The 576,716-nt window shown below is 34.0% G+C and overlaps 3 protein-coding genes across 7 annotated transcripts; 1 reads left to right on the top strand and 2 right to left on the bottom strand.

Moving 5' to 3' along the window:
* The first annotated feature begins 159,316 nt into the window (after positions 1-159,316).
* Positions 159,317-362,832, top strand: LOC129985332 (chordin-like). 5 transcript variants are annotated; one of them, XM_056095317.1, is made up of 24 exons: positions 159,317-159,668; positions 194,182-194,285; positions 250,264-250,390; positions 274,974-275,045; positions 308,235-308,352; positions 312,635-312,734; positions 314,154-314,295; positions 337,510-337,647; positions 337,755-337,775; positions 342,129-342,232; positions 343,259-343,403; positions 344,694-344,800; positions 344,878-345,000; positions 345,639-345,788; positions 346,016-346,106; positions 347,912-348,117; positions 348,237-348,368; positions 349,378-349,581; positions 351,531-351,770; positions 352,385-352,493; positions 352,581-352,685; positions 353,421-353,518; positions 358,196-358,295; positions 358,743-362,832. In XM_056095317.1, exons 1-24 carry the CDS (start codon positions 159,533-159,535, stop codon positions 358,856-358,858), a joined length of 2,988 nt encoding a protein of 995 aa, XP_055951292.1. In that variant the 5' UTR covers positions 159,317-159,532; the 3' UTR covers positions 358,859-362,832. The 5 variants fall into 5 exon arrangements, with proteins under 5 accessions (XP_055951292.1, XP_055951294.1, XP_055951291.1 ...); XM_056095316.1 differs by having other exon boundaries at positions 159,318-159,668; positions 337,752-337,775; XM_056095320.1 differs by lacking the exon at positions 159,317-159,668 and adding an exon at positions 182,133-182,151 and having other exon boundaries at positions 337,752-337,775.
* Positions 362,833-368,055: 5,223 nt separating this feature from the next.
* Positions 368,056-531,254, bottom strand: LOC129983722 (uncharacterized). The gene is made up of 5 exons (XM_056093319.1): positions 529,049-531,254; positions 378,056-378,242; positions 374,063-374,372; positions 371,721-371,923; positions 368,056-370,902 (listed from the first exon to the last, which is right to left on the bottom strand). The coding sequence occupies exons 1-5, from the start codon at positions 529,865-529,867 to the stop codon at positions 368,345-368,347; spliced, it is 4,077 nt and encodes a 1,358-aa protein (XP_055949294.1). The 5' UTR covers positions 529,868-531,254; the 3' UTR covers positions 368,056-368,344.
* A 2,351-nt stretch (positions 531,255-533,605) lies between these two features.
* Positions 533,606-543,342, bottom strand: LOC129985102 (uncharacterized). The gene is made up of 5 exons (XM_056095013.1): positions 542,927-543,342; positions 538,216-539,345; positions 537,751-538,131; positions 535,649-537,618; positions 533,606-533,785 (listed from the first exon to the last, which is right to left on the bottom strand). The coding sequence occupies exons 1-5, from the start codon at positions 543,340-543,342 to the stop codon at positions 533,606-533,608; spliced, it is 4,077 nt and encodes a 1,358-aa protein (XP_055950988.1).
* Between the last annotated feature and the right edge of the window lie 33,374 nt (positions 543,343-576,716).

Raw genomic sequence — 576,716 nt, 5'->3', positions numbered from 1 at the left:
AATATGTCATTTAATCTACTTTTTTCTCATCTACATTTTCGAGATAAATCGAAAAAGTTCTGTGTCATCGGCATTGTCTATGGGTAAAACCCGTAACAGAGTTCTTTAACCCCAGCCAAAAGATCGATTTCAGAAATTTTGATTTCATTTGAAAACTCGGAACAATTATATAAGTCATCAATGATCGCCTGCTCATTAATGCTCTTCGTTTTGGATAGAAATAATAATAATAATAATAAAAAAACATTTGCTTTACTTTATATTCTCTGTCACAGTAGTACTCAATTTTCAAACATTCCGATCCCTTTTTAGAAACCGAATTTATAGAGAACCACTTCCTCTTCGAAGTAAAGATTTTTTTAGACGAATAGCACAAGTTCTTTTTTTTGCTGTTACAAAAAAAAAAAAAAAAAAAAAAAACATTTGTTATTAAAGGTAACAAATGCTTATTAGTGAATGTTATTAATTGAGTATTTAAAATAGATCATTTTGAGGAAATTCGTCTCTATACCGACAAGTATTTATAATATTTGAATCAACAACAACAACAACAAAAAAAAAACAAAAAAAAACGCTTATCCAATTATTGTTAAAATAAAAATAAAAACGTTTATCCAATTATTGTTAAAATAAAAATAGCGCCAAAATATAAAACTACATTAGTTTGTGTAATTGATAGCAAGTGCACAGATTCTCTAGTTAAAAAGGCAGAAAAGTAATAAGTAAGAGATACGATGGATTTTCATCTAAAATTTTCCAAGTCATGGATTAAGCTTTAAAATTGAAGAAAAAAAAACCAATTACGCAAACAATTAGAAAATTAAATAGTAGTTACCCGATAATTCAGTTTCTTTTTTATTTTGATGCCTTCAATGAATTCAAAAAAAGATACCAAGAAGACTTTTATTATAAATGAGATTTTAACTATCTATGGTTGTTTCACGTCCTATTCAATTTGGATTCTTTGGGTTGGTTGGTTATTTCGGTTTTTTTCTGGCGCAAAAGCCATGTTTGGCCATGCTGCGCCAAGCAAATGGTAAGAAAAAAGGCCGACAATAAAACCACACACATTAAAAAATATAAAAGCGAAAGGGATCAGCATGAAAATGCAGAAAACTAATGTGAAATTATGTTAATAATTTAAATAAAATACGGATGTGATAAAAGTGTTACAATGAAGCAAAGTAAAAGATGAAACGTGAACAAAAGTCAAAATTACTAAATACAAGAATAAAAGCCAATGGTTTTTAGAAACCTTAAAATATTTGGGTGGTATGTTTCACCCACCAGGTCCTGTAATTTAAGAGAAGACGAGTAGAAAAAATTACGACGATGAATATTAAAATCAGGGCATTCGATTAAGATATGTTTAATACTAAAAGCAATATGACAAGTGGAGCAAATTGGCACCCTTTCACTGAAGATGAGATGACGGTGAGTATAGCGAGTATGTCCTATACGAAGGCGAGTCAATTTCACATCAACTTCCCATATAGGTAGAACAGACCAAAACCCGATTGCGGTTTTATTGAATGTAGTTTGTTCTGGATCTGCAGATCCCATGATTTTTGCCAAGTTGTAAAGAGTTGATATGAACAAATAACTTTTTAACGTCACAGTATGGGAGGGTCAGAGACAGAGATGTCGATGCAGATTTAGCTGCAACATCAGCTTTTTCATTGACCGAAATACCCACGTGACTCAGAACCCAGCAGAGAAGAATATTAAAGCCCCTGTTTTGTAGTAACCGCAGGTTAAACAAAATTTCAAAAACGACTGGATGCATATGGTTGTGGAAATGAGCAAGTGTTTCCAAAGCACTCATACTGTCAGTATATAAGATAAGACTACGCTGAGTAGAAAGTGAAATTTCCTGTAGTGCGTAAAAAATTGCCACCAACTCAGCAGTAAAAACAGAACAAACGTTGTTTAGACGGTAGCTGAGTGTATCAGATGGCGTTATAATGGCACAACCAATATGTCCATCTGATTTTGAGCCATCCGTAAACACTGGCGTAGAAGAAGAATACTGACAGCCGTGGTGAGGAAAAATCTGTTGAAAAATAACAGAACTAGTTGAAAATTTATCAAACCCCAAGAAAAGGTTCAGAAAAGAAAAATTTGGAATATCCCATGGAGGAAAAGAATAAAAATCAAGGAATTTAATGGCAATGTTATTAAGGTCCGAGTCATGCAGGGAATTTTTTACTCTCCGACAAAAAGGAAGAATATGATGAGGTCGGGCATCATAAATTCTTTGAAGGTTTTCAGGAAAATCCATACAGTGAATGGGATGGTTTGGAACAGATTGTGCACGAAAATAAAACAAAGTAGATACTTTTTGACGCCGCAAACAAAGTGGCAACTGGTAACAAATTACATATAAACTCTCAACTGGAGAGGTGCGGAAAGCACCAGAGCAGATCCTGAGAGCAGAGTGATGGACAGTATCAAGATGTCTCAAAACAGAAGGGCGGGCAGACCCATAAACCATACAGCCATAATCCACTCGTGAAAGAATGACCGCTTGGTATATACGGAGTAGGGAGGTTCGATCGGCTCCCCAGGATGTTTTGTAGAGAACTTTTAAGATATTCAATTTTTTCTCGCATCTCTTCCTCAAGTTTAATATATGTGGAAGGAAAGTGAGTTTACGATCGAACGTCACTCCCAAAAATCTTACTTCAGTCACAACTGGAATTGGTGTATCACGTATCTTTACAACAGGATCTAAATGCATATTTCTCTTCTTCTCTTCATAAGTGAACATATCGACTCTTTTCAGGAGAGATGGTGTGACCATTTTTATTGCACCACTTCATTAACTGCATTTTGTAATTGTTGTTCGATTAAATTCATGTTACTACCTTGGCAGGAAATTTGCAGATCATCAACATAGAGCCTGGCTTGTACAAATGAGGTCAAACAATTTAAAATTTGACTGAGATGCACAATAAAAAGCGTGACGCTGAGGACACTTCCTTGTGGGACACCCTCAGCTTGTATACAATGATTTGAATAAAAACTACCAATACGAACTTGAAATATACGATGAGATAAAAAGTTCTGTAAAAATATGGGCATGTTTCCTCTAAAACCAAGTTTAAAAAGTGTAGGAAGTATGCCATAGCGCCACGCACGGTCATATGCTTTCTCAATATCAAAGAATATGGAGACAAGGTGGTTTCTCCTGACAAATGCGTTCCGAATTTGGGTTTCCAATAAAACGAGATTATCAAAAGTTGATCTGCCTCTGCTGAAACCACTTTGAAACTGGGGTATGCATCCTTGTTTCTCCAATTCGAAGATTAGACGAGAATTGGTCATGCGTTCAAAGACAACTGGTAAGGGCAATAGGTCTATAATTCAGAGGGTTTGGTGGATCTTTCCCAGGTTTTAGAATTGGAATTACAGTAGCTTCGCTCCATTGTTTAGAGTATTTATGTTCAGTCCAAATTCTGTTAAAAAGTAGCAACAGATTAGATAAGGAAGTTACATTTAAATGGCGAAGCATGCTATAAGTTATTCCATCTGGCCCCGGGCTTGTGTCGCCGGTTTAAGACAGAGCTGTTTTCAATTCAAACAGCCTGAATTCGGAGTTGCATGTTGAAGTATTTCGGTCATTAAAATGCAAAATCAACCGTTCCGCAGTATTCTTAATTTCCAGAAATTCAGAACTATAGGAATCAATTGCGGAAACTTGTGCGAAAGCATGATCGAGAATATTATCTACGTCTAATGGGGAGGAATGCACTAAGTTTCTTGTTTTTAAAACAGGAATGGAAGTTTCACTATAAATACCATTTGCAGCTTTTATCTTTTTCCACAAAAGTTTAGTGGAAGTTGAGGATGTGATCGAAGACACAAACTTGATTCAAGATTCCCTCTGACTGCGTCGAGCTAAGGCTTTGGCTTTCTTAAAAGCAACAAGATTTTCTATCGTAGGGTACCTTCTAACAATAATAAGGTCTTTATAATAAGGTCGTGATAAGGTCTTTGGAATGGTGGCATTTGCGGCACTTATTATGCTGTCAACGACTTGTTGCACTGCTTCTGTGATATCGTAAGTATTGACCATAATCTCGGTGATTTCTGCCAAATGTGTGAAAGCATCCGTCTGCCCGCTGGAATAGAAAACGCGGAGGACAAGGAGTCTCACCGCCGCTATCAGCATGTGAGACCATAATAGGAAAGTGATCACTATTGTAAAGATCTTTGCTTACTGCAAAAGTCAGCAATGGCATGAGGCCAAATCAACACTATGGAAGCTGCGTGTGGATTCATGAAAGTAAGTCTTCTCGTCATTATTAAGGAGACAGAGACAGTTATTAGAAATAAATTGCTCGATCTGTCGCCCACGAGAATTAGTATTTTCTGAACCCCTCCAAACACTATGCCCGTTCAGATCTCCTAGTATAATAAGTGGTTTAGGAAGCTGGTCCATTAAATTATCAAGATGTTGTTGACTAATGACATCATGAGGCGGTAAATATATACTACAGACTGTGACTAATGTTCGTGTGTGAACTTGCACTGCCACAGCCTGTAGAGGTGTATGTAAAGTAAGAGGTGTGCTTGGATATAGATTTGAAGTGAAGATACAGTATAACCAGAACTACGAGATACTGTGTCTGTATCTTTCCTGGAACAATTATAACCGTGCAATTTTATTGGAATATTGAGTGTTAAGAAGGTTTATTGAACACCTAAGCAAATTGGATGAAATTTGTTTAAGATTGTCTTGATGTCTGGATGTTTGGAACGTATGCCACGATAATTCCATGAAAAGAAGGTACCTATTACGAGCGAGGTTTGGAAAAGGAGAGAGAATGGCCATTTATTGGAGTTGCCTGATCTTCACATTTTCATCCTCCGACGGATGGAGCTTAAAATCGGGAATGGTTGGCTTTCCCCAAAAATTAACGTTAAGTCCTAATGGGCTATTCCATCTTTCGCCAACCCCACAGCAACTGAATTCCGTGAAGTAGACTTTCGCAGTTTCGAGGAAAGGTCTTTAAGTGAAAGACCACGTTTTGCGAGTTTTAATGTCAGAGAGGACTGAGGGGGGGGGGGGTTCTGAATTTTTTTAGATGTTGACAGGTCAGGTTTAGGAGATTTTGGAAGGCTTTTTACAGAATTCTCAGAATCAGATTCAGAAGTTTTTGCAGGAGGTTTTGTTTTTGAAGTCTGTTTCATACAGTTCTCACAGGAACAATTTATGCAAAACGACTTTTGGACAATGGAAGCATAACTTACACCAGGAGTAGGGTTTGAGTTTGGACCCTACGCCTGGCTTCGGGATATGATAAATTTTCTTTTATTTTTATCGATGTCACTTGTTTCTCCAAGTTCCAGTGTGGGCAAGATCGAGCTTATGAAGGATGATCGCCACCGCAGTTCACGCCCTTTTCTTGTGCTCTACACTGCTGGCTATCATGCCCTTTTTCAGCACAACGGGCACAAGTGAGTGTCCCGCGGCAATTAACTTTGGAATGGCCATATCGCTGGCACTGGTGGCATCTCAATGGATTCGGAATGTATTGTCGAACTTGGTAACTTTATATAGCCAGCATATATAAATTCAGGTATTTTAGGACTGTGAAATGTAAGTATGTAGGGCTTAGTTGGGAGAATTTGACCTTCTCGCTGAATTGTAATTTGGCGAACTTGCGTCACTCCTGGAGGTTTCAATTCATGAGATATTTCTTCTATGGAGACATTAAATAATTCTCCACAGGTAATAACACCCTTGGAGAAATTTAGAGATGTATGTGGATTTACAGAAACAGGAATATTTGCAAGAGCTTTGAGTTTGATAATTTGTTGTGCTTGTTTTGTGGTGTTGATTTCCACTAGCAGGTCACCAGATCGCATTTTCCGAATAAATGTGACATCACCAACTGTAGCTGATACTGCTTTTTGCACGAGGAATGGTGAAACTGAAGAAAATGTCTCTTGTTTATCTGATAGGCGCTTGATTACAAAAAACTTATCAAAATAATGAATATTAGTTTGTGGATGGTAAACTTTATGCCCACTGAAGGGACCACGTTTGGAGGAGTCCATGCGATATTAAATTTGATTCAGGTGCGACGGCACCATCCATCACGGAGCCCAACAATTGAAGGCAATTACCGGCTCTTGTAGTTTCCAGCCTCGGCATACACCTTAGTGCTAGCCGGAACCTATACGCTGGGAGTCACCCCCGGGAACAGTGACTATCCTTAACGCCAAGCCCAAGGAGTAACCCCTTCTCTTGATCCCAAGCAGACTAGCCTCTAAGGTGACTAGCTACCAGCCGATTGATGCAAAGGGGATCACAGTGCACCACCCGTCTTTCTAGTGGGTTGCCACGCATGGCCAACACGTGGGGTTTTAGCTGTCCATGAAAAGCAAGAAGCAAACAGATCGGCGACAGCTTCTCATGGAGAGCTGCCTCGCTTGCCGTCGAGGGAAGGAAAGACACAGCAGAAAGCAGAAGGCGTAGAGGAGAGCGAACTGAAAGGGAGTAAAGATCCCTGGGAACCTCGGGATTGGGACACCCGTACTCACCTATAGTAGGTGAGCCTCTGAGGGGTTGGATTCTATGGGAAAACTTCAGATTGTGATTGCTGCATGTTGAAGGTGATGTTTTATTTAAGGCAGACAAATATGAAAAAAACAGTTATAGAACTGTGGGGAACAGCTAGAACAGCTAAAGACAGTGATCAAGAACCTTGTACAAAATTTATCGCTTCGAATTACCCTATTGAGATTTTGAGCCGCCTGACACATTTCTAAATAAATCGCATATTTATCTTATATATATATTATTTCTTATTATTATTATTAATACTGTTTATAATTATATTTTATTTACATTACTATCTTATTCTTTACTTTTATTGCATAATCCATTTTATATTTATTTATATGCTTCTTTTTATTTATCTTATACTTTTTTATTAGTATTTTATATCTAATATTATGCTATTTTATATTTTACATTATTATTTCCATCTCTTACTCTTTAAATTTTACTATTCATTTTTAAATTTTGTGCTGGCCTTTATATTTTTAAAATTTTATTATAATTGTAGATTTCATGCTTTCTAAATTCTGAATGACTGTATGTAAATTTTATTGTATATTTTATTGACACTGCCAGAAGTTATAAGAGACGGCGAATTTGAAATCTGTCTGATTCATTTCATATCCGCGATCTTTCGGCCGAATATTTCTAAATCACTCGCACATCCAATACGGACTGGTTAAGTTTCTTTACTTTGGATAACAGATATTGATACGAATGAAAATGAACCACTTCAAGCTCAGGCGAAAGTAAACTGAACTGAACAAAAAGGAGTTTCTGATGAAGTGAATGGGGTTTGAGCTAACAAGAATATCTTATTTGCACATTGCCATTTTTTTTCCATCGTGCTCCACCACGTAGCCTGATAACTTTATGACCACATCATGGATATATATATATATATATATATATACACATGCATTCAAGGTATTATCGTGAACCACCAAAAATTGATTCACGACTCATCAGAGCGGAACACTCAGGGGTACACTGCACCCAGAGTTTGTGAATTTGGATCCATTTCGAAAATTTTAATTTCTCATGGAAGCTTATGATTTCTAGATATGTCACTAATGGTTGTTTACTCTCTTCCTCTTCATTTCGAGAAATATTGTAAATAAAGTTTGCATAGAGCTTGCAATCTTTTCATCGCTAACTTTTCAATTTTGTTGTTTTAAAGTATATCTAACCAATCAGAATGTCCTAACATCACTATGCAGGTTAGTGTAAAATTTTAATTTGTAAGTATTGCAAATTGACTCAGATTTTCCACCGATTCAGGCATTTTAACAGCTTAGACTTGCGAACTATTGAAAAATGGTTATTAACAAATTCCGTAAAATTTTGTGTTCTCGTAAGCATTCTGCATAATTAAGACCCCGCTCGTTCCATTCGTCAACTTGCAAAAATCATGTTGTGATTCTTTAGGGATTCTTATGTAATCGCAGCTCACTTCGCAGGCACATTATATAATTGTGCATTTCTAGTAATAAAAAAATTATAAATGCATTCATCATTAAATTATTTTCAATTGTATGAATTGCAAGCATTAACTTTTTTATCAATTACTAAAACCGAATCGTCAATTTCTAAAATAAAATTTTCCCTAGCAGGTGCACATATATATAAATATTAGGAAAAAAATGTCAATCTAAAATGTTTAAAAATCGGAATCATTAATCCGAAATCAGTCATATAAAACTTCCTCAATGGATGCGATGAGGTTTGCCTTGCGACCCATTTTGCCAATTTTCGTAGCCAAAGAGGTTTACCTCGCCCCTCTGATGATTAGCAAATCCTTCAGTATTTCAGGATAATTCGACAGATTTTCCAGAAAAAAAATCTTTTTTTCCCCTTATCGTGGCAACTTTTCTTGACTCTTTCTCAGCAATGCAAAACGAGCACAGTGCCGCAATTAGGTTCAGAAAATTCACTCCGCACACAGATACTATTTCATTCATTCCGATGGATTCTTATGAATGAAGTGTCACATTCACGTTTTCAACAATTTTGATTTACAATCGAACTGGCTCGAATTAAATCCATTTTTCATATTATCCAAGAAATAACGTTATCTCAGATTTTCAGTAGAGTTAACCCTCTTTCTAGGGCCGTGGGAAGTATGCTTCCCACCAAATTTATCAATCTTTGTACGAATTTATGTAGTTTGGCATAAGTTCTGACAAATTTTTTGAGAAAGACAGAAACTTAGATGCTTTAGTTCTTTATCTTGCACAAAATGATGTGTCTTGATTTGATACTTAATTATTAATTAACAAAATCAATCAATTAATCAAATTAAATTTATCTAATAAGCTAAATGAATCCCTTTTCTTATCCTAATTTCAAACCTAAAAATATTTTAACATAATATGACTAGAAAAAAATGACCCTTTAAAGGAACATGCAAGCTGAAGATTACTAAATTTGGCATGATTTTGCATCCACACACACACACACACACACACACACACACACACACACACACACATATATATATATATATAATATTTTATGATTGTTTTAGCATTTTGCTAAATAAGTGATATACAAAATTTTTTCCAGCAGATTCGCTTCAAATAAGCTTAAAAAGAACTTTTGACCCTATTTGAAAAGTAATTAGTTACAAATTAATCAATAAAGGTATTTTGATCGTTCTTGTTTTAAATTAAAGAAAAATGTTAAAAAAGTTTGAAAAATAAAATTTAATTAAATTGTCTGATGTGAAAATTTTAGTTTCGATTTTTATGCTTTTTGGGGAAAGTGACTAATGTTTAAAAAATTCTCAAAATTCAGTAAATTACATCAAAGGGGACAAGGTTTTTCTGGAATGACAAATGCTGATTTCATTCAAAGGTATATAGTTTTTTTTTTTTCCTATAACCGAATTTTTCGAAGAAATTCTGCTGACAAATATGAGCGAAAAATCATCCAAAGCAGCGCAATAACTTTTTCTATCTAAAATTTTAAAGTTTGTGGCTTCGAGGTGAATTCAATCTCTAGTTATGACCAGTCATTGCTAAATTTCATGGCTCTAATTGCGATAGATTTGTCCGGTCCAGACCTCTCCTTTTTATAAGTATAGATATTTAGCAGACGATATTTTTCTTAAACAGATTTCGATGAACGGCGTTTTCATTACTAAGGTGAATCAAATACATTAATTGAAAAAAAAAAAAAAAAACTAATATTCCTGGCTTAACGATGAACATTTAATATGTCCGTTTTCTCCAGCGATGGCAATTTGTCGGGCAGGAAACCGGAAAGTGACCTTAATTGGACGCGATTTAAGAGCTAGAATCTGTTTGTGACAATTTCTGATATGCGCTGCAAAAGAAAACACGGGTCCTGACAAAAGGCCCTTTCTATACACTGGCACTCAGTCGTTTATTACACATGAATTTGTTTATATGCAGTCGATACTTAATATCACCTAGAAAATAAGGTTTATAAAATCGGAAGTTTAATGAGAATACCGGAAAATATTTTTGGGAAAATCTATTTGAATTATACGTCCGATCTTTCAAAGGAAGAAATCCGTACGTGATACATGTCAAATGCGATTTGACAATTTTATTTTAAATCTCAGTGGCGGTTGGTTAGTTACTGAAGAAATGCATTCAATAATAAATAATAAAATTTATGATTAAAATGATTAACACTTATACAGATCTTTTGATAAAGTAAGCAAATATTTAAATATTCAATAGCTTCCGGTCTTTTAGTATTTTTGAGATTCCAATACAATCCCACTACAGAAAAAATAAATGCCATATCTTTTGCAAGTATTTCGAATGAATGGATCGAAGTAGATCCTTCGCTCAAAAGTTTTCAGATGGGTTGGGGAACATTTCATAGTTCATGTGATAAATTCTTGAAAATTATTCCAAAATTTATCTGAAAGGGAAGCGAATCCATCAATTTTACGAAAGGACTTAAAAGAGAAAAAATAATGGTTTAGTCACTTCTGTCGTTTCCTGCATAGCTGTAAAATACTCCTTCCGCTTTTACGCGGACTTATGCATAAAATATCTGAATGGTCCCTCGGCCAGGCCTAGGACAGAAGAGGTTGTCTTTTTGTAACATCCATCTTTTTATAACTAGTTGTTTATTTGTAGGAGAGAAGATAAAGGAAGTTCTTGCAGTTCTCTGCAAAAGCAAGAATTGCAATGGCAAGTTCTTTCCTTTCTTTCTCACACACATTCTGGAGAGTCTAAACTGTCTTAAGTATAAAAAGATCCCCTTGCCATTGAGCACGTTGGCAAACTGGTCAGTAATGAGGATTGGGGTAATTCGATGATGCCTTCGGATTGTAACATTTATGATATATATATAGATAGATCTTCCTATCATAGCGCCAGGTATGGCTCTTGCGTCAATAAACCACACACACACACACACGCACACACACACACACATGAATAAATAACTTTTTAAGACTTTATTTCCCTTGCGCTCTTAATTGCTATTCAGTGTTTCCAATAAAAAAGGAATAAAAACTTTTTTATATTTAAAAAATAAGAAAGAATTTATTTCAATAGTTATTAAAAATTATAAAAAAATTTTATTATCGAATATTATTCCATTTTTTTAAAAAAATTTATGTAGTCATTATATACTATTTATTAAAATCGTTAAATGAAATGAATGAATCACTTTTTGCCTATTTTAATTTAAAGTTCATCATTTTCTTTTGCTGTATTTTTATTTGAAGATTTCCCTAATTTGAACTCATGGATAAATCGAGTTTTTGTGGCAGTTTCGAACTAGCCAAATTCAGACCTGCTCATCATTTTGCACTGGTTTTTTGCGTTGCTTGCTAGCAGATACATTATTTGTTTTAATACATCCGCAAATCGATAGAAATATAAACCGCCATTGGATTCTCATGATAAAATAAAAAGAGAAGGAAAGGGTTTCCAAACATTGGAATGAGAGTGTTTTTTTTTTTCATTCGAATGCCGCAAATGAATGAAGGAAAATTCCAGCTCAGTTGTATTTCGAAACAATTTTTTTTTAATATTAAGATTATTAGTTTTTGCCCTTAATGAACAATTTTGTTAATATGAAATATTACAGTTTTATTCTTTTCTGTAGGGTCATTAAAATAATAATATAAATTTTAATTTAAAACAGTAAAATGTTTATTTCTGAAAATCGATTTACATTATGTATTTCTCTTTTTAATGCACTTTGTAATAGAATTCTCAATTTGTGTTATTAATGGAAGGTCTTTCTTTGTAATGGAATTTCTCTCTTTTTGCAGGAGTAAACTTTTGAAATTATACACACGTTTGTATTCTCTATGACTATACAGAATTTTAGTTTTTATCAAAATTTACTTTTGAATTTATATATCAATTCATTTAAATTTTAATTCCATACCACCTGATAGAAAATTTTAGAGAAAAAAAATAATCATCTTAAGATCCAGTAACATATGTAACACCAATTAGTGACTAACAAATTATGTATCTTTGTTCACTAACAAACGCTCTTTTTAAAAATTCGATTTATTTTATATTCTGGAAGTAAGTTGGCTTTGAACCAGATAGTATCGAAAATTATTTTCATCTGGGTCTTCTTAATCTGGCTCTGGTTATACTAGCTGGACTAGTACAAAGAGCTATTTGCCATTTGGACCAACAGTCATTTTCTTCTCTATTCATTGTCTGAATTCAATGTAGTAAAAACGAAAAGATCTTCCGACTTGCTGTTGACTGAATTGCTATGCATGATTTACTGTGGTCCCCGAATGTGGGTGACTAACAGGATTCGAACGAACCTTTCTTTAATCCCTTTTGGAGATGAAGGAGCTGTCTTTAGTTCGGTTTTAACACGTGGGACCGTTTTAAGCACCTGTGTACTCAGTGCAGGAACACGTGCACTGAGTACAAAGCAGACGATAGTTTCATCGATGGCTACTTTTATGATCTGTTAGCTGGAAGGAATTTCTGTCTCTATGTTTGTTCCTTTCGTAGAATTCTTGCTCCCACCTGCATCGGAAAGGGCCTTGGAACGACATATTTCACACCTCTTAGAATCCTGGGTGCCTCCGTGTGTCAACAAATAATTGGTGGCGTTCTTTGAGGATAAAGAAAGAAAAATGAATTACTGTAAAGCCGAACGGTGGCGAAATTTCACAGGTTATCCGAGAATTTATCTGCCCAATAAAAGCGGTGGAATTTGTTTATATTTATAAACAAATACTGAAGTGTTTTCAGTTTGAAAAGATGTACTGAAAACCTTGGGAAGAAGGCGAGGATCGAATTTATTTTCGGTAACAATTCATGTTAACATTACGGAATAACCTCTAGTGGCGGGAGAAAGAGTAGTTAGAGAGTACAGAAGTCGTAGACACCAGTCTTGTCTTGGAAGATCGATAAGAAATATTTTTGCAGCAATTTTAAATCTCTAAAACTGAAGAATCCCAAATATAATGCAGTTTTATGAAACACATTATTTTAAATCCCACATACATATGTTTGATATCATTTTTGTCCGAATTTATCCAGCACTAATTTATGTGTTGTAATATATATATATATATATATATATATATATATATATATATATATATATATATATATATATATATATATATATATATATATATATATATATATATATATATATATATATATATATATATATATATATATATATATATATATATATATATATATATATATATATATATATTGTATTTAAAAATTATAAGCCAATTTTGTAAATATTTTCAGTTTTTTTTTTCCTTGCATAATAGATAACAAAAATGTAAAAATAAATAAAATAATTAAGAATATTTTAGTAATAAATGGAAAATTAAATTGATATTATGAACTTTAAAATAATGTAAAAATAACTTGCATAATACTGAGTGAATCTATTGCCAGGAAACCTCAAAATTATAAAATTGAAAACATCATTGTGTTCCGTGAACAATATTGAAATAAATACTGTTTGAATTTCAATATTCAATAGAGTTTTAAAATCATAAACATAAAATCATGACGTAGAAAATATCATAATTATATATATATATATATATATATATATATATATATATATATATATATATATATATATATATATATATATTAACATTATGCAGTTTGAGGAGTTGAAGCAGTTGTAATCTGACAAAGTGGTGAACTTTTCATGTGTTCACGATTCAATGATAAAAGAATAATACTTGTTCACGTAATGCTTTCTTTAACTGTGACATGGTGATAGCTGGGACAAAGTTCCTTTTTCTTGTGGATTCTCCACTGAATAAAAGCAAAGCATACTGGGAAATTCAACATGATTTAAAGACAGGTCTAGACTATTAAGAGAACATCTACTTTGTAACTGAATTTCTTTATTTAATTACTAATAATTAATGAGTCGTTTTCTTATAAATGTCAGAATTTAATATCGGGCCAAAATCTTTCCGGATGTCATAGGATAAGGGTTCACGAACAGGTGATATTTACTACTAAATAAGGCCAAACCGCGTTCTTATGTTGGTAATAAAGTTTCGGCTGCGAAGCCGAATGACGCGGAACATTCGCCATTTCTGTTGGCGTAGAGTGTGATGAAACCGATGGTCATTATCATCACGCCGTCCGGACTGAAACGGCGTCGCTTCGAAACCGTCATGCGCCGATTGACGCAACCGCACTGAACCTAGAAATAGGCGCTTTATTCATATCTGAGCGGGAAGGGCATCGAAAAATGCCTTTCGGGCCGTCAGACAAAACTCTGTTTCTGGGAAAAAAAGACCTCTTCTTCACTTGCATCTCGCCTTCATTCTCTTTCGTATTTCAAAAATATTCTTCATTCAAACGTTTCGCAGAGCTTCCAAGAATCCGAAATGGATTTTCTTTCGACCGGCTGTTTACCATCTCGATCCGTGTCCTGTAACCGGAAGTAGGACACACCAGTGACATGTCTCCTGACGCCTGTCCGATGGAAACACTCGGTGCAAATAAGAGGTCGAATCTAATGAGACCGTAAAGCACTCGATAACCATCGAGCGATGAGAGTTCCCTGCATCAGGACGGAGCCAGGCATACATAAATAACCAAAATGGTGCCTCATACTTGTGCATTTTGCCAAATTTACGATTCATTTGAGGCCTGAAGCGTGAGAATTATTCCTTTCACTCGATTAGTTTAACCCCTTTTTGAGGTAGAAAAATTCCTTTTATTCCACGAGCTCCTTTTATTTTTCCTTTTATTCAACATTCCTTTATTCAGCATTTTCAGCATTTTTATTCAGCATTCCTTTTATTTTTGTAAGTCTTTCTTGGAAATCAAAAGTTAAATAATTGCAAAGTACGAGCTGTTGATTTTTTCACTGGAAATATGGGCTCCAGCTGTGGAAAAACATGCAACGATACTTATCAAAGTCTAATAATCGCAAATTGCTTTAAGTTTTAGTTGCACATGTAGAACATCATACAGGAAGAACATGATGTCCGTGCGTCATTTAAAATGTATGCAACTCTGCAAATAAAGGAATATGATAATGATAAAAACGGGGTTTAATCTTACTTGGAAAAAAGATCTCATACTTCCTCTTTTACACCGTCTTCTTTATCCAAATTACCTAGCAGCATGTTCTAACATTAATTACAGCACGTTTACAGCATTTTAATGCTGCCTGATTGAATTGAGACGAGCCTGGGGATGCAGAGAAAACGTTTCTTCGTTCGGTTACTGAAATAAAGGTTTTACAGTAGATGGATTGATGCAAGAATAAAGGAGATAAGACGAATCGTGAATTTCTCTCCAGGCTATTAGATGATCTTTGCGTCTTCAGACTTCTATTCGTCCTTAAAATTCAGAATGTTCGGTATTGGAGATTGAGAATTTAAAACTCATGTATACTACATTAAAAAATGCATCAATGGCTTTAAGTTGCTCTCAGAGTTACATGAGTTTCGTCTTTTGAGATTTGCTTAACTCCTTGACTTACGGATTTACTTAATTTTTTTAATTAGATAGAACATCATATTTAGGGTATTATTTTTGCACTTCCTACCATAATAAAAAGATAATTTGATATTTTGAATGGTTTCTAAGTGATTTTTGGATTTTAAATTACTTCCTACTTTCTCTTAATTGCAGATTCAAAATTAAAAATTTAGCAATATGATGCGTGAGTTATACTCATCATTGCATGCGAAGAGGTTAAAAACAAAAAAATATATTTTTGGAATTATGACCGAAAGATTGTCTTTCAATCTTTGTTTATAGGGGGATGCGATTAAAAGGCATCGATAAGCAGATCATGTGCATAGGGATTGCAATATCGGACCAAAATTTCAATACCGGTATTCGGTATTTTTTAAATCTTAATACCGGGATACCGGTTTTAATACCGGTATTAGAAATTTTAGAAAAAGAAAGAAAACACAGGTGTTTTCTTTGTTTTATTTGCCAGTTTCGTTAGAGAGTGTAAATATCACAAAAAATAATTTGTAACTTATAAATTATAACATTATATAATCACAAAAAAGTGAAGGAACGTCTTATTTATTTAAATCACAAAAAAGGGTAAATATCACTTTCAGTCTGTGGTACTATTACAAATTTTTGAAATGTGATCTTAAAAAACATAATTCATCAATTGTACTGTCATTAAGCATGAAAAGTAATTTTGTGTAAAAATGACCAGCTGTCGAAAACGCTCTTTCGGCATCTACGCTACTTGGTGGTACTGTTTGCAATGCGCGATATACTTTTTCCAAGTATTTACCTCTAAATCCCTCATCTTCAAATAAATTGATTTCTCGTCAGATGGTTTTGGATATAGCTGATTTCTGTATTGTATTTTGGTTTGTTGAAATTTTTTTATTTATCGCTCATTCTAATTTTTGTTCAAGAGACAATTCCTTTTCACTATCGACAGTAGTGACATCATAATCTTCGATAATTGAACCGAATTCTTCTGAACATGGATAGGTTTGTGGATAAAAAGTTTTAAGAAAATTTACTATAAACTTAATGAAATTTGAATTGGTTATTTTCTTTTCTTCTTTTTCATTTTCATTTTTAAAATCATTATAATTATGTAAATACCATAAGACATTTTCTATTTCGGTATGCCTTTCTTCTGTGCGAGTTTTCAATGTAATATATAATTCTTCAGATAGTGATGTGTGCTGTTCTTTCAGTGACTGCAACATGAAATTTATTGTTGCATTAGTTGCATAAATTAGAATCTCTCCGACATAATGCCTCAACAGTCAGTTTTATTGGAAGTAGAGCTGATATAGTTCTGGATATTAAGTCGAATTCACTACCTGAAAAATTAATTTTGAGGTTTAAGTCGATTATTGTTTTTTGGATTGGATTTCTCAGTTTCAAAAATCGTACCATCATTGGAAGTAAACTGTTCCAACGTGTTTTAGAATGTAATATTAACATATATTCTGTTTTATTTTCAGTTAGTATATATTTTAGTAACGTATCCTTTTTTATTGGGGAACGTTTAAATATCTTAACAATTTTTCAAACTTTATAAATTATAGAAAGCAATTCTTGATAGGTTAATATTTCATCCGTATTAGCAATATCTTCTTCAACAATTACATTGTCATTATCTTCATTGTCAATATCACTCTCACTCTTAGTCTCTTCAAATTTGGAATCCGAAGTTTCTATATCCACAGTATTTGGATTCTTCTGTTCTTTATTTTTTTGGTATAATACATCTATTAGTCCTAATTGAATTCCATGTGCATAGCACAACTGCTGATTTGCACCAATCAACTTTCCAACTTTTTTCATAATTGTTTCTCCATCAGTCGTTATGGATACAATATTTTCTTTCAGAGATAATCCATGTTTCGCTAATTTAGATTTAAGCAATTAATTAGCTAATTAATTTCGCCCGTTAGGGAGACATAAAAACAAAAACATATACTATTTTGCTATGTTCGCGATTCCTGAACATAGTAGAGACAATTAAAATTTTTTTTAGTAAATACCGAAAAACCGGTATTTAAACTTGTGAATACCGGTATTACAAAATTGTACAAATGGCTCAAAATACCGGTATTCGGTATCCCGGTATACCGGTATTGCAATCTCTACATGTGCATAATGTAAATTGTCCGCATAAAAAAAAATGTATAAACTAGATCAAATTTTATACCAAATTCGTTAACGAAATAGGTGCTTTTTATAAATATATCCTCGATCTCTCTCAACATAAATTTAACATGATTATATTTAAAAATCAGTTTTTAAAAAATCATCTAATCATAGAAAAAGAGACATAAAAATCACTGTTTTCTAAAGAAATCAATGTCTGGCGATAATGTTAGAAAATGTCAAAGCTATAACATTAAAACCACTATCAAATCGACACTAGGCGTGGTAATTTTGGATATTTTTAGAATTTTAATAGGAAGGCTGGCAAAATATCTGTAATTTGAATGATGCGAAAATCATTAAGCTCCGTTAAATCTAGAGTTTCTAAATTCGCCATTTATTTTTGAGTACTAAATATTCATACTTCATAATTTACATACTACATAATATGCATAATTTAATACATCATAATTTTAATTTTAAAACTATATTTAGATCCCTCCAAAATTTAAAAAAAAAAAAAAACAGTTTTACATTTATACCAATTTTCCTACGAAGGCCTACTTTTCTATAATTTTAATAAATTTTTGAAAATAAATTTCAAGCACAATTTCTGATGAAGCTTTTTATTGTTATAATAAAATAAGACCAGATTATTATCATCACATCCTTCCCCTGTGTTCTTTTGATGAAAAAGATTGATTTCTTCGGAAATTAACTTCAAAACAGAATTTTCACTTTTGCTCTTATCATCATGACATTCACTCTCTAAACTGGATCATATAAATATTGTTCCGTTTGGAATGCGAAAGCTGGCGCAGTCAAGCCAGACGAAGGCGATGAAAATAAATCATGCTCAAGGCAGTTTCGTGCTTTCAGACTTGAGATTCGAAATTTCCTATTTATTTATTGATGCCGATAATGTTCGGCAGCATTGTGCTCATGTGAAATACTTTTCGACTGCAAGTGGTCATCGGCATTCTGACGAAGAAATATTCGAGGGGAGAAAATTTCCTACCTACTTCTGCTGCCATGCATTAAGATGAGTACTATTTTAGTAGAATGTGAAAACATTCTTCCCAGATGGTCATCCGTTCAGATGCTGATTTCTCTGCTGGCAAAGAAAGTGGTTTCGGATGCAGCGGCAATAACAGAAACTGCACATCAAAGAAGGATTGTCGAAGAATTCCCCATTCCTTAAGTCAAGAAAATGGGCCGTAAAAATGATCGGTTCCATTCGGATTGAAACATTTCGTATCTGAAGATATAATAACTTTTCTGTTGATCACCCTCATGCCGAAACATTCGCTGCGATCGGATTTATTTAGTCTGATGCCTAAACCAGAGGATTCCCTTTTTTCGACGCTCCTTTCGTTGAATCCCAGTGCTCCCCCCAAATGCGTCCTGTGTAAAACTTCAAGAAGAGGTTGTCCATATTTATTTAGTAAGGCCGGAATAATAACCATCCGGGCAGTTGCACTAGTTATTAGGTCCTCTTTTTTATTATTTTGAAGCCTTAGAATAAGGGGAAAAATAACAAGAATATTACCTAGAGTTTCTTGATACTTGCTATTTTGATAAATTTGTTGCATATTTTGAAGCGAGATTTTCGTATAACATGTGATCCTTTCAAATTGCAGGCCCCTCAGGGGCTCACGTACTATAAGTGAGTCCGGGTGTCCCAATCCCGAGGTACCCAGGGATCTTTACTCCCTTTATGTTTACTCTCCACTACGCCTTCTGCTGTCTCCTTTTTCCCCCTTTCCCTCGAGGGTTGGCGAGGGAGCGCTCCATGAAAAGCTGTCGCCACTCTGTTTGTTTCCTGCTTCTCATGAACAGAAAATACCCCCACGTATTGGCCATCAGAAAGGTGGTGCACTGTGATCCCCGGTGTATCAATCGGCTGGTAGCTAGCCACCTGAGTGGTCAGTTTGCTAGGGATCAAGCGAAGGGGTCACTTCTTGGACTTGGCTTTAAGGGTGGTCACTGTCCCCGAGGGGTGACTCCCAGCGTATAGATTCCGGCTAGCACTAAGGTGTATACCGAGGCTGGAAACTACCAGAGCCGGTAATTGCCTTCCCTTGTTGGGCTCCGTGGTGAGCTGTGCCGTCGGGCCTGGATTTTATTTAATATTGTATGGACTGCTCCAAAAAATTTCCCTTCAGTGCATTACCAATCTTCATCAATTTGACTCATTTTTTATTATAAAGCGTATATCTGAAAAAAATGAAACTTTTAATTCTGTCTCCCCATTTCTGGTACAGAAAGCTATCTCAGCAACTGTCGGTGAAGTGTCCTCTATCAGAAAGATGCGTTCAAGTGATTTGCTGGTGGAAGTCTGCACGAAAAAGCAAGCCCAGCAAATCATTAAAATGAAAGCTTTGGCAACGTTCCCTGTAACAGTCACTCCTCACATTTCATTGAATTATACTAACGGTCTGATTACATGCGGAGAAATGTTCAATGTTCCTATCGAGGAAAAAACCCACGAACTCAAAACCCAAGATGTAACGTATGTACGCCAAATCAACATTCTGTGAGATGAGCAAATTTTACCAACGAAACATTATATTTTAACTTTCCATGCTACAAAATTACCTGAATGCATATATGCGGGGTATATAAGATTGCTAGTTCGACAATACATACCTAATCCTTTAAGATGCTTTCAGTGTCAGCGTTTTGTACATTCCTAAATTAACTGTCGTGGAACACTCACTTGCGCACGCTGTGCTGAGAAAGGCCACGACAGCCAGCAATGCAAGGTGCAAGAAGAGTGCGTAAATTGCTGTGGTTCTCATGCCTCATATTCTAAATCATGTGAACGCTGGAAGCTAGGAAAAACAAATGACAGGTCTTAAATTTAAAGAGGACATATCTTATCCTGAAGCCAGAAGGAAAATTTTGGCATCAACACCGAAAGAACAACTTTACGCAGTTCCGTAGCTCTAGGATTTGAGAACAAAGATGTAGCTCATAAAGACTTGACGTCCATTTTTGGTGGCGCACCGAAAAATTCTGAAATCATCTCACTCCACCCATCTGAGGAGGATGAATTTGAAATGAGTTGCGATGCTGCTCAACTTCCAAACATTGTTCCCAGAAATTCTCTTGCTAAAAGGCTTCCTTAATGGGTACTTTCCTCTCTTGGAATTGTTGCGGCATTAGGTTCAAACTTTCTGACATCAAGTCCATTTTAAACAATTTTCATCCCATTTGCTTAAGTGTTCAAGAAACTTTCTTGACATCCAACATCCCTATCAAAATTCGAGGCTATAACTGTATTCGGAAAGATTCAGACACAGGATCTCAAACTTCTGGTGGTGTCTATATCTTTACTTCAAATTTATATCCGAGCACATCTCTCAAATTAGATACTTCTCTGCAGGCTGTGGCTGTGCAAGTTCACATACGAACATTGGTCACAGTCTTCTCAATTTACTTACTGCTTCATGATGTTATTGGTCAACATGATCTTGACGACCTAGTGAACCAGCTTCCTTCGTCTTTCGTTTCATTTGGTGACTTCAGCGGACATAGGAAGTTGTGGGGTTCTGATTGTACAAACTCTCGTGGGCGGCAGATCGTAGCTTTCATAGTTTTGATCTAGCCATATGTTCTCCTGAACTTCTGCCGTTGATAAACTTTCAAGTTTGTGATGAATTATATAATAGTGACCACTTTACAATTATTGCTCCCCATATTGACAGAGGAGATTCTGTTCTTCGCACTCCATATTTCCTATTCAATCGGGCAGATTGGAATACATTCTCACAATTGGCAGTTATCACTGAGGACATGGTTAGTGGCGTAGACGTTTCTGAAGCTTTACAACATGTCACCGATGTCATAATGAACGCCGTTAATAGGAGTATCCCAAAAAGTTCACCACGTCTAAGACGATTTCGTAAACCGTGGTGGAATGACGCATGTCGCGACAGTTATAAAAAAACAGAAAAAGTGATGGAACATTTTCAGGAGGCACCCAACGACAGAAAACCTTCTTGCCTTTAAATGTGCCAAAGCCTATGCTCGACGCATTCGTAGCCGTAGTCAGAGGGAATCTTGGAAGTCCTTTGTTTTCTCTATCACACCCTGTATTTCCAGTAAGAATTTGAGGGAAAAAGTCAATGCCGCAAAGGGGATTTATCGGGAATCGTAATTTCCTGTATTAAAAATTGGAAATGTAACGTATTCTGCCCCATTAGACATTGCTAATATTCTCGGCAAAGCTTTCGAACAAGTTTCCGCAATTGAATCTTACAACCACGATTTTCTAGTAATTAAGAAACGTTTTGCCTTTGCGTTTCCATGACAGGAATATTTTTCCATATAACTGTGAATTTCAGATGTTTGAGCTAGAAACGGCCTTGTCTCAAGTCCATGATACCAGTCCAGGGCTAGATAGAATCACATATAACATGCTTCGCCATTTGAATACCATTTCCCTTTCCAATCTGTTGATATTATTTAACAGAATATGGACTGAGCAGAAGTACCCTTCACAATGGCACAAAGCTATTGTGATTCCAATCCTAAAACCTAGCAAAAAACTCGAAAACCCTCTGCACTACAGGCCAATTGCTTTAAACAGTTGAGTGTGCAAAACTCTAGAACGCATGGTGAATACCCGCCTCATCTATGAATTAGAGAAACAAAGAATCCTTTCCTTGTTGCAAAGCGGTTTCCGTCGAGGTCGTCCTACCTTTGATAACCTCATTCTTTTGAAAACCCAAATACGCAACGCATTTGTAAGGAGAAATCACCTAGTCTCTATTTTCTTTGATATCGAAAAGGCATACGACCATGCATGGCGCTGTGAGATACTTTCTACTCTTTATAAATATGGTTTTAGAGGACATTTACCTATATTTTTATCCTATCGTACGTTTCGAATTCGTGTTGCGAATTTCTATTTTTATCCAAGCTGAGGGTGTTCTTCAGGGAAGTGTTCTTAGTGTCACGCTTTTTATAGTTCATCTAAGCCAAATTTTGAATCATTTGTCACAATCTGTTCATGGAAGCCTGTATGTTGACAACCTGCAGATATCATGTCGAGGTAGCAATATGAGTCTCATTGAGCGACAGCTACAAAATGCTGTTAATAAACTGGTAGCTTGGTGCAACAATAACGGACACACAGTTTCTCCGGGTAGATGCGTACACTTTTGCCGGAAGAGAAGTATGCATGTAGATCCTGTTATCCACATACAGAATATACCTATTCCAGTTGTGGATGGAATACGGTTTTTGGGAGTGATTTTCGATCGTAGACTCATTTTCCTTCCGCATGTTCTTCAACTGCGAAAGAAGTGCGAGAAGACCTTAAATATTTTGAAGGTACACTCCAGAACATCTTGGGGTGCCGATCGATCCCAACACGCGAGACTGATGTAAAATTAACTCGTCTCCGTATAGGTCATACGCGTTATAGACACCGACATCTCATTTTTGGTGAGGCGGCGCCAAAGTGCCCAGCATGACATAAGGATTTTACTGTAAATCACATTTTAATTGAATGCCCAGCTTTTAATCAAAATTGTGTTCATTTTTTTTTAAAACATCGTCATTAACCTTGCAGGACTTGGTGGGCGAGAGATACCACCCGAATATTTTTAAGTTTTTAAAATCTATTAACTTTTATATTTGCATTTGATATTGTGAACAATGGTTTTATCTTTATGGTCATTAGTTTCATATAGTTCATCTAACATTCATTCAAACAAGTCTATCTTATAATATTGCATTATTATACTGCACATGTTTTTATTTCTATCCGCTTTCATATTTTAACTAATGTATCAAAACAACCATATATTAATATGTTTTACTTCTACTTTTATTCTTTACCATTCTCTTGGAGCAGCATGGCCAAATATGGCCCTTGCGCCACTGGACATCATAAACAAACAATCAAACATTTCAAATTGCAGGTTCGATTCCCTGACCGTTTTTAAGAGAGAAATGATCTTTTCATTCAGAAAAAAATGACATTGAATGTGTCATTGAGTCCAAACCAATATGATTTATTCATTTAGTCTTGCTTTTGTAAAGATTTTTTTTTTATTTTAGTTAGTGTTGGCACTGTGGAAGTTAAAATTTCTAGGGCTTGGAAGGTACCTATTAGTGATAGTATTTTTGATTTTTTCTGGTCCTTAAGCCACTGAAGACCTCCCAATGGTTTGACGGATCGCTAAAGATTTGGACATAAAGAATGAAATTATTGGGATGAATTCGTCACCAGAAGGATTGTCACAGTAAAATGTTTATTTGTAATAATTAGGAATTTTAATATCATCTGTTACTAAAGCAAAATTCCAATAATTACAAAAATTAGATAACCTCAAACAAATAGATATCACAAAATACGATGCAATAAGAGATCTGGGAATGCTAACACGCACATAAATAAATTTATATTTCAAAATATTTTAAATTTGCTTATTTATTTTTAAATGGTATTCTAATCAGTAAACTAAAAACCAGGAAAAAAAGACATATGATATAATATTAGAATTTTAAAATTACAAAAACATGCAACAAAACAGGAGTGGAAGCTTAAACGCTTGCAGCAACATTAAAAGACAACTTCTTAAAACAATTTCAAAACAACTGCATAACATATACAACCCAAACACAACTACAAAAAGCTGTGGAATAAAAGTAAAAGGGAAAAGAAAACAATTAAACTTCAACAATAGTAAAAGTGCTAAATGTAAACTTAACATCTCAACGAAACATTTTGAAATCCAAAGGAAAGGCATTCTCCAAAGAAAAAAAAGCCATCACCGTGAAATTGCAAGTGAATTAAAAATGGTAGTTAAATTATGAAATCCTGTGAGGAGATCGTGACTTCGCAAGGCACCGCTTTATATCTTCTGCAGATGTTAAAAATGCCTAATCGACATTTTGATGAAACGTTTCAAACTTTCTAAATTCAGAAAAACACATTTTTGGAAATATTTCTGTTTGCAACGCAAAAAAGGAACTAGACAGATGACATTTCGCCTCAACCAATTTGCAGGTTTCTGTCCAATTTCGGAAGAAGTCCATCTGTGGGACATTCGTGTGGTTATTTCTAAAGCCCAAGCAGCTTGCTTAAAAAATAAGGCATAAAGATGTATCAGTAGAACTGTGGACTTCGGATTCAATGCCTCAAAAGGTCATCGATCCATCCATTTTTAGAATATTTCTCTGTCAGTTCGCGCGAATGTCATTAGGATCATTTGAGAAACCGGAATGAATGAAATTTCTCTTTATTTAACACCATATCCTTCAACGGAAACCTGAACTATAACATAGTTCATTTTCTTCGCTGTACAAGAAAATGATGTAAAAAAAAAAAAAAACTACCGTATTTGCAACGATTACTTTAAAATGGGTCGCGGCGTTCATATTCAGTGAAATTATTGTGATTTTTTTTTTTTTTTTTGCATGCACTTGTCCTTTTGCCCATTGAAAAAAGAATCGAATTTCTAGTTTAATGCATATAGCTTGATAATTTCTTCAGCCTAATTCATCTAGCTTGATGACAAAAACCGTCACTCTCTGTGCGTAATGATTTTTGCATCATACATTTCACAAAAAAGAAAGCCAACCTAAAATGTTGACGCCAGAACCATTCATTTATTTCGTCGGTCTGCGTTTTTTATGGTGCCGTTCTATCGTCCTTCCTCAACCAAGTTTATCTATACTTATATAAAGCTCAATGTGTGTGTGTGTTGGTGCTCTACAGGCCAGACCGTTTGACCTACAGCTACCAAATTTGGTACATGTATACCTTAGAGGTCGGGAATGTGCACCTGGGGTTCCTTTTTTGAATTTTTAATTAGAATTTTAATTATTAATTAAAAACTAACTTTCCTGCCAAAAAAATCTTCATTTTCCCCACCGCCAAATGAGTAAGGCTTCAGTTTTTTTCCCACTCTACTGAGGCCTGGGTTAACATTTTTCGGCCGATTATTTCAAAAGATTCTGTTTATTTTCTTAATGTTTGATGCATTTAAAATTAAACATTGTTAATGAATCGATCTTTCGAATTCATTCTGAAGTACTTTTGAATTAAAATAAAAGGAATAAAAATAAAAATAAAGGAAATTAAAAATTTCTAATCGGCATAGCGTTACCCCAACTGGCGTAGAAAAATTCACGCGTTTGAGTTACAGTAACTGGCGTTGAAAATTCACGCATGCGCATTGTGTTCTGATTGTTGACAACCATTATAAACGGATGCGACTTGATTTAAATTATTTTTAGGTTAGTTGTATGCTTTTGTAACTAAAATGTATTTATGTTAGTTATATATTTTTTTGTATATGCTTATAGTACATCGTTTTTTAAGTAGTTTTTTTTTAAACCAGTTTCCAACCGATTATTTTAAACGATTCATTTTATTTTCTTAGGGTTTGATGCATTTAAAATTAAACGTTGTTAATGAATCGATCTGCTCATGGTGAATCTGAGAAAATTTTGTTGACAAATTCTTGACATATTACATAAATTAAGAAAGATATTCTTTAGTGCCCATAAAGTTTAAACACTCAATGACTCTGTTTTCAGCAATCATATTATAAAAAATGCTTTGTTTCAGTGCAAAATATTATTATATTAATTGCACTTTAATTATTTCCACTTTAATTTAAAGTATAAATTCTACGGCAGCTAACAGAAAATTAGAGAGATACATATTACGTTATGACTGAAGGCCTTTGTAATATTATGAGAGAATAATATGACTATCAAAATTTGAAGTTTTAAAATATTTTGATGAAGAATCTATTAAAGTAGGAATTATATAAAATATTTAATTATTAAAATTTTAATGGGCATTAAGATTGGCGAACCGGCTGGTCGCCAAAGGCGGCTAATAAATTTATAAAATCGTATCAAAATAATAACTGAGAGATATTTCCGCCTAACCTGAAGTAAAAGCCTTAAAAATTAAATAATTTTGAAAAGAAAATTTGCTCATTTAGTGAATTAAAAATTAAACTGTGAAAATTGAATCTACAATGAAATGCGCAACTGAATATTTCAATAGCGAATGAGTGATAAGAATCAATAGCATCAGCCGCTGCACGGCAAATCGCGAAACATTTATTAAAGTTAAAGAAAGAATGAAATTGGTTTCACTGGAAGCGAAATGGATTTTTTTTTATGTAGAAAAATCAATGAAAATTCCATGCATCGAATTTCAGAGTGGTAGTAGTATGGTTTCTGTGCAAAAACATGAAAATATAAAAAAAATATTATACGTGAGAAAAATTTTAAAATTCCGATTCATTTGAAAATTTTTACTGAAATTTTTAAAACTCCCTTCTTACTGAGAACTTACCTATCTACTATTACTATTACTTTATTCACTTGTACTTCTCTACCTGCCTTTTATCTTCCGGACGCCACTACTTCAAACGATCACTTCATTCACAGAAAAGTTCCTCAGCCTAGGAGCCTATAAATTAAAAAATAAAAAAAAATGGAACAATTGACCGGGTATGTTAAAATTTATGTTATAAATTTTAGAAACGCAAATATCATTTTCTATTGGGTGCATTGTGGACATGGCTGCAATCAAAAGTTATTCATGTACATAAAAACGAGGGCGTCAAAAGAATAACTCCAAAATTATTTTTACTCAGAATACACGCAGACAATATTTTTTTTATCTCATTTGCTATTACAAACATTATATTACTAATTATCCCTCAAAGAGTTGCAATGAAACCAGAGAAAGGCAGCCGAAGTAGCGGTTTTCGGATCCCACGCCGATCAGAGTCTCCGAAACTTCCGCCGGGCAGAGACGTGTAAAAAACGGGACCGCAAGGACCAAAGTGGGAATTTAGAGTGGTCCTCTCTGCAAAGGATATTGGGAAGGCAATTTCGCGTTTTCTGGTTCAGCTCTTCGAATTTCACAAAAGAATTTTATCTCATGATATACTTAGCCAATGAGAAGATCTCACAATCTCTCGCAAGCATTCATACAACAGGGGCGTGTTATTTTTAGCTCCATATTGCAGCGAACAGAACAGAGTTTGCATTTTGGAATTCTTTCCCTTAGCCGATTGCGTCTAAAATTTTACTAACTAGAACATTCTATTAATCTATCTTCCGAATTATTGGCAGATCTAAAAATGCTCGATCTTTTTAAGCGGAAAATCTGATACAAATCGACAATTTCAGTGATGAAATCGTATTCATTCGTCTTTTCCATTTCGTGTTATCGTTTCCGAAGATTATCTGATAGTATTCCACGAATAGGTTTTACGAACTCAAAGTGGTTTGAGACGTCATTGGAATCCCAAAGTTGACTAAGGTTAAAGTACTTTTTCTTTTCATGCATCCACTATGAGAAAGCGACTTTCCAGCATACCCTCTAGCAGAGGTGCCTACGCATAAAACTGTGTACCTTCAGTAAGATATGAAAATTATGAGTGATCAGATTTTCATTTCCAGATTACCATACGCTGCAGTTTTACACTCTGTAGGGGGAAAACCGAATATGCTCTTTGGATTTTTTTTTCCGAAACGAAAATTCATCTCGGAATTGCAATTTCAATAGCATGTGCTGAATTTCATCTATTTAAGTCTTTGCGTTTCTCAGTTGTCGCGTTTTCAGGCAAAAGTGCAGACGGTCAACCATTCGACAGATATGGCTCGAAATTTGATCGTTTTAGATCATTTCACTTTTGATTAAATTTCACTCATCTAAATTGTTACGTTTTGGAAATTCCCGTGATTACAAGCACGTATCGCACAGACAGACGGATCGCTTATGGATGCTGCTGTATCTACTTATACCTGATATTTATCGATTTGTACCTTTGTGTTTTTCGTCTTTATTGTGTTCGCTTGTGCTGCCCAACTTCTTCTTAATGGATTTCATTTAAAGTTTGTATAAAGTGTACGTACACGTTTCGACTTTCTTCACTCGGTGATGTTCTCAAGCATCGAGGGAAGTCTGGGAGATTCCTAAAAATATTAAGTTCGACGATTACTATCCCTCCCCTTCATGTAATTGTATGCAAAAAGCAAGAGTTTTCGAATACTTATATGGAATAGCGCTATTTATTGAATGTGAAGAGAGAGAGATGCTAGAAGAGGACATCTTTATACGAAGCACTGCAGTGCAACGATAATTACATTTATTTATCTTAATTTTACATCTGGAATTCACTTTTAATTATAAGAAAGCAATAAACTACGCACAAAAATTGCATTGACTATTTTCGCTTTTGAATATAGTTTCAGTAACTAAAACAAAAAATAAAATGGAATAGAAGCATTTACTAAAATTAGAAACAAAATGACTGAAAAAAGATTGTTGTTACTGTAAAACTTAATTTTTTAAGAACGAAGTTAAATTGATGTTAGAAGGATTTTATGCAATAACGTTGTTCAAAGAAAAAAAAATTTAGTTGTTGTGGCAGTTTTAGCAATTTTAAGTATCTTTAGATTGTTTATTTCAATATTGATGTTACTTTTATCAAATTGATCTAGTTTATAAGATAAAGCATATTCTCAATATCTCAATGATATCTGGAATAATTAATGTGTATTGCTAATTTCAATTTTTATATTTTTATTTATCTATTTCTTTCATTTCTGTAATTTTATTTATGTCTTTTACATCACAATATTAATTGTCCGGATCATATATTGACGTACTTGCAATCACATATCAAGAAAAAGGCTCCACACAAAGTTTGCAAAGACAGCGTAGAACTCTAAGACAGCTAGTAAAGAACGAAAGGAAAGTTAGAAATTTGTCGGTGATGCTGAGGTTGCCTGTTAATCACGTGATGACTCTTATTTTTGTTTTGTAACTTTGAAGTTTTAAGTGCTTCAAAATAAATAATCATCCTGATTTGGAATCAACAAGATGACTCGTGCTTCATAATGAGGATATTCCACTACATTTTTTTTCATCGGACGAAAGTAGCAGGATTTCGTATTCAAGATTTGAGGTATGTGTAAGGTATTGTAAGTATGACAAAAGTTTTCTGAAGGAAATTTAAAGATTTGACGCGGGACCTTGGTAGGTAGAAGCAGGGTTTAGAATCTTTAGCATATAGTTTAAGGGAAAAAATTCTAAGAGCTGATGTTAAAATAAACAAAGAAAAAGAAAATTCTTCCATAATTACGTAAAAATATATGCCTTTTATATTGCAATGATATTCTTCAGCTTATTTGCCATATGGAAGTAAAATATTATTCAGAAGATTTTACTTCCATATGGCAAATAAGCTGAAGAATATCATTGCAATATAAAAGGTATCTATTTTTACTTAATTACTTTCATAGTCATTTCGGTTAGAAGTTTAAAATGTGTCTTATTATGTAACGGCAATGTCTTATTATGAAGTTCAACAAAACTTCAGTAAAAATAATTTGGCAGCAACTTATTTGCTCATTTGTCATACTACTGACTCCTTAAGAAGATCTGTGAATGAAGAAGATCGCAAAGATGAAAAGGAAGAAGCATTAGAGCGAAAAGATTTTTGATCCTCCGATGATGAGGAAGAGCCTTTCCATTCCTGCTTCAGAAGGAAGCTGAAAAAGAGCAAACGATTCCTCCTGGATAAAACGGTCATTTTTATCCCATTGAGAGGATGTTCTTCGAACGGATGCGCTTGTTCTGGAGGACATTTCTTTTGCATCGGGATAGGATCACGTGTCCAGGGAGCCCATAATTCCTTTCGTCATTCGTTTTCTTATCGTATGAGAATCACAGATGCCATCCGCGAAAACTTTTGTAGTGTGTTCTTCTGTTCTGGTATCAACTGATACACCCATTGGTTCGGATGAAAATATTTTCATGTCTATTTTTAAAAATATATAAATATAATACAATATTTTTTAAAGGCTAAAAGTAATTTAATACCATCCACAGCTATCATTAATTAAAATAAAAGCACCAAACAGTTTTTAAATCTAGTTCGGATAGCGCACAAACTATTTAGGAAACTCGCTCTCCGTTTGAAAAACACGACCATTCCCCTGAATGGAAACGGAAATTACTTCAGAAGTCTTGTTATCAGAGTTCTCTCCCGACAGGGGATACACGGAGCTGAATCGAGCAAGAGCCGGATATGGCTACTTTCTGCCACTAATCTCCGATTGGGTGGAAATTTTTTGGTGTAAGAATGAAAACCGATGATAAAAGATGTTAAACGGACATAAAAAAAAGGCCAATTGACTTTAAAAAGATAGATAAATTTAGATGATGTTCCTTACCAACCAAATATTTCAAGTTAGGGAAGGGTGAATAACAATAGTAATGACGATAAGAATTGAAACGAAGACTGTTAAGGGAACTAGAAATATTCGTACCTTCAAAAAAATGTCATTTTAGTCTAATAAAATAGATGGCATTTCACTGATTACAGAGAAACATATAATTTGTATAGGTCTGAAAAATTCAGAAGTTCATAGGAATATAGCGAATGAACAACAATAAATGTAATAAGAGCTCCCTAGGTGAGAAGTTTTTGTCTTTTTCTCGAAAAACATTTTCAGTGCACATGGAACATATTCTACTATTCAATACAATCATATGAAATTTCATAAGACAACAATATTTGCGAGTATTATGTATCTATTTAACATACAGGCCGGGATAGCCTGGTCGGTAGACCTTTGGATTCGCGTCCCTTAGGTTGCGAGTTCAAACCCCGCCGGCCGAAGATTCCCCGCGTGCTTGGTGGCTGACGCGCGTATAAATCTGTCGTGGTCACAAAGTCCTCCATGTCGAGAGTAATACCACTAGGGGTACTGGATCAGAGGTGATCGTTCTCTGATTCAGGTCTAAATTACGATCTATGGATGCGTGAATGAAATCCGCCCCGTAAAAAGGGTTGTGACGTGTGTATAGCTAAGTCGTTCTCTTGGCCCTAGAGGCGCTCCCCTTCAGGCTTAAATCGGCTGTCTTCGAACAGCGGGCTTGCCCATGGCAAGTGCCATAAGAAACAACAACAACATATTTTTAGCTTTCAATGCAATAGTTTTACACTTTAGGGACCAAATATTATGTATTCTTTAGATTTCCAAGTTACACGATATTAATTTTTTTTGTGAAATTTTTATTATTACCATGTTTAAATGAAAATAAGTCCACTGTCTTTATTAAACCTATGTTCCTATATTATACTAATTTTCAAGTGAGTTTACTCAGAATTATTTTTCCTGAGTATACCGATTTATGGTTATGAACTTGAAAATTATTACCATCACAACATGTATTCAATTGCCATTAAAAAACAAATACTTTAAGGAAGAAAAAACATTTATATAATTTCATAATTAAAATAAATCATTCGTTCTATATGTCCTAAATTTTCCATCAAATATAAAATTTTACTTGCGAAAAAGTCCTTCTTATTTACAACTGAAATTTAGGCAATTTTCATTATCGGGGACTTCCCAATGCTCTTACCTAAAATTATGTTTGACGCTAATTAAGACATATTGGTTCCTTCTTACTAGAAAGGAGGAATGTGTTTCGTATGGACACCAACCACTCGCACAGGGGGAACTAATTGCGTGAATGTAATTTATTGCGAATCTGCAGCTCCCGATTCAGCTGCAAAATTTGTCTGCTTGACCCAAAAGGCAAGGACAGTAAAAACTCTATTTTGCAGCAGCTTCAAGGTGAGCAAAGCCACAGGATTTTCCAAAGTACTCATACACTCACAAGTGATAAAATTACGCTGAGTACGAGATTTCTTGAACAATAATAAAATGCCTGTTAATCGCTTAACTGTTTTGCCCGAGTGCCATGCGTACATCGATTTATCGAATTTTGATAGTTGTAAGCAAAAAATAAACCATTCATAACGATTATAATTCAAAATTAAAATTACTTCAAATGCATAGATAAGTCAATTGTTCAATGGATTTCCATTTGAATCAAAATAAGAAAATATTCCCAAAGTAGACGGTGTCATCTTATTAGATAGTAAATAAAATAAAACAGTTAAGGGGTTAAATAATTTTTAATTAAGTTTGAAAATATTTTTAGCTAATTAAAATTCTTTAGAAAAATCTATGTGTCAGTAAATTGTTGACGTCACGTTATATGTCATAAATCGGTAGAGAGTACTACTGCTGATTAGGTAGCCAATGTTGGAAGTTAAAATCTTTTAACAGCAGATGCATAACTCTGGACGTAGATGTTTATGTCAGGACTTTGCATTTAGCCTTTGGATATGAAATTTAGTTTTAATTGATATAATAAAAGTAGATACAATAGTGAAAATGAGGTGTGATTACTGTTGCAGTCTACAAATTTTTCCTGTGCAGTACCTCCTTTCTGTCATGTCCTTTCTGTGTACAGCGAGTGTAAATGATTGTCCTGCGGCAGGTCATCTTAAAATGTCCAAATCATCGGCAATGAGAGCATCGCAGAGAGTTTGGAACGAAAGGTCCCACAACTAATTTTTATTCTTTTCTGCCTCTTCTGATTCTGATAAAATCGGGACTTGAAAAGTTAGAACAAGGTGTTTGGTGAGAAGGAGTACGCTGAAGGAAAATACGATGGAAATGCGTCATCCCCTCTTTCTAAGAGTTAAGTGGAGTGCCAGAACTTTTGGTAATGCCAGCTATGACACTTAAAGCATAATGTATTGCGTAATGTATTTATAATTATAATATATATAATTTTAATATATATGTATGAACATATGAGAAAATTTTTTATAAATATTTTAGTTTGTAGTTTCATTTTTTCTAAGTCTTATAATATTTACATTTTTGTAACTTATGGACTATCTTCATTCATTAATAAAGTTTTTTTTTCCTTCAATTCTGAGACTTTATCCCTTTATTCACATTTCCGCACATTCTAGTTCTTTGTTTATTTTGGCTGACTGGAATTTTATTATTTTAGTAGATTACTAAATATGTATCGAAATATTATGTGATAACTAAAATGAAATTTATAGTATAAAAGTTTTTGACCTTAGAAATCAGCTTGAATCATATTTCTTCATTCACGTATAAATTCCATTCTTCTTACTTTTTATCCTGTAAACTTGTATGCAAAAAAACTTCTTGGTAATTACATGATTTGTCAAATGATATATAGTTTTTTTTAAAATCACTTTTAACTCGAAGCTTTGGCGATCGCATTTTGATTTACCATTCTGATTAAATATTTTAGATAAATGGGGGTTGTTTATGATATGGAAACTAGCTTCATAATCAAAAGCAATGAAAGTTCACATTGATCTATAGCCTGAAATTACCTCTAGATGTGCACAGTATTGGTACTGTACATTATCTTCTCTTTTCATTCTTATGTGTAGAATGCCCAATGAATTCTTAACTCTTTCCTCTTAATTTCAGAACGCTGGTCGTTAGTATCATAAAAAGAAAGCTAAGATATAGTTGCTATGCCTTATGCTACGAGACCGCTTACAATATTATCGAGCGGAAAAATTTGAAGTTAGCGTCTTTAATTTTAAAAGAGTATAGGGCGCGGAAAGTAGTAATTGCAAATTTGTAGAGTAGTACCAATTTGTGCCTTCCTTAAGATGCCCTTCACATATTAAGTTGTGAACAGACTCCCCTAAAGTCCTCCATTGCTGAGGCGGAGGGGGGGGGGAGGTTTATGGGCGGAATGGGCGAAGTACATCGGAAGAGTATTCTCCCGGTAGAGTCACCCAAGGCGTGAAGGCCATTCCATTATGCTCAGCTAAAGTCAGACTTCAGCCTTTAGTGTCTCTGGGGCCTTGACCTCTTGAAGCTGCATTTTAAGCCCTTTTTTCATGATCCTGAGGCTGCTCTACATTGTTTGAAGGCGTTCGGGCTCATGCACCTGGTTTGATGCTACTGTTGACCAGGTGGGATAAGCCACAACAACAACACACAGTTATGAATAGAACACATAAAACATACAATTGTAGCGATTTTCAAAGTTGTGTCATCGCGACTCAATGGCATGTCCTTCAACACAATAAGTTTGAGAAAACCTGAAACGATTAAGTTGCCACCCTATCAATCAATACCTTCGTAGCCATGAAAGGTAAGGAATGCTGAAATAGAGTAAAAGTAGAGTAACTTGATAATCTAATCAGAATTCTTTGCAGATTTGATATGGATGGATAAAAATCTTTTTCGCTAATATTGTGTATTGCAGACGGCGTAATAATATGTAATATATTCCCATTACTGGGAGCTGGAAAATTTTAGTGTTCTGCTGAAGTTCGACTAATTGTTGTTACTAATAATACTGCTTGATTACGTTCAATGCGGAATTGTTTACAGCAGAGTGACCTTGCTCCGGCGGGTCACCTGCTGGACGGCAAAACGTGTAGGGGGATTGTACTCGCATGTATACAGTACCATAGCAAGCAGGATAATTATGCTGCAACCAGCCAGAAAAGTCTGAATGGCCAGACAGCATGGGTGGTATAGGATAAACGAAAATAATAATGTGCCACGATTTTGGAAATAATAACCAATCAGTTAGGGTTTTACGTGTTCTATTCTTCGCCAAAATATGTGAATATGTCTTTTCGCAAAAACAAAAAAAAAAAATCAACATTACTCTGCATTTTGTCAATGACTTTTTCTCCTATCTCACATAGTATTCGACAAAAAAAAAGTGCTAACTCAAGAATTATTTTGTTAAATGGCATTTTTCATCGAATGGCGTATAATTTCTTCACTATACTTACACACAATTTTTATGACTATAGCTGTTGCTACTCTGAAGTTAATAAGGTGGCCTATACTCAGAAATTTAGCGGATCTTTGTAAATAAATTAGATACTTTTTTCGTTCTTAATTCGTTTAGCATCGAGCATTAATCAAGGTTTCTTTTACTGCGATGGACTGATTTACTTTGTTCAAACAAAACAACAAAATTAAACAAAAAATGATTCAACAAAATTATGCTTCTCATCATAATTTCACGCGAAATTAATAGCACGGAAATGTTCACTGGTATCCAATACATAAGCATGAGATATCTATATTTCCATGCATGCATGACAATTTATTACTTCGTGTAAAGGAAGTCTTAGTTATCTATCATCTTCCTAATTTCGATTTAATTTAATCGACCCTCGAATATTTATCGAATCCTCTTCAGTCTCAAGTAATTTTGATCATGAATTCAGACGGAGCAATTTTAATTAATAAAATTCTTGAGCATAAAAGAGGTGGGGTGGGAGAAGAATACAACTCAAATTTTCCTTTTTTTTTTTTTTTTTTTTTGCTGGCGAATTTTTTTATTTGGCTGAATTTTCAAATAAACTTTACATTTTTCTTCCAGGTCTGCAATTTTGTGAGATTTGGCGTTTGTTTGTAAACACACGTTTTTGAAAGCTGAACGAAAAAAGAAAGAAAGGAAAAAAAAAATTACAAGTGACCGCTTATAATGAAATTCAAAATTAAACTCCTTCCAGAATTTTTCGCCAGCGACAAGAAATAAGCATTTTAACTATCAACAGAAATGTCGTGCCGACCACATCTGTATTTCTGTCACGAACCGATTCCAATTTTTTTTTTTATTTTCACGAGGAAGTACTCTTCGGAGATCTTCGGAGCTTTTCGGAATGCAAATGAGCCAATGGTGCCACCTCGTGATTTCTATATTTTTATTCTTCGAGGGAGACAAAAAAAAATTACAGTGTTATTAGAATTTTAGTTAAAAGCGTTGCCAAATTTTGAATTTATGTTATATCTAGACACGTTTCGGGTGAAAACCTTTATGGAATAAAAATAAAATGAAGATTTTGACATTTGCAGAACTATCACATTCGGTTTGATAGGCCTTAGCCACTGATTTTTCTTTTCACAATTTTCTTTTAAATTCTAACTGCTGTTTCTTGAGAATACAAAATGTTTCAATTTTTGATCATTAAATGTACCGACAAAAGTCATAACAATGGTGCCAGGACATTTATTTGTATATTTATTTTAGGAAATATGGGTAAGATATTATATTTGAATTTTAAATTAATAGCTGGTTTAAACTCACTTTCCCCCTGCTAATTGGTAGTAGCCCTTATTCGTGCGACGCCTTTAATGATTTTTAGATTGTCTGCATTTAATAGCAGAAAAATTGCTAGTGAAAACAATAATTATACAGTTAATTGCAATTTTTCTTTTAAATATTAATGTTTTTTGCTTGGTTGTTTAACATATAACATATTGTTGTTTTCAAGATTCCGTGATTAGCACTTTCCGACGATTATATTTTGCTAGGGAATGGTGCGCAGAAAGATGAGCAGTTATTGCGCCTTCTATTTCAGTGAAAACTCATTCACCCTATTTCTAAATGTAAACAGCTCCTTCATTCATCTTTCCTCTCACTCTTTTTTTTTCTTTGACGAAATAATTATTTCCTGACGCATGCGCAAAAACACGTATGGTTTTCTAATCCAAGAATGAACATTTTCTGTGTAAAATAAAAAGCCTGGATTTTAGGTAAGTGGTATCACATTTAAAAGTTCTGTAAAATTGTATCTCTCACAAGCATCAAAATGCCATAAAAAGCCTCTTATTACAATTCCGTTAGGACTAACTATTGAACTGGAACTTTTATGGAATGTATTTTTCGTTTTAAAGTCGATGCGAAAACGAAGACGGGTTACATTTACGTAAGAAACATTTCTAGAGGCTGCTGAAGAAGTGGCAACTAGTTTTTCATTGAGACTGGTTAACCCTCTGATTGCACAATTTTTTAAAATCTGTATTTAGATGCGACGTTTGAAATAAGTTCAAATATTTTTTAACCAAAAAGAACCGACACTGTATGCTGTACGACAATAATATTATATAATAAAAATCTGCAATCGTGAAAAGAAACACATTAAACTACGAAAAACGAGCGATGCAATAGAAAATGGACTGATTACCAATCGCGGAATACGCAGCTGGAGGGTTAATATATAGAGATTCTGCAGTGAAATGAAAACTGCTAGTAATAGTAAGTTCTAATTCTAATGAATAATATTTTCCAATTTAACTACATTAAGGATAATTAAATTAAATTAAATAAACAAACAATAGCGATAAATTTTATTAATTTTTAAAGACATTTCTCTCAAGTGTTGCTTGCTTATAAACCACGTTAATGAATCATTAGTATTTCAGATTCCGAATTAATTGTCTGTAAAAAAAAATCACAACGGATTTTCGCAGATGAATAGGAAAGATAGCATGTAGACGGTGCTTCGAAATTGCGGAATTTTTTAATTAGGATGAACTTTGGCATAATAGCTCGCAATTCAAATAAAAATTCCAGTCTGAATGTGAAAACCCTTCAAATGACTGGCTGTCAGCTTTTCTAAAGATTAAATGCAAATTTTCTTAAGACAGCTTTAGCAGAACTACGAGACTTTATAGATGCAGTATAGATCAATATTCTGATTAAGGGTTACGATATTTACAGCGTTAACAAGACTGTTTTCCCACAGTTTCAGAAGTCAAGATAATTGTTAGGAAAGGTCTAATCAGGATTGAACAGTAATGTAAGCAAGGAATGCACTTTGTTAAAAATGGCTCTTGCTGATAGGACTAACAGCAACTTAGTTCCACTTTTTTTTCTAGGAAAAATTTTAAATATTACTTCCTATCATTCATACTTGAAAAAAGTATACACTCAAAGAATAAATCTGAATAGATATTAGGGAAATATTTTTGAAGCTTCATGAGACTTTTGTAAAATTTACCAAAGCCATTGAAGGTCTGTTCTACTTTTTCTGGACAATATCTCGACTTCGTGTTACCAACATTGGATTTCGTCAAAAATCACGGAGAGATTTTTTTTGCCGAGTAACGTCCCCCCCTCTCCGCCATAAGTTGCAATCATAAGATAAATCTGTCTTTGGGCATTTGAAAAAAATCACTAGTGGTCATATTGAAGTCTATTGGTGAGGAATAGCCTTCAGAAGACTCTGACAGTGAAATACGCCCCAAAATGCCACAACGCTGCCGAAGATTATGACAGATTTCTTCTCAACTGAAATTTAGTTATTTTACTAGGACATTATTGGAGAGGAAGAACCCTTGCCATCAACCACGTCTAATCGTCCACCAATATTTTATCTTGAGAACGATATATTCTCTTGATGTTGCAGAAGATGCGAAAACAGAAGGGTCTCCTTTCATACCAGAAAGAAGCCCTTCTGCATGACAAGCAAATCTCGCATTAGAAATAGATCCCTCTAACGGGAGAGAGGAGTCAGAAGTAAACGATAGTAAACTGATCAATGACGGAAATCAATAGTGAGTTTTATTTTATCATATTCATTGGTAAAAAAATACGTTGAAACTGTAAAGAGAAAGCTACCAAGCTCTGAAAGAAAAGCAACATCAACCCAGACAAGCAGACAAAGGAGAAACGAGTTCTTAATAGAACAGCGTCTCATGTCCCTTATTTGTAAGCATTCTGGTTACTGAACGGTTTGAAGACAGTTTATTAAAGACCAAAATATTTACAAAAGATAAAACATAAATAAGTATTTACAGAATTTACAACCATATAAAACGAAAAAAATAATATGTAACCATTTACAATAATTTTCTACTTTAGGATGAAAAATTATCTGGAGTAATAATGCACTGAATGATTCTTTGAATTAAAAAAAATCAAGAGTTCAGTGCTTGTTATCATAATATGGTAGATGAAAATCCAGTTAAAAAACTAATATAAAATAATTTAGTCAATAGTTACAAAAACGAAAATCTCTATTTAAAATATATGTGGATGCATATGAATGTGAGGATTGATTATCGAGTCTATGACATTTGATGTTGGAGATCTCTGGTAATCCTATGGAATTTTTAGAATCCTATGCATTAGACTGGAGAAGGAGCTATTAGAGACTTTTCATCCATTCTTGTTCAAGGTTTGGCGATGGTTTCTTCATGTACCAAGAGATGGCGAGTATGCACTCCGAAGCATGACGAAGTGCCGTGCCAATCCTATCATAGCTGCATGAGAAGAAACGAATAATTTTTTAATTCATTTAATGGGACGAAGCCAACTGAGGGCTTTTTCTGCTTGTGTCACCTTTCATTCAAATCTTTGCCATTCTTCTAGCATGTTTTTCCCGAGGAAGTCTTTTATATGCGGTTTAAAAAATTTTTTCGGATATAAAATTGACCATTTCGAGTTTTGCTTTTGCCAGCTGGTCTGCTTTTTCATTGCTTATGTTGCCTACATGCGCTTTCACCCATGAGACTTTGGCTGTTGAATTTGAAAAGAGGATGCTAAATTTTTTTTCATTGTTTGATTTATACTCTTTGAATTAGAAGATACTTTCTGTATTATCGACAAGTACTTTAATAATAAGGGCTGTTGTTTGAAAATTCAGATGCATGTTTAATTAAACCGTGAAATAAGGTGAGTTCAGTTTGAAAAACGATATTTTTGTCTTTCAGTTTGGGAGACCAGTGGTAGGACCATGTGTCATTGATCAAAACATAGAACACAGCTCCAACTTCTCCACAATTTTCGAATCATCTGTGAAAATACTGATGATGTTCATTGGGGTCATATTTGATATTTCTTCTCTAAATGAGATTTGATTGGGACGGAGTTTTGCGAAAGATGAGTAGACCATCCGATTGCCTCCCTCTCCAGATCTTTCAGCTAGATCTTTGTTATGTTAGGGGCCAGAGGGATTCTCAGGCAATATATTGCAGTTAGTCTGCCTTTAAACTGTTACTACATGTGCAGAGAAAAATGTCAAGTATGGTTCGACCCACTGAATACATATAAGTGATGAGGGAAGTTACGACAGTAGCTAAAGGAACCAGGTAAACTAAATCTTTACAAATTTTGTTCACATATAAAGATATAGTTTTATTCCGTCAGGAATATAATTTTTCCTATCATGCCAGTGATTTTGTTCCGTCAGGAATATAGGTTTAAATAACGTCTGTGATTTCTAGATTTTTAGTGTGGTCTCTTCACATGTTTGTAATATATCCTTACAGCACAAATAAGTATAAACATGTATAAATGTATTGTAGTTTATACTTTGTTCCTCCAGGAATGTGTCATTTTATATGCTGCGTCAGCGATAATATCGCGTCAGTGGTTAAGAGGATTAAGTAAGGAGGAAATAAAGGAAATGTGATTATTGTACCTTTTAGCGAAATAATAAAGCATACTCTGTTAAAAACTTAGTTCTATCAAGAAATTAGCTGAACAACTGTTGACATTATCGATTCGTTTTGAAAGTGTGAATGTTTCATTTTCTGATAAATTCTATATTTTTATAAGAATAAGAATTGATGTTCTTTTGATGGTATATATATATATATATATATATATATATATATATATATATATATATATATATTGTAAACATTGCAACGGATTTAATCTTGGGGAATACAATAATAAGCTCTATGTGTTTTTGATTCACATGTTTTGATATTTATGTTCTTTTTTTCAGATATTCTGGATATTAAAGAATTTATTTTGATTGTTGTTTTAAACAAGTGATTTATTGAATTTTATGCTTGATAATTCTGTGTTCTTGCTGAAGAATAATTACCAGTAAAGATAAGAATGATCTTTATTAATGGAAGACTTATTACTTTTACATTTTCTTTTCTATTGATATACATAAGTATAAATGAAGTGTTATGTTAGACGTTATATTTTATTGTTGAGAAATAGAACTGTAAGAAAAACTATTGAAAGCTTATTTGTGTTTCGCGATAAAAAGTTTGTCCCAAATGCATAAAATTTTGTGTGTTTAATGTTTTAAGAAATGTTCTCAAATAAAACAAAAGCTGTTTGGAACATATGCTTGAATTTTTGGTTGTTAGAGTAATTTTCATGAATTTAAAAATTATCAAGATAATTTTGTTAGAAATCATTATTACTTTTGCCTTATTTTGTTTTGCATTTTTTCAGTATTGTAAAGAATGTCTCGGCAGTAACAGAATTCTTGTTGAGCGTTATTAAAACAAAAGGGATCTGTATAATTCAAAAGAAATAGGACAAATTTCTATTTTTGGGGTATCAATTAATATTTTATAATGGCATTTTTAGCAAAAGGTATCAAGTGTAATTTCATAACGTTGGCAACCTAAATGGGAGAGAAACCTAAATCTGATATGACGGTATATGGGCTAAAATCATTAATAACTGGCAGTCAGGGCTATGAAGAAGAATTCGTCGAAACTTTTCTAGAAACGATAATTTCTGCATGGAAAGAAGAAAAGCAAGAGAGTCAGTCGAAGTTACAGATGGAGATGGAAGCAAGAAAGCAAGAGATGGAATTTGAACTGCAAAAGAAGAAATTCGATGCTGGAATGGCTACATCTGACGCCAGTTCAGCTATTGGAGGAAAATTTCCTATCAATCCGCAGTTGGAAATTTCCAAATCTATGTCGAAATTCAATTCGACGGAAAAGAATGTGACATCGTCTTATACAGGGTGATCAAGAAATAACAGGATGTGTTCGGAGTCCTGTAACATGTTATGTACAAGACGAAATATAACAAAATTTGGTCACCATACACATTAAAGTATGCGGTTTTAATTTATCAATATATATATATATAGTACCAAAAACCGCCGATAGGGAAAGTCCTGGCGCTGCAAGCGCATAATGAGTGGAAAAGGAACACATAACTGCCAGTGGAAACAGTAAATAGCAACACACCATATACCAATGAAAAGCATTTATTATAGCAGCTTACAAATTTGGCTCAAGCTGACCACCAACGATGTTACAATAATTGCATGCTGTACACGAAATTTTCGACGGTGGCTGACAGCATATCGGCATTTATTCGTCTGACATGTAACATCTTTTAAAGTAGGAATGCCAGGAACATGTCCTTGATATACAACACCTTTCAAGTGAACCAGAACCACCACACAACCGAAAATTGCCAAGATTCAGATCAGTGTCATCAGTTAATGGATATTATCTTATACGGATAAAATTTAAAGTATCTTCTGCATTGTCGAGAATGGGGTATCTGTTTGTCGTGATATTGAACGTGCACTGCTGGTACCCTACTTATTATCGCTTGATCTATAACGGCAGTTGCAACTTCTTCAACTTGTTCTTTTTTTGATAACTTTACGTCCTAGGCCTGGTTGCACACCAAGAATTCCCGTTGTTTCTAATCTTTCAACCATTCTTCGTCAGTTAATTATGGTCATCGGTCCTCTACGTAACTGTTTTAACAGCCGGTATTCAAGAAGAGCAGCACTGGCATTTTCATTCCGCTGATAAAACAGCTTGACTAATAAGGCTCATTCACGTAATGAAGTCGCAATTGATGGGAGAATTCTTGTAGAATGACATAAATTCCCGCAACGCTTCCTTTTATCTTCTGTGTCATGTCTCAAAGTACCTGTATAAGCAAATTACATAATAAAGTTTTCGATCGCAGCGCCAAGATTTCCCCTATCGGAATTTTTTGGTACTATTTTTTTTTTTTTTTTGATAAATCGAAACCGCATACTTTAATGTGTGTGGTGACCAAAATTTGTCCTATACAGGGCTCCGAACACCTCCTGTTATTTCTTGATCACCCTATATATGTCTTTGTTTGAGAATCAAGTCAAGAGACTGAAAACTGATAGTGAAAACTGGGTGTCATGTTTAACATCTCTCATACCTGCAGAGATAGTGCAATTGATTGCAAGAATTCCAGAAGAATTTTTTAAATTTTGAACATGTGAAGAGAATTTTGATGAAGATATTTAAATTGAATGCTTTCTCCAGAAATTTGTTCAGCACCAAAGAAGTCCAGAGAAGAGTTGGAAAGATTTCGTTTATGAAGATACAAATTACTTTCAAGACTGGATAAGTGCTTTGAATGTTACGGATTTGGAGGGTTTGGTTATTACGGATCAAGTAAAGAAGATAGTTCCGTAAGAAGTTCGTCATCATTTTTTTTGACATTTGGGGGACACTAGTCAAACCCCAAGATTTAGCGAACAAACTAGACGAGTATGAATGTGTTTGAAAAACTTTTTGACCATTGAATCCAAGTCCCAAGACTCATCAACAAGTAAATGTTAGAAATAACGCCTTTAGCCGTGATAACAGGGACTGTAATGGTAACCCTAAGCAGACGAAGCAAGATAAGGGTTTGACACGGAATAAATACGAACCAAAAACCCGTCCAAAGCTTACCTGTTACTTCTGTGGAGCGGATGGTCATGTAAAGAAATTCTGTCCCAAACTTTCAAAGACGAACTCAGATAAAGATAGTAGAAGAAAAGCAAATGTCCACAGAACAGTAGTGGATCCAGAACTGGTCAATAAGGAAACGGCAGTAGTGGCTAAAGTGTTGTCTCACAGACGACCTTCACTCGATAAAGGTCTTTGTAGTCTAGACAAGATACGTATAAGTGTGAATGGAAAGCCTGAAACAGCTCTAATTGATTCTGGCACTGAAATAACTGTAGTCAGAAGAGATCTATTGACGGATTTTTCTATTGAAGATAAGGCTTGAATTTATATAAAAGGCATTTTTGTTCCAGCTGAGAAATATTCTCTTGTCAATGTTCCGATGGATATCATTGTTGGTAAAGACGGAAATATGATTCGCCAAGAATTGTGTGCAGTTGCTGCTACCTGGGGAATGGAGTTTTCTCATCTCCAGAAATAAGTTGCAAGGTGTTCAAGAAAATCCTTTCGTTGATAATTCCGAAGAGAACAAGGAACCTGAGGAGGTTAAAAATAGAGAAATCATTGATGAAGCAAGTGATGAGCAATCAGGTTTCGGGTGGCGAAGGAACGAAGGCATCATCTGTGGAAAATTCAGAAAAGGATTCTAAAGAATGATCACGGTCGGGCGAATTTCTTAAACCCAAACGGATTGTGCAGAGTTATGATGCGCTAGAAAATGTATAAATAAAAAAATACGGAGAATTTTATTTCCATAATAACATTTTATTTCACAAATAAAAAGTCTTAGGGGAGTTCGTTGCTCAGCTAGTTTTGCCTAAGAAGCGTAGACTTGAAGTTCTAAAGTTAGCTCACTGTTCAGTATTCGGGGGGCGCAAGAAAAACTATTGAAAGATTAAGGTATTTCCTTTTATTGGCATGGAACATCCAAAGATATCAGAGCTTTTTGTCAGCAGTGCAAAGAGTGAACAAGGCGAATAAATCAAAAGGGCAGAGTACCAATTAGTCCTGTGGCAAGACCAGAATTGCCATTCCAAGTTGTAAACATCGACATCATTGGACCTATAGATCCGGCGAGTGCGAAAGGTCACAGATATATATTATGTCTATTTGATCAGTACACGAGATGTACCGAGGCATTACCACTGACCAGTTTAACTGCCAAAGCTACATGTGAAGCACTGTTAACCATCTTCATGCGGACAGGTGTGCCTAATATAATAGCATCAGACAATGGGACTAATTTCAATGCTAGTTAGACTCAAGAGTTTGAAAAAAGAATGGTACCCAGTCCGAGAATTTCGACACCATTGCATCCAAAGTCGAATGGGATGGAAGAAATATTTAATCACACCTTAAAGCACATGCTACATCATGTCATTTTAGAAAATCACGTACATGGCATACAAAAATACCGTTTATTTTATAGGCCTATCAACCCCAACAGCACGACCACTTTAGCACCTTTTCAGTTATTGTACGGAAGAAAATCGGAAGGACCCTTATCTACTCTGAGAAACACTTGGGTTTCAAATCAAGAAGGCTTGTAGTTGGATACTACACCTGTAGCTCTTTACTTGGAAAAGCTTAAGAAGCAATTAGAAGATGCAGCCGAAAAAGCAAAATCAGTTTCAACAGTACAACAAGAAAGAATGGCTCGTTATTACAATTTGATATCTACGAAGAAAGTCTTTAATTCAAGAGACAAGGTAATTATTTTATTGCCTGATTCAAGAAACAAGCTTTTAGCCAGATGGCAAGGTCCATGTACGATCGAATCAAGGAAGAATGAACATTCATTTTTAGTTAAAATGCCTGATGATAGTCTGAGGCATGTGCATCAAAATAAAGAGAGAATTTATCGCTAGTTCCGGAAGTATGAACGTCATATTTGAAGGGGAGGAAGAATTTGGTGTCACCGAAAATATTCCATTGACTCCTTTTGTCAAGAAGTAAAATCCATAGCTCCGTCTGAATTATCAGCTACACAGCAAGGAGAATCGAAAACATTACTAAGCGAATTTGAATCCCTATTTAAAAGACCAGTGCAACTATTTGCAATCGGTGAGCATGTAATCAAACTTTTCCCCAATGTTACTAGACGGAAACCACATACCTACAGTGTTCCAATGTTCTATAAAACAGAGGTGGATAGACAGGTCAAAGAACTCTTGGACTTAGATTTGATTGAACCTTCAAATGCAGACATTACATATCCTATAGTATGTGTGGCAAAGAAGGACTCATCTGTTCGAATGTGTATTGACTATAGAGCCCTTAATGTTGTAACAAACGTTCCTAATTATCCCATGAAAGATACACAAGAATTAGTTTTCACTGCGGGGATAGCTCAGTTATCTTATCTCAGTGGTTATCTTGTCTAGATTTGCTAAAGAGATATTACCAAATTAAAACGCACGATGGTAACAAAATTTTTACAGCTTTTGCTACACATATCAGTGGAAGGTTATGTCTTTTGATTTATCAGGAGCATCAGGGACATTCCAAAAAATAATAAACAGTGTTCTTCGAAACCACTCTACTCATGCTCACGCTTACATTGACGATATAATAGTGTACTCCAAAATATGGAACGAACATTTAATTCATTTGAGAAATGTATTTTAGGAATTAGAAAGGGCGGGGTTTTCTATAAAATTTAAAAGAAGCAATTTCGCAGCCCGAGAACAACATTTTTTAGGTCATAAGATAGGAGGTGGTAAGAATGCCCCAAGCGAGGAAAAACTTTCGGCAATAAAACGGCTAGAAAAGCCAAAGACGAAAAAGGAAGTAAGATCTGTGTTAGGATTGTTGGGATTTTTACCTATCGTATATTCCCAATTATGCAGAAATTACAACCCCTTTAGCTAAACTAACCAAAGGAAAAAAATCAGGAGATGTAAATTAGAGAAAACGCGAAGAAGAATTTTTTTTTAGGTTGAAAAAAGCTTTATATGAAGCTACAGCCTTAAATGCCCCCTGATTTTGGTAAACCTTTCGAAATTCACTTAGACGCTCCTGATTATGCGGTTGGTTGTTGCCAAACGCAGAAAGATGGAAAGAGAAATTATAAACAATTGCATTTGTGATCTAAAAATTTAATAAAATTCAAACAAATTGGTTAATTATTGAAAAAGAAGCTTATGCCATCTTGTTTGGATTTAAAAAGAATTGATAACTGGTTGCATGGGATTATGGTTGAAATCGTAACTTATCATAATCCATTAAAATACTTATTTGAATAAACTCCAAAAAGTCCATAATTAATTAGGTGGGCATTGGCTTTGCAACGAGTCCTGGAATCTTAAACAAAGACACTGATGCTTTATCTCGTCTACAAACTAAACATTATTATTATTATTATTATTGTTAAAATTAGTTCTCAGCATTCATTGTGTTGATGTGTGTTTTGTTTATTTTTATATCAATTAATGTATGCTATGTTTCTATTTCGTTTGATTATTTTTCCTATATATATATTCAGACTTTCATTTTTATTCAATATATGTATGTTATGTTTCTATTTTGTTTATCAATTTTTTTCCATATATATATTCAGAATTTTCATTTTTATTTCAATATATGTATGCTATACTCTTATTTAGTTTAATAATTTTTCGTATATACATTCAGAATTTTGATTGTTATTCCAATTATGTATGTTATGTTCTTATTTCGTTTAGTTATTTTTCGTATATATATATATATACACTGCGTAAAAAAAGTAGAAGGACAGTGTCTTTTTGCCAATTAATATCTCGTATTTTCTCCTAACTACCAGATATTTATGCAGATTTAATTTAATGACCCTTGTTTTCATTTTAGGCAAAAATTAAACATCTACCACTAATATTATTAAGAAAATTAGAATATATAATTTTCGATGCGTAAAAAAAGTAGAAGGACACTTGCTAATATATTTAATTTAGTGAGCTGATCTTTATTTAAATAGTGATTTTGTACTTTGTTTATCCTTTTCTGTCAAAAAAATATAATTTGTTTAAAAGTCGCGTTGTTTCTCCGTTCTCAGAAATGCCTAAAGGAATACCTTTGAGCGATTTGCAAAAAGAGCAAATTTCCGCATATCAAAATGGTGGTAAAGGTGTCAGAGAGATTGCTCGATTGTTGCAGGTGAGCCCCAATACAGTTTCACACTTTACAGCCTGAGTAAAAACTTTAAGGCCAGTAAAAATTTTTGAGAAAATGGAAACATATAAACTGAGGAATTAAAATACCATTTGATTGATAATTATTGAGCTTAAATAAAAGTAAAAAAAGTAGAAAAATTAATTTGCAAATATTTTATTATTAGAAAATATTACAGAACACATAGATGAATATTTGAGCCTGAGTAAAAACTTTAAGGCCAACATAGAAAATAACATATAAGAAAAAAATTACAAATTCTTAGAAGGTTGTGTAGGAGCCATTTCTTCGAATTACTTCAAATATTCTTGTTTTCATGGACGAAACGAGTTTTTGACAAAGGGTGGGGTCGGTTTTATACCATTCATCTTCGATAGTAGATTTCAGCTCTGTTGTTGATGTAAAATGTCTCCCATTTGCATAAACTCTTCTTGCTAAGTGACCCAAAAGGTTCTCGATTGGGTTGCGGTCAGGTGATCTAGCTGGCCATTTCACAGTTTCAACATTGTTGACTTGGAACCAATTTTTTGTTCTGTTACTCGAATGGATCGATGCAATGTCTTGCTGATATTTCCAATTTTCTCCAGCAAGACATTCAGCATTTGGCAAAAGATGATTTGTTAGGACATTTTGGTATCCTTGTGAATTCATTCTACCTGAAACGAATGCAATTGAGCCCACACCATTGTAAGCAAAACAGCCCCAAGTCATGACGGACCCTCCAGATAATTGGCGCTTGGAGAATATTTCTTTTTCATTTCTTATATCATGCCAGTAGAAATTCCAGCCATCTGGTCCATCCAAATTCCATTTTTTTCGTCAGAAAAAATAATTTCTGTCCATTGGTTGTCCCAGGTCATGACTTTCTGGCGAAAGTTCAAACGCTCTATTTTGTGTCTCTGCAGTAACTGAGGCTTAGTCAATTTTGCTGTATAAGTGAACCTTCCAGACCTTCTAATTGTGTTATAAATCGTTTTTTGACAAACTTTTAAACCTGTCGTCGGAATCAGTTTCCTGGTTGAGTACTTTCTAGTAGATGCAAGTTGGCAAACTCTTCTTTCATCACGCGAGGACAAAGCTTTAGGTCTTTTCCCAGTATTCTTTTTACCATAATTGTCTTTCAATTTTAAAAAAAATGTTGACTACAGTCTTTGACCTTCCTATCTTTATCGCAATAGCACGACTACTCATTCCTGTTGAAGACAAAGCTTCGATCTGTCCTCTTTCACGATCAGTTAACTTCTTACCCTTCGCCATCTTCACGAAGATCACCAATACTTTGAAGAAACGTATGCCAAATATGAAAATTGCAGCGTTGTCACAAGCTAGTAATTGCAATGGTAATTACATGATTATAATATATTTATTTTTAAAAAATGACTGGTGGCCTTAAAGTTTTTACTCAGGCAGAAATACTAACTTTTTAAATAACCACATGTTTCTCATAATTATGTATTTACAAATTATGTTTATGGCATTTATTTCTTATCAATGAACTTTAATAATTAATATTATTTGAATCCCTTTTATTTTATTTTACATTTTCTCAAAAATTTTTACTGGCCTTAAAGTTTTTACTCAGGCTGTATCAGAAATCCTTATAAAAATGGAAATAAAAAGAAGACTGGTAGACCGAAGAAGTTAACACCACGTGATGAAAGTGCTCGTGTGTTGAAGAAGAATAAAGGAAGTGTTTCAAAGACAAGAAATCAAGAAGGACTTAATCATGTGACGAAAAACAAACAGTTTACAACTATATTAAAAGATCTAAAAAATTCATTTTCAAAAAACGGAAACATCATCCTAAGTGGAAACAAGCTCACATTGATAACCGTTTAGCGTCGGCTAAGGAGCACATGTCTCTGACTACAGAATGAACTTCTGTGGTATTTTCTGATGAAAAGAAATTTAACTTAGAGGGTCCGGACGGACATCAACACTACTGGCATTGTCTGGGGACTGAAGGCGAATACTATTCAACACGACAAATGGGAGGAGGGAGTTTAATGGTTTGGTTGGCTGTTGGATACGGAGGAAGGATAAGTCTGGTTTACATAAATGGTAGGCAAAAACATACACACTACATTCAAGTGCTGAATTCCGAGCTTCTTCCTCATGCCTCTGACATGGGGGGGTGAAGAGTGGAAGTTTCAGCAAGACGGAGCTTCCATTCACACCTCGACTGGAGTCAAAAATTGGTTCCTAACAAATAATGTGAATGTTTTACCATGGCCAGCCAAAAGTCCTGATCTTAATATAGTGGAAAACATCTGGCCAATGCTAGTTCATCGAGTTTATGCTGATGGAAGGCAATTTGATTCGCAAACTCAGCTTCGAGAAGCATTGAATGACTCGTGGGACAATTTTTGTCAAACTGAAATTCAAACTCTATACAATTCACTTTCAAACAGAATATTTGAAGTTATGAAGACCAATGGGAAGACCATTCCTTATTAAAGTCACTATTTTTTCATTCATTATAATGCTGTCCTTCTACTTTTTTTACAAAGTTTCAAAAAAGAGAAACTATTTTTGTTGCCATTAATATTTTATGTTTGAACATCATAATTCTGATGTTAAAATTGTATTTTTGAAATATTTTTTAAATGTTTCTAATAAAAAATGTTAGTAAAAATAAAATATTTTTCGGTTATTGTTACAAAATCAAGTGTCCTTCTACTTTTTTTACGCAGTGTATATATATATATATATATATATATATATATATATATATACATTATATATATATATATATATATATTATATATATATATATATATATATATATATATATATATATATATATATATATATATATATATATATATATATATATTCAGAACTTTTTCCGAAGGTGTCTGAGAAAAACTTATAGCATTTGAAGGCCTGATTTAGCTTAGGGGTGGCGTGTGAGGGTTCTGCGAACTGACTATATGATATGGAATTTTCAGAAATACTTAGTTCTATTTTATACAAAGGTGTGATGAATGGTGACATTCGTTTTCAGTTACTTTTGATCGAAATTAAATTTGAACTGAGAGATGAACTGTATTTGGCAATGCACGTTCTGTGGGTCTTTGCCAACGAATCCAAAAGCCTATCTTTAAGTAAAGAACTTGATCGCGTATGCGCAGGTATTTTTTAAAAAATACAACAAACTGCCGAAGGTATTTGAATTTTTTTTAATGAAGCTCTTTTAATAATCTTTCGCAATATGTATATTTTATCTGAAAATGAAACAAACCTCCCGCTCAAATACCGATCAGAGATATGGAAAAATAGTCTATATCAGTAATTTTGTCATTTGATATCTTAGAAAATTTTTCTGATAAAAATATAAAACTTTGAGTCTTTAAAGATAAGTTTAAGTTACTCATTGACGCTTTTTCGCTACGGGCATCGTGTCAAAATTTAATTTTCGTCACTCTTCAAAAGAACCGGAAGAGTCAAAAAATTTTCGTGCATTTGTGCACTTTTTCTAATAGAACTTTGCAAACGGAGGTCTGATTGCAATAATTAAGAAAAATGACACTTGCTCGACTTTTTGGAGCCTCTTGTATTTTTCTTGTTTGTATTCTATGGTAAACACCGTTCCTGGAGCACCATTCTTTTCAGGTTTCGTTTTTTTTAATGATATTTGTTTTTACCACCAGAATTCTGATGAAAAGTTTTATTTTTGTATTCAAATACATTTATTAAAGATTTAATTTTTTTTTTCATACTTTTTGCTTCTTTGCGAATTGATTCAATACTGGAATATAAAATCCTTGCTAGGAAGTATCCATTGTTTGATTTTTCTGAGCTGATCCCTTTAATTAAATTAATAGAGCCTTTTTTGGAGTGGTGTAGAAGCTTGAGATGGATGGACATATTATTCGTGTAAATGTTGTTCTCGTTACCTAACTGCGCTTTAAAATAATGAGGCGATCAGCTTATCAGTTCAATGCATTTAATACAAGTTATATCTTTTGTGCATAGTATTTATGTTTTCCTCGTTAAAGTAGTTTAAAATTTAAATTCGGATAGAAATACAACATGAACACGGAACATGAAATTAAATCACGTCACATAACATTACAATAGCATAAGAAACAATGCAGTCAGATATTAGATAATACTCCATGTCATCTGACATTTGACTACACATTGCCTTTCGCTGCGCAGTAACTTCCGAATGAAAAAAAAAAAAACTCACATTTCTTTCCAAAATTAAATTTATACTGCACTATATATATATATATATATATATATATATATATATATATATATATATATATGGGATGTATTCAGCAACAACGTAGCTGGATTCAAACATACTAATAAAAAATAAAATCGCTCTGAGGTGCCCATTCTTACTCTTAAAAGTATGCAGTGTATGTATTAGTATCTGTTCCGCCATTGTTTTGCCCTGTTTATTCTCTATGGGAATTTTCGACTTCCTCACCTAAAACCACAGTACTATTTCCTAAACTTTATTTTTTATATGAAAGCTCGTAGCCTGATGCACTCGGCAGTCCTGCTTGATACATCATTAGTTGTTGCCTGCATCATTTCGAGAGATATTACAAAATAAAGTTTTGACAGAGTCCTTAACCTCATCAACTGAAACATTCTTATTAACATTAATCCCCTTCGGTGGTCAAATGAATGATATTAATATAGTTCGAGAAAAGTAACTTATAAAAGCAAAAGGAAGAATTATTTAAAATTTTGACTGCATAACAATGATAAAGCATTCTCATTAACTAGCCGTACTTCAAAACGGCGAAAGTCGGTCCAGGGATAACTAAAATGAATGGGATGCCTCTTGGCCTGCACAAACCGTAGGTGGTGAAACCCTGGTGGCAGTAGAAACATAAAAAAAAAAAAAAAACATAGACTCAAACCTCTATTCCCCCAAGAATGCACTTGAATTTGGTTCGGCTTTAATAGTCTTCATTTGAATACACTTTAATATGAAGAAATCTGTAAATCCAGTTTTGAAATAACGCGACGACTGTTTTGAAACTGACTTAGTCATTTTGGATTATGATTAAATAAAGAAGACAACTCCATAGCTGGTTCCTTTATATCTGCCCTTCTACGCTGGAAGATGTTTTGACCCAGACATCTATCCGAGGTTGATGTACTCGGCAGTACTAAAATCGAAAACTTGCTACCAAGCCAATACAGTCGATAAATGGATTATTTTCAGAAATGTTTTTCTAATTGACGATTCATTAGTTTTTGATAAACTCTTTCCCACTGCATCAGAAATTTTGTCTGGCGTGCACGGTATTTTAACTAGCGTTGCAATCTCATTAAAATGCAGTTTAATGCTTAATCCTCGGAAATGCGCCCCAATAAATTTTTGATTCCTCCATCTTTTCTCATTTTTCTGCACTCTTGATGTCCAATCTCTTAGCTTACCTGTTCATCAATAAACTTGAAGTCGATCTCATCTGAAGTTCTTCAAGAGCACTCAGATAACTGATTTATAACGTTTGTTCTGCCAGAGCTCTTTTTGTCGGACAAGACCGAAACAGAATTAGCAGGTCGTTAATGCTAATTCGTGTACGATAACCTGATGCAGACCAGAACAGGCCCGGGACACAAATCATCGGCGCTATCGTGAGGGCTTATCTTTGGAACTCTCTCTCTCTGAGTGAGTTATTGGAAGTGCTCTCTATTTGTTTAGAGGCGAAAGGGTGGTAATAAATGGCTGGCTTCCTTCAGACGAAATGCGCATCTGGATCCATGCCACCGTCATCTCTCATTGGCTGCAAGCTCCAGGAACGGTTTGTTTTCAAAGCAGTTTGTTCGCACTAAAGCGAAGATTGCTATCGCGGTCGGCCGCTGTTTGGATACCCCGACTAATGAACTGGTAAAAAGAGACTTAGGATAATAATAGAGAGAAAACCTCTTTAGGGATGGGGAAGATAAATACATGAGCGTAATAAATTCAGTATACTTTCTACAGAATTTTGGTGCTTTTTTCATTGCAGCTTGCGAACAGGCTTCCACACCCTCAGGGTATGGACTAGAATTCTCTGTAAGATACGATTGTTATCGCTGTGAAAGATTTTGAGGGTCTTCTTTTGGAAATACCACAAGAATTTCCGGTAAAAGTAAATCGATAAATCATCATGATTGGATTGCTTGTTTTGTTGAGTAAAGAAGAATTTAACAAGTATCCTTGAGCATGATTAATTTATTAGATATGATCAGGTGAATATATTAAAATACCAAGGAAGAAAATTCTGTAAACACCAAATACTTTACGGCATTCTTTAAAAGATATGGAGCTGTGCACTTTATTAATAAATGTAAAATGTAAATGAAGAAGATTTATGCATAAGAATATTTATATATCAGAATTTGCCAGAAATGTGCTAACTGTTCGCTTCGGCATTCCAAAATTAGCGATTCTCGATGACTGCCCTTCACTGAGGAGTCATATACAGAAGATTGGCCTGTAGTTATGCCTTTATATTTCGCGAATAATTTGAGTCAAGTGTAAGCCTCCTCTCATCCCTTTTTCGACGAAATAAAGACCTCCTAGCGCATACGCAACAGCACGAAGTGCTTCCGAATGTGAGAATGACTGTCATTGTTCACAAAAAACAAGCGAGTCATTCAGTGCTTCGGTTGCTGTGCCGATCGTGATCTCAGAGAAGGTGAAGCCATTTCAGAAAGAATGACAGCATTACCTATAAATTCCTTATTTTACATTAGGTAACCAGAAGGAAAATGCATTTCGTACAATTTTAGACGAAATTTAAAATCCCTTAAGAGTGAAACTTTTTTCGTTAGCGGCAGAGAAAGGAATTATTGCGGAGTTTTTTATCAAGAAGATTTGCCTATACTAGCAGTGATTTCTCATTGCTCAGATTCCTCGAAGTCCTCTTCTCATCCACTTTTGATTTCCTCTTTTACAAAGCGTACCATGAGAAAATAAAATCATCAAAAACTTTATTTTAACTAGTGTCATTAGCTTTCAGACCACTCCGAGTTGGAATAAATCAGTTTTACAATTGCGTCCGTCTGCAAGAATCTAATACGATTATTCAAAATAGCAGTGAGTGAAATGGATTAGATTGTTGTCTTAATACTAAAACGCTAAACCTATATGAAATAGTGGATCAAAATCCTTGAGGGGCAGAATGTCAGTTCGTCTGTCTAGTATGTGAATATGATAACTCAAATAAGCAATAAGAAAACCTATGAAATAAGGTTTCTGTTTATACTATTTAATTACATAATTGTAATAAAGTTTAAACCATCCATTCGTAAGAAGTAATTTTCAAAAAATATTATTGGTTTCTTCCACTATATTACGATATTAAAAAAGAGAAGTTTTATATACACTCATGTCCATAAATTAAGGATAATTCCGAGTTCAGGAAAAAAAAAAGAGTCAGAAGCAAAACAAATGTGACTTATTTGTAAAGCCTGTTTATTAAACAAAAGGTAAAGAGCAAAAAAGATGCTATATGTTTGATATCATTAATAAAAATGGCGATTCTTTGCTCCCTAGAGCAAATTACAAAAAAAAAAAAAAAAAAAAAAACTATTTACAGAAACCAATATTACATGGTTGGTATGATGGTTAATACATAGTATGTCTCCCAGACTAGGCAGTACGTACAACGCCTAGGCATGCTGAGTATCAATTATCGATCTGATCATGGGGAATATTACACCACTCATCAAGCAATGCTCTTCGAAGTTCCAGTAGACATGTAGGAGGTGGTTGATGGGATGCAACTCATCGGCCAAGCATGTCAAACACATACTCTGTTGGATTCAAGTCCGGTGAGAATGCTGGCCAGTCCATACGGGTGATATCCTTCGATCGAAGGCATTCGTTTACGATGTTTGCATGGTGAGGACGGGCGTTGTCATCCGTGAACACGAATTCTGCGCTCATGGCGCCCCGAAACAAACGTACATGTTGTTCCAGAATGACGTCTCGATAGATTTGGCCTGCCATGGTTCCAATTTGAACATGCAGGTCAGGTCTTGGACACAGAATAATTCTTCCCCAAACGAGCAATCCTACACCACCGTAACGGTGTCGTTCAATGATGTTCTCTTGGTGGTAACGGGTACCTGGCGCTCTCCATATGAAAGTTCACAGAGAATCAGACTGCAAACTAAACCTAGACTCATCGGAAAACATCACACAAGCCCACTGTTGCGGTGTCCACAATGCATGCTCTCTACCCCAGGCTAACCGCAGGTGACAGTGAGTTGCAGTAAGTGGAACACATCTGACAGGCCTACGAGCATATAGACCAATCTGCCCAAAGCGTCTGTACACGGTCTGCCTTGAAACTGTCGTACCAGTGGCTGAAGAGAGCTGACGTGACAGGTCTGATGCTGTTCTTCGTCTGTTTCTTTTGGCAGTAACTACCAAATACCGGTCCTCATTCGGGGTCCTAACTCGGGGGCGACCTGTGCCGTAACGTCTACTCACATTACCATCATCTTGGAATCGTTGCCAAAGCCTGGAGATGACACTCTGGGCGATTCAAAGTCCCTCGTATACTTCTAGCTGGGTACGCCTACATTCCAGACGGCCGATAATTCAACCACTTAAAAAATCACCCAAATTGTGTTATAACTATACGGTAATTGCACTGATGCAATTTTGATGTACTATGGGTGTCATCTGGTGGCTTCCTGCAATTTGCATATGATTTTTGAAGATGTGTGTAGTCATTTTGAGGGTGATATATGTATTTTAGAGTCCAATTAGAGTCCAAGAGACATGAGTGTAGATGAAGATCTTAGTTAAAAAATGTGCGCTGCCACTGGTGCTTAAATTTTAAAAAATACTACATCTTTTTAACTTCTAGTATTCAGAGTATACAAAGTATTATAATCGTTAAATAATTATATCTCAGAATTTTGTTGAATTTCTATAGTTTAGATCTCTCCGAATTCAGAAAAAAACTATTTTTGTTATTATGACTATCTGTAAGCTGTCAATAAAATCTGTGATTCAAAAATGCAACAAGTTAAACGGATGAAATTTAATATGCGGTGATACTAAAATTAGAAATTTCTATCAAATTTTGGATCTATAAGAATCTGTCTATGTTCAATCATGTCTACGTAAACTCGTTAACTCACAAACAATCACAAACTTGATGAAATTAAGAAAGATTTATCATTAGAATTGTTGATCTACATTAATCCTTATCATTCGATAGATTTTTGCGCATGGTATAACGAACAAAGGATTATTGCCACATGAGAGCTGACTTATGGCCGTTAATAGTTAAATTTTGGGCTCAATGTTTTGGGTTGTATATTATTTTTCCTTCCTCCAATAATAAATGACGAAATTCACAACACTTTCCCGAATTTCCGAATATAATGATTAAAGAATGGGGCTCCAAATATGGACGAGTGACGATTGCAGTTTCATAAGGGTGGATAAAAGGCGAAGCATTTCCCTGGATAACAAAAGTCCGTAACCACAAGTTTTAAGTCATGCTAAAATCAGCGTTTTAAAGCGGATGATTTATCAACAACAACAGGTACCAAACAGAACCTGCTTTGTGTAAAAAGAAAACATAGGGGCATATCGAACAGGATCTGTCCACTTGCTGAGCCGTCGATGAGTGCCTGATGTCAACGAGCCGATTCGTGTGCTTTTTTTGCATCTCCCTTGCAGGCAACTGCGCTTATGCATCTCATCGTAACTTATTTTCCCACTCGCCACAGAGAGGTCGTTCCTATCCGGTATTTGTGTTTACGTCGAACTCTTTCTTGATAGCACCTTCTTTGTTTTGTTCTCATTTCATCTTCCGTTTAGCTTTTCCACGCTTGCGTAATTTTGGGGATGCGTGAAAGATAAATAGGCACGTCTTGCACGATGAATTTATCATCGAGACAAACATTTCCGCTGGACAGGCTGATTTTTGGCAGAGAAACGTGTTCTCAAAGGACGAAGCTCGTCACGTTTGGTCTTCGTTAAACACTAGAATTAAAATCTTCAACATCTGCTTCTCGGGTCTGAAAATTTGGAAAAATAAAATTTGTTTTTGCGTTTGCTGAGTGGGAAGGCCATTGTTAACCAACAGCACCAATGCACATTTCTATAATAGGGCTTTTGAAGGCCAAATGTACTCAAATGTCCAATTACATGTAAATCAGTATATTGATATGAGGCCTCTTGGTTCCTTTTGAAATGAAAATTAATCAATGGAAAACTCTAATTTTAGTTCTTGAATAATAAAATATCTCATAACCTACAGTAATAATAGATTCCTATAGTACAAACCTCATATTATTTATCTGTTTAATGCGACAAACAAGAAGTCATTTATTTGAGGAGGGTATTAAATTTACTCCTAAACACTGAGATCTTGGCAGAAATGAAATATTATGCTTGAAGTACAGTTCGCATTGTCCCCTTCGACCGCAATGACATGGGGATCGCTTTTCTTATGGTATTCTAAAATCTCTATCAGCCCCTTCCCTGTTTTATCATATAATTTCATAGCCTCCAATTATAACATGCATTCTCAGAACTCTCACTTTTGATTACATAGATTATTTTTACATATTTCCTATTAAATAATATTTTTCGAGTCCATCTGCAGCGATGCGAATGTCCAAAATACTTCAAGGATCTTCTTAAACTGAATTCCTGAATAATTTCACAATACTTTTTGGTCGACATTTCTTTCTTGCTTGGGCATACAAGTAATTGAAAAAATCACTTTGATTGCAAACTCTTCAATTTAATACGGGTTGTAGACACTTAAAATTGGTATTCCCTTGTTTTATCATTCATTAATATTAGATATAAATTCAAATCTAATATTAATTCATTATAATTTCATACAAAATATAATTGAAATCTTTCATTTTCATCTTTATTGTATATTTCTCAGTATATAAATTTTTTTTAAATAGAAAACAGATCGCGAAAACTTTTCATATAAATTTGGATGTGAACTGTAAAAGTATACTTCGAATATATCCACTTCGGTTAAAAATTCCTTCCATTTTTGTTTCACCCCTTCTCATACAAAGAAGCGTCTGACTCGCGCATCGAATTATTTATTTTAAATTTGCAATGAAGTACAAAATATTAAATAAATGAAAAAATTGCATCATTATCTTAGATGTCCTCATATTATTATAGGAATTGAAATAATATTCATTCCTATAATATTATTTTATTATTATCTCTGATAGGATGTATGATTTCATCATTCATAGGATCATCATTTCATTCATTCATAGTTCTGTTCCATTGGGTATCAAGAAGTGAACATGAAACGAACATAAGTAACGACCCCACATTATCATCCAATTATAAAATTTTGTAAATTTACTGTATCAAATAGTATTGATCATGGAAAAGAAATGATGATAGATTTTAATCATTTTTGTAGTAAATAATTAAGCACACTAAAGCATTAATGTATTTAAGTATTACTTAACATCTTAGTAATACATAAGATGTTAAGTATTACTAAGAGAAATAACCCTTTGCTCTTTAATTTTCTCACGAGTGTGTGAAAGCTTACGAACTGAAACACGAAAAATGTAAACCGCGGGATTCCAAACCCCAACGGATCGCATTCATTCGAATGATCGCATAAAGTTTAAAAACGAAACAAACTCTTTCATTCATACAATTTAACCTGTCTAAGCTACAGAAAATTGCAAAACTGACATAAGAAAGAAATGGCAATGCTCTCCATGAAAATCTATTACACACGACTACAGGACCTGAAATGACATGTAAATAATATAATACTGCATGCCCTATTTTGAAGACTGAAACAATCTTTTTCATCAGTTTCCGCTCGAATCCTTCCAAAGAAAACATTTTTCTCCTTTCAAAGTTCATTCGGATAATTGAAATTGAACTGTGCCAATGAAAACGAAAAATAATGAAAGGAATATGTGAAGATTATCATATGTACAATTCACAAAGACATGCACAGCATTGGAATATCAGCATAGAAAAGTGGCGCATGAATCCATTCGCAGTATAAGTCAGCATGAGTGCCATTCGCAATGTCAAAGATGACCTGAAGAAACATCGATGGAATATGACTTCTACGATTCCTTTCACATTCACAGCAGATTTCATATAAGTTTCGGAAAATTTATTTAATATATTTTAGAATCTTAGAGAAGACGATCGCCTCTGTGCACGAATCTTCACTTGAAGCGCTGAATGACTCGTCAATATTGTTTCGTACTAGCAACTGAGAAAAAATAATCTTTGTGAGTCTTTTACAGCTGTGCCCAAAACTCCATTCCTTCACATCAAGGCTGGACTATCAAATGTACAAAGGAGTTGCTTTAGAATCTGGCAATATTGGTGAAGGGGTGGAGAATCTTTGTGGTATTTTCAAGCAATTTAGTTTTGTTTTTTCATCCAAGCCATGCTCCAAAATGAGCGAAATGACAATCGAATATCGTTTAAATTTCAAATAATTATTTCTAGAGTTTTTTTCCCACCTTATATTCAAATGCTTTCCATTCGACTGACTAACTCACAAGTCAAAAGTTTCGAGAAATTGTGAATTAGAATACTCATATTAAAAGTTTTGTAATTCTTTTAACATTTTTTTAAATGTTTTATAGGCCAGTTATCGAAGCCAGCTCTTTTGAAAGTGATCCGTGATTGAATGTTCTGTTATGTTTGCCATAAAACGTTTTCTCAAAAACTTATGTAGAGATGAAATTTAAATGAATAAGAAACTGCATAGTTTTGGAATGGAAGGAGAGGAGCATCATTTGAGAATCCCTGCGAGTCTTAAAGATGTACTGCTTCATATAAAGCTCTGTTTTCTTTCCAAATCAAAACAAGGCGTTACTAGTCAGCGGTATTACTCCAGTTTAATTCAAATAATGATACAGTTTGATCATTAATTAATTATTTTGGGATGGACCTAATGATGCCATTTGAGCAGGCACTCATTCTTGCAGTTACCAATTCACAATAACGGCAGGGCATCTGGCTCACTGTTATTTGTGTGTGATCTTCCTTTCTCAGATCCATGCAGGAGAGCCGAAGGGAGGGAGGAAGAAATGTTGGCATTCCCAAAGTACATGTCGTCTTAGTTTAAACCACAGTTTAAAATGAAAGAAAATTTGAATTAATTTCTGCCTTTGTTTTGTGTGCATATGGTATGAAAGATTGGGTGTTTGAGAAAATGAAATGAGCACTGAAATCCCTTTTGCATGAGGTGAAACAGGTGTGTTGTAAGACTACTATAAGTTAGTGCATTGGGATAAAATAAATGCTATACAGTCTGTCAAAAAAGTATTGGAACACCACAAATTTTTATCATATTTCCCTTAAATATAAAAATAAAACCAAACAAAGAAGCAAATATTATTTAGATATATACAAATCATAATAATTCAAATAAAGCTCTCACATTAATGCAGTTATGGCTATAACTGAAAATAAATGAAATCAAATAAAAAAAAAGTGCACAAAAAAGTATTTGGACACTTCCCAGTAAATAAAGAGAAACAGTGCAAATTTAAAAGCTGATATCTTGATGGGTTTGTCTACTTTTTATGACATCTTGTAGTCTTTTGACACAGGTTGGACCAATTTTTTGCAAAATGATCCATCGATTTTGACCATCATTTCGACCAAATGTTTTTTTAACTCCTGCTTGTTAGAAATTTGATGTTCATATAGTTTTTGATGCAGATAATCCTACACATGTTCAATAGGGTTAAAGTCTGGACTTTGTGCAGGAGTCTTAATAACACTAGGACAGTGGTAGAGGACCCACTACTTGCAAATATCAGTGTTGGATTCTCTATGATTCGGATCATTATCTTGGTACAATTTAAAATGTCTTGAAACTCCCAGCTTGCGTGCACTTTGCTTTGAATTTCGCTTGAGAATGTAAAGATAGACATGTTTATTCATTGTACAATCAATAAAATGTAAGTTCCCGACACCAGTGTTTGCCATACAACCACAGACACATTTAATTGCCATCTCCAAACTTGACAGTAGGTTGAAAAGTTTTTACCTGTATTCTTGTATGTGATTTCCACCAAACATTTTGCTTTCCATCCTATACGAAAAGGTTATTTTTGCTTCCATGAACGAAAATTACATTTTCCAAAATTCTTTTGGTTGTTTTACAGATATTTTAGCAAATGTCAGCCTAGCTTGTCGATTTGCTTTGCTGCCGTAGGGTTTTCTTTGAGGTTCTTTGCCATATTTATGTTTATGTATGTCATTATTTTCAGATTTTCTGAGCTTAACTTTTTCATTGCAGAGTCAATTTTACTGCACTAGTTTTTGAAATGTAGTGAATTTGTTTCACGATCCACCTCTCTTCACGTTCATTAAATGCCCCTGAATGCCCTGATCTTTGCTTGTTTTCAACATTATTTCTTTTCTTGAACAATGTTAAAAACAGTAGACTTGCTTAATTTCAAGATATGTCCCATACAGCGAACTGATTTTCCATTTTTCCAATAATTTATTACAAGATTCGCACATCAATCGATATATCTTTGTTTCTCATCATTTTTCTATAACTAATCTTATTTATTCAAAATTTTATGTTTAAAATTATAATCTAAAAATGTGGTAGTAAATTCAGTTCTGTTGATGTGCTATATATTTGCTGAATTTCTCATTTCAAGTGTCCCAATACTTTTTTTGACTCCTACTTGCCTTTGAATTATCTTTGAAAAGCTAGATCAAATTATAATTCTGAAAAACCAATAAAATTTTCCTTACTATCTGTACACTAAAAGTTAAAATATTTCTCGATTCATTTTGTTTTTCATTTTATTGATGAATAGTTTTATGAATAGCTTTGTAGTTGTTCAAACCAAGTGTCACAATACTTTTTTGAATGACTCTATTTATAAAGATGTTTATACAACGCATGGTTCCCCTCATGTCTAAAAAATGTGTTACAAAACTTTTTTAGTAAATCAGAAAATCATATGCAAGAGTACAATAGAAATGGGAAGATTAGGGTTTATGCAAAAATCGACTTTTTGAAAAACCGGTTTTCGAATTCAGTATTTCCAAAAAACAGATTTCCGGTTTTCGAATTTTTGTCAAAAAAATAGAATAGGGAAAAATATTTTATTTAATTTATATAAAATAACAAAAAAAAAACGAAATCAATATCAAAGTCAAAATATAAAATAAATTAAGAATTACATATACTACATATTATTGACACAAAATTTCAAATTTCAAATAATAATCACAAAATTTCAAATAATATTTATATTATTTTCACTCATTTTAATATCTCTATAAGAAAATGGGATTTTAAAAAACATAAAATATCCACTGAACGATGACTAAGTCTTGTTCTTATTTTGGACACAATATTGCCTGAAATTGAAAATACTCGTTCATAAGCTACTAAGCTTGGTTTTATAGTTTTCATGGCATCAAATAACAAATCTAAGTTTTTTGTTCTTTTAGCTGAATAATTTCGGTTTTTGAATCTAAAGAAAGTACACTAGATTTCTTCGCTGAACTAGAAATGTTTTGTGGATATTGCAAATACAGCAAAAGAGTTGCTGATTCTACTTGTTTTCTCTCTTGAATTCGTTCTTCTAAAGCATATAATAATTTCAAACGTATTTCAATGTTTAAACATTTTAGTTCATTTAACAGAAATTTAAATATACCTTCACTTGTTAATAAATTGGCATCTCGTCGCCCTAAGCCTTCAGCTGCTAGACGAATCAGTTCCAACAGATAAAATTCGATTTTATTGTTATTATTATGTAGTATGTATATATGTTGCATTTACATGTCGATTGCTGGGTACAATGGATTATGTATAGTTAAATCTGACAGTAAATAAGCTAGGAAATGAGGTAATATATTTCAGATTTGAAGGAATTTCAGTAATTATCAACATTTTCTTATAGAAAATATGTTTTTTTTCCTAATTTACCAGGAGTTATTTTTTAAATTATTAATATGATTCCTATCTTATTTTAGACAAAGCGCTTAATATTTTGCAAAAAAAAAAAAAAAAAAATCTTATTTGAACAATTTTAAATGTAAAAAATACATTAGCTCATTTCAAGTATCAGCTTGGGGAATATATAAAAATACATACATATTGAAAGAACTAAACATTATTGATTTAAACTAACATTATTTGAATTTAAAGCACTTCCTATGTATTTTTTTCATTTTGTTAAATGAAGTTAAACCATAAGAGATATAAATATTAAATCCTCATAAAACTAAGAATTATACCTAACTTTATTAGATTAAATTTGTATTATGCACAAAAAAAAATATAATTTTTATAGATGTCTTCAGTGTTGGAAAAGTATAAACGTGTTCCTTTATAATAAATTTTCAAAGCAAATTTCTCACATTTTATTTATTACTTTCAACACTCGTCTGAAACGCGGTAATTCACATCAGCAATTTTTCCCACGTTTCGTTATCGGGGACATGGAGTATCCTTCTCCCTCTGACAGTGATTCATTACCATATGGCGTACATTGTAAAGTCGCCAAATCTTACATGAAAAGATAAAAGTTGTAATGCGATAACCATTTTTAAAGCTTGAGCGCAAAAGACACTTTTTAATGATTTAGCGCAAATTCGACTGAGCGCAAGTTCCACGTAACCGTTTTCATTCTACAAGCAGCAATTATGTCCAGGTTGCTTCATCAATAGAGAAAACTTGAATGAACGTCCATTTGTTTTGGTGTTTTCTGTTGACACCAATCAGACACAAAAAATAGTATTCTTTAATTTAGTACTTATTTCAAAAAAGAAAAAGAAAAACCAGAAAAGGAAACGAAAAACGTTGCCTAAAATGGATTGTTAAAATCTCTATAGACAAAAGGTTTGAAATGAAACTATTGTTTTTGATCATTTTGCCTTCTGCTGTTTTTTTTTTTTTTTGTATTATGTATTAAACACTGTATCTCAAAAAAGTTTAATGAGCTTTTTTTTTTTTTACCTACTATTGTCCTGAGGCATATCCTTCCACTTACAAAGTTTTATTGACTAGCAAGTGTATTAAAATTATTTGGATTCTGTAAAAATAAATAGTAAAAAATTTTAAAAACTCAATTCTTATACTTTCCACATCGTGTCAACATATCCAAATGTAAAATGTTTCTCCTCCGTCAGGGCGCAACATTTCAGCCTTCTATCTATAAAATTGACGCGTTTTAAATTGAGAGGGATGGGTTGAAAACGATGGTTTATACAAAAATCGACTTTTTGAAAAAACCGATTCTCAAATTCAGTATTTCCAAAAACCCGGTTTCATTCGTTTTTCGAATTTTTGTCAAAAAAATAGAATAGGGAAAAATATTTTATTTAAGTTATATAAAATAACAAAAAACGAAATCAATATCAAAGTCAAAGTCAAAATATAAAGTAAATTAAAAATGACATATACTACATACTATTGACACAAAATTTCAAATTTCAAATAATAATCAAAAAATTTCAAATAATATTTATATTATTTTCACTCATTTTAATATCTCCTAAGAAAATAGGATTTTAAAAAACATAAAATATCCACTGAAGCTAAGTCTTGTTCTTATTTTGGACACAATATTGCCTGAAATTGAAAATACTCGTTCATAAGCTACTAAGCTTGGTTTTATAGTTTTCATGGCATCAAATAACAAATCTAAGTTTTTTGTTCTTTTAGCTGAATAATTTCGGTTTTTGAATCTAAAGAAAGTACACTAGATTTCTTCGCTGAACTAGAAATGTTTTGTGGATATTGCAAATACAGCAAAAGAGTTGCTGATTCTACTTGTTTTCTCTCTTGAATTCGTTCTTCTAAAGCATATAATAATTTCAAACGTATTTCAATGTTTAAACATTTTAGTTCATTTAACAGAAATTTAAATATACCTTCACTTGTTAATAAATTGGCATCTCGTCGCCCTAAGCCTTCAGCTGCTAGACGAATCAGTTCCAACAGATAAAATTCGATTTTATTGTTATTATTATTATTTTGAAAAAGAGAAACATCCAGGCTTTCTGGAAAACGCGTTTTCTTAATTTAAAAACCGGTTTTAAAATGTGACAAATTTACTTTGAAAAACCGGGTTTGAAAAATTGTCAAACCCTAGTGAAAATATTTTTTTATTGGAGGTAGAGGGTTTTAATTATTAAATGTGATAATTTCGATGATTTTATTTAAATAACGAGATTTCGAAACATAATAGAACTGAAATTTTGATATTTGTTTTGAACAACAAGAATTAGTTTTAATAACCTATTTTTAAATTACATATTTTGGAACATATTAAGTTACAACACTTAAATATTTCCTCCTAAAAGGGTCTAGAAAAATAAAAAAGTAGTAACAAATAAGGATTTAAAAGTTTGGAAAAAGAAGAGCTATTAAAAATTTTTACTTGTATCATTCCTAACGATATCAAACTCTTCGAGTTGTCTTTGGTAGCGTTAGAACTTCACTAACAGAGTAGAATGGAAGAAAGAAATAGCATTTGATACGTTAAGGACCAAATAAAAAAAAATTCGATTTGAAACTTCATTTTTATCGATTAGATTCAGGAAAAAAGCCCTGCTAATCAGTTTTTTTGTGTGTGTGTGTGATTAGAAACGAAAGCATGTTACCTCATTGTCTCTGGGTTATTTGGGAACGTATTGGGGTTGATAATCATTGTAACTGAGATTGGTTAATTAATAGATTAATTTCGGAAAAAGTATAGTTTAATTCCTCTAGAGCATGATTAAGCATCCGCATAAATTATTAGGCCTATTTTCTGTTTCACGTGGCCACTAAAAATCGAAAAAAATATCTGTCTGCAAAATTCAATTCACTTACTCTAACTGTCCATAAATCGATGCGAATGAATCGAAAGCAGTTCCTCAGATTCATTCCATCATCTTCGAATCAATGTCGTAAAACAGCCAGTCTCAAGTAAATTTGTACCTACAAGAAATAACCAAACTCCGGGCGACATAGTTCAGCATTAAATAAGATCAACTTGAGTGACGAGACCGAGGTAGGATTGCCGGAATGGAAACGATTCATCCTCAGTTGGAAGATTATTATCCTCATTAGTTGAAGCATAACCCTCGGTATCCGGATTACTCCTGAACAGCGAATTCGGTACAAGAAATTTTACTGTTCAGGTCGCTTATTCTAATAAAGAGCATCGTTAAACTCAAACCAGAGTTTTAAAAGGCATTAAATTAGTTTAATCAGAATTCTAATAGGCTTTTCGAATGAAATTCAATTAATTTTAGTTCACTACACTCCTTATATTTATCAACATCCTGTATCCAATTTCCACACTCAACAAGTTGTGGGATTTCAAAATAAAATAAAGTTTATATTAATTTGTTAGTGGCGGGGTTGATAGAAATTGAACCCGAACAATTGACCGACTGACAGTCGCTTTCGAATCAACCTTATGAGAAGATGTTTTATTGTTTTGCATGATTTTTCAAACTGGTGAAATGTGTTCCCTACCAGTCTGTAAACCAGTGATTCACCTGCTTTGTTTCCCCCCAAACGTGGAAGAGTGGAATGATCATCAGAATGGAACAACTTTAGTTCCGTCCGTACCACTAGAGGATTCTCGAACATTCCTCAAGCAAAAGGTAAACTCTTTCTTAAAAACTGAATAATAATTGACTTCATACATTTTATATTCATAGGAAGCATTGGATTAATTATATATATATAAAAACCGCAGTAGTATCTGAGGAGTTCAGTTTTGATTTATGCGTCACTCAACGTCATTTAATAAGAACATTTTCCTATGACGTTACTTTTTCTCCTCCATACATGAAAAAAAAAGATTCACTTTTAATTTATGACAGCACCATCGTAATTAACCAATTACAAATCTTCCCTCTGACTCGGAGAGAGAATCGCAATGAAAACAACTCAAGGGCTGGCGAGATTTGAATTGTTTCTCGCCAAGGAATCATATTTTTCCTGTCCCATGCGTGACTGATGACCCAGTACTGTCTTCCCACAGATTCATCATCCTGTTCATCTCCGTCTGAACGATTTTCTTGTACCAGACGTGTTCGATTCACTTAAAATATCTCCTGTTCTGTTTCAAGTTATTCAGTCGACATCACTGAGGATTGAAGCATTTGTATGACAAGGAATGGAATAAACGTTTCAGCGTCGAATATGTTTTATAATTGGTCCATGAACTCAACTTACGTGACGTCTCAGTCACATGACAAACATAATAGCGCATGTTTCCTAATATAAGGGAGATTAGTCATCATAGTCCTATAGCTTTAGATTCTCCTCAGTTTTGAATTAAATGCGTTTTTTTATTTTGTTTTTTATTTATAAATAAATCGTTCGCGAATTAAAAAGATTTAATTTAATTTTTTTTTTCAAATTTGCGCTTTGGAAAAACTCTAGTCGTTGGTTTTCAACTTATGTCCTTTCAACTTATGCTTGCGACTGTTTTCTTATCAGATGATTCGTTCGCTACTAAATTTAACGGAAAGGAGTCATCCAATAGAAATAAAAAGTTCGGATCACAGCTTTGAGTTACGGCAGCTAACATATTAATTTTTACAAAGAAAATTATCACTTAGTATGCATTACCAATATCAGACTGCAGATTAAAAAAAAAATAACAGCAAAATTTATCAGTCCTGTTACTTTGTCACTTTCTGTTATTTTCCATGAACTTTTTTTATTGCTTCTTATTTATAATTTTGAAAAAGCATCTGTGCTTCATTTTTGAAATTACTGGATCGACTTCATCCTTTTTTTTCCCACTAAGAAAACGAGAGTTAATTTATTTAACAATCTCTTATCCACGCGTTCATTCTGCATAGAGAGGAAATCACGAGATAGAAGATCCGGATTGGAGGAAAGGTTGGTTAATTAAGAGCATTTCTTTTAAACTGCCGTCTGTGGAAAAGAAGTTACAATGTTGCTCGGGTCATTTCATTTCGATTGCCCATTACGTCGAGGAAACATTTTCTTCCTTTCTTTTTCATATGTTATCATTACTTTCTCTATTTCCATTCCAAAACACATTCCTGTGTCGCTTTTTGCTTTGTGTCTCGATCCTGATATTTTGTAAGATTTGTAATGGTTATCGAGAACATTCATAAGAAACTTCTTAATTTTAACTTTCGGGTAAAAATTGTATACAATTCCAAATGTAAATAAATAATAATACTAAAAGCAGAATTAGGTAAATATAAATTAAGGTACTTATTCCAATAAAAATTATTTATTAATATTCCAATTTATTTAAATTTTTCTAGCATTTTATTAACTTGCCAAATGTTGTGCAATACACGCCTTTAAATAAGAGTAACTTTTAATTTTCTAATAACTATTGAGTGTGAACTTTAACTTTTGAATATTTTTGTCCTTTCAGTTTTCTGAAACTTCTTTTAATATGGTACTGAAATATTGTACTTTACCACACAGAGTCAGGAATGATAATTAGGAGCATGGAATAATTAAGAACAGTGAGCCTTAGCACGTGTCTTTTTTAAGACTATCTGAAAGAATACGATAGAATCTTACTTTCTTTATTCAATGTTATTTATAACACTAGTTTGTTTTAGTTGCAACCCTGTTCGAAAACGAGAAACTAAAACTTTCCCAAGCCTCTTATTCATTTTCTACGTCTGTCATATGCCGGTTAAGTTGCTAAATTATATATTTCTTGCACATCATAATCGCAATTCAGTTTTCGAATTTTCTATCGAGAAGCAGATAGTAGTTCTCTATAACCTTCGACGGTTTGCATCGCGGTGTCGTTGACAGTAGACTTTTAATGTAATAACTGAACATGTGCGTTCACATATTTGGAATAATTAGTTATATGGCAGGAAGTATTAAGTCTTGGAACATAGTAGCATTTTGCCTCGACAATAATGTTTATCATTTTATGTCAAATTAACTACTGACAATCCACCAGATGATCTCTCTATATAATACTTTTCACATATGAAAGTGGGCCATTAATAAGGATTTCAGGCCGTTTAACGTCAGGTATGGAAGGAAATAAAGAAACTGATGACGCCGAAGAAGAAATTGCGATTCTGATGGCGAAATGGGAAGATAATTTGACTCTTTTCAACCAGAAAAGGGTATTTGGAGAAGGAGGAATCGTCTTTTCTCCCATTTTTAAAGACAGATATATTTGGATCGATTCCGTTGAAGATATTAGATTGATTATTCTTTATTCAGAACTCTACAAGATTGATGGATCTGATAATGGTCCCTAAATGCAACAAGAGCACTCATCTGATTAACCCAAACATTGTTTTAGACATAAATTGCAGCCTTCGATTTCGGATAATCAGTTAAAAGTTACACAAACAGATGCTATCGCTTTTTATCAGGTAACGCGAATGGCATGATTGAATGCTTTGCTTGAAATCGGAACTAAATGGGTCGACTAGTTATTACTTAAAAATATTTTTAAATCTCAGATAGGCGTCAAGACATAAAATTATTTCTGTTTTAATAAAAATTAATTTCCCTTCTTATAAATTGGAGCTAGAATGACTATAAATTATTTCAAATGGAAAGAATTGAATATATGTAACAGCTTATGTGCGATATTCCCTCAAATAAAAAAAAAATGTATTGTTCCCGAAAGAAGGGAAAATATTAGCGCTTTGGGGTAATCCGGAACGAGCAGTAAAATAAATTCTAAAGCAGTGTCTAGCAGATTCTCATCATTGAAGATTTATGTTCTTAAAAGTGATCAGAAGACAAAAAAATTGTTCCATAATTTTTGAGGTAAAGGGCAATTATGACTGTTTCTATTACAAAAGCTGGATGTTTAATGAATTAATTAAAAAAGCATTCATTAGTGAAAGCTGTGGAACAGGATTATGCACTTGTACAAATTATGAACTCGTTTTTATTCGTTAAATTGAAAAAAATCTGCTAAATTGGTTTTCAGTTATCCGAACTGCTAGACAAACATCTTACTCACTCATAGTTTTTGAATTTGGGTATACAGTTTTACATATAAATTTTATACATTTTGTAATGCAATTAATACCTTTCAGTCAATTGCCCAAAATTCTCTTTTCATATAATTTTGTAAGATAAAACATGTGATAAGGATTAATATTTAATGAATTAAAGCCTAAGGCAACTTTCCTCGACACCATGACTAAGGTTTAAAAGAGGAACTAACTCGTATTAAATTAAATTTCAAATAAACATCCCACTGGCAGAGATGAAATGAAAAAAAAAAATGATTTTTAAATGCAAATAGCTGAAGTACTTATTTTCCTTCATTTTGTAGAAGTGATCGAGATAAATATGTAATAAAGCTCGATTTGAAAAAATATTTGAGTTGTTTTCAAGCAGCACAAAAGCAAGAATATTGAAGCAGAGTGTTGATGTCTTTGAGTGAGTGTTGATAATACGGAAATCATAATGAAAAAAAAATCCGACGAAAGTAAAATTTTTAATTTTTGTCAAAGTATTTGTCTAAGCAATTAATAAAAGAGCTAAGTATAGAAAAACAGGGGTAGATGATATTTTAATAAACGGCCTGATCACGCTTAAATTTTTTTAACCTGGAGTTACTATGCATTTTATCCTGATTAAGTTATAAGTGTGTATTTTAATCTTTCTACTGAACAATTTTAAACAGTTCTTTTATGCTTGTTAATAAGAAGATAATTTACGTGCTTCTATATTTTATACGCACAAAAGTGTATTTATTAAAAGAAGATAATATAGAAAAATTATACATATTATACCTGTTCTTATACATATAACGACATAAGGACACAATTTCTCTTTCCTTTACTGTACTGAATATCCCCAGACCATTTACAAAACTATAAATCTGCATGATACAAAAAAGAGAGGAAAGAATAACCCAGAAAAAAGGACAACAAATCTTACGCTTTCAATTCGTTGTTTTAATTACGCAAGCCTGTTCTAAAAGCTCCAAAAATAAACAGACTCCGTGAATTGTTTCGAATCCATTTCGTCGGTACAAAAATAATAACATGCAGAAAAAGGCAGAGAGCGAAAGATGAAAGAAGCGTCAGATTTTCTTCCCATTCGGGTAGAGCATCTCAATTAAGAAGGTTTTTATCGTCAGTCCAACATCTCGTTCGCTATCTCTAAGTCAGCATCTCAGCAAGTTGAGATGAACTTCTCTTCTTTTTGGAGAGTTGAGTTGGAGTAACCCTTCTTTTCCTAGAAAGCGCGCCTCGGATTTATGGTGCAGACAATTAATGACAGTTGGGTTCGCTCCACGAACTTGTCTTCAATGAACTTTGAACGACAAGAATGTCGCTCGGCGCAGGAAAAGCTAGACAACGTCGTGACGCAATGGAGCTTCGCTGCTGTTACAAAGTCTAGGCGAGAAAACAATGCGAAGTACCGTATTGTCTTACATGGTATCTTTGATTTGTTATTTTCATTTTTAGGAAAGTCTAAACTAAGAACTATCTTTTAATTTTATTTGCATGTTGTGAAAAATCGACTGTACTCACCTTCATTGATTTTCTCATACACAGTTCCCGGGTACAAAATCCCTAATGGCGAGTGATCAAAAATAATCGCTGCACTTTTTATGCATTTGCTGTTGATTGTTATCAATGATTTTAAGATTTAATCAGATTCTTGAAAATCTCCCAAAATGATGATGACAAGAATCATGATAAATCCGAAACTTTACAGCTCGAATTTAAAGAATGTGTAAGGAATATTCAGACAAACAGATGCATTCACACGTGAAAACAAATACAATCCTAAAAATGGAACTTGGATCGATCCCTCAAGATTTCGAAGTAAAATATTTTCACTGTAAGTATACTTTCTCTATTGATACGGTAGTCTTATTATCGAAATATGGTTAAGACGATGAGGGAAAAGAGTGCTTTCCATACAACAGGGGAATAGAATTAGAGTAGGCCGGTTTAAAACAGCGTACAGGAAAATTTGTTAATCTAATGACACCATATATATATGCGGTGTATATTTCAGAATCATTTCACTTATTTATTTCATCGTTACCATGCCGAAATGCTATTTATAGATTGCGATATGTATTGTTTAAGATGAAGTATGAAAGAAATTTCACAAAATACTTTACAGGGCAAACCTTCGGATTTAGAGTTGCCAGATTCGGTACCTTAAAATGGTACCTTAAAATTCGGTACTTTAAAATGCAATACATAAATATTCATTTGCACTTCATTTGTTTCTGTGCATTAAAATTAATTTTAATAATTAAAAAAAAGGTTTTTATGTATATTTTGCAATACTATTTTTCTGTGCTTGAGTAACTACATTTATGATTGTCACAGATTGTGATAGTAGTATTAAAAATGTCTTTTGTCCACACTTTGTCATTGCTATATTATTTATAATAAGTCTTAAAAATAAAATAAAGTTAAATGAATCAGACCTAAAATATTATAATGCTACTATATTTCAAAGTTTTGAATTGCTTGCAAAAATTTTATTTCTTTTATGAGTGGAAAGAGAAAATCGTGCTTCTACTTAACTTCCCAAGTTTCATATTTGTTAGGATGGAATTTCCTATTCAATTTTTCACTCGTTTCCTCATCTGTCAGAGTTCTACAATTTTGTACAATTATTAGTCTCAGATTACAATAGAATATTTTATTAAATTTAGAGCTCTTAGTTATAAATTAATTCATCGATTCAAATTTTTTTTCATAAAATTGGCTTCGTTTGGTATTTAATGAGAAAAATGTTCATTTTTAAGCTCAATATTATATGTTTATGAAATCTGAATACGTCAGATAATACGAATAATATCAATGCAAAAAGATAAAATGAATTAGAAAATAGAAAAAGTTTTTATCAGCAAGCAATATAAATTATCAGCAAGCAATTAAAAAATAGACATAAAAACGGAAAATATTTGAATATTCATTGTCAAAAATAGGGCACAAATGTGGTGAAAATTTCGATTGACTTTGAGTATTTCTATTAGAATCTTACGTTTAGATGGTTTACGGAAATTCTGATGAAAAAAAATTAAGTTATAATGAGAAATGAAGGATCTTATAAAAAGGAGAACTAAAACAATTTATTCTCAAATCAGGAATAATTTTAAAACAAATAATAAAACTTAAAATTTTTGTTAAAAATTAAATTTATAGATTATGTAAAAATGACTTTCTTAACAGGCCAAAGAGTTGGACAAATTTAGCAGGCATGCACTGTTTAAGCAGTTGAACAACGTCAAGTATTGAATTTTAATGATGCTCAAGAATTGCACCTTCACATGGTGATTAACGGAAAGATTATGAAAAAAATTCACATGCATTAAAAGCATGCATGCAAAGAGTGGATAAAATTATAATAAACATGTACCAGTGCTTTAAAACTATCACTATAATTTTTGATTTGTAAAAGTTTCTATTTATAAAAAATTTTAATATTAGGGTCTAAAATGATCAGATGATTAGAATAAAATGTAAAATGACACTTTCTTCGAAAAAAGAAAACTTAAAAAAAAAAGAGATTACGCAACCAGTTCTGAAAGACTAAACTTTCCCCATATTTGATTTTTTAAATTGTTCTATTAGTTATTCGAAAGACGCATCAAATTATCATAAAGTTGGCAGGAAAAGTGTGCAAATAGGGAAACATAGAGGGGTGCATTAGACACCTTTACTCACCATATACATAATGCTAAAATTTAATTAACAAAAAAAAAAAATCTCGAAGAGCGAGATGAAGTCAACAGTAGTTAAGCCAAATGGATGATTGATATTATTGTGAATTTAATTAGCACTTTTTCTTTTAAAAAAGAATAATTTAAAAGTCAAAATAAATTAAAATTTCACACGCCGGGAGGAAGATTTCGATGATTTAATTCGAGATAGAAATTTTGATGCCTGTTTATTCCAATTTAATTTATAATCGATTAATTCAAACAATAAAATAACTCATAGTCAATTAATTTTAACTATTTAATGAAAATAAAAATAAATTCCTTGAATGGTAGACTGTATAATTTCTTTAAGAAAATTAATGAATAAAACATGTAAAAAAAAGCATACTTCCTACGGCCCTAGAAAGGGTTAAAAAAATTGAATTTAAGAATACATTTTTGAATAATTAAATGTTATTTTTAATGTCTAATTGATTGGATAAGATGCGAGTAGAGCTTCAGCAGCAACTTCTTCCTTGTCGCGAGTTCCGTGTCATTTCATAAAATTTTTTAAATCGATAAAATAAAACAGCTTGATGCAGTGACAACGCCAACAATGGGGGAATTGTTGCAGAAGGACTTGAATTCCCACAACTTTTTTTTCATCCTCAATATCGTGTCACAAAGTACCCGTATAAGCAAATGACATAATAAAGTTTTCGATCGCTGCTTCAGGATTTCCCCTATCGGCCTTTTTTGATACTAATTTTTTTTCTTGATAAATAGAAACCGCATACTTCAATGTGTATGATGGCCAAATTTTGTCGTATTTCATCCAGTACATAACACGCTACAAGGCTCCAAACTTCTCCTGTTATTTCTTGATCACCCTATATTTCAGCTTCATCTCGGAATTTTTAAGAAAATTAAAAATTTACTTTCCTTTTCTCACTTTTTTAATTATAATCTTTGTAAAATCACATTCAATAAAAAAATTAAAAAAAAAAAAACGTTTAAAAACATTTTTTGACATTTATTTATTGACAAAAAATTTTTTTTCCGTTTTTTTTTTAAATTTTATTTAAAGGTCTCAAATCTTTAGTGTTTAGGCATGAGTAGTTACGAAGTCATTTCTGGCTCCTGCTGTTTTCTTCCGACTCCACGTTCATAAAAATAGAATTCTTAGAAAATATTTTCTTTATGTCCATTTCATTCGGTTCACACCTGTTTTTTTTATTATTATTATTTTCCCTGTCTTCCCGCTTCTCGCTGCTTTTCCGGCAGGTTATTTTGTTTCATTGAGAGATGCCTCAACTGTAACCGGTTCATGAAAAAGTATCGTCTCTGGGGCTGCAGCAGGTGCTCGCTCGCGCTCGACGGCAACGAGTGTCGAAAGTAGATGAAACGAGAGATGAAAGAGACAAAATGGGATGTTTTAACGAGTAGACAGATGACATCTTACCTCTAGCCAGAATTTCTGCTATTCTGATGTTAAGAAGGAGTATTGAGACTCAATAGGATGATTTCAATTCTTGCTTGTGCTTTATTTTTTAATTCTGATTGAAAACTGACATAGAAATCGGGAATGACTTTATATCGAAATTATTTGCCATTATTCTTTTCTAAATTTTAATGATCTGTTTTGGTCAAACATAGCACGAAGTAAAACCATTTGATTTCCATCACATTAAACAAACAAAAAAAAAAAAACTAGTAAATGAACAGAAATTAAAAACAAGTGTTACATTATAAAAGTATCATTCGGCTTGACATTCTGCCTTGAACAATTCTTTTACATTTCTTTTAGCTGAAATAATGAACCATTTTAGGTGGTGGATATTGACCGCCTGTTACGAGTTGTCGGTACTACAGGAATATCAAAGTCAAATGCTTTCACGAACAAACAAGGTGTGCATGAGCCAGGGGAAAAAGAATTTTTATGAAAAGGTAGGTTCATTTTGGATCCGTGGTATGACCAGTGGAAATGGTCTTTTGGCCGGCCCTTTTCATTCGATTCTCCACTCGGACCGCGGGCTTGAATACCACGAGACGCACACGGGAGAAGCGCGTTTTTTCGTAGGATGGGAGAAAAACACGGTCATTTGGATGCTTTTTTTCCTGAAAGATAAAATTTGCCATGGCATTACAGTTTTAATCACAACATCCATATACCAGATTTCATCCAGCAAGCCAGAGTGAAGACAGATTCATTTCCTGTTTCAGTGGGGATCTACACGTTAGATGATAAACCTGTGCACCCAATTTTATCTGTCTAGCTCTTTATATTTTGTACTTAGGATATTCCGTAGCACTGAAACAGACAAACTTTCTCTAAAAGAACTTCGTTTAAAGTTTGATAAAAGTTGCCCTCCGTTCAGCTGAAATCATTTTCGAAGGGGGCCTTCTTTCGGGTTCGGGGAGGGATTCGTCAACATACTTGAATTCGGACACGATTCAAATCGCAGCGCTTTCTTCTTGTATAGAATAAAGTGAAAAGGAACAAGGGTGAAGTTTTCTTTTTAACACTTAATATATTTTAAAAGTTGGCCTCTTCCCAATTTCAAAAGAAGAGGGAAATCTTGTTTGTAGAGATGAGACCAGGATGAATTTCGATAACCCTGAATCGGATCGAGCACTCATTTTTCTTTCATAAACTTAAATAATGGCTCGCACCAAATTTAGAAATGATTTCACTTGCCGATTTTTTAAAACATGATTGGTAAAATGTATTAAAATTCGGACATCTCAACTTTACAAAGTAAAAGGAAGCAGAGTTCATTTTTCCTTCAAAGTGGAAGTACAATGGGTGACCACCCTTTGCATATAATAAGATATGAATTGGATATGTATTGAAAGAAAAATGTTCAACCAAGGAGATAAAATCTGTAAATTTTATTTCAAATTCAGCTCAAAGGCTTCAAAGCTTTCCAACATATTTTCGGTACGATGAAGTATTGTTTAAAATAGGGTTTTTTCACGTTTATAAAATCATTAAAGATTTATTTTTCAATGGTTTGTCCCAGCTTATATTTGATGGCATCCACTTGGTTATTTATTTTCTGAATGATCTGATCTTGCGCTTGTCATGTTTTCATTTTAAATGTTTTATTCTATCAACTATGAAGAAAAAATCTTGTTATCATATCAGATAAGTTTTCTCTCATGATTAGAAACGGTCTTATTTTACGTCCCAGAATTGCAGAAGAGCTTGGAAAATAAATCTTGGTACAAATGTGGCTCTTTCACTGAGAATATATATTTATGAAAATATTTTTTATCTTGTGGTCGATTCCATTCTAAAGAGTTTGAGAAGCACGCATGTGAAATAAAATCCAATATTTCTATCCATTTTTTACTTGTGTTCTTTAATACCAGTCATTTGCCAAAATTTCATTAACTAAGCAGAATGTTTTTTTAAAAAAATAATCATGGAATATAAATCATTACATTATTTTTTGGTATAATTTATATATAATATATGTAGAACGTATTTTAATTGTATATATTTTTTTGAAATATATACAATTAAAATAAACTATATATGCTCAGAATATTTTCTCACAGCTGCTTATTCCGCTTTTATTCTTCCTGTTCGGTCTTCCCGCCGACTACGAACAAAGAAATTTTGATAAAATTTGGATCATTTCCTTAAAATAACGAAGAATAAAAATCTTTAACGCTTGTTTTTTCAGACGAAGTATTACACATATATATATTTTTCGAATTGTGATTTTTAATGTTGTTTAAACTATTTAGTATTATAAAACAATTGAATATTAATGTTATAAAAAAATTCATCGCTGAACTTGTCACTGATGAAAGCTTCAAAATAGCTGTAAACATAATTTTTTGGAAGATTCCAACGCATTTTCCAACTTCATCCCCTTTGTACGTTATGATGCACAACTCAAAGTTAAAATGTTGAAATTTTCAATTAGTTTTCCCAAAACTCTTGCCATAATATCACGACAATTTTTAGGCTAGTGAAAGAGTTCCATTTAACTATTGCTGGTGAAATCAATTGAAATAGATACAGAATGTATTTTTTCATATTTTCATTAACAGAAATAAATCTTATCTTGTAATACATCGACATTCATTCCTCAAAACTGCTGAAATCAGCTCATTTAGCTACATTCAGACTCTATAGCAAAAGTTTCGGAACTCACATCACTGAGTCATTTTTTACTTTCTCGCTCACGAACTGTATAGAAAGTGTTGCCACTCGAGGTTTCCACATTTCAGATATCTGGCGGCGACTAAAGAACGCACTGAGACAGAAGGAGGAAATCGGTCTTTACACCCGATTTCTATTTAATTTTGGATAAAATATATTTAGAGAAAGTCCATCTGACCGGCTATTCGAATAGAGCATGATAACTAGAGGGGAAAAGTTCGGTACAGAAATTATATATCTATCAAATATTAAACCAAATCCAACAAAAGATTAACTGTCTGTTGTTTGCACTTTCGGAAGCATGCAAATGGGATTATTCAAAACTGTAACATTTTAAAATTTGGTTTGTCATCTTATTTTAGTTCTGCGTCAAATTTTGGTTTCAATCAGTAGGTGAAAACTCGTTTAAAAGATACAAATCACTGGAAGGAATCACATGATAGATTCAGTGAAAGAAAATTCAAGCCAGAGGTTAACATTTCGTATGCCAATGCCATCTCCCAAGATTCGTCATTTTTTGCTCTTTTATTAGAAAGTTTGGGGGACGCCCCTCTCACTCGTTTTCACTTCCAAATTGAATTCATTTCGTTTCTTATCAAGTCATCATATTTTGTGAATGACTTTGGTACACTAATGGATGAATCAAACAGGTTAGCATACTTTTTGCTTCACAGCAAACCTAATTTTTCTTAGAAATTCTTCTGTTTGACAACGATTTTTCGTTTAGTTTTACAGTCACTTATTTCAATAAAAGCTCACTGCATATGAAAGCCCGAAAAAGAATACATTGCTGACTTTCGGTTAGAATTGAATGTTTTGAAAGGATTGCCATTTTATTCCCTTCCCTTGCAATTCCAAAACAGCATTAATGGTGCGATTACCTTTTGTTAAAATATTCAGTGCCACTAGTACTATGAAAGGTGCATCAATATACAGAGACGATTAACAGTTCTTGGATAAATATGTAGTTTGTTAATAATAAAAACGGAAAATTAGTAATTAGAATAGGTAATGAATAATTAAAATGGATGCAAACAAATTGTTATTAAAATTTTATTACATCCTTCTATGTTTTCCAGGTCGCGGAGACATTCATTTTGGGCCACAACTTTGAAATGTTTTGTTTGAGAATCTGGTTGCATTCAGACAGTTCATTTTAATAAAAAATTCATCCAGCATTGATCCCATTCTGCTTATTAAGGAAAAGCTGACCTTTACTGGGGATCGTGCTTTCGCTCAATTTCCTTGAAATTTTCAAAAAAGCACCGTCCTTGAAATTTTCACCTATATCTTACAATAAGTAAGAATCTTCTTTGTGTCTCTTCATCTCCAATTTATGTTATGAATCAGAATACCCCATCAGTAGTAGGATAAGAGATTTTTTTCTTCTTTTATTCACACATTTATGGAAATGGAAGTCGTGACATTAAAGCTAAATAAAGAGTTCGAGACTGAATTTCTGTTACGATGGTTTGAAAAGATTGTTACTTGAGAAAAACGGTTTGTTTATTAAACTTTTTTGTTAAATGAAAACGAAAAAAGATAATAAAAATAAATTTTGAGTGCTTTCGTCTCATAAAATATAGTTAATTCCCTTAGGTATTTTTTAGAAAAAATTTCTTTAATGACAGACTAGGAAATGAATAAATACAACTCTAAAAATTAACTTTTAAAGATATGAATGCAAATTTTAGCATCTAGTTTGAATGAACAGGCATCAGTTTTGAACTTTTAATATTGTTTTAACCAATTCTGAAAATGTAAGATTTATTACATGAACATAAATATTATGGCGAAAGTTCTGGCCAATTTTTAGGTTTTTGTAAAATGTTTGCTTTTTTTAAACTTTTTATTGATGTTTTATTTAATTTCTTATTAGGAAAAAAAAGCTTTGAATAATTTTAAAAACAGCTATCGCAATGAAAACAGAAATTTCTGGCTTTGGAAGAATTTCAAAATCTAATGCAATGATGCTTAGGAAACTATTTAATGTAAATATTTTTCCTTAACCAAGAAAAGTATTAAGGAAGGCGTAAACAGAGGTGTAAATGCCAAAGGGCTGAACAAAAATTGTGTATCCATATACAAAGAAATGTTTGCTCATGATTACGAGTATCTAATGTAAAATATTAAGCATTCTGAAATTTTATGAATCAAATAATAATAATAATATGCAGAGCATTATTATTTCGAATTTGCATTGAAATGACTCATTCTAAGCAGATTTTTTGAAAATCTGGAATCGGGACTTTCCGCCAAGTGTTTACAGAAACTGATGGAATTCTGCTATTACGTAATCGACCTCGACATCTACCGAAAGAGCTCGACCTTGGTAGGATTAAATTCGCCAGACACGTTCGGTATCGGAAGAAGGCGCCACGCCCCTCCTGTTGAAATTAAGACGAAGGAAAATTTGCATGCGGGGATGCGACATTGGAGCGCCGCCAGTTGCTTCTAGACTCTATCTATAGCAGTGTCTGATAACCGTTCGATTTTGACACCTGGCCATCCGCCAGAGCGAACTCTCTCTTTCGCGGAAGACGCGTGGAAAAAGTTAGAAAATCGGAAGAAACAAATAGCAAGGTTCGTCTATTTGTTAGTAATTCACTTTCCTCCGACTATCCTCAATGACCCAGAAAGATGCAAACGTGAAGCGCGCTGGAGCTGCCTCAGACACCATGACTGCATCGTATCAGTTGCCGTAGAAACGGCTATCGTGCAATTGTGATTAAAGATGGTGCGATGGAAGTAGTTCTATAGTATACTAAGATGGGATGAATTTCTGACAAGAATTAGTCGAGAAACGAAAGATTTTATGACAACATGCGGATGTAAACTTTGTTTATTGGAACTCTACTAACTGCAAAATATAAGAGCAACGTGAGGATTTTTGTATAGTTTCTGTATATGAGATTATTACGTTACTGGGGCTCGTTAAACCCTTTGCGATTTAATAAATTTTTCTTCCTTCTCGATTAAAATGAAGATGAAAAAGCCCTATTTAATGAATAATTAACCCCGAATTAACGTTTTTTTATTAGTTTGGATTAGTAAAATATATGATTGTTTTGCAAATGACTACTGTTGCCATTTTATCCGTAACAAATAAATAATGAGTAAGTCCTTGCAGGTGAGTATATCAGGAGAGTTTCAAGTTCCTTTCTTATCGCTCCTCGAAGCAGAGAACTGAAGACGCCCGGTTTAGCAGAACATTTGATTTTTGAAACATTATAAAGCATGGCATTTTTTCGGAAACAAAGACATTTTCATTGAAAGAAGAGCTAGTCATTTTTCGCCAGTTTGGCAAGATGAATTGGACCACAAAGCGCTTCTCGAAATCTGCACTTCGACATTAGCTGCAATAGTTAAGCATGATTTGGAAATTGTGAAAACATACCTAATGAAAATGACGCAATATTTTCTTCTCCCAAAAAAGGGGAAACAAATTTCTAGTTCATCAGTCAAGAAATTTGTCAAACATTATTTAGTACATACTTTTAAATTTCAAATTAAAAAGTGCGTAAGTATTTGCTATTTTTCACCCGCTGAATAAAATGTGTATAATTTCTAGCTATGGGTATTTTTGGGTAGTTTTTAATTAAGGATATTCAATTTGGTGAATGCAGATATTTTCCTTTTTTGCCTGAATATTACGAATAATCCCCAATTTAGCGAATGAAATGTTCGGTCCCTGTGAATTCTTTAAATTGCGGTTGAACTGTATTTATAAAAAAGAAAACGATTGAATGATTTTTTTATCGTTATTATTGTATGCTTTTGTGTCATAATTTTGGATTGTTTTTTTCAAAAATGTATTTAAACTATAAAATTTTGACTAAGAAAAAACGAAGGATTTTCGTACTCTATCAACTAGAACTCTATTTAACTCTATTCTCAATTCTAATTCAACTTTTATAATCAGAGTATTATTAAATTGATCGATGCTAAATTTTCAACTTTCACCAAATACAGATAGATGCAATTTATTTCACCTCACAGCGCAAAAATAAATAAAATAAAATAGCTATGAAATTCGCTTAATTAATAAGAATTAATTAAACAAATTATTCTGCAGTTAACTGTTATAACTGTTAACGAATTAAGAAAATGTTTTATGTATACTTTTTCTGTAGCGTGTGGCATTTTCAATCAATGTCAATTCTTAAGTATTAGATACATAGTTTCTGCTTAAACTTCTTTCAAAATCATACAGTGCGCTGAGTTCGTACAAAAAAATACATTAATGTAGTTTTCTGAGCGGAGAGTGGGAGGGGGGGGGATGATGATAATGGAGAGAATGATAAACTAACAAAAGTTTAGCACATAACCGGGGCAGGGGACAGTTTTGGCAGTTTTATCAAGGGCGCAGAAATTCTCCGTTATACTCCTGCAGTTGTGTATAAAAACGGTAAAATTTTTATTATCCTTCCGTAATAAAGTTAATTATTCTAAATCCATTATCACCTGTCTTGTTTTATATATTTGATAATTTATGTTTTTCTTATACATTTAATAATTTATAAAATTCTCAGCATGAAGAGTAGGCATTGAATGTCTTCGTGTCTGCTCTTTTTGACGCATTTTCAAAAGATTTCTTTCAATTCTAGTATTTTCGCAGGATAGAAAGCGCTCACCTCAAACTCTCACTTTTTCGGTCATTTCAGGGAGTCCTTCCCGATAACCGATATTTCCGGGTGTCTGTCATTGGTTCAGGGGAGCACGAAGGGAAGTGAGCGGAGAAATCACTTTGCTGGAATAGAGCTCTCGTGATCAGTTAAAACACGTGTTCGTTTTGAGGATAGTTCCAGTTTGCTGTCTCTTCACATTCCAAAATGTTCTTAGTCTTACAGTAGTTTTAGTTGGCTTTCATGTTCACTCCACAGATACAACGGCCTCTTTGAATGGGTGCTTTCAATCTATATATTGCAGGTACATTGCATTATTAACAATGACATGTTGTTATCGTTTTTATATCATGTTTCATTTGTCAGCAATTTTTTACTAGCTGTCTCAATGTCCTGTGAATGGGATGTGGCGGTCGCCTGTGGCTAAGAGCCAACCATCCTGAATAAGAAGCAGCGACTTCGATGCAGCGCGAGACCTCTCCAAAGAGACCTTGCTCAAGTTGGAGGGAAAATGTGCAACCAGTGAGTCACAGCAAATCCTATTATTACTGCTTCATTCACTAGCAACAGGATGGCCCACTGTACACGCGTGGTTCAATTTCTAGGGATGTTCTAACTCTTTCACTTAAAAAAAAAAAAAAAAAAAAAAAAAAAAAAGAGCATCCAGTAATGGACTTCTAAACCTTTAGATACTGATATAACTTTCAAGTTGAAAAATGTTTTAAATGACATGAAGAATTGTATCTGATACTGTTTTATTCAATAAATTCAAGTGAAAAAATGAAGGGGGGGGGAAATTAAGAAACTTTTGTGCAGCACTCCCGACTTGGTTATATTTAGCAAAATATTTTCGATTCACCATCATTTCAAACAAACTTATCTAATCTCTCTCTATCCTGAAACTGAGAGAGTTTCTTAATCGACAATTTTTATTCTCTCCCCTCAATTTGGAAGGTAAAATTCTTATTTTACAAACAATCGAATAGTCTCTTAGAAAGCAGAAAATGAAAATGCTCTTTATCTTCCAATTAACTAATGATTGCTTATTTTTGCACCAAATTTTATTCAGGTTTTGATTAATCGCCTGGAATATTCCAAAGAAGGATGTCACTCTATTTTTACTGCGCCCGGCATTGCGCTGTACCTTATCTAAATCATTGTTGCAGTAACTAAATGCAGTTAACTGAAATGGTCAAGAATTATTAAGAAATCATATCTTGTAAAATTCCAATTATAAAAGAATATCAATCCTCTTTTGTAATTGGAATGTGTATGTGAAGAGATTAGGAATCACACCTTGTCTGCATTTATAAACTACAAATGCGTCGGAAATTTTAAAAAGGGGAACTATTTCAATAGTGCATGCGTATGAGTGCAAGTGTGCGCGTGCGTGTGTGCATGTGATAGAAGACACTTTTGGAATTTTTAAAACTTTGATTTATTTCACCAGGGGAGGCATAATTTACGAATAGACAATAAATGGTAAGAAATAAGTCAGTCTACATCGTGACACAAGAGTAGAAGAACCAAACGGAAAGCATAGTTAATAAAGAGGCGATGATAAAACTGACGTTCGTTTAAATCGCGATACATGTGCAAAAAGGACCAAAAATTTTTTTTTCAGTGATTTTACAATGAGATTTTGATAGGGATTTCTTTGCTACTTGTCGATTTAGGAAAGGGAATCTTAGGTATCTTTGAAAGAATGTTTAAAGCATTACGGGTTTTTATCCCTTTGCTCAAAGCGTGAGAAACTGCTGAATTCAGCAGTTTTACTGAGAGCCTGCAGAAGTAATTAAATAAATAAGTGGAAATTGGATCAAGGGATAAAAGAATATTTTAGAATAAAGTTAATATGGGTTAAATTAAGATAAAAATTAGGAAATTAATTAAGATTTAAATTATATTATGAAATATCATTATATATATATATATATATATATATATATATATATATATATATATATATATATATATATATATATATATATATATATATATATATATATATATATGTAATGATATTTTAATTCTAATTTAAATTTAATTAATTTCCAAGATTTTATCTTAATTTAGTCCATCGTAACTTCATTCTAAAATATTCTCTTATTTCGTGATCCAATTCCACTTTCGGTTTAATTAATAACTTTGTAAAAAATGATGTGTCATCAGTACTACGCCATCAAATGAAAGTGATACTTTCAGTGCCCTTCTGAAGGTCAACATATGTATTCCATCAGCACGTGGCCGGAAATCCCATGTTATATAAGACTAGTGATCATTTGTTTCGGTCCTTTTTCGCTCTTCTTTACTTCTACTTTTGTGCCGTACTGCGCCTTCTTGCAAATAAAATGCTTTCCCGATGGATTAAAATGAATTTTAAAAAGATAAAATGCATCTTCAATGTCTTCAAACCTGCACTCTGCTTCAACCAAAATAATGTTACATATTATTAGTCGACAAGGATAGTTTCCTGTGAAAAAGTTTTAAAAGAATGAAATCCCCGGAATGAGAGGCAATTTTATGTTACGTCTCCTTGATTCGCCGTTAATCTGGAGATGGTTCTGTGCTGGCTCGACCCTGTCGGATTACCTCTCGTGGCATAGCGTCTTCAGATCCGACCACGTCGCTGAAATTCTACGAATGATGGCTCCTTCCGCAATCTGTGACCTCATCCGACATTCCGGCCCAATACACTTGTGTTTTTGTGCTCCTTGTCATCATAGAGCAGTTCCAGTTAATCAATGCTCAAAATTTTCCCCTTGTGTTTGTGCTACTTAAGTTCCAACCTGTGCCATGATTCATCAAAAAGTTATTAGTGTTAAAAAAATAAAGTCCCATCAACTGACTGAAATTCAAAATTTATATTCTATACTTTTGATTTGATGTTAAATTGCATTTTTCTATTATAATATAATTACAAATAATCTTTTTATATTATTATTCAAAATATCATGAGTTTTAATTTAAAATATTGAGTTTTTAAATTGTTTCATATCTATTATTTAAAATTTATTCATAATATTATAATTTGTTGAATTTGAAATTTATGTACATGCTATTAATAACTAAGAAAAAATGATTTCCCCAATTTAATTAAATTTATCTAACTCGACGGTTTTTTAAAATTATGCATACAGACCTTGTAAACGAATGCCAAGATTCTTATATACTTAATCATTAATGGCACATGATAATTAGACAAAGGTAGGGGAAATTTTCGCACCCCTGAAAGTTATTAAGCTACCCTCTATTATTACTGTGTCCAAATACTTGTTTTTTTACAAAATACAAATATTCTTTTATATTACATATTTTTTTCTCCAAGTATTATAAGAGTATTTTGAGTCTAGCGTTTGTCACATTCATTCACAAGTGTTTTGTTTGAGATCTTTGTATTTTACAATTATTATTTTCATTTTCAAATAATTTATTTGAAATGCATGAATCTTGTATTTATTTACATTTCCAAAAGTTTTATATGAAACTATTCAGTTTTACAAGTATTATTTTCAATTCCAAGATTTTCATTAAATATTTTTGAATCTTATATTTATGGTTTCAGTTCCAAGTGTTTAATATGAAATATTTCAATTCTGCAAGTATTATTTTCATATCCAAGTTTTTAACCTGAAATTTTGAACCTTGTGTTTTTATTTACAGCTAAAATACTTTTCTTAAAATCATAAGTCATATTGTTATTTTATTTGGGTAAAATCAAAACAATATTGATATTATATTTAATTTCTAATTTAATAATCCTGTTGAGTCAGAGTTCCTAGCATTACAGAATTATATAGGTAAATTAAATATAATAGACTGTCTTCATTAAATTAAGTTCATCAATTGAGTTTTTACAGAAAAATGGTCAAAATAACTTTATGCTCTATATCATTTAAATTTTATTTTGTTATGAGTTATGATTATTAAGTTTATATAATATTTTCATCAATACAATTCTTGGTCTTTTAATGCTTCTGATATAAAATGATGAATGGGATTTCTGTGTTAATGTTGTGGTATATATATAATAAGTATATATGTATAAGTGAAGGTAAAGGAAATTGAGATGTCACTTTCAATATACTTTTAAATTAAACTTACTCAGCAATATACTTTTATTTTTTCTTACTTGAACACAACTTTAAGGTATGGCTGTGTGTCGAGGGCCCTGACGCACTTCCATGGATTGCGGTAGGGGGAAAATTGTAATGATATTTTTATTCTAATTTCAATATAATTAATTTCCAAGATTTTATTTTAACTTAGCCCATCGCAACTTTATTCTAAAATATTCTCTTATTTCGTGATCCAATTCCACTTTCAGTATAATTAATAACTTTGTAAAAAATAATGCGCAATCAGTACTACGTATCAAATGATAGTGATACTTTCAGTGCCCTTCTCAAGATCAGCATATGTATTCCATCGGCCGGAAATCCCATGTTATATAAGACTAGTGATCATTTGTTTCGGTCTTTTTTCGCTCTTCTTTATTTCTGCTTTAGTGCCGCACTGCGCCTTCTTGTAAATAAAATGCTTTCCCGATGGATTAAAATGAATTTTAAAAAGATAAAATGTATCTTCAATGTCTTGAAACCTGCACTCTGCTTCAACCAAAATAATGTTACATATTATTTAGCCGATAGGATTAAAAAAATATTATATATATATATATAGCCGCTTTTGCCATTCACCTGATTAACCAGGATTAATCATCGCTAAAATTTTCAATTAAATACTTTTTGGAACTCTTTTTTTTATAGCTTCTTCAATAAAATGTTTGACAACTTCAGATTTGGACAGTCATATAACATATTCTTATATCTTTCTATTCATTATAATATGTATATCTCTAATTTTCTGTCAGATCCCGTAAAATATGTGCTTTAAATTGAAGCGGAAGTGATTAGGTATCAATTAATGCAAACAATTTTGCTGAAACAAATACTTGTTTTTTAAAAATATGAATATCATTGAAATCTTATGTTTATTACAGAATGCTTTTTATAATTTATGCAATACCTAAAAGAATTATTTAATGGAAATTTTTCTGATGCATCTTAAAATTCAATTTTTAATTTTTCTTTTAAAAGAATTTAAATGACCTAAATAATAATATTTTATTTTGTTTCAGTCAATAAATGCATTTCTGAAAAATTATGATGTCTAAATTTTATATAGTCCTTTGATCCTATGAATCATGTGCAGTAGAATATTCTTGCCTCTCCAAATTTTATATTTAAAAAAAACCGTTTCAATCAAATCTGATCGAGTTATGAAGCTTTGAATATCACTATTTTAGAAAAATAAACATTTTAGACTTCTTGAGAGACTCGTGCGCCGATCTTCTTCGGCGTGCGGCGTGATTGGAATTGCTCGCTCTCATTAGATGGTGATGCCCAACTTTCCATTCGCCACTCAGTTTCGGTTACAATAGTGTTTTTATTAAAATGTCGGTGCATTCAAAAATATTTTTCTAAATAGATCTTATAGCACCGAGGATTTGTACAAAAAATAAATGAAAATCGGCATTCATCAGAACGTTTATTGACTCGAACTGCATAAAGTAATATTCTTTATTTCTTTTACGTACATGTTCAGTACTAACTGTTTGGAAATAAGGCTTTGGACCCGATCAGGGAGGACATATATACTAATACTGTTTGCCTTAAATACTATTGAAAAAATAATATAAATATTTTACCTTTTTCTTCCAATTATTTTTCTAGAAAATATCATTTTTCATACTTATTTCATTTCTTACAGATATGTGCTGAAAATTATACATTTTTAGGTTTAATTTGAGATTAAAGTTTATTTAATTTTAATTAACTTTCTTCAACATGACTTTGATAAAATTTAATTTTTCTCATTCAAGCATCAAATTAAATTTTATTTATATTTTTTATGAAACAAATTGTTGAAATAAAATTATTTTAAAATCGATTAAAAATCCAAATTTAGCTCATATTATCCCCATTTGGGGTTTTTTCATCAGGATCATTGACGCTTTCAAATATTTCCATAGAATGCATTTTTTTTTTAATTCACCTTATTATTCAATACGCATGAAAAACATGAATTCAATTGAGCCTGTTTGTTGCAAATTAAAAAGTGTAAAATAAAAGCGGAAGTGAAAATTCTACTATGGAATAAATGGTTGGCCAAATCCCACGATTGGATGTTTTGATACATTAGTTCAAATTCCCTCATGACCTTTACAAACATCATTACAGTTTGCATATGAAATTGAATTAAAAACATGCGAATAAATTTAAGAGGGAAAAATTGAACGGAAAACAAATTTATATCATTCTAAAGATAATTTTTAAAGATAATGTAAAGACCATCCTTGTAAAATAATTATTTTGAAAAGCATGAACGTCCATTTCCACAGGCAAGTCATAGCGATAAACCATCTGGTTACAGTTAAACCTGTTCTCCTACTAGATTAAAATTTCTGTTTGAATAATATATATATATATATATATATATATATATATATATATATATATATATATATATATATATATATATATATATATATATATATATATATATATATATATTACATCTGCTTTTCTTCCACTAGGTGAATTTTTTGCTGACAGGCGAATCTTCTGCAAAACATTTCTAATATTTTACAGCTTCCTTACATAGCTAAGAGAAACGCTGAAGTCATTGCAGCTGTAAAAACGTTTATTGAAGCAGTCTGAAATTCGCTCTATGGTTTGTTTACATATAACTGTTGTCATTCGGCAATAAATAATGAGAGCAATTTCCGTTACTATTTTCTTATGTATAGATATTTATAAAACTGGTATCATTGAAAGATAGTTTTTTGAATTTTAAAAATTAAGAAAAAATAATTTTGCACTCAAATATTTTTGGAAGATATCACCGAAAAATTCCAAAATGTCACTTCATTTTCAATTCAATAAAAGTGTAGTAAATTTCATACACACACACAAAGAAAATCGCTCCTAGGCGCACATTCCCTTCCTCCAAACATGCGCCGAGTGTGAGGTGAAACGATCTAGTTTGTGAAGTGCCAACGCACATTCATCGTTATTATAAGTAGAGATACATATGCGCTTTCACTGGCGTCTTCGAATCGGTTTAGCACAGTGACCATTTTGAGGTTTTGTTCATCACGCCTTCAATTTCGAAATAATACTGCAGAAATTTTATGGCTAAGAAAAATGCTATATTTTGCTATAAATATAATTTTTTGAAAAGACAACCACAGCTTCCTTTACCGCATTAGTGTTATGGAATTTTTTTAAATAATATTTATTGACTTTTTATTTATTTCTTGAGTTTATTAAGTTTAGTAAGTAAGTCATTTTATTAAGTTAAGACTCGTGTTAAATTATATCAAGAGTATATTTTTGCCGGGTCTGCTCTTAAAAGAATTTCAGATCTAATAAGAAAAACACTTAAATACAATTTTCTATATTAAACTCTAGAACTATAAATAGTTGGTTTTAGAATTGTATCTAAGGTTTATTCCCTAAAATTGTCCCTCCGTATTATCTCATAATGACAAACATTTCTAATAACTTATTCCTGCTGACATAAAAAAAAAATTAGTTTTAATAACAGTTCTTGCTATAAGCACATTATTTAAAAATATAACAAAGATAGATGCAGAGAAAACAGAAATATAAGAGTGTAAATGCCAAAAAAAAAAAAATGAAAAATGTAACAGAAAAGTGACGACATTGGAGGCTAGCCGAATTTAATGAAAACAATTGATTCTAAAATATAAGTTTTGAATGTAGGAAAAAAGCTCAAACTTTCACAAACTGCCGCTTATTAAATAAAACATGAATTTCTGAGAGAAACCTATTTATCTTAAGTTTTTTTTTAAATTCTATAGCATCGCCATGGAATAAATAATTATATTATGAACCGTACTTTCTATACGTCCAACAATACCTGAAGAATACAGATACATTACCTGAAATAAATAAATCTTGCCATTGACATTTTCTTAGAAAAGTAGATTCATACATTTTTTTCATGAAGGTCTCCTAATGCAAAGCAATCAACTTGCATTGCATCCACTTTCTATTCCAGAACCTTTCAGTGGTTTCTCCTTCTCTTGCTGCTAGACAGGCCTCTGTATCTCGCCTTCATTTTTTAAATCAATTCATTCCGTTTCATCCTAGTTTTTTTGTTACTTTTAAGACTTTCATTTTCTGTATCGACCTTGAAAAAGAAAATTGCCGTGTAAAAAGGAACGTACTTGAGCCTTAATACAATTTGTGATTTTCATGAAGGTGATTAAAAAAAAACCTTGTTATATGATTAGGATCTCAAATTAAAAATCAGATTAATATTAAATTACTTCACAATGACCGCAAATAATATTACGTCATGCAATAGAGAGTGGCATTTGCGCTCCATTCCTCCCCACAATAAGAGTCAACAATTTGCTGAAGGCTGGCGACGGTAAGTGGATGTACAAGGTGAAACCAAAGATTGCGGTGCTGTAATGAAATTCTTTTACATTTCTTCCTGCCATTTCTTCTTTTCACTCTTTCGGAATTCTTTCAGTTTGTTTGTGGTATCTAGTTTTAATCTAACCTTCAATTTTGTAATAATTCTTTTAAATAATTTTTTTTCACGTGACTTACCCTGAAAAGAATGCTTTAGCCCAACATCTCTGAGCGAAAGATGTCGCCTCAAAGATAGAGAATTCATGATGCATGGAGTTTGTCTGACATTTAAATACATGTGAAGAATCATCCCATCGTGCATAACCATACTGGTGATGCGACCGTATTCTAAAACTAAAAAACTATTCAAGAATATAATGTTTAATTGGGACAGCCGAAAAATACGGCTCAGGAAAGAGATGGGGGGGGGGATTCTGTTAGAAGACGTAAGGAAAAAAATTGTCCAGCACAATTTGCCAAATTTTGTGCAAAGGAGTGGCGAATTTCTAGTTAGGCAGCTGGATTGTATTGGAGGGATATGGGGGATTGAAAGATTGCATTAGCCCAGTTGATAAATTGTGGAATGCAATGAATTTTGAATGAATTATGAATTTATGAAACATTAGAATAATGCGAAAACTTATAATGTCAAGTATATTCAAGAATATAATGTCAATTATATATATCAAGTATAATTGTGCAGATTCCTAAGTATTTTATTTCGAACACTTTATATTTACGGCATTTATTGACACCGAGCGCAAGCATAAATAATATTGTGAGAAAACGTGTACGTGGCGCAATTGCGAGTTATGAGTGAATAAATAAATAATAATATATTCGTTTTCAGAAAATTATTAAAATAAAAAATAACCTAAAACAGGTAAGTCATTGACATACTGATTCGTTAAAAATTTGTTGAAATATAAAACTTAATTAACCATTTTATAAAACGAGGGACCTCTAATTGGGCATTGTCTAGACTTCAAAATGCCTAATCCTCCACTAACGAAAAGAAGGAGAAATTCTTCAAAACATCAATAAGAAGAGAATAATAACACACAGCTCATTACCACGCTTCAGAAACAGCCTCAATCCACCATTTGTTAGTTGTGTAGACAATGTATCTCGGAGAAAAAGAAAGTTGTTACAAACTGTTTAATACAAACAATTACTGCGTTCCTTTCACCACTCTTTTGTACTGTTTTCTATTTTTCAAAACTATTTTCTATTGCTCATTTATCTGATACATATTTGTGTACGTAAGCATCTACCAGATTTAGAAGGTTTAACCGATTATCAAAGGGTGATTTAAAATCCAAATTTGTTCGATGTTTATTTAAATTTCAAGGCATATTTCAACGGATATATAGTAAAATATATCGGGACACAGGAACTGTTTAAAGCCGAATGGAAATCTTAAATTTAAAATTGTAAGAAGCCCTTTTGAAAATATTAAATATCTCATTAACATATCATCACAAAATTTCACCCATACTTTAAAAACAGCAAATAAAGATGATTTTCTATTATTATTATCGTTACTTTAGTCTTAATATATATGAAATATAATGATGGTCTAAATTTTTAAGGAATACAACTTTTTAAAATGCGGCATAAGTATGGAAACATAGACTTGGACTTACGAAGGAATTTCGATTTTATTTACATTTACATTATTTCTCAAAATAAGACAAAACGTAACCTTAAAATCTGTCTCAATAACATTTTCTTATAAACAGCCATTGGAAGATAATTATCAAAAATAATAAACGAAATCATTTCTCATATTTGTGTGTATTTCTTGTTTTTAGAGGCAACTTTAAGGTCATAAGTTTTCATGGGATTGTGAAGCTTGCACTCGCATATGCGCTAACTCTTTAAAAAGTGTCTTTTGCTCTTGCATTGTAGGTTTACTGAGATTTAATTACCTTTGGCAGGAAAACTTGGCGTGCATGTAGAGGGGCTATAGAGAATGCACAGTTCTCGTATTGATAAGATAATGAGTGATGATTGAGAGGCTTTTTCTTCCAAATATTCACTTTTTTTCTCACGATAAAACTGATCGGTTCTCTCTAAGAATGCTGGGAACCTTTTTGAAAGTTTATTTTAGACCAGGTGTTTGATATTTTCTCTCTCCATTATTTGGATCTGATTTTAAATATGAATGACAGTACCAAGAGGAAAGCCATCAGATGTGTATAATGGATATCAATATCGGAAGTATCGCTGTAGCCCTGGTAACATGGCACTGGAAGTGTAGAAGGCTGCTGGAAGTAAAAGACAACTGTGAAATGCTCCATTCTTGTAAGCTGGATGAAGATAAGATGTGTATAATGGATATCAATATCGGAAGTATCGCTGTAGCCCTGGTAACATGGTGCTGGAAGTGTGGAAGGCTGCTGGAAGTAAAAGACAACTGTGAAAAGCTCCATTCTTGTAAGCCGGATGAAGATAAGATGTGTATAATGGATATCAATATCGGAAGTATCGCTGTAGCCCGGGTAACATGGTGCTGGAAGTGTAGAAGGCTGCTGGAAGTAAAAGACAACTGTGAAATGCTCCATTCTTCTACGCCGGATGAAGATAAGATGTGTATAATGGATATCAATATCGGAAGTATCGCTGTAGCCCTGGTAACATGGTGCTGGAAGTGTGGAAGGCTGCTGGAAGTAAAAGACAACTGTGAAATGCTCCATTCTTGTAAGCCGGATGAAGATTAGATGTGTATAAAGGATATCAATATCGGAAGTATCGCTGTAGCGCTGGTAACATGGTGCTGGAAGTGTCGAAGGCTGCTGGAAGTAAAAGACAACTGTGAAATGCTCCATTCTTGTAAGCCGGATGAAGATAAGATGTGTATAATGGATATCAATATCGGAAGTATCGCTGTAGCCCTGGTAACATGGTACTGGAAGTGTGGAAGGTTGCTGGAAGTAAAAGACAACTGTGAAATGCTCCATTCTTGTAAGCCGGATGAAGATAAGATGTGTATAATGGATATCAATATCGGAAGTATCGCTGTAGCCCTGGTAACATGGCGCTGGAAGTGTAGAAGGCTGCTGGAAGTAAAAGACAACTGTGAAATGCTCCTTTCTTGATGAAGCTCAAATCGATGTCAAGAAACATTTAGTAAAAATTAAAAGGAGAGTTCGAGATCATCAAACAATGTCTAATGATCATCCACATTTGATAATGAAAATAAAATAACTATTACATTTATAACCTTTCCTTTCCAACTACTTTATATGTTTATGTATTATACCATGCAAAACTATAATTTATACTAAATATACAAAAAAAATCATTTAATGACTACCCTGATTGTAATACAGTTAAAAAGAATTTGAAATAATCTTGGAAAAATTGGCACTAAAAACTATAGACATATCAAATTTTAGAATATCAAACTTCTGTAATAATTGTTGTCGATATAAAAGAATCAAAAAGTGTCAATCCCAATAGTTTTCAATACATCATTTGAGTAGGAGTAAAATTGTCTTAACATTGATTGAAATCAGGTTCGCAATGGAAAAGAAATGGAAGTAAAAAAAATGTGTATAAGTGGATTACTTCGATCATAAGATTCTACCAATTATCTGCAAGTTTTAAATTATTCAATGCTACATTTTTGGTTACTTAAAAAATACTGACGAAATATGATCCTATACAAAGTTAAAATACAAAGCTGAAAACTATATACAAAATTAAAATAACTATTAAAATCATATATAAAGTTAAAATACAAAGCTAAAAACTATAGACATATCAAACTTCTGTAATAATTGTTGTAGATATAAAAGAATCAAAACATTTTTGTTACTTAAAAAATACTGACGAAATAGGATCCTATACAAAGTTAAAAAAAATATATACTGACAGTCAGAGCTTCCATTATGTCGAAAGTTCATTTAATATTTAAATAAGTAGGATTAAGAGGCAATACACACTTTTTTTTTATTTCAAAGAACAATTCTTTATGTTATGAAGAATGATATATGATTCCTATTATATATGTATACATATATATTTGCAGCATATAAATAATAGATTTCAAGAATCATTCCGCCTTTTTTTATGAAAAAAAAAACTTTGTTTATTTCAACACACATTTATGTCAAATATTCTTTTAAAAATATTTCAAATCATGCGAATTCTATTCACATCATTAATACTGCTCTTGTACAGAGAAATGTCTTATGGAAAATGCATATTTTACAAAAATTATAAAGAAACGAGATGTCTGAAGAGGACGCTTTTGCATACGAAATTTGAAAATTATATTTTATATAGAACAGGTTATTTAATACATAGGTAATTGAATTTTTAGGCTATGATAAGACTTAAGTTTTGGCTTCGAATTCAGGTTACAGTGATGCAACTATATAAATTAACAACAAAAAAAATCTAATGTCATTGGTCAGTAAATTTTCTGCAAATTTTCTAGATAGAAACGAGAAATTTTGTACGTATAGATGAAAATAAGTGAAAAATTATTCTAATTAACACTTGAAATTATGATGGATATATGAAAATTTAATTTTTTCAATTTTCGTACAATTGCTTACTATGTTTAATGAAATTTTGTAATTGGAAGTATGTCTAGATGCAATATTTAAAAAAAACAAAAATTTGTTTTTAAGTGCAACCCCTTAATGCATTTTAGAAGAAAAAAAGTAACTTCAGAAACCATGCTTACATAACTGTGAAATTAGTTTTATCTTAAAGCCTAATATTTAAATATTTACTATTGTAATTTCAATTTTGATTATGATAAAGGTCCAATCTATATGAATCTATACTTTTGGCAAGAAATTCAGGGGTGAAAAAAAACCGAATAAAATATAAAGTTATATATTTTATTTCTAGATTTCTTTCGTGCATAGATTTAAGACAAATTGAAAGTTGGTAATAAATTATTCGCAACGCTTTTAAGAAAATAGGCATAAATTTGCTACTACATTACCTGAGAATAAAACTTTAGATCATGATACTGTATCTGAGAACTAAGCGTTTTTATGTAGTATGTATATATGTTGCATTTACATGTCGATTGCTGGGTACAATGGATTATGTATAGTTAAATCTGACAGTAAATAAGCTAGGAAATGAGGTAATATATTTCAGATTTGAAGGAATTTCAGTAATTATCAACATTTTCTTATAGAAAATATGTTTTTTTTCCTAATTTACCAGAAGTTATTTTTTAAATTATTAATATGATTCCTATCTTATTTTAGACAAAGCGCTTAATATTTTGCAAAAAAAAAAAAAAAAATCTTATTTGAACAATTTTAAATGTAAAAAATACATTAGCTCATTTCAAGTATCAGCTTGGGGAATATATAAAAATACATACATATTGAAAGAACTAAACATTATTGATTTAAACTAACATTATTTGAATTTAAAGCACTTCCTATGTATTTTTTTCATTTTGTTAAATGAAGTTAAACCATAAGAGATATAAATATTAAATCCTCATAAAACTAAGAATTATACCTAACTTTATTAGATTAAATTTGTATTATGCACAAAAAAAAATATAATTTTTATAGATGTCTTCAGTGTTGGAAAAGTATAAACGTGTTCCTTTATAATAAATTTTCAAAGCAAATTTCTCACATTTTATTTATTACTTTCAACACTCGTCTGAAACGCGGTAATTCACATCAGCAATTTTTCCCACGTTTCGTTATCGGGGACATGGAGTATCCTTCTCCCTCTGACAGTGATTCATTACCATATGGCGTACATTGTAAAGTCGCCAAATCTTACATGAAAAGATAAAAGTTGTAATGCGATAACCATTTTTAAAGCTTGAGCGCAAAAGACACTTTTTAATGATTTAGCGCAAATTCGACTGAGCGCAAGTTCCACGTAACCGTTTTCATTCTACAAGCAGCAATTATGTCCAGGTTGCTTCATCAATAGAGAAAACTTGAATGAACGTCCATTTGTTTTGGTGTTTTCTGTTGACACCAATCAGACACAAAAAATAGTATTCTTTAATTTAGTACTTATTTCAAAAAAGAAAAAGAAAAACCAGAAAAGGAAACGAAAAACGTTGCCTAAAGTGGATTGTTAAAATCTCTATAGACAAAAGGTTTGAAATGAAACTATTGTTTTTGATCATTTTGCCTTCTGCTGTTTTTTTTTTTTTTTTTTGTATTATGTATTAAACACTGTATCTCAAAAAAGTTTAATGAGGTTTTTTTTTTTTACCTACTATTGCCCTGAGGCATATCCTTCCACTTACAAAGTTTTATTGACTAGCAAGTGTATTAAAATTATTTGGATTCTGTAAAAATAAATAGTAAAAAATTTTAAAAACTCAATTCTTATACTTTCCACATCGTGTCAACATATCCAAATGTAAAACGTTTCTCCTCCGTCAGGGCGCAACATTTCAGCCTTCTATCTATAAAATTGACGCGTTTTAAATTGAGAGGGATGGGTTGAAAACGATGGTTTATACAAAAATCGACTTTTTGAAAAAACCGATTCTCAAATTCAGTATTTCCAAAAACCCGGTTTCATTCGTTTTTCGAATTTTTGTCAAAAAAATAGAATAGGGAAAAATATTTTATTTAAGTTATATAAAATAACAAAAAACGAAATCAATATCAAAGTCAAAGTCAAAATATAAAGTAAATTAAAAATGACATATACTACATACTATTGACACAAAATTTCAAATTTCAAATAATAATCAAAAAATTTCAAATAATATTTATATTATTTTCACTCATTTTAATATCTCCTAAGAAAATAGGATTTTAAAAAACATAAAATATCCACTGAAGCTAAGTCTTGTTCTTATTTTGGACACAATATTGCCTAAAATTGAAAATGCTCGTTCACTAGCTACTAAGCTTGGTTTTATAGTTTTCATGGCATCAAATAACAAATCTGAGTTTTTTGTTCTTTTATTCGTTGACTCAAATAATGAAAATTCATTTTAGAGTATCCTTAGATTTGTAAGTTTTTCTTCAGGGTCTTCAAAAAATTTATGAATGATTTTCCCATGGCTTCTTTTAAAAAAACATCACTTTTACCGTTTTAGTCCTAGTTCTTTGATTTACTCTTCGTCAAAATCGGTTTCCACATAAGAATTTGGAAATATTCTAGACAACGTCTTTTCAGATAGCTGAATAATTTCGGTTTTTGAAGTACACAAGATTTCTTCGCTGAACAAGAAATGTTTTGTGGATTTTGCAAATACAGCAAAAGAGTTGCTGATTCTACTTGTCTTCTTTCTTGAATTCGTTCTTCTAAAGCATGTAATAATTTCAAACTTATTTCAATGTTTAAATATTTTAGTTCATTTAACAGAAATTTAAATATACCTTTACTTGTTAATAAATTGGCATCTCGTCGCCCTAAGCCTTCAGCTGCTAGACGAATCGGTCCCAACAGATAAAATTTGAAATATTTGTTTGTTTGAAAAAGAGAAACATCCAAAGAGTTAAAAAAAAAAAAAAAACGGTTTTCGTAATTTAAAAACCGGTTTTCAAGTGTGACAAATTTACTTTAAAAAAACGGTTTTGAAAAACCGTCAAACCCTATTGAAAACACTTCATAAATGTAAATTTATTCAAAAAAAAACAAAAAAAACTGTGAATTGCAAATATTTGTTTAGTAGCGCATCTTCCGATTATCATGACTTCAAATAAACTTGCTAATAACGTGTAATGGTGTTCCTTAAATTGATTGACAGTTACAACTTCAATTTTATGAAAAAGAGAGAGAAATTTATGAAAATAAAAAAAATTATCACAAAGGAATGCTGAATGCCGAGCAAGAAAGCAAAATTCTTTGCTCGCATTTGTGTGCTTTCTGAAAAATGATATTTCAATAACAAGAAATATTTGAATATACTGTCATTTTATGTTATATGTAATCAGAAAGCTGTCCTAGTTATATAAGAATACAAATGTCGTTTTCTGGATTCCAAGCAACGTTCTAGGAAGTGTCTGTACATAACAGTTTCGCGATTACCTACTGCAGGATTCTTACAGAGATTCTTATTCCTGGTGAGAACGGAGTGGAAGAAACATTATGGAGGGGATGTAGAAAATGATACAGTAGAATCCCGATTATCCGCGCCTGCCACACAAAGTTTTTTTTTTTTTTTTTTTTTTTTTTTACTGATTTTTTTCAAAGAGGCGCAGTTTTACAGTTATGCTTTTGTAATTACATAATACATTACAGTATTAAAACAGTACATATGTATTAATTTTTCTGTGTATCCTTGACGCCTCTCGTAAATACAAAGCATTTTTCTGTTTTCATTAACAAAATGCATTTTAGGTTAGTTTTGAGTGATATACTAAAATATTAAGCGTTAGTTAAACATTTCCTGCTGTTTATTTTACGTTTTATTGTACATAAAACGATTTTTCAAAGTTGGAATGACTGTTTTCTTTTTTGCTATACCCGTTTTTAGCTTTTTTCGGATTATCCGCGATTTTTGTTATCCGCGGCGGCCGCGCCACCCAATTCGGCGGATAATCGGGAGTGTACTGTATTTTTCGTTACCCTCATACTAGTGTGCGAAGAGTCAGTTCAGAACTCAATATTATAAAAGCATATTTCAACGTAATAACTGGAAATTGTACAGCATTCTTGGAACAACAGTTTCATGGAAAATGGTACTTTTACAATTGATGCCCTAATTTAAGTAAAATTCTTCTTTCTTTAGAAATGTTATTTGTTCAGATGCTTGTTGCTTAATCGAAATAAACACTTTAATATTCAAAATGACTGCTTTCGGAGCCGCAAAGATTCATTCTTCTTACAATAATATCACTATTAGTAGTGATTTTCTATAAACATGTAGTGTTGTATTTTTAGAAATTCTTTGATTAGTTCCAAATAGTGTGGTGAATGATGATGGATATAAAGCTTTGGTTGGCAATATGTCTGAACTAAGGGATCAATTGTCTTTGACAGCACACTTTCTATGTAGTTTTGCCGACGAAATTAAAAAACATACTTTAAATCACTCGTAATAAGCTTGATCACATATGCACTAGTATTATTAAAAGAATGCAACTTTCCATAGGTGTCGATAGTATTTACTTTGAACACATTTTTAAGCACTTCAATTAATATATTATTTGATGATTTTTAGAATTTTATGAAAGTTAATAAATGTTCTATTATTTTCTGATCCTGGCCTTTTAATGATCTTTCATGATATGTATATTAAACGTGAAAATTCCAGTGAAAGTCTTGCTAAAACACTGATGAAACGAAACAAGAAATTGGGTAAATCAATAAAGTATACTTTCAATGTATATACGAAAACTTTACAAACAGAAGCTTTCTGTCTTTGTAGATGAATGAAAGAAAAAAAAAAAACATCTTAATCATTGTTAATTTTTTTTACTATGGAAGCTGTATAAAAATTTAATCTTTTTATTATTTTTCTCTACTTAAGTATTTTCATACGTTGCAGTACCTTATTTGAGGAAACTTTGCGATTTCAAGTATATGTCTAATTGCAATAATTAAAGAAATAAATTATTGTTCCATTTTTTAGAAAACCCTGTTTATAAATACCGCAATTTTTCCTAAAATCAGAGTCTGGTGCTGTGGTTGCAGGATGAAACAAGGTCAACAGGGTCAATAAGAAATAATGGTGCATTATTCGATACGAAAGCACGGATACACGGACAACAAAATACAGCGTAGGCATGAACAAGAATAGAACTTATGTAAACAGCAACACACAAGCAGCATATCGATAATAAGCAACAATAACAGACAGAACTCCACAAAAGAGAATCTTCACTCAATTAGTCATTCCTTCCGAGAGTCTGCTACTCTCCACTGACTACTAGCTTGAGATGAATTCGACTGCTGACTCACTATTGTCTCGGTGCTCGACTGAATAAAGACTCACAACACAGTGTCCTTCAGATTTGTCTCCCGGTTTTTTATAGTTTCTGTGAAAATGCAAAGATGGGTCTAAAAAGATCTGCATAACTCGCGTCCCAATGGGAGTATTCCCAAAATTCTTGTAGATTCTGGAAACTTCGATTTTTTTCACCAAGCTTATCAAATGCGTCGCTAAATGGTCACATAACTTATAGACAAGTTCATGAATCATTGACTCAGCGTCGCCTCGGTGATAGTTGAAAAGCGTTCTTGGGACGATTGATTCAACTCTTGATTTAGCTGCAGAGTTGGATGTGATGCAGGAGGGGTCCTTTAATTGTAGTTAGGTCGACGAATTATTCCTAACATGGGTTTGAGCAGTAATTTTTCTTCTTGTTAGGAAAGTTGCAACAGGACGTCAGCCTATTTATAGTAATTTTTATAGCTTTTGAAAGATAAGTGCGCCAAATTTAGTTTGAATTCTTTAATACAATTTGGATGTATCATGCTATATCAGGTCTTAAATCAAAGTTAAGATCTTTGTACTTTTTTTTGGCCTTAGACGTTTTGGATTTCTTTTCTCTTGGTCTTGCATTCAATCACAAATGTTACAATTATTTTTAATTGATTCTTTTGAGTTATTTAAATTGATAGAGAAAATAAAAATTATCAGTTCGTATTTTTAGCCTCACCGCGTGATCAGACCTGAAACATGCGTTTAAAAAATTACCGCTTCAAAAAATCCTATATTAGAATTCATTCTAAAATTTCTGTAATTGTGGTGAATGAAAACGTGTTTTGATTGAGACTTGTTTCATTTTCTTATAACCATTTGTAGCCGAGCTTCTTAAAAAAAAAAAAATTGATAATAATTGCTTTTAGTGAAAATGCTCTTGACCACGAGATGGCATTTAACAAGAAATAAAATAATCAAATGAACTGATAAAGATGAATTGAGTTGAACATAGACGTTGATTAATTTTAAAAAAATGGCTTGATATTTAAAAATCCTAACCGTTTTTCTAAGTAATATATTAATCGTCACACTGAACATGGCTGATACCCAAATTTCTTTGGATAGAGTAGTTTACGTCAGTGCGAAAAACTTTGTTTTGTACACGCCATTTTATTTGGATTCTTCTGCATTTTTAAAGAACATTTTCCTTTAAGCAATCATAGATACATTTTTTTTTTTGCTTTATTTTTAGATAAGATCGAGCCGTTTTTGCAATTATGATTGACAAACCTATCGGATCGGATGTTCAAACAAGCACATACAATTTCAATTTCTTTAAAATACAAATGATGTATAGTTTGTTTGATCGCATGGTTTGACTAAAAGAAGTGAAATATCTTTATGAGAGGTATTAATTACCTTTTCCAATCTGATATGGGTGGTTTCAATAACACATCTGATTTTGAAGGTCATTCCAAACGAAGTGTTATTGTTCCCGAGTAGCTTTTGTCTATACGATGGACATAAATTGTAAAGGAAAAAAAGTTTTTTTTTTGCCTCTTTCTGTTGGTCTATTATTCCTTGAATGAGTCATCCCTTAGTTGTGGTAAAGATGTTTGAAGGAAATTAGTTTATGAGAGAAGTGAAAGCAATTGCGGATAGAAAATATGTTAAAGGAAAAAAGTAAAGACACCATTTTTCTCTTTCTCAACTGGCATATTAAGAATCCCTTATTCAGGAGGATTTTTTTTTTTTTTGTAAAGAGAGGCACAAAAAAGAGTTTGTCAGTGTATAACTAAATTAAATTGAAGCTGATAAAAAGGAGCTTGAATTTTGATACCGAAAAAATGTTTTAGAGAGTTGATTGTCACTTGAATCTAAGCATACCTTCAAATATGCTATAGAAATAAATAAAGTCAATGCCTGATGACATCAAATGTACAATTATATTCTGGGATTTCACAGGAGGACAGAGAAAGACAGTGACTTAACGTATGCCTTACGATCACGTAAGGGCTCCATTTTTTTTGAAGCTGAATTGATTTATAGTACAAGAAAGTGTAACAATAAACTGAAAAAGTTTGTTTATTAAGGTGAAAAATATATTGTCAAAAACTATAAAGGTATTTTATGGACATTTATTCTATTAAATTTATAAATTGCGTAGGATGAATTAGGCTGGTATAGTATTCACCTTTTAAGAGTACGTACCCCTAAAAACATCTTTTTTTAATAGCAGTGGGAAATGATGCTAAAGAAAGACTAAAGTTGAATGTATCAAAGTTTTTAATAAAGGATTTTAATATTATTAGATTAATAAATTGGAGAATTGTAGCGAAACAAATGGAATAAGCTCATTCAGGAAAACAGGATTTTCTCTAGATTTTTGAGCAGTCAATGATGATGAGTATTCATTTAGCTAAATTCATTTAGTCTTATGCAAAATATTGAAAAATAGTGCAAAATAGAGTATAACAATCATTATCTTGCATTTAAGTTCTAAAAGTTATTAACAAGAGACAAAAAAAAAAATCGAAAGTAAGCTAAGATCTGAATTTAGTTTTGAACGTACAATACTTAATACTTCCTATCCAAGCTCAATTTAACGAATTGTCCTTCTCTTCTTTTCACATTTTTGCTTCCAAATATCAGCATGCAGGGTATTTTTTTTTTATTTTTATAAATGATATACACTAAATGAATGTAAAAAAATTGTCTTTTTTTCAGACAGAAAATGAAAGTAGTTACAAGAAATATTCTGAAATTGCTTCTCACAAAGATTTTTACAAATTTTTGAGCTACTTTTCATGTAGGCGTCTTTTTAATTTTCGGCTATTTTGTAGTTTAAATAATTCCAGACGTTTTTTGTTTTTTTCTCTATTTTTTCTTATGTCTTCTTAGGCACGAAATTAAATAAATGATCTATCGAAATAATGTCAAGAAGATAAAAAAAAATTGCTTTCATTTTGCAATAAAATGGAAGATTCATGAAATTTTCTCAGAGAATCATTCCTATTATGTTTAGAACGAGCAACATAGTTGAATTTTTTTTTCTTTTTACTACCCGTTTTTGGTGACAAGATAGTTTGCTCGGAATATGGATTCAATGAATTCATTTAAATGAAATCTCTTCATCCTATCGTGAGGTTTACGGTACCCTCAACAAAGCCTTTTTATGACAAGCAGTTATTTTAATAGCCTAACACTCGTTTTATTTACCACATTTATGAAATGGCGTTGAGTGTCGTAACATTAGAGTATCAATAAAAACTGAAACATATTTCAAATTGTCTTTGGTAATGCAAACTATTGATTTCTCATGCATTTCTATAATAAGCCTTTCTTCTTTAGCTTAGGGCAATGAAGAAAAATCAGACGAGTTTTATTACAACAATGAAATCTACTACTGAAATTTGGGCATAAAATCTTTGTTAATAGGTTGTTAAAATTCAGTGAAACATTGCATGGCAAATGGCATATTTAAAAGGACATTTTTTAAGTATTGTAATAATGCAAAATTAAATTTTGTGCAAGTATATTTTAGAAAAATGCCAAAAGTTCGCTCATTTTTTTTAATTCATTAAAATTAGAAAAAAAAAATTGTTCCTTTTCGTACATTTTTACCCTCCAAAATATATTTGTGCCAAATTTTATATCTCTAGATTTGTCTGTAGAACTCCTACATACACGGTCTTTTTTATAACGCCAACAACACATTCTTCTTTAATACAAGTAGAAATAATTTTTATCCAACATATATCACAATTTCATTTAAAAGAAAGTCGTTCAGAAATTTGTACTTTTTCAGCATTTTTATATCTTGATTAATACTATTAAACATCTGGATTCTTTTTTAAAAAAGAAAACATTATTCTTTCATAAGAAATCTTTTACTGACATCCCTCATTTTTTCAAATGATTCATTTGCCAGCTTAAAAGAGTGTTTCTGTCACATACATAATTTGCAACATTTCATTTTATTTGCAATTCACTAATATCTTGAAAAGATTGAAAAGTTACCCATGACAACAACTTTTGACTTTATTACAGATAAATATTTTGTATGAGTTTGTATGTGACGCTATTTAGCGAGAAACAGTCATAAATTAATTAAAAGCGTTATTAAAACACGAGAAAAAAATAAAAGGGAGAATTCTTAAAATAAAATTAGCGATTCGATAAATAACTCTCCCAATCTCTATTCGATAAACAAGAACGCCGTCACAAGCCTCATTACGGATTCAGATCCATGGTGGTCCGAAAGTTGTTTTTTAAAACTATGTCAAAAGTGTGCGGAACATCTTTTTCCATTCAGATGACACCAGACAGTTGGGTGCGAGAGCGGAGGTCATTCACCTCCAGCGTCAGTGAATGATTTGCTTAATTGAGAACCGCACTCTCTCCTGGCGACGCCGTATATGGGCCACAGAGCGAGTCCAGGTGGGCCGCCAGATCTGGGCCATGGCGGCCGCTCGCCTACAGGCAGCTTACAGGGTGGCCGATGGGAAAGAACCCGTTCTCCGCGAGATCAGCTGGAGAACTATCTGGGAAAATCGGAATGTGAAGCCGCCTGTGGGAAACAGAGGAAGAGGGGAGTTCATGAGCTTGTGATACGCGCCGCATTCATTTCATGGAGTATTTTGTAATAAGAGAATGCTTTCGAGGCATTGGCGTACAATAGGTACGAGACATGAGCGTATGAATTCGGCATTTTTACTGAATCTATCGTGTGATCCTTGGCGAGTTTTTTAGTGATTCATTCCTGGCATTAGTTTCCACACATGCACGACTGCAATTGCAGTCACAAACTAGATTTGATATAGCTGCATTTTTGAGTTCACATGTGCACGCCGACAGACGGTCTTTGGATTGGGCTCAAAATATCGTATAATTTAAATATGTGTGTCAAATCTTACACATCTAGCTCTCTCCGTTTTGAAATGATCGTGTTAACTTATATTCAAACATCCGGACAGACAAAATTCCTCGGAACGGACTATGCTAAACATTTTACAAAAATCTACAAATTTGATGTTAAGGCCACAAAATAAATTTCATCCATCTAGCTCAAAGCATTTTTGTGTTATTTTTATCGCAGACAGACAGACTGACATAATGTCAATAATGTGTTTTTTATTCTTAAGGAGGTCTAAAACATCGAGATGCGTCAAAATCTCAAAATCATTTTTTTTTTTTTTTGACGATTGCGATACTTTGTATGTACTTCATATAAGAGAAAGTAAAAAAGAAGTGCGAAGTGTGTCATAGCACAGGAATACACAACGTTCAGTTAGATGAGTATCATTAGAGCGAAAAAGATACATGAATGAGCTGCATTCTTGGAAAAAAAAAGCTCACTTTAACTCAAAGAGAGATAATACAGCTGTTATAAATAAGCTATTTTATAGAAGTAGAATAAATATCTTATTAAATAGTGAAAACTCCTAAATTCACTGAAGGAGGCTGAATTCAACGGATAAATGAGACTGAATACCATTTGATATTAATCATTTATTTAGGAATAAAAATTTATTCATTAACATACAAACGCATACTCCCATTTTATCTAAATAAATAAACGCCCCTTCTGTAAAATTTACAAATATTAACGAGAAAACTTTTTACCGCATTCTTTTGTTATTTAACAATTTTTAGTTGCTTATCGTTACATGGTTGAAAAAGATTCCGATTTCAGCAAGAGAGGTTGTAAAAGATGCACAGCGTCTGCGTTGCTCTCAATTGCTTTCAAATGAATTAGGTTTTTAATTTCATAAAATTCTTTTTTCAATAATTTTGTGATCGTGAACAGAGACGGGCGCATGTATATGTTAAACACTAGGGAATATACCAACTTTTGATGATGACTTCGGCAAACTCTAAAATTAATATATCTCCTTGTTATCAAAAGCAGATGAAAGTTATTAAATAATAAAACAAAATTTCCTTAAAAGTTATTAACAGACATTTAATAGATTTTTTTCCCCAAGTCAAATTAGATAGCAGAATAACCAAAATGGATATTTAAAGCAAGAAAATATTTTCAACACTCAACTATTCAAGTCTAATCTTGAATAGTTGAGTTTTGAAAAATTAGATACTGGTTTATGTTTACGGCCATACGATAAGTCGCCGATTTGGCTATTAGCAATGCGATGTCATCTGGAAATCGCCAAATAACCCATTATCATTTGAAAATTGCCAAGCAAACCCGGGAATACAACCACATTGGAGAAATCTTATGACTCATGGAGCTTAGCAATCTTCATATCAAAAATCCACACTGAAGTTAATGAAAAATATTTTTATCAAAAATGGCATTTTAGATAATTTTACAAGATTTCAATGGAGGTCAGTCGCAAGGGTTTGGTTGCCAATTGTACCGGCACAAAGCTTCTTTTGTTACGCGCGATAAGTGAACCAGATAAACAAGAGAAGAATACTCATGCTTTCTTTTTCATGATTTATAAAATAAAAATAAAATAGTGAAATGAAATGGACACTTTTTTTGCTAAATATAAAATACCGAATCATGAAGAATCAAAAAACAAAATACACACATTGTTAAAATGTGAGCATATGTTAACATTTAGTATTTTCCCATTTAGAGTAAAAGGAAATGACGAATCCATTTTATTTCCAAATCGGGTACAAATGATCCATTATAATAAGGATATTCGCCGAAGTTTTTAGAAGTGTCTTTTTGTCAGGCTCTTTCAACACTCCATATCACTTTACTTTCCTGCACTTTTGACGTCGGATTTCTTACCGGAAAACGCTCCAGGATTTCTTATCTGCTATTGAAAGGAGATACAGATTGCAGATGAAGTGTTTTCTCTGAAGAGTGTCTTATCATTGTGCTAAAGAGGACTCACATTTTCCGCTTGAAACCCTGAAATATACAGACACGAAGGAATAAGTGTTCATATAATAACAAACATAAATTTTCAAGTATTCTTGAAAATAAATAACCCAAAATAAAAAAGTCATATACTCATTGTTCCAATAATTTACGGCGATGTGAATAGCACGATTCCTGACGACATCTGAAGCATTCAAAGGTTTTTCATAAAAAATTGTATGAAAATGAAACATCTATTTGTAGACAGTCACACATAATCATCACAGGAAAAAAAAATGAAAAACTGTCACGAATGTAAAACACAATCAATTCTTTCATTTTTCTTTTTAGAAGTTGCTCTGAAAAGGCTAACGAGTGTCACAAATGCACCGACGAAGCATGTGTAAAAATACGAACTCATTTCTCATTGAAACGAAGGAAATCGCATCCATTCGTGCATGGGCCAAATAAAAAACAGGTGGGCACGTCTGTACATCAGTTAGGAACTCCTAAATAAACAGGATGTGATGCAAGGATCATTTATGAAGGCGTCATTAAAAGGAAAAAGTGATGTGACTTGCTTACGTGTGTATTCGCAAATTTTGAAGGCATAAATAGGAAGTATTTGAGAAATGCATAAACTTTCAACTCTTTCTTTCTTTCTTTTTATGCAAAAAGAAAGAAAGAACGCCAATGATCACTTATTGTTCGATTAAGAAAAGGGATAACAACAAAAACAATAAATCTTGAGTCAAGACCAAAAGCATAGTGCAATGAAGCACACTCTTAAATGGTGCCATTTTCTAACAAACATTGATATGAAATGGAAAATGAATTTGATATACCATGTAAAGCATCAACAACTTCGGAAGCTCATTCTATGATTATAAAAAAAATATATTGAAATAGTTTCAAATGAAAAAGACGAAGGATATTATTGCGTTCTCTCAGCTTCACTTGAAAAGAGATTACTTTTGAATTCCGGCAGAATGGCTGCACTGAAAAATAAGAACATTTTAAGTGCTGAGCCAGAAGTTAAATTTCTTCATAAAGCTGCATAAACAGAAAGAGCTATATTTTACTGATTCTAAATTTCATTTCTATTGTATGAATGTGTCCTATTTTTATTGTTAAGTCTGCATTACTTCATTTAGATTATTATTGCATCTTCTTGCGTCAAGGAATTTTTCGGCTTTCAATTCAAAATAGTACAAAAAAGTTATTTTACTAGATTAGTAATATTTATATATTTGTAAATTTAAATGAATGGAATGAAAGGCAGATGTCAAAATGGGCTTCTTTCGAAATTATAATTTATCGCCGTTGCGACCAGAGAATAATGATCCGGGAATCTCGATCTATATTTAATTTCAGTTAAGTTATTTCGATGCGGATCGTATTTTAAAGTCGTGTTATTTTCATTGTCTTGTTCATTCAATACATGGACCTGCCCAAAGGAGACTATGAATGGCGCTTTTTTATTCATCTTATAAACTGCATAGATTGAAGCGCATTCTTTAACAATGGAGACCTTTAGATCTATCTATACTTATAATAAATCTCAATGTGTTGGCGATCTACAGGCCAGGCCGTTCGACCTACAGCTACCAAATTTCGCATGCGTATACCTTGGAGGCCGAGAATGTGCACCTCGGAGAGATTTTTTTGAATTTTGAATTAGAATTTTAATTAATTAAAAATTAAGCAAAATGTTGGCTTTTTTTCCACTATAACTTCCGAAAATATTACAGCTCAAAATGGATCTTTACATCAAACTGAAGTTTAAAAAATAATCTTTTTAGTGACACTAATGTTTTACCAACAAATTAAATTCCTATTTTTAATGAATTTTTAAAAATAATTTAATATATTTTTTAACATTTTGTAAAATAAAAATAGAAATAAAATAAAAATAAAATTTTATCCGCACGAGAAAGTTTGCAATCAATAGGAAAAAATTAGCTTTTATCAACATATTGCCATCATATTGACAAAAGTTTAAATTTATGGTTTAATATGTACAAGATATCTACTCTAATCGGAGCAGTGCAGCTAATATGTAAACCTTTAGTAATAGACATACATCTGCTTACAAATTGTCAAAATGAAATAAATAATTATATTTTATATAAATTGAATCAATAAATGCTGATGAATCACGCCTTAAATTTTTACATATATCCTGTCAATCATATTTAACAAAATATTCTTAAGACGTTGATAATTTAAATAAAAAGACCCGCACTCCAATCAACTCAATGAATCACTAAAGCTAACTGATTTATGAATATTTCAACATCAATATTCTATAAAAACGGTTGATGATATATCACTTCATCGACTGTCTCAAAGAAGCCAATCATCTCCCAGAGTTTCTATTTTGCAGAATATGATTCCTGAGGGCCAAAGGACCGTTTAAAATTTAAACTTCATAATTTTTTTGAAATATATTTTTAAACCGATAATAAAGGATGTAAACAGCGTTTACATATTTTTAAAAATAAAAATAAAAACTGAATTTTTTATTGAATCTGTGAAATTTTTGTTGACTAATTCTCTGAGATATTATAAATTATGAACATTATTCTGTAGTGCACACAAGACTTGAATGCCGAACGACTCTGCTTTCAGTTCTCCCATTTTGTTTGCAGACACGCTAGGATTCACTAAAATACGTCTTTATATTAATTATAGTTTCCTTATTTCCGCTTTCATTTAAAATTGAATTTCACGGGCATTATAGAAAATGAGCGAGAACGGCTTAAGGCCTACATCATAGTATAAGTGAATAATATGGCTATCAAAATTTGAAGCTTGAAAATGCTTTGATGGAAAACCTATTATGAAAACAAATGACATAAAATATTAATTGAACATTTTAGAGAGCATTAATACTGGCGAACCGGCTGGTCACCAAAGGAGGAGAGTATTTATAATAAAGCTCAATGTGTGTGTGTGCGAGGGTGTTGGCGCTGTACAGGTAAAACCGTTTGACCTAGATCATCCAATTTGGCACATGTATACCTTGGAGATCGGGAATGCTCACCTTAGAGCGATTTTTAAAATTGTTTTAATTAGAATTTCAATTTATTACAAATTGAGCAAAATGTCGACGTTTTTCTGTTAAAACTTCTGTAAAAATTACAGCACAAAATGGATTCATACATCCTATTGAAGCTAAAAAAATAATCTTTTCATTGGTACTGCTATTTTGATATATAAAATCAAATTTTTATTTTTAATAAATTTAAAAAAATATTATTTAATCCTATTTTTTCACCAGTTTATGTCGCACAAAATAAAAATAAGATTTAATTTGCACTCACATGGGGAAAAATTAACTTTTATTATCGTGTTACCCTCACATTTACAAAAGCTCTGATTAGAAATAAGTTCATTATTACTACGAATGAAACCTAGAAAAGTGTGCTATTCAGCAGGTATGAAATGAAATAAATACGAAATGTGATATTTTCTAAAAAGTAAATGCAATACAAAATTTTCTATGATCATTTGCAATATCTATATTATTCATTCAATCAATCAGCTTTATTTAAGGTAAACATGGTTTACTACACTCATGTCCAAAATTAAGGTCACAAACATAAAATCTGAGAAAAGTGAAAAACTATTCAATGTGTTGATACGAAATTTGGAATTACACTACAATGGAAGAAAGAACATAGACACATGTTGTTGTTGTTGTTTATAATGTCACTAGCCATGGACAAGCTCGCTGACGAAGTCAGCGATTTTAAACCAAGGGTTGTTTTAGTAGCGCCAACTAGGGCCAAGAGTACGTCTTAGCATCACATTCGCTTGCACAACCCCTTTTTATAGGGGGGCACATTCACACACCTCACAGATAGAACAGATGAAGAACAACCATGCTCGAACCGGGACGCGAACGCAGGACGCCCAGGTCACGGGTAAGACGAGCTACCCCTATGCCAGGACGCCGGCACATAGACACATAACAACATGGAAAAGATTTTAATTGGGAATTAAGAAACAGGGTATATCAAAAAGTGTTACATTATGAATCAGAGATAAAGCCTTTATCTCGGGAAAAGCCTGTATAATATGGAGTGTGACCACTGTGCACTGCTATACAGGCTTCGCAATGAGTTTTCATACTGTTTATGAGGGTGTCAATAAATGCTTGGGGCAACAAAGCCCATTCTTCCAAAAGCGGGGCTTTTAACTCTTGGAGGGTATTAGGAGAGGGGTTACGCTGTGCAATGGCTCTTCCGAGACAATCCCAAACATGGTCAATAGGATTATGATCCGGAGACCTCGAGGGCCAGTCCATACGTCGAATATCCTCTTCCTCAGGAAAATCATCAACGATCTGGGTTCAGTGTGGACGCGCGTTATCATCCATAAATATGAAGTCTGGGCCAAAAGCACCCCGGAACAACCTCACATAGGCTTCAAGGATCTCATCTCTATAGAGATGTGCATTGACAGTACCCGCATCGAAGACGTGTAGTGGTGTACGACTGCCCAACATTATGCCACCCAAGATAAGGATTCCTCTGCCATCAAATCTGTAGATTTCTTTTACGTAGGAGGGATGATAGCGAGCTCCTAGCTCTTTCCAGATGAAGATTCGACAAGTGTCACTCTGTGTTGTAAATCTCGACTCATCACTGAAAAGAGCACACCCCCATTCTTGCTGTGTCCAAGACTGCTGTGTTAGGCACCACAAGTAATGGTCTTTCTGTTGGATGCAGTCAAAGGGGTGCACTCAACTGGTCGCCGGGCATAAAGGGCCCTCTCTGCTAGACGTCTGTATACTGTTTGTCTGGAAATTCTTATTCCAGACGCAGCAGCAAGGTCAAGAGCAAGTTGAAGAGCCGTTGTCAGCTTATATCGTCGTACGCTTAATGCCAAATAGCGATCCTGTGCAGGCATCTTTGTTCTGTGACGGCCTTGGCCGGCCTTCCTGGTTACAGTACCATTATTTGGAATTGATTCCACAACCTGGATACCACTTTCAATGCCACTTATAATCATCGAGCCACCTCCGCTTGAGACTGCCCAGCTTCAAGCCTGCCAACGGCTCTCCATCTCAAAGAATCCTCTAAACGATTATGAGAACTCATTCTCACTGGAAACATGTTAAATTTTTTGTTTTAGTTCAATATTCACAAAATTGCAGACAAAAGTCCCAGATGCCTAAACGGTCTAACTTCATTAGTTCCTCAAAAACTAATGCTAAACAACATTTTTTTTCCCACAAGAAAGGTTAACATCGTGTTGCCGGTCCTTCACAATGTATAAAATATAATTTGTTTAAATTTTACTGGTAGCCATTTAGAATTACTTTGAAAGAATTACTTTTTGTGACCTTAATTTTGGACACCAGTGTATATACAGGATATCCATTCAAATCCTGGTCCAATGGCTTATTTGTAAATCTTCAGTCCTTGACATACATACTGTTGAGTACTGTAAAATGATCTAAACGAAGTAAATAATTATATTTTACGTCACTTGAATCCATATCTGCTGTGATGAATGACGAATTTTAAACTTTTTTCTAGATTTTCTGGTTTATGATTCATGTTTAACAAAATATTCTTGAGACACTCATATTTTAAATAAAAACTTGAATATATTCCACCTCAAACAAGATATATCCACGAGCGCGTCTCTCTTGACTGATTGGCCTCATAGTATAAAAATGTCGATTGTTGTTATATTCAAGTTTCATAAATCGGACATCACAGAAATGTTCATTTTTTTTATTTAAAAGTAGCAATTTCCGGAATATTTCACAGATTGTGATTCTTTAGGACCGTATGAAAGTCATTTTTTGAAGGATATTTATAGATCGAAAGAACATAAAATACTATTATTGACGTCATTTAAACTAAAAATTGAATCTTTCTTTTTAATTCATTTTAAAAATAAAATTTTTGTTGAATACATTTTTGAGATATTACATAAATTATGAAAATGAGTCTGTACATAAGACTGTTTTCAGTACTCACATTTTTAAAAAAATGCTTAGTTTCAGGAATAAACGAGCTCCAGTTTCATCATTTGCACTTTAAAGTTGAAATGTTACTTTTGCTCACAGAAAATAAGAGATATACATAGAACAATGAACAGAACGGTTTCCATGATAGTATGAGTGAATATTAAAATGTGACGTTTTAATATATTTTGCTGCAGAGACAAGTGACATAAAAAATTGAATGGCAACTTTTAGACAGCATTCATACGGGCAAGGTGGCTAGTACTGAATGAAACAATTAAAACTGTTTGAATAAGAGAGAAATAGTGTCATCGAGTGTTGGAAATGAGGCAAAAATTTTCTTTTTCAATTGCCAAAATTTTGGAAAAATTTTCACGCCTGTTAACTTGGTTATCATTAAAAAAACATTTTCTTTTAATCTTGAAATGGTGTTAAATCAATTTTGTGCTGCAATATTTTTGTAAGTTATCGTAGAAAAACGTTGAAAATTCGCTTCATTTTTTAATGAATTATAATTCAAATTAAAATGTCAAAAAAACTCTCCGAAGTGCACATTTCCAACCTTCAAGGTCAATGTGTACCACATTTCATATCTATAGGAGCACATAAAGAGACTGGCATTCGTCTTTATTTTTATTAGAGACTATTCACCTTCGGAGAGCAGTTATTTCCCCTGGGTGGAGGGTCGCTAAAACTTTCAGTTCGGACAGCATGGCTTCAATGGACTCTTCAGCAAAATATTTATAAATTCAAATTTTGATTGGCATTTCACACTAGCCATCTTTGGTGAGCTCAAAATGGATGGTTATTAAAAATTTCAGCTAAATATTTCGGATAACATGGACTGAATGGGTTCTTTGCCAAAAATATTCTTAAATTTCATGCTTTCATTGACATATTGTTAATACTATTTCAGGATGTTTTGAATCATCTTGTTTATTGCTCTAATATTCTGTATATATCTTTCAAATTATTATTATCCAGTTATGTCGCAGGAACAAGCAATAGTATTACACATGGAAACACTTTCAAAATGATCATTATTGCTCGATTTTAGAGTTAAACTTTAAATACAAGTGCAGCAGTTCCCCCCCCCCCCAAAAAAAATGCAATGAACACCTAAAAATAAAATCGATCGGACATCGATCGATCATCAGCAATGGAAAGAAATGCCTGCATGAAATATTAGAAGCTATAACAAAAGCGATTTGAGTTTCACTTCAACAATGGGAAATGTTATTGTAAAATAAGCTTAAAATATTTTTAAATCAATTAAAAATAGAAAAAGGAATTATACAAGGAAAAAAAAACTGGTATCATTGAGATGATAATTTTAAATGTTAAAATGACGTAATGTTAAAATGGTACAAAAATTATTTTTGTGCTGAAATATTTTTAAGAGTAACGATGAAAAAATTATTTAATTAATTAACATCATTAAACATTTTAGTTAATTAACAATCTAATTAAAATTTGCTCCAGAGATAAATTTGTACCCTCCAAAAATACAAGGGGCCACAGAAACGCATTCCTCTTCATTATTAAATGAGGTGTATTTAAGAAAAAACTAAATTCTCATCATCAAAGGTTTGCTATCAAGAAATTTTGGGAATGAAAGATGTCTTCCCGTTCGGATGAACTCCATTTAGTCAACATACTGTGCAATTGCAGGCATAAGTGATTATCCAACAGAGAATGAACTAATATAAATTATCTGATATTTCGTAATATCTAGGCATTTTTTTTTTTTCTTGGGAAATGCAAAAATTTGTTTTGGAATAGTTGGGTGGGAGGAGTAAGTTTCCAGAATGTTGTATAATATATCATTCATTTTTGCCATTTTTTTTTCCTTTTTCTTACAGAGGCACTCTCATTCTAGAAATATTCTTCTTTTTCATATTTTTCTTATAAGAGTTGAGCTATCTTTCCTAAAGAAAGAAGATATATTTAAGTGATTGCACAATTTCTAAAAATATACTTTCTTTTGCTTATTTAAAAAGCCATAAAATTTTAACTTATCTTCACTCATTAATATTATGATTTATATTTAAAAAAATATGTCATGATTTTATCTGTTGCACTATCAATTCTCAGATCTCCAAAGTGTCAATGGTATCATTTTTCTGAGCTCCATGCCTTTGGCTACCAAACGCTGTTCAGATGAACGAAATTTATAATTTTCAGTTCAAATGTAACATCAATATAAGAAAAATCATTTACCGTGCATTTATTTGGTCAAAAAATCTATGGTTTGGTATTAATTTGGTCTTTTAATACTTTTTTTTAAAAAAAATAACCGACCAACAAATAAAAAAGAAGAAGAATAAAAAATAAAATGTTTTTAATGTTAATATGTTTTTTTAAATATTTATTTTGAATATTAGAGCAGGTATTTAATATCTGCAATCTATTTCGTTATCTTTTCAAAATATTTCTAACATTCTCTCCCCCCCCTTTTTTTTAAATAGGGAGAAAACATTATCTCTTGCTTTTCAAAAATTATTTATTCAGTGATATGAAAAGGTTAATTTTAATTCTTATCGATATAACCTGCACTCAAATAAAAATAGGGGAGATTGGCTAATAGTTTTTGGAAAAATGCGGATATTTTTAATGTATTTGTAATTCTTTTATTATAACTACTTAGTTATTTATTCATAATACGTATCAAAAAACACTCAATAGTTTCGTTGATTTTAGAACGAGAATTCTTTTTTCAAAATTTGTCGGCCATTACAACTTGTCTCCTATCAGGAGTACTTTGTAAGAATAAAAACAAGAATATTCAAAATTCTTTTACATTTTCTTAATTAAGATTTACAGGACATTTGATAACTATTAACACTTAGCTTGGGGATAATAATTGTTAATAAGTGATTTACAGTAAAATCTAGAAAAAAAAATGTAATCGATCAACATACATTGAAAAAAAAAATAATAACTGGTAGGCGCATCTAGTATCGTGGAGACCCCCCCCCCTAAACACGCCGAAGAACCGCAAAACGAATGGCATGGACCGTGACCTCCGAGAGATAAGGCCTGCTGGCTGTTGTAATGAGTCATCACGGCTCGTCGGACGCTCCGAGAAGGACGGAGATTAACATAACGCGTAACTTGCGATGGGTAGCGCTATGCTTCCTCGTCAATTCTCTAAATTATCAAATGATTACATAGATACTAATTAAAAAATATTACTTTGAATTTAAAAAACTGACATTTAAATAATTACAATCGCGGTTTGAGAATTTCCGATATTGAATATCACAATTTCTTAACAACTTTCGTTATTAAAAACACATTCACCGAATTATTAAATAGGTGCATAATAATTGCTTATTTATGAATTATTTATTATGTGTTTGTGTAAAATAGATGTTTACATTAAATTTTCTTTGAAATGGTAACTTTTTAGTTCTCAGGAATTTTATATTTTAAAAAAGGAAGCTAATTAATAGTAAAAGATTTACATGTAGAAAATAAAAATTGCTGTAAACAAAAAATTTGATTAGTAAAATAATGAGATTATTCATTATTTTTTATGCTTTTTAAATATTAGATTTAAAATTTTTTACTAGAAATGTTTGTTTAAAAAAATATAGCAAATCTATGAGCTGTACTTGTATAAAGAAATAACATATTTAAGTTAATAAATATGAATGGATTAAGAAATTATAAAATATGAACCAGATGAAGACAGATTTTAGTAAACATTTATTTATCTCAGCATAATAGCAAGAAAAAAAATAGATGTATAATAATTGCTTATTTATAATATATTTGTATATTATTCAGAACTCGTATATATACAAAATAGAAATACTATTAAAATGTGATTAAGAAACACTTATTTTTATATAATATATAAAAAATACAATTATTTAGAATACATATATACAAAATGAAAATATATTATATACATTTATTTATTTCAACATAATAGCAAGAAAAAAATACAATTATTCAGAACTCGTACATATACAAAATAGAAATACTACTAAAATGTGATTAATAAACAATAATTATTTTTAAGTACTATATAAAATACAACTATAAAAAATACATATAAAAAATATTTAAGTACTATAAAAAATACAAAACATAGATACACATTTTTAGAACACATATACAAAATAGAAATATCACTTCAAATATGATTTCTAACAAAATAAAAATGGCAATTAAAATTGTAATAGTCTTAAGCTGCACATGTTATAATCAGCTATTTCGATGAAAGCTTGTGTCGTGTGATGAAGGACAAGAAATGTTTCTTTGGAAAGTTTTCCGTTATTTGAATCAAGCTTTTCCCATGTGCTTACCCATTTAACAAGTAGTTTAGGAGGATTACTAAAGTTGCTTGCTGCTGATCGATTAATAGAATTATTATCTGTTACAATTTCCATTACTTTGAAACCTATTTCCTCAAGCCCCTTTATAATTTTCATAATTAAATTAAAAAGTTGTAAAGAATCAAATGTAGTAAAGTAGGTACAATATGAATAACACCTTTGTAAGAAGAAAAAAGATTTTGCAACATAAACATATGTGCATTGTTTGCTAATTTAGTGCTATTGTATGCTGTTCCTACTATGTTCCCTCCTTTGTAATCAAGAAATGGCTTAATGTGTATTTCATCAACCATCAGAATTACAGTATGATCATCATCTTTTAAGTTTTGAAATGCATGTTTGGCATAAGCAAGAAAATTGCTGTAGTCTTCTGTCTGTGGATAATTTTTTAAATTAGCACAAATTTTTCGAATAGTACTGGGATCTGGAAGATTCATGTAATGAGAGTTTCTGAGAAATTTGTAAACTTGGGGGGAAATGTAAAATAATAAAGTTGCAAATATGATAATATTTGGTGAATACCTGTAGCATTCAGGTTTACACTTCAGCAGATGCAATTGCTCAAGAAAAATTTCAAAGAAAAACTTACATTTGTTAGTAAATACATCTGAATTTTTTTATGATAGATTCAATAATATTAACTTTGACATTCAATGAACTTGATAGTCTATCACAAGGATCCTTTTCATAATATTCAATAATATCAAATATCTGATTTATGTTATTAATTTTAATTGGTAATGGGAATTGCTCGTGTTTCAAAATCCTTTCTCCCATAAATGATGCATTTAAAAATAGATCATTGTTAATACTTACAGCATATGTTATGGTAGGAATGCCATCATTGACAGATAGGTGGATGAATAACATCTTTTCATTCTTTTCAATAATAGTCCAAAAGGAAGAAAAGGTATGGTCTTTAACACATTTTTTTAATTCATTAAAATTAGTAAATGCAGTGTTGCTGTCATAGTTCTGTTTGTAATTTCAGCTTTCAATTATGGAACGTTCAATTTGGACTTGTTCTAATCGTTGCCTCTTTTTTTAAGGACTCTCTCGAATTGAGGATGTTGATGATGAAAAATATGTTGGGCAGCCAAGAAAAATACTTGGCACGGCATTTTCTTTCAGCCTGGGTGTCTTCAGAGGAGCAGATAATGTTTCCCCAGTACTTTCATTGTAGAAAGTAATTCTGTAAAGCTCTTCGCCATCTTTAAAATGTCTTTCACATACCTGAAAGAAAAAGAGAGAGAAAAAAAAACAGAAAAAATTCGCTATCATGTAGAATAACTTTTTATATTTATAAACCTACAAATCAAAACGAAAATTTTTTTAAGTTCTGAAAATGTTTTAAACTACTACTTAAAAATCCGTTATTTTCATGCTTTATTTTAAAAATAAATAAATCTGAGTGGCCCATATTTTGCATCAACAAAACAGTGAAGCTAGGATTGAACTAAAATTAACGCATCTTAAATAAATTTTAATTAATCAGAATGACATTAAATTTTTTTACAAAAATTAAGACTGTAACTAGCACAAATTATAATATTTTACACTTAAAAATAATGGAAACTATTTCAAAATATTAAAAAGTATTAATTGTCATTGCTAATTTTTGTTAACCTTAGAATTCTTTGTAATGGTAAAATTTTTTCTTGGAAATGCATGCAGCCATTTCTCTCTTAAAGCCTCATTAGTGCGATATCCAAAAACAGCGACTTTATTTTCTTCATCAAAATTTCCACGACAAGCTAGAACTGAGCATTTATATGGGATCTTTTTTTAAAAACGAAAGAAAAGGTAAAGTATATTTACTAAAAAATTAAATAATTTAATTAAAATAAAAGTTCAAATAAAGTAATATAAATTTCTTTGTGTATAGATATTCATAGTGATATTAATCTACATTGTAACTTTAAAAATAAAACTCACTGTCATGATTAAAAATACTTAACAGATAATGGATGCAACTTTATAAATTTTATGCAACTAAATAGTAAATAAAAGATAAGCTTGAGATTAATTGATGAAAAAATTTAATAAAGAGCTTATTTAAACAGAATTTGTATACCAAAATTATGAATGAGAATCGAATAAGTAAGAACCCTGACAGGACTATCATAGATAAACAAATGATAGTCTAAAAATCGATTCGATTTTTGACATAAAGAAATAGAGAATTGGTATAAATAGATTACAGCTATTTATTCTTATTTCATTAAGTTCATTCTTAATCAACGCTACATCATTGAGAGAACAAATAATATTGAAAAACTAAATCGTAATTATAATGTGTTGCTAAAACGGAAGTGATGAACAAATAGGCTTAACAGTAATAGATTCAATAACACTTTAACTTTATTGAGGATTATAAAAGAAATACACTTACCTTCAATAATTTGTATCCTAAACTTACTTTTGCATCTCATCCATTTCAATATAACACCATCTTGGATCAAGAAATAAATATAAAAATAGAAAAAAAATGAAGGTTTATAAACGCCAGCCATCGTTCCCTTCGCGCAGAAAACGTGCAGAGTGACGATTGTTAACCGGCTTCTCGATCGCCTAGAAGCAATGACTCATGCAGGAGCGAGTGATAGAGCCAGCAGGCCTTGTCTCTCGGAGGTCACGCATGGACTCGACTAACGTCTGAAAAAGCAATTTGCATCATGACCACAAATCCGGCTGAGTTCGAAGACCTCCACCGAACAGCACATTGTAAGGCATCACAGATACGTTTAATAATATGTCTGAGGATTTCGGTGACCAGTGGAAAGAGCGTTTCATTCGATAACAGTTCTCCACGTGGTGAGGTGGCATTACCCTGTTGGAAATGCTGCCGAAATCCGTCGGAATGCACAATGGACATGAGTGAGCGGACAGGATGCTTTGCTTCCGTCATTCTCATGTCTTGACTTATCAGGGTTTTCATATCACACTCACCCAAACGTTCTGCCCATCCCAGACGCTCTACCAGAATCGAGTTTTGCACATAGGAGTGTGAACTCTTGGAGTGCCTTTTTAAAATTTTCATTAGAAGTTTAATTAATTAAAAATTAATAAACATTTTGACGTCTTTTTGAGACTATCATGAAAAATTGCCTTTTCGAAAGTACCACTTTTCTCTACAATGCTTTGTCTATTGTAATTAATTTAGAAAATTATTTTTAAGTTTCTTTTATATATTTCAGTTTTGTAAAGACTTCATTGTTGCTACAAGTATTTCTTCCCTGTGTATATACACATACAAGACTCATTTGTCGCGTAGTTATGTGGTAAATGGATTTTTTCCAAAAAAAAAATCTTATTTAAATTGGCGGATTTGTCTGAAATTTCACACAAATTTCAGAAGTTTGCTAAATTTCCTCCATCTGATTCATGGCATTTCTGTGTTATGCTTAGAATGTAATGTGCGCATAATGACAAAATTCCAAAAACCGTTTTATCGGATTATCGTGATCCCGTGATCTAATATATTCCGTTTTATCGGAAACGTCGAGATCTAGTGATCTAATATTTTGGCAGTTACACTAGTTTCGCTGTCAACATTTAGTATACGAAAGAAGAAAAAAATAGCTCCAAACTTTTATCTAACTCATCGTTCTTTATAGAATCAATTGTAATTGTTTCTCACGCGCCACCTTTCAAATGTCGAGCTAATTGGTAGAATCGACGAACTTTACTGCAAACCCATTCCACTGCACGAATACAAGTTGCTCAGGTAAACCCGTTTGTGGGGAAACAATTTGTGTTTGGGTGATAAGCATTTTCGTTTGACTGGGAATCGTTTTGTTAGTAGCTGTGCTAAAAGTTAGCAGCAGTGCTAAAAGAATACACAAATCTGATATATAAAAATGAATATTTCTATGTTCGTATTTTACGCACTGTCGTACCTTTCATCCCATTTCGATAAAACATTGCAAAATTGTTGTTGATTGCACTTGCGAGAAAGTCATCACATTCGGAGTTTGTCTCTCACATTCAAAACAGAATTATCACCGTCGATGCCGAATAAGTTGGACATTAAAGTCCAGTGCAAGCGGCAATTTTTCTATTCATTCAACTAATCACCAGACGGTATCTTGTTTACGCAAGCGCACATAGTGTTGATTGCTTCGTCAAAAAATGTGCAGTTCCAGACACCAAACGCCACTTTATATTCTATTTACAAACATTTTTCTACCAATGCAATTCACTGATAAAATTATTGAAAACTTCAATCGACAACTTATCGGCAGATAAGGAAAATATTATTTTTTTTTAAACTTTTCATTATTTGTAAATGCAATTTGCGTTTTTCATATCTTTTGTTTTCTTTATTCTTACATGTAAACAACTCAATAAAAAGTATCATCAATGAATTATTATTCATACCGCATAATGATATCTCAGAATGCAACGAACCATATTTTGCAATGCCGTAACCTGTTCCATCAACACATGGTAGACATGTTCGGCAACATTGAATCCAAACGTTTGCTATTCATTCGCTTAAATAAAAAATCGTTGTGTTCAGAAGAATACATTCATTTACGCGATACAATTGCAAAAGATGGAAACGTTTCAGAAATTGGCAAAATGGTCATACTTCCAGCAACGTTCATTGGCAGCCCACGGCATATGCATGAATGTGTACAGGATGCCATGACATATGTGTGTTCATATGGCTGCCCCTACTTATTCATTATATTTACGTAAATTACATTTTTTTTCATTACATTTACGTTGCTTCATTATTCTCATGTGGAACATTAATTCTCCTCCCCCGATTCTGTAATGGAACAAGACTCGCTGTAAAGAAACTGATGACGAATGTCATCGAGCAACTATTCTTAACGGAAAGTCCAATGGAGAAGATGTGCTCATTCCACGCATTCCCATTATTACTACCAACATGTTTTTTTGATTTCATACGACTGCAGTTCCCCATTCGACTTACATTCCAGATTACCATCAACATGGCGCAAAGTCAATCACTTCAAGCGTGAAGAAAATCCATGTTTTTCACATGGCGAGTTGGATGTTCAAGAGTCGGATAGCCAAGAAATTTATCTGCCTTTGTTGAAGACGGAAAAACAAAAAATATTGTCTACCCTAAAGCACTTAAATAAGAAATTTTAAAAAATAGAATAAATATTATTCATACTTTTACTTTATATATCATTCAATTTTAATGAATGAAGTCATTGCCGATAAGAAAATAAATATCATTCCTAATTAAGCAAGATAACTATTTCAAATTCCAAACGACATTAACAAAATTAGTTCATCTGCGGCAGCAACGAGCCGGATACCAGCTAGTGATACAATATAAATCAGTGGCGTGTCGTTTGCTCTGAAGCAAACAGCATTAACATTTCTCACCAGAATGCAATTGAAATAGAATGTTAACAAAATATGTATTGCCTTTAAACAATTGAAGCTTGAATAAATGAAAATATTTTCAATTTTATTGAAATGTATATCTGTTCTAGAATTAAATGAAATTATGTAATTGTAGACAATTTTCTTAACTAATTATATTATGTGCATGCATAGGTAAAATTACAAATTGCTTATGAAAGTATCTTGTACAATTGTATACGTTATAAATCTAATAATTATACATCTAAATAAAAAATACCATACACTTAAGATGAGATAAAACCCATTCTTTGTAAGATATAAAATTACTTGCTATCTTTTTATTTCTTAAGGGTCAAGTGAAAATCTTAATTTTTTAAAAAAATTAGCCGAGATACAAAAGATTTGTCAACAGAAGGGAAAAAAAACTCTTTATAGGTTTGATGAAGTGAGGAAATAAGTCTGATTTAATTAAATAAATAATCATAATCATTGAATAATAGTCATAATTTCAATAAATGAAACCTATTGTTATGAATCGGATAAAGAATTCTTTTAAAAAATGCTACATTTGGAGGAAAATTACTAAATATGTCATTGAAATATGAATGTCTAAACTTTAATTGTGATATAGTTGATAACTATCTTTGGGCAAGATAATACTTTCAGGCAAGATAATATATCGCTAATCAGCGAAATTTTGCTTCATTTTTGATTGATTAAACTTGTACAAGTGTAGGAAAAATTGCATTAGGTGTGCATTTCCATCCAAAGTATATTTATCTCAAGTTTGGCAACATTATTTAGCTTGTAATACGGTAACGGAAGGACAGATAAAGACGATCTTCCGATTTTAGTATTTATTTAGATAGATTAGTCCATTTAACATTAAATACAGACTGCTCTTTCATTAAAAGACACCATAATAATATATTATAATAAATATTATTTTGGGAATAAGTGATATAAGGACTATAGTTGAAAGAGTGAGATAGGATGTTATTTTGATATTTGCCTTGAGGGCCATTTTTTGTAAGTATACCTCTGCACCTTTGACAGAATCAAATAAAATTATCTCACGCATTCTTTAGCATCTAGAACGATTAACTGCGTTATTAAAAAATGCTACGCCCATAAAGGTAGTGAAATGGAATAAAATGGTTTTATATTATCCTCCAGAATTTCGGAACATATCATTACCGTAGAATTATTTTTTCAGCATCTTAATCTTTTAACCAGCGGAAGTATTCCCCAAAACTTCCTTTCATATTCTCAATTAAAGCTTTGCATGATATTCGTGAACTATCAAACGAAATAAAGATATTTTCTTCGGAATCTAGTAACTGAATCTATTGTAGAGTCTCTGGCGATTCATTCCTGGAAGTATTCGAAAAAATGAATTTGTACATTTCTCTCGAATCAATTAAAATCCATTTTTGACATAGAACTATAGTTGAAGTCACAGGATAATTTTTGATATATTTAAATCATGTTTTTATAAAAGTAAAAATACAGACAGATAGACAATCAACCCTTTAATAGATTTGGTTGAAAATTTTATAAGATTCTACATTTTAAATATGAAACTTGTATATCAAATTTTAGCTATTTACGTTTTACATTTATCGAGGGTTCGGTTGTATTCGAACAGACGGATAGAGAGATTTCCCCGGAATGGATAGGGTGAAAAAAAATTCGATAAAAGTTTGAGTTGTGACATCCGTCTAGATGAAAGCGTTTTTGAGTTACCGCGGTCATGGGCAGAAATGTGTTTCTTTGGATTCAAGGATCTCGAGTTCGATTTGTTTGCGATATTTCTTATAGAAGAAAGTAAAAATTCGCTTTTCGGTCCACTGCTGTTTCTTTCATTTTAATCATTTTTTTAAAATTAATTTAAAATGTAAGAAATTTCAATTTTTGAAATGAATGTGGCCTTTTTTCCTTGATATATGAAGACTCTTTAATAACAGCCAATTTTCTTGATTGCTTTTATTGCCTGTCATTTTGCAAACGCAGTAACTTGTCTTTAAATACTTTCGCTTAAAATCAATGCAAGTTTTTTAATTAATTGATTATCAATCAAATTAGAATTGAGGGTTTGAAACATTTTAAGGGACTGAATAAAGAATTCAAAAACTGCATGGATATGTATTTTGATTTTCCTTGTATGTTTATATAGACAAACAAACAGAATCGTGTGGACAGTGTCAAAATGCAAGTAAAAAGTCAGTTTTGGAACGTAAAATTAGGTTTTATTTATATATTTTGGAAACTGTTTAGCTCGAATGCAAACGGCTGCAGAATATAAAAGTACTTACTGATCTGATTATAATTATTCAATCTTCCTTGCTCATAGTAAATGACTTGAATGAAAGATAAAATTCCCTACAAAACGAGAATAAATTAAATGCATTTATTGTTGCTTTCTGTCTTATTTCAGACAGGCAAAAAAAAAACTTGTTCTTAAGAAAGCATTAAAAGCTAGATGAAGACATTTCTTGGGTTCCTTTTTCGTCGAATCCTATTTCACATTAGAAAAACCAAGGTGCTGTGTGGGTCTTCGCATCGCATTTAAGAGAGGATTTCTTAGAACTTCATTGCATATCTTCTCAGCCATTCACTTGAACTAAATTTTTTTAAACGTTTTGACGTTTTTAAAAGGCGACACTCATCTATGGACCTCGTAAATCGCGCATGGGTAGGAAAAAAATGCGAGGTTTAAATGTAGAGAGTAAAAAATTTCAATTTAATTCATTATATTATTGGAAATACATTCATTAACAAAAATAAAATTCCAAAGAGAGAAACCCCATTAAAAGGTTTTCCGGGCATTTCCCGATGTTTCTTTCAAGTTATATTTCGAAGATTTTGTGACAAGTTGATAAAACACACGATGTTGCAGCTAGACATTCAAGAGCTTATTTGTTTGCTGCTGCAGCTGTATGCTGTTAAGCTCTCTTCTGCCACTACAACTCGATGCCTCCCTAGAGATGCCATTCCCAGCCATGTCAGCGAAACTAACTTATGGTAATGCCCCACTTGTGTGCAGAGATTCTAGTGGCTCTGAGGATCGAGACTAGGTACGACACCGCTTGGAAGGCATCGTTTCAGTTTCTAGAGAGAATTTAATATCAGTAGACCACAACAAACAAATAAGTTCAATATTAAGCTGACAAATATTGCCAAGCTGCAACATTGTATATTTTATCAACTTGATCAGGACATTTCGCTGAGAACAGCAGCAAGAAAAGGAACTATAGGAATTGGACAGGGGTTCGCCCGCTGTCCTCGTAAAAAAGATTGTTCTTCAAAGAGATTTAAAGATTGTTTCGATATGAAAAATAGTTCTCCTTGCAATGCTAAGTGTCACAGCAGTTTGCCATGTCAAAATAAGTTATTTGTAATAAATGTACTAATTAAACAATATTCAAGTAAATCATTTTTTCTTCAATGATAGGTTCTTTCCTTAAACACTGTATTAGTAAATATAGTTTAATACAATAATTTTGTATTAAATTATATTGTCTAACAAATGATTCAAAACACTAATAAAACAGGTTCTCCCTAGCGTTGTCAGTTAAAACGCGTTTTCCCTAGTGAATTCGGGTTCTCCCTAGCGCTGTCAGTTAAAACGGGTTTTCCCTAGTTAATTCGAGTTTTGACTGATTTCGGGTTTTCAGTGTAACACACACACACACACACACACACACGTTACGGCCAATGTCCGATCTTTTCTTGATTTCGGGCTTTGGCCGACCAATTCGCGAAGTGGCTTGAGTCGATCGGCCAAAGTAGGAAGAGAGGAATCAAGAGCAGATTATTTTACACACTGTTAAAAAGGAAGTATTTAAAAATGAGTGCTTCTGTGTACTGTTTTTTTTTAAGTACAATTATTTCAGAAACGGGTTCAAATATAAGTGACACCTCTGAGTTAAAAATAAGCTTGTAATATATAAAAATATGATCTCGTGTTTTTCTGTTCTCATATTAAAGCCATAATAGAAATTATTCAGTGAACGTATATGCTGTAACAACGTCATAGCGTGAAAATTAGATTTGCGCCCTTCAAAACGAACGAATTATATCTTGAGCAAATGCGTTGCGTATCGTGTATGAATACAAAGGCAAATTGAGTATTCAGTTTTCAATTACCTTTAAGGATGATCCTTAGTCTTTTTCTGCTCCATGGACCTAATGTTAAGGATCCCAGATCACATTGTCTCCCGAAATATCGCTTCAAAAAATATGAAATTTTTTGCAAAGGCAAATAGCAAATATAAGGGCTAATTAAAACAAAATATGAAGGATATATAGTTTTGTTATTAATATCATTTAAAGACATTTCTTTGTTGGCGCCATCTATCGAATTTCACCTATAACATGTCCTTATTTATATTTTATACATAAATGTCATTACAATTATTTACCACAAGTCACCTTTGGCGACCAGCCGTTTCGCCAGTATTAATGATCCCTAAAATTTTCAATTAATGTAACTTGTTCTCTTAGTAGCTTTTTCAGCATAATATTTTTGAGCTTCATATTTTGGTAGTTATATGATTCAGTCATACTTTTATGTAGGCCTTAAACAGTTCTGTTCATTATACTCAATTCTGTCAGTATCCATAAAATTTCTACTTTAAATTAAAGTGGAAATGTTAAACTGCAATCAGTATAAAAGCTTTTTATATTGAAGCTAGCCATGTCTTTTTTTAAATATGAAAATTGAAATCAGAGTCGTTCGGCAGTGAAATTATATGTGCACTGCAGAATACTTTATATAATATCTTAAAGAATTATTCAACAAAAATTTCTCTGATTCATCGTAAAATTAATTTTTTACTTTCAAAAGATTTAAATGATGCAAATAAAAATATTATATTTTATTTCAGTCAATAAATGAACTTATGAAAAAATGACGAATTTTAAATTTTACACAATCTTTTGGCTCTAAGGAATCCTATTCTGCGAAATACTCTTGACACTTCAACTTTTAAATAAATAAATAAACGTCCTATCTTCTGCGATGAATTTGACCGATTTATGAAGTTTTTATGCATCAGTTTTAGAACAATCAATATTTTCATAATCACAGGCCAATCACTGTCGAGAAACCCTGGCAGAAGAATCGCGTATCTTCATTGAGACAGTCGGTGAAGTAGTCTAAAATCGCCAGTTTTTATAGAAGAGTGATATTGAAATTTCATAAATCAGTCAGTTTTAGTGATTGATTTTGTTGGTTGGAGTTCAACAATTTTTATTTAAAATATTGGTGTCTCAAGAATATTTTGTTAAATATGATTCAAAGAGCAGAGAACCTATGTAAAAATTTAAAATTCCTGATTCATTGGAGCATTTATTGACTAAAGTTATATTAAATATAATTATTTAATTCCTTAGACCATTTTCGTAGCAAATGTATGCCCGAAATTAGCTGATGGTCGCTGATTAGAATGATTATAAGTATATTAAACTATTTTTGCTTTAAATTAAATTGTTTTATTGAATTAATAATATAGATGTTGTCAAAGCTCATTGAAAACTTTTCCTCCTTTTACTTTTCAGAAAATATCTTATTTCATTATTTTTTAATTTTAAACAGACACCTGCCGAAAATTGCAATTTTATTTATTAAATTTGCAATACTAGTTGATTTATTTTTTAATTTAAATTTGTATCAATGTGATGTCAACACGTTCATAAAAGCTTTTTTTTTAATTTGACGTTCTTATGCAGATTAAGTTTTATTTTTATTTTGAGCGAAATATATTATTGAAAAATATAGTTAAAATATTTTTTTTTAAAATTCGTTAAAAATCTAAGCATAATTTATAAATTAAAACATTGGTATCATTAAAAAGATAATTTTTTGAGCTTTAATTTGATGCAAAAATCGATTTTGTGCTGTAATATTTTCTGGTTATAGCGACAAAATGCGGAAATTACGCTTAATTTTTAATTATTTAAAATTCTACTTAAAAATTTTAAATCTAATTAAAAATTTTAATCGCTTCACGGTGCACATTCCCGACCTCCAAGGTATATATATGCCAAATTTGATAACTGAATGTCAAACGGTTTGGACTGTAGAGTGCCAACACACATACACGCACACGCACGCACGCACGCACACATTGAGCTTTATTTATAAGTATAGATTATCACATCGAGCTTTGGCCAAGGATTCCCGGTCACTTCGCGAAATGGCCAGCCAAGGTAGAATATACAATATTAATTGGAAGTATTTCGGACTTTGGCCAAACCTCTCGGCCAAAACGCGAATTGACCAGCCAATTCGCTAACTGGCCGTACTTCGGGCTTTGGCCGTAACATATATATAAGCTTTTGTAGTTTTCAAAAAAATTCCTCCCAGCAAACTGTAAGGCAAAGGCAGATAGATTCCTTGTCATCTAACTTATTGTTTCTGCACACCATGTGCAGAATTATACAGAAAGTTATTCTTCATACGATGATTATTGCAAAATGTATTTAAAAATTTGAATAGCAACCTATTTTACAATCTGATTAGTAAATTAGTTGATCACTACAATAATTGTTTTTTCGTTATAAGCATTTTTTCTGGATAGTAATTACTTCTTCACGACAACATTTAATGACATTTAAAGAAAAAAAAATCTACAGCCTAACGAACTAACGTCTGACAAATTTCAAGTGCATTTCTTAAAACTAAGAACATACCGTGATTAGTGAGTGTATGTGTGAGATTTTGCTATTTTGTATATTAGCATGAAAAAATACAATTGATAATTGAAAAAATAATTTGATTTATTTTAAAATGAAAAACGGCCATACAGGTGAATCAGGAACATTGCGGACATTCGTAGCAGCAAGCCGTAACATTTTAAATGCGATAAGTCGCCAAATGAATAAGTGAGTGGCACGAGTTATATATTAATTGTAACTCAGATAGTAATTATATTCATTAGTTGAATGAGTTCTGATAGCTTTGGCTAAAGTTTTTGTCCGCCTTGATGAGAAAGCTGGTTCAAAATTTTCCTGCTTTACCGGAGAACTCGCGCTGTTCGCTCACAAGATAAAATTACAATAAAATATATTCAAAAGAACTAAAACGCGCAGCTCCTGAAAAGTTCTTTGGTCATTTTTGCATAATGTTGGCATTAAATCTTTCGCCTCCTTCATTTTTAATTTAATTAGTTCTATTCTTGTTCTTAATCTTTGGTCCTGGAGCATTTAAACGATTTTAAAAGAGAACGAAGGTGAAGCTCTATTTTAACAGTTTTAAAAACAGCAACATGATTGTTGATGTTAAAAACAGTCAAAATGAGAGCCCCTTATTTCTAAGCAATTTTAGCTATAAAAAAAACTTTAAATACTAAAGTTATTCGTCTTAATGAGAATGCTCATTCACCTAACTCGTTTTATTTTTCTTTTTTCAATTTTAAGGAAGCTAGAGAGAAATGAGTTATCTATGATTTCAAGCTCATCCCATTAACAAAATAACATGACGCATATCTCTCTCTATATATATATACAGTGGTGGCCTAAATTGTGGACACTTTTGAAAATCGTAAAGTTTTCTAACTTTGTATGCTTATAAAAAATGTTACATTTCACAAAATGCAAACTCTTACAAATCATTTAAATACAAAAAGCAAAATTCAAATATTTTCAATACAAAAAAAAGAGTTATTCTTACTTTAATCTGAATAACAAACACAGTGATGAAGTAGATTGTAATTTCTATCTTCTGGGGACCATTAAAATGTTAATAACTGCCAGAAGAAGATGACATCATGTTTAAAGTTGGAACAGTTCAATATTGTGCCTTTTTCTATAGAAGGAAGACGGTATTTTAGGTAATTAAATCACAAGTAAGAAATTTTGTTAAGCTTTTTAATATTTAGTAGGAGTTGTTGTAAATATTTCTAATATTTAGTCATGAAGCAATGCTATCAAATAAAAGAATAGATTGGACACATAGAAAGAGAACTAAGATTATTGTGTTACATGAATGTGGTCTTTCCAATGCTGAAATTGCAAAACAGGTGGGTGGTTCAGTAACTACATATGGCGTCCGAATTTTTGTTTACGATACCAGTTACGACGAATTCAAAAAAAAAAGAAAAAAAAAAGCAGAAAATGGTTGAAAAAGGTACACCACATCTGTTCAAGAAAGAAGAATAAAATGACTATGTCTCCATGATCGAAGAATGTCATCAGCGGCCACCAGATGTGAATTGAATGATGCTGGCATTTATGTCAGTTCAAGAACAATCAGGAGAAGATTATTAGATGTTAGACTAAGAGGTGGAATTCAACGAAAAAATTTACAGCAGTGTATAAAAAGATAACAGTGGGCAAAAGAACACATTAATTGGCCAGATAATCAGTGATTACAAGTTATATGGAGTATTGAAACAAAGATATTGTTATTTTGTAGAGATGGTGAAAATAGGTAAGACGTAGAATCGGCGAAGAGCTACATCCTGACTGCATTCAGGCAACTATGAAGAACTCAGTTAGTGTAATGATTTGTTCATGCATGTTAGCAGACGGTATTGGTTTCTTTCATTTTATCGATGGGACATTAAATGCAAGAAAATACATTGACACTATTCTAGAGCCAAAACTTACACTTGCCATCAGTGATCTCTTTCCCAACAATGCCTCATTTATTTTTCAGCAGGATTCAGCCTTGCCATACAGCAAAAATATCGGAAGTGTGATTTAGTACAAAGAGCATTGAATTGTTATCATGGCCAGGAAACAGTCCTAAACTCAAAATTATTGAGAACTTATGTGACCGTTTGAAAACTCTTATATATATGAAGCGTTCATCAAATAAAAGAGGATTAATTGAGTCTATAATTGTTTCCTGGCATCAAGCAATAACGAAGGGAGAGCTTAAAGCATCAATGAAACATCAATATGAAGCTGTAATAAAAAATAAAGGCTACCTTACTAAGCACTGATAACTCACTGCAGTCATCAGCATCTAATGCATCTCGATAATTATTGCCTCTCAACTTTTTTTGAATTGCAAATATTTGAATTTTGTTCTTTGTATTGGAATCAGCATTAAATTCCCTTTAAAATGATACTTAAGTGTTTCCATTTTGTGAAACGTTACATTTTCTATAAGCATACAAAGTTAGAAAACATTAACATTTCCAAAAGTGTCTACAATTTTGGCCACCACCGTATATACCTCGAAATTTTGGCAAATCTGAATGATTCAGAAATAACTGAGTTCGAATATTTTGGAATTTTGCCTTTTTATCTATAAACACGATAACACTAAATGCTTTGAAACAGACGAATGAAATTTGACTTGTGATTGCAGCGGATTGTTATGAGCGAGGATAGAACCTGGGACCTTATGGTTTGCAGCCAAGACCACAAGACAAAAGTAATACTCATGCCTCGTAGCTGTTATCTGGCTTCTAAGCTTTTCACCACATGGTCTTGACACTAAATTCATGGATTTCTATAAAATTTAGAAAAAAATCTATTCTCGGGAAGGGTTTTTTTTATTTGTTGGAGTACAAGAAAATGCGATAATTACGAAATGAAAAGTGTTGCCTGTATGAAATTTGACTCAGAGTGTAAATTTGCATCAAATTTTGAACCGAATACGCCTGTCTTTGCAGTCGCGTGCATGCAAATATCACCACTCGAAAGCGCCAAGGACTTCGATAAATGAACTTTGGTATGGGATTTAGTTATTGAAATAGCGTGTCAAATCTTGGTTTGCATCAAAGTGTCGCCTTTTCACTGTGCTAAGAAACAATCGTACGAGGGATGCTTGCAGGATTCGATGAAAATCTACAAACTTTCCGCGAGGGGAACGTCATATGTTTTTCAGGGAGTTTCGAGAAGAACTGACTTAATGTGAGAATTTTATTTTTTGCCAATGAATTTTCTCCGATTCAGTTCAGAAAATGCATTGCCCTATTTCAAGTGTAGCTGATTAGACACACTGAAGAAAAAGTCCTCGAAGTGGCTCGAATTTTTACAAACTTTTACAAATCGAACATAAAAACCCAATGTTAAATTAAAATTAAAACCTACGATGAGAGATGATTCTGGTAGGCATGGATTTTTCAAACAGTTACAGTATTGTTTCCTCCTGATGGGATGAAAGATGAATGTAAAATAATGAACATTTTTGACTTCCTAACTTGTCTATTTTTAACTTTTTGAGCGTATAGTTTGCTTACGATGATTAATTATTTTTAAGCTTACTATTAATTACAAGTTTACTATAATCAATCAAGTAATTTATTGAAATTTTAATTTGCGTTATCTTTACTGACGAATAATTTTCACTCATGAAAAATGAAACAAAAATATTAAATTTTATTTTAACAATATAACTTCTTGACGATGTATACTTTCGTTGATTATATTAAACGGAAAACAACCAATGAGAATTCATTTCAATAAGTAGACGCACTCTTAAAATTAAATTTAGTAATATTTTGTAAGCAATAATGTTGTAGATTAGCATGATATCCGAAAACTGTGTCATGTAAAACCCTCTACAGGCATTAGAGTTATCGGATTTCGCAGATAATGAATACATGGTTAATAAGTGCTTTTGATGATAAATTTCTAAATAAATATTAATAAAAGAATGAGTCGAAATATTAAACTTTTTCCTCAATAACTTCTGAACATTCTAAAGCATTACTTTTACATCACTTTACTATTAAATAAACTAGCATTTTAACACTATCAGTTTTATTTTCGAGCAATATTTTCTCTGATTTAAAAAAAAGAAAATAAGATATTTTCAAAAACACTTTATAACAATGCTTTTCATTATTTTAGTAACTGATTCTGCGCATCCATTAATAACGATATTAAACATCATTCTGGCCAAGATTCAAAAATATATATAAAGATAAACGTATCAATTCTAAAAAGTTACTTATATTTAGAACTAAAAGTTCATATCTATTCAATTTTTTAAAAATAAATTGCTCATTATTTTTCTTTTTTCCCCGTTTTTTTATAAATTTATAATTTTTTTATATTTTGATACAATATTAAATTTGTTATTAGCTTAATGGGTATTTATTAAATACATCATTGGAAATTTTCTTACAGATATTCTTTTCAAAATATCAGAAAGAATAAGAAGGAATTATAATATATATCTTGAGATTGTTCACGGAAAATAATAATCTAATAATTTTGCAGCTCATTTCAGACTCACGTGGTAAGCTCACCTTTTCTTATTATTTAATTTTATCTCTTTTCTCCTTCCACTCTCGGTTTCTTTCCCTCATTTATAAAAGACGAAGAAAGCTGTAGCGTTATAAAGATAAATAATGCTACATTTTTTTTTTCCCGTCGGTGGTAAGTTGTCAGAAGAGGCATAATAAATGGTATTTTTTTCACTACCGAATGCCATTTGACTTTCACATGCGGCTCCCCCCCCCCAAGAATGGTGTCCGGGTATCAATATCCGTTTGCTTATCTGAAAAAAAGAAAGTTTATTGGTTTGAGTGTCCTATTTACACAGAGATTAGATGCTCGCTTGAGTTTTTAGTTGCATCTGTCGTACCGACTGATATCTTCCATTTCGATTATCATATCTTTGGGCACGTAGGGTTAGAGTGAGTTAAAAATAATTAACTTCGATAATTAATAAAATATGTGGCATCGTTATAAATAATTATTATAGTAATAATGGTATAAATAACATCATTATTTTAGAAGCAAAAGCACTCATCTAATCCGATGTAGAAGCTGCCGTTCTCCTCCCCCCATACAGTTAGTTCATCACAAGTGAGAAAGCAGCAGCAACAAAATCCGTTATCCTAAAGAAGTTTCTTCTTATGTGACAATTCAACATTCTAGCCAAACGCCCGTAGTGATCTGTCATTGAATGTTATGTATTTTAATACTTTATAACATGCCAACTCTGCAAAATTTCTTCAAAAAATAGGCTCCTTTCCCAGTTTTATTTTTTCAAACCAAGCAAACAATTTTTTCAAACACCTGAAATTAAGATATTCTCTGCAGCAAATAATTGTGGCACTCTAGATAAATCAGAGCACATAACTTTTCTCTTGAAAGCTGGTAAAAATAGGGTGCATCTATACTTTGTATAATATTACTGACGTTAATATTTCAAATGTTTTTAGTAAAAATTCAAAAAAAATGAAGAATACAAAAGCAAAACTTTTTCAAGTATAAAATTTTTGAAATGAATTATTATAATTAGTTATTTGAAAAATAGCGTCATTAAATCTTTGTATAAATTGAATTATGATTTCATCATTCCCGTTTTCCCTGCCTAACATATTTATTTTTCATGAAAAAAGTGACTTCATATAGCTTAAAGAAAGCATAAAATATGCTCAGCTTGTTAGTTAAATGTAAACAAAACCTCCATTCTCTAGGTTTGACAAATTTAAACATTCTCTTGAGCATAATAAAAACGCGGCAAATCTAATAGACTATGCAGAAAAACGAAATAAAGAAATAAAGTATGAATTTACAATGAGCAGAATTTTATTTATTTAAAAAAGAAAATTTCAAGTTTTACAGCAGAAATTTTTAATCTAATGTAAGGAATCTTAAAGCATTGTTTTTATTCATCAGATGAATGACTCTCGTCAAAATAGGAGAAGTTTTCCGGAATTGCAGCAACATTCGTTTTTTTTTTTTACTCAGTTATAAAGATGTGTTAATTATTAAAAGGTTGTCTTCTTCACTCACTTAAGACGCTTTGAATCAAACAACAAACATCTTTTACAAACAACAAAAAACGACCGAATTTAACATGAAGAAAATATCCGCATTTATTTTGCTCAGAGTGTGTACAGCTTAGATAGCTTTGGAAAATGGCTTCAAAGATTTCGTCATTTGAAAAATTCATAATTGAGATGGATATTTTATTTCGACTATTATTTTTGACTTTTACGCTCTTAATTTTTTTTTTTTTTTTTTTTTTTTTTTGCAAAAGGGGTTAAAAGTTTTCAACATTTATTGTTATTACATTGATATCATCATGGCGAACAGCTGGTTAAATTTACTTTCAATTAGATATTTTATGCCTAACTCATGTTCAAGCATTCACTCAAGAAGATATTTTTAAATAATAAAATGCGGCAAATATCATTTTTTTTATCGCCTTACGTAAGCTTTGGTCCTTGTGTACACGAGCGAGTCTAATGGAAACGATTAAAAATATAAATGCCTGGATAATCCGTATTTTTAGCGGTATTGTCATTTCACCTTTTTATTCCACGTATAAACTACATACAGAAACAGAATGCTCCTTCCTTAGCTTTCAACTACGAAAGAAAACCACTTTGTTGAAAAATAAATATTGTAGATACAATTAAAAAATGTTTTGAATCTTAAGTTGAATTGACTGGTAAAATTTATGTAAAAATATTTTTTTTAATGACCGACATTCGCAAAAATGTTTCATGACAATTAAATGCGTATGACTGAATAGACGATTTTTTAAATTTTAAAATGATTCAAAGATAAACGCAATTATATTTTCGGGAATTATTACTAGAAAACGCCAAAATATAACTTTATTTTTAATTCCTAAAAAATTCGAAAATCACTCCGATGTGAATATTTTCATCTCAAGCTTATAAAGTCTATCTGATAGAATGCCTGCTCTTACATACAAAGAGAAAGAAAAGCACAGACAGTTTTTTCTTAGTAGTAGAGATAGATATATAAAAATTTTATTATATATGGATGGATTGATATTATAATAGTACAAATAACTTTTCAAAAAAACTAAATAAATTTGCAACCAGATGCACAAATTCAATTTAATTCAACATTTGCGTTAAATTTATATCTAAACTACTCCCAAAATGATAGTATTATAACATTTTGTAAGTATAATTTGTACCTTTCCAGTTTCTAATTTCTGCCAAACAAAGAAAGTATTAATTACATCACTACAATTCTCTTAATTTTTAACTAATTAAAATTACAAAAATATGTGTCCGAGGTGCAAATTTTATAAATCGAAATCTAATCTATTTAATCCCTGAAAGATATATTTATGCTAAATTTGGTGATCAAGCAATCAGATCTACAGAGCCTTAGTGCACACACAGATTATCCTTTATTATTAGTAGAGATTATTCACTAACTTTAAACTATTATTATTGTTTTATTATAATAAGGTGATAGTGCCAATGATCAATGAGTATTGCGAATTTTTTTTTTCGATTGACAACGCTTTACATGAATCAATTTTTAAAAAATTGATTTCAATTACGAGTCATTTAAATTTCCCAATTTTTGATAAGTATAGTTTTATATCAATCTCTTTATTCTTGGTTTTAAAAAAAACACGCCGGAATTATAGCGTTAGAAAATAACCAGGATTTTCCACCTAAACTGAAATAGGCCCAACTGAAGATATTGTAATCCACAAAATTTTGAATAGGAAAAAGGAGAGAAAATTCAAAGGAAAGAAAGAAGAAAACCAAGGTGATGTGTATCAACACGCAAAATCATGCAAGCCCCCCCCCCCTCCCTAGGAGAAGCGCGTTATTTACTATAGGCCCGGACAAACAAGATTTTCAAAGGCGACGAAACCGATCGCGGAAGAAGTGCGTGTGAAAATAACTGGATAAAAATCATTAATAACCTTGCGAAAACAGGATCTTTTCCACTTTCGCAACACCAAGACCGATTTTTCAATGAATCAAAAAGAAAAGTAACACGTATTGGCGCCGACGTGCCTCACGGATTGGCGCCATTTTTCGGAGCGTGCCCCTTCGAAGAAATGTGTCGCGTGGCGGGAAAATTGAGCCTGAAATTCTCATCGAAATGTTATTTTCTTCGAGCGTGCGTTTCAGAGAAAAATAATTTGTTACAAATGAGGGAATTCCGTCATGCGTGTAGCGATAAGAATCGAGGAAAAAACAAGAAACCACACTGATTCACTAATTCCCAGAATTAATGACTGATTAATCTAAAGCAAAAATTGGGTGGAAGAATATATCAATAACATCAAAAAATTCATTCATTGGCGTTCAGATAGCTGTTAAATCATTGGATTCAATAATTCTCCCTATGTAGTGTGAATCTGAATTCATTCAAAAAAAAACTTCTTGGAATAACGAATGTAGAATAGCAAATACAAATTTTTTACTATAGTATTTGTAGTGGCCTAATTTTTCGCATTTCATTTCGGAGAACTTAAGATTTTTGAAGAGATGAAGGACGTTATTTGCGATCTTTGACGTGAATCTAGCATTTTTACATCTAATATTGTATCTTGCGAATATGTATTTTGGTCGCTTTTTGTCCGTTCAATTGCAACCGAAATTTGACATGGAACTGCAGCTGTAGTTATACGATTACATCCTTCATTTCAGTTATCTAAGTCATTGAGTTTATGACTTATTGCTTTTACATGCACGCAAAAGATATTGACTGACAAAGATCAATATGTCGACAGATTTAGTTTAAAATTTTATGAAAACTTACATTTTAGATGTAGATTTTCATAAGATGCTCTTTATGTTTCGAAGTTATCCAGTTGCCTTATATTTGAACAGCCAGACAGAGAGATTTCTTTTCAATTGATTTCTTTCAAAATTTTATAGAAATCTATAAATTATGTCTAAAGTTCATACTTGAAATTTTATTAGCCTATTTCAAAGTGTTTTTTAACTATGACGTACAGAAAGACAGAAGGATGAATAAATTAACGGATGCCAAAAATGTGCTCATCAAATTCAGGGAAGATCGCGAGTTCGAATTTTTCGACAATTGCAATACTTTCGCTATACTTCGTTTAGGAGAAAGAAGAAGAAAAATGTGACAGAACATTATGTTAAAAATCTAAAAAAAGGAACATTGCGGCTGTGGTGGGCCGTACGAATACTTAAATGGACTTTATCCTAGAAAAAAGAAGCATATCTAAAAGCAAAAAATACAGGGTGATCAGTTCTGAGAAACAAAAGAGGTGAGACCATGGGAATCATAAAACCTTATAGCAGCCCTGTCCCATTTCCAAACGTTTGTCAGTTATGGCGGATACAATAATTTTGCACCAATTCATGAAAAAATCCAAATTTAAAAACTTTTCAGCACATCTTCACGCAAAGTACATATTTTAAAAGAAATGTTCAAATCCTTTAAGATGACATAAGTTTCATGAAAATACATAGATTTAAAGCCGAGTAATAAGTGCCGAAACGTTGGCGAGATTAAAAATCGAATATCGTCAAATGTCTGAATTCCAAAAACAACTTACAAACTGCAATTTGTCAAATTAATTTTAAAACATGTCCATACCATTGGCTTTCGAATGAGCATACCATAAACTATATAAGTGTTTTATTTCAGGCGAAAGTAAGTCATTTGTTGGCAATGCATCTCAGAAATCAGTGTTCATTGAAAAAAAGACATTCGGGAAAAAAACGAGCAGTCACGAATAAATGGGAAGTATGCAAATCCGCTGTCATGAATGTTTTAGGATACGCAGAGGTGTCGTGACCCAGCTGTGCGCGCATCTCGGATAGAAAAAGCTTTGATTATCTCCTTAGCTTGTCAACCTTTTAGACGTTGGTTGCTGCTTTATTTCAACATTTCAGGACATCGCTTCGACGACGGATTTTTTTCCCCACATTATGCCCATTTCTACTTGCCTCTGAAAGGGCATGTCTCGTTTTACAAGCGAAGAGTACACAGATTTTCATTTTATGTACGTATTTCGCTGTGATAACTCTCAGGGATAAGAGGAAGAGTATCATCTGCATTAACCAAATCGTCGTCTCTAATCAAATCTAACTCTGCTGCATTGCTGTTCACCAGAAGCTAAGGGAGACGTTTACTCAGATGCTTGAAAAAAGTAAAAATCGCCATCCATCCCCGTTGAGGAGAGTGTACTTAGATGTGTACATTAGATGAGGATCCAAGTGTTAATCCCCGCACACTTGAAGTGAAGTTGGGTGCAGTGATGTAAAACTAGGTATAGTGAGAAAAATCCTGCTCGAAAACGAATATCACCCATACCATTTCACACAGGTGCAAGAATTACGCACAAGCTTCCAAAAGCGGGTAATATTTTGCTGTTGGCTGTTGTGAAGAGATGCCATAGAAAGGCATTTCCTCAGTCTGGATGGATGAGATGACGTTTATTCGAGATGGAATTTTCAATTTGTACAATTGGCATCATTACACATAATAAAATTCGTGCGTAACGTGAAACTTTTCGTTCCAGACACAATTCAGCTTAAATGTTTGGTTTAGAGTGGTCGGCGATTGTTTAGTTGGTCAACATGTTTTCCAGAATCATTTGACAAACAATGCATGTTTGGAATTTTCAGAACGTCATCTACCGGCATTGTTTGATGTTATCCCTGCAGCCAAACGTTGGAAAATCCTACTCCAAGAAAATGGATCCCTCGCACATTTTTCAACGGGAATTCAGGACTTCGTAAATGAGCCTTATCCACGATGGATTGGTCATAAGAGGGCAATTCTTTCAGTTGTCCAATTCTTTGTCTACCTAGATTGTCAGATCTGACTCCAATGGACTTATCTGTTTGGGGTTTTCTCAAGGAAGAAGTTTACCGCACAGAAGTTGCTAGTTTAGAAGACTTAAGAAGTCAGCTCTATGAGACCATTTTAAGACTTAAAGATAAACTATCATTACAAACAACTGTTGATTCCATTTGGAAAAGGGCTAGAGTATGTATTAAGCATGGAGGCAAGCAATTTCAGCAGCAGAAACTTTAAATTCATTGCATTGTTTTAAGTCTTTTTTGTATTTTTGCATATTTTTTTTAAAGTCTTTCTCTGTTTTTTTTAAAATTTATTCTCAATAAAGGTGTTATTTTTCCTATTTAATTTTAAGCCTTTTTTTCTTACTCCTAACTTAAACGGCAGAAAGAAGGTAAGCAGGAAAATAAAATCAAGAATAGTAATGGCCCCTCTTTTCTTTTTTGCTGAACGCCAGTTTCAAAGGAATTTTGTCAGCAAAGGAATTTTTCCTGAAATAAAACACTTATATGGTTTATGGTGGACTCATTCGAAAGCCGATGGTATGGACATGCTTTTTTGTAAATTTGACAAATTTTAGCTTGTGGGCATTTTTGGAATTCAGAATTAAATATTTTGGCAATATTTCGATTTTGAATCTCGACAACCTTATTACTCGGCTTTAAGTTCATATATTTTAATGAAACTGGTGTCATCTCAAAGAATTTCAAATGTTCTTTGAGAATATGTATTTACTATGTTTGAAAATGTGCCCGAAAGTTTTTTTTTAAGTTTGAATTTTTTCATGAATTTGATCGAAATCTTTGCTTTCGCCATTACTTGCAAACGGCTGGAGATGGGACAGGGTTGCTACAGTATTTTATGATAAGACAAGGCAAGGAGATAAGACAAGGCAAATAACTGGCCAACATTATCAAGATCAAAATTGAGGAATAAATTAGTTGTATTTGAGAAAAAAGTACGGTTGTTTTTCCTTTTATTCGCAATAATTAAATTCTTGGTGATTTTTTCTCCTCTTATGTTAATATTTCGATAATGCAAATATTCTCGAAAATTACAAAATTCAAATTACTAATTTAGTTCTCAATGTAAACTTTTATTCAGACAATCTAATCTTGAGCGGTTGAAGATATCTTTTGATTAAAAATGAAATTATGAAAATGTTTCGTAGCTGCCCCATTTATCTCAATTTTGTTCATTTAGAAGAGGATTGCAATTTTCACAATTAATGATGTTTTTTGTTTGTTTGTTTTTTTCACATCAAGTTTGAATATGCGGTCTTATGTTCATACCAGCTGTGAAAAAAAAATCAAAATTTTTATAGATAACGAAAAAATTCAGTGTTTTCCTTTCCCTTCTCAAACTTGCAAAACTGGGATCAGTGGCATTTCTTATAAAGTAATAATTTCGTAAGTATTCGACAATATGCATTATTCCATTCGACTTAAAATTCATTCGACTCGACAAGCCAAACACTGCACGATTATCTGTCATTTTTTAGACGCCCTTTTTTTTTTTTTTTATTTCGTAGCATTTTTATTTGGATATTATTATCTTTATCTTTTATATTTTTATAACTAAGAAGTAAATTTTTTAAAAATCTTTTTTCTATTTCATATCACGAGTACTTTCTCCGGAGAGAAAGTTGGAACTTGTAATTATACCCCATACCAAAAAAATATTATAGATTTGTACAATTTTTTCTTAGCAGCAGCATTCTTTTTTTTTTATTCGTCTTTCTATTTACAAATAACTAAAGACAAAAATACTGATCGAAATATTGTCATGAATTCAACGATAATTTCCAATCCGTCGATGCACGGAGTAGTGCCCGGCACAGTAATGGCCTTCAATCAAATTGTATCTCTGCCTTCGGAAATCTGTGGAAATCGCGGATCTCAAAGTCCTCTAAGGAAGCTGGTTAATATTGGCATTAGAAAGAATTAGTTGTTCATGAGGCTAATCCTTAACGAAGGGAACGTCAATCAGCTTTTCCCTCTCATTCGAAGGCAGAGTTTATATCTTTCGGTTGCAAGTACGAGGCATAAAACTCTTATCCCTGTGTAATTTGGGTTGGGTATGATTTTAAGACGTGCTTATGGCTTATGGCTGGTGGCTGGCTTTTGGTTTCGGTCAATCAAAAAACGGGTCAGATAATACAAGATTCTTTATGCTATATTCTGTTGTTGAAATAATTTTTCCTTATTTCGTGCTACTGGAGAATCATTAAAACGATAATCTACCATCAATAGCTCATTCACTTTCAAAATTGTTATTAACGACATTGAATTTCAAGCAAATAGCGAATGTTAGAAGCAATCATATACAGGGTGATCAAGGTATAATAGGAGGTGTTCGGAGCCCTGTAGCGTGTTATGTACTGGAAGAAATATAATAAAATTTTGCCACCATACACATTAAAGTATGCGGTTTCGATTTATCAAGAAAAATTAATTAGTGCCAAAAAACTCCGATAGAAAAATCCTATCGTTGCGATCAAAAACTTTATTATGTCATTTGCTTATACGGATGCTTTGTGACATGACATAGAAGTAAAAGGAAGGTTTTTCGGGAATTTATGTCATTCTGCAGGAATTCGCCCACCGGTTGCTTGTCACTACCTGAACGAGCCTTATCAGTCAAGCTGTTTTATCAGCCGAATGAAAATGCCAGTGCTGCTCTTCCTGAATACTGGTGGTTTAAACAGTTACGTAGAGGACCGATGACCACAACTAATTTACGAAGAATGGTTGAAAGAGTTGAAATAACGGGAATTCTTGGTGTGCAACCAGGCCGAGAACGTAAAGTTATCAAGCAGGAACAAGTTGAAGAAGTTGCAATTGCCGTTATGTATCAGGCGTTAGTTAATAAGTAGGGTATCAGCAGTGCACGTTCAATATCACGACAAACAGATACCTCATTCTCGACGATACAGAAGATATTGCGTAAGATCCTGAAATTTTATCCGTTTACTGATCCATTTACTGATGACATTGATCTGAATCTTGGCGGTTCTGGTTCACTTGAAAGGCGTTGTATATCAAGGACATTTTCCTGACATTCCTACTTTAAAAGATCAAATAACGTTATATGTCAGACGAATAAATGCTGATATGCTGCTAGCCACCGTCGAAAACTGCGTGTACTGCATGCAATAATTGGAACATCAAGTTGGTAGTCACTTTGGGCCAAATTTGTAAGTTGCTATAATAAACGCTTTTCATTAGTATTTAGTGTGTTGCTATTTACAGTATCCACTGGCAGTTATGTTTTCTTTTTTCACACATTATGCGCTTACAGTGCCAGGACTTCCCCTATCGGCGTTTTTTGGTACTTTTTTTTTTTTGATAAATCAAAACCGCATACTTTAATGTGTATGGTGACCAAATTTTGTTATATTTCGTCCAGTACATATTACGCAACAGAACTCCGTAAACCTCCTGTTATTTCTTGATCCCTCTGTGTATTTCTTTTCTTTCTTTTCTTTCTTTTTTTTTTTGTATTTATTTGGAACATAGTGTTTTTTTTCTCAGAACTTCGGATATAGATCAAGAAAATGAACGAAATTTGCTCTTGATATCGTCCAGAGTGGGCATAACTATCAAAATTTATCGATACCAATATACGACCTACTTGTAAAAAGTGTTTTATATATAAATACTGCATAAACGTAAATAGAATTTTTGCTTTCAATTTTTTTTTATTTTGTGTATAATAATTTGTTTTTTAGGTATTAAATAAATTCCAAGTGTGATATTTCTTCAGACTAAACAGTCGTCAAAAAAGGTGGTGTTACTGTAACCGCTAAATTTAGCCTGACAGATATCCTGAATAGTCTAAAAATGTCAGTATGTTTTTTTTTATCCATTTGCTGAATCAATTACCTTGATTGAAGCGAGGCTCAGTCAAAGAAATGAATCATTAAATAACATTCTAAGCTCAAAAAAAATATCGCAAGTGTTTAACTGTTATGTTTCGGAGACCCATCGCTAGCTTGAACTTTTCTTTAAATTAAGAAGATACTATTTATATAAATATTTTTTATATGTTCCTAAGTTTTTTCTCCTCTTCCAAAAGCTCGCTTAATATTTTAAATAACCTCAAATCTTGCGGGCTTCCATAGGCATACGTCATAAAACGCAAATAAGCCACAGCTGATTTTATTTTTATTTTATTATTTATTTATTTTATTATTTTTTTTTCTTTTTGTAAATGAAATATATTGCGAAATTTATAGTAAAATGTTTAAAATCATATTTTCCGATTGATAACTTCTGAGAATGGAAATATTAAAGATTTTATCATCTTGTATGCGTTGTGCAGACTTAAGGGCTGAAACTTCTTCTATATTCTTTAAATCAAGGATTCTCAAACTTTTAAGCATTGCCACCCACTTTATAGAAACCGAAATTATAGCGGCCTATTTCATCCTTCTCGGTTTATTGAATCTGAACGTGAGTCCAGCCAGCTCCGCAACAAGAACCGTTGCTTCCGACGACAATCCTGCACGAAAAATATCCGATCGTGAATAAAAAATGCATGTTCGGGATTTAAAAATAATTTTTTTTATATGTTCCCAAGTTTCTTCTCCTCTCCTCAGAAGCTGTAAATCTCCGTTAAATTGAAGCTTGCCTGCAAATAGACTTTTCAACGGTTCAGGTGATTTTAGAAGAAGAGGCAATTGTACTTTTCTACTCATTCAACACATACCTAGGGTTTGACGGTTTTTCAAACCCGGTTTTTTAAAAAAAACGGTTTTTTAAAGTAAATTTGCCACATTTGAAAATCAGTTTTTAAATTAAGAAAACCAGTTTTCCTGAACGCCTAGGTATTCCTGTTCTTCAAAAAAAAAAAAAAAAAAAAAAAAATATATTTTGAATTTTATCTGTTGGGACCGATTTGTCTAGCAGCTGAAGACTTAGGCGACGAGATACCGATTTATTAACAAGAAAAGAAATATCTGAATTTCTGTTAAATGAACTAAAAAATTTAAACACTGAAATAAGTTTGCAATTATTATATGCTTTAGAAGAAAGAATTCAAGAAAGAAAACAAGTAGAATTAGCAACTCTTTTACTGTATTTGCACATTTCTAGTTCAGCGAAGAAATCTAGTGTACTTTCTTTAACTTCAAAAACCGTAATGATTGAGTTATCTGAAAAGATACTGTCTAGAATATTTCCGAATTCTTATGTGGAAACTAGGGATTGCAATACCGGACCAAAAGTTCAATACCGGTATTCGGTATTTTTTAGATCTTAATACCGGGATACCGGTTTTAATACCGGTATTAGAAATTTTAGAAAAAAAAAAAAGAAACAAGGTGTTTCTTTGTTTTATTTGCCAATTTTATAGGAGAGTGTAAATATATAAAAAAAAAATGGAACTTATAAATTATAACAGTATATAAAGAATCACAAAAAAGTAAAGAAACAACTTATCTATTTAAATCACAAAAAATTGTAAATATCACTATTCAGTCTGTGGTACTATTACAAATTTTTGAAATGTGATCTTAAAAAACATAATGCATCCATTGTACAGTCTTTAAGCCTGAAAAGTAATTTTGTGCAAAAATTACTAGCTGTTGAAAACGCTCTTTCGGCATCTACTATAGTTAGTGGCACTGTTAGCAATGCGCGATATACTTTTTCCAAGTATTTACCTCTAAATCCCTCATCTTCAAATAAATTGATTTCTCGTCAGATGGTTTTGGATATAGTTGATTTCTTTATTGTATTTTGGTTCGTTGAAATTTTCTTATTTATCGCTAATTCTAATTTTTGTTCAAGAGACAATTCCTTTTCACTATCGACATTAGTGTCATCATAATCTTCGATAACTGAACCGAATTCTTTTGAATGTGGATAGGTTTGTGGGTAAAAAATTTTAAGAAAATTTACTATAAATTTAATCAGATTTGAATTGGTTATTTTCTTTTCTTCTTTTTCATTTTCATTTTTAAAATCATTATAATTATGTAAATAGCATAAGACATTTTCTATTTCGATATGCCTTTCTTCTGTGCGATTTTTGAATGTAATATATAATCTTCAGATAGTGATGTGTGCTGTTCGAGTGTGATGTGTGCTGTTAGGAGTAAACGGTTCCAACGTGTTTTAAAATCTAATATTAACGTATATTCTGTTTTATTTTCAGTTAGTATGTATTTTAGTAATATGTCATCTATTTTAGAAGAACGTTTAAATATCTTCACAATTTTTCGAACTTTATATATTATAGGAAGCAATTCTTGATGGGTTAATATTTCAGCCTCATTAGCAATATCTTCTTCAACAATTACATTGTCATTATCTTCATTGTCAATATCACTCTCACTCTTACTCTCTTCAAAGTTGGAATCCGAAGTTTCTATATCCACAGTATTTGGATTCTTCTGTTCTTTCTTTTTTTGGTATAATACATCTATTACTCTTAACTGAATTCCATGAGCATAGTACAATTGCTGATTTGCACCCATCAACTTTCCAAATTTTCATAACTGTTGTTCCATCAGTCATTATGGATAAAATTTCTTCTTTCAGGGATAATCCATGTTTCTCTAATTTAGATTTAAGCAATTCATTAAGCCATTCATTAGTTAATTAATTTGGCCCGTTAGGGAGACATAAATACAAAAACGTATACTATTTTGTTATGTTGGCGATCCCTGAACATATAGTGGAGACAATTTTAAAAATGTCTAGTAAATACCGAAAAACCGGTATTTAAACTTGTGAATACCGGTATTACAAAATTGTACAAATGGCTCAAAATACCGGTATTCGGTATCCCGGTATACCGGTATTGCAATCCCTAGTGGAAACCAATTCTCATGAAGAGCAAATCGAAGAAACTACTTATTAGAGTAATGCTTTTTTAAAAGAAGCAGTGGAAAAATCATTTCAAAAGTTTCTTGAAGACCCTGAAGAAAAACTTACAAATCCAAAGACATTGAAAGCTGAATTTTCATTATTTGAGTCAATGGATAAAAGAACAAAAAACTTGGATTTGTTATTTGATGCCATGAAAACTATAAAACCTAGCTTAGTAGCTAGTGAACGAGTATTTTCAATTTCAGGCAATATTGTGTTCAAAATAAGAACAAGATTTAGCCACCGTTCAGTGAATATTTTTGTTTTTTAAAATCCTATTTTGTTAGGAGAAATTAAAATTAGGGAAAATAATATAAATATTATTTAAATTTGTGTTTGAGTTTTCGTTATTTTATGTAAGTAATATGTATATGTAATTCTTAATTATATATATATATATATTGACTTTGATATTGATTTCGTTTTTTGTTATTTTATATAAATTAAATTAAATATTTTTACCTATTTTTTTTTTTTTTGACAAAAATTCGAAAATCTGCAAAACCGTTTTTTTGTAAATATTCAATTTGAAAACCGGTTTTTCAAAAAGTCGGTTTTTGTATAAACCCTACACATACCATTCTAGATCATTTTTTTTTTTTTCGCATCTTAAATTGAATCACATGTTTTTTCGCAATGCTTTAAGACTAATGGATACAACTATCATTAGGATTGTGAGCGCTGAGGGTAACATTTTTTTTCCAACTTCAATTCATATGTATTTTCGCCGACTCAGTTTTTCTTTCTGTATTCGCCTGAAGTCTGCGTTCTCGGCAACTTCTGCGATAAGCCTCCTCAGAGTCTGTACGATCCCTTCTGTTTCTAATGTTTTGGTTTGTATATCTTTTTGAAATCATACATTTAACAAGGGAAGAACATTTTTTCCCTAATTCTTGACATAAATACGGTGGAAATGCAGGAAGATATTTCAGAAATCGGTGTTGCTTTGACAGCAGTTAGTTTGATCTGACTGAAATATGTATTTAAATACTCTAATCTTGTAACGGGAACACCGAAAGACTGCAAGAAAAGCCTAATAAATCAAGATGTGGAACGTAATGTATCATTTCTTGCTATAATAGTTATTATGAAAAATTTTGTTTCTAAATTATTGAATTACCTCAAATAACACAGGTAGATAAATTCCGGCAGATGTCTGCAGAAGAAAGATGTTTCGGTGAACTTCCAGAAAAGTTTGAAAATTGGAAAAATGACACAAAAATCTGAAAAAGCAATTTTAAATTAAGCATGTTAAAAGGCAGATTTTCTGTACTATAAAAATCATAGGTCTCCGATGAGAATGTGTGCATAAAATAGATTTCAACATTTCTAGCAGCACTGATTGTCCTCAAATTTACTTTCAAGTGACGATAACAATGATGATTGTTTTATAAATGAAGATAACTCGAGAAATTACACTGATTTTATTTGTTCTTTTAACTGGATGTGCATCATACCGTACTATAAAATGCACGACAACAAAGAATTATTAAGTTTCTCATTCCTTTTAAATAGCGCTTTCATTTTCTTTATCTAAATACGATCAATCCTCACTTGACGAGCAAAACAAAATGTAAAAAACTGGCTTCCTTCACGAGCGATGTTTCGCAGAATTAGCAGCGAGGACATACCGTGGTATCAGATGTTGGATTGGCTTGTATCAATATATATTGAGAATTAGTTTGAAGAATACCATTATATCTATATAGAAGAAGTTTGGGACGGATAGCGTTGTCGAATGCGATTCTTAGAGGTTTGAACAAATGCCTGTGGTAATCAACGAGATTCTGTTCCTAACCAAGATCTTGGAGATAGAAGTGGATAGCAAGGACATCAATGATTTAGTGGAGTAAATAGCCAAAACTATCAAAGAACTTAAGGAAACTGCATTTTGTGGCACAACAAAAAGGTGTGGTGGAGATTTGATGAGGGGAGGAAGGAATAATAGATGCAATACTTTTCTTGTGAAATAAGGAAGATGCAAGCATGGGGGATGATTGCATCATATATTGACAATTGCATCATATATTTATTTTGCATTTTTGTCGAATTTGTATGTCTTTAGACAATTTTTTTATATACAAAATTATGCACTATAAATAATAAATTATCAATTTGTTTGAGTATTTTTTAGGAATGGAAACGCGTTGCCATTTCTTACATGGATTACTATGGAAAAAGTTATTTTGTTTAACGAATGTACGAATATCAGATCGATCGGAAGTTGTTGTTATTATTGCAAAATAAATAAGTCTGTATAAAAAAAATGCAATTTTTATGATATATAAAATATTAGGATAATATCAACACTTTTTTTTAAGTATAATTAGTCAAGTTCCAATCTGTGTCCTTTTATTCTTCACATTACGCTATTACAATATTTAGAAACTCTACTAATAATGAAGACCTGCCAAATTTGGCACATATTTTGTAGAGCAAAAAAAGGTACAGTTTCTATGAGCGATATTTAAAAAAAATTAGCCTCCTTCGATTTTGGCGGCTAATTTGTTCGCCAAGATTAATGGGATTTTATGCTGTTAATTATTAATATGGGATGCATTTCTTTTAAAAAAACCTTTTACCTTATAATTTGATATAACTAAAATACATGAATTTAATTAAAATAGTTTACTACTGATTACAAAGTGTATAATATTACGAAATAAAAGCGGAAGTCGAAATCCTACTACGGATTGAAGAAATGGCAAAAGTGTATGCTTGAATGTTTTGATGGAGAGTTTGAATTCCCTCATAGTATTTCAAAATATTGTTTCAGATAGTATATAAAACTGAAATAAAAGTATTATAATAGTTAAATGAAAAATTGTACGTAAATGAAATTTTTATCATTAAAAAAGTAATTTTTTTTAGTTAATATAAAAGCATTTTTATAAGATAATTGTTTTGGAAGATATGAGTATCAGTTTTCCGTAAGCAAGTCATAAGAATTATGGCTAAACTTAAAATTAATATACGGACACCAAAATTGAAAATTTTTGAATGATTCCTCGCCAGATATAATCGCAATAACTTTTTATTGAAACTTTATAAATCCTTTATTAACATTTCTGTTATACACTCAGAGTTGCAGAGTTTTAGAGAGTTTTGGGCGTGCTTGGTGAGAAATCTTGAATCTTACCACGATTACTTATCTGGCAACCGTAAGCCTATTTTTGCACTTGACTGAAATTTTCATGCGATCTATTTCTTGATTTCTTTTATATATTCTTTCCTCTGACTGACTGCCGTCTTTGGAGACATAGCGAATTATCTACAGAACACATGAATAATATTTTGCGGTTCCATTAAGCGAAGCGTTTGATTCAGTACAGCTGTAAAAATTTTGAATGAATGAAACAATCTGAAATTTGTACGATATTTTGTTTATATTTGATTGTTGCCATTCGACAATTCGTAATAAGCTCGATTTCTGTGCCGTCTAGGTTAGCGTTTTATGTGTATTGATTTTAATTAGAATTTTAGTTAACTCTAAATTAGACGAAATTTTTGAGTTTTTTTCGAAATTTAAGTTTTACAAAATATTACAATACAAATATGAGAATCGTTCGTCTTAAAATTCAAAAAATTATCTTTCCAATTTTACTACTTTTTTTGCTGTATAATTTTTTCAATTTTTAATTAATTCTTTTAAAAATATATTAAATGTATTTTGCAAGAATGTAGTTCATAGTGGTAATGAAACTCGAATTGTTTCTTCTTATATCCTGGGGTTTTTTACCTCTGTTGATGATCAAAGTATGGAAATTTTTCCGTGACCAGATTTCTCTATAAGACACATTTTTATTAAAAGATTTTCGATATTTTGTACTTGCAATTAAGGTTTCATCTCAGAATCAAAATTTTTTTAATTGTACCATTTTTAGTCATTGCTAATGATATAATTGCATGTATAAAGATACAGGGGTTTTTTTTCGAAAATACGTAAATTGATTAATAGAACAGCCATTCGAAGTTTAAGAATATTTTGCAGAAGAGCTGTGATTAACTAAATAACAAAAATAAATAAGTAAATAAAATGTAATGTAAAATGTAATTTTTAACAATCATTCGTCCCGGAGAACCAAATGATTGTCAAACGCAATTACTAATAAATGAATTAAATATGCATGAATTAATATGAATTATATGAATTAATATGCATTTTCACAAACTCACAGAAATAAAACCAATTTTAATGTTTTCTTTAATAAATTTGAAATATGTTGTTGCGAAATAAAAATAAAAAAAAAACCCTCCTTCATCATTTAAAAAATGTTTTTAAAAAAGTCTTTATAGTTAATTTTATTTTTGTACAATTTTTTTGCACCATTTTACAACAAAGATCAAGCCTAAAACATCATGCAGCACTCTCGAACGACAGGTTCGAAATAAAAATGAAATCTTCAGCTAGTATCTTCTTCTTTCAAATTTATCTGAATAATTTTACTTATCTTGCAGATTTGAAGTCAGGATTCAAATCAATAAAATCAAAAATGTCGTTAATTTCTTATTTAAGTGCTGCCGACAAGAAATTTTATTGCTTTGAAATGGAGACACTGGCCATTCGCCCCTGCGCGCTGAAAGGTTTGGGTGGGGGAAAATGAGAACCGGGAACAGCCAATGAAGGGGGGGGGGACGATAGAGGGGAGGGGGAGTAGGAAGTAATCAGAACCTGAGTGATGGTTGACACCTACGAGAGGGGTGCACGTGCTAGGGTTGCCGCAGTTCTGGAAAGGGAGAAGCCACTTATTCTTTTTAGAATCAAATCCTGAGTGGATAATCCAAACAAAAACCAATTTTCTTTCTTCCTTTTTTTTTTTTTTTTAGAAAAAGAAATAATGTATCATAATATGAAAAAAATTGTGTAGACAGGGAGGTTTTTTTAAAAAAAAATGTAATAATGAAATAGGTATCAAATGAAATTAATTCGGTATCAAATAAAAAGTTATATTTCTTAATATTTAATATTTCTGAAATCGATCTGCTTGGAATTCATGCATGTGTATAATTTTTGCAAAGTTATGTGTTCTAATCGCAGATCTGTTATGAGTGCTTTTAAAAATATATATTTAAAAAAAGTAAAATAAAAAATAAGAATAAGAATACAAAGTGCTTCCATTAGAGGGTTTTTTTTTTTTTCTTTTGTACTTTCTTTTGTGCAGGAAGTACACAGATTAAAAGCATTGTATCTGCCAAAAAATCTCCACTAAAATTATGTGTCAATCTGTAAAAAAAAACCCCTCGTAAGTGCAAAAAGCTTGACGGATGTCATTTGGTAGGTAGTTTTTGCATTCAAATTGCAGGTGTCTATCGAATTATATATAAAAAAAAAATGTGTTTACAGGAAATTTTTCTGTTCTCTTTGCACACTCAAGACACATAGAACTAGATAGATGAAATTAGATTTTGGTTTTGTTAGTTTTATAGATTTATGCCAGAGTTTGTACCAAATCTGTCCACAGGTTGATATTCTTCCAATATGAGTATTCGCGCTATTGTCATAGCGATAATTTATAGACGCAGCTATTCCAATAAATGGAATTTTGTTTGTTGTCTTTTTGTTGAATTTTAAATCTATATCAGTTTTTAGGCATTTTTTTTTTCTCTTTCATGAAGGCGCCGGTCAGAGCATTCGGCTGCGGTGATTACATATATCAGACACTTGACTGCCTTCCTTTATTATCAGTTCTTAAAAATATTAAATGTTTTTCCCTCTTCATTGAAGGAACAAGACCTTTAAAAAGATTCAAAAATAGGAACCTTTTCATTTTTTTAATTATATACTTTTTAAATATTAATTTTAAAATTTTGATGTTTATCCAATTACTATGCTCATTCATTGAAATAAACTAGAACGTTGTTTAAAATGTATATATTCCAGAAAAGTTTGATTTTCCCCTTACACAAATTGAAATTTAAAATTAAATCCATAATGAAATGATACGAATATTTTTATCAAAGATTTTTCAAAGTAAAGAAGAAAAGAATTTTTATAATGAGAGATGCACCACTAAGCGGCAGAATTTGAATCTCTTTTACAATCTTTGATCAATCGAACATCAATTCACCTTGCTTTCTTGTTTGTTTTTTAAATGGTAATAATAATAAACCGAGATAAGTAAAAAAAAAAAAAATTGTTTTTGATTTGTAAATGGAATTGTTTCTGAGAATTCATAAATGAAAACGCCTATTTTTCACAACGTTCGGATTTTTTTTTTTTTTTTTTTTTGAAAAAATAAGCCCATGCTAAAAACTGTGAAAATTATCGCATGCTTTTATATGCCACTGTCTTTTTTAAAATGTGGTTATAGGAACCAAAACAAAAAAATATCAGTTTTAATATATCGAGAATCTAAAATCTAAATCTATTCTTGAGATTTTAGATTTTTTTTGTAAAACTAATCAATGAATAATTCAAATTACAAACATAAATTTTGCTTCTATCAGATAATATGAATGATTCCTGTGTAATGGAGCTTATGGATATTGTTTTCTATTTATCTTCAGCAATTTACTTTAATTTATTTCTGTTTAAGGGACGATAGAATCTAGTAGGCACCTTTGCAAATCATTTACTTAGGATTACTAAAATATAAAACACTATAAACTTTAAACAATGAAACACTATAAAAACACTCTTTCAAACAAAATATAACATTTTCAAAAAAATTAAAAAAATGCATAATTTTTTAAAATTTAAAAATATTCCATGCAATGTCATTTTTAATTTTTTTCTATTATTATGCTATATGAATTTACTTAAAATAAGCCGGCGTCCTGGCATAGGGGTAGCGCGTCTTCCCCGTGATCTGGGCATCCCGGTTTGGGCATGGTTGTTATTCTGTTGTTCTATCTGTGAGATGTGTGAATGTGCCCTCCTGTAAAAAGGGGTTGTGCAAGCGAATGAGTGATGCGTGAGTGGCAAAGTCGTACTCTTGGCCCTAGTTGGCGCTGCTATAAAAAATAAGAGACGTCCCCCTCAGGCTTAAATCGCTGTCTTCGTAACAGTGGGCTTGTCAGTGGCAAGTGCCATAAGAAACAAACAAACAACAGCAAACTTAAAACAAAACTGGATATAATATTGTAATTCCAATTAAATATGAAAGTGTATAAAATATTTCTATACACTTGCACTAAATTTTCATAAGATTTTTTTTTTTCTGAACTAAAATTGATTTTTAGCTATCAAAAAAAAAAAAAAAACAACCCTGGAAACATAAAATGGATGCATAGTTTTTTAAATATTTAATTGAAAACTTCATTGTCATGTTTATTTACTTTTCTCAAGAATCAAGACACCTTGAGTATTTCAAAGATATTTAACTATAATCAGAATGTCGTTTAGAGAAAAATTAATAAATTTATTTATTTTTTAATTTAATTTTTTTAAATATAGTTTTTTTTATTAAAATATGTATTTAAATAAATTTTTTAAATACAATAACACTTTTTTGCTTAAAAATTTTCTCAATGTTAAATTAAAATCAATTATAATATCTAATTTTAAAAGAAGCATGGTGTGATGACGTTCATGGACTGCCTACGACGGTAGATTCAGCATGCACCAGGAACACAACCGTTGCTGGATTACCGAATCTGAGGTTCGCAATCTCCAAACAAGTTCTCGTCACAAGACCACCGCGATTCCTCACTCTCAAAATACGTGGGGCCCTCATCTCTTTCTTTTGAATTGCTCAGTCAAAGGCGATGGCATCATCAGGTGTTATTTAACGCAGTGCTGTGAAGTCACGACCTTCCGTATTAAGTTCCAGACGCAGTCTATATTATTACGAGTCCTTCAAGTAACAGATAAATTGATCCCACTGCAACTATAGAGAGAAGAGAACAAATATGGTTAACTAACGCAATTTCTGAGAAATGAATAACTGAAACTTTATGCAGTGGCAATGAGCGTGCAACGGATGACTAAATATTTAAGCTATTTTAGCCATTTTAAACAAATAAATAGCGATATCGGGAATTAAATTACCAATCAGAGATTTGTTAATAGTTGTGTCAATAGGATGTAAATATGAACTTAGGAAAATATTTTGATGCAAATTAGAACAGCAACGAATTGATTTGTTCCTTTTACTTTCGTTAGAAGTAAATAAATACAGATTATATATAGAGATTTGAATTGAAAGGAAAAAGTTTTTGTAAAGGCGTTATTTTTTTTATAAAGAAAATTAAAGGCCTTCTGATATTTTCTTATTTTTATATATATATAAAAAAGGAAACCATTACTTTACAAATGTGTCTAAATTCATAAAGATATAGTACATTTTTCATTATAAATTTATGTTTACAGTTGAATTAAACTGTTAAAAATAAATTAAATTATTCAAAGAAATGAAGCTGACGTGCTCTCGAGGGATAAACAAAGATTTCAGATAACCATCCGAGGTAATGTAAAAACTGAAAAATAATCGATAAATTATCGAAATGGTGGAATCATTGTCTCTGAATAAATAGATGAAGGGACGGGATTACTTGCATTACATTATGCTGAATTTTGATGCAGGCTCATGTAAAAAAGACTTGAGAATCAAGCACTTCCCCCGACTAAAAATGGGCACAATATTGCATACGAATCAGGCTACCACACACGAAGAAATACTTCATGACATTCTTGAAAGAAACAGCAAGCATAAAATGTATGGGATCGCACTTTCTTTGATTTGATTGTGAGTTATTTCTTTCCAATATGCCACGAGTCTGTCAATGAAGATCATGTGCAAGATGCTCGTAAAGCCAGTGAGGTATAAACGGAATGCTTTTATAGCTGATAACTGCGATCCACAGGGATCTCTGTCTTATTTGTTGAGCAGACACTTCACTGGCGGTCCATCCAGACAGCGGGGTTCCTATAAACCCTCCCTGAAATGTCGGTAACCAGCTAGAGGCACGGAAACTGAATGAGGGATCGGGGAAAGAATTGCCCCAGACAAAAGGGGGTGATGTTATTTGGAGGCTGCCAGTGATTCGTGTCAACTCAAGGTGAGGTTTGATATATTGGCCCCAATCTTTTTCATTACAAAAGAGGCAACAGGTGTTAGTTCCTTCTTTAGTTAACTCCCTCCCTAAAGAAAGGATTGATACTCACAGGAATCTGCTTTTCCCTTCTTTTCATACCCTGGGTGGAATGCTATACTTTCCCTTTTGTAATTCACAAGGCAAAATTCAAGGTTTCTCAATGAAAGAAATAGAATTGAAAGTAGAAGCACCATTTAAAACCTTTTCAAGATTTGGACTGTCTTGGAAAAAGTCTCTCCTTTTTGGTCCAGAGGAATTTTGTAATGTTCTCACTCCCGCCCATTTTGAGATGTTTATTACAAATTAAAATGCTCCTATTCGCATTTTTTTTCTCTTACATTAACTTCTTTTATTTAAATTAATAATTTCTCCATCATTTTTTTTTAGAATTCTTATCTGTTTCTTTGTTTGTTGACAAAATAAAGAAACGCTACCTGGTTTTGAGCATAAGAAGATGCATTCCTTCACTCATTAGCAAATTGGTGATCGTTTGCCGCGAATCTCTTTAGTCGGAAATTAAATGAATTCAACCTTTTATAATCATTTTCAGTAAACGAATAAATTTGTTTCTTCACGTGTAACGAATTCATGAAGTATTCGGATACGGTTCCATACACTTTTGGGGGATCCTTTGTTGTAACGTGGATTTTGAGAATTGCTTTTCAGACCTCTGAGAGCATATTGAGTTTCCAAGGATGCAAGAAGTTTATAAAAACTGCAACTCCTGTGCAATCTGGGCTGCAATATCAGATTAACATTATGTTAACATTCTTTTTGAAGTTGCATGCTGGTCAGATGATGAGAACAATACCATCGAGCCACTATCTTTTCCACGCTACATTGAAGAACTCTGACTGAAAAGAAAGAGTGAAAAAGAAATATTCAATAATGATCTTTTTGAATAAAGAGACAGGAAATTTCTTTTATGATTTTTCAGTAAAATTATATATAGTAGGCTCCCGATTATCCAAAAGACTATGGAGGGAAAAGAAAAAAAGTAAATCTAAAAGTTATTTGTTGCCGAAATTTGCTGTTTAAGTTTGTAGGACAAGGTAATAAAATTTTGTTTCCATTTTGGAAGAATCCATTTGTGCAGGTTGCCCTCTGCTTCATTACCTCCACTTGAAAATCAGTAAGATCACGCAATTTAAATAAAGATAGCAGAAAAAATTTCTCCAAAGTGATGAGGAAAATATTGATTTTTCCTTAAAAGGCAGCAATGCAATGTTAAATATCATACAAGATATATATTCTTGTAGAAAAATTGGTGAAGAAGTAGTGTTTAACTAAAGATAATAATTTAACTGGACATGGTGACGCCAGTATTACTCGTATAGTTTTAAATAATTGAAAATTTCCGCAAATTGCAAATTTCTTCCTTTTCCTTTCCTTTAATTTTTTTTTTTTTTGCTGTTGAATTTTTAATGATTTTGTAAGTCTCTATCTTACCACGAACAATTCTAATGTTAAAAATGTTCTTCGTGCGTGCACCTTAAGAAAATAGTAATGACTGACTATCCTTGAGACATTAAAAAAACCAAACTCAAAACAAATGTCTTTTTGAATTTTAAAAAGACAGCTGCTTTGATATTAAGTAACTCTTTTTCTCTAACTCCCATTCCCACGCATGTCAATCACGAAATCAATAAAACGTTGGCACCCTTTTCGCCAAAAGACGGGAGCGATACTGTCGCCAAGCAGCGTCCTTCCTCCCTCGCGAAACACTGGTAGCTCCCATTTATTGCATGACGTCATGCCTCTCCGGCACTCACACCAAACTTAGCAGTCGAAGGAGCTTACACACAACCAACTCTTCTCTCTTGTCTAGTTTCACCAGTGGAACACTTCGCGTGCGTGCGTAGTTTCGATTTTGCCATTCACGTGGTTTTGCGTAAAGACCCTTGTCGATTGTTAAAAAATATAATACTAATCCTTTCGCGGTGTTTCCGTGTGCACCTGCGTTGCTCTGTGTACGAGGATGGGCCCCGGTCGGGTGCTGCTGTCTGTAGTGGTCCTTTGGGCCCTAATCGTGTCTGGTGGGGCGGCGGTGCGGAAGAAAGTCCGGCCGCCCCTCGTTGAGGAAGAAACGAGGCGCAAGGTGACCAAGCAGACACGTAAGTTTTTTTCTTTCTTTCTGTTCTTTTGCTCATAATTGCTCGCGTAGTCGGACATTTGTGTGAATCGCTTCGATTGTCGGAGAAAGTTTCTGACCGAATATTCTGCTTTTTCGTTTTCTTTATTTCTGTGTGATCTGTATTTCACTGATTTATAAAAAGCAAGAAGAGCAATAATGAATATAAATCAAAATGCTCTCATAATACATTAACTGTTTTGCATAAATGGATTTTCAACCAAGGAATTGAAGGAGGACTTGGAAATTTCGTGGTCTTGCTGGAAAATTGCCCTAGTATATTAATTAAAACAAACTTGTTTTATTTGCCGCATGCATGTTATCGACAAATCAGAATGCAAGTGAATGGAGTACAACTGGTACCAAGTAAAAAGTTTGTTTTAAATAAAAGTCTGCTGGAATGATGGGTTTCCACTCAAAAATCAAAAGGAATACAGTTTCATTAGATGATTATTCTAAATTGTCACCAGTTAAATATAAAAGTTTTCTGTCATTCATTCTATGTATTTGGATGTTACTGAAATATGATATAATTTATGCTTTAATTTATCTAACATAATATTCTTTTGTTATATTTGTATTTCCCTATTTATAGTTCACTGATAATTTTGGAATAATTTTTTTTTGTCCTCTCTTTAATTTTAAAAAAATGTATGATTTCAGTAAAATCTCCTTTTATTTTTAATGTTCACTACTGCCTACACGTGTTGTTCAAATGCGTAATTATTTTGAATATTTCAGTTCATTTATTATGTGTCATAACGACGCTTTTGGCCTGGGTTCCAAATAGGATGTTTCTTTCTTTTCAAATTTTAATCTTGACTTCACTTCTTTGAGGGGCCAATAACTCTGTTGCCATTTCATTCTTTCGTCAGAAGACTGAGTAAAATGCACTTTTGTCTGCTCTGCGGTGACGTTACTGAGACAGCTGTCACTTCATTACTGAATCGTCCGAAGGAGAAACTATCTCAGGGCACTTGCCCTTCATTGCAGTCCATTTTCAGAGTAACCTTAGAATAGTTTGATTCCATTTAACACCAGAAGCAATGGCCGGGAAAGCTCGGCCACTCACTGCAGCATTTCTTTTCAGCTGGGTGCTGTTGCAAGATAAACACTGCCGGGTTACTGGAACTTGATTGACGCAGCTAATTATGCACAGTATTTTGAAGATTCTTCTAAATATCAGCTAAATTTTCAGTTGAACCGTAAAATGCATTGGAACATTCCATTAGAACACTTTGGGGGAATATTAGGGCACCTTTTTGAGGTCCAGAAGAAGAGATTGAAAGAGGATAAAAACTCATTTCTGTCAATGATTACATCCGACATCTTTTAATAGCAGAAAAAAGGTCTTTGAGAGTTTTTTCGCTAAAGCGTATGTTTTCCATTTATCATGAAATTATATTATTACCTAAATCTCACATGCTGACATTTGATGTGTACGTGTTCTAACTGTTGAGCTAAAGGAGATTCCATTCATTTTTCTCTTTATTATATCCTATTTTTTTGTCAGTTTAGATTTCCTAATGTCCATTTTTCTGCTCCATTTGTAATGCTTTTAGTTGGCTTATGTACATTTGGCCACATTCTCAATGGGTGATCTTACTGGTACAAAACTTAAGTATTGTTTATTTCAATTTTAGCTTAGTAGGCACTTTTTTAAAGATTCATTTTTACCATTTTTTCTGTTCTACTTATATGCATTTTAGGTAATATGGGTTCCAAAAAAATATGAATGAAATCAAAATGGAATGGATATAAAACGATGGCGAAACTCTTTCAAGACGGTTTTGAAACTACTTCATAGCACATTATTATGTATGTGTTCCATTACAGTAGGAAGCGCTAATGAAATGTTAGAAAATGAAATAATGCATTAAAAGTTAGAAAAATATTTCTATGAAACCTATCCATGGCTTCCTTCCATCCGCTTGATTTCACAGTCACATGTCCACGAATGACTCATGTTTGTTGTCTTTACGGTTAAATTTTGTCTATTCTTTTGCAAAATACGAAATGGATTCCGAAATTAAACGAGCGCGTCGCCATTGGTGTGTACCATCTGAGCATTAATTATTACATGTATTTATTAATGTTCCCTAAAATAATAATCATGTCGATTCAATATTCCTGAGTCGGTGTCATTGCTAATGTGAATAAGACGAGAGTTGATTCTGCTGCGATTTCCTCCGTTTTATTCGCCTTCGTTATTAACGACATCGACGATAACGCGCAAACAAAGAAGTGCATTTAATAGCATCGCAAGGCATATGTTTATATTTGAAATAATGCTCTGGTTGCTGAAACAATGAAAAATATTTTGAAAATTTTAAAGGGGTGTAAGAACAATTTTAGTGCGATATTGGCTCAAGTTTTTGAAGAAAAATATTACTATTTTAACACTGATTTTCAAATAAAAATGTCATTAAAATTTTGTAAATATTTTCGTAACAATCACTTACTATCCCAGAAGGAAACATTTTTAGTATCTCTAGGCCTAAAGGTGTGCCTCAAAGAGCGTTTTGAAAGTGTTTTGGATCGTGTGGGTCGCATGACAAGCAGTTTTCAATCTATAAACATTATGACGTGTGATAAAATAGATTTGATTAAATAGATGTGATTTTATAGTGCAATGGCAGTGTCTCTAGCAGCGCTCCAGGCGCGTTTATATAAAACTTTCGACAACTGACCAATCATAATTTCTAATGATATTTTAACTCAGCGGGGTTGGTCAGCCCCGACTTCTTCACATATTTTATGTTATTCCTAATCCTATGGACCGGGGACCAAGGCCGCGAATACCCAGATTTTTATTTTTACATAGGAGAGATGTGCGCGTCCGTCAAGAAAGCCGGTACTTGTATATTAGCTGCATGCCATTGGCGAAAAAGAACTCAGAAAGTTGTCTTTGCGATGGCGTTTTTTCCGAATCTAACGGGAGATGTTTGGCGATGTGAGTACCTAAGCAGCAGAAAATCAAACACAGTATTTCTGGACGCTTTTTATCCTACCAAGTGAGACCAAAATTTACCATATAACTGTAGTCACATGTCTATTTTCATTTATTTAAATCATTGCGTTCGTAGGCATGGTGAAGTGGACAAACTGCTTGAGGATTTCAATCCAAATGCGTCTGTACTACAGACACTAAACCTGGCTACCAAATTTGATCTCTACAGCTGTTTATACATTGTAGTTATCAGACACTTGGACCGATAAGTTTCTCTGAACGGATTTCGTTCAAAGAAATCTACACTTGCATCTAATGTAAGCTTTTCTAGTGATCGCTTTATTTCAAACAAAATTATTTTTCGGAAGTCTCGGGTTTGAATTTCTTCTGAGTCGGAATTTCTGCGCAAGAAAGTGAAAAGCAAATGTGAATGTAATGAGTTTGCAATAATTCTGAAACTCAAATTTGGTTGAAAATTTTAATAGTTTGTTGCATATGAAATTTTACTTTTGAATAAGATATTTTATTAGTTTGCTGCATATGAAATTAAGTTTCGAATAAAAAAAAAGAAAAAAGATTCTGCTCAGTCGAAAGGCGATGAAGTTGCTGGACGTTTTCAGATTTCCGGACATTCGAGCATGACGGATTTAAAAGAATGAGCCGATTTCGTTTTTTCATTCTTCATTCATTCAAACCGGAAATACTCTTTTTTCATTATCTGATATGGAGAGTTATCATTTTCAAGGTCGCAACATGTGGGCTAACTTTTCGCTTTGGTTTTCTCCGAATTTTCTTGCTGTTCGCTTGTAAAATTTCTACAATGGACACCTGTTTGATGTAAGTGACGAATTCTTTTAGCTATGTGCAGAAACAGAATACTGAAATGGCAAATCGCTTTGCAAATAGAACTAAACGTTTTTTAAATATGTATGTTTATTTACAAATCTTTTTTCTATTTTTTCAATTCATTCATTTTTGTTTAACAGTTTAGTGGCTTCATTTGGATGTTGCAGTAATATTGTAACCTTCATTCTGTTTAATATTTGAATCGGCCATTTTTATTACAAAGTTGTAAACATGGTTTATGGATTCAATTTTTTTAGAGAAAGCACAACGTGATTGCAGTTAGAGAAACGTGATTGCAGTTAGTTCCATTTAGATATCATCTATTAAACGTTTTAACAAAAGACTGTAGCCCTTTCGTATTTTAAAGAAAACAATAAAACATTTCACGCTTTGATGAAAACGCATTGGTCTAAACATTTTATTTAAATAATGCAAAGATGAGACAAGGTTTTTTTTTTATCGTTGTTGTTCAAAAATTGAACAAGTTAGGACCACCAATAGGTGCTTAAAGTAGACTGCGCAATGCGATTATTGTCTTGAATTGAAAGAACAGTTTTGGAAATGGATATAATAATTCTTCCTCGATGGGTCATTGGGATTACCAAGTAGGGAGCGATTGTACACCTGCAATCCACGTGCTGCTTAGTGCACCCAATTCCATGCATCACATGAGCTTGTATATACTTCTTAAACAAAGAATAGTTAGTTTCGTAAAAGGAAATGAACCTTGTCACTATCACTATCACGAATTGGCTGCGTTCGTTTGAAGTGCGAGAAAAACATGCCTTTGCTGCGGAGAGAAAGTGTCGTTTCTTTTGGTCGTGTAACGGAGAGCGCAAGGTGAAGGTCTCGGGAAATCTTATTTCATTCCCGTCGACTTCCTCGTCGGAGTTTTCGCAAGATTTTGAGAAACGAGAAGGTCGTCCTGAGAGTAGTTTCATACACATTCACATTTTATTTCATTTTTTTTATAAGGCGCGATATTTAATCTGGGAAAAAATAAACCGATAAAAGCCATTCTATTCTCTGCTTTCTTTGCTGAGACAATGCTCTTATCATTCCGCTCGATAAGGCTCTGTGGACTACAAAGGTGTGGGGCATCGCACTCGACAGTTTGGTTTGTTTTATTGTCATTGCAGACAGATTCAAACGGCACTGTTTCTTCGATTATATATTTTATGAATTCTAGCTATCTCGAGTCCGAAACGTGCACAGCTTCTTCTACATTCTATGCAGAATGATTCCTCTATCATTTGATAGAAAGAACGGAGACTTGAAAGCTTTCCAGGATTAAAAAAAAAAAATAGTGAAAATTCTGCTTTAGAATGAATGTTCAGTGAAATGATTTTTTTTTTTCAAAAATCATAATTGTTCATTGAAAAAAAAAAAAAAAACTGGTAGACTTTGTTGGAAGAATAGATGTTATTATTTAAAATTTAGTTTTTATTAACCTCTTTCTGTTTAGTTATCGATTGTCCATGTTGGTACGGTTGCTGCGAACTCGGGTCATCGAGGTTTCAATATAATTGTAATTGGATGTCAAATATGATAGCACTGGATCCTAAAATTTTTTCCTCCTATCTATAGATTTTTTTTTTTCAATGTACAATTTACGCATGACACGGCCGAAAAACATTACCATGCTACGTAATATATTTCGGCCGGTGAAAGTACATACTCTTTGTCTGAAGACATAAGGGGGAATCCCCCCCATCTGTAATGGTCTTCCCGAAACTTTCTTGCATACTCTCGATTAAAGATATTATCCCAGAAATACCTTGCATGATATTGGAAACGGAATATGGATCTTTGGCTTGAATTGAGCATTTTTACTGAATCTATCTTGGCGAGTTTTCTGGCGATACATTTCTGATATGCAGCTAATAGTACCCGAAAATCAGATGGGTGTTGTCAATGTGTTTTTGAAACCAACACAAATACACATTTATAGTCCAAAGTCCCGCACCCAATTTTTTTTTATTTAAGTCATTGCGTTTTTGAGAGATCGCGTTTTCATATTTCTGAAAATAGAGACCGACAGAGATGCATACAGACAGACTTTGTGGGATTTGTCCCAAATTTTATAGGTGTTTACTATAGGGATGTGAAATATGTGTACCAAATCTTTCCTATCTAGATTTCTTCATTTTATAGTTATCTTGTTCACTTTTATTCAAACAGCAGGGCAGACAGACATCCTCAGAAAGGATTTTACTCAAAATCCGATAGATTCCACATTCGACTCAAAGAACCGACATATTTCATATTTCTAGCTGAGTTCTCTGTATCACAGACGAATGGACAGAGAGACACAATGCCAAAAGTTCTCAGGGAGATTCCTCAAAATCTCGAGTTTTTTAGGATTCTTTCTCTGTACTTCATATACAAGAAAGGGACTTCGTATGCATAAATGAAAAGGTAGTTAAAGTCAGGAGTGAAAATTAATTTTCAACCTATTGCTTCTAAGCAATGAAGGTTTCCAAAAGTGCTAAACATGTTCTTAGGATGGTACAATAATTCTCCTATTATGAACTATCTCTATTTTTCTTCCAAATTCATGTTATACCTACAAGGAATCGTGAATGTCCTCCCGCGGTATGTATTCCGGGTCTGAGGTTACTCTCGTCGCATTACGAAGGGAATCGAGTTTGCGTTGGATTGAAATCTGCAGATTTGTTATAATCCAGATGATGAATTTCATCCAGCTCGTTTTGTACTCAAGTAGAGACCCTGAATTGGATTTTATAATGAATTGCATGCAGAGTGAGAGTTGGTACCAGAAGTTGAGAGAAGAAATAATAAATGATTTGAAAAAAATCAAATGCCGAAGTTTTTTTATATCAAACTTTAACGTAACATCGGCATTTGATGCTCTGTAATGTGATACATTGGAAAGTACATGTTAATTCTTTTGTTAGTTCAATGAGCTGGTAAAAAGGTGGCTAACGTTAAGAGTTTTTTTAGAGAGCCAACATTTTCATTTTTTGCTTTTTCAAACGTTTATGTCTTGCACTTATTTATTAATGATCGTCCTGACAGAACGTTTGACGATCAAATGATAATATAATTCAAATCAGGTTTACAAAGGGAGGACACGCGTTTGAAAATTCAGTTCGGGATGAGATTTTGTATAATGGTAGTATACATTTAGAATGGAAAAAAAAATTAGGAGAAATTTTAAAATCTAGAAAACATTTAGAACATTAAAGCGCAATGGCCAGTCAATTTCAAGAAAATGGTCCTCAAACTTACTGCATAGCTTACATACTAATGAGGTGTCGCTGTTGTCGAGGAGCGAGTAGTGTAGTGGCCAAGACACTGGCGTAGTAAACTGGAGAGTTGGGCTCTCATTTTTTTTTAAGTATATTTTTTATTTCAAATGAATTTAAAAATTTACAAGCAGTTTTAATGAATCTGTTTTTCATTTTTTCCCCGAAAACAAATATTTATTCTTCTAATTCTTGAAATGTAATTTGATTTTTAAAAGAAATATAATTATAAGTATGATTTTATATTATATTATTTTGTATTATAAGTATGCATTTTTTTAAAAATATTCAGAATTACTTAAATCAACATTTCAAAGATAATTTCAATTAATATGATAATAATTTTTATATGGGAAAATAAATGTATTTTCTCTTAATACCTGAAATTAAAAAAAAAAAAAGATATGAACGCGTTCTTCTTTTTAAAAAATATTGAAATAAGATTACAGACAGTTTTAATTAATATGTAACTCTTTTATCAATCAAAAACGAATGTTTTTAAAATAAATTTCCTCAAAAATAAATATTCATTCTCATAATACTTGAATTATAATTTTATTTTTAAGCAATAAAAATAATTACGTATATAACTTAAATGATGATAAATGTTAATTAAATAACTGACATCATACTAATATTTCATTTATTTTCTTATTACATACAAGAGACAGAATGGTAAGTATAAAAACATTTCAAACATATAGATATACTAGCCGCCTTTGGCGACCAGCCGGTTCGCCCATCTTAATGTTCGTTAAAATTTTAATAATTAAATATTTTATGCAATTCCTACTTTAATAACTTCTTCATCAAAATATTTTAAAACTTCAAATTTGGATATATAATTCACTCATAATATTATAAACGCCTTCAGTCACAACGTAATATGTATCTCTCTAATTTTCTGTTAGTTCCCGTAGAATTTATACTATATATTAAAGTGGAAAGGATTAATCTGCAATTAATATAATAATATTTTTTACTGAAACAAAGTATTTTTTTGTAATATGATTACTGAAAAGAGTCACTGAGCGTTTAAACTTTATGGGCACTAAAGAATATCTTTCCTAATTTATGTAATATTTCAAGAATTTGTCAACAAAATATTCTCAGATTCATCGTGACCAGAACGATTCATTAACAATGTTTAATTTTAAATCCATCAAACATTAAGAAAATAAAACGAATCGTTTAAAATAATCGGTTGAAAACAGGTGAAAAAAAACTACTTAAAAAACGATGTACTTAAAACTATAAGCGTATACAAAAAATATATAACTAACTTAAATACAATTTAATTACAAAAACATGCAACGAACCTAAAAATAATTTAAATCGAGTCCGCTTCCGTTGAAATGTAAACAATCATAATACAATGCGCATGCGTGAATTTTCAACGCCAGTTGCGGAACGCAAATGCGTGATTTTTTCTACGCCAGTTGGGGTAACGCTATGCAGATTAGAAATTTTTAATTTCCTTTATTCTGTTTTATTTTAATTCAAAAGTACTTAAGAATGAATCTGAAAGATCGATTCATTAACAATGTTTAATTTTAAATGCATCAAACATTAAGAAAATAAATAGAATCGTTTCAAATAATCAGCCGAAAAATCTTAAGCCTAGTCTCATGACTGTTGGGAAAAAAAAATTGATGCCGTACCCATTTGGCGATTTGAAGATTTTTTTGGCGGGAAAGTTAGTTTTTAATTAATAATTAAAATTCTAATTAAAAATTCAAAAAAAGGGCTATCCTATCTTTTAAGTTAGATCAAACTGCACACGGTGTGCAAATTTGATTAAAATCGGTTAAGTAGTTTAGGAGTCCATCGCGGACAAACAACGTGACACGTAATTTATATATATTAAGATTTCAATATTTTGCAAAATACATAAAAAATGATTATCCGTAGGAGAAACTTTCAAAGTATCGATAAAAAAACAAATTTCATTTACCTTCAAAAAATGTTCGTTTTTCTTCAGAAAATCAGGCAGCGCACAAAGCATATCGTATGTTATTAAAAATTTTGAGCCATCTGCCTATGCATTCCATAACTTAACACCTGCTTTCTACTTTTTCTTTTCGATCATTCACATTTCGAATGCTTGTGGATATAATTTTATTTATTTCAGCTGCTCTCTTTCATTCCCAGATATAAATACTGCTTCATTGAGTTATTATAAATAATCTATCTTTATTAAAATCCAAAAATGTAAAGGATTTTAAGATAAAAACAGTTATTTGTTAATATTTTTGTAGTTAAAATTATGTTTATAATTATTTTAACACTTAAAAATTAAATTATAGTTATAATTCAAACACAATATACATGAACGTAACTATTTTTCTTAAAAAAATAAGTTATAACTTTGGCATTAAGAGAAGATCCTATATAAAAATTATCATATTAATTGAAATTACTTTTAAAAAATGCATTCATGCTTATAATTATATTTCTTTTAGAAATTAAATTGTATTTCAAGAACTAGGAGAATAAATATTTGTCTTCGGGGAAAAAAAAATTGAAAAACAGATTCATTAAAACTGTTTGTAAATTGTTAAATTAATTTGAAATAAAAGAATATATTTAAAAAAAATGGCAACTCAGCATCGAACTCGGGGCTCCAGTTTACTACGCCAGTGTCTCGGCCACTGCACTACTCGCCCCTCGGCAACACGCCTTAACATTTTCGTGAGTGAACATTCTCAATGTATACTACTTTTGTACTAAATCTCATCCCGAACTGAATTTTCAACCTCGTGCCCTCCCGTTGTTGGATACGCGGATTTCAGAAATTTAATCTATACATAATATAAAATGAAGTCTCCTGGAAGCGCCTGTATGTTTGAAACAGAAAAACTCGAGAAATACTGAACTGATATTGGAGATATTTGTGCCATTTTGTGGGACCTTCATTGGGGAAGTTTCTAGTATATATATATATATATATATATATATATATATATATATATATATATATATATATATATATATATATATATAGAAAAGGAGTTTTATAATTGCAATTTTAATTATTTTCTTACTACGATTCGCACATGCGTAAAGCAGCAGTATCTATGCTTTGCACTTATCCGCGCATGTGCGAAAACCTCAAACTGCGCATGCGCAAATAGCAAGAGCTGTGATATGCATATGCGATGATACATTTCTTTTTTTACGTCTGATTTTAAACAGCGATTGAAAATTCATGTTGCCCTATAAAATGAACTGATATTGGAGATATTTGTACCTTTTTGTAGGCCATTGATTAGGGAAGTTTTTAAGTACATAAATTCATATCAAAATAAAAAAAAGGAGATTTATGATGGCAATTTTAATTATTTTCTTACTACGATTCGCGCATGCGTAAACAGCAGCATGTATGCTTTGCACTTATGAATTGTTTTTTCTATGAATATATCCTATTTTTACCTTTTTAACAGTCCAAATATTTCTGAATGTGTGCTATAAAAAATGGTTTTGTAGTTACTTTTGATGATTTTTAAATATATTTTTATGCTTGCTTCATGTTGCGTGATATGCCCATGTCATATCGGGTGGGGGATCGACTTAAGTTTAAAGCTCATTTTTCCTCTTGGATGTCATGCCATGGGCAACGCTGTGCAGGTGCTGCTAGTTTAAATGATGTGTAAGAGTACGAAATATCATATCCAAATTTTCTGCTTTTATTTTCGCTCATCATTGTATTTTTTTATGTCACTCTTGTTATCCTGTACTTGTTGTTTATATGCGTGATGATATATTTTTTTTAAAAATCTCTGAATTTTATCTACACAATGGTGATGCAGTTCACCCATTTCATTCTGGAATCTTGCAGCAGCAAAAAGCACTCAGCATAATGAACCAGATCACTTGCGTTCATTGTGATTATGTGAGAAGCATCGCTGATAGGAAACGAAATGGGGAAGTAATATTATGAAAAAGAAGATTTCAGGAAATAGAAATGCTAAAAGTCTTAAGATAAAATAGGGCTCCTATTCAAGTACCTGCGACTTGGATGTTCGACGCAGTTTGTTAAAATTTTACGCCCGCCCCTGTCTTCTCGTAATTTCAGGGTGCTATTCAACAGTTCTTTCCCCAATTTGTGCGCAAGGAAGTTTCAACTCTTTTGAAAATTTCTGTTAAGGATTTACCGAGAGTTAGGAATTGTCACTTAGCAATTTTTGCAGCTGATATCGTTTTTCTTATACAGCATAGGGACCCACAAACAGTCACTATACAATTGCAGCAATACATGACCCTTTTACAGTGCTGGCTCATCGACTGGAAAATAAAAGTCAATCTAAATAATTGCGCGTGCCTCCTATTTACAAAAAAAAGAAAGAAAAAAATTGCCAGATTTAAACCCAATCTAAATTTTCGACCCACCCGCCCCCTAGGTTAGTTTAATTTAGTTATATTAGCGTCCCATTTAAAGCAAAACTAGGGCTATTTTGGGACCAACCTCTTAATGTTCAACCGTGGTCAGATGACGAGGACGACACCTGAGCTGACGCCCCACACACCCAAATCTAATCCAAAATAAGTCCCCACAGTAAAAGACACTTGCAACGCCATTCCATTAAAATTCGCTATTCCTCCATAAATAATCATATATTATTTTTTAAATAATTATGTCATAAAAATATTAACTTAAATATTATACCAAATTTCATGACATGAAAGCTTTATGAGCTCGTCTAAACTCGTTTCAATTTATTTCCCTAAACTTACAAATTATAATGTACTATTCCAAATGATGATGTGGAGGTGCTCATGACCACTTTGTCACGACGCCGCCGTTGCCGGAACAGAAACGGATGTGAAATAAATAGAGCGTTCGAATGTGTGCATCAGATGCTAGTAAAACCTTGTTTGTCACATCAGATAGTTCTCGACTGCTTCAAAGGTTCATTTTTATTATTTTTAATGTTTCGTCGAGTTGTTTCTAAATATGAAATGTTCTTGGCATTATTTTTTGATTAGCGGAAAAGTACCATTTTTAGCTTTTGTATGAAATAAAACAGTACCGTCTTCATAATTAAAAAAAAAAATCTCTCAAATGGTTTCGAAATGATCAAGTACTTCCATTTCTTCTGTTAGTGAAATGTTTTGCACCGGTTGTTATCATTTCGACTTTGAGCTGTCACGGCCATTCTCCATACCAAACTGAATCAAAGTATTGTGGAAGAAATAAATACAATATTTAAGGTGATAAATACAACGCCATTCAGGCCTTTGGAAATTCCCGAGTGATAGTAGTTAGCTTAAATACTGGCGTTAAGGGCCCATGGACCTGGTTTGATGTTGCTGTCGACCAGGTGGGATAAGCCCCAACAACAACAGCTTAAGTGATTCATTGTAGTCGATTCTATACAATATTTATCGTAATATGCTATTAATTATTAATAGTGGTGTGTTATCAAAACATCTCCATATAATACTTAAATAAATAGGAAATTTTATGCCGTTTTGAGCTTGATTCCTAAAAGCGGATGTTACTTGCAAAATTTAAAAACTGGCATGAGTCGGGGGGGGGGGGGAATGAACTAATACTGCGTCCTATTTGGATAATGGTTGAGGATGTTTCGTCATTTTACCTCCAAAAAAGAAAAACAAAATAATAAAGAAAGAAAATCCTTTAAATTAAAAGAAACTTTTATCTGTTCCTCAAATGTGCCTAAAAGCGATACTTGATATTCTGGTAATTAGATTTCTTAGTATCCTGTTACTTGAACCCTTAAACCTTTTTTTTTCTTTTACTCGAATAGCCTTTTATTGTTAATAGCTTATTAATATGTTCTTCTATTCGAGAACGGCTATTTAATTTAAGGAACTTCGGGCCATTATTTTATTCATTTGTTCAAATAGTATGAATAATAAGGGAGTACTTTAAATGAGTAAGATTTTAAAGACCTTTCCTAAAATTTAGCTCGTACTCTAAAGAATTCTAAATGTTGCAAATGAGTGTCTAATCTAAAATTTAAGAGGTTAATGTGAATATTAGTTTCAGTTAGATCCATTAAACAGTCCTTTATTTCCTTCTTCGTAAAAATCCGTAAAAGTCCCTCTTCCTTCTTTTTCCCCACCCTTTTTTTTTCTTTCCCGAGCTCAACGCTCACTTACATTTTCAAGTTTCACAATGCAGTTTAGATTTTTCATTTAGAATATCTACAAAGATGCTTTACCTAACACTTTTAGCTAAAAACCGAAATGATCGAAAAACAAAATTTTTTGGAATGGTTTTTTTAATTATAAAAGCTATTTTAAGTAGGTAACGAATATGCAAAATGTAGAAAATACAAAGAGAATCGAATAATTTTGAATTTTCAACTTTCTAAACTCCGCCATTATTCCTTTTTCCTGATTTTGAAGTAAATCAAGTATGTTTTCCCTCAAATTCTCCAGTGACGTATTTGTGCAGCTCAATGAAAGCATAGCCTTTGCACCAATAATAATGAAGAATCAAACCTACGAGGACATAAATCGGCGTTTCATTTACCCTTATTGGAGCTTCATTCCGTTATATTTAATTCCCCTCTTCTCACAACTGTCTGCTCATTGTTCTTTTCGTTTTGTCCCATATTTCTGCTTGCCGTTAAGCTTCAATCATTTTCCGTCAGTAAAAATGAGGACCGCCCTGCATTCGCCCATGCATATTTAAATGTTGAATATTTTTCAATCCTAGGATTTCTGACATTTACGAAAAATTGCTTAATATCAATGTAAATGATACAACTTGTATAAATTTAAAATATTTTTCCTCTCAAAATTGGCACCTGTCCGGGCAAGGTATAAAAAAATTGGCATAAAATTTCTAATTATGTTAGAAATTTTTTTTATGCACCCTTCACCTTAGCAGAAAAAGAAACCTTCGTCCAAAAAGTTGTGTTTGGGAAGGAAGGATAAAATATTTCGTATTAAAAGTATTTTAAGTTTTTTTTAAAAAAAAATTTATTATTGCTTTCTTTTTGATGATGTTTAATATTTGTTCTTAGTTCGAAACGAGTTATTTTTTGGTTTGTAAAAACTTTTTAAGGTTCTTAGATAAGGTTTCGGAGTTGCCTAGGCAGTTCAGCGTAATTATCTCTGACCTGAGATTGACTATTTTGTGAACAGGTGTGGCATTCAATTAGAAATGCTCATGTTCTGTCACCCCATGTTTTCTTCTCTCTCTAGTGCTTATTTAGATTCCAGTTTTGTCCGGAAAGGCCCTTCCTTTTGTCCTTTTTCATGTCCTTTCTTTTAGGACTTGATGAATGGTTCCAATCTCTCTATGTGGAATATAGTTCAGACATCTGTTATATTTCATCAAGCTTCATGCATCAATATGTTTAAACTACTGAAACGTACAAACTGTCAAAATGTTGATTGAAGTAATGAATTAAAAAGAACTTAAATTTTAGTTCTGTATGAATTATTGAATTAACATCCTGTTGTCGAATGATGAGGATTATTACAGACCGATCTAGCAGTTCTTAGTGGAGGTCGAAGGTCGAAATTTGCTTACGAGACGTTTCACTGACGACAGCAAATATCAAATGTAAGAAACAGCCATAGACGGAGTTAATGGTGTCTTTGGGATTATTCAATTCCGAAAGTTTTCTGTCAGCCACTTTCAATCAGATTCATTTGTTATGAGTTTGGAGAGATGTCATCGGTTTCGAGCTATTCTTGGCTTTACATATATAACTTATAATAAAGCTGAATGTGTGTGTGTGTGTTGGCGCTCTACAGGCCAGACCGTTCGACCTACAGCTACCAAATTTGGCACATGCATACGAGGGAGGTCGGAAATGTGCACTTGGGGTCTCTTTTTAAAAATTTTTAGTTAGAATTTTAATTATTAATTAAAACTAACTTTCCCATCAAAAAATATTTTCATTTCTCCACCGCCAAATGAGTAAGGATTCAGTTTTTCCCCCCACGCTAACGAGGTTAGACTTAGCCGATTATTTCAAACGATTCTGTTTATTTTCTTAGTGTTTGATGCATTGAAAATTGAACATTGTTAATTAATGGATCTTTCAGTTCATTCTGAAGTACTTTTGAATTAAAATAAAGCAGAATAAAGAAATTAAAAACTTCTAATCTGCGTAGTGTTACCTCAACTGGCGTAGAAAATTCACGCCTTTGCGTTACAATAATTGGCGTTGAAAATTCATCATGCGCATTGTGTTCTAATTGTTGACAATTCTATTTTCAACGGATACGGACTTGGTTTTGAAGGCTTAACATGTTTTCGACCGATTATTTCAAACGATTCTGTTTATTTTCTTATTTTTTGATGCATTTAAAACTAAACATTGTAATTAATCGATCTGTTCATGATGAATCTGAGAAAACTTTGTTGAAAACTTCTTGAGATATTGCATAAATTAAGAACAATATTCTTTAGTTCCCATGAAGTTTAAATACTCAGCAACTCTTTTTTGAGTACTAATATAAAAAAATTCTTCGTTTCAGTAAAAAATGTTCTTAATTGCAGATTAATCATTTTTACTTTAATTTAAAGCATAAATTGTACGAGAGCTAACAGAAAATTAGAGAGATACATATTACATCATGGCTGAAGGCCTTTATAATATTATGAGTGAATTATATGACTATTAAAATTTGAAGCTTTAAAATATTTTAATGAAGAAGCTATTAAGTTACATAAGATATTTAATTATTAAAATTTTAACGAGCATTAAAATTGGCGAACCGGCTGGTCGCCAAATGAGGCTAGTATGTAAATAAAAACAATAATGCTTCAGTTCTTCCGAACTACTGTTGGCATAGTCTAATGAAATCTGATCCCCCTCCACAATTCGATCTGGCTCGATATTATATTCCTCATTCTGGTTAATAAGTTTCCCTTTGGAAATGTATGAAACCTTATATCTCAAAAATAAAATTAAAAAAAAAAAACTGCCGTAACATATGATATAGATAAGAAAAATTCTGTTTCGGATCCTTTCGTTAAGTTAAAATTATTTAGGATTTTTTTTAATGCTTTCTCTTAATCACTTGCGCTGTCAAAAGATTCACAGATACACTTGTCTAAATAATGCACTGCAACTCGCAGTGAGACCACACAAAGTATCCGATGCATGCCTTGTAGAAACTGGAAAAAGATTTATATCTTCGAAAAGAATTAATTTTTTACCTAAGACTGTGATCCTGTAAACTGTGCTCCGGCAAACAATCTCAGTTAAAGGGCCGCAAACACACACACACACACACACACACACACACATATATATATATATATATATATATATATATATTACTTTTATGATAATTGCCTGCCGACATGTTCACCATCTCATTAGCGATTTTGTGGCAAAAGCATTTCGATGTGTGCGGCACGTGTGTCCAGCGTAAGTGGTTAAATGTTTAAAGTCCCAAAGATATGGAAACTGCCACCCGATTTGATCAGAATTTATACAAAAGAACTATTTAAAAGAAATGTTAACAATGTTGACATAGTCCTGTAGAAACTAAGACGTAAAAATCGGGCCCGAGTTCCCCTTAATTGCTTCGTTGAATATAGATAATATGTGAAATATGGTGTATTAAAAGTAAAGTGCAGTGCTGTTTTATTGCTATTTGGATTTCCACATCATGCGTTATTTGTCAAGCAAAATTTTTAAAAACCGTGAATGGATCTAGAAACTCCACGCGCCTCCTGTAGCCAAGCCTGGAAGGGGACTAAAGGAAAATTGTTTACACATGTGCGCTAAATGCTGAAGCTAAATATGATTTTTATCCTGGTTCTTGATTTATTAGGATAGAGGTTGAAACCTCTTATGGAATGAATACAATAACTGTACTACTTGGATGTATTTCACCTTTTCTTACACGCACTGAGAACAAATTCAGGTGGAGTTGTGGGGGCTGCAGCCACCAATCAATATAAATGAAATTGAATTACCAATTCTTTCAACCTTATACGATTCCAAATTCCTAGACAGAACATATCGAAATTCAGAACAATAGCCCTTACGATGTAGGAGATTTACTAGTAAAATCTTTCTGTTGGAAATGACACGGGAGTAAAACGATTTTACGTTTCCCGCCATAATTTCAAAAACTGTCATCAGATGAATATTATTTTTGCTGTAGGTTAAAATCAAAATATTATCCTATCAGTGATCTCAATTTCATTTTCATACAATGTTTCTTCAATTTTTAATCAACATTTTAAAGCTACTTTGAACCGAATTTAAAACAGTTTCATATTTTTTTTTTGTCGAAATATTAAACCTATTTCACTGTTTCGTTATATTTGGTAATGTTGAAGTTTGCTTTTGCTAATGTTACCTTCTTCACAACATTTTCCTTTTTACTTTTATATTTAGAACAAAAGCAAATTTTTTATATGTGTATGTAATAATTCACCCTTAAATACTGTCTTTTAAAATTGTTGCAATTTTCGCTATTTTTTTTAGTTTGTTTACCACCGAATAAAATTTTATTTTACTTGATAAGTCTATTAGTCTTTTTATTACATTGTTGTTTGTTTTCTCGCACCGGCTTCAAATTCATACTTTTTGAAATGCTTCAACGGATTTACTCTTTTAATTTTGCATTTTCTAACCACAGGTTTTTTTTAACTCTTTTTAATTTTGTTATTTGTTGAATTCAGGCATTCCCCTTCCCTGTCCCCTTCTGATCATTATTACCACATCTTCAGACTCAAAATTCTAAGTATTACGGTTTCAATGCTTAATTAAAATTTGAAAATCTACGTTCTTGAAATAGAGCAGATAGGATTACAGATAGTAAAAATTTGCATCCATTTAAAAATATTTTCACAAAAATAAATAAATGAAAACAATTAAAATTATTTTCTAAATATATATTTATTTATGTGTGCGCTAATATTGCTCATTGCCCACGTTGCATTTTACTGCGTGAAAATTATTTACCTGCGCATTATATGAATCTATAATTGTTGGCTTTTGTAGCATCTGATATTAAAATATCTACATGCGTCTATGTCTACATCAAGTATTAAATCAAAGGATTTCTGATTTTAGGTCGCCCTCTCGAGATACTGATCATCTGCCAATTGGAATCGTGAGACGCTATGTTTTTATAACGGCCCATTATGTATGCACACATTTGGGACTAAAAATGTTCGAATTCTATAGTTTATTAATTAATTGTGATTGAGAGTTTTAAAAATTCGAGTTGAAAATTAAAAAATAATTTTTAAGTTGTAAAAGTATTTTTGCTTTTTTCCTTATCCACGAATCGAATACATTGTGCCAAGGGCTCAATGGCTCGTGTTAAATAAGGGAGAAATTTTACACACATTAAGGTCCGCGTGGAAATTTACACACACTTTTGCAGTTATTCTGATACAGGTGTTTCATTGCGACAAGCATTCATTTTAATGTAAGATACATATATTTTAATGTCTGACGTGCTGCAGAATTTTTCTGACTGCATGTCGATTGAAGTTGCAAGTTACTGTTGGAAGTCATTCGATTTTTTTAATTGCCAATGGGGCTGTTCTCAAGAGTTTCTCATGCGTTGTTCTTTGTCGCCACACTCTTTCTCCGCCTGCAGAGTACGAGCTGTATTGTCCTCAATCACTTGAGCATTAAGTGAATGGAAAAAGTTTCAGCATAATGACTTAGTCATATAATCATTATAGTTATATTGTAAATTCCGATTCATTTACTTCATTAGATGGAATAAATTCTTAACATTAGCTGGTTTTCTGAAATGTGATCTTTCCTATGTGCTTTCCTTCTTTTGTGTGTGAGTCAAATGTCCTCGTGATTTATTGCTTTACGTCCAAACATTCCTGTTACAGTGCCTTTGTTCCCACGCTACAAAAAGCGAGTGTTAAATCTAAATGATTTACTATCAAGCTCTCAGAATCCAATTTTTTATCTTTAGGAAAATCAGGAGGCCGTTTCCTTTACTGTTCTTCTTTTGATTCACCTAGTTCTTAAATGTTCTGCTGTTTATCTGCATTTACATGTTGTTTAAAAAATTGTCTTCAAATTCTTTTAGTTACTTGTAAAAAAAACTTTTTTTTTTCTACGCACTGCAATTCACTGCCATAAACGAATGTTTTTGTTTCACGACTGTCAGGTATCACAAAATGCTGCAATCACAATTTTCTTGCCCAGAAATTGCGATGTTTTATTAATTATATTATTACATCTGAAAACAGGTTACTGTTTAACTATTAAAAAAAATGATTTTATTTTTTATGAAAAATTTGGGGATTCTCTGCTGTTATTATATAGTACTTGAAATTGGACTGAGTGATTTATTTTATTTATAATAACCACCTTTCATCTTATGGTGTTTTCACACACATGGTTATTACAGTAGTGATAAAAAATATGTATTTTTTTAGAATGTGGCTTTATATATTTTTTTTAATAAGAAACGAGCATTCAAAATAGTTAACATTGATAAAAGAAAGAATGAAAACTACAATTTCTCTCTGTTCTTTCCTGCACCCTCCACGATGGGCTTCCCTCGAATGCTGGGCAGGTCAGCATCACGGAAATGCATACAACCTCATTATGAAATGACGTTGTCTGTTTCGTCGTCTACCTTACGCAGTTGTTAGAGATTTCTTTTCCTTATTTTTTTTTTAAATAAAAACTAAACCCCATCTTCTTCGGGTTCATGACGTCTCTGCTGTCGCGCTGGTGCGGTCCGAACGGACGTGACTCGTCCGCGTTCCCACAGAAGCCAGCGGCCGTCGTCGTTGGCGGGAAGTTTTTAAGATTCCGCGAGAGTGTCGGGCCATGTGTGTGGTCCGCCTGAGAAGCGGTCAACCTCCCGTGATTACGAGAGATATTGTTCTTGACCTTCTTTCCCCTTTGCTTGTCAACAGCAGCTCCATCATTGCTCCAACCCTTGCTTGTTTTTCTCTTTTACTGTTATTATTTTGTACTCGATTTCAAATTCAACTTTTTCTTCTTTCTTGGATCTTCAGAGCAAGCACTGCTTCGTTTACATAGTATTTTAACTCAGACCAACAACATTCTTTTTTCGAAATAATATATATATATGGCTATTTGTTGCATAAAACCTACTTTTAAGTTTTTAAGTCTGGCTTTAACATTCACTGGGAAATGACATTGGTTTTCATTCTATTACTTACTGAGCTGATATATCCAGTTTTACTTGGGATTAAAATCCTTTCAGATATAATATTTTTAACGTAAAAGCTACTTTTCTGTCAAATATTTTAATACATTCAAATTGCTCTCATAGTGTTAAACGTTTTTGTAGCAAAATTAGAATATCAATTGAATCAAACGATTTTTAAAAATCGCTGGTAGTTAATTTGTTTCATAAGCGATCGGTATTTATTACATTGCTACTGAAGTGTTGGAGGAATATAAAGTTTCCTTCATTTAAACTTTTTTTAAGCATTGCTAAATCACTGTTTTCAAACCAATGAGAGCATTGTCAAAAGATGAAGTAAAGTGAAGAGAAATAATAGTGTAGAGTAGCTGAGAGTGTAAGAATGGCAAAATGTTGGTTAATTTGTGATTAATTTTTGAACTTTGTTCTTCTTCTTTTGCCTTACGTAATAAGTATGAAGTAAAATTGTATGAACTCTGAAACGTTGTTTTGGAGGATATGTGGAACATACTTAACCACAATGATTCTTGCTTATATTAAGACGAGTTTTAAATATATGCGGCCTCTTATGGATTGCTTTCACTAGGGAAAAAAAAAACAAAAAAAAATGATTAAGAAAGCACTTGGATGCCGAGAACTGCAGCCTAATGTCATCGGAGGCTTTATCCGCAGCAAATGCTTTTCGTCAACTAAATGCAATTTTGCAATCGAGAAAAAGCATCGAATCGCCATTTTATTTTCATGGTTCAGTTTTCTCAAAACATTGTAGGAAATATCCTATTGTTGCACTTCTCCGAAATGAACTGTAATATTTTAATTAGTATGTTGCTCAACGATTTGAAATGGACTCGTTTTACACATCAGAGCAATTTTACAAGCTTGAGTTCGGTAAATAATATAAAAATGCACTTTCGAACCTGCGACGTTTCCATTTTTCAAGCAGCTGAATGTTAAAGAAAAATCATTGCGTTCATCGACGTGCAAGAAAAAAAAATATACATTTCTGGGTTTCAGATTTTGTATAATTTTTTATATGTTTCAAAATAATTTTAAATTATTCATGCTCGTGCATTAAAATTTGCTCGATATCAATGTTGTGTCTGTTATAGCGAGTTCGAATTTCACTGGTTCTTATTGCTCATATAAATATTCAAAATTCAATTTGACCGCGCTTTCCAAAATAGTGCACCAGTACATGATTTTGATCTCTAATCTTGAAATAAGTTTTAGTAGCATTTAAGTTCCTTTGATTAACTACTTTTAGGCATTTGAAAAGGAAGCAAACAAACAAACGACCACGTTTAAAGTAATGTTAACTAAGTTTAATACAACACATTATGATCTGTTTTCCTTTTCAATGTCTGGATACCTCTGGGATCTATCCTTGAAAGTATATCAGCTTCAACAGTTTAGCGCATAAAGCAAAACCACGATCGGTTTTGTCAGTTGTGACATGGTCACGTGAGCCACTGGAGAATCAAGCCAGTCAGGAGGCAGCCAAAACTGATGACAAGAACTTGGATAAAGTGAAATGCGCACTCCTCTTCTGTTTCAGTCTGTATTTCTGCAAGTGGTCAGAAATTCATTCCCTGCTGATGTTTTTAACTACTTTAGTGTCATATTTTGTTTTCTGGAATGGCCTCGTATTTATTTACATGAATAGTCACCTACAATCAGGGAATAGATTTTTATAGTCTCCAACAATCATCACTTTTTCATCTGACAAACTGGCAATACAGGAAGATATTATGGTAAGAAAATGAAACAACATCTAGAATCACTAGTCAGCCATGGGCCACTTTAAAGCAAACCAAGCCAAAGCAAAGACTAATCATTACTCTTGTACCTATATTTGATGCGTGCATACAGTGACCTATATCCTTATCGCTATATGACTCAGAAATTACATTAATGTCTGTGGTTGCAGATTTAAGAATTTTGCTTTTGCTTTACTTCTTTCTTTTGTAATCGAAATAAAGAAGGAACTTCAAAGAATCCAAAATGGAGTAAGTTTATTCAGTGGAACTTCTCCCACTGATGTTTGATCGGCTGTTTCCTGTGAGAGTGGGCGTTTGGCGAGTGTTACTGTCCGCCAAGGCTATTAATTGATTTATTTCATCAGACGTCCTAGACGCGTGCCAGGGTGACCGTGAGAGAGGATGTTGAACCTGCTCTGGATTATCGGTTGTCTATTTCATTTTTTGACGCCTCCTTCTAAATGAATGAGATACCAACTGATGGGACATAACAGAAGTTTATCACCAGGCGCTAGTCCCTTGAATTGATCGGTATGTTTGTTATATGATAGTCTCAAATCCTATTTAAGGGTATGTTGTTTTGTTATTCATGATTAGTTGAATAGGATGCACTAGAGTAATTGGTCTACGATAAGATTTAGGGTACGAAAAATTGCCTTAGTTTAAATATAATTCAAAAGTTCTACTGTTTCTGTTGCAGTAAGCTTAAGCAAATTCTCCATAAGTGCAGAATTCCAGAAATCCCAGTTTAACAAAATTCATTTCCGAATATTATTCTGAACTATAATGAATATTATTTAAAAAATATTTAATACCTAGCTTTTTAATTTCTGTAACGTGGATAATTTCTTTTAGCATACAAAGAAAAAAAATCGATTTGAATGTATGTTAGATTTTCAGACATTTTTAATCTTCTAGATTTTCAGAAAACTTGGATGTTTTTATTTATTCATATTGTTTTAGATCTAGTGATCAGATTTTCTGAACATTTAATCGAATTAATTTAAAGATTGATGTTGGACATCTGTAATAAGAACCAGGACATTCGTGTAGTTTAACCATCTATTGTGAAAAAAAAATCTTTTTGTGATTGGCATGCCATTATAAGAAACCGATGGTCACTGTGGTTCTCGAATAAACCACTTTGTCTGTACGATTTAAGAACGCGAACAATTTAACTTCTAGTGGTTTTAATGATATTGGATGCTGTCAGCGAATAAGCACGGACTGTTTCCATTGGTCCCTTCAATCCATTTCATTACATGAAAAACACATGTACTGACATCGACATGGAAACACCTATTCTGTTATGGGATGAATATTTCATGAATAATATGAATTTGAAGTCGATCACCCTTGAGAAGTCCCAATAAAATATTGAATCGATTATGTGCGAAATAGAACATTTTCAACTGCTACAATGTCTATGCATATTGAAGCGTTTCAGATATATAAATGCAAAGCTCTGAATTCAACACCATTTTTTTTATTTAACAGAACTGAGATATTTTTGTTTTCTCGTGTAGAAAAACCATTGTAATCGACAAGACGAACTCGAGATTTTGACGAATTTCCACCTTTCAGACCGCACTGATTGCGAAAAAAATATTTTTGGAAAATGCCCGTCTATCTTCGATAAAAATAACTCAAACATGCTTTGAGCCAGACGAATGAAATTTGCTATTGGATTTTTACACCAAATGTGTAGATTTCTGTCAAATATTAAGCAATACCTATTCAGATTGTAAAGCGAAGAGAGATGAGTGGATAAAATAACGTTACGCTTCTATTGTATTTGTTCCCTATTAAATTTCGAACCAAATTCAACTAGGGGTTGTCCTTCTGTACTTCCAGAAACATGTAAACGCAATAGCTGAAAAAGCACATCGAATTTGGCTACAAGTGCGGCTCTGCATCAAATTACGATTTTAAATAGGGAAAACACGTGTTCACCTTCCTTGAAATTTGGAGAGTTATTGTCACAATTCTCTCAAATAGAAAACATGATTTGAAACGTTTCAGAAATCCCAGCCTCAGATGAGTAACCGAACTATAACAATAATTTAATTTGCTACAAAACAGAAAATATCTTTAAATTATAAAATTATAACTGTAATGAAATGAGTGGCAGGCTATTTGTGGCCCAAAGTAATGAGCATTCTAAGGTTATATATGAATTGCTCATTTAGTTTCGCGACTCGTGATACTTTCAACTTAATGAACTTGTATTGATTTATTTTAGATTGATATTTTTCTTCATTTCGGTGAGTTCGTGGTGCATGTTTTATGCACTTACTATAATTCGTGTGTATTTGCACACTCTTATATTTAAGCAGGCACTTGAGTAATGATAATAACTAAGTGAAAGCAATGCAACACAAAGTGCATTACTTTCCAGAGAAAATACTAGAATTAGCATTTTCTTAATATTTTAAAATTCGCCTTGTTTACGAATTTATTTAACAACTAGCTTAGTAACGTTCCTCAATCGACCCCTCAATAAAGCGGCCCTAGACTTTTGCCTAGTTGGAAATCCGTCACTGAGTGGAATCTTCAAACACACGCGAAAACATCACTGAAGATTTTCCAAACTTTTTGAGTTGCGTTGCATTCATGATTGCTTCCTTGTGAATGAAATTTGCATTCGGAATGAATCAGCGAGGTCATAAAACGCACTGCTGCAAAATAATAGTAAATGGAAAATGGTGCGGATTAATGCCTGTGGAGATGGATTGCCCGAAAATATCGTCTGACGCTGTTCTATTCCGGTTGACTGACGGATCTTTCGTCGGCCGTGCTGAGGCACGCTTCCGGATCGTAAACAAATGCTTAATGACGCCTCAGCGCGAAAATGGTTCTAATTATTTTGTTTTGGAATGCTCCTCGGAATTTTATCGGATCTTCTGCACTGACGTCGGAGAGAGAATTTTGTGGACGGCACTCGATTTGGGAAAATGACGCCAGCCGAAGGAAGCGGTCCGAAATCGCCATAAACGAAAGACATCATTTAATTCCCCGTCACGCTATTGGTGCAGTTTTAAATCTAGCATGTATCCAGGGATGGAATTGGATGCTATTCATTGTTGCATATTTAGGCTCATGTGCGATGATTTCTTAAGGGGGGGATAATAATATTTGTGTAGTGAAATGTATTTTTCTCTTCATATTCCAAAATATTCCAAAATTTATATTTTCTCTGCGATTTTGAATTTGCTCTTAAATGTGTACAAATGAATACGAAAATAAGGAGAGGGTCAAGTTCCACCAGCATAATGAGATGAATCACCGGTCAATGTGATTGATCCCTTTTATCGGCAATTTTTATTCCCCTTGACCACATTGACCGCAATTTATATTCATATGTAAATTCCACTTCCATGCTTGGCACGCGCAGTAAGAATGGTTCGAAAAAAGCTTGTATGTAAAGAATTTTAGTAAAAGGTTGTGCAAATCTTTTTATAGAATTAGAACGAATTTTTCTGAAGTAGTAATATAAGATGAATGTTATATGACCTTCTCCTCATCCCACCCCGGCCTGTCAAGTATGTCGATGGAACGGAATAAAGTTTTTGAATGCTGGAATTATGGCATGCCTGAATGACATGAATGTGAAGATCCAGCTCTGACAGTTACGGATGTAGTGAGAAATTTTGGGTTTTTAAAATGGCTGCATTTTATTTTCATGAAAATGTGATCTTTGCTGCATAAAAACTTCAGATGAAATTAAAACTGTGTTTTTAATTAGGAAAACGACGACTTAAGCCAGAGATAAAAGGAAGGGAAAGCAAAGATAGAGATCGAAAGACAAAGAAGCAATAATAAAGCAAATGTGTAACAAATTTTCAACATGCCTGCTCTCGCATAGATTGATATTTTGTACACAGCAGACGTTGCTCAGCTTTACAATACGTCAAGAGGAATCTGTTGCGTAAAGATGGGTGATACTGTCTTTTGTATCACGTCTTAATTTTTGGTCTTGATTGGTAATCTCCACTACATCATTATTTTTCAATTGGACGATATTATATAAAACTGATGCACAGTATTAGGTCGCCGTTTTGCTTCGACGACATTATGAACAATGCTTGATATTTTTAATTATACATATATTTCTCTTGCCTAGTCTTAACAGTCTTTTATTCCAAGTGACAGTACACATACCATGGAAAAATCTCCGCCTTCTCTTACACTAACTGTATCAGCCAAGCTTTTCATATTTTCATCCCTGCCAAATCCGTCCTTCTTCCTTCTAAACAAAATCCCAATTTGAAATCCTATTCGTAGGGTCGTCAGTTATCAATTTCGGCCAGGTTTGAGTGATACATAAAGTATCAAGGTGATGCCTGTATCAGCATGGTACAAAGAATCGGATCATTACAATATCGCTTCATTTCATTCAGCCGTTGTGCCTCGGAGACACCATGGTATTTTTTTTTTAAAATACCTATATATATATCAATTCTTTCCATTACCTGGTATTTTCAACGTATTGATTTATCTTTCCTGGCAAAGTTTAGTTAGTGCATTAGAATTTTGACTCTTCCCGATGAATGAATAAATGTGTTTTCCTTTAAACCTACTTTTATTAGAAACTCAAGAGACAGAGTTGTTGTTAGTAAATTATTTGAAAGCAGCGAAAAATGAAGCATTGAACGTAAATAGAATTTTCAGAATATCGCGGTTCAAAATTAAAAAGAGAAAATATAAATATTTTCTGAATAAATGCGTGACTAAACACTTACAAATAAAATGAAACTCTTGTAATTAGTCTTTTTATAAAGTTCCTGACTTTACAATTAAGCTTTGAAATTGAAATAAGTGCAGAATTAAAATTAACAACAAATTTATAGATAACAAGCAATTTACGTTTAAATTGCTTCCTAACTCTCTTGATTTAAGCTAAGAGTCTAAAGCCATTAACATATGCCAGGTACATGAAATATAAAATTATAGTGTAAAAGTGTCAAGCACAATCGATTATCAGTATCTATCTACTCTTGATACTTCAAAATCGGATATCAACTCAACCCAAATTTCGGTGCAATTGCGGGAACCGATACCCACTGGTTTTTATGTTAGACATATAATATTTTTTGCACTATTTCGCGCATTTAGGTAAAACATGCTTTTCTATTTCGCCGCAATGCTTCGCAATAAAAAGCATGTTTAAGAAAAAAGGTAAAAAAAAGTAAATGTAGCAGACAAATCGCATGCATTTTTCTTCGTGTAGAGCAGTTAAGTTAGCCATGACAGTGTTCTATGTTAGTATTTTCTGGTTTCCAAAGGGAATTCATTGCTCTGATTTAGAATAAGTGTGAACTGTGTTAATTGCTTTGATTTAGAATAAAAGGCATAGTGTGAACTGTGATGCCATTGGAAATTCAGTTCCTATTCCGGTGAACGCCGCAGTTGTTTAGTTCACTTTTCTCTGCCCCTCGCACTGCTATTTTTCGGGATATTCCATTTTTTTTTTTTTTGTATTAAGAGAATAACGTTTCAGACGAAGGAAAAGTCGGTTTGCCATTTAAAAATTTTGAAATTTTGTCCCTAACTTTAATTATGACAGTTGGACTTATTTCTCCACGTCATTCTTAAGCATACACTATGTAATACCCACATTCGAAATTTTATTTCCTTCTTTCAAACGGTCTTCTTTCTAGGGTTCATACATCACCAGGGTTCTTTTCATAATCCATCTGTACCTGCACTGATAGTGTGATGAACTGCCTTTGCACTTTTTCCCATGCGAAGTGCAGTGAAAGTATTGTAATCGTCAAAAAAATCGAGTTCAAGATTTCGACGAGTCTTCACATTTTAGGCTTCCCTGAGTGCGAAAAACATATTTTTGATATAACATCTATCCGTCTGTCTGACTGACTGTTTGTGAAAAAGATAACTCAGAAACGTTTGTAGCTAGATGGGTGAAATTTGGTTAACGGTGTTTACAACACATTTTGAAGATTTCTATCAAATTTTGAGCAAAATCTATTTAGAGAAAGTCTGTCTATCCGTCTATTCGAGTCTAAGTTAACATTTCTTCAGCACTCAGAGAGCTTGGTGCATAAAATTCGAGAAATATATTTAACATTTATACTGTGTATATTGCGCCTAATCCAATAAGAGTTTTCAGAAACATGTAAAAGCGATATCACTAAAATGCAATGATTTAATTTGGTATGCAATTTTTGACAACTTTTGTAGTTTTGTACCAAATTTTGTTTTCAATCGGTTGGGAAAAAACGCATTTAAAGCGTAAATTTACCTTTATTAGAGAGTTTTGGGTAGACCATTCCCATTGGTTATTTTTAGCAATCTGACTGAAGAAAAGTGGACTGTTTTCTTTTATTCGCCGTTTTAGCCTTGCTAATATGTCTTGCCATTTTATGAGTAAAAGGAAATAATTCTGTAGTACTTACATCCAGTGTTTATTAAACACCCTTCTCTTAATGTCTTAACGGGCTAAGAATTTTACGAATTTTATCTAGAAAAAAAATCAGCAAATGATCATTCATTTACAGCCATATTGCAATTATAAAGTGTTGTGAATGGAAGTGTTGAACAAGACTTTTCGAAATAAAATGCCAAGTTCTACTAATAATGATTCTACTATTTTGATTTCTGAATGTTGCTCTGAGGGCTTGACATTGAATAGGTATTTAAGAATTGTGATTTGTGTTAGTTTTGCATATTCCCTTTATGTGAGAGTTTTCGTGGGAACCGTGCCCTTCCAGCAGCTGCATGAACAATATTTAGTATCCTGGACTGGAGTCAGAGCATTTCTGTTGCGTTCCACTTTTGTAGGGATTGCAGTGTTAATGGACGATCTGTTGTTGGAAGCAATGTGCGTCGCTCTCGTCCCTTGAGAAAAAGGAAGCGATGACAAGAAGGAGGTGCTTGTCACTTTGCTTCGACCTTCTGCGTCGCTCTTCGCCAAAAACGTCCTTGCGTCCTGTGTTTAGTCTCCCTTCGTGAATGGAGTTTGCGTAATGCGAGCGACTATTTTCCCAACGCATTACGTGAAGGTCGCAGACCTATCGTGAAAAATGCAAAATTTATAATTTTCACTTAGCCTGTGAAATCCTTGAGCCATATTACTTCAGTTTTAATATAACATTTTTCAGACTATTTGTAGGTAGAGAAACCAAATGGAGGTGACTTTGGCGGCACGACCAGCCTCCCCCCCCCTCCGTTTTAGATGGAAAAAAAAATGCATGCCGAAATATACTAGATAATTTCAATTTTTTCCCCTTTTAATTGTTGGTAATGAGTGCTTCGTTGACTTTTTTTCTTGTGTTTACCGTCTTGCTATTGCTGAATAATTTTCTAATGAAAATTGGATTACTTTTCAATTAATTGGCTTTTATTCAATTGAAAAGAGTTCTGATTTGATAAAGTAAGAGAATAAAAAGTGTGAGTTTTAAAGGTCATTTATAAAAGTAAAAGATTCACAGAATATCTAATCAGGTTCTAATTTTACCTGGATCAAATCAGTAAACTTTAAGCAGCTAATCTAAACTTAAGAATTATTTTACCTTTCCTTTGTAAATTCCTTTCATAAAATGTACCTTTCCTGCAGTTTTATCAGAAGCATCAAAACTGTGTAAATGCTGCGAGTTGCTCTGTAGTTGCTCTGAAGATGAGTTGCTCTGTATATGAAACCGTGTGACGTCACAGATGTTGAATTTAGATTAAAAATTATTACACCAGCGACAAACACATTTCAAAATACAGCATAAATGTCAGAACTGGATACGCATATGTGATCGACATTAATGCAGGTACGACTCGGGTATGAGCTAATAAAATCGATGGACGTGGTTTAAAACAACTGTCTTTACCCCTTATTAATTTCTCATGGGCAGTCACTTGCTTTTGCTGCAATTCCGTTATTTCCAGCGAGATTCCCAGAGCAGCGCTCCTACGGATCTCATTTCACCAAAGCATATTCATTTTTATGCAAGCTGACTCACATCTCGGGTGGGCCGTGTTAATGAGATAATGAATCGGAGGCTCGCTTATTGAAAGTGTCAAAATGAATCGATGGCCATTTGATGCATCGATGTCAAATAGATTGAGCCACAATGCATTCGCCGATTGATGCGCCGTCTCCAAGAAGAAAAAGTTTTTAATTATCGCGGACTCCAAAGATGGGCATCTTCTTCTTGACACTTCACCGCAGACTAATTAAAAAGCTCACTGGATGATGAAATTTTTACTTATTTGCTGGATACAATTTCGTCTGTTTCTTTTTTTTTCAGCAGCGTACTCAAGCGGTTTGGCGGCATACCGTTTTGTGGAGTCCTGATTATTTCGGAGCTATGTCCGTCTTACTTTTAACAAGGAAAAAAATTCCGCAAAAATGTTATTTCAATTCTTTCATTTGTACATTTTTAACCTTAAACTGAAATGTCTGTCTAAATAATCTTAAAGGCTGTCCTTTAAATTTATTTCGAGATTATAACCGATTTTTTCCGTTTAAATATATAATTAAATATGATTCTTTTATATCTGCTATTAAAAAGATGTTGCAGTGAGATTTCTTCCATGAAGACAGTTTCTAATCCTTCCATGATTGTCCCTTTTTTTGTGATATCACGTCCTTTTTGTCACTTGTTGATAGATAGGATTCTTGAATAGAATTGGCACTCTTCACTTGAAAACAGAAAAGTTTTATTCAATTACTTCTCACAAGTCATTTTTCAATCGTAACATGAAGATATCAATAGTAGTTCGCAGAATAAGAGATATTCTGACTAGTATAGCTATATAAATGTTACTTAGGTTAAAATGTTATTGTTAAATGATAATGCAAACAGTGACGGTAATTTGAAAATAACTTTTAAAATGTGTATTAATAATAAAAATAATAATACGTTATTACTTTAATATTAAAAATACGTTTCTAGTGTGCGCTAATTATCTATAATATGATATGCCCCTAAGACTATGAATTAGCCAAAATAAATAACAAATATATTACATGATACTCAACATTTTTGAGAAATGTCCCAATTCTAGAAGATATATGCATATTCATTAGCCATAATATTTAGAGCTGTTTTCTTATAACAGTGCGTTTTTCGACTGCTGGGCGTAGATGAACGGTCACAGTCAGCGACGCCTTTCCCACAACACCTACATTTTTGATAATGCAGTTTCCCCCTTTATTTGTAAAAGTGAAACAAGAGGGTCGCAATTTTATGCCTGAAATGAAATCCACGATATTCGTGCATCGGATTGTTGTAGCATTGCAAACTTTAAATATCTAGATTGTCCGAATTTTGCAGAATGCCATCATAAACAGAAGGCAGGGGTGCAAAATTGGGTAATTTTTTTTTTTCCTGAAAAAAGACACTGAAACAGATTCTTGAAGAATTTTATCTAAAGACAGCATGATGGGATTAATAATTATAATAAAGTAATATATATAATTAGTGATATAAGTAATAATAGTTCATTCGATTTTAGAAGTTGCATAAAAAGACAATATTATAAAAATAAATTTGTCAAATTTAAATTTAGTTTACCTAATATTTTTCTAAAAGGTCAAAATAAGAAAAGAAAAAAAGGTAAGAACCATCTTTCAAATCCACAACAAAGAATTATAAACGAAACTCAAAACTCGATTTATTTCAGATTGTTTAAATGAAATCGAAATGAAACGTGTTTCCTAGAAGGAAGTGATGCTTTCTTCTGAAGTTGGCATCGTGATCCAATCTCGCGGTCTCATCCCAGTAAATTCTGATCTATTATTGCAACGATTATCTTAATACGCTACCTCAATTGACGCAAAATACATGTGACACTATTCCTTTCCCGTTCCTCATTTAGGAAATGGATCCAAATGTGAAATTCTGAAAGCAACACAAATAACGGAAATAAAAAGGAAAATTGAAACGGAAGCAATGCCAGAAAAAAATCATTAGGATAGAAGAAGTTGTCAGTTTTTCCAGGGAATTGCGTTCGGAAAGTGGCAATAATAGGGTCATAATAGTGCCAGTGAACTGTGGAATTTGACTGACAAATTGACTGTCAATGAGACGCGTGAACCCATTATTATGGAATCGACATTTCGGGCTGTCTGGCACTTTGCCATCAGATGATTATAGGATTGCATCTGATATAAAATTTTATAAATAAAGTGATTACGCATGAATTGTTATGAACCTAATAAGCTATTTGAAAGAAATGGAAGCCATTGATTGTGAGACATCTGCCTTGTAACAATTTCCCGCAATTATATATTAGCAAGGCTGGATTTTCCTGAAATTCTCAGCTCCCGCAATATGCCATTGAAATTTTTGGTCCGTATTAAAACTGTGGCTATATTTTTTTCAATTGTAAGAAAGTTTTATGAATTAGTAAATGCTTGCAGTTACTTAACATTGAGCTAACTGGTCATGAAGGTTGATATGCCAAACTTCTAACAAATGTCCAACGAAATTCAGGTGGAGGCTGTCAAACCTTGTACTGCGGAGATCCCCTTTTCGAAAAGGATTCCGCTTGTTGTGTGAGGAAAATTTAGATGTTTTGGTTGACGAAGAAACTCAATAACGCTGCTTCGTAATCTCTAATGGGCAAAAAAGAACACATGCCTAAATTGCAGGCTACCAGATTGGTGAAGAATTGAAACGTATTCTTCTTCTTTCCTTGCTATCCCCCATCTTTCCTATTCTTTAAGTTTTATCTTTCCACCTGCCGAAGTTAATATTCGAAAAAATATTTCATCTTCTCTCAATGACTCTTCCTGAAAATTGCGTCTTGGTTTTAATCTCTCTTCAAACTATAATGATGCCACTTATTGTTTGCATTTTTTTCAGAAGCTGTCTTTTTTTTCTTCCATAGTTGAGATCATGAATTGTTGCTAAAGCAATTTTGGTTGCTGAACAATCCGCACTCCACATTTGTCGTTGCAATTGCTGTAAGGTATAACTTTGCTTAGGAAGTTGAACACGTTGGAGTTATTTTGGTTAATGGCAACATCCGTGATGTCATAAACTTTTCCATTTACTTCCCTAACATCTGTATTAATTCCGTAAAAAAACTAAATTCACAGAAGGCTCCAGCACGTCCATATAAATGTAGATGCAGTTTCTAAAATTTGTAACAGTTTTTTGAAGCTGTTGAAGGATTAGTAGATTAATGGTAATTGCTTCGTTAGTTTCTGGTAGATTATAAATTGTTCTTTTTTTAGCATTTTTCCTGATTTCTCACATTTGCAAAAATTTCTCTGTATCGGAATGTCCATACACTTGCATTCTGGGATGTTTGTAAGCTTAGAACTTATTTCATAAAGTAGCAAAATTCTTTTGGCAGGAGATAGATTAAACTAGCTTCAATACCTTTTCATGGTTTCCTCTTTTGTATGACTAGTAAAGGCCTGTTTTCCCATATTATTTAAACTTCTTACAAAGCGAGCAGTACGCAACAAACTAACTTTGCGTCGTTTCTCTAGCCAATTCGGCGAAGTCAGGACTCATATTTCAAATCCATATGAAATACAGATTTTTAGCAGCCCATTATTTAAAGCTGTTTTCTAATCTACTCTTATTAAGCTCACAATCTCTTAAATAACGAACAAACCGTTCAATAAATTCAAGTGTGAGTGACTCAACCTCACCGCGATGCTTCCGCAGGTTAAATGCTGCTCTTCCTGCCAGAGAAATTTACTTTCTCACACAGCTATAGCAGTCTCGCATATCTTCAATAGCTACAATCCGGGAGCCTCATCAAAACAGAGCAACTCTCTTTGGAATCGAAATTAGACTGATCTATGCAAAAGAAAAGTGGGGAAATGAGTAGAAAAAGAGAGTTTCCACGATTACACACTTGTTTCATTTTTTGTGCTGTGGGTACGATATTTTATTCCTGTAATGTTCACAGATCGGCAATTTTTTTAGATGGAATACAAAAGGAACTAAGAAGTTAATATTCTCTGTATTCCGGTTTTTACTGAAAATTTCGAATTTCCTTTGCATTTTAGAACGATTTTCAAATTCCTGTGTTTTTTCCTAGTTTTCCAGGTTCTCTCTGTGCCGTTGTAACCTCGAATATAATTAAAAATACAAAACACTAAAAACAAAAATAGAAAGATATTTTCTTCATGGATTCCAAATTCATGATCAGTCTGTTGCTACTACTTTGTGAATTATCAGCATTCCGAAACGATAAATGAAACCATCGTTTAATGAAACCGTATTTTGTTGTTTTCAGTCGACATCTACATTTATTAGAACTGAAAGAACGAACGAAAAGTAACGAGCAATGTTTCGAAGGATTATTATTCTTGTCAATTTTCATGATTTGCACCTAGTTATAAATCAAATAAAACGAAATAATTTTTTTTGATAATCAGGAATAAATCTAAATCACAATTGGTGTAACGGTAATATTTAGTACTATAACTTTTGAATCATTCTCCGTAGAGCCAGTTATTAAAAAAATGATTAGGAATTTTGCTGCAGGCAGATTTTTTTTTCTGCCCGAGAAGAGATTAACTTATTAGTAGAATTTTATGTTTCTTCTCGAAATCTGTTGAAGGCGCCTCCTTATTCATTGCAGATTGTCAGTTCGGCAACCACACCTATGAGCTGGAAGAGCGATGGAGACCGGACCTCGGACCTCCCTTTGGAATGCTCTATTGCATGAGGTGCGAATGCATACCGGTGAGTTGTCTTATTTTCTTTTACAGTGTGGGTGAAGGGACTTTTACTTTCTCATGCATGAAGTATGCAGAAAGTATTGTGATATCAGCAAAATCGGATTTTAGCGCATCTCCACGTTTAGACCTCCATAAGCTTGTCTGTTTGGACAAGGATAACTCAAAAACGCTTTGAACTATGTGGATGAAATTTAGTGTGTGATCCTCACACCAAATTTGTATTTTCTATCAAATTTTGAGCAAACTCCGTTTAGAAGAAGTCTATCTGTCTTAATGTTCGAATATAAGTAAACTAGATAACTACAAAGCGAAGAGAGCTAGATAGATAAAATACGGGACACAGATTTTTACATCCATAATATAGACACTGTTTTCGTCGAATTTTGTGTCGCATCCAATTTGGAGTTGACCGTCTGTCAGTCTGCACTTTCAGAAGCATGTAAACGTGATAATTCGAAAACGCAATGGCTTAAATATATCAAATTTGGCATGGGATGTTTTGAATGCAAGTGTCATTTTGCATCACATTTTTCTTTTTTTTTTATTTGGCTGGAAAAAAGTAGTCTCAAACACAGATCCCTTTTCTGGTTACTTTGCGTGCCATGGCATAATCGCCTAAAAACTCGCCATGGATCACGCTATCGAATCAGTAAAAATTCACGCCAAAGCTTAATATTTCGTAACTATAGTACGCCCATACAAGGCATTCTCTGGGATAACCGCTGTATTCGAGAATATGCAAGAAAGTTTTGAAGAGACTGCTCCCACTGTCCGTAATTATCAATTTTCGCGGGAATAAATTTTGTAAGCACTTTTATTGAACACATCTTTTCTGTATGAATGTTTTCACAAAAATTCGTTACAATTCTGAATTTTAGAATTTTCAAGCTCAATTTTGATAAAATTTTCTTAAAAGACAGCTTTTATTACTTAAATTCGGTGATTGCTTGTTTACGAAATTTTGATTCAAACTTAAAATATTGTTTAAATTTTTTTTCTTAAATGCACTTTTCTGTTGCTCTGAAAGGAAATTTGATTAATTTACAAAAGTTGAGCAATGGTTTATTTCTTTTAAAGAAGTTTGTGCAAAATGTGAACATATTCAAAGTGTGCAGTGCACGTATATTTTATGTAATACAATATTTAGTTGTACAATGAACGGCGCTTGATGCGACTCTGGTGAATAACTTAATATTACTCGTTTAGTGTGATCTTTGCATCGTTTCATGTCATCAATTTTGATGTAGATATCCATCCATCCTTTAATTTCAGCTCTTTTAACGATTGATATTGATGTCATTTCTTGCATGTAAAGAAACATCTGAAAATCATTTTCCCAAAGAGACGGGGCTCACATTTTTTTTTGTCTAATCTAGTGGTCAGGATTTATTTAAACCAACAGCTATACAGCCATGTTTGGTTCGACAGTCATAAACTATTATTGCCTGCCATTGGATTTCTAAAGCAACATAGATTAAGAAAGAACTAATTTGGGAGTTAAAGACGAAATTAAAATTCGTAATCGGTATGGAAAATTACTTAAAATTTATCAATGCAACACTCCGACGCAGTTGCGAATTTCGCAATCTATTTGTAAAATTCGTGAGCGTTTTACGAGCAAGAAAATTTGGCCATAAACGATAATGGTTCTGACATGAATGAATATGGTGAAGAAAGCCTCTAACGAAAGAATGGATACAAGCAGTGGATGCTTTTCGATTCACCCAGAATCATAATTCCACAAAATGTAAAAGGATGATACAAATGTGTGCTATTTATAAGTGAACCGCTAAGATACTACTGTCAATAAGCGAAAAAAAAGTATTAGTAGTATTTTTGAAATAAAGTATGACTGGAACTCTTGATATGATAAAAATATTGATGATTCTACTCCATTTGGTTATTGCTACCAATCGGTTAATGCTAGCAGAATGAAGTGATCATATTAAGAGGCATGTTTAAATAACATGCATACTTTGACAGCATATGTGACTGCAATATCATACGAATCAACTTCATGACAAACCACAATCAGTTGTTCGTGGGGTGCCGGCGAAGCAAAACAAAGCTTTTAGTGAAGAACGCGGTGTCCGGATAATTTTGGAAAGCTTTTTGTTTCCCTTCGCCTTGGATTTATTTTTAAATGCCTACTCCTAATGACCGTGTCTGATAGGGATCAGCCGGCCTTCCCGTAAACACACCTGGAAATAGGGATGGCGGCATTTCTCCATTACCTCCCGCATTTCGCTTACCTGATGGCGCGGGTGTTGCACTCCATCATTCGATTGATGGGGGAGATTGAACAGAGAGTGACGGACATCTCATCAACCACAGGCAAGAGGATTCGAATTAAAGAACGTCTGAGTTATATTATAAAGAAGTAGGGGATTTTTCAGTACCCATCTGTCATCTGAAATAGAGATCTACGGATAGCAAAACGGATGGGACGGCAATTGTTTAAAAGATTACCGATTTACTTCGGAGCATCTTTATTCAAGGTGATATTGCAATACTTGCCCAACTGGCGGATTGATAAAAGTTGCTATGAATTTCCCAGAGCCAATATTACTGTCTTAGACAGGTTAAAGAGAATCTAGACGTCACCTCACTCTTTCGATAACTGTGGAGGCCTTGCTTACGAAATTTATTAATCTATATTATGAAAAACCATTAAATACAACTTTGATTTATTCCGTCAATCAAAGCTGTTAACTGAACTAGCTGTTAGTGGTTTTAATTTTATTTTCTTGTATGCAAAGTATAGAGAAAGGATTGTAATCGTCAAAAAATTGGAACTCAAGGTTTTGACTCATCTTCATGTTTTAGATCTCTATGATTTTTGGCAGTATGTCTATGATAATTCAAATCTTAATTAAATAAATTTATCTTAATTAAAATAAAAATAACTTAAAAACATTTGATATAAATGGACGAAATTAGGTATAGGGTCCCTACACGAAATTTGTAGATTTTGAACAAAATCTGTTGGGAGGAAGTCTATCTCTCCATCTATTCGAATATAAGTTATCACAATAATTGCAAATCGAAGAGAGCTAGATGGATAAAATTCGGTGTACGGATTTAATATCTAGTGTAGACATCTGTCAAATCCATTGAAGAGTGGACCGTCTGTTTGTCCGTCCTTTCAGAAATGAGTCAATGAGGTAATTAAGACTCGCAATGATTAAAATATGTCAAATTTGTATGTGATTTTGTGACAGTAATTGTATTTCTGTGTCACAGTTTATGTTTCAGTCGGTTGGATAAAAAACGCATCTAAAATATAATTATTTGAGAATAGGCGACAAGGTTTTGGGTTCCCTCTGGGTGCTTTTTTTCATACGAAATGTGTGGAAAGAAAATATTCTTGCAAAAATTCGAGATTCCTGCAGCACTACTGCTGACCTTTTGCTTATGAGAGAAAAGAAATATGCGCGAATGAACTTGACAATTGTTAGGATCGTTGAAATTGGACCGATGATCCTAAGTGTAATTTGGAATGAATTCGGGACCTAATTTTTGTAAACTTATTCATGGCCAGTTAATGAATCCAAGGGAAATTATTTACACATTTTAAATGATTGCGTTTTACAAGAAGATTACTGTCATTCTCTAACCTTTTCTTGATGATAAAAAAAACATAGCAAAATGAAGCGGTACTTGTAGATTTTTAATATTTGTGATGGATGTATCTAAAAATTTATTAATGAAAACAGTAACTCCTTTTATAAAAAAAAGAACAACATTATTTGGTAATTAATCTTGTCAAAATGTAGCAGCAAACCTTTTGTTTAATCACAAAATGCACATTTGTCGATGTTGATAATTTAGAATTCAATCGTGCCGGTATTTACTTGCATGTTTAAACATCGGTATTGAGTCGTTTTTTAGTGCTAAAGTTTAGGGTGATTATTAAACACACGCACTAACAAGATAACTTGCGCTAGAAGATCTCATTGATCAAGAAAGTAGAAACTATTATCTTTAGGAAGTGAGAAAAGAATGAAAAGTAAGAAAGTATCGTAATCGCCAAAAAATTCGAAATCGAGATTTTTTCACGTGTCTCCACATTTCAAAGCTTTCTGAGCCCGAGAATTTTGTTAGTCTGCCGGCAAACACGAAACCTAAAATGTTTATTGAGTTATGCGAATGAAAATGGGCCGCTATGCCAAATGTATAGATTTCTGTAAAATTTGGAATGAAATTCATTCAGAAAAAGTCCCTCCGTCTTCTTATCCGAATATAAATATATGCGATAACTACCGGCTGGACCAAAAGTCCGGAAAATCTTAAAAATTCATAAAACTCGTAAAATCAAGCAAAATTAAAAACGATTTGCAGATTTAGCATCGATAAATCACGGGATTTTTTTTAAGTAAGGGGGAAAAAATTAATTTGAAAAACAGTCGATAGGTTGCGTCTCGTACATAAGTGAAAGAAAAGACACGCAAATATCAAAAATAACCTTCTCAAATCATTTATTATTGCAATATGTGTTCAACAAATTCACCACCACAAGTGATTGCAGGCGTGTCTAGCAACGGCAGAGTGCAGCATGTCCGGCTGTATAAATGACATCTCTCGGTGGATTGAATCTTTCAATTCCAACAATTTGGATGGACGGGATCGATACACCCGGGATTTTAAATTTCCCCATAGCCAAAAGTCTGCTGGTGTTATATCTGGTGATCGAGAAGGTCATGGAAATTTGCAACGTCTACTGATGATTCTCTCTTCCTCGAACGTCTGTATCAGGAATTCCTTGACTGGAATAGCGGTGTTTTCCATCTTGCATAAACGTAACAGCAGAAATCGCATCTTTTTCACGCATACATGGAACAACGCAGAACGAATACATTTCGCGCAGAAGCGTTAAATAACGCTGAACATTTACTGTCAACGTTTTCATCCATTTACCGGACACTGTGTTTCAAAAAAGAAGGCTCCTATGATGAAGGAACCTGTGAACTACCCACACCACACTGTGACTTTGGGGGAATGCAGTGGTTTCTCAGCGTACACTCGTAGATTTGACGTCGCCCAGATGCGACAATTATGTGTGTTAATGTCGCCATGGAGCGAAAAATGAGCTTCGTCTGTCCACATGTTAAAGACCCCGGAGGGATCTTGTTCAATTTTGGAGAGGATACTTCTCCCTCTACAGTATCCGACGCTAAAAGTTCATGGCAAGACTGTAATTTATATGGATACTGATTAAGAACGCCATGAAGAATGTTGAGTATCGAGGATGCTGGTAGTCCCGAGCGTCTGCCGCTGTTCTCGTGCACTGCTCGTTCCTTTCGAAAACTAACGTTTCCATTTCGGCTGCAACGCTCTATGAACGCGTCTGCATTAGACGTCCGGACCTTACCCGATCTTTCAGCGATCCCGTTTCCTCAAATCGTTGAACAAGATTTATGAGGCCTGCCACTGCTAAAGGTCCTTTCCCATTCTTCGTATTTTTCTGAAATCGGTATTTACGCAATGCAACAGTCGCTGATTCCTGGTACCGGGAAAACAGCTTCACCAAAAAAGTTTTATCTCTTTCACGTCACGTCCTTGTTGACTTACAAGACATTCAACGGATAAATGTTTCTGGATCAAGAGCGTAAGTATTTATAATCACCTGTCTCATTTATATATTTCCTACTAAGTCGTTCGTACCAGCGCCACCTGTCGACTGTTTTTTAAATTATTATTTTTATTATTATTATTTACCTAAAAAAGTCTCTTGACTTATCGATGCTAAATCTGCAAACCGTTTTTTATTTTGCTTAATTTTAGCGGTTTTATAAATTTTAAAAAATTTTACGTCCGTTATAAAACGTAAAGAAACATGTAAATAAATTTTAGCGCATGCTTAACTCCTGAAATGTGAAACAGTGCCAAGATTGGAACTAAATTTTTCAAGAGATTCACCGTCTATCCTCTGTACTTTCGCATCGATCATTCAAAAGCTCAATGATTCGAGCAATCGTGTGGTTACGTTTCTAGTTCTGTGTCAAATTTTAGTTTCAGTCGGTCGGAGAGAAAACTTCATTTATATTCATATTATTTTTTTCTTGTGAATTAACATCACCACTCCTGGGCTTTCTTGTAACTATTCTTAGACAGTGGCACATGAGTAGCGATTCTTTTTATTGTACTGCAAAGCATACAACTCTCAATGTGTTGGGTTCTGAAAATAAAAATATGTGCACACCCTTTCCTAAAAGCCATAAGTTTTATGCGCAGAGGGAGGGGGAAAAATACATTTGAAAATAGAACCAATTTCTTTTTCTTTATTTATATATAATATAATATAAATCTAACATGCTGGCATGATCACTATCCTTGGTAGAAGGAAATGGAAGGATATCAAGAAGGGTGGACCCGCCTCCAAAATGCTTTCCGATGTGTTGGCAATTACCGAATGCATTGTGGAGTTGAATATCTACATATTTATTACAGGCCCACTCAACTTTTGGGGTTTTCAGTCAATCAAATGTAATAAACATTTACATGTTTAGTCTATTCATATCCTAACAACTACAGGGTGCGTCAAAAAAATGTATACACACTTTGAACCGTCATAGAAAATGTATATTCGATTCTACAAGGATCAATTACTGGAAATGGAAGGCTTAAAGTCCAATTCGAAACATAAATGCCTTTCTGATGCAAATGTGATTACTGTTCAAAATGGCGGTCTTCAGCAGCAATATATTGCTGAGGACGAGTTACAACTGATTTCTGGAGGTGCCAGCGTGTCCAATAGGATTTCTGCGCTTGAATCTCATTTCAAAGTGTGTCTAGGTTACATGGTTTGCGTTTGTATACCTCATCTTTTACTGTGCCCCATAACAAGAAATCCAGCTGCGTAAGCTAAGTGACGACGATCCAGATCGAAGGTTAGAATTTTGTGAATGGGTTCAGGAAATGGTGAGAGGTGAACTGGGATTTATGGGCAGCATAATTTGGTAGGTGTACAAACGTAAACCACGTAACCTATACACACTTTGGAATGAGATTGAAGCGGTGTGCGCAGAAATCCTATTGGAGACGTTGGTACGATGTGGTGACTCGTAGTCAGTAATGTATTGATTCTGAATGCCGCCATTTTGAACAGTAATCACGTTTGCATTAGAAAGGCATTTGTGTTTCGAATTGGACTTTAAGCCTTCCATTTCCAACAATTGAACATTGTAGAACGGAATATAAATTTTCTATGACGGTTCAAAGTGTGTATACATTTTTTGACGCACCCTGTATTTTTCCCAATAAAATTAATGTTTGAATTTTGTCTTCAACAATTTTTTTTCACGTTAATTATTACTTTGTGATAAGAATAGTGCGTTTCTGCAGTTTATTTAATAAACTTATTCAGTGGTAGTCTAACCTTTTAGTATTTTTTATGACTATTTGATAAATATTTAGCTTGAGAAGAAGCATATATTACGCTAAAACTCGAAAGAATTTTGTCATATCTATATTTGCATTTCGATCTATCATTATTATTATTATTATTTTGCATTCTCTCGTATTGCCAACTATTCTTCAAATTCTTTTTGGAGAATGAATTTTCTATTCTTTAATGTTCCTTTCTTCTGTGATCCGCTTGTCGGGGCTTTTTATAACCCAAGAAAAGTCTATTCAGTCATTTTTTTTAGTACTTATAATTGCTCACTGAGAAGAAAACTGTTTATTAATTTCAAAAAAAAAAAAAGTACATTAGTTTTTCAGGCTTTTTCAACAGCAAATATAAAAAAAATTCAGAAAAGCGGATGCTTCTGTTTCACAGCAAGATGTGCTGAAACTTATAGAAAATGATATTTGACTTCAAAATATCTCTATTTCTTCGATCGAATATAGTATAGTATCTAAGTATTTACTTGTATTGATATTTTGAGAGGTTATAATGTAGTAATAAGATTCTGGACTTGGGTATCAAAAGGTCACGAATTCGATACTCGACCGATGATCCGTCGAATATATGGGTCAGTTGTGCTTCGCAAGTTAATCTTCCTCACGTCAGGATATGGAAAATTTGACAAAGGAATTTCTACATCTCTCCGCTTAGAATGACTTGGTCTATCCTAAAATAGCCCTCATGAAGCTTCAAAATGTGACGATAATCTGTCAAATCAAACTGAGTGGATATCCTCCAAGAGAACTTCATTTTGTAACAGTTTTATCTGCACTTTGGTTAAAGGTATTAATATGGCCAACAAAATTATTTAAAAATGGAGTACGGTTTTCGAATCCCCTCAGGGGCTCACCTACTATAGGTGAGTACGGGTGTCCCAATCCCGAGGTACCCAGGGATCTTTACTTCCCTTATGGTTTATTCTCCCCTATGCCTTCTGCTGTTTACTGTCGTTCTTCCTTCCCTCGACGGCAAGCGAGGGAGCTCTCCATGAGAAGCTGTCGCCGCTCTGTTTGCTTCTTGCTTCTCATGGACAGCCAAAACCCCACGTGTTGGCCGTGCGTGGCAACCCACTAGAAAGACGGGTGGTGCTCTGTGGTCCCCTGTGCATCAATCGGCTGGTAGGTAGTCACCTTAGTGGCTAGTCTGCTAGGGGTCAAGCGAAGGGGTTACTCCTTGGGCTTGGCGTTAAGGGTGGTCACTGTAACCGGGGGTAACTCCGAGCGTATAGGTACCGATTAGCACTAGGGTGGATGCCGAGGAGGAGGCTGGGAATGACCTGGGGATACCGAGGATGGAGGTTGGGAATGACCAGAGCCGGTAATTGCCTTCCCTTGTTGGGCTCCGTGGTGGGCGGTGCCGTCGTGCCCGAATCTCCTTCAATGTCGTATGGGCTCTTCCAAACGTGGTCCCTTCGGTGGGCGTCGTATCGTACCAAATACCTTAAATATTCCAAATCACGATTCTTTTTTTGTTGTCAAGCGTGTTTCCGAGAAAAATGAAAATTTTAATTCTGTGTCGCCATTTCTCGTACAGAGGGCACTCACAGCAACCGTAGGCGAAGTTTCTTCAATCCGAAAAATGCGTTCTGGCGACTTGCTGGTTGAAGTGAATTCAAAAAAGCAAGCCCAGCAAATATTAAAACTGAAAGCTTTAGCTACCATTCCCATTACAGTCAGTCCACACATGTCATTAAATTATTCGAAAGGCGTTATAACCTGCGGGGAATTGTTTAATGTTCCCCTTGAAGAAATATCTGCAGAACTAAAACATCAAAGTGTCACCAATGTACAACAGATCTCTATACGGCGGGATGGCCAAATCCTCCCGACTAAACATTATATACTCACTTTCCATAGTCCAAGTTTACCAGAATTTATTTATGCAGGCTACATTAAATTACCAGTAAGACATTATATTCCTAACCCGTTGAGATGTTTTCAGTGTCAGCGTTTCGGCCATTCTAAAGCCAACTGCCGCGGGACTCTCACTTGCGCCCGCTGTGCTGAGAAAGGGCACGATAGTCAGCAGTGTTCCGCACCTGAAAAGTGCGTAAACTGTGGTAGCAGTCACACTTCATTTTCTAGATCGTGCGAACGCTGGACACTTGAGAAAAAAATCATTACAGTGAAAATAAAAGAAGCCTTATCTTGGGGAAGCCAGAAGCCTTATCTTAGCCCTGAAGCCAGAAAGAAAATTTTATCTCAAACACCAACTCCCGGTCTGAGTTATGCCTACGCCGTACAGAAATCATTTTGCGTAAACTGTACGTGCCAGAACTGTCTCCAAAATCCTAGCCATTCTAAAACAAGTACAAAAACATCGGATTCCGATTCTGAATCAAACACCAACACCACTTTAGAAATTCGTAGACCTGAAAAGGCCTTAACAAAATCAAAATCAAAATCTCAAAATTCCCTGAAGTTGAAGCTTTCTAAACGTGACCTGTCAAAAACAAGTTTGCCTTCTAAGTTAAAATTGTCTAAAGGTCAGAAATCCGTCGCCTTGGGACTTGCGATGCAGGGCATAGTCCAAAAGGACTTGGCATCTATTTTTGGTGAAGCACCCAAAAGTCCTGAACTTATCGCGCTTCATCCGTCTGAAGAAGAGAATGAAGAAATGAGTTGCGATGTTTCGCAACACCCAAACACCGTCTCCAATACCTTTAAAACCAAAAGAACCTCTTAATGGGTACTTTCCTTTCATGGAACTGTCGCGGCCTTCGCTCCAAATTACCTGACATCAAGACAATTATTAACAAATTTCATCCTGTCTGCATTGGTGTTCAGGAAACCCTTTTGACATCAGACATTCCTGTCAAATTGCGCGGTTTCAACTGTGTGCGGAAAGACGTAGATAATGGTCATGGTTCTGGAGGTGTATGTATTTTTACCTCAAATCTTTATCCGAGCACACCTCTCACTCTGTATACTACTCTGCAGGCTGTGGCTGTGCAAGTTCATACACGAGCTTTGGTCACAGTCTGCTGTATTTATCTACCGCCCAATGATACCATTTCTCAACAGGATCTCGATAATTTAGTGGAGCAACTTCCTTCGCCTTTTATTTTACTTGGTGATTTCAACGGCCATAGTACGTTGTGAAGTGCAGATAGTACAAACTCTCGTGGGCGGCAGATTGAACAGTTTATTACTAATAACTGTCTCTGTCTGCTCAATAATGACGAGAAGACATACTTTCATGCGCCCACACGCAGGTTCCACAGTATTGATTTGGCCATATGTTCTCCTGAGCTCATGCCGTTGCTGACTTTCGCAGTAAGTGAGGATCTTTATAATAGTGACCACTTCCCTGTTATGGTCTCACATGCTGATAGCGACGGTATGACATCTTCTCCTCCGCATTTTCTATTCCAGCGGGCAGACTGGTATACTTTCAAACGTTTAGCACAAATTACAGAGAACATGATCAATACTTGCGACATCACTGAAGCAGTACAACATGTCGTGGAGAGCATAATAAATGCCGCAAATGCCACCATTCCAAAGAGTTCACCACGCCTGAGAAAATTTCGCAGACCGTGGTGGAATGAAGCTTGCCGCGATAGTTACAAGAATCAAAAGAGACTTTGGAACTTAGTCTCTTTAGGTTAGGAGGCACCCAAAGACGGAGAACTTAGTCGCTTTTAAAAGAGCCAAAGCCCTTGCACGTCGTATACGTCGTCGTAGTCAGAGTGAATCCTGGATTAATTTTGTCTCGTCCATTACATCTTCGACTCCAAGTAAAATGTTGTGGAATAAGGTCAAGGCTGCTAATGGGATTTATCGTGAATCTATCATTCCTATTTTAAATACAGGAAGTACATCATATTCATCCCCATTTGACATTGCCAATATTCTCGGCCAAGCATTTGCACAAGTTTCCGCAATTGATTCTCATAGTCCAGAATTTAAGGCAATTAAGAATCGCGCGGAACGGTTGCCATTGCGTTTTAATGCCCGATGAAACTTCCCATACAACTCTGAATTTAAGATGTCGGAATTGGAAACAGCCTTGTCTCGAGCCCATTATACAATTCCGGGACCTGATGGTATCACTTATAGCATGCTTCGCCAATTGAGTAAAACTTCCCTTTGCAACCTGTTAAGGTTATTTAACAGGATTTGGATTGAGCAGACGTACCCTGCACAATGGCGGGAAGCTATTGTGATCCCAATCTTAAAACCTGGCAAGGATCCAAGAAACCCTCTGAACTACAGACCAATAGCTCTGACAAACTGTCTATGCAAGACTTTTGAGCGGATGATTAATGCACGTCTCGTATACGAATTGGAGAAACAAGGATGCATCTCCCCGTTGCAGAGTCCCCTCAGGGGTTCACCTACTATAGGTGAGTACGGGTGTCCCAATCCCGAGGTTCCCAGGGACCTTTACTCCTTTTATATTTATTCTTTACTGCGCCTTCTGCTGTCCCCTTTTTTCTTCTTTCCCTCGAGGGTAGGCGAGGGAGCTCTCCATGAGAAGCTGTCGCCGCTCTGTTTGCTTCCTGCTTCTCGTGGACAGCAGATACCCCCACGTGTTTGCCGTGCGTGGCGACCCATTAGACGGGTGGTGCATTGTATCAATCCGGTCCCCGGTGTATCAATCGGCTGGTACCTAACCACCTGAGTGGTTAGTCTGCTAGGGATCAAGCGAAGGGGTCACTCCTTGGGCTTGGCGTTAAGGGTGGTCACTGTCCCCGGGGGTGACTCCCAGCGTATAGGTTCCGGCCAGCACTAAGGTAAGCGCCGAGGCTGGGAATATCTAGAGCCGGTGGCTGCCTTCCCTTGTTGGGCTCCATGGTGGGCGGTGCCGTCGGGCCCGAATCCCCATCAATGTCGTATGGGCAAAAAAAACAAAAACACCATATCGATTTCAGAAATTAATCATTTTCCATCTTTCTTTCTAATTCAAAGAGTATCTGATGCAAAAGAATCTTTCCATAATGTGTCCCCTTTTCTTGTCGAGAGAGCCATTTCTGGTAATGTAGGTGAAGTTAAATCTATAAAGAAGCTTCGATCTGGCGATTTGCTAGTTGAAGTTGGATCCTCCAAACAATCCAAACAAATTGCTATGCTGAAAAATCTGTCCACAATTCCTATTCAAGTTAGTCCCCACCCGACATTAAACTCCTCCAAGGGAGTTATATCCTGCGGAGAGCTATTAAATGTTTCTGTTGAAGATATAACCAAAGATTTAAAAAATCAGGGAGTGACCCATGTACGGCGTATTTCTATACGAAGGGATGGCCAGCTCCTAAAAACAAAACATTTAGTTTTGACATTTGATTCTCCTAAATTACCTGAGCACATAAAAGCCGGATATATGCGCCTATCTGTCCGAGAATATATTCCAAACCCATTGCGTTGTTTCAAGTGCCAACGCTTCGGGCATTCTAAAACTTCTTGCCGCGGGACTCTAACATGCGCCCGTTGTGCAGAATCTGGTCATGATAGTACTAACTGCACTGCCCAAGAGAAGTGTGTGAATTGCAAAGACCAGCACACTTCCTTTTCCCGAAACTGTCTTGCTTGGAAACAGGAGAAAGAAATAATTTCAACTAAAATCAAAAATAAAATTTCTTATCAGGAAGCTCGCAAACTCATAAAATCGAAAACGCCTTCAGCTGGGATAAATTACGCTTCTGCAGTCAAAAAAACTTTGGCTACCATATCCACTCAGTGGGATCTAAATGATCTATCTGATGGTAAGGTTTTAAAACCATTAGAATCTACTCAAAGAGCTCATATTCCAGTTAACTTACCAAATCCTTCACCTGTGTTTGTTACACCAATCAGTGACAATGCTTCAGCTTCGCCGGATTTAACTGGTTTTCAACTAGTGACACACACTAAAAAGTTTAAAAAGGCCTCACCTGTGGAAACAAAATCTTTAACCAATGCTGAAAAAATTTCAAAATTTTACTCTACCTCACCTCACCAAATTCCCACCACTGTTGCATCGCAAATTGCGCCAACTGTGAAACCCAAATTGTGTAATAAGCCAATTACGGCTGAAACAAAATTAGCTTCTTCTGATACGGCACTACAATCGATAGATAATCTTCCTTTAGTAGGAACAAATCTACAACAGTCTAGTCAATCTGATGCTGATGCGGAAATGAGCTCTTCCACTGCATCAGATGGGGATATGTTGGAATATCGTATGTCTGAAGACTTAGAAGACTCGCCAGAAACTATAAGTCCTCCTCCCTCGATTAAATATAAAAAAGAAAAGAAAAACCTTATTCCTACGAAATATAAGAACTCGTAATGAACTTGCATCTTACTTTTTTGTCTTTTCGATGCTGTTTTTTTTGCTTTTAACCTTTGAAGATTCACATGTTGAAATTCTATTATGTTTGCTTTTGTATATGTGTGTAATATATATGTGTGTGTATATATATATGTATACACATGTGTGTGTATATTGCATTTTATCTACATGTTTGCATCTCTAATGATATTTTAATTTTTTCCAACATTGTTTCTTAAGCATATTTTGTATAGTTTTTTAAATTTACTTTGACAGTTTTTCTATTAGAATCAGATATGGAAAAAGTTTTTCAATTTCGCTGTAATTTTAAAATGTTTTTAGAATTTTAACTTTTTATAGTACATTACCATATGTTTTTAACCACGATCCTGTTTATCCACCATAAGTTTGGCGCAGTATAGCCAAATTTGGCTCTTGCGCCAGTAAAACTCACTCAACCAACCAATAGCTCTGACAAACTGTCTATGCAAGACTTTTGAGCGGATGATTAATGCACGTCTCGTATACGAATTGGAGAAACAAGGATGCATCTCCCCGTTGCAGAGTCCCCTCAGGGGTTCACCTACTATAGGTGAGTACGGGTGTCCCAATCCCGAGGTTCCCAGGGATCTTTACTCCCTTTCAGTTCGCTCTCCTCTACGCCTTCTGCTTTCTGCTGTCTTTCCTTCCCTCGACGGCAAGCGAGGGAGCTCGTCATGAGAAGCTGTCGCCGCTCTGTTTGCTTCCTGCTTCTCATGGACAGCCAAAAACCCCACGTGTTGACCGTGTGTGGCGGCCCATTAGATGGGTGGTGCACTGTTGGTCCCCAGTGTATCAATTCGGTCGGTAGCTAACCACCAGAGTGGTCAGTCTGCTAGGGATCAAGCGAAGGGGTCACCTTCTGGGGCTCTGTGTTAAGGGTGGTAGACGTTCCTGGAAGTGGCCCTTAGCGTATAGGTTCCGATTAGCATCAAGGTAAGCGCAGAGGCTGGGGATGCCTAGAGCCGGTGGCTACCTTCCCTTGTTGGGCTCCGTGGTGGGCGGTGCCGTCGAAACCCGAATATGAATTGTACTTTGCATGGGTCTTTTCGAAACGTCTTTGTCCGGATATTCGATTACAGAAAATACTCCTTTTATCATCTTGCACACTGAAAAAACCTTCCATAAAGTCTCGCCTTTTCTTATTCAGAAACGTATTGCCTCAACCATTGGAGAAGTTAAAGATACTAAAAAACTTAAATCTGGAGATTTATTGATTGAAGCAGTCACAAAATCACAAATATCTGTTCTTAAAAATTTGAAGCATTTAGGAGAATTTCCTGTGGAAACATATGCTCATAAATCATTAAAATATTGCCGTGGTGTTATTTCCGAACTTGACCTCGAATCTGTTTCAGAGTCTGAACTTGTTAGTGAGCTAAAAAGCCAAAAAGTTTGTGAAGCCCGCCGAATAAAAATAAAACGTAATGGTCAACTAATTCCAACGAAGCACATAATCTTAACTTTTTGTACTTCTCTGCTTCCGAAAACTATTCTTGCTGGTTATGCACGATATAAGGTTCGCCCTTATATTCCTACTCCTTTACGATGTTTTAATTGTCAGAGGTTCGGCCATTCGAAAAACGCTTGTCGAGGTAAACAGACTTGTTCCCGCTGTGCATCCTTCGGACATTCGAGTACAGAATGCAATGCAGATCCCAAATGTGTTAATTGTGATAATCCCCACATCTCAGATTCCAAGGATTGCAATAAGTGGAGAATGGAAAAGAAAATTCAAGAATTCAAAGTAACTAAAAATTTATCATATTCTGAGGCAAGGAAACTTGTGTATCCCCAACCTTCTAATACATCAGCTTCATTACCCTACTCACGAGTAGTCAAAAATACTATTTCTGGTTGTACTCAGACAGATGAAAAATTAACTCCAGTTGTTTGTCCTCCACTTACAAAGTTACAACCTTTCACAACTAATAAATCACAGCCAGATACTAATCCATGTACTCCCGTTATTGCTCAAAACCTTCCTTCACGAACTTCAAAGAATCTTAAGAAAAAAGGAAAATCAAAATATGAAGTGAGAACTGAAAAAACGGAAAGTAAAATGTCTCCAGTTTGCAAAGAAACAAACCTTTCGAAACTTGCATTTAATCCAGCAGTTGGTGGAACTGATGTTCCTCAGCCAACTGGTGAAACTACTAATGTCCCATCCGGTGAAATACCACAGGACTTGAATAAATTTAAAACTGTTACATATAAGAAAAAATATAAAAAAGATCAAAATTCTGAAAATGTATCTAATTCTAAATTCTGGAAGACTTCACCTCGACAAGTCTCCCAATCTATGCCAGCCTCTAATTTTAGCTCTTCGCAGACCATAAATTCCAAATCAGTTGATAAAATGTATGAAACCAACTCCGTGTTTGAAACCATGTGCACAGATAAGCCCAATCAAAATACTGACACTGAAATAGAATTGGATAATGCTATTGAATACAACCCTCACGAAACAATCGATGAAACCCCACCTGCTCCGGAACATTCTACCGATTTCACTGCAGTTAATAAAACTGTTTTTAGACAAAGTCCCCAAAAATGTACGGTTCAATGGGTTGATCTTAAAAATTTTTATGAATCTTCAAATACACCTGTTCGTAACAAATACTTAAAGAAACATCGAATAAAGAGATTACAATGAATTCTTTAACTTCTTTTTGAAGTATATTGCATCTGTTTTAATGTTATGTGATTTGCATTTTCACGTTTTAAATTTCATTGATATTTTTAATGTTTTAACATTTTTGGAAAATTTTCCTTTCTGGGATATAATTTGCATTTTTAAGAATACTGATACTATTCTTTATTTGTCTTTCATTTTAGCACGAGAATTTGTGATTTTAAATTGTATATCTGAATTGTACTTGACATGTTTTTTGAATACCAAACGTCTAGCGCAGTATAGTGTTTTATCTACCATAAGCTTGGCGCAGCATAGCCAAACATGGCTCTTGCGCCAGAAAAATCCAATCAACCAACCCCGTTGCAGAGTGGTTTCCGTCGAGGTCGATCTACTTTTGATAACCTCGTTTTACTGGAAACTCAAATTCGCAACGCATTTGTAAGGAGGAACCACCTTGTCTCCATATTCTTCGATATTGAGAAAGCTTATGACCGTGTATGGCGGTATGGTATACTTTTAACACTTTTCAATCTTGGTTTTACAGGAAATTTGCCCATTTTTATAAAAAACTTTTTGTCATATCGCACTTTTAGAGTTCGAATGGGGAACTTTTATTCTAACAATTTTATTCAAGCTGAGGGTGTTCCTCAGGGAAGTGTCCTCAGTGTCACTCTTTTTATTGTTTATATAAGTCAAATTTTAAATCAATTACCATCATCTGTTCATGGAAGCCTCTACGTTGACGATCTCCAGATTTCATGCCAAGGAAGTAATATGCATTTAATTGAAAGACAGCTTCAAAATGCAGTCAACAAACTAGTAACATGGTGTGATGAAAATGGGCACACCATCTCTCCAGAGAAAAGTCGGTGCCTCCATTTTTGCAGAAAACGTAATTTTCACTCGGAACCTAATATTTATATTCGTAGCCATGCTATTCCAGTTGTTGATGAAATACGTTTTTTTGGGGGTCGTATTTGACCGCAAACTCACCTTCATTCCGCATGTTTTGTACTTGCGAAGGAAATGCGAGAGAACCTTGAACATCTTAAAAGTCCTCTCCAGAACTTCTTGGGGAGCAGATCGAGCCTTCCTAATCCGTATTTACGAGGCAGTCATTCTTTCCCGTATCGATTACGGATGCATGGTGTATGGATCCGCACGTCCTAGTGTTTTGCGCAGACTGGATACTATCCATCATTCTGCATTAAGAATCTGCTCTGGTGCCTTTCGAATATCCCCCATAGAAAGTTTATACAATATTTGTTATCAACTACCTCTCTATTTAAGGCGTAAAAAAATTGCCTCCTTGTATTACTTCCGAACGCAGTCTCTCTCGAAGCACCCTATATCAGAATTAACACTTCCAGCAAGTCTTAGAAGAATTTATGATGCTCGTTCCTCCTGCATTCCACCGTTCAGTGTGAGAATGAAAAAGCTTTTGCAGGACTCAGACTTTAATTTAACAATTATGTCTACAAATGTCTTTTGCTTTGCCCCATGGGATAATCCAGAATTTTCCTTTTTAAATCCATTTTCTGGATATGATAAATCCACAACAGCATCTGTGGTTTTTCAACAGATATTTCTCTATCATCGCTGTCAGTATTCATCTTTCCTACCAGTTTTTACAGATGGCTCGAAATCAGATGGACATGTCGGATTTGGCATTGTACTTCCATCTGGTACACTGAGCTATTGTTTACATACCTATTCTTCTGTTTTTACTGCGGAACTAATGGCAATTTCCTCTGCCCTTCAGGAAATTTCGATGTCTACTTATCGCAGCTTCATTATTTGTACTGACAGTATGAGTGCTTTAGAGACGCTCTCCCATCCCGACAATCAAATGCATCCTGTCGCCTTAGAAATTCTAAATACTTTAGTCCTTCTTCGAAATAAGACATTTAATATTTTATTTTGTTGGGTACCGAGTCACTCGGGCATTTCTGGGAATGAGGCAGCAGACTGTGCTGCAAAAGCTGCTTCTTCATTTCTTTCACAAAATATTCCTTACTGTGATGCGAAGAAGTTTTTTCTTTGTCATCTTTATTCCACTTGGCAGGCAAACTGGAATGAGCAAGTTGACAACAAATTGCATACCATTAAATCTTTCATTGGATTATGGCCTGTACTCCCTGTACGGGGGTTGGATGTTAAATTGACCCGCCTCCGTATAGGACATACACGTCTAACTCATAAACATCTCATTTGTGGAGACAGGAAACCCATGTGTCCTACATGCAGTATAGATTTTACTGTGAAACACATTATTATTGAATGTCCTGATTTTAAATCACATCGCGAGTTGTTTTTCCAGTCATCGTCTCTAACTATGCAGGACTTGGTGGGTGAAAAACACCACCCAAATATTTTTAACTTTTTAAAAGCTATTCGCTTTTTTACATTTATCTGATAAATCGTCATCTTAGATAAACTTTATCCTTTTTCAATTGCACTCTCTTTGTTTATTTTGCAACTTTTTATTGGCTTCTTATTTTCATGTATTTGGGCATTTTCTTATATTAATAGTTCCATTGAATTTGTGTTTAAATTTTTAAATTTTGTTGCTGAATAAGATTTTGTGCAATTTCATTCGCTGGAATTCTGAATATTACTTTTGTGCTAATTAGGTTTTAAAACTTTTATATCCATATTTTTATTGAATTGCTGAAGCTTTAAAAATAAATTACATTTCAATCTCAAGTTTTATATAATACCATATGCTTGGCGCAGTATGGCCAAATTTGGCTTTTGCGCCAAAAAACCCCAACTACCTACCTACGGTTTTCGAATACAAATTGATCATTCCGTTAAACTAAATCTATGTTTCAGATGTATTATTAAATTGAATACCTGCTGTCGAATTAGCTATCACAAATATTTTGCATGCGTTTATCTGAATCCGATACATTATTTGGACATGCTTTTTGTCCTTCTAAAATAGGTGAGAGCTGAATACCGGCTCATCGAAAGTTTCATTGCGTGTGGGAAGTGAACTTCACCCCGAGAAATGAAATTTCTCCTATTCTGTTACATTCTGCACCAGTTTCGAGGCGATGACTCCCATTTTCGCTGACAATTACGTAATAATAAAAAAATGCGCTCGTTCCTAATTTAAGGTCTTTGGTGCCAAGGTACGCTTGGCGTTCATCGAGGTCGACACGGTTCCGAAACGCCAGACGAGACTAGACCGAAATAGAGAAAACCCATTCTGTGAAAGTGGAATAACTTGGGTATGTTTCGGAACGAAGAGTATGTTTTATAGGTGGGTCAAAGAACTGAGACTGAGACGCGTAAAGGAAGAGCTCGTGAAACCCTTTTAAGATTTATGGGAATTGTAACAACACAAATATATATCAATTACGGGAGGGGGGGGGGTGTCTTGCAATGGCAAAGTTTAAAAATGAAATTTTCACTGTTGCTCATCTATTAAAATCAAATTAATCTGGTTTAGATATAATGCCATTAAGTTTAAAATCTGCAAGAAGGCTATTTTGTGATGAATCTTGGACCAACTATGGTAGATGCAATGTACATCAGGACAGCATAAATGGCAGAGTTTTCATGAACGTATCGTATTCGGGATCCACCGATCTCAAAGCCAACACATGCTACCTGTATTGGTGCAGCATAGTCGATTCTGGCTGTTTCATCATAAGAATCCAATACAACCCAAAGTCAATATCTTTCAACACGACTTCTTAGGACTTAAGAATTATTTCTAGCAAAATTTATTATATGTAAGAATTAATTTGGCACTGTTGGTCTAGCATATGTTACGACTATCGAATTCACCAGTCGATTCATTAATTTGTTGCCTATGCAATGGGAGCTTTATACCTTTTAAAAGATAAGTTGCTTAGCTCTCATTTTAACCATTATATTGTTGCTAGTAGATTTCCACCAAGACAATAACGGTTTATAATATATCATTAATAACCGTTAATAATATAAAATTATACCCGAGACAAGTTCTGTAAACTTTTCATAAATAGATGAAGATTTTATTATAGTCAAAAACAATTCAAATTGAAAGTAGATAAAGCAACGTGATACGTTATGTGTTAAAAAAAAAAAGAAGAAAAAAGTGAAAGAATTTTTCCTTACTATTAGCAGTTGGGCAGAAATTTTCATTCTTACAGTCGATTTTTACGATCTGTGATCATCCAAAAAGACATGTTTTTGGTTGGAAAGCCACGAACAAAAACAGATCGCGAGAAACGCAGTCACCGATTTGACGTGTCCTTCATTTGGAAACTAAAACTACAGACACTGTCTAATTTAGCACTATTGGAAAGGAATAATACCGAAGTCCAAATCAGTCGACTCCATTTGGGGAATCTTTTCTGTGATATCATTCGTAAGGCCAGATCGATGCCAGTAGGCCAATTACTCTGTTTAAGAGATGTTAGCCAATTACACTATTAACGAGTCTGTTAATTGAGTTATTACACTGTTAATTGAGTTAATATTGACTAGAGTATTAGGAAGATACTTTTGAAGTCGAGGCAGAAAAGAAGTTTCCGAATTTAAAATAGATTTCGAAAATTTTATGTCAGCCTAAGGAAGCCAAAAAATGTATTTAACTGCCTTTCTCTTAAGATCAGTGTATATCTGATCTGTTCTTTTTCCCAGGCGCGATTGTTTTAGTCTCCGAGAAAGGATCCTTGAATGTCTTTCTTGACGATTGAAGGTTGAAACGTTTCCATTTTAATATGGCGCTCATCATTCTGTCATTAGAAGTGAACCGTCGATTAGATGGCATGTCGAGTGGGAGATAAAAAGCTCCCACTCAAAACGCCATCGAAGATGCTAATGATCAGAAGAGTTCTTCAAATATCATTTTTGATTAACTTAAATTAAATTCTAGACAGCTCTCGAAAACACCTAGTGTGCAATTTCTAGTGTGTGTGCGGAGGAGCGCTCTTCCTATTTCGTTCTGTACCAAGACGCGTGTTTCGTAAATGTGTTTGCTGCGGGGATAAAAATGCTGCATGAAAACTGTCAATGACGGAAAAGAGAAATATAAGCTCTTTGTTTCCAATTGAGCGGACATAGCTCATGAGAAGGGGGATGATTGGTATTAGCTGTTATCAAAATCATGTTTCGTCGATACATAGAATGCCTCCCTTTCAATTTCCGTTCTTTCTGTCCGCTGTGTCTTTGCTTCTGAGACTCCTGCAGTAATGCTGACGAATTTTTGCAGATATTGCGCAATATGTGATTAGAAATTTTCTTTAGATTTTTGTGTTTAGAGAAAACTAAACTGAAAATAATCCCCAGTTCAATAAAGGCTGACAATGAGTAAATGAAATAGGTACGACAACATTTAAAGACTTTCTCTGCCTCCGAAAAATTGATTTTTCTATTTTGCTCTTAATGAAATGAGGGGCGTTTCACTGCTTACAGAAATGCAATATGATTTGTACAGGTTTGATAAATCGTAACTTTGTAAGTTGTTCTTTGATAATGAATAAAGCAAGAGTGGCAGAAAGATAGCGTTTTTTCTCGAAATGAGTTTTCTTTAAATTTCGGTACACATAGAACACTATTATTTTCCTTATAATCGCATGAAATTTCATGCAACATTTTTTACAAGTATTATGCATTTGTTAAAAATATATAATATATATTTCTGCGCAGTAATAAAAATCTTTAGAAGCTATTTATCATGCAAATTATTGATTATTTTTTAGATTTTCAAGCTGCACAACATTTATTAATTTTTTTTGAATTTTTTTATCAGTAATCTTAAATGAAAATAAGTTAACTATAAATATCACACCTATGCCTATATTATGTTAATTTTGGAGTGACTTTATTCCGAAATTAAATTTTCTGAGTGTACCGATTTAGGGTTATGAATTCAAAAACTATCGTATTACAACATATACTCGATTTGGCATTAAAAAAAGAAATACTTTAAGAAACAAATATTTTTCTTCTGTTTTATAATTAAAATAAATCTTTCGTTCTATATATCTAATTTTCCATCTGATATTAAATTTTACTTCTGAAAAAATCCCCTTAATTTACAAATAAAATTTCAGCACTTTTAACTGTCGAGAATATATAACTATTTACAAAATTTTGTAACTATATCTGCCAAAATAATAAATTCCTTTTTTAATACTTCCTTCTTGCTTCATTGCTATTCGTGCCAATTTGAAGCCGGATTCAAATTCCTGTGTATCATCGATATTTTGGATGCAGAGGGAAACAAAATAAACCAGCTTAAATTAATCGTCGGAGACGTATTGAAATGTCGAGGTAAAAACATTTTGCTTTTCTGACTCGTGTGATCGCTCATTAACTAACTCACTGAACTCATTCCGCTCGCTTTCATTTCTATCATTTTCCTTCGATGCATTTTGCTGTTCCGCTTTTTTAGATAGCTCACTGTGAATGTAGAAATTCTGACACAGACTGCTTTTAATTGGCGCGTTTTTTTGTAAATTTCGAACCAAAACGTTGCAAGTGTTAAATCGAAAGACCGAGTAAAAAGACGCAGAAATTCGTTTTTCTTTTAATATGCATACTTCTTCCTGAGAAATAATTTTGAAAGCAAAAAATTCTTTAAAAACCAAGCAATGGTATTATATTTTCTCCAAAATCTTCTGTTTTCTTTTTATCGTGTCTATCAAAAGTAATCTACGTAAAAGAAAAAAAAATGTTCTTCAAATGACAACATCGATAAACAATCTTCAAACAAAAACATACATTATTAAATACAGTGAAGGAGGGGGAGGAGGAGATGTTACTCTTCTTCTAGGCTGAATTCTACTTTATGCATATGAATATTAAGTCTTAGGATGGAGTCATTTTCAAAAGTTGAATACTAGACAATACAGGACAATTTTAAAAGAGTATATAAGAGCAGAAATGCTCTGATGGAATTTTAAACGAATCCGAAAAAGTAAAGAATATTTGAAAGCGTTTGATTAGTAACGCATTAAACACTTTTGAAATCCCTAGATAGATAAACGAAGGAAATTTTTTATGAATGAAAGCAATTTTCCACTTTTTATTTTCTTCAGTCGTGCACACACATAAAATACGTTAATTATGGATGACGTGGCACTGTAATTGAACTACATTAATTATAATATCAATTCACTGCTAAAAATGTGTTCCACAAACTTTCTCTTCTAAAAAAATTTTCTTGCCAACTGATTTGTTAAAGCGTGCCTTTTCTTTTTGGAGAATCATTTTTTTAAACATTTCCACGGGCCTTTTTTATTTTCTTCAGTTCACACATAAAATACGTTAATTATGGATGACGTGGCACTGTAATTGAACTACATTAATTATAATATCAATTCACTGCTAAAAATGTGTTCCACAAACTTTCTCTTCTAAAAAAATTTTCTTGCCAACTGATTTGTTAAAGCGTGCCTTTTCTTTTTGGAGAATCATTTTTTAAAACATTTCCACTGGCCTTTTTTATTTTCTTCAGTTCACACATAAAATACGTTAATTATGGATGACGTGGCACTGTAATTGAACTACATTAATTATAATATCAATTCACTGCTAAAAATGTGTTCCACAAACTTTCTCTTCTAAAAAAATTTTCTTGCCAACTGATTTGTTAAAGCGTGCCTTTTCTTTTTGGAGAATCATTTTTTTAAACATTTCCACTGGCCTTTTTTATTTTCTTCAGTTCACACATAAAATACGTTAATTATGGATGACGTGGCACTGTAATTGAACTACATTAATTATAATATCAATTCACTGCTAAAAATGTGTTCCACAAACTTTCTCTTCTAAAAAATTTTTCTTGCCAACTGATTTGTTAAAGCGTGCTTTTTCTTTTTGGAGAATCATTTTTTAAAACATTTTATTGCCTGGAAAAAGTTCAAAGTGAATGCGGTGCATAGTTTTTGAGATTAAAAACTAACAATAAAATTTTGCATACGAGATGTTATGTTCTAATTTCATGATAGAAATTGTAGTTATGCCGCCAATCGGAATGAAAAAAATTCCCAACTTACACTTTTAATTTTGATTTCTGTTTTTTAGTATCTGTTTTACTTTCTTCATTTGCAGCTCTTCAAAATTCAATATAAGACAGTTAATACCGAAGGAAAATTTGTTTATGTATTAAACCGTGATGAAAAGAAAGATGGATCGATAAATATTTTTCATTTATTGAAAAATATTTAAATTATTTATTCCTTTTTATTGATTTCGGCCCCTTTTTCATTTTATTGCATGTATTTTTATCCAATATTTTAGAGCTTGCAGATAGTTATGGGAATATTAAGATAAGATGGAAAAATTTCTTTGTCAAGAGTTTTCATCATTTGATATAGTGTTGACGGAAACTTGAAAAAAATTCTTCATCTCACTAGATTCATAAAGAGTTGCATTCCTTAAGGCATTAGTGTTCCGAAGAAGTAATTCTATTTTTGTCTTCACTTCTATTCTCCCTCCCTTTCCGATCGATCGCCGGTGGGAGGACCCCAATGTCTTTCATCTAGAAGACTCACTAAGGTCATTGACCTTTGGATCGTAAAGGATGGAGGATGTGCATAGATATATATGAGTGGAAGGGAGAAACTTACGTAGCAGTGGATGACAATTTTTGAGAGAAAAGTGTGTGCTCTCATTCTTTTACAGGTCTTGCAATAGGGAAAGGAATGAATCATGAAAAGCTAACTCTGAAACAGACTTTTAAGATCTGAAATCATTCTGTTCTAATCTAAATGAGAATAGATCTTTTTTAAAATCATTATTTAGTTTTGTTTCATGTGCCGCATGCATTAAAAGCACGATTTTTTGTTTGCTAAGTCGGTTACAAATTTATGTTTCTAGTATCGTTTTCGGCGTTGTTGCATCGTTTATAATTGAATTATAGCGATATTAATTATAACACATATTTGTACCTGAAATGGCACAATAACCCAAAGTGATGCTTTCAGAACAGAAAACCTCTAAGAACTGGGAGAATACCGTTGATTTCTGCGGATACATATAATGGAAAATGAAGTTCACGAATTTATTCGATTTTTGTTCTTCATATAGTTCGAAAATAATTTTTGTTATTCTAGATATAAATACCATTTTTATCCATATTTATGGATTTTCTGTACGAAATTTTATTATTGCATTATTATTTTATTGATTTAATCAAAGGAAACAAATTCTTTGAAAAAAAATTAACAAATACAGGAGGTATGTGATTAACAGGCTTTATTATCTGATATGTTATACACGCGCTTGCTTGTAAGGGAATAAATGCATGTTTTGTTTCATGTCAACTGTATGTTTAAATGGAAAGCAAGGTGAGGGGCGTTTCTCGCTCCTGCTATTTTCTCGAAAAAGGGCGCTTTGGAAATCTGCCAGTGTTGACTCTCGCAAAAGCGTCCTGACTTCCAGTGTGTTCGCTTTCCCCTTTGTAGGCCAGCCTTTTGCACAGAAAAATGTTTCCGTTTAGTTGCAACTTTCAGCCGTTAATTCTACTTTAGACATGAGATTATTTTTAATTTAGAAGCTGCGAAACTCCTATATACGAGGGTCAATCAATAAAACTAACTTTTTGACTCGGAAAGGGATTGAAATATTATATATTTGTATCTCAACTTCCACTCAAACTGCACCTTTTCACGCGATTACTTGCGTTATCTGTCGAGGCATGACGCAAGTTCTACAATGCCTTTTGCAAGGAAATTCCATCCAACATCCTTCAACGGAATAGCAATCTCAGAATTTGTTGCAGTTCGTCTTCCCTCTCCCTCAGCGCTGTCAATATCTAGACGTCCATTCTGAAATGCAATGCACTAATTCGCACTTCGTGCAACTGCTGATCAATTTCAGTGCAGTTGCATCTTTTCGCCCCTTCCCGAAGCATTATTTCCTAGTTGGACGTTTACAGTTGATTACCAGACAAACTAAAATGGCCGCATAAAAAATGGTACGTCACACGGTACTGTTGGGTTAAAAAATGCTCCACAAAGTTTCATCAAAATAGCTTTTCATTAAAATTATTTACGAAGGAGTGCAACTTTTCGACCGTTTTACATATTCCCGACTTTTTTGAGATTTATCCGGGTATTCCTTTTCTAAGAATGGTTATGCATACAATCTAATCTTTGGTGGAACAATAATTGAGCGCACAATTGCTCAATTATTGTAGAATACTATAGAATCTCCAGAATACCATTTCATAATAGGTTTGTAGAATCATTCGTCACGGTTGTTTAAGTGATTGCCCTACATTCTCACAAAAACCATTTTACGTCAAGATACCTAAGGGCGAGCTATTACTTTCATAAAAGCGAGAGAATGTTTTTTTAATACTGTCAATAACAATTAAAAAAATATTATCTAATTGTATACGGTTTCGCAAATTTAGGAATTGTTATTCGATTTTCCCTACAATTTAATGGCAGCGACATTGTTGGAAAAGAATCCTCTTCTGCGACGGAACGATAACAAATAAATGTTGGCCATATTCATGTCAGCTAATTTTCACAAATTATTTTTTGTATAATATCACAAGTGTTCATTTTAAAAGTTTTTCTTATCGTATAATATTTTTTCATTGTTATATGGTAGTTAGTATCCAAGTGATTTCACGGAGTATTTTTATTTTGAATCCTCAATTCTTGAAATTACTTTGTTTCCAACTGATGATCTTTTCTTTTATATTTTGAAACTCTCATGATCTTTTTCGATAACTGGAACTTTTTTCTGTCATCATTTTTGACATCAGCCAATGGTAGCTCTTAGATCATTTTGGAGACATGCACATCAAATTCGATAATTCAGTGCAAAATTGGCAAATATTAGCACAATTCATTTTTATATTACATTGTATCCTCTTAAAAATATGCGAATGTATGTAAAATCTTTAATCTCATATCTAAAAATAATTTTTCCTCGTGATTTTCCTTTACAAATAAAAGTGTGTTAATGGATTTGTTAGTGTCCTGACTGCAGAGCACTTCATCCGCCTCCAGAAAGATTAGGCAATCAGCTGATTCCGTTTCATGAAGATTACTATCAATTGAAGTAATGAAATCCAACATTTCAAATTCAGTAAGTTTTGATCGTAGAAGGGTAAAACTTTTTGTTAAAATTGTTGGTGTGTCAAAAATATTTTAATTTGATTAATAATTTTGATCTTCTAAATCTTTCAGCAGTAAATTTATAAACTGTAACAACAGAAATTAAAATTCTTTACAATCTTGTCAGATATTTTTTCCAATTAGAACAATATGCCCATGTCTGCGGTATGGAAATTTGACGTTGGACCACGATTACCTATGTCACCTTGTTTATTCCGTGTAGAGCTAATTTATTTATTTCCTCACTTTAAGAAACAGAAAAAGATCAAATAAATTTGAAGAAAATAAGGGATTATCTTTAACTACTGGAAATTTCGATAGTCAGCTTCTATCTCCTAGTATTTTATAAAATCATTCATCAGTAATCAATAATCATAACACAGTCTCAATTGCTGAAAATGCTGGGCATTTAAAGATAAAACAGAAATGTTTGTAAATTTTTCCTTATTGCAAAGATGTTTATGAACGAAAAAAACATAAATATTAGAAAATTATTTCAGAAGAACATTTTATCGAAATTATCATGTTTATCGTCAAATTATAAAATTCTTCGAAATGCTTCGCAAATCGCCACTGTCTTTTCTAGCAATTTTCAGTGCAAATTTTGAGTTTCGCAACTTGCTTAAGTTGGCTCTTGTGCGTGGTGTATTTTTATTTATTTATATATTGTTTGTTGTTATTGAGCTGACCGTCTGTTGAATCTTCAGAAATCTACCTAGTAGTTATCTAACTCTAAATCGTCATTTTTGGACAATACAGCTGGCAAAAAATTGCATTAAGAATTCTCATCTTCCTTCAAATAATTTTTTTCGCTCCTTTTGTCTATTAAATCTGCCTCAGCCAGGACATTTGTGAAAAGGACTCTTTTATTCTAGGCTTCGAAATGCTAAAAACATACTAATTCAAAAAATGCGACTGCTGAAGGCATTTCGAAATTCTCGGGAAGAAAAAGCAAAGGATGATAATGGTAGTCCCATTGGAGAATTGACTGCCATCTACCAACGTGTTCCGCGAATGCTGCTATTATAATTTGGAGCCCACTCAAAAAGATCTTTGTGGCGAGGCCGCTCTGTCTTGCGCAGAGTGACCTTGAAATGCGAGAAGGTATGAGCGAGGGTGTCAGACAGATGAACTGAATTCTGTCATTCGAATCACCTCGCTCTTAGTGTTCTTCAGTCCCGTGAAGGTCGCGATTGAGAACCCAGAACGATTTCGAGTCTCATTCACCCACTTCAAAGGTGTTCTGTAGCGCATTTTAGTAATAATAATAAATTTATTTCGGGTGAAGTAATATTTTTTTGCCTTATCCTTAAATTACTTTGCAGGGATTGGTATAGGGTTAGCAAATTATAAATATTTATTTAAAGAAGATGACATGCACATTTAGACGGGCTCTTATCCTCTTAACAATATCTCAGATCTGATTAACTGACAGAAGTTGCAGTAGGAAATTTCATGCATATTGTAAGAGTGTTTAAAAAAATATTTGTAGCATTTTAGATAAAATATATAGTAACGTAATTTTTGTTTTCTTGCAATAATCCTTCATCCTGGCCTTGTTTACCAGTGCGAGAGCTAGATGTTAAATTATCTAGACTCCGCGTTGGCCACACACGTCTTACTCATAAACATCTTTTATTCGGCGATCGAGCCCCATTCTGCACGAGATGCAAAACGCTTTTAACGGTTCTTCACCTTTTAGTTGAGTGTCCTCATTTTAATTATCATCGTTTAAGATTTTTTAATACTTCAACAGTGGACTTGCAAACGCTTGTGGGCGAATATCCCCACAAAAATCTTTTTAAATTTTTAAAAGAAATTGGTTTTTATCATATTTAACATTTTATTATGTTGCCTTTTTTATATCTTGTTCACTATGTTATGAGACATTGCCATGTAGTTTTATCTATCAGTTTCTACTTTTACATAATTTTACATAAAAACCCGGTCTTTATATTTTAACCGTATGTCTGGCGCAGTATGGCCAAGTTTGGCTTTTGCGCCACTAAACTACACAATCCAATCCAATCTTGCAATAATCCGTAATATAATAATATTATGTGAAAAGCGCTTAGCAATCCTTTCCATAGTTTAAAAGAGCTTTAAAGGGATCCCTAATATGAACGTCATTATGGGCTGCATATACTGTTTTTTTCCCCCTCGATTTCGAAATATTTTCACTTTTGACACAATTTTTATCATTTTCATTTCTCAGTTGCTATCATAAGCAGATAAGTTTTTCAAGGCTTAACATCACTGTCTGTCTCACAATCCGAAAATAACAAATTTAACTAATCAATACATCTAAGCTAATACATTGCATTAAGGAACGCATCTGTTTTTTTGGAACAATAAATAAATAAATAAAATGCTTTAAGGATTTCAGATGATAAAGCGAATATCATCGAAGAAGAATTTCGAAACCTTAAATTTTCTCAGCTCGTACAAAATGGAAGAGCCCTTGTATGGTCATGCGTCGGCTTTGCGATTAATAAACTAAGAGAATTACAGTAATTAAAAATTACAATTTATAAACAGAAAAATGATTGAAAACAAAACAACAATTTTAGAATTTCAGTCACAGTGATTGCTTTTAATACTGTTGACTTATTATTTTAGCTAAAATGAAACTATTTAAAGGATTATAAGCGCTCTAACTTGCTAAGGAACATAAGGAATTGTCGTATGTATGTCGTATGTCGTATGTCCTGATTTGAAACACATTCTATGTACGATCTTGCATCGAGAAATCTTTCTATTTTGAACCCAAACACATATTGATTGCCTGATGTCTTATGATTATTGCCGACGCATTTTAATATTTTTATAGACTGCCGTTCAGTGGGAATTCCTTTTGAAGACGCATCGTAATAATGTGTGTTGTGTAAGCATGCATCGAATACATTTAGATTTTATTTTAAATCCCTCTTTTATGAGAATCTATAAAAAGGTCACGAATCATTTGATGGCGATCTTTTGTCATTTTTTTAATGCAAAGGACGTCCTTGATTTGATGCAATTTGAAGGATTATCTTTTTGTAGATTGCTTGGAACATCAAAGTTTAAATTAATATTTTAGTAGACTGCCGTGTAATGGTCATTTCTATAATGTGACAAACATTACTAATTTTATTTATCGACAATGTATTAAATAATGATGCGCAGAAGCATTTTCAGAACTATATTTGTTGTAATTGAATATTATTACATTGTTTTCTACTTATCATTTTCTATTAATCTGAATGGATTATTTCTCGATGATCTCCGTAAGTATCGGCTGCAAAAGGAGAACCATATGCTACGGTAAAGGCAATAGTGTAGTGTACATATGTGCTGGTCTGGTAATTATGCGTCATCACCAAATAAATCACATTTACCGTAACGTATGCAGTATGTTTGTCCCAACTTATTTTTAAATACGGTGCCCTTTGATAAAATAAAAGTACTTATGCGGATAAATACGATGAGAATAAACGTATTAAGTTCTTTAGGCGAGAAAAACTCTCATGTAGCGCGATTTTCTTTTTGTAGCGCATAAAGCAATTTCGGCAGCTCCTGCATGCGATCTATATAGTCCTTTGAAGGCAAAATGTAGAGCACACCAGAATAAAATTCTCTGCTGAAGCAAAAACGCGGCTACGCCCTCGTAATGTTTTGCATAAAAATGGAATCGAGTGCTCCGACAGGGCGATCCGAAGGTCGTCGTAGGCTGGGTTTTACGAGGTCCTTTTCTTTTGCTCGCCCAGCATTCCTCTCGATGTCATTGTCGGTCGGACAACACCTCAGACACCCTTCGCTGGAACATAAAAAATAATGAATCACCTCCTCAACAAACTGATGTTGGCATTACCAGAATCGAGTGCCGTCTCATAAAAATCCACTGTGGCGTCGATTGAAATGAAATGTGTGCAAAATCGAGAAATGTGGAGGGCTTCTCTGGTCTGGTCGGACACCTCAAACCCAAGAACGCAGGTCTGAAGTTTGTTAAATATTCTGTCGCATTGATAAAAATAGGCGTGTGTCTTTTATTTTCTGCAGGTATTTTGATCGAACGCGATGTGTTGAGATAACATGACTTCGAGGAAATATTAAGTATCTTGATCCATTTATGTGATTCAACAATTTGTTGAAAGAGATTTTGAGCTGGGAATGAATGTAACAGTCAAATCTGGGAAGGATTACGAATAAATAGTATGTTCCTCCATTTTGAAAATATTTTTACATTATCTAGTTTTAATCTCACTTAATGGATATTAATGTTTATTTAAATACACTGTGAATTTTATGCTTATCATTATTCACTGAAAGAAGATGGCTAAGTGCTTGATTTCTGCTGCGTTCATAAGTATCCTACTTTAGGCGATTGAATTCTTGAAATTGTAGCAACTACTTTTTGCGTTTTGATCGTCAGTGATGTATCTGTGAAAAAGTTTGTATTATGATAGTTATTACAGAGCAAAGCCTTGACAGTGATAGTTGCCATTGAGAAAATGTTAATTCATCTGCCCATTTCAAGCGCGTTTCCATCAGATGTCAATGTCTGTTCATGCATGACTAGTGGGTTTTCATGTTGTTTCATTTTTGTAGGTAGAATCTGAGTAACCAGTTTTTTATAAATGTTTCTGTGTCGGTAATTTTTAGCTTAAAATCGCATTTTAAACCGCCTTGTATATTAGAAGGCAAGTTTTTTCTATTCACTTTTGAAATGATTAGCTTTCTTTTTATCTGCCTTGGGGATATTTGTAAGCATCTTTCATTCTATATCATTCGAGTTAATCTGTTCTATTCGAGTCTGTTGATGGATCCACACATAACCAACGAAATCATAATTATAGCAAATCAGTAGCGTTGAATTTTTAAAATTTTTTTCATCCTGCTGTATTTGTGTTGTATTATCATAACTATTTGTGAATACCGACTATGCCAAGACGGGAACCATATACAGATCTACCAAGAGGAAAATGATCTTCTCCCTCATAGTAGAGAATGTCACGGTTCTAAGAAATCTAAATGTTAAGAATTTTTTTCTCTAACCTTATTTGTTTATTTTTATCTCTTGTGGCCTAAGTTTAATATTTATTCTCCGATCTTATATTTATCAGATAGTCTTCTTTCTAATTCTTTTATATATAAGAAAATCAATCAGTAAACTGAAAATGAATGATAAACAAAAAAAAAAAAAAAAAGCTTGGATAGTTTTTAAGAAGTTTTACATTAAAGTTCTTACTCATTTTACTTTATTCCCTGCATGTTAGAATATCTCTTCGAAGTAAGAATTGTGAATGTTGTAATGGAAGTTGTACCATTCTACTTATGAGAAAAAATCTGCAGTGGAAGAAACTGTGGCGTAGAAGGGATCCAAATTTTAAAAAAAATTAGCAGAATTTTATTTTTATTATGGTACTGTAATACATTATTTACTCTAATGCATTATTGTCGACACACATACAGGTGCTATCTTTAATGGCTAATTCTTAACGAAAATTATTTAATCCATGCAAAAAAAAAAAAAAAAAAAATGCTAAATTAAAAAGATCAAATATTGCCAAGAATTTACCTTAGCTTCACCATACTGATATATGGAGTGACGTAAGTAGTAGGTGATTATGATGATATTATTTGAAAGAGGTTTCTTTTTCTTTTCTATCAATTCCACTTTTATGTTTCGGATTTTTTTTTTCCCACTTTTCGAATCATTTTTGTGTTCCGATCCAACCATTTTAATCTGATGTTTACAAAGGAATGGATTGTTCCTTTTGAATGATTTACCTACCATCAAAAAATCAATTATAGTTTCTTCAAAAAAAAAAAAATCAACGTCTTTTCATAATGCCTGTTGAATCATCTTTTCGCTAAAGCCAAAAAAAAAAAAAAAAAAAAAGTGGTGTTAATTTTCTTGTGCATTTGAAGAAATGGGAAGGCCGGAAATATTTGTGTTTGTCCGTTGAGATCTGATACATTCACGAATGTTAGGAAGTGTATTTTCCTATTTGTATTAATTGATTAATAAATACGCTTCTGTTATATTAAAATCATTTAAAGAATTTTCTTTCAATTCTGTTTTCTTATCATTAATATATAATGCCAAAATAGTTTTTAGGCAATTTTTCTGGAATTTTAGTTCCACACACCCCTCTAACTAACTTAACCAACATCTCTTTACAAGCATTGACATTATGCTCCTTGTAAAAACTTCACTCATATCCAAAATCTTTATTATCTATATTTATACTACTATTAAGGATGAATGGCAAGTGCGTGTGCTGGCGCTTTACAGGCCTGTCCGTTTGACCTACAGGTGCCAAATTTGTCACATGTACCTCGGTGGGCGGATACGCATGTGATACTAATTTGTAATTATTTAAAAAATAAGCTGGATATAGCTTTTTTTAAATTGAATTGTGAATAGCGCGATAACTTACAGAAATATTACTATAAAATTAATATTACATATTTTTAAAATATAAAACTATGTCTCTATAAAGATCCCAATTTAATTATCATTCAAATTTTTGTTCAATTGTAACAATTTTTTAAAATATTTTTTTTACCTCATCTCTAATAACAGATTACATTGTTACCCTGCATTTCAAACTGCTTTCATTGTATCTTTAAATATTTAATCACATGATTTTCTTCCATCCTTTAAAGCTATGGAAGAAGGAATCTGTTTGATATCTGCGTAATTTACGAGACAAATAAAAAAGTGAAGTTGAAATATCGCGAAATTTTGAAGGCAGAGGAACCGGATATTTACGTCTTTAATGATGTTCTCCATCAGAATGTTTCATGTGCACAATAAATAGAACTAAAATAAAATGATTGCAGTAACACAGTTTTAATATCAAACAGTTGGCCGAAATCGGGAGTATGAAATAATATCTAAACGATTTATCTGAAAACAAATATATTCAATATTCCTGGTGAACCAGCTGGTCGCCTGAGGCAACTAGCTACTAATAAAGATGAAATTATGTGAGTGTGTTTCAGCGTGCGTGTTGGCACTCTACAGGCTGACTCGGAGCTTCCAAACTTGGCACATATATACCTTGGAGAGAGGAAAAGTTCATCTCGGAGTGATTTTTAAAAAATAACACAAAAATAAACAAACTTCTCTTAATAACTTGCAAAATATTTGTGTTTGCAAAATTCATTTCTTTTAGCCATAAAGGAATTTTAGAGCATTTGGAAGTTTAAAAGAATTATCTCTTTAATTATACCAATATTAGAATTGCTCATATTTTCCTTGAATTTTGCATTTTTTTTTTTTTTTTTTTTTTACTTAATTTCCAACAATATATTACATTGTTGCTCGTTGTTGCTTCATTGTTTTATCAAATATTTAATCACATTCATTTCTTTTCCTATAGTTGAAAGCTAAGTAGGAAGGTTTCTATTTAATATCTGTATACTTTGCAAGACGAATTCTTTTAAAAAAATGTAAAATTATAATACCTGTGAAATTTGGAAAATAGATTTACTGCACTTTTAATAGAGCTACGATTTCATGGGACTAGTGTCCACTAGACAGGCTCACGTACATAATGAATAGAACGTCTATTAATGCAACATTTTCATTGTTTGGCAATTTAAGGAAATCATGAATATGAAATCGCACCTAAGCGATATGATTGAAATTCAATATAACCACTATTCTTCTCGAAACAGCTGATCGCCAACGGCGGCTGGTAAGGAATAAAATTAAATCTATGTTTTTCTTAATTATCAGATCGTTTTTATATTCTCGAATTACGAAACCTGCAAGGGCAAGTGCGCGGCAGTTAAAAAGATGCAAGTGTCCTTCCCTGTCTTTGTCGTCATGGAAATTCTGATGTGCGTCGGAGGGGTTTATGACCGTCCGCTAGAAGGACTCTTTTTCCAAGAAACGATTCCTAAAGGAAGGGAATTTTTGTTTCCTGTCATTAGGATGTTTTGTTTCCAAAAACAACTCCCGCCGTAATTGTCCTCCTCGTGCTCATTATCATTAAGGTGCCCCTTTTTTCCATTCTCTGGAAACAAACGACAGAAGCAATTTAACTTTTTTATACACATCCAAGCAACAAAGGTATGTTGCTCTTTCAAACGGAAAATTATTTTATAGGCAAACGCTAACAATTACTTCTCCATAAAGTTCAGATAAAAGTTAACCAAACCAATACAAAAATAAAAGTATGTTTTGTTATTAGAATGAGTGAAGGTGAGTTCGAAAATAAATTACAATTTCAGCTCTCCTTACGTTTCTGTCAACCACTTCTTGATTTGGTTTCAATTTGGTGAATGTGATTGCTGTTTTTTAGAAAGTTACAGGCAATGAACGAATACTGGAACTGTTTTTGGGAAGCAATCAGAAACATTAAAAAATATAATACTTTTTGCACTCCATTTTACATAGCTCGACATGAAGTACTCGGACAATTTTAAAACTTTTCAGATTTCAGTCAGCTTCACATATTATTCAAATTTTTATCCAGTTTTAAAAATTGAAGAATTTTGACAAAATTTTGATTTACTCTCAGAAATCAAATTTTAAATGATGATGGACAGTTTTAAATAAATTAAAATTCATTGTTGTTCAGGAAGTGTTGACCAAATTCTTCTCGTTTTTCATCATCCTGGACCACCTCAGGGATCATCTGATGGCACCCCTCGAAGGGGTTTAGGTCCGATATGTTGAAATAATGACATATCCACGCTCAGGAGTGATTTTGTTTTAAAAATGACTCTGATCTGAAACGCAGCGCGCGGAAATATTATTATACTCTCATTTTTTGTCCGAGCTGGTCTTAGACATTCGTTACTCTTCATTATATGTTTTTTTTAATTAATTTTCTATGTTACAGATTATCAGATTTTTCTATGTTGATATTTAATGTATGTGAAATTCAGTTTTTGCATATGTAAGTAATTGTTTAATGAAGTTTACTGTTGCATTATGTGTAGGCAATGTATGTGCATGTCATTTGAGTTAAAAATAATTAAAGTATGCTAAGAATTTATGTTAACATTGTCTCCTGCACTTATAACAATGAATTCACTACCCCTGCTATCACAGGTTTATGGTTACATTTCATTACGTATAGAAATATGAATATTAAAAAAGCTACGCGTTTTCAAAATAATTATGTGCATAGTAAAATTTAGAACCACAACAACAAAATCTGATGTTCCGAGCTTGTTTCCGATATTTAAAATAACTTATAGAAATATTTCAAAGTTATCCGTAAAACATTTTCTAAAATGTATCATAAATCCTTTGGCCTTTTAATTTTTTTGACTCGAATGATATGTATGCACATACATATACACATAAAGTAACAGTAAATGTCATGAAACGATTTATAGTAAATTTGTCACCTGCATTTGTCAATGGATTCAATTCACGTGTCATCACAGGTTTCTGGTTACTTTTCATGAAGTATAGAAATATGGATATTAAAAAGAATCTATCCATTTTAAAATGATTCTATGAATAATGATAAAAAAGAAAAAAATACAGAATGTTTTTGAATATTTAAAATACCATACATAAATAAACTCTGGATATCAGATTTTTGTTGTTCTTCTTCTTATCGTTGCGTCTATTTTTTCGCATTTAAATGATTATCTATGAAATCTAATTCATTATATAGTATACTTAAAAAAAAAAAAAGAGAGAGAGAGAGAGAGAGAGATTACGATTCTTTTAAAAATAGAATAAAATATTTGTTATAAAAAAAAATTTATAACAAAATTTCTCGGGGACTGTTACGTGGCTTTTTATTGATCCGTTACTGCTAATTGATTCCGAAGGCATCGATGGATTGGAGTGCGAGGATGGATTTTCAATCCGGAAGATGCGGTCGAGTGCAACGAACTCAACACGATCGGCGTGAGGATGCGACACACCACACCCGTCGTCTGCTGCTCATCTTCCCCTCTTTTCTTTTTAGGCGCACCTCTATCGCTCTCAGCGGCAAATTTATGGAATCCTTTTTTTAGGAGGGTCCCTCCTCCCCTTTCCCGCTAGTCGTCTTTTCACCCGTTTGCTGCGGCGCTTTCGCTTTTTCATTTCAGATTATTTTCATCCAACGATGAATATAATTTGAAAAAAAAAAACTTTCTTCGAACATATAAAATGTTTATATTTTGTATCTGTAGTTTTAGTACTGCCTTTATTTTGATCATTTTTAATTTAATTTTTGCTGCTTATTTTTCATGTAACACTTAGTTGTTTTAAATTAGTTAAACATACAATTTTATTGCCGTGCGAAGGTTGTTTTAAAAAGGATCTCGTAGTTTTGAACGGGTTCGGTTGACAATTGAATTGATATCCGCATTCAATTGTCTGAATCTGCATCTGAATCTGAATTGATATCCACACCACCTGTTTGCAACTCCCCTGTTGTTAAAGTTTCCACACTACATTATGTGAGGTTATCTGCCAAAGATGCATCTGTTTGTGTATAGCAGCAAATATTAGCAAGATGTTTTAGAAAAAATTAGAGGCGCGATGTAGATAGAGCATAGAATGCATAGTTTCAGTTATAGAATCCGGTTGCCCACCGATCTCTGGGGAAAGTGGCGAGTAAAATTATCGTTAAAAATTTCCACAAAGCAGCAGTGATGAACATGTTCAGTATCCAGATGTATCAACGCACTTCAATGTTCACATGTGGGCATTTTTTTGTAGCTCAACGGTTCAAGAAGAACGTGTAACCCCAATGGGACAATGGCAGATAGTTGTCTCTTCGGAGCAACTATTTGCCGTTGTCCCGATCACGTTGTTTCAACTGTTCACATTAAGATAATGGCAGGACAACATCAGAAAGACAATTATTGCACACAGTAGTTGGCCTCGTGTGAACGCACCTTCAAGCTGCTAAGAGCTTCTCCGAAATTTTATTGCTAATGGTGTAATCCGTGTTTTAATGTGTACTGGAGTTATATATTTAATGGATTCGGATATCGAATCTTTGACCCGCGATCCTAAAGTCGATATTCAAACATTGAGTTATTGTGCCGCTTCAACAACTACAAAACCACTTGAGAAGTTTTTTTTTCCTGTAAATATGAGTTAAATTTGAGGAATTGATAGAAATTTTGATTATAATGTTGTTTAACATTTATATAAATCTAAATCTCTCCAATTTCTAATTCTAAACATTTACATAAAAAAAACTAAGTTAAATAACCATAACTGCAATCCATAATAAAAAAACTTTGAATTACCAAAAAGAATGGTGACCATAAAATCACTAGACTTACCCCCCCCCCCCCCAACAGACGTTGTGTCAATCGGGATCAAAATGTCTCAGAAAGCAAGCTTAAACGTAATTGATCATTTAAAAAAAAAAACACATTTAAATACCTTTTGATTATTAGAACGCTGATTATTGCCGGAAATTGTCATGATAAAACGTGCTCGTAATACTTATCGGCATTTTTTATAATTTTTGGTCACCGCATGCCATTATTCATTGGCAAAAGGGGCATTTGATGTAATGCAATATAATTTCGTAAGGTTCTTAAAATGTTTTATTTCCGAGTACGTGCACAAACATTTCTATTATCGGGAATCGTCCGATCTATAAGATTTCAACGTCAATCCTCTTTTGTGTGAGAGGCCATTGGAAAACGAGAACACTTCCTGCCGCATCGTTTTGTTTTGTAGTTCAAGGTCGCTTTTCCTCCGAACAATAGTCCGTGTATTTTTTGACTCTATTGTTTTTCTCCGGAATTTCCTACTACTGCTACCCCTTTCCCTCTCTGCCAATTTGGCCTCGTGCCGCCTCGTTTCTGTTCGGGACCGAGTGATTCACGGATGTGGATTGCAAGCACCTCCCCTCCTCCCTCCATTTCCAGAACAGATTTTCTATTAACGGAGTCCCATCGCATCGAAGGCATCTGTCGTCTCGGGTCGGCAAGTGAGACGAACGAAGAGGTGACGGATGGTGTTTTTATTACCTGCCGAATGAACAAGATGGCACGTCGTTTAGTTTTTATTGGAAAAGATTTTTTTTTTTTCACATGTGTGTTGGTGCAGATTTTTTTTCCATACATACGAGGTAGCCATAAAGAAATGCTATGATCGCCTAGAAATTTAATTTCTAGGTGTCGATGGATTTAAGCATTTTATCTCTCGCAGAATCCGGAAGCGGAGGGCATTATTAGAGTCGCCTGAGCTTGTATGTGGACGCTGTACGGGAACATAAGTCTTTTGACGTGTAGCCTTAGCAAGAAAAATATGAATCTGCATCAAATTTTGGACCACATTCGTCAACTCAAGGAAATGCATTTCACTATATTTTTGATATGGGAAATAAAGTCCCTTATTTACGAAAATCACTGAATGAAAATGTTATAGGAATCTTTAGCAAGTTAAGCGCCAAGTCAGTCATCGGTGACTGATACTGAAGTTCAATTCGGGCATGTCAATACCAGTGACTGATAATGTACTTTCGTTTCGTTCCTCGTTATTCACTGGTATTTGAATTTGTACTTTTCATTCAGGCTATATCAATTACGCTTGACTGATGATATATTTTCGTTCAGGGTGTGTTAGTTATTGTTGACTGGAGATAATCAATTAAAAAATTGTATTCTCTTAATAAATTTTAATCTTGAAGATGATAAAACAATACACTTAAATGTATACAATTTTATCGCAACTTCCTGGTTGTCAGCATATCCAAAGAAATCGTATATCACGGGTTAAATGGAACGAACGCCAAAATAGGCTTGGCACTTAACATGTTAGTTATGTCATATTTCTACCAATGCGATGCCACTTCATCGAGGAATACAAATAAATTCCAAAGAAATGAAAACATGAAATGCATTTATTTATGCGCATCTGTCATAGCTATAATCAAAGTTTAAGTTTATAAACATATTGTGAAATCCAGAGAAAAAAAGTACTTGAAAAGAGGTTTCTATGTGCAAAGATATTGCCAGAAAACATTAAAAAAAATCAAAAGTGCAGCAATGACCTAGGTAACTTTGGGTTAGATTTTTAAAACTGTCAGCCGAAAACAATGTGGATTTTATTATTTTTGACCACAAACTGTGAGTATTTTTCTTTCCGTGAAGCATTTGCGACAATTGCATGAGCCAGCATTTCAATATTTTTAAAATATGATTTATAGATATGTATTCTTTTATGCTTATGTCATGTTATTTTTTTATAAATTAGAGTTCTCTATGCTATCCTGCATTTATACATTCTATACGAAGTCAATAAAGATTTTGAGATTGATGTTTTTTTGTTTTTTTCCAGTTGTTAGAATTGCGCTTTGTTCCTTTAAAAACCTTCCATTTGCTATCTTTAGATACATGCACGAAACGTAGTCTGCTAAATGAATGAAAATTATAACCTATTAACGAATGAACTTCTTAACATATTAGTGAATAAAAAATAATTATTTGGTACTAAAATATATTTACGATTAAATAAATATATTTTAGCTGATCCACAAAGCTATGAAAGTTAAGAACGTGTTCCATTTTAATTGTTCATAACAATGAATTTATGCATTCTTCTTCTTCTTATTGCTTCAAGCTTTTATGACATAAATTTCAAATAGGCGGTAAAAATATTTTGAAGGTACGTGGATTTGGAGCTCAGTTTAATTTTGTAGAACTTTTTGAAGGTGAGAAGTGAAAACGGCTTCAGTCATTTCAGTGGCAATCTAGTTCAAACGGCCCATTCCATTTCTCTTCCTTTAAACAGTCTTGGATGGACACCCTTTATCAAATTAGGTTCAGGTCAGTGCTTGAAGAAGCGATTTTTCTGAATTCTTGAAAGCGAACTGGTTTTACTTTTGAATTAATGTGACTGTCAAGTTCAGATGGAACAGAATGGTAACACGTTATTCATATTCCTTTAAATCTTCGTTATAGTGGATTTGAATTATTTAATCTACATCTAATTATTTTATGCCTTTCCACACTTTTGTGGCGCATTCTCATTCAATTCAATCAGTTAATAGCGTGGCATATAAAGCGAGTCCGACACGTGTAGCATAGATTCGCCTCACTCTGAAAGCTAAAATGAATAATTCTAGAAATGACAAGAATGCATCGAAAATAGATGATGTATTTTAACTAATATTAATATTAAAGATGTATGAGTGTGCGTTGGTGCTGTATAAGCCAGGCACTTACTTTATTTGCGACTCTTACTTACTATGTGCTGTCCATATCAATTGTCATTAACACAGCTTCCAAAAACAAAAAGGTTCAAAGATTTTTAAAAAAATGAAAGTTTTCATTTTTTTGCTTCTAATATCTGGTGAAGGAACGGGAGTAATGAATAGTAAAACGCTTCCCATAAATAAAATTTCACTTAAATAAAAATCCGGCTGCATTTATTGAAGCTATACAACACTTTGTAATTCTGCACACCGACTGGAAGACATAAGTCAACCCAAACCAATGTGCCTACCTCCTCTCTAAAAAAAGGGGAGAAAAAGCAAATACCTTATGTCAGCCCAGTCTAAATTTTTAGCCCTGGGTTAATGAATATAAATACCCAAGATGTGTCTTTGACTTAAAATTAACCTTTAACAGTTGCCTCATTAAAGCTATTTTAGCGACTTAGTTGTTCGTTGGTGTAAATTCAAGCTTATGTTTTATAATTCCTCTCATGATGTACGGTAACCAAATCTAGGGTTCCAATTTTATCAATAATATTAAGTATTGGCAAGTTTTTCAAAACAAAAATTGATGAAACTTGTTAATACTCCCAGTACATAAGAATGAAAATAATCCATAACGAGCACCAAATCGAACATGTTTCAGACTTTATCAAAAGACCGTCGGAAAAGTTTTTCGGAAAATTGCCTTAGATTCAAAACGAGTTGCTACAACGTGCAGCTTATGATCAAACAGTTCCAATTCTAGGAAAAGATCTAGAGCTTTTTTGGATAATATCTATTTTAATTTCTTATCTTTAGAAAGAGCAAGAATCAACCGCACCACTGCCAGTCTGGAGGATCGATCAAAGTTTTCTCTATTTTTTTAATTTTTTTTTTTGCTTTGAATCTAGATAGCTACTTGTGCTACGCGCTTGAAACTTTTGAAAATATATCTACACCATTTTCAAACAGTCAAAAATAATTGAAATCAGTCTTATAAGTCTTATAAGTGGCATAATTCCACTAAATCCATTTTTTGTAATAAATAGTTTAAATTTAATTACAACTGCACGAAACCTGACGTCAGAGCTTTATGCTTTCTCCCGTTTTTCAATTAAATTTTATCTCTTCCTCCAACGACAAATTAGATTATGACGTGGAGATGCCTGTGATCCCTTTGTCTCGCTTTGAAACTCCTTAACATCACGACGTTGCCGATTTCGTATATAAAATTCTTCTTGCATTATTAGCAAAGGCACATAACACTTGCCCATTTGAATATCATCGACTTCAATGACGGTTTTTATAAAAATAAATAAAGATACATAGTAAACGCTTTAGCGAATTAGGAGACAATAAATAAATAAAAAAATGACTTAGGAATACTTCTCTGTTACTTTTATCTTATTTTATTATCCACTTTGGAAATAGCATATTTAATTTAAAAATAATTTACACAGAAATTTATCTATCTTGAATTTTTTATGCTATATTGTTTGTCGAATACACAAATATGATAAACATTTTTTTATTCGCCAATTATGGGCTGCTTATGAAAAATCTCTGAAACAGCAATTCTTTTCCTTTAAACCCTTATACAGATTTCAACTTAGTTTTTATTTATTCTAGTGACTTGAGTGCAGTCCCATGTAGTAGCTAGTTAAGCTATTGACGAGGAAGTTGATTGAATCGTGCAGATTCGCTGTTTTATTTGAATGGAAAAAACCCCTCAGGGGCTCACCTACTATAGATGAGTACAGGTGTCCCAATCCCGAGGTACCCAGGGATCTTTACTCCCTTTAGGTTTACTCTCCTCTGCGCCTTCTGCTGTCGCCTTTTTTTTCTTTCCCTCGATGGCAAGCGAGGGAGCTCTCCATGAGAAGCTGTCGCCGCTCTGTTTGCTTCTTGCTTCTCATGGACAGCCGATGTCCCACGTGTTGGCCGTGCGGGGCGACCCATTAGAAAGATGGGTGGTGCACTGTGGTCCCCGGTGTATCAATCGGCTGGTACCTAGTCACCTGAGTGGCTAGTCTTCTAGGAATCAAGCAAAGGGGTTACTCCTTGGGCTTGGCGTTAAGGGTGGTCACTGTCCCCGGGGGTAACTCCGAGCGTATAGGTTCCGGCTAGCACCAAGGTAAGCGCCGAGGCTGGGAATGGCCAGAGCGGGTGGCTGCCTTCCCTTGTTGGGCTCCGTGGTGGGCGGTGCCGTCGGGCCCGAATCTTCTTTAATATCGTATGGCTCCTCCTAAAAAGGCTCCCTTCGGTGGGCAACAAAGAACAATGAAACTTTCTCAAAATCTTCCTGTATTTGACACTTATTTTGTAATAAAACGATTATCAGACAATAACGAATCTTTCAACTCAGTTTCGCCTTTCCTTGTTCAGATGGCTATCTCTACAACAGTTGGCGAGGTCTCCTCAATTCGGAAAATGCGTTCAGGGGATTTGCTGGTGCAGGTTAGTACTAAGAAGCAATCGCATCAAATTTTAAAGTTAAAAGCGCTGGCCACAATACCCGTTTCTGTCCAATCACATGTAGCATTGAATTATTCAAAGGGCGTGATCACTTGCGGCGTATTGTTTAATGTGCCGCTTGAGGAAATATTGAAGGAATTACAGGGTCAAGGAGCCATGTACGCCGCATAACTATTCGGCGGGATGGACAACTCCTTGATACTAAGCATCTTATACTAACGTTCCATTCTCCTAAACTACCAGAATATATCTATGCCGAGTATATGAAACTTCCAGTGAGACAATACATTCCAAATCCCTTGAGATGCTTCCAGTGTCAGCGTTTCGGCCACTCAAAGGCAAATTGCCGCGGGACTGTCACATGCGCCCGCTGCGCTGAGAAAGGCCATGACAGCCAGCAGTGTACCGCACAAGAAAAGTGTGTGAACTGCGATGGCGCACATCGCACGCATGCAAACGATGGACTCTAGAGAAGCAAATTATAACATATAAAATAAAAGAAAGCATATCTTATCCTGAAGCTAGGCGAAAGGTCTTAGCTGAAACACCAACACCAGGCTTAAGCTATGCATCTGCCGTCCAAAAAACATTCTGTGCGAATTGCTCATGCCCAAACTGTATCAAAAGTAAACCTCAAACCAATCCACCTGAGAAACCATCCGACTCTGACACTGAAAAATCAACAGTAAGTGCTCCTGAAACTTGCAAACCGGAAACAAATAAACATAAAGTCAAATCTAGCAAATCAATGAAACTAAAGCTTGCAAAACGCGGGCTTGAACAAAACGACCTGAAAAAAAAGTTAAAGAAATCGACGTCAAAAAATTCAGTAGCTTTGGGACTAGCTACACAAGGTAAAGTCCACAAGGACCTGACGTCCATCTTTGGTGGCAAGCTGAATAACCCAGATATAAAATTACATCCATCTGAGGATGAATCTGAGCTTGAAATGAGTTGCGAAGATCTGGCAACTCCAACAATTGTCTCTTCTCATTTATCCTCTAAACCAGTCTCTTAGTCTCTTAATGGGTACCTTCCTCTCTTGGAATTGTCGCGGCATTCGGTCTAAACTTCCCGACATCAAGTTCATTCTAAACAATTTTCATCCTGCTTGCATTGGTGTTCAAGAAATCTTTCTGACACCAAACATTCCCATCAAATTTCGCGGTTATAACTGTACTCGGAAAGATGCAGACACAGGATCTCACAGTTCTGGAGGTGTCTGTATCTTCACTTCAAATCTTTATGCGAGCTCACAACTAAATTTACATACCTCTCTGCAGGCTGTGGCTGTGCAAGTTCACGTACGAACATTAGTCACAGTCTGCTGCATTTACTTACCGCCCCATGATGTCATCCGTCAACAAGACCTTGATAACCTAGTGGACAAGCTTCCTTCGCCTTTTATTTTACTCGGCGACTTCAACGGACATAGTACCTTGTGGGTTCGGAGAGTACAAATTCTCGTGGGAGACAGATTGAGCAGTTTATTGCCAATAACTGTCTCTGTTTACTTAACAACGAAGAGAAAACATACTTTTACGAGCCCACACGAAGCTTCCATACTCTTGATTTGGCCATATGCTCTCCCGATTGGTTTGGTTTGGTTTGGTTTTATGGCGCAAGAGCCATCATTGGCCATACTGCGCCAAACATATGGTTTGATATCAGGCCATATTAAAATAGACTTATGAGAAGAATAAAAATGCTAAATAATGATAAAACTTTTTACACGTACTCTCAATGTAAAATTTTAGAATTACAATATGAATAATGATTTTGAAAAGGGAATTAGGTGTTGCATAGTAAAAAATAATTAATGTCAAAAAGTATTAAATGCAAATAAAAAACTGAACTGCCTTTAAAAAGTTAAAAATATTTGGGTGGTGTTTCTCACCCACCAAGTCAATCATATTGACAGAAGATGAATGGAAGAAGTTCTGGCGATGAGAATTAAATGATGGACATTCGACCAAAATATGCTTCAAATTAAAATCAGTGTTACATGCTGGACAAATAGGTGCTCTCTCACCGAAAAGGAGATGACGGTGTGTAAAGCGAGAATGCCCTATACGAAGGCGAGTCAACTTGACATCGACTTCTCGAATTGGAAGGACTGGCCAATAGCCAATTTTTGGTTTGATGGAGTTCAATTTGTTGTGGATCTGCAGATCCCATGCCTCCTGCCAAATGGAATAAATGTAGTTGACTACGGATTTTCTCGCATCGCAGTAAGGAAGTTCATGCGTCAAAAGAGTGCTTGCTTGCTTAGCAGCACAGTCTGCCATCTCATTCCCTGAGATGCCCACGTGACCCGGAACCCAACAAAACATGACATTGAAACCTCTATTGTGTAGGAGTCGCAAAGTCAATAAAATTCGAACAGCAACTGGATGAATCCCATTATGATAATGAGAGAGTGTTTTCAGGGCACTCATACTGTCAGTATATATTATGAATTTACGCTGCGTTGAGAGCGAGATTTTCTGAACAGCACAGAAAATCGCAATTAACTCAGCTGTAAATATGGAGCAAGTTTTGTGCAGACGATAGCTCAGAGTATCAGATGGTAAAACGATCCCACAACCAACATGTTCATCCATTTTTGAGCCATCTGTATAAATTGGCGAGAACGAAGAGTACAGACAGCGATGAAAATGGAAAAGTTGTTGGAAAATAAATGCATCAGTCGAAGATTTATCAAAGCCTGTAAAGGGATTCAGAAAGGAAAAGCATGGAAAATCCCAAGGCGAAAAACTAAAGAAATCAAAAGTTTCTATGGTAATATTTGATAACTCCGTGTCACGTAGGAGTAATTTGACTCTTTCATTGAATGGAACAATGTAAGAGGGACGGGCATCATGTAGTCTACGAAGACTAATTGGCAATGTTATACCAACAACGGGATGATTCGGTACAGATTGTGAACGGAAATAGTATAAAATAGTCAGTTTCTTCCTCCTTAAATGAAGAGGTAGCTGATGACAGATAATGTACAAGCTCTCTACTGGAGAAGTACGGAAAGCTCCGGAGCAGATTCTTAGAGCGGTATGGTGGATGGTGTCTAATTTCCGCAAAACCGTAGGGCGTGCAGAGCCATATACCATACAGCCGTAATCAATACGGGAGAGGATGACTGCTTGGTAAATACGGAGTAGGGAGGTTCGATAGGCACCCCAAGATGTTCTGGAGAGTACCTTCAATATATTTAAGGTTTTCTCACACCTCTTCCGTAAATATAAAATATGCGGAAGGAAAGTGAGCTTCCCATCGAGAATCACTCCCAAAAACCGTACTTCATTCACCACAGGGATTTGAATGTTCCGAATTTTAATATTCGGATCGAGATGAAGTTTTCTTTTTCTGCAAAAATGAACACATTGGCTCTTATCCGGAGAGAGAGTTTGTCCATTGTTATCACACCAGCCTATCAATTTATCCACGGCGGTTTGCAAATGTTTTTCTACTATATTGATATCACTACCTTGGCACGAGATCTGCAGATCGTCAACATATAGACTGGCATGTACAGATGAAGGTAAAATTGTTAAAATCTGACTAAGATGGATGATGAAAAGCGTGACACTGAGGACACTTCCTTGGGGAACTCCCTCAGCTTGAATAAAATGATTTGAATAAAAGTTGCCTAAACGAACGTGAAATGTTCGATGAGATAAAAAGTTCTTTAAAAATATGGGAAGATTTCCCCTAAAACCAAAGTTATAAAGTGCTGAAAGTATGCCAAAGCGCCAAGCACGGTCATAGGCTTTTTCTATATCGAAAAATATGGAGACAAGGTGGTTCCTCTTAACGAATGCGTTGCGGATCTGGGTTTCCAGTAAAATGAGGTTGTCAAAGGTAGAGCGACCTCTACGGAAACCACTTTGCAACGGGGGAATGCATCCTTGTTTCTCCAATTCGTATATGAGCCGAGCATTGACCATTCGCTCAAATGTTTTGCAAAGGCAACTCGTTAAAGCAATCGGTCTGTAGTTCAGAGGATTGGAAGATTCTTTTCCAGGTTTTAAGATAGGTATCACAATAGCGTCTCGCCATTGTGAAGGGTACTTCTGCTCATTCCAAATTCTGTTAAATAACAGCAACAGGTTGGAAAGGGAAGTAGCATTCAAATGCCGGATCATACTATAAGTAATCCCATCTGGTCCTGGACTGGTATCAAGGGGTTGAGATAATGCTGTTTCTAGTTCAAACATCCTAAACTCACAGTTATAAGAATAGGTATTTCTGTCATTAAAATGCAAGGGCAACCGTTCCGCGGGATTCTTAATTCTCAGAAAGTTAGGACCATAAGAATCTATTGCGGACACTTGTGCAAATGCTTGGCCAAGAATATTGGCTACTTCTAAAGGGGCAGAATGCATCATATTTCCAGTATTTAAAATAGGAAGTGATGATTCACTATAAATCCCACTAGCAGCTTTTACCTTTTTCCACAAGGTTTTACTAGAAGTATAGGATGTTATAGAAGAAACGAATGATATCCATGAATTCCTCTGACTTTGACGACGAATGCGTCGAGCTAGTGCTTTGGCTCTTTTAAAAGCAACAATATTTTCTGTTGTCGGGTACCTTCTGAACTTGTTCCACAATTTTTTCTGTTGTTTGAGACTGTCACGGCAGGCTTCATTCCACCACGGTCTTCGAAACTTTCGTCGACGTGGGGATGATTTTGGTATTGTGTTATTAGCGGCGTTCATTATGGTGTTAACGACATGTACTACTGCTTCCGAGATGTCTGATGTATTGACCATTGTCTCTGTGATATCTGCCAGTTGCGAAAAAGCAGTCCAGTCCGCCCGCTGGAACAGGAAACGAGGAGGACAAATAGTCACACCACCGCTATCAGCATGGGAGACGATTATAGGAAAGTGATCGCTATTATATAAATCGTTGCTAACGGCAAAGGTTAGCAACGGCAGAAGCTCAGGAGAACATATGGCCAAATCAAGACTGTGGAAGGTACGTGTGGGTTCGTGGAAGTACATCAATTCGTCGTTATTGAGCAGGCAGAGACAGTTGTTAGAAATAAACTCCTCAATCTGCCGCCCACGACAGTTTGTAGTACCCGAACCCCACAAAGTACTATGTCCGTTGAAGTCACCTTGCAATATAAAAGGCGAAGGAAGCTGGTCCACTAAGTTGTCCAGATCTTGCTGACAGATGGCATCATGTGGCGGTAAGTAAATACAACAGACTGTGACTAATTTCCGTACATGAACTTGTACAGCCACAGCCTGTAGGGAAGTTTGTAATTTGAGAGGCGAACTTGGATAGAGATTTGAAGTAAAGATACAGACACCCCCGGAATTGCGAGATCCTGTGTCTGCATCTTTTCGTATACAGTTGTAGCCACGTAATTTTATAGGAATGTTTTCTGCCAAGAAAGTTTCTTGAACACTTATGCAGACAGGATGAAATTTGTTTAAAAGTGTCTAGATGTCATTTAGTTTGGACCGAATGCCGCGACAATTCCAAGAAAGGAAGGTACCCATTAAGAAGTTTTTGTTGCTGGTAAAGAATTAGGGACAATGGGTGGAGGTTGCGAGGCATCGCAACTCATTTTAAATTCTTCATCCTCCCCCTCAGATGGATGAAGCGAGATTAATTCCGGACTCTTGGATGCTCCACCAAAAATGGACGTTAAGTCCTTATGGACGACACCTTGGTTTGCGAGTCCCAGTGCGACAGATGAACGCAAATTTGATTTTTTAAATTTTGTATTTAAATCCTTTGCAGACAGGCCACGTTTTGAAAGCTTTAGCTCCAGGGATTTGTTGGATTTGGATTTTATTTTGTGCGTTTCAATTTCATTAGTTTCAGGAATACTTATTGTAGAATTTTCTGATTCAGAATCTGAAATTTTAGGGTTCGGTTTAGTTTTTAGATTGCTTTTTGTACAGTTAGAGCATGAACAGTTTTCACAGAATGGTTTTTGTACAACAGCTGCATAACTTATACCAGGTTTAGGTGTTTGGGACAAAACCTTTCGCCTGGCTTCTGGATAGGATATGTTTTCTTTTACTTTAGTTGCTATTATCCGTTTTTCCAGCTGCCAACGCTCACAAGTTAGAGAGAATGATGAATGATTGCCATCGCAGTTTGCGCATTTTTCGGGTGCGCTACACTGCTGACTATCGTGGCCTTTCTCAGCACAGCGGGCGCAAGTGAGTGTCCCGCAGCAGTTGGCTTTCGAGTGACCAAAACGCTGGCAATGAAAACACCGTAATGGGTTTGGAATAAAATGTCTAACAGGTAATTTTATGTAGCTGGCATATATAAATTCTGGTATATTTCGGCTATGGAAAGTTAGTATGTAATGTTTGGTGGGAAGTATTTGTTCGTTCCGCCGGATTGAGATTTGTTGTACATTGGTGACACCTTGGGGTTTTAATTCTTTTGCTATTTCTTCAAGGGGAACATTAAACAATTCCCCACAAGTTATAACACCTTTAGAATAATTTAAAGATAAGTGCGGACTTACAGTAATTCGGATATCAGCCAAAGCTTTCAATTTCATTATTTGTTGGGCTTGCTTTTTAGAATTTACTTCAACAAGCAAGTCACCCGAACGCATTTTACGGATTGAAGTGACGTCCCCTATTGTTGCTGCAAACGCCTTCTGTACAAGAAAAGGAGATACAGAATTAAAAGTTTCATTTAACTCGGAAACACGCTTGATGACAAAGAAAGAATCATGATATGAATTATTTTTTACAAAAGATTGAACTGTGCGATGCCCACTGAAGGGAGATTTCTTGGAAGAGCCCATGCGATATTAAAGAAGTTTCGGGTCCGACGGCACCGCCCACCACGGAGCCCAACAAGGGATGGCAGCCACCGGCTCTAGACGTCTAGCCTCGGCACTTACCATAGTGCTAATCTGTTACCTATACGCTCGGAGTTACCCCCGGGGACAGTGACCACCCTTAACGCCAAGCCCAAGGAGTAACCCCTTCGCTTGATCCCTAGCAGACTAGCCACTCAGGTGACTAACTACCAGCCGATTGATGCACCGGGGACCACAGTGCACCACCCGTCTTTCAAATGGGTCGCCACGCACGGCCAACACGTGTGACATTGGCTGTCCATGAGAAGATAGAAGCAAACAGAGCGGCGACAGCTTCTCATGGAGAGCTCCCTTGCTTGCCGTCGAGGGAAAGAAAAAACAAAGCAGAAAGCAGAAGGCGAAGAGGAGTATAAACATAAAGGGAGTATAGATCCCTGGGTACCTCGGGATTGGGACACCCGTACTCACCTAAAGAAGGTGAGCCCCTGAGGGGTATGCTCTCCCGAACTTCTGCCGTTGCTAAACTTTACTGTTAGCAACGATCTATATAATAGCGATCATTTTCCTATTATTGTCTCCCATAGTGATAGCGGCGGTGCGACTTATTGTCCTCCGCGTTTTCTATTCCAGCGTGCAGACTGGAAAGCCTTTTCGCAACTAGCAGATATCACTCAATCTATGATCAACATCCCAGATATTTCTGAAGCTGTGCAAAATGTCCTTGATATTATAATCTGTGCCGCAACTTCCACTATTCCAAAGAGTCCATCACGTCTAAGGAAATTTCGAAGACCGTGGTGGAATGAAGCCTGTCGCGACAGTCACAAACATCAGAAAAAGTTATGGAACATCTTTCGTAGGTACCCTACTACAGAGAACCTCGTTGCTTTTTAAAAAGCCAAAGCACTAGCTCGCCGCATACGTCGTCGTAGTCAGAGGGAATCCTGGATTCAATTCATATCCTCTATAACATCCTCTACTTCCAGCAAAGTCCTATGGAGAAAAGTAAAGGCTGCTAATGGTATATATCATAACTCTTCCATTCCTGTTTTAAATAGAGGGAATGTGAAGTATTATGACCCATTAGACGTAGCCAACATTCTGGGCGAAACATTTGCACAAGTCTCCGCAATTGATTCTTATAGCCCTGCTTTTCTGGCAATTAAGAATCGCGCAGAACGGTTACATTTAAATTTTAGTGACCGAAATACCTCTCCATACAATTGCGAGTTTAGGATGATTGAGCTAGAAACAGCATTATCTCATGCCCATGATACCAGTCCCGGGCCTGACGGAATTACCTACAATATGCTCCGCCATTTAAATACAATTTCCCTTTCGAACCTATTGTTGTTATTTAACAGAATATGGATCGAACAGAAGTATCCTTCACAATGGCGGGATGCTATAGTGATCCCTATCTTAAAACCTGACAAGGAAGCTTCTAACCCTCTGAACTACCGACCGATTGCACTCACAAGTTGTCTTTGCAAGACTTCTGAGCGAATGGTCAATGCTCAACTCGTATATGAATTGGAGAAACAAGGATGCATCTCTCCGTTGCAGAGTGGTTTCCGTAGAGGCAGATCTACTTTCGATAACCTCACATTGCTAGAAACCCAGATACGCAACGCATTTTTCAGAAGGAACCACCTTGTCTCCATTTTCTTCGATATAGAAAAAGCATATGACCGTGCTTGGCGCTTTGGTATACCTTTCAACCATTTTTAACTTTGGCTTTAGAGGAAATCTGCCCATATTTTTACAGAACTTTTTATCATATCGGACCTTTAGAGTTCGTGTTGGGAACTTTTACTCAAATCATTTTATTCAAGCTGAGGGTGTTCCACAAGGAAGTGTCCTCAGTGTAACCCTTTTTATTATTCATCTTAGCCAGATTTTAACTTATTTGCCTTCATCTGTACATGCGAGTCTCTACGTTGATGATTTGCAGATTTCATATCAAGGAAGTAATATGAATCTTATCGAGCGGCAATTACAAAATGCCGTGAATAAATTGGTAACTTGGTGTAATAACAACGGTCACAGTATCTCGCCGGAGAAGAGCCGATGTGTGCACTTCTGCCGAAAGAGAAACATCCACTTAGATCCAATTATTAACATTGGAAATGTACCAATCCCTGTAGTGAATGAAATACGGTTTTTGGGAGTGATCTTCGATCGCAAGTTGACTTTCCTTCCGCATATTTTACATCTGCGGAAGAGGTGTGAAAAAAACATTAAATATATTGAAGGTGCTCTCCAAAACATCATGGGGTGCTGATTGAACCTCCTTACTCCGTATTTACCAAGCACTCATCCTTTCCCGAATTGATTATGGTTGCATGGTGTATGGCTCAGCACGTCCTACAGTGTTGCGGCGATTGGACACCATCCACCACACGGCTCTGAGGATATGTTCCGGAGCATTTCGCACTTCTCCAATCGAGAGCTTATACGTCATATGTCACCAATTACCTCTTCATTTAAGACGTACAAAATTATCAGTCTTGTTTTATTTCCGCACACAATCCGTGCCTCATCATCCCATTTATCACAACAAGCTTCCAGTTGGTCTACGTAGACTTTACGATGCCCGTCCTGCTTGCATTCTGCCATTCTCTGAGAGAGCCAAAATGATACTACACGACTCGGACTTTAACGATGTAACAGTCAAAGTTCATAACCCTTTTATCTTTCCACCTTGGGATATCCCACAATTTTCATTTCTGAATCCATTCGCTGATTTCAATAAGTCGTCAACAGCTCCGGTAGTGTTCCAACAGCTCTTTTTACTTCATCGTTGTCAGTATTCTTTGTTTGAGCCAATTTTCACGGATGGCTCGAAATCAGCTGGACATGTTGGTTGTGGTGTCATACTGCCATCTGATACACTGAGCTACCGACTTCATAATTGCTGCTCTGTTTTTACTGCTGAGTTGATGGCAATTTTCTCTGCTCTCCAGAGAATTCCGCCTGCTCCTCAGCGTAATTTCATTATTTATTCTGATAGCATGAGTGCTTTGGAATTGCTATCTAATTATGATAATCGGATACATCCTATCGCTACCCGCATTTTATTCACTTTGCGTTTACTGAAAAACAATGGTTTTAATATCATTTTTTGTTGGGTTCCGAGTCATGTAGGAATCTCGGGTAATGAAAAGGCCGACTCGGCTGCAAAATCTGCGACATCTGACTTAAGGACTGGAATACCGTATTGTGACATTAAGATGGCATTCTCCCGCCATATAATTTCCTCTTGGCAAGAAACCATATATACTGACAGTATGAGTGCTTTGGAAACCCTTGCTCATTTCCAAACCCACATGCATCCAATCGCTTTAGAAATTTTGTTTAACCTGCGGTTACTACAAAACAGGGGTTTTAATATAATTCTCTGCTGGGTTCCGGCTCACGTGGGTATTGCGGGCAATGAAAGGGCTGATATTGCAGCTAAATCTGCATCAACATTTCAGTCTCAGACCCTCCCATATTATGACGTCAAAAAGTCATTTGTTTATAAATTCTGTACAACTTGGCAAGATTCATGGGATCTACAGATCCAGAACAAACTACATTTAATAAAACCTACAATTGGTTTGTGGCCTGTTCTACCTATACGAGAGGTTGATGTTAAATTGACTCGCCTCCGTATAGGTCATACGCGTTTCACTCACCGTCATCTAATTTTTGGTGATAGAACGCCAATTTGCCCCACGTGTCATGTGAATTTTAGTGTAAAGCACATCTTTGTTGAATGTCCTTCTTTTAATCATCAGCGTCATTGCCTTTTTAAGTCAACTTCTCTTAACTTAAAAGACTTGATTGGTGAGAAACACCATTCAAATGTTTTTAAATTTTTAAAATCGATTGGATTTTTTATGAGTATTTAACATTTTTCAATTTTCTTGATAATCATTTTTGCGTATCATATGTGTCTTGTTTTTTTTAAAAACTGTATCGCTTTTAATTCAAATGGTTTCTAGAATTGAACTTTAATTCAACAAAAGTCTGGCGCAGTTTAGCCAAGAATGGCTCTTGTGCCAAAAAAACACAAAAACCAACCAACCAAACCAACCAACCTGGCAAGAAACATGGGATCTGCAGACGCATAATAAACTACACTCTATAAAACCTACAATTGGTTTTTGACCAGTTCTATCTATACGTGAGATGGATGTCAAACTGACTCGTCTCCGTATAGGGCATACACGATACACCCATAGGCATCTCATTTTTGGTGAGAGGGCACCAGTGTGTCCTACATGTTATGTTGATTTTAGCATCAAACATATTTTGATTGAATGTCCTGTTTTTAACTCTGAACGTGTTTACCACTTTTCAACATCTTCAACAACTTTAAAGGACTTGGTGGGAGAAAAATTCCACCGAAATATTTTTAACTTTTTACGAGCCATTCGTTTTTATACTTGCATTTAGAACCTTTTACCGTTTGTTAGTTTTGCATGGTCTCATTGCTTTTCATTAAGTTTTCATTATCATATATTAACACCCATGTTCATATTATACTGCAGAAATTTGATTTTTACAGTGCTATATTTTAACCAGTTTTATGTTGATATCATAGATTTTATATTTTATAATCTTCTCTGATTTTACCGTTTGCTTGGCGCAGTATAACCAAACATGGTTCTTGCGCCATTAAACCACAAACAAACAAACAATTGAATGGAAAAAAGGGAAATGAAACGTGCCTTTTTTTACTATCATTAGTCAATAATTATGCTTTTTTTTATTGCCATTCCTTTCAGCTACCTTTTTAATGGTAATATCCGCTTTTATCAATCAGTTCTTTGATTAAAAATACTTATTTCATTTCAATCTCGCGCATCTACCACTAGCGGTAGCTACATCTGTCTGTTGCTGCATAGAGCTTTGCATCATGCAAAACTGGGCGAGCACGTTCGTCGACAAACTGAGATGCAACATTTTTTTTATGTCGTTTACATACAGTTTTATTTGTGTTTGGCGCAGCATGGCCAAAAAATGGCTTTTGCGCCAAAAAACCATACTATACCATACCAAACCAAACCAAACCATACAGTTTTATGACCGTCACTCAAAACTCTTGCATTTAATTTACTAAGACCTTGTATATTGTACTCATTGCATTTGCTTTCTTCTGAAGATGTGTGTTTCATTCCAGGTTCAGCGGAAGCGCAGGATCCTATCCCGTGTTCGATGCAAGAACATCAAGAATGACTGTCCAAAACCATCCTGCGACGACCCTGTACTACTGCCTCAGAGATGTTGCAAGACGTGTCCCGGAGAAGGTGAGTAGCATTGGAATGTATACGGGAACATGCATATTGCATCCAGGTTCCGCTTTCATGGGCGACGGCCGATCCTGTGGAGAGGCAAAAAATTCATAGGTGCCCAATTTTGTGTGATTGCAATACGCTGTGAAGCCACACAAAATTCTCGATACTTTATAGAAATCGGAAAAAAAGTTACATCTCTTAAAGATTTAACATTCGACTTAAAGCTGTGCTGCTGTAAACTGTATTCCGGCAAACAGTCCCAGTCGACGGGTCGCGGACATCAGTTTTACTTCTGAGGCAATTGCTTACTGATGTGTGTAACATATCATGGGCGATTCTGTGACAAAAGCATCTCAATGCACATGGCACGTCTTTCCACCGCAAGTGCTTGATGAATATAATACTTTCTAAGAGAAACTTGTGAGATGACGGTGGTTAACCATAGAGTTATATTCGATTAGTCCATTTTTAACAGCAAATAATGACGTAAGTAAATTTGTAAAATAATATAAATATGAATGCAGTAGTCTGAATTTCCTTCAAAAAACTTAAATAGATGTTTTAAAACTCCCACTCCTTATTTTCAAATTCCTTTATCGCTTGTTCTGATCTGCCTGTCAATGAGTTCGATACTACTTCATATAAACTCCTTCGTATATCATTTTTGTCCACTGGTATCTCCAGTAGCGGTGCTGAAAGATGTGTAAAATTTATAAAACTGCAATTTTACTGACATCACATCAGTTCTATGAGGAGTTTACACCCACAGTGACCCTGGACTGAATGGAAAAAGAGGGGGATGGAGGGATGAACTGACTGAAACACAGGACTTATCATGACATCAAATGATTTTAGAACATTTCCATGATCACCTCGACAGATATATGCCAATCAACGGGGGCGAACGTTCGAGGCAGCTATTGATCAATTTAAAATAAAGAAATCCAAAGCTGTTCGTTCAAAACGAAACTTTTGTTTGTTTGTTTAAGATGTTAGAATGTCGAGAATATTTTACTAAAATAACTAACTAATTGGAGCAACTGATTGTATAATGTTTTTTTTTTTAATTTTCTCTTCATTGGCTTATCAATTTATTGTTCGTGAATACTTTTATATTTCAGCATGATTATATTTTACCGATTGATAATTCTACCTGCTGATTCCAGTTCAAAGTCTGTCTCTCGTTTTAAATAAAAAGAGGGAAAATTAAAGATAAGAAGAATTTTATCAGTTGCTAAATATTACTTTTCAAATTACTAGATGAATGACCTATTTTTATGCATGCATTTTATACATTAGGTATATTTGCAAATATAGGTTCATTTATTTATAATTTTTATTTCATTCTTCTAAAATGCAGTCGATTCTCCGTGTATGAAATCTGCATACTTCGAAAACCTCTATCAAACTTTTTTCAATCTTGGATTTCAATCGGAAAATTAGATACTGTTAGTGGTATAAAATTCCTACACATCAAAGAAAATTTTTTAAAAAAACACATTTCTGTTCTAAAGTTACCCGTAAATTTCATTCAACCTAAAAAAAAAATGTAAATTAAAGAAAAAGAAGAAAAAATACTCTTCTCTATAAAATAGTGAGAGTAGAGAGAGAGAGAGAGAGAGTTAAACTAATACTTTAATTAAGGAGTAAAACAGAATAAATCACAGATTGAAAACACGTTACAGACAAAAGGTTTGAAATTAGAAGTATTGTATGAACCATTTTTAAAAATCGTGATTCAGTAATTAAAATTCTTGACAGCGTTATCGTCCTTGAAATTGATAAAGCGACATTCGAGACCGATGAGTAAGTACTGAAATGAGTTAAAATCATGTAAGAATATACTTACAACTGAAATACTTGTTGCACTACACTATAGTAACGTGCTGTGCACATCGCTATGCACGCTTCTGTTAATTTATTTATGGCGCATGAGGTTAGGAATAAAAAGATTGTTTATGTCACAAATCGAAACCTTTTCAGTTTCGAAACTAGCTGTGATAGGCTCCATAATTTAAATATATCATAAAGCATCCGAGAAAATGCACTGGCTTATAAAAATGACAAAAAGTTAATAATTTGTTATTCCGTTCATCAAAATTTTTATATCTCAAGTTTCCTCCGTGAAATTTTCAATTTCGTATTAACAAATTTAAAGAATTTCCACTTTCGCTGTATTTGGCGAAGTCACCACTTTTAAAAGTTCCCTGACTTTTCAATGGGTCCCCGACTTTTCTGCTTTGGGGATGAAGAAGCAAAACTATTCACTCATTTCTTTCATTAGACAGCAGAAACGCCATTTTTGGAAAAGAGAATTATCGAGTCATTGTGCAGGGAGATTTTTCTGCAATACTGGAATCGAATTTAGCACCGATTCATCTGTTCTTGTCAAAATATTTTATAACGAATGAAGCATGCGTGTACTTAAATCAGATAACGCTGCTAAAGGCCTCTTAGTTATTATTTTTTGCAAAGATGATACTTCATGCGACAATCTCAATGCAGCTTCTCAATGTAATTCTGAGGTCGCTTTCTCATTCATTTCTTGTTGGAACTTGTCATTATTATCTTCATATTCTATTAGCATAAAGACATATCTTCAATTTTAATATATCGTAACTTGAGACGAAACAACATGGCCAATTTATTTTTTTTAATTGTTTTTTTTTCCTGCTAAAATTTTGAATCGAGCAAAATACGTCCCAGTGATTCCATAGCTATCTATTTAGCGATAGCCATTTTGCACATTTTAACCCTTGTATGGTGTTTACAAGATTTAATAGGCGCTTTTTTTTCAAGCTGTTAAACAAATGTTTTTGATAATCAAAGTAAACCCATTTATTCAAACATAAATAAAAATGACTCAATTCAATATATAACTCCATTTCAGAAACATTTTTAGATTTAAATTTTAAGGTTCACTTTGGTTTAATAATATAACTTGGCAAAATGGAACCAAAATTCTGAGTGAAAATGGAAAAGCATTTAAAATCCCCCCCAAAAGATTTCCCCTTTAAATTCCTTTATACTTTTTCGGGTCACAGGTTTTTCGTGTTTATTTTATTTGTATTTCAGGTGTCATGACATGTTGGGATTAGGTATGAAAGCCGAATATATAAGAATTGTGACGTTGCAATTTGCTGTCTCTGCTGTGGTTGATAAGGAAATGAACCCCAAAAAAACATTGGAGAGTTTTAATACCCCTCGAAATAATACTGTGAATAAAAGACCTTATTCTATGAAGTCAAGACGCCACATTTTATGAGCAGTGATGGAGAACTCGAGATCTCTGTTTTTTCAGAGGGGAAAATACCTCTTGATACTCTTCGTGAAAGATTTTTACTTTCTTGTATTCGTAGGGCAGAGAAAGATTTGCAACCGTTAAAAAAATTCAACTACAGGATTTCAACAAATCTGCATGTTTTAGATTGCAATGTTCTCCTCTCCGTGCAAGAAAAAAACACGTTTTTGGCATATTTCTGCTATCTGCGACAAAGATAACTCAAAATACCTTTGAGCTAGACGGATGAGATTTGGTATCACACCAAATTTGCTGATTTCTGTCAAATTTTGAGGAATTTCAAAATTCAAAAGAAATTCGACTGTTCGAATCTAAGTTGACAACTTCAAAACGAAGTGACTGACTGAGGTGGATCAAATTCTGTAGACATCCGCCGTACTTTTAGAAACATGTAAGCATGATAACTGAAAAGCGCAATAACTTGAATGCATGTGATTTTATGACTACATTTGTAGTCTTGTGTCAAATTTTGGTTTGAATCGGTTGGGAAAATTGCGCCTAAAACAGAAATTCGGATCTTTCACAGATATTATTAACGCATGCCAGTTAATAATGGTTAAAGATTCGTGAGAGATCACACATTAGATTCAGTCAAACGCTAAATTTACGCTTAAGGTGACGCCAATGCCATGCATGCCTTATCCGAGATCACAAATGTTTGCCGTTAAGAGGAACCACCTTGTCTCCATATTCTTCGATATTGAGAAGGCATACGACCGCACATGGCGCTACGGTATACTTTTAACACTTTATAATTTTGGTTTTAGGGGAAACCTACCCATATTTTTACAAAACTTTTTATCACATCGCCCTTTTAGAGTTCGTATAGGTAACTTTTATTCAAATCATTTTATTCAAGCTGAGGGAGTTCCGCAGGGGAGTGTCCTCAGTGTCACACTCTTCATTATTCATCTTAATCAAATTTTAACCCATTTACCTTCATCTGTGCATGCTAGTCTTTATGTTGACGATCTGCAGGTCTCGTGTCAAGGCAGCAATATGAATCTAATTGAAAGGCAGTTACAAGCCGCTGTAAACAAATTGGTCTCTTGGTGCAAGGAAAACGGGCATACGATCTCTCCGGAGAAGAGCCGGTGTGTCCATTTTTGCCGAAAACGAAATCTTCATCTTGATCCGTGTATTCATATTCAGAATATTCCAATTCCTGTGGTAAACGAAATATGAATTTTAGGAGTGATATTCGATCGGAAACTTACCATCCTACCGCATATCTTATATTTGCGGAAGAAGTGTGAAAAATCCTTAAATATTTTAAAGATTCTGGCAAAAACATCTTGGTGTGCCGATCGAACCTCCCTACTCCGTATCTACCAGGCAGTAATCCTTTCCCGTATTGATTACGGTTGCATGGTTTATGGCTCTACACGCCCTACAGTTTTGAGGCAACTGGATACTATCCACCACTCTGCTCTAAGAATCTGCTCCGGAGCTTTCCGTACATCACCAGTAGAGAGTCTATATGTTACTTGCCACGAACTGCCTCTTCACTTACGACGACAGAAGTTATCTATTTTATACTATTACCGTACAAGATCTGTCCCTAATCACCCTATTTGTCATATGAATCTTCCCGTAGGTCTTCGCAGACTATATGATGCCCGCCCCTCACATGTTCTTCCATTCAATGAGAGAGCAAAATTGCTCATGCGTGATTCGGACCTTTCAAATGTCACCATCACGACTGTTGATTCTTTTTGCTTTCCGCCTTGGGATGTCCCATACATTTCATTTCTGAATCCATTTGCAGGTTTTGATAAGTCCTCCACTACTTCTGTTGTTTATCAGCAGCTTTTTCTTTATCATTGCTGTCAGTATTCTTCTTTCACACCAATCTTTACAGATGGTTCCCGATCAGATGGGCATGTCGGTTGCGGCATCATAATTCCATCTGATACTCTGAGCTATCGCCTACACAACTGTTGCTCCGTTTTCATGGCTGAGTTGGTGGCAATTTTCTGTACTCTTCGCGAAATCTTGCCCCTTTCTGAGCGTAATTTTATAATTTATACTGACAGTCTGAGTGCTTTGGAGACACTCTCTCATTATCACTATCAGATGCACCCTATTTCTATTCAAATTTTGTGTACATTACGACTCCTAGAAAATAGGGGTTTCAAAATTCTCTTTTGTTGGGTCCCAGGGCATGCATGTATTACCGGTAATGAAAGGGCAGATTTTGCAGCTAAATCTGCAACACTATTTCTAACGCAATCTCTTCCATATTGTGATGCTAAGCGGTCCCTTGTACGACACATCTTTTCTAAATGGCAGATGGCATGGGATCTGCAGATCCACAATAAGTTGCATTTCATCAAGCCCACAGTTGGTTTATGGCCTACTCTACGACAACGTGAGAATGATGTCAAAATGACTCGCCTTCGTATAGGGCATACTCGATATACTCACCGCCATCTCCTTTTTGGTGAAAGGGCACCAATATGCTCCAAATGTCATATTGAGATAAGCATTCAACATGTTTTGATTGTCTGTCCTAATTTTGAAGTTCATCGTCGTTACTTCTTCCACTCGTCAAATCTTAACATGCAAGACCTGGTGGGTGAAACATACCATCCAAATATTTTTAAATTTTTAAAATCTATCGATTTTTTTACTTGTATCTGATATTTATTGCTATATCCCTCTGTATATTTCTGAGCTTTTAAAACTTTTCCTTTTTTTCTCTACTATAAAAAAAAATTAGTAATCATTGTTACATTTGAATTTCATGCATTCATTGCTACTTTAAAAAAAATGTCCGTTTTTTTACTAGAATCGACCGTCTTTTTTGAAATTTTAATCACTTATTATATGGGATGAAATTGAACCATACGCTTGGCGCAGTATGGCCAAGAATGGCTCTTGCGCCAATAAACCCAACAACAACACAAATGTTTGCCCGTGTAGGCTGAGCATCTTCATTGGAGAATATTCGCGATGGTTTTTGGGACACTCGTTTGGGGGCATCCCTTCCAATTACTTCAGTAACTGAAAATGGGAGTTGAGGGGAGGGGGGCTCGTAAATGGAAGAAAAATCGGAGGAATGACCATTACAATTTGGCGAAACATTTTTTTACATAACACATCTGACGCATTGAATGAAATGTTAAAGGATGGAGATGGGTGGTATGATTCAAACTGAGGCTTGGATTGTTTTTTGTGGTAAAATCATTGGGGAAAAAGAAGACGAAGCACATTGTTTGTGAATTCACTTAAATGTATGAAACGGATGGTTTCAAGTATCACGTCTTCATACGAATGACAGAAGCTGCGATGCACACTTCTCTTCACTAACGCTTAAGATTAAAGCTTTGAGAAATTTGCAACATATTGTGTACCCTCCTTATAATTAAATTGTGGAAAATCTTATCTATTCTGATGAAGTTGCGCTTTTTCTTTAGACTTTATGAATTGCGGAATTTAATTTATCTAATTTTTATGTTTTTGCGCATCTATTTTTACAATTCACTGTAAATTAATGTGTAAAATGTTTTCATTGTTAAAAAGAATTCTAATATTTTTAGGGATTACTCAGCATTTTAACTGTTTGCATAATTGTCCCTTTTTCCAAAGTAATTTTACTACTACTGTTTTTTTAAAGCTATGAATGCTTATTTAAACTGTTATGCTTCCATAGACTGTAAAATGAATAGTTGAGGTTAATGAATTCTGATAGTTTCGAAGCATTTTTATATGGTGCTTGTTTACAAAACTGGAGAAAGAAAAGGAAATATGGCAAAGTTTACAATATTGTATATGTTTTATATTATTTTATACTGCATGCCCACCTAACTCCCTTGCCATCCTCTTAGTTTCGACACGGCTGCTGCTATATGTATAAAAGTGGTATCTAGGTACAGTAAAGTAGACGTGCGTTACTGAATGAAACCGCGTATGGTGCCACCTGGTGGAAAACTGCGGATATTGTATTCCTATCTCGATAACAGAACGTGATAGGGGGGGGGAATGATGTACAAAGATGTAGAGCATCATCGATTTAGTGCGAAAAGATACTTTGTGGATATTAATGCGAAAAATAGGGTGGTTAAAACCTGCTGTTCTTTTTTTTTTTTTTTTTTTTTTTTTTGATATTCTGCACTGTGAAGTGACCAAACAATCTAAGAAAGAAAAAAAAAAAAAAAAAAAAAAAACTCCGCTAGTTATAACAATATACCTCTGTTTGAGATGTGCAAACTTCTGACTGCCAGCTGCAATGCACATTTGGATCCTGGTTTGCAATTCACATTGCTCACGTTGGTGCAAAGAGCTTGATTCGTTAATACAAGCATCCTTAATGCGTCGTTTAAGGTTCTGCAATGTTTATGGAGGGGTCGCATACACCTGCTGTTTCAAGTATCCCCACAGGACAAAGTCTAATGGTGTCAGATCAGGCAAACGTGGTGACCATTCTTCTAATCCGCCATACCCAATTATTTGGTTCCCGAATTCCTTGGTCAGGTACTGCTTCACTGGCGTGACTGTGATCAGGGGCGCCGTCATTTTGAAACGATGGATCCCTAAGAATAAACAACGGCAGGTTCTCCTCAAAATCGGGCATTACTATCTGTAGCAATTATAAATATCGTGCGCTGATCGGCTTGTTATCGTAAATTGCACACCAAACCTTAATAGCAAACCGCATTTCAGGTCGAACCTCGATAAAACATCTAGTGTTTACCAGCGCCCACTTATGAGTGCTTTGCCTACTGTACATGTCATTCCTTTTAAAGCATGCCTCGTCCGTCCACGTTATATCTGCCAAGAATGTTGACTGGACCTGTATCGGATTCATGACGAAGTTCCCGTCCAGTGCAATTGTTGAGGCGTTGGATGAGCAACTAATTCGCTTAGGAATTTCCAAACCTGACTTTTCCAAAGACCACAGTGTTCACTGATCTCTCTTGTGCTGCATTTCGGATTTAATACCTCATCCGGTTAAACTTGCCGTCCTGCTTTAGCTGGTCTGCCAGCTTGACTAGTCATGCAGCCTGTCTCCCTTAAAGATGTTTAACTGGGAAACAGTTAGAATGATTTGATGTGAAGGATGCGGGCCTGCAGGAAAATATTGCTGGCGTAATCTTGTTGCTGATCGCATCTTGCGTTCACATTCACCGCGCAGTAAAACCGTCTCACAATACTCAACTTTGGAAAATCTCTCCATGACCATGAGAATGAACATACTACAACCCTAAGAAGATATCTATTTTATAGCTCCTCAAGTGAACAGGTGCGACGTTTCTTACATATTTGCATACTGCAAAAATGTACAAGCTGCGTTAAGCTGATGCCGCACTATTTTATACGCTATTAATAAAGACAATCAGTGCAAGGATGCAGCCCCCGGGGTTTCAACCGCAGTCCTTTTGACTGGGAATCACAAGCGATGCGATATTGTGATTTGCTCAAAACATAATCATTTCTCTTTCCATTCAAATTTCGTGATGCATATTAGCTAAATTAATCGTACCTATTCTTCGCATTATTGTCCACAGGGTGTCTTTTTGTATACTAAATCGAATTCTTTGTAAATTCCTTTTCCCCCTATCTCGTTCTGTTCTCGAGATAGGAATGCTATCTCCGCAGTTTTCCACCAGATGTTGCCGAAGGCGTTTTATTTTCGTAGCTAATGGTTACTTTACTATAACTTGTCACTAGAGATTGCAATACCGGTATACCGGGATACCGAATACCGGTATTTTGAGCCATTTGTACAATTTTGTAATACCGGTATTCACAAGTTTAAATACCGTTTTTTCGGTATTTACTAAAAAAATTTTTAATTGTCTCTACTATGTTCAGGAATCGCGAACATAGCAAAATAGTATATGTTTTTGTTTTTATGTCTCCCTAACGGGCGAAATTAATTAGCTAATTAATTGCTTAAATCTAAATTAGCGAAACATGGATTATCTCTGAAAGAAAATATTGTATCCATAACGACTGATGGAGAAACAATTATGAAAAAAGTTGGAAAGTTGATTGGTGCAAATCAGCAGTTGTGCTATGCACATGGAATTCAATTAGGACTAATAGATGTATTATACCAAAAAAATAAAGAACAGAAGAATCCAAATACTGTGGATATAGAAACTTCGGATTCCAAATTTGAAGAGACTAAGAGTGAGAGTGATATTGACAATGAAGATAATGACAATGTAATTGTTGAAGAAGATATTGCTAATGGGGATGAAATATTAACCTATCAAGAATTGCTTTCTATAATTTATAAAATTTGAAAAATTGTTAAGATATTTAAACGTTCCCCAATAAAAAAGGATATGTTACTAAAATATATACTAACTGAAAATAAAACAGAATATATGTTAATATTACATTCTAAAACACGTTGGAACAGTTTACTTCCAATGATGGTACGATTTTTGAAACTGAGAAATCCAATCCAAAAAACAATAATCGACTTAAACCTCAAAATTAATTTTTCAGGTAGTGAATTCGACTTAATATCCAGAACTATATCAGCTCTACTTCCAATAAAACTGACTGTTGAGGCATTATGTCGGAGAGATTCTAATTTATGCAACTAATGCAACAATAAATTTCATGTTGCAGTCACTGAAAGAACAGCACACATCACTATCTGAAGAATTATATATTACATTGAAAACTCGCACAGAAGAAAGGCATACCGAAATAGAAAATGTCTTATGGTATTTACATAATTATAATGATTTTAAAAATGAAAATGAAAAAGAAGAAAAGAAAATAACCAATTCAAATTTGATTAAGTTTATAGTAAATTTTCTTAAAACTTTTTATCCACAAACCTATCCATGTTCAGAAGAATTCGGTTCAATTATCGAAGATTATGATGTCACTACTGTCGATAGTGAAACGGAATTGTCTCTTGAACAAAAATTAGAATGAACGATAAATAAAAAAATTTCAACAAACCAAAATACAATACAGAAATCAGCTATATCCAAAACCATCTGACGAGAAATCAATTTATTTGAAGATGAGGGATTTAGAGGTAAATACTTGGAAAAAGTATATCGCGCATTGCTAACAGTGCCACTAACTATAGTAGATGCCGAAAGAGCGTTTTCAACAGCTAGTAATTTTTGCACAAAATTACTTTTCAGGCTTAAAGACTGTACAATGGATGCATTATGTTTTTTAAGATCACATTTCAAAAATTTGTAATAGTACCACAGACTGAATAGTGATATTTACACTTTTTTGTGATTTAAATAAATAAGACGTTCCTTCACTTTTTTGTGATTATATAATGTTATAATTTATAAGTTACAAATTATTTTTTGTGATATTTACACTCTCTAACGAAACTGGCAAATAAAACAAAGAAAACACCTGTGTTTTCTTTCTTTTTCTAAAATTTCTAATACCGGTATTAAAAACCGGTATCCCGGTATTAAGTTTTAAAAAATACCGAATACCGGTATTGAAATTTTTGTCCGATATTGCAATCCCTACTTGTCACCATTTTTATGAATATAGCAGCAACCGTTCCGAAGTTAAGAGGATGGCAAGGGGCTTTAGTGGGCAAGGGACTTTTAACTATATTGCTTAATTCATGGAATATGAGATCTAAGAGACTTTTAAAAGCTATTTAATAATGCACACATGCCATTTATAATTTCCAACTTTTTTTATATGATTTATTTCGTATTTGTGGAGACTGAATTTTGTAATCGATTTCTTATTCATTTCCCTAATTAGAATTCATGAGAAAGAGAGAGTAAAATTTTATGCACATGTATGTGCGGATTGTCAATACACTGGCACTTCCATAACCTAATTAATAACGAATCATTTGCTAAATTAAATTTTGATCCTTTACCAGTGGCGCCACATGGTAATAAATTTGTGAAAAGTTTTATTTGAAAATTGAAAAATAGAAGAATAATCAAGATAAAAAAATTCTGCAGTTAATAATATTAATAAAACTTAAATTTAAATTGTTTACTTAAAATTGTAACAATTTAAATAAACTTATTATTTAAATTGTTAATTTAAAGTTTATTAATGAAACTTAATTTATTACTATTACCAGTAATTTACTACTGTTATAGATAGATTCATTACTATTTTGCGACGCCATTGCATTATTTATCTTTGATCGCAACTGTGACGTCACAGCCCTTACGACTAGAGAAATTGAAGAGATGTGATGAGGCGATCTGATTGGTCTGTCATTACGTCGTTGTATAATATCTGATGTAAAAGACGCTTCTGCGTATTTCTGTTTTGTGTGGTGTTGCTTGTGTTCTTGTTTGCCTCTGTGCTTTTTGTAAATAAAGTTATTTTAATTTGTAGGAAATGAGCATATCTATTTCCTATAGCACGGCATAAGATATTTGCAGACCCTTAGGTTACAGTTGTAACAATTACCATTATTGTATATTAGTCAGCTTTGTATTTGCATTGCTATTTAACTCCTCTCAATATCACTCCAAGCTTACTCAAGTGATTCTAGTCGCGGAGAAATCTAGAGGTACTCGATTTTGTAAAAATGCCAGTTCTCAGCAGCTGATCGAGGGGATTTAAAGGGTTGGAGTTTTGAAAAAATTTGATTAGAGCATAAAACCCTTTCTCAAAGTTCACATAACCACTTTGATTTTCAATTCTGTGCAATTTTACTCAGCATGAGGTTACCTGAATTATGTTGAATTCAAAATGCTATTAAATAACTACAAGAAAGTACAAACAAAATGATAAAATTATTTAAAAAGTAAAAAAAAAAAAAATCTTATTTCCTATTTTTATTAACCCCGCATCCTCTATTTTCGAGGGAAATCCTATATAGACATTGTACATTCTCTTTGGAGAAGTTCCTCGTCGCAACAATTGCACCAATTTCACCAGTTTTTATATCCTTTGATAGATAGCTCACTTTCAGGCAACATCAAGAAACAAATTGACTCCTATCTCAACAACTAGTGCGATTTGGTCAACTTTATGTAGCCGCATCTGTCTAGAAAACGCACTTAGCCGTTTAGAATGCTCTGTTTATAATAGAAGTATAATTTAAAATAAAATTTTCTTTTACTGTAGCAAGATGCAATTCAAAGTTGGTTGACATGAATAAATACTATTAAAATGAATCTATAGTGGAAATGAATAGATTCATAATGATATTTGAATTGAATTAATTAACTTGGTTTTAACGGAAATTACCAATGTCTTATAGTATTAGTATATCTGCTATTCCCTTTGTTTCAAGTAGAGAGCGTTTGATGGGATCTTAAATTGTCTGAATGATTCTTTTAAAAATTTGTCTTGGAATCGTCTGGATGTATTCATTAGTATTTGACTATCATTAGTATTAAATCATTTGCATACGGGTTTTTTTTTTTTTTTGCATCTAGCCTGGTTTCATAATGGTAAAACAAATTCCTTCCGTCAGTATGGGCTGATCCCAGTTAAAAATCGTTTATTTCATTTGTGACTTTCGAAAATCCTTTTGGCTTCCCATCTGGCATCTTTTAGTGCTTCTTCTTACAAAGCTGCGCTGCGTTATTTACGACTCGCGAATGTGGTGATGAGTTTCGCAATGCGACCAATGAGTTTGACGTCATGAAGCATTTTCAACATTCCTCCCTCAGTCGGGTTTCCTCATTAGGACCCGGCAGGGGATCATTAGCGGGCCCTCCACCCGATCGGTAGGCGTCCACCAACCCGACATCTGCAGATAACTTGGAAATGAAATCCACCTTTTTAGTTTCTGGACATTAAAACCAGCACACACATTTTAATTTGATAATTTATAATGATATTTAACCTCTTTTTTTTTTTTAACTTTCCGTTTTACAAAGTATAAATGGTATCGTAATTCTTTAAAAAATCCTTTAGATTACTTAATCTATATAGATATTTCACGCATATATATATATATATATATATATATATATATATATATATATCTTGGGCCTAATTTCAGGGGATTTCCGGGTCACGAGGAATCATTATTAGACTATGTCTGCATTTCCTTCACAGAAAAAATCCCTTTCTTTGAATCCCTGCCTGAGAGTGATCCTTGAAAAAGTCTTCAGGCCGGATTTTTTTTTTTTTTTTTGGTTTTATTCTTTTTTTTTTTTTTTTTTTTGATTTTCCTATTAACTTGATTTTAATACTTTTGTATCAATTCATTTGTGTTTTAGAAGTAGCTGCAGTTGCGCTCTCTAAATACTATAAAGTTCTTTTTTGGTTTTAGTTTGAATAGGTAATAAATTTTAGTTGCGATTTCGAAACTGTTTTGTTTCGTTTTCATTTTAGTTTCGTTTTCAAACTATTTCTTACTTTAGATTGGTTATATATATATATATATATATATATATATATATATATATATATATATATATATATATATTCGTTTTCAATTATCTGCATACAATCATTCAGAAGTACATTGAACTAAGATAGCATCCAAATTGCAGCGTTGTATCCAATTTTGAACTGAATCCGTTAATAGAAAAGATGGCTGTGTGAACTATACACCTTCATTTCTTTAATAACTTGTGAAGCTACATAAAAGAGTGCCTTTTTTACTTTATGAACTCGAAGTGAATTTCTTTTTGTTAACAACGCCATTTTCTTGACTATGCGAAAAGGTTTTTTTCTTTAAACACATCGGTATAATAATTGGAAAAGAGCATCTAACCAATAATGTAAATAAAATGAACCAACTGCATTATAATTACGCTCCTGAGTATTGAAAAGGAGGTTCGCGAATACCTACTGCACAAGGGCTTACCCGAAGTTTTTATGCTAGAATTAGAATTGTATTAAATAATTAATAATTATTTCAGCTCTCTATATTAGAAGCAGAAGTATGCTGCTGTTTACGAATTTGAAAGAGCCGGGATCATTTTATAGTTATGAAGTAAGCATGAATTGATTTTTGACCCTTGCGCTTAACACACATGCACAATATTTATAAATCTTATGCTGTGGCCCACCACGGGGTCTGTGGAATGTATTTCATTGCCGCAATCTATGATTTCAAATTTGAAATCCTTCAATCTCCACGCCTTGAAAAGTCGCTTGATCCACTGAATGGGCGGTTGGGTTTTCGGGAAAGCAATATACATCTCTTGACGCGCTCCCTTTTTGAGAGAGAGACGACGTTCCGTGCTTATCGAGGGAGCGCTCTTTGTTGCGGCTCGCATTCCGGGGCGATGTTGCGGTTCACCATCGGCACCTGAGCAGGTTCATTCGACTTTCTGCTTCCTAGAGAAAATTCTTTGTATTTTGAACTTTTGTTGAAACAGTCGAGTGCCTCTTGTTTGGCTCTCATCCGGCGGTGGGAAAGGTCCCGAGCTTATGTGGTTTCAATGCCTGCATCGTATCGAATATTTCCAAGCGATGTTTGTTATGGCATCGAAATCCATTGTCTCCTACTTTTCACTACTGAGAATGTTTGTAGAGGAACTACTGAAAGGTCTTTTAAAATATGCCTTTTTTCTAAGGTCTGAAAAATTAAAAAAAAAAAAAAAAAAAGCAAAATGAATAATTGAATCGAAATGTTGGAAAATTTTGAGAAAACTAGGTAATTTTTTCTTAGAATTCGAATGTCTAATCCGGAGTATCATAGCTTTATACGTTGTAATTCGCTGTATTATTCTATTTTCATAATTTATTCAATAAGTTTACTTTGCATGTTAGTAAAGTATATTTCAAATTTAATAACATTATTTGTGAAATTTACATTAAAAAATCATCAATTTTCAAAAATTGTTCTCAAAGTTTTTTCAAATTTAATAGAAATACTTACATTTTTGAACCCTTTCTAAGGCCATGGGAAGTATGTTTTCCATCAACTTCATGAATCTTTGTATGATGTTATATAGTTTGGTATATATTCTGACAAATTTTTCAATAAAACAAAAATTTAGGAGCTACAGTTCTTAATCTCACACAAAATGGCGTGACTTAATTATTAATTAGACAAATTAATTAATCAAATTAAATTGATCTAATAATTTAAATGAATCACTTTTCTTAAGGCACTCTCAATTCTAAAAATGTTTTAATTAATCACGACTAGAAAAAATAGCTGTTTAAAGGGTTCATTTGATATTTATGGATTTTAATTATTTTAGGGACGACCATGAAATCTATCTGCCTGTCCGTCTGTGTGTATATATATTTATATATATAAAAATCCATGTGTTTGTACGTTTGATTTTTATACAAATCCAGACTCTTTGACGTATCCGAACGAAATTTGATGCTGTTTCTTAGCACCTAAAAGGATTTATTGAGCTAATAAACAGCTTTTAAATAGGAGTTTTCAGCGGAATTAATGTCATTTATAAAAGGCAATTTCTCTAATTGCAATAACTTTTTTGAAATTAATGTGAGCATATTTTATAACTGCTTTTCCATTACGTTGAATTACTAATCCTGTTTACAGTTCAATTACATCTCTTATTCATACGTTGTTGAAGTTTTCTTCAGAGTTCTTATTTTTGCGTTTGCTATGCGGCTTTTTCCAATCGAATATTTTAGTATCTATTCATGAATATAAACTGTTGCAATTTCTTAATTTTAATGGATTAAATATTATTTTAATAAAAAATTTTAGTAATTTTAAAATTTTAATGCACCGAATTGGCATGCCATAAATTTCTTTTACTGTTTTTTTTTTTTACTTGCGCTTTACTGAATAGAATTCTATTTAGAAATGAAAAGAATTATTTTCAAAATATATGTTTGTTTATATGCACATTGGCATTCCTAACTCTTACATTCCATCATATCCTGTGAAAAATATTTATTTGCCGGTTATCTAAATTTTGTCATTGCTGGAATTTAGCTTTTGTCGTATCGGCATTAAAACATCTAATTATTTAATTTAAATGTTTTATTATGAGAATTTTCTTCTTTAAAGTTTTTCTTGGATTCATCTTGTTAATTTCATTTTATTTCCGAGTCTTTAACAATCTGTCGAGCCACTGACGATTTCTCAATTCTAGAAAGAAAAAAATATTGTTTATGTCCTTCAAGCCTTGAAAGATTTATCTTCTAAAAATCTGAGAGTTATTTAGAGAATGGCTGTTAAAAATAAACCTTTAATTGTAGCACATTCAAAAATTATTGGAATGAAAAAGCAAATTCTATTGCAAAATCAGTCATGCAGTCGAACTAGAACTTTGAAGATGTTATCGGGTAATATCGCTTTAAAATGTGTGCCATGCTTGCCAAAACGGGTACCAGTGCCCAGAAACTGTAAGGGACCTCATGTGTCCTTCTTGACTAAAACATGAAAGAGATTGGATGTAATAATAAGTTTTTACTCCGGGCCTAGTTTGAACCAGGTGGGAATCCCTATCGACACTCCTGTAGCCAAGACAGAGAAATTCATTGATATTCTCTTAAACTATTTGAAATATTCAAACAAGCATAATCTTGAGGACAAATGATGAGTTGTTATCTTAATTTTCCTCCAAAAAATAGTTTTTAATCAGCGTCATTGCAAAATTTTCTTCAATCATTGAAGATTTTTAACGTATATTACTTGATTTTTGGGCAGCCTTTTTTGTTAAAAATCCAAAGATGATACATTAAAAAAACTATTAAGTACCTGATTCAAAGAGTTGCCTTCTCCCGAATTCGTTAATTATTTCAGTTAAAATTTAATCGCTTAAACTCGCTATGAAACCTATAGACACTATTTTTCTCTCATGGCAAATGTTCTAGATGAGAGACTACCCGAAACGTTGAACTGAAAATGTTTTTTTTATCAGATTCTCTAAACTAGTAATTAATTAGGCTTGAAATTAAAATCTCTCAAAGTTTGAATGTGAAAATTTTATGGCTTAGAAGTGTATATGCTTCGCTTTATCTTACATACATATAGAGCGAATACACACAGACGGAGCTACAGATACAGCATTTATTGGTATTATAAAAACGTATACAATTAATTAAACAAAGCTTTTTAAAATGGCAACATTTTCATGATACAGTGTGTTAGGCTTGAAGAACAAATGGCAACATTTTCATGATACAGTGTATTAGGCTTGAAGAACAAATGGCCTCTTTTATTCCCACATGAAGCGAATAACTTAAAGGAATTTATATATTTGTTCGGTTGAGGAAAAAACTTTATAAGCAAATTTTACTGATGGTTATTTAGTAAATAAATATTCCGCCACAGATACTGTGTGAATTTATGCTATAATTTTATGAAAGTCAAGTAAAGGATCTCTGTGTTTGTGCTTTTTATGTACAAATAATCATTTATAGCATTTCAACGTTAACGTTTTTATGAATTGGAAATGTTTTCTTCTTGAATTGCTCTCAAACTTCCTCATTGTGACTTTACTTTCAACGTTCAAAAAGATAGTATACATGGTAAAATACATGAAAGTAAAACGGATTTACAAGTTTATTAAAAGTTTTTTTATTCAAATTTTATTTTGATTTTAAAATTTACGTATTCTTCTGTGCAGTTTTCATACGTGAATTCACAGAAATTCCCTGTAGTGCAAATCCATTCTTCCTCAATTTTTCTACTCCTATTTCCTATAAATTCAACCCCTCAGGGGCTCACCTACTATAGGTGAGTACGGGTGTCCCAATCCCGAGGTACCCAGGGATCTTTACTCCCTTTCAGTTCGCTCTCCTCTACGCCTTCTGCTTTCTGCTGTGTCTTTCCTTCCCTCGACGGCAAGCGAGGCAGCTCTCCATGAGAAGCTGTCGCCGCTCTGTTTGCTTCTAGCTTCTCATGGACAGCCAAAACCCCACGTGTTTGCCGTGCGTGGCGACCCATTTGAAAGACGGGTGGTGTACTGTGGTCCCCTGTGCATCAATCGGCTGGTTACTAACCACCTAAGTGGTTAGTTTGCTAGGGATCAAGCGAAGGGGTTACTCCTTGGGCTTGGCGTTAAGGGTGGTCACTGTCCCCGGGGGTAACTCCCAGCGTATAGGTTCCGGCTAGCACCAAGGTAAGTGCCGAGGCTGGAAATGGCCAGAGCCGGTGGCTGCCTTCCCTTGTTGGGCTCCGTGGTGGGCGGTGCCGTCGGGCCCGAATCACTCTCAATATCGCATGGCTCCTCCCAAGAAGGGTCCCTTTAGTGGGCGTCACAAAGTACCTATTTCTTTCAACAATAATGAACATTTTGATGCTTTTTTCGTAATAAATAGAATTTCTGAAAATAAAGAAACTTTTGAAACAGTCTCCCCTTTCCTTGTACAAAAGGCAATAAATGCTACAGTCGGCGAAGTTGCATCTATTCGAAAAATGAGATCTGGCGACTTGCTTGTGGAGGTTTCTTCTCGTAAGCAAGCACAACAGATACAAAAACTAAAATCCTTGGCAACAATAAGAGTTTCTGTAACCCCTCACCAATCACTTAATAGCTCTAAAGGCGTCATCACCTGCGGCGAAATACTAAATCTTCCCGTAGAGTTAATTGTCTCCGAAATGAAATCTCAAGGTGTTTCACATGTGCGTCGAATTTCCATACGACGTGATGGACAAGTACTTGAGACGAAACATCACGTATTAACTTTTAAAACTTCTAAATTACCGGAGTACGTCTATGCAGGCTATATAAAGTTACCGGTTAGGTCATATATCCCTAATCCACTAAGGTGTTTTCAGTGCCAACGCTTTGGCCACTCCAAAATGAATTGCCGCGGGTCTCTCACTTGTGCCCGCTGCGCACAAAAAGGGCATGATAGCCAACAGTGTACCGCAGAAGAAAAGTGTGTAAACTGTGGTGGCGATCATCCCTCATATTCTCGATCTTGTCCTCGCTGGGCACTGGAAAAGCGGGTTACGACAATAAAATTCAAAGAGGATTTATCTTATCCTGAAGCCAGACGCAGGGTTAAGGCACAGACCCCAATCCCTGGTGTCAGTTATGCTTCAGCAGTTAAGAAAATTTTCTGTCAGAATTGCTCTTGTGAAAACTGCTTAAAATATGCCAGGAAAACAACAGATAATGAAAAAACATCAGATTCCGATGCTGAACATACTCTGAAAACTAACACTGATACTCAAAAAACTGTTAGAAGAAAATCAAAATCACAGAACTCTCTGACATTAAACTTAGCAAAACGTGGCCTTACGCAAAAAGATTTGCGAAAGAAACTGAAAAATTCTGCATCGAAAAATTTCGTCGCATTGGGGTTAGCGACGCAAGGTGTTGTCCATAAGGACTTACAGTCCATCTTTGGTGACACGCTTAATAGCCCCGATATTAAACTGCATCCGTCTGAGGATGAATATGAACTTGGTATGAGTTGCGATGATCATGCAACTCCAACAGCTGCTTCTTCTCTCTCTCCTTCCAAATCACTCTCTTAATGGGTACCTTCCTTTCTTGGAATTGTCGCGGCATTCGGCCCAAACTTCATGACATCAAGTCTATTATTAACAGATTTCATCCTGTTTGTTTTGGTCTTCAAGAGACTTTCTTGAAGCCAAATATATCAATCAAATTACGCGGTTACAATTGTATTCGGAAAGATGCAGACAATGGAGCTCATAGTTCTGGAGGGGTCTGCATCTTCACTTCCAATTTATATCCGAGCACTCCTCTCACCCTACACACCTCTCTACAGGCTGTGGCTGTACAAGTTCATGTAAAAACTTTGGTCACAGTCTGCTGTATTTACTTACCGCCTCATGATGTCATTCGTCAACAAGATCTTGACCAGTTAGTGGACCAGCTTCCTTCGCCTTTTATCCTGCTTGGCGATTTCAACGGCCATAGTACGTTGTGGGGTTCAAATAGTACAAATTCTCGTGGGCAGCAAATAGAACAGTTCATTTCTAATAACTGTTTATGTTTGCTCAATAATGATGAAAAGACGTATTTTCATGAGCCCACACGTACCTTCCACAGTCTTGATTTGGCCATATGCTCTCCTGAACTTCTACCGTTGCTAACTTTTGCTGTTAGCAATTATTTATATAATAGCGATCACTATCCTATTATCGTCTCCCATGCTGATGGAGGCGGTGTGACTTATTGTCCTCCGCGTTTTCTATTCCAGCGTGCAGACTGGAAAGCCTTTTCGCAATTAGCAGATATCACTGAGTCTATGATCAACATCCCAGATATTTCTGAAGCTGTACAAAATGTCCTTGATATCATAATCTGTGCCGCAACTTCCACTATTCCAAAGAGTACATCACGTCTAAGGAAATTTCGAAGACCGTGGTGGAATGAAGCCTGTCGCGACAGTCACAAACGTCAGAAAAAGTTATGGAACTTCTTTCGTAGGTACCCTACTACAGAGAACCTCGTTGCTTTTAAAAAAAGCCAAAGCACTAGCTCGCCGCATACGTCGTCGTAGTCAGAGGGAATCCTGGATTCAATTCATATCCTCTATAACATCATCTACTTCCAGCAAAGTTCTATGGAAAAAGGTAAAGGCTGCTAATGGAATATATCATGAATCCTCCATTCCTGTTTTAAATAGAGGGAATGTGAAGTATTCTGCCCCATTAGATGTTGCCAACATTCTCGGTCAAACATTTGCACAGGTTTCCGCTATTGATTCATATAACCCTGACTTCCTTACAATTAAGAATCGTGCGGAACGGTTGCCTTTGCGCTTTAACGAACGAAATACCTTTCCATATAACTGCGAGTTTAGAATGTTTGAGTTAGAAACAGCATTATCTCATAACCATAATTCCTGTCCCGGGCCTGATGGGATTACATACAATATGCTCCGCCATTTGAATACCACTTCCCTTTCCAATCTGTTAATGCTTTTCAACAGAATATGGACTGAGCAGAAGTACCCTTCACAGTGGCGAGAAGCGATTGTGATCCCCATTCTAAAACCTGCCAAGGAACCTTCTAATCCTCTGAACTACCGACCAATTGGTTTAACAAGCTGTCTTTGCAAGACTTTTGAGAGAATGGTCAATGCTCGGCTCATATACGAATTGGAGAAACAAGGATGCATCTCTCCGTTGCAGAGTGGTTTCCGTCGAGGTCGGTCTACTTTTGACAACCTCGTATTACTGGAAACTGAAATTCGCAACGCATTTGTAAGGAGGAACCACCTTGTCTCCATATTTTTCGATATTGAGAAGGCGTATGACCGTACATGGCGCTACGGCATACTCACTACGCTTTTTAACTTTGGTTTTAGGGGAAACCTGCCCATATTCTTATTGAACTTTTTATCACATCGGACCTTCAAAGTTCGTGTTGGGAACTTTTATTCTAATAGTTTTATTCAGGCTGAGGGAGTTCCGCAGGGAAGTGTCCTCAGTGTCACCCTTTTTATTATTCATCTGAGCCAGATTTTAACTCATTTGCCTTCATCTGTACAAGCAAGTCTTTATGTGGATGATCTTCAGATCTCATGCCAAGGAAGCAGTATGAACCTTATTGAGAGACAATTACAGAATGCTGTGAATAAATTAGTAGCTTGGTGCAAAAACAACGGACACAATATCTCACCGGAGAAGAGCCGTTGTGTGCACTTCTGCCGAAAGAGAAACATTCACTTGGATCCAAATATTAACATTGGTAATATATCGTTTCCTGTCGTAAATGAAATACGGTTTTGGGGAATAATCTTCGATCGCAAGTTGACTTTCCTTCCGCACATCTTGCACCTGCGGAAAAAGTGTGAGAAATCCTTAAATGTTCTGAAGGTACTCTGCAGAACATCTTGGGGTGCTGATCGAACCTCCCTACTCCGCATTTATGAAGCAGTAATTCTATCCCGAATCGATTATGGCTGTATGGTGTATGGTTCTGCCAGCGCTTCCATCTTGCGGCGATTGGATACTGTTCACCACTCTGCCTTACGAATTTGTTCCGGTGCATTTCGAACCTCTCCCGTTGAGAGCCTGCATGTTATCTGTCACCAAATGCCCCTAAATTTAAGGCGTAACAAATTGTCCGCTTCGTATTACTTCCGAATCATGTCAGTGTCAAAGCACCCTTTACGTCAAATTAAATTTCCGTCTGTTCTTTGCAGATTGTATAACGCCCGTCCATTTCATATCCTTCCATTCAATGAGAGAATTAAAAATATCCTTCATGACTCGGGCCTTGAAAATATTACTATTAAATCAGCTGATCTGTTTTGTTTTCCACCTTGGGATATAGCGCAATTTTCTTTTCTAAACCCCTTCTCAGGATTTGAAAAATCCTCAACTGCACCGATTATTTTCCAACAGATGTTTCTATATCATCGCTATCGGTATTCTTCCTTTACACCAATTTTCACGGATGGCTCGAAATCAGATGGTCATGTTGGCTGTGGAATCATACTACCATCTGATATACTGAGCCACCGTTTACACAATTGCTGTTCAGTTTTTACTGCTGAGTTGGTGGCCATTTTCTGCGCTCTTCAGAAAATCTCCCCTTCTACTCAGCGTAAATTTATTATTTATACTGATAGCATGAGTGCTTTGGAGACACTAACTCACTATCACAATCGGATGCACCCGATTGCTGTTAGAATTTTATTTATCTTGCGCCTGTTACAAAATGAAGGTTTTCAAATTATTTTCTGTTGGGTGCCGAGTCATGTTGGCATTGCTGGAAATGAAATGGCGGATTTAACGGCAAAATCAGCAGCGAATGCTTTGTCTCAGGGACTTCCTTATTGCGATATTAAGAAGTCCTTGGCTAAACACATTTTTTCTTCTTGGCAATTGACGTGGGATCAGCGAACCGAAAATAAATTACATTCCATTAAACCAACTATTGGATTGTGGTCTGTTCTCCCTATACGTGAGGTTGACGTCAAAATGACTCGCCTCCGTATAGGACATACTCGCTTCACGCACAACCATCTTCTTTTCGGTGAAGCGGCACCAAAGTGCCCCACATGCCGTGTGGATTTTACTGTTAAACATATTTTAATTGAATGTACTGATTTTAACTTCCAACGTATTCGTTTTTTTCATTTAACTTCGTTGAACTTGCAGGACCTGGTGGGTGAAAATCCCCACCCAAATATTTTTAAATTTTTAAAAGCTATAAGATTTTATACTTGTATTTAGTATGTAGAATATCTGTCTTATCACTGTGATCAATAGAACCCAGACATTGATTCCTACCTTAATTAGTCTATCATTTTTTAACTAAATTTGTTATTTAAATCTACGTTTTACCTCACTTTTATATTTTACCATTGGATTGGCGCAGCATAGCCAAATATGGCTCTTGCGCCAATAAACAGCACAAACCAACCAACCAACCTATAAATTCAAGGAGAATAAGGCCGAAGAATAAGGCAACTCGCTGAATAGTAAGAAAGTTATTTTTGCTCGGAACTTAATTATTTTCATATAAATAAAGAAGTTCAATCATCGAACGACTGATTCATTCACTTTGCCTTATTTGAACGCAGAGATTTGGGTCTTACACTAAAGAGGACTTCATCCTAGAAGATTCTGTTTTCAATCACAAGTTTATTAAAAGTTTTGGAAAAAGATGAACGACGATACTTCCTTATCTTTATATTTTCTTTTCTTTTCACAGCATCTGTTTTTGTTTCAAGACAACAGCCGTCGATGTCATCCTTTTCGATACGGAGCCCAAAAAAACCACTCTTTCGAGGCGCAAGGAATAATTATCTCCAGTTGAAAACTGTGCTAAACGCATGAAATGAGCACATCTATGTTGAGGTTTACGAGTGCAGAAAGTTTTCTTGGTCATTTGAAATTAAGGTTTATAAGTTCGGAAAGAAACCTTCGAACTTTATCTGTTCTGTGCTAATAAAATAATTGTTGAATAGACATTCCGAACCAAATCTCTTTTTCGGTGTGGGATGATTACATGTAGTGTAAAATGAATGAATAAATACTTAACCTTTTTCAAATACTGTAAACTTAAGTTAGAAATAATAAAAAATTACATATATTGTATGTTATTTTTTTATATTAAGACTCTTATCTAATGAGAAAGAAAATTTTTCTTTTTCTTTAAAAATACCAATAAATTGACGTATTTTACATTTTTAAATGTCATTTTATTATTTTGTTGCAGTTTTGAAAATCTGTGGATCTGATATATACTTGGTTTTAGCTTACGATTTCTTTTTAAAAAAGGAAAATATGAATGAATGGGTAAATTTTTTTAAAACGAAAGGCAATGGGAAAACTTGACTTTCATTCCCAAAAGGGTTAAATTGCAGCCGAATCACTTAAACCATACGCTTGGCACAGTATTGGCTCTTGCACTGATAAACCTAGCAACTGAATTTTTTTAAAGTAAAGATAAAATTCGTATAATCCAAAAAAGTCTGTTTTTTTAAACCATGTGTGCAATTTCTCTTATCATTTCTGATCCTTAGATTATGCGGACCTGGAAGAAGACATCGCTGCCAGAAAGTTGGAATCGGAGGATGAGGAAAAGATTCTGAAAGGTAGAAGAGATCCTTCTTCTTAACAAAAAAAAATCATCTTAGAAGCATTTTAATTTATAAATTTTAATTAACACTTTTTTGATATGGAGATGCATTATTCAAATTTATTAATCTTTCCTACTTTTCAACAATGAGCATCTTAGTGAAAAAATTATTAGAAGAAATTAAATTAAATTTTAAAACACAATTAACAAAATCTGTTAGAGAACCGAAAAAAAAATGTATTGTCATTTAACTCATATGAATTAGAATGCTTCACAAATAAAATTTTCTTTGTAAGAGAAAAGAAATTATTTGTATTATTGATTATTATTTTTATGCAAAAGTTTCTTTTCTTTTTATTCCAATTTAGGCGTTCTAAGTTTCACATTCAATAAAATAAAATATTGGTTAACATTTGATCAGTACTTTTATTTCCTTTTGAATTCATTATTATGAAAATTATTAGTATTTATTATTATTTTTTAAGAAAATTGTTTTTCCCACAGATTAAATTTCTCATAAAACTTCATGCTCGTAGCCCTTAATTCTCTCTAGTTTTAAAATGTGTCTCAGAAAAGTATGAAATTCAAATTTTTGTTTTATTTGCAGTTTGAAAGTTTTGTGAATTTTTAGTATGGTGTTGAAGTCAATTGACAAAATTTAGTCCTTACATTATAAAATCGAGACTAGATTTTGCTGATGTTTTCATCTCTTTATCTCTGGTGTTTTAACTTTGCCGATATGACAGTCGAATCGTCCAAGCGAAACGACTTCCATAGATATCATTTTTTTCTCGCAGAATATATTTATCTACTGCCTCCATCCCTTATTGTTTGTAAAAGCACTCGAGTCGAGAAGAGCTGCCTGAAAGGGGACTTGTGCGAACAGACAAAAGACTTTCTGATTAGATTCGAAATGTTAGAACACGCTTGTAAAATATGTTATTTCGAATGACGACTTTTGTTTAAAATCATAGAAGACAATGGAATATTCTTCGAGTGTTGTTCGAGTTGATTAAAATATTCTCCCGAATAATTTGTTTCTTACTGATCGGTTTAAACTATTTTTGCTCCATGTCAATTCATCTGATACTTATCATTATGAATTTAGGGGTTAATTCTTCATAACTAACTTCTCACGCATATTCTTTTTGAAGATCAATTAAAAATAAACTATTTTATTAGAGCAATTCTATGTATTCAGTATAGTGTAGGCACATTTTTTTTCCAATAATTGTTTTCTGAAACTAAGTTCAAACAATAGCGAATTACGTATCGATGGTTGGTTGGTTGTGAGCTTTAGTGGCGCAAGAGCCAACCCTGGCTAAACTGCGCCAGTCGTGTGGTTAGATTATTGATGATCGTGGAATAAAAACAACGTTAAAATAATTGTATCAAAAGATTTGTAAAAGAATTACTTTAAAAGATTAAATTCCACACGGTAAAAAGTTAAAAAGTGTTATTAGATGAAATAGTAAAACCTAGATATATTCGCAAAAGTCAATGGCCTTTAAAAACTGAAAAAGATTATCATGGGGATTTACTCCCACTATGTCTGACATTGATAGTGATGAAGTTTTGAAAAAATGAATACGCTGAGTATTAAATTTTGGGCACTCAATCAACATATGACTAACACTAAAAATAGTGTTGCAAGTAGGACATGTAGGTGCCCTTTCTCCGAATAGTAAATATTTGTGCGTAAAACGCGTGTGTCCGACACGAAGACGAGTCAACCTCACATCATCTCTTCGCAAATGTAGAACTGGCCACAAACCAATTGAAGGTTTAACGGCATGCAGCTTGTTATTGGTTTTTTGATCCCAGGTTTTCTGCCATAATCCATGTACGAAATCAACAAAAGACCTCTTGACATCACAATAAGCAAGAGGGCGCTGCAAAAGCAAGGTGGCATCTCTAGCAGCTTTATCTGCCAGTTCATTGCCAAAAATCCCGACATGGCTGGGAACCCAACAGAAAAGAATTGAAAAACCCTGATTCTGGATAGTGCGCAAAAGGATGAATATTTCATGAGCAACTGGGTGTATCCGACAGTGAAAATTAGAGAGCGTTTGCAATGAACTCATGCTGTCGCTATAAATGCAAAATTTGCTATGAGTTGAAAGTAATATTTTCTGAAGAGCACAGAGGATAGCTGTGAGATCAGCAGTAAATACAGAGCAAGAGCTCTCCAGACGATAACTGTGGATATCAGATCCAATTACTACTCCACAGCCAACATGTTCGTCTGATTTTGAGCCATCAGTACAAACTGGAATGTAAGATCCATACTGATAGAGGTGAAAGTAAAACATTTGTTGGAAAATAACTGGTGGAGTTTTAGATTTGTCAAATCCAGAAAATGGGTTAAGGAAAGTAAATTGTGGCAGATCCCAAGGTGGAAACGCTAATGGATCATTAGTCAGAAGAGTTATATTATCAAAGCCAGAGTCATGAATTATTTTTTAACTCTAATACTGAAAGGGAGGATGTGAGAGGGCCGAGCATTGTAGGTCGTTAATGAAATACGATTTCTGGGAATACTTTTCGATCGGAAGCTTACTTTCCTTTCGCATATCGCATACCTTCGGAAAAAGTGCGAGAAATCCCCGAATATCCTCAAGGTACTTTTTCGTACGTCTTGGGGTGCTGATCGTACGTCTTTAACCCATCTATATCAAGCCATAATTTTATCTGGGATAGACTACGGGTGTTTAGTATATGGCTCTGCCAGTCTTACTGCACTACGTCGACTAGATACTGTGCATCATTCCGCCCTCCGAATATGTTCAGGGGCTTTCCGCACATCGCCAATCGAAAGCCTTTACGTCATATGTCATCAAATGCCCTTGTCTTTACGCCGAAAGAAACTTGCACTGCAGTACTACTTTCGAGCTCAGTCTCTCCAAAATCATCCTGTAACTCGTATGACCATTCCTGTTTCCCTTAAAAGAATTTACAATGCTCGCCCATCTCACATTCTTCCCTTTTGTGAGAGAATCAAAAGCGTACTTCATGATTCAGGGCTCCAGTTTTCTGATGTCGATCCAATAGATTTTCAAATATTTTCACCTTGGGAAATTCCTCAGTTTTCCTTTTTGAATTGTTTCTCTGAATTTAATAAAGCTACAACTGCCCCAATTATTTTCCAACAACTTTTTAATTCTCATCGTTCACAGTATGCCTCCTATTTTCCAATATTTACTGACGGCTCAAAGTCGGACGGACATGTTGGATGTAGTGTCGTCTTTGGAGACGAAATACACAGTTTCCGTATTCATGCATAATTTTCAGTTTTATCTGCGGAGTTGCTGGCGATTTTATGTGCTATACAAAAGATCTCTCTTGCCTCTGAACGACAATTTTGTATTTATACGGACAGTATGAGTTCTTTAGAAGTACTCCATCATTTTAACTTTCATCCGTTCGCTATTAAGATCTTGGGACTTTTGCAGACCCTCCATCATAGGGGCTTTGATATTTTATTTTGTTGGATCCCTAGTCACGTTGGAAATGAACAGGCCGATCACTCTGCTAAAACTGCATCTACCTTTTTTCATTATGAATCACCTTACTGCGATATTCAAAAATCAATTGCAAAACATATTTTCCTTTTGTGGCAAGAGACATGGGATAAACAAATCCATAATAAACTGCACGTCATTAAGCCTTCTATTTGTATGTGGCCAGCTTTGCCTATGCTTGGCCCTGATGTTAAATTGACACGCCTTCGCATAGGGCATACTTGGTTTACGCATCGACATCTTCTTCTCAGAGAGAGACCACCGGTTTGTTCTCGATGTCATGTCGACCTTAGTGTGAAGCACATTTTAATTGAGTGTCCAAATTTTAACTCCTATCGTATTCGCTTTTTTAACTCAACATCATTGACTCTTCACGACTTAGTAGGTGAAAAATATCACCCTAATATTTTTAACTTTTTGAGTTTTATTAGGTTTTTACATCGGATTTAGTACATTTTATCTTTGTATTCAACATTTAGCCTATCATTCAACTTGTATTTTAATGTTTTATGCACTGTTTATATTTATTCCTTTTTAAAATATTATCATATGCTCTCTGTTTTTTATTTCCTGCTCAAGTTTTTACGTATGGTTTCATTATCTTTTCGTCATGTTATATGAAATTGTCTCCATCTTCGAACTTTCTTATTTTAACTGTGTTTTTTTAACTTAACTTTTTGCTTGGCGCAGTATGGCCAGATATGGCGTTTGCGCCGTAAAACAACACAAAACCAAACCAAACCGAGCATTGTAGAGTCGGAGGAGAGACAGAGGAAATAGAACTTTGACAAATAGGGTGACGGGAGACTGATAATGTACGAAAATAGTACTGTGCTGAGACTTTCTTTCGACGCAAATCGAGAGGCAGTTGATTACAAATTACATAAAGGCTTTCGACAGGGGAAGTACGGAAAGCTCCCGAGCATATCCTCAGAGCCGAATGATGCATGGTATCTAGTCTGCGTAAAACAGCAGACCGAGCAGATCCATACACCATGCATCCATAATCTATGCGAGATAAAATGAGTGCAGTATACACATGAAGTAAGGTGGTGCGATCGGCTCTCCAAGGCGTATTAGATAATACCTTGAGGATGTTCAAAGATTTCTCACATTTCTTCCGAAGATATAATATATGTGGCAGAAAACTCAATTTTCTATCGAGAATCATTCCTAAAAACTTCATGTCATTCACCACCGGAATGGCAATGTTTTTAATATAGATAATTGGATCTGGGTGTAAATTTCGCTTCCTGCAGAAGTGCACTCAACGACTTTTCTCAGGAGAAAATGTGTGTCCATTATCGTCGCACCATGCTACTAGCTTATTCACTGCGTTTTGCAACTGCTGCTCAATAAAGTTCATATCAGATCCTTGGCAGGATATTTGTAAGTCATCAACGTATAATGTTCCGCGAACAGATGATGGTAAATGATGTAGTATTTGGCTAAGATGAAGTATAAAAAGAGTTACGCTAAGGACGCTTCCCTGTGGAACACCCTCAGCTTGGTTAAAATAATCAGAATAACAATTTCCTAATTGAACACGAAATGTTCGAAAGGATAAAAAGTTCTTTAAAAACATGGGTAAATGGCCTCTAAAATTAAGATTAAAAAGCGTTTGGAGAATGCCATATCGCCATGTGCGATCATAAGCCTTTTCCAAATCAAAGAAAATGGAGACAATGTGGTTACGATGAACGAAAGCATTACGAATTTCGGTTTCCAGTAGGATTATATTATCAGAGGTTGATCTTCCTCTACGAAAACCACTCTGCAATTGCGGTATGCCGCCTTGTTTCTCCAGTTCGTAGACCAAGCGAGCATTTACCATGCGCTCGAGCGTTTTGCATAAACAACTCGTCAGTGCAATAGGTCGATAACTAAGAGGATTAGATGAATCCTTGCCAGGCTTTAATATTGGAATCACCAGAGCTTCTTGTCACTGAGAAGGGAATTGATGCTCAATCCATATTCTATTAAATAAACATAACAGGTTGGAGAGCGATGTAGCATTTAAGTGGCGAAGCATGCTGTAAGAGATTCCATCTGGACCGGGACTGGTATCGTGTGTCTTAGATAAAGCATTTTTCAATTCATCCAAACTAAATTCAGCATTATAGGGAAGAAAATTTTGAGCAGAAAAGTCCAAAGGTAAATTTTCTACACGATTCTTAGTCGCTATGAAAGTAGGACTATATGAATCTGCTGAAGAAACTTTAGCAAAGGTATGACCTAAAGTATTGGCAACATCTAATGGACAAGATATATTCGCATTTCCTGTGTTGAGTACAGGAATGGAGAATTCTTTGTAAATGCCATTAGCGGCCGTGATTTTCCTCCATAGAAGTTTGCTTGAGGTTGAAGAAGTAATGGATGAAACAAATTTGATCCAGGATTCTCTCTGGCTTTGACGACGAATGCGGCGAGCAAAGGCTTTGGCTTGTTTAAAAGCGATAAGGTTTTCTGTGGTTGGATACCTTCTGAAAACATTCCAGAGTTTCTTTTCTCTTTTGCGACTGTCACGACAAGCTTCATTCCACCACGGTCTGCAATATTTCCTTAACCGTGGGGAACTCTTAGGAATACTCTGATCTGCGGCGTTAATTAGGCAGTTGATGACATTTTGCACCGCTTCTGTAATGTCTGTCTCATTGACCATAGAATCAGTGATATTTGCTAACTGCATGAACTTATCCCAGTCTGCCCGCTGGAATAGATACCGTGGTGGATAATTATTCGCCCCATCTCTATCAGAGTAAGAGACTATCAAAGGAAAGTGATCACTGTCATACAAATCATTTCCAACTGCGAAATTCAGCAGTGGTAAAAGATCAGGAGTGCAGATTGCAAAATCAATACTATGGAAGCTACGTGTAGGCTCGTGGAAGTACGTTTTTTCTTCATTATTGAACAGAGACAATTATTCGAAATAAATTGTTCAATCTGTCGCCCACGAGAATTTGTAACTTCCGAACCCCACAAAGTGCTATGTCCATTAAAATCGCCTAACAAGATAAATGGTGATGGAAGCTGGTCAACCAAATTGTCTAGATCACTTTGACTAATAGTCCGTTGAGGTGGCAAGTAAATGCAACAGACCGTAACCAAAATTCGAGAACGAACCTGCACAGCCACGGCCTGTAAAGAGGTGTGCTTGGATAGAGATTAGAAGTGAAAATGCAGACACCACCTGATGGGTGGGTGCCGGAGATAATATCTCTCCGAGTACAGTTATAGCCACGAAGTTTCAGAGAGAAATCAGACGATAAGAAGGTCTCTTGAAGTCCTATACAAATAGGATGAAATTTGTTGATGAGATGTTTAATGTTATGGAGTTTCGAACGAATGCCGCGACAGTTCCAAGAAAGGAAGGTACCCATTAAGAGGTTTTGGAAAGAGAACTAAAAGCAGAAGAATGAGGAGTTGCTGTAGTGTCGCAACTCATTTTCAAATCATCCTCTTCCTCCGACGGATGGAGAGAGATGAGTTCAGAACTTTTAGGGGAATTGCCAAAAATGGATGGCAAATCTTGTTGAACAAGGCCCCTACTGGCCAGTCCTAAAGCGATTGAATTTTTCAATGTAGATTTTTTGAGCTTTGTTGGCAAATCAGCTTGTGACAGGCCTCGTTTTGAAAGTCTTAGCGACAGAGATTTTTGAGATTTGGTTTTACCTTTACGTCTCCGAGTGTTTGACGATTCAGGAGCACTATTTGAAACCGAATCTGAATCTGCACTGGAGGACTGTGCTTTTTTGGATTGTTTTGTTTTTTCAGAACGAGTTTCTGGAATATTTACTGGTTTAAAATTTTTTGCAAAAACAGATGCGTAGCTATTACTTGGGTTAGGAGTTTGAGATGTTACCTTGCGCCTTGCCTCTGGATAGGAAATATTTTCTTTGAATTTAACAGTTACAATTTGTTTTTCTAATTGCCAACGTGGGCAGAGTCGAGAATAGGCAGTGTGATCGCCTATAGGCGAGAATAGGCAGTGTGCAATTAATGCACTTTTCAGACGCGGCACACTGCTGACTGTCATGGCCCTTTTCCGAACAACGTGCGCAAGTTAGAGTTCCACGACAGTTTGATTTTGCATGAACAAAACGCTGGCACTGAAAACAACGCAGAGGGTTTGGTATATAGGGACGGGCAGGTAAATTTATATACCCAGCTTTAATAGATTCTGGCAGTTTTGGGCCCCTCAGGGGCTCACCTACTATAGGTGAGTACGGGTGTCCCAATCCCGAGGTACCCAGGGATCTTGACTCCCTTTCAGTTCGCTCTCCCCTACGCCTTCTGCTTTCTGCTGTGTCTTTCCTTCCCTCGACGGCAAGGGAGGGAGCTCTCCATGAGAAGCTGTCGCCGCTCTGTTTGCTTCTTGCTTCTCATGGACAGCCAAAACCCCACGTGTTGGCCGTGCGTGGCAACCCATTAGAAAGACGGGTGGTGCACTGTGGTCCCCTGTGCATCAATCGGCTGGTAGCTGGTCACCTGAGTGGCTAGTCTGCTAGGGATCAAGCAAAGGGGTTACTCCTTGGGCTTGGCGTTAAGGGTGGTCACTGTCCCCGGGGGTAACTCCGAGCGTATAGGTTCCGGCTAGCACCAAGGTAAGCGCCGAGGCTGGGAAGGGCTAGAGCCGGTGGCTGCCTTCCCTTGTTGGGCTCCGTGGTGGGCGGTGCCGTCGGGCCTGAAAGACTTCTAATATCGTATGGGCAAATCCAAACGTGCTCCCTTCAGTGGGCAACCAATTGTATCAAATGCATTTACAAAACACTTTGAATCATTTTTCGTGATTAAAAGAACCAAAGATGAAGAAAACTTTCATACAGTTTCACCATTTTTAGTGGAAAAAGCTATATCAAGCACTGTCGGAGAAGTTGTTTCAATTCGAAAATTACGTTCTGGAGACTTGCTTGTGGAAGTGAATTCCCGCAAGCAAGCTCAACAACTGCTGAAATTGAAAGCATTAGCAACGATACCAGTAAATGTGAGTGCACATCGAACGCTTAATTCATCCAAAGGTGTTATAACCTGCGGTGAATTGTTTAATGTTTCACTGGAGGAAATAACTCAGAAACTAAGCTCGCAAGGAGTGACACATGTCCGTCGTATTACTATTCGACGTCATTATCTCTCAAAATGATCTTAACATTCTGGTTGATCAACTTCCAGTGCCTTTCATACTGCTAGGTGACTTCAATGGCCATAGTACTATGTGGGGTTCTGATAGAATAAATTCTCGCGGGCGACAGATAGAACAATTTATTTCTGATAACTGTCTCTGTCTGCTCAATAATAACGAGAAGACACATTTCCATGAACCCACAGGTACATTTCATTCTGTTGATTTGGCTATTTGCACTCCTGCACTTTTCCCCTTGCTGAACATTACAGTGGCAAGTGATCTATACAATAGCGATCACTTTCCCTTGATCATATCCCATGCTCATGAGAACAATGCGACGCAATATCCACAGACTTACGTATTCCAGAGAGCAGACTGGGGTACATTTACTAGGAAAGCAGTGATTACTGATGAAATGGTTACTTCTACTAGTATTACCAATGCGGTTCAAAATGTTATCGACTGTATCATTAGTGCTGCGAATGCTACAATTCCTAAGCGCTCATCATTTCCACGAAAATATCACAAACCGTGGTGGAACGACGCTTGTCGTGAAGCTTATAGGAACCAAAAGAGATTATGGGGGATCTTTCGAAGATACCCTACAACTGAAAACCTCATTGCATTTAAAAAGGCAAGAGCAAATGCGCGCCGTATACGACGTCGAAGCCAAAGAGCTTCATGGATAAGGTACGTTTCCTCAATCACCTCTACTACATCCAGCGCCCAAGTGTGGCGGAAAGTCCGGGCGGCCAATGGCATATATAGAGAGTTTACTTTTCCTGTATTAACCGTTGGATCGTCTTCTTACTCTTCCCCATTGGACATTGTGAATATCATGGGTCAAACGTTTGCTGATATCTCCAGTTCTACTTCCCCCCTCAGGGGCTCACCTACTATAGGTGAGTACGGGTGTCCCAATCCCGAGGTTCCCAGGGATCTTTACTCCTTTTACGTTTCCACTCCCCTACGCCTTCTGCTATCTGCTGTGTTTTTCCTTCCCTCGACGGCAAGCGAGGGAGCTCTCCATGAGAAGCTGTCGCCGCTCTGTTTGCTTCTTGCTTCTCATGGACAGCCAAAACCCCACGTGTTGGCCGTGCGTGGCGACCCATTAGAAAGACGGGTGGTGCACTGTGGTCCCCGGTGTATCAATCGGCTGGTACCTAGTCACCTGAGTGGCTAGTCTGCTAGGGATCAAGCGAAGGGGTTACTCCTTGGGCTTGGCGTTAAGGGTGGTCACTGTCCCCGGGGGTAACTCCGAGCGTATAGGTAACCGATTAGCACTATGGTAAGTGCCGAGGCTAGACGTCTAGAGCCGGTGGCTGCCATCCCTTGTTGGGCTCCGTGGTGGGCGGTGCCGTCGGACCTGAATCATCTATAATATCGCATGGGCTCCTCCAAGAAATCTCCCTTCAGTGGGCATCGCAAAGTACCTAACCTTTTTACCAACCTTCCACAATTTGATCGCTTTTTTATACTTAAAAGAATTTCTGACAAAAACGAAACCTTTAATTCTGTATCACCTTTTCTTGTGCAGAAGGCTATCTCTGCAACAATTGGTGATGTTATTTCAACACGTAAAATGCGTTCTGGTGACTTGCTGATCGAAGTCTCCAACAAAAAGCAAGCACAGCAAGTAATGAAAATGAAAGCTATAGCTCATATCCCTGTAACCGCTGCCTCTCATACATCGTTAAATTTTTCAAAGGGTGTAATCACATGTGGTGAATTGTTCAATGTTCCCCTTGAAGAGATCACTGCGGAATTAAAATCCCAAGGAGTGACCCATGTACGCCAAATTACAATTAGGCGGGATGAACAACTCCTTCCCACAAAGCATTATATCCTTACATTCCACAGACCAACAATCCCAGAATTTATATATGCTGGATATATTAAACTTCCGGTTCGACAGTATATCCCAAACCCTTTGAGATGTTTCAAATGCCAGCGTTTCGGCCACTCGAAGATTAGTTGCCGCGGGACACTAACATGTGCCCGCTGTGCAGGAAAAGACCACGATAGTGAACAGTGTAACGCCCCCGAAAAATGCGTGAACTGCGGAGGCTGCCACGCATCATTTTCTCGAGCCTGCGAACGCTGGAAAATTGAAAAGCAAATAACTTCGATTAAATTTAAAGAATCAATTTCTTATTCTGAGGCAAGACAAAAAGTATTAGCTCAAACCCCCAAACCTGGTGTGAGTTATGCTTCCGTTGTAAAAACACCCTTTTGTGCAAACTGTAAATGCACAAACTGTGTGAAATATAACTCCCAAACTACAACTGTCAAAAACTCTTCCGATTCTGAGATTGAAAATTCACCATCCAGTGCACCAGAAACTAGCAAACCAGTCCGATCGAAATCGAAATCAAACTCCAATTCTCAAAGAGCACTAAAGCTAAAGCTGTCAAAACGGGGACTCTCACCAAAAGAACTAAGAACGAAGTTAAAAAAATCTGCAACACAAAGTTCTGTCGCTTTGGGACTTGCGACGAAAGGTAATGTCCATAAGGACTTAACGTCCATCTTTGGCTCACCTAAAAGTCCCGATTCCATCTCCCTCCATCCGTCTGACGAGGAGGATGAATTGCAAATGAGTTGCGATGTTTCGCCAACTCTTCATAACACTTGCCATATTAAACTCAATTCTTCAGTTACTTGATGGGAACTTTCATCTCTTGGAACTGTCGTGGTCTTCGGCCCAAAGTTGTTGACATAAAGCATATTCTTAATCAGCTCCATCCTGCTTGTTTTGCTTTTCAGGAAACATTCCTGAAACATGACATTGCTGTGAAAATCCGTGGTTATAACTGTGCTCGGAAAGATGCTAACACTGGAAATAATCCTTCTGGTGGTGTTTGCATCTTAACTTCTAACCTCTACCCGAGCTCTCATTTAAATTTACAAACTTCCTTACAAGCTGTGGCTATTCAAGTCCATATACGGACCCTTGTCACAGTTTGTAGTATATATTTGCCACCACATGCTGTCATTAACCAACACGAACTTAATAGTTTAGTGGACCAACTACCCAAGCCGTTCTTGCTTCTTGGCGATTTTAATGCTCATAGTATTTTGTGGGGTTCGGAAAGTACAAATTCTCGTGGGCGGCAGATTGAACAGTTTATCTCTGATAACTCTCTCTGTCTGCTCAATCATGACGAGAAAACCTATTTCCATGAACCCACACGTACATTTCACAGTCTGGATCTGGCTATTTGCTCTCCTGATCTCTTTCCGTTGCTCAGTTTTACAGTTGGGAATGATCTCTTTGGTAGTGATCACTTCCCCTTAATGGTCTCCTTCGTTGATAGAGGCGGCGTGACTTCCTGTCCCCCGCGTTTCCTATTCCAGCGGGCAGACTGGACTGCTTTTGCGCAACAAGCAATAATTTCGGAGAATATAGTCAGAACGACTAATATTACAGAAGCTATACAAAATGTTGTTGACTGCTTAATTGATGCTGCGAACAATACAATCCCCAAAAGCTCCCCACGTCTGAGAAAATTCCCGAGACCGTGGTGGAATGAGGCTTGCCGCGACAGTCACCGAGAACAAAAAAAGCGGTGGAATATTTTCCGTAGATATCCCAAAACAGAAAACTTAATTGTTTTTAAACGTGCCAGAGCTAATGCTCGTCGTATTCGTAGGCAAAGCCAGAGAGAGGCTTGGATTAATTTCGTCTCTTCCATCACAGCCTTTACTTCTCCGAAACTACTCTGGAAGAAGGTTAAGGCAGCTAATGGAATTTACAAAGAATTTTCTATTCCTGTTCTTGAGACGGAAAATGGAAGTGTATCTTCCCCATTAGATGTCGCCAATGCTCTGGGATATGCATTTGCACAGGTTTCTGCTGTTGACTCGTATAAGCCTTCATTTTTAGAAATTAAAAATCGTGCACAACAGAAATCGTTGTGTTTTTTCACTCGAAAATCCCTTCCGTACAATTCGGAATTTAAAATGCACGAACTACTAACGGCGTTGTCGAAGACTCGTGATACCAATCCTGGTCCTGATGGAATCACATATAATATGCTTCGCCATTTGTCAGACACTTCTCTTTCTAATCTGCTAATTTTATTTAATCGCATATGGATTGAACAGAAGTTTCCATCACAATGGCATGAAGCTATTGTGATTCCAATCCTCAAACCTGGCAAGGACTCCTCTAACCCTCTACACTATAGGCCTATTGCACTCACAAGTTGTCTATGCAAGACACTTGAGCGCATGGTTAACGCTCGTCTTATGTTTGAACTGGAGAGGAAAAAATGCATCCCGCTGCTGCAGAGTGGTTTTCGCCGAGGACGCTCGACTTTTGATAATATTGTTTTACTCGAAACTCAAATCCGCAATGCATTTGTCCGTCGGAATCATCTAGTCTCTATCTTCTTCGACATAGAAAAGGCCTATGACCGTACCTGGCGGTTCGGCATTCTCTCTACGCTTACAAAGTTTGGATTCAAAGGAAATTTGCTCATGTTTTTAAAAAACTTTTTATCGTTACGCACATTTCGTGTTCGGGTCGGTAAATCATATTCCGATCCTTTTATTCAAGCTGAGGGTGTTCCACAGGGAAGTATCCTCAGTGTTACACTTTTTATCTGTCATTTCAGTCAAATTCTTAATGTTTTACCCTCATCCATTCAGGCTACTCTTTATGTTGACGATCTTCAGATCTCCTGCCAAGGAAGCAACATGCGTTTAATAGAGCGCCAGCTTCAGGTTGCAGTTAACAAACTTGTGGGATGGTGTGATGAAAATGGACATACTATTTCTCCTGAGAAAAGTCAATGCATTCACTTTTGCAGAAAACGGGCCATTCATTTGGATCCTTCAATCCATATCGGGAATAATGGAATACCTGTGGTCAATGAAATAAAATTTCTGGGAATAATATTTGACCGTAAGCTCACTTTCCTTCCGCATGTCTTGCATCTGCGGAAGAAGTGTGACAGATCATTAAACATTCTTAAGGTACTTTCTAAAACCACTTGGGGAGCAGATCGCACTTCCTTGCTGCGAATTTACGAAGCAATGATTTTATCTCGTATGGATTACGGATGTATGGTCTATGGCTCTGCGCGTTCTACAGTCTTGCGTAGACTTGATACTGTACACCATTCTGCTTTGAGAATTTGTTCTGGAGCATTTCGAACCTCACCAATGCATAGTCTTTACGTTCTCTGTCATCAGCTACCACTCGATTTACGACGTAAAAAACTGTCTGTCCAGTACTACCTTCGAGCTTTGTCTATTCCGAAGCACCCCTTGTCCTCTATGACATTTCCGGTTAGTCTTCGGAGACTTCATAACGCTCGACCTTCCCACATTCTCCCTTTTTGCGAGAGAGCTAAATCTCTCCTTCACGATTCGAAGCTCCATGATAAGGTGATACAGACCTCTGATCTCTTTTCCTTCCCCCCTTGGAAAATTTCTCAGTTTTCCTTTTTAAATCCCTTCTCTAGTTTCGAGAAGCAGAATACTGCCCCTATTATCTACCAGAATCTGTTTAATTCTCATCGCTGTCAGTATCTAGATCACCTAAAGGTTTTTACGGATGGCTCAAAGTCAGACGATCATGTTGGTTGCGGTATTGTTTTTGATACCGATACATTCAGTTATCGTCTAGATACATTGATTTCTGTTCTATCTGCTGAATTATTAGCGATTTTTTATGCTCTTCAGAGGATTTCACTCTCTTCTGATCATAAATTTTGTATCTATACTGACAGCATGAGCTCATTGAAAGTACTTTCTAATACTCAAAATCAGATTCATCCGGTTGCCTTGGAAATCCTGGATCTTCTAAGGATTCTCCAAATCAGGGGGTTTGAGATACTTTTCTGTTGGATTCCGAGTCATGTCGGAATCATTGGCAATGAACTCGCGGATAATGCTGCAAAGAGTGCGTCTTTACTTATTCAGAGAGACATCCCAGTCAGTGATGCGAAAAAGGCAATTCAACGTCATTTTTATTCACTCTGGCAGGAGTCATGGAATGTTCAAATAAATAATAAACTTCACAATATAAAACCTATCATTTCATCCTGGCCTTGTTTACCAGTGCGAGAGCTAGATGTTAAATTATCTAGACTCCGCATTGGCCACACACGTCTTACTCATAAACATCTTTTATTCGGCGATCGAGCCCCATTCTGCACGAGGTGCAAAATGATTTTAACAATTCTTCACCTTTTAGTTGAGTGTCCTGATTTTAATCGTCATCGTTTAAGATTTTTTAATACTTCAACAGTGGAAATGCAAATGCTTGTCGGGGAACATCCCCACAAAAATCTTTTTAAATTTTTAAAAGAAATTGGTTTTTATCATATTATTTAACATTTTATTATGTTATCATTTTTTATATCTTGTTCACTATGTTAAGACCTTGCCATGTAATTTTATCCATCAGTTTCTACTTTTATATAATTTTACATAAAAACACAGTCGTTATATTTTAACCGTATGTCTGGCGCAGTATGGCCAGGTTTGGCTTTTGCGCCACTAAACGTCACAATCCAATCCAATCCAGTTCTACTTCCTGTAATTCAGCTTTTCTCAAGAAAAAGAGACGGGCAGAACAACTAAAATTAAAATTCGAAACTCGCAGTTGCTTTTCATACAACTGCACATTCCGGATATATGAACTAAAGAAGGCTCTCTCTCGGGCACGTGATACTAGCCCAGGTGTTGATGGAATAACATACAGCATGCTCCGCCATCTGGATGAATCCTCTCTCTTTCATCTCCTTCACCTCTTTAACAGAATCTGGAATGAGCAAGTGTTTCTAGAACAGTGGCGAGAGGCGATTGTGATTCCTATCCTGAAGCCAGGGAAAGATCCGGTAGATCCTCTGAACTATAGACCGATCGCTTTGACTAGTTGCTTATGTAAAACATTCGAGCGTATGGTCAATTCACGTCTCATGTATGAAATAGAGAAAAAAGGTTGTATTTCACCCTTTCAGAGTGGATTTCGTCGAGGTCGATCCACAGTTGATAATCTTATTCACCTTGAATCTCAAATACGCAATGCGTTTGTTCGCCGAAACCATCTTGTTTCGATATTTTTTGACATTAAAAAGGCTTATGACCGTACATGGTGCTATGGTATTCTTAAAATTTTATTTGATATGGGGTTTAGGGGTAACCTGCCTGTTTTTATTCAAAATTTCTTAGAATTTCGTAATTTTCGTGTTCGTTTTAACCAAACGTTATCTAATACTTTTATCCAACAGGAGGGTGTTCCTCAAGGAAGTGTATTGAGTGTCACCCTTTTTATCCTTCATTTAAGTCAAATCCTCAAAGTCATACCATCATCTGTCTCTGGCACATTGTATGTCGATTACCTACAGATCTCTTGTCAGGGATCTAGTATGGCCTTAATAGAACGACAACTTCAGAAAGCTGTTGACAGGCTCATAGACTGGTGCGATGAGAATGGGCACACACTCTCCCCTGAAAAGAGCTGTTGTGTCCATTTCTGTAGAAAACGAAGCCTCCACCTAGACCCTATAATTAATATTCGGGGAATTAGAATAGCAGTTGTGGATGAGGTTCGCTTTTTAGGACTGATATTTGATCGTAAACTCACTTTCCTTCCTCATATCCGTTATCTGCGGAAGAAGTGTCAGAAATCACTTAATATTTTGAAGGTTCTTTCAACTACATCATGGGGTGCGGAACGAACATCTCTACTTCGCATCTATCAGTCTGTAGTACTCTCGCGTATTGATTATGGGTGCGAAGTGTATGGTTCTGCACGTACTAGTGTTCTAAAGCAATTAGATACTGTGCATCATACAGCTCTCAGGATCTGTTCTGGAGCGTTTCGAACTTCTCCTGTGCACAGCTTATATGTCGTTTGTCACCAATTGCCACTAAACCTACGTCGCAAAAAGTTGTGCGTCCAATATTTTTTAAGACTGAAATGTCATACTACTCACCCTATGCGGGACATGAATATTCCTGTTGGCATTGGCCGATTATACAATGCTCGTCCCTCTAATATCCCTCCTTTTTGCGAGAGGATGAAACAATTACTTGCCAACTCAGATCTTTGTAATGTCCAAATCCATCCGATAAATTTTATATCCCTCCCACCTTGGGATATTCCACAAATTTCATTTCATAATCCATTTTCTACTTTTGATAAAACTACAGTTTCACACTCCATTTTCCAACAAATTTTTAATTATCACCGATATAAGTTTTCAGATTACACTGCTATCTTTACGGACGGATCGAAAACTGCTCATCATGTGGGATGTGGTATCGTCTTTTCTGAAAATATTTTAAGTATACGATTAGACAATACTCACTCTGTTTTAACGGCCGAATTAATGGCAATCTTATTTGCACTAGAAAAAATTTCCACTCTTGGGGGAACAAAAATTTTGTATTTATTCCGATAGTATGAGCGCTCTTGAAGCTATTGGTAATCATCATAATATGACGCATCCAATAGCCATTGATAGTTTATGTCTTCTACGAACTCTGCAATCTAAAAGCATAGATATAATATTTTGCTGGCTACCTAGCCACATTGGCATACATGAAAATGAGAAAGCAGATGTTGCAGCTAAGGAAGCATCAGTATATCTACAACGACCACTTCCCTATCTTGATGCGAAGAAGTATCTATCTCATCATATTCATTCATTATGGCAAGAATCGTGGGACCTCCAAATATCTAATAAGTTACATTTTATTAAATCACACATTACATTATGGCCAATTATCCCAGTGAGAGAACTTGATGTCAAGTTGACACGACTTCGCATTGGGCACACCCGTTTCACCCACAAACACCTTTTGTTTGGTGAACGATGTCTAACTTGCACATCATGTCAAGTCGAATTTACCATCGTTCATATTTTAATCGAATGCCCAGTTTTTAATAGAAACCGGCTGCATCATTTCGGAGCATCAAATTTGAACATCCGTGACTTATTGGGAGAAAATCCTCATGCGAAAATTTTTAAATTTTTAAAAGAAATTGGGTTTTTACATCTTATCTAATTTTATAATTCATTAGTAAACTTTTGAAGATTTATATTTTTATAATACTCGATATTACTATTGACAAAAATTTTAACACCTAGATTAAAATTTTTTAAAAACTTTTTTATCTCATTTTACCATATGTTTGGGGCAGCATAGCCAAATCTGGCTCTTGTGCAATAAACATCAAACTCAAACTCAAAACTGGCAGTTTTGGGCTATTGAATGTTAAAATATAGTGTTTAGTATTGAGAAGTTCCCCGTTCCGTCTAATTGTTATTTGACGTACTTGAGTCACTCCTTGACCGCTCAATTCTTTTGTAATAATCTCAATAGGGACATTATATAACTCTCCGCAAGTGATTACACCCTTGGAGGAATTCAGAGATTTATGAGCACTAACAGTGATGGGAATAGTTGCTAAGGCTTTAAGTTTCAGAATTTTCTGTGCTTGTTGGTGGGAACTAACCTCCACTAGCAAATCGCCGGAGCGAAGTTTACGAATAGATGAGACATCACCAATCGTTGCAACGAAAGCCTTTTCAACAAGAAAAGGAGACACATTATGAAAGTTTTCTTTTGTATCGGAAACACGCTGTACGACAAAAAAATGATCAAATGGATTTTCAACAGATTGCAGTTGTAATTTACGATGCCCACTGAAGGGACCCTTCTTGAGAGGAGCCATAAGATTCGGGCCCGACGGCACCGCCCACCACGGAGCCCAACAAGGGAAGGCAGCCACCGGCTCTGGCCATTCCCAGCCTCGGTGCATACCTTGGTGCTAGCCGGAACCTATACGCTCGGAGTTACCCCCGGGGACAGTGACCACCCTTAACGCCAAGCCCAAGGAGTAACCCCTTCGCTTGATCCCTAGCAGACTAGCCACTCGGGTGACTAACTACCAGCCGATTGATGCACAGGGGACCACAGTGCACCACCCGTCTTTCAAATGGGTCGCCACACACGGCAAACACGTGGGACATTGGCTGTCCATGAGAAGCAAGAAGCAAACAGAGCGGCGACAGCTTCTCATGGTGAGCTCCCTCGCTTGCCGTCGAGGGAAGGAAAGACGCAGCAAAAAGCAGAAGGCGTAGAGGAGAGCGAACTGAAAGGGAGTAAAGATCCCTTCGTACCTCGGGATTGGGACACTCGTACTCACCTATAGTAGGTGAGCCCCTGAGGGGGAATTACGTATCGAAAAGCATAAAATTTATAATGCACTTCAACAATGTATAATTTATCATTAAAATTAAAAGTCATAGACGCCAAATTAACTTCTCTACAAAAGACCAATTTGGAATGAAACAACGCATTTGGAACGCATTTTTCTTTAAGTTTCTTCAATTCTTTTTCGAATGTTGGGTCCTTTTCTTGCACATTATTTTATCTTCTGTTTTTTTTTTTTGTTGTTGTTTTCTTCTTTCTGTGCATTCTTTGATTTTTTTTTTTTTTTTTTTTTGTACTTTTTTACGTATGAATCGTTTGAGTCTCATTGAGGAGGGATTTGCTGGTATCGTAGAAAAATTAGAAAATAGGCGGTTGTGTAGTTTTAAGAAATCTTTGTTTTGCAGTGATCCATTCTAATTAAATTATAAAAGGGAATTTGCCAAATTTAACTTTGCTTGTGTAGTTACGTTAACGTCCTATTTAGGGATTGCAATATCGGACAAAAATTTCAATACCGGTATTCGGTATTTTTTAAAACTTAATACCGGGATACCGGTTTTAATACCGGTATTAGAAATTTTAGAAAAAGAAAGAAAACACAGGTGTTTTCTTTGTTTTATTTGCCAGTTTCGTTAGAGAGTGTAAATATCACAAAAAATAATTTGTAACTTATAAATTATAACATTATATAATCACAAAAAAGTGAAGGAACGTCTTATTTATTTAAATCACAAAAAAGTGTAAATATCACTATTCAGTCTGTGGTACTATTACAAATTTTTGAAATGTGATCTTAAAAAACATAATGCATCCATTGTACAGTCTTTAAGCCTGAAAAGTAATTTTGTGCAAAAATTACTAGCTGTTGAAAACGCTCTTTCGGCATCTACTATAGTTAGTGGCACTGTTAGCAATGCGCGATATACTTTTTCCAAGTATTTACCTCTAAATCCCTCATCTTCAAATAAATTGATTTCTCGTCAGAGGGTTTTGGATATAGCTGATTTCTGTATTGTATTTTGGTTTGTTGAAATTTTTTTATTTATCGCTCATTCTAATTTTTGTTCAAGAGACAATTCCTTTTCACTATCGACAGTAGTGACATCATAATCTTCGATAATTGAACCGAATTCTTCTGAACATGGATAGGTTTGTGGATAAAAAGTTTTAAGAAAATTTACTATAAACTTAATCAAATTTGAATTGGTTATTTTCTTTTCTTCTTTTTCATTTTCATTTTTAAAATCATTATAATTATGTAAATACCATAAGACATTTTCTATTTCGGTATGCCTTTCTTCTGTGCGAGTTTTCAATGTAATATATAATTCTTCAGATAGTGATGTGTGCTGTTCTTTCAGTGACTGCAACATGAAATTTATTGTTGCATTAGTTGCATAAATTAGAATCTCTCCGACATAATGCCTCAACAGTCAGTTTTATTGGAAGTAGAGCTGATATAGTTCTGGATATTAAGTCGAATTCACTACCTGAAAAATTAATTTTGAGGTTTAAGTCGATTATTGTTTTTTGGATTGGATTTCTCAGTTTCAAAAATCGTACCATCATTGGAAGTAAACTGTTCCAACGTGTTTTAGAATGTAATATTAACATATATTCTGTTTTATTTTCAGTTAGTATATATTTTAGTAACATATCCTTTTTTATTGGGGAACGTTTAAATATCTTAACAATTTTTCAAATTTTATAAATTATAGAAAGCAATTCTTGATAGGTTAATATTTCATCCCCATTAGCAATATCTTCTTCAACAATTACATTGTCATTATCTTCATTGTCAATATCACTCTCACTCTTAGTCTCTTCAAATTTGGAATCCGAAGTTTCTATATCCACAGTATTTGGATTCTTCTGTTCTTTATTTTTTTGGTACAATACATCTATTAGTCCTAATTGAATTCCATGTGCATAGCACAACTGCTGATTTGCACCAATCAACTTTCCAACTTTTTTCATAATTGTTTCTCCATCAGTCGTTATGGATACAATATTTTCTTTCAGAGATAATCCATGTTTCGCTAATTTAGATTTAAGCAATTAATTAGCTAATTAATTTCGCCCGTTAGGGAGACATAAAAACAAAAACATATACTATTTTGCTATGTTCGCGATTCCTGAACATAGTAGCCCCTCAGGGTCTCACCTACTATAGGTGAGTACGGGTGTCCCAATCCCGAGGTACCCAGGGATCTTTACTCCCTTTAAGTTTATTCTCCTCTGCGCCTTCTGCTGTCGCCTTTTTTTTCTTTCCCTCGACGGCAAGAGAGGGAGCTCTCCATGAGAAGCTGTCGCCGCTCTGTTTGCTTCTTGCTTCTCATGGACAGCCGATGTCCCACGTGTTGGCCGTGCGTGGCGACCCATTTGAAAGACGGGTGGTGCACTGTGGTCCCCTGTGCATCAATCGGCTGGTAGTTAGTCACCTGAGTGGCTAGTCTGCTAGGGATCAAGCGAAGGGGTTACTCCTTGGGCTTGGCGTTAAGGGTGGTCACTGTCCCCGGGGGTAACTCCGAGCGTATAGGTTCCGGCTAGCACGAAGGTAAGCGCCGAGGCTGGGAATGGCCAGAGCCGGTGGCTGCCTTCCCTTGTTGGGCTCCGTGGTGGGCGGTGCCGTCGGGCCTGAATTTTCTTTAATATCGTATGGGCTCCTCGCGGAAATCTCCCTTCAGTGGGCATAAAACTAACTACAAATGCATTACCAATCTTCATCAATTCGACTCATTTTTTATTATAAAGCGGATATCGGAAAAAAAGGAAACCTTTAATTCTGTCTCCCCATTTCTTGTACAGAGAGCTATCTCGGCAACTGTCGGCGAAGTGTCGTCTATCAGAAAGATGCGTTCAGGTGATTTGCTGGTGGAAGTTTGCACGAAAAAGCAAGCCCAGCAAATCATTAAAATGAAAGCTTTGACAACGTTCCCTGTTACAGTCACTCCTCACAATTCATTGAATTATACTAAGGGTGTGATCACATGGGGAGAACTGTTCAATGTTCCTATCGAAGAAATAACTCACGAACTCAAACCCCAAGGTGTAACGCACGTACGCCAAATTACCATTCGACGGGATGAGCAAATTTTACCAACGAAACACTTTATTTTAACTTTCCATGCTACAAAATTACCTGAATGCATATATGCGGGGTATATAAGACTGCCAGTTCGGCAATATATACCTAATCCTTTAAGATGCTTTCAGTGTCAACGTTTTGGACATTCCAAAATTAACTGTCGTGGAACACTCACTTGCGCACGCTGTGCTGAGAAAGGCCACGACAGCCAGCAGTGCAAGGCGCAAGAAAAGTGCGTAAATTGCAGTGGTTGTCATGCCTCATACTCTAAGTCATGTGAACGCTGGACTCTAGAAAAGCAAATTACAAGTCTTAAATTTAAAGAGAACATATCTTATCCTGAAGCCAGACGGAAAATTTTGGCATCAACACCGAAACCTGGTGTGAGCTATGCATCCGTTGTGCAAAAGAATTTTTGTAAGAACTGTAGTTGCCCAAACTGCACAAAAACAGTCATTAAAGCAAAAACCCAGGAAAAGATTTCTGATTCTGACACTGAGGTATCTTTGACTAGTACTCCTGAAGAGAGTAAAGCTGTCGTAAATAAACCAAAACCAAAATCAAATAAAGCTCTGAAGCTAAGGCTCTCCAAACGTGGCCTGGTCCCTAAGGATTTTTCTACAAAACTCAAAAAAACATCTTTACGCAGTACTGTAGCTCTTGGACTTGCGAACAAAGGTGTTGCTCATAAAGACTTAACGACCATTTTTGGTGGCGCACCGAAAAATCCTGAAATAATCTCACTCCACCCATCTGAGTAGGATGAATTTGAAATGAGTTGCGATGCTGCGCAACCTCCAAATATTGTTCCTAGAACTTCTCTTATTAAAAGGCTTCCTTAATGGGTACTTTCCTCTCTTGGAATTGTCGCGGCATTAGATCTAAAATTTCTGACATCAAGTCTATTTTAAACAATTTTCATCCCATCTGCTTCGGTGTTCAAGAAACTTTCTTGACACCCAACATCCCTATCAAAATTCGAGGCTATAACTGTATTCGGAAAGATACAGACACAGGATCTCGAACTTCTGGTGGTGTCTGTATGTTTACTTCAAATTTATATCCGAGCACTTCTCTCAAATTAGATACTTCTCTGCAGGCTGTGGCTGTGCAAGTTCGCGTACGAACATTGGTCACAGTCTGCTCAATTTACTTACCGCCTCATGATGTTATTCGTCAACATGATCTTGATGACCTAGTGGACCAGCTTCCTTCGCCTTTCATTTTATTTGGTGACTTCAACGGACATAGCACGTTGTGGGGTTCTGATTGTACAAACTCTCGTGGGCGGCAGATCGAACAATTTATTTCCAATAACTGTCTCTGCCTGCTCAATAATGAGGAAAAAACATATTTCCATGAACCTACACGTAGCTTTCATAATCTAGATCTAGCCATATGTTCTCCTGAACTTCTGCCTTTGATAAACTTCCAAGTTTGTGATGAATTATATAATAGTGACCACTTCCCTATTATTGTTTCCCATATTGACAGAGGAGATTCTGTTCTCCGTACTCCACATTTTCTATTCAATCGGGCAGATTGGGATGCATTCTCACAATTGGCAGTTATCACTGAGGACATGGTTAGTGGTGTAGACATTTCCGAAGCTTTACAACATGTCACCGATGTTATAATGAACGCCGCTAATAGAAGTATCCCAAAAAGTTCACCACGTCTACGACGATTTCGTAAACCGTGGTGGAATGACGCATGTCGCGACAGTTATAAAAAACAGAAAAAGTGTTGGAACATTTTCAGGAGGTATCCAACGACAGAAAACCTTCTTGCCTTTAAACGTGCCAAAGCCTATGCTCGACGCATTCGTCGCCGTAGTCAGAGGGAATCTTGGAAGTCCTTTGTTTCCTCTATCACACCCTGTATTTCCAGTAAGATTATGTGGAAAAAAGTCAATGCCGCAAATGGGATTTATCGGGAATCGTATTTTCCTGTATTAAAAATTGGAAATGTAACGTATTCTGCCCCATTAGACATAGCTAATATTCTCGGCAAAGCTTTTGAACAAGTTTCCGCAATTGAATCTTACAACCCTGATTTTCTGACAATTAAGAAACGTGCGGAACGTTTGCCCTTGCGGTTCCACGACAAGAATACTTTCCCATATAACTCTGAATTTCAGATGTTTGAGCTAGAAACGGCCTTGTCTCAAGTCCATGATACCAGTCCAGGGCCAGATGGAATCACATATAACATGCTTCGCCATTTGAATACCATTTCCCTTTCCAATCTGTTGATATTATTTAACAGAATATGGACTGAGCAGAAGTACCCTTCACAATGGCACGAAGCTATTGTAATTCCAATTCTAAAACCTGGCAAAACTCCCGAAAACCCTCTGCACTACAGGCCAATTGCTTTAACCAGTTGCGTGTGCAAAACTCTAGAGCGCATGGTGAATGCCCGCCTCATCTATGAATTAGAGAAACAAAGAATCCTTTCTCCGTTGCAAAGCGGTTTCCGTCGAGGGCGTTCTACTTTTGACAACCTCATTCTTTTGGAAACCCAAATACGCAACGCATTTGTAAGGAGAAATCACCTAGTCTCTATTTTCTTTGATATCGAAAAGGCATACGACCATGCATGGCGCTATGGCATACTTTCTACTCTTCATAAATATGGTTTTAGAGGACATTTGCCTATATTTTTATCTAAATTTTTATCCTATCGTACGTTTCGAGTTCGTGTTGCAAATTTCTATTCTGATGCTTTTATCCAAGCTGAGGGTGTTCCACAGGGAAGTGTCCTTAGTGTCACGCTTTTTATAGTTCATCTAAGCCAAATTTTGAATCATTTGCCACAATCTGTTCATGGAAGCCTATATGTTGATGACTTGCAGATATCATGTCAAGGAAGCAATATGAGTCTCATTGAGCGACAGCTACAAAATGCTGTTAATAAACTGGTAGTTTGGTGCAACAATAACGGGCATACAATTTCTCCGGATAAGAGTAGATGCGTACACTTTTGCCGGAAGAGAACTATGCATTTAGATCCTGTTATTCACATACAAAATATACCTATTCCAGTTGTGGATGAAATACGGTTTTTGGGAGTGATTTTCGATCGCAGACTCACTTTCCTTCCGCATGTCCTTCAACTGCGAAAGAAGTGCGAGAAGGCCTTAAATATTTTGAAGGTACTCTCTAGAACATCTTGGGGGGCCGATCGAACCTCCTTACTCCGTATATATGAAGCAATCATACTTTCCCTCATAGATTATGGGTGTATGGTATATGGTTCTGCTCGAGATTCCATTTTGCGGCGACTGGATACTGTGCACCACTCTGCTTTGCGAATCTGCTCAGGAGCATTTCGCACTTCTCCAGTTGAAAGCCTTTACGTTATTTGTCACCAATTACCCCTCAACTTAAGACGTAAAAAATTGTCCGTTTTCTATCATTTTCGAACTATATCTCAACCAGGACATCCCGTATCTGAAATTATACTTCCAGTTGGCCTGCGCAGATTATATGATGCCCGTCCATATCATATCCCCCCGTTCTGTGAGCGAGCCAAAAGTCTTATGCATGGCTCGAACCTTGATAATATCATTATTAAATCAGCTGATATTCTATGCTTTCCGCCCTGGGACACTCCACAATTTTCCTATTTAAATCCCTTTCTTGGATTTGATAAATTATCAACAGCTCCGATTATTTTCCAGCAGCTTTATCTCTACCATCGCAATCGGTTCTCTTCATTTATACCAATTTTCACGGATGGATCAAAATCAGATGACCATGTTGGTTGTGGAATCGTATTTCCATATGATACACTCAGCTACCGTCTTCATAATTGTTGTTCAGTATTTACGGCTGAGTTGATGGGTATTTTCTGTGCTGTACAGAAAATTTTACTCTCTCCTCATAGAAAATTCATTATTTATACAGATAGCATGAGTGCGTTGGAAGCACTATCTCATTATCATAATCGGATGCACCCGATAGTTATACAAATTCTATTCACTTTGCATCTCTTGCAAAAGAAGGATTTTACAGTCAATTTTTGCTGGATCCCTAGTCACATTGGCATTTCTGGAAACGAAATGGCAGATTCAGCAGCAAAATCAGCAACGAACCTTTTGTCTCAGGGACTTCCTTATTGTGATATCAAAAAGTTCTTCGCGAAACACATTTTCGCTACTTGGCAATTAACGTGGGACCTGCGAACACAAAATAAACTGCATTCCATCAAACCAACTATTGGATTGTGGTCTGTTCTCCCAACACGCGAGACTGATGTGAAATTGACTCGTCTCCGTATAGGTCATACGCGTTATACACACCGACATCTCATTTTTGGTGAGGCGGCGCCAAATTGCCCAACATGCCATAAGGATTTTACTGTAAGTCATATTTTAATTGAATGTCCCGCTTTTAATCAAAATCGTGTTCAGTTTTTTAAAACATCGTCATTAACCTTGCAGGACTTGGTGGGCGAGAGATACCACCCGAACATTTTTAAGTTTTTAAAATCTATTAACTTTTATATTTGCATTTGATCTTGTGAACAATAGTTTTATCTTTTTGGTCATTAGTTTCATATCATTCATCTAACATTCATTCAAACAAATCTATCTTATAGTATTGCATTATTATACTATACATGCTTTTATTTCTATCTGCTTTTATATTTTAACTAATGTATAAAAAAACCATGTATTAATGTTTTACTTCTACTTTTATTTTTTACCATTTGCTTGGCGCAGCATGGCCAAATATGGCCCTTGCGTCACTAAATACCATAAACAACAACAACAACAACAACCTGAACATAGTAGAGACAATTAAAATTTTTTTTAGTAAATACCGAAAAACCGGTATTTAAACTTGTGAATACCGGTATTACAAAATTGTACAAATGGCTCAAAATACCGGTATTCGGTATCCTGGTATACCGGTATTGCAATCTCTAGTCCTATTATAAGGCCATGCACGGATAGCCTGAAAACAGGACTTTGTTCAGATGTCGTTCACTATAACGATCTCTCTTCACATTTTCACGATGTATTAGCATTCATTCTCTATATCTGCGGCAAGAGATTTTTAAAAGGAGCTTCGTCCGTATTTGATCTTCATGCGCGACAATCTTCGACTGAATCTCGAGCGATAGCACTTTCTACTCGGATTCCACCACCGAGTTATCGCAGTCGCTGAGTCAAATGTGCAATCAATCGGCTATTTGTCCCGTCTTTTAGTGGAATTCATAAACATTCTACCTCACTTTTTTTCAGGTAATCATTTTTTAAAAAAGAAATTGTTGTGTTTCTCTGGCATAGAAACTTACGAGTCATTTATTCATTTCGAATCAAAGAACAGCACATACCGATATCAACTATTAATTGGAGAATCTATATCATAACGTATGTATAATGCAGAAACCGCATACATATTTTCGAATGGCAACAGTCAAATGTAAACAAATGCGTTACGGACATTGAAAGTTTTTAAAGCTGAACTTAATTTAATGCTTAGCTATTTAATAATAATAATGATTTCTTCAGTCAAATTCATGATTTCAGTCTTATCAAATGACGTGAAATTTATATATATATATATATATATATATATATATATATATATATATATATATATATATATATAATATGCGTTTCATAATAATTCTGAAAAATTTGGGCGAATAAGCTGGTCGCCAAAGTATATATAATACTCTCTTCAGCTCGATTTAAAGAAGGAAGCATTAAAAATAATCTATTTAGCTACACACGATAAATTAAAATCTAAATGGGTAAATATCTGTTTTATTGACTCTATTTTCATAGTGAGAGCTGAACACTTTGGATTAAATGCAAATTTGAAAGAGAACTCACCTTCTCTTCTGTGAACGGAAGGAACACTCGTTAAACGTGTTGACGTCACGGGGGATTGACGTCACACAACACATAAAGTTCTCTTTCCATAATACAATAAAGTCTCTGTCACTCTTTCGCTTTGAGATAGTAAGAACCCTGCTTTTTCTGTCGCCAAATGGTTATTCCACTCCTGCTCTCCATTGTTGGAAAACAACTTTAATCGGGAATTTTAACTTGATGTGTCACAATTTGATTAATATCAAAAGATTTTAAATTTAAACCAGTTTTTTTTGTCCGCAAGTAGGGTTGATGTCTTTAAAAAAAGCGAATTCAAAAAAGTTATGCTATCTCATTTCAACTCAGTAAGCAATACAACTAATTTTTTGCTCTTAGCATTGCAATTGATGTGGAATTCATTGGCTTATCCAGTTAGTGATGACCATAATGTAATAAACACTAAGTCTTATCCTTGTATCTTGGTATAACTATAATTTATTGTTTCTTTTGTTTTAAAATCTTTTTTTTTAATCTCAATCTTTCATTTCACCTAGTATTTTACGAAGATTTAAAAAAATGATTTTAAACGCTTTATTTACAATGATAGTTTGCGTCCCTTGTCAATTCCAGCTCAGATTTCTTTTGACAAAAATATTTTCTAGATCCAGAATGCTCACATTCTGAACTAAGTGCATTTCAATACATTCAAATATGTTATAAAATGAAACTATTACATTGAATTGAAAGGCTGTATAACATTATTAGCATGAATGTTACAGAATCACTTTATAGGTAACAAAAGTTTAAGACTTGCATCTTTTGAAATTGAGACGAGAACGGTGCATTCTTACAATGCAATGCATTGGGCTTTCTCATTTAATTAATATGTATACGCTAATGTTATTTACAAATCGAAACTACATCTGAAAATAATTTGCTTTTTGGAGAATCCATTGTAGAATTTTGGCTATGATCTTGAATTTTGACCAACAAATCGTTGTCATTTTTCATTAAAATGGATCACGAAAGAATAAAAGGAAGTTATTATTTTTAAGATGCGGTCAAGTATCCTTATCTAGGTTGAAAATATATTCTTAAAATGATTATATCCTTAATGCAACATATTACGTTCATTACGTTTCCATGTCGCTAAAAATCGTTTTCGAATTACTGACAGTTTTATGTAGAGGAACAAAAATCCAAAAATTTGGTATTTTGGAGCCTGGAAAGACTGCTGTTGAAGTTCTTTGATTTATTGACAGTTAATATTCACGAGAAATAAGGACCTCCACATCTCTACATGTGGAGCGAATATTACTATGGGAAGATTCAGAAATGGACTAAAAAATTAACTGTGAATTTAAAAATGAATACTACCTCTCTATTTAAGAAAGCAAGAGAAGCGGGTTTTAATCAATTGTTAATAAGCATTTTTTTTTCTAAGCCATAGTTATATAACAGCATTATGGGAAAAGTTTATTAAAAGATGTTCAAGAATCTATTTGGAAAATATTAACTGGATTATTTGGTAGAATTTCATAGACTGTTTCGGTCGCTTATTCGATTCGTCCAGCCATTTCTCATTCCTTTTTTCCCTGACCACCTCCCCTAGCTCCCTTACCGAAGAAAAAGAGTTCAGTGCTCCTGTCGTATTTGTGAGGCTTCCCGCAGACACGACACCTGGTGAAGAGGAGGGCAGCGTTGGATGGGATCTTGGCTCCATCTCAAATCAGTCGTTGGCAGACCTGCATGGCATTGGCATTTTGGTGCTGATGGCGAGATACAAAACTCTGCGACCTCCAAAAACACGGCACCGTATTATTTCGTTTGAAAATGGCGTTAATAGCCAACATCCAGAGACACACTGACAGATACCTGCAGGCAATAAAAACAAGTGATAAACGACTCTTTAATGCATTAAACTTTGACGCGCCTCTTTCGCTTTCTTCTCTATTCCTTTTCGAATCACTTCAGAGTGTTGCGAGGGCTGTGTACCAACATATGTATTTTTTTAAAATCAACAGATGGCGCTTGCGTCTGTAGAAAAGAACAGTATATAAAATTAAAGCGATTAAAAGTTGCAAATTATATACTTGGATTTTGCTGTACAGATTTTGACCCTGCGATGTTGAAAATAAAGATTGGTTGCCAATTTTTTCAAAAAATATGTCCCAACTGCATTAGGATTGTTCTAATTGACTTTTGTTTTATAACAAAAGGCGAAGAGATGAGAATATATGTTTGTGAAAAACATGACTGAAATAAGGCATTAATATTACCGAATTCCCTTAATTTGAATGATGAAAGGGAAAGAATTTTTTAAAAAAAATCTTTATTCAAATTTAAAAAAACGAATTTTGCATGAAGACGATTTTCTTATTTATTTTGGCTTAAGTTTTCAAGGCCTCGTGATTCCAAGCGTGGCAGTAATGCAATGAATGAATGAATGAGTGAATAAAGAAAAGTGAATAAAACTCGCTAATATTTTGTTACCGTGGTCAGTCTCTTTACCCTTGCACGCCCCATAAAACCTGACGTTCGTGACATCTGTTTTTTTGTATCAATGTGTAATTTTTCAAATTTACCAAAATAGAAAGTTTTATTGATGCATAGCCCTTGTACAGATAGGCTATATGTGCTTTGAAATCGTATATATTAGATTAAATTCAAGTTCCAGATCAAAAACAAATGCCATGTATTGGTTGAGTTTCCAGCTGTTACATCAAAATATCGAATAGGTGTAAGTGTGATCTTTTATATCCCACATTTTTATATAATGACGACAATATCGATGTTTCCTTTCCGTATCACTTAGCATTTTCGGCTGGGCACGCAATTAAGAAATCTGTTTACCTGTAGCTATGATGCGATCAGTTGCATTTTTCCCAAAATTATTTTTGAAATGAAGTTCTTTATTACAAAATCATTGAAACGTTGCTTTTTTTTGTTTTGTTATTATTACTTTTTCCTGTTCCTTAGTGCACTGATTATTGTGATATATTAACTGTAATGCTATAATAAATTGCATTTAACAACATAACTGCTACAGGAATTATGGGATATCATCAAACAAATAATAAACGAACTTCTATTATCTGCACAAGACCTTGATGCAATCTTGATTGCGCTAAGCAATGCATTAGAGCTAGGTTCTTGGTGCTTGCAGGTGCTTGGCCTTCCATTTATTTGAGGGCAACAACACCTCAAGGTCTCCACCTTCTATAATTTTAACAAATTGATTGGATAACTTAAACTTTCGTTAATTTTTTTTATTCTTTTCAGAAAATTTACGATTGTACATTCTGAATAACACTTTGGAAGATGCGTCTTTAAGCACGGATGATGCTGTTTTATGATTTAGTTTTGGAGTGAAAATTTTCGTTGGCCTTTACGATGTTTGCCTTTTGCAAGTCTGACAGGAATTAAGTACCATGTGCAGATGCAAATCGCATATCCACCTTTGTGATCGAAACCTACGCTCAACAATAAATTCTCCTCTCACCTTTTGAAGTGAAACAATTCCTTTAGGTATTTTGTTTTCACTCCCTCCCCCGTTCCATGTTTTATTGACCAACGATTGTCTGGATCTTTGTAGAGTGGGCGTCTCCACCTTGATACGCCCCAAATTGTTTTCCTAAGATGGTTCTTCTTTTGAATTTTTTTATGAGCACCATGGATTTTATAGAAATAAGTCAGAACATTTCGAAACTTAGTGTATGATTTCGAATATTTATTTCAGACATCAAAACTGGGAATTTTTAAATCCTGATATAAATTCTCAAAATCGATCTTTAAGCGGTCATAATAACTTCACAGCTGCTGCAGTAAAAATCGGTATATTTTTAAGTATTATGTTAAGTTTTACTGCGTAATTTTATAGAAATTTGCTATTCAAATACCATTGAAATGGCGTCAATATACGAAAAAGCTCAATCTGTTCTTTAAGTTTAAATCCGCCATTACTGTTCAATGCCACTTTTAAAGTTACATACAGTACAAATTATTTGCAACGCCAGATATTGATATATGTAAAGTTAGGATTATAGATGCTGTTTTTAGTATAACAGTCAAAACGTTGGATAATTCTTGGCAAGAATTGGAATTCCGTTTTGATATTCTTCCAGCTACCAAGAGTACTCACAAAGAAATTTACCGCTAAAGATACTTCGATTTAAAAAAAATATATCTTTACTATATATCCAAACAACTATATGTCATTATATTAGGTTTTTACAATAATTTTTTGTAAGTGATTTTGTGACCATCCTGTCTAATATTTATACAGTGGCTTCTACGATTTCGTCTGCTGACACGAAGTCTGCAAATATTTCTGGAGAAACCTTGACTTCGTTCTGTCCCTGAGATTCTGTCCACTTTGGAGGCCGGTGGCCAGTCAGTCGATATTTCACGACTCGTCGATAACTCCCACCCCTCAATTTCGGACCTTTCCCGCATTCGAGGCACGCGCGGATGGGAGACTGCAAGGATGACCCGAATCGGCGGCGCCTTCCAAGCATGAATGAGGAGCCCTCGGGCTGCCCTCTTCTTTCTTCGCTTTCTATTTGATGAATATTCTATTAGCGTCGCCGAAAGATGGATTCAGTGTCTGGCGAAGAAATGGGGCACTTCCAACAGCGCTGATTGACTTTCTGTGTTGATGATCTTTCTTGGGAAAAAGAAATCGCATTATGTCAGAAACATTTTCATCATTGAAGAAATTGCTTTATAACTTGTGAACACCTTGCCTAATAAGTAAGGAACAGTTAACATTTTGGTCAGTCATCTTTATGAATAAGCGTTGTTGCGAATAGAATAATTTCAGAAATATAGCCATTCTCTTGAATACTGTTAAAAATATACATATTTTTGGGGTATATTTGAATTGATTGGTTTTCTGATCAATGCCTTATTTGTCATTGAGAGTGTTAAATGCCCAAATTGTTACGTTTTCCGAGAAGTAACGAATTAAAAGGGATGCAAATCTCTTCATGTATATTATTATTATGTAACAACCTAAAATGTGTTTGCTGCATAATGTGTTTTTTGCATAAGGTATTTTTAAACAAAATTGTCTTTAATTGGTACAGACGCGTTTTATCTTGTTAAATAATTTTTCTATCTTCAAGGATGTCAATGCATGTTTGAAAGAAGACAACTGCGCCTCGCGAATTTGATTTTACACTCCACTGCGCATTTGGCATGAAGAAATGCGCGGGTTGTCGTCATTTTGTTGTTATGTAACTATGATACCACATCAGTATATTTCTTGTTTTTTTTTAAGTCATTGTTTATTTTTTTTTCTTTTTAGAAATTATTTATTCTTATTAACAGTGGTAAAGGCATTTCAATAATCGATATTTAATGTAATGACGCTACAGAGTGTGCGGTCTCCGAAGATTTTAATATAACTTAAAGAAAAATAGGTATTTTGATTTGTAATTTTTAATTTCTTTTTCATTCAGAGTTCACAGTTCTTTTGACCGGTCAAATCTTGGTTCCCCCCGTTCCCGTAGGCGGCGCCGCCAGCGGTTACCTGGTCTACACCAAGAGGGATCTCCACTACTCCATACACTACAGAGGGTGAGCGCATCTCGATTATCCGTTCTCTTTACGAAAGGAATTATTTACTTTAGAGAATTCGGAATTTCTCTCAGTTGTTCCAAGATCTCTTTGAATATTTCAAGCTGAAAACGTTTACTCAAATGTTGCCTCTAAATATCAGCCTTTAATAAATACTAATATTGAAAATATTTTTTATTTGTAGTATTTTTTTTTCTTTATGTAAGGCTATGCTGTTACAATCAGGTATATGCAACTTTGAGCATAATGATAATGATACAAGGATTTCAATTATTCAATACATGAATACAGAAATAGTCAAATATCCTCTTGGTTTACTTTCTTCCATTTAAAATACTGAATGCCTATTCAATGTGATTTTTTTTATTGATAGTTAACTAAGCATTTTTTTTTAAAAAATCGATTTTCTGAGTTTAGGATCTTAGAAACACTTTTCCTACTCGCAAAGCAAGCGATAATAATACATTTTTTTTTTAAATCATTTCTGAGCTGCTCGTTGGTTTAAATGTTCTACGTTAAGAAGTTCTAAGTAGAGGGAATGCTGCTGTAGACAAGTTGACCTTCTGATGATGTAGTCTATGCTTCATGAACAGCGGACTTCGGATCACCGTTCTACTGTGGCTTCGCTATGGCCCTTGCGCCACTAAATACCATAGACAACAACAACAACAACTGTGGCTTCGCTGTTTCTCCATGGCATTCCATCAAACTCGAATTGATTGAGAATCAAATGCCTTCACTTTTGGTTTCGCCAGTAATGACTATATTTAGACGGAGACATGGATTCTTCGGTCCTGCATCTCCGAGACCTTATAGTTATTTGATTTTGACTTGGTTAAAAAGTCTGATTTTAAACCTGAATCGTTGCCTTTGTATACCATCTAATCTAGAAGGGAATTTTATGTTAGTGTCTTAATATAACTCTTTCATGCGTCCTCTCATTCTTCTTTAACATTTACATACGCGCTCATACATGAATCTCAATACTAATAATAAAATAAAAAATAAAATTTAGTTTTAATTTATATAAAAAAATGATCTAATCACTGTCCAAATGTCCCCTCCTCCTCCCGCTCTAAGTAGAACAAAATTTCTGTGTTCCACAGCATATAAATACTTAATCATGTATGAAAAAAAATCTAAAGTGACTTTTAGTCTTCTTTGACAATTTACTAGCGAGATGGTTATAAATTGATGCGTCCTGCCTGCCGATCTCTTTATACTTCTTGTTCATTCACAGTTTTCCATCCATCGGCTGCCAGACTGGACTTTTGAAACAAGCTTGCGTTTGAGTCTTTCCCGTCCGAAGGTGAGGCACGCGTCTGGCATTTTGATTGTAGATCGAACGAGATTAGGTGCACCCTTCCTCAGAGGCGTCTGCCGGGCGCCCAATTAACTCTGGACACTGCGCGGCAAGCGACCCATCTTGTCCGCGTTATCATTGAAGTCTTGCGGCCGGCGGCTTTGACTTGGTGAATGAATTTTGCAAATTAGCACTGCCTTCGAGCCATGGACACGACCTTCATTTGCTTCCCGGAACCTGTTTGACAGTAATCGGCAAATATAGTTATGATTGGGTGTAAATTAAAAGTGGTGACTTGAATTGTAGTAGTTTGTTTCGTTAGCGTTTGTATTTCCTATCTTTGAAATTTTCTGTTCTCTAATGAATGTTTTTCCGGGAATTCTAATTCTGAAAGTCAGTATTCAATTCACTATTTTGAATGTAAATTCAATAATAACTCATCAAAGCAAATCGTTTGAAATAGATTTTTAAAATCGTATGTTTGTTTATTTGCTCAAAAATTATCTCAGTGTGCTTTGAGTTCAGCTCACCTGTTCCGAGCATTTGTAACGCAGTTATTAGATCCATTCGAAGTTAGCATCGGGCATTTTCCCGGAAAGATGTGCCACGCACGTCGAAATACTTCTGTCTCAAAATCGGAGTACAGTCTGAGATCAGAAGTCAATTCATTCAGAAGATATAAATCTTTTCTATAAAGCATCTTATACTTTGTGTGGCCTCGTTGCCAGTTACAGTGAACTGTTTTGGCATTCGTATCTGATCAAACCTTTTTGCACCCAACAAAAGTGACCGCTCTCGGTTGCAATATGCCACACTATTAAAAGACCTCTTGATAACGAATGAGACTAAATCTAGCTCTCATCTAAGAAGTGAGAAGAGGTACACGTAAAAGTAATTGCGTCTTCTGAGATGTAAAATAGCTGGGAATCTCAATCCTAGTGTTAGTTAATTAGACTAAACGTTGGACCTTGTCATTTTGAATTGGGGTCAGATGACGAGGATGACACCGAAATCAACACCCCAACTCAAACTTCCGCTTCATATTAGCAGGTAGATTTTAGACATGCAATAAATGCATTATGTCTGAAAGTCTTCGATAGAGTTCGTCTCAAAGCAGCAAAGTTTTGATTCCGAGACTTAACTGCCAAATCAGCGTTCTCTCAACAAAGCAAGAAAACAGCTGCTTGTTGAATATCAGTTTTATCGCTAACGAAAGAAGGGCTTGAGAGAATTTAGGCACAGAGAGCTTTTCATTTTCTCTTTCTAACTGCAATAGATGAAATAAATAGAATAAATACATCATATCTTAATAAGAAACATTTCAGATAGTTTTTTTTTCTGTCTAAAACAATTTATATAACTGTGAAAATTGTGAGAATGAAATTATACTAAAATATTAAATAAAAAGGAAAAAAAATGGTTGTAGATATGCAACTTTTTATATCTGTTATCATTAATTAAATTCCTGTCTTGTATAATTTATTGTTGGATTGTCTTCTCTGTCCGACTGACAATGGCAGAGGCTATTTGTTTAATTGTGTAAAAATGCAAAAGACTTACATCGATCGCAGTTGTTCCTCATGTCTTAAGTGGGCATTTGATGCACGCTGGTATTTAATTTTTATTGATATATTTATTGCATTTTTGTTGGTATTTGATTGCTATTGATTTGTAAAATTTTTCTAACGGAAGAAAACTAAATGTCTTTCAGAATATTTTGATTTCTGATAAACCATGAAATTTGCCTTGCAATGACATTTTGCAGCGTTTCCAGTTTTTTGAAATTGATTCTAGCTACAATGCTTTCTCAGACAGAAATACTGCTCTATGAGGAGGCCTAACATGGAAGCTTGTACGGTATAGGTTTAACCCTTTGTAACGGAGTTTTTGCTCATCAGAGAATAAATAGAATTAGCCAAAGAATAATTAGAGTTTCTATGCATGTGTTAATCTCTTGTCGAGGGTAACGGCCTCCTCGCACCATACTACAGATTTTCAAAATACTTTCGCTGTTGGTAAGATATTACTACAACTGCTTGAAAAATGTCGACGTTTATTGTAATGTAAGAAATAAATAAAAGGCTCTGAATCTGGCAGATATCATTTATAAATAACTCAAAACGCATGCTAATTAATTTTGACATCTAAATTGCGCCCGTTTCCATAGCTCTGTGCGTCCGAATAATGCGTTTGCTACTCTTACCATGAATATTCTATCTTTCAGACATGAAAATGCGTTGGAGTTTTCATTTTTATTATTTTATATATCAAATCTTCTATACCTATTCCGTCGGAAACTTTTGTTATGTTGATGAATACTTCAGCCTGTCAGCGGTCTATTTAGAAACCTCGCAAATGTCATCCTGGTCAACTATTCGGTTTTGAATAACTTTCTCCGAAAACTGCACCAGAGCCATATTAGCTTGCATTTGGTGGCGGCATCGCTGACTCGGCAGTTTTGTTGACGGCAATAAGCTATTTAGCCTATCACTATACTTTTTTTTTTTTTGAGAATTCTTGTCTATTCTGTAAGTTGGCACAGCAATCGGTTTTTCAGCATTGTGAAAAATGCCAATTTATCAATTTTATTCTTTAAGATTCTTACAGCTATATGAACAAAGCATTGTGGTTGTCTATATTATGTGTTTCTAATTCGTTTTAACAGTTCTCTTTTTTGACAGCTAATTCGTTTTAACATAGCCATTGGCAATTTTATAATCATAAAATATTATGATACATATTAATTGCTTTGTCAAAATCTAATCTAACAAATTAAAGTAAGAAAAATTGCTTAAATGTTCATATGATATACATCCTGAGAAAACTAAATTCATCAAATTCCAGAGAAACAAAACTAGGGCCAGAAATTTATAGCTTCCCAATCCTGTCTCTTCCTACTTATTCTCCATCAATAATTTATAAGCCCGCAATCCATTCTTAGATTAGAGAATGTTCAATAATTTCTTTCTTATGTTTCAGAATTCCTCGACCCATCTCTATTCGTTTTACCAATGAAGAAGGAAACATTTTGGAAGAGCATGAAATCCCACCTGCACCCCACCATTCCCAGGGATCCAAAGTGAGTGTCTGATAGTACAGTGTCTTTATTATTATTATTATTATTTTTTAATGCTGCCGAGAAATCTCAAAACATAATTTCTTTATTTTAAATTAACTCTGTATTTTATTATTAAATTTCCGGAAAATCTTTGCAATTTCTGAAGTTTTGAAGTCGAATCTTCTGTGCACCCAAGGAATCAACACCCTGCTGGTCGTTCGAATAACATATTTTCACACTTGCTAACAGCCACCTTTCTGGAGATAATCGTACCATTCAATGCTCATGACCTCTCCAGGAATTTTTAAAGGCTTTCTTTGGAGTTTTTTTTATTTCACACTTCCATTGAAATTGTACATTACAAAGCAAAGCGTACCGTGGAGTTTTTATGTTGAATTGAAACAATACTTTTCAAATTGTGTATTTTATGATGAAATTCTTCGATTGCAGGATATATATTTCTCTTCTCCAAAAATTTCGTCGGTCTTTTCCTAAATGTATGTCATTTAATGAAAGGTTTTAATACATTTAATGTTCAGCCATACGTAAGCTTGTGAAAATTTGATTTTAATATATCCTACTCCTTTAGAACATAAAACGACTTTTGTAAGCGTACTTTGATATATGATACAGTGAAACTCGCCTAGCAAGCAAAATAAAACGTAAAAAAAGTGACTGTCTTAGCAAGTGCCGTTTTACAAAACGAATGGCGACATCACATACTGGATCAGATTGTTGAGCACTTGTTTGAAGAGAACCTCATCTTTCTTTTATAAAGCATGGAAGAAGCTTTAGCGAATAGCACTGTCGAGTAAAGATACTTGTAGAAACTTTTACCGAACGAGGTTGTGTTTCTGGCCGAAGTTGTGGGGTAGATCTGGATCGCAACGACATCGATGAGCTAGCGGATGAACATTGTCTGGAGAATTTTACAGCTGCACTCTTGAGTCACATCAAAAAAGCCTCGGAGGGCAAGAAAGGAACAGCCTCAAAGCATTCCCAAAAATAGGTGATATGCTGAAAACAGGAAAGATTGTTGCATTTTATCTGGAGAAGCATCCCCCTGAAGAGTCAGCAGCTTTCGTGTTACGAATTCATTTAAGGATAATAGTATGTCTCATTTTCCCCACATCTTGAAGCGTAACAAATGACCTTGGACAAATTTTTGGCAAAGCAAAAGCATATATTATAAATAAAAAAATGCATTATTTTGAATTTTATGGAATTTTCCTATTTTATATAGATTTTTATACAGAAAAAAATAATTCTTTTAACTTAATAATGCTTTTCGCATATTAAGAGTAAGATTCTGGAACGAAATACGCTCATTAAGCGAGGTGTTTTAAAATGCCATTTGTGAAAGTTTTTTTATAAAAGACATTTTTAGTGATTGGATGCATTTCTTGCCCTGCACAGCTTTCATTTCTGTGTTCTCCGCAGGTGTGCGGCGTCTGGCGCAAACTCCCGAAGGTTTACCGCCGACTGCTCCAGAAGGACAAGCTCATCTTCGTACTCGCCACCGCCGAGCATCCGGAGGGTATCGTCGGAGGAAGGGTCATGAAACACAACGCCATCAACACAGGTGAGGAGACGGTTTTGATCAGTGAGTTTGAGCTGGCTCTCGTGTGGATGTTGGAAATAAATCAATGTATTTTGTTTATTGCTTTGCTAGCGGTTCCTGGATGATCACATATGAATTATTCTCGATGATAACTCGAAGTGAACAGTAAAGAAATTTAGCTGTGAACTTCGACGAAATTTAATTAGAAAGATATTTTTAAGAAAAACGAGAAGCTTAAGGAATGCGGTGTTTTTTCATCATACATACGAGATGTTAGGCGAGAGAACAAAACATTTCCTGCATATAGAGAATAATCGCTTTTTAACAATTCTTTTCTGTGAATAACGTGCACACATGTAACAGAAATGCAACTGATATTAGTCATAATCTTTCACCTTTTAAAGGTGCTAGATAGTGTGTACTTTTAGAATAAAGGCAATGGCGAACATAATTTATTATACAATCGTCTACCTGTAAAGCTATGTTGCAAATTTATTCTAACAGATGGCACTGTTGAGCATTTGCATTTGATGCAAGTTTTGCTTGACTTGTATAGCAAGCAAAGGATCATATAGATGGAAGATGCCGCGATGGCATAATAATTTACAGCCAATGCAAATTTAATGTATGCAGTGCATATAGTTTGAAATAACTTTAGAGAATAAATAATTGAAAAGGCAGTTTGAAATTCATGATCCATTAGACTGCATATCCAACACGCTGGACGGAATTTAAGAATATTCCCACTTTTTTTTATCTGCACCATTACGGATGATGCCTTAATCCCAGCTTCCATTTCCATTCCATACTTTTCTCGCAGATCAGTTGGAGTTTTTGCTAATATTTTTTGAAGCATTTTATTGTATTTGTCACTGTTTCCTTTTTTTTTAAAGTTAATGGTTCACTGTTTACTTCTAGAATTCACCACTACTACTTTTACCTTTTAACTAAGCATTTTTCCAGTGTGCACGAAATTTTATATTATAACTTTAGTTAATTAATCCTTGAAAATCACATTTTAAGTATTATTGGCAGCAGCACTTCTAGACTAGGTACATATTCCAGTACATAAAAAGATTGATAATACTTAAAATGTAGCCAGAGATTGAAAGAGCTTCTGATACTCAAACGTGAATGTGGCGGGCTAGGGGGTGATGGCTGATGAAAATACATGAGTGTGCATTTATTTATTATAAATGAATAAGCGTTGTAAGAAATTGTGTGAATTTTATTTTAATATTTGGTATCCAGAACGAATTAATTGAATTTTTTAGGTAAATAAAGAATCGGTTAATGGACAATTCGGATAATCATCTATAACCCATTGCTTAAAAAAATCCATTAAAACGCTTCTTTATCAGTTTGATGACTTTGATAAGGGCGAAGGAGCTGTTGTTCATTATTGCAAACAAAACTATTTTTCAAGGGGGGAAAATATTCTGTGGTGTCGACTCCATCTTATGTAAAAAGAGTTGAGGCATCAAAGTAGAATCGTAGTTAATGAAAAGCTGTGCTCACAAAGAGCAAAACGAAAAAGAAAAAAAATCTGGAACTCAGAGTGCGAGGGAGAGGACATTTTCGATATTTGTCATCCGCAACAAGCCCGAAATAGACTTATCTGTCTGTGCGCGTGTCTGTCTGAAGATACGGTAGAAAGAAAAAAAAACATTGCCAACAGCTGCCTGCCTGGAAATCGGCACGGCATTTTTCATTGGATGTCGAGGAACCACGCTGTCTGCGAATTCTCGCTCTTTGTTCCTTCATCGTTAAGTAATAGATGAAAGTGAAAAAGAGCGGTGGACATGTGTTTACATCCACGTTTATTGTCTTTATTGGAATCCCACTCAGCCGCCAGAGGGAGCTTCATATGTAAATATCACGTGATGGAGGATAAACACGCAGAAAAAATAGCTCAGTGTGAGCAATTCTCATGACGTCGCTGTCACGCGATAAAATACTAATGCTCTTGGTTTTTTTTTGTCCCCTTTTCCTTTGAAGTAGTAACACCATCAAATGGATGAGAACGTTGTTTTTAAAATGCTTGCTATCGAGTTCATAGAGTTCGAATTTGCGGAGCTTGCTGGCATTGGTGCAGATTTCATCACAAATTCAGACGGGCGGCAAAACTTTTATAACATACAAAAAATGTGCGTCTGATGAACATTTTTTTCGGACATATTCCAATAAAGAGAAATTTACAATAAAAATCGGTTGCAAATTGAATAATCAAAGATGATACATTCAGTCATCACCTAACACTTTATAATATTGATTGCAAGCTTTCTCGAAGAATAATATGGCATCTGCAGATATTTATTAGCACATTCTTATTTCTTTCTTTTAAAAATACGCTCTGAAAAAAAGAACTTCCGAAAAAAAGTTTCGTTAATATATAATCTTTTATACGTTTTCAAAGATGGCGCATATCCTTATAAAATTGGTTATCAGTTGAAAATAAGGATTAACGTAATAAGTTGGATGTAAACTTAAATGTCAAATGCAATTTTGCTTCTTTATTTTGAATAAGTTTTTTAAATATTCTTAATATATGAAGTGTTTACAGCAATACATTTCATTAATTACCACGCTTATACACCTAAGGACTGTACAGATACTAAATGAATTTTTTTTCCTATGTGCACGTTGTCATTGGTGCACTTAAGAGATAATAGTTTGAACACAAGCGAATCAAATTTTGCATGTTTCGTGCTCCGAAATTTTGGATTTTTGGTTTAAATCTTATTATCTCTTCAAATTAAAAATAAAATAAAATATTAAAACATTTTTTTAACAGATCCATTCTTTTTCGATATTTAAAAAATGAAATAGTAAACTCTTAAACTAAACATTGTCCTATTGTTTCTCTTTTCTAAAGCACTCGGTTAAAATTTGAATATTTATGCGGAAATACTTATAGCTGTTTCATGATTATATAAAGAAATGCATTTACTCTGTGGAATTATCAAAATCTCTTCCTGAAATGGGAATTAATTCATGATAAAAAAATAATCAGCAATTCGGGAGCTTTTCGTAGCATCATATGTAATTTTTTCCCTCTTAATTTTTATGGAAATACGAATAAGATGGATTTAAATATGTTGAAGGTTTCCCAGTATCCGTCACAAATCACCAAGGTTCAAGAATGATATTCTGTCCACCTGTCTAATTAAAAGAGACCCTTCTTTGCTATCTTTTCATTATAATCGTCTTAATTATAAAGGGCTCAGTACAATTAGAAAGTAGGTGTGATCTATGAGTGGTGCTCATGACAGTGAGCTTGTCAATTGCCTCTCCACCGCATTTAAAGATTAATATAATTGTATGAACATTCCATTTTGATGTAATATGTGGATACTTCATTTAAAGAGGGAAGCGCGTTATTTTTTTCCCAAATAGAATACATTTTACAGCTTTATTTTTCGTTAATTTTTTAGTCGAATGATTCATCTAAAAGATCCCCTCAGGGGCTCACCTACTATAGGTGAGTACGGGTGTCCCAATCCCGAGGTACCCAGGGATCTCTACTCCCTTTCTGTTTATTCTCTCCTAGACCTGCTGCTGTCTTCTGTATCTTTTCCTTCCCTCGACGTCAAGCGAGGGAGCTCTCCATGAGAAGCTGTCGCCGCTCTGTTTGCTTCTTGCTTCTCATGGACAGCCAAAACCCCACGTGTTGGCCGTGCGTGGCAACCCATTTGACAGACGGGTGGTGTACTGTGGTCCCCTGTGCATCAATCGGCTGGTCGCTAGCCACCTGAGTGGTTAGTTTGCTAGGGATCAAGCGAAGGGGTTACTCCTTGGGCTTGGCGTTAAGGGTGGTCACTGTCCCCGGGGGTAACTCCCAGCGTATAGGTACCGATTAGCATTAGGGTGGATGCCGAGGCTGGGAATGACCAGAGCCGGTAATTGCCTTCCCTTGTTGGGCTCCGTGGTGGGCGGTGCCGTCGGACCTGAATCTTTTATCATATCGTATGGGCTCCTCCAAACGTGGTCCCTTCAGTGGGCGTCGCATTGTACCAATTGCTTCAAATTATGAAAATCATTTTGACAGTTTCTTTATAGTTAAACGTTTATCAGAAAACAACGAAACATTTGAAACGGTATCGCCATTCTTAGTGCAGAAGGCCATCACCGCAACTGTTGGTGAAGTAACATCAATTAAAAAGATGCGATCTGGTGACTTGTTAGTAGAAGTCAATTCTCGAAAGCAAGCCCAGAATATACAAAAATTGAAAGCACTTGCAACTATCCGAATCAGTGTCAGTCCCCATGCATCATTAAATACCTCTAAAGGCGTTATCACCTGCGGAGAAATTCTGAATCTCTCTATTGACTATATAACAGATGAACTCAAATCACAAGGAGTTGTACATGTCCGCCGAATTACCATCAGGCGTGATGGAGAAATTATTGAAACTAAACATCATATCCTAACTTTTAAATCTCCAAAGCTACCAGAGCATATCTATGCAGGATACATCAAATTACCCGTAAGACCGTATATCCCTAACCCCCTCAGATGCTTCAACTGCCAGCGCTTTGGCCATTCAAAGGCAAACTGCCGCGGGACACTTACTTGTGCCCGATGCGCAGGAAAGGATCATGATAGCCAGCAGTGTGCCGCAACTGAAAAGTGTGTGAACTGCGGTGGCGATCACACGTCGTACTCTCGATCCTGTTCACGTTGGCAACTTGAAAAACAGATTGTAACTCTCAAAATCAAAGAAGGTTTATCCTACCCTGAAGCTAGGCGTAGGGTTGTAGCTCAAAATCCTACTTCTGACAAAACATATGCTTCTATTGTACAAAGATCATTTTGTGCAAACTGTTCTTGCACAAACTGTATTAAAAACACCACTAAAACCAAGCAGCCAAGTAAAGTCTCTCATTCAGATACCGAAAATTCCATCAGTAGTACCCCTGAAACTCCTACAGTTTTAAAAAAGAAATCAAAGAAAAAACCTCAGAAATCGCTGACACTGAAGCTTGCAAAACGCGGCCATTCATTACAAGATGTTACTACAAAATTTAAAAAATCAACATTAAAAAATTCCGTCGCTTTCGGGCTTGCGACGCAAGGTAATGTCCATAAGGACTTAACGTCCATATTTGGCATGCCAAAAAGCCCTGATATTAAATTACACCCTTCTGGTGATGAGGATGATTTGGAGATGAGTTGCGAATATGAAGCAACTCAAACAAATGCTTCTAAAGCTTCTTCTTCAAAACCGCTTTCTTAATGGGTACCTTCCTTTCTTGGAATTGTCGTGGTCTTAGAACTAAACTACAAGACATCAAGTCAATTATCAACACATTTCATCCCTTTTGCTTTGGCTTCCAAGAAACTTTCTTGAAGCCAAATATACCATTAAAACTGCGTGGCTATAATTGCGTTCGGAAAGATGCAGACTCTGGATCTCGTAGTTCAGGAGGAGTCTGTATTCTAACATCAAATCTGTATCCGAGCACACCTCTCCCATTACATACTTCCCTGCAGGCTGTGGCTGTGCAAGTTCACACCCGAACACTGGTTACAGTCTGCTGCATCTACTTGCCACCACATGATGTCATAAGTCAGCAAGAACTTAACAAAATAGTAGACCAGCTTCCTAAACCGTATTTATTAATAGGCGATTTCAATGCACATAGCACCTTCTGGGGCTCAGAAAATACGAACTCTCGAGGGAGACAGATTGAGCAATTTATTGCTAATAACTGTCTCTGCCTACTGAATAACGGAGAAAAAACATACTTCCACGAGCCAACACGTACATTCCATAGCATCGATCTGGCCATTTGCTCTCCTGAGTTATTGCCATTACTGAAATTTAAAGTCGGAGATGATCTTTATGGTAGTGATCATTTCCCTTTAATTATTTCCCAAGTCGATAGAAATAGTGGAACTCGTCCTCCACAACATTTCCTTTTCGAGCAAGCAGACTGGTCCGTATATACAAAATTGGCAGATATTACCCAAGCAATGGTCAGTACCACAGACATTTCGGAAACGGTGCAAAATATCATTGATGTCTTGATTAGCGCCGCTAATAAATCCATTCCTAAAAGTTCACCAGGTTTACGAAAATTTCGAAGACCTTGGTGGAATAAAGCATGTCACGACAGCCGCAAACAGCAGAAGAAATTATGGAACACCTTCAGAAGGTACCCGACGACGGAAAACCTTGTCGCATTTAAACGAGCCAGAGCCGTTGCTCGCCGTATTCGACGACGTAGCCAGAGGGAGTGCTGGATAAGATATATTTCCTCAATTACATATCGCACTCCAAGCAAACAACTATGGAATAAGGTAAAAGCTGCAAATGGAGTTTATCAGGAGTTTTCACTTCCTATCCTGAAATCCGGTAGTACAACATATTCTTCTCCATTAGATATCGCTGATATTCTCGGACAGACTTTCGCACAAGTTTCCGCTGCGAAATCTTATTGCCCTGATTTCGTGGCAATTAAGAATCGCGCGGAACAGATGACTTTGAATTTCCAAGCTCGGAAGCTTCGTCCGTACAATTGCGATTTCCAGATGACCGAATTAAGAAGGGCATTGTCACAAGCTCATGATACTAGTCCCGGTCCAGATGGAATAACCTATAGTATGCTTCGCCACTTGAGTGTATCATCGCTCTCCAGTCTCTTGTATCTGTTTAATAGAATCTGGAAAGAGCAGACTTTCCCATATCAGTGGCAAGAGGCTTTTGTGATTCCCGTTCTGAAACCGGGAAAGGACCCAGAAAATCCTCTGCACTACAGGCCTATCGCTTTAACGAGTGTTCTCTGTAAGACACTTGAACGTATGGTCAACGCCCGTTTAATCTTTGAATTGGAGAAAGTGACATGTATTCCGCTCTTACAGAGTGGTTTCCGTAAGGGGCGCTCCCCAATTGATAATATCGTCCAACTGGAAACCTACATCCGCAATGCTTTTGTACGTAGAAACCATCTTGTCTCCATTTTCTTTGATATAGAAAAGGCGTATGACCGTACATGGCGATATGGAATTCTTCAGAAACTTTTTAACTTGGGTTTTAGGGGAAATCTTCCAATTTTTATTCGAAATTTTCTAACTTCTCGAACTTTCCGAGTTCGTGTCGGCAATTTTTACTCCAATTATTTTATTCAAGAGGAGGGTGTTCCACAAGGGAGCGTCCTCAGTGTTACGCTTTTTATCATCCATTTTAGTGACATACTTAATCATTTACCACCATCTGTGCAGGGAAATTTATACGTTGACGATCTGCATATCTCTTGTGAAGGTAGTGATATGCGTTTAATTGAACTTCAACTGCAAAATGCAGTTAATAAATTGAACAAGTGGTGCGAGAAAAATGGACACACTCTTTCTGCCGAAAAGAGTAAATGTATGCATTTTTGTAGAAAACGAAACCTTCACCCTGATCCTTCAATCTATATACGTAATGGCCTGATTCCAGTTGTTGATGAAGTGCGGTTTTTGGGTGTATATTTTGATAAAAAGCTCACTTTCCTTCCGCATATTTTATACCTTCGGAAGAAGTGTGAGAGATCACTCAATATCCTCAAGGTACTTTCTCGCACTTCCTGGGGTGCCGATCGTACCTCCTTACTTCGTATATACCAGGCTGTCATTTTATCTCGGATTGACTACGGGTGTTTCGTATATGGCTCAGCCAGATCTACTGTTCTGCGTCGACTAGATACCGTGCATCACTCTGCTCTGCGGATTTGTTCGGGAGCTTTCCGCACATCGCCAGTGGAGAGTCTTTGTCATTTGTCATCAGTTGCCTTTGGAGCTGCGAAGGAAAACACTCTCCCTGCAATATCATTTTCGAACGCTGTCTCTTCCACAACATCCTGTGGCAAATACGACTCTTCCTGCTACTCTCCGCAGAATTTATGATGCTCGTCCTTCTAACATTCTTCCCTTTTCTGAGAGAGTGAAAAGCATACTTCAAAATTTGAATTTGCAGTTTCCTGAAATCCAGACTGTTGATTTCCAAACTTTTCCACCTTGGGATATTCCCAATTTTTTCCTTTTTAAATCCTTTTAGTGGTTTCATAAAAGATACAACTGCTCCAGTGATTTTTCAACAAATTTTTTGGGCTCATCGCAGTCAGTATCCTTCCTTTGTGCCTGTCTTCACTGACGGTTCAAAGGCAACCGAGCATGTTGGTTGCGGAATTTTTGATTCCGACATAAACAGTTTCCGTCTCAATACATCCTTTTCAGTTTTGTCAGACGAATTAGTGGCGATTTCTCATGCTCTGATGAATATATCATCCTCACCCGAGAGACAGTTTTGTATATATACAGATAGCATGAGTTCTTTGGAAATCCTCTCTCAATTTAATCCTCATACACATCCAGTTGTAGTAGAAATCTTGGGACTTTTGAAAACTCTTCAAAATAGAGGTTTTAATATTCTATTTTGCTGGATTCCCAGTCATATGGGAATTGCTGGCAATGAGCAGGCGGATCATGCTGCAAAAACTGCGTCTTCTCTCTTACATCACAGAATACCATACAGTGATGTAAAGAAATCTATTACCAATTGGATTTTTACTCTGTGGCAAGAGACATGGAATATGCAGACACAGAATAAATTGCAATCTGTTAAACCTGTTATTGACGCATGGCCCGTTTTATCGATGCGTAGGGCTGATGTAAAATTGTCTCGCCTACGTATTGGACATACTCGGATTACCCACAAACACCTGCTTTTCGGAGAAAGGGCACCTGTGTGTTCCTCATGTCACACCGAATTGACAGTTGGTCATATTTTGATTGAATGCCCAGCTTTTGAATCTTATCGCCACCATTTTTTTCATCTATCAAATGCTACTCTCCCAGAATTGCTGGGAGAGAATTATCATCCAAATATTTTTAAATTTTTAATTGCTATACACCTTTTACCATATATTTAACTTCAACAATTTCCATTTTTATTATTACTTTTAAAAAAAGATGTCATATTTCGTCTTAATCTGTTTTAGCTATTTTATATTAGTTTACACATAAGCATACTTAATTTCATACGAAGTTCCAATCATCAACAAAGCTCTAGATTTACCATAAGCATGGCGCAGTATGGCCAAGAATGGCCCTTGTGCCAAAAAACCCAAACTAACCAACCAACCATCATCTAAAAGATATCATTGAACCTTGGGGTTACATTGAGTCTCGGTTTTAGGACAAACGGGTCATGTATGGATTACCCCCTCAGGGGCTCACCTACTATAGGTGAGTACGGGTGTCCCAATCCCGAGGTACCCAGGGATCTTTACTCCCTTTACGTTTCCACTCCCCTACGCCTTCTGCTATCTGTTGTGTTTTTCCTTCCCTCGACGGCAAGCGAGGGAGCTCTCCATGAGAAGCTGTCGCCGCTCTGTTTGCTTCTTGCTTCTCATGGACAGCCAATGTCCCACGTGTTGGCCGTGCGTGGCGACCCATTTGAAAGACGGGGGGTGGTGTACTGTGGTCCCCTGTGCATCAATCGGCTGGTAGCTAGTCACCTGAGTGGCTAGTCTGCTAGGGATCAAGCGAAGGGGTTACTCCTTGGGCTTGGCGTTAAGGGTGGTCACTGTCCCCGGGGGTAACTCCGAGCGTATAGGTTCCGGCTAGCACCAAGGTAAGCGCCGAGGCTGGGAATGGCCAGAGCCGGTGGCTGCCTTCCCTTGTTGGGCTCCGTGGTGGGCGGTGCCGTCGGGCCCGAATCACTCTCAATATCGTATGGCTCCTCCCAAGAAGGGTCCCTTTAGTGGGCGTCATTCTGTTCCAACTACATTTATTTCTGCACACCATTTTGATTCCTTTTTTGTCATTAAACGCATTTCGGAGAAAAATGAAACTTTCGCAACAGTGTCTCCTTTCCTTGTCCAAAAAGCTATTTCAGCAACAATCGGTGAAGCATCATCCATTAAGAAGATGCGTTCTGGAGATTTATTGGTAGAAGTAAATTCTCGTAAACAATCCCTGAATATTCAAAAACTGAAAGCCTTGGCTACAATAGCTATTAGTGTAAGTCCTCACCAGTCGATGAATACCTGTAAAGGAGTAATTACATGCGGTGAATTACTGAATGTACCTCTAGAGGAAATAACATCAGAGATGAAATCGCAAGGAGTTATACACGTCCGTCGTATTTCTATTAGACGTGATGGTGAACTCCTTGAGACTAAACATCATGTTTTAACATTTAAATCGCCAAAATTACCCGAAAATGTATATGCAGGTTACATACGATTACCCGTCAGGCCTTACATCCCTAATCCACTCCGATGTTTTCAGTGTCAGAGATTCGGCCATTCAAAAGTTAATTGCCGCGGGACACTCGCATGTGTCCGATGTGCTGAGAGAGGGCATGATAGCCAGCAATGTGGTGCACTAGAAAAGTGAGTTAATTGTGGCGGCAATCATCCTTCTTATGCTGGATCCTGCCCGAGATGGATACTTGAAAAACAGGTTGTGACAGTTAAAATTAAAGAAAACTTGTCATATCCTGAAGCCCGACGTCGGATACAAACTGAAACTCCTACTGCTGGTGTTAGCTATGCATCCGCAGTTAAAAAATCATTTTGCAAAAATTGTTCATGCAATAATTGTAAAAAGAATTTATCAGAACCAAACACTGATGACAAACAAGAGTCCGATACAGAAAATTCCACAACCAGTACAGCTGAAACTTCTCGAACTGAAACAATCAAACCAAAACCAAAGAGAAAATTGCAATCTTCACTAACTTTGAAATTAGCTAAACGTGGACTTACACAAAAAGACCTTAGCTCAAAATTTAAAAAATCAACAACAAAAAATTCCGTCGCCCTAGGAATGGCGAAGAAGGGTGTCGCCCATAAGGACTTGCCGTCCATTTTTGGTGGCACGATAAATAGTGCAGACATCAAATTGCACCCATCTGAGGATGAAGATGACCTGGAGATGAGTTGTGAATTTTCAGCAACTCGTACCAAAGCTTCTAATAATCCTCTTTTAAAATCTGTCTCTTAATGGGTTACTTCCTCTCTTGGAATTGTCGTGGCATTCGTTCCAAACTTCATGAAATTAAATCAATTTTAAACAAATTTCATCCAATCTGTTTTGGTGTTCAAGAAACATTCTTGACACCCAACATTCCAATTAAATTGCGTGGATATAATTGTGTTCGGAAGGATACAGACACGGGATCTCACAGTTCTGGTGGCGTCTGTATCTTCACATCTAATTTGTATCCGAGCACACCTCTAAATTTGCATACCTCTCTTCAGGCTGTGGCTGTGCAAGTGCATACTAAAGCGCTGGTCACAGTCTGCTGCATTTATCTTCCGCCAAATAATGTTATTTGTCAACGAGAACTCGACAATTTGATTGACCAACTTCCTTTGCCTTTTTTGCTCGTAGGTGATTTCAATGGCCATAGTGTTTTATGGGGTTCAAACAGTACAAACTCTCGTGGGCAGCAGATTGAACAGTTTATTTCTAATAACTGTCTCTGCTTGCTGAATAATGACGAAAAGACATACTTCCATGAGCCCACACGTACCTTCCATAGTCTAGACTTGGCCATATGTTCTCCTGAACTTCTGCCAATGCTAACCTTTGAAGTTAGCAACGATCTATATAATAGTAACCATTTTCCTATTATTGTCTGGCATGCTGATAGCGGCGGTGCGACTTTCTGTCCTCCGCGTTTTCTATTCCAGCGGGCAGACTGGATTGCTTTTAAGCAGCTAGCGGAAATCACCGAGTCTATGGTCAGTACTGCAGACATTACGGAAGCAATGCGTCTCACCGTTGAAGCCATTTTGAATGCTGCAAACACCTGTATCCCAAAGTCTTCCCCACGGCCCCGCAAATTTCGTAGACCTTGGTGGAACGAAGCCTGTCGCGACAGTCATAAGAACCAGAAACGACTTTGGAATATATTTCGAAGGTACCCTACGACAGAGAACTTAGTAGCTTTTAAAAGAGCAAAAGCCATTGCACGTTGCATCCGCCGTCGATGTCAGAGGGAATCGTGGATTAGTTTTGTTTCTTCCATCACATCAAACACTTCCAGTAGAACCTTGTGGAAGAAGGTAAAGGCTGCTAATGGTATCCATAGTGAATCCTCTATTCCTATTTTAAAAACAGGAAATATGACGCACTTCGCTCCATTAGACATAGCAAATATTCTCGCTCAAGCATTTGCACAAGTTTCCGCTATCGATTCTTACAGCTCTGCCTTTCTGGCAACTAAGAATCGTGCGGAACGGCTGCCATTGCGTTTTAATGACCGAAGTACTTTTCTTTACAACTGTAAGTTTCGTATGTATGAATTGGAAGCAGCATTATCGAAGACCCACGATACCAGCCCCGGGCCAGATGGAATTACGTATAATATGCTTCGCCATTTAAATTCAATTTCCCTTTCCAATCTGTTATTGCTATTCAACAGAATTTGGACTGAGCAAATGTACCCAGCTCAATGGCACGAGGCTACTGTAATTCCTATCCTAAAACCTGGCAAAGATTCATCAAACCCTCTGAATTACCGACCAATTGCCCTGACGAATTGTATATGTAAAACCTTTGAGCGCATGGTCAATGCCCGCCTTATGTACGAATTGGAGAGACATGGATGCATCTCCCCGTTGCAGAGTGGTTTCCGCAGAGGCAGATCTACATTTGATAACCTCATTTTACTGGAAACCCAGATACGCAACACATTTGTTAGGAGGAATCACCTTGTCTCCATATTTTTCGATATTGAGAAGGCTTACGACCGAGTATGGCGCTATGGCATACTTTCGACACTTTATAATTTTGGTTTTAGGGGAAATCTGCCCATATTTTTACAGAACTTTTTATCACATCGGACTTTCAGAGTCCGTGTAGGCAACTTTTATTCTGATTCTTTTATTCAAGCTGAGGGAGTTCCGCAGGGAAGTGTCCTCAGTGTTACACTTTTTATTGTTCATATTAGTCAAGTTTTGTCTGTTTTACCTTCATCTGTTCATGGAACTCTTTACGTTGATGATCTGCAGATCTCTTGCCAAGGCTGCAGTATAAATCTCATTGAGCGTCAATTACAGAATGCAGTTAATAAAGTGGTAACTTGGTGCAACAACAATGGGCACGCGATCTCTCCCGAGAAGAGTAGGTGTATTCACTTCTGCCGAAAGCGAACCATTCATTCGGATCCAAATATCTATATTCAAAATGTACTCATTCCTGTGGTGAGTGAAGTGCGGTTTTTGGGAGTGATATTCGATAGAAAGCTTACATTTCTTCCGCATATTTTGAACCTGAGGAAGAGATGCGAGAAAACGTTAAATATATTGAAGGTGCTCTCCAGAACATCATGGGCAGCTGATCGAACCTCCCTACTCCGTATTTATCAAGCGATTATCCTCTCCCGCATTGACTACGGCTGCATGGTGTATGGTTCTGCACGCCCTACAGTTTTGCGGCGACTGGACACCATCCACCACACTGCTCTAAGGATCTGCTCCGGAGCATTTCGTACTTCTCCCCCCTCAGGGGCTCACCTACTATAGGTGAGTACGGGTGTCCCAATCCCGAGGTTCCCAGGGATCTTTACTCCCTTTCAGTTCGCTCTCCCCTCGGTCTTCTGCTTTTGGCTGTGATTTTTCTTTCCCTCGAGGGTAGGTGAGGAAGCTCTCCATGAGAAGCTGTCGCCGCTCTGTTTGCTTCTTGCTTCTCGTGGACAGCAAATACCCCCACGTGTTTGCCGTGCGTGGCGACCCATTAGACGGGTGGTACATTTCGGTCCCCGGTGTATCAATCGGCTGGTATCCCAACCATTTGGCTGGTCTGCTCAAGGGGATCAAGCGAAGGGGTCACTCCTTGGGCTTGGCGTTAAGGGTGGTCACTGTCCCCGGGAGTGACTCCCAGCGTATAGGTTTCGATCAGCACCATGGTAAGCGCCGAGGCTGGGGCGAGCCAGAGCCGGTGGCTGCCATCCCTTGTTGGGCTCCGTGGTGGGCGGTGCCGTCGAGCCCGAATCATTCACCATATCGCATGGGTCTTTCAAATAATCAACATAGTAATGCTTTTTTGAAATTTTTTATCGTTTTTTCTGAAAATAATGACTTAAAGAACATATCTCCCATTTTAATTCATAAAAGTATCTCTGCCCTTGTCGGAGAGGTAAAATCAATTAAAAAACTGAACAATGGAAAACTTTTAATAGAAGTCATGAATATGAAACAATCTGAAAATATATTGAAACTAGAAAAAATAGGGAACATAGACGTCAAAGTCACTCCACACCGTACACTTAATCATTCCAGAGGCGTTATTTCCGAAAGTGAATTTCAAAAAGATCTGGAAGAAGATATACTAGAATGTCTGAAAAGCCAAAAAGTCATAGCAGTCCGCCGAATTACAATCAAACGAAATGGTCAGAACTTCCCAACAAAACATCTCATTCTTACATTTGACACTCCTGTATTACCAAAATCCGTTAAAATAGCTTATATAAACTGCCCGGTTAAACATTTTATACCTAATCCCTTGCGTTGCTTTAAATGTCAAAAGTTTGGCCATACAATTACGGCTTGTCGGGGAAAACAAATTTGTGCTCGGTGCTCTAGTCCAGACCACGAAAGCAACACCTGCAATTCTACCGAAACAAAATGCTATAACTGCGATGGTGATCATCCCTCGTACTCCAGATCCTGCCCACATTATAAATTAGAAAAGGAAATCCTGACAGTTAAAATAACAAAAAATCTCTCTTTCCCAGATGCTCGAAAAATAGTCACCGACAGAACACCCAAACCAAACCTCTCTTATGCATCTGCACTAAATCCATCAGTCCCCCCATCACAACAAACAACATCTGTCATAAATAATCTTAAAACAACTACAGCAGCAAATACTCCTGTTAATAATGAACTAATAACAATTAAAAAAAGTGACTGGCTTGAACTTCTTGCAATTAAAAAGTCTTGGGAGAATGCTTCATCGTCCTCCGCCGTATCACATTCAACTCCTGTACCAACGATTCAACCAAATCCACCTTATCCAACCATTAGCAGTGATGAACAAGCAAATGCATCTGCAATTCTTACAAATAATTTATTAGATATAAAGACGGCAACTAATAAGTCTCCAAATAATCCAAATATATCCTTATCCACAAAGAACAATTCATCCCCTGTAAAGACTAATGCAAAAAGTGCTCGGGAAAATAAAAAAATGATGAAGAAGTCAAATGATAAAGAGAAAGTGAAAGAATCGAAATCTAGCAAACGTGTTCGCCTACTAACCAATAAAAAAGATCAAAATATTTTAAGTACGTCTGCAAATCGATCACCTACCCGACAAGATTTTTTAAAAGACTCTCGAAAGAAAAATCTTAATGATGATGGTGAAGATAGTGATTCACTTTTTAAAGTTCACCCATCTGAAGATGAAATGTCCACCAGTGAGGCTGGTGATTTCTAGCTTCCTTTGTGGTCTTCTACTTTCGTCAGTTTCTCCTTTTTCTGTTTTTTGGTTTGTAATTAATGGCTGCATTTATTTCCTGGAACTGTAGAGGGTTTATGAACAAGTCTTCAGAACTTAAAGACCTCATTTATAAATATCAACCAACCTGTATTGCACTACAAGAGACGTATCTTAAAACAGATAAAAATAATATTCCTAATTACCAAATTTTTAGCAAGAACCATATACAAAATAGAGCTTCTGGTGGCGTTGCAATTCTTACAGCGAGTAATATCCCATCCATACCTCTGATTCTGAACACTAATCTTCAAGCAGTAGCAATACGCGTTCATATGCAATCCTTGATCACCATTTGCAGTCTCTACTTGCCTCCCAACGAAACAGTTAATCAAACAGAACTGAATAACTTAATTTCCCAACTCCCAACTCCGTTCATTATTTTGGGAGACTTTAACGGTCATAGCACTTTATGGGGTAGCTGTAATTCAAACACACGAGGTCAAAAAATCGAACAACTGCTTGTTGACCATAATTTATGCCTTTTAAATACAGATGAAAAAACACATTTTCATTTACCAACGCGAACATTCCATTCAGTTGATCTGGCAATATGTTCTCCAGCACTCCTACCTTTTCTAAATTTAACGATTGACAATGATCTATATAATAGTGACCACTTTCCTTTAATTTTAACAGATAATAGACACAGTATCACTGGTTCTTATCATCCTCCTAAATATGTTTTAAATGCAGCAGACTGGCAGAAGTTCACCTCTCTGGCTAATATTAACTCTCATGTAATTAAATCTTCAACTATTGAGGAAGCATTAAAACATATTGTCAACACTATAATCGACTCGGCAGACAATTCTATCCCAAAAACGTCTGGCATTCGAAGAAAACAAAACAAGCCCTGGTGGAATGCCGATTGCCAACAGGCATACAAAAAACAGAAAAAGGCCTGGAGTATTTTTCGAAGATACCCCACCACACAAAATTTTATTTATTTTAAAAAGACCAGAGCAGAATCCAGAAAAATTCAACGACGCAGTCGAAGAATTTCTTGGCGAAACTTTGTCTCCAATATTACCTCTAAAATATCCAGCCGTTCTTTGTGGAATAAAGTAAAAAGAGCTTCAGGTGTTTCTCACACTAACACCGTTTCTATTTTAGTACATAAAGGAAATACAATTTCATCCTTAAAAGATATTGCAAATTGCATTGCTTCAACTTTCGCATATACTTCTAACAGCCAAAATTACCCTCCTCAAATTTTGAATTACAAAAGGAACGCAGAAAAACAAGCGCTAAATTTTAATTCTTGGACTACGTTGCCCTACAACTGCGATCTAACGTTTATGGAATTGCAATCATGTTTATCTAGTGTCCACAACTCTTCTCCAGGACCGGACAATATTAGCTACTCCATGATCAAACATTTAACAATCGAGTCTCAAAAAGCCTTATTACTTTTCTACAATCGTATCTGGCACGAACACTACTTTCCTACTATTTGGCAAAACGCAATAATAATTCCTTTGTTAAAACCAGGAAAACATCCTCAGAATCCATCAAACTATCGTCCCATTGCTTTAACCTGTTGCCTCTGTAAATTACTTGAGCGGATGATTAATCGTAGACTAATTTATTACCTGGAAAACAACAACATTCTTCATCCATCTCAGAGTGGATTTCGGAGGGGTCGTAGCACCACCGATAATCTTTTGGCCCTTGAAACAGACATCCGCCTCGCTTTTTTACAAAGAAAGCACTTAGTCGCCATATTTTTTGACATCGAAAGGGCATATGATCGGACCTGGCGATACGGGATTTTGAAAGATTTGCATGATCATGGACTAAGAGGAAACCTACCTATTTTTATAAGGAATTTTTTGAAACTCAGGAAATTTCAAGTTAAAGTGCAGTCCGAATTTTCAGACTTCTTCATCCAAGAGGAAGGTGTTCCTCAGGGCAGCGTTTTAAGTGTGACGCTTTTCATTTTAAAAATGAATAGTATTTTAAGACAACTATCGCCTACTGTGAAGGGCCATTTATACGTTGACGACCTCTACATTTCATGTACGGGGATAAATATGAATTTTATACAACGACAGCTGCAGATTGCAGTTAATGGTATAACACAATGGTGCAATAATAATGGTTTTAATATTTCTACATCAAAAACTGCGGGTGTCCACTTTTGCCGTAAAAGAAATTTACACTCTAACACAGAAATTAAATTAAATGAGGAAATCATTCCATTTTTGGATGAGATCCGGTTCTTGGGTATAATCTTTGGCAAAAAGCTAACCTTTCTCCCTCATATAAAATTGTTAAGGAAAAAATGCGAAAACTCTTTGAATATCTTAAAAGTCTTATCATCTACAGCTTGGGGAGCGGATAGAGAATCCTTGATTAAAATTTATAAAGCCACGGTGCTCTCTAAATTGGATTACGGCAGCGAAATTTATGGGTCTGCCAGAAAAAGTGTTTTAAAAAAACTGGACCCTGTTCATCACACAGCACTCAGACTTTGTTCTGGAGCTTTTAGGACATCCCCTGTGAAAAGCCTTTATATTGAATGTTATGAACCTTCCCTTGATGTAAGAAGACGAATGCTGTCTTTGAATTATTATTTTAAAATTCAGTCAAACATGAATCATCCATTTTTTGATTTCAAACTTCGCCCTTTCTTAGTTAGACTGCAAGAGGCTAGAAAGTCGTCCGCACCAGCGTTTTTTACAAGAGTCCAAAACTTCCTTTCAGAAAACTTACTTAACCTACACGTTACTCCACAGCTGGTAATTGGCTTTCCACCTTGGAAAAATCTTAATATGCAATTTTTAAACCCATTCAACACTTTTAACAAATCTGGGACAACAGAAGTTATTTATCAGCAAATTTTCCGTGAACACAGACAGCAATACAAAGACTTTCTTCCCATTTATACTGATGGGTCAAAATCATCTAATAATGTCTCTTTTGCTGTTGTCTTACCAGATAGAGTCATTTCTTTTACACTTCATTCCTTTTGTTCAATTTTTACGGCAGAAATAACTGCGGTTTTATATGCATTGGAAGAAATCTCTGAGAGACCAGGAAAAAAGTTTATTATTTATACCGACTCTCTAAGTGTGTTACAATCCCTAAAATCATTTTATCTTCATCGTCATAATCATCCTTTGGTTTTCCAAGTTATAGATATTTTTAACAAACTGACTTCTCGAGATTTTATTATTTTATTCTGTTGGGTACCCTCTCATGTAGGAATTCTGGGCAATGAGGAAGCAGACAAGGCTGCTAAATTGGCAAGTATTCCAGCAGTCACATCTATTCCTGTAAGCGATTTAAATAAGCACACTAAAAGGCTTCTTTATTCCAAATGGCAAGCTCAGTGGGATTTTGAAACTAACAATAAACTACATGCTATTAAACCTCATGTACAACCGTGGTCTTCATTACCCAATCGGAAAGCAGACACAGTATTAACCCGTTTACGTATTGGGCATACGAGATTCACCCATCGCCACTTGTTACTAGGTGAACAACCACCTCTATGTTCCCAGTGTGACTGTCAAATGTCTGTCCAACATATATTGTCAGAATGTCCAAATTTCAATGCTCAACGTTTGCACTTCTTTCAAAATACGAACACTCCATTACCCTTCTTACTTGGTAAGACACCACATGTTCAAATTTTTGCATTTTTGAAATCAATAGGTTTTTATCCACATATCTAAGTTTTCTCTATCTTTCTTAAAAATTTTCACATTGTTTTTATAGCTGAAATTTTATATTTTAAGCCAGAAAAACACAGTTTGGCGCAGCATAGCCAACATTATGGCTCTTGTGCCAAAAAAATCAAGAAAATCAAGAAAATCAATCGTACTTCTCCAGTTGAGAGTTTGTATGTCATTTGTCACCAGTTACCTCTAAATTTGAGGCGTAAAAAGATATCAGTTTCATTCTATTTCCGCACACAGTCCGTGCCGCATCACCCCATTTGTTGCAACAGGTTTCCAGTTGCTCTCCGTAGACTTTATGGTGCCCGTCCTGCTTGCATTCTGCCATTCTGTGAGAGAATCAAACCCATACTACACGACTCGGACCTCAACGATGTAAGAATCAAAGTTAACGACCCATTTATGTTTCCACCTTGGGATATCCCTCAATTTTCTTTTTTGAATCCCTTCACTGGTTTCGACAAATCGTCAACAGCTCCTGTGGTTTTCCAACAGCTCTTTTTGCTTCATCGCTATCGGTATTCTTCGTTTGTTCCAATTTTCACGGACGGTTCAAAATCAGCTGGACATGTTGGTTGTGGTATTGTACTGCCTTCTGATACACTGAGCCACCGTCTTCATAATTGCTGCTCTGTTTTTACTGCTGAATTGATGGCAATTTTCTGTGCACTCCAGAGAATTTCTCCTTCTCTACAGCGTAATTTCATCATTTACTCCGATAGCATGAGTGCTTTAGAAATGTTGTCTAATTATAATAATTGTATGCACCCAATTGCTAACCGCATTTTACTCATTTTGCGCTCTTTGAAAAATGATGGTTTTAATATTATATTTTATTGGGTTCCGAGTCATGTTGACATTCCAGGAAATGAAAAAGCAGATTCGGTTGCAAAATCTGCGACAGCCTTTATGAGGACTGGGCTTCCATTTTGTGACGTTAAGGTGGCATTCTCCCGTCATATAAATTCCTCTTGGCAGGAGGCATGGGGTCTGCAGATCCATAATAAGTTACACTCCGTGAAACCCATCATTGGTTCTTGGCCTGTTCTTCCAATACGCGAGATCGATGTTAAATTGACTCGTCTCCGTATAGGGCACACTAGATACACTCACAGGCATCTCATTTTTGGTGAGAGGAAGCCAGTGTGCCCTACATGCCATGTTGATTTTAGTACAAAACACATTTTGATTGAATGCCCTGTATTTAACCATCAACGTATATATTACTTTCATACATCATCAATAACTTTACAGGACTTGGTGGGTGAAAAATTCCACCCAAATATTTTTAACTTTTTAAAAGACATTCATTTTTATACTTGTATTTAGCACTTTTTACCTTTTGTGTTTTGCATTGTCTCATTGTTTTACATTTTCATATGTTAACACAAATGTTTATTTTGTAATATCGTATATTTAATTTTTGCAATACTATCTTTTATAAAGTTATATATTAATATAGATTTTAATATTTGGCTTTCATTTTACCGTTTGATTGGCGCAGTATAACCCAATATGGTTCTTGTGCCATAAAACAACAAACAAACATGTATGGATTACATTTATCATTGATCTACTACCCACGCGATCTTAGTGGATACTTTTTCTTTTCAGTGGTTTCAAACTCCCTACCGCTGATGTAGTATAAAAAATTTAGAGAGGTGTGTCCTTTTCATCATTGGACCGAGAATTCGTCCCAAGATAGTTCTAAATTAATCTAAATTTAAACAAAAATCGATCATCAAAATGCAATGAATTTTATCCCGAATCAGATGTTGTTACATTTTCATTAATTAATTTTTCTTTTATTTGTTAATCATTTATTTATTACAACTTAAATAATATTTATTAGCATCACCCACACATGGCAATGATTTTTTTTTAATTTTAATTTCTCATGCCGATGGACTTGCGTAGAAACCTCAGTAGTGGAGGGGATATGTTGCAAGCATACCGCGCCTATTTTCGATTTCTCAACCTTCTTTCATCAGAAAAATGGCTAATTTTTACACCGTTCTTTCGGGAGAGAAGAAACAGATCGAGGTGGCGGACGCAACCTTTCGACGAAACACAGAAATGGCTCCCTGAGATCTTCATTTGCGAAAGTGACTTTGAGGGCTCGTGCCAAAACAAGTGAGCCTCCAAAGTTCGTCAGCTCTTGCGCCATTTCCAAAACAATTTTCTGCAAACAGCTTTTTTTCCCCCGTACGCCAGCGTCTGTTTTACCGCTTCAGTGTTTATTTTCTGATTTCTTTCTTATTTTATCAAAATAAATGTTTAAACCTAGCAAAAGTTCATTCCGTTCAGAAATTGCTTATTTATATTTAGGTCAATAACTCCAGATTCCTCCCCCCTCCAAAGACAAATGAGATAACAAAATTTTTTATTTAATCCTTTCGGAGTGAAATGAAAATAAAGGAAGCAAACATTCTCAAGAATGCGATTCTTTCGCCTGGCACGGAATGTGTATTTAACCCTTCCAAAGGCGCAGTTAAAAGTGCGAAACTTCTAGGCGTGGTCACTTTTCAACTGCAAAGTTTTCTAGTAAGCTAAAACCATATCCGTAAGCACTTTCTTAAGAATTTTTTTAAAAAATAATACAACGCATCAATAATTGCATTGGATCCAGATGATTTAATGTAGTCATTAAAAATTTCCTTTTAACAAAGCATTGGCTGAATACTAGTAAATGAGGAATACAAAAACCTGTTTAAATCTGGTTTGTTAAGTAAGAATTAGACACCCATGGAATTTATGTAATTATACTTATTATCGAAGAAATATCTTTAAATATCAAAAAATGAGTTATAAAGATTAAGAAATTAAAATAGTATTACTTAAATCGAAATATTACGAGATATAAAATAATATAAAAAAATTATATAAAAATAAAAAACAAAATAAAAAATAAATGAAATACAAAAAATATACAACGAGTCCATTTTGCATTTATTAATGAACTCAAAAACTTTTAAGAACAATATTTTTTTAATGAAAATATAGACAAGAGTGATCTCTAAGAACAATCTTTTTAAGAATATATAAATAAGAATTGTCTCGAAAAAAATTGCCAAAATACAAACATATGCAGCATTCATCCTGACTTCATGCGTTCATACATAGAGTCACTTTAACTTGTAGTGTTTGGGGCGGGGGGAGGGTAGTTAGGAAATGGAGATTTCAAATACTTTTCGAACAATACATGGTTCTCATCTTGCTCAAAGACTGTAGCAATCAAGAGAATCAATTGGAGTTTTATTTTCCCAATTATTGATGAATGTCAAATAGAATAGAAGGGGAAGGGGTGGGAAGCGTTCGGCTGTCGCCATGATCTAAAATTAAACATTTGTGCCGACTGTCAGTTTTTACTCGTGAAAGACTTCCTCGTTTCTGCAATACTCTGCGAAAACGTTTTTGTTGACTGAATTTTAAAAAAGACGCTAAAAAGCGAGAGGGGGATCGCAAATAAAGCATTTGATGAATTTTTCCAAGAAAAATACTTATTTTTGAACAACCGGTCCAGAGACTGAAATAGAAACAAATTGTCCCACTGTTGCCTTAAATGCATTTTTTAATAAAATGTTTTTAATAAAATGCATTAATTAATAAAATGTGTGCTAAAAATATTGAAATGCATTAAAATATTAAATAATAACGGGAATAAACTATTAACTATTAAATAAAAACGGGAATAAACTATTCTATCACGATCTGATGTAGTTGGCTATTTAATTAAATTACTCACAAAGCATTTTTTTTTGCATTAATTAAGCATTGATTTGTTGCTGCTGTAAAAACCGTGACTGTTTTATGATTCCTTTTATATATATATATTCTGCCTCTAATAACAATAAATATAAACCGTTCCTGCTTTTGTAAGTTACAAATAAAATATGATTACACTGCTATACGATTTTGATTGAAAGATCAGTGCTTCATTGCCTGCGTCGTTTGGTGAGAAATATTATATGAAGATTTAGGTTCCTCCAATTTTTAGAAGATTTTTAGGTTTCCAACTTTTAATTCACTCATTTTCTTGCGTTACTGTTCCAGAGGCGTACGGCAGTCTGCTGCTTCCGGACAGCAGAAGTTCGGGTGAGGTGTTGGGAAGTGGGGGCATGGCAAGTATTTTTCCAGTCACGGACAGCATCCACGTCTCTCTGGGATTTAACGGAATATTTACTTCCAAAGGTAAGGCATTCTTTTAATTAATCTCTTTTTATTTTCTTTATGAATTTTTCAGTTAGTGTTATTTTCAACATAATTTTGATTAGTATTATTACTTTCTGCTGCAGCAGAAGCAAGCTCCAAATCGTTTGGTATGTAGTTTTTATACTGCTTTTTCGTAGTGGTGAAACAATTAAATTTGCTTCTCTTTTACTAAACTTTAGATTAACCAAACGTAGTGGATGGAAGATTCCCAATTTCTTTCAATTTATATTTTGTGTTATTTAATGGATATGCGTTGCATGATTGCACGATTTTTAACATGCATGGTTTATAGAAAAGAATATGTAGAGGTTTTTTTAATACTCCCAAAATACTTTCTTTGATTTTGATCATGTATCATTCTTATGTGATTGTGTATCTTAGCATGAGTCACTGTGAGAGAGAAATCGAACCAATCCAAGGGTCATTGAACAAGAGCCCGCTCACTAAAGACAAGACAGTTTGACAGAAATACAAAATTCCAGTGTTATAAAATAAAATTCTGCTTTTTGCATAATGGCTTCATCTCAATTGTAATTTGTAGATTCATTTTGAAAGTTCAAGTCTGCCAAAACTGTATCTCTTCCGAAATATTTTGTACTGTTTAACCAATCAGCATTTGCAGATTTGGCTCATGTAAAAATCTTTTAGGTTGAAAAAATTTAACTATGGAAACTGATACGTTTGGCAACATTTATTAATAGTGTTAAAAAGCATCTATCCCTTCACTTTTTTAAAACAAATTCTATCTGTTGAATAGAGTGTGATTGAGAGGAAACAAATGACGTCATATCATAAAGCCACACACTGTTAGATAAGTGACTTGTCGTGTGACCATGTGAACTGACTCTATTGATTCGTAAAATGAATGAATCTTTGAAGGCATTTGGTATGAAAGGTATAATCAACAAATATTATTCCGCACTTTCTGTTAGACTGAGAAACTGAAGAGATATTATTTATTATGATGAAACTGTTCATGCAAAACTGATTTGAGAATTTACTTGTAGTACATGTGAAATTTTATGGATTGTATATGGCGAATAAATGTTTATATGACAATGAATAGGGTCCTTTGCAGGCAATGTTCATCTCAGTATTTTTTTGAATAAATTTCAATAAATAACTAAAACATTTACAAATTTCTTATAAAAAATGGCTTGAGATATTTAAGTTATTACGCCGTTTGGAAAGCGTTTTTGTAAAAATGGTCCTCAATATTTTGAATAAAACACTGGAAAAGACGCCTGCAGTGGAAATCTTCAGAGAAGCATTGTAAGAGAATTGAGGCATTCTCGGCAGTGAAATTTTGAATTGTAAAACATTATATCTGATGTAAAATACAGCATACATAGAAAGGATAGGATGCTTTAATTATAAAGCAACATAGAAGTATTTTTCAACAAATCGAAGATGTGATTTGATGGTTTTGGAAGTACATAACAATTGCATACATATTGGTTATGGAAGTACATATTAGAAAAATCGGCGCACTCAGTTAATTAAATAAAAAAAATCATTTCATAAAACGTAATATGTGAGTAAAACATAATATTCCATAATTATAGTGACCTTATTTTCATTTCAAAATACTTTAAAAAAATCGAAATTGTTTTAAAATTTTTATCTTCTAACTGAAAAAATGGAAAGTGCGTTAAAATTTCTATTATTTTATAACATTATTAACAATACTTTTATAACTGCTAGAAATGAATAATAGGTTTAACAATTTTTAATGAAATATTTTATTACAATTACGTATTTTTAATGAAATATTTTAAGGAAAATTTACATAACGAACAGAGCTTTATATAAGTTTTCTTGTATTCAAAAAAAAAAAAAAAAAAAAAGGAGGGTAGTAAGAAAAATGCAAAAAAATGTATCCCATTGTTTTTATATTTTTAAATATGATTTTATGAGCTTTTTGCCTTTTCAGGCCTATAATTCTTGTACATTTCTGAATCGGTAAAAAAGTATTTATGAGATTAAAATTCAAAAATTGACGTTGATTTGTACAAAATACCTTAATTTTCTTTAAGGAAATCTCCATAATTGTCCAGATCAATCGCATAATTAAAAAAAAAAATTGTTAAAAAGCAATTTGGTTTATCAGTTCTTTTAAGTGCTACTATTTGAAATGCCCGGCCTTTACTTCTATCCCAGATTGAAAACAAAATTCATTTCTCCAGATAAATCCGAATTGTTGCATCTTGATTGTCCGAGAATGTGCTGCATAAACTTTGGAAACTCGCGAGTAGGGATTGCAATACCGGTATTTTGAGCCATTTGTACAATCTTGTAATACCGGTATTCACAAGTTTAAATACCGGTTTTTCGGTATTTACTAGAAATTTTTAAAATTATCTCCATTATATGTTCAGGTATCGCGAACATAGCAATATAGTATACGTTTTTGTTTTTACATCTCCCTAACGGGCGAAATTAATTAGCTAATTAATGGCTTAATTAACTGCTTAAATCTAAATTAGCGAAACGTGAATTATCCCTGAAAGAAAATATTGCATCCATTACGAATAATGGAGCAACAATTATGAAAAAAAGTTGGAAAGTTGATTCGTGCAAATCAGCAATTGTGCTATGTACATAGAATTCAATTAGGAGTAATAGATATATTATACCAAAAATATAAAGAACAGAAGAATCCAAATATTGTGGATATAGAAACTTCGGATTCCAACTTTGAAAAGAGTAAGAGAAAGAGTGATATTGACAATGAAGATAATGACAATGTAATTGTTGAAGAAGATATTGCTCATAAGAGTGAAATATTAACCTATCAAGAATTGTTTCCTATAATTTATAAAGTTCGAAAAATTATTAAAATATTTAAACACTCCCCTATAAAAAGGATATATTACTAAAATATATATTAACTGAAAATAAAACAGAATATATGTTAATATTGATTCTAAAACACGTTGGAACTGTTTACTCCTAATGATGGAACGATTTTTGAAACTGAGAAATCTAATCCAAAAAGCAATAATCGACTTTGACCTGTAAATTAATTTTTCAGATAGTGAATTCGACTTAATATCCAGAACTGTATCAGCTCTACTTCCAATAAAACTGACAAATGAGGCATTATGTCGGAGAGATTCTTATTTATCAGCTAATGCAACAATAAATTTCATGTTGCAGTCACTGAAAGAACAGCAAACAGCACACATCAGTATCTGAAGAATTATATATTACATTGAAAAATCGGCAATGTAAGGCATATCGAAATAGAAAATGTCTTATGGTATTTACATAATTCTAATGATTTTAAAAATGAAAATGAAAAGAAGAAAAGAAAATAACCAATTCAAATCTGATTAAGTTAGAGTAAAGTTTCTTAAAATTGTTTTCCCACAAACCTATCCACATTCAGAATTCGGTTCAATTATCGAAGATTATGATGTTACTACTGTCGATAATGAAAAGGAATTGTCTCTTGAACAAAAATTAGAATTAGCGATAAATAAGAAAATTTCAACGAACCAAAATACAATAAAGAAATCAACTATATCCAAAACCATCTGACGAGAAATCAATTTATTTGAAGATGAGGGATTTAGAGGTAAATACTTGGAAAAAGTATATCGCGCATTGCTAACAGTGCCACTAACTATAGTAGATGCCGAAAGAGCGTTTTCGACAGCTGGTCAGTTTTACACAAAATTACTTTTCATGCTTAATGACAGTACAATTGATGCATTGTTTTTTTAGATCACATTTCAAAAATTTGGAATAGTACCACAGACTGAATAGTGATATTTACACTTTTTTGTGATTTAAATAAATTAGATGTTTCTTTACTTTTTTGTGATTATATACTGTTATAATTTATTAGAGATTATTTTTTGTGATATTTATACTCTCTAACAAATCTGGCAAATAAAAAAAAAGAAACGCCTGTGTTTTCTAAAATTTCCAATACCAGTATTAAATCCGGTATCCCGGTATTAAGATTTAAAAAATACCGAATACCTTTATTGAAATGTTGGTCCGGTATTGCAATCCCTAGTCGCGAGCCACGCCTTACACATTTGTCAATGGAATGAATTCCCTGCAAAGAAGAACGCCCATAAACATAAAATGAGCTGACCAGCAGTGCAGTTCATTTTTTAAAGAGGTGGCAGCGTAATCCTTTTCTTCGAGCTAAGATTAAAGAAAAGAAATAAGAAAAAAAAAATTAAAAAATATTTCCTCTCATATTATAAGTTTTTCTGTTATTGCATAAATATGTGTTTCTTTAGAAAATAATTACTACGCTATTGGAATCCATTTCTTAATATCCGTAGATGAATTCGAAACGTTCATCTATTTGCAGTCCGCTATTGTAATGTGCTTTGCAAATACGCATCATTCGAACAGCACGATAAAAGAAGGCAATGGACGTTCAAGCTTAAATCTAGGAGAATGCGGAGCTGCATTTAAATTTGCTTCTCTCCCCACAGACGCCCGCGATGTCCCTCTGGTAGTGAGCTTGATGTACGAAGAGACGGATGGCACGATGCAGACGATCGCAGAGACATCGACCACCCTCGCCAAGGCACATCCGGTAAGTCACAATTTCCTCCTAATCGAATGTTCAGTTTATTAGGAAGATTGCCGGCGTCCTGGCCTAGGGGTAGCGCGTCTTCTCCGTGATACGGGCGTCCTGGGTTCGAGTCTTGGTTCGGGCATGGATGTTCTTCACCCTGTGTTCTATCTGTGAGGTGTGTGAAAGAGTAAAAAGAGGTTATACAAGCGAATGTGTGAGTATCATTTTCATATGAACTAGAAGACAGACTTCTGCTCTCGGGTGCTCAGATGTCTCTACCATCAGAAGCTACTGCACCCTCTTTCCGTGGTAACGCGGGCACAACACCATCGTCGTCATTAAAAAGATTACAATATTTTTTTTATTACATATAACTTTTCAGCTTTTAATATTTCGTAATTTATATACAATATTCAATAATAACATGAGGAAATAGTGGCTGATGGTGATCCGAGAGGAAGTGAGTATGGATGCTTCGGGTGACAGTTGCCATGGGGACAAAAAGCCCTTTTCTAGAGTCAATTTAAAGAATGGCCGAAAAATGTTTGAAAAACACCGGGCAAAAAAAAATCTGAAATAAATGAAAATGCGAAGTAGATAATTTTAATGTTGCCATTGTTGAAATTAAATTTTATTCCCGATTAACTTGACAGAAGTGTAAAGACATTTTAGATGGAAATTTAAAGGAAATAAAAAAATTTAAACTATTTTTCCAAAAGAAATATCGTATTAGTCATAACGTGATGGATTCAGAATTAATGTTTTCTGAAATACTTTCGAAAAGTAACCAGATAATATCCAGTTAAGATAGAAATAGTTGTTACGTGCCACATTGATATTCATCAGTTCTTTCAACAAGCAAGATATGACCGACTGCTTTCAAATTCTATGATTTTTTTCTTTATAAATTAACTTTGTATTCTGAAAACTCTTATCCGTAATAAAAAATAGATGTTGATTTAATAGACATTGATTTAATGAGGCTAAAAGAATGAAAAGAATAGGATAGTACTTTCGATTTGACTCATTTTTTTCCCTCATCAGGACTACAACAGTGCGACCGTGAAACTGGATCTCCTTCCTTCCCTTCAGGAGCGTCTGTCCACCGGGCAGTTTGAGCTGAGGATCGCTTCGAAAGACGGACAAAGAATGCAGAGTGGACGCATCATGCCCAAGGTTACGTGCAATGGTAAGTTATGTCACTACTGTTCGTACTGTATATGAAGTATACAGCCTGCTGCATGCAACGTATACAAATCAATTCGTCGAAACATTCCATCTCGAAATTTTGTTGTATACTCACCTTTCAGAATTCTCTGAGTCAGAAGAGGGGATTTTTTGAAGGGTGCTTGGAATTTTGTCTGTCGATGTGTAAGCAAGTTAATTCAGAAAACAAAAAGTTAGAAGCATGAAATGAAGCACATGATCCTGACACCAAAACTACATATTTCTACCAAATGTCAACAAAAAGTCCGTCCTTTTCCATGTGAACATGATAAATCAAATATTTGCAAATATTTAGATGGATTAAATGTGGCATGCACTTTTATCATTAGAATTGTACATTTTGGACTAAATTCCCCAAAGTGTTAGCGATCTTGAAATCTTTAGAAAAAAAAAAAAAAACGAAATTTACTATGAAATCTTGTCACTATAACCGCGGATCTGTATAAGTCTTTGAACTCAATACGCAGAAAGTTAAACATCTGAAATTCAGATTCCTTTGTATATATATGTATATATATGTGTGTGTGTGTGTGTGTGTGTGTGTGTGTGTGTGTGTGTGTGTGTGTGTGTGCGTGCGTGCGTGCGTGCGTGCGTGCGTGCGTATAATTACACTATATAGCAGTGAACTCGACATATTATTTTAGTATACAAGACGGTTGAATATGGGTTAACTCCAGCTAATTATTTTTCATTTTCATCCTCCGATTCTCATAAATGAGCTCGATTCTTAAATATCTCGGTAAAAACTTTGAATCTCTTGGCGCTTTTACTTTCTCATGTACGAAGTACTGTTGCCACCAAAAAATTCGAATTGGGGATTTTTGACGAATCTCCCCGTTTAAGATCTCCCTGAATTAGGAATAATGCCAAAAATGTATTTTTTTATCTGCCCATCTGTCAGTGAAGCGCTCTAAAGCACTTTAAGCTGGACGGGTGAAATTTGGTATACATTCCTTACGCCAAATTTGTGGATTTCTATGAAATTTTGAACAAAGTACCTGAAGTGGAAGTCTGCTTGGCTGTTTGATTTGACTTTTTAACACGTCTATAAACCGTCAATAGCAATCACAAACCGTCTATAGCTAGATGGATAAAATTCGGTATACAGATTTAACATCTTTGTAGATCTTATCAAATTTTTAGCCTTATCCAAGAAAAGGTTGGTCTTTCCTGTGAGAAACATATAAACCTATAACTTTAAAACGCAATGGCTTAATATATCAAATAAATCTTTCGCTTATTGTGCTTATAGTGTTCCAGGCTGTGATGACCCCGACAGAGGTAGTTGACCCTACCAGGGATCCTGTCACTGGTTTCATGATTCTCGATATTGGATCAGACGGCTTCATCCATTACAAAGTAAATTTCTTTTTCTTCCTCGCTTTTCCTTCGTTGATTTTATTGTACTTAGTGACCTAAAGGCATTGTTTTCGCAGATGCACGTGAGCGATCCGAGCATAGAGACTGTGACTATCCGTTTGGAGACGGATGTCGAGACTCCCAGTGGCACAGGCATGAGGGTCCTGCAGCAGGTCACACAGAACCTCACTGACTCATGGGTGAGTCTCCGGTTTTGTTTGGAAGCTTGATTTTGAATTGCAAATCAATTATTTTCGATCATTCATGTGTTTTTTAGATGTCATTGAACTGTATATTGATGAACGTTTAAGCAATTATATTCTCTACCACTCCTCTTTGAATCTCATATCTGATGATTTCAATTTCTGGGCAATATTTCGACAAAGACTTTTTCAAGCCACAAGTTTTTTTTTCTCTTTTGTATTATAACAGGCAAAAAAAAAAAAAAAAGAGAATATATATTTTTTTCTTTTGCTTAAAAGTTTTAATGAAATATGAATAATATCATAATGCAAGGTATTAGTATGAGTGCAACAAGTGCATGTGCAATATTTAGTTACATGTTCAGAGACATACGCAACTAAATTCTGCTCTTTACTTGTGACCGTAAAAAGAACATTAAACGCTCCTCAAAACTGAAACAATGCATGCAAGATATTTAAATATACATGTTTATTTACTCCTGAAATCGAAAGTTCTAAAATCGAAAGTTTCTAATTGAAATCGAAGTTTTCTAAACTTTTAATGAATTACGAGTCTTTTTAAGATAAAGCTTTTCACTTAAAATTGGCTTTGTTTCTTTTTCAATGTCTGTATTTAAACTCCTCTTTGATTTTAGGGAAACGGTTCGTTTGCCCGCCGCAGCAGTCAAGAGGTAGAGATGATGCTGACTGACGACCTGGTCGTTTCTGTCTACGCCGATGCCTTGCCCTCAGTGCATTCAGAAACAACTTCGTTTCTCGTGCACAGGACGACCCCTGAAGACATGGTGAGTCCACATTTCTTCATTCATTAAACAAACTTTTATATATGTCCTCCTCATTAAGTGCATGACGACGATTTTAAAAATACGAAGTGGTAAACTGAAAGACCTTTTCACGCCACAGTTGCCAATTTTTGTATTATAACAGACAAAAAATGAGCATTTTTTTATTGCTTAAAACTTTGAATAAAATGTGAACATAATTTTATAATGTTGCGAATTTTTCTTTATAGGCAAAAACTCGCACTATCCGTTCCGAGAAAAACAAAATGGAGTTGCGGGGACAGGTTCGACAGAGGCTTTACACAGATGCCTTACTCAATGGTAAGAAATTCGATTATGGAAGGTTAAAGCATTTGACGGAAAAGCCCAAGAAAGAGAGAAAAATACTTTTTTTTTGTCTAGAACTTAAAGCGTTTTTTATTATTTAGTCCTATGAAATTAATTATTTCGTGCTAAATTTTAAGTAGCTTTGAGATGCGATTGTGTTTGATGCATGTTAATCTCTATTGAGTCGGTTTTGTTTTTTCTGGCGTAATATAAAATTAAAAAAAAAGACTGTGCAAGTGCCAGTTCAGTTGTTGCCCTTGCATTTAGAAACGATTCAGCGTGAAATATTCACCTCCTCCAAAATACCCATCATGTAGTTATGTCACACCGGGACATAAATCAAGGGCTTCAAACTCAAAAGATATTATAGACTTAAAATCGGTCTATGTAGGACAGAAAAAGAAATCTTCCATTTTTGAGAAAATATAGATTTACTTTGAGTATATATGCTAGGTAAATTCTCTGCTACCTTGAAAAACGAGTTCGGTTTTTGATCCCCTGATCGGAAGCTAGAGGAAAAAATATTCCTTGAAAGGAGTGGTTGGAGGAAACAGTTCTTGGATGAACATCCTCAAGGAATAGTGGCAAATGTGCGATTCTTTATCTACACTTGTGTTATTATTTTAGTAAACCTTTTGCTGCGTACTCTATTTGGTGGACTGTAAAAATACTCTTTATGGACCGGGAAATGGAAACCTACCATCCCATGGAAGCATCTCATGATATTTACAACCGCACTATTTTAAGGAATAATCGTTGATATGGATGCGCGTCACAAAAGTGAATAGCGTTTCACTGCACGCGAACTTTTTTTAAAAGCACGTTTCAACCTTGTCCTGCCAGTCGAAAAAGATCACTCGACTGCGTGAATGATAATGTTGTGAGGTAAATAGTTTTACAGATTGGGTGCCGGATATTCTGTTTCCTGTGTTGACGCAAAAAATCGGCCGTGAAAACAGTTTTACAGAAGACGAAGAATAAATAATAGACACGGTATGTCGCACATTTTCAGATTCCTTTTGGTGATAAAATATTTTGAATAATAACATTTATTTGGCATAAAGTGAATCTAGTTTTTATAGTCATTCCTACACTTTTCGGAAGAACTGACTTAGGATTATTTCATCAAACTGTCATTAGCAGATGATCAGACTGCGCGAGGACGAGAAATTCTGTTGGAATATTCGTACGTTTAAAACCGGGGTGAGAGGTGTGCCGATGGTTTGATCGAGGTGCTGGTGATGGATGAAATTGGCAGAGACTCGTGCCAGTTTGTTCCTATTCTGTATTTTCCAAAACGATGGCTTCTTACTCTTCTATTCAACGGGGCGAGTGCTTTGTATTCTAAATAATGTTTAAAATTCATTTTGATTGTTCTTTTTTCAACGGATTTTTGTTGTCTTCTCTGAAAACAAAGAATATAAATAATCTGTGGTGAAAAATAATCCGCGCATTAGAATTTTTACAAAAGTATTGTCATTTCTGCATAAATCATCCAAAAAATCTCGCAACCCATCATCTATAAAATCAGTTTTCTATTTTTTTTTAAATCATTTGTTCCTATATTGCTCATGTGAGATATATTTATAACAGCCTAAAAGCAAAGAAATTATCCATTTTAAGTCACTCTTCTCACAGATGAAATAAGCTCTGCTAAAAATTTATTATTTTTATTTTTTATAATATATTATTTATTTAAAAAAATGTTAGTAATAGTTTTTATAGTTATCCAGCGATCACTGTGTTATTACTATCTATTTTTAAATGCTATTTTATTCAAGTGCCTTCAACCCTTTCAGAAGTTCCCATCCTCCTGTCCGGCGGCAACAGCAGCGCGGGGGGCATCGCGTGGCTGTCCATCGACAAAGACTGCGTGCTCCACTACCAGGTGTACGTGTCTGGACTCGACCATCGCGAGAGGCACATCCTGGAGCTGCTTCAGGTGAGACCGGGCAAGTGGAACTCCCCTTTGCAGAGAGTGCTCAAAAGATTTGAAGGCGAACAGGTGCCCATCCTTCTCTCATTCATTCTGTACAAACGCTCCTCGAATGACCACTGTTTCTTTAATTCAGTGATGGGTTATATTCCATCAGGCTGAACTGGAATATCTGTCTGTATTTCCAGGTGGAGGACTTGGCAGAGGATCTGGATGGTCGCCATTTGGCGTATCTACAGGCTGGTTACTCATACCTGGTTGTGACGTCCAAGCTGTCCGGCAAAGCGAAGGCAATGCAGCTCAGAGCGAAAATAACAGAGGTACGAGATCGCGCCTTTTGCTAGAACGGTGATCTTTTTAATAGAATATTTTAGATACTTTCTAATATTTTCTTCCAACTTATGAGGAAGTATTAACTTGTTTTCCTTGCAATGGTTATGTAGATAAAGATATTTATAAATAAAAAATATATAAAAGTAACTTTCATGCCTTTTTTCTTCAGCGAACGATATCATCCATTTTTCTCGATATTATAATCCGTTTAAAGTAAAAATATTTTGGAAGATTTTTTAAAAAAAATATGTTACATTACTATTTATGTTCAAAACGCATGGTGTAAACATGAAATGATGTTTAAATGCTCTTTGTTCACTCCATGTTTTTAAAAGGATCATTTTAAATACTAAATTAGATATACTCTTTTGTCTTCATGAAGGGACACATTCAGTCGGCGGGTATTTACGGTGCCCAAGCTCACGGCCTCGGGGCGCAGAGTTCAGCTTATGGGCAAATAATTTCTTCCTGCTGACCCATAATTTCTTTCACCCTGCATTAGCGAGAGCCCAAGCAAGAATTATTTCAGAGAAAACTTACAGAATTCTTATCGTACGGCTTAATAGATGAGAGACAAAGGTCAATATTATTTCTGTATTGATCTTCGAACAAGCAGATTTCTGAAGCACCTTGTCTCAAGTGTTTTCTGAATGTTCTTCTTTCTTTCTGGTCAATCTATGTTTCTTCATAAACAACTTCTAAGTTCAAAATAAGAAGGGAATGGGACTATTTTTAAGTTCTTATTCACGTGTAACGAAAATCAAGCATGCAAAAGAAACGGCTATTTGTAATCAACAGGCATGGAAGGAAACGAAATATGTACCGTAAAAGAAATACTGAGTTATGCTAAAAAGAATACAGTTTAGTAATATAATGATAATGCCATATTAGTGCATCACTTTTCCCTATTATTGAATTTTAAAGATTTTTTTAAATTATCCTTTCTTGAATACCACAGAATTAACCGTCACTAATTGTAATGTTTATGTGTTACAGTTGTACACCCCTCCGAGCTGTCTGCCTCGCTACGACGTCACCTCAATGCAGAAGTCCAATGGTGGCAACGCCTATCAGGACGGCTACAATGATGTGTACGGTACTGGGGGCTCCGATCACCAGTGTGTGTACGACGACACCCTCTTCGAGGACGGAGCGCACTGGAAGGCGGAACACGAAGAGTGCACCATGTGTTCCTGCCAGGTGAGATCTTGAGTTGTCTTTGTATTCATATTTATCAGCTAATTTAAGTTAAGTAAGAAAACTGGGAATCTAGAATTACTATCATCGTGGCATTTTGTTTATTGAAATCATTACAAGCAATAATGGCGTTCAGCATCAAAGAACACGAGTTGATTTTGTTCGCGTTTTATCATAAGCAAGTATTCCTAGTAAAAATACCTAGGCAAATAATTCATGGCAACGAAAAAGATAGGTTTAGTCAGTTGTATAAAAACCTCTGGGAGGTAGCAAATGTTAAGAAAGAAGTGAATCCGACGTTAATAGAGAAATAAAAGGTAAAAGTTGACACCATTGCCTCCGAAATAGTAGGAATTTAAGTGAACTTCGCTTCTACTAGTAATCTTAGTTTTATTTTTGGTTCTTCTCTATTGCCCCATTTCAAAGGTTATCAATTTCAAACTAATGTTGCAATATTAGAGATATAATCATGTTAGTTAATTATTGTTATTCTGAAACTCAAGATATTCCTTTATTCAAAAAAAGGGGTGTTCATCATAAATCCATGAACTTTAATAGCGAATGGAACTCTAAATAACATAAATATAAAAAATATTGTCTTGTATTGTAATGCTGCACTCGAAAATGAAATGCGAAGAGTAGCTGCATAAAATTGTCCGACTCCATCATTGAGGTGAAAGAGGCAAGAGAAGGACCGAACAATTCTATTGTCTTGCTAATATTTTTCATTTCAATAAGTAATCTGATTCATAAATAATTCGACTGATAAAAAATGAATGACACTCGGGCCTGACGGAATTTCAATCAAAAACTTCGGCTTAGCACTGATGGGCAATATCTTAGCTTGCTTACAATCGCTACTAATACAAATCATGAGTTGATTACTCACAATTTCTCTTCAATAATATAGCTTTCCAATCAGAAATGATTGGGAAACAATTTTATGTTTAAAGATATGTTTCCTTTTAACGATGAATGGCCAAATATTAAAGTAAATTGTTTAAAAACAAAATTGTCGGAAGGAGATTGATTCCCATACCTGTGCAATAAGCCTTTGTGTACGATGACGTTACTCCTTATGCATACGAACTTGCCATTTTTTCGCTCTCGAGACACATCCCGCTCTTCAAATAATTCGCTTTTTATTTATATTAGCATTTCAGCGTCTTGTTTCCCCTTAATGTCTAAAACCAAAGTTTACAAGGCTGGTGATCTAACTCAGCCTTGTAAAAAAAAAAATTAACTTGTGGGTTCCAAACAGATCGTAGACGAAAGCCCATTAGGTACTTTCTTTTGGCACCGCGTAATGATGTTTACTCCCAAGTGGAACTAAAATATCTTAATTTTTAACTATTGAAGTAGGTTTCATTTCTTAAAAGAAGACTGCAGTGAACTCTTAGCGCATTTGCGAATCTTTTGTAAAATGAATTCATTGCTAAAGTATTGAGTTATATATAAATTAAACCATATTTCTTTTAAGGAATGTATGCTAGGGTAGAAATTTCTCTAATACTTGGTAACTGAAATTTCAGTTTCAAGTGATTGCTACTATTTTGTAATAAAAAAAATTCAGATATAATAGAATTTATTTTTATTAAAAAGGTCCCATACTTAAACAAATGTTACATTTTAAAGAAATTGATTTGTAACAAAACACTTTTAAGAATTTATTAATGTGTATTTTTCTATCTTGCTTTGAATTTTTGAGAAAAACGTTTTTTTTTATTTGTTTATAAAGCCAAAGATAACGTGCGACAGATTCACTTTTCAATGAACCTAAATCGAAATGAATGTCTCCTGCGTGTTTCATAACAAAAAGTGTATGTGTTGTTTTAGATGGCACATGTGTTAAGATACTGTTTCTTCTGACTATTTGTTATTGTACAAATTTCAAACTCATCCTTGCTTCAAGCAAACTATTCTAATAACTTGTTTCTTATTCATTCTTGCAGCGGGGTCACGTGGTATGCGAGCGTACCGTATGTCCGGAACCGACGTGCGAGAACCCTGTCAGCGTGCCTGGCGAATGCTGTCCCTTCTGCCCGAGCAACACCTCCCTCTCAGACCAGCGCGGTACTCAGCGGCTTTGCTTTTTCGCCGATGGAGACAAGAAGTACCATTTGGCGGGGAGTTGGTGGCATCCTTATGTACCCCCTTTCGGATTCAGCAGGTGTTCTCTTTGCACGTGCGAGGTAAGAGTTGGTTCCCTAAAGTAAAATATCTCTTACTTTGTGCAAATAAGCTTCGCAAAGATCAAATCGCATGATTATATTTGTCACCAGCTGGTTGCTGCCGCACAAGGAATCATTTTGGAAATACCGTTTAAAATTTGAAACAGCTATCTTTTTAATTAGGAATGAGAGGAAGAATGATATTTATTTTCTTGTCGACACTGATAGAAAGAAATGAGATAGAGAGCTTTGGAAATTCATCGAAATGGATTGATATATAAAGGAAAAATATAAATAATATTTATTCTATTTTTTTTTTTTTTTTACTTTAGTATACAAGTGTTTTAGAATAGACGATATTTTTTTTTGTTTTTCCGTCCTTAGCAAAAACAAATACATTTCTTGGCTATCCGACTTGTGAGCATCCAACAAACTGGCCATGTGAAACACATGGATTTTTTAGGTTCGATCTTCACACTTGAAGTGATATACTTTGCGCCTGTGTATATCATAGTATTTCATTAGTGTGTAATATCAATAGTTATTTTATAATATAATTGCCATATGTTCAATCTCAATTCTAAGTTTAGATTGATTTAAACGTGTTATTCATTTCATTTCACTTCTTTGGACAGTCCAAATCGTTGACTGTGAAATGTGAGCGCATTACGTGCCCTCCTCTCACCTGTTCAGAGAAAGAATCGCACCGAGAGCATCCGAATGCCTGCTGCAAGAAATGTCCCAGTGAGTGCAATCCCCTATGCTCTCTTGTTCCATTTAGCCGAAAAATGGACTTCGAAATATTTCATTCTTATTGCTTTTTTTCCCCAGCTTCGCCCATCCTGAAGTCGGAAGTCATCGTTCCTCCATCCTCCGGACAGCTTGGCGATCAAGGAAGGGAGAAAATGATCGCTAAGGAAATACTTGCCAATGGAGGTGAGACTCCTTCGAATTATTTATATTGCTTACTTTTTACCAAGTATATAAAATTTATGTTAAAACCAACTTAGCACTGACTGTGCCAGAAATAAATCCCTTGATTTAAATGACACCTGATAAATTTTATCGGGTTTCGGCTCGTTTATTTCTACTATTCGTCTCAGTGATGGATGCGCGGATTCATGGAATAAGAACCCGATATGAAAAGATATATTTTAATTTAAATGATTGGCTAATGACTTAAAAATAGCCTTCACAAATTATATGCGTTGTTTTAAAAATAATATTTGGCAATATAGAAAAATGAATTCAAAACTGATCTGAACGAGTATTTGAAACTGGATTTATCTTTGCTCATACGTGACTGTTTCGAATGAGTGTTATAAAGATTTTCTTTTTCTGACTATCACTAATGGCGAAGTGCTTCGTTTGCTCATTTTGCTGACATGAAAATTTTCTATAAATGAATCTGAATTAAAACTGCAAACAGAAATTTACTGAACTGTTCACGAAATTCTAATCTGGTGTGAGAAGAAATGGTTATTTTGGAAAGAGTCGAACCCAGGTCACTCAAGTACGAAATAAGTATTTTTTTAATCATTTTCTTTTACAGTTGCCCTTATCATACGGTTTTCATGAATATCTTATTTCAAATAAATAGGATATTCATGAAATATTTATCTGTTTATTTCATATTTCTGCTTTTTGAACCTATTTTTCAAATCTACGCAGGTTGCAAGTATCAGGATCAAGTGTACCCCAATGGTGACGAGTGGCATCCGATAGTCAAGCCGTATGGTATTGAGAGATGTGTCAAGTGCCATTGCAAAGTAAGATCTCCTTTTTTGACACCGATTTTACTGTCTTCATACATATTAATAAAAGAAGAGCATATAGCTTCTGCCCTTATCGCAGCATCTATGAAATATTTAAAGAAGTATTCTTTGGCTTATTCTATTAACGTGTTGCATCCGAGCATATGAACAAGAAAGTTTTCCGTTTATTTGAAAACACTCGTAGCACACAAATTTCGACTTGCGGTGTCATTAGATATTTTCACATTTTCAACTCTTATTTGAAGACATAAATGTCCTTTCGTTATAATATTTTGGGTTTAAAAAAAAATGAGTGTCTGAGTGTCTTTTTTTCTGTAAGGTTAGATAGTTATGAAAAAAATACAAGCTTTTTTATGCGGCAAAACTTTTTTATTAACTTGGTTATAGTGCTTCTGGTTATATATAAGTCTCAACTAAAAGCAGGGTTGTCAGCAGGCAAAATACAGGAAATTTAAAAATCGACAGAAAAAAAAAACGAGAAAATGCAGGGAAATTTGAAAATTTTCATGAAAACCAGGAAAATACAGGAGATTTTGCTTCTTAGTTATTTTTTTTTCCATCTAAAAAATTCCTATGTCTAAAGATTACAAGAATAAAAGATCATAGTCATAGCTTCCAAAAACGAAACCATATCATTTCGCCCTCTTTTCTACTCTCCTCCTTTTTTTCCTGTATAGATCAGTCCATTTGCGATTTGCGAGACATATTCTTTTTCCATGAGATTTCCGAATTGCAGCTAATGAGCATGCGCGAGACTTTTGTAACTGCGTGAAAGAATAGAATACATTTCTTTTGTCGGAACATTCAATCTATAGAAGCAGCGCTGTGGTGTTTAGTCTACCATACTGGATTTTAATGAATGTTTGTTTATCATTTGAAAAACTGTCAGCTTAGTCAAAGTATATCAGATAATTTTTTTCAAACAATGAGTTGTTCTAAATCCGTATTTGATATAAAAAAGCAATCCTGATTTTACAGCATGAATTCGATTGCTTCCGCAAAATCCATTTGTTGCGTTCCACTCACTTTGTAAGAAGATAATAAACCTAAGTAATATGGGAAAGCAGGCAGTTACTAGTCAAGCCAAAAGAGGAAAATATACCACATCCTGCTAGTTCAAAAGAATCATCATTGATGTTAGGTATCTAAAAGGAATACAGACAAAGATGACATGCCGAAAACTTCAAATTTAATGCCCAGAAATAAATAGATTTCGAATTTTTTTAGTTAAAGAACAATAATTTAAAGCTGAATTTTTATGATCATTAAAACTTGCTGCGTCATATCATCTTTTAATGCATTCAATGATTTATCGAAAAATTTTTCACATCACCAAAAATGAAATAGCTATAAAATGTACGTTAGGTCTTACAAGAATGTACTTTATTTGTTAAGGATTAGTTATGAAACTGATGGCTGCAGAAGTTGCAGAAATTGACTTCCAAATACATGAATCGGTTAAAATAAATAAATAAAAAAGTAATCTTGCTTTGTAATGATTTTTTTTGTTAAGTAATCATTAAGTGATTTGTAAAAATCAAAAACATTTTTGTGTTTTGTTTAATACGGATCCTTAATTTTGTGCGACTTAAAGTTAAAGAGCAAGAGAGGTAATAACCCCCCCCCCCTCGTTTTATATTTGAATTTTGTCTTGCTAAATTCTAGGTAATAAATAAAAAGAAACCTTTTTTTTTTTCATTGTATGCATAGAAATATAAACCTTCTTTTAATATGCTATTATTTTGAATAATATTAAATCGTTGCTTCTTTTTCTTGCTTTTTCAATTCCTTAAAATCTTATTGCATTTTAACTAGCGCATGAATGCCATTCGCGCATTTCCTGATATCTTGAATATACGTACAGGAAAACTCGGGTTTTCAGTTTTAAATAGTAAGTTTTATAGGTCATTCATTTTTGTCAACTTGATTATGAGGTTTCAACAAAATTCAGTTTTATAATTAGAAATGGAAGGAGTTTAATAAATTTAGGCTAGAGGTAATGCACATCGCAGTTTTTTAACATTTTTCTTTATACAAAAGTATTATTCATTTGAAATGAATGTTCAAAGTAGTAGCATGATAGGTTTGACAATAACTTAATCAGAATTTTGGCCAGATTAAATAAATAAAAATGATGAGATTGATTAAGCAAATAAAAAAAATTGCTCAATCATTAGATATAAAAATGAGATGAAAAGCATTAAAGATGATTTTAACCATTACCATCGGGAGTGACCGAAATGAAAACGAAGACTCTTCTGAGGGAGATTGAATTAATATTTACACAGTATTCTGCAAGAATACTTATTGTTTCATTTGTGTACTCTCAATGGTGTAATGCTGCATTCTTTTTTTTCGTTATTTTAACCTTTTTAATGCGCTATTATAATGAATAACTGCCAAAATACCTAGGTTAGGACTGAAATGATGAAATATCTGAACGTCATAACAGAACGGATGAAGCAGCATCCAATGAAGAACTGAAATTTGAAAATATGTGCTTGTACAACAAAACTTTCATCCAGGATCAAGGTTTGAAGGGACTTCATTTAGTATAATCCATCACCGTGCTGATGAAGAGAAGATGCGTGCGTTGTTTCTGGCTGAAAACAAGTCATTTGATTAATTAAAGTCGATGAAAGAGTGAATGACTTCGACTGAATAATTGGCCGGATTAGGACAAGAGTCCTGGAAAAAGTCATACTGTATCCTTAAGTTGGAAGAAACTGTATACTTTTCTTTCGGTAATAAATCGCATCCACCGATGAAATGAAAGAGCAGACGCCTCTCGCACTCTTTTGCCCTGGCCTGAATTCAAATGGAGGCCTCCCAGGCGTTGCTCTGCTACTTCCGTCCCCGCGATTCTCGTGTCTTATGGCTGGCACCGTTTACGAACGGCCTATTGACAGGCACCAGAGGAGCCACACCCGCAAAGGAACATTATCCGGATGGATGAATCATTTGCCCTTCCATGCAAAACAAACGAAACTTGATCGTCCATTTCCATTTTCAGAGCACGTGGAGAATGCTGTCTCTGTTGTGGGTGCTGATGATTCAGAATTGGATTCTGTCAAAAGACTAATGATTTCTCGAAATGCGATTTGGCAACGGCGCGTTGCACGGATCGAGTTTCTCATTTGAGTTTCATTTCGGATTACCTGTATTTTTTCGTTGCTATGAAATGGCGCCAGTCTTGATATTAATAGCCCGGCCATTATGATGTCCTTGGCGGAATGGTGTTTTGGAACGTTTTTTGGTGACGAGAGTACTTTGTGACATTCGTGGCGCCTGGAGATGTTTGCTGGCATTAAAGAGTTTCACTACACTCCGATGTGTCACTAATCCGTCTCTCAACGTGAGACGTGGGGGGACGCTTATTTAGGTTTAATTGCTCGCGGATGTTCTTCAGGCAATATGCTTTCGAAAGACGAAATGGATTCAGAAGAGAAATATGACTTCCAATTTAAATGACTGGAAACTGTGAAAGATTACTCTTGTCGACAGTCTACGCGAAGTACGCAAAACCTTGACTATTTTTATTTATGCCAGAGTTTTCTGTTAAAGTCAGCAGAAATAAATAAGAGCCCCTTTTGATGTGAAATAATATATTAGTTGATCTTATTCTCTCTGTTAAGCTCAATCTGTATTTCTTTTCTTCCTTTGTGATTCATTCATTTATTACATTTTTTCCCCCTATAATGAAAATACTTAAGGCAAATAAGCTTTTTAATTTTTGGAAAGTTGAGCACTGTAAAATGTTGACAAGTTAATAAATTCTCTTGGAAATGTATATATGCAATCGTTAGTTATAAAATAATAAAAAAAATCCTTTTAAGAAAGACAATTTTTTTTTTAATAATTAATGAATAAAATAATGCTTCTCATTTAAAATTATTTGGAAAAAAAAAGCAGTCAATGCAAAACGTCATCACAAATGTCATGAGATTATTATTTATATTTATTTTGATATTTGATTTGAACTTTGATATTCCCGCTTTTTAATTAATATCTTCATATTAATTTCAAGGAGCAATTCAGTATTGTTAACTGTACAAAATACTATACTGTTTTTTTATAATAATTTTTTTTTTTAACTTTCAACATTAGTAGTTTTGTTTCATACCTTCTAATTGCAATTTTTCTATCCATTCGTTCAGATGCGTTATCCATTTTAAAGGCAGAAAATGCTTGTCCGTGTTTAATTGTAAGTTTTTTTAGTTGTAAATGGAAGAATTGAGAATTTTTTCAGTGGAAATTCTTGAAAATCATTATGGCAATTTGTCTACAACGTACTCCAGGGATATAATAAATTCTTGTGTTTATTTGATTGTTTGTGTGATTAAATATTGTTAAAATTTAAATTTGTACTTAATTCTGTTTTTTCTTTGATATATAAAATATTTAGAAAATATATTGTTTAATTTTTCTTCCCATTTTGCTTAATACATGGCAGCACCACTAAAATCATAATATTGATGTAAAAATTTTACGAGTTTTCATTTTCAAAATATATTGTATAGCATTAATTTTTCACGTTAACTGTAACATTTTGAATACATTAAAATGTATATTAGCCTTTTTCTTTAATTAAATTCTTCGTTAAAAAGATTCTGTATTTGAATATATCAAATCTTGTTTTTCATTAATTCTGACAAATACAATATGTTTCAGGACGGTCGAGCAAAATGTAAACGCAAGAAATGTCCCAAAGAAGCATGTCCCGTCAAGGTGCAGGGAGAAGATGGTTGCTGTGAAAAGTGCCTCGATTCGGGTAAAATTTCTACATGTGTAAATTGCCCTTAACTTTCACATTCTGCTTTCAGTTTTATTTAACTAAACATTTTGAATCTATGTTTCAAGCTTTTATTTTAAACAAGATAATCAAATAAATTTTCTTTACTTATTGATAATGTTGACACATTTTTAGCAATGAGCAATTTCATACTTTTTGCAGATTAGGAATTGAAACTGGTAAAATGAAATATCATCTTAATATGCTACCTAATTAAATCTGTAAACATTTTAAGTATTCCATAAACTCTGAGTCTTATCAAATCGTCAATTTCTCAAAACAAAAGGTCCATTCTGCTTGATAATAGAGAGAGGGGAAAAAACTATAAAAAAGTGTTGTTATCACTGAAATTTTCTGTCAATGCTTCTACGATTTTTTTCTTCTTAATGTAGTTCTTAAACATTTTTCCGGTATTTCTCTCCGCAGTGTCTTCGGAATCGTCATCGCGATCTTCGGAAGGTAAAGGCAAGAAGAAGAGGAAAGAGCGCGAGCGAAGACATCGCAAGACCAGACAACCGAAGGAGAAGCAGCAGCAACACTGATGACACTCATCGTGCAACCTCGGCCTCTTCTTCTCAAGGCGCCCCCTCTCGCTTGTATATATAGTTCTCTACCAGCGGGCCGCCATTATTTATTTCAAAAGACTGCTTCTTCGTGTCGTCCTGTCATCATCCGCGCCCTCACACTTCTGCACCTGGACGGTGAAGCCGGTATGTGCAAACATATCTATTGACACTGACGGCAAATCATGGAACTTGGTGTATTATTCTGGACGCAGTCTCTATCATGGCCATCCTGGCGAAGATGTCGCTATTGTGCCAAATTCTTGTGCTACTGTGCCGAGGGACTCTTCTTTCTTGTAGTCGACTCGTCTAAACAAGTGAACGTTACTTAATGAAAAAATTCGACATTCTCTCACGTGCCATGTGGAGCGAAGAGTTCAAAAGGAACTTGAGACTTTTGGAACGTTGCTTTTCTTTGTTGTTTAATTTCATTTCAGTGTTGTAATTATATATATATATATTTGCGTTCAGCCTTTTAAATGCTGTAGACGAAATGATTGGAGTATAACATATGACTCAGGTATTATGTCTCAAAGAAATGTTTCGAATTTGGCTCCAAACATTTCATTTTACGGAAAACTTGGATTTCCGAAAGTAATAATTAATTTTCTTTCTTTATTATTTTCAAAGACAATTCATTTTGACATAGAAAATTATTATTGGCAGCACCAGATTTGGCATCTTATTCTTTCTACTCATTTTCTATTTTTAACGCGAAAATGCAGTTGCGAAACGCAATGAAATGAAACTTTTGTTGAAAATATCATTGGATTTTATAGATTTTTAGATCTTTTTAAAATCGATTCTTTTGAAATATATAAATTGTTTTTGAATATATTTGAATAATATTCAGAACTACTTAATAGCTGTTATGCTACATTGTGACATTTTCTCCACACATTGTCAAATTGAATTGTCCTTGATTTTAGCCTAATTATTTTTTTGTTAAGATTATACTTTTTTTCCGTGATGGGAAATATGTGAAAAAATTTTTATGAAATTTCTGTTGGCGATTTTTTTGATGACGGAGTATTAAGAGGTTGTTCGGAGTTCAAGGTCGAAATGGTTCCTTCTCATACCACCGCTGTTTCCTTTAATGGCTTTTTTTCCCCCTGGTGGTTGCGATGCAGCTTACTTTATGAGCTTATTTCCTTTTAAATTTTAAATTCAAGTTTAATAAGTGACTATATGAAATTATCCCCTTATTTTCAATGTTTTTGGGTTCTGCATTACATCAAATTCTTCAAAAAGTTATTTTCTCAATTACATAAACCAAAGTATAATCAAACTCGTATGTTCATGTTTTGTGATTTATTTGAAGAGCAAAGTCTTTTTCTCATACTTTAATAAAAGTGTTAAGGGAAATTTTTTTTCCCTTGGAAATAAGCTCTGAAGGCTTATTCTACTTTCATAAAAATTCTATAAACTCGCTATTGTAATTTTTTGTAAAAAGAAACATTAGAAGTTAGCATTTTTCTAGTCAGTTTTGTATTGACAATTTTCTGAATTTTGGCGTTTGCTGTCAGCTCGATCCTTGTAGATGAACAGAAGAGAATGATAGAAAATATGTTTATTAATATAAATGTTTTTATGAGCCGAATTTTTACAATATTATAATGAAAGAAAAACTCTCTGGGTATTAATATTTTCAGTATTAGTTAGAAATCCTCATATTTTTACCACCTCTTTAATAAACTGACTTTGTATAGCTAGTAAAAAATACGATTAATAACTGAATTCATAAATTGAATCATTGTAATTTGGAAACTTATCTAGTGTTCCCTGCAGAGGTTTTAAGGCGCTGCTTGGTTTTTAAAACAAGATACCATTTTATAGTTTCTTGAGTGAATATATTTGGTTTATTTATGATGACGTTGTATTTTATGTAAAAGTATCCGAGAGGAGCATTATCTCGCGAAGAAAAGGCTTTTCCATTTTTTTAAAAAAATAAAATGATTATTCTTTTTTTAGTTACTAGCATTTAAAAATCTAAACCTGGATTTTATTGAATCACAATTTTTTCTAATAGCTTCTAATGAAAACAAAATTTATAGACGTGAAGCTTTTGGAAAGATACACAGTGACTCGAATGCACGAACAGTTTCGGTTGATTGAAAAAAAAAATCAACTCGATCACAACTTGTAATTGTCCGTTTCGCAAAAACTAAATTTTTTTTCTGTTTATAACATTCATTTTAAATACTTAACTGATAACCGCGTCGTCTATATCTTTTTTTCATTTAAATATTTCGTAATTCTCCATTTTATGAATGGTCATCTAGAACAGAATTTTCATTTAATTATTAGAAAGAAAGAAAAAAGTTTTAGTTTGTTAAGTGTGGAGTACAAATTTAGAAACTTGCCTGTAAGTTATTTAAATGAAGTGAAGCGTAGGCAAATGCTACTATTGTAAATTTTACAGAAAATTTTATTGAAGCAACATAAAAGTGATTTTATACCAATAAATTAACAATGCAAATGTAAAAGAAAATGTTAGTTCTTTCAGTGTGTCATTAATAAAAGAAAATAAATAAAATTTTCTTCACAAAATGAGTAGCAATAGTTGCAATGTAAAGCAATAATATCATTAAATTATATTATTCAGATAATTGCCGTTAATATAAAGAAATAATCATTGACTGTTTAACCCTCTCACTGCTAAACTGGCCGGACCCGGATCGGCTTTGCAAGTTCCATAGAATGGGAACCGACCATTTTTTGGCCGGTTTCTTTTTTTAACGAGGATGTAAAATGAGGGCTTCCTTAGCTATCATTTGCTTTACATCCTTGTTTGAAATAGGAACCAGTCCTAAAACGGTCTAACGCATAGAGGCCGGATTAGTAGTGAAAGGTTAAATGACGCGTCAAGATAAAGTATATTTTTAATATGTGAAACGCAGTTAGTATTTATCTAAAAATATTGTTTGTAAAACTATTTGTGATTTCTACTTCTAGTCTGGAAGCTGAATGCAAAAGCTTTGTTTGAAATACCTTGCAGTCGTTTCGCTTTTCACTATCCAAAGCAGCCCAGGAGCGTGAGTGGCGCCCCATTTCTTTCGAAGCGCATCATACGGGTACTTTTCGCAAAGATTAGTATTGAGTGACCGTAGCAAAGGATCAAAGCACGCGACTATAGTTTTTACCTAATTATAATCCCTACGTGTCTTTTTTTCATTTGTTGATCGAATTTTAGATTTCCTTGATTGTTTATTTATGTTCTTATAATATTTCGTTTCTTATAGTAGCTTGTAAGGAATAACATTTCTCATATAAGAATAATGAAAGTGTTTTTTACAATCGTCGAATTATTTTTTACAATAGAATATTTAAAAAAATGAACACCAAAAAATTTAGAATGAATATACATTTAGAAATAGAGGCAATATTTGTAATTTTTTAAAAAATATATTTATTTTAATCAAAAAATTTCATCGGTAAAATTTGAGAATATTCACTAAAAATGCTTAATTTTTAATATAATTTTCTATATTAAGAATACGTTTTTGAATGAAATAAAAATGTACTTTCATTATTTGTAATAATTCTTCTGCAGAAACAATGTCGCTTATTACTATATATATGAAAATCTTTGTCATTTGATTTCCTCAAATCATTCATTTAGTTTAGAGCAAAATTTGCACCAAGCAACCTTATAAGTCAAGTATATAAGCCAGTATAATATCTTATGCCTACATCATTCAAAGTATTACTCATTTTTTAAAAAAATTAAATACGTTGATTTTTTTTTTCTTAAAATGGAACTGAAGTCCGTTGAAAAGGCCACGACATTCGCAAATTCTTTTTTCCGCCCCCTTCATCTATTTATATGTTGCTTTCACAGACAAAGGTCAAATTCTCATAGTGTTGACCCGATTACTTCATTTCATTGTAATCGAATCTCCCGTGTAAGTGTATTTTTGTTGTAGAATAAATAAAAATGCTTTTATAAGACATTTCTCTGAAATCCTGTATTCATTTCCTTTCTTTAACCACTTGCGGCCCGTCGAGATCGCCCATGACGTGTGTGTTACACAAGTCAGCAGGCAATGGTCACTGATGTAAAAATGACGAGACTGCATGCCGGCGCAGAAGTCTCGGGTCATTTAGAAAATATAAATGTTTTTCCGATTTCTATAACATATCGGATACTTTTTCTGGGCTGCGAGTTATAGTGGACTTTTTGGCACGCACACCTTGCCTCTGCAAGTGGTAAATCAAGAGGTTTTTCTTCCAGTTATTTTGCTTCCTCGTTAGGGTTTCCAATAAGTTTACTACAGTAAAACCGCCGAAATGTTTTCAAATTTTCTTCTGATTGAAAAGAATTTAAAAATGAGTAAAAATATCCTCCAGTCTTGCACCTTATGAATGTTAAATTTTTAAATAGCTTTTTATATGAAAATGGCTTCCTTATTTAAAACGGGAATACTTTTCATATTTTCAAACCGTCGATCACCGTTTTGCAACTTATAATAATAAAGGACTGGAATTTCAATTTCTTCGCATCGTTAAGAAAAATTAATTTCATATGTTATTTCGAATAGGGGCAGATTGCCAAGAAGAATCTTTTTGTCTGAATTTTATTCTCTATTTAATCATTTATCGCAGATTATTTGTGACATACAGAGAAACCATGAATTTTTGGAGCTGTTTTCTGTTAGAAATATTTACTAGAACAAAAATATGGAAGATATTAAATATATTTCATATTTTTCGACTTCATATTCATCGACTCTGATACAGATAATTTTAACAGGAAATTTAAGGAGTAGGGGCAACATTTGTTGTAAGTATTAAATAGGTACGAGAGCAAAAAAAGTGACATCTAATTTAATAATTTGATGCTTTTCAATTATTACGGGCATTATGCAGGATGTTTTTTTAAATGGCTAAATAAATCTCCAATCTATATAAAATTCACTAATAAAAATGCTTCGAGATTCAGATTTCGATTTCCTCATAAAGTCATTAAAAAAACCTAAAAGAAAACTGCTATCACTCAAAACAGTCTAAATGTTGCACAATTTGAAAATTTACGAATGGTCAAAAAACGCTCAATATCTGCTGCATACTATCTATCAAAGCTATACTATTGCATCAAAGCTAACTGAGACATCTTTTCTGTCATTTTGCAGTTCATTTATTTCAATGAACTTATACATAGGATGAAAAAACAAAATGAAGTCTTGCAGAACACTATGTGCAGAAGTTTTTTTTTTTTTTTTTTTGTTGCAATAAAATACAATTGTAGATGGAAAAATCCGCCACATTTTATCTAAACTTTCAGAGGAGAAAATTGCAAAGTTTAGTATTGAAATCTACCCTCTCCCCCACGCACACACACACTTGATATTTGGTGGATTTTCCCCTTGAGAGTCTTGTTTTTATCAGGTTTCCGTTCATCAATCGTTCTCAAATTATAATTTCTTCGATAATTTAAGGAAAATGACTAATAATAGTGAACAAAATGTGTTATCTGTAAGCGTACAAAAACCTTCAACCGGAAGAAATTTCCCAAAACAGAATCGACGGCATCGGTGTGTTCATAAAACTTTGCACTTTTGTAATGCTGACAAACTTGCTGCATTTTTCCGAAAGTAACGGCTGCATGATGTACGCAGCTAAAGGTGAAGAAGATGCCATTTTGCATAACGCCCTGAATAAGCAATGGGTCTTTGTGACAATTCACAAATATAAAATTATAAATAACTCTTTATTAAGGAGAATAATTAAAAATTTTTAACAAAGAATATCTCAAAACAGTTTCCAAGATATCATATCAATCTTAAAAAGATCTTAGTGCCATGTTTCTAAGATTTTTTTTCAATTCTAAAATCCTCATTTGGTTTGGTTGCTTTGAGCTTAACTTTTTCATATTTGAAGTTAACAAAGAGAAGAGAGTTATCATCCAAAAATTTGTAATCGAAATTTTGACGAGTTGCTACGCTTGAAACCATTCCGAGTCCGAAACACACATTCTCATTTTTTTTTTGTCTGTCTTGGGAACAGTAACTCACAAATTTTACGTTAAATGGATGAAATTTGGCATACAGTATTTAAGCCGTTCAAATTTCGAATGAAGTCCATTTAGAGAAAGTCTGTCTGATCAGCTGTTCATATGAAGACGATCACTACAGGACATAAAAAGATGGATAAAAAATAATTGGTGCACAAATTTAACTTCGATATTATTTATGAGTTTTTGAACTAAATCTGTCAATAGGTTGACTGTTTAGCAGTCATATTTTCGCATTCATATAAATCAGATAACTTAAAAATGCAATTTGTAGAGGAAGTTGTGCTTACATTTGTTATTTTTTATCAAATTCTGGTTTTCAATCGGTGTAAAAAACATATTGGATTTTCTGTGCACAAGTGCTCACCGGCGCCAAAACAGAGATCCTCTGAAAGGATTTCGAAATCTGCGAATTTGGTAAAAAGACGCCAAATTTCATGCACCAAGCTCAAAACGTTTTTGAGTTATCGTGTAGACAATAATTCCAAAAATGCACTTTTTTCCAGCTCGGGAAGATTCGAAAAGGCATAGACTTGATGAAAATCTCGAGTTCAAATTTTTTGACGATCTTCTTGTTCGTGCGAAAGTGAATTCTGTTACTTCTATTATTGTTATAAAAATCAAGTATTTTGAAAATTAATTACTTTTTATTTTTAAATCTTTAATGTGTAATGCACCACAAAATCATTTTTATTTCTTACCCTGATACCCCAAGTGGCGTCTTTCTGAGGAAACTGAAATTTGGTTAATTTAAAAAATAATTAAGCTTTGAACATTTTAAAACAATATTCTGTCATTCAGAGCATACATGTGTACACGATTTCTTCAACGCTATTACGTAAGACAAAGAGTGGGAAGTCAGCTTAAAAATTCCTTCGTTACAGAACTAAAAAATTAAAACTAATTAAAAAGAGAATAGAAAACTTGATGGAAGAATCTATTTCATCAGTTATACTTTTGATAGTTTCTTCCCCTTGATGGAATTCTGAAAATCAACGGTGTTTGGTCCCTCGATAACGATTGCATTCGTATACCGGAAACATTTTTTTCTTCTGACGACTGAGCAAGTTCCGTTGTATCTCGAAACTGAATTTCAGATTTTCGGGCCAAACCATCGAAGACGCAAAATACATGGATTTTAGAAACTCATGAAAAATTATTTTGGCTACATATTGATACTTTGTTTAAAATAAGCGGTGCAGAGTAATTGAAAAAAAACCCTGTAAAATATCGAAATGATTTACATAATATATGCATTGAGCAATATTTAATATTTAACTATTAGCATAATTTACATACTTCAAAATCACTTTGAAGTATGTAAATAATCACTCCTGGTAAATCACAGTGAGCCCTTTTCGCTGTTTCTCGTAACAGAAATTAGACTCGGTAATCTTGTCCGGAATCCCGAAGCCCTCTGTGCCCCCCCCCAGATATTTTTTAAAAAAACTCATTTACAAATGATAAATGAATAATATCCAATCAGCAGCGACTAAACAGCTACGTCAGTGAGTAATTAATAAGCAGAGTATATCCGTATCAGAGTATGAATTCTGATTGTGACGAGATATGGCAGCTGATGATTAGCCTTCCTTCCGACTGCCCGAACACGTAATGAAAATCTGACTTCTGATACTTTAAATTAAACTATATCATGAGATTATTTTAAAAAAATGAGTGTAAACATATAGTTCTGTTCATGCTAGGACCCATTTGTCATACAAAATAATAAACTCTTATTGAAAATAAAATCATTATCCCACGCTGGAGAGCTTTTTTATCGGTCCACTCCTCTTTCTGAGCAAACCTGTATGCAAAAAACATCTGAATGTTGACTCTGAAACATCTGAATGTTGAATGTTGAGAGTATGAATTCTGATTGTGACGAGATATGGCAGCTGATGATTAGCCTTCCTTCCGACTGCCCGAACACGTAATGAAAATCTGACTTCTGATACTTTAAATTAAACTATATCATGAGATTATTTTAAAAAAATGAGTGTAAACATATAGTTCTGTTCATGCTAGGACCCATTTGTCATACAAAATAATAAACTCTTATTGAAAATAAAATCATTATCCCACGCTGGAGAGCTTTTTTATCGGTCCACTCCTCTTTCTGAGCAAACCTGTATGCAAAAAACATCTGAATGTTGACTCTGATCGTTGTATTATATATTTATATTTTTCTTTTAATGCATTTTGCTATTATATGTTAAGACAGATTGGATGAATGACAAATGCAGGAAGATTGTTTACACGAGGCCTGTAAGACAACAAGAATAATAGTTAATGCCTTTTACTTTAACCTCCCTAAACTAGTCATGGAATTTGTAATAAAAAATTAGCTACATTCATCTGTTTAAAGTTTTGACTACTGCTGTCACAGAGGCAGTGGACATGGTCTCCTGTTTTTGAAAGTGCGTCTCAGTAATGCAGCATCTCTCATTTTTCTAAGGAAATGCTAAATGGTTTGGTTCTTTTTTCACCCAAATACGTATTATCTGCTTCTTCTGTACATAAAACTTCAAAGTAATTGTAAGAAATATAATAAAAATGGAGGTGGTTGCTGATCCCTATTTCTGTTATATTATTCCTGAAAAGAAACTGAAAAATGAGAACAAAATGAACATAATTTAGAACATTAAATATTTCCCTTTTCTTACACAGTGATATATCCATTTCTTTCATGTCTCATATATTGCATTTTAGAATCTGATCCGTTAAAAAAAACCATGCACACAAATAGAAGTTGTCACAATTGTATTCGTCTTGGCTGGACAAACGAGCATGGGGAATGCAAGAATTCGTGGAAATTAATTCTTTGTCTTTAAGAGCAACCGGAATCTCGTAAATTTAATCATTATTGATGGAAATGTAAGTGAATTACAAAAAGTTGAATGTAATATCTCTCAAATATGACAAGGAAATCGTAGAGCTTATATGTTAAGTAATTTAGAGTTGACTGGAATTGTAACAGATAGTTTATATTGAATAATTTATTGAGAAGAACAAGAATATAGAAAAAGGATTATCTGCTTTTAAAAAAATATTTTTGACTAGAAGAGCTATGCTGTAGGCTTTCAGAAGTGTAAATTAGATTATAGAATTAGGATGAAACATGTATATAAATGAACAAACAAAGAGAAAAATCATTGACACCTCTTCTTTGACTTATTTATTTCAGAGAACAACTGCAAATGTACAATTCGAAATTAAATTTCGTTTATTTTATTAACACAAATCTCGCGTAAATATTTATAAAACATCTCGAAATAAAATAGACTCAGACTTTCCCCAAAACACAAATGCAACTTGGATCACAAAGCGCATCGTCGCTTAAAAGACAAACTTTATGAAACAATACTGATCAGTCTATCAGCAACTGGGGATATAACAACGAAGAAGGGTTCTGTACATTTATTATTATCACAAAAATTGAACAATTCCAGCTATAGGAAATCGGTGATGGCCAGTCTCTTTTCTTGGCAGTTTTCGTTGTTGTCGAACGACGGTCTCGTGTTGTGCAAAAGTTGCATCTTCCCACCCTCATGAAACGTTTCGAAGGGGTACATTTCACCATTCTGCGCAATGTTACCATTCAGTTTACCGCTCAGAAGCATGTGATCCAGTCGACTGCTTTCCCGTTCGGTCGACCTCTCACGATTCAAGTTCTGAATATGGCTGAAATTGTCTTCGCATTTGTCCCTGTATTTCAAAAAATCATCCATTTGCGTATCGTGCCGCTTACCATCACCGTTGGCACGGTTCGCGATCTCTTTGGCCCATTTTTGGCATTCGGACGATTCGTCTTTTTCAAGATCCAGCTTTTCCGTTTTGGGCCGACTCCCGCTCACTTTCCTTCTGACACGTGCATTTCCTTTGTTATCGCTATTCTCCCGACGTGGTAGATGGCTCTTTCTGGGAGAGCGATGCGACAGTCTGTCCTTTCGAAAATCCTTTCTAGGAGAATTCGCATTCTGTTCGTCTCTGTTGAAAGGAACGGCGTTCACCCACAGGCCTTCATTGCGATTATCTACCGGTTTCTTTCCAGGATTGTCCTTGTTTATGTCGATGGTCTTTGAATCATCTACTCGGTTATGGAGATTTTTTTCTATTTTATCCACCCTTACAGGAAGACAGCTTGGTTTTTTGTCCTTTGCACTTTCTCTTCGGTGCACAGGTGTTGGCAGCTTGCTCCTAAAAGATCCTTCCTTCGGCCAAACGCTACTTCCTACATCACCAGACCTTTTGCGATCGTTAGACCTAAGTTCCAAGCCAGGTCTGTTCTTGTTGCGGCTGTCCCTTCTCTCTACCCTCTGTGTAGTTTCATTCTCAAGAGGCGAAGGGTTCGATCTGAGATTATTGAGGTTCTTATCTGGCCTCCTCTCTTCATTCGTAGAGTCTCTGCAGAATACACCGTTGTACCGAAGCCCGCTGGGATCGAGTTTGGGAAATCTGTTGTTGTTGCTGTTTAAATTGCACGCGAAGTGAACGCTTTGCATTTCAATTTCTATTTTTTGATCAGGAATTGTCTGGGAAATGCCAGCAGTGAGTTCTGAGAAATGGAGGGAAGAGTTCGGATCTCTCGTTAGGAAGTTTGATCGAGGATCACTCCGAGTCCTGCCTTCACGTCGTCTCACACCACATCGATTGCCACGATTGTCACTCTCTCTCCTTCGCAATTTCGAAGGGGATTTCCCACTCTCTTGTCTCTCCGGTTTGTTTAGTTGTCCATAGATGGACTTGGATTCAACAAGATTCTTATTCCTAAAGCTATCCTCACGATGAACTTTCTGATCATCGGTTTCTGTCTGTTTTTTATCTAAATGTTGATCACACTGAGAAAATATATTCTCTTTTGTTCCAAAAAGATTTTCATAATGCCTGCCATTAGGTTTTGGTTCGCATTTGAACTGATTTGTTGGCTCTTCAAAGAGTTTCTCCAACGCTAGCTGTTTGGTAATTACATTCATATTCTCGGGTGATGAATCATTCAAACTTTGTAAATGATTTTCATCAGGTTTACCACTAAGTTTTAAATTTCTTTCATCATTATATTCAGTAGGCTGGACACTTCTTTCAAAAACATTAGAGGAATCTCCGGTGATATCTTTATCATCGTACTGAGCATTTGTGCCATAAAAATTTACCTGAACGCCGCAATCATCGCGCACTATCTTCCCATACGCATTTTCCATAAGCACACCACTTTCTTTGGCAAAAATATTTAGATTATAATCACCATTACAGACAGGACTATTGACGTCAGATAGTTCTTCGTCGATGGTCGACTTTATGGGAGTGGCATTCGATTCGTACATGAGGTTTTCTTTCCAACCCACGATAGCCTGGCTACTCAGGGATTCTTCTTTCCTCCTCTCATTATGGATACTATTCTCATCCAGTTTCTTCCATGCGGATATCCAAGGAATCTTCCTCATCCGAGGGTGGAGAATGGCCGGATAGTTCTTGTTTGGAGTTGTCGCAACAGCTGTGGTCGGCTTTCTTATGTTCCAGAAAGGATCAGAAGGTTTTCGGCAGAGGAATCCAGACCAGACAGGATTGGTAGATTGTGCTCCACTACCGAATCCGCTGTCACCGTTCACGTTGTTCTCTGATCTGGAAGGGGTGAGAGCCAGGGGGTCAAGTTCCTGGTCCACGTTTAATCTATACAAGGACATAGTGGACTCGCTCTTGACGGGTAGAAGGAAGGTGGATTCTGGTTCGTGTTCCAAGCGACTCCCTTTCTGGTGAATGAGATCCAAATCGTTCATCGAGTATGAAGTGGGTTTCGGATGACGTGATAAAGTTCCGAAGCGTTTCGGGGATGGTTTCAGATCAGAAGGCTGCTCAGGATCACCTTTGTCTAGCCATAGGTCAGTGGTGGACGGCACGATGGACAATTCGGGGTCTTTGCGTTCATCGTCGCTATTCTCCTTAAAATCAAACAGATCTCCACCTCGAGCACGAGGCACTTTAGGTAGGTCTACTTTGGTGAATATATTTCCTAGAAATATAAAAAGGAATAAAATCCTCATTTGTATCTACAGAATGGCTATAATTTAATGTGCGACTTTTCAAAATAAACCTAATTTGCAATGATAAATAATGATACTCTATAACAACAGATGATGATTTCAGCAAAAATAGAAATATTAACTTTTTCTAATCTGATTTCACGAATTTGAAAGAATTTAAAGCAAAATAATTTGCCCATTCAATAAATGGAGAGAAGAGATATAGTTGATTTGTATAATATTCTTTATTTAAAGCATTCCCATTGTTTTTCAAGAAGAAAATAATAAATATCTACAGAAAATGAAATTAATAACATTAAAAAACGAATTTTAAATAAATAGATAATAATATTTCACTTTTAAATGAGAATAATGAGTTCACATTTTATTTTAATATTTTATATATTAGGCTTAATATGTGAAATCAGCAGTTTAATTTATCTTCTAAGTTTTCCAAATGGTATTTGAATTTGTTAAATAAAGCAAAAAAGTTATTTTATTCTAAAAAGTAATATTCTTGAGCAACACAATTTTACCGAGGCCTGATTGCAGTGATTTTCTCTCAGCTTGCTCTTGAGCACGAGTTCCTCTTAGCGAGTGTTCTTTTGAAAGTCCACAATGCAAGAAAATTTTATAATTAAACATGCGATCTTAAAGCCGCCAAAGGTCTCACGGAATCTATGCTTAATAATTGCATTTTTAAATTATTTTAATACGTTGATCGGAAACACTCATACCATTTTTATTATTAAAAACACTTACTTACTTAACTTTAAATTTAAAAAAAAAATCAAGTAAAGATTCGAACCTCGAAAGGAAGTTTTTCTAGAAGGTGGGGTAGCTGGTGACACGAGGGCAGGTTTCATTTTCACTTCGCCTCCGCAGGGTCGAGTGTCGTGGAATTCGAAATCGTCGTTGGCAACAGTGGTAAAGGAACCTCCATATACCTCTTCACTCATGCGCAGGTCCTCACTGAGGGCGCTGTCATCTCCCGACTTGCAGCTAAAAGTGCTAAAATTAAAAACTCGATGCTTGAGAATGATTAGCCATCTTCCATAAAGAAATAAAAGTAAACAATTTATGAGTGCAAATAAATTTCAACAAAATTAATTATATTTTATACGTGAAATTTTATTGGGTTAAAGATATATATCAAACTTACAAAGTTTAATAATTAAGACATTTTTTTTTTTAGAATTTTCAAGTACTATATCATATAAAATAATGACAAAATCTCTCATTCAGATAATATAAGTTTATATTTATAAATAAAAGATACTTCCTATTTTTGTTAAACAGCTGGTTTGACAGAGAAAAAAAACTGATTTTTTTTTTCATAAAAATTGTTTACATTTTTTCCATAGAACAATAACGTTGCATTATAAAAATTCTCCTCAAGGAGTGCGCGGGAATCCACTGTATTTTTAATGAATACAGTGGATTCCCGCGCACTCCTCGAGTAAAGACATTCCATTTTACACCAAAAAAATGCCATAAATATATAATCATCATTCAATTAATGAAAGCCAATAGATAAAATTGCAAAGACGAAATATAATCACTGAGCAGCGAAAAAGATAATGGTCCAGTGGAATGAACTGAAGTAGAAAGAAACATTCAAAAGAAATAGAAAAGGAAGTTATTATTTAATTATATTTCTTACTATTTCTATATAATTTCTATTTTATAAAAAGTGGGAATAATTATCAATCTCTTCAGAAGCTGTTATCAGCATAATTAAAAAAATGAGATTATTATTGTTATTTTTTTATTTTGATTAGCATTAATGAAAAAATCATTTGCTTGCTTTCGGTTGTAAGATTCAAAATATTTTAAAAAGAGATGCGTAGATGGAAATGAAAATAATAAAAGGAGAGTTATGCATTAAAATAAACCACTTTAAAATAATTCAAGAATAATAAATATATCGTCAAGTGTGTTTGATAGTTTCAAAATATGAAAGTTATTTCAAGAGGGTTATTTTTTTCATTTACATCGATTGAATTTAGGAGATAGTTTATGTCTTTGAGCAGTATTTAGAAATTTTCTTTTACAAATAATGCTAAAGCGTACTATCAGATATTCAAAGCGTAGTTTCAGGACGATGAGAATTTATTTTAATAACACCACAGGAATACCTGTTTGTGTGAGTAGAAGTTCTTTAGAAATTCAAAGTAGATTAAGTAGGTAAGACATACCGTTTCATGCAGCAGAGGTAAAGTGAATCAATTTTGGGACCCCAAAACAAAGTATTTATACAAAACTTCAGTAAAGAGTACAAAATTGTTTTTTTAATCCTAACTTTTTAAAGAAATATATAGGAGGAATAACTTTCAAAGATATTCTTAAAAAATATCAGGAAGTTATGCTTAAGATTAGCAAATTTCAAAACAAAACAAAAATCAATTAATCAATTATTGCTTTGATTCTTTTATATATATATATATATATATATATATATATATATATTCAGGACGATAGCTTGGAGAAGTCGATACTTGATTCCACCGATGACTGTTGCACTGATAGGCCTGGCGCATGTTAACCACTTTCGGGGGAAAGACGTGGAGATGGTTTTTCCACAGAATCCTCAACGACGAGTTACACACATCATCAGGCAATTGTCAAGAAGAAAAAAAAATGATTTTCTTGACCTGTTAACTGAGATTTTTCGCCGGAGAGCAATCTTAGGTCGAAAATTAATTTATTTAGAAGAGAGAAATCTTTTTCCGATTTCTATAAGGAATCGGATATTTTGTGTGAACTGGCTATGAGTTAGAATGGAATATTTTAGCACGCGCACCTGCGTATTTCTTGCCATTGCAAGTGGTTAATGGCATCGCGATGATAAAACCTTCCGTAGTATGATGTTGCGAAAGCATATGGAAGAGAATACGATTTGATACTGATTTGTGATGCATAATAGTGGTGAAATTGTATCTTCGAGACAGATACAGGGTTCCAGATGACAGATATTCATGTGACCGTTCCGCAGGTCGAGTTCAAGCAAGTGTGCTATGGAAGTTTGCAGAAAGGTTCCGTTTGTAGAGGGAAAAAGTTCAAAAGACGTGTTTCTTTCTAACATAAATAACGTGTGGCACCAAATGTTAAGCATAAGAAAGTGGAAAAAAATTGAAATTGAGGAATTACCTGAAATCATCAGAGAGAGTTGCATAAAAGTTCTCCTCCTCTTCCCTCCACATCTCGAGGGAGGTGAGATCGGCGCAGGATAGTTTGCTTAAAGGCTCGGCATTGCCTCCCATGAAGCAAGACTTGGCTAACACCGAGTCGCCACCGTGGAGCCCCGGTAAAGTATACTTTCCCCCCCCTTTGCGACGCGCCTTTTTCCCCGGGGTTCGACGGTAGTTGGTGATGATGCCGACGGGAGTTACCGAGCCAAAGGTGCCACGCTTCCGGAAATGGTCTTTGTCGAAGTACATCTGGAAAGGACCCTCATCGCCTGTAAAATAACAATCGAAAATTTTTAATACGATTTTTATAATGAAGATAGTAACAATTATTTCTACATGCATTATCAATAAATTTACTAACACATATAATCTTAGCTGGCAAGAGCTATCACTTTTACTTTATCACACTTAATCCATTCGCCCAGGCGACGTATGTGTGTTACAAGTGTTTCAAATTCTTAAACATTTCCGTCGTTTTCCTTGATATCTATTGCGTTTGGATACAGAAGAAAATAATTTTGGCAAATTTAGGCATTTCTTGTTTTCAATATTTTAAAACCAATGACGAAATAATAAAAATCTAATGAACTGATGAATTGCAACCTAAATAACAAATTACTCACCATTTATAGTCGTGAAAAAATTATTTTTTTTAAAAAAAATTTCTTATAACGGATATGATTCCATAAGTAACGAACATAATGAAATCTCACGCATTGCGAGGGATACATGCAAAAAAGAAATCGTTCAATAAGGGTAAGTTTATTATTTCTGACATTACAAGAAATAATGAACTTCACATTACAAGAATTATTTTTCACTGGAAATATTGTTAACGAAAAATTAATTTTTTCAAACTGTCAACATCACAGTTCATTTACAGGATTTTACTAGAAATGTGTCCTAATAACTAATTTCTAAACCGTTAGAGATACATATAAACAAAGTAGACGTAATGATCTCGCCGTTTAAAAGATGCATGGAAATTAAAATGAAATGAAATAGTTCTATGTAATGCTGAAATTTTTTACAGAGTCCACCGGTATTAGTGGTTATGAGATAATAGTTTTTTAAAGTAAATGAGGATCGCGAAAAGTATTGACAAAGAACTCTGTATTCAGCGAGTCACTGCGAAGTGATAGGTGTGGAAGCATCCAGTCTGTTCATTCATATCTGTTTCGACAGATTTTGACAATTCCAGCAGACACACTGCACACAAGAATTGCTACACGAGTGTCTATAGGAACACATTTCTGACTTGGGCACTTCTACTGGTCACCTAAACCGATAGATATTAATACCTGTGATGCCTTACAATGTGCTGTTCAGAAGAGATATCCACCATATCGCCCTCCTACAGATTTGTGGACTGGGCTGGGGAATTCATGCTCCGGAACACCTGCCAAGGTCAGTCAAGTCCGTGCCTTGTCGTTTTGCTGCGCATCTGCGTGTTCATGGGGCCGTATGCAGCTATATGATATTCGAAATCAGTTTTTCTCGTTCTTCAGTGCACTTACCAACAGACATTCGTTTTACCTCTTTCTCTCTTCCTGTTGAGTCTGAATTATCATTTAAATTAGCATCAGAATTTAATAACCCTCATTTCATAAATTTAGTAGGTCAGTAGATAAGTTATGAATGTCATAACTCCACCAATTTTAATTGCAGACCATTTTTTTTATTTAAAATGTTACGTAAGTGAAAAATATTTTGCCAAAATATGACTAACAGTGCCAATCAGTGCATGAAAATTCAGATTTCGTAATTACTTTTATCATTACATTTATTGATTAAACAACAAAGTAACAAACAACAGTAAACAATAAAAAATACGATTCTTTGAGTTATTTGAAGATTTTTTCACCTGGAAATATACATTTAATTCCAATAGTTTAGAAATTAGCTTCTGGGTCATGATTAAAGTAGACTAAGTACATACCTACATTCTCTTTTTTTAAAACATGTTAAATTCATTTTAAGAGCAACATACGTTCGTTTATCGCCCTATATGAGACATTTTTCATCGCTTTATGCAAATTCCCTTTATAGGAGTTCACTGTTGTTTAATTAATTAAATTCTAAAGAAATCTTATAAATGAATTGTTGCACAGTATCAAATATTACTTCATGCATTACAAAGACAATCCGTGACAATACAATGAAATCTTACGGCAATTACATCACCAACGAATGTATACGCGTATTATCATCGTACAATGAATGTATATGCGTATGAACATCGCCATGGAAATTTTCGAATATTTTCTTGAAATATGAATGCGCAAATGTGATTACTATAAGGTATACTTACTGTAAGTTTTGAATAATAAAGCATGATTTGTAAAGAAGTGAAAAATTTAAATTTAAGGAACTTTAGCTATCGTAATCAATTAAACCTTATTTAAATTCCTAAATAAGGAATAAATGTTAAGTTTAAATGCCAAAAAAAAAAAAAAAAAAAAAAAGAACAAATAGAATAAAAAAAGAAGGAAAAAATTAAATGAATCTGGCCTGCAGACTTTATCAAGGGTTACCTTCAGTCAAGGATCAAACCAGGGATTTTTTTTCTGTGATCTGTTTTTCGTTCAAGTGACCCAAAAATCCAAAGAAATTGAGATTATGAAGACAAAAATTAATATCCATAAAGCAATGATATTAAATTACACAGTAATAATGATATTAAATTACGCAATAATAATAAGCGAAATATTATTTCAAAATTCAAATCTAAACAAAAACCACAGTAAAACTGAATCACACCAAACCACTATATGACCATTATTAAACTATAAAACCAAAAAACCAATAAGACACAAAAGCAAAGGAAAGCACATACCAGTTACATGTAAATATATTCCAAAAGACTTAATGAAGAAAATTAAACTTATATAAATAATAATAAAAATAATATATTATAATTTATATCTTTAATCAATATAATTTATATCTTTAAGCAATAATATCTTCTCGACTTTCGAAGAATCTGTGAATATTTCATTCTATTTGATAGCTCTATAAACTTAAAAGGGGAAAAAAATTGCAATTATTTTTGTTAACGTCAGTAAAAAATAAAAAAAAATTAAAGCAATTTAGAAATGAATGGTGCTGCCATCTATTTGCAAGATTTTGTAAAATCCATTTATTTCAACAATTTTATGTCATGAAATAAATATTTTATATTTTAACATCATTTCCCAAAAAAAACGGATTTAATTATTTCATAAAATAAAGCATAAACGAAATTATGGTTTGGAAGGAAAAATCCTTTTCCAATGATAATGGGGGGGGGGGGGGAATTCCATCAATATTTTGCGGTGCCGCCATCTATGAAGGATTGGTAACACTACTTTCAATAAAATAATATTTCTAATAAACGATTTCGCCAGTTTTTATTTTACAACAAACTAGTAATTATAAATAATTATTATATAGCTATTAATATTACAACGTTTATAGGCCGATATATTATTCGCAAACTCCGTCATAGGGGTGAAGAAATTGTTCAGGAGACAGACTACAAGATTAGAGGACAGATAGTTCCTCTCTGGAGGTACTAAATTTGGCACGTAGTTACTTTTAGAGTGATAGGCGTTCAAAATTAAGATTAAAAAAATTTATTAAACTTTTAATTAAAAATTAATTCGAAGTTTTACAAATTTAATAATATTTTTAGTGCATATTATTGCATAAAAACCTGCTTAAAAATTTAAAAATGAAGCTTTCTATGCTAATATTTTTAAAAGTCTAATAAAATAAGAAAAAAAATATTTTTTACAGCAACTGATTTTTTACATTGTTTAAGTAACTGAAATTAGACTCAAGACCATTACATTTGCAATTTTGTTTTTCGATTGCCTGTTTTACATAATTACAGTAAAATTTCATTTTGTTAAATTACGTGATTTGCTTAAACCTAAATTTTGTGACATTATGGATTGAAAAAGATACTTACTGACGAGAGGCGACAGGGCACCACTTCTTCTCTGGAAAGCCCTCCTCAGTGCGGCGTGCATAGCAGGATCCCGGCAAAAGAGCAAAAAAGGCACCAGAAAACCCTCAAGCATTCCCAACCACGACAGAATGGACTCATGCCAAGGTGACCAGAGAGGCGCGTGCCACGAGGCTAAACCGACTAGAACCTGGAATAGGAAAGGAGGATGAAAAGAAACTAAACTTCGGGAATTTGGTCGTTGTAAGAAAGACTGTCATATACCAAATTCATGTAAAATCACCGAACACTTTCCAGTCAGTCACCCAGACTAGAAAGTATCACTTAGTCAATTAGAAATATTTCAAGTTCATTGAAATTAGGCAATGTACTCTCAGGCTGAGTAGCAAATGTCCAAATTTTTTTTTATTATTATTATTATTCAAACAGCCTGGTTTTCAAAATATGGGCTAACTGCAATAAGTTTCATCTGATACTGGCAACAGCAAACATGGATATACACAGTTTAACAGCAAACATGGATATAAAAATAGAATATTCTTTGAATGTTTATTTTTTTTCTGAAAGGGATCATTTATGGCAGTTATTAAGTACTTTGGCAAGAACTAAAAAGATATCAGAACAAAAAAAGCACCTTATCAAATAAGCCTAAAAGAGTATGGCTTCATTGTATTAAGTTTGAAACATCCGATAATTGAAAATTTTTTCTATTAGCCTGATTCATTGCATATTATAGATAATTATCAAAATTTTTATTTCATCTATAATATATATGACAAACTACATATACAATTAGAAAATAATTTTGGGTTTGATAAACGAAACAATATTTTGCGTGAGTCCCCGATATTGTATGATTTTACTGTTGTCAATTTCAAATTTCTTAAAAAATCATTAATATCCAGATAGATGATATCATAATTTGAGTCTTTATTTCATTTTTTTAAATAAATGTCTGACCATAGTACGGGTATAAAAATAGTTGAAATGACGAGCATCTTAATCATAGTTTGAAATAATTTATTTGCTCATAAAATGAATGATAACACCTCGTACACACAACTGTCTTTTGATATAGCTTGAAAGAATTTGTAATCAGACGCATAATTTTTTCAAAATCCCTCAGTGGGTTTTCGAACATGCAAAGTCATTTTGTGAAACCTTATTGAAATGGGGGGGGGATCTCAATTCTCGTTTCTATATAAGAAGTTGTAAAAAAGATCTGATGCGACCTTCATAATAGCGATATGTTTATCTTAACGGTTTTTTTAAAGTTTTAAATATAATTGTTACTTGAGGGAAAAATGTGTTAAATGATATCATACAATTTTGTACATAACTGTAGAATATTAGATGATATTGCATAACATCACCCAAAATTACACAAATCATGTAATATATATATATATATATAATATTACATCATATACTACTGTGATAACATGTAATAACATTTGATAGTGTATGATATCGTGGATATTACCCGATATCACTGTCCACTTTGATATAAGAAATTTCATGAAAGCATAACGAAACCGATACAAAGCGTTGCTTCTTCAGTCAAGTGTTTCTTTCAGTTTCAAATCTGAACTAATGCACTAAACGGTGAAGAAAAAGCGTGTGCTTGTCTTTGTTTCCATTCATCATTTTCGTTTCCGTAATCCGATGGCGGTAGATATTGTTTCACCTTCTTCCACCCCAGCACCGCGTCACAGGAGAGATCAATATCGTACCTTCATTCTCTATTCCGGGGAGCGCCTTCAATTTACTTAGAAAGCATCCTTTTCTCCGTTCGACGAGATTGACGGCCGGACGCTATTGTTCCCGAAAAGGGCGCTCTCCTCTCATCCGCCGCAGAAACATCGAAGCAGGGAAAGTAACTCCAAATGGAAGGAGTCCAATCTAGTCTAATTGGAACAGGAAAAAAAAAAAAAAAAAGGTGGGGGGTGGGAGAGACATTTTGGAAAAGGAACAATGTTTCCACAAAAGAATACTTCACCAAGACTCTTTATTACGGACAGCATGGTGCAGTTTTGGGTGGAGGCGGCGCAAATAAAAACGCAAGCGAAATAACGGACAACATCTCTCTCTCCATATATATATTTACGTCAGTACTGTGCTCAAACAAGGTTCTTATCGGACAGGAAGACCTTCACGAGATTAAAATAAGAGCAAATCGTTGGTAAGCATAAAAAATAAATTTGATATTAAAAATATAATAAAATATTGAATTTGAAATATTTGGTAACTATTATTTGATAGAAATGTAGAAAAATCTGACAAAAGAATCAGAAGCGGAGATTTTCGCAACTTTAATGTAAGAAATATTATATTAAATATAAATTAAGGACTTTTGCAAAATCATTTGAAAATTCATCATTGTATTACAGATTATTTGAAATCACTTTTGGCCAAAAGCCTTTCTAATTGATTTATTCACAGATTTTAAGTAAAAATGATTATCAAAAAACTTAAGAGGAAAAATTTTATTTTTAGAAATTAATTTTAATCAAATCTATTTATTTATATATAAATTTATTCATAATTTTTTAAATTTCAGTAACATTTTAATTTCAGAAAAGAGATGTTCCTGTGGTTGAATTTGGTGTTATGAAGCATTTCGCTTAGATTCACTTGTTTTAGATATTAACAAAAAGATGCATTTTTAAAATTACCAGACAAGTTTCCCAAATTCATAAGAAAAGTACTGATTAACTAAAATTCACAATGGCAAAGGAATTTGTGCAAATAATTTTGTAATTCTATTTGTTTTTCATAGTTAAATGGCTGCATCTAACAGAAATGAAGTAAATTACTTTTTACTAACGGTTATTCGGAGATATTTCTTGAATATATATTCGCAATCTGCAAGATGAAAATATCAGAGAAAAAGTTTATATTTATGCTCTTTTTTTATGAAAGCCAAACGGTTTTTTTAAAAGTCGTCAGCATATCTTTCACGTTGATCACTTTAATGATGCTGAGTAGCATTAGAATTAAGGATCACCAGCAGTCAGAATGGAAATTTTCGTCATCACATATAAGCTTCCAATTGTTAACAATATCTGAATTCTAATGTTTGTGAAAATGGAATAAATATTCTAAAGCATTTGGAAGTGAGTTATTCGTGAAAAATTTAAGAAAAAATTTTAATAATGCAATTTGTCATTCATTTATTTGTTTGAAACAGTTTCTTGAAAATTTGACACAAATTGATTCCATTTTTTACTTTAAACTACTTACAATTTACAACGGTGAATCCACAATCCAAAATTTCGGTTGTTCCCGGTTGAAAACTACGTCATTTCTTTTCAGAATAATTTACCACTGCAGCAGTTGCTAGATATATTTAATTATATTGGACACAATAAACTGCGGCCATATTTTTTCTAACATTTTGGTACGCTTATTTTTTCTCTCTCAGCATATACAATACTTGCATATACTAAGCAAAATATATTTGTATTAGTGATGCTTTACTGATATACGATACTTTTATAAGTCATTTATTTTTTAACATGTATAGTATTTGTTTTAGAAATACTTTACAATGAAGTAGAATATTGTGTTCTGTGACGTCAAGATTAAGTACTGTCATTGAAAAGAAACTTATATTAAAAGACATTTCTTATGTTTTAAAATCTTTTACTTTTACAAGCAACAAAGTTTCAAACATGCGATTGAAAAGGCAGAGCTGTATGCCAGATAGCATCTGCCAAGAAACGATATTGGCGGCAAAGACAATACAAAAGGATATCTTTGTACAGAAGCATTTGATAATGCCCATATAACATAATTATACTATTAATAGACGATACGAACATGTGTTTGAAAAGGCAGAGCTGTATGCCTGATAGCATCTGCCAAGAAACGATATTGGCGGCAAAGACAATACAAAAGGATATATTTGTACAGAAGCATTTGATAATGCCCATATAACATAATTATACTATTAATAGACGATACGAACATGTGTTTGAAAAGGCAGAGCTGTATGCCAGATAGCATCTGCCAAGAAACGATATTGGCGGCAAAGACAATACAAAAGGATATCTTTGTACAGAAGCATTTGATAATGCCCATATAACATAATTATACTATTAATAGACGATACGAACATGTGTTTGAAAAGGCAGAGCTGTATGCCAGATAGCATCTGCCAAGAAACGATATTGGCGGCAAAGACAATACAAAAGGATATCTTTGTACAGAAGCATTTGATAATGCCCATATAACATAATTATACTATTAATAGACGATACGAACATGTGTTTGAAAAGGCAGAGCTGTATGCCAGATAGCATCTGCCAAGAAACGATATTGGCGGCAAAGACAATACAAAAGGATATCTTTGTACAGAAGCATTTGATAATGCCCATATAACATAATTATACTATTAATAGACGATACGAACATGTGTTTGAAAAGGCAGAGCTGTATGCCTGATAGCATCTGCCAAGAAACGATATTGGCGGCAAAGACAATACAAAAGGATATATTTGTACAGAAGCATTTGATAATGCCCATATAACATAATTATACTGTTAATAGACGATACGATGTACTTTTGGTGACGAGGAAATGCCCACTGATGCAAGCCTGAATCGTCACACCCACGGACAGAGGATCATCACTACTCTAAAATTTGATACAGATCTATAAGCCTGACGATCATATCGTACGATGAATTTCATCCATCTAGATTGCTGCGCTTTGAGCTTATCAAGTTCACGGATAAACAAGCAGACATATTCGCTCATTATTTTCAGACTCGGGAAATCTGAAATGGATCTTGCGGAGCGGAATCATCAACATTTCGATGTCGTATTTTTTTTTTTTTTTTTTTTTTTGCGCATTTTATATACAAGAAAGAAAAAAAAATCAGTGCAATGAACTTTGAAAGACCGAATTTGTAATTTTAATGCTAGGGTTTGACGGTTTTTCATACCCGGTTTTAAAAAACTGGTTTTTTTTTAAAGTAAATTTGTCACATTTGAAAACCAGTTTTTAAATTAAAAAAACCATTTAAAAAATTTATATTATTATGTAAAAATGAAGCTTAAACTTATTTCATTTGCTATTCGTTCAATGCAACGGACAGCAAATACATTTTTTCAACGTTGCGAGTAGCGTTGGCCAGTGCTTGTGCATTGTACACTGCGCAGCTGCGCCTGCGCACGTGGAAAAGACGTGCCTAACCGATTCATTCAAAGTTAATACATATACATATGTGCAATCGGTCACGAGTCACGACAGGTTCGCTTAATACTGAAAAATGAAAACTGGAAACAAAAATATAAAGTTGTTATATTTGGTAAAAATAACTTTATGTCTCTCATTTTTAAGCTTATATTTTCTATTTTAAAACTTTAATTTTATTATATAAATTTCTTCCCACAAAAATGAATGTAAAGTAAAAAGTTTTGGCTTTTGTCTAATGGGATTTTAAATAAAACACAGGTTGTTAAAATAATCCATATTTTCTTTCGCAACCTTTCGACATAAATTACGCCTTCGGAATTAGATTAAGAAGATGCGTGTTTTTTCAAAATTCATAAAAAATTGTGTAGATTAGATTATTTTAAATTACATTAATATTAATAGTTAAAATAATGAAACTGTAAAATAAACTTAAAAAATATTTATTTAATAACTTTAATTTCATTTTTAGATAAAAATGAACAAGTCGGAAATTTGGGGTAGTTTCAAAAAGTTCGGGATAGACAATCTGCAATCATTGTAATAAAATTTTGAGCTGCAAAGGATCATCTAGGAGCAATCTACATAATCATTTGAAATAAGTTCATAAAATAATTATCGGAAAGAAATAAAAAAACGATCGATGAAGAAGAAACGCCTGGATGTTCCTTTTCTTCTTCAAATATATATATATATATATATATATATTGATTTTTTTTAAAAATTAAAAGGAGTAGTTTAGAAGAAATCATATCAAAACTTGCAACAATGGATGGATTTTCTATTAATAGCATTACAAATAGCTCATTCTTACGAGAGTGTTTTCAACAACAAGGATATTCATTATCAAGAAACAACTCATGCGTTTCATGACTGTGCTGAACTTGAAACTATTATTGAATTAAATTCTATAAAAGAGGCCAGGAAAAAATTCTCTGTACCTTTAGACTGGCAAAAGAAATCATAGAAACATGAATGTGCATCGCTTGGCTCCAATTTGGGATGAGCGCCAATAACTGGTTCCTCAGAGAACATTGGTATCTGAAAGGCTACAAAATTTCAACTTGAATCTAGAAACTGACACGGTGGCAGCAATAGATGATGGTGCTGCTGTTATGAAAAAATTTGGCAAATTATCATCTATAATTAATCAACTATGCTATTCACACGCCATCCACTTAGCAGTTACTGATGAGAAATGGCCGAAGCCGAAATAAATGTTTCGAGTGAGGAATCGGAAGATGAAGATGAATACGAATATAGCGATTATGAAGGTTCTCTTTATTACGTTTGTAACCGAGAACATTCTATTCCTATTTTGTCTGACAATTGCAAACTATCAGTTTCACAAATTAGAAAAATATGTAAGTTCTTTAGAAAATCTCCAATAAGAAACACCATTCTACAAAATTATATCAAAAAAGAAAAATCTTGATTCATCTAAGATAGATACAGAGGGAAATATCCTTTATGGAAAGTAATATAAATCATAAAAATAATAGAAACATATATGCAAGAAGTTCAAATAACAAACATATACACACAAGCATAATCTCACAATAAAATGTCTGTATTTTATAGGATATTTTCAGCTAAGAAATCAATAAAAGTATCGGAATATAAAAGCAATGGAGTAAGACTTACGAACTTTTTAAAGAAGAAAATCGAAACATCCTTAAATCACTATAGTGTAAAGCATATAAATAAGTTTGAAGTAGGCACTTAAATCAGAAAAAAATATTAGATGATATTTAAAGGGAAAAGCATTTAGGCTTAGAATTAAAACTTGAGTAATAAGTAACAAGCTAAATTAAAAGAAAAAAACAAGTCCTTAAGAGTGACATAATCTGCAGAAATTCAAAAACTATGTATGAAAAGAAATGTAAAGAGAGTAAAAGATTTAGACGCGAAACAAATGCAATAAAATATTTTAAAAAATTCCCTAAAATATATTAAACAGCAGAATTTTTTTATTCTAATTTTTCACTGCAGCGTTGTGGGAGTCAAAATTCCATTTCACTGATGATAAATTGGGTTCTGAAAATAATAAAACAGGTGACTGTCTTTCAGAATACACGACAAAATTTAATCCCCTAATACATTAAGTAAGTGGAAAATCGATTACAAAATTCTGTCTTCAAAATTATCAAACAAATATTATTTAGAAAAGTACTGAAACTGGTGCAAAGAGACTCTACGCCACTTTGTTTCGGCTTCTTCCGATGGTGAATCACAACACGGCGGGAGCTCCCGAGGAAGACAAGAGCGGGATAAGAGCTGCAATCCCTCAGACAATGAAGCCGCTGCCACTGACTTCCTGCAGAGGCACCTTTCCAGTCAAGGACCCTTCGAATGATGCGGGTATTTAAGGTTCTGAGGAAAACTCGAAGATACTGAATCTAACACTCTATAAAAGCAATGCTCGCATATATGAGAGTCTTGTGCTTCAAGTAAAAATGTGAAGTGTCTGTTTTTAGTTCAAACTAATTCTTCACGGAATCTTAAAAACTCTGTGGGTAAAAATATCTGGGATACGTTCACCAGACGGATGCTCGTTACGCAGTGATTTATAACTGAGGTGACTAGAAGATATTCTGAACATCACGGTTCTTGTAAAGTCACCCCCCCCCCACCTTTTGCTAACTGCTGAAGTACAGCAGGATGTTCACTGTTGAAGAGAACTTGCAGAGGAATGATATCCAATGCAAGGATACTAAATGGAAGGAGACGAAAAGTCCGCAGAGATGCAAAACTTATATAATGCAGTAACAACAAAATGGATGTTACATCAACTTTATTCACGAATGAAGCATATCAAAAAGAGGAAAAACTTCTAACAGTAATGGATAATGGAGGCATTAGAGTAAAAAAGAAACAAACATAATATATACATGGATGTATAGGAAAATATGATTTTTTTTTTGTAATTGCTTTGTAGTATAGAAGATGTATTATTTTATAAAATAAAAATAGTTAACATAAGTAGGAGTTTTATATAGCCTGAAAAATAACGAAAATGATTCAGAACGGTAACTCCTTTTATTTGTCAGCTTCCTCTTTTACGACAACATCTTCATGAATTAATGAGATTTTCATTATACTTAAAAGTAATTTTAGCAGTCATATAAGAAGAATGAGTTGTTCTTAAAGTTCGTAAGTAAATTAAAAACAAGTATTCAAGTATTGTAAAATTTGAAGATCTCTCACAGTACAAGACATTTCTATTTCATAAATGTTTTACATTAGCACATGATTTATGACGCCTTTAAAAAGTTATGAAATCTCTCTTTTTTTATTCAGAAATATTTCTTTTCACATAGTGTGAAGCTTCAGTCAAAAATATTCCAGTCAAATGTGTGGAACAGATCGTGGATGTGTGCCACGCTTAACACAACTCGGAAAAAATATAGTACGGTGATGCATCATTGAAGCATCCCTTTCAATGAAGTTTATCAAGTGATGCGATTTTACTCTAAAAAAACAGCAGCAAAATATGAATTGCAAGACAATCGAAGCAGGGAATGGCGGCAGATGCGAAGCGATTCGTTTCAAACGCGACGAATAAAATAAAAGAAACGGACTGAGCGAAACAAGAGCAAAGGGAGAGCGCGCGCTTCGAAAGAACCGGGTCAGGGGATGCAATCCGCTTCGAAAAATCGAGTTTTTATAACTTTTCTTTTTGGCGTTTTGTGCTGCCACTTTAGAATAATAATTCAAACAATATGGGGAAAATAAAGAGAAAAATAGGCATTGTTAAGAACACACGAAAAGAATATACGAAGCGAATGATCAGCGGGTGGAAATGAGATTTCTTGATGGTTTAGAATGAAAATGTAGTTAGTAAAATAATGAAGAAATGAGTAGTATTGGAACAAAGGAGATCACTCTCGTTTAAGAAAAGAACAAGACAGGCTCACTGAAGAGAAAAACAGTTTGAAATAGTCACGCAGAATGACCATTGAAATCTCTCGTAATAAGCTTACTATTGATTTAAACCTCTGAATCAGAACAGTTACCACACGATAATTCGTTAGAAAATACTTTTCTTGGGAATCTGTTTAGAATGATAATGAATGTTCCACTTGATGAATATACTAATTTATAATTTCATGGAGTTCTACTGCAGAAAACGCGTCAAATAAACAATTCTAACTCTAATATTATCTTTTCTCTTAAGAGATAAATATTTGAGATTTGCTATTAGAAATAAAATATCGTCCGTATTGCATTATAATATCTTTTATTAAAATTATTGATCACAACGCTTGTATAAATAAATGCCTCTGCATTAAAATCGATCTGTACTACCATCTGACAGATAATCAGGTTGTGAAGCAATGAGAGGGCTATTTTGGGATGAAGGTCATAACTTTGAACAGATACAACAAATGAGCTGATACCTCCTGAACAAATTTCCGCACCATAGCAATGGGAGGTTTCTTGTTCAAAGATGTCAGATCTGGCGTGTACTAAAATCGCATACATGAAAAAGCCTAGATTCGAACCTGCAGCCTTTTAGCCCCGAAGCCTCACCACTACAGTCTATCAGCTCATATAACTCTACTGTTCGTTTCAGTATTCTGAGACAACCACTTTTCAACGATTCTATCTCGTTAAGGGGAGAGACGCGGAAGGATAGGCGCATTCTTTGATTTTGATTTTCACCCTATTAGATACTTTTTTTTTCTTCCCATTTTTTTTCACGTGTCTGTGAATATCGCGTCGTTTCTGACCGCATTACTTCAATTCAGTCCGCGAGTCATCCGAGTTTATTTTATTGTTAAATATAAACATTTATCTTTCCTCTCGGCCCTATTTTGACGAATTAAAACCATCTTAACGCACGGGCAAAAGCGCGGAGGGTTTTAAGAATCCGTTGTCAAACAATAGTTACGGATACTAGATGTGCATCGGCAATGACAGATGATCTTAAAAATAAAAAAAATATCTATTCACACTTACAACTGAAAATAAAAAAAACTAAAAAAAGTGAGATTAATATGTGCTTTCGTCACAAGAAAACTTTTCTAATTATAAAATGTTTCACTGTTGACGGGGGCATTCACTGTTGACAAATTATTGTTACAAAAGTTTCCAATTTAAAAACTCAGAAATACGATTATTATATAATCCAGTACACAAGACAGAATTGTTTTTATCACGCTTAATAACAACAACAAAAAAAAAAAAATCTTGATCTGGCATTATAATTTTTTAAAGACGTAAATTTTCACTGGTTCCACATCATTTTTCTAGAAATTCCTAAATTTTTTATACACTAAAACCTTTATTTTTTCAGAAACAATAGGACAATTTAAGAAGAATTTACTTCTACATCAACTGCACTCTAAAAATGAGAGCTGATGTTTATAGGAAATTTATTTCTTTCACAAAATGAAATCCTTCACTCATCACAGAGAACGACGCTTCCGTGAATGGATAGTGTCATTATTTGTTGCAAGTTCACTGACTCACGTAGTGCGAAAGCGCGGGTCATATGAATACAAGACTATACTCTCAGCTGCTTTGACTCAATTTACACAGCCTTTTGAGATGGCCATCGAGATAGCAATGTTTCCTCTACCGATTCCAAAAGAGTCTCTCGGTTGTTTTTCCTCATTTTTCTAAAAGATGAACGGATTTTTTTTTTTTTTTTTTTTTTTTTTGCTTGGAATAATTGCTCTGAAGTTAGAGATAAATGCGATATTCTTTTTGTCGCCCTACCGATGGAAATAACAGAGAGGCGGATTAATCAAACAACAATGCATAGTTGGTGATCAACTAAAGAATATTGGCAGTTCGCAAACGATATTCTCTACCCAAGTATCTTCGACCATCCTTTTTAAACGGAAATTCGATCAATGCATCCTGGAGACCTAAAAAAAAGAACTTCGTCGTTTTACACGTAATTGCACAAATGGAAATATAAACGTTTTAATTTTAATCAGTGGAATTTCCTTCCGTTTGAAAGAGTTAACAAATTAAATTCATATACATTTATGTTTCTTTTTTTAAAATCTGGAATCACCACCCTTGTATAATAGTTAATTTACTATAAGCGTATTATACGAAGAATAAAACATATTTACCTTACAGAAACATTTTAAAAAGAAGTAAGTAAATAAACAGCTTTTATTTTTCTTTATAAATGCCTATAAATTTGTATAAAAAAACCCAGTTCGAATACAGAAATTAGTATAATGACGCCGGCTTCCTGGCATAGGGGTAGCGCGTCTTCCCCGTGATCTGGGCGTCCCGGGTTCGAGTCCCGGTTTGGGCATGGTTGTTCTTCTGTTGTTCTATCTGTGAGATGTGTGAATGTGCCCTCCTGTAAAAAGGGGTTGTGCAAGCGAATGTGTGATGCGTGAGTGGCAAAGTCGTACTCTTGGCCCTAGTTGGCGCTGCTATAAAAAAAATAAGAGACGTTCCCCTCAGGCTTAAATCGCTGTCTTCGTAACAGTGGGCTTGTCAGTGGCAAGTGCCATAAGAAACAAACAAACAGTATAATGACATTAAAAAGTTCACAAGATATCCTCTATAGAATATAAAATTCTTGAAACCTCGTGCATAAAATTGTTAAGCATGATAAAAGTAATATTCGTTATTCATTTTTCACCTTTTAATTATTTTAAGCATTTTGACATTTTCCATAATATGCCACTGTGATTCCGTCTGGTTTTGGTTCAATAGCAGTCGGCCACAACAAATCTTGTCGTGATTGTTGTGGCCGACTGCTGCGTGATTCGGTATTTTCTCAAATTACTAGATTCAATTAAATAAAATCACATTGACGTTCCGTAAATGAAGGTACACGAGGGTTGTTTAGGGAACAAACTTCATCATTTGGAATCAGAGATGGAGCTAAAAACTTCTATTTCATGTGAGGAAAAAGATGAATTTAATGGCTACCAGACAAAAAAAAAAAAAGAAGAAGAAGAAGAAGGCAGTCAGTGGAACTGAAAAGCGAACACTATGATTCTCCAAATGATGAAAATTCTCCAAATTTTTAGGATAGGAAAATGAAATTCTGTTTTGTTGAATAAAGACAAACCGAATGGATGCAGTTAAGTAACTGCGAATGAAAACAAAACATTGCTTTTTTTTTTTTTTTAATTTCTGGTTAATTACTAAAAACTGTTCCCAAACTGTGTACAAATTTGTTAAACAAAAATATACCAACGTCAATCAATTGTACAGTGGGCTACACATAATGCAGCATTCACCTTTGGAAAGTAGCAAGAATAGTAACAACAACAAAAAGCTTATTTTTTGGTGCATAGAAAGTTAATAAAAAAACTTGCAAAGCAACTACAGTTCTGGATGGACGAGAGAAACAAAACCATTACAGGAATTAGTTTCGTTTCCAAAATATTTGGTTTTACATTTTATTCACAAAGCTGAAGTTCTAATTTTTGAAGATGAAAGATTGCATTCTACAAGGAAAGAAAAAACACAAAACCAACAATTTAAGTTAATTTGACAATAATCAACTTAAACAGACATTAAAATAAAAAAAGAGTATTTTAATAAAAGATATTCAGGCAAATGCACACAGAGCAATAAAATAATGAAATCATTCAAACGATTGCTTCACTAAAGGGAAAAACATTGTATGACTTATAGCAGAAAGATATTTCTCAACAGCATGCAAAATAGTCATTCGTTTGAATGCAAATTTTATTTCAAGGAAGAAATTCGAAAGCACGCTCGAGTGAATTTCAATTCAAAACAATCGAATTCACAAAAAGCCGGTTATTCACGATCACTGAACGCCACGCCCCCAGTGTCCGTGTGTTCAGGCGCATCACTGACGAATACTGCAAGAGGCGAACGTTCAGCTTTAAGACCCACATCCCCAAACCTGTCCCTTTTTAGAACATCTTTATCACACTTCGCAATGGAAAAGGAATGTTGGAGATTCAGTCTTCCTCTCCAGAACATTATAGAAGTTTCTACATTGAAGATGGATTTTGGAGTGTCACCACTCTATTGGCATTGCGTTGATTGATCGTGACTTAAAAATATATTTTAATTTTTATAGAAACTAATTTTCTCTAAAAAATTTAAAAAAATTGTTTAAAAAGAAAACTGTTTTTCCCCTTCAAATACATGAGAGCAGAAAAAAAAATGATGAAAGGATTAAGCTACTTTAAGCACAAAAACATCCACAAATAAAAATTTCTTCATTCTACCATAAACAATTAAAACACAAGATACCAAAAAAATTAAAATTAATTTTGCATTTTCCAAATGCTTTTTAAATTTTTAATATATGCACAATATCATATCTATATATTCATATCGAAATCAGATGGAATGACGTGGACAATATTTGCTTAAGCCATTCTATATTTTCCGAATTCCACATCATACCACTTGGAGATTTATTATAACTCAGGTTGCATACGTAAATACACTGTCAATATAATGGGATATCAAATTTGTGACCTTCTAGTCGAGTAACTAATACTACGACCTGGGATGTCTTTTACTTAAGAGATCACGGTTTCATAATAGCTGAATATATTTAAAAATTCTAATAAAAGCTTACTTAGAAGCTAGAAAAAATAATAAATACTCAAAATATCTGCAGCAAAGAAGCTAGGAAAAATCCGTTCATAATCTGTGCTATGTGCTTATCTAATTAAATTATACAAACTAAAAATAATATAGGCACCTTTATGATTCAAAAAAATTTGTGGTGCAATAAAATCAATCAGGCCATTTTCTACTATTTTGGTAAATTGATATTTTCTCTTCAAATGCGGGAATTCCTAAATCCATGCAATTATTGAAAACTTTCGGGCTGAAATGTTATGTAGAAACAATAACAGCAGAATCGTACAGAATAGATTTGTTTTCGTGCCAACCCGTTGACCATGGTTTACTTCACTAACTGCTTCTTCCAAAGCATTTCTTTTCATTGTTGGTGGCATTCTATGCAAAGGCAGGCCTTGACACGGATGAGAAGATTCGAATGAGCGTGGAATGTTTTGTTCGCATTCGGGATTTTTCCAGCTCGCTTTGTTATCAGCGAACCTCGTATGAAATGCGGGTAATTAAATCGAACGAGTGCTTTAGTGGAACTCAATGTGTTCTTTTTTGTTTTTGTTTACTAAGACCTCAGACTCCGAAATGTTCAGTTGCATTGTTGGCAAATTGAAAAAAAAAAAAAAAAAGATTACAGTTTTAAATATTCTGATTAATAACCTTACGAGTTACCGGACAATATGTATATATCAGGCTAATAATTTAAGTTGACGATGAGGTGAAGAAGTGAAGGAAGCTAGCTTGGCTGCATATTACGCATGATAAAATAATCCTGAAAACGATCTTACTGTATTTAATGCAATAATGTAATAATTAAATGTAATTGATATACTTGGTGATAATTTTATTTTGAGCAGCAAAGATTGGCACTGAACATAGTAAAATTCTATATTTATAATGAAAGTCTGACGAAAGAATTTCTGTATTTGCCGTAATTTGCGTTACATCACTCAGCAGTGATTTAGTAACCAGTCACGCCGGCTTCAGTTGTCACCAGGTACCTAAGGTAAAATTTGTGAAGGAAAAAGTAAAATTTTTTATTATATTTTCATGAAGCTTTAACATTTTTCAAATGCCCGGTAGATTTCTTGAAACATGCAAATATTTTATGTTTCAATGAATAAAATTTGACGTTTTCGGTTTGGCATTTTAAAGGCCAAGGACTTCCATTCGCCTATAATATGTGATATTTTCCCGTAAATTGATCATGGACAAAATGGTGGTAAAATTCCTCACAAATCAGAACATATACAATATGTATTTGCCAGCCATAATTTTGGAGAAGCATTCATTGAATCCACAATGTGCAGAAAAATAATGCATTATTTTTTAGCACCAATTACTTTAGGCAATAGAAACTCATCAATAAAAGAATATTAAATGGGCGATGAATCGAATCCTATTATATCATGATAAGAAAAGTATCAAACTTTCATGCAATAATCTGTTATTTCCTGTCATAAAAATACAATCTACATCACTCGCTCGGATTCTTTTTCTCACATCTCCCAGTTTTAAGAACCCTTTCTCCGTCGGAACGATAATATTTTAAAAGATACAAATTGCGCATCTAAAATAAAGTCAGGAGTGCATATCTGAAACTGGATTATCTGGTATCGTTCATTAGAAATTCTTGCTGGTACCGTGACAGCGGATATCACGTGTTCTCTCCCTCGGGATGAAACCACGCCCACAAGACGGGCAGTTTCTCAAGGTGACGGTCATAGGTAAAGACTAGCTTTTTTTTAAAAAAAGAAGAAAAAAAGTCTAATGACGTCACGAAGCGAACTAAGTTTCGGTTTGACACCGAAACGATGAGACGTTGCGCGCGAGTGGATGCGCTACAGCAAAAAAGGTTACACAGAATGAAAGATGATTCAGGATATTCGGTGCATGAAAACACTTTGCTTGAAAATCACTTGAATGAGAGATTAGAAGGCAACGAGTCATTCCGATTTCAGCTATTAAATGTGCACTTGACCTGCGCCAGCAGACAAAACAATGCAACTATCAAAGAACGACATAATATTATTTGCTCGAATTTTTTTTTATATTTCCGATAAGAAAGAATAAAACCAAATAAAAAATCCAACTAATTTTATTAAATTTTCTACATATTTACTAAAAACATTTAAATAAGGCTTTAAAGAAATCAATTTACTTTCGTTTTACATGTCAAAAGGACAATTTACCCCGCATTAATAAAATTTTCTAATGCAAGTTAATTAAAAACTCCATCACACTGCGAATTACTGTAATACGAAAAGTAGTTTCCAATTCGAATTCTAGAGCGCAGACGACATTTTTGGAATGAAGTGAAAGGAAGAAAGTGAAATGAAGAATGCTTTGTATTAGAGAAGGCAAAAATTTAATTACGCGTGCTGGAAATGAGAATTCTCGTGCAGTCGTGCGAATGCGGCCGCGGAAATAATAATAAAAAAGATTATGACGTCCTACGTGAGTTGGAACAATTAACAAAACAGAACGAGTGCGATTTTTATTTGTCTTCCAATTTTCTCCTGCCACCCCGCCAACTGTGTGTGAGAAAATTTTCGTGAAGTTTCAACTCAGAACGAAGAAAGATTGCCCCTTCTGGCGACCGACATCTCGACTCGCGCAGAATAAATGACTTTTCGGATAGCGCGTTTTTTTTTTTTTTTTTTTTGTTCTTCAGCAGACGGTTCTTTTGTTCTGAGAGAACTGAAGGTGAGAGGACGAAAATTAGGCTGAAAAATCAAGCATGTTTAAAGAAGGATGGTGTAAAAGAATCTTGGTAAATATTTTGTTATAAACAGTGAACGAATGTTCCATATGTAATGAAGTTCTTAAAATATTGATCTTCTTAAAAATAAAGAAGCCAGACTTTTTTTTGTACCAAAATTAGAAACAATAAAGTATTTTTCTTCTAAATTTTAAATTCGAAATGAATGTAAGCAATACCAACTTTTGACTATACTACTTTTGGAGATACATATGTTGAGAACCGAATAACGCTCTATAGATGCTCTTAGGCAATGCATGTTTCGAAACATTCTATTTTTCACTCCCAAAACCAAAACGTTCTTTTTTGCTGATTTAAAATTAATCTTTATGAAAGCAATTTTTAAATAACAAACATTATGACCAATCGACGTAACAAAACATCATATTGCATGTCGCTTTCAAAAGAATTAGTTTCAGTACTCAGATGTAAATTTTTAATACAAATTTGTAATCATAGCTGACTCCTTCAATCCGCCCGAAGGCAACGGAAAAATATGAATGACCGGACGCCGCGACAGCACAGACAGGAAACTGGTTGAGTTCTAAAGATCATCAACGGCAAAATACAGCCAGTGATCGGTAGACGGCTTAGCCAAATGGTAAAGAACTTTTTTAAAAGAACCAACACATTCTAGGTATTTAACGCATTCTAATAATAATAAAGTATTCTAGGTATTAAAATATAAGATTTGACAAGGCTGTTTGCTGATTTGCGAGTTGGACAGCGAATTGCAAAAAAAAAAATGACTTTGAAAGCATGACGAAGTCACAGGAAATATTTAAACAATACGTGATTTTAATTTGAATACGTTACCCTTGTAAATCGAATGAAAACACAAAACTTAAAAAATATGAAAATCCGGCAATTTGGAAACCCTCCATGGTAATTGCTTATTTGATAATCTAATGCTGACGTCAATTAACCCCTTGCAACGGCAAAAAATTCACAAATACGAGAGCCAAAATAGTAACAATAACTCGCGATTGTAACTCGCAACGAGGTCATACAAAATATCCGATGTCTTATAGAAATCAGAAAAAGATTTATATCTTCTAAATGAATTAATTTTCAAACTAAGACTATACTCCGGCAAATAATCTCAGTTGAAGGTTCATGAAAATCATTTTCAGTTTTGTGACAACTGCCAGCTGACGTATGTAGCACATCGCTCGGAATTTTACGACAAAAGCATCTTGACGTGCATGTCACGTCTTTCAAACGTAAGTTGTTGGGGTTGTTAGTCGTTTTACAAAAGAATCCAATCATTGTTTTCAATGATAAAAAGTTGGTAAAGATTTTAGGGCTTTTCAAAGGAGATTAGACATGATACCAGAGGGGAAAAGAAAATGCCGAAACTTCTCCGACCTCAGTGATTGGGCATCTTAACAGATTTACAGCATATATTTTCCAAACCAGCTAATACGTATCATATATCGCTTCCAACTTTCAAACTGCTGGCACTTAGCAACAAAGTTAAAATGAACCACCCAACATTTTTCTTTTAAACGTAACCGAGAGTTGTTTAAGATAAATGATCCGAATCGCAAGTGTCGGCGAACGTGCTGAGGAGTTCGACTAGGATGTTCATTTTCAGAAGGCAAAATATTGCATCTAAATACTATACAGAGCTATAATGAATGAGAGTGTTCTCCTCTCGACTTTCAAGTGCATTTGAAATATTATGGCACATTTTGTACTTCATAGTACCGAAAACGGAATTCGAGAGCACTTCCATCCATCGATTGGTTGCTGACAAGACTACATATCAAATTTCATTTGTCTAAGTAGTTGCGTTTCCCAGTCACTACGTTAACACACTCACAAGAACCGCGCTTCGTATAACGAGTGATTCACAATAAGCGAGCAAAACAAAACAAAATGTTCTCGCTTCATGAGCGACGTTTCGTGGGACGAGTGGACACCGTGACGTCACATGCTGGATCTGCACTGAGAGCTCTTTCGAAGATATCCCCTACATATCCATGAAACAAGTTCCGGCCGGATAGCATTGTCGACGCGATACCGAAAGATTTGAACAAGAGCTTGAGGAGACTCCATCGATGAGTTGTATCTGTGGCCAAGATTATGTGCGACTAGAGGTGGCATCAATGAGCTGTTGGAAAGCCAGAGCTATTGAAAAATTTTAGGGAGCTGCATTCAGTATCACAATAAAAAGTTGCAGTGATTTGATCAGGGAAGGAGGATATAAGAACAACCGTCCACTGAAATAAGGGAGATGCAAAACGCGTGGAAAACGATTACTTCATACGTTGAGAAGAATCACTCTAGAAAAGCAGAAAGTGATAAAATGTCATTTATAATGCTGTATATAACTTTCGTTACATTTTGTAGTCTTTTAGATAACATTCTTATAAAAAAAGCACTCATTATAAATAATACACTACATTATTATAAATTTACTTGAGTATTTTTTTTTTTCGGGATTTTGCATGGACTCCTGTGGAAAAATGATTTCACTACACCGGTGTTTTTGCAATACTCGGGAACGAATGGTGTCCGTTAAGCGAGGTTCCACTGCACCCGGAGCGACGTTGGGCTCGACATCTCATTTAGATCCAATAATAAATTTCTGTATCTCATTCCATCTATCGAAATAATTGCGATTTTTTTTTTCTTCAGAAAGTATAAAGGTTTTATAACATTTTCAAAAATATCTTATCTAGAAGATAAAAAGTTCAATTTTTCTTCAATCAAATAAATCTTACCGAATACTCGTAAATTTTTTTTATGAATTTACAACAGATGTACATCCCTATTGCACTATAAAATATAAAGAAAAAAGAACCATTTACAATATAATGCATTGGTTACGTTCTGCAAATGGAAGCATGAGTTTACAGTGGATGCAGACAATAGCATCAATATCCTTCCACTCCTCGGGTGTTCAAGAAGGACAGATTCTGATGCATTCCCGCTTGTTTTTAGCCATTTTCATCGCACCAGGAAGTAGCCTCACCACTGTCAGAGAAAAAGCAAAATCCTCTCACGAACATTTTAATAATGACAGTTTTTTTTTTTTTTTTTCATTTATTCAGAATTTCTTCTTGATTATTCATGCCTTCAGCATCATTTTGTTGATCTATCATTGCTTTCCTTAATGAGTACAAGCATAATGGTACGAAAAGAAAGATTTTTTAACGTTCTTTTCTGGTTGCCCTTTACTGTATAGTTGGCATTTTGAAACAATTGCCATTTTTCCAGCATGTTATCTTATTGGCGATTGATTATTTTAAAGCGGTGCCGATCGCCAACCTGTTTGGGGAAGCCATTCCCCTTTTGGCATTTTTGTATGAAATGCGCAGAAGTTTCCATTCAATTTTTAGTAGATTTGCTTCATTCGGATATGCTAAACTCTACATTTCATATGTAAACAAGATTTATGACAAGATTATTTATAACAAGAGGATTGCCCATTCGTATGACTTCATAATCACTGAGTAAGCAATTATAGCTGCATATGCCATCTAGCATCTAAGGAAACGTCAACCTGGCTTATTTTGTAATGGCATGTCATCTTACCTTCTGCAAGATGTGCAATGAATTCAAAAATTGTTTTACGCTTTGCATTTGACACGCATCACCCCATCATGCTTCCGTATTGTTATGTTGCTTTATTCATTACGTTTGTAATATTTTTCGCTATGAAATGTTAGCATTAACCCCTTTGCATACAATGGTGAGTCTGATTCGCGCATCGAGTGAATGAAGTTTTGATTTTAACGCTGCAATTAAGTAAAAAGTACGGAGTCATTTAAAATAAAAAAAATCAATTAAAAGAGCATATTTATTTCAAATGTTCTTATGTTATGATAGGAATTAAAATAATAATGTTCTAAATAAGATGTGTCATCTAATTAAAAAGTTGAATCCATTCGTAGGCAAGTGTTTAAATATTATGGGATCATCCAGCATTTTAATATGAAGTTTTGCCTGCGCTCGGCAAAATCGACATATTTCATTTTTTATTGATACATCATTATATCATAGATTTTTGGGAGTTACATTCTGTCTCATTTTATATTCATTCCCAATGTAAAACCGCTGTAACAAGATTTTAGCTTAACCAAAAAGCTTGCAGGAGCAATATCAAAAACTATTTCTGCACCATCGCATTCCACTCGATCATTATGCAAAACCATCGCATTCTTCATTTTCCGTATTCATTAAAGATCGGGCACTGCGCCGTCTTTCTGCCATTCCCCTAGAAACCAGCGAACTATTCAGAATATTGACAACTAAACGCAAGAATTTTGTTAAAGCCGTTCGAACTTGTTGATAACCAGAAAAATGGATTACACCAGCCTGCAACAATTTCTTGTTTTAAAAGTAATAGTTGTTTTTCATGTATTTTCGCATGCTTATTTCAAAAATAATATCAGTTTTTACGTATCACGCACAGTTTTTTTGAAAAGTAAATTTTTTAAATAAGTAAAAATACACAGATTTTTTGCGATTTGGATAGGATAAATTAATAAAGTATGTATGTTTATTTGTTTAAATAAATTCTGAAAACCTCTTACTTCATTAAAATTAAATAATACATTTATATTGAATAAATACTTATAATTGTATTTAAAAAAAACCTTTTATTTTAAAATTCAAAACATTGATGACAGTTGTATTTCAACGTGAAAAATGAAGTACCTGAAAAATTTAATAAAGCCGAATTAAATGACTTAATTCGTGATTTAGGTTTAACTAAAGAAAATGCAAAATTATTAGGCTCCCGGTTAAAAGAGAAAAATTTATTAACGACACATAAGTCGTTTAGTTGGTACAGGAATCGAGAAAAGCAATTTTTGTCATTTTTCAAATTTGATAACTTCTTGGTTTATTGTGCTGACATACCTGGTTTGTTACATGAATTAGAAGATAATATTCCTTATAATCCGAATGATTGGCGACTATTTATAGATTCCTCAAAGAGGAGTCTAAAAGCAGTTTTATTACATAACGAATCTAAACTTGCATCAGTTCCAGTTGCACATTCCATTTTCATGAAAGAAACATATGAAAGTATGGAGATGCTTCTCACTAAAATAAAATACACTGAACACAAGTGGGCAATATGTGGTGACTTAAAGGTTATAAGTTATAGAAGGTGTATTTGATGGAACACAAATAAAGAAATTAGTTAAAGATTCCAATTTTGAACAATGTATGACAAATAGAGAGAAGCAGGCTTGGGTTGCATTTAAAGATGTCGTAGAAGGTTTTTTGGGAAATGAGAGAAAAGAAAATTACAAAGAACTTGTAACGGAGTTATTACGTACTTATCATCTTTTGGGGTGCAATATGAGCATTAAAATTCACTTCCTTCACTCACATTTGGAATACTTCCCAGACAATTTAGGAAAAATGAGTGACGAGCAAGGTGAAAGATTCCACCAGGATATAAAGGAGATGGAACGCAGATATCAAGGACGGTGGGATGTTAACATGATGGCCGATTACTGTTGGTCTTTAAAAAGAGACAGTGATGTGGACCATAAACGAAAAACTCGAAAAAGAAGCTTCTTGACTTCAAGAAAAACACAAAAGTTATCATAATATTGTAAATGAACAGCATTATTTTGTTTAGTTAATAGTAACTACAGTTGCAACTGTATGCATTATACTGCATTTTGTTAATTTTTTCATTGTCATTTGTAAAAAGTTCTTACGTGTTACATAAAATTTAGTTTGCATTTTGGAATGACATCATCATTGCTGATATAAATCAATTAAAATTTTACAAACAATTTTTTTTTTTTTTTTTTTTGCAGGCTGATGTTATTAGCGTAAGGTGTGAGCTACCGTGATGCGGAATAAATGCTTAAGTTAACGATCCGCTGTTAATCTCTCTATTTCATTGAGTGTTGAAACTTTATTTTCTTAATGGACTTCCCTTGTTCTTATTGTTTTAAAGTAATTATAATTTTGAATCTTGTTAGCTTCTGATGTCACGTGTTCTTAAATTATTGCAGTTATTTTTCCTTTTCATTTACAATTTCTTTCTTTTAGTTAACAATTTCAAAGGTTCAAATGAAAGAATTTGCAAAATGTATTTAATTACGCTTTTATGCTTTGGTTTTGCACTTATATTTGTATAATTATTTTGACATGAGGCCAAAAAAAAAAATATTAGCAGGATATATTTATTGTAAACTTTGAAAGAAATTCTTCAAAACTTACGATTATGTAGGTATATTTTAATACTCTTATATATATAGTTTATAATTATTTCATATTTCTTAAAATAGTCACAAATTTTACACCCATTAGTTTGAATTATTTCTAATTTTCTCAATTATTTTAAACATTATTATAAAATTTGCCTACACAGTCCATTATTATATCGAAAATATTATCATGGTAATGAAGTTTCATAAAACGTTTGCTCTTTAATTACCCATCTCAACACATATTTTATTTGTACTTTTAAAGTGAAAGCTCAATCATTGTTCTAATTAAGAAATATGTTTTCTAGGTTCATCAAATCTGGTCAAAAAGGGAAAGTGAACCTGAAGAAAAGTATAATTCTTTATATGTAGTAGAAGATTCAATTACACATATATATAGTACTTGTATAAGTGTGTGTGGATTTTTAAAAGTTTCAAATTCTTCAAGCATTACAAATATTGTAAATAAAGTTTAAATAAATTATGTTTATCAATGACTTTTTGACAATATTATTTATTCTTGAAAGTCATGGTTTCAGAATACTTGGTATGCAAGTCTTGGGTGTATGAGTCATTACAGAAAATTCATTCAAAAATTTGAAGTAAATTTTTGTTACACTTTATATTTGTAAAATATTATTTAAAGAAGGTCATTATAAATAAATTGTTTTGCGTAATTATTTTTCCAATCCCTAAAAAAGTAAAGGAAGGAAATGATAGGTTTTTTTAATATTTGTCTATTACTCAAATTACGAGTAACAGAAAAGAAATTTTTGTTATACATTTATAATGAAGTATAAAATTTTCATACCATGAAGTTACTTTACAAATTAATAGTAAATAGCAAAAATATAAGAAATTTCGCATAATTTAAAGAAGTGTTGCATTTTTGTGTCTGAAATTTTTATGAAATATATTTTTGAAATATTCAAAGTGAATCTTAAATCAAGAAAATATTAGAAATTTGATGTAAACAATCAATCTGTGTTTGTAAAGTGTTGTCTATTGTAGAAATATACAATGGGAATAATATAATTAAGTGTTTTACAAAATTTTTTAGACAATGCCTTAAAAAAAAGAGGGAGAGGGGGCAAAACAAGTTAAAATAAGAATTTTAGTTTATTTTAATTCATTTCATTATCTTTTAGTAATTGTTTGTTTATTGCTCAATGTGAGCAATATAAAAGTATAGAGACAAGAAAATATTTTTTTATAAGAATTTTATATTTTTCTGTTCTAAATTTTTTATGAAATAAGTTTTAAAATTAACAGATGATACAGACAATATTAGAAATTTAAAAGTAGATGTATTATATAGACCAGTAAAAATATACTGATTAAGTATAAAATTGACACTATGAACGTGTTCAACATTTTTTCACTTGGACTAAACAATGAAATAAAATAAATAGAAAATATAAATAAAGGAAAGAAATCTTAAATATAAACAGATGTGCAGATGATCAAATTTAAATTTATTTTTCTTAAAGTTCAATTCCAAAAAAATTCAATTCAACTTATTCATTTAAAAATTTTATAGGGTAAGAATATGTTAAAATATACATAAAATAATAGTTTAAAAAGTTGAAGAAATTAGAAAAGTTAAAATGAAAATTATGGAAAATGTCATTCTATTAAGAGCAAGTACGGGTTTTACGAAGTTTGCCAAAATTTTGAAAGTACAATACGTAGTTTGAAATATTATGACACTAATTTATAGAGTTTGAGAAAATTGAATAACCAATAAACAAATATTTCAGCAAGGCGGCAATACGTTCAGTATTAAATCACCTAATGATTGGCATTTGGTTGCCCATTGATAAAAGCATGGGGAAATGACTGGTATTGGATTGCCCATTGTCAATGCACGTCGGAAAATGACCTTTAAGTATGGCGGAAACAAGTAGCAGGAATCATCATCCGGCGTTCTGGCGGGGAACATGTCCAATGTTGGGACGACAACGCAGGCGAGATCGTCCCGACGTATATAGTTCTGTAGAGAGGTGTTTGGCCAATGATCTTTTGTTACTTGGGAGGGTTTCAAATCTCGAAATCTTCGGTCGCAAAGCAGATATTTTAAAACTATCCGGTCTCTGGTGGCATTGAAGATGGCCACCAAGGATATTTCTTTGATTTGTAAGTATTTTCCTAATAAAAGAGAAGTTTTTTTGTTTGTTTTTTTTTCAAAATGCAGGTTTTTTTTTTTTTTTTTTTTTTTTTTTTTGGAGTAGGTGCATTATATTTCCTATTTTGTTTATTATTCCAAATAAAAAGAAATAAAACAAAAAAAAAGAAATATATATATATATTATTTTCTTCGTTTTTAATGGCAGCATTCTCACAACTGCAGATACACAGTTATGGCGAAAAAGTAAAACCTTAGTTTCAAAATTGTGAATGTTGATCCATATTGGAACAGCCGTCCATCGAACACTGAATGAGGGGATAGAGGTGGAGGTTCAAACGATAAATGTAAAGGAGAGGGAGGAGGGATGATGAAAATTGAAGGCGCGTGCAATGGGTGTTGAAATCTTGGAGCAGCTTTCGACGACTTTCCAAGAGTGTCTTGAAGGAGTCATGTGACTCCATGAAATTTGCAAATAAATGCGCGCTGAACTTTCAAACATGCCGCTAAGTACACCATCGCAGTCATTAGGTGCATTATTTCTCCAGCCTTTCCCACATCAAATGAGAGTTTCAAAATCTTCGTAAATATGGAAATTCCAAGGGGATTATAGAGTGGGAGAAGGGGTCGTAGCAGAAGTACTCGGAGATTAAGCACGAAGACAAAGATCCAATCTATTCAAATTCGCATTTTTTGTCCACGAAAAATAAAAGGCCTCGTCATCTAGTTTTGATAGATGCCCGGGAATATGACAAGAGGGGCGGGGAAAATACTATTTGCTAAGTTGTAGGACAGAAGGGCGAGAAGCAAATAGTAATCTTTTCGGCAAATTCAAAAATATTCTAATCAGAATCGAAAACATTTTTTTTTCAATGACCAAGTTTTGAATACTTTTTATTAGGTGGCCCACATCACTTTTTAAATGACATAGAAGTATTTATTTTGAATGGCAGAGTTAAATTTACAGTACTCCTTTGTTTCAAAGGTAAACTTGCACCGCTACATCGGAATTATTTGAACTTAAATACAGCTTTTAATTTTGCTTATAAAATAAGAAAGAAAAACCAGTTTTTGGCAGGAGTGATAGTCCTTCATTAGGACAGTTCTGGCAGGGGAAAAAAATTCTTTTCGACCGATTCCTCGTCTCTCTGAGGAATGCATCGAAGTTCGGAAGGGGATAAAATCCGAATCCAAAATGGCGCTAATGTCACTTTAAATCAAACTCAAGATTTTGACGATTATCCATACATTTGACCTCTCTGAATACGGAAAATAAATTTTTGGAAAATGTTAGTCTGTTTGTGATAAAGATGAGTTAAAAATGTTTTGAATCAGAGAGATGAAATTTAATTTATGGTATTATTACCATATTTATAGATTTCAGATAAAGTTTGAGCAAACTCGGTTCGGAGGAAGCCTGTCAGTCCAGCTGTTCGAACAGAAGTAAACATGATAAATAAAAAACAAGCAGAGCCAGATGACCGAATTTTACCTAATTACTGTGTATCGAATTTTGTCAGTCTGCACAGTTAAAAAGCATGAATATCCAAAAACACAGCAATTTAAATATATCAAATATTGTATGACAATAAATATAATTCATATTTTTATATAGTCATATTTTTGTTTGAACTGGTTGGAAGAAATGCGTCTAAACCACACATTCGATTTTCTGATTCTATTAACCGCATGCCAGGAATGAATCGTCCAAAAGACTCGCCAAGGATCACGATTATCTCAAGGATATGGTTAATCCAATAAAAATGCTCATTCTCGCCAACGTTTAATAACTATTATACGCCAATATCATGAATACTTTCTCTGGGATAACACTTTTGTTAGACTGTACACGAGAAAGATAACTCCAGCTAGTTCTGTAAACACATAACAACTTTTCTACTTTTCATTTTGTTTAATAATACAAAGCATCATTACTTGTATGATTTAATATTCTGTGATTATATTACATATATATGTAGTGTACGGAGCGTCCCCCTAGCGGCGTTGGCGGTACGGAGCGTCCCCCTAGCGGCGTTAGCGATACGGAGCGTCATCCTAGCGGCGTTCGCGGTACGGAGTGTCATCCTAACGGCGCTCGCGTCGTCACTCAACAGCCAATAAGAAGCTATCTGTTTCCCGCCCTAAAAACTGTTCAGTACTGTATTAGCGTCCCTCGATGTAAAGCGGCCCAGCCGTTCGTCCAGTTCATTAAATTTGTTTATGTTATATTAGTGTGTGATTCTCTTAATATGAGCCATCTCTACGCATTAATCTCAACCGGGCTTTCCCCTAGGGCCCGTGAGAGATATTTGATTTGATATATAATCCGATTAGTAGAGGCCTGTTTTTCGAGCCAGAGTTAACATACCTCTACATGTGGGGGCTCGGTCCGGAGTGCAATGACCTAGGAAATAGAAAAATAATCTTCGATCTCGTAAGAATCTGGAAATTTCACCATTAGTTTCCGTCGAATTATCTTCGGATCGGCAATGGCCGACAAAATATTTCAAGAAAATCTTCGGATCGGCAGTGGCCGACAAAATATTTCAAGAAAATCTTCGGATCGGCAGTGGCCGACAAAATATTTCAAGAAAATCTTCGGATAGGCAGTGGCCGACAAAATATTTCAAGGAAATCTTCGGTTCGGCAGTGGTCGACAAATTTTTCAAGAAAAATCTTCGTTTCGGCATTGGCCGACAAATTGTGAAATTCCTGCATATTATCTCAACGGATATAATTGAAGAAGAACAGGTAGGAGAATTTTCTATATCATTTTGATTAAATAATCTTGCAAGCATTTACTTTAAGATTTGTATATTTGTGAATGACTTTTTCAAGAAAAAGAAACTGTTTGAATGTGTTTATTTTAGAAATTTCTGTTTTGAAGAAATATTAGCATTATTATTATTATCGTTATTATATTAGCATTTGTTATTAAGAAAAATAAAGGCATATTCAAAATGTTTAAAGAAAGATTATAAAGAAAGACAATAAGAAAGATTTAATTATTGTCGCTGAAGCAATAGGTGAGGTAGTTCCGGAAAAAACAAATATTGTGCAGCTTAAACAAATTATAGAAAATAGCCAAGAGCCTAAAGATGATTTAGAATTTGTTAAAGACATTATCATTTCAACTGTAGAGGAACGCGAAAAAATAGAAGCAGAGGTACGCGGAAAAATAGAAGCAGAGGTACGCGGAAAAATAGAGGCCGAAAGAGCGCGTGAAGAGGCAGAACAAGCGCGTGAAAAGGAAAGACAGTTTGAATTAGAAAAATTAAAACTAACTTTAGCTCATGAAGAAAGTATGAGAAATGTTCAAGCGACCGGAATAAGTAGTCCTAACGGACCTCCTCAAGAAAATCACGCGGAGTCCATCGAACAAATAATTAAAAGCATCCGCACATTAACAATGCCAATACCAACTAAATCAGAAAATTTCAATTTGTTTTTCAATATTTTGGAACGTGCTTTCGAAACAAAACAGGTTAAAACTGAATACAAAGCCGAAGTCCTTCTAAATTTGTTAGGCGAGAAATGCCGACATGTTTTGTTATACGCGAACGAAAGCGAAATAAAAGATTATGACGAAATCAAAAGAATAGTGTTAAGAGAATTCCAACCATCTGCCAAAGAATGTTGGGATAACTTTCAAGCCGCCAAAAGATTTAATGGGGAAAATCACGTGCAATTCGTCTCAAGATTAAAAGCGAATTTAGAATATTATTTTGAACTAAGAAAAGTGAAAGATTTTGCGACCCTTTGTGAACTAATTGTAACCGATAAATTAACCATCACTCTTGAAAAGGATACATCCGAGCACATTTTGATCAAACAAGGCTCCGACTGGTTAAAACCGCTGATGTTAGCAAAAGAAATAGACATTTACTTCCGCGCAAGAAATAAAAGTTTGTTTTGGGAAGAGAATAGATATACACATAATAATAATCGCCAAAATAACGATCATGTACACGGTGGAAATATTGATAGGAAAACTTGTTTTAAATGTAATTCTACATCGCATTTAATAAAATTCTGTCCCCAAAATGTTGATGCTAGACAACATAACAATCAGGGAAGATCAAATCCTGTAAACTCCATGTTTAAATCAAATGAAATTCCACAAAACTTAATAATCGCTGAGTTGGAATACGTAGATATTATTGTAAACGACGTTCCTATTAAAGCTTTGGTTGATAGCGGAAGCGTATTAATGATTATTAACCCTAATTATGTAAAGAAATTAAATTATGTAGGCCGTAGCACAAAAATTAAATTAGCGAACAGTTCAATTGTCAGTCTTCCGTTAGTGGCGATAGATATTAGTCATGTTAATAAAAAGTCAGAAACGAAAAGAGTTTTAGCAGCTGCTGATACTAATATTTCTTTTGAATGCATTTTACCATCTAATAGCTATTTAGATCTTAAAAATACTTTTCCCAATAAAAATGATAATAATTCAACTTCTCTCCTAAATGAAAATAAAAGTATTACTACTGGTTCGAAAATAAATGCTGACTCTGAATTTTATTTACAGAGTGATGATATACCTTTGAATAAAGATAAATCTGTTGATGTTAATTTAATAACTGATACTTGTTTTGAACAAAGTTTTTCTGTGAATTCTGAATGGTTAGTGAAGGAAGTATGCACAAATATTTTAAATGTTTATTCTGAAAATGATTTTGATATAGGGTATTTATCTGATAAAAAATTGAAAGATCATGTAATTAATTTAATTTCAAATTACTCTCCAAATAAAATCCGTACTACAGATTTGAAAATGTCTATTATTTTAACTGATGACATCCCTGTGACCTCACCGGTTCGTAGACTTGCACCCATAGAAAAACAACAAGTTACAAAACAAATCGAGGAATGGCTTGCCCAGGGTATCATTGAAAGAAGCTATTCTGATTATGCGTCTCCAATTGTCTTAGTGAAACGTAAAAATCGCGAACCCAGACTGTGTATTGATTTCCGTTCTTTGAACAAAAAAAACAATCAAAGATAAATTTCCTCTACCAAATATAGAAGATATTTTTGATAAGTTACACTCAGGCAAAATTTTCTCCACATTGGATCTCAAAAATGCTTACTTTCATATTGATTTGACTCCTGACAGCAGAAAGTACACGGCTTTTATTAGCCATGAAGGATTATTCCAGTTTCAAAAATGTTGTTTCGGACTTACGAATGCACCTGCTATGTTTCAACGCTACATTCAACTAATTTTTCAAGAATTAATACGTGACGGAACTTTAATTGTTTACTTGGATGATATTATCATCCCCTCTCAAACCATTTCTGAAGGTATTCAAAAAAGCCTCTGAATTTGGCCTACAGTTAAATCTAAAAAAGTGTCAGTTCCTGAAAGAAAAAATTAACTTTCTTGGTCAAGTCATCGAAAATGGACAAATTAGGCCATCAACTGAAAAAACATCAGCCGTACTAAATTTCCCACAACCACGTAATGAAAAACAAATCCAAAGTTTCTTGGGTTTAACGGGATATTTTCGGAAGTACATTAAAGATTATGCTTTAATAGCTAGACCTCTAAGCGATTTACTTAGAAATGGTGTAAAATTTGAATTCGGTCCCTCTCAAATAAAAGCGTTTGAGACCCTTAAAAGAGCATTATCACAAGATCCAGTTTTACATCTGTACAAACCAGGTTCCAAACTGGAACTCCATACAGGTGCTTCCAAATTAGGTTACGGTGGAATCCTTTTTCAAGCTGACGACGATGATAATTTACATCCCATAGCTTATATGAGTAAAAAAACAACACCTCAGGAAGAAAATTTATCGAGCTATGAACTAGAAGTTTTAGCTGTTATTAAAGCATTAACGACATTCCGTACTTACGTTTTAGGAACTAAAATTAAAATTGTCACTGACTGCTCTGCGTTCAAACAGACTATTACTAAAAAAGAATTAATTCGTAAAATAGCGCGTTGGGTTTTATTCCTCGAAGATTTTGATTATGAGATAGTACATCGCTCAGGTAGTCAAATGCGTCACGTTGATTCACTTAGTAGATACCCAACAGTTATGACTGCACTTTGTGATGATTTAACAGCGCGAGTGCAAGTGGCACAGATGTCAGATGAAGACATAAAAAAATTGAAAGAATTATGTAAAGATAACAACCAAGTTGATTTCGTGGTACAGAATAGCATTCTATATAAATGTCAGGACAACCGTCGTTTGCTCGTAATACCTGATCTAATGAAACACGAAATAATTAAGAACGCACATTCAAAAGGGCACTTCGCCGTGGAGAAAACTAAAAACATTATCGAACGTGACTATTTTTTCCCGAATATGCAAAAAAGTATTGAATCGGTAATACAGAACTGTGTCGAATGCATCCTAGTCAACCGGAAGCGTGGTAAACCTGAAGGGTTCTTACATCCTATTCCGAAGGAAAACTTTCCTCTAAGTACTTACCATGTTGACTTTATTGGACCCTTAGTATCAACCAATAAAAATTATAATCATATTCTTACTATAATAGATGCATTCTCAAAGTTTGTTTGGTTATATCCTGTTAAAGGTGTAACTGCAAATGATGCAATTACGAAACTGCAATTGCAGGAAGCAGTGTTCGGAAATCCTATGCGCATCATCACGGATAAAGGTTCCGCATTTACCTCCAAGGAATTTACAAACTATTGCGCGAATCAAAATATTAATCACATTCAAATTACCGCAGGAATACCTCGATGAAATGGACAAGTGGAAAGGGTTCATGGAACTCTTATCCCCCTGCTTGCTAAACTGTCCATCAATGATCCCACGAAATGGTACACTCATGTTCAAGCAGCACAACGTGTATTTAACTCTACTGCTCCACGGAGTACAAAATTTACCCCTTTCGAACTCATGATCGGTGTGCAAATGAGGCATAAAAATGACCATAAAATTCTCGATATCCTACAGGAAGAGTATGAGCAAATGGTGATCGACAATCGCGAGGACATTCGCGAAGAAGCGCGACAGAATATCTTGCGCCTTCAAGAAGAGAATGAAAGAGCTTACAACAAGCGCAGGAAGAAAGCTACTCAATATAAATCAGGTGACTTAGTGGCCATACAGAGGACCCAATTCGGCAGTGGTTTGAAGTTTCGCCCGAAGTTCCATGGCCCCTATCGCATCACAGCAAAGAAGCCGCACGAGAGGTACCTAGTGGAGAAAGTGGGAATCCACGAAGGCCCCAACCATACTTCTACAGCAGCAGATTATATGAAGCCTTGGTCTACAACTGCATAAAGCATCTACTTTACAAAATCTAAAATGTTTGCAAAAATCTAAAATTTTCTTTTTCGAGTTTTTCAGATTCTTTCTCAGATTGACGAGGACGTCAAGATCATCAGGACGGCCGATTGTAGTGTACGGAGCGTCCCCCTAGCGGCGTTGGCGGTACGGAGCGTCCCCCTAGCGGCGTTAGCAGTACGGAGCGTCATCCTAGCGGCGTTCGCGGTACGGAGTGTCATCCTAACGGCGCTCGCGTCGTCACTCAACAGCCAATAAGAAGCTATCTCTTTCCCGCCCTAAAAACTGTTCAGTACTGTATTAGCGTCCCTCGATGTAAAGCGGCCCAGCCGTTCGTCCAGTTCATTAAATTTGTTTATGTTATATTAGTGTGTGATTCTCTTAATATGAGCCATCTCTACGCATTAATCTCAACCGGGCTTTCCCCTAGGGCCCGTGAGAGATATTTGATTTGATATATAATCCGATTAGTAGAGGCCTGTTTTTCGAGCCAGAGTTAACATACCTCTACATGTGGGGGCTCGGTCCGGAGTGCAATGACCTAGGAAATAGAAAAATAATCTTCGATCTCGTAAGAATCTGGAAATTTCACCATTAGTTTCCGTCGAATTATCTTCGGATCGGCAATGGCCGACAAAATATTTCAAGAAAATCTTCGGATCGGCAGTGGCCGACAAAATATTTCAAGAAAATCTTCGGATCGGCAGTGGCCGACAAAATATTTCAAGAAAATCTTCGGATAGGCAGTGGCCGACAAAATATTTCAAGAAAATCTTCGGTTCGGCAGTGGTCGACAAATTTTTCAAGAAAAATCTTCGTTTCGGCATTGGCCGACAAATTGTGAAATTCCTGCATATTATCTCAACGGATATAATTGAAGAAGAACAGGTAGGAGAATTTTCTATATCATTTTGATTAAATAATCTTGCAAGCATTTACTTTAAGATTTGTATATTTGTGAATGACTTTTTCAAGAAAAAGAAACTGTTTGAATGTGTTTATTTTAGAAATTTCTGTTTTGAAGAAATATTAGCATTATTATTATTATCGTTATTATATTAGCATTTGTTATTAAGAAAAATAAAGGCATATTCAAAATGTTTAAAGAAAGATTATAAAGAAAGACAATAAGAAAGATTTAATTATTGTCGCTGAAGCAATAGGTGAGGTAGTTCCGGAAAAAACAAATATTGTGCAGCTTAAACAAATTATAGAAAATAGCCAAGAGCCTAAAGATGATTTAGAATTTGTTAAAGACATTATCATTTCAACTGTAGAGGAACGCGAAAAAATAGAAGCAGAGGTACGCGGAAAAATAGAAGCAGAGGTACGCGGAAAAATAGAGGCCGAAAGAGCGCGTGAAGAGGCAGAACAAGCGCGTGAAAAGGAAAGACAGTTTGAATTAGAAAAATTAAAACTAACTTTAGCTCATGAAGAAAGTATGAGAAATGTTCAAGCGACCGGAATAAGTAGTCCTAACGGACCTCCTCAAGAAAATCACGCGGAGTCCATCGAACAAATAATTAAAAGCATCCGCACATTAACAATGCCAATACCAACTAAATCAGAAAATTTCAATTTGTTTTTCAATATTTTGGAACGTGCTTTCGAAACAAAACAGGTTAAAACTGAATACAAAGCCGAAGTCCTTCTAAATTTGTTAGGCGAGAAATGCCGACATGTTTTGTTATACGCGAACGAAAGCGAAATAAAAGATTATGACGAAATCAAAAGAATAGTGTTAAGAGAATTCCAACCATCTGCCAAAGAATGTTGGGATAACTTTCAAGCCGCCAAAAGATTTAATGGGGAAAATCACGTGCAATTCGTCTCAAGATTAAAAGCGAATTTAGAATATTATTTTGAACTAAGAAAAGTGAAAGATTTTGCGACCCTTTGTGAACTAATTGTAACCGATAAATTAACCATCACTCTTGAAAAGGATACATCCGAGCACATTTTGATCAAACAAGGCTCCGACTGGTTAAAACCGCTGATGTTAGCAAAAGAAATAGACATTTACTTCCGCGCAAGAAATAAAAGTTTGTTTTGGGAAGAGAATAGATATACACATAATAATAATCGCCAAAATAACGATCATGTACACGGTGGAAATATTGATAGGAAAACTTGTTTTAAATGTAATTCTACATCGCATTTAATAAAATTCTGTCCCCAAAATGTTGATGCTAGACAACATAACAATCAGGGAAGATCAAATCCTGTAAACTCCATGTTTAAATCAAATGAAATTCCACAAAACTTAATAATCGCTGAGTTGGAATACGTAGATATTATTGTAAACGACGTTCCTATTAAAGCTTTGGTTGATAGCGGAAGCGTATTAATGATTATTAACCCTAATTATGTAAAGAAATTAAATTATGTAGGCCGTAGCACAAAAATTAAATTAGCGAACAGTTCAATTGTCAGTCTTCCGTTAGTGGCGATAGATATTAGTCATGTTAATAAAAAGTCAGAAACGAAAAGAGTTTTAGCAGCTGCTGATACTAATATTTCTTTTGAATGCATTTTACCATCTAATAGCTATTTAGATCTTAAAAATACTTTTCCCAATAAAAATGATAATAATTCAACTTCTCTCCTAAATGAAAATAAAAGTATTACTACTGGTTCGAAAATAAATGCTGACTCTGAATTTTATTTACAGAGTGATGATATACCTTTGAATAAAGATAAATCTGTTGATGTTAATTTAATAACTGATACTTGTTTTGAACAAAGTTTTTCTGTGAATTCTGAATGGTTAGTGAAGGAAGTATGCACAAATATTTTAAATGTTTATTCTGAAAATGATTTTGATATAGGGTATTTATCTGATAAAAAATTGAAAGATCATGTAATTAATTTAATTTCAAATTACTCTCCAAATAAAATCCGTACTACAGATTTGAAAATGTCTATTATTTTAACTGATGACATCCCTGTGACCTCACCGGTTCGTAGACTTGCACCCATAGAAAAACAACAAGTTACAAAACAAATCGAGGAATGGCTTGCCCAGGGTATCATTGAAAGAAGCTATTCTGATTATGCGTCTCCAATTGTCTTAGTGAAACGTAAAAATCGCGAACCCAGACTGTGTATTGATTTCCGTTCTTTGAACAAAAAAAACAATCAAAGATAAATTTCCTCTACCAAATATAGAAGATATTTTTGATAAGTTACACTCAGGCAAAATTTTCTCCACATTGGATCTCAAAAATGCTTACTTTCATATTGATTTGACTCCTGACAGCAGAAAGTACACGGCTTTTATTAGCCATGAAGGATTATTCCAGTTTCAAAAATGTTGTTTCGGACTTACGAATGCACCTGCTATGTTTCAACGCTACATTCAACTAATTTTTCAAGAATTAATACGTGACGGAACTTTAATTGTTTACTTGGATGATATTATCATCCCCTCTCAAACCATTTCTGAAGGTATTCAAAAAAGCCTCTGAATTTGGCCTACAGTTAAATCTAAAAAAGTGTCAGTTCCTGAAAGAAAAAATTAACTTTCTTGGTCAAGTCATCGAAAATGGACAAATTAGGCCATCAACTGAAAAAACATCAGCCGTACTAAATTTCCCACAACCACGTAATGAAAAACAAATCCAAAGTTTCTTGGGTTTAACGGGATATTTTCGGAAGTACATTAAAGATTATGCTTTAATAGCTAGACCTCTAAGCGATTTACTTAGAAATGGTGTAAAATTTGAATTCGGTCCCTCTCAAATAAAAGCGTTTGAGACCCTTAAAAGAGCATTATCACAAGATCCAGTTTTACATCTGTACAAACCAGGTTCCAAACTGGAACTCCATACAGGTGCTTCCAAATTAGGTTACGGTGGAATCCTTTTTCAAGCTGACGACGATGATAATTTACATCCCATAGCTTATATGAGTAAAAAAACAACACCTCAGGAAGAAAATTTATCGAGCTATGAACTAGAAGTTTTAGCTGTTATTAAAGCATTAACGACATTCCGTACTTACGTTTTAGGAACTAAAATTAAAATTGTCACTGACTGCTCTGCGTTCAAACAGACTATTACTAAAAAAGAATTAATTCGTAAAATAGCGCGTTGGGTTTTATTCCTCGAAGATTTTGATTATGAGATAGTACATCGCTCAGGTAGTCAAATGCGTCACGTTGATTCACTTAGTAGATACCCAACAGTTATGACTGCACTTTGTGATGATTTAACAGCGCGAGTGCAAGTGGCACAGATGTCAGATGAAGACATAAAAAAATTGAAAGAATTATGTAAAGATAACAACCAAGTTGATTTCGTGGTACAGAATAGCATTCTATATAAATGTCAGGACAACCGTCGTTTGCTCGTAATACCTGATCTAATGAAACACGAAATAATTAAGAACGCACATTCAAAAGGGCACTTCGCCGTGGAGAAAACTAAAAACATTATCGAACGTGACTATTTTTTCCCGAATATGCAAAAAAGTATTGAATCGGTAATACAGAACTGTGTCGAATGCATCCTAGTCAACCGGAAGCGTGGTAAACCTGAAGGGTTCTTACATCCTATTCCGAAGGAAAACTTTCCTCTAAGTACTTACCATGTTGACTTTATTGGACCCTTAGTATCAACCAATAAAAATTATAATCATATTCTTACTATAATAGATGCATTCTCAAAGTTTGTTTGGTTATATCCTGTTAAAGGTGTAACTGCAAATGATGCAATTACGAAACTGCAATTGCAGGAAGCAGTGTTCGGAAATCCTATGCGCATCATCACGGATAAAGGTTCCGCATTTACCTCCAAGGAATTTACAAACTATTGCGCGAATCAAAATATTAATCACATTCAAATTACCGCAGGAATACCTCGATGAAATGGACAAGTGGAAAGGGTTCATGGAACTCTTATCCCCCTGCTTGCTAAACTGTCCATCAATGATCCCACGAAATGGTACACTCATGTTCAAGCAGCACAACGTGTATTTAACTCTACTGCTCCACGGAGTACAAAATTTACCCCTTTCGAACTCATGATCGGTGTGCAAATGAGGCATAAAAATGACCATAAAATTCTCGATATCCTACAGGAAGAGTATGAGCAAATGGTGATCGACAATCGCGAGGACATTCGCGAAGAAGCGCGACAGAATATCTTGCGCCTTCAAGAAGAGAATGAAAGAGCTTACAACAAGCGCAGGAAGAAAGCTACTCAATATAAATCAGGTGACTTAGTGGCCATACAGAGGACCCAATTCGGCAGTGGTTTGAAGTTTCGCCCGAAGTTCCATGGCCCCTATCGCATCACAGCAAAGAAGCCGCACGAAAGGTACCTAGTGGAGAAAGTGGGAATCCACGAAGGCCCCAACCATACTTCTACAGCAGCAGATTATATGAAGCCTTGGTCTACAACTGCATAAAGCATCTACTTTACAAAATCTAAAATGTTTGCAAAAATCTAAAATTTTCTTTTTCGAGTTTTTCAGATTCTTTCTCAGATTGACGAGGACGTCAAGATCATCAGGACGGCCGATTGTAGTGTACGGAGCGTCCCCCTAGCGGCGTTGGCGGTACGGAGCGTCCCCCTAGCGGCGTTAGCAGTACGGAGCGTCATCCTAGCGGCGTTCGCGGTACGGAGTGTCATCCTAACGGCGCTCGCGTCGTCACTCAACAGCCAATAAGAAGCTATCTCTTTCCCGCCCTAAAAACTGTTCAGTACTGTATTAGCGTCCCTCGATGTAAAGCGGCCCAGCCGTTCGTCCAGTTCATTAAATTTGTTTATGTTATATTAGTGTGTGATTCTCTTAATATGGGCCATCTCTACGCATTAATCTCAACCGGGCTTTCCCCTAGGGCCCGTAAGAGATATTTGATTTGATATATAATCCGATTAGTAGAGGCCTGTTTTTCGAGCCAGAGTTAACATACCTCTACATATATATATGTAATGATATTTTAAACTCTTAATTTAATCCAAATTAATTTCCAAAACTTTACCTAAATTTAGCCCTTCCTAACTTCATTCTAAAATATTCTCTTATTTCATGATCCAATTCCACTTTCGGTTTAATTAATCCTTTTGTAAAAATAATGCGCCATCAAGAACTACGTTTCAAATGAGAGTGATACTTCGGTACCCTTGAAAAGGTGTCAAAGGTCATTCCCTCGGCGCGTGGCCGGAAATACTATGTTATATAAGGCAAGTCATCATCTGTTCGTCCCTTTTTTCGCTCTTCTTACTTCTACTTTGAGCCACGCTGCGTTTTCTTGTATATAATCATGCTTGCCACTCCGAAAAGAATAAAACGAAATTAAAAATACCAAGTCTCTTCACTGTTTCGAACCTGCATTCAACTTTAATCAAAATATGTTACACACACACATATAACATTATTCTGAAAAGTAGAATGAAGGTTTGAATGAGGAGACTTGGTATTTTTAATTTCGTTTTATTCTCTCCTGGGAGACAGGTATGATTTATTTATAAAAAGGCGCAGCGCAACACAAAAGCAGAAGTAAAGAAGAGAGTGAAACAAATGATCACGAATCTTATATAACATGGGATTTCCGGCCACGTGTCAATTCAATACATGTGTTGACCTTGAGAAGGGCAACGGAAGTATCACTTTCACTCGATACGTAGAACTGATTGCGCAGTAATTTTTACACAGATTCATACGTGGAAGGAGATCAGGAAATAGAATATTTTACTATGGGCTATATTAAGATAAAGTTTTGGAAATTAATTTGGTTAAATTAAGAGTTTAAAATATCATTATATTATATATATATATATATATATTTGAAAAATAAAATTGGTGAAATGAAAATATTTTATATTTTAAAATGTCCTTACATAAATTTACATAAATATTTTTTTCTTTACAAATTACAAAAAGTCTTAAGCTTTAAAAAAATATTTCAGCTAACATTAAGCAAGTCAAACTATGCATTCAATTTAAACAAATAATTTTTATAATTACTTTGATCATTAAATAATTAGAGAACGAGAGATAAATCTTACATACATAAGCGCTGGCATAATTTATTTTTTCTTAGTTCAATATATTTCTTTCTCGCCCAAATATTTTGAAAGCCATTTAAGAATCTTCAGAATCGACCGACTTTATGTTCGGAAGCATTTTTCCATTCTATTTAATAATTTTTATTAATTCTTTTAAAAAATTGCAGGTGCTGCGAGGGGGGGGGTCACTTCCGATCGAAAAAGCAGCTGATAAATAAGGCCTTCGGGGGTGGGTAGAGAGGGGATCAATTTCCGCGTGAAATATTGGACTGGTAAAGCCGTCTACCTCGGATTTAAAAACGGACGCACTTCCTCCCCCACTTGGGCATTAGTGCAACCGCGATTCTGGAATGATTTTTTATTATTTTTTCCCCAAAAGCTTCCAGAGTTCGGGGGGGGGGTGGAGATTTATACTACACCCCATTAAAATTGCATTCGTAATTTTTTTCCTTTTCTTTTTACAGCAATAATCTTGATTTATAATTTTTAATACTTTTAGTGGTGCAATTTTGGCGTTAAAAATCGAATTTTCGTTATGACTTTCGAGAGCGAAGCAATGAAAAAAGAAAGTGCATTCTTTATTTGAATTCTAATAACAGACGCACTCACTGTTATTCGGAAAGGATTCCGTATGACTTAGAAAGCTCGCAATCTCCCAGCTTTCGAAGAAAGCTTCAATATTGTTTTTGTTTCTCATTTATTTATTCCAAAAAATTTCTCGAAAAATATTAAGCTTAGGATTTGCATAAAATATATATTTATTCCACATATTTTACTGGAAAGAATTTTGAAAGTGCGAATATTTTCTTAATGGAAAATATCGGTATTTCATTTATTTTAACATGAGGTGTAAACAACAGAATAATTGTTATTTGCTTGTTATTCTATACTTACGTTTTTTTTTTTTTTTTTTTTTTTTTTCATCTGAACAAGTTTCAGATTGGTTTGTATAAGAATGAATGCCATTCTTATGAAGAACATTCAACATTTTTCAGCAATCAAAACAAGAAAGATTGATGAATTGAATAAACTGAAATAAATACAAATGCACATTTGCTTAAAATAATTAATTTGTAATAGTTTGATCAATTATGAAATAATTCACCAAAGAAATGATTCAGGTTCTCGTCGTAAAATATTTTTCCCATTCCTTTTAGTTTATGAAAGGTTCTTTTTTCTTTCTAATTATTTAAATACATTTAACATAAGAAAAGTGCAGCAAGTTTTATTTAAATTAAGAAATTTTGAGTTACTTTATAATCTTAAAAGGTTTTAAGTCTAATTACTATTATAGTTATAAAGAAAATCTTCCACGAAATAATACACACTAAATTTCTACTACAACAAAATAATAATTTCGTATACAAATTTTAATGGATTCGTATGTAAACCGGTTGCACGTATTTTCCTTAATTTATAGAAAAGAATAACATGCTATAGAATCGAAATTCTTTGAAATAAAAAAAAATCTGAAGATATCCAAAAAAACATGCTTCTTTTCCGAGCAAAACTTTTTAGAAGCTAAAAGCATTTCGTATCGTAAATAAAATTCCGTTGGTTTGTAAATCGGCTATAAGCATCAATTTGGTAAAAAAAATAGAGCGGTGCTTAGCTAAATCGATTCGTAAATGAGAGCTGGTACAACAAACAATAGACATAAAAGGCTTGATTTACGAATCCTTCCTTACCAAATGGCCCTATAGAGTAGATGACTAACTATTCAAATCCGGGTGGTTCGTGATACTTAGAGAAGAGAGGGCTGAACAAAGCGAGCAGAAAAGGTCATTTCCCGTTGGTGACATTTGGCGACCCTTAATGCAGAAAGGATATAATTACACACTCAATTCACCTCAAGAAGAGGTATAAATAATCAGCAAACGGCCGTCCTTTGGCGAGAGTAAGACCTTGAGGGTCAAATGATGGACGCTTTCGGGAAGAAGTGACCCATTTGATTTACTATATTTGTTGTCTTTATTAAGAAATTTCTAAACAACAAATTTATCTCAAAGCAGTAGTAACGAATCCATATTTACAATTTGCAGACCTTTTAAGTGAAAATTTTATTGACATAGTTCAACGATTATTTTAAAAAAGAAGATAACCTGAAAAGTTTGAAATTTATATTATAATGTCTTTAATTTTTACATAATCAATATATTTTAAACAGATTACAAATATATATTAAAATTATTTTTGCCTTAATCACAATTTTAAACCTCCAAGAAAAAAGAGTTAAGTAATCAAACTGTTGACCTCAGAATTTATTTTACCTCCTAATTAGATGACATATTTTTTAAGAAAGTTTAGTGTCATTGTAATATATATATATGAACATAAAGGACACGTGAGTATCTCAGTGGCTGTTGTCTTCTAAATTAATTCCTTCTTCGATTAAATTACAAGCTTAAAAATTCTGTCATTAAATGCACGAATTAAAGGCGCAATTGAAGATGAAGTATGATAAACAGGAAAATATTTAATAAAATCAAATGTTATCGACATTTAAAGTCGATAAAGCTAATGTGATTGCAAAAATAAGCCACAAGAGCACTATTTTACTCTTTTGTACTTATGTCCAGTCTGAGTGCCATTGTTTAGGATCCATTGTTTTCACATTCTTGTTAGAAAGCGATCATTATAAAACTATAAAAACCTAAAAATTAATTTAGAATAGCAAAAACTTCCAAATTAATTCTTGGGAATGATGGCAAACCTAAAACATTTCTAGAGTCTAACATTTAAAGAAACCCTTATATTCATATATGTATAAAAATACATTCCATCATTTTTCGGAGTGCAAAGGGTTAAAGAATATTTTAATAAATATTCTTTTTTAATCGCATTCATTTTTTAAACCTATATTTGAAGTTTCTGACCTCATCTGTTGCAAAAAAGCACATAAAAACAAAAACAAAAAATCTTGATTTCAAATCATATGATAGAAAGACCGTAAAAAAGTACGACAGGGAAAGATAAGTTGTTTGTTTGTTTGTTTCTTATGGCACTGTTTCAAGCCCACTGTTACGAAGACAGCGATTTAAGCCTGAGGGGAACGTCTCTTATTTTTTATAGCAGCGCCAACTAGGGCCAAGAGTACGACTTTGCCACTCACGCATCACTCATTCGCTTGCACAACCCCTTTTTACAGGAGGGCACATTCACACATCTCACAGATAGAACAACAGAAGAACAACCATGCCCAAACCGGGACTCGAACCCGGGACGCCCAGATCACGGGGAAGACGCGCTACCCCTATGCCAGGACGCCGGCGGAAAGATAAGTAAATAGTCCCTAACATGAAAAGAATTCACTCTTCGTCGCATTATATATAACGCGTGATGTATAATTACAAACTGAAAATACTATAAAATTGCAATGTTTATTAACAAATTCATAAACACTGAACACTCTTACGCCAAATTAATAAGGCAAAAAAAGAACCCCCCCCCGTGTTCGTCGCACGCAGTTTTAAATGCACACCATCGAAATATGGTGTTCTTGCATCACTCATTTTCCCTTTAAATTATTTTGAAAAAGGGAAATATTTTAATTCTATTCATACAACATAACCCAATCGTTCTTACTATAAAAGAACACAAAACGTGCCGATTCTTAAACCCGCATCTCTTATAAACACCCTCCCTCTTCCGAGTTAAACCCGCGTGCTAAGGCGGAAGTATGCGACAGAAAAGGGGGGGGGTGTCGTCATGGTGACGATCACAAACATCACAAAAAAGGCGCTTTCACCTTCCGAGAAGGAAGTGCCCGGGGCACGTTTTCAGCCCTGTTCCATTGATTCATATTGAGCCTTTATTTGTGCCACCCACACGCAACGACACGAATCGCACGTTTCAGCACAGCTTTTCTACTTTCTTCCTACGTTTTTTGCATACTTTGGAATGATTGCATTTTTTCCTACGTCATCGATGAAGTCATTTTGATGAGACCGTATAAGAGATGACATTCAACAACGGATTGTCTAGAAAATTTTATTGCAATTAGAGACACCTTCGAGTACAGAACACTCCCGAGTATCCGCCTTAAAGGCAGGCCGGTTAACAAACAAGCCGGATAGGCTGGAGTTCTATGAATTCATTTCTTTGCCCACCAACACCAGAAGACAAAGTTTTAATAGTAAAACTCGCTGTTATAAAATGCATTGTCCCACTTCTTATTGAATACTAAGCCCTCCATTCACTAATTGTGAACGCAGCCGCGGCCCAGTGAATCATGGAAGCGGCTGCCGGTAACGCGTCGAGTTCAAATAAAAGGCTCTGTACTGGCAGTTGATATATGTTTATATACTGCATTGCACGTTTTCAAGAATTTATGAGAGAAAAAGTAAATGAAAGAATATAAATTGTTCACATTTTAACATAAATTCTGTAATGCCTAACGTAAATGCCGGAAACATAAACAAAACATTCACTTGGTTTGTATTATTTATTGGCGCAAGAGCCACACTTGGCGCCCAAAACATTCACTTAAATCGTTGGCTAGTTCTTAAGAAAATTGGCTCAAACTGATTTTATTTTTCACTGATAAATGATTACACAGATGTAAAAAGGTAATCCTACGATAAGAGTCAAAACTTACAGCTTTTAAGTTTTGAAAAAAGTCCTTGATAGATGACTTTATAGACGCCTTGCCTTCCTCATTTAATTACGATAAAAGAAAACTAGGCTATATAGTACAGAAATCGGATAGTCGCGAACCGGACACTCGGGAGTGTACTGTATTTTTAAAAAAATATAATGATTGTAGCAATTAATATCTAAAATAATACTGAAACTCTTTGGAGTTTTTATAAAGTCTTATCTTTACAGATAGAAAAGTGAAAAATATGTATTAAATCATTTAAATATGAATAGATTTTTGTATAAATCTATGTTTTACTTGTCAAATGCTGAGCAATTCATACAATTTAAAGTTGAATATCATAGCAGATTTTTCAAAACATTCTTTGCTTTATATTTTAAAATTACATATTCTTCTCTTTATTATATAGAAACTGTAAGGTAAAAAAAAAAAAAAAAAAAAAAAAAAAAAAGACTTTCCATTTAGACGAGCTTGCAACCCTTTAGTACAATGCACTATTCGTTCTCCGATTCGAAAACCTGCTGGTTTTTGCGGATGAGCCAGGATGAGTTTATTTAGTCAAAATAGGGATGAGAGAGGAAAGATGAAAGAAGGAGATGTTTACATTTAACAATAAGGTGAATTTGGATTATCCGCGGACTTGGGAGGCATAAAAACTGCGAATAATTAATATTACTGTCGGAAAAAGTAATAATTCGCAATAAAATACTTCAGAGCAATTTTTATTTACTTTAAGGGGACTAAACATCAAATTATGATGTATAAATGGAAGATATATATTTTTAAAATTTGGGAACTTGCTTTTTTACATAATAAAAAATAATAATTCTTTATGTTAAAACACTCTTTTTGTTATTGAATATTGTAGATAACATTTTGAGCTTAAATATGTTTCCAAGATTATCCACTATTTTTAATGATACGCAAAATATTTTTAAACGAAAAAGTACGAGCATCTAATATATTGGAAATCAAAGTTGATGAATTTTCATAATTTCTCATCTCATCCCTTGGCGAAGTTCAATCGTCGAAAAGTGGTGGTCGAAACGAACAGTACTTGCATCCTTGTATACGAAGCGTGCGAGTTGCATCCTTGCGACCAAAGAGGTTAATAATGGACAGAAATATCTTAATAAAGGATTAATTGTTTACTACGTGTAAAGTATCATCAAATAACGCATACGACTTCCAAAATTATTTTCAAATTGATAACCTCAACTTATCAAATTGTAAATGCGTTATCAGTGTTGCAACCTCATCATATGATACATCTTTGGATGGCATTTCCGTGCAAGATGCTTCTTTAACTCTTGCTTTAAGCAAAAAATGTACTGAAGTAAATCGTTTAAACGTGAAGTAACAAACTTAGATACATCGTACCACAACCATAACGTGAAGCTTCGGTCACTCCGAGGCAACAAATGTAATGCTCACAAACCTTAACTATATTTATGTCCTCATTCAGAAACTCGAGACATCACATCAGTTGCAGTTATGGGGATCTCTGCAGACATTCATGTCGAGAAATCTCTGATAGATTATTTAAATAAATAGTGAGTCGAAATACTTCACTCATGAACTGTTGGCGAAATGTCTTCGAGAACTCTCGGCTCTTATTTCGATGGCTTGATTTACCCAACGAAATATTTCATTTAAACGCTTACTGGGCAAAATTTAACATATGCCTCCTGGGAATGCTGCACATCGGTACTTGTGCGGACGATATTGGGCCATCCCGAGGATATCCACCTAGGGAAATTTGCTGAACTCAAAAGAATGGGTGAGGGAATTCCGTGGCCCGAAACAAGGCCTTTCCGTTTCGTTTGTCGTGCAAATTCGGAAGTGCTCGTCTTCCCGTCTCAAGTGGGCGATCAGGCATTGGTTTCCACTCGAAGAATATCTTATTACGTGGAGGAGACAGGAAGACGGAATCGCTTTTCCTCAAGGAAAAGCGATTCCGTCTTGCTTTCATGAAGCATTACCGTTAGCTTCCAGTTTTACTAAATCCCCGTAGTTTTCTTAAGCATGCATTTGACGCAGTTTGACCGAAACCGGTTTTGACAATACTAAATCCCACACGATCCATCTTTCATCTCTGCAAAGTTTAAACTCTTGTACTGAAATGATATATCACGCATCGTTTTACAGACTATTCAATATTTAATCTGTATTTAAATTAGAGTAACAATTCATTTCAACCAGTGGGGTAGTCTCTCCCCCCCCCACAACCCTTGGAATAAATGCACTATTTTTACTGAATCTATTTTGTCATCCCTCGGTTAATGGTATCTGAAAATCGAATCTGTACTTTAGACTCGTTTTCCCGAACCGATTGAATCAAAATTTGACACAAAACTACAATTGCAGATGCAAACGAATGCACAAAATTTCATACATTTAAGTCGTTGCATCTTTGAGCATCTTCGAACAGACAGATTTCTTCTACGTGGAATTTGTTCTAAATTTGACAGAAATCTACAAAAAACTGTATACCGAAATCCATCTGCCATTATCAAAGTGTTTTTGAATCTTTTTTTTTTTTTTTTTTTCGCAAGCAGACAAACGTAATGCCTGCTGAAGACACGTTTTTCAAACTCCGTCGAAATCTTGAGTTCGGATTTATTTACATGTTTAAATATCTCACGAGACCACTTTGTTATTATTTGGATGAAAAGGGGGGAATGTTCAAAACTGAATGATTCCTACCTAAAGAAGTTTTTAAAAAGTTATGAGTTCAGAATAACTTATTTTTGTTGATTCATATTATATGGGGACGGCTTTCGTAATGCAGGACTTTTTGTCAGCAGATAAGATTGTCATTTCAAACTTTCACGCTACACTAGCAGGATGTTCGAGTGGAAATAACTTCTGATTTAAAACTGCTAACTATTGTCAGTTCATCACCTAAGTATAAGTTTCAGAATTATTTTTGAAGAAAAAGTTTTATGAATTAACTTGAGAATGCTATGCATAACAAGGTCTTTCCTAATCAAAAGTATATGTTTTCCAGACTATACATTCTACTATTGAACTTATATTCAAATGCTGATAAAAAACAGCCCATTTAAGTTGAAAGCAAAGTTCAGTCTCCTGTTTTAGAAAAAACAGATATTCAAGAACAATGATACTAAAATTTTCATTGTTCCTCGACGTTTATCGCTCAGTAAGAATATAAGCGCGATAACTCAAAATTGCAAAGTATTAGGTACATGAAATGGCACCAACGTTGAAGATTTGCATCCTTGAAACTTTGGGCCAAGTCAAACGAAAGGAAAGGGAGACATTCAGACACAGTTTTCTTCTTCATCCACCGCGAGTGGCCCTCGCAAAACTTTTCTCCATATTCTCTATTAATAGTGAATAAGTACACATTTACCCCAACCGATTGACACCCAAATTTGATTTCAACTACAATTCCAGTAATAAAATCATATACTAAATTTGATGCAATTAGTTCATTTACATGTTTCAGAAAGACAGACCGAAGAACATTTTGTTGGATTTGGTTCAAAATTTGAAAGAGTCTACAAAATAGATGTTAAATCTATATATACGGAATTTTATCCATCTAGCTCTCTTCTTTTTGTATTTAATGTATTAACTTTTATTCGGACAGGCAGACCTCCTCTGAACAGATTTTGCTCAAAATATTATAGAAATCTGCAATTTTAGTGTAAGGATCATATACTTAAATTTATTCCGTCTAGCTCAAATTCCTTTCTGAATTATTTTTGTCACAGTCAGACAGATATAATGCTAAAAATATATTTTTCGAATTCAGGGAATTCTGAAACGTGGAGATATATCAAATTTTCGGGTTCGAATCTTTTGACGATTAAAATACTTTCTCTGTACTTCGTAAATGAGAAAATAAAAATGAATACGTGTGCGCGTGACTAAACTCAAAAATAAAAAGAGAAAAATCTAAACCTCATGAAAAAAATAATTGCAGCCAAAAGTTAATCTTATTTTTTCTTCGAAAGCATATATCTGAGCAACTCAAAAGCCTCTCATTCTTAACTTCAGTTCTAAGATTGACTAAAAATTCTTTTTTGGCAGTTCTAATCGTACGATTCTTTAGAACCGAGGAGGGTTTTTTTAATGAGTATTTATACATTAAAAGCCCTTCAACACGACATTCGTCGTTTCAGATCACCTTCATAACCGATTTGAGTTCGGAAATAAATAAATAGATACTTAAAAAAAAAAAAAAAAAAGCTGTTCGAAACTGGCAGATGCCGGTTCGTCTGAAAGGAGTCTGAGGTCTCTCGTGTTGGCCTGGCGCCAAGCGATCGAGGGAAGTGAGAGATCGTTTGTTTACCTCTTCGAATGTCACCGGAAGAAGTAGTAAACGGAAAACGATTTTTCCCGCCTAGCTCTAAGTTCCCGAATTTTTTTAGCCTTCCCTTTCGAATTTTCGGTTGGTTCTATTTTTACTCTGGAAGTTTCTCCATTCCCCCCCCCCATCGAAAGGTGTGGGAACGAGCACAAAAGGCGACACGTAAAAGAATTTCGAAAAGGGTGTGGCAGGACGCTCCTCACGAATCGGATTCGAGGTCATCCTTCTTTCAAATGACGGAGCAGAACTGCAGTCATTTAACGAGATCGTGTGATGTTCATCGTCGTTAAGAAAGTGCGACATCTCACTCCAAACATTTAAATAGTCAACATTCTATCAATCGATTTACATTAATGACTTTCAAACAAGTGCTCAGGGGAAAGGACCCTCGAGGAGTAACTAAAAATTCCGGTTCGGATTGAAAAGCGAGCCCCACCGAATAGCACATCCAGCCAGGGAGAGAACGTACTTCCAAAAAACATTTTCAAATTTTTCTGCCAAGGAATAAGATGGCAAATTACCACGGAATGAGAATGGGATGATTTGAATTTCCGCCTTGAGTATTCATTATTTTGAATAGCATGAGCCTTTTTTAAATTCATTTCGGATAAATAATTAATGAATAATTGCTATTAAATGTTTGGCTCAAGAAGATTTTTTAAATCGAGAAGATTAATTAACAAATTATTAATCTTAAATAATAATAAATACAAATTATTCAATAACTCCATGAGTAATTTTACAGCTAAAAGTGTCCAGATTGAACATTGATTTAGTCGGAAATGCTTCAATTTTCTTCACAATTTCTCTTGATGTAAAAGGGCAAAATTACTTTTTCCTTCAAATAATGTATGCAACAATTTAATAGCAATAATTAATATTCTGTCGATATATATATATATATATATATATATATATATATATATATATATATATATATATATATATATATATATATATATATATATACACACACACACATATACGTACTTTTCAATTTTATATTTATGGATTTAATTCCAATTTAATTAAAATTCTCACAAATTATGCTATGTGCAAATTCAGTTGTCTATTGTATTAAATTAAAATGAAAGTTAATCATTTCTAAAATTTATCTTTTGCTTGAAAATTCTCGAACTTGCAATTTTTCTACAATTTCTTTGACCGTTTTATAAATGTCAGTGTTTTAAAAGTTCTTCGATACTCTGACCATAGCCATTTATAGGGGGGCTTCCGGGATTTCTCTATAGAAAATTGGCATTGCGACTTATCTTTGATCATGAAAAAAAAAAAGCATTAAAACATGATCATAAAAGTTTTCATTGATTTTTTTTTTTAATTCCACAGAAATATTTGCAATAAAAACAGTGGAGGTAATGAAGAAAATTCATCGACTTTCAGTCGAAAATGGGACACACAAAAATGAAAGGGAAAAGAGAAATATATATATCGGAACCCATTCAACCTGATAGACGATCCTCGCTTCATTTCTTTTTTCCTATCCCTCAAGAGAGCTTTGTTTCAATCCGAACGTGCGCAGCTGAATGATTTCTCTTTTCAAAGCAAATATATCGCCAAAAGATTTTTTCCACTTCTGTTTCTCTTTCACTTTTTCTTCCCCCGGGAGTTTTCCGGATACCTTCTAACACTTCTACTACAACCCCACCCCTTCCAACAGGGATTCAGAAAAGAGTGATGCTTCCAAAGAAATCTTAAGAAATTGACTATTTACGTAAAGGATGCGCTTTCACAGTTTGAACAGAAGATTAACAAATTCGCTCAAAAAAAAATTACCAAAAGCGAAAAACATTTCCGCACTCTTACCAGTCAAAATACAAGAAAGAATGACCCTGAATCTTAATAATGTCTACCTCCGTTACCAACGGAGCCTGACAAAGTAAAAGGAAGGATATCAGAAGCAGTGAATGCAATCTATATCAATACCTAAGAAAAAGTGTGGGACGAATTTCATTATCGCATGGAATTTAAATGTGCGGCTACAGAAGGGCTACAGTATTATAAAGCTACTACATAATTATAAAATAATTATGTACTGAAATTTCGAAGCTTTTTGAGCAGAGTAAATTTTTTCCATTACATATTATCATTTATTATTACTATTTCGTATATGAGGAGAAAGCATTGTAATCGTCAAGAATTTCGAACTCGAGATTTTGATGAGTCTTCGCTTTCTAGATCTCCAAAAGACATGTTGCGATTGTCTGTGAACACGACAACTAAGAAAAGCCTTGAGATGGATGATATTTGATACATGTCATTGACACCAAATGATTTAGATTTCCATGAGCAAAATATTCAGAGGAAATCTGTCTATCCCGCTATCCGAGTGTGGAAAGAAGCCCAAAACGAAAAGAAACACAAAATTTGGCACATAGATTTCGCATATATAGTGTAAATTTGATCAAGATTCGAAACGAAATCAGCCAAGGGTTCGCCAATCTGTATGCTTTTATGCATGTAAACATGATAATTCAAAAGTACAATGATAAAAATGAATAAAATTTAGTGTGTTGATTACAATTGTAATTCTACGTGGAACCTTGGTTTCAATTGGTTGGAAAAATCCGTCCTGAATACAAGTTCTATTTGCTGGGATTTGAATATTAATCGAATGACAAGGATTCATTGCAATATATATATATATATATATATATATATATATAAACAAAGGTCCCACATTAGATTCAGTAAAATTGATAAGCCAAAGATCGATATTTCATCAGTATTTTCGATAACATAATGAATACACAAGTATCGATTTTCCTTACTATATACTACAAAGCTCCTGATTCTCTTAAGTCATGGGAATCTAAAAATGAAGATATGAGCACTCGGATCCTTGACGGCCCACAGTCACATACGGGAAAGGGAAGGAGATATACTAGAAAGTATGTGAGGACATTTCGGGGAGATGTCTTCCGTAAGATTTTATTATACCCTCCTCAACGTACGTTATTTTTGAACGCCGTGTCTGCTGGCAAACAAAAGAGGGATGATTTTTAAATAGTCTTTTTAATTGATACATAAAATCTTACTAAATGCTAAAATTATATCATCCTTTTTCTTAAATATTACTGCATTTATGTGGGGGAAAAATATAGCCTAGATTTCGTTACAAATTTCTATCAAAAAAATTTGAGCCATTTTCATTTGTAAAGAAAATAGAATTCAAAGGAAATCAGGAGGTACTCATTATAAACGAATATTTAAATCAATTATTACTTTCATAACAAAAAAATTTCACTAAATATAATTTTCATTCATTCATTACAAAACCACGAAATGGTTTACAGCTATAAATTTGAGCAAAAATGTTGTACTATCTGCCCTCTTCCTCCAAAAAAAAAAAGGGAAGTAATGTCATTTATGCAGATTTTCTTTGCGAAATGGCGGGAGAGGAATTGCGCTCAGATAATGTGCAGAAGAAGGATTTCCCTTTTATCAAATAAACACTCTATTTTAAGAGAAATGAAGTGTGCCGTGTCAAAAGCGGGTGAAAAAATTCGGTCCATCCTATTCATCGCTTTAGATTTTGTATTAAATGCGAGAAAATGACCACGGAAATAATATACAATATAGAAATTATTATTATCGAAAAGAGAGAAATTACTGAAGAGCTTATGGCTATGCATTCTAGAATCTTAACAATGAAAGGCATTCAAGAACACACTCAAAGTGCAGATGATAGAATTTGTCATTATGGATGTACTTAGGTTTTGAGGGTTTTACCTACTAAACGTTTTTATGCCACATTATAATTAAACACCTTCAATGCCGCATTATAATTTTCAAATTAATAAACAGATTTTTGAATTTACCACCTAAGAATACACTCTTAATATATGGAGAAAAATATTTTATTCCTTCATAGAACTTGAACAGCTATTTCCAGAAGCAATATAAAGTTGCTTAACTGCCAGTTCAATGAAGACGAAACTAAACCTAAGAAATTTAATATTTACTACTTAAAATCACAGTCACTCTGTCGGTTCATGCATCATAGTTCTTTTTTTCTTCTTAAATAACGTCCGTGCTAATATTATCATATTTCACGGAGCAGCTGCAGAACTTTTTTCTTCTTGTCGAATCCTGTTGACACACAGAAAAAAAGCATCTTCAGGGTTATTTATAATTCTTCACTCTCTCCGTATTCGTCACAAATCTGCTGAAGGCAGAATAATCTGTTCCAAAAATTTTAGAACGAAAAAAAAAATCAGCAGAAGTGGTTTCCCCAAAACTTTTTTGCACTTTTTCTTATAAAAGTGTTATAACCTGACTCTCACAAAAGATTGTGGGCTTTGGCTAAGGCAGAGAACACTTTGCATGGTACCGACGTGCAATAGGAAAGACGTGCAGTTGACGAATGGACGAGGTGAGATGACTACGGCGTGTCTAAAAACACGAAATATTACGACATGTTGTTAAATGTCGAACCTGTTAGCGCTGAACTTGATTATCCACTCCATCTTGTAAATGAGTCATCATCATCATCATCTATTGTCGTTCATTAAATTCTAAAATATCATCTGGACTTGTTATTGCTTGGCCTTCACACTCCCACATACATGTATTTTCTAAACAAACATGCAAACCATAGCAAACAACAAAAAGTATCGTATTTCCCGAAAACAATTTCTTTCGAATTTTGAACCAAATCTGTCAGCGGACCAAAACATTTTCTCAAAATTTGTCATCGAAGCTTTTTACTAATTAATGAATGCAAATAATTAAATGTCACATTTACCGAAATACATTTAGACGCATTTACGGTTTTTGCATACCGGCATAATCATTTCAATTTTGTGTGTCACTTTCAATTGTTTGATTTATATGTATAACACGTACTAGTCTAAAAAGAATGCAAATAATGGTGTCTAAGTTAGAAAGTTGATTTTTTTGCGTAAAAATAACAATTTTTTAATTAATATTCCTAATTTTTGAGCAATCATCATAAATTTATTTGAATTTTCTTAATTCGTCTTTTAGGAAATTGCATTGATTTTTATTTGCGCATCATATGCACGTTTTAATGTTATTTAACATCTCTAAATTCTTTTTTCTCAAATTCTAAGTTTTGATAGAATTTTTTTAATAAAAAACCCTTTTTAATAAAAATAAATTAAAAATTTTCAAATTTGGTATAATAACTTTCCAATATGTTCTACAATTAATGGACTACAGAATCAGCAATCTGTCTATTTAGAAATATTCTAAAGTTGTTTTAATGCCTCAAAATGCTGTAAAATATGAACATTTCTTGCAATTGACCAGTCGAAAGCTAATATTTAAAAGCTGGATAGAAATACAACTCATTTTTTGTTTAGAATCTATTTCTAAAGTTATCTGCTGGATTTTGAAAAAATAATTTAATAAAATTCCAAACAAGAACGTTTTTGATTTATTCCTCTTTTTAGGCAAAGAAATAGATTTTTTTCTTTTGCTCAATTAAGAAAAACTAATGGCATTAAACTGATATATTTTGATTTTATATAAGTTAATTAAATCTATTGTATGCAAAAATTTAAAAAAAATATTGTTACTTTACAGTGTTTTGCAAGAGATCCACACCGAACGCAATCACATACCTTAAACTAAAAATATTTCAACACAGCTGTCGTTTAAACAAGTGGTGACAATCTTCACTCCCCAGTATTTAAGCACAGCTTATAATTTTTGTTTTACAACTTCCTGATTATTGTTCCAAACAGACAACTAGCACAATAGCGTGCCATTTTACAAAGCGAACGATATTTTTCTTCGCTTTCCTTGTATCGCAGGAAAGAGCGCAGCGTTCAACTTCTTTTATGCCCAATGAAAACAAAAAAGGAACAAAAGAAGCTCTTCACCACGCGAGACGCCAGATCTGAGGCAGCATTATTTGTTCTTCTACTAAAAACTACAATGGATGCAAAAGGTTTCACACAGTAGCCAGATAAAGGACGCGAAACTCGAACTCATTGTGGCAAACGGTTCCAAAAAGCGTCAACTAATCCATTAACCCGCGCAAAACAGACAGCCCAGCAGCTCAGAACAATCCTATCGAACTCTTTCATCGCGAATCGTGACTTGAAGAAAGTCGTGCCGACCCTCGATGGCCCCTCAGTGCAGACGGTTTTCTTCCGCCTCTCCGGGATTTGGGTCACTCAGACGATGCATGCGGGGGAGGATGCGCATGGAATGACCTGCTCTTCTTCTTCCCAAAAAGTGTCCATTCGCGCTTTTTTCGCTGTTTTGTCCCGAGGGATGGCAATTGATGAGTGATTTAGGAATCCTCCACCTCTTTGGTAGAGGATTTTCTCCCTGGTTGCCTTGACCACTTCCCCCAGGGAATTGTATTTGAATCAGAGCCTGAAGTTCACGGCCGTGAGTTTTCAAGATGTTTTCTTTTTTCGGAAACTTGGCCAAGTTTGATTGATTTGCAAATAAGAGTGATCTATTTCATTAGTGAGTTCCCAGTAATCTTTTTCCCCCATACGAAATTTAGCTCTATATGCAGAAGTTAAGTGCTATCGGGGTTCGTTAACTCAGACTTGCAGAGTAACAATATATGTTTTTTTAAAAACTTATTTATTTTCTCATATCAAAAATATACCACCAGAAAGTATTGTGAGTCGTCGAAAAATTGAATTTCAATATTTTAACAAATCTTCAGGTTACAGTCCACCTTCAATCCAGAAAACACATCTTTAGCATTATGTCTCTTTTTGTTAGCAAAGGAAACAACTTCAAAACGCTTTCAGGTAAACAGATGACTCCACATTTTTAAGATTTCTCTTCATTTTGAAGGAAATGAATGACGAAGAAGTTTATCCGACTGCCAGAATATAATTTAACACAACAACTACGATAAGACAAAGCAGGCTTGATTGTTAAAATTTGGTGCACAGATTTAACATCTAAAGTTTAAATAAGTACCAAATTCGGAACCAAATCTGTCGAAAGGTTAAAATGTTCATTTGAGCTTCTATTAACTATTAAATGTCTGTCCTATTTTATAACATACACCAGCGGTCAAGTATTTCTTTTTCAGCAGGCAGTTTAAGTCTTCAAGATGATACATTAGACAATCTCTGGATTCATCGTGAAATTGGGTAACGCAACAATTGTAAACTGCTCTAGCCATTTGTAAATAATGACCAGAACGCACATCATTACGAAAATACTTTTGAACTTTTTTTTTTAGAATAACAGGCCAAACAAACAATTATGAATATAAACAGATTTCCATATTTACAAGCTATGTCATTTAGTTTTTTAAAAAAGTTGGTCACTTATTGTTTTTAATATTTACAGTTAAAATTGTCTGATAATACTTAGAGATTAACAACATGGATAACCGAGGGCTTATTGTACCTAAAGGGGATCGAAAACCGAATATAAAGGGAAGAAAGTGAATGAAATCGAGTTGAATACATTCATTATTGATGCAAAGAATAGGACAAATGAAGTTGTTCCATTAGACCGCACTAGGTGGCATCCAAGGATGGCGAGTAGGAAACACGAGTCATTTCCTGATTCCTCAGTAACATATGCGTCACAAAATACGAGAAAACTTAGGGCCCATTCATAATGCGCAAAAAAGAAAAACGTTACTGTTTCATAAATATTCTTACTCAAAGGACTGCTACATTTTAATCAATAAATAAGTAGAATTTAAAGCTGATTAATACGTTCCATTCCCAGTCATACTGAATGGGAACGCGCACTAAACTTTCTTATCAAATCACCCTTAATGATCATCGCTGCAATAAGTATTTCCTCACAAAATACATGAAACAAGAAAGCAAGATATATTTGTTTGAAGCGAAAAAATCGCAGAAAACCTTTGTAGTCAAAGAAAACAGTTCTGAAGAAAATAATGCTAATGAAAGGACATGATGAGTTCGGAAAAGAAGGTTCAGATTCGCTGACTCCGCCTTACCGAGTCATTATCGAATTCTGCAACTGAATGCAATACTCGTGACTGAACTGCGGCTGTAAAATGTGGGTATCATCTTTAAATGCTGAAGATCAATGTAATCATGGACGAATGATATGGAAAAGTCATTTTTAAGAATAATTATTACTAACTAAAATTGGGTAAGCGTCAATGAGTTAAAAAGAGAGAGAGAGAGAGAAAGACAATTTAAAAAAAGGTGAGAATTGGATGTATCTTAAGTTAAAAATAAGATTCGGAAAAATTCATGGCACACTCTATAAAAGTAACTACAAACTGAAAGTACAGTATGAAATTTTACTTCTTGCTGTGAAAGAAATGAGAACTCTTATTAGCTGGATACATTAAAAGACTAACCCATTAATTCCCTCAAACAGGTTTTATATTAAACAAAGCAACCATTCACAGCCATTTTTACTTTCTCGCATGTGAAGTATAGAAAAATTTTGCAATCGTAAAAACCTGGACATTTTGACTGTCTCGGTGTTTGAGACCTCCCTCACTCCGAGAAACACATTTTTGGCATTCTGCGTCATTTTTGGTGTCGTAAGTTACATAGCTTTAAAAAAAAAACTTTGAGCTAGCCAAATGAAATTTGGTATATGTGCTTCAGATCACATTTGTCTATCTATCTGATTTTTATGAAATTTCGAACAAAATCCATTCAGGAGAAGTCTGGCTATCTCACTGTTCGAATACTAGTAAACTTGACAACGACAAAACGAGTGAGAGCAAGATAGAAAAAATGTGGTACACAGGTTTAGCATCCCAAACTTGCATCTATAGATTCTTATCAAATTTTAAATCAAACGGGTCAATAGTAGGCAGATCTGTTCAGGAGACGGTCATTACTTTTGCAAGCATGTAAACGCGAAGACACACGTCTATGAAATTTGTTATTTGAGTACAACTGTAACCACATTTTAGTTTCAATCCTTTAGGAAAAGGGCGCCCAAAATATTTGTTTGCATAATAGATTCATTAAAAACATTAGATTCATGCCAAAGATTTATATTTCATGACTGCAGTTCGCCAACAAAGCATTCGCGGCCTTATGTCAACATCCACAATTTTATGTATCCGGAAGGAGAGGGGGACTTTTTTGGAGAGTATGCGAGAAAGTTTCAAGGCAACCACTGATTTAAAGTCAAATAATTATCTCAAAGGAGTGATGCAAGGACGTCTTTTCCGGAAAAAACATTAAATTTAACACAATAAACCCCAAAACGAAATACAGAAACAATATTAACAATCCAGAACAAGAATTATGACTCATAAAATGTAAAACCGGCAAAAGCTGTCAATTCTAGGAAAAATATATAGACATTTGCATGCTTGCGAAGAACAGGGGTGTTTGTGGGACCCCAAAAAATCCCCTGAAACTTTTACGGACTTACTACCGACATTTTGGAGTTTCGAGAAGGGGGGGGGGGAGAAATGAAAAATTACGATTATGAAGTATTGAATGACCTAATTATAAAAGTTCAATGAATTACTTTTTTTGCAAAATTAATAACCATTATTTTTGCAAAATTAAGACCTTTGAACCCAAGTCACGTGATCGCACATCTGGTCGAACGAAGTCTCTCCCTTTTTTTCTGCCGCGCCTACTTGCCGAAAAGAATCCAGAAGAGAATGTCCGAGAACCGGGGGAATGAGTCATAACTCGCAATAAGGAAAGAACAAAAAAGAAGTTTTTTCCCCCTTTCCACGCATTATCACTGCCTTTGGAGAAAGAAAGGAAAAGTTTTCACCACACACACTGACCTTGCGTTTTCTGCTTTCAAAGCAAACAAAATTACCCAGATCAAAATAAATAATTCATTATTATTCCTACTTCCTTTTGAACGACGATCCCCGGAATTTCCGGGTATCGAAGTTCAAAATCCCCGGAATTCCGGGGTTTCCCCGGAGCACAAACACCCCTGGAAGAAGAGGAAGTTTTATGCAAAACAGGTTAAGATAAGAAACGTTTGCAGCAGTCGTTGTCATGTTTTATGACGATATCTTGTTGCAACGGTGTTACGAAATGGAATGACTTAAAGAACTCCATAACGCTTCATGTGCGAAGCATTACAACTGATAAGGGACGATCTGCTGTTGAACACACTGTCCATCGACTTGAAATTTTGCAATTGAATGAGGTTGGTCAAATGGAGCACCTTTCCCTTCATCATCCTGGACATCATTAACAACTGCTCCTCCTGTGCCATTTCATCCTAATCTGTTCTTGTTTCTGCAAATTGAACTGTTTTTCTCAAATAACGTGCTGTTATTTTTTCCTTACCTTTACTCAATGTGATTCGATGACAAGGTGATCAGAAATGAGTCAATAAGTGTTAATATTCATTCTGCTTTCCATTTTGATCGTTTATTGTGTTAGAATGAATGTTTTTCCGGAAGAAGCGCCCGCTGGTGGGATTTTTGGAACTAACATTTTTTTCGAAATTCCGTGAGTGCATCTCGTGTATAGTCTATATACCAAATTTCGTTGCAATCCGTTCACTCGTTTGCGTTGTATGATGCTGTTTATAGGCAAAGATTAATTATAACCACCCTGTATATGTAAACGCACTCATTTTTCGCCTCATAGCGCATCTCTATGTCTTATCGTCCCCCGCACCTGTCACTGCTTTAAAGATGAACGATTAGAAGGTTAATCCCTGAAATCTTCAGCTGCATGATGCATTTTTCATTATAAAGTAAAAGCTACAAAAAAAAAATCAAAAATGTGTGCGGCTATGAAAGCTGACAAAGATAAACCAAAATATAGAAGACTTTATCCATTATAAAAGACGCTTATAATAACCTAAAAACAACAAATGATGAATCTGAGCGATTTTTTTTTCTTTTTCGAAAAGCTTTATTTAGGTCTTCATCAGATTGTTTTAAAATTTAATTTGTGCATGGAATGAATTCCCATCAAGCCGCGGAGTATTATACGGAATGACAATAAACTCACAAAGGACTCTTAAGTATGCTAAAAGGCTATAAATAAGGTTCTTTTTTCTGTTCCAATCATCTTTCTTTTTTCTCGACTGGAAGTAACGGGATGTAATCCATTTTCAGCTCGCTACTCATAAAGATTTTGATTTTAAAAAAACAACCATTTTGCTTTTAAAATTTCCTTCCAAATATCCAAAAATAAACTTATGTAAAAACACTAAAGAATAAAAGCAAAAGAAAAATGTCATGGAAGCCACATTTTCCATTATCTCGACGTCATCTCTCACAGCTATCCATAAAGGCAAATTCGAGCCATCCGAAACCCATTAGTTCGGCTAACGTCCTCCATGAATTAAAACCTCCATCACCCCGACGGACACTTTCATTTGCCACAGATAGAACAACTCCCCCGCCGACAACGCATCTGCGCTATTGATCTAATCTTTAGTCAGTTCATTGAATGTTCTCTCCTATGACACCCGACAGAAAGGTCAATCTGTTTTCAATGGGGAACATACGTTTGTAGGACCTGCTATGTCCCACAAGATTTCCGAATGCAAGTCCCATAATAGATTTCCTAATGTGGATCAACAACTCATTTCTCTTAATAATAAAGATGAGTGCGCGTTTCTCTGGGCATTAGTGCACTACAGGCTTAGCTGTTTATCTTAAAACTACCAAATTTGGCATATACAGTATCTTGGATGCTGGAAATGTGCACCATAGAGTGATTATTTTGAAACTTCACTTAGAATTTTTTTTTTTTTTTTTTTTTTTTTTTTTACGTTTCTTTAAGATAACTTCTGAAAATACCATTGCACAAACAAATTTTACACCCTTCACTTTTTCTAAATGACTTTTTAATGTTACCAAGATTATAGTCGTGCAAATTTTTTTCTTCAATTTTGCCAATTTTTAAGAAATACTTTTTTTTGTTGTCTAATTTTCAATAGTAGGTCACACTGTTACCCTAAAATTCAAACGTTTTCATTGATGAGCTGGACAACTGCTCTTTTAATATGATATCATGAGACTGGTCTCCATTAGGAAAATTCATGCACATGAGACAAGTAAAGCAACATAACATCCAAAAATTTGAGGAAATCATAGACATGAAAGTAAGTCTAAGAATTTAACTAAAATGAAATGTAATTAATATCCTTAAAGATCAACTTGTCGCTAAAGGCGGCTAATTGACAATAAGAAGGAAGAAATTCGGCGTACACATAATCTAAAAGTTTTGAATATACGAGGGCAATTCAGGAACTAACCTCCGGTTGATTGAAAAAAATACACCAAGTTAAGTAAAAATATTTTAATATATACATCTTACAACTACAACTATCACTCTTTTTCGACATAGTCTCCATAACGATTGAGGCACTTATCGTATCTCTTCACAAGCTTTGAAATTCCTTCTGCATAAAAATCACCCGCTTGTGCCTTGAGCCAGCCTGTGACCGCATCTTTGAGCTCTTCGTCGTCATCAAACCGCTGGGACCCGAGCCATTTTTTCATACTCATAAAGAGGTGACAATCGCTTGGCGCCAGATCTGGGCTGTAAGGTGGATGGTTGAAAACGTCCCACTTGAAGGACTCAAGAAGGGCTGTTGTTCTGCGAGCAGAGTGAGGACGGGCGTTATCGTGCAAAAAAACGATACCGGAAGTCAGCATACCACGGCGTTTGTTCTGTATAGCCCGTCGTAATGTTTTTAGTGTTTCACAGTACACGTCTTGATTAATGGTCGTCCCACGTTCCATGAATTCAACCAACAACACCCCTTTGGCATCCCAAAACACCGTTGCCATCAGTTTTCTGGCAGAAAAATCTTGCCGGGCTTTTTTTGGTTTGGTAGGCGAATCTGAATGTGAACACATCTTTGATTGTTCTTTTGTCTCAGGGTTCACGTACTTAATCCAGGTTTCGTCACCGGTCACGATTCTGTTTAACAATGGTTCTCCTTCGTCCTCATAACGTGACAGAAAGTCTAATGCAGAGGCCATTCTTTGACTTTTGTGGTGGTCGGTAAGAATTTTGGGCACCCATCGTGCACAGAACTTACGGTAACCCAATCTTGCTGTCACTATCTCGTACAAAAGAGTCTTAGAAATCTGTGGAAAATCAGTAGACAACTCCGCCATTGTGAAACGTCGATTTTCACGAACTTTTGCATCAACTGTCTGAAAGAGTTCGTCAGTCACCAAGGATGGTCTACCACTCCTCTCTTCATCATGAACGTTTTCTCGTCCACTTTTAAATAAACGTACCCATTCACGGACAACTCCTTCACTCATAACTTTTGGTCCGTACACGGCACAAAGCTCACGATGAATAGCTGCTGCAGAGTATCCTTTGGCTGTAAAAAACCTTATAACAGCACGCACTTCACATTTGGCGGGATTTTCTATTGCAGCACACATTTCAAACTGCCACAAAAACTAAACTAACGCAGGTACGATGTTCACTCGACTACGGCTTGATGCCGACTGACCTGCTGAGCGTGTGAATGCACAGATGGCGCGCTACTCCCCCCACTACCCGCACTGTGACCAATCGGAGGTTAGTTTCTGAATTGCCCTCGTATTATTTTAATGTACTCTTATAAAAATGGCAGAAACTAGCCAATTTTTTAAAGAAATTAGTTATAAATATCATTCATTTTTTGTGAAAGGAAACTATCTTTCAATATAAATTCTTTTATTTCATGAAAAAGATGCCCCGAAATATAATATTTTTCATGCAGCGTAAAAATGCGCACCATGCATTCCTCTGCCATCTTGATGAACACAGTTCATGTGCAAAAAGAATGCCGAGAAAATAGGTTCAAATAAGCGATTCTACTTTCGAGATATTGCGTTATACTTGTATCGGATCATCGTATTTTAAAACTTATAAATCACACCATTCAAAAGTGTTATAATACATTAAAGTTTTACACAATATTTTTATCTCCCCAGACAGCACCTCACATTTGAGAATAGGCACGTTGGTAGAGAAATGGTGTGGGGTTAGTTACATCCTATAGGAGGGGTTATACTGTGACCGGTGATTCACCTACTCAACTATAGTTCCTGCTTTACTGTCGCGGCGTTCTGATTATTCAATATTTTCTTGTGCATTCGAGCAGGCTGGAGTAGCTGGTCAAAGTTACTTGGTACACAAATATTCTATGGACTCTTCATTGAATTAATATAGTATATTCCCAAAGCAACATAGAGCTAAATAAAAGGTGTGATTAATATAACTAGATTAATGAATCTTCAGCTCATTTTAATTTACATGGATTGATAATTTGTATTTTCTCTGTCGAATTTGAGCAGGCTTGTGGGTTCAACCCATACTATTACAGAAACACATATAAACAGCAATTCTCTAGATTAAGAAAACCAACTGGACTTACTATGCTGCATCTAAATACCATTTAAAAATTTCACTCATTGGACGGTTAGCTTGCCATTTCTGGTGCAGAAAAGTTCGTAAAACTATTCGTAGCAGCTCCCAGAATTTCAGAAGTAAACATTTGTATTGATCCGATTTCCACTCTGACCCAGGCCTTGCAAAAAAATCTTCAACTCATTCCTGAGAAAGTTCTTTTGACAGTGGATTCGCTCATAACGATGCTTTGACGGCTTTAGACCCTATTTGTCAAACTTAACTCCAGGATGTTCTCCGAAAAAACAATTGTACCGGAACAGACCCCGAAGCAACGGAACTTCGATTCAGCTTTTTGAAATTCATTTCTGTTCTGTTCTCAAACGTGGCAATTCACTTGTAAAATGTAGATTTTTTTTTCTCTGCAAAATACTTCAAGAAACAATTATTTCCAGGAAAAAAATGTACTCAAATCACAGTTTCAATAATCCGAGTTTTTCTCCTCAGATATCACCTTAAGCATTGGAATTTTTCTTGTTTATAAGATATAAAGCTAAATGTGCATAAATAGCAGGAATTCATAATTGTGTCAACAAATTCGACTTTTTGACATTCATATCAGATTCTACATAGGCAAATACCGACTTTTTTTAAATATCGAATCCTTTTTATTGACTTGGCAACGACATTATAACTGTTACTCTTGCGAAAGTTACAAACATTTTTAATCTTCCTGTAAATCTTTTACTGGTGATTTTCAGGATAAAATATTTTAAACGGATACTTTTCAGTTTTAAATGGTTGTTAATTGTTTACTATAGATAGTTTGGGAAACTGCAAATGGCAATAGCCGTACATATGATGGTTTGTGATTGACGTTTGAGAGCACTAATAAATCGTTAGGAATATAGTCATGCTTTTTACTGCAATGGGAGATCTATGCCAGGCCCGTCATCTCATTTCTGTTTGTTCGTTTTTTTCCTCGAAAGTTCTACAAAAAATAACTCTATGCTAGGAGGTGAGCTACGTACTGAAAAGAAAATCATTTTTATACAAACGACCTTCACTGCAATCCTTTAAAATGGCATCACGGTATTAAAAAAAATTCCAGCAAAAAAAAAAAAAAAACATCTGACTTGCATATCACATATCATATTTGTACTTTTAACTAAAAAATAAATTGTGATGCTTTGCACTAAGGATAAAAAGAAGAAATGAATATTGACTTAAAGAATATTTTGTGATTATCTTCCATAATAAGAAGACTGGAAAAAGGCGAAATCTTTTTCTTTTTCGAGATTTTAATTTTCGCAATGCAGTTAAAGACGATTTGCGATTTTTATCCTTTTTGATACCAACGAAGAACTCTATCGACCCTTAAAAGAACACCTCGAATTTATCTGGGAACAGAGAAACGAATTCATTCTTCAAAAAGAGAAGTAACTGAAAAAGAAGGGAAAATATCAACATTTCCTCTTTTTTCAGAAATTATTCCCGTTCTCATAGTAAGAAAAACTCCGTATTGAGTTTTTTTACAGTTTCATACATTTCAGGAGATTTACTCTTGCAGCTGTATAGAGCCAACGATTAGACCCCAAGTTCAAGATATTCAACCATTTGCAATCAAAAGACATGTCACGCAAACACATAAAAAGACATGTCAAGTGAATAAGCCACAATGACAAAATTATATAACATCATCACAATGCAAATCTACGAAGGAATCGAATCTGGAACCTTCAATCCTTTTGCCAAAATTTCAAAATCAAGTAAGCAAATAAGTAAAATTTCAAAAAGAAGCAGAAGAAGTACTTTCATGCTTCTAAACATTTTGCAAATCATTTACACAGGATTATGGCATAGTCAATATCTGTGTCCAACTAAATCACGTAAAATGTGTTGATGAGAGACATTCTACGATAAAGAGTGACATGAGATATAATTATTGTATTTAAATCAAAATTTTCTTCATATATTTCAGTCATATCTAAATAAATGGAGATCAAATTTTGGAACATTTAATTAAATGCCACTTTACAGCACGGAGCCTTGAGTTTTCTTCGTTCAGACACCAACTACAGATCATGTTTTGATTAACAACGTTTTAACAGGAAGGTAACATTTTGTTTTTCAATTCAATACAAGTCAAAAAATCATTATATATATATATATATATATATATATATATATATATATATATATATATATATATATATATATATATATATATATATATATATATATATATATCATAAAACTTTTTGCTAAACATTTTTTTTATATTTATGTGTATTAAGAATTAATAGTTAATGAATAAATATTAATGAATTAGATTTTCTACATTTAACATTTTTACTTAGATATTATCTATACATAATCTTCTAAACAGATTTCAAGTGTTTTTTGAATACTTTATACTGTCATAAAATTACTCAACACAGCTTGCCAACAATTTATACAAAATGAAGGAATGGATTAAAATTCAAATAATCCTTTTAAAAAAAATTCAAAAGTGTAAAACTCTAAATAAGAACATTGTGTCAACATTTCACGGATGTGTGATGGTCATAAAAAAATATGCATAGCCAAAAGACTGGTTGTTCGGTTTCGAACTACACCGATGAGAATAAATAAAAGTCCATTCGCTGGCGATCGTGTTTATGGTTTGGGAACGATACAGGATATGGGTTAGGAGGAAGGGTGGGTGTTGCTCTACGAAAGAGAAAGGCTGTTCGAAACTTCCGCAGCGAAGATGAATAGCCAGAAAGGTCATTTCTCCGGCAGGTAGAAATACCTGTACAAGGTGCCCGTTGCCCGGCATGCCATCGATCTTAAAGAAAAGCCACGGGATCAAAAAGAAACAGCAGAAAAATGGTCTTGCTGTATTTCAGCGTAACTTTTCTTCAGCTGAAATATAATCATAAGGCTTCAATAAATATCGATGTCGGCACCAGAACAATCCTACTAGCAAAATATTGTGTGCAAAAAATCTAAATCTGTCTGTTTTTAGCAGATGGTGTTAATAGAATTGCTTGCCAGCAAATAAACCGAAAAAGTTGTATTTGAAAGGTTTGGATTTAATTTAAATGAAAAATATGTATTTAAATGAAGCACTGCAAAGGAAACGTCCAGAATATGGTGAACTATTCAAGACAAGATTGTTTACCAACACGGCAATGTTCTCCCACATGTTGACAGAACAATAAAAGAAACTTTAGAACTGCTGTGGGGATGCGTTGTCCCACTCGCTCTATTCGTCGTTGTGGAGGACGACGAATTTCTTTCACAGCACGAATTCATTCAGATTAGCATTTGCTTCGTACCGTGCAAAATGCTCTTTCTGAAGAAAGATTCAGCTACCTCATAGACATCAAAAATTGGACAGCATATGAAGACAGACTTTTTCTTTGCGGAATTAAGATTGTTGCCGGAAAGATGGAAAAAATGGTACAGTTTTTAAGAGGAAATATTATAAATAAACGATCTTTAATTTTTATAAGAAATGAATAACAATTTTTAACTTAAAAAAAGGACAGTGTCGAATAAATACATTTAACTATTTCTCAAAAAGACAAAATAAATTTTAAAAGTGTCTAAATGAAACATTCCGTATGTATTTTCAAAATTATTAAATATAGAATGCATAATTTACAGCAAGAAAATGAATTGTGTAATAAAGTAATTGTAATTAAAAGCAATAATTTCTCTTTGAAATCTTAGGACTTGTAAGAAAATTTGCATAGTCAAAAATATTTCATATACGTTAAAATAGCAGATTACGTAATTTTGAAAACTGTTTATCAAACAATTTCCATCGCTAGATATCTCATAACTTTTCGACGAATCAGGTCGAGGAGTCTGAAAACATATTTAAATCTACGCAAGTCCTATAAAAGTGAAGCACCTAAATAATCTTCAAACTGAATTTCTACGCAAGCGTTTAACATTAGTTACAAACAAAGGAATGTTTTACTTTTTTTTTTTATTACTATTTAGATTAGTTTCTTTATTTGTTTATAAATTTTTATCAATAATTAAGTGAAACCTAATTCAGAAGGTTTGTACAAAATAAAACATTTTTATTAATAAATGTGGTCTTTCTAACTGCTTTTTATTTTTGTTTATGTATTTGTGCTAATTGTAGTAAGGAACCTAATACAAAATGCAAATGTTATTAAAATGTACGATTTATTTTTAAATAATGTTTATATGATTTTTTTATTTGTTTATGAATTTTTATCAATAATTAAGTGAAACCTAATTCAGAAGATTTGTACAAAATAAAACATTTTTATAAATATATCTCTTGCCTTTTAATACTGTTTGTACTAGTTTTATTTTTGTTAATTCAGATTAATCTAAATGCTCTAAAATGCTGCATTCCAAAAAGAAATTAGGTATAATCATTCACGCATGAAGGTAAAAGTCCGAATAAAGGAGAGCTGTGAATTACAATTTAGTTAATGACTGGTAACAATTCACAATTTTCAGATGTTCTGCATTTTTTTTTTTTTTTATATATAAAACCCGAAACCCATAAAAAATGCTCAAAGCATGCATGCATCATTACATTTGGTCAAGATAAAAATCGTAGCACAAAGAGCTAAGAACAAAATCTCACAATAGCTCAAATGACTTCCCATTTCCCTAGTAAATAATTGAAGACCCGCCATTCTTGATACGAAGTTCCCGTCCTGTGCTGTCACGCATTCCGCCGAATATATACATTTGTAGATTATTCTGCGACTCCGAGTTCGCATTCCTCTCCAAAGAAGTATCTCTCGGATCCCACGCGGGATAAAAAGGGCCGGTGACGTTGATCTTTTTTGATATCAGAAGAAGGCAGGCGGGGCGAGAAATATGCTTCACAAAAAGGGCCGTGACGTTTAATCAATTGCTTTGCAGATGCGACCATCCATCAGATCTCCAGGAGGAACCCAAATCTTTCTCGGGAGGAAAGTCACCTTCTGGGCACTCCGTGAAGAGAAGAAAGGGCCCGTATTTATAAAATGATATAAGTTTTGACATACGGAGGAAAGAAAGATCGTTTTTCGGCTTATTTGAAGTTTTGATAATTCCTTGTCGATTCTCGATCTTCTGATATATATACTCCAAATTATCGTCTAGGATCAATGCACGGAAGCTTAGAGGAGTACCTAGGCTCCACGTCAAAATGTTTGGAGCGAGTGGCAATAATTTTATTGTCTTATCATCAAAAGCATTACCGTTACCAACCTTAGATTCCTTAGACCGGTGTCAATAGTATAATAAATATCTATTCGCAATGGGAAATTCCTTTTCTCTGATGATTGTCCAAATCCCCCTTGGTTAAGCATGTCTAGACAAAACAATGAAGCAAGGATTCACAGTAAAAGGGAAGTGCGGCATTTTCTATGTTCTATGATATAAAACAACTCACACTGGTCAAAGCAACCTTCAAGCATATAGGTGGTATCTCAAGTAGAAGTCTGATTTAGTTCAATAAAAGGCAGGTAAATAGGTAAATTTTTTACAGAACTTTTTTTTCTTTGGAGACAAACCTACAATCAGCGTTCTTCTCTCGCTTTGCTAGGAAGTACCATTTACTTCTTTTCGAAATTCAGAAATGTCACCGTTTTGTACGGTTGAAAATTTACTTTCCTCATTTATCCTAATAAGCAATAAATTTTATAACACACGGAGAGATAGAATAGGGCAAGCAAATAATGTGCTATTGATTAGAAAGGATCAGTTTTACCAGGAGACAATAAACACTGACTTAACAACATAACATAAAGTCATCCTGTGCCCTCGGTGCCTATAACACTGAGTTATCTAACTATCTGGATGACCACAAATTGGAAGGAAAAAAGAAAGAGACGACAAACCATCCGGGGATCTCCAGAGAGAATCCCACCGGTGTCAATTCCAACACGGCTGTATTTAATGCTTTGTCGAAGTAATAACTAAACGAAGGGAACAAGAATACCTAAAAACAAATGGTGACAATGGGTTGAACTTACAGAGAAATGAGATTATTAATTGAAAAGAAAAAGAAAAAAAATTGAAAAATAGCATTGTAAACTTCTATATGACATGTATAATCATATAAACAAGCATTGTATAATCAGAAAACTGTAGCGTCCTGCTGGGTCCTGTGGTTCTTTCGTGGAAACGTGGCTCTGTAGGGCATTGCAGTTATGTATCAGCTCATATATGAAAAGGGAAATTCAAACCGTCCACAAGGATAGAATTACTTCATTTCTGAATTTAGTTTAGTTGCATTGACGTCCAGTTTTGAAACAATACAAAAACTGTTTTGAAACGAACCTCATAATTTTGAACAGTAGCCAGTCCATCTCAAAGTAAAAACCGGACCTAATACAGTTAAATAATTTTGATTATTTCCTAACAAATAATTATAAAATAACACCTATCGTGTTGAAAACTAGAAGAGTACTATTTCATTTTTTTCCGACATAATCTGAAAAAAATTGAGGATTGAGAAGTACTGGTAGCTAAACTGAGAAGACTGTTTAACACAGTGACAATTTAATGGGGCCAGAATGTTTTAACTGTTTATTTCACACCCGGAGGCAATTCACCCAGATGTTGATGCTACCGGTCTTATCTGAACTCGTTTCGGACAAATGTTTTCCGTCCCCAAACCGACTTGGTTGACAAAGCTTTGATTTCTACGAGGGATTATAGAAAAAACAATACTTAAACATATTCCGTACAAACGATTATTTCGCCGAAGGCAGAGCTAGAGAAAATCATTGTATCTTCTTCATGTCATCTTCTCTCACGCTCTGGTAAGTGCGTCCGGACTTGGAGGGAGGAGTAGATGTCCCAGAAATCGAACGACTCAATTTTCGGTCGAGATCGGGTAAGGACGATAAAGAGAAGGGGTTGTAGCGTGTATCAACATTTGGTTTCCGTTTGCGACGAACACGGAATCAGCAGACTCTAAATCTGATAAGATATCCACGATTCAGATGATCAGTTCCTGCATCCGTTCTTTGTTCCAGTTCTAGGAACTTCATCCTGCTTGGAAACTCCAGGGCTCTACTCCTCAAACGTTTCCTAGAAGGAAACGTTTGAGTTTTATAATAATATATCTGGCTTACAAGGACTGTTGTCAACTCGTATTTGATCAACCCATCTTATCAGTTGTTGACCTACTAAAATACTGTTGATTTCTTACATACTCTAATGCAAATTTCGTTTCGTAAGATTGCACTGCTTTTAAATTGAAATTAATAATTATTATATTCTTTACGGAGAAATCATCCGCTATAAAAGCAAGTAGCATTATTTTTCTATCAGTGGGGGATTTTTTTTAAAACTATTCTGTAAATCAGATGAATTATGCAAAGTGAGTAATTCCAAAATAATTAGTTTCATTTTCAAGCAATATAAATATTAATAACAACTTTTTAATGTAATTATGTATAAAAAGTTATGTTTCATATTTTTTTTAAAAATTCAGCAACCTCAAAATAAGTAAAAAACAAGCTTCCTCGTGAGATCTGGGAAATGTGTTTGTTAAAGCATAATTAATAACAATAATTAAATCTATAAGAACTTAACATTAATATCCAGTAGATAAAAGGATTTTTTTTCGAAAGTTAATTTTATGCCAGCCACAATGAAGGTGATGATGCTCCAGGATCCATTCTCGGTTTGAAATCCATAATTTACAATAATTTCACTGTGCTAAGCTCAAGTATGAATTTTGAGAAAAAAATAATATCTTGCTTCAAGTTAGGAATGTCTCATGTCTGCCAGCTTAATTTCCAAGGAAGAACTTTGAAGTAGATTCACAATTAAACTTCATGTCATAATAAAATCATGGATTCTGATATGAAATGGAATGAATTTTAGGATTCTGAAAACACTTAAACGTTTTTTCTGTGATTTTCGTAAAAAGCCCCAAATTAGAAAGTAAGAAAAAAAATCACTCACATTTTCCCATTCATTTATTTGATAAATTTTCCTAATATTTATAAATAATTAATTCCTTACCGATATATTCACTTTACTATGTATCAGTTTATTAGAAATTGCAGAAAAAATATATTGTAGTTTATAGATGAAGTCACAAAGCCTTTAAAAAGATACTAGCGGAGAAAAGACATGAATCAGAAAATACTTTCAGTGATTCTGAAATAGATTTACTGATAAATTTGAAAGAATCCTTAAGAATGAAATAATAATTTCCTACTCGTACAGTTGAACAGAGCTAACTGATCGCTAGCTTCAAGATCTCATTTTACACAGATCATATTATTCGGTTGAGTACGTTACAGGCCTCAGCGATGTCAAACAACGTCGCTGGTTTAGGTCATAAATACATTTTTAGTATCTCCCATAAAACGGAAGACAATCACAAGTTCGAGTGGCATAGATATCTCCTTGGGATCATCGACCTCCGAAAAGAGTAGTTCAATCGGTGAACAGCTATGAGTAGTAAACTTATAGGCTGTTCTTAAACCGATGGAAAAGCACACAGTTCGGCGTAGTTTCAAGAGATGAATGCTTCTATGGGAATCGATTTCTAAACTCTTATAGTCTACAGTCCATAAAAGTGTCCATTATTTGTGAAAGATCAGTACTTTGATACAAGACAGGTCTTTGAGCGAATCTAGGTGTTTTACTGGCTTCCCCTTCCTTTTGTTTGAGTTCATCGAGCTTTACAAGAGGCGTATGTTTTTAGAATAACTCTCCTTGGTGTTGTGTGGCCATCCTGGAATCCTAAATCGTATAAAAATCCCATTTTATCGCTTAAAAATGTTTTTTTTAAAATTAAATACCTGTAAAAAAAACTAGATATGTTCAGTACGGTAATATGCCATATTGTCCATATTGCTGAATACTTCAAATCTTGTTATTTTCTTATTACTTTAATAAGAACAAAAGATTTATTTATGAACGAAATAATCTAAATCGTTCTTATTATTATACGAAACAGCAGTTATAAACAGTAAGTGCTGGTGCGAGTAGCCTATTCAGATGAATGGAAAATGATTCGTTTAAAAATATCCGATCTAACATTCGATAATAATTTTTTTTTTGAAAATTATTTTGAATTCAATAAATAAATGCTTCATTTTGAAACTATGTGGAACCGCTAGGTTGCATCGCAATCAGATGAGGATACCATCTGAAACATTCACACCATCTAATGGGCAGAATCAACAGAAAGATCTCGGATCCTCCCATCTTAGAACTGAGAAGCCAATCAACCTAGGATGAAACCATTCTGCTGCATGAATTTTATCGGATTATAAGGAAAAGCTTTTAGAGAAAACCTATTGTACTATAAACAAATTAGGTTATGACCAAAATTATTTAAAAATTGGAAAAAGCGCAAATTATTTTCATAACTATGAGTCTCAAATCATAATATGCATTTCCATTTACGACAAACGAAGAATGAAGCAGCTCATGAGAATATCAAATTATTAACATAACATTTAAGCTACGTTGATTCTAATATACAAAAGCAAATAGAATCATTTATTTCATCTTATCTTATTCATTATCTCATTTTAAATTTTGTTCATTTTGATTTTTTCTCTTTCTTTTTTCTTACATACTTTGAATTTATTTAATCTACACAATTTCTCTTTTGAAGTAATATGAGAATTATTCTAGGCTAGGATCCATAAACTTGAATCACGGTAAGCAACTCCTTGCCCAAACTTCTGTGCTACACCAGGAGGTGAACATAGCGTTGACGTCAGACGTAAAGCACAACGCCAAAATGTATGGTTGATATTCTATGGAATCGGATCATGAACTCGCTCCACAGAATATCACCTACACATTAGTCCCATTATCGAGATTCTCACCTGTATACCTCTGGTCTGAAGTCACTACAGCCTCCGTGTTAAACTATAATCTTTCACTACATCTTCCGGGTCGGATTTTTCTTTGAGTTATTTTTAGAAAATTTCATTTACTACAATAAATATTACAATGGGTGTTTTACTCTAAAAATATTTCCACCAACATCCAATCTATTTCAAATATGCGTGATGATCCTCATCTATTACTGAAACTCTACTCTAATTGCCTAATAGCTTTCGCTGCGATGAAGGAACTATTTGAAGCATTTTACTGTCACAAAAGGAATCATGATGCTTGCCCTCCCAGGGAATAATGAACGTGATGTTATCAGTAAAACCGTTCCTTCCGTTTTCTAGTTTTGTAACGGTTTGATACCCTGCAGGGTAATCAGCTGTCTCGAACAAGGGAAGTTTCAGTACACGGAAGTACACAGAGCAAAGTTAGAGGTGAGAAATTGCGTAGTTTTGATCATCTGACGAATGTTTTGTTTTGTTCGGTAATCTTCTGTTTGGTTGCTATTTAGGGAGGTTAAGGAAATCACGACGATTAAATGTGGCGATAAGATTCCAATGAGAATGGTAACTCGATTACGATTACTTCATAGAGATTATGTAAATTTTATTCATTTTCAATACTGTTATATGCATAAGAAAAAAGAAATCTCCATCCAATCATAAATTTTCACAAAATTAACCTGTGTAAATGCAGATTGCATTACGTGGTTCAGTGGCTCAATCTGCGGATGGGAAAAATTTGGACTAAGAACAACTGAATTACATGAATTACTTTCTTAAGGAGACACAGAGGACATTAAAAGAGTGAATTTGCAAAAACCGTAACTGAAATTAGGAACATATCAAACGATTTACAATGGATGCTTTTCAGCAGTAAGAGACAGAGACGTAACTAAATTCTATTCTTTTGATTTTTTTTTTGACAGTATGAATTAAAGCGTGATTAGAGTTTAAATTTACATATATACTTCGGGCAGTCAATAAAGCATTTCGTATCCCAAAACAAAATAATATTTAAAGAAGAATAGAAGTTGCTGCCTTTGTTGGGTATTGTTTCTCTTTTTCATTCAGAGTGTAGTAAAGACCAGTCCATTTGAATAACTCTGCACCTTAAAAGAACAGAATCTGCCACTGCTAGTTCAAATTTATAAATAGATATCATTTCGAAACACTTTTATTTTGGGGGAGGATATTTACAAATATGATTCGCTGCTAGGATTTTTCACGATCTTATATAAACAAAAACTATTTTGTAAAATATAATCAAAATACGAATACGGAAATTTTCTATCGTTCGACAAAACCTGCAGGTAAGTCGAAAATGAAAACAAATGGCGCTTCAAATTGCTTTTGTTTCATTTTCGATTTGGGAACAAATTTGTTCAGTGCGCGCGGGAGAGGATCGTCTCCATCGGGGCTGAAAACTGCTCAGCGTATTTCTAATCAAATCGAAAATCCCAAACTGGCATTCGTACCTTTCTTCTAAATTTTTCACTTATTTAATCATTTTGCTTGAATATTCTCGTAATGAAAAAGTTGTCTGTTTACTATTTACTAATTAAAATTTTCTTAATTCCTACTGCTACACAGCTAAAGAAGGTTTGCACAGCTACAATCTCAAAACAGAAGAAATATATATAAATAAAAGAAAATCCGCTGTTGAATGCACCCTGGAGAAAGATATCAGATGCGGTCGTCAACATTTCAGCTAGCGAGCAAACAAAGAGGAAATTTCCAATTAAACTCTTTCTTGTTGTGTAAGTAGGACGCAAAGAAAAAGAAGAAATGAAGTCTCCGAGCAGAAAGGGAGGGACGTAAATTGCTTCTTTATTTGGATAAAGTGTGGCGAAACTAAATAAAACTTCCCAAGCGAGGAGAAAGAACAGAGGATCCTCAAGCAGACCGCGAAGTTGGAGGTGCTCCACGATTTGTCTCAGAGCCATGGATCACATTGCAGTATTCATAATGCAAGCTTTCATCTATCGAGCCATCGACGCTTTTATGGATCCATTCCTATAGATCACGGAATAGCGCGTGGAATAAAGCTACAAAAACAATGCATATCTGTGAAGGGGTTAGGAGCTGGAAATGTAATAAAATTTACACTTCATTCATGAGTGGGGGCTTGAATATGATGGATTACACCGCAAAGATTATAAATGTGAAATGTTTTGGATCATTCGGAAATACTGATTCTTTTCACATGTCACATTTCGACTCACATATAAATTGGACTTAACAGCCTTTTTACTTCCTCGTAATCGAAATATAAAAAGAGAAATCACTGTAATGGTCAGAAGATTTGAATTCGAGAATTTGACGAATCTCTAAGCTTCAGATCTTCTAAGTTCGAAAAACACATTTTTGGATTTTAGTCTGTCTGTTTATGAACATAGCTCAAAGAAAGAAGGATGAAAATGGGTGTGTGTTCTTTACCATCATTTGAAGATTTCTTTCAAATTTTGAACGAAATTCATCTGGTGGAAATCTGGTTGTTCAAAAATAAATTAACATGATATCTACAAAACGAAGAGTACTTGATGAATAAAATTTGGAAAACAAATTTAACACCTAAAGTGTAAATACCTATCAAATTTACCTTCACCTATCAAAGTGTAGATACCTATCGAAGGGTCGGACGTCTGTCAATGTGTGTTTTCACATGCAGGCAGAGTCAAACCAACATAATGATTCAATTATATGAAACTTTAGGCATGATTTTTTTTTTTTTTGTCAGTTGTTGTTTTGTATCAAGTTTTGGTTTCAGTCGGAAAAAAGGCTTCAAAATTAGACATTCAATGTTCAGTTGCATATGTATTAACCGTATCCTAGGGATTAACTGTCAATGTTCAAATGTTAATAGTTTTTTTTTTTTTTTGTAATTATTGTTGGCTACTGGCATACGGTTAATAAGACACTGTTTCAGGGAAACTACTTCCAATTATTTCTATCAATCGAATGATTGATCTCGTTCATTTGATGAGGGACGAATCTGCATGTATTTCTGCATCGTATTAAAAGTCGAGGTACGAAAAACATCTTGATGAGATCTGCATGAAATCCCAAATGTTATAATTTTGGTCTACTTATCTACCTTATCGTTAAAGCATTCAACCTCAAGGTTTAAAATTTAAAAACAAAAGACAACGAGAAATTCTCTCTAGTATACAGTTTTACCAGCGTAAAAGTGCGTGCATAAAAGTCTGACTGTCTTCATTATTTATATTTAAAAAACTAAAGATTAAATATTAGCACAGTAAGCGCCGATATTTCCTTCCTCCTTTTTTGTATGACCTCCCGTCTTCACCGATGTTCTCGCTGTTTAGATTCGTTGTACGCACAAGATGCTTACCGTGTTTTAATGAAATCCATTCAAATATTTTAAAATTTAGGTGCATTTATTAATAAAATGCTACTTTTTTTGTTTTATATAATATTTTATAATTACACTCACAAGCGACTGTCGCGGTCTGTACAGAAAATATAATGTCAATCACTAGTGATTAGGGATTGCAATACCGGACCAAAATTACAATACCGGTATTCGGTATTTTTTAAATCTTAATACCGGGATACCGGTATAATACCGGTATTAGAAATTTTAGAGAAAGAAAGAAAACACAGGTGTTTCTTTGTTTTATTTGCTGGTTTTGTTAGAGAGTGTAAATATCACAAAAATAATTTGTAACTTATAAATTATAACAGTATATAATCACAAAAAAGTAAAGGAACATCTTATTTATTTAAATCACAAAAAAAGTGTAAATATCACTATTCAGTCTGTGGTACTATTACAAATTTTTGAAATGTGATCTTAAAAAACATAATGCATCAATTGTACTGTCATTAAGCCTGAAAAGTAATTTTGTGTAAAAATGACCAGCTGTCGAAAATGCTCTTTCGGCATCTACGCTAGCTGGTGGTACTGTTAGCAATGCGCGATATATTTTTTTCAAGTATTTACCTCTAAATCCCTCATCTTCAAATAAATCGATTTCTCGTCGGATGGTTTTGGATATAGCTTATTTCTGTATTGTATTTTGGTTCGTTGAAATTTTTTTTATTTATCGCTCATTCTAATTTTTGTTCAAAAGACAATTCCTTTTCACTATCGACAGTAGTGACATCATAATCTTCGATAATTGAACCGAATTCTGAATGTGGATAGGTTTGTGGGTAAAAAGTTTTAAGAAAATTTACTCTAAACTTAATCAGATTTGAATTTGTTATTTTCTTTTCTTCTTTTTCATTTTTAAAATCATTATAATTATTTAAATACCATAAGACATTTTCTATTTCGGTATGCTTTTCTTCTGTGCGATTTTTCAATGTAATTCTTTAGATAGTGATGTGTGCTGTTCTTTCAGTGACTGCAACATGAAATTTATTGTTGCATTAGCTGTTAAAAAATTATAATCTCTGAGACATAATGCCTCAATAGTCAGTTTTATTGGAAGTAGAACTGATATAGTTCTGGATATTAAGTCGAATTCACTATCTGAAAAATTAATTTACGGGTTTAAATCGATTATTGCTTTTTGGATTGGATTTCTCAGTTTCAAAAATCGTTCCATCATTAGGAGTAAACTGTTCCAACGTGTTTTAGAATCTAATATTAACATATATTCTGTTTTATTTTCAGTTAGTATATATTTTAGTAATATATCCTTTTTATAGAGGAACATATATCTTAATATATATCTTAACAATTTTTCGAACTTTACAAATTATAGGAAGCAATTCTTGATAGGTTAATATTTCATCCTCATTAGCAATATCTTCTTCAACAATTACATTGTCATTATCTTCATTGTCAATATCACTCTCACTCTTACTCTCTTCAAAGTTGGAATCCGAAGTTTCTATATCCACATTATTTGGATTCTTCTGTTCTTTATTTTTTTGGTATAATACATCTATTACTCCTAATTGAATTCCACGTGCATAGCACAACTGCTGATTTGCACCAATCAACTTTCCAACTTTTTTCATAAACGTTGCTCCATTAGTCGTTATGGATACAATATTTTCTTCAGGGATAATCCATATTTCCCTACTTTAGATTTAAGCAATTAATTAAGCCATTAATAAACTAATTAATTTCGCCCGTTAGAGAGACATAAAAACAAAAACGTATGCTATTTTGTCATGTTGGCGATCCCTGAACATATAGTGGTGACAATTTTAAAAATTTCTAGTAAATACCGAAAAACCGGTATTTAAACTTGTGAATACCGGTATTACAAAATTGTACAAATGGCTCAAAATACCGGTATTCGGTATCCCGGTATACCGGTATTGCAATCCATACTAGTGATCGACGCGACCCAAACGGAAAGTCAGTACCATTCACAGATAATGCGCTTAATATATTAAATTGCTTGTGTTTACAAAAATGTTTCTGCTTTCTAGGATTACAAAATCCCGACTGTATTCTGTACTTTTAAAGACTAAATATTTAATGCTTTTGACTTAAAAAAAAAATTCCAAAGCTCCTCCCATGAAAATGGATTTTGTTAATTAACTGTTATCATTCACATTGAAAGAAATATTAGATGCATTTTAAATCCTGGTTTTTACACTCTCATAATTCAAGTCTAAAGACACGCTTGTTAATTTATTTGTTATCGTGGCTAGAATTAAAATGCAATATTATAAAAAAGTTATGGATGCAATTAAAAAAGTTCGACATTCTAACTACATGTTGAATGCTAATTATTTACGCGGACATTAATCTTTGGAGTTTAGAAGTTACTGTACTCCAAAGTTATCGTCGAAAAAAAATCAAGGTTATAGATAAACATAACACGATAGAAAACTATCATCATCATTACGTACAGACAAAATTGTTTTATCCACAATTAATAACCGACATGCTTTTTTGAAAACACATAAAAAAGGCAAGAGTAGAAAATTAAGAGGAGAATTATCTTTCTTAAGAGAAAATGTCTTATTCAGGTACCAAATGAGTGGTGTAGCAAGGATCGACATCTTCACTACGCCACTGGAATCCAAGAAATGATGGTCAAAGAATGAATTTTTTATCCTTCATCGATTTCAGCTTTAAAATTACGACTGCCTAAGTGTGACTCTCGAGCTCCCACCCTTTTGCTCCCTCCTCACCGCATTTTTATGAAATATGCCTCTACGATTGTCTTTTGACAGCAAACCCTTTAAAGATTTCTACGTATATTTACAAAAGTTTATATAAAAAATATCGTCCTGAGCGCGATCTCGAATCGTACCCTTGGAGTTTCGAAATCTCTGGATTCTACAGAGGTGCTACATGCAAACTTAAATTCAAGTGGTAAGACGGAATAAAACTAAAAAGAACTACACACACATAGACGAAAAACAAAACAATAAGAATTAAAACAAGAGAATCGCATTATTACCCATCAATTATCCTACCAAACCAGCTGCATAATACGGACAATAACTTTAAAAAATTACTCCACATTTATTGTTTATTTAATATACCTGGCACAGAAATGAGAAATGCAAAACAAAAAGTGCAATAACTTTCTCCTAAGAACCTAATCTCGTCGTAAAACGAATTTTCTAAAGAGAAACAAATGAGAAGTAAACCAATTTCTGAACATGACGCAAACCCAAACAGTAGCTCCCGAGAGAAAATGGTTTAGGTGTTCGGAACTTCTCCCCTCCTTCTAATATCTTTGTCAAAGGGTTGGGACCAAATGAGCACTGATGCAATACCCGATTTCCCACCCATTAACATCCCCCCCCCATTGTGTGGACGCTAGCCTGAATCATCCGAAAAAGCCGGCCGTCCCCTAATTAGGTTAATACTATAATCACGCATCATTATGGAAAGGAACCACTTTTTAATACCCTGACACAATGGAATCAAGATGTACTCCCTTCCCATGTCTAATTAAGAAAAGCGTTTGCAGAGACGCAGAAGGTGGAGCATGCGCGAATAATGCTGAAATCAATCCTGGAGATATTTCATCCACCTGGGCAGTAAAAGCCGAAATTCTTAAATTTAATTAAGGCACCTTTTCTTGCGCAGCGCTAAAAGAACAGTATTGATTTGGTACAATCTCTAAAAATTAGTTTAAAAACTCTTGCTATTATATGGCATTTATAATAATTATCATTTAACAAGAATGTAAAAACAATACGTCATTTATAATGGTGAATCAAATCCGATGTGCGTATAAAGTGTTGCGTCTCGTTCTGGGTTGATATATTTCATGAGTACCAACCAGGTTGAAATTTTAAAATGTACTCAGATAACAAAGATGCTCGTTAAAGAAAGGAAATTTGCAAGAAGATTTACTGATATCTTTAAAGAAATCAGCGATTAAAACAGAGAAAAGTTATAAGAAATTTGTGTTCTTTAAACCAATTAAAATTGTTACTTCATCAAGAGTTCGGTGTATGGACGTTTGATATCATATAATTCCTTCGAACAAACGTTGACATTTGGCCCATGTCAAACTCTTGAGTTAACTCTCTATTGATACGTTTGAGTACGAATTTTCGAACGGGCGCAATTATTCAATGGCGACTTCAGTATTCATAATGACATCTGCACACATTATCGTCATTTTCTTTCACACCAAGCAAGTATAAAAAGGCATATAAGAATGATTCCTGAAAGCTAGACGAGGCAACATCTCTGGAAAAATTTTGTGTTGCCAAAAAACAATTCACGACTCCCATAAATTAGTTCATTCATTCTCCACCCAATTAGGTAAATTGTTCACTTAGGCACTTTCTACATGATAATATATGCTTTACTAAACTAACTCGGGTCTCTTGATTCTGAATGTGGTATTTAATTACTTCGAGTACTACAGTCTCTGTGTACTTAACGATATTTTATTGCGAGTGTAGTGAATGGGATTGTCTCTTCTTAATCAGATAAAGTACAGAATTGTAAAGACGGGCTTTTAAAATTTATGTGCATTTTTGAACTTCAGACCAGGTGGCTAGAATATGTTTAATAGAAGCCACTTCTTCGCAGTGGCCTTAATTAATATTTTTCATTGAAAAATTCTTCTCAATTATTCGATCAGATATAAGGTAGCTCTTTATAATAGCATGCTAATATCATTGTAATTATTTATTCATAAATAAATCAACATCCGAAGAAATGCCCTCATTCTTTCCAACCCGGTTTTATTTTAAATGACTTATTTAATTTTAAAAAATTAATAAATAAGTTTAAGTGGAATTTCGAAATATATTTTTGATTTCCTTCCTATTTATCGATAATCATGAAAAGTTCCCACACAAGTTTCAACACCAACTATTAACGTTTCTATATTTCATTAAATGTCAGTGACTCATTCCTTTCAGCTTTTTGCAGATAATAAATAACTTAATTTTGAAAATGGAAGATAAAAATTATCAAATATAAACAACATTTCTGGCCTCAAGAACATGAACATGATGCTATCATCGTCCACAGCAACACACCCTTCTCTGTGAGCGTGATTTGATGTATCAGCAGGGGATTTCTCATCCATTCGCACAGCTTAGAGGCTCACTACAAATAAAATATTCAAAGAATATCAACAAAAACCAAAGGTTGGAGTTGCCTTCATTCATGACTCCGTCCCTTTATTTTTGAACAGGTTTGTAATTGAATGTTGAGGACTGGTTTCTACGGGAAATTCAAGCAAGAAGAGATTTTTGGGCGAGACCAATTCTCGCTTCAGGCGGCCAGACGACTCAATGGTTGAAAAGATTTCTGACTTTTTGCATACTTCCCCTCCCCTCCCCTCCCTTTAAATTCAGATAAACATTTACAACAACTTATTTTTCATTCATTGTGACCTTTAAAACGGTTGTTTTTATTAGAATAAATCTCATTTATACTGAATTAAACTTAAAATAAACCGCTTTTGTCAGCCATTAACGTGACTTGGAAATAATGATGTATACTTCTGCAACCGGTTCTCATCCTGTTTTGTACTCATTCTTTCAGATAAAAAATTATTTTTAAAAAACAACTGTGGAGGATTAGATTTGAGCGTTCTTACTTCAATGCATAAACACCCGAAGAATAAGTTTTTTTGTAGACAAGGGTATTACAAACTCGATTATCAGTTGTTAGTCGTAAAATGCTGTTAAAAAATCTTCATTCCTACATAAGATGCGTTTAATATATCACGGCCAGTTCGTGAATGGGGCGGCCGATTCGCGTTTTCGCCAACATTGCTGTAAACTTACCGGCCAATGTCCGATCTTTTCATGAATTCGGGCTTTGGCCAGCCAATTCGCGAAACGGCTTGGGATGATCGGCAAAAATAGGAAGAAAGAAATAAGAGCAGATTGTTTTATACTCTGTTAAAAATGAAGTATTTAAAAAATGAGTACTTCTGTGTGCTGTTATTTTTTAAGTACAATTGTTTCAGAAACGAGTTCAAATATAAGTGACACCTCTCAGTTAAAAATAAGTTTGCAATATATAAAAATATGATCTCGTGTTATTCTGTTCTCATATTAAAGCATAACAGAAATTATTCATTGAACGTATGTGCCGTAACAACGTGATAGCTTGAAGATTAGATGTGCGCCCTTCAAATCGTGTATGAATACAAAGGAACATTGATTACTCAATTTGTCAACTACCTTTAAAGGTGATCCTTAGTTAAATTAACTTAATGTTAACTGCTCCATAGTTAAATTAATGTTAAAAATCCCAGATCACATTGCCTCCCGAAATATTGCTTCAAAAATATTATTTTTTTTTTTTTTTTTTTTTTTTTTTGCAAAGGCAAATAGCAAATATAAGGGCTAATTAAAACAAATATGAAGGAAAAATAGTTTTGTTGTTAATATTATTTAAAGACATTTCTTTGTTGGGGCCATCTGTCGAATTTCACCTACAATATATATACTTTTCACATAAATATCATTATATTCATTTTAATTTACTCTTAATATTGTTTTTCCTTTGTAAAAAAGTTCGCATTTTATGAATCGATATTTCGGAAGAGAATGTAATCTGGAAAATTTAGTATTAGGTCTATGGGGCAGAAAAAGATTGGCGATCACTCTTAAAACATTTCTTGAAATACACCGCTCTTGCGCGAGTTAGCCTAGTTGGCAGCGAATTGGGTTGCAGATCGAACGGTCTGTGTTCGAATCCCTCTGGGTCCAACCATGTCAGTCGAGATTTCGTTTTGAAAATTTAGGTTTGCATAATTTCTGCAGATTTAAAAAAAAATACATATTCATATTCGAATCCCTGTACGTATTCAAAAATTGAGCAAATACATTTCTCAAATGTAAGTCTATTCAACTCGGAGTTATTATAACATGAAGTACTTAAGAATGAGTACATTTTACTTGTTTTTAAGTATTCTGTTTAATGTGCCAGTCTACCATTATCACATCGGGCTTTGGCCAAGGATTCCCAGGCACTTCGCGAAATGGCCAGCCAAAGTAGAATATATAATATTAATTGCAAGTACTTCGGACTTTGGCCAAAACGCGAACTGGCCGAACTTCGGGCTTTGGCCGAACTTCGGGCTTTGGCCGTAACATATATATAAAAAAACAAAAGCAATGTATTAATAATTTTGTGAAAAAATAAATCAAAAGATCTTTAAGCACAATATTTATTAAATTAAAATTGCGCGCGCAGCCTCTTGCGCAAATAGATTTACTCAAAGGCATACTCGTGTTGATCAATTTGTGGATGATCCAATTCCGTGCATAACCAAGTCAGAATAAACTTGTAACCATATCATGATGGGAGGAAAAAATCATGACACAATAATACTGCTCTACGTACCATTCGTCATATTTATTAATCTGACTTGCAGGTATATGTGAATTAAAACTACGGAGTGTGACGTTAAATCTGCTAAATAAACAAATTTGCTTAATTTATTAAAATTAATGTCGTATTTTGTGCAATACAACTTCTATTTTAATACATGCATCATAATTTTGAAGTAAGGCCACATGAGGAATTTAAATCTATTAATACTATAAAACCTCAAACGTCTATTGAAAAAAAAACTGCGGCAGGTGTCCGAGAAACGTGGATATCCCCGCCCCTTTAGTGTAATTTGATTGATTGAATTTGTTCTTTAGAGACAATTACCCAGATGAGTTTGGGAACCAGAGAGGTTTTATGAAAACTTTCAAAGGATGTCTGAGTATACATTGGCTTAGTGGTCATTAGTTAACACATTAAGCACCACATCAGTCTGATACTGAACATTCCATTCGGGTCACGTCAATCACTGGTGACTGCTGTTAAATTTTCCGTACAGACAGCGACAATCACCGGTGACTGAACAATAAAAAATATGATATAAAAATTAAATTTAAAAAATGAGCACAATTTTCAATACCAAAATATTCTAATGGGTCTCATTAAAATACAATAAATATTTTGTAAATAAAATGAATGGAGATCGCGTGCCAAAGGAAAGGGAGAAAAGCGGCGTGCCTCTTTTGTATATTAAGGAGATGAACAGTCGTTGGAGTTTTTAAGGGGATAGGGATTTTTTCCCATCTTTGAAAGAATAACTCGGGCATCCCAATATTCTGAGATCAAATTATCTCAAGAATGTGAGGTTTCATCAAATGAATATACTTTCAAATAATTTTTCACGAAATAGTTATATATCAATAAACAAATCAGCTTTCAAATACATGGAATATCAATGGAATTCCATGAATTATTTCCAGCATATGAATATCAGTTCATTCTAAAACGAAAGATTTCATTTTTATTTAATTTGAATTCATCCATATTTCCATACATGGATTTTGTAATTCATTTTTCATTCACTTTCTGACGTATATTAAAACTTTCAACTTTTGTACATTTGTGTATTTTATCTTACTATTTTTTTTAATTTAATCATCAGTTAATTGGTTAATATAATTAAATTTTGCTTCCATACAAGTGACGTTATTTAATAGTGAGTTTGGGAAAAATTTTATTTGAAGATTCCACATCTAGCAGCTTTTGGTGGCCAGCCGTTTAGGTTCGTTAGGCTTAACTCCAAGTAAATCTTTTAAGCATAGTTAGCATTTAAATGCATTTTCTCAGTTTGGCATATTTTAGCTTCTTTCAGTAATTAAAAGAAATGGCATCCTCAAATTTTTGCACTATGATTCCATTAAATTTTCTCACGCGCGATTTTATAAAATTAATCTAGCAATCTATATACTTAAAATAAAGTTTAATGTGACCGTTTGACCTGCAGCTACCAAATTCGGCACATGTATACCTTAGGGGTCGGAAATGTGCACCTCGTAGCAATTTTTAAAATTTTTTTATTAAAATTTTAATCAATTAAAAACTAAGCAAAATTTTGGTGTTTTCCCGCTTTAACTCTAGAAAATATTACAGCACAAAACTGATTTTTACATCATATTGAAGCTCTAAAATTATCTTTGCAATGATACTAATGTTTAAACATATAGATTAAATTTTTATTTTAAATTAATTTAAAAATAATTTATTCATATTTTTCAACAATTTATTTCGCACAAAATAAAAATAAAATGCTCGAGAACGTTACGCGTGCATGGAAAAAAATTATCTTTTATCAACGAGTTGCCATAACAACTTGAAAAATAAATATTACTGCTAACCTAGAAAAGTGTCATTTTCAGCACGTGTCTTTATGAAATGAAATAAAAAATATGAAACATAGTATTTTTTTTTTAAATATAAAAGCAGGATAAAATTTTATATGATCTTTTATAATATCTACATTATTAATTCAATAAATCAGCTTTATTTAAGGCAAACATGGTTTCATATATATCCTTTCAATTCAGAGCCCAACGGTTAATTTGTAAACCGTTAATAATAGAAATACATGTGTTACAATGATCTAAATGAAGTAAATAATTATAATTTATGTAACTTGAGTCAATAAATGTTCTAACAAATGACGAATGTTTAGTTTCTATATAAATCCTTTGCTCTGTGGTACATATTTAACAACATATTCTTGAGACAACAATATTTTAAATAAAGAGTTGCACTCCATCATCTAATTTAGTCATTGAAACTTCCTGATTTATGAAAATTGGAATATCACTATTTGATAAAAACATTCGATTTTAGACCACTTCATCTACCCTCTCATAGATGATACCCAATCAGCACCCAGGGTTTCTCAAGAATGATTGGACTAAGATTAAGAAAAGTTGATTGTTCTAACCTATTCTATGCAAAACTTCATAAATCAATCGATTTGATAGCAATGTTCATTTATTTATTCAAAAGTTGAAGCGTAAGGATATTTCGCAGAATACGATTCCTTAAGATCAAAAGATTGCATAAAATTTAGACTTCGTAATTTTTTAAAGTTTACTTATAGATCCGAAACAAAACAATATTATTCACGTCAATTACATCCTTTTGAAAGTAAAACTGAATTTCATGATGAACCTGGGGAATTTTTGTTGAATAAATCTTGAGACATTACATAAATTATGAAAATTATTCTATAGCGTCTATAAGATTAAAATGCTAAACGACTTTGTTTTCAGTACTCGTATTTATTTTAATGAATGGCTTCAGTAAAGTGTTTTTGATATTCATTGCAGTTTAATCATTTATATATTCATTTATAGTTGATATTTTATGGGAGCTGGCAGAAAATTAAAAGATGCATAGTACATTATGTCTTAAGCCCTTTATAATAGCATGAGTGAATTATATGACTATCGAAATTTGAAGATAAAAAAACATTTCGATGAAGAATCAATTAAAACATAAATTGCATAAAATATTTAATTGAAACTTTTAAGGCGTATTAAGATGGATGAACCGGCTAGTCGTCAAAGGCGGCTATTGGAAGAAATATAATAATTACAATTACTAAAGTTTTAAGTTCTTAGAAAATGAATAAATGTATGTAGAATTTTATAAAAAATTTTAAGATGCGAATTTTATTACCATATAAAATTTACAACGAAATTTTAAGAATGTCAATTACTTTGACAACAACTTCGAAACAATGGGGGGGGGGAAAAGATACTGAGGAAGTCTTTTTTACATTTGGTGTTTAAAGTAAACTTGATGTCTTTCGTTATTAAAATGTTTAAAATTAAGTATAACAACTTAAACAAGTTAACTGTTTTAGGGTCCATTTGTAAATTAATAAATAAAGACAATGGAATGAATGAATGCTTATATGATACACGTCAACTCCTTTGTAACAATTTTATTTTTAAATCATTTGCGCACTTTTTTTGAAGAGGAGAACAAAAAGTAGAGCAATGTGTCGTTAAATGTTACATGACTTGCACGTTTGTGATCGTCATGCGATTTTCAAGTTGATTTGATTGTAACAGAAACACTTTTTTTTTTTTTTTTTTTTTAGTGTTTGCACATTTTAATTCAAATATAAACGGCGGTGCCATTAAAAGATTGTCATGTAAAAAGCGTTTGTATTTATCGCTGTCCTTGACTACAACATCGTTCATTAATATTCCGCACAACAGGTGTCAGTAACAGAGGTTCCTCATTGATCTGTTTCCTTCCCTTCCATCATTGAAGGGTACGACAGATGATTCGGGTGGGATTGTAAGAATTCAATGGTGAAAACGGGAAAGCTCGGAAATGCATCAGTGATCCTATAACTCAGATTGTCAAAGCAATGACGTTCCATCACAGACTCGCATGCATTTTGATAATTTGCCGTGAAACCTCTTTAAAATGTTGCTTAAGAAATCATTCCGAAACGAAGAAGGAATGACTCGCGGAACCACAAAAATCTGATAACATAATGGGATATTCGACAACACATCGATGATAACAGAATTCCGAATGAAAAAAGAATAACACTGAGCCGAAGAATGACACATATTATTTCCATTCTACAGTGAAATCTCCTTAAAACATTAAGCGCAAACCTGTTCTGGCATACTTACCGTCAACAATTCTCTCTCTCTCTCTCTCTGGCAGATAAATTTTCAATCAAAGAAAATAAATTTTTTGTACATCGGCTTTTAATAAAACTCGTTCAAATTCTTTTGGTAACAAATAAAATTTATGTACATTCTTTTATGATCTCCCAATTATTTAAAATTTATAAAAAGTATAAGGCCAGCCACTGGTGATGTCTTAACTTGTTACGGAAAGAGACACTTCCAAAATGATGAGAATGACGAGCTACGGATTCTCGGATCGAAAGGAAAGCAGCTATTTATTTTAGCTATGCGATGTAACTGTACAGGTATGATTCTATATTCATTTTCTTGCATTCATTAAATTTAAAACACCAGTCAAGATTAATAGAATGTAGAGTAATTACAAATTTTATTAATTTCACTTTCGTTGTATAAGAGTGTAATGGTAATTACAATACTTTCATTGAAATGGAAATTTTGAACGATTCTGTGAAATATATATATATTTTTTTTAACTTTTAACATCGAACATATAACAAAAAGTAACTTCTCAAATTGGATAAACTTCGTATATTCGAGATTATTTTATTACAACGGACAGAAATCTAAAAAAAAAAAAAAAAATGAGTTCAACAAATCGTCATAATTTTCCTGTCTTATTTCGAGAAGTAAATTTTACTGTCGCAAGAAAATCTCAATCACAGAGCCGTTTGATTTCGAGATGCAGATTAAATGTCAAATGCGAATAAATGTTTTCATGCCTCCACTCTAAGCGATGTGCCAAAGCGATTTCATTGAGATTTTTTTGAATACAGAGGAATTGAGAATAAGGTAAACGCACTGTTCGAAAGATTGAATAAATTTACCCGTTTAGCAAGGTTGCACTATATCACTTTTTGCAATTAAAACGTTAATGATGCAGTCTCTTCTCTTACAGCTCGGAAAATACAACAATATACACGAAAGATCTCTTTTAAGCTGACGAATAGGAGAAACCTCTATTATCACATCGGGCTTTGGCCAAGGATTCAATTCAGGATTTTTGTGCCACTTTAAATACAAAGTAAATCAAAATTAAAATGAATAGAAAGTTTTTAGGAAAAAAAAGAGAGAGAGAGAGAGAGAACGATTATGCCTTTAATGAGTTATTTTTTTTAAAGTCCTTGTCACCAAAACAGAAATTTCACTATCAGAGCTAAGAGCCCTTATATTACATACCTGAAAAGTTTTAAGACCGACGTCATCCAAACAGAGCCTGAATGTCGGTATGCACCGACCGATGGCGCTCCTACAACAGAGTTCCTTTGTGAGGATCGATATCTCTGCTGAAAGAATTCGCTGCCCATCTTCGAAAGCAAACGTTTCTGGGACGAGTGTTGGTTCTTAAGAAATGACATTTCAGATATTTAGAAGGATAAACAAAACTTTCGCATAATTAATCTAGCTAAAATGCCAAAAGCAACGACAGTACTAAAAGTGAATAAATCAAATACGAATAGGCTGAAGCCAAATGACATTAATAACAAAAAAATATGAGAATTCTCTCGATAACTTATTTTCATTTGGTTTTAGCATACTGAAGATTTAGCAGATAATCGAATTAAAACAAACATTAAAAATATAATTTCTAAAATTAATTTCAAAAATTAGTTAAATGTAGATGAAACACGAAGCAAAATTCAACGAAACACTGTTTTAAAAACAATACTAACAATAAGTTCAGATTCATTGACAGTCTTTTTCGGCATAATAAAAAATAATAGAAACAAAATTTTGTTAAGAAAGTAAAAAAGTTGAGAAATTGGTTCAAGGTACTCTTAAAAACCCAAAATTTAGATCCTCCCTTGTTTGTATAAAAGAAGAAGAAGAAAAAAAAAAAAAAAAAAAAAAACTCATTTTGGATCAACAACAATTCATTTTTGGGGGCTTATATTCTGCTTCTCTTCTCGAGTACTGAAATAAATAAAAACACCGCTCTTTATTTTTAGGTGGAATTTCCAAAACAAATTATGTAACAAATGCAAGTGGAAACAATTCAATCTTACTTACTCCTTCAGAACTGAAATAAACATGAAAAAAAAAATTCATCACTTCTACAATAAACAAATGTTCTATTCTTTAAAAGTCTTCTTCCACACTGCAACATTTAACATTTTCCCCAAATTATTTTCATCTCGAATTCCTTATTGAAATCGTTTTGATATTATGCAAAAGAAGAAAAAAACCTTTCATTGTTTTAAGCACTTTTTTTCTTTTCAATTTTTTTCACTAAAAATAAATATCCCAGTTAAAATTTATGAGACAAATCTGAAAGCCATTGCATCAACATCTCAAGAGCAAAATACAGCAACACTTTCGAAACAATGAATTGCTTCTGCTACCAAACAATGTGTTCACACACACTGAAAGAAAATTATTATTTCCCCATTCCTCTGCATTGTTTCTTTGTGCAAAATGAAACATCTTCGGAAAGGTCATCCATCCAAGCGATCCGACAAATCGAAGTTGCTAAATCGAATCCATTTATTTATTTTTTTCTTTAATCGAATGTTCTTAATAATCTTCAGCTTCGGTCTGATTGTCCCGGACGGGCCGCTCTCGATACGATTACGATTACGAACGAATCGAAAAGTGCAAACTTCAGACGGTGGTTTTCTCAGGCGTAAATGAGATATTTTTCTTGAAGTTTATGCGTTTTTTATAGCAGCCTGTATCGGAGGACGCAGCTAGACCGGAAAAATTGCTCCGAAAAGGCTAAAAAAGCGAGAGAGAGGGGCACAGATTCTACTTTTCTCTTTCTTTTTTATTTGCTTCTTGTTGGCAACTCATTTTGTTTACTAGTTTCAGAATGAGAAGTGGGAAATCTCTTTTTTTCTCCATCAGTTACAGACTAAGAGGAAAAAACGATAGATGGTGTAACTTGTTTTATAATGGAAAAATAAGATAAATGGTTATTTTTTTCGGATGTTCAATTTCAGCAGTACCTGTAGTTTCTGAAAAATCTTTAATGATTTATTTGGAGAAACAAAGACGCACTGAAAAGAGAATTGCGATAATTTTTTGCGCGTAGAAAAATAAACTTCAGATTTAATTAGGTTCTAAAATTTCCTGCAAACAGAATTCTGAAAAAAGAAATGTCGACAGAAACCATAGATTGCATGAAAATGACTGAAATCTCTTTTATTCGAAAAAAGAAATCTAAGCAACTTCCTCTTAGAATGTAATAGAATTTTAATTTAAATACTGGGGTTTTTAGACATTTTTCTTAAGATTATTGTTATTGCTTTAAAATTATTGTTCTCCAGATCAAGTGTTGTCTTAAACACAATTATTATTTTTAATTAATTCAGTTACTAAACACTTCAGATTCACTAATCAAAACCACTTTTAAATGGTTAAGTGGTCCGTGAAAAACTGAACCAATTGTCTGTGAAAAGAACGGCCACTTAAAACATAACGACTCATTTTGAAAAAATGGAAGTTCTATTAGAATCTGTTTAAGTTTTGTAAAGGGTTTCATTTCAAAATTCGTATTTCAGTTTATTCACAATTGCATAACCGTTTCCAATTTTTCTTCTGTTGCGGGATTCTTAGGTAAGTAAAAAATCAATTTACGAGAATCAATTAAAGTATTGTTATCCTTCCGTATTCCGAAAAGTAATTTAAAATTTACGTTTATCCTGGTTTTTGATATTCCCTGAGGATCACCATTAACGTACATAAAACAATAGTATAGAGTGTTCTTAATAATTTTTACCCCTGAACGTGATAAAATGATTAACGCATACGATTTCGAATTCCCCCGATATATCCTGAAAAAAGTATCCTGAAAAAACATTCCAATAAAACATTTTAGTTTTAATATTGTACTTTAAAGTTATTTTTACTGATATTTTTAATATTTAACAATGCGTGCCAAAAGTACTTCTTTTACTTAGTTATTTTGTTCATCGGGAATTACCTTCTGAGAGAATATTACGAAAAAAAGAAGACGCCCCATTTCAGGAAATGAATCTTTGACGGACATGCAAGAAAACTAAATATTTCAACTGTATAAGAACTATTTTCAATTGCCATTCTTCATCGATGTTTGCTTTCTCGTACATGAAGTGTACAGAAAGAAAACATAATCTTTAAAAAATTTGAACCTCAGATTTTGACGAATCCCTACGTTTCAGAATTTCGCCTGTCTGTTTATGAGCATAACTGAAAAAGGTTTTCAGCTAGGAAGATGAAATCGGGCGTATGCTCTTTACGTCGAATTTGCAGATTTCTTTCAAATCCATTGAAAATAAGCCTGCCTGGCTGAATATGATAGCTACGAAATGAAGAAAGCCAGATGAAAAAATCCGATGCACATTTCACGCACGCGCAGATGTAAAGTGCAGATCTGCATCAAATCCGTAAAGGTGTTGACCGGTTTGTCATTTTGTTCTGTTGGTTGGCTTGTGCTTTTACAAGTAAGTAAACACGATACCCCCCCCCCAAAAAAAAAAGTAATGATTTAAATATTGGTAATTTATTTTGCGACTTACAATTGTGATTCTGTACCAAATGTGGCTTCAATCAATCAAATTTTAGTTTCAATCGAAAACTCTGCTTCCAGAATTCACATATGCTGTTCTGGTGCTTGCGTCATCCTAGCAATTCATTGCTGAAGTTCGCATGCGAATATTCTCTTTCGTAATTACATAGCATGCGGTTAATAAACCAGTAAGGACTTTTATTGTAGAGTTTGCGAGAAAGTTTCGAAGTGACTACTCCTGCTGGTTTAAAACTGCGAACATTGAGTTTTTCTAAAGCAACATGATTCTTAATATAAAGAGTTTATTTTTTACAATGCAAACCCACAACCTAGTAATACTTGCTTCTTGAGTATTTATTAAACGTTTTTCAAAAATTTAATTAGTATATATATTACAGTTTTAATTTGAAAAAACCTCAACAAATTCGAAATATACAATAGTTCAAAATTCATCATTACAAAACTTTTAAGTTCACTCATTCCACTTCCACGTGTTTTTTTAAATTTATTTTAATTACATTTTGTTATACTGTTTGTTACTTTACTAATGAAATTCCAATCTACTCAATAGTTACATCTAATTTTTCATTCGCGTGCATGTAATCAGGCCAGACAGCCTGAAATATTATCATAGTACGATGCCTGGAACCACTGGTTCGAAATGTCAGGAGATGCCAGCATTGAGATGTGCATTCACAACGATCCTTCCCCTTCATATGCACTGGCATAAGGTACACCAAGCGAAAAAGTTGTATCAGTATCGTGGTAACGAATAATGAATGTGATTAAATTTTACTGTAGCGATAATAATTTTTTATTTACATAAATGCTGCAAGATAAGCATATATTATTTAAATGGTATATGAAGATTTTTTTTTTTTTTTTAACGGAACAAGTTTGGTATCTTGTAATTGATGCAGTCACATTCATTCGTAATATAACTTATTACTTATTTTGTTTTAAAATTCCGTTCTACATAAGCACTCGTTTACTACTTCTATTAAATGGGGGGGGGGATTCTCATCAAAATTTGTATTAAAACATTTTTTTTATTTTTTTTTTATGTATCTAAGATAAAGATGGGCCAATCTTTCTTTCCAATGTCTCCAACGTGAGTGAAAAATGACCAGTTTCCTCGAGCGACCTATTTTTCTTGATTTCTATTCGAACTTTCCTTTGTTCTAGTGACAATTGATGTTTGCCTCACGAAATTTCAAAAAGCGATAAAACTGGAAGAAACCAGTAACCTTCACAAAACTTGAAAAATGTTCTGCCTCTGAAGTAATGACAATTTTAAAACTACTTCTATTTGGATCCTAGTCACTCTGTAAACCATAATTTAAATTTGATTATTTCTTTCTTGATACAGAAGATATTAACCCAATTCTTTTTTTTTTTCATTTAAACATTTTTTTCCCGTATTTTTTTGGGTTACTTTAAAAGAAATGTTCTTCATTTCAATAAAAATCTTTTCTTATGAAAAGAAAAGATTATCTTCATCGTTTCCATAATTCTTTTTGGCAAGAGTGGCGGAAAGTTCTTGGCGTCGTTTCAAGTCACGGCTGCACATATTCGCTGGAATGTAGAGGCGCTGAAGCTAGTGAGTGACCTGTGCTAATGATAAAGGCACAAAAGATTCCAGCATTCATAGTTCCCGGCTTTTTCACTCGGGAAACGTGCGTCCATCCTCGCTTCCTTTTCAAATGGCGTGACACTTTATATCTCGCAATTACTGCCGTAACTGTAGAGCACAAGCAACCAGATGATTGCTAAAACCTGAAGAGAATAAAGAAGACTGTAGATTTTTAGCAGCAAATATTCGGATGTCAGATACGTTGTCATCACTGAATGAGGACGCCTTACTTTACTGCAGGAAAAGGTTTGTCACGAAATAAAATCTAAAGCTACAATCTAAGAGTTTTGAGATAAGATAAAGAAAGCTTTAAGAACCATTCAAATTTCCTCCAGGCTATGTTGAAAAGTCATTTTGCTGCCTTTCAAAAAACAATTAAAATATAGGTAGCATTTCTTCAAAATTACAAAAAGTTTTATTCTGATGAATTAATAAATAAAAAGTTCAAACTATGATATTAAATATTGCAATACATTTTTGATTAAACGATTTTACAAAATGTACCACATTTTGAAAAAAAAGTCATTGTAAAATGAATCCCATTTCGACGGACAGAATAGCAACTTGAAAAGTAAAAAAGTATAGAGTAAGCAAACGGAAATCATTTACTTACTCTATATTGAAAGCTTAGCGGATTCTACTAACTACTTTAAATTACTAACTACTCTAAATTTAAAACTTAGCGGATTCAGATTTATAATATGGTATATTAAGCTAACTCGTTAAAAAAGCTACATGTGGTTATGTTTTATGAATCAGGGACTAGCTAATTTTTTACGCCTTCATATGGCAAACTGATCGCATAAAAACATTGTCTAATTAATGAGAGTGAAGAATGCATCACTATTCTTTAATCTTGAAATAAATCACTATTTTTCTTCTTTAATGACTTCTGTGTATCTGAAAACACTAAAGTGTATGAAACTACTGTATAAAACTGTAAAATGATATATTACAACTCATCACGGTTAAAAAACAAAATCTAATACTCGCTCTGCCACCAGTCAAAGGACTTTACAAATTAAGTTTTATGTGAGCGGGATAAATTGCGACGCTTTATCAAAGAATGATGCCTTCAACTGAGTAGTTCCCGCAAAGACATCTTATGTCTTTGATGAAGTGAGATTTAATTCATAGCAGAAGTACGGCGGTTCGAAATGTGCGTTGCGGAAAGTATGATTGATATACATACAGCTAAAGGTAATCAAGTCAAACGTAAAATGAGCATCGTCTGCAAATAATATAGACTGCATACATATATTGCACGTTTACTTACTATTACAGAGATAACATTTAAACAAGAACACATTAACTCGTTTTGATTTTTTTTTTTTTTTTTTTTTTTACCTGATCACTCTTAGTTGAATATCGACGTTATTTATAACAGCACAGGAGGAAAGGACGCTAGAAATCCGATATCACAAAACTTTCGTTTTGTATGTTGGTTCAGTGGACTTTGCACTTGACATCACGGATCAAAAACATGGGCGTCATGGAATCGTTGGCTCAGCATGGAAATTAGGAGAGTGAGTGGCGATTCAAGTGCAAATCGAATATCGACTCTAAAGTCACTTTGATTATTCCACAACAAAACTCATTAGATTCAAAAATGGATATTAATTTATTAAACGGATTTACTACCAACGATTTCAACTTAGGCTTACGTTCTGCTGAAGACATACCATTCCACGTGGGGTAATCCATCGAGATCCATAGCCTTCCGTTAGCATACCGTGAAAGTTTGAAAAGTGGAGTTAAATACCAATCTTGCAACTATTCAAAATGGTTCCAAAACAGGTTGTTAATCTAACTAATTTAACTCTACGCGAAGAAATCTCGCTAGCAAATCGGCAAATTTACGGAATAAAGGCCGCAAAGGATTACATTTTATTGCGCATATTCAGCAATGCCGATCACTTCCCGTTTTCATCTGCAAGATGTGATAGTGAGAGCTGCAATGGCCTCAGAATTGGAATTCTCAAATGCGAAAATTTCTTCAAATTGCAGAGAAAAAATATTGCTGAGAGAAGAGTTGCTCGGCGAAATGGAGGCAAAGAGTGTAGAGCTTTTGCTCACTTCCCAGGTCATTGATTCTCTTCCAACCAGACAAAAAGAATTGGCGGAAGTTAAACCATAGCAGCTTGCAGAAGATACGTAAACAATCGCAATTAAATGGCGGATGATTTTTATATATTCGCATCATGGGAACAAATAATTACTCTCACCTTTTTGAAAACAGCCCATTAGAAGAAGGAGGAAAAAAAAACAATAAACAAAAAAAAAACGCCCACCAGTTAAGACCATAAAAATGCACTCTCCCGTCAAACAAAATCCAGAACAAGAAACCCTCCGTCATTAAAATGCAAATGAGAGGTCCATTAGGGGCGTTTTATGCTTCTGTTGAGGAGGATTGTTTACCTTCGTAGATTAATGAAGACGCACTTCGTCAAACAATGGACGCCGCCGACCAAAAACGAGTATTAGCAAAGCGAAACTTTAAAAGTATGAATGGTCGGCGCGGCAAACGGCCTCTCGTTAAGATCAGGTTTCCCCTTCCCTGGCAGAAGCTGAAATAGTTAAAGCAGTACCTGCTAATTTTGCTAGTGGTTTATTTAATAGAAGGATACAACACTACTAATAATTAAGCATTTAAAATTCTGTATTACATAATTTTAACAATACATTTATACGAATATGGGTACATTACCAGGTGCTTTAATATTATATTTCCCAGCTTGTTTCATTAAATAAATAATAAGTTCTTCCTCTAAAATGCTTATTTAGCATTTTTTTAAATTTAAATATTGGTTAGTTGATATGTCATTCAGCAGGATTTTAAATAAAAATAGAGTATAGAGTTTTAAGGTCCTGTTTTTAATGCTGATAACCTGGTTCTTCAGGACCAGTTCACTTCTAATTCTGCATTTCGTTAACATTAATACTAGAGTAAAATTGAATAGTTAAAACTGTCTATCGATAATTCGTATCTTTGATTTTAAAGTAGGTATATAAAGGAAGTACTCACAACTTGGAGAAAAGATTTTCATTTCACTTTGAACAAGGAAATGCACTTACGCCAATTCCTAGCTTTTAAGAAAGTATCCCATTAAAAGTTTCATGTAAAGAATTTCCTTAGTTTCGTTTTTCTCTATCTTAGTTTTACACAAATAAAATAAACAAAAGAAAAGAGAAAATTCTTTCAAGGTAAGAACTCTTTAAACCATAGAAACAAATCCAATTTGCCCAAGTTAATTGAAATGCTATGCCAGAAAGTATCACATCTTTAATGCATTATGAAATTAGAAACACATAAAAAGAAAAAAAAATTAGCTTGATGTTATTTATAAAAAAATTTCAACCTAATTAATAAAAATCACAATTGGAGCTTCAAAAAGTAAATCAATAAACGTTTAAATAAAATACCATCCATGAGTGCATACAAACAACTGAACTCTCAGAAAACGTCCATTTATTCCAGATCGCGAGTTTTCGAACTCCGATATCCAGAATTTCGATTTCATTAAAAATTATTTGTTTTAATCAATTAAAGAAACGATTATTTTTAATCCAACCTCGAGGAACCTTCTTCTTCAAGCCCTCTGCCTGCTGTCGAGTGATGGGGATTTTTCTTTCGGGCTGAAATTAATCGGAAATTGAATATCGTTTAACGAGTCCAGAAATCAACTGATCTCTTCCTAATTGTTTCCTGTTTAAGGGAAAAGTTTTTCCTCCGGCTGTACATTCTAAAAAGCATTTACACGGGAAGAGATCGATTATGTAATTAAATCTTCTCTCCGATCTTTTAATCGGGGCTTCAAAGCCGTAATTGATTTTTACATTTCTCAGATTGGAGTTCTCGGCGAAGTTGAAGCTAACAGAGCTTTTTCTTTCAATTTGTGTAATTGATCGACAGAGCAGTTTACGGATGAGAAAGAGAATCAAAATCCGGAGAGAAGCGGAAGTTTAATTAGCAACCTCATTTGGAGAAAAAAGTTATAAAATTAAGTATAGTCAGTGACGACTCAGTTGAAAAATATGCAAAAACTTAGCTGACAATATGCAAAACAACAAGCAAAAGCATCATCAATCATAGCATTTTATGCGTCTTAAGGCTATAAACTTGATAAAATTAAAAGTTTTTTTAATAAAGTTCTACTGCACAGATTATCCTTAATTATTAAACAATTCCACTGAAATATGATTGTTAATATTAAATGCAATAGGAAAATATTCAGGACTATTTACACAGATGAGGGATGCACAGAATAGATTTTATTCTTATGTCAACTTGATTCATCGCAGATTATGATGATGTTGGTTTAATTACATATTAATTAACAGTAGTTAAAATTTAGAAAGGAAACCCTACCCGAAATAGAGAGAAAAATAGTGCCAGGACTGAAATTCAGAACATAACGCCAGCGAAAGCAAACATTTGGGAATATGCGAAAGATTAAGTATAACCTCATTTCATCGCATTAATATAACTAGAGCTTAATAAACTAAACCAGAAGCATGGCAGTGTATAAGCTTTCATTAGAAGATTTCAATAAGACCATGGCGCCTATTGATATATGTATGTGTGCAAAAAGATTGACTATAAGCTAAAGTTCAATAAGTCTCCATTAGAAAACGCCCTTAAGACAAAATTGCGATTTGCTTTTCTATTGTAGCAGGATTCTGCACATCCAATTCAAGGTATGGTTTGTCGAGAATACAACGCCTTTGACGGTTCCCCCATCCTCTAGACTTCCACATCACAAGAATGCGGAAACATTTGACTCTTAACGACATATTCATTGTTCAATGTCAAGCACACAAGAGAATTTCGATAAAATTGTGTTCCGATCAAGACATTGCCAGGAAACAAAAATTCTCTTTATTTTTGAGATTTGCAAAATCTTTAAAAGAATTTTTTTCCCATTACATACGCAAGAGATAGGCCTAAATTCCGTTGCCAAATATTTGTGATGATCGGTTTCCAAAAACACAAAGCGATAGTAAAAACAGAGGAAAAAGAACAGTTCTCTGCAGTTCACAATCTAGAAAGTAGTAACTTTGCTTTCCATATTACATTGTCTCCTCAACCGTGTAATAGGACTTTCGTCATTGTAACTTTATGGTCAAAGAATACAGCTGAAAGCTCATATTAAAAAACAGGACTCTCGTACGACTTTTCTTTTTTCATTGTAAACTGAGCCTGTGTTTGCGCAACATTTGATTCCCTGTTAGCGAAAGTCGCATTGTTTGCTGCGAATTCTTGACTTGCCTTTTGCAGACCTGTTTATGAGATTTGCAGATCGGAAATTCATGAAAGAAGTTTTAGGCTGCGAAATATCTTGTGACTGGAGCAAAAAGAGCAGTTCATCCTCCGTTTTCAATAACCACAATTTCCTAACGGAAAATGTTAACCTTTAAAGAAATTAAAATTAATTTTAATTTAGAAGACCGATTCTTAGGTGTCTTTTAAGAACAAGGGCTTTTATTTTTTAACGAATACTAAAAGCGTATAAAAGTAATCTTGCCTCTTTGTAGAACTACGAAATGATCGTTGTTTTCATTAATGAAATTCTTCTAAACAACGCGAAATCCTTTTTGCAGTGATTTTCTTCTTTGATATTCTATTTTTAAAACAGTGTTAATTTGGCTTTTATTGTTGAATAAAAACGACTTTTTACATTAACTTAAAATTTAAAAATTATCTTTTCACTACTATCAATGTTGAGTTATTTTATTTCTTGCACTACAAATTTTTTTTAAACATATTTTTTAACTACGATTTATTACAATATTTTCGACAATTACATTAAAACTCGACTTATGTTCATTATTTTGGAAATTTTATTCAAATGTCTTTCCATAATCAATGATAATGTCTGGCGTAAATTGATGGCCAATTTATACTGAAATTACATCCGAATATAAAATCTCTCTACATCACATGCCAAATTTGATCCATCTATCTTAATGCGTGTTAAGATACTGTGTTTACTACATGCACAAGAACAGCCACACCCACTGAAAATGTTTTTCTAGACTTCAGAAAGGTGTGAAATATCAATATTCATTTACTATATTATTGTCTGGCACCCAGTAGAAAATAAAAAGATGAATATTTAGCAACAGTCACTTAATGCAATGCAACTGCGCATCCTAGGTTAATATTTAGATGCTTCTTGAATTGTGTTGAGATATGAAACAACAACCAGTGAGATGAGTCATGGATTCCAAAATCAAAATGCCATTTTATGATAGGAGATAACAACCATCATGTTGTTTCAAAAAGGGCTTTAACAGTCTTTAGTTTATGTAACATCATGTTATGCAACTCTCTAAAGCCATAACGTTATTTTTCTGAAATTCTTTGTAACCTAATGGCGATCAGACACAAAAGATGTTAATCCTTCTTCTACCTCAACGCTGAAGCATTCACAAAAGAACTCATAAGTTCACTGAATCGCGCTGCGACCAGACCAGACTACTCTGCAATTCAAACAGACATTAATAACCTAAAAAAGGATTAATCGGTACTGAAATGAACAAAGTTAAATTTTGTTTTACTTCAAAGACCATCTTTTGCGGTCTGGTAAGAGTTGTAAATATCGAGAACATGAGCATGAGATCAAATAGACGGTTAGAAAAGTTTCTCGAGGTTTCCTGGTTGATGTCCTGGAATTACTGAGTGATGTGCCGTTCTGAAACATTCCCCAGGTTCATGGGAATTTCCCAGTTCAGGAAAATAAATTATTTTAATAATTATTCTATTTTCAAACTCAGATTTAAAGCATTATTTCTAATGCAAACCATCAGAATAACTTCAGTGCTTATTATGTTTAGAAATTTAATTTTTCGATTGTATATGCAGAGTTGTTACAATTAAACTAATAATGCAGAAACCGCTCTGGGTGATATATTTAGTTGAAACTCGGTACACTCGTTATTAGGAAGATCGCTGCAATAAAAATTAATAATTCAAATTTCGAACACCACAAATTCTACTTTATCTATGAGTCTGATCCAAGAAAAATGGCAAGTTTAAATTTTTCGATTGATCAAGCTGAGCCAATCACTAGAGATAGAGATCTGAGTCAGCTATCATATTATATATAAAGTTAAGTAGCCTTTTATATGATATGCCTTATATATCATTGGAAAATGACCCACATTTGCGTTTGGGAGCACATCTGGAGGACCAGGAAAACTTCCAACAGTCAGTTCGACCACAGCAAATAAAATCCATTGCCAAAGTGTATATACAACATTTCGAATAACGCTGGTTTAGAACAATACAACAGAAAAGAAAGCTAGTATTCTTCTACAACTCACGTTCTCAGCCGTGCTAAGTTTTGAATCATAAGAACAATGCTCGGCAGCTTATAAGTTCTTCAATATTAGAGACAGAAACTAATTTCAAATGTTAGCTTGTTTTCATATATTGCTTTAAAATTTTATAAATTAGTACACTGAATAACTTTTCATCTATTAATCATATAGGCTTCAAAGTCCTAATCTATATATGAAAAATGTGTTGGTGTATAGATTGAAATTCTAGAATATTTTGAAATTTTAAAAAGGCCAAAAACGAAAAGTTTGAGAAGTCTTGCAGAAGAGCTTTCATAAAGTTTCAGCAAGTATTAAACACATGAGTTTTTGGAGAATTCATGTTATAAATTTTGAATTCTATAATCTCTCGTATCAACTTTCAAACATTGTACGAAATCCAAATCAACGTTTACTAAATAAAGGCATTTCTCAATAATATTTTGCCGCATTTCATTGCTGCAGGCAGTGCTTTGGTTCCAAGCTCAAATATAAAAAAATTTCTCACTATTGAAATTTTTTCTTTTTTTATAACAAAACAAAATTATTTCGCACTCACACGAATTTGAATGAATGGAAATGAGGACACAGAGATCTAGAATGACACAAAAAAAAATATTTGTCTTTTTTCAAAGGAATAAACACCCTCTTTAAATGATGATCTGTCATTCATTTTTTATCTTTTCGATCATTTATTAATTTCAGAGGCAGAAAATACAGAGAACTGTGTGAGCCTGCTTCCGAAAGGAGAAAGTATATCTTCACCAACAATAGTTGAGTTCTTGAATAACTTAAAGTAGTCTCCTTTTATATTGTAGGAAAGCAAGACAAAACAAACAAACAAAAAATTGAAAAAAGAAGCCAAATATAAAAGAAAGGAAGACAGGATCGCAGTCGATTTGCATCTGAATGGCGCGAGGAAAAGTTGAAGCTATTCTTTGTTGTCTCTGCAACGAATAATTTATCGCCGCGGCTTGTTTTACCTTTGCCAAAAGAGAAAGGAAAAGTGATGTCCATTAAGAAAATTAAATGAAGATAGGGGAATTCTCTGCCGCCCCCCTCTCAGTTGCAGCCAAATATTTATTTTCCCTAGTGCCCGAGGAAAAGATAAGTTTTGCTTCAGCAAAAGGCAGTCTCGCCCCAAGCAATAGAACTGTTATGTCTTCGGAATTTTTTGTCAAAGAATTTCCGTCGAATGACGCCGAAAGCTTAAGTGTTTTTAGTAAAGGTTTTTCAACTGCGTGACATCTGAGTGGGACACTCGACCGGTGACTTTTACCTTTTTGTTGTTATTGTTGTCGTCAAGTAACAAATTTGTAAAGAGAGGAAGATGAAAGGTCATTTCATTGATTTGACAACTTCAGATTTTGCAAGCATTCTGTTTTCTCTAATTTCTTTAATATTCAGTAGTGGAGTTTTAGGTTACTTCATTCAGAGTGAAATTTACAATACTATATTTTTAAATCATTTTTCAGAGGTAATATTGACACTGATGTAATCAATATTTAATTATTTATGGCAAATGAGTATGATGGGAATCAAAGAAATAAGACTATGTTTTTTTTTCTATTGCAAAAACTTTTTAAAGGAAATCTAAATGTGATTAAATTTTCTTACTTTTTTCATACTGATTTAATAGCCGAACAAAATATTAATATCAAACTTCATTTTCATCCCTTTTATTCCCTGAAAATTCAGCATTATAATACCACCTGAAATCGTAGAACAATATTTTTAAAAAAGAATTTTTTCCAACAAATAAAAAAGTATTTATAGGTACATTTTTTTGACGACTTGAATTAAAAAAAAAATGATGCAGATCCCGATCTAATATTTTTATCTGCATTTCCTTTTTCGTAATACATACTTAAATGAAAACATAAAAATAATTACTCCTGGCCTAATTAATATTTTGCGGTCGAATGTGCAGATTTTCTTAATATCTACAACTTTCTTGCTTAAAATTTTTCTCTTAAATAAAAGCCCTTTACTTAAACATGAAAAACTGATGTTAAAAATTTCTCATTCTTTATCCGACAGTAGTTGGATAATTTGGCGTAGTTTAGATGACCAACCCAGCCAGTTAAACCTCTAAAATTGATTTAATGTATTTTTCACATGTCGAGGTATAATTCGATTGTACTAATATCGCAGTAAAGAACAGATCAAAATAAAAAAAAATTAAAAAACGCGTGAATCTTTCTTAAAATGATTTCACAGACTATATTTGATTGAATGATTCTGTGCTCCGAATTATTGTACGGGTTTTCCTGAACAATGAAATAAAAATATATGATAACAGTATGAAATCGATAAGAAAGACAGTATCATCATGGAAACTAAACATAAGAGACATTATTATCGCTCCTCCAAATCGACAAAGTATAAATTATTTAATTTTCTAATTCCTATTTTGGATATCCAGAGCGCTTTAATCAATTTTTTAAATCTAAGTCAGATCGATTACAATTAATGTGTAATTTAAGTGTAGCATACGAGCAGATTAAGTTCATATACAGATCCCTATTATACACTAATAAAAAATGTTTTCTAGTAGAAAATCCACTTGTTCCATGTTCCTTGAGTTTTCTAAAAATATATAATTCTTTGTGAACTGTGATCTCGATTTCAGTTAATGGGTGCTAAAGAAGGGCCGAGCAGCTTACATTCAATCGAACAATCGTCTATCCCAGAACAATAGTAGAATAAAATGCGTGACCTTAATGTTCCAAACCTTATGAACCAGAAAAACCGATTGTCCTTCGCGGTCGTGCTCTGCCATACGGTGCATCTAATTTTAGAAAAGTGTTCTTTGGAGAATACCTCTAGTTCACAGAACGTGGAACGTCCTCTGACAAGCAAAGAAGAGAAATGGACTCATTTTTATGACATTTATCTGCTTTTATTTTAGTTCATTGTTTTAGCTTCCAATTAAACCAGCAATGATTATAACGGAGAACGGCGTCATTCGACGGGGAGAACGGTGCTCACATTACAATCTGAAAAAATTCAGAGCCCAAGCAATGCAAAAGAGCTCACAGTAAATTTATTACTAGAGAAAGAGAATTAGAAAAATAATAGTTTGCATTCCCTAGCCAGCCCGAAATTTTAATTATCATCTCAGTAAAAAGGTAAATTATTATTACTTTATTAATTTCAACGCATGCTTTATATTTTACCGAATTATCCCCAGAATATTATTCAAAATATTTCGCTTATATGCACTAAAGATAAGATATTAAGTTTGCACTCAAAATAATGTCACACGGCTACAGAGACAAAGCACTTCATACCGAATCTTCAATGGATTCGGTTACGGAAACTTGTTTAAATATCCAAGATCCAGCTATCGGACCAAGTAGACAAAATGTACTAAAATAATCAATACAGAAGATATTCCATTTTAGACGTTTTCCCTAACATTCATACATTTCTAAGTTTTGCAGCGCAAGCAAAGTTTCCATAAAATTCCAACATGAAAATATAATGTAAATATTCTAAACTAATGCCAAACAATATTCAGCAATATTTCAAAAAAAAAAAAAGTATCTGCATGTTTTTGCATAGTTCCTTCAGAAATATTTTAATTCATCTATTACTATAATAAGAATGATAGAAGAATCAATTTCAGCAGATTATAAAATAAGGAATAAATAATGATCCATTTTCTGATGTTTAATGAAAGGGGGTCACTTTTTTGTCCCATTTTTTAAATAATTCAATAAGGAAGAACAGTTATCTTTCAAGAATTTAAACGACGAGTTCATCAAAAAATGAAAAAAATTAAAATTGACACTTAGGGAAAGAAAAAAAAAAATTGCTTTTTAATTATTTACCTAAATAAATATATTTACCAGGGATTTTTATTGCACTAATCATTATAATGAAGTGTTTATTTTAATTTTGCTGAAATATATTAATTCAGTTAATTATTTCTTTGTTGTTGCATGTAAAATGATTATTTTTATTAAAAAATAGCTGATTTTTAACTTTATTTAATAAACTAATCATTTAATCTAGAATTTTAAATGAAGTTCTAATTAGAAATAGAATTTGTCAGAAGAAAGTAATTAATTAATTTCTGAAAACAATTTTCTAACAAAATTTATAAAATAATTTTTGAAAAATAAGTTTAGTTTAAAATAATAATTTTTTTATGTTGCGAGATCATTTAATTTGTAAAATCAGTATCTTGTTAAATAAAAAAATAATCAGTCCAATAACAAAGAAATAATTAAATGTCACCTAAAAATTCATTAAAATAAATACTTCATTTTAATAACCAGTACAACACTTTAAACTGAATTCATGTATGTTTCAAATGTTCAAAAACAAACACGATTTCATATTTTGTTTATTATCTCTTGTTTGTAAGATATAACTAATGTATAATTTTCATTAAATTAAAAAAAATCATTAAAAAAGTTGCAAGATACTTTGATTCGTTCGAAAAAATGCATCGCAATATTGTTACCACTCTATAATAACTTTATTTTTTCTTCTTATTTCTGATTTTTAATTAGGACAAAAGGAAAAGTTATTTTGTTCCATTTCGAAACCTTTTTTGTCTGCCATTCTGAAGTGAGTTTTGTTCATTCAATCTGTTTCCCAATAGAAACTGCAATCTGGCAATATCCGCTCTGTCCTATTCTAGTACTGGTTCTCTAGTGGAATTATTCAACTTGCTCTTCATTGTAAGTTTTCAGAGGAATGCTCCAAATGGCTGTAGAAGTACAGAATTTCAACCCCCACATTACCACCAAGGTCTCTGAAACTGTTAACCAAATCCTTGCGGTGGCTCAAAAAATTCTCGACAACCAACAAGCAAACGAGTTGGAGGTTTATCTCTGTCTTGTTCATGGAATTCCAAACATGAACTATCTGAAATGCGTATGAGCTGTCGGATTTTGAAATCAAAATGATAATCCATTTTTAAGTTCCTTTCTTGCTAATTCTAGACATTTTTTCCCTTTAATGCACGCAAAGCAGGCCCATCTTGATCAAGCCTTCCCGAAATTCTTACATTCATCCCACCTTCATATGCAGCCGAGGCAAGAGGATTCTCCCGCGTCCGACTAAAAGTTCATGAATGACATTTCTCTCTGCAGGAATCCTGCTTTCTCTAATAGATAATTCTTTTCTTATTCAATGATATTAATTGGTTCTACTATCTATAGATGCAAGAATTTTATGTGACTCTCCTACCGACCAATGGTTATAATTAAACCATTTTAAATCCAAACAAATAATCCATTTACGTTCATAAACAATCTTCTCCATGATCAAAAATGTGGTAGATTGTTTCTATCTTCAACATTTTAATGTGAGAAAAAAATGCGAAAAAACTCCTCCATTTTTTTTATTTAATTCGTCCGAAGAATAACTTACCCTCTGCAGTTATAAATATTTTATAATTTAGTTATGCTTAATGTCAAAAAACAGAGGAAAGCTGTTTCTATATTTCAAGCGAACACACCAAATATAACCAAATCAGTTAAAAATGACCGGTACTAAACCAGAAAAAATGTCAGAGTGCGTCATTACAAAACCGTGATATTTTTTGAACAATTTACCCTTTTAATCATGGAAATCCAGTGACGGCAAGAAACGCCTCGTCTCCTTGGCGGCGTAGATGGAAGCAATGGACCCTCTAGATATGAATAAACCCTCTCGGCTTTCCAGTTATTGCGGAGTCACAATGCATGCCCGAACCCAATTTCGACTGAAACTGTTCGTTGACCACTGCCCTCACTTAACCGGTAATGAGGGAACATCCCTGGCATTGACCCAGGTCCATCCGAATTCATTTCCAACTTCGATTACTGGATCCAGTGAGCCGTCCGCAAGGTCAGTAGAATTCCAAATCCTTCTGTACAGCCCCACATCAGAAGCAAGACTTCATTTTCCGATGAATTACACAGGAACGGGAGGGGGGGGGGAGAAGCTCCATTCGAAATGTGGAAGTTAATCCAGAAAGGCATAAAGAATCACCAGCAGCGCGTGCAAAGGTCACACCTCTGGCTACTATTAGAATCAATTGGTCAGTAATGTGTTATTACGGAGCAGGATTTGAGAGTAAGCTGCTCTGCGTTGAGTAACCTAAATCCATAAAGAAGCTATTATGGAATACGAATGAAGGAACCTCAAAGTCACGTCCAATAGTTTTTTTTATATGGATGCCTGTTACATATGTTTAAGTTAAAACTAGTAAAAGCGCCTGTTAATTGGAGTTGAGAATGTCATCCAAAAAGTATTCATTTTAATCGTTGAAATCCATGTTGATCTCAGGATGGGAAGAAAAAATCTGTTTCAATTCTTTCTCATTCATGTATATATTTCTTTCAATGCTGTGCCAAAAATAATAGTTAGAGTCAATAAAATATAACAACTTTTATAATCTTTTTCAATGAATACATAGTTTGATAGTAAGGATTTTATTATGTTTTTAGGCATTTAATAACAAACTTTTTAATGTTTTTATGCTTTTATTATGTTTATTATGAAGTTAAAGTAACAATTATTTTAAAGATATGCTCCATACAAAGTTCACTCATTACTGAAGAAATTTTAAAACCAAACTCTAATTCACAAATAACTGGTAATAAAAGTTTCATTCATGACTTAAATAATCAACTGAGTCATTTCATTCACAAATAGCAGGGGATAAAAGTTTCAATCACAACTTCAATTATTAAAAAGAGTGAATACTAACCTGAAGTTTATTGACGCCAAAAATCAGATCCTCAATAAAAATGTCTAAAGCAATAAAATTCTAGAGGCATTCTCGTAACAGAAATTTCTTCGATAACAGAAACAGCCCTTGTGGTCGGAATGTTAAAGATTTCTTAACTGGACAAACAGTGCGGACATCTCGGAGGAAGTTCATCATGTCCGGATAAAAAGCAGACATTAAGATAATGAATACATTCCAGAGCAAGCACGAGACGAAATGACGCCATGAATAAGATTTCAAGAAATGATCGAACTGCTGGCAGGAAAGATAAAGAATGCACAAGCAGCATACCAGTAAGCAGTCAAGAATGGCTGGGAAACAGAAACCAAAATGAAAGGTGAGAATGTTTAAGTATCATTGATTGGTTTCCTGAACGAACAATTAATTGGTTACATAATTTTTTTGGGGAACTGATTTCCATTTTTTGAAAATTTGTAAGTATGTTTAGACGGAGCTTTTTTTAAAGTAATTCTATTATTACGGAGCTTTAAAAAAGTAAAATAATCAAAAATTGTGCTCACCATATGAAACATGCAAACAATCGTTTACAAGCTTTAAAAAACTCAAAAGATCATTTACAAACATTAAAGACAGATAAGAAACAAATAATTTTTACAATAGAGTATGAGATCGCAAAAAACGATCGCTATACAGGGCTGGCTGTACATTAGTGATTTAAGTAAAGGAAAAAGAAATACAGTTGAAGCTTGTTTAATGAGCACGATTCAATCCTTAATCTTACTCATGAAGTGGAGCCATTTTTTTCATAGGAATCCATGTAAAATTCATTCATAGGACAGAGTTCCATTCCGAAAACATACTCAAACAAATTCATAGTAATGTAATTTATTTATAGTGCACACTTTAAAAAAAAAGGATATTACATAAAGACTTTCGTTTTTTTTTAGCTACGCTTCATAATTTGCCGAAAATAAGACACAGCATTATCATTATATGAATTTGTAGAGCGCTTAGCCACTGCCTTGTTAGAGTGATGTAGATTCAATGTTTTCCCATCTTTCAGCAGCTCCTTAGTTTCGTCGGAAAGTTATAAGTCCATTGTGTGCCTTACATGGAATGCAGCTCTATAAGTTCTCCTACCAGTTCTTCAGTGTCTTTGCTATGCACCTTTAACCCCATAATCTCATCGTTTAAGTCTCCACAGGCACTTGTTCAAGCGCCTCGGAGTCATGTTTTTCAATGCTTTTCCATGTATATATAAGGGTTCTCTTTAAACTAGAGTTCAGTACAGATACAAGACAATCTAGTATATGAAGTCACGATGCCTCTTCACCACACATTCTGCGAAACATGGTTCATTAAGCCACTTTTTTACATTTTGTTATGCGAGAGGCGAAGTTTTAACTGTACTAGATAATTTACAAAACAAGCGTACTGAAATGCACAATCGCAAAAGCTCAGCAATACAATTGTGAGAATAAAAATTTAAAAAATCTTAAGACAGATATAATGGGTAAACAGAATTCAATATTTACAATCAACCTTTGGGTCAATTAAACTAAGAGGTCAAAAAATTTGTGTCTGAAGCTATACATATTCCGCATACTTTTATTTACACAGGTTCACTATTGTACCTGTGCAATAAAATTTTTGTTGTGTAATAACTCTTTTTTAATTTATTTAAATATGTGTAGATTTAATCTGGTGTGTCCTTTTCTGTTACTTAATTCATTGACAAAAATGCCCTGCAGTAATCGCGTTTTGCACTCGCAGCCATTTATTCTATTGTAAAATCGATTCGTTTCTGTATACTTGTCCGGTACTTAACGTTTGCAAGTGATACCTTGGGAGACCCTGTATACAAATTAAAAAGGGTAATTATTACTATTTTGAGAAAGGTAATTCACCGTTCTGTTCATCACGGTAACTACTTGGCTCCAAAATGGACATAAAGATGAACTCTGCTTTTGTTCAAGAATTGAATAGAAATTGAAAAAAGACGATATATATTTGGTAATGACAGTGCAGTGTTTATGGCGAAAGTTGAGTCATTTAGAAAAGTAACTGACTTTTTTTTTATAGAAAATATTTTTTAAAAAATTATTTCAGACTTAAAATCAGTATCTATGATGTTAAATTCTATAATTGAGGGGGGGGGGGACACACACACAGTTATAAATAAAAAAGCTGTATTAAAGAAAGAGAGGATGATTTGCACCTAATATGGATTCCAGCTATCAAGTGCACAATAGAAGAAAAAGAGCAAATGAATTGGCCAAATGAGCTATTCTTTTAGATGTAACAGATATTCATTACAATAAATCTACTATACAGATTTGAAATTAATGCAAAAATAGAATTCAAAGATTGGCAACGCTACATAAATAATGCCAAAAGATATATATATTTTAGAAAGTTGAATTTAATGGAATAAAAGACCTTCTCTCAATCGTATTTTTACAGAACGTGCAAATTTTAGAACTCATCAATCGAGACATTTTTGTAAAGAAGATGTGGAAAAACCACACCATAAAAGAATGCGAACTTATGCAAAGCGGAAGAAGTAAATGGCCAATTAATTAGGAAAATTAACCAATTGGAGATTTACTGAAGCATGCGCTTGTCATCTTTTGGGTAAAAGCAATCATTTGGGAGACTTTGAGTAAGTATTCACTTCTTACTTTCAGTACATAAGGAAATTTAAAGTATTGCCGATGGAGATGAGGACGAGCCAGCGAATGGATAGGACAAAGTAGATCGCCTTAAAGGGATTATTCTATTACGGGCCGATTCGGAAAGATAATGTAGATTTATTGTCTCCAGTTGGTTATAAATATTATTTCTGGAATTTTAGATACTGGATGGGGCTGCCTAGTGGCTGTTAGCATTGACATCTGCAAGGCTTCAACTGGGACACAACAAGATTCTGAACATGTAAATTAAAGAACCAGGTCAATCTTTATTTATTTATTGAGTCTCCGGAATGAGTCAATCAAATTTTATAAAAATTTATAGTTGTCCGAAGAGTATTTAACAAAGGATTGAAATTACTAACACTACCTTTAAACGGATTACACTCGATAGCTGATCCTTCACTGTATAGCAATCACGGTCCTTACATTATCATTACACATTATTATAATATTATTAATATTAAATTATCAATATTAAATTAAATAAACATATATTACTTATGTAACCGCACTGTTGATTATTTATCGAATAAAAAGACTTGAAGCTTATATTTATCTCTTAACAAACATAGAATATTCTATTAATCATTCTTACGGGCCATCCTAGACCCGTCCGCCCAAGCGTATCATAGATTACATATATGTGTGTGTGAATATTTGAAGGCGTCCCATGTAATATTGGATTTATGAAAAGCATATGCTCTCATGCACATGATGGTCTAGTTAATATCGAACTTGGATTACGGAGAACAACAATAACAACAAAGATTTAATGAATGTGTGAATTACTATGACACCCAGAATAACGAATACGTTAAGGTCTAGTTGATCCATTCTGTCACAATAAGCCGATAAAAGTATTATTGATCTGATTCTTCAATCTTCCTTCATGTTTCTTTGTTTCTACTCGAATGACCGTTAAGGATAAGTCAGTTTTTATAGCAGTTGCTCATCAACGGAAGATATGAGTATTTTCCATCAGACTTATTAACAACAATTCAAGGGTGTCTTCCGCGTCATCAAAAGTCCTGGCGAATTTATGTAACCAATCGATCTCGATTCGCACAGTCTTTCGCAAAATACTCTGGAAATACATTATTTAATCAAACACTTTCGGGATTCTCCAGGGAAAAAAAATGAAGGAAATGCCTTGACCTTCAACCATACTGCTTACATCATCCAAGGTGAAAAGTCACTTTTTTTAATGAAAATTCGGTCAGAAGGACATTCAAACTGAATGATCAGAAATGGACGAAGCCACATTTGGATTCACCCCATCTGACAGAAATGTCACTCCATAAGGCAACTTCTGTCCATGTCTCGTTTGCTATGCACAATGATGCTGTAATCGTATTTTTCATAAATATAGCACATGTATTCGACTACATAAAGTTCTTTTTTATTCCAAAACCTTACATATGCTTTTTAACTTATAACAAAGAATTTTCAACAAAATTATACGAAATTCACAGAATTTTCATAATAGCAATATATTAAAATATAAAGTAACTATGAATATTCGTGTAAAAACGAGTATATGTAATAAATCGTTTTTGACTCAGCATTTTTGAAATAGAGCATGTTTCTGCTATCATAATTTTAAAGGTATATAAAGCAAATTATTTTTAAAATACCAGTTGAATTCTATAATGATTCAGAAAGAGAGCGAAATGACAGGGATTTTCAGTTCATGTCTAAAAGACGCTAAACGATGAGGAAGGGATTTTCTTCAATTGATATATTTAAACTCCCTCATATTTCTTATGACATTCAAACTATTTCAGTTTTCATTTTTTTTATACTTCCAATATCGATAGCACATTTTCATGCATTCCATAAATTTTGTATCATTTGGTTTAAAACAATTTTATAAACAAGAAAAAGTCACGTGAAAAAATGTGAAATTTTTAAATAAAGCATTCACATTTCTCAAATATGCGTGCTTTTTTTATTAAAACTGCACATAAGTATTGTTCACAGCATTCGATCATTGTTGTGGGGTATTATCAGGTTCCAGCGTAACTTAAATCATTTTCTTCTTCACCCAGTTGCTACACAGTTCCCGAATCGCCTGAGACAGAATCTTCACTGAAAAATATGAGTTCAAGTATACGCTTCGCATGATAAAAGTTCAACTGTAAAAATTTAAAGAAATGTGTAAATTAAAATTGTCCAGATACTTTTAATCATATAGCGCATCCAAAATTGTTTCTCACTGCTATTTTTAAATGGGTTACTTTTAAGTTTTTATATATATGAAAAACAGACATTAAACATTTCAAACCTTAACATTTAAAGACATTCAACATTTCTGCATTTCAAGCAGGGATAGTTTAAGCCTTCTGGGAGCAATGCACATCTCGTGCTCCCTTTCTGCTTTCTCAAGCCGGGTACTTTTTTTCAGATTTATTCTCTATATAAGCACTTCTATGGCTCAAATTCTGATGAATTAACAAAATATTTTTTTTCGAAAAGTTAGGTTTTTGTGTTTTGCGTATAAAGAAAATTAAAAATTCTAATTCATTTTAAAAGAAATAGTAACTGAAATATTAATAAAGAAACTTTTTACCTACATTTAAGAACTATGTAATTATAGAATAGGATATATTAAAATTAAAAAGCAATAAACATACATCTTTCGGAATTTTTAAATAATATAATATAGAACTTCTAATAGATAATTAGAAGTAGTAGAATAATGTTTTAATGCTTGAACTATAATTGAGTTTTAATTTGAATCAATTCGGAAGCCTGACCCTCGTAAATTAAATGAAACCGTAAAATTAATATACTTAGAAATTATCACAAAAAATATATCAACATTTTGAGACCTCTATGCAGATTCTTATTTTATCTCTTTCTTATTCTGGTTCTCATCTTAAGGGGGGGAAAATCAATATTCGAATCTCTGGTTTGAAACATCATAACACAGTATTCGATACTTGTGCACAAGCGTTGATCTTCTTTTTACACATTTACTCTTCATTACAGCAATGTATTTGATGCGGATAAGTAAAATACAATCAAAACATTTAAAAAAATACATTCAAATTTAAAGATTCCACCCGTCGGGGGGGGGGGAGACACCTCAGACAGAGGGATGAAAAGCTTTCTTTCGAAATGATGGTTGGTTTTCTTCCCCCTGGTGGGTCACAGGGTGGGTGGGTACAGACATGATGTGAGGAGGCTACGCTCCCGCCCCCCAATGGAAGAGGTTACACTGTGGCCCCTGATGGTCCTTAGCACTCAACTTAGTTCGCGCCAGTGCTGTCGCGGTCATTCAGATTTTTCCGTTCCCATCAGGGCGGGTCGGAGCAGTTGTTCAGAGATCAGAGAAAACCGCGTAAAGAAATAAAATCTAAGCCAAGGTTTTGGATTTTAAAGTAATGAAAAATGGTTTTTGTGTGGGAATATACGTAGATGTTATCCAGAAAAAAAGTAACGATGTTAATTAATATTTAATTGAAAATTTCAGTTAATTTTTATTAAGAAGCAATCACACATCCAGTTTGGTAACTCTACCTTCAGCAGTCGGCCCTATTCAGCTTATTGAATGATTTTTGCATCACGCAATTTACAGCTAAAAATATTCAGTCCGTAAATGCTGTCATTCTAAAAATCATTGTCTCAAAGAGGCAGTTTGATTTCCAAAACAGCATTTTTTTTTCCGATATTCATGTAATTTTTAAATTTCAACCTTAATAAATCACCTACAAATAAATAAATAACTTCAGTAATTTCGATGGAACAAAAAAAAAAAAGCAGTAATCAGAAAAGTATCAGTATGTATTTTCCTTTCTGTAATTTTTAGGAAAAGGTACAAAATTGGTTTGATCGCAAATTTTATTGAGATCTAAATTTTGATGCAAATGCTACAATGCCAATTTCTCCCATAAGCCTAATTCCGATTTTCGTATTATCTATACTCATGCATAAAGTCAGACACATAGATATAATTAAAAAAAACATCAAACGCAAGGTTTTTTTTAATCAAAAATTATCAAAATCTTGATTTATCAACAATTCAGACATAATTAAACTGCAAGTGTTTAGATTCATTTACAAGGAGTGTGCTTACAGTCGCAAAGATCAATACTTTCGCCGTGAAAAATCGAATTTTAAGAAAAGAAAAAAAAAGTGCTGTGGATCAAATTTTAAAGATGAAATGTAACGGATGAAAACCAATTCTGCATTGAAATAGCCATTTAATTTTAGTACATAACATGGACGTTTCTGCTATTTTGTTACTTGTGTTTAGTCTAAAATCTTCATTCTAATGTCACTTAAGAATCCATTGTCTAAAATGTAAATCATTATTTTTCTTTTATATAAATCGATTTCCCATGACTTAAATAATAGTATGAGAAATTATGGAGCGTTTGCCCCAGGGTATTATTTATAACTGTGAATTGTACATTCTATTCTGTGGCGTGGTTCATAAATAGCAAAACTGGCGAATTGCAAATAAACTTCGATCGCCTGCATCTCAACCGAAAGTCGCGTCCTTCCAGATCGGCCGTTGTTCTGTCAGCAACACCTCAAATTTCTTTGATTGTAATAGAAACGAAAATAGTTCCCAACACCATGGTAGTAGGATTAAAACATTCATATTCGTAGTACACTGTAGATATAAATGTATAGCATTAGAAGTTATGTCCACACCTTTCACGAATACCTAAAACAAAATTAATAATTAAAATCGAATTGAAACAAATAGTGGTTTACTAAGAAAAAAAATGCAGCACCGAATACAAAATAAAATGTTGAAAGAAAACATTATCAGCTATCTTCAATGTCATTTATGAAAGAAGAATAAGATAAAACATTCAATATAAGTATAAAATAAAAATTGCATTCACCAGCGCATTGATCTTTGCTGTTTATTCATGGTTAGCTTTATAGCATATCGATAAATTAGTCAATTAAAACAATTGCAAAAAAAAAATCTGTCTCAGTTGCTGGAGTCGAAAACAAAAATTGAAATTTCATATCGATTACGACTAGGGATTGCAATACCGGACCAAAATTTCAATACCGGTATTCGGTATTTTTCAGATCTTAATATCGGGATACCGGTTTTAATACCGGTATTAGAAATTTTAGAAAAAGAAAGAAAACACAGGTGTTTCTTTGTTTTATTTGCCAGTTTCATTAGAGAGTGTAAATGTTACAAAAAATAATTTGTAACTTATAAAATATAACAGTATATAAAGAGTCGCAAAAAAGTAAAGGAACATCTTATTTAAATCATAAAAAAAGTGTAAATATCACTATTCAGTCTGTGGTACTATTAAAAAATTTTGAAATTTGATAATAAAAAACATAATGCATCAATTGTACTATCATTAAGCCTGAAAAGTAATTTTGTGCAAAAATGACCAGCTGTCAAAAACGCTCTTTCGGCATCTACGCTAGTTGGTGGTACTGTTAGGAATGAGCGATATACTTTTTCCAAGTATTTACCTATATATCCCTCATATTCAACTAAATCGATTTCTCGTCGGGTGGTTTTTGATATAGCTTATTTCTGTATTGTAGTTTGGTTCTTTGAAATTTTTTTTATCTATCGCTAATTCTAATTTTTGTTCGAGACAATTCATTTTCACTATCGACATTGATGTCATCATAATCTTCGATAAGTGAACCGTATTCTTCTGAATGTGTATAGGTTTGTGGGTAAAAACATTTAAGAAAATTTACTATAAACTTAATCAGATTTGAATTGGTTATTTTCTTTTCTTATTTTTCATTTTTAAAATCATTATAATTAAGTAAATACCATAAGACATTTTCTATTTCGGTATGCCTTTCAACTGTGTGATTTTTCAATGTAATATATAATTCTTCAGATAGTGATGTGTGCTGTTCTTTCAGTGACTGCAACATGAAATTTATTGTTGCATTAGCTGTTAATAAATTAGAATCTCTCTGACATAATGCCTCAACAGTCAGTTTTATTGGAAGTAGAGCTGATGCAGTTCTGGATATTGAGTCGAATTCACTATCTGAAAAATTAATTTACGAGTTGAAGTCGATTATTGCTTTTTGAATTGGATTTCTCAGTTTCAAAAATCGTTCCATCATTAGAAGTAAACTGTTTCAACGTGTTTTAGAATCTAATATTAACATATATTGCTTTATTTTCAGTTAGTATACATTTTAGTAATATGTCATTTTTTATAGGGGAACGTTTAAATATCTTAACAATTTTTTGAACTTTATAAACTATAGGAAGCAATTCGTGATTGGTTGATATTTCATCCTCATTAGAAATATCTTCTTCAGCAATGAGATTGTCATTATTTTCATTGTCAATATCACTCTCACTCTTACTCTCTTCAAAGTCGGAATCCGAAGTTTCTATATCCACAGTATTTGGATTCTTCTGTTCTTTATTTTTTGATATCTATTACTCCTAATTGAATTCCATCAGCATACAATTGCTGATTTGCACCAATCAACTTTCTAAGTTTGTTCATAACTGTTGCTCCATCAGTCGTTATGGATACAATATTTTCTTTCAGGGATAATCCATGTTTCGCTAATTTAGATTTAAGCAATTAAGCCATTTATTTTGTCCATTAGGGAGATATAAAAGCAAAAACGTATACTATTTTGCTATGTTGGCGATTCCTGAACATACAGTGGAGACAATTTTAAAAATTTCTAGTAAATGCCGAAAAACCGGTATTTAAACTTGTGAATACCGGTATTACAAAATCGTACAAATAGCTCAAAATACCGGTATCCCGGTATTGCAATCCCTAATTACGACGCAGACAAAAAGAGAGGGGTTATTTTCCATTTCTGCCTAGCGTTACAGATGGCGATGGACGATTTATCAATGGATAATAGCCAACCTATATAATAATACAAAAGAAATGAGACTTCCGGATTTATCATGACTGTTGCCGTAAGAATTCTCATTAAACCAATATTCAATACTGTAATATCGACAATCATTCTTTAAAATTTTGATGACTTGGTATTACTATGGCAACAATTTTAGAGTAACATTAAAAAAAAATTAGTTGACCCATCTATAAAACATTTTCAGTATGAAAATTACCCTAAATAAATATTAAATCAAAGAGAGGGGGGCAAACGAAGAAGATTCCTCTCAATGAGGAAATGATTTTTATCCTGCAAATAATATTCAAAAAGTGACAGTGTCTTCCCTGATGGAATACAAAGGAAGAAGGAAACGAAAAGACAATGGATTGTGGGTGAATGACATTTTGATTTGGGAAACGCTTGTTAATGATGAGCGGGACGTTACGTAGAAATTGCTACTTCCATTTTCATTAAAATCAGCAGGGAAAATTGCTAATTTGATTGTATAAGTGCATCGCGGAAGAAGCCGTTTGACTGCCGTTACGGATTAAAATCTAGATTTGCTCGAAGGATTCTAGGTTAAAAAAGATAAAACGATTTTTAACTCTCGAAAATAAGGTGTACTATACATCATATTGAAAGATACTTCAAAAATTAAAAAAATCTGCATCCAGATTACATTTAAGACTTCACCGAGTTCAGTTTAGCTTAATTATATAATCGCTCTGTTTTAAAGCAACACTTTATGCTATTTTGTGATGGACCTTATAATTTTGAAAAGAGGTTATATAACGAGGAAGGCACCAGACCCGGCAACTCTTCCCTAAACTTCCGCACCATACCAGAGGGAGGACATTTGGCCCCGACGAATTTAGCGTGAATCAGACCCACTTACACACATATTTTTCAATGAAATTGGGTCCCAAAGCCCCAAACTTACCACCAGGCCAACACATCCCCTTAAACCTCCTCGCATCCGAATCAATTCATTTTTAGAATATCTTTTTTTGACCATGGCCATTTAAAAACGAAACGAGTTGAACATATGTTAAATTTTAGATGAAAATATATCAATGAGTAGCTCCCTTTATGTATTTATTCGTCCGTGTCACGTAAACACGATCAATCAAGAATGCAAAGATAAAAATGGATGAATTTCGTTATACGATAGCATTATTAAAATTGTAGGTACCACATTTTGGACGAAAACTGACCGCCAATGGATTGTCTATTCATGTTTAGTCAATCGATAACTCAAAAAGAACAACGAGCTACAAGAATTTTAGGAGATAATCTTCAAAATGATACTGGAGATCATCTTCAAATTTCAGATCAGGACGTGGAAAGAGGTACACATAAAATTCATGCTCACTTTTCTTCACTACTAAAAGGGGGTCAACCTGTGGAAGTATGCAAGAATATCGAGGGAACAGCATCACTGTCAGCTATTCGAGAAAGCTAAATAAAAAGAGGGTCACACTGGGGAAGCCCGCGAGATAATCGATGGGAGGATATTCACGCCTGCTTTAAACGTATCTTGACTTCTAAAAAACTCCACATTACGGATAAGCGAATTCTACGATATCCTCTTTAGACATTTCAATGGAGATGTAGAAGAGCGCTTTCTGCCATTTCGAGATTCGTTTGAGGAACTCGCGGACCGCGCGTTCTTGCTCTCCCCCAGTCGCAGTAAATTTCCCCATCGCATACGCCATCAGGTAGTCCCGTTACCTACAATCACGACGAGGCGAATGAAATCCCAATGGTCTATTGAGACAGCTTTGATATAGTTTATCAAGTAGATGTAAGCAATCCAGTTTGGAATTTGCACCTCGAAACCGAAACCCAATCATTAAATTATTGAAGTCTTTTCATTAATCTAAGATAACCTTGGTACTGCTCAAGCCAAAGCCGTTCGAATTGACACAAAAGGTATCATTATGCTCTTACGTCTCATTTGAATTATCTTTTTATTTCTCAACTTACGTAATAATTTCAGCAGCCTTAAATCTTCCAATAGTAATACATCCGCATCATTGCTCTCGCAATCATTATGCTTTGATTACAAAGATTTATCTTGGAAGATTGTCTGAAAGCGTTTGATAAATGGCTCGACCTCGAATGAATGAATAAATAAATATTTTCCATTTTCACGCAATGCCGACACTGACTGGAATTCAATGGAGAAACCCGAGTATCAAAGGAAAAAAATAGCAACATTTTCCTGCCAGAATTGCACTATTTACAAGCATGTTTATGAATTTATTTTAACCAAGCTGCATAAACGCAAACAGTGCCTTTCTTTTATTTCCGAGAATGAAGCAGAAGAAATGAACGGACGGATTTAGGTTACTCTTTTCAGATTTGAGTTCACTTGCAAATTTATATCAATGTTGAGTTTAATCAGGAGAAATTCTTTTCTCTGAATTTCCCTTATATAGCAAGGTTATGTGTTTAGCTCCTCTTTGAATTTCCATTATATGGCAAAGTTAAGGTGTAAAGCTTTACCATATTACAAAGCGAATCAAATAAGCATTTTGAATTTCTTCTTCCTCAAAGACTGAATATGGTGTCAACGCAACAAACAAAATTTCATTCATTTAGCATATTTCATTCATTTACAATATTTCGTGTTTATGTTCTTATATAAATAGTGGGGAAGATAGACAAATTGCTACATCGATCTCCGGAAAAATTTCAATTTTCTAGTTTATTCAGTTTTTAAATTATAATACCGGCAAAAAGACAGATTTGATTTAAAAAATGTCTTTTTGTAAGTAATTAACATGGAAAATCACCAAAAACTTGAGGTCGCATAAAAAAATAATAAAAGCATTTAATGTACAACGTATATCAAAATTAAAAATAAATAAATAAGAAACAAACAAAGAAAGAAATCATGTAACATGTCTTAATACCATACATGTTACATGGTTGAATTTTGGGATGTACTTTATAGTAAACACAAATTAAATTTTTTCTTTAAAACATTCTAATAAGAAAGCCGGTTTAGCTAACACATTTCTAAAGGTTCTTTCTTTTATACTTCATTTATCACTTCGTTGCGATATCTATTAAAAATTAATTACGTATTTTTTCAGTTTTAATTTTAATATAAGATGGGCTGTAAGTATTGAATTAAGTTACAAAATGTTCCAACTAAACATTTCCAAAAAGCAGTCAAAAAGCAGGAAATGCATTCATCAGCCTCAATTAAAAACACTTTTCTGAAGATAATACCAATTTAAAACTGTCATGACGTTTGATAATCATTCATTCAATTCTCCAAGTAGGACTCTTGAAAGAATAATTAGCGACCAGAAATTCAATCGACGGATGATAGACTCGGATCAATGCATCGATTGTTTTCGATAAAACGGTCGACTGAGCCGGGAAGTTTAATCCTCCTCCATTCTTTTAAAGAATTGTTGACGAGATTAGGTTTCAGCTAACAGGTTGTTGCTTTGCTGGCCGAGAGTTTTTCTTGGACTGTCACCGATAACCAGCGGGACTCCTTGAAACTTTCTAGTTTACTTTGGAGAAAAGGTGTTATTCCTCCTTTTTAGTAGTTCCTCTAGTTTACTTTGGAGAAAAGGTATCCTTTTTCTTGAAGGAAACGTTCGTTTCAAAAAAAAAAACAAAAAAAAACATGGACCTTGAAAAGGCCGTGAAAAAGCACAAATCCTCGGATTCCCTCACGTGAGAGATGTGTACCTCGAAGTATAATACTCAGGTATTCCAAACCGCATGTTATTAATAAACAATACATACTTAAAAGACAATAAGCGGGTATAACTTCTTGGCGTTTTGGGGGGAGGGGGTGAAGCTTATTAATCACCAGGATGCAATTCTTATACAAGCACCAAAAAAACTAAATATGTATTTTGGACTCCTTTTTTTCGGACTGAATGAAACCAAAATTTGACGCAGAATAAAATGAAGTAACAAGATCGCAAAAAACGCCACTGCATTGTTGAGTAACGGCGTTTTACGTACATGCAAAAGACAGGTAGACGGTTATTTTTTAAGGCTTAAATTCAAAATTTGGATGCGCTTTAGATGCCTCAATTTTATTATCTAGTCGTTTGCAGATATCGTGAAAATATGCATTCACACATCCAATAGAAAAACTTCATTTGAATAGATTTCGTTCAAAGCTTGATTCAGTGTTCAAACCAAACATCGGATTCCGACTTTCTACTCGAAGTGTTTTCGAGTTATCGTAGACAGAGACGAAACCAAAAAACTGGATGGTGGAGATTCGTCATGATCTCGAGTTTGAATTTTTTCACTATTATGTTGCGTATATTTCGTATACAAGAAAGTAAGAAGCATTCGCTAAGAATTCGAGAATTTTTAATAATTATATTGGGTGTTTACTTTATTGTTCCCATTTAAGGAATAATTTAACATATCTGCAGAATTCAATACATTTGGATCGACATGTATAAAATGGATGGCACACGTACCATTCACTGGACAAGTTACTCGAAAAAATACAATAATATTCTAGACGTATATATTTTAAATTTATACCAGCAATGTAGAGCAAAATCGAAAACTTTGAAATTACTAGCTAAGAAAACGTAAATCTTTATAAGATGAGGATTGATATATACATATATAAGGCTCCATTCAAGTTCTGAGTAAAACCAAAAGTTCTTAAAAATTTTGAAAGATGAGTATAAAGAGTTGTCCAATAAGTGAAGTCACTGTAGGTTTCGTGGAATTAAAAAAACTGTAAATGTCTGATTTTTAAAATTGTTCATTTAATCAGAATTTGATGGAATGAGAGTAAACATTGGGTAGAGCAAGTAAATAAGAGGAGTGGGTTGTGGTTCTCCAAGAGACATAAGATATGATTGATGCCATTCTGCCAGATGTAATTTAATGCCAAGAAGTTAGTTGTGGGTATTCTTAATGCACTCTTTTGCCATTTTGAATAAAAAGAACTTTTGAGCAATGAAAAATAAGTGGTCTTCAACAACTAATCTTAGTTGTCATTTTCAGTCAAATTTTTAAAATTTTGCTACCTATGAAATAATAAAGTGCCGAAAGTAATAAATCCTATACGAGAAAGAGTCGATTATTTAATTTGCTAAAGTTGCTTTAACAAATTAATTCATAAATTGTTACTCATATTGATTAGTTAATTTGTCATTAAAATTATACAAGTATTACAAAGAATAAATTTTACTTGAAGCTTGAAGTCATTTAAAGATTGCATTGCAAAAGACATAAAATGAGCCAATGGTAAGACTTTAACCCATTACAGATTTAAAAAGCACCGTGACTATATACATATAATAAATTTTTGGGAATTGAAGATGTTTCAATCACGTATTTGTCACTTTGTCATCGCGCCTCCGGAAATGGCGACTTGAAAAGTCGTGGCATTATGAATCACCGTCGGTAAAGGAAAGGTAACATAGAGAAAACAGAAAAGACAAGCGAAGTTGAATTATCGAGTACAAAGCAATTTGAAATTCAAAATCTTCAGGAACTAAATAAAGACAGTTGACTTAACAGAGTTAGAGAAATCGAAAAATTAGCAACAACAAAAAAAAAAAAATCTTTTTGAAGTCTCATTCAGAAAATATCACCGTGGCGTCCACTATAGAGTTGAAATAGTGAGATCTAGTCATATCTCAGCTTTATGACGCCCACTCGAGCATCTTGCAGATAACCGTGAAAAAGAAAAGAAGCCGTGAAAGCAAAATTCATTCAAGAAATTCAAGATCATAGCCATATCATGAAGTTAAATTTCAAATATATATATTCTTTTTCCCTCAGGAAAGGAGTGGTTTTTAATTGAAATCTCGAAGTCTATTGGTATATACTACACACAAAACATAACTATTCAATTTAAAACACCTGTTTCTTCTCAATTCACCAGCCTTACTGCAAAGATTCAATAAATATTTGACCGATGGACGAATACAATATCGTAAATATTTCAACATCTGGGTGCGTGATCTAGATAGCACGTAGATATTACCTCGACACAGGCGAGATCTTGCTTGCGCACAGCTGATGGCAAAAAAAGCTCTTTCAGGTCTATCAGATCAAGGTAACGGAGAGGAAAGAGATGAATCGAACCGAGTGGTTTCTTTCCCTACAGAAAAAAAAATGAGGATAACGGTATTTCTGCTCCCCCTCGTCAAGGTTAGGAGCGTGTGCATCGGATGCAACGTCACATGCTTTTACGGATGCGTGACAATACCCGTTGCAGCCCCACCCAGCCCAGATTCACGGTCCTCACACCATCTGTCACTGAACCAGAAAAAAAGAAAAAGAAGTGGCGACATTCGCGTGTCAGCTCAGAAGGCCCACTCTCTGGGGCGGGACTGCTTGCTCGTGCGAGCATCCCTTTTTGCCCCATGGCATCCCAATTGCAAATCTATGCACCGCAATAGAGGTATCTCTTCATGTATTAAAAGGCGTATCATCAGAAATGCCATGGGCTCGATTTAAACTGACATTCATCTTCTTCAGAGAACTTAATAAGTTTGAATAGTTATCAGATAAAGGCAGACAGGAGTTGAAAGCCATCTTTTAGAATTTGCACTCTACAACAAACGAAGAATATCTGAACCAACGAGTAAAAGGCCAAATAGCGCAATACAAGTAAACGCTATCAAAAAGATAATGCATTTAATGCTCCTACTCGCCAGATGGTGTTTAAGGAGAGAAAAAATAAGGAATGGAGTGTTTTGTTTCCGCAGAGACGCTACGAATAATGTTGGATTCATTTAAACACCTCCTGTATTACTCTGTTAATACACCACTGACGACAGTCATAATCACTGATGAGTTTTAGTGGAATCGATTTTGAAACTAATGATAATCGGGACTAGGGTCGATGAAGCTCTTCCTGAGAAAAAAAATCATTTCAAACAAAAAAAATCATGATTTATGAAAAGCAAGGAATTATTATTATTTTTTTTTTTCTATTTTCATATTTTATAGTTTTTACAAGTGAATATCGAAAATAGCAACCACTGTACGTACCCCGTGACATCAATACCAGAACGAAAGTTGGTAATGCTAATTCATTTAGAGAAGTAACAGAGAGCGTTCTCTTACGAAAACGCGAATGGGGTGAAAGAGACCAATAGTTTAATTCTGCCTGTTTAGTGAAGTTTTGATTGACATGAAGCGACTAGATGACTATTCTTGGGATGAATATCGTCATTTCTCAAGGTCGTTCGGGTTGACACTTTTCCTCTTAAAAACTCCATAGTACACCACCATCCTGGGGATATTTTCAATGGCATTCTGAGCCAATCCCGCGTCCAAAATATTTTTCGGATATTTGATGTCGACGATTACGCAATAATGAAGACGAAATATTACCATCGCAATATAATATGATTTTTGTAAAATAAATGGATGTTTTTTTTTCATCCTCTCGCTAATATTACCTGCAAATAAATATCATCTAAAACATCTTGGTAGTAAACAGTTTCCTTTCTTCTGTCAATCCATTTTCTTTTCTCCTTTATATTATAAATAAATCCAGAGGATTGTCAGAAAGTTTATTGAGAGTTAGAAATCAAACGCAGGGATTCTCCCGATGGATGTAATCTCACGAAACAGTCTTCTTTTCATTTCGGTATCCTATAAACCGTCCAAGCCTGAAAAAACAAATAACTCCAATTCAGTATCTAAATTCAATCCTCGCTCCTGATAAAAAATATTCCGTTATTTCTGTATCTGAAGCAGAAAGATTGCTTCGGTTCTCTCTTTTCTTCATTTTTATTAAGAAATACATCTCAAAGGAATGTGCCAGTCAAAAAAGAAAGAAAAAGGGGGAGGGGAAAGACAGAAAGTTCCCTTCTGTTTTTCCAGCGAATTGCATCTGTGGAAATTTATCGTTTTGTTCCGATAGTCTCAAACACTTCCGCTGCTGAAAATTTGTTCTAAAAATAAGGAGCCCAGGTGAGGCAGACGATAACGTAGACAGCGCGCGTAGAAGGGGAGGGATGCATTTTTAGATTTAAATGGAGCGCACTTCCGTGTTACTTCGAATGCGAGGGACACCCTCTTTCTTCGACACTTTTTTTTTTGTTGTTGTTTTGTTTTCTTGGTGAAGTTGGCCAACCTTTTACCCTGCTGCATCCGAAGTACAATTTACGTTTTTCTCTTTTACGATTTATGTGTAGAAATTCGTTTGAGTGTGGATCATAAGTGGGTTGAAGGTTAGACTCTTTTTGAACTCGGGAGCATGTCAAGGAGGAAGAGCCATGGTAGAAAACAGTTGCTAAAATAATAATAATAAAAAAAAAACAGACGGGTGTGGCAAATATAAAAGAAAGTTAAAACGATCGCACAGAAATAAATATATTTAGAAGTCACAAATGAGTAATTTCGTGTAATGTGTTGCTCTATATTTTGTTATAAATAGTTAATTAAAATAAATATTGACAGTGAAATGCATTAAATGAAATCAAGAAAGCGATCGAAGGCAAATACACAACTACAAATTACCGTAATGTAATAACAGCTGAACATCCCATTCATGTAACATCTATATATCCGAAATCACTCTATATCGAGCTTTTTTTTTTTAGAAGTTTTGATTTTCCAATTTAAAAAATAGCGTTATATATCGAATAAAATTTCTACCCATCCGACTGAAAATGTTCAAATAAAGAAAATACATATACCTGTTGCAGATAAAAAGTGATAATCGATTTCTTTCATAAACAGAAATGTAACTTAAATTAAAAAATTGTTTCGCCGATTCATATTGCAGTAGAAATTCCTAGAAACCCGAAATCGTTTAAGAAAAAAAAAAAAAAGATAAACACTTGAGAGATATGTTAGTGCATCCTAACTTAAAGTAAGAGTTTATTTTAATTCAGCTGAATTTACAGTGCAGATGAAACCCTAAATGGAAATTTCTAAGTGTAAAAAAGAATTAAAAATAAAAAGTAGTAGTTAAAAAATAAAAATATAGCAAAAACAAATTATAAAATTTCGACGCGTTTGGAATTAATAATCTTAATCGTTGAAATTTGTGAATTTTTTAAATAAATAAATTGCTTTGATAATTTAGTTTATTAAATTTTCCTTAAACCTAAAATTTAACTATTGTTAAGATGGAATAGATGTAGGATAGGTGGATAGATGTAGAAAAATTTTCAATATGTATTTTTTGAAATATCTATATGAATTTTTTTAGATACTCTTTAAATTCTATATAGAGAGATTAGATGGAGAGTCTGTTAATTCGATCTTATTTAATCCATTCTGATATTAATCAGAAAGCGGATTTGCAAATTAAGCTTTTAAGAAAGAAAGCGTTACAAAATGGAAAGGATGCATTTCAAAATATTTGTCATTGCAAAATAAAAATAAAAATCTACAAATCAATCGAATCACGAAAACAAACAACGTCATTTATCATAGTCAAAAAAATTTCGTAGAAAGAAGAAAAGAAAAGAATGTTTATTAGCTTCAACTCTCTTCAAGACTCTAATGTTTATGCGAGAGAAGTCGTATAATTAATTTTCCATGAATGAATGTATGCAGGTAAGAGGTGATATTATATTTTTCAACATTTTTCTCAACTAAAAAGAAATGAAATTCCAATTAAAATGTATTCTCAAACCATAAAGAATGTTATGACAATGCATCTTTTCCTGTTAGTGAATCACAATTTTTTCCATTTTATATTAGAAATATAAAATGTTTAAAAAATGTATATATAAAAAAATGAAAAAAAATATTTATATTATTTATTTTATATTATGGGTTCTGATTTGAGTATTCACGAATATTATGTACAAAGAAGACTTCATTACGAAGGTGAGTAAGAAAAAATGGCACGTCGGAGAACAAGACAAAACCAAACAACAATGAAATAGAGTTTAATTATAAACAGGATAACAGTTTATCTAAAGGGGTATATTTGCTAGCATCTACGAAACGCTGAACAGTTGATAAAAAAAAATAACACGTAAAGAATATGCATGAAATATGTTCTTTGGTTAATAAAAAATTAATTAAAAGCTTCTTGAAAATAATTTCTGGATGAAACTCAGTGAAAGCGCACGTACACTCGTCTTCCAGAAGAAAGAAATAAAAGATTGAAATCCCCAGCCAAAGTGTTTCTTCATCGAGTGCAATCATTTCATTTCTTAGGCTCAACTTGCTAAAGGAGTGTTGTTTTAAGAGGAAGGCATCTGATAGGATAATGGAGCTTACTCGATGTTTAGCATCTTTAAAGGGCTTCCCAGAGGGGGTCTCCCTGGAGAAAATAGAACATTTGAATGGAAATGAAAGCATTTGTTTGCAAAGGTGAACGCTCCCGAGAGGATTTCCATTGAGCCGCGAGCTTTGGGAGTTCACACTATTTTGGAATCATTGTTATCAAATTCTATTTCGACTACAAAATGATAGAGAAGCCGTTATGATTCGTCAAGAGCTGATGTTATAGCATAATGACTTTAGCTCTCCTTTTATCAGTGGATTGAAGCATGGAATGTGGCAAGTGTGAAGCCACTTACTTCTTAATCCACACACAGGACTCACCTTGCCATTATGCTACCGACTGTGCTTTACAAGTGAGTTGCATACACCCCCCCCCTACTTCCAGCAAGAGCTCTTTCATCTTTTGTAAATCTAACCTCACATTCACTGTCATATGTTATATAATAAACGATTACCGTAATCCATGTAAAAAAAGATATAGCAAAATATAATCAATGAAAAATATTTTTTTATTTGTAAGTTTTCACCCAAAATGGTTACAAATCATAAGCGCGGATGAAAGTGATAAAAAGGAAGATGAAACGGATCCCGGAATAGGTTCAGCAGCACGGTGAAATGAACTCGTGATTTCATGTCAATAGGTTTCAGCTGTGTGGATGCATTTTTAAATTTGCAGCTCAAATGATATTTTCCACTATCAACTTTGAAGCACAGGAATGTAATTGACAAATACATGAACGCATATTTTCATTAGATGACCAACTTTTCAGCGAAGAAATATCATGGACAAAAAAGGCCAAAGGGAGCATTGCAAATAAGCAACTCCAATAGATTAAGAGCCATTAAAAACGTATTGCTTTTAAAATTATTGAAAAAACTGGAGATAGATTTATCAGAGGCTGAACTTAACGAATGACTTCCGCAACACGAGACTTCCAATGTCACGAAAAATGCCATCCATTAGATTAACGACTTGTGATAGAAATTAAAGAGATAAATTATTCGCATTTCCATTTATTGAGACAAAGAATTACAGCAGAAAGCCATCTTCGACTGCACAGGATTTTTACTGATCTGATTGAAAGAGATCTCTACTTTAGATTCATTCAGATATGCCAATCTAATGAGCATATTTAAAGTTAAGAGGTAAATACTGAAATGGCAATAAATATTTTTATTTTTGTTAGGAAGTTGTTTATACGTTTTCTATACAAGATAAAGCTGACTTCCTACAATTCTTAGTTTATCAACTAATAACACCAGCCTGCAAAAAAAAGAAAAAAAATTTTGATTGTAAAATTTTAATTGATTTATATCAGCAATGATGATGTCATTCCAAAATGCAAACGAAATTTTATGTAACACGTAAGGATTTTTTTACAAATGACAATGAAAAAATTAACAAAATGCAGTATAATGCATACAGTTGCAACTGTAGTTACTATTAACTAAACACAATAATGCTGTTCATTTACAATATTATGATAACTTTTGTGTTTTTCTTGAAGTCAAGAAGCTTCTTTTTCGAGTTTTTCGTTTATGGTCCACATCACTGTCTCTTTTTAAAGACCAACAGTAATCGGCCATCATGTTAACATCCCACCGTCCTTGATATCTGCGTTCCATCTCCTTTATATCCTGGTGGAATCTTTCACCTTGCTCGTCACTCATTTTTCCTAAATTGTCTGGGAAGTATTCCAAATGTGAATGAAGGAAGTGAATTTTAATGCTCATATTGCACCCCAAAAGACGATAAGTATGTAATAACTCAGTTACAAGTTCTTTGTAATTTTCTTTTCTCTCATTTCTTAAAAAACCTTCTACGACATCTTTACATGCAACCCAAGCCTGCTTCTCTCTATTTGTAATACATTGTTCAAAATTGGAATCTTTAACTAATTTCTTTATTTGTGTTCCATCAAATACACCTTCTTTAATTTTAGCGCTAGACAATTTTGGGAACTTCGATATAAGATACTCAAAACCTTTTCCACTTTTATCCAAAGCTTTCACAAACTGCTTTATGAGTCACAATTTTATGTGAAGTGTGGGCAATAAAATATTTTGTGGATCTATTAAATATTCATTTAAAATATTCTTCTTACCAGGAATCCATTCTTGTCTCTTCGACCATATCATTTTTATCCAATGACTTTCTCTGTCCCTGCTATCCCATTCACAAATAAAGAACGGAAATTTAGTAAATCTACTTTGTTGCCCGAGAAGCAGACTTATAACCTTTGAGTCACCACATATTGCCCATTTGTGTTCAGTGTATTTTATTTTAGTGAGAAGCATCTCCATACTTTCATATGTTTCTTTCATGAAAATGGAATGTGCAACTGGAACTGATGCAAGTTTAGATTCGTTATGCAATAAAACTGCTTTTAGACTCCTCTTTGAGGAATCTATAAATAGTCGCCAATCATTCGGATTATAAGGAAAAATTTTTTCTAATTCATGTAACAAACCAGATATGTCAGCACAATAAACCAAGAAATTATCAGATTTGAAAAATGATAAAAATTGCTTTTCTCGATTCCTGTACCAACTAAACGACGCATGTGTCGTTAATAAATTTTTCTCTTTTAACCGAGAGCCTAATAATTCTGCATTTTCTTTAGTTAAACCTAAATCCCGAATCAAGTCATTTAATTCGGCTTTATTAAATTATTCAGGTACTTCATTTTTCACGGTGAAATCCAACTGCCATCAATGTTTTGAATTTTAAAATAAAAGGTTTTTTTAAATACAATTATAAGTATTTATTCAATATAAATGTATTATTTAATTTTAATGAAGTAAGAGGTTTTCAGAATTTATTTAAACAAATAAACATACATAATTTATTAATTTATCCTATCCAAATCTCAAAAAATCTGTGTATTTTTACTTATTTAAAAAATTTACTTTTCAAAAAAACTGTACGTGATACGTAAAAACTGATATTATTTTTGAAATAAGCATGCGAAAATACATGAAAAACAACTATTACTTTTAAAACAAGAAATTCTTGCAGGCTGGTGTAATATATACTCAATATACATCGTTCATTAGCTAATTCTTCATAGAACATCAGCGATTAGCCTTGTAAGATAGAATTTCACGAAATTAAAAAAACATTTTATGGTTTCTCTATAATCTTGAAACTCTACTATCAGAAATAAATTTTATTTCTGAACTAAAATTTGAATAACTGTTGTTCTGGCATTGTTGAAGCTTCAGAAATGTTACTTTTACACATCCAGAAATTGCAGATGTGAGAAAGGGCTCACTTTTCAAATCTCATCGATACGGGAGATACTATAAGAGTATATTAAAAAACTCTAACAGTGATGTTTTAGATCACATCAAATTGATGAATATTATTTATTTTTCTTAAACCAAAAATATAAACGAAGTCTTGATAATGAGAATATCCTTTCCAGACCACATTGAAATATTTTTTTGAATTAATAGCTGCACAGCTCCATCAACGACTTCCTATTTTTTACTCTCCCGTATAAAAAGCATATAAGTAGGAGGTAATGTCAAATTCTGTGACGATTACACAAAATAAATTATTGATTTTGTTATCTCCACGTTGGAGATAACAAAATTGGAACTATGTCTGTATATCTATCCTCGCATACGATAATTAAAAAAAAAAAGCTAAAAGGAGTAAATTTGGCATGTGATTTAAACGCAAAACTAATTTTTATCATTTTTATCAAATAGGGACGAAATCAGTCTATGGGAAGTCTACGCGTGTGTGAATATGAGTACTTGAAGGCGCAATAAGGTAGAAAGATGATATTTAATATATGTTTTATCACCAGACAAGTAGATATATGTCAACTTTTGGACCTAATCCACCAAAAGGTTCACTGCATACTTTCTACTCTCTTGGAATTGCCTGAAAACATGTATTCGCACATTAATGCACCGCATTATTGATCTAAATTATACGAAACTGCAAAGGTTGCAGACACCATACTTGTTTTCAGTTTATTTGAAATTTGTTCGCAGTCAACCTTCGCAATTCTTAATTATTTTGTAAACAATTCCGATTCTTCACTAAGCACCGCGATTGAACTAGAGGGAGGCTTACGAAACAATTTGAAGGCCAGCGTGTTTTCTTGGAGCTCCTTCCTTTTTAAATTGCGAATCGATAACTGGCGGCTCACTCAAGCATTCAACAATTTTTTGAATGGCAATAATCTGATTATATGTTCGAAACAGCCTTCAATAAAGTGAAGGGTTAATTGGATGGGAACGTGTATCTGTATTCTTGGAACAAGTTTGAAAGAAATTATATTCGGTCACCTGTCAACATATTTAACATGGAAGGTGCAATGGAGGAAAAAATAGGAAAAGTGGAAGGGAAAAATACAATTCTTAAAAACTATGTTGCGCGGAATGAAATTGATTAGCACGGAAATGATTTTTTTTTTAATATTTAAATATTTTTTTAAATATATGTCAAAAGAACTACTAAAAGTAATAAAACTGACAAATGCTTGAGAGAAAAAAATTAAGAGAATTATTAAAATGTCCCAGTAGGTTATATTTATTATTTTAAAGTGGGCTGTGAAATGAAGTTACGTTTCTGGGAAATGAATTATAAATTTAAAAAGTAAAAATGAATATCTCCAAAGAACAGAAATTCAGAGCTACTTTAATAATAGAACTTAATAAGCGCTGTTTCTATTGCTTATCATATTATGAAAAGGGGTGCTTAATACTTCTTCATTTTTAAAAAACGATTTAACCAACAAAATCCTATGACAAATCGATCAATGACCAAACAAACGCCTTGAACGGTTCACTTTTCTTTCACTATATTTGACTTTCAAAAGTTTTCAAAAACAAATCAAGAATGGTTTTGATTCATATCAGACTTCTTCCGTGAAGTGATTTCATTACGAGAGAGAGAGAGAGAGGAGAGGGATGCATCCGTCGAAATGGAGCCTTCGTTGAGAATCGCCCTCATTCCAGAAAAATATTGAGAAACGGTTGTAAATAGCGAGGACGAGATGAATGGTGCTCCGAAACATGCATAAATTCTGGAGGGACGCCAGGGCGGAGTAATTAGCGGAGAAGAAGCGTCATTGCGGTTATCTCATTTACATAGACACCGTTGAGACCGGCGATAAGACACCACTTATTAGATTCCGAGGTGGCCGAACCAGATAGCATCGAGCAAAACGGGCACATTCGGCCAAAATTAAAAAAAGTATAGAAATGGTAACCTGAAATTGCCATGCGATAGTTCGGGCTATATTATAAATAAATAAAAAATCCGTGTAATCTTTAAACCTTTAGCGTGCAATTTTATTTTGCTTCCACTTATATTATTAAATTAGTGTCCTATTCGACTAAAACAGTTTGGCGACGAATCTCGTCCTTTTTAAACGAAGTCAGACAAAGAGGACGAAAGGCTGAGTTTGTATTTCTCTTTACAAATCTCTATTTACATTTTAAATAAAACTTCGGAAGATTTGATGAACATCATGACAGCGTAAAAGACGGTTTAGTAGGTAGGATCAGATTTTTAACCAGGCAAAAGGTTTACCTTTAACGTGCTTCAGTAAAATCTCAAAGTTGGTGTAATGTGAAAGTCTAGAGAGAAAAATGAGCAGCCCTTGTCTCGTCTTCGTCATCTGGCCATGTTTCAAAATGAGAAAATCTGTCCAAAGCAGACATTAGTCCTTCATTAAAACCTCCATTTCAAGGCGTAGCCGAATCGGCAAAGTAACCTCAGCTCAGATGGGCCCAAAATAGATTTTCTCTAAACTTCTCATAAGTCACACACACTTTAAACTGATGACATCATCGCATTGATGTGATATCCAAGGTTGGAGAAAAATGTTGGTTCAAGTCCCCAATTGATTAAATATAGTATTTAAACAGCACGTTGTCCTTACAATTCGATTCATTTCCCTCTGCATAATATGTGCATCGGATTATCTTTTCAGTTTTTAAACCGGAGTTAATATTTTTCATCTAATTTATACTATTATACAGAAACGGCGGGGAAGCCAGAAAAAACATTGTAATGAAATTGCACTTTTTTATCAATTACCTATATAAAAAGTATTATAGATAAGAGCATGATGATGACTGAAAAAAGCGCGTCATTCCAGAAGATTATCAACAAAAAATGTTAATGAACAGAAAACTGAATTGAATGGTACTCACCTTTTCTAAAAAATATAGCGAACAATAAAACATTTATTTATGTTCGCATTGCGTTATACATGCTGCACATAAATAAATAAATAAGTTTTAAAAAATAAAATATTGTTATTTGGAAAGCCAATTTAGAGCGATTCAAAAGTAGAAGGCTTTATCTCCTTTATTCATTTCTTCTATTAAGAACAAAGCATGCAAGAAAAATAATAAATATAGTGAGTGTATGTAACGTCTCCCCTAAATATCTCTGTGCTAAATCAAGAGAGCCATACTTTCTCCCATACAGCTATTTATTCATCCATCATAGGCAGGTAAAAATAAACGCTTCAAAAGAAAGAGAGAGAGAGAGAAAAGGAAAATCTTTATCCGCCTCCGACATACCCAGGGGTTGGGAGAAAGGGTTCGAGAAAACGATTCCTACATCTGTACATGCATAACCTTCCTCGATAATTTTTTCTCACCGCGTTTTTTACTCTTTTTTTTTTTTTCTACTTTTCCTGGTCGGTTGCCAAAAGCCAGTGTTCCCTATTCGATAAGATGCGCCCCTGGATTTCTGCCAGACGCCTATCGAATGCCGAACTGCCCGGCAGAGCGAGAATCCGGGAGGTAGATCTCAACAGATCGTCGATCACACTGAGTAGGAAAACAAAAATAATTTTCTTTTTAAACTTGGTTTTGTCGAAGGTAATTGCAGGTAGAAGCAATGACCACTGACACCAGACAAACAAATTTGTCCTTTGCGTATGACAAGTTTCTAACTTAAAAATGCAAGATCAGGAAGCCAATGAATCCCTTCGATTATTTGTTTCCTTGACTATTTAATTTGATAACGCCTTCTATTATGAAGATGTATTGTAGTATTCATTCAACTGGACACTGGGAGAGTTATGGTTAATCTTAATTTTATTATCAATTTTTAAAAAAATATAAATGATTTATTTTAACTTATAAAGTTAAAAGTATAATCATTTAAAGCAACTATGATACACGAACGCGAAAATTAAGCGATTGATTTCGAGATTCGGAGCAGAAGGAATAGAAACCTGAAATCTCAGAGCAAGGAGGAATGAAATATTAAACGGAATTCTCGGAGACCTGCGAATCTATCTCATTCGTGTTCTCGTGATCCACGATAAAATGGGCGGCATAGATTCACTTTGGAGTTCATTGCACATCTTTTGGAATGGAGCAGCAGCACGGTGCCAGGCAGCTGGTGGTCTGATGATATGAGAAATGATGTGATAGAACTTCCCATCAGATGAACCGATTTGAAAATAATCATTTTCTCAAGAAATTCCGGGTAGTTGTTGCCGAACTTCACCTGTTCTCATGTAACTTTTATCAAAATTTTAATTATCAAAATTGTATTGAAAATGAATAACAATTTCAATTTCTGAATAATTATGAATAAAAAATTTACTGAATTGAATGCTGCGAGGAACAGTGCCTCAGTTTAGAGAATTATGACTGAAAAGAAGAAGCAATGAAAAAATGAAGCTCATTTGTTTCGATTTTTCTAAAGAGAAACGCTCTGGAAGCGAAAATGCTGATTACAAATAAAGAGCCACGTCACGATGGCGAACTTGTCTGGGATATTACTGAAAATCTGTGTCAGTTGCGAAGAATTATACAATTTAATTTACTTTAAAAACTGCTTTATGTTCGAAAATTGGATTAAAATTCGCAGCTAGAATTCAAAATATTACAATTTTTCACACATTTATTTCCACTCCGTTTCAACGCACGGGTTTTCTCGAAGCACGACGACTTATATTTCAGTTTAATGCAATCAAACGCTGCGGGGTTCGCTGTCGGTAATATTAGTGTAATAATAAATCCCTCATCTGTCACGCAGAATATTTTGAAGGTATATAAAGGAGCGCTTTCTCTCGAACTATAATCAGCTAAAGCCCTCCTCCAATTTGACAACCATGCAAGTTCTTGTAAGTTTTCTACATTCATATTTGACAGTTAAATAAATTTCCTTACCTGGCTATTTTCTGACAAACTTTTTTATAATTTCATTTCATTCTTTTAATTCATAACCCGGAACTTCTGTCTTACTCAACTTTTCCTGGTGTCTAGAACTTTCTAAAAACGGTTCGTGGTCATTTCAAGGTAAACAGATTAACAGGAAAAGCATTTTGTATTTGGATCCTAGACAAAAATATTTATGGCGGCTTTTATGAGCTCTACGATCATAAAAGTCATTTGTGACGCATTAAAGCAAATACGCGTGCTCATTTCATTTTATTTTATAACTCAGTAGCAGCGAGGAAATATTCGTAGATACATAATTCGCTCATTTTCCCTCTCTAATAAATGACGCGTTGAAATATCGAGCGCCCATTTTTATGGCACAGACAGCACGCAAACAACAAAAAAGAAAAGAAGAAAAAAAGCCTTGCAATAATTAGACAACCTTGATAGTAGAAGTGAACGACAGGTCCAATGAAACAGACGCACAATGGAAGCTTTAATTCAGCACGTGCCCTTCCCCCCGTCCTGCAATAGATAAGAATGCGTTTCGAAATCGTTCCATCCCTTTAATTAAGCGCTGCTACATAAAACGGACGGCCCATTGCTTGTGGTGAAAACAGACAGGCATTGAGAGTACGTGCCAAAGAAATGGAATTCGGTTTTATTGCTTTTATTGTCCACAAGCTGCGAGGACATGGATCTATCACAGGCTGGAATGAGGGAGAGTGACTATAAGTCAACTTCACGAGATTGTTATCTGCGCGAAGAAATTTCTCACTTCATAATCTAACGCAAGAATGTTTGCAATGTGATGAATGCTAAGAGAGGAGATCACTTGCTCCAGTATGTTTCGGGAAACTTGGGTGACAAGATAGACAATGAAATAAATTTTGGATTCATTTCGGTATTCCAGTGAAAAGCGCAATGCACTGGAACTTAGTGTGATGGTCTTGCAGAGAAGTATTACGTAGGAATAGATAAAAGGTCGTCCTTTAAAAAAAAAAATTATCTGGTCACTGACTTAAATCAAATAAAGCAACATGCAGTATCCAATAAAATTTTACGGTTTTTCTAAAAGTGTACTATTTACTGTAAATAATTGGCAATTAAGCTTAGTTTTGCATTTGTAAATTAACTAACATTTTGTCAACAGTCCACATTGTCGAATTCTATTCTTTCAATAGTTCCCTCAACAAAATTATATTAATTACGATCCTTTGCATACAACAAAACACTAAGAATACAGTAATTAATTCAGAAATTCTGCAATATAATGTTTTTCAAATGTTCTGCGAAAACAATCGTATCCAAATCTGTGCAATTTGGAGTTATTTAAATTTATGAAAAGAAAAAAAAGAGGCATATGCATACGAAGCATAACGTTGAAGCTACACGTCTTGTTCACCGAAATTTTGATGAGGTCTCATGCTATTTTTATGTTTACTATCAACTGCTCAACACACAAATTAGAACTGAATCAATATAGTATATGTAAGGAAATGAAAACTTACATACTTCTGAAAACTTACTTACATACTTCATAAAATATTTGAAGTAAGCAAAAAAAAAAAAAAAATCCGGAAAAGTTAAGACAGATTATATTTTTTCGATTATAGCAATACATCCGGTTTACCTACGTTTCACTCAGTCAATAATCTTCATGTCCATTTACGAAAATGGAAACACCACAGAATTGGAAACCAGAGGTAATGATGTCTCCAAACCTCTCCCTGTGATAAAGACGCTCTCTCCCCAACAGACACAAAGCGACACACCAAATTCGACGCATTTAAAGTCACTGCGTTTTCGAGTCATTACGTTCACGTGCTCCTGAAAGTACGGACCGACAGACGTTCGATGCCCATCTGGATTTCGCTCAAATATTGATAGCTCTCTACATTACAGATGTTTTATCCATCTAGATATCTTCATTTTGTAGCTATCATGTTAACTTACATTCGAACAGACAGATTTGTTCTGAATAGATTTTGCTCAACATTTGATAGAAATTTACAAATTTATTATCAAGATTAAATACCAAATTTCATCCGTTCAGTTCAAAGCGTTTTTATGTCATCTTTGTTACGGACAAATAGAAATAATGCCAAAATTGTGCTTTTTACTTTACTTCTAAAACGTGGTGATTTGTGAAGATCTCGAATTCGAATTTTTTGACGATTACAATACTTTCTCTATACTGCATATGCGAGAAAGTAAAAAGGGACGCTTTATTATGAAATGAACATACAGGCCAGATGATGGAAAAATTTCAAACATATTTTCAACATGATGATTTAGAGGGTCTACATTTGATCAGAGAATTCACACTCTCATGAATCTTTGCTAAATTCTAATTATTAAAATCATCCTTAGAATGGACACAACATATTAGGCCCTTGTTTTGAAATGCCTGTTCAGATTCGTGCATGGGATACGGAAGTGTTGATATTCACATTTGTACTAAAGATGCAATTGATTTAAAAGGCAAAAAAAAAAAATATCATTTACATGCTTTCAAATGCTTCACATATTTTCCCCGACCTCATATGAATGCAAATGAAAAAATGTGCCATGTAAAATGCGGCATCTAATGATGAGAACATGAAATATATTCAATCGATTTTTTCTTTACATCTATCAATTCCTTGACTTACAAATTAACTTAACTTCCTAATTAGATGACAACATCCCTTTTAGCATATTTATTATTGTTTTAATTTCTATAATAATATAAGCTAATTTGAGGAAACGAGGCGTTTTTAATTGCTTTTTTAAATTGCTTAACACTTTCACTTTATTACAGCCTTAAAATAAAAAATTCAGTAATTCAATGCTCGAGTCACACTCCTCATTGCATATGACGAGGTTAATTGTATAAAATATACAATTAATTGACATGAATGATAAGCAAATTGAAATTTCATTCATTTTATAAGAGAGGTCAAAAGACCAGCTGTGTCCACTTATTATTATCTCTAACGTTCGATTATTCATACTGATAAATTTCTACAATAAACAAAAATTCGCAATGAATGATTTAAATGTTATTGTAAGCATGACTGCTTTCTCGTTTATTATTTCTAAGCAAAAAAAAAAAAAAAAATCGTCATATTAGGAAAAGAAAAACAGACGATACAAATACAAAAAGTCCGTAATTGAAAAACAAACAAAGCAACCGCAGATTAAGACGAAACAAAAATTAGAAAAGGTTGTGTTTCATGTCCCATTTTTCAGTAATGTCCAGAGCATCGGTTTCTCACAATGGGACATCGATTAATCGATTGAGGATGATATTGAGCGGGAAAACAAAGCAGTGTGTGTTTCCAGGACATCTGTTGGGAGTTCTCTCTGCGTCCTGTCATTGGCCGAGACGCGGCCTATTGGAATCCGATCCTCAAAGGGACCGACTTTCGCTCACAGTTCACGGGACCGAACGATACTAATTTAATTGGGGCCGACCGACAAATCTTCCCTCTCCTCACAAATACGTGAACACCATTGTCTTGGGATCGGTTCCGGAAAATGCGATAGACGCTTACTAATTTTCAGAACTGAGAAGTTTGGTCTCCGCTGACTCCAAGACCTAAATTTCAGAAATGCCTTCCATCAAAAGTACAGGAATGAAGATCAGAAAGATGATACGGTATCACCACAGACACGCATCATTTGAATTAGTCAAATACTCCATTACAGGGATATAAAAACTCAAAATTATCAGAGTGCACAGCATATATTGGAGTTCCGGTCACAACGGCTCCTGTTGGATAAAGCCTTTGTAATCTTTTTACATTTTCGTAAGCAGAATATAGAGATAATATTATAATCGTCAAAAAAATGTCGAACTCGCATCTTGATGAAACTTTAAGTTTTAGACCTCTCCGAGTTCGAAAAACATATTTTTGGAAAATGTCCGTCTGCGACAAAAGCGCTTTGAGCTAGGTGGATTTGCCAGCGCTTTGAGCTATCGGTGAATTTCTATCTAATGTTGAGCAAAATACATTCAGATGAATATATTTTGCTGTTCGAATAGAAGTTAACAGGATAACTGCAAAACAAAGAGAAAAAAAGAAAGATAAAAATTAGCATACGAGTTAAATATCTGCAGTGCAGGCACCTATGAGTCAAATCCAACAAAGGGGTCGGTCCATACTTTCAGAAGCATGCAACTCAAATACATCCAATTTCAGTATGTGACTACGAGAGTAGCTCTGTGTCAAACTTTGATCTCAATAAAAGCGCGTCTGAAGTACAAATTCGATTTTCGGAAACCATTCACCGCACGCCAAGGATTAATCGCGAAAACACTCGCCAAGGATCACACAACAGATTCGGAAAAAATACTCAACTTTATTAATATTAGGTTAGCATTACGTAACTATTATATGGCCCTATAAGACGTTTTCTGCTTTAGCCACCATTTTTTATGGTTCGTGTGGGTAACATCTTTATTAGAGAGTGTGTAATAAAGTTTTGGAGTTCTTGTTAAAGATGATCTTTTTAACAATATATGGCGTCTACAATTTGCAGCAAATACCATTTCTTTAAATGAGATCAACTCATTGCTTTTGGAATGCACACCAAGGAAATAATTTATTCCTTTCCATTTCAAAAATAAAATAACTGGTGCGACATAACATACAAGTATGTACAACTTATCTCATCTCTATAAATCTATTTATAAGACTTGCGAGGAATAAGTTTTGTTTAGATGAACAACTTTAGAACAATAAACGAGTCGGCATTCCATCTTAAACATTTGAAATGACATCATTAGAAAGAAGTTAGGGTCTAAAAGATCTCAGAAGAACGGTGCAGAGTGCAAGCCGAATAAATGTTGAATTAGATTCCGAATTCATGAGACCCTGATCCTGAAATCGAATTTTGGGCATCAGGCTGCCGAAGTCCCTTTATATACACTTGCTGGGTGACACATGAATGGATCATTTAATCAGTTGATTCCTTATTTGTTATTTTTCAACTGTAATAGGGAAGGACTCGTCTGTTTAGATGGCGCGCATCAACTAATTTAATATTAATGGTAGGTATGAATCCCACGAAGGTCATTCGACAGTGAATTGCCTGGCATCTTGGTTTCTGATTCACACAATGCTCAAGAATGAAATAGACGAAATGTAAATGGAAAGTTTAGAATCAAGCAACAGTACATTTATTTCGCCTTTGCATTACAATCTAGATATTATGGATGTCAACAGTAATGGTTACGCAGTAAAAATAATTAAACATTAAACCATTTCATCGGTTTTTGCAATCTCCCTATTTTTCCATCCGTTGTTCGCTAATCCATTTTGAAATGCTTGACTAAAAATCATTTTCTTTCGGGACAAAAGCACTTTGACGCTCTGTTGGTGACGGAACTGCTTCATGTTCGAAGAGGTCGAAGAACTACGAGTAGATAAAATTTGAAACTGTTGAAAAAACAGGAAGCTTATCGCTTTTACCGCAAGAAGCCGAGCATGTCCGAAAGTATATCATACTCCACTTTTATTTCATTTTTGTTTGTTCTTCAAAATCATCGGGCTCATCATTTTGATAAAATATCAATAATATCTTGTTCGGCCGCATGTTTGTAAAAGAAATAAAAGTGTGAAACAAGTATCGCTTTGTGGTTCGATGACAGCAATATTCAAATGAAAGAAATTCGAACTACAGTGCGTTATTGCAAAAATTCATCAAATGTTTTATATAATTTCTTATAATATTTTCATATTGATGCATTTACTAAAAATAAGATAAGCCTCTGACAATATCATAAGGATCACTCTCAGTATTTTGGGATGGATATCATTTTGAGCACTTCTCAGATGACGAATGCGATACCTGAGCTGGTAGCTCTCTCCAGACTTTCAAACCACAATAGAGAGACGCTGGATCTTATAACGTCGGATGCACCTTTCGATAACCAAGTCCACATGCGGATGTTTGGTGCAATTAGGCATAAAATCAAGATTCCTTCATTTATGATATTGAAATCTTATCATCAAGCCAACGTTATATTTCCCAGACACAATATAAATTCTAATGGACTTCGTTTTATAGTTGGGGGAAAATGTCGTGTCTCAATTATTCTTTATAACATCGCGAGCAGGGAAATGAGCATCATTAAAAATATTTAAATTAATATTATTCAGATGCTCGATAATAGAGTGCTATCGCAATATTGGATTATATTGCACCGATTATAACTCAGCACGTAAACAGCAACCCGCTTTGTTACAATTGAATCGGACCTTTTCATATAAATAGCTAATCAAAATACCCTAATATTTTAGAGCCAAAAATCACTTAAATATATAAATATGCATATTACCACTGCAAAAGAGTTATCTCTGACATTTTAGTTTGTTTCCCAATTTCTAAGCGTAAAACAAAAAAATTTTTCTAAAAGACAAATTTATAACAAAACTACCGAATGGAGAGCAGAACTGTATCAGAATTGAATGTCCTTTCGAAAGCGATTCTAAAACCAATGTTTGAAAGGTTAATCGTACTCAACCTGCATCTACTTTACGGAGAGGGGGACTTTTATTTTCTTCTGTATTTTAGACAGAGAAGCACAACGTGTTAACAGACAACGAATGATTTAAATAAGCGCACCACGAAACAGCGCCATGTTATCCTACTTCAGATTTTTTTTTTCAAAGAATCACACTGCAAAATTTAAAAAACATTTCTTTGTGAAGGGGAAGGGCCATAAATAGATGACACTTTGATGTCAGAGTCGTAAATCGTGTTTATTGTCTTTCGCGAAATGAAGCGATGCATGGATCAAAAGGAGGATCGTTTTCACTTTCTGGGTCATTGTACTTGTCACCTCCACCCCTGCCGTATCATTTATATTCACTACGAATGACGGACGAGAGGTGATACACTCACAATGCGCTCATTCACGGAGTGGAAGCGCGATACATGAAAAAAAAATTGGGAAAGATTACGAATGGGTTATATATGTAATCACAGAATGGAAAGAAAGTATTATCAGCAACTGTACAGATATGGAAATAATCTGATAGTCAGTATTTTCTTAGTGTTGTAGCGGGATTTCCAGAATATAAATGCTTCATAACTGAGCGTTAAAATATAATTAGTGGTGGTGGCAGATTGCTATTATCAAAACCAGTTGCAGTTTATTTGACAATCTGTAATATGTTCGCCCTTGGAACGGAATAGAAGTCGCCGCAGCATACCCTTTCCACACACATCAAGTCTCATTCTTTGACTTCAAGTTTGAAAAATGAAATATACTTGCAAAGCACTGTCTGTGCAGTGACCTCAACCTCGAGATTGGGGCATTGGGCGTCTATACAACATTTGCTTACCCCTTGCTACTGTTATTAGACGTTTCCATATGTATCTGAAAAATATCGGCTTGAAGAAGAATATGATGTTAAAAAGAAACTGATATCATGATTGCGATTTATTGCTCTAGAGAGAAAGCAGCATTTACGTATCTAAATATATTAAATATGAAGCACACAATACAGCATCAGATCTGTATCTATTACAATCAATATTTTGTGATGCAGCACCACATATAACAGATACTTAAGAGGTGCTCAGCATAGGATTTATAGAAGTGAATCTTCCTGTAAATTGCTGTCGTCGTCTCAAAAGATACGCACATTTGAAAAATAATAAAGTGTAGTCAAACGCAAAAACCAATTCTTATTCGCCCACTGAAGAAACGACACCTGTACAGAAATCAAACGGAACTGAAAGTACGAAGTTTTTAGTTGTATTAGCGTCCCGTTTTAAAACAACACTAGGACTATTTTGGGACGGACCTTGTAAGTCTGAACCAATGTCAGATGACGAGGCTTCCCCCCTCTCCAAACTTTCACACCATGCCATCGAGAGGACGTTTGGCCCCGATGGATTAAACGTGCACCAGACCCACTTACACAACGGTTCTTTGGCGGGATCGGGTCTCGAACCTGAAGCCCTCCAGTTCCGAAACCGAGACCTTACCACCAAACCACCGCGGCCCACTGAAAGAACAAAAGATAGATTTTTATGCATATACGACCATTTCTGATAAAATTTTGAAAATGGCTTACATGTCCTTTTGCTGCGCTATTCAGTAAATTTGTATTTTTAAAATCTTTTCTAAGGGCAAACCACAGGAAATCACTTTAAAAAATAATAAAATTATTTTTATGTATAAAAAGAATAAATATCAGAAATAATGCTCACCACAGAAATCAGGCAGAAAATATTTATTACTTTAACATAAATAGAAGGTGTAAGGAATTCTAGTATGATTTTTTCATTGATTTTTAATATTTTTTTAGTTTCAATTCTTACAACTTTTGAATTTGTATTTTTGAATTTCATTCACTCTGCCATTTAGCACTTATTTGGAAATTTTGCAATGTGCACTGTCTATAAATAACTTATTTCATTCAATCGAATTGCCATAAAAATTCTGTAGTGATTCGGCGATGGGCGAACGAATGATTCAAGTTACTACCTTTTCGAATTTATCATCGAAAAAAAAAAAACTATCACATTTAAAGAATCTGAAGTATGGAGAACTGTGCTCATTTAAGAAATCAAATAAGAAGTATGTATGTATTATTATTATCACCGGTTAGCTATAAATGCAATGAAAAATTATACATTTTTTATTCCCCAGAATGAATGAAAGAAATTCCCATAAAAATCTGCAGTGAATCTGTGGCTAACTTAAGTATAGACAATGCACACTATGAGCCTTCTCTTTTAACAAGAAGACCAACTTCGTTTCACATTTCAGCACATTTTTAGAATGACAATTTATTTTGAGTTAATATTATTTTTTAGTCTTGTGGATATGGATTTGGTTTTTTTTTATTTGTTATGACTCCATATTGTCCAGAATCCACATTTTACACATTATTATTGAAACAGATGTTCTGTTTCATACATTTTCTAATAATTAAGTAAATGAAAAGTATGGGAATGGATGTGATTGTTTATACTTGGTAAATATTATCTTTAAATTTTACCAATCATATAATTTTTAACTTTTGCAAATTTGCTTATTCGGCAAATATATATATATATTCCCCCGTCAAACATATTTGCTCATAGCTTAGGAGCCGCATGCAGCTGCTTAGTTGGAAATCCCTCACTACAGTGAACCGATGATTGAGTCAAGAATATCATCGTTGGATTGAAAAATAGCTCGCAAGAGGCCAAAACGAAGGAAATGATGAATCAGTGATTAAAAAGAAAAAAAAAAAAAAAAAAAAAGGCTAACCGAGTCGCTGGAATGAATGCCAGTAAGAACACGCAAGACTTCTAGCAAACTGCAACCTTGACCTAGGTTCGTCATTCTGAGTGGGGCACTGATGGCTGGACCAGATTCTAACACTCGGATGGATTCAGTTACGATCGAATGTCAAGATCTTCCAAAAATATTGATTTTCATTTCGAGGAAAAAATTATTCTTCGCATAATAATGTTAAATAAAGGATTAATGACAGCAAATACAGAGTTTTCGATCGAAAAAATATAGGGGAAAAAAACACTAATAAAAGTAGTACAGTAAAGAAGCTTAATAGAACATCGTTCATAATCCTGTTTCAAAACGATCTCTAATAAATCTTAATACAAGTGAATCGTAGTTATAAATGCTGTAAAAAAACTTATTTTGATACATAATATAATTTGATATATCGAAGTAATGTGAGGTTTCATAATTTTTTTTAGTTTATAAATATGCATTATAGCATATTAAGCGAAATTTTATTTTAAGATTTAATAAATGCCAACTTTTATTAAAACAATAACAATGATACTATAATATTATTATTGTAATAATTATTCTTACATAATGCATCAACATAATTCTTCTATATTGAATTTATTTGCAGAGAATATAAAATAAATAACATTTTTGATAGCTTAAACGAGCCTCTTAATCGACCCTATCAACTATAACGTGACTGATATTTCTGAGATGTCAACATATCAATCCATCTTTTCATTTTAGAAAAAAATCTCCATTACACAACATTGTCATATGTAACATTCATTTTTATTATATGATAATTGATTAACACATTACCGGACAAAATTTTGATGAACAACAAAAATAGAGTCGATTTATTGTACTATACTTTTGTAAACGAAGTATACAAAAATGTAGTATACGAAGTATAGAGAAAGTATTGCAATACGTAAAGAAGAACTCAAGATTTTAACGAATCTCCACATTTTAGATCAACCATTTTTGGTATTTATCTCCGTCTGTGACAAAGATAACTCAAAAGCATTTTAATATAGATGAATGACATTCAGTGTCAGGTTTTTGCACCGAATTTCTATATTTCTATCAAATTTTGAGCTCATTCTATTTAAAGGAAACTTGTGAATCCGGAATCCTGAAGAAAAATTAACATTTTATATATAAAACATGGTGAGCTACATAGATAAAATTCAATATATAGATTTAAGATGTATAGTGTAGATAACTACAAAAGTTTTAGCCAAAACTAATTTGGAGTTGACTGTCTGTTGGCCTATACATTCAGAAGCATGTAATAATTCAAAAATATTCAACATTTGTGACGAATTAAAAACATAATGTTTTTAATATATAAAATTTGGTATGCGATTTTTGACTAAAATTGTAGTTCTGAGTGAAAATTTTGTTCCAATTGCTTAAAAAAATGCGTCTAAAACACACATTCGATTTTCAGATTTTAGTAGCCGCATGCCAGGGATTCATCGCCAAAAAAAATTCGTCAAGGATCACACGATCGATTCAATAGAAATGCTAAATTAAATTAAGGTTAATATATTTAGTACACCAGTACCATGCAAGGCATCTAGGATACCAATTTTATAAGAGGGTATGCGAAGAAGTTTAAGGGAGACACTCCTGTTGGGTTCCCCCCCCCCCGCATAAACAGAGGAATGGACTGCTGCAGCATTCATGACGTTCTGCATCGTGTCCAACAAATGTCCGCAATGCTTTACTTTCGAATGATAAGAACGATGCGAGTTTAAATCTAGCCGATATTGATAGCAGTATCATCCGAAAATTAAGAACCGCTTTCTTGCATTTTATCAGCACTCCATTTTCGATTATTCGGAGAATTATGCAGAACGGAGATGGGATGAAAGCGATATTAATACACGCATTGCGTTACTTCATTTCCCTTCCAACTCTCATAAACGCAATCCCTTTCTCGGAGAAATGTTTTTCCAGACCATTTGTGGAGTCCGATTTGCAATTTCGACTGCGTGAAGTAAAGGCAAAACTGATACTAATTTTCGCTTCTTTGCTGCTGCACCCCCACTCATGTTTCCAGAGTGGAGCGGAGGGGGGAAATTTGCAAAATAATATAGGAAATGGAGATGCTAAAGAACGAAGTGCACATATATATATATATATTATATACACTTACTTATATATATTTCAGAACAAATCGGAATCAAGGGAGACACATTAAGGAAGCTTCCAAGATCTACCAAAAATAAAGAGAAATATTTTGATGGGTTTTGGCTCGAATGAAGTTTTCATTTCTAAAAATATCGAAGAGAAAAAGAAATGCCTTTATGTACGGGAATGCAGTTTGTTATCTATGAGAATTTTCTATTTCTTTTTATACTTCATGACTTTTTACATTTTTTTTCTCTTTTGTTATTTATTACTTTTCTTATCAAAACTCAAAATCCTTGAATAAAGAATAAAGTTTCTTAGGCAGGAGATATTCCAGATTCATTCATTCAATATTTGTTTTTATGAAATTAGTTTTTAAATTTAAGATAAAAATTCCCAATTTTTAATTCATTCTTGATGAGTTCTGATGGCTTTGTTGGTTTGAGATTTAAGTTCGGAGTACACAAAATGCCATGCGTGTTCAATCTGACGCTTACTGTTGTGGTGTTAAAGTTAGGCTCTCCAGACATCATTTGACCCCATTTCAAAATAATGAAGTTTGCCTATGAACATCGCAAAATGGAACGTTTCTACCCTTTCCATTCATGAGATCGTTCATTTTTTATTCAATGTATGTATTATGATTCAAATGAAAATTCCGTTTCAAATGGATTGCCAGAGAGTGTGAGTGTAAACCATCCGCTGTTATTAATCCTCTACATCCTCTCAGAGATGAGGCGCCAGTTGGACGTTGTTAAAATATCTGCAGAATGGTAAGAAGATGTAGATTCATTTTTCGGAGATTCAACTTAAAACTATTATATATTTTTATTTTTAGGAACAATAAACAAATCCTTATATTGGGTGAATATTCATGCATCGAATTACTTTTCGGAGTATGAAAAGTTAAGAACCGACAACTCGCATGGATCGTAACATTAAACTCCATCGAAATGAAAAACCGCCTTATTTTTCTAACTTATTAAGTTGCTAAGATTTTTAGTGCTTGAAAATCACGAGATATAGAATAGATAATTAGGGAAGAATTCTAAAAAACAAATAGAAGTGATAAGAAATACAAATGCTAAAAGATGCGAGGTAGAATCTAATTTCGAATAACATTCAAAGCATTAATTAAAGAATGAATGAAAATGAACAAAAAAATCCAAGATTTAGCATTATTAATTCATAAGGAAGACAGAGATTCCGAGTTCATGAACTATGCAGCAATTTTCCAATTGTTTCTTTTTTTTTTCACCATCTATCTAGCACAATGAAAGTTCCAAATGAAAGCGAACAGATTTAGTTTAGTTTAGTTTTGTTTATATTGACGACCCTTTTGGAAGCAATAAGAAGGGGTTGTATTAGAAATGGAATCGACCAAATCTGGACGAAACCGAAATTAAAAGTTATATCATCGGAAAAGCTTCCAGTTGCTCCTACTTTTTTGCTGTAGTTCATGGAATTCATATTATATACATAATCACTCAAAAAAGCATTAGGACACTTGGCATTAATAATTATAAAGCCATTTATAAAGATATTTATCATTAAAATAAATATAAAATAAATCAAGAAATATTTTAACGTTTGGTGTACAGTTTGTAAGGAAACTTTTATTGGTACTTTAGAATTATAATTTGATCTAGCTTTTGAAATATAATTCAAAAGCAAATAAGATGCAAAAAAGTATAGGTAAACTTTTGAAATGAGGAATTCAACATATATATAGCACATCAATAGAATTGAATTTAAAATTATAATATAAAAAAAAGGTAGTAAGCATAAAAGTTTCAGCAGATAAGATTACTTGTTAAAAAAAGGGCGAGAAACAAATATATCTTGGTTGATGTGCGAAATTTTGTAATGAGTCATCAGAAAAAGAAAAAAAAAGGAAAATCAGTTCGCTGTATGGGACATATCTTGAAATGAGCAAGTTTACTGTTTTTAACATGGTTCAAGAAAAGAAATAATGTTGAAAACAAGCAAAGACAAGGGCATCCAGGGACATTTAATGAACGTGAAAAGAGGTGGATCGTGAAACAAATTCACTACATTCCAAAAATTAGTGCAGTAAAATTGACTCTGTAATGAAAAAGTTAAGCTCGGAAAATCTGCAAATAATGACACTGTCAGAAATGTTTTAAGAAAACATAAATATGGCAGAGAACTTCAAAGAAAACCCTACGTCAGCAAAGCACATCGACAAGCTAGGCTGACATTTGCTAAAATGTCTGTAAAGAAACTAAAAGAATTTTGGAAAAATATAATTTTTGTTAATGAAATAAAATATAAAACTTTCGAATCGGATGGAAAATAAAATGTTTAGCGGAAACAAAATACAGTGATAGATGCCAAAAATTTAAAGCCTACTGTCAAATATGGAGGTGGCAATCAAATAATCTGGGGTAGTATGGCAAGTACTGGTATTGGCAACCTATATTTTATTGATAGCAAAATGAATAAATATATTTATATTGACATTCTCAAGCGAAATTTAAAACAAAATGCGAGCAAACAGAGAAGCTCAAGTCATTTTAAATTGTACCAAGACCCGAAACATAACTGCTAATATTTGCAAGTTTTGGGTCTTCTACCACTGTCCTAGTGTTATTAAGACTCCTGCACAAAATCCAAACCTTCATCCCATTGAGCATATGTAGGATTATTTGCGGCAAAAACTGTAGGAACATCAAATTTCTAACAAGCAGGAATTAAGAAAACATTTGGTCAAAAAGTAGAACAAAATTGATAAACCATTTTGCAAAAAATTGGTTCAATCCATTCCAAATAGACTACAAGAAGTCATAAAAAGCTAGGGTAGCCTAACAAAATATTAACTTTTAAGTTTGCACTGTTTTTCTTAATTTATTAGGAAGTGTCCCAATACGTTTTTAAGCACGTTTTTTTTTAACTTGATTTTTTTATGTTCAATTCTAACCATAATTGCATTAAAATGATAGTTTGTTTGAATTATTATAATTTGCATATATCACAATAAAATTTCCTTCTTTGTTTTGGCTTCATTTGTAATATTTAAGTAAAATATTACAATAAAAATATGTGGACTTGTACCGTGTTTAAATACTTTTTTGACAGACTGGGTGTGTATATATATATATAAACACTATTAAATATTATTTTATAGAATTGAACATTCAGATGTCTTGAGTCCAATATTATGAGCAATAATCTAATAACTATTATTTCGAAATCGAATTCTGCACAAGTCCATTTTGGATTATTCAAAATCACCTAAAAAAATGATGTGCATAATGGAAGATGGAAAACCTCTCTTTTCTTATTTTTGGCCACACTTACTAGAATGCGCAATACAACTTCCTTCTATTGATATAAGAAGCAAAATAAACATTACGAAGTAAAAGAATAAAATCATAAAATGAAATAGTGGTTCGAATGAAAATATTGCAAACGAATGGGAAGTGGTCATTGCCTGAAATTCAACCTTGTGCAAACAAAAACAGTTGTGTAAACAGAATAATCATACCAAGCGTCAGGTTAATTCCCTTTTATTTTTGCCTGTTTCATGACTGTAAAGTGCAGAACAAGGGGGAAACGCCTGATGAACGGAAACAAATTCTAACTGCATAAAGAGTTGGGCTTGAACTTGTGATAACTTAGTAGTACTTCTTTCTGTAAGTTAGTGTATTGACGATAATTAAAAGGTTATTTAAAAACTGAAACAGTTCCGTTATCCGATTCAAATACTACGAATATAAAAAAAATATCGCATACCCTTATCTTTGAATTTTTTATTTATTAAACATTAACAAGTAATAATAAAGTATTTAGTTTTTACCTATGGCAAATTACCTTCTGCAGAATTCTTTACCTAATTTTTTATTGTATACAGAATGCAAATATTAACTATTTCTGTATGCAGAATACTTACTTAAAAAGAGAAGCGTCCGACCAGTATCGGTTTTCCATTGCATATTATTCATTTCTACTTAGTCTAAGATCGTTTTATAATTAATGTCGAAATAACAAGAATTTTTGGTGCAGCTGAGTAATCTCGGTTTAATTCGTTATTCCGGCTTTATCTCCCCTTCACATCCAGTAGCTTCCAATTATTAGGCAACAAAATTCAATAACTGCTTTAAAGAGGAATAATTATTTGCTTTCACAAACACACACCAAAAAAAAAAACATTTACATACTTTTCTCAAATGTTTAGAAGGAAGAAGAAATTTATCAATCGTCTTTCATAACATTTTGCCACAAATAATTTAACATAAGTGAATGATTCGATGGCTATGAAAAAAATAATAATTTTCTTTATAATTCAGACAGCAGTTTGTATTACATGCTCTTTTAATGACTACATTAAAGATTAGTGCACAAATAATTGTGTAATAATTATATATAACTTTTATTAAATGTTTACATTTTAAATTTGGCATTCTGATAATATTAATGCGAACTTCATAAAAATTATAAACAAAATTTACACTGTAAGGTATAAGTACTCACCAGGTATGGTATGTGGTTGATGAGAAAGCACAAAAGACAGGTTAGGGCCACAGAGGGCCACCTTAAATCGGAAGTACCCTTGCTGTCCTTAGCATAGGGACGTCGACTGGCCTGTCGAGAAGGTCTGTGAAGGGCTCGTGTGCTTCCGGTGCTACTTTGGGTATCTAGAGGGCTATTCATTCCGGTGGCTGACGGAAGGTCCGGGGATACACATTCCGGAAGTTGGAAAGAGTCGGATGCTTTTGCCCCGTGCCGAACTCTGTGTATTTCCACCTGAACCATACAGATGAGAGACACCAATATTAAGAAAGCATACAGTGAGAGCACAAACAAAACATATCGTATGTCCCACTGTGCAGGATGAAGACGGCATCGATTGTCCGGTTCCAGACGCGCAAATACCGCCGCTACTCCGACAAGAGTGGACACCAAGGCAAGAACACTGACATGATACCGAATCTGATTTCGTCGGACACTGAATCTATAACGATAGGGCCATCGAACGGTAAGGGCTCTGTCCACTACCATGGATGCTAGAGTGGCTACCTGAAAGGTCCGGACAGCCACCAGGCCAAATTGGGCTAGTGTGCAGGGCACGGGATGGGCAGGTCCACCTATAAGGCTGACCAGAGCGAATCCAAAAGTGGAAATGGCCAGAACCAGCTCTTGAGAGATAAGGGCAAGTAAGAAGAGGTCCACGGTCCGCCAGCGGCGTCGGTACGTATGGAACACATAGAGAGTCCAGAGAGCCAGCACCACCACAAGGGGGGCACTTGCCGAAGTGACTAACCAACTTATGGAGATGGCTTCCATCTTCATTAGAATACTTATCTCTTCCTGTTATTTTTCTATTCAATTTATGTCACTAGGACGTATTCGTATTCATTAAAAAAAATGACTAACAGGAAATAGTTGAAATGTCGAATGCTAGTTCGTTTTCTTTCTTAGATTTTTCTGATGGGCATCTAAAAATTAACTTTTTCAAAAAATGTTTTTTTATCGTTTATTTTTTTACGGTTTTCTTTTTTTATTTCGGAGATTTTTATGAAATAGCGCAGCCAATTGAACTTCCTAAGATATTTAATCAAAGACTGAAAATGTCGATGATGTTTAGAAATGGATTTCGCATGAAGTTTTACTCTGAAGAAGCATTCTGTTTAATAAATTAGAAATTTTTTTTGAAGCCATTTCACTACATTTCATTAAATATATTGCAAATGAAATTTTGTACAATATTACATGTTTTCAAAACTATCGACTTTTCATGACAAAAGGAACTTTAAAATAATTTCTAAAACTTATCTCCTTTTTATCAAAATTTTTTCTGTATTTCCATCTAAAAATTTTTTTACGCTATATACATAATTAGATATGATTTATTAACTATTTTGATGCTAGTTCATCTTTTTTCTACAGTTAAAATAATTTTAATTTTAATAATTGACCTCTTATAGGATCAAAATTTTCTCCGATATTTAATTGAAAATTTAATACTAAGTATTTTTTGATAATTGTAGTCAGTTAACATCTGATCGAATATGCAGAGTTATTAGATCAATTACATATACTTTAATTTGTACGAAATATGTTCATTTGTGCTTATCTGATTTCTAGAATAAAACAAAAGGTATATCTTCAGAATTACAATTACTTAATTCGCTTTTGCAAAAATGGATTATTTTTTTTAGTATTTTAGTGATAAGTGCTCTTATCATCATTAAATAGAGCCTTAAAAATATTATTAGTTTTTGAATTCAAGCCATATTTTGTCACAAATCGATCAAACTTTACCTTTATAATCCAAATTACTTTTGCGCTATATGCGCATCTCTTTGAATCTGTTACACAAGAAACAAATTTCATTTTCCATGCTGAACACTTTTCACACACAAGAAGTATCCATTCATAAACAACTACTGAATCCACATGCGGACGATATCCATTGACTTCAAATGCCGACTTTATAAGAAAACATCATTTATACTGTAAATAATTCAAAGGTTGGTCCTCGAAATACTTGATATGTTTTGTCGACTACAATTAAAATCGGAACGATATGAAGAAATTATTTGCTGAAGTATAAACACAACACACAAATTCCACCTGCTCTTTAACTCAAAACACTGCGCGAATCCTTACTCTCAAGAACTGCCGTGAAGGTCCCGAAAGCATTCTCTGCACGTCCCGCCACCAACTTTGTTGAGAGTAGGCCGACGACTGTTATGTGCCGGAGAGGGTAGGGGAGGCGCAGTCGGACGAAGGTTGTTTTCGATCGCCAAACGAAGCAGGAAAAGAATGCCAACTTACTCGCCAAGGGAAGGATTTCCGACAAATTCTTGAATCTTGTCTCAGGCGAGCAAAACGGATTCAGAGGTTGAAATCATGAATGCAACATCGAAATGTTTATCAGATAAAGGAACATTTTTATGAAAGATGATGCATTGATTTACCTTCATTAAGAATTCGCTTTCCATTAAAAAAAGATTTCAAAAAGGCATTTAAAATTTCTTTTAACTTATTTTACATCGCATAATAAAATAAATTCATGCATTTCTAAACTCAAAGAGTGTTTGAATGTTTTTTCCAGAGTAGATGATCTTTCAAATTTTACTTACAAATTTTTATAATAGAAGAATACATTTAATTGCTTCATTAGATTTTAAGATTATATTTTAATATATTATTTTTTTTTAACGTTATTTCAGTTTTTTTTTATGAATTTAGCTGTAGATTCATAAAAGCTATTTCTACGGAACGATTAATTTTGGAATAAATTTTGAAATATCAAACGCACCCTTTGTTGCTTCAAATCCACTAGCTTGAAACGTAAACAAACATTGTTTGGAAGTTCACATTTATAAATATCAGAAAGTAGGTCTCTGAATCGAACAATTATTGCTGTTGACATAAATATAGAATAAGAAGCAACTCGGTACTTCTGATTATTCAGAATTTAAAAATCAAACACTGAAAATAAATTATTCGAAAACCATTCCGAAATTTTTAAAAACAATTTGTGATAATCAATATTTTTACAAAAAGAAAAAAAAAAGGGGCAGAAACATTTTAGTAATTTTTAACTATTGTATAATTATTTAGTACTTTGTCTTTTAATTGGAAATATGAACAAAGAATAAAAGCAACTCCATTAACTTTTTTTTTCATCTCATTTACTTTATGAAGTATTTGATTAAATTTATAAGCTGTCATTCTAGGAAAATATTTATAAAAGCAAAATAAGTATAGAATTTTTTAAAATTATTTTTTTAAAAGAAAAGCTTTAAAATCTCTCATTAAATATATTTATTGCAGTTATAATGTTTCATAATTTTTCTGTTCAAATGTTTAAGTATTAATAAATCACTTGTGTAACAATCAAACTTGTAAACAATCAAAAAGCACAAATTGTGCTTTTTGATTGTTTATTTAAAAACAGCAGCACTGTTTACTTTTTTTTGGATTATAGTTTTATAATTTTCATTGCAATATAAAAATTGTTGTAAAAATCATTAATTATTTACCAGAAACTAAAATAGTGTAGGTTGTCGAATATCCCTAGAATAAAGTCTCAAATGTTTTCTCAATATATTTATCAATAATTTTCTCAGTTAAAATTTTCAAACCTATGTCATTAAATGATACAGATTTAACTACACTTAAGAAAGAACATTTTTCGAACTGACAAATACGCCTATCTTCAATGAAGATACTTTATGCTTTAGAGCATTCATACTACTACTTTAATACAAAACGTTCCTGACGTCACTTTATAATTGGGGATGGAATGCATATAAAGGCCCTTGTTTGTTTGAAGTCCCTTTCGAAATAACTGCCCTATCCAAGAATGCACTTTTGTATTCATTCATGCAAAGATATAAAGGCTGATTTCAAGTCTTTATTCAGTGGATTTCTTCAGAACTTGAGAATCGCTGACCATTACGCAGTAGCAACATACAAAGAAGAAATCATAGGACTAACTTACTCTAAGTAAAAACTGATTGTGAGCGTATCCGAATGTGATCTTTTAGCTATTTACTTGATACTAGGGAAGGAACTGTAAACTGGCACCTTACCGTGATGGAGTAATCATGACTATGTCTTCACCGCGGTGGAAAGTTTTGAATGCTGTAATCATGAAGTATGCTTATGCGCTGTACGTATTTGATCTGGGTAAAATTTATTTTCACATGATATTCTCTCTGTTCTGAGGGAAACGAAATACCATTTATATTCAAAAAATAGTTTAAATGTTTCGGAACTTTTTGGGGGTAGTAACACTTTAAAGCATCAAATAATTAGTAGTGAAACAAATTCGCTTTACTCTCTAGGCGTGTTCATTCATTAAGATTCTCATTAAGATCTTGTTAGTAGTTTTATCGTAAAATTCATTAAATTCTCATTAATAGTTTTAATCTTTATTTCATTAAGATCTTATTAGTATTTTTAACGTTAGTTGAGGAAGAATTGATAAACAGATCCGCACTTTTGTTACACAATGTAAACCTGGCTGATTTGAAGTTGACCGGACTGCAATAAAAGTTAGATTTATCGAAGAATTCAAATTAATCCTGAAATGGTAATGGTTCCCACGCTCCCCTTCATTGGTTTATCAGGGTCGGAACCCGATTCCTCTAAAGATCCGTCGTGCATAAGTGCAGGGTGCAAGCAAAATCTCACGTCGTAGAGATTACTGTCATCCCGCTGATGAGGGGTGGTAGCTTGGAGAGGGAGCGCCGGCTAAAGTGTCAACTCTGACAGGGTTACTAGGTCCGTACTAAAATAGACCTAATATTGCTTTCAGTTGGGACTATAATCAATCGGACTTGCATCACAATATTAATTATTGAGAAATAAATAAATTACTAAAATTTACAAGAAAAAAAATGCAGGCTTAAAAGAAAAGAGAAGCAAATATAAATTAAGTATTCATAAGAAATTATGTATTAAAAAGTTCTTCGTGAAGGCCAGTCGCAAAGTATGATAAGTAAAATCCCCATCTGAATTTTATTCTTATCCTGTCAATCATTGAACTCTTTCTCTCAAGTATAACAACTTTACAGATTGTAAAGACCTTATATTTTTGTTTCCGATATTTTTCTGAGAGCGAAGTAAAACATTCCGTACCATACTGCTAAGAAATATAATAAAAAAATATGTAATTTTAATCAAAACAAAACAAAAGATCCACAGAATGAAGACAAATTTAAATAAAACGAAATTAAAAATGGCAGTAAAGGAAAAGATCGATTTTTGCCGTCTAAGGATTATTAGCTGATATACTCGAGATTAAAATCTTTTCATGCATAATATTTTTAACATAAAAATTACTTTTTTATAAAATACTAGCAGACCCGTCCACTCGTTGCTGTGGTTAAGGTTTCTATTATATTACATAGTAGTAAACTATTCAAGGGAAACGGTAGGAGAACACCAGTCATGGGGACCACCATGCTTTTTTACACAAATGCCATTTGTAAAAAAACATGGGGACCTCCATGATTGATTTTCTACTACCGTTGATATTGAGCAAAAATCAATACAAAAAAAAATTAAATTTCTTTATTTTTTGTATTCAAGTTTGTAACAAATGAGTACATTACAAAGTTGTTTGTAAAAAACAGGTAACACTTAAACTTATAAATGAGGTAGGTAGGGCAGATAGTTTTAAATCTTTGGCAATAATGTTTATTATTTTGAATTATAAATACTTTTAATTTCAATTTAATTTAGCACTAATCGGTGCACAATATTTTTGGTTAACCTGTCTTTAGCTAACACAAATAGATTTGACGGTTTTCCTACACGTGAACATGCAACATATAGTTGCCCATGAGAAAAACATGGATTTTCCAAATCTAAACCACAAATGGACATTGTTTGGCCTTGAGACTTATTTATAGACATGGCAAAAGCTAAACGAATTGGAAACTGTAACCTTTTGAAGGGTATCGTAGATTCTGATGGTATCATCGGAATACGTGGCAACAGGACCACTTCTCCTTTAAACTTTCCAGTTAAAATGGTAGCTTCAAGTACATTTCCGGTGATCTTTTTGATGACCAAACGCGTACCGTTGCATAATCGAGGTGGATTTAAATTACGCAGGAGAATAATAGGTGAACCAATCTTTAATCGAAGGTTATGTGGTGGCATTCCAGGTATATCTAGTGAATTTAAAAATTCAATTGGAAAATTTACACTATCATTTTCATCAACAACAGTATCGATTGATTTAAAAGACATCAGATCGCCTGGTAACAACTGTTGTATTTGGAAGTTAATTTCGTCAACATCAACATTTTTGGCTGCCAAAATAGCCCGATCACTGAGCCAGTTATGATTCAAGTAATTATTCTGTATATCCGGAAAAATACTCTGAATCAATTCATTTTTTCCCTGAAGAACAGTGCAGAAATTGTCTGGCAGTTTAATGCATTGCGTATTTGGTTGCAGTTCTATTTTACCGTTCCCAATATCTAGTAATTGTTCAGAAAATATTTGTGCTGATGGATCATTTTGCAATTGTACGCGCATGTTTATGGCCAATCGAAGTGTTTCAACACTTCGCCATAAGAATGATTGTTTTAAACATGCATTAACCTCATCCGCGAAAGTAGAGCGAGGTATAACCGGTAAGGTCTGACGGAAATCACCAGACAAAAGTAAGATAGCACCACCGAAAAGCTTATCATTGCCGTTTAAATCTTGCATAGTTCTATGCAATGCTTCGAGTGAATATTTGTGAGCCATTGTGCACTCATCCCAAATTATGATTGAACTCTTACGCAAAACTGCAGCTATTCCACTATTCTTTTTTATGTTACATATTGCATTTGGTTTATTATGAATGTCCAAAGGCAGCTTGAATGTTGAATGTGCCGTTCGCCCACCATCTAGCAAAGTAGCCGCAATGCCTGACGATGCAACTGCCAATGCGATTTTCCTTTGTGACCGTATTTTGGCAAGAATCAATGATATTAAAAATGTCTTACCGGTTCCACCTGGTGCGTCCAAGAAAAAAAAACCGCCTTGCTCAGCAGCAACAGTCAGCATAATCCGATCATAAATAATTTTTTGTTCTGCTGTCAATAATGGCTCACTGTTCCCGATAATTGTTGCTAAAATACCATGGTCATATTGTTTTTCTCGTTGTAAATCGGTGTTGACTAAGTCGGTGGCTGGGCGATCAGGTGATGGCATACCATAATGATTAAGTGGTAAATTTGAAATTAAAACACATAAATCCTCGATCAGCACTAACGCTTCATTATACATCTGTGGCGTATAATCAATGTTTTGGCATTGATCTGTTTGTCTAATTCGGTGCAATATGTCTTCTGTCATACAATTTTTATATTTTTCCCATAAAGTTTGTGCTTGCGATGGATAACATGTCGTCAAAATAATTGCAAACAGCTGACGAATGTTATTGGGCGTTGATGTTAGCGCAGCATCAGCAAGCGTTAAGTCCCAATGGTTATCGCCTTCTAGCAAATGCAGTTCACGGCATGCATCTTGGTATGTATTGAATACTCGGCCATTAAATGTTCGCAAAAATTCAAAAGACGTTGGTCCGGGAACATTCACCAATAACAAACGTAAATAGAAGCACTCACGTTGCTTCGGATGTACCGTGTAAAGCCGCCCCAATGTCTTAGCTTTGAATATGCCTGTAATGGAAGGATGTGGTTTTCCTTGTTTCCGTGGCTCCCATTTTTTACCGGATTTGTTCCATGTGAAATAACGTGGAACATCACTATATATCAATGTCTTTGCGAATTGGCCAAAAATATCAGATTTTTTACACAATGTAAAAAATTCAGTTAGTGTCGTTTTTGGAGCCTCAAGCGCTCTTTGGAAAACATTTTCTTCAGTGAAGTATACTCGTTGACCGTTTTCAAGATGTATTGCTAGATGCTGGACAGAAGGGTCTCTTTCGTGTATGGGAAAGCTAAGAATATGCCAAATAGCTTCGTTGCTGCTAATGTATCTACCCATTTGGTATCGTGTTATTTCGTCATTTTTATTTATATTTTGTACTTCAAATATGGCCAAATCACTGCCTTTATTTACATATTTACAAATGTATTTAATTGATTTTACAGAACTGCAAAGCTCGACATTGATATGAGCCTCATAAGTTTTTGAAAGTAATGGTGAGTATGGTACCACCCACTGATTGTCAAATTCTACTTGATTTGTAAAATTCGGCAGTCGCATTGTGAATGTGTGGCCACCATTATCAGTATTTCTGCGGCGATACATTGGATAACCATCAATATCCGTGATAGTGTCATTCGTATACGGCTTTGGGAAATTTTTCTTGCATTTTCCATTTTCCATGCATGGTGACGTCATGTTGAAAGCACCGCACGGCCCGTGGATCATGTGTTTGGTAACAATATCGAACAATTTTTGATCAATTGATGGGTCTGGAATTTCGGCTGAAATTATTTGATCAATTTCTTCAGAACGGATTTTATCTTGAAGCCAAATTAAAATGTGGGCATGAGGCAAACCTCGCTTTTGCCACTCAATCGAATACAGCCAACAACGTGTGATACCAAAAACTGAATATTTAACAATAAAATCAATTAAAGATTTCAATTTTTGTTTGAACACACGTGCAGTTATATCATGACGATGAATTGTTTGTTGTCCTGGTAATAGTAAAGTTTGTATCTCTTTAAAATTCGGATTACATGTGAATGTAATGAACAAATCTGGTCGGCCGTAATGACGTACGTAAGTCATTGCATCTTGTATGTATTCCTGCATGTTCCGTGGACTGCCGATGTAGCTTGAAGGTAAAATGAAAGCATTACCGATGTCATTGGGGTTTAAATTTCCATCGATATTTCCAACAACAGCATCTCGTAAGTGAATGTATTCTTCCGATCGTAATTTAGCCTGGTTGTATCGAATGAACCGCAATCGTTCGCTTTCAACTTTAGCATACATATCAACAATGTATTGATGGAATAGCTGACGATATCGAAGGATATAGTTATTCTGATTTAGTCTAACCATCAATCTGTGTGCGTAGTAGTTCATTGAACTAACTTTTTTATCTCCTTCAGCACCTAAAAAAATAAAAAATAAAATGGAGTAAAAAATTAAAATTCGTACATACAGTAAGAAAATAAATAGTTAATTGTCAAATTTACCGGTATTTGGATTACACTGTTTGATGTTAAGGTGATATTCATCCTGTCCTTGCCAAAATATTAATGGATATTGCAGTGCGTCATATGAGCGGCGTAGATCCGAAATCGTACTGACAGTGTTGTCTCGCCGTGTAATTTTTATAGCTCTTTTGTCAACTGGATCACCAACCATAATAACGGCAACCTCATCAACAGTTGGAGCGTTGAATCTGCCAGCATGTTCACCTAATGGTACTTTGTCTGCTTTTATGACGATTTGATAGTTGTCATTTTGCAATCGTGGCGAAACTCTTTTAAACAATCGAATTAGTTGATTCTGATCGTCTAAAAAATTTTCCAGCAATAACACAATCTTTCTTTCCTGTGCTTGGTCAATGAAATTATACTGGCACCGAGTTGTCACGCGCTCTTCACAATTGCCCATAAAATAAATTTGAAGAAATTTTGGATCATCATCAGGCATTGGCAACAATGATCCGATTTTATGGTACACCTGGCCTTGTACTTTGAATGTAGTTTCAAAATTACGCCCATTGGATGCGATATCGCAAATTTTAGTTGCCCCAAATGACGTCATTTGGAAGCAAGAATTAAATTTGCGTATCTTACGCAAAAATAATTTTGAATCGTCTGACTCGCCAGCAAGAAGAGATAATAAAGGTTCCGGCGGAGTGGGTAGAGGTGACAGCACAACTTTTCCTGATGCGCAGCACATGCTGGGTGTTTCATTCCGAAATTTCAATGCCTGACAATATTGACATACTTTATCCATTGCACCGATACCAATTTTTGGATGCGCAGAGTAGTTAATATCTGGTGCATATTCGAAAGCAAGACGAACAAATGATGCACGTATTAATGAGCGGCTGGTCTGCTGCCTCTGTCGCTCTTGTACTCGTGCTGCAGCTATGGTTCGTTCTCGTGCCGATCTTGTTCTCGTAATAGTCTGTCGCAGACGTTCTTCATGCTGTTCTTGAGATTCTTGTGCACAACCCTCTGCTGTCCTGATTCTTTGAGCTGCATTTCTTGTTGTGATTTGTTCTGCCGACTTATGAGCTCTTTCAACACGTTTGCGTCGTGCCTCTCTGCTCCGCTCGTTGTTGAGGTTAGATTTTTTCGGTGGCATTCGACTGAAAATAATAATTTAAATGTTCAAATATTTAAAAAAAAACTGAAAAACGTGCTATTATAACACATTGAAATGAGGAGTGCAAAATAATTTTTAATAGAGGTTGAATAAAAATAATGAAAAAAAAAAATATTTGTACAATTATTGAAAAAGTGTGAGAAGCTTTGTACTACTTTTTCATAGAATCGCTTGGAGCTAACAGATAATTGTGACTGACAAATAATGAACAAATAATTTGTTCCTTCTTAATACCTTCCTTCTTAGTATAAACCCTTTATGATGTATAATAAATCCTCTAACTTCAGTGATACAGATTCTGGCTTCCTCAGCTATATTCCACACATGAAGTTGCCATGAGATTTATTCCGTCATTGATACATTTGTCTGTTGCAATAATTCAAAATTCATTTACAAAATGAAATCAATTTCAGAAACATTTATTAAATAATGATAAGCATTGTAGCTGAAGTGAATGATAGCTGACATAACTTGATACGTACATGCAGTTTATTAGTAAAGAAATGAAAAACTGAAACGATTATTGTAACCATTATTTATTATCATATCTTCAATAATTTATATAAAAAAAGATTAAATTTCATTTAGCATACAAATGAGTTAATATTTTTTTATTATCCTATTAGAGGAACTTATTCACTTACCTTTTTTACGATATCCTTAACAGAAGAAATAAAATCATTTAATTGAAAATTCAATGAAGGTAACAAATGTTATTGCCGTACAGCATTTTTCTTAGTAAACAGTCAGATAAAGAATCGGAATTCATACAAAACGAAAAGTAATAATTATCCGTGTGCACCTCCAAGTATTTTTCCAAACTTCTTTATAATTAAAAAAAGCAGAATTTTAGTATGTTATATTAATCAGTGATCCGTTAAAACGTTTGAATTAATCATTTTCAAATAAAATATCTTATTTCTGAGAATTGCCACCGTGCACAGTAAAACAAAATTCAAACATAAGCTCGTGATACTTTATCCGGTTGGGAAAAAAGTGGTACTCATTTGGCGATGGAAAAAAATGAAAAGTTTTTTTTGACGGGAAAGTTAGTTTTTAATTCAAAATTAAAATTCTAATTAAAAATTCAAAAAAAGGGCTATCCTATCTTTTAAGTTAGATCAAACTGCACACGGTGTGCAAATTTGATTAAACTCGGTTAAGTAGTTTAGGAGTCCATCGCGGACAAACAACGTGACACCTAATTTATATATATTAAGATTATAATATAGTTATCTCTTTCGCATCTAAAATCTTTATCGTCCGCTTTGAATTAAAATTAGAATATCAATTGAAGCACACAATTTTTAAAAATCATTACTATAACTAATCTTCATATTGTTTTCTTATTATCTAATTTTTAATGGCAAGCCAAACAATGGCTCATCTTCTGCATAAATTATTAATATTTGTTATATCAGTGTCGCAAATTTCGTTCACAAATCCTCAAGTATAATAAAGGTTGCCTTTGTTTCAGCTTAGGGCTTAAACTAAGCACAAAGCTCTTTAAACCAATTAAAGCATTTTCGTATTAAAATAAAAGATAAATTAAAAAATAGTGGTTCTAAAGTTTAAAAAATATTTATCAATATCTAATTAATTAAATATTTAATTCATTTTTGTACTTTAAAAAGTTATGCGAAATTGGACCCTGTAGCTTAGAAGAAAGTGGCGAATACACACGCGCACGCACGCACACAGAGATGAGTGGTTGAAAAGAAGGCAATCTGAGAATTTAATTTCAATATATTTTTTCACTGAAAGCATTGCATGAGACGAAAAAAAAAAAAAAAAAAAAAAAAAAAAAAAAAAAAAAAACGAGAAAAATATTTATATTAATACATAATGTTTTTAATATAAATATACTAAAAATATTTCTCTTAGTTTACTTACTAAGAGATTCTTAAAGGAATTTCTTTGTCGATTTAGTAAACGGAATCGGTTTGTCGATTAGTAAACGGAATTTAGTTTGGAAAGTCGGGATCAGGGATTTTTATCTCTTCGCTTGTAATGCGAGAACGAATGCGTCAGAAAAATTTAGGATGCGTGTTTATATTTATACTAAGTTAACAGACAACTTGCGTTTATGCTAAGATAATGAATGCACATAATTAATAAATAAGCAAAAAGTAAATTGATTATATTTTTAATTAAATGTATGAAATTCATTTTGTAAATTATAATATTAATGAACAGGTGAGTAAATTTAATAAATAGTCAGTATACATGTCCCCGATCATTTATATAGATGCTTGAAGATAAGATATAGATAAGTATAAAATAAAACTTTCAAAGAGACTGTAATACTCTCATTTAAAGTTCTCAAGGCTAAGAATAAAACAGAAAGAATTTTGATAACTTTTAAAAAAAATTAAGTACACTATACAGCAATAACCCCTATAAATTAATTTAGGTCCTTCAAAAATTATTCACCTTCGAATGATATGGATGCAAATTAATTTATTCTTAATTTGTATCCTTTATTACATCTCGAACATTTAATTTAATCCATTTCGAAGCAACACGAAGGCTACTTTGGACAGAATTTTTAACTTATCTTCTTATAAAGAGGTTATGTGGTAAAATTAAGTTTTAAACATGAAATTGTAAGGTATTTTAACTAAAGAAAACAATCTGAATTTTACTGATAAAAATATTCTAATTATTATTATTTTTTTATTTTATTTTATTTATTTTTTTACTTTTGAATTACTTAAAATAAACTTAAATTATTAAGAGGATGCTGAAAGAAATGCTAGAAACCAGAAAAAAATTGAAATATCGAGGAATTCAAATAAAAAAAAATGTTCGAATTGGTTATCTTCCACTTTTTATTAGGACAAAATTATATAATAAAGGACGCAAAAATTAGGATCATTGTGTGCAAAATAGCATCTGAAAAAGCAAAGAAAAATTATTATTTCCTTAAAAAAAGGCATTTACATAAATATTACATATAAGTGATATCTTCCTTACAAGGTACTAAGATTATACTCTGATAGGAAAAACAGTCCCAACACCAAGAAACACTTGTGTTAGATAAACAAAATTTGGTAGGCGTGTTTATACTTCTGAAAGATGACATCGATTCAAATTTCGCGCTTCCCGTATAAGTGTGGCGCTAGTAGCGGCAGTCAGAACTTGTAAACTAGGTTTGTTTTAAATGCGTGCTGTAAAGTTCGTGATCATTATTTATCTTTGAAATTTGTCGCATTGAGTTGATGTTAGCCAAGAATGCCTTAAAGAAGACGAAGAAGCCATTATCAACAGCTCTCCGAGTTTGAACGTGGTCGTGTAATAGGGCTACGAGAAAGTGGATTTTCTTTCTGTGATATTGCAGAAAGACTTGGCTGGAATGTATCACGTTGCATGATTGTTGGGAGCAGTGGTCAAAGAATGACACTGCTTCAAGAAAACCGGGTTCCGGGCGGCGACATGGCACTACTGAGAGGGAAGACCGCCTTATTCGGCATACGGCTGTGACGCATCATACTGCGTCTGCGGCAGAAATTCGGGCTGCAGTTGGTACCACAGTGACACAAAGAACTGTTAGAAATCGGTTACTTCGAGGACAGCTCTGAGCCAGGTGCCTTATAGCGTACATTCCACTGACTCCAAGCCATTGCCGTTTGCGACACCAGTGGTGTCAAGCCAGAGCTCATTGGAGGACGGAATGGAGATCTGTTGCGTTTTCTGATGAAAGTAGGTTCTGCCTTTGCACCAGAGATGGCCATGTGTTTGTCAGAAGGATGCCAGAGGTACACCTGCAACCAAACTGTCTGCAGCCTAGACACACTGGATCTACACCTGAGGTCATGGTCTGGGGAGCACTTTCTTATGACAGCAGGAACACTCTCATCGTTATCCCAAACACACTGACTGCAAATTTGTTCGTCAGTCTGATAATTCAACCTGTAGTGCTGCCATTCATGAACAGCATTCATGGGGGAGTTTTCCAACAGGATAACGCTCGTCCTCATACCGCTGTTGTAACGCAACGTGTTCTACAGAGTGTCGACGTGTTACCTCGGCCTGCGAGATCACCAGATCTGTATCCAATTGAGCACGTATGGGATATCATTGGACGACAACTCCGGCATCATCCACAGCCAGCACTTACCTAACCAGTATTGATAAAACAAGTACAACAAGCATGGAACTCCATACCACAAAGTGACATTCGGACCTGTATGACACAATGCATGCACGTTTGCAGGCTTGCATTTAAAATTCTGGAGGTTACACCGGCTATTAATGTAACAGCATTACACATTTGAAATGCATTTTCTTGAGCTTAAATTAATATCTTGTGATCTTGTTAAATTAATATCTCTTGATCTCTTAATTGTGATCTTGACAATTTAATCAATTAAACATGTAAACTAGATAAATGCATTGTCCAAATTTCCTTATTTTGCAATGCTTTTTTCTTGGTGTTGGGATTTTTCCCCCGTCAGTGTACTTGCGAGTAAAATCTTCTTTCTGTATTTGTTGTTCAAAAAAGAGGGTTTTTGCGGCGTATAATGATAACATGAAGGCAGTGACCTAAATTGGATATTTTTTGTCCTCCCCCTCCTTTTTTTTACTGCAAAGTTTTCATTAACGTACAGATATTTTATATTTCGCTTCTTATATCGTAAGTAATATCTGCCCCTCTTCTTTCGTTTTGCCGGGAAATTAAGTCAAAGCCAATTAGAGATTTACTTCATCCCCTTAGATTAAGAAAAAGATAAGAGATTAAGCCGTAAGATTAAGCCCTTAGATTAAGCCGTAAAGAATTTTTCGATCAAATTTTAAAATTCATCGCGTGATCTGAAACTTGTAAGTTTGTCCTCTGAAAATAATAATAAAACAAAACTACAAATAAATGCTTGTGTATTTATTTTCTGCTCTTTTTTTTTAATTCAGAAAATCATGATTTTAATTTTATTAACTACTAGCCGCCTTTGGCGACCAGCTGGTTCGCCAATCTTAATGTTCGTTAAAATTTTAATAATTAAATATTTTATGCAATTCCTACTTTAATAGCTTCTTCATCAAATTATTTTAAAACTTCAAATTTTGATAGTCATATAATTCACTCATAATATTATAAATGCCTTCAGTCATAACGTAATATGTATCTCTCTAATTTTCTGTTAGCTCCCATAGAATTTATACTTTAAATTAAAGTGAAAAGGATTAATCTGCAATTAATATAATAATATTTTTTACTGAAACAAAATATTTTTTTGTAATATGTTTACTGAAAACAGTCACTGAGCGTTTAAACTTTATGGGCACTAAAGAATATCTTTCTTAATTTATCTTATAGGTTATATCTTAGGTTATATATAGGTTATATTTTAACCTCCAAGGTATACATGTACCAAATTTGGTAGCTGTAGGTCAAACGGTCTGGCCTGTAGAACGCCAACACACACACACGCACATACATGCACACACATTGAGCTTTATACAAGTATAGATTACTCTGCTTATCATATTTATTTTTCGCACAAGCCTCTCATTTTTGGTGAAAGGGTGCCAGTGTGCCAAACATGTCAAGCTGATTTTACCATCAAGCACATTTTAATTGAATGCCCATGTTTTAACTCGTATCGATTACACTACTTTAAGTCCTTATCATTAACCCTACAGGAATTGGTGGGTGAAAAACATCAACCAAACCTTTTTAAATTTTTAAGAACCATTGGATTTTATATTCGCATTTAACACTTTTTGTTGATTTATCGTCTTTTATTTATTAAATTTTTTTCAACACTTTTTATGTGAAAATCTTTTTTCAAACTTTCATTTTGGAATTTTTACTCTTTGAAAGCATTTTATATCATCCGAATTTGCGTATTTTACTTTATATTAGACTTTATGATGTTTGGTTCTTTTTAATCTAGTAGCATTTCATACCATGTGCTTGGCGCAGCTTGGCCAAAAATGGCTCTTGCGCCAAAAAAATCCAAACAACCAAACCAAACCAAACCATATTTATTTTTCAAAAAAAAGTAAATAACAATTTAGTATTCCAAACGAAATTATTATAAAGAATCTGCGAAAACATTTTTTTTTTTTTTTTGAAAACATATGCATTTACAAAATTTTAAATAGGCTAGAACGCTGGGAACAAACTGTAAACGTAAGGCATACGACACCCCTACGAAGTTTCCTCTGCATTTAAATTTATTTGATCTGAAGAACCAGATGTCCGGCACTATTATAAATCTTCTGCAGATGGATAATTCGTTAATTTTTAAATTCCTTATTTGATTTTTTTGCTAATTCTACTTCGAAATCGCCCCTAAAAAACAATTGAGCATATAGATTAGTAGCATTGCCGCATTCTCGGCTTTTGGATTACTCGATCAGTCTTCTAGACTTAATTCGACGTGTTTGTGAATATGCTTCACACGAAAGAGTAACCACAAACAGTACTCCGACCCACCTGAAGGCCCACGGAACAATCTGAATGACTCGATGTCACGACAGCATTGGCGGGAACTAAAGTTGAGTCTTAAGGGCCATCGCCAGTCGCGATACAATCCTTCCTTTAGGAGGTACGTCCAGTCAGCAGCAGGGGTAGCTGACCCCACACCATTTCTCTACTCACCAGTGTGGCGGGAACCAACTATTGTTCTGGAAGCTTCTCACGCTCATATCTGGCTCAACCATCAGCAGGATTCATACGAAGGAGTATCTTCTTTCCTACCGATTGAAATCAAAGTTTGACACAAAACCATTAATGAGAATTTTCTGCTTCTAAGGATAGTAAAGAAAATCGGTACTTGTGTATTATTAGGTGCATGCTATTGGCGGTACTTGTTATGAAAGAGCCTATAAATGAGCGTCAACTTCTTTTAGTTTTGAATGAATTAAATGCAGGGATGAATACACAACTACCAAGAATTTAAATATGTATTCTGTATTTCGGTTTCCAATAAATTGAAATCAAAATTTTACACAGAATTAAAATTGAAGTAACAAGCACTAAAATTGAAATTGCAGACCAAATTTAATTCATTGAGTTTTTGAGCTATCGTGTTTATTTACTTGCATACAAAAGTTCAAATATAAAGACAGCAAAACAGATTTTATTCCAAATTGGATTCAAGTCTACGTTATAGATGCTAAATATGTACGTTGAGTTTTTATCTAAATAGCGATCTTCCTTTTGTCGTCATTGAGTTAACTTGCATTTAGACAACCGGACATCTGAATGAATTTCTCTCAAAATTTGATAAAAATTGAAAAATGGGATACAATATACGTCAAATTACAGCTAGTTCCTAGCGGTTTTGAATTACTATGCTTACAAACAAACAGACATAATTTTAAAACATATGATTTTCGTACTAGGAAGGGGGGGGGGGTCTAAAACGTAGAAACTCATCAAAATCTCGAGTACGATTTCTTTTACGAGTACCGCACTTTCTATTCGTATACCAGAAAGTAAAAAAGATGATAGAGTAATCTGGAGACATGATCTCAAAGGGTATGAAAATAAAATAAGAAGTAGCCTAATCACAAAGGTTCGAAGCCATTTTCTACAGGAGGTTAAATAGGATCAAGCTTTAACACATTAAGCTTCAAGCTGATAGAACCGTCCTTTCTATTCGGTCAGAGGTCTCCACCACGTTCTCGGTGTTTTGTTCATTTTACACACGAGATGTTTGCTGTGTTTTAATCAGAACCATTAAAATATTTCGATAAAGGAAATTTAGTCGCATTTATTAAATTAGCTGTAGAATTTAATTTTTTTTTTTTCGTATTTTATACTGTTACTTTTCGGCGACTTTCGCAGTCTGTACGGAAAATTTATCCTCAGTAACCAGTGACTGGCGTAGCCCGAATAGGAGTGTCAGTCACCGATGACTGATGGGGCGCTTAATGTATTAATCAGTCAATATTCAACTGTGTACTTCAATGCTTACATTAGTTAGTTATCAACAGATATCTTCGTTTGGAAAATATGTTTTTCTCAAGGAAGGGGTTCCAATTTATGGTTTTTCACCAATCATTGTTTGTAGCGGCCCCTATTTTCTGCTAGTCCCTAATTTTTTTTAAAAAAATTTATTATATTATATTGAGAAGAACTTTCTTAAAAATGCTGCTTGTTGTATAAATTATTTCAAAACAATTTATAGTTATTCTTTTGCATTATAATGATTCCATGTATAAATAATGACAGTTTAAACTTTTTTATTTTATACATCAAGATCTCTGCTGGGCTAATTAACTTTTTCCAAAATGCTTTCAAATGCTTTAAACGTCTATTTAAAATGACTCTTTTTTTTTTTTGCGAAGTAATAAAATAAATCCAAATAGAAAAACCATGAAGCACTATAATAAAAGATAAAAAAATTTCAGGCCTTAATGCGCCTTCTAGGATGCGAATTCCTGTTATATTTTAATGGTATCAACTTCTGCAACGCAAAATATCATTTATAATGATCACAACATGCTCTTTGTGCTCTTCAAATTGCTGAGAAATGTAAGAAAATCATTTTAAGCATATCGGCAACTCAAGTAACTTGCAAGCTGAATTTGCTACGATGTGCAATGAAGGAATAAACTAGAACTTTAACTGGCGCATTTTCTTGGAGAAATTGCAGCACAGTTACAAGAAAAGAGAGAGAATTCTTTTTCCAAGTGGTTTTCAGTTTCCACAAAACAAGGACGTCCGCCATGTTTGGATTGTGAAATATGGGACGCAGCTGCAGTTTTACGTTTATTCATCCTGAAAGATTTCTTTGACTTTCAAATCAACAAATATTTGAATTTATGAATGTCTGTAAATATGGTTTAAGAAAATAAACATTAAGGTATGATTGTTTACACCAAATAACAAAAAAGTTTGAGACAGTAGTTTCTGTTGCGAATTGATTCGAATTTAGATCAATTTCTGCAAATGCTGCATCACAGTTTTTTTAGAAAAAATTTCAAACAGAGATTTTCAAATTATGACTTCATTCATTCGTTGAATCTTAAAGCATTTCATTTTGTTTTCTAATTTGCACATTTTTATTTAACTAACCTTTCCCATATTTGCAAAAATAAAATTTTGAAAACCGCTTACAATATTCATTCGTAAGCAATTATTTACGCGCTTCCAAACATTTTAGAATTTTGAAATTTTATAGCCTTGTTAATCGACTTTTGATGAAAATATAGTATATTAATACAGTACGATCTTAATTATCTTTTCGCTTAGTGATTCAATTAAATTTTGATTCCTTATTAGTGATACCACCAATAATAAATTTAAAAAATATCTCAAAATTTCAGAATATTTATAATAATAAAGGACAAATAAGTAGAATAATTAAAACAAAAAAATTCATTTTTCAGCAGATTAATAATTTTTTTTTTTTTTTTTTTTTTGCATTTTTATATTTTACTCAATTTTTGAAGTAAATATTATAAATATTAAGTCTAATCTTTTTCAAAACTAACGATTTATTTGGTTCAGCTTCGTTGGATAACTTTATTCCAATTACTTAGAGAGAATGAAAATTTTGATTATTGTAAATAATGTATAATTTCATAAAAACTGAATTATTATTCCATTTCGCAGAAAGAACTAAACGAGTGACCAATGGAGCCAGTTTTTATTAATCATGGTACCACCTTTTTCCATACATATTAGCTTGTTATGCCACGTCATAAACTTTTCTTCAGCTTAGATAATTCAAAGAAAATTGAAATGATTCTGCTTGTGTATGAAAGATTATTTGTAATCCGAACATATAAATCTTTTATAGAAATATTTACAAATGACAGTGTTCTTTTTCCGAATTGGTTTTATAACTGATAAGAAGAAAAGGCAGAAAGAATTATTAAAAAATATCAACAATGACTTATTTCAAATTCCTAGGAACTAAGGAAATGTTTAGTTATTTTGAAAAATGGATAATTTATGAACACCCTGCATGCCTCCTGGAGTGTACTTTCGTCTGTTTACCTCCAGAAGCAGGGCAGGGCATCCGTCCACAGGGTTTTTTGCACGCTCGTGTGTTGTCGAACACTTCCTCCGTTCATTGTCAACCAGGAAGACAGCACCGGAGGTTCAAGGCTCCCGTCGCGTAGGTGTCGTAGCAATGGCCCGTTGTTGGCGTGGGTAGGCGAACCTGATCATTACTTGAAACCTGTTGAAGAGGTGTTGAGAAGAATCACACTTAGGAATGTCAGTGAATTCATCAAATGCCAGGGAAGATCCCTCTGGAATTCAGAAAATCAACAGTGTATTTAATATCTAATTTTTCCCAACGATTTACATGATTTGACGCCAATATATTTATGTGATTATCTAAATAAAATTCTTTTTCTTTTTAAATTTTGAATAAGAATAGTCCAGCTCGTTGATTGCAGGCTAACTTTATTACGATTGAGACCATGTAACAGATATACTCGACGGTCGTCGGAGAGATACACAGGCTTGATTTGTAATAAATCCTAGATAAGCATGAAGATTCTACTATTCAGCTGGCAACATGTTGGCAAACCACGACTTCGAGACTAGTCAAGGTTTCGCGAGCTGATTGCATCAAAGATCCGCTTAGGCGGCTCAAGTGAAATCTGTTCACATCATACATCCGATTGATTAATAGAGAAGTCAAATATCCTATTTGTCTGGTTACGGTTTGAGATGACGAAATCCGTTCTGAAATCAACTAGGTTAAATTTTTTCGACAACAGGCCAGATAATGGACTCAACTCAACTTTATTTTTGTAAGAAATGTAATATGTAAAATAGACTATCTGACCTGAGGAAATGGTAAGGACAAAAACGATTTACCATGAATATTTGGTTAAATATCAGCTGACAGCTTATTGCGCAAACGCTTACGAGTACTCTTGCCATACGTTTCTGAATCTATGGTGTGTTGAAAGATGTTCCGCTTATCATAAGTATTATTTATACTATGCGTATAACCAAGTATCGCTTTACCATGGCCATAAGTATCCTTTGGTTTCAAATCTTTTCTGAATCATCATCCTATTAGGAGAAAAGGTTTCGTTTTCCTGAGTGACAAGATAGCTAGAAGAGACAGGACGATATTTCAAATGTGCTCAGTTTTTTGGTCATTCGTCTTAAAAACACTTTTTATAGTATTTAAAAAAGAAGTGCATTAAATGATCTGGAAGAGATCTATTAGGAAGCTGATTAGAATTGAAACTCGATCTGAATGAATTATTTGCATTATTTTTAGTAAACAGGAAATACACATATTTTTGTCATTATTTAAGCTACTAATGATACTTGTAAAACATCTTCAATAATTACTATGGATGTGATATGAGAGAACACTTTATTTGCGATTATTTACATAGCAAAGTTTCGAAAGCATATTTACATCGAGAAAGCGAAATCTGAATTAATTACATTTTGGAGCGGAGTTGAGTTGCAACTGGTATGACGCTTACATAATCTCCCACCTTGCAATTTTATGGAGTACCTAAAATTGCAACAAAAGTTATAAATCGAGTCTATTGGGAATTTTAATACGCCGTCAACCTTTAGTCACAACATCAGGAGTTACTTTGGTTATATAATCATCATCTTCACTGGAATCTTGATCTGAAACAGCTGGAGTTGCAGGAAGTTGAGTGTTTGTGTCTTTATCCTTTTGCTGAGCAATGAATGGTAATTTTTCAGAACTTCTGATTTCCAAGGAATAAAGTCTCTGGAATGGTCTTAATTTTTCCCCTTGGGCTGTTCTTACTCTGGCGACTCTTGAATGTCCATCTGCTCCAGGGAGGACTTCAGTTACAATTCCTAAGGGCCAGTGAAGGCGTTTTCCATCAGTTTCAAGGAGAATTATGTCTCCAACATTCAAAGATTCATCTCGGGTGTGACGACCTTTATGCACTAACATTGCTAAGTATTCGTTGCGAAATCTCGTTCTTAAATCATGCCGTAGTTTTTGAACAAAACGTAATCTTCTATTTAGGCTTTTACTGTCGATTTCATCTAAATCAGTTGTATCACTACTAGGAATGCCTTGCAAGAAACAAGCAGGTGTCAATGGCCTTAGACCTTCTGAATTATCTTCAATTTACGTGAGAGGCCTGGAATTTATTGTAGCTTCACAGTCACATATAAGAGTTTCCAATTCTTCATAATCAATACTCTTTCGGCCCAAAATTCTCCTTAGCATTTCTTTTAGCGTGCGAATCATCCGCTCCCACCATCCACCCCACCATGCAGCAGTTGGAGGGTTGAAATTCCATTTAATTTTCTTGATAGTGGAAAACGACATGATCTTCTCCCAATCTAGATTTTTCAAGGCATTACTTGTACCAACGAAGTTGGTGCCGTTATCCGTGTAGATTATATTAACTCGACCTCTCCTAGCAAAAAATCTTCTTAAAGCCATTATAAAGGCTTCCGTGGACAAGGAATTGACTAGCTCAAGATGAACAGCCCTATAAATAGCACAGGTAAAAAGGACAATCCATGTCTTTTCTCCAGAACACAAAAACAATGGGCCTGCCAAATCAATCCCTGTGACTTCAAATGCTGCAGCAACTTTTATTCTATTTTTAGGAAGAGGTGCTAAAGGTGGCTCCGTAGGTTAGGCTTTAAATCTTTTGCAAGTAATACAATGAGAGCTTACTTGTTTTGCTATTTTATTGACAGAAATAATCCAGTAATTTTCCCTCAAATTGGAAATGAGAATTCGAAGTCCGGCATGCTGCAATTCACAATGTTTCTGGTGTATCAATCGACGAATTATTTCATGGTTACCTGGCAACAATATAGGGCACTTAAAATTCTCTTCTTCATCTCCCAGTATGAGCTTAGTTCTAACTTTAAGAATGTCGGAATCGTCTTTGAAAGTTTGCATATTTTTCAATGCTTTCATCTTGCTTCCTGCAAAACTTTCCTTTTGAATTAGCTTTAGCAAACAGTTTTCAGCTGATTGGACTTCTTCATAGGTTAGTTCGGTTTCCTTACATTTTTCTTTAAGACGACAGTTTTTAATAAAACGTAGTATCCAAGTCAGCATTCTTAAAATCTTTGTATATTTCGAGAAATAAAGTAGATTGTCAGTAAAGTTAACTGATTCATGCTCCACATTACTGACTATTGTTTTCCTTTTCTCTGATTCAACTAAATTTTCATCAATAATTTGTTTTTCATTCAAAGGCCAGTATTCTTGTGACTTTGATAACCATTCTGGACCTTCCCACCACTTGCTCTTCAATAAAATCTTTGCATCACAACCTCTTGAAGGAAGGTCTGCTGGATTCATATGACCTGGCACGAAATGCCAGTTATCAGAATTGGTATATTTTCTTATTTCAGTTATCCTATTTCTTACAAATGTATTCCAAGAACTATCCCGTTTAATCCAAGTTAAAACAACAGTCGAGTCAGTCCAAAAGTATACTTCATTAAAATTTACCTCAAGTCCATCTGTCACTTGGCAATATAATCGGGATAATATAAGAGCTCCCAACAGTTCTAATCGAGGAATTGTAATTTCCTTTGTTGGTGACACTCTTGACTTACTTGCCACTAATTGAACTGAAACTTTCCCGTTATATTCAGCACGTAAAAAAATACATGCAGCATAAGAGGCTTCACTGGCGTCACTGAAACAGTGAAGACTTATCTGACAATCTTTAAAGGGATTTGCAATTAGTCTTCTTGGAATTTTGCAATCTTTTAGCAGATTTATATGTTTGTACCAGGCTAAAAATTCATTACATATATCTGGTGGAAGCACATCATCCCAATTAATTTTTCTTTTCCATGTTTTTTGTAGAATGATCTTTGGAATTAGAGCAGTTGGACTTGTAAATCCTATTGGGTCGTAAATTCGTTGAGCAATGGATAATAATGTTCGTTTGGTTATATTTTCTTCTGAAATTTTTATAGCACTGTTACAAGAAAGTTCATCATTTTCAGTATCCCAAGAAAGTCCTAGTATTGGAATATATCTCTTTTTTGTTTCTTCTACAATTTCTTCAGAAGTAACCCAACCTCGTAAATCAAATTTGGCTGCAGACATTAGTTCTTTAGCTTCAGAAATAAATTTGGCTGCCTCTTCTCTAGTTTCTAAACTAGTTATGCAGTTATCTACATAAAAGGATTTTTGAAGTTGACGAGCTGTTTCCTTCCTTCCATCTGAGACATTCTCTAGATGATGAGCTATCGTTGCCTCAAGTAAAAATGGACTAGGAGAAGCACCAAATACCACTCGACAATGTCTCAGGGTGATCAATTCCTCTCTTAATGAAAAATCTTTCCACCATAAAAACTTAAAATTATCTCTATCCTTTGGGTTCAAACTGATTTGTAAGAAGGCCTTTTTAATATCTGATGTTATTCCAATAGCATTTTTGCAAAATTGCATTATCAATTTTGGTACTAATTCTAATAAATTTGGACCCTTTTCTAAGCAATTATTCAAGCAATTTCCTTTAGAGTCTTTTGCTGAGGCATCGAAAACAGGGCGAATCTTTGTAGTTGTATCTCCAGTCTTTATTACAGGATGATGAGGTAAATAATGTCCTTTATTCTTATCTTCATTTACAATTTCGATAATTCCCTCTCGAATCCATTCATTAAACACATCATCATATTCGCTTAAATTTAGTTTTGTTTTTATGGCTACTAAATTTTTATCAATGTGTTCAATGGATCCCGTCAGCAATACACCAAGGTAATCTGCTCCTATTAATAAATCTATTTCAGGAGTGTCTTCCCCTGTATCACTTAATTCTATATTTTTTCTCTTCAAAATGGGAAAAATGTCTGGATTACTTACACGAGGAATTGCACCACATATTTTCTTTTCATCTAAAACGGAAATGTTGTGCCTGAAATTTGAACACAAGCTTTGCAATGTAATGTTATACACATTATGGGACTTTTGTTTAGTTTCACTGCCCCCCAAAAGTCCATGACTTAACATTTCTTGATCTACTGGTTCCAATCCCAGTTTATCCACAATATCCTTTTTTATGAAAGATCTCTGAGCACCGGTATCGAATAATCCTCGGATAGTTAAAGATCTGTCTTTATTGATGATTTTCACCAATACCGTTAACAATAATGTAGATGAATTTCTTGGTGACAAGAGAATCTTGGCATCTAATTCAGGTGATGGATTCTGTTTTGTTTGATTTATATTTGGACACATAATACTATGATGTTTTTTCTTGCATATAATGCACTTCAAATAGGCCCTACAAATCTTCGAATTATGACCTGGTTTCAAACAAATAAAGCACGCACCTTTCTTCTTTAATATTTCTTTTTTCTCTTCCAGTGACATATCAGGAGCTTTAAAGCATTCTGTTGTATTATGAAATGACTTATTACAAAATATGCATTGCTTGTCATTTTTTTCAGCTCTCTTCTTTTCACTAGATACAATACAAGCTGCCGTAGGAATTTTATCTTTCGGTTTAATTCTTTGAAACTCTTGATCCTTCGCAAAACCGGATCGAGCAAGTTGTAATCTCTCATCACTCTCGACTTCCGATCGAAGAAATTCTAACAAGTTTCCCAAAATATTCGGCTTGACTTTATTTTCAACTCTGCTACGTGTTCGTTCCCACTTTTTTATAAGATCTTCTGGAAGAGCTGACTCTACTAATGGATACAGCATTGCTTCGTACTTTTCAGATGTCACTCCTAATGTCTCTAATGCTCTTAACTGGGTTTCTAATTTATCATAAAGAGCACGTAAAGTGAAATTTTCTCCATTCTTTGCTTGCGTTAAAACAAGATTCAAAAGTTCACGAACATAAATTTGGATCAACAACTCATCTTTAGCAAAACGCGATTAGCTTTAGTATAATTCGCGCCCGACGGCGGAAAACTTTCTACTAAATCTTGCTGATGAACCAATTTCCGTCGCTTGCAAAAGATATTGAAATTTATCATCCGAATCAATAGTATCATCATCGTGAATTTTTTTGAATTGTCCCCAGAATCCGAGCCAGTTCTTTATATCGCCTTCAAAACGTTTTAATTCCAACTTGGGAAGGCGAAAAGTTCGTTTTGTTTCATTTAATACACAGGAAGTATCACTATTTTCTTCTTTCGTAGCCAAAACAAAATCGACTTTCGTTTTCAAAGCAATCCACTGATCGCGATAATTTTCTGCTATGTCAAGGTCATTAGAAAATTCTTCTTCGTCAATATTTTCCATTTCGGACCATTTTACTCTTATTTTTTCATCTAATACAAATAACCTTTCAGCTTTATCACTTAAAATATTAAATACCGGTATCAATTCAATTTTACTTACCGGTTGCGTTTTCACAGCATTTTCAACTTCTTTCAACGATTTGGTAAATAATCGCCTGAGTTGTGTTCTCTCCCGTTTTAGATAATCCATAATCCTGTCGCGGACGCCAATTTGTAAAATATCTTCAATAATTACTATGGATGTGATATGAGAGAACACTTTATTTGCGATTATTTACATAGCAAAGTTTCGAACGCATATTTACATCGAGAAAGCGAAATCTGAATTAATTACATTTTGGAGCGGAGTTGAGTTGCAACTGGTATGACGCTTACACATATTTTTGTCATTATTTAAGCTACTAATGACTCCGTTTAGCAAACAAATACATTAGTTTACAAAATTCTGATAATTTTGTTTCATTTAAAGGAAAATTTTGATATAACTGATAACATTAAATATACAAATGTAAGGTTCACTTTGTGTATCGATGAAAGAATTGTAATCGTTTAGTTTATGTTAACTTGTGAAAACGAATGTTGGCAACAGATGTTTGGTTGTCGATGTTCGCCACGGTTGTAATCAACGCAGATGCTTTACCACAATAATAGATTTTTATTTTTCTAATTAAGAACTCTTCCTTAACATTTAAATTTCAAGAGGCAGATTATAAATCAGCCTTATATGGCGCAGCCGGAATCTAATGGACTTGCAAAAGGAATTTCAAATAATATTTTATAGAAAAAACATCGCACTCGTTAAGCCTTCTTTGGAACTTTCAGAATCCTCGCCAAGGAATGATAATCTCGCCAAGATTGTTTCTGTCTGAACGTATTCCAAAAATCGCCCACGCATAGTAAGTGAAGTTTATGAGATACTTTATATACTTTCATTTTACTTGTGATAAAACCTTGTACAAATCAGTGCGAGTATTCTAACGAATGTTGAATATTCATTTCGCATTACCTTCAAAAATATTATTCTGTTTGCAAAATTTATTGCTTGCTTTTTAAACAAGAACGTCGCCAAGCAATCTTCGCTTTTTAAACAAGAACGTCGCCAAGCAATCTTCGCTTTTTAAACAAGAACGTCGCCAAGCAATCTTAGCTTTTTAAACAAGAACGTCGCCAAGCAATCTTTGCTTTTTAAACAAGAACGTCGCCAAGCAATCTTAGCTTTTTAAACAAGAACGTCGTCAAGCAATCTTCGCTTTTTAAACAAGAACGTCGCCAAGCAATCTTCGCTAATTAATTTCGTTCGTCAAGAACAGTGAACAGAAATAAAAAAAAAATGTCAACAAAAGATGATATCATTTTTAATTCTTTAGACTCGCAACCGCTACAAAATTTAACGATAGTTCAACTGAAAAAAGAATTACGTTTCAGAAATCTTTCGCTAACTGGAAATAAGAATGAACTAATTTTGCGTATTGTAGAGGATAATAATAAAAGAAATAGTGAAGGAACTTTGGAAGAATTAAATGTTCTTCGAGTGCAGTATCTTAATAACGATGAGGAGACAATTTCTAATAATGCACATTTATTGATAGAGATTGAATCTCTGCGAAAACAAGTAGAACTTTTAAGTAATTCTTCTACACAATCGCCACTTCCTATGCCTCCGCCCTCTCAAATAGATCCGAATATCGCAGCTATTCTTTCTACATTAATGGAAACGCAAAAACAATTTTTAGAAAGACAAGTAAATCCAAATGTGATTCAAATCACATCTACAAATGACACTGCAAATTCAATCCAAATATTTAAAGGTGATATAATTGAAAATGCACTTGAATGGTTAAAGGAAGTTGAAAGAATTTCAACTTTAGCTAACTGGTCCGACGAATTAAAATTAACTAATGCTATCTCTCGCCTCTCAGGATCTGCAAAAAATTGGCAATTAACTACAGGAAAAAATTTTAATGATTGGATTACTTGGAAAAATGCTCTCGCCTCAAGATTTAAAAGGCGTATTACAATGCAAGAATTTTTGGCTCACCAAAGTGAACGAAAGTTGAGGCATAATGAAAGTTTAGTAGATTATATTTATTCAAAAGACGCTCTTTTGGAAAAAGCCCCCTTCATCATTCCCCAACCTGACCGTATTTCTATGATCATAGGTGATATTACCGAGGAAAAATGGCAAATTGCATTAGCTACTCAAAATACGAATACTGTTGAAGAATTAATTGACAGGGCAACTGCACTTGATGCTATTCGCAGTGCAAAACAAGAGCATAAGAAACATTCTCCGAAATCTCAAATTCTATCTTCTTATTCACATGATAAATAACGTCGTAAATACAATCCAGTAACTGACGATGTTCGTGATATTACTTGTTAGAGATGGGGAAACAAAGGCCATGCATCTTTTACGTGCAGTTTACCACCTCCTCCACGTGGTTCAAGCATAGCTCAACCAAGAAGCACGTCACAACAAAATCAATATACCAACAGTCAAACTAATGCCCAAATCCCATCTTCTAGCAGTTCAACTAGTTCTGATAATAACACAGCAGTCAAAACTATAAGTTTGAACTCTTCAAATTCCCGCCGCAACAACAACAATCGCAACTCGACATCTGGAAGATCTACAACCGCCAATAGTGCAAATAATAATTCCATAAATTGTATTAGAACTGAAACTAACAGACGTGCCTTAATACCTGTTATTATCAACAATGATACAGAAATTCAAGCCCTCTGTGATCCATGTGCAGATATCACAGTCATTCAACAATCTTGTGTTCCAAATGATATTGTTATTAACCCGTGGACTGATGGACAGTTCCAAGTTGTTGACCATGAAATAAAGCCAATAGGTTGGATTTCTTTAAACATAATTGTTGGTAATTTGGAACATATGATGCCTAAAATTGGTGTGTGCACCCAGCTTCCATTTAAGCTTATTTTAGGATTCGATTGGCAACAACAAGTTCAAGCTAGATGCAGTTACGACCCTAATGGCTCATTATGTATTTCTACTCCAACTTCATTTCATTTGTACGAATGTATTCATGCTTCGAAACCCAGCATCAACTGTGTCGCTCTTCATCCACCCTCACTACCATCATTAGATGATGTTACTTTGCCAGAAGCAACACCCAATATAATTTCATCCGAAACAAACCTTATCCCTAAATCCGCAGAACTGTCTACAACTCAACAAGCTGAACTTGATGCAGTAATTGGCAAATTTACTGATGTTTTTTATTCGAATGATGATAACATTGGACTATGTCCATATGTGGAATTCAAAATCGAATTGCAACATGAAAAGCCTATTAGATGTAGACCTTATAGACTTTCAGAGCATGATCGCCAGTTTCTAAAAACGCAAATTGAAAAATGGTTAAAACAAGGAATTTGTCGTCATTCCAACTCACCGTACGCAGCACCAGCTTTCATTGTGGAGCAGCCCTTTCATGAAAGTACTCCTAGGCGAGTTGTGGTAGATTTCTCTCGCACTATTAATCCTATCACAAATATTGATCCTCATCCAATCGACCAAATGGAAGACATTATTCAACGCATGGCAGGCAAGAGCTACAATTCTAAAATGGATGTAAAATCTGCATTTCACTGCATTCCCATAAGCGACATTGACACCTACAAAACTGGATTTGTCACTCCTGACGGACATTATGAATTTCTTCGAATGCCTTTTGGTGTCACAAATGGCCCATCTACAATGACAAGAGCGATTAAATTAGCCTACAATCATCTGGCATACCACAATGTCAACACATACATTGATGATATATCAACTTCTCATGATGACTTCAATTATCATCTCAAAGTGATATATAAAATCTTTGAAGCAACTCAAAAAGTTGGCTTCAAGCTGACACGAGAAAAAAAGTAATTTGCAGTATCAGAAATCACTCTTTTTGGTCGAATTATTTCTCAAAATGGTGTTCGTCCTGATCCGGAACGCATAGCAGCAATTGAACGCTACCTAACTCTCAAATCAATTCATGAAGTCCGTAGTTTCCTTGGATTTGCTAATCAGTTTCGAAAGTGTATTCGTAACTATGCTGTTATTGCTAAACCTTTAACAAGCGTTTTAAAAGGTTTAGAAAAGAAGACCAACAATGCTTCCATAGTTTTAATAGATGACCAACAGCGTACATTTGAATCTTTAAAAACTGTAATTACTACTGCTCCAATTCTTTCGTATTTCAAACAAGGATTACCGACCTTTGTAGAAACTGATGCATCTTATTCTGGACTAGGAGCAGTTTTATCTCAAGAACAGAATGGAAAGCGTCGTGTCATTGAATATGCTTCACATACCTTAAAAGATGCTGAAACACGCTACCACAGTAACGAACTGGAATGTACTGCTGTACATTGGGCCCTAACTGAAAAATTTCGACTCTATCTCCTAGGTCACAAGTTTCAACTCATCACAGACAACTATACAACCGCTTATGTAGTTGCAAAATCTGCAATTAATCGAAAATTTGCACGATATTTAGTGGATTTGGCTCAATTTGATTTCACAACTGAGCACCGACCCGGAAAGCAAAATGTCATCGCTGATCACCTTTCACGTTTCCCAACACTACCGGTTTGTTTAACAGTTACTGCAAGTTATGAATCAGACATTTGTGTGAAACAGAAAAGAGATGACTTTTGTCAGTATATTTTTCGCTTACTCAGAGAAAAAAATCCAAACAAAAGGACAATGTCAATCATATGCAATTACAATATCGATAACAACACTTTTGTGCGAGTTAATAATTCGAAATCTGTAGTAGTGATTCCTAAGGCAATGAGAGAGAAAACTCTGATCGCTTGTCACGATGATGTTGAACATATGGACGCAAAAAAAAAACTCTTCACAATTTGCAATTACGTTATTGGTGGCTAAATATGCGCAAGGACTGTAAAGCATATGTTCGAAGCTGTCATAAATGCCAAATTGTCAACCGACGTACTGCTAATGCCTATGGTCTTTTGCAGCAATTGCCGATTCCATCCACACCTTGGGAAATTGTATCTGCTGACCACATAATCTGTTTGCCAGAAACAAGAAATGGAAATACAAATATGCTTGTCCAAATTGACCACGCCGCACGCTATGTAATTGCAACACCTTCTGCATCTCTTGCCGCTCATACAGTGACTGATGCTCTGTATCATAATATAATACTTAGATATGGACCGCCAAATATGTATTTATCAGATGGAGGAACAGCATTTACCGCACGTCACACTCGGCGGTTTCTTCAAAAATATGGAATCACACAATCAACGACACCACCTTATTCACCACAAGCTAATAGTATCGTTGAACGATCCAACGGCATCATTGTGTCCTCTTTGAAAAAAATGATTGACAAAAACCCGAATAAATGGGACGAATTACTTCCAAATGCCTTACTCGCAATTAACACCACAAAACAAAATTCTACTAAGAAATCTCCATTTTATTTACTTCATGGATATGAGCCACGCCTTCCACGTGAACTTCACATTGGTAGCTTCATAGATGACACGCCACGTGAAGACCAACTAGACCTTTTAACTTTGGCCAGGGCCGAAGCAGCAAATAGTGTGTATGAAACACATTTGGAGAACAAGAAACGATTTGATCTCCATCGCAGATCCCATTCCTTCAAGGCAGGAGATCTCGTATTGTACGACTGGCCGAAAAAAGGAGATCACAAACTTTCTCCTATTTTCAAAGGACCATTTGTGATTATACGTCCAGTCGGGTCCGTGTGCTACGAGATCAAGTCTACAACACAGCAGAACAAATTTATCAAGGTTGTCCACGTACAATCTTCGCCCTTACTTTAAACGAAATTCACCAACCATCAAGGAAAACAGCACAGACGAAGAGAATGAGAGCCACTGAGCCATCATCAAAAAGATATTAACTGGTCTGTGTTCCCCAGAGACTTCAACTATGATTTCAACAAAAACTTTGTTTCTTTTATTTTTACTCTTCAATTTAAAATTTCTTCTGTCTGTCTAAATTTTATATTGAGCGGGGCCGAATGTAAGGTTCACTTTGTGTATCGATGAAAGAATTGTAATCGTTTAGCTTATGTTAACTTGTGAAAACGAATGTTGGCAACATATGTTTGGTTGTCGATGTTCGCCACGGTTGTAATCAAAGCAGATGCTTTACTACAATAATAGATTTTTATTTTTCTAATTAAGAACTCTTCCTTAACATTTAAATTTCAAGGGGCAGATTATAAATAAGCCTTATACAAGGTACAATTTCCTGCACTAACATTGTTGTGAAAACGTCGAATTAATTTTTAATATTAGCAACTGCTATTATCAACTGCTTCTGCTGTCCTTTCCTATTTCTTCCCCACACTTGCAATTTTTTCTCCATTTTTCCTGTTATTTGTTCGAGTCTTATTTGATTGTCTCTTTTGATTTATGTCGTTTTCGGCTTTGTTTATTAAAATAGCTTTGCTCTGGTTGTTTCATGTTTTCCTGCCTTAAGTTTCGGCTTTGATAACTAAACGTAGAGCAATAGGATCATCTAATCATCTGTAAAACAACTCGACAGCGAATGAGGTTCATTGTGTGTGTGTGTGTGTGTGTGTGTGTGTGTGTGTGTGTGTGTGTGTGTGTGTGTGTGTGTGTGTGTGTGTGTGTGTGTGTGTGTGTGTGTGTGTGTGTGTGTGTGTGTGTGTGTGTGTGTGTGTGTGTGTGTGTGTGTGTGTGTGTGTGTGTGTGTGTGTGTGTGTGTGTGTTTAAGCATTATTTTAGGTGAAGTGGAATGCAGTTTCAAAGACAGTGAAGAGACATTCGATTTCGTGACGTCGTTTTATTTCATCTTGGAGAAGCAGGAGCGGCTAGCAACACACACAACACAGAACGACACAGAAAGAAATGAGGGAAAAAGCTCTTACAGCTTTTATTCCTGGTCTTATATAACCTGAAATATTGATAGGGAAAATATTTTTTCATAGTTCTAATATATTATGAGATTTCGATAGTGATTTTTGACGCATGTCAATCCCAAGTAAGGGTAACATAGGGATCTTTTAAAAAGAATGTGCCTACTGGACATTTTTCTATCCCGTCGCGTGGAACGTGTGAAAGTGCAAATGTAAGCTTTTTTACAAAGCTTCTCTTAAATGAATTAAGTAGAAACAGTGGAATCGGATCAGGAAATAAGAAAATTAAATTAATATGGACTAAATTAAAATAAAGCTTTGGATATTAATTTGGATTAAATTAAGAGTTCAAAATATCATTATATATATATATATATATATATATATATATATATATATATATATATATATATATATATATATATATATATATATATATATATATATATATATATATGTAATGATATCGAATAATATAATAGATGATTCCCACATCGATATCTAGATTTTTCTTTTTTATTGAGAAATAATTCTCACCAAAAGATAAAAAAAAAAAACATTTTCAATGAGGCCCACTTTGCATCTGAGCTTCTAACTTTAAAATTCTAAAGGCACTGATAAAAGTTCGTGAAGTTGAATACACAGCCGATTTCATTTGAACGACTAGAGAAGGCTCTTTTATGGATAATATGGAATTGCAGCACCCAACTTTTATTCACTATTTAAATTTAATTATTCATTTATTTTATTCGAATTTAATATTTTAAACTCTCATCAACAATGATTTAAATATTTAATGCGAGGTAAAGTATATTCATATGAATATATTCGCCAATATCTCGGTGCGGTTTTCCTTTGTACGATTTCGATCTTTGCATGTAACACAAGAAAATCTGTTTCTGCCATCCGATTGTTTCATATGCTATCAGAATGTCTTCTAGTGTTTCCATATCTTAAATTCCTTATATCAGCAAGGTACTTTTTATGTTACTTTTCAAAATCAGTGTTAAATACATGAATAAGAAATGATGTTGGAAAAAGCACATTCCAAGTTATTATACACCGATATCGAATTGAGCTACTATTTAATGCGAGCATGAAGTTCATTTTTAGGATGTCAGGATTATATCCACTTGAGTGTTTTGCGCATTTAAAATAAAATTGACAATAATGCAATCCTATTAAAACATGTTTTCTAAATTATTATTTTTCAACCTGTATCAGAAATGATAAAGAATAACCTCTTTTCTTGATGCTGCATTTTCTGTTCTAAAAATATAATATAGTTGAAAAGCGTTTAATGAATGGAAATTTAAAACAGCAACCACTTTAAAGTTACCTTTTATTGAAAGTGTCGTTTTCTTTTAATACGCTCCTTTTGTTAACATACAATATACTGAAATGCTAAAATAGATCAAAAGTGAGTCTCTAATTCCTCTTCTAATTGCTGTTAGCTCGAAACCGTTCTAATTCTCCATCTATTTCTTGCAGGTTTCGCCACCATCTTCCCAACGCCTTTTCATCCGAGTTAAACAGGATATTCTCGATTGTCACTGATAAAGCTTCTGTAAATGTGTAATAATTTTACCATAAATCTGATTACGCAGTAAAAGGCTTCCAAAACAAGAACTGGAACTATTATGTAATTAAAGATCTTCATAATTTGCAGCAGATTAAATAACGGTAATGCGGATTCTGATGATATTCTTCTTCATCAGAAAATCGCATTGTTTTTAAAAAGCGCCTGAAATTTCCCGGTCTCTACTGCTTGGGGAAGATTTCAGAGCTTATTGATTGTAATGAGAAGTTCAGCCTCGCGATTCTTTCTTTCTCTGAGGCATGCCCGGGAGGGCGCATCGTGTCGTTCTTTGTGCAGGGGAGGCAGGTTAGCGTGTCCGTTGGCCGTGAAGGTAGCGGTATTTGACAGGAAAATGACTGCTGACGAGTTTGCTATTCGCATTTCGGTCACATAAAACAAGCCAAAATCCTTTCGGCTCCATTCGATGCTTTACCGAAGTGCCTACAGACACAGATTCGGTCAAAAGCGTTGATCAGCCGCAAGAAGCGGGCCGCTTTCCGGCAAATTACTAAAAGTAATAGAGTTTACTGAATTTCTGGATAAGGGGTTTTTTAGTTCGTTATTTATGAAATCTAAAAGTCAATTCGGTTTGAAACATGTAAAATTTGAACAAAGTGTCATTTGAATCATAGGCAATGTTTGAAAATGCTTGTAAAAATTGTTGTTTATATTTTACAGATTGTCTTAAAATTTTACAACTTTTCAGAGCATAGGGAGAAATAGCATTATGTGCTAACTATATTAAACAGAGCTAATATAGAATTTATGTAAGAAAATGGGTCCATTTAAAAGAATTAGATTTATGTCATTGCTTTCCAGATATCTATATAAAACATCAATAGTTGCAAAAGAAATATAATATTTGTCGGACTAGAAACAAACAAATGAATACTAGAGTTTATTATTCACCGTTGTCTTAAACTAGGCTCTGAGTCAACCGCCTTTCAACATTCACTGTGTTTAATCCCTTCGCAAAAACTGACGCGTCTGATTCCCGCATCGGTTAACTGAATTTTTAATTTAAAACAGTAATTAAGTGAAACTATGAAGTGATTTAAAATGCAAAAGTATGTTAGAACTGTCTCAATTTTTTAAATGCTCTTTCATCATGATAGAAATTAAAATAATATCCATTGTCCCAAATCATCTAATTAGGAAGTAAAGTGAATTCGTGGTCAAGGAATTGAGGAGTCTGTGTTTCCAAAGAGCCCAAGAAGAATATCTGGTTGATAACATTCTGTTTTTCTTTATTTCCAAGGAAGAAATGTACATCTACAAAATAACAGCAAAATACAAGGTAACACTTCATCAAAGACATTATTTTTAAATGCATCTTGAAATACTTTCTGTAACTCACTATAAATCGGAGAAGCTGCATAAGCCTTCAAATATTTCAAAAGATAAAGCCATTTTTTTATTAATCACAAAAACAGCAAAGAAGAAAATGGCTAATCCATTCGTAATGAAAAATCAGAACAACAGATTTGTATTTAAATGATCTTTCATTCAATAATGGCATGATATCTCTTAATGCAAATACTTACAAATCTCAATGCATATATTTATTTGTAATGTTAAATGTTCAGTTGAAAAGTTATGCCACAGAAAACTCCTCTGATCTATAGGAATGGTTTTGTTGCATTAGTTATTGTCTATTCGAACTGCTGGAATAGGTAATAATACAAAATTTCCATTATAGCTAGGAAAGGAATATCCTACCAACATTCTTTAGTATTAAAAAGGTATCTTTCATGTATAAATATTTTCTTTAAAATATTAAAAAATAATAGAAGAAAAATTCCTCTAGCAACACATTTTCAAATTCACATTCTTGAGAGATGTTGGGAATTAAATATAATTCTATAAAATTTATAAATAGTACCAGAACGTCTCAGATGCACGAAAAAGTAAGCTGTCATTATTTTGAATAGGATGCAAGTCGAACTGCTTTTTCCAATCGGCAAAATTTTCAAATATGGAATTTAATTATTATGATCATTATGAGAGGTAAAGCTGGCAGCAAATATTAGAATGACTAATTTCTATGCAGAACTTACATCTGTTCTTGATGAATGGAAGCTTTACAATGGATTTTTCTGATTGGTCAATGAATCGTTTTTTAATTGATAAAAAACAAACCTGTTCTTTTTAATACAGGGAAACAAATGTCAGACTTCAATGTAGTTACCGAGATACTTTCTATCAAAATAGAAACTTCCCCAACTATCTCCTGCAAATCCAATCTATCATCTGCAATTCAGTTTAACTTGTCGGTCGATTTATAATATCCATACAAACAGGAATAAGAAATTGTTTTAAAGTGATAGTGGATAAAATATTGATAAAAACAGGTGGGATGAAATGAAGTAGTAAACCGAAATGTTTTCACAACTTATGAACGAAAGAATGTGCCAGTAGGTGAGCATGAGAGCGAATGATTTTGTTAAAAGCAATGCTATGGTCGATAACTCGAATGGATAATGTGCTAGAGAAAGATATGAAATATATGATCACATTGAATCTATTTTACTCTCTCTATATAAGAAATGGAATGATTTGAAAAGAATTTATTTTTGAATCCAAATGATTGCTTTAATAAATAAAAAAAGATCTATGTTTTAAATAAAAATTTCATTTGATTTCGGAAACCCATTTCTATCCCCACAGATGCAAAGAAATCTGAACAATGCCATTAAGTCCTGATATATTATTATGAATAATAATAATATAAATAAAATTTGGGCATGTATAAATATTATATACATACTGGGCCAAATTCAACCACGTTTTGCCTATTCATTATTTAAGACAAGAGAAAGAAGGTCTATTTTCCAAAGTACAAGGATTCATTAAATATTCAATCAATCAGAAATGATCGAACATTTTGCTTTTTATTATTCTAACTTCAGAGAGAATAACCCAGAAAAGAACATTTTTACATAATCCTAACATTTGAAATTTCACGATACCAATTCCATTTCTCTGAACTTTATACTTAAGTTGTTATCAATTCTAAAAAAAAAAACTAAAAAAAACATTTAGTGTAGACAACTTTGAGATGAGAAAATGTGTCGGTACTTCTTTGTGACGCAACATGAATACTAGGACCCATTCTATCACCTGAATTCCACATTTATTTTAATATGCCTCTTTTGGCAACGTATTTATAAGTTTTAAAGTAGGGATTGGACGATGCGTAAAAATCAGTTTCTCAAACTCAAATGAAAAGTAAAGCTTTTGTGAAACAGATATTCGACTACAGCAGCAGCAGCAGCAGCTTCGAGCTATGAGGGTTGTGAAATGGTGAGCGAATCATTTGAAAATTTTCAATGAATTGTTTAAAAACGTTCATTAGAACATTTCTTATTCTTAGTATTTAAAACTAAAATTTGAAATAAAAATATTAAAATTTTAAAAACTTATGGAAAAATGTAGTTGGCGGTTTTTAAAAAAATCGTCTGGTTCAGTCGGTATTCCAATTTTTATTAAAAAATCATTTCCGATAGTAAATAAATTTTTGTATTGTAATATTTTATGCAGCAGTTGAAAGTCTGCGGACTCGAGATTTTGATAAATCTCCACGTTTTAGACCTCCCCGAGATCGAAAAATATATTTTTGGAATATGACTCTGTCTGTCCGTCTATGACGAAAATAAATCAAAAATGCTTTGAGCTAGATGGATGAAATGTAGTATACAATCTTTGTAATAAATTTGAGGATTTCTATTAAATCTTGAACAAAATCTATTCAGAGGAAGTCTATTCGAATACAACTTAATACGAGAAGTAAAAAACGAAGAAAGCTGGATGGATAAAACTCAGTATACAGATTCAACGTCTCTATTGTATTGTATCAAAATTTTCGCTAAACCCAAAAAGGTATTGAGTGTCTGTCGGTCGGCACCTTCGAAAGCAAATAAACGCGATATCTCAAAAACGCAAAGACTTAAATATATCAAATATAATATGTTGTTTTACGATTACAATTGCAGTTGTGCGTCAAATGTTGCTTTCAATGTGTTGCGTCTGCAGCAGAAATCCGGATTTTCGGATACTATTCACCTCATGCCAGGGGTTCACTGTCAAAGATCACAGGATAAATGAAATAAAAGTATCAAATTCCCTCCAAAATCTAGCATTTCGCAACCACTGCATGCAAAGGCGCTCAAAGCGCCTTTGCATGTAGTGGTTGCATCCCGACGAGAGGGGCGACGGGAAATTGCATCTTTCTTAGAGAGTTTGCATGAGTAGTTTTCTGTAAGTCACTGTCGCTGCTTCAATATGTATATCATAGAAAAATTTGCTTAAGTAAAATATTTTGAAAAATTAATATAACCATTAGTTATTGATTTTTTAATTACAAATTAAAAGATGTAATTATAAGGGTAGATTATTAGAAAATAAAAACTTCAAACAGATCTAAGTTTAAAATTATTACTTTATATAGCCTGTTATGCAGGTTTCAACAAAGTCATTTGAATGAATGTTCTTATGTTGTTGTTTCTAATGGCACTTGCCATGGACAAGCTCGCTGACGTCTCTTGTTTTTTAGCAGCGCCGACTAGGGCCAAGAGTGCGTCTTAGCTACTCACGCATCAAATTCGCTTGCACAGCCCCTTTTCCCAGGGTGGGGGACACATTCACACATCTCACAGATAAAACAGATGAAGAACAACCATGCCCGAACCGGGACTCGAACCCAAGACGCTCAGATCACGGAGAAGTCGCGATACCCCTATGCCAGGATGCCGGCTCTTATGTTGTACATATAAATAACTAGCCGCCTTTGGCGACCAGCCGGTTCGCCAATCTTAATGTTCGTTAAAATTTTAATAATTAAATATTTTATGCAATTTCAACTTTAATAGATTCTTCAGCAAAATATTTTAAAACTTCAAATTTTGATAGTCATATAATTTACTCATAATATTATAAAGGCCTTCAGTCATAACGTGATATGTATCTCTCTAATTTTCTGTTACCCCTCGTAGAATTTATGCTTTAAATTAAAGTGTAAATGATTAATCTGCAATTAATATAATAATATTTTTTACTGAAACAAAGCATTTTTTTAATAATATGATTACTGATAATAGAGTCACTGAGCGTTTAAACTTTATGGGCACTAAAGAATATCTTTCTTAATTTATGTAATATCTCAAAAATTTGTCAACAAAATTTTCTCAGATTCATCATGAACAGATCGATTAATGAACAATGTTTCATTTTAAATGCATTAAACACTAAGAAAATGAAATGAATCGTTTAAAATAATCGGTCTAAAACAGGTTTAAAAAAACTACTTAAAAAACGATGTACTTAAAACTATAAGCATATACAAAAAAATATATAACTAACATAAATACAATTTAATTACAAAAGCATGCAACTAACCTAAAAATAATTTAAATCATTGAAAACAGGTTAAAAAAAACTACTTAAAAACGATGTACTTAAAACTATAAGCATATACAAAAAATATATAACTAACATAAATACAATTTACTTACAAAAGCATGCAACTAACCTAAAAATAATTTAAATCATCCGTTGAAAGTGGTTGTCATGACAACAATCAGAACAATGCGCATGCATGAATTTTCTTCGCCAGTTAGGTAACGCTATGCAGATTATACATTTTTAATTTCCTTTATTCTGTGTTATTTTAATTCAAAAGTACTTCAGAATGAATCTGAAACATGGATTAATTAACAATGTTTCATTTTAAATGCATCAAACATTAATAAAATAAATAGAATCGTTTGAAATAATCCGCCGAAAAATATTAACCTTAGCATCATTACTGTTGGTAGAAAAAAAAAAGAATCCTTACTCATTTGGCGATGGGGAAAATGGAAGATTTTTTGGCGGGAAAGTTAGTTTTTAATTAATAATCAAATTCTAATTAAAATTTCAAAAAAAGGGACCCCAGGTGCACATTCCCGACCTCTAAGGTATACATGTACCAAATTTGATAGCTGTATGTCAAATGACCTGGCCTGTAGAGCGCCAACACACACACACACATTGAGCTTTATTATAAGTATAGATTATGCTTCAGTTTGATTTAGTAATGATTTTAATTTTTAAATACGATCACCCGATCGAGATCTAATAATTCATGGAATTTCTGTATTTTACAAATCTGGTTATTTGGCATCCGGGCTAGTAACATTTTTCAGTCCTCTTGCCCGGCAGAACAGCATTGAGATTTGATGTATTTCCTTGATATGAAGATAAAACAAGTTGTTTATGAATATTTATACAACTTCATGTCTCGGAAGAGATGCTTTGCAATGATAATGAAATGCATGGGTTTATCCGAATAACCAATTGAAATAACGCAGGGATATGATTGACGAACGCAAATAAAATGTTGCGCTTCCTTCAGTTCTGTGTCATAAGTTTTCTTTCTGTTGTTTCTGAAAAGAAAGTTTTAACCATTATAAACAGCGTAATTATTTTCGAATTATTTATTATACGAGAAAAATTAAATTAATTAATTGGCTGAATTTATCTGACAAAGATGCATTGCTTATACAGAAAAGATTCTTATACATCCGCCCTTGTTCATAACTCTGTAATATTATTTCTAATACAATTTCATTGCGTATTCTTCTGAAGCGCTTAAATTCAGTCTATTTGTTTGGCCACCATGCAACGTCCAGCAACCTACAGACAGACCTGCGAATCGTGGAGCCATTTTCGCGTGATAGCAGCACATCGGGATGCAGGGTGCGGTCAGCACAGGTATTTGCAGCCCAATAGGAGATGAATGGAATAGAAGAAAGATTGGCACGCCGTCGGAATATTGGAGATATAAGCAGTAGCCGAAGACGATAATGGCAGGGTTTTCGCAATTCGTGGGCCATTAGACCTTGAAAACTCTCCACAAGGGGCGGAAGGAAAAAAAGGCAGTTAAATGATTTGAAAGATGGTCCCCTCGGAATATTCAAAAACAAGGGAGGAAAATAAAAGCCACTACATGTTCAGTGGTCTCATAATTCGGCGCTTGGGCGTTCTATTCCGGTGTTTTGCAAAGAACAAGTAAAGAACATTAAAGAGGAAAGAAATTACTATACGATGATGTTGACAAATATTAAGCTGCTAAAAAATTTTGAGATTTATATTTTCTGATACTTATTATTTGTTCAATAGTGTATAAGTTTAGTATAAGGTTAGTTAAGTTAGTGTATAAGTTTTTATATTTTGCGCTATAAACATAGGCATGATTTTTAAAATGCTTTTTACTTTCTCGTATACGAAGTATAGATAAATTATTGAAATTTTCGAAAAAATTCGAACTAGAAATTTTGACCTCTCTGTGATCAAAAAAACTTTCTTGGAAATTGTCTGTATGTCTATCTGTGACAAAGATAGCTGAAAAATGCTTTAAGCTGGACGGATGAAATTCCATAACCCGAATCTATAGATTTCTATCGAAGCAAAGTTATTTGAGCAAGATTTAATCAGAGGAAGTCTGTCTGTCTAGCAGTAAAGTTATCACGATAACTATAAAAGGAAGAGAGCTAGATGATTAAAATTCGGTTCTGAGATTTAATACCTATAGTGTAGACACCCATCAACGTCCGATAAGAAAGTGAGCGTTTGTCCGTCTGTACTTTCAGAACTATATAAACGCGATAACTAAAAAAACAGGAATGAATCACATAAAAAAACACTCGCCAAGTATCCTTCATTAGATTCAGTATAGATGTTAATTTGCTCTAAAGGCTAATATTTCCCAACCATTGCGCACTAAAACCGTGTAAAGCGCTCTCTGCTTTAGTTAAGATGCGCACGTTTTTAGCAGGCGTGAGGGATTACACCTTTTTCAAAGAGTATGCGAGAAAGTTTAGAAGAGATCACTTCCACTGTTTGTTTTTTATGATAAAATTCCATTCATCCGGTGCTTTGGCTCATAAGCAGACCTTTTTTTCTAATATATCTCGGATTACTGAGAGACTATTCTATATACAGTGGTGGCCAACATTCTGGACACTTTTGAAAATTTGAAAGTTTTCTAACCTTGTATGCTTATATAAAATGTATCGTTCCACAAAATTCAAACTCCTATGCATCATTTTAAAGAGAATTTAATGCTGAATTCAGTACAAAAAGCAAAATTCAAATATTTACAATACAAAACAAGTTGAGCGGCAATAATTATCGAGATACATTAGATGTTCATGACTGCAGTGAGTTATCAGTACTTAGTAGGATAACTTTCATTTTTTTATTACTGCTTCTCACTGATGTTTTATTGAGCTGACCAAAGGTTAAGTTCTTTGCATGTTAAGTTATTGCATGTTGCCAGGAAACAATTATAGCCTCAATTAATTTTCTTTTATTTGATGAACGCTTCATATGTACAAGAGTTTTCAAACGGGGCCATAAGTTCTCAATAATTTTGAGGCCAGGACTATTTCTTGGCCGTGATAACAATTCAGTGCTCTTTGTACTGAACCACACAATTGATATTTTTGCTGTGTGGAAAGGAGCTGAATCCTGCTGAAAAATAAATTATGTGTTGTTGGAAAAGAGATCACTGAGGGAAGGTGTTTTTGGCTTTAGAATGTATTTTCTTGCATTTAATGTCCCATCGATAACATGAAAGAGACCAATACTGTCTGCTGATATGCATGACCAAATCATAACACTAACTGAGCTCTTCATAGCTGCCTGAATGCAGTCAGGATGTAGCTTTTTGCCTGTTTTGTGTCTTACATGTTTTCGCCATCACTACCGAATAATAATATCTTTGTTTCATCACTCCGTATAACTTGAGATCACTGATCATCGGTCCAATTAATGCGTTCCTTTGCCCACTGTAATATTTCTATACTCTGCTGTAAATTGAAATAAGGATTTTTTTCGTTGAATTCTACCTCTTAGTCCAACATCTAATAATCTTCTCCTGATTGTTTTTGAACTGACGTAAATGCCGGCATCATTCAATTGACTTCTGATGGCCACTGATGACATTCTTCTATCTTGGAGACATGGTCATTTTATTCTTCTATCATCAGCAGATGTGGTGCATCTTTTCCAGCAGCCATTTCCTGCTTTGTTTTTAATTGAATTTGTCTCCTAATATCGTAAACAAAACTTTCGGACTCCAGATGTAGTCACTGATCCACCCACCTGTCTTGCAATTTCAGCATAGGAAAGACCACATTCTTGTAATACAATAATCTTAGTTCTCTTTCTAGATGTCCAATCTATTCTTTTATTTGATGTCATTGCTTCTTAACTAAATATTAATTAAGAAGAATATATAAAATATTCTTAATATATTAATATATAAAAAATTTCTATATATTAAAAAGTTTAACAAATTTTCTAACTTGCAATTTCATTACATAAATTTCAGAGCAAAAAGCACAATAATGTCTCGTTCCAACTTTAAACATGATGTCAGCTTCTGCTAGCAGTTATTAACATTTGATTGGTTCCCAGAACAAGAACAGTGATTGTTATTCAGATTAAAGTAAGAATAACTTTTTTTGTATTGCAAATATTTGAATTCTGCTTTTTGTATTGAAATTAGCATTAAATTCTCTTTAAAGAGATTTGTAAGAGTTGGCATTTTGTGAAATGTAACATTTTCTATAAGCATACAAATTTAAAAAACATAAAGATTTCAAAAGTGTGCACAATTTTGGCCACCATTGTATAATTAAAATGAACACCCATTCGTGTTCTTCCTTGCTTATTCTCGGAAACATGGGGGGGGGGGCATAAAATTACATTTGGTTCAATGAATGCTTGATTGTAAAAAATCTGAAAAAAATAGGACAATTGTCTAACCACGCCATTCAATCCCTAGGATTATGATTTATCGTAAAAATAGGAAAATTACAATTATAAATATCATGTCATGTAATCAAAAGATTTTAAGAATTCAGAATTGCTGCTAATATTTTATTTTGGTATCTAGTTGAAGGAGAATATATGGTTTTAATATTCAAGCATCGTATATTTTAAATATACCGGCATCTTCATGAAAGACAGAGCACCTCCATAGATTTTGGGTTCAGTACGTTCTGTGACGACATTTTATAAAAGAATATGCATCATATATTTCCCCATAAGTATTTCCGAAAAAATAGACGAGAGCGTAGGTGGCCGCAGCTTTTTCCACTTCTCATACCCTTTGAGTTTTGGCTGTGGAGTTATTTGAGGAATCTGTTTCACAAAAGTTGGTATTGATAATCTTGAAGAATCCTATTACGTTGCAAATACGACAGATTAAAAATGAATTGCCACTTTCTGTTGTAGAACATAACAATCCAAATAATGTGCGTTTTGGAAAATTTGACATATCTACTCATTTTAAAACCAAATATTGACTGAAAAAATAAATGTATTGTCATATTGCGATTGGTAGAGAAAATTATAGTTTTATATATATATATATATATATATATATATATATATATATATATATATATATATATATATATATATCCGAATCCCATTATTGGAATAGCATGTCTACAGTATTTGATTTACATTTGGCTTAAAATATTTCTTACAATCGAGATATACACAACTTACGTTTTTTTATGATAATACTGTTCATCCACATAAAGATGCCACGTATGAGCTTGGCTACATGCAAATCTTGAAATTTGCTTATACCTTTGGGTATAAAAATTACATAATCTATGTTAGCATAGAAGTCCTTAAAAATTTTTCAAAATTGCCTATTTCTTGGACAATTTTAACCGATGTCTTTCGATTCAGTGAATTTGATGTGTCACATCCATAATTTTGAAGAGAAAAAAAGCTCTTTCTTAAAAAAATGAAGAAGAATGAAAGAAAATGAATGAAAAAAGGAAATGATCTATCTTAAGGAAATGAATTTTTATGTATCATCTTAAAATTGTACAGCTTAACCAATCAAATATTCCAAGCTCATTGTCATAATATTTTATCTCTTCTGCTCTTTCTAAGATATTTTGAACTTTCTCGCATACGAAGTATAAAAATAGTGTTACGGATTTCACCTCCCCTCTGGATTCTTTTGATTGTGGGTGTATTGTGAAGAGAACGTATAATCAGCAGCCCTCAGTAGAAAACAACGACATTTATTTACACGAAGACACGAATACAAAGACGACGAGTACACAGAAGACAAATATTTACAGCCGAGACGAACACAGGACAGCACACAGTAGTACACTACAGCAAACAGTAGCCCACAAGTAGTAATCGCCCACAGCACACGAAGCGGTGAGACAGAATCCAGCAGGAGAGGGGATCCTCGAAGCTTCGCTATTCGGTCTCTCCGAAACGGCTGAACTTCTCGCTGTCTCTTCTCGCTTTTGTTGCCGACTCACTACTTCTCACAACTGGCTACTACACAAAAGATACCACGCTGCTTCCTCAATAGACAATAGAATTTGCTGCTCACAGCTCAGCTCAGCACTTGCTCCACACTCCGATGTTTCTTCGCTATCCCTTCGAAGACTCGATACTTGCTGGCAACTGCGACTACAATTCACGACGACGACTTTCGACGACACACACACGTGTAGCTTGAGAGTGCCGGCCTTTTATAGTTCTCGGGAGGTGGAGCTAGAAGCTTCTAGATCAACTAGGCGTATCTCGGTTCCTAACGGACGGATCGACAAAATTCTCGAAGTTTCGAGCATTATCCATTTTGTCGCCAAGCTTTGGGATCACTGACTCGGCATCTGGCAGCATTCAATACAGATGACTGTAAAACGGTCTTTCATATGATGACACTATTGTGCCGGAAAGTGAAATGATACGTTTGTAGCAATAGGAAACATTGGCATTGTTAAAATTCATCCTTGAGACAATCTTTACAATTAAAATAAAAATCTTTAGATTTAGATTTCTCCGGGTCAGAATTTTATTTAATCATTTATTTATTTTTTGCAATTGCTTTTCTTTATCTCACCGCGTATGTGCGAGTATGTGAACAAAATAAACCATTTTAAAAAATATTACTTTAATAAATATTCTAAAAGGTACAAGCTATTTCATTTAATTATTTCCCATTTTTTATTCTTCCATTCATCATTTATTATAATCAATATTACGAACTCTTAAGATCCATTTTCTTGAAGGTCACTCCAATGGAGTCGAAAAGTCGATAAAAATAATAAATGAATTGATAATTAAGTTGTGAAAATACATTAATACAAAATATACATTGTCATCGTGCATGTACGAGTGTACAAAATTTCAGAACACTCATACTTAAGAAAAGAATGAAAATGCGATTCCGACATTTCATCCTTACAGACACGGAAGAAGTGAAGTAAAATAAAAACCTTTTGAAGAACAGAGATGCCTAAACCACTGAAATTCGAATTTCCTTTCCATTTGAATTGTGGTTTGCACACGAGTATTAACTCAGTTTCCAAATAAACAAATACGTAAAAAATGCAAATTCTGACAATGCCGAAATATTGTTAAAAATATAAAAACTATGTGAAGCACAATTGATCAAGTTCACTTCGTTGAATCTGCTCAAATAACAGTGCGGGCGAACGTCATCTCTGCCAATAATGATTGCGGATCTTCTCTCTGTGTGTGTGCGGCGCTCTGCAGGCTCGTTTGACTTCCAAATTTGGCGCATAGATTCTGAGAATGTGCACCTTGGAACGAATGTTTTCAAATTTTAATGAATAAAAATTAAGGTGAATGTGACATTTTTCTGTGATT

Source organism: Argiope bruennichi, chromosome 9 (assembly GCF_947563725.1).
Source record: "Argiope bruennichi chromosome 9, qqArgBrue1.1, whole genome shotgun sequence".
NCBI lineage: Eukaryota > Metazoa > Arthropoda > Arachnida > Araneae > Araneidae > Argiope > Argiope bruennichi.
Note: the sequence above shows the minus strand (reverse complement) of the source record. Positions and strands in the feature narration are given on the sequence as shown.

What these genes read in the sequence shown, in the direction of transcription:
- LOC129985332 (XM_056095316.1), top strand. Translation starts at nt 159,533, where the DNA reads ATGGGCCCCGGTCGGGTGCTGCTGTCTGTAGTGGTCCTTTGGGCCCTA. An exon ending in ACCATTCCCAGGGATCCAAA is followed by an intron (nt 312,735 to 314,153) that starts GTGAGTGTCTGA and finishes TGTTCTCCGCAG; the next exon opens with GTGTGCGGCGTCTGGCGCAA. An exon ending in TGAAAAGTGCCTCGATTCGG is followed by an intron (nt 358,296 to 358,742) that starts GTAAAATTTCTA and finishes TTCTCTCCGCAG; the next exon opens with TGTCTTCGGAATCGTCATCG.
- LOC129985102 (XM_056095013.1), bottom strand. Translation starts at nt 543,342, where the DNA reads ATGAGGACGAGCGTTATCCTGTTGGAAAACTCCCCCATGAATGCTGTT. An exon ending in ACAGTGTAATCCAAATACCG is followed by an intron (nt 538,132 to 538,215) that starts GTAAATTTGACA and finishes TTATTTTTTTAG; the next exon opens with GTGCTGAAGGAGATAAAAAA. An exon ending in TTTGTTCATTACATTCACAT is followed by an intron (nt 537,619 to 537,750) that starts GTAATCCGAATT and finishes TTAAATATTCAG; the next exon opens with TTTTTGGTATCACACGTTGT.
- LOC129983722 (XM_056093319.1), bottom strand. Translation starts at nt 529,867, where the DNA reads ATGAAGATGGAAGCCATCTCCATAAGTTGGTTAGTCACTTCGGCAAGT. An exon ending in ACTCTCTCTGATGATTTCAG is followed by an intron (nt 371,924 to 374,062) that starts GTAATTCCTCAA and finishes TTTTAATTTTAG; the next exon opens with CACTTTTAGCTGCAAGTCGG. An exon ending in TAGAAAAACTTCCTTTCGAG is followed by an intron (nt 370,903 to 371,720) that starts GTTCGAATCTTT and finishes TTATATTTCTAG; the next exon opens with GAAATATATTCACCAAAGTA.